Source organism: Apis cerana, linkage group LG11 (genome assembly GCF_029169275.1).
Source record: "Apis cerana isolate GH-2021 linkage group LG11, AcerK_1.0, whole genome shotgun sequence".
In the NCBI taxonomy this organism is placed as follows: domain Eukaryota; kingdom Metazoa; phylum Arthropoda; class Insecta; order Hymenoptera; family Apidae; genus Apis; species Apis cerana.
Window position 1 is genome coordinate 4862652 of NC_083862.1, and position 576716 is coordinate 5439367.

Sequence of the window (576716 nt, forward strand, 5' to 3'; positions counted from 1 at the left end):
ATATTAAAAATCATAATAGAAAATTATTAATAATTAAAAGTTCATTTATTAAAAAAAAATTAAGATAAATCATTTTGCTCAATTTTTATTTTTGTTTTTTCTTCAAATCTTCTTCATGATTTTTCCTTGTTTTCAATAAATTTTTTCGATCTAATACACAATGTAAAAGTTTATTCGCTTTCAAATGGAACTGAAAAAGGATTGGTAATGCTCTCACTGGCAAGTTCAATTTTTAGCTGCATGAGTGCGCTCGTGACGTTTTGCACTTTGTATAGCTTGTACAGGACAAGTTCTACACTTTGTGCACCAGTGGTGCCGCTATCGCGGTTCAAGATGTGTCGTTTTTAGATTTATTTTTTGTAAAATCATGATATCATGTTTCGACCTATTTTTTTTATAGACATTAGTGTAAATTATGTGTAGAAATGTGGAAAAACTAATTATTAAACTTATTAAATGTGATTAGTTTGTTTAAAAATTAAATTAACTAGTGCAAGGTGTGACCGCGCGTGATTCGAGGTAAAGGATAGCTTCTTTCTACTCGACTACCTTCCATACTAGCTTTTACTGGTTGCCACGAGATCGTTTCGTATAAATGTTTTTTTTTAAACAGATCGTCAAGGTTTTCCTACTGACTTAGAGTGATTTAAAAGTCAGGTTAAAAGGATTTTTCTATTGTTTTCATTGTGAAAGTGTTGAACGCATCTTCAAATGTGATATGTTGTTTCAAAACTGTATATATATGTGTGCATAGCATTAGCATACATTTTGCTATCAATAATTTTTATTATTTATAATTAAATACTTAATTATTGTTGAACATCATAGTTTTTTTATTAATGTTTTTAATTCAAATAATTAATAATAATAATAATATATTTTATCTAAAATATCAATAAAATAATAAAAAGCTATCTATTAGAAATATTTTATATTTAATATTTAAAAGATTTGAACAATTGTTAAATGAAAATGTTTTTCTTTAACAATTTTTCCTCTTAAACTATTTATTTATGTTATTTTATCTGATTTTAATTTTTTTAATAACAGAAATGCAAAATTATTATTTTATATCATCTTATTATTATTAAAGTATTAAATTATTATTAAAGTAAAGGAAATAAATTTTAATATATGTTGTATTTATTAAATATATTATAAAATTATAAAAATATATCACAACAATATAAAATTATGATATGTAGTTTTTGGAATAATTTAAATTATTGAAATAGTACATTTTAGATTATATTAGATTTGAATAATTTAGATTTAAATTAAAAAGAAAAAATTTTAAATGGCGTGAATAGACATAAATTTTATAAATATTTATTAATAACAGAAATTTCAATGATAAATTTTTAGTTATTATGCCATATTCACAATTATTGGGAAGATGTAGAAACATACAAGCGCGAGAAGTACCGTTTTTCAAAACGGTCGGTCGCAAGCGCGATGATAATTTGCAACGTAAACGTTTCCATACAGTTAGTTTCAGGTCAGTTACGAGTTTCATCGTCAATGTTCATTATGGAAAAAAAATATACTATATTAAATTATTACGAAAATTTTGTTCCTGTAATATTATGTCGAGATCGATTCGTTGTTCGCTTATGAAATTTTTAGAAAATAAGAACAAAATAATCTTGTCTCAAGTAAAATTTAGTTTTGAAATCAAATAAACTTTATCCTTGATTTCTACAAATAATTTTCTTAATCCTATAATCAAATTTTGAGAATAATTCGATCGAATTTATTTTGATTCAACTTTTTAATATTATATTATCTGTAAATTAATAATATAATTAATAAATAAATTGCAATAATATCATATTATATGTAAAATGATAAAAACGAAAGAAATATATTTTCAAATATTATTAAAAAATTTATTATTGTTTTTTAAACTTCTTATTTATTTTTCGTATATATTAGTATATATATAGTATATATATATATTTTATTATAGTATATATTATTATACTATAATAAAATTCAAAGAAAGATTTTAATTTGGCAATAAAAATTAAAAAAAAAATTTTAATTTGAATTACTCTAAGTAAGAATAAAATAATAAAAGTAAAAAGATAAAAATAATAATAAAAATAATTGAATAGTGAAAATTACAAAAAAAGTGAATTTTATATTTATTTTGTATTTTTAAAATGTATGAAATGCATTTCTTTATTTTATTCGTTTTTTATTATTAAAAAATAAAGCTTAAATTTTGATAATTAAAATGTGATTTTTATAAATCATAAATATTATAATTTCTTCTTAAAAATTTTCAAAAATTTTTAGATTAAAAAGTTTTTATTATAATATATACATATAATAAAAAGCTTATCAATAAAATTTTAATTTCCAAATAATTTTCCATTATCTTTATAATATTATTTTTTATATTATATTAATATGTCTTATCTATAAATATTTCAATACATTGGATATTTTCACATGCGATCGATCTCATACAATAAATTTCTCTGAATAAATTTTACTTTATGTACTTATTTTCCTTATTTATATCAGAATATGTGAGAAGCAAAAAAATTTATATTATCATAGTACATTTTTTATTGACAAATTTTATACATATGTTCATAAGAAATAATCGAAATGTTGATAAGAAATAATAGAAAAAGTAAAACGAAATTGATAGCGGGAAAAATTGAATCGTATATTACGATTTCACGATTTTTTACATGGCTTAATAAAAAGCAGCCAGGATTATTAATTCGTTTTTTCTTTGAACTTTTATCATGAAAAAAAATTTTTCTTCATTAATTTATCGAATATTTATGTTTCAAATTTTATTTTATAAAAAATATCTATAAAATACATACTTCTACATATTTCATATGATTTGAGTAATAATTTCAATCAAATTAATTAATCATTGTTAATTTTATCGTCAGTTGGTTATAAATATTCTGAAAAAAAAATTTCATTGCATTACGGGTTCATTTTTTCATTATTAATGAAAAGAATTGCAAGATTACAGACTAATAAGAAAAAGAATACGAACAAAATATTTAAAGATATATAACTAAAAAACATAGAAAGAAAATAAAAAAAACGACGAAAAATAAAAGGATTAAAATACGTAGAATATAAAAACAGTATTTACAAAAACATAAGAATTGTGATTTTTAGATACTGATAGTGAGCATTAACGAACAGAGAATCACGAATGGAGAACGAAAAACAAATAAAAATATCAATAGTTAAAAGTCAAAGGACAAGAAAAATATCTGTAAAGATGCAAGTAGAAAAAAATTTACATCGTTATTAGAAATAATATAAGAAACAATAGAAGGGGTAAATTTGTGATACAAAGAAAGAGATATATAAAAAATAATAACGGAAAAATATGAAAGAGATAAACGAAAAACAATAAATAGATAATAAGCGAATTGTACAGAATAAATAAAGAAAAAAATATATAATAAAAGAATACTGAATTGAAACGGAGAAAAGAAAAAGATAAAAATATACTACGATAAAGATACAATAAAGATACAATAAAGATACGGTAAAGATATGATAAAGATACAATAATAAACGAATAGGATACAGGACAATAATAAGGAAATAGAAGAAAAAGGATAAAGAAGAGGAAATAAAAAGCGAAAGAACAAAAAAAGAAGAGCGTGAATAGTGTGGTTTTGAATTAAGTGCGATAATAAAGGTTGTGGAAAAAAGAAGAGAAGCGCATTACATCCTGGAGTCCGATGTTCAGACTCGTACGATGGCCGGGGCTCTATCCGAGAATGCCCCGAGGCCTATTAGTGTCGTCGCAGTAAGCGGTGCAACAATTGATAATGCAAGAAGTAATCAGCTTAATAGATCGCAGGTACGTAAATTGCAATTATTATTTTTTATAAGCTTTATGTATATAACGAAAATTCGTTAATATTTTTTTGAAATTTTAAATATCGCATTCTATATAAAATGAATGAATTATTATTATTTATATTATTATTATTATTTATTTATTTAATTATTTAATATAAATATGGAAAAAGTTAATTTTTAATTTTTTTTACATTTCAATACTAAAATTTATTTTACAAAAATATTGAATATATTATAGAAATTATTGATCAATTGTTTTTTAATTTAAATATAATTTATACATTAAAAATTAAATTCAATATTTTGTAATAAAATATTATTAAAACAAAAATATTAGATATATTATTGATTAATTTTCTTTTATTTTTTTAATTTCATTTGATTTTAAATTTTTAGAATTTCAATGATTATTTTAAAAATTTTAAAAATGTTATTAAGTTTATATTTTTTTTATAAATAAAGATAATATAATTTTATAGATGAAAAATTTAAATAGACATATTTATCCTATTTTCATTATTTATTACTTTTATGAAAATCAATTATTATATATTTTTATATATTCAATTTTAATATATAATAAGAAAATGTAAAATATAAATCTTTAATTTAATAATTTAAATTATATTATATTAAAAACAAATAAATTAATGTAGATATCTTTGAGCATTCGTGTATATATATATATATGTTGGATTATTGCTTTTAAAATTTAGAATTTATGTTATATATAAATCTTCTTTTGACAAAATTTTCTTTTTTGTTTCTTAACTTGCTCAGAGTAATTATTTTTATAATATATATAATTAATATCCAAAAAAATTTTTATTATTTTTTCATTAAAAATTGAAGAAATAAAAAAAATAAAAAAATATTGGCAAAAACTTTTTTTTTATTTTTTTAATTCCATTGTAATTAAAAAATGTAATAGTTCTTTAAATCTGATTTTTTTTTGAATTTCTGACATAGCAAATTTTATAAGAAAGATTGTTCATCCATATAAAATTTGTATAGGTTGTAATTTGCTATCATTTATTTAAAAAAAAAATAGGGGATTATGTCATAAAAGAATAATTTGCAAAATTAAAAAAATATATAATACAAATGATTTTTAATTTAAAGATTATTTTCAAATAATATTAATTTTTTAATAATTTCTTTATAGGAAAATGAAAAAAGATATTAAAATAAATGATATCAAACTGAAATCCATTTATTTATGAACTTCTTTAAAGAACTTTTTATTTTAACGAAGATTTATTAAAAGAAAGGATAAAAGAAAAAGATAAAAAATTTGTAAAAATTTATAAAAATTATTAATTTAATTTTGTTATCAAGTAACTTATAACAGAATTAAAAATATAGTTTTTTCGAATAAATATATTATTATTTGTTATCGCAATTAATTGCTTTCTATAATTAATTATTTTAATATGTGTCTGATTATAATTTTTAATAGATTTTAATGTACTGAATATAAATCTGTAAATTCTTTTTCCAAAATAGTTTTTAAAAACCAATTTAAAAAAATAAAAAAAATTATAAATTTTTAAATTTGAAATTTTTTTTATATAAATTATAAAGTATTATGTTTTTATAATAATATTTATTCAATTATTCTTAACTAATAAATTCTTAAATAATATTTATTCAATTATTTCTGTAGATTCTCCTAATAAAATAATATAAATAATTATTAAAATAGAGGACTGATATCTTATTAATTATTTCATTATAAATATTTAAATAATATTTAAATAATGATTAAAATTAAAACATTTAAAATTAAACATTTTCAAAATATATTTATTTTTTTTAACATTTAAAGTATATATTTCAAAATTAAAGCAAAATAATAAAAAAATAAAATGATTTTATATATTTCTCAATGTTTTATTTAACAGAAAGATTTGCTCTATCGTGTAATATGATTAAATTTTTTCTTAGATTCTTAGTTTTTGAAACAAATTTATATTTTTAAAATTTTCTCCTAAACTTCTAGTTTTTAAAATAAATTTAAAAAATATTAACTTAAAATATGTTTTGACTTAAAATATGTATGTATTCTAACTTTGATCATTATTAAATAAATTTGAATATTATATAATATATAATAATCTATTGATCTAATACTTATATCATTTATATATATTCGGGAAAGTTCACAAATCATTTCGTGTCATGGATAAATAAATATTATTGTAAAAACATTGTTTAATTAAAATCTGAGAATGATATTTTTTAATTTTTTCCAATGTTGTATAAGTAATGATTTCGTTGAAACTCTTTGAGATCAAAAAAATATTAAATTTTTATGTAAAAAATTAGGTAACAATTCATCAATTAGCAAATTTTATTTTCCTATAACAATTCTAGAATGAGCAAATATTATATACATATAATCTATAACCCAATTTATAACGTTGTATTACATTGATAGATTTTTATGGTATTTAATGCTGAAAATTATGAACATAACAAATACAATACATTTTCAAAATTGAAAATTTACAATTTTTTCTAAAATTGATTTTTCTGAAAACTGGGATTTGCAAATCATTTGAAAATATATAATTTATAAATATATCACATTATTATCATATTAAAATCTATAAGAAATGTCTATTGAAAATTATAAAGTTGAAAAAAGAAAAGATTAAAGTTTAATAATATTATCGAATAATGTTGTTAATATTTTTGATAGTATTTTTCTACAATGTAAATATAAATTTTTAATTACAAGTTAATATTTAAAATTTTGTATTTGATGCATTTATTGTTTTAAACTAATCATTTAAAATCAAAAATTTCTTATAACTTATCCAATATACGTTATATTTGATTAATATTTTTATAATTCTCTTATTATATGTTTTATCTTTTCAAAATTCTTTAGAATCAGAATTTTCATTTGTTATCATCTTTTTTTATTCTATTATACATTTCTATTATATTTCTATTATAGATATTTTTATTATATTTCTATTATATTTGTATAGAACTATATTACAAATTTAAAGAAACATAGTTTTATAATCACAAATTCAAAAAAAAAAACATTGCATTTCGAAAAATTTTTCATTTTTTTTAATTTTAAATTCTTTTAAATAGCTTCTTTATGTCATATTATGTTATTCAATCTCTTAATATTAAGAAAATTTAAAAAATATAAATGTTATAATATTTGGATTTTCTTCATTTATGTTTAAATAAAATCATTTATATGTAATGTAATTATATGTAATTATATATAATGTCTACTTTTTTCTTTTTCCTTATCGATATATCAAGTTATTATAATTATTTATTTATAAATTTTATAAAAATTTAAAAAAAAATTTTTATCAATTATTTCTAATTTCATTTTTCATTAGTATACTTTATTATTAATATACTTTATTATCTAATATCGATTAATAAAAAACAATTGATTATTTAAGTAGTACATATTATTAAGAAATGGAAATAATTAGATTTATAAATAATTATAAATTTCACGTTAAATAAATGGTTTAAATGATTTAAAACATTTTAAGAAAATTATTTTAAAAAGATGAATATATTTAAGTAATTATAGAAAAGAATTGCAATAGTTTGAATCGATAAGTCATAAAAAATTAATTTGAATATATTAAATTGACTAAATAAATTGCAAAAATTAAGATTGATATATAAGAAGCGATCACTAGATCAATTTCTAATTTCATTTTTTAATTTATTGTCTTTGAACAATGGGATTTTAATAAATTTTCAAAATAGAAATTAATTTTATAGATTGATCTTATTTTAAAAATCTTTTAAAAATGGAACTAAAAAAAATAAGATCTTGGATTTTTGGCAAGTTTTTTGTAATTGAAATATACGATATTTTATTATACGAAATAATTGAATATTAAATTGAAATATATAAAAAGAAAATATAATTTTCAAACCAAGACTTTCTAAAATAAATATTTATTATCAACATAATTTAATTTATTTAATGATTATAGAATTTTTCAGAATTTTAAATACAAGAAAGATTGTAACTATTTGAAAAAAATAATTATAAAAACTTGATATATCGATAAGGAATTAATTAAAAGAGACTCTATATTGTTTCTTTACATATTAATATAACGATATATTATATTATAATATATATGATAATATATAATATAATTATATATTAATATAATGATAAAAAGAAAAATGCAAAATAATAATAATAAAATAAAACAAAAATTTAAAAATAATATAATGTTATATATATTATTATAAATTATATAATAAATCATAAAATTATTTGATTAGCCCAAATACGATAAAGATGAATAAAATACTGAAAGAATGAAGGCTTTTTTTATTTAAAAATAATTTAATTCAATATAACAATTTATAATTCAATATAACAAAATTATTAAAAAAAAAATGGAAGAATTTTGATTCATAATTACTGAAAAATATATATCATTTTTATATTACTTTATTTTTATATTACTTTATGTCAAAAAATTTTTAAAATAAAAAAAATTAATATTTAATTTTATATAGTTTTAAATTTAATACTTGTCAAATTTCTTGTAAATTTTGGAAATTTCAAATATTGATGAAAATGTTATTGAAAAATTTGGATCAATTCCATTTTATTTTTAAATAAATTCTATCTATTTTTTTATTATTTTTATTTTATTTTATAATTTCATTTTATAATAGAATGAATATTTTAATATTTAATATGGCTTTAAAATATATTATTTTCATACGAAGGTAATTACTGAAAATATTATATAAAAATACTGTAAAAAATAAAAAGTTCAATATTTCTTAAGTAGTTTAATAAATAAATTTATATATATATAAAATTAGTATTTCAAAATAAATTTTTTTTATTTAAAAATAAAATCTATTTTTCTTAGTTTTTTAATAATAATAATAATATTTTTTTTTATAAAAACATAAAGAAGCATTTTTTGGTTCAGCAGTGTATTAAATCGCAGTATATAGAGTATTTTAGATTTTCTTAGTCTAAAATATTTAATTATTTCGGCACATTATCTAAATATTTATTAATTTACAATTTTAAATATATTATAGTATTTGCATATTTAAATTAGTATTATTTTTTAAATTCAGAATATTTAAGTTTCTTGTTTTATGCCATTATTTGGTTTTATATTTTTTTACTTGATTTAGATTATTATCTCTTTTTGATTTGATTAAGTCAATTATAATAATTTTTTTTATGTTTTTATATTTGTCATGTTTTTATATAATTTTGCATATTTTTTATCAATTTTGTATAATTATATTATACATTTCTATATTTTAAATTTTATTTATTAATTTAGATTATTTAAAGTTATTGATTTAAACACATCAATGAATAAATAAATCTTTATTTTTTTGACAATTAAGAATAGTTTTCAAACATTTACATAAATATCAATGAACAAAAATAAAATAAAGTATCTATTCTAATTTTATGGATGGAATTTTATAGTGAAACTCCCATCCATGTATCTTATTGGTTTCAGGATACATTGTTTGCTCAAACATTCCTGTGGAAAATAATGAGCAGAAAATGATTTGAAATTATATTGACATTGTATTTCATAGATAATCCAGTAATTGATGCATTTAATTGTCAAAAATCAAAATTATTATAGACGAAATGAAAAAATGAATAAAAATTTAAAAAAAATGTAATGATTAAACTATTATGCATCGACGAATCGCTAATCTTATTCCGCAGACGAATCATATTTAATATTTGAAACAAAAGAGATATAAATATGGCATAAAAATATTTAAATTAAAGATGCTGCGATTATGGATACAGTTTTCATATCTACACAGAAAAAATTCTGAAAAAAGAATATGCAATACTATTAAATATTATAATGGATTTATGTAAAAATGTGTTTCATAAAAACTATACATATACACCAATGTGGATTTGGCGAATAAACTAATAAAGAAAAGTATATATTTATATTTCGAATAGATCATAACATAAACGAAACTTAAATAAAATGATAATAATTAAATTGATAAAGAAAATAGTAATAGAATTATAAGTTTTGAAATAGAAAGATAAAAGAGATGTTTTGGTTCTTTTTACAAAAAATTCTAACGAATAAATATAAAAATATAAGAAAATTTTATCAAACAAAATAGTCATTATAATACAAGAAAAACCGCCATTGATTTTTCTGATCAATTGGTCTGTCTGATCAAATGAGTGCATTGAATCAAATAATAGTTTTTGTTGTTGTTGAAAAAAAGTTAGCTTTTGAGCTTTTTTTAAATGCTTGATTATGTTCCAAGATGTAACATGAAGAAAAATATCAATTACGATATTGCCATATGAGCGCATTTGGGAAACAATTGGCAAATGCGCTCATACAATATTTAGATGAAAGAATTCCAATTTGGATTGATAGAAGTATTCAATTGCAAAAAAAACGATGTACATAAAGTTATAAAGATATTGTTCTGAATGCTAAAACATTTCGATTAATTATTTGGTTAATCATATAATCGTCATTTTTTGTAATATATGTGCATCACTCAATCTTGAAATCTCAAACTGGTGAGGGTTGATTTATAATATGTGGACATAAGGTTATTTTTGAATGAAAGTTTTTAGATTTTTAACAATAAATCAAATATCTCAAAATTCTTCGTTTCTACACTTAATAGTTAGCAAATGTGTTATAATTATATAATATTAAACCAGGCGTTCTGAAGAATAATTTTTAAGACATTAATTTTTAAGACATTTGAAGACAATTTGTTATTGTTTTTTTGACCGTAATCCTTATTCAGAAAACAATTTCGCAATTTATCTCATTCTTCCATTAGAAACGTTTGATACTGCGAAAGGGACAAACATAACCGTCCATGCATCTTTTGATTTTCCAAAAAAATTAAAATCATCAATCAGGGATATAATAATGAGACAAATGAAGGAAACGAACAATGCGAAGATGCAACAAATTCAATCATCACGAAAGCAAGGTCAACCAGTACTATCACACATAGACTCACTTCAAAATCAACATTTATTTTTAATCAACGAGCTGCAATCATCTCAATGAGTATCATTGATGAAATTGAATTATTGGAAGTTACCACCAGATAATGTATAATCGGAATATTTTCAACAATATGTATAAAACTATATCTTTGTTTTAATGAATTATTTCAATAAATTCCATAATGGAAAATTACATTTTTTATTTATTACTATCAGTCTCGATATCAAGATCGATATTGATCAAATAAAAAGTTCATTATCAATCCTTCAGGAACTAATGTGTCGCGCTTAATGTGTTGATGATCAAGATGATGCAATTCAGCTGATATTTTATTCGTTGCATGAAGATATTTTAACATTAGATTTACGGAATCCGTCAATTTGACGAGTTTTCGATTTTATGCTTAAAAATTCTAATATGCAAATATTATTCTTTAAACATTATATATTGGTTTTTAATGATATAATGCAGCAAATATATATTTCTATTCGTTTTCTCTGGAACATTTATATTTATTATTTCTAGATGTTGTATAGCTATTTTTACGAAAATCAATTTGACGGGTTAATTTATATAGATCAATTATTGCGAAATAACAAAAATGAAATAACAATGAATAAGAAAAAACAATACCAAGCAAATGATGATTGTTTAGCAATAAATACTTAGTCAAACAAGTTGTTTATAATTGTAATAACAAATAATTCCTTCAACAATGAATTTTGTAGAGAAAAGAAGTGATTTTTGTAAGTGAATCTTATTATTTTATAATAACAAATAGATTTACGTGAAAGATAATTTCAACATTGCGTTTTGTAAAAAAAAAAAAAAAATAAGTACTATTTGAAAGCTTAACAAAAATTTATTTTCGTAAGTGAAGATTATTTCTGAATTTTTGAATTTTTCAAGATATTTTCAAAATCTATCCTATAAATATATTTTTTTATATTATTATGGATAGGTCTTCAAAAAACATGGAATTGATAAAAAAGAATAATAAGAAAAATAAAAAGAATAAAAAGAAAGAATAAAAACCAGTATAAATGAAAATCAATCTGGATCGGATTCTAATATAAACGAATTATGCGAAAGCCAGAAAGAATTTGATAAACGAAATTAAAGATTTTGGAAATGAAAATTATCACAATACATACTATAAAAAAAAGAATGCGTATTATTTTAGATATTGAAAGCGAAAATGAAACAAAAAATGCTGATAATGGAGAAAATACTGTGAAAGCAGGATTCCGTAGATGGCTCCTTGTTTAAAATATATTTTATAATTGTTTTTAAATTTGGCAATTATCAATGTCTGATTATTATACAAAGAAATCAAAATAAAATTTATAATAAATTGAAGTAAACAAAATTCGAATTTTTTCTTTCAAGTAGCTGAAAAATTGGGCAGTGATCGTCACAACGAACAAAATACTAGCTTCAATTCAATTTGCAGTTTAACTATATTTGCATTAAATTTAACAAGTATATATGCGGAAAATATATATCCAAAATATACATCTAAGATAGAGTTTACATGTAAAAAATGAATTGAAGACAATAATAAATAATATTCTAATAATATCTAGTTCTAATAATAATATTCTAGATTTTAAATAAATAATTTATAAAAAATTGCATTTTAATATGAACCCGTCAAAAAGACGGATTTCAGTAAAAAAAGATACATAATTAATGTTCGTAAATCCAGTATTAAAGTCATTAATCGGCAAAAGACAAACATCCTTGAGGAGTCCGGCAGTATGAAACAGAGAGATGTACTTGATTATGATAATTTTGAAAATGTTCTTAGAATTCTTGTGTTGTAAACAGTATAAATTTTATATTTTAAATTTTAATTAATATCAGTTAATATGCGGCTCGAAAGATCAAAATATTAGCTCTTTTTTGTGAACTATATAGTAATAAATTTAATTTATTACAAAATTCGCTGTAACAAAATTCTATTTTAAAACAATCAAAAACAAAGTTCATATGTTAATGAAAATTTAAGTTGTTATTAAATGAATTTACGAAGTTTTAAAAGTTCTGTTAATTTGAGATTACAAAATTCAATAGTTCAAATACATTTTAATAATTCAAAGATTGAAAAGTTTAAGAATTCGAAAAGTTCGATAATTTAAAAAATTCTATGATTTAAAAATATTCTGAGATTTAAAAAATTCTGATTTTTTTAAATTTTATCAAATCTATGCTCTCCTTTCATGCTCATTTTGCAAGATTGCAACTTTTCAATGAGATACAAATGGATAACATCGGATCAGCTCTCTTGAATGGATCAGCTCAGTTGAATGACATTTCTAATTCAAGGAAAATTTCTAGAATTAAACTAAAGAGCTATGAGCATTCTTAAAATTTGCCGTTCCAGGAAATTGATCTGTAAGTATTTGTAATAATTTTTTTCAAGTAAAATGATATTGATTATTAAGATTAACATGACTGGAAAATATTATCCTAAATCTCAAAATCAGATTCATCTTTTAGTCATAGAAAAATATATAATTCCAAAAGTTCTTCAAATTCTTCTCTCAAAAACGGCCTCATGCAACATTATCATGTACTATGTGTTCAATTTTAACATAAACTTTATAATATTTAATTCCTTTTCTTTTAATATAATAATAGTATCTTTTCTTCCATTGGATTATAAATCTTTAGTCTATTTATAAGTTGTTAATATATATATTTTATCTGTGTTATTATTTAATTACACAATAATTTTTGATTTTTTTATTATATTTTTATTTTCTTTCAATTACTTTGCTATTTTGATTCTATTTTGTCTTTTCTTTTTTTTTTTGAATTATCACGTCATGCAAGTTTTAGTTCATAGTGAGTTCTAATGTATTGAATCTAAAGTAAAACAAAGATGTCCATCCATTTATATAATATTTGTATAATATAGTTTATTTTTATTTTCTTTTTAAATATATTTTTTCTTATTAATCAAATATATTCTATTTATATTTTTATTAATCAAATCATTTCACAATTTATTATTTCTTAATAGAGTATAAGTTCAATATCTTCGTTATTATGAGTAATTTAAAACTGAAAAATAGTAAAAAGTGTATTGTTTTAAAATTTTATAATTCATTGTGAAGATGTGTTTTGTGTCTACTAAAATTAAAATAGAATAAAATAAAAATGGCTGAAGAAAAACTGTATTACTGTCATTGTTCCAGTAGTATAAAACTATCAATTGTGGAAACGGCAAATAAAAATTTATATACTAGAAAAAATAAACTAGAAACTGTACTGTATTGATATATATTCGATTTTCAGATCTGAAAATGAAGTGGATGCTATATTATGGATTCAAAAAGATGCTGAAGCTTAAATTTTTCTGATGAACTTATCTTAAATTATATCTTAAATTAAATTAACTGAGCATTTATTATAGATTGATATATAGAGTAAGATTGCAATATAAGTTAATGATAAGAAAAGTAATCAATTAATACAAATAATCTTGGATCAATTTATAAATGCAAAAATAAATTCGAAAAAATTTATTATAGACATACATATTATAGATATATATATTTCAAAAATAAAGATATGGATACGGAATAGAGAGATCTTGTTATAGTTAAAATTTTATCTAATTAATAATAAAATATGATAATTCACAGAGCCTGATATACTGTATTATGAGCAGAATAGAATGATTAACAGAACAGATCATTTAATAAATGAAAAAATGTTGTTAAAGACATGCAAATATTTTGAAGGAATGGAAGAAGCTTAAAGGTGCAAGAGAATATCAAAAAAATTACATTCGCTATGATTATATATATTATTTCTGTAAAAAAACCGGATATTGGTTCATGATTATGCATTGAAAAAGAATAATTTTCAGTTCAAAATTACGAAAATGAAAACAAAACATTCTGTTAAACTATTAACGTAGAGTATATTTCATAAATGAATGATGAAAAGTTTTTAGTAGTAAAAGTTATAATTTATCGAATCGGATACTATGATGTTTTTTAGAAAAAAATGATTTAAAAATATGAAAATGTAAAAAATATATATATTGCATGAACGATAATAATATGCTGTATGTTAAAAGCAAAGACGATATTGATCATCGAAATAGTAAATACTGATGAAAGTATATAATGGTAGAACATTATTGTTCGCGAGATTTATAAACAGTTTATTCGGAGAAATTCCTAAGAAACTCTTTTCTGTTATCGTACACAGACTTCTCTTGGGCTTGAATAAGGGATGATATTTTCAGAAGTCTGTCATTTTTAATTGTATATTTAGACATAAATCTAGCTGGACCAATTTTAAAGGTAACATATTCCAAATACTGTTGATTCGATGATAATTAGCTCTATTCTAATTTGAGGAAATTAATAAGAGAGATACGCTGTTCTGTTTCTATTCATTTTGAGATGTTTGTATACAGATTATTATTTCAAGCAAGGAATTTTTCTCTAACTTGGGATATCATGAGACAAGCACTGATTGCAATGTTATTGGTTATTGATGTACCTCATGAACCAAACTGGAAACTGTGATTCTCCCCATTTAACTGGAAGGAGTTTTCTGAGAACATGAGCTTTACAAAGAGAGTCTTATGATCGCCGGATACAACAATTAGATAGTTTGTAAACACATTTGACTGTTGTACATGATTAACTACTATTATTTATAAAGAAAATTTCATTGTAAAAATCTAGTCCTAATTTTTATTTATGACAATTGCATACAACTATGCAATTGTTCTAACCACATCAGGCTCTAACGAACATGATTATCTGTAAAATTGTGAAAGACCCAACTTTCTTATAAACACGCGTACCGCATGTGTAACCAATAATACAATCCAATCATCTTTAAGAAATACCGCGATATAGAAGAACATTTGATAAACACTCAGCTATTAGCTTACGTTCAATATCATCATTATAATACTATTGTTGCGGGTGCGAATAATTATATATCGTAAGAAAAATTTAAGAAGAATTTGTCGATCGGATATGTTTCTGAAAAAAATATGAAAATATGAAAAAAAAATGATAACAAAATATATTCTATAAAAATAAAATAATTGTTAAAAGAAATTTGATAAGATTATAAAAATAAATTAATTATTAAAATTTGATAAGATTATATAAATTAAATTTTACATTAATATTTGTAGTAGAAGTAAATATATTAATCAATGTTATATCAGAGCAGTACCATGACAAATTAAGACATGTGGTAAAATTTAAGACAAGAAAAATTGAGATTATGATAAAAGATATCTTCTATTAAAATATCATCATGCTAAACATCAAATATCTTTTCTTAAAAGACAATCTATCTATCAGGGGCAAATGTGCAAAAGAAATGTTTTATACTAATCTATGCAATAAGAAACAACCATCAATTGGAGAATCGTATTATTTCTTATTATTGAAAGATAATTACTCAAGATATTACTGTTTATTTCTTAGAAGAGAAAATTTAGAAATTTTTAATTATTTGAAATAGTTTTATGCTGATATACAAACGAACGGGCAATGTAATATAAAAAAATTGAAAATTAAAAATTAATAATTTAAAAATTATTTATTTTCGAAAATTATTAAACATAAAACAACAATGTGCACAAAAATAAAATGGATTTATCGAGAAATAGAATAGAATAATTGTTAAATCGGTGAAATTGTATTATATGCAAAAAATTTATTATTGTATTTATGGATTGAAATGATAGCTACAGCTATTTATGTTAAAAATCGAACAGGTATGAAAACATTAGAAAGATTAATACCATATGAAAAATGATAAACGATTTATAGTGTATTTATAAATTTTTGAAAATGACTATTATATTCATATTATATTCAAAGAACAAATAGGAGATAAATTCAGAAAAATATTTAATAATAAGTTATAACGAAGTAAACAAAGTCTATTGATTATTCGAGCCTATTGCGAAAAAATTTTACATTCGTAGAAATTTTATTAACGAGAAACATAGTCTAAGATTATTAAGTTTATTGATAAAGAAATAGATAAAAGACATGTGGAAGTGCATGGATAGTGAGATCGATAGGAATGAATCGATATCGCTATTGAAGAAAACTAAAAATCTTCGGCAGTTGACATTTAACAAGATTCTTATTTGCTTCGTAAATATTTGATGTCAATAAAGAAACTCATTCTGAAATAATAGAAATATTCTTTGCTATTTATGAGAGTAGCAAGGTTCAAGAATCATACAATTCAAGAATCATTAAAAGTCATTCATTATATTTAGCAGAAGATTTAACTAAATGGATAGAAACAATGAAGTTAATCAATGAACTTAAATCTTTTTTTTAAAAAAAAGGAGAAGAAAAAGAATCTCTTGAAGAAAATAAAACATGGTTTCTGAATTGGGAGATCAAGCAATATTAACATTATTTCAAATTGCTAAATTTTCAAAGGAATATATAAAATTAATAATAATTATAAATACAATATTATTTATAATTTATAAATACAAGGCCAGACTAATCGTAAAAGATGCACAAAAGGTTTAAAAAAATTTCGTGAAATTCTTTCATGAAATACAATACTATTGTCGCTGTGATGGATCTAGAGATGATATACTGTATTGATAAAATATATTGAACATTGTTTAATTTCTGTGATTTAGAAGAAATTATTTTTATGTATCATCCAACTTATTGATATGTATCATGTATCATATGTATTATGTATCATCCAGTTTATTGATGTGATTATTTGTTTATTAAAGAAATTTATATGGATTAAAATACATTATTTTTATTATTTGATAATTTTATTATTATAAAAGAATATTTGAAATAAATGTGAATTTATATATGAATATAGTTTGACACAATTTAAGACTGATATTTTAAATATGTATTATTTGATTTTAGAAACATTTATATATTATAAACATTATATATTGATAATGCTATAATTTGTTGTAACAATGTCTTTTAAAAATGAATGATTTATTTTTCAATCGAATATTTAAATTAAAATATTTTGAGGCTAAATATTTTATTAGAATGCAAATAGAGAATTGTAAACTTTGAAAATATTTCAAAAAATTTATGCAGAAAAGATATTATGTTATAACTCGGTGACTCTCTGGTATGACTTGGTTTGATGCGGCGATTCGAACGGCGAAAATATTTATTTATGTTTGATTTTTTAGAATATCGCTTCATAAATAGATTCCTAAGCTTTTTACATATAATCTTATGAAATATAGAATAATATATTATTAAATGGTTAGATTTTTTATCTCAATTAGATCGTGATCGTGAATCGGACATCTTCGGCGTTAGTTCCAGTTTGACAGTAATGACAATAGAAATATTATTTTTAAAGTTTTTGAGTTTTGTAAGTATGAAATACGATAATGAAATTAGTTCAAGTGAAAATGAGTTTGATTTTTCGTGATTATTGAATGACAAAATTATTTCATTTCATAAACAAATTAACGATAGAGAAAATAGTGATGAAAATGGAGATGAAATAAGAGGTATAAGAAGGCAAAAAATAAGAATAATAAATAATGAATATAAAAGCAAATGAAGATATCGCAGAAGACACAGAAAATTTCAAATGGATAACATGCACAGAATCGGAAAATATACCACGAAAAATACAATTTGTATCTAGCGAAAAATCTGCAGAACCCCAGTATTTTCAAATATAAATGAATCATTAGATTTTTTAAAACTATTTTTTACTGATGAACTTATTAATGAAATAGTGCACGAAACAAATAATGCAATAAAAAAATTAGAAGGAAAAGTACTCTACCTGCCCTGACAAACCGAGGATGTATCTTAATAATTGTTTCATAAAATATCACACAAAACAACAATATAGATTTTAATGTTCAATAAATTTTGTTTCTTTATGTATAAATATACATAAGATATTAAAATATAAAAGTTTTATGCGTTAATTTGTGTATGAAATTATTTAAAGTTAGCTATAGAAAACTTCGAACGCATCGAATGCGCGGGTCCAAATCATCTGGAATTGCTGGTTCGACCGAGCGAAAAAGGTTTAATTAAATTTAATCATATTCACAGTTTTCCAATTGCAAAGCTTATAGATTCTAATTATTAAGTTTCTTAAAATTGTTGATACAAGTTGGTACATTGAATTATTTTCTTTAGAAAAATTATCAATTTATTAATATTTTTAATGGTGACTAATAGATCTTATTTGACGTTCATTGTAAGTGTGCTAAGTCAATTTGTAGAAAAATTAAATAAAAATTACTGGAATGGAGTTAAACGAGTATTTAAACATTTAAAAAGAACAGATTATAGTTTAATTTATAGCGTCAAAAGATTCAATTTTAATTGTATATTGTGATTCTAATTGAATAAACGATAATGCCAGAAAAAACACCATTAGATGTATTTGTCATTTAAATGGTGAGTAAATGATAGCATAAATAATCAATGTTTGCTAGCTCAACAATTAAGACAAAATTTATAGTCTTGTATAGCAACGAAAAAAATAATATGATTAAGATGAATTTTTACAGAATTAATTTGTTTTCAAAATTTGCCAATGCTGATTTATTGTGATAATTAAGCTACAATTATTTTGAATCCAGATATAAAAAGTTTAAATATATAGATACACAGTATTATTTTACTTGTAAAAAATATAAAGTAGAAGAAATAGATGTCACATGTATTTAAATGATAAACAATTAGCTAATTTGTTTATGAAAAAAATTACCGAAGCAAAAATTTCAAAGTTTATCTCAGAATAGTATTAAATAAATATATAGATATGATTTGGTTATGAATGTATAATTTTATAAAGATATTCATCAAATGAGAATGTTGAGCTTATAATATATGTATGTAAGAAATCGTATTTTATATGTATGTGAATTGAATGTCACGGAATATGCTGGGACATCGCATTTTCAATTTTATTTTGTCTTTTCGCTTTTTTTAAACCGTTGTGCAACATAGTGAACTCAATGTAAAACAAAGATATCGGCACAATTTTATTTGTATAACATAATTTATTTTTATTTTTTCTTTTATTAAGTTTTTTTTTACTGTAATATTTTTTATTATTAATCAAATTATTCCATAATTTATTTCCTAGTATTTATTTATATGAAAAAGTTTTATTTATAAATATGATTTCACAATATCTTCATAAGTAAGTAAATTTCTATAATAAACTATAAGAAATGATTGAACTTTGAATTGATGTAAATGTAACAAAATAAAATAAAAAAATCTTACAAAAATGAAAATAAAAAATAATACAAACTTTATTTTTAAATTCTGTCAAATAAATAAATGTGAATGCAAAATAAAAATTTCAAATATATTCGATGAAGATTTGTTTCTCTTATTGATTTGACAAAATTTCTTCAATGTTTTGAATCCATTCTTCATCAATTAAAATAAATGAGAAGAAATTCTTGTCAATTTTTTTAAAATTCAGAATAATAATATTCTATAAAATTTTGAGTTTTTTCTAATTCATAAAAACCTTGTACTATTTTATTTTTTCTTTATATTTAGTATTGCATATTAGAATATTGCAATTTCTTGATGGGGCATATAAGTGTCAATAACACCGCAGATCAGTTTTCCTAATTGTGGTATATTCAAAGTAAGAAAAAGTTTTTTGAATTAGAACTGAGAAGTGAAAAGATTTTATTGTTAGGAAGATCAATCTGCGAGTATTTCCTCGAGAATAGGACAATATTGATCATCGTTAAAATTGGCATTTCTTAAATCCCACGATCTCGTTTATACTTCACTTACGCTAAAGTGTTCTAATAATTTTAAATGTTCTGTAAATATCTCTCTCAAAAACGACACTGTCTTTTTACAATATATATTCTTTGTTAAATATTTTAACAAAGATAATATCGTATACTTCTTATGTCTTGTTTATTCTTAATATTTTCAATGTAATAGCTGATATGATAATCTTATTTTACAAATGATTGTTTGTATCATGATAAACTTTTATGGTTATAATAATAATAATAAATCTGATATTTGTAGTTCAAAAGTTGATTGATTCGTTTTGATAGAATAAAAATAATTTATATGCAAGAAAATATAATTTTTTGGAATACATTTTGTATATTTTTTCTATGCAATAATTATTTTTATGTTTTATAATGAAACAATTAAAATAAATAAATGTAAATAATTCTTGCATTTTAATTCAGCGATTTATGGGAAATAATTTCAAAAAATTGGAGTAAATATATAATGAATAATTCTTTAATATTGGTCATAATATATTAAATGGCAGGCATAATATATACTATATAGATTTTTGATTTGTTGATTTGTTAAATTATCTCTGTAATTGTTGTATAATTGTCTTGTCTAATATTATTTGTAATTTCCTTCAAATATTTGCAGTTTTCAAGAAAGTATCATATATAAAGAAATATTATCTTCTATATTTATTTATTTTGCAATCCTATTTCGTAGTTTCCAATTTTGTCTCAAATAAATAAATCATAAGCATAAAATTTGTTAAATTCTTTTAATTTTCTTTAGCATTTTTAATACTAGTAAATTATTATTTGTATTATCTATCAAATATCTGAAAATCGTATATATAAAATTAAAGTTTTTTTATCAAATTATTATCGTTACTTGAAATAATGACTTAATATGATGCTTCAATGGTTTTGAATAATAATGATATCTTGCTATCTCTCGATAAAAGATATTAATTTTCCAATACCTATATTATATATTGCATATTCTTGAGAACTTGAGAAAAAAATTTGATATTAATGAAGTATTATTGTGTATATTATATCTCTAAATTTTATATATATAATGAGTTACAAAAGTATTCGTACTTGTTCAATCATTAAGTTTAAATGATATTTTTTTATTGTAGTACAGCATTTGATAAGTTTTATAAATGCATATTAATGGAAATATATTATTGCAAAATAATATATTCAGTACAATAAAATATTAAACTTAAATAAATATTATAAAATGTCTCAAAAATATTTGTATTTATATAATTATTACAAAAAATACAAATAATTTTTTAATAATTAATATTTTGTAATATTTTAGTAATATTTTTTTTATACTATCTTAAATATTTTTAAATTTTCTTTTTAACATTTCTTTATTTGTTATCTTGATTTCTAAATTTTCTTTTTATTTCTGTCATTTATTTGCCTTTATTTCTGTCGAATTATATTTTATATTTAATTATATTTTGTTGGATTTATATTAAGATTTTATTTAAAAAAAAATAAAGTAGTATATTATAAGGTATCTATTGTTTGACAATATGATATATCCATTGTATATTTTGAATTATTGTTGAGTTGGAAGAAATAATTATTTAATTGCAATTTAATGATTGATCTTTTAAAATATTTAAATAATATGTTTTGTTTATTATTTTTCTGATAAATTATTTTTTTGAAAATTAAATTATTAATGCCATGAACAACTATATATTTCCATATCATGATGAATCACTTTCGTGTTTAATTGTTGATTTCAAATTTTTTGAATGGAGTTTCATGGAGTTTAATTTCCTCTATATCATAATATTATTTATTAGCATCCATTAATTAAATATGTTAAATTTATTCTTATTTGAGAATGTAATCTATTTCTAGAAACTTATATTTTTATTAATGTATTTTTTCGCGAACTCTAACTATTTCATATGATTTTTTTATTAATGATTCTTGTATTCTATTTTGCCATGAAAAATTTTTCTCTGCAAAATTTTTCGACAAATTTAAATATTCTCGTTAAAATATTCTGCAAATGCTGTTAATTTTGGTTCATTAATTGTTGATTTTTTTTTAATTTAATTTCTCGAATGATTATTTTTTCTTTTTGATTAATTTTTTCGTTGTTTATTCAGATTTATTTAATTTTACATTTTTTAATTTAAGATATTGAATTCTTGATTTATTTATTAACTAAATTTTAATTTTATGAATATGATTTTTATTCACAATATGACACTTGTATATTAATTTTCTTTCTATTAGGAATTTTTTATTATTTTTCTATTAAAAATATTTTGCTAGTTTTATGGTACATTGTTGATTTTAATGTTATTGGCAATATTAACTATGTATTAATAATGCATATAATATATATTATTATTGAGAACAATTGATATTCAAAACAAATATCAAATGTTTTGTTGAAAAGGGTGGAATGATGCTTGGAAATTTGCAAGATCTCAAGATCTTTCTTTAGTATATTTATCCTTCTGAAAACTCAATTTATATGCAAAACTCAATTTAATATGCAAATATTAAGTGCAAAAAAAAAAAATAAATCTTGAACTATAAATATGTTTATCGTTAATAAATTCTTAAAAAGATTTTCAACTTAAAAATAATCTTGTATTGTTAAAATAATCTTCTTGGACATGTTCTAACAATATTATGATTTCAAATATATTTGATTTATAAAATTTTTATAATAAAAATATTTCTAGAATTAATTTTATATTAGTTTATTATATAGTTAGTATATTATAGTTTATATAAATTCACTATTTTATTGTACGGAAAAGTTATTTTATGATAACTTTTAAATAAAATTTATATAAATGAAAAATTTAATAAATATAACATATTAATAAATATTTAAAAACTTTTAATATAAAAAAGTATCGATTGTAAATTTGATGATTGAAAAAATATGAATATTTTTGTGATTTATTTGTATATATTCTATTATATGTATTCATATATGTATATAAAATCTATAAAAACTTAAGCAGTTTTAATATGAATATTGAAGAGAAGATCGTAAAAAAATAGAATTGTAATATCAATATACAATATAAATTGTCCAATTAAATCTTTATTTATGGTAATTCAAATTATGTATTTTTACGTTCAATAACATATCTCTACACTATTCTTTACTAAAATTTTAACATTTATACTATTAAATTTTTTATATAACGATAAAATTTTTCAGATATTTCTTAAGTTTAATGATTAACAATGACCAAACGATCGAATGCATTTAAGTAATTTAACGAATTAATATAGTTTTGATAATCACGCAATATAATTTTAATTTTTAATATGTCTATTAACACAAATCGAAGTTGTTTCAAAACTTACAGGAAATCATTACAGATGAAATCAGAAATGATAAAAGATGGCGATCATTAAAAATGATCTATTTCTGTTATTTATTTTGTTTTTGCACAGTGAAATTTCTTTCGGCAATGATTCCTTCATAGATTTTGTTTGATTGTTTGCAGACTGGATTTCTTTCATGAGCTTTAATGAACTTTATAATATGATTTTCGTAATTTAAATTTTAAATGGTAATAATTTAATAAATTATTTACTTTTTTTATCAAATGCAATTTGATAAAATAATTCTTTAATAATTTTTTAATATAAAGATAGAGCAATTATATAAAAATGAAAATACACATACTGTATATTTTATTAAGTTTTTATCGAATCTCTGTAGGAAAAGCTATTTATAAGCATGTGATAGCAAGTAATAAAAGTAAAAATTTAAATTAAAGTGGTTTAAAGTATTTGAATCATTCATTACTTGTATTAAAGCAATAGCTGCTTAAGTCAATGCAATAGTTGTTTAAGTCACAGGAAAGAAAATTATAAGAAAGATGAAAAATCATATGATTATAGAGTCATTCATAATGATTTCACTTAAAATATAGATGGTTAATTTAAAGTTAATTTTTTTACAACATCTTATGCTATAAAAATTATATTTAGTATTATAGTATTCTACAAAAAAATAATTAATAATATTAGACTTTAAGAAAAGACTTATAATACAGTATTATACATTGACGATAGGCAATACAATACATTCAATATATCATGATCATTTATCGTATATCTTATGTTTGTATATACTTGAATATAAGGAAAGATATTAAATAAAGAATTGACAAAGTAATTTACAAATATCAATTTAAAAAATAGTTATAAATGTTCCCATTGTGTTAATATATTCAAATTCCATAGACAACTATAAACGAAAAATATAAAACAAAGAATAAATTCCTCCAAATAAACAATAATAACATAAAATATACTTTTCAATGTAAATATATGTATTATATTATTTCTTCTTCAAAGACTATCTTATAAATATATAGAAATTAATATTTAGGAATCAAGAAACACAAAATCATTATGAATAATAGAAGGATACTTTACAAATGAAATAGATATACTATTAACTATATTATTTATATATAAAACATTAAATAAAAGAAATTATTGTTTTCAAATTTATTTTTATATTATTATTATTTTTGCCAAAAATATTTTCGTAATTTTTTCTAAAATTATCTATAAATAAATATAAAAATATAATTGAAAAATTGGAAGATTTATTTCATAAATAAATATAATATAAAATAAATATATAACAGTAAATATTATGAAATTTTTATGCGATATATAACTTTATTAATTATTTTATGTAAAAATTTCACTAAATTAAGTTGCTTTATTATAGAATATAACTTTATAAATTTTTATATCCAAAGATTTAATAAAAAATGTTGATAAGATTTAATAATAAATTTATAAAAAAATTTGAATTCGTATGGAATTTTACAATAATTACTTAGGATTGTTTTAGAATATACATTGAATATATTAGAATATACAATACATTAACAATATCTTATTAGCACAATTGATTTAATTCAAAAGCGAAACAAATTTTTATGCTACTTAAATAAAGTATTGTCAAATATAAATGTCAACAAATAAAATAAAATATAATTTCTATAAAAAGTACATAAAAAAAAGAATATTAAGAAAATGTATGAAAATTTAATAAAATATTATAACAATCTGTAGATTAATGAATGTTTAAAATCAATTCTAAAACTGTTGTGATTTCTATTAATTAATATCGAATTAAGTATAACTTTACATAGAAATCGATAATTCAAATTCTATATTGACTGACACGTTCTTTAAAAATATGCTTATTATTTATAAATGCTTATTATTTATATAAACGGAAACAAAATATGCGGAATTTGTAAATGTTTTGAATTAAAAATTGTAAAACGAAATACGATTTTCAATTTTTAATGACATGAATATCTAAGTGAAATTACCAATATGTTTCTAAAATATATTGATAAAAATATTTTTATTTTTTCTTATTCTTTAATATAATTAATGTGGACGAATTATGAGGATTCGTTGTTATCGAAGTATATTTGATCTTCAAAACATTAAAATAAATATTAAAATTAATTCATATATATATTTTGAAACAAAAAAACAATATTTCTTAAAAATATTATTTTACATAAAAAATTTTTATTTCTATAAAAATCTGAACAAATTTATAAAATTTTTCTATAATATATCGCATTGAAATTTAAGATATTTAATGACAATCATTTCGTTTAATTGCTAAATTAGCTACTGAAATATTCATAAATGAAAAATGAATATCTCTTACATGAGGTTTTTTTGAAGATTACTAAAAATCAGCAACTTTAGAAAACAAAAATATTCTAAGCAATAATATTTATTAAGATTTTATTATGTAAAAATATATTTATTTTTTTAAAATTCAAAATTTTTAAAAATACAAAATTTTATTTAGGCTTCGCTTTATAAAATGAGCGGATATTAAACAATTAATTAAGAAAACAAAAGTGTGTTAAATATATTTAATTTGAAAGAAAACAACTTTATTTCACAATTAAAAAATAATCATATATTTTTGATTTTTTCGTTTTTAATAATATACTGATATATATTATTATAATAATACATATATATAACATATATAATATACATATATATGTATATATATATATATATATATATATATATATATATATATATATAACATTATAATTATTAATTTATTATAATTACTAAAATTATTTTATAAGAATAACTTTAAAACTAATGACTAATCGTTTATTAGTATAAAATTCGTTAAAAATGTTTAATAATATATTTCAAAATAATATATTCGAAATCGATGATAATATAATTTTTTCTCATTATAACTGAAACTATTATATACATATAACTATTTATATATAAATAAATATAAACTATACATATTTTTATATATGTATGTATAGTTTCATAAATATTTACTATTAGGTCTTAACATGTATTTAATAGATATCTGATTAATATCTGATTAATTCACTTAAATTATATAAAAAATTAAAAAATATATAAAATTATATTAGAAATACATAATGTATTAAGATATATATATATATATATATATATATAAGATATGGATTTTATTCTTAAAAATGTGTCAAAAGTCGAAATTAATGTTTAAATATTTAAATGTTTAATTTATATTTAAATTCTATTTTGATCGAAAAAATTATATAATCTTATTTTGTAAATTTGTAAATTTAATTAGACTTGGACAACAGATTCAGTTTTGATAAAATGTAACTTTATTTTAATAAATAATCATAAAAATATTAATTTTAATAAATAAAAATAAAATTAAAATATCTTTATTTTTAATAAAAAAATCTTTATTTATAAACGTTTATTATTCTTCTTTATCTTATCTTTGACCGAATGTTATGATATTTTTAACGAAAAAATTCATATTTTTTAAAAAAAATAACATGAAAAGAAAATCAACGCGAATTAGATTTCAATATAAAAAAAAAAAGAAAAAAGTGAAAATTTTGAATTTAAGAATGAATTTTTACAAATTCGAGAATGCTTATAAATGCATTCAAACATGATGACTTAACACATGATAACTTTAATTTGAAATTTTTGTATATTTATTAATTATATTATTATTTATTAAATTTATAATATTTTATTATTATATTATTAAATATTAATTTAGGCTTAGAATATTTATTTTGTTGCATTTATACAGTTAATATACTAGTTCAAAATGTATGATTATTTAATTTAATAACTCATCATTCAATTTCAGAATTTTATTTCAAAATTTTTAATTAATTTAAAAAATTTTTTTATGAAATTGATATTGATAGTTGCAATGAGTATAAGAATCGAACAATAAAATATAAAAATTGAAGAATTATATATGTAGTTTTTATTTTATATATATCTTTGCTTTTATTTCATATTTATTAAAACAATTATTATTGAATTTTTTTGTTATTTATTTTCTATTTCATTATTAGGAGTGTTAAAATTTTCATTATTTTAAGACTTTTGAATGAGAAAATATATTAAGATACAAGATATATTATTATTATATTCATATATTGTATTTTTTAAATGAAATATATTAATTAGAAATGGATTTAAAAATTAATGTAAAAAAGAATCATCTAAAAATATATTGAAATTATGTAAATAATTTTGTTATATTATTTATTATAAATATTTTGTTAACTGAAAAATTAATTTGGTCACTTCATATTATTACTTGATACTAAATAATATATTTTATACAAAATTAATATAAAACATAGAATTTAAATAACTTTGAGACATTTTATTACATATTTTTTTATTCTCTTTTTGTATGTAGAAGCATTTTGGAGATTTTAAAATTATAATATAATATATATTATAGTATAATATAATATAATATTATCATAACATAATATAATATTATTATAATATTATTATAATATAATAATATATAATATTATAATATAAGTAGACAGTATGCGCTCAACAATATATTTTCAGTTTCGAACGTACACAGAAAAGAACATACATCAAATTTGATAAATTAATGAAAAAATATTCAGAATATGATCATCAAAAGTGTTTTTTCAAATTATTTCTAATATATATATATATATATATATATAGTTCTAATACATAGTTCTAATATATCTATATATAGTTCTAATATATAGTCCAATATAGTTTTATTACTCGATTTCTGAAAAAGAGATAGTATACAAAAGTAAATATAGAAGAATAAACAATATTAATAATTCTAAATATTAATAATTCAAAAAAACATAATGCTATTTATTCTTAACGTAATTTGTTAACATGTATACATTCTGCATTTGCTGTAAAATGATTACTACAAAAATATCATTCAAGAAATAATATAATTAAAAATCATTGATTCATAATCAATTATTAGTTTCATGTTATAGACAATTTTTGATACGTTTTGATACGTGATTTTATTCTGATTGTATGAATAATTGTTTAGAAAAAAAATTTGAAAATTTTATGGAATTCTGTTTCACAAAATTGATTATGATGATTATGTGCTACAATTATATATTATTCTTAAATATAGTTCTAATAATATCAACAGTATAAAATACATTTGTGTATATTTTTCAAAAATTTTTATTATCGCGAATATTATATGGATCTATTTTGATCTATATTTTACCTATATAAATTATGAATAAGTAAATCAATATTTAATTTAAAAAAATTATTAAAAAATTACTAAAAAGTTCGTTAGAATTAATAAAAATAATAGTGTGTCGATTAAATTATTTTATTTCTAAAGGATTTCTTCGCGAGATTTATGAAGATTAATTATGAATTTATTATGTTTTCATAAAAACTATCATGTGCATAATAAAATAAGATAAATGTGTTCTTTTTGAAAGTTGATGTTTTGAAAAATTTTAATTTTTTGTATTTTTAAAAAATTTTTTTTTGAGATATCAGGTTTATCTCGGATATTTTACATGGAAAGAATGAGATTTACGAATTTCATTGACAAAAAAAAATGATTGAATTATAATTTCTAATAAAGTGATCATATATTAATTTTATTTTCAAATGATTATCTAAATGTGCCTCGAATAAAAATCAATTGAAACAAGCAACTTAAAACTTCGATTTTAAGAAAATGCAATTAGAAACGATATTTTAAAAAGAAATATTATTGAAAATATAAATTACAATGTTTCTTTGATTGGCAGTGAAAAATCAATATCTGATTATTTGAAAAAAAGAAAAAATAAAATCCTTTATGTTTTAATATGTATTTTATTAGTATCTTATTTAGGATGAAAAATTTCTTAAAAACTAATTGTTACAAAAAAACAACAAGCTAACGATTATTTCTGATAATCTAATGATTTCATCCCAATATATTTTTAATAAATGTTACTATTGCCATATATTATTCAATTTGTTTTTGAATATTTGAAGTAATTTCCAGATATGTTTATGTTATATCAGTTATGTTATAACTGATATTTTTCATCCAGCAGCCTTTCAGTCATACTTATTTGCTCTTGCTTCCTTTATTGCTTTTGGCTCTTTCTTATAATTGATGATGATTTCTAAAAAATTGCTTATACTTAATCTTACATTTTTTTGATACATTTTCATCATTACTTTTTTTTCTTTCTTCAAATTTTTAATTTGATCATTAATGATGCGGCGCAAATATATGAATATTTAATAGTATTTCATTGTATAGAATATTTCACTATACTTTTCAGATCAAAATATTTATTAAATTGTAGCGCATATGGAGAATTTATATTTTCCTAATATGTCCGATATTTTTGTATTGTGCTTTTTATTCTTCAACAGTATGTTTAACTCATTTATTTTGCATGCCGATGAAATTGATTTGTCGATGATTGTCTGAGACTATTGTTTTGTATATTGTTTTGTGAGCTATAAATCTGCGTAAGTAATTTAAGAATGCTATGGTAAGATATACAGCTAATTCTAAATGCTTTGTAATGCAAGTATACAAAAAATACATAAAAATAATTTTATTATGATTTGGCTATGGGTTAAGAATGGATTCACATCAAGTAAGAACAGCCAGTGTTACGTATTCCATAAATATTGATTTATCATGTATTGTGAAAGTATATTTTGTCCTAAAATTTAAAATTATATTTTTCTAATTTGCTTTAGCAAGAATTTATATAAGTTAGTATTGCTCTTGCAATGATGACATTCTATTGACATCTTATATGTAATTTGTTTGTGTCTTATCATTAAATCTGTGATCATATTAGCAATATAACAGAATATTTTTCATATTTTATGGGTGCATTTCAATCTAATAATTATACTAATTCCATCTTTAACTAAAAATATATTTAATGAAAATAATTTGCTCGATTTTAGTAGCATTTATTTGTTTTGAGATATTAATGATAACTTCATTAGGAAAATCTTCTTCTAAGTAATTCTACAAGCACACGTTACAAGCTCTACAAGTTAATTTGGCAATCGTCAAAACACCAAATTTAAATTTCTATTGAAACTGATGCAATAAATTTTTACTGAATAGGATGCGGAATAGATATGTGAAATCAGATTATTTTCAATAAGCCATCTACAAAGAAATTGAGTTGTTGATTTCAAAAATGAAACAAAACAAAAAGTATTTATGAAAAAACTTTTTGTTGATATAATTGATAAATTTTTAGTAATTAATTTTTGATTTCTTTGAAATAATGAAACAAAAAATGAATCCTCGCGTCAAAAGATAATTGAGTAAAGTGCGTTCGCTCTATTCTATTTCTCCTGCTATTACACACGTTGTTATTTGGTAAAGATCAATGATAGATATCAAGATTCGTAAAATAGAATAATTTCAATTAAAATATCAATTATAAACAAATATAATTTTTTTTTATTGGAAGATATGTCATGCTATAAATGCTATAAAATCATTATTCTATTTTATTTTATTTTTATATATTGTCGATTTTTTTCTCAATCAATGAACACAATTTACATAATGACAAGAAAAATGGAATATAATGTAATAAAAGTGTAAATATTATAGCCATCTAACAAACTCATAATATCTGATAACGCATAATATCTTTATAATTCTGATAATCGATTAAAACATTTGGCACGCAAATATGAAAATGGTTATTTTGTCTGACTTTATCAAAAAATATAAGGAAAATATATTCACTTATTATTATTACAAATTGAAAATTATTAAAGATTTTAATAATTGAGAAATTATTGAATGAGTGAAATTCAAGCTTTAAAAATTACTTCTGTTCGCTTACTTCTATTTGATATTCTATTATTGAGATGTATTCGCAGCTGTTATGGAATTTATGTTATGTTATATTATGTTATGTTATAACAAATATTTGAATGATTTTTTAATATTTCCACTCTTTTTTATATTTTTTTCACATTTGACAGTTCCAGAATTATGTATTAAAGAATTATGCATTATCTTGTAGAAAATAATATTTTTTATTATATAAATAACAAATATCTATATATATACATGATATAAAAAGAATATACAGATTGAATTTTAAAAAATTGTGATCCCATGATTCATTTATCAAACATATATATTGTATTGTTATTGATTATTATTTCTGAAATAAATTTAGAATGTGTTTGAATTAAAAATTTTGAAATTTATATTCTCTGGATATATTTCGAGCAAATGCATAAGGATTTTATTTAATTTGTCGTTCCTAATATAAGATGCATGCTTATATTAACCAAGATTTTAGAGAGCATAAAATCATTCGAGATTTTATTCTTTCGTTTAGATTTCGTTAATCATATTCTATGAATGAGTTTCTTCATTTTTGCCATCTGCGAAAGAGAAGAAAATTCAAACTCAACAAATTGGTTAATAATACTTATTGGTTAGTAATACTTATTGTTAAGTATACAAAATGTAATATATTGTTATATAATTTCTAATTACTCATTCAAGCAAAATTATAGTTGCTAAAAAAATTATAATTGTTTTTCTATTGTCAATCAGCTTTGTTTCTTAAAAACGATCATCGGTATTTAGAATATATTTAATTACACAATATATTAGAATTACAAATTTGAGTTTGGATATTATGTCTATGTTCCATTGAAGTTTGAAATTCCTAACTACTTTCAACTTTTATATTTCGAAAATTTTCTAGTTCATTTAGTTTGATCTTGAAATTATCTACCTTCTTGTTAAAAGTGAAATAGCTCATAAATTGTATTATCATTTTTCAAAGATATAAAAAAAAAATGACTGTCTTGTCCATGATATTTAATGTAAAATAAAGCACATATTAGGCATCTATATGTTAAAAACATCATATTAATGGACTTTATCCTTAATTTTTAACTTTTTTCTCAAAGCAGATTTGAGATAACAGATTGTGGACCATACTAGTCATTTTTTAAATTTTCAACGGAATTTTTCTTATTTTTCTGTATATCTGATTTTTTAAGTTTTTGCTTTTCGAGATCAAGTTTTATATTTGTGCAGAGAAAATATTATGGATTTGTTTTATATGACGAGATATTATGTTGTAATATATTATGTTTTAGATATTATTTATATATATATATATATATATATTATATTATTATTATATATATATATTATTTAGATATTATTTATATATTATTATATAGATTTTATAATTAGATTTCCTAAAGTTATGGCTTTGACTGAATTTTCGAAAACAATAACAAATCATTTTATAATGCAAATCTAATTATTTTATCTTAATGTAAGTCAATTAAATGCAGTTACAGCTTCACTGGCTTTTATTATAATTACGGTACATTTTCTTTGCTTTGTTTGATCGGCATCTCTATAATTCTTAGATCTTTATATAGGAATTTTTTGCTTCCTCTTCAATGATACTGTTAAGATTATTAATTTCGAAGATCATCTTTCTGATATTTGTGATTTTCTTTTACGATTTTTTTTTATCATAATAATAAGTTTTTATTCTCATTTTAAATATTTTATAATTCAAGAAGATCTTTTTTGATCTAATTTTATATATCAATTACATTTCTTTACAATGCTTTGATTTGATATCTTTGCATTTGTTTCCTAGTGTTTTAATATATAAGCTCTTTAGTTGAAGTGAATTAAATTCCTTTTTTAATATTATAGAAATTGGACTTCTGTGTAATATCATATAAAAAATAAATACGCAATGTAACTTTATTGTAACCAGATAAAGCGAAAAAATAGTAATTATGTCATTATAATTTAAAATAAAATCCATATTTTTTCAATAATAAATATATAATAACGAATTGCATGCTACATGCTATAGTAAAAGAGCATATATATTGTCATATTTTAATTTAATTTAATTTTCTTCTTTTAAAATCTTCATTTTAAAACATCATGAAAAGATACATGCAAGAGATGTGATCAGTATAAAATTAAACTCGATGTAAAGTGGTGATCAAAAAGCTATTAAAAAACTCGAAGATGAACATTTATGAAAAACAGAAACACATAATTCTATGAAAGAGAATATAGAAAATGCGTTCAAATAATATTTATGTATGTAGTATCGATTTATAGAAAGCATTATCATTTTCAATAACAATTAACAGTTTTTTTGATGTATATTATAAGAGAAATATGTATTGTTATAATTTCATATTCATGAGTTACATGAAAATAAAAGATACTTTTATGTTTGGGATGAAACATTAGCATCCACAGGATCGTAAGAAATAGTATCATGTTTAGTTAAATACATTAAATCTGTTGTTGATAATAAAGATAATTATTTTTAATTGCTTTTCTACTGAAGGAAATCAAAAATTATAGAACAAAAATTCTTAATATCGTTTTTACTGAATAATTTAGATTGTGCATGTGTTAAATCTGCAGCACGCCATACATCTATTTACATCAATGAAGATTGGTTTTGCTGTATGAAAACTGCTCAACATTCCAACAAGTATGTATGAAATAAAAAGAAACGAATTTTTTTCAGAAACTAAATAACTAGAATAACAAAACATAAGAAAAATATATTACTATAAACTGTGAATTGGCTCACTATTTAGTTATATATAAATTCGGTTATATTATAAATTTAATGTTTATTTATGTTATTAAATTCTTACTAAAGAATACAGGTGGAAGTAATTAAAAACGTATATTAGTAATTAATATATTGGATATTTACTTATCTTAGTTTTCTGAAGAACAATTTTCATTTAATCAGTCCTAAAATATTTGGATAAATTGGAGCTGTTTAGAGCTATTTAGATACAAATATCGATTTCTATGTTCAATATATATTTCCTGATCAAAATTTAAAATTACTTATTCTATATTACAGTTTGCACTGTAGCAAATACATATGCTCACATCAGCTTTTTCTTTTTTCTTAAACAACGAAAAAATACTCTCAGAACACTGCAAGATTAATTAGTTTTATGATTTATTAGATCGTGGAAATTTTATTTCACTTCATTCTTCTATCAATGTTAATCTAACTTCGTGAATTTTAACTAATTCCTGAATATTCATGTAAACAAATCATACTTTATAATTCAAAGGAAATTGTAATAGTTTTGGCAATCGTAATAGTTTTCACATTATAAATTCTTTCTGTACGTGTAATATCTTACACGAATTTTTATATAATAAAATTTTTTATATAATAAAATTTTTTACATAATAAAATTATTATGTTTTTAAAATATTAATATATTTATTAATATGTTTTATATTTTTATAAACAATATGATACACTTTGAAATAATATGTAATGTAACAAAACAATTGCATTCTCACATAATTTCATTTCGTTTTTGTTTTTTGCACGCTGTATCTTTTTCGAAATTTTTTTTTTTTTTTAGTTTTTATAGTGAAATATTTTATAGGAAATATATTCATTAATTTATATATGAAATGGCGAATCATCAACGAATATTTTTTTATGCATTTAATAATTAGGAATACAAATATAATGTTTATAAAATTTGTTCTGTAACAATAATTAAAATTTCGAAAAATTATTTTTTTTGCTTTTGCTACATTTTTTTTAATTTTGTGAAATAAAAAATTAACTTTAAAAATGTTATATTCATTATAATGCGAGATTTGATTTTTCGAAAAAATCAATATTTCATGTAGATCAGAGACTTGTTATTTATGATGCTATCATTATTGAACTAATATTCTTGAAATATAAGTATATTTACAATTCTTATTGAATTGAGAATTTTAAAGGAACTAAAAACAGATATCGATTAAGCGTATAATTAATATTTCAAATTCCGCTTGAAAATATTTATTCTTTATGATCATATTATAAATCTCATCGATTTATAAATTTGATATTATATGATTTTCTTGACGACATATAAGTAATAGTTTTTAGCAAATTTTGTTAACATTGAAAAAAAAGATAAATAATTATCTTGTAAATTTATCCTAATTAAGCTATTATTCAAAATGATATTATGTTTATAAAAATATTATTTAGATTGTTAGCTCTAGTCCATTCCTAAATGATATATAGTAATAAAATTAGTTTATTATAAAGTTCGCTGTTAATAATGTTTCTATTCTAAAACGATCAAAAGCAAAGTTATGCTAATAAAGGTAACGTTTATCATTGAATTCACGAAGTTTTAAAATTTTATTCGTTCAAGATTACAAAATTTAATAATTTGGAAGATTGATTTGAAAGGTTTAAAAAATTTTGAGTTTATAAAGTTCTGATTTTGAAAAGATTTTACCAAAACGTTCGTACTTTTTAAAAATTCCTTCATATTTCTCGCGAAATCGTGAGTCTCTGGTGACATAAAAGCTAATAACATGATGTCCTGATTGAGCGACATAATCTAAGAAAAATTTCTAAAATTATTAAGGAGTTACGCCATCCATAGAATTCACTGTTTTCAATAATGATCCATGAATGTTTGTAATAATTCTTCTTAAAAATGAATGCTGATTGCACGACAAAAATATTGTCTGGAGTTTCAAACCATTCAATTCATATTCCAGCTATGCCAAAATATTTCTAAAAAATATACAATTTCAATTCTCTAAATTCTTCTCTCAAAAACAGTATTTTCGCAACATCATTCTGTATCTGTTTAATGTCTAGATTACTGTTATTTTTTCATCTTTTTTTTCTCTGTTTCAATGATTTCAATCTTATTGTGCTTTGATTTCAAATATATATCTTTTTTACAATTTTTATATAAAATATACATTACATATATCTTGCAACCAGCAAATTGAAAAGATTTTAAGCGTATCTTTTTAGCAAGCTCTTTGGCATATTCAATCTGTCATTTATTCTAGTATTAATTTTTTTAGTGCAGTTTTTATTACAAGGATTTATATACTAATTTAATACTAATTATTTAGAGAGATCATCCGTAACTAAATATTTATAAAAACATTAAACATTATAATACATGTATTAATATTAAAAATTTTAATCAGAACATCTTAATTTATACATATTATGTTATTTTAAAATTAACATAATATTTTGATTGACACAACTTAAAATATTTTACATCAAAGCATGTTCTCTTTGTCGGATTAAATTATTTGATAAACAACTTTAAAACCTAATGATTTGTCCGAAAAGAGTGATAGATTTAAATTTTTTAAGTTTAAATTTTTTATTTATTTAATTGATTATACTTTCTAGTTTACATAAACAATCATTTTTTTACTATTTTCTTGTTTATAGAATAATACATAAGTAAAAATCGAGTTAATTGCAAAAAATACTAAAAAGGTATTATTTTTTTAAAAAATCAAATTTAATTAATGTATCTGTTGACTAGATTTAAGAGGATATATTTTTTTTAGTCTACTAAAAGTCTAATTGTTAGATATCGGTGAATCAATTCTGCTAGTGAATTTTTATGTTGTAATAATAGTATATAAATTTGCTATAGTTTGATATATTTCCTTATTTAATGGTAAATATTTCAAAGTTGTATATAATATTGTTAGAGATATAATATGAAACATACATATTACAAAGAGTTTTTTTGATTAATATTTTTATAAGATTTTAGTATTCGAGTTGCTGGCAATACTCCAACTAAATTCCATAAGTTCAATAAGTTTTAAAATAATCTTGTACATTAGTAGTTTATTTTCCAATTTTAATTTAAAATATTTTAGTACAGTTTATTTACTTCTATTTTAAGCTGTGTATATTTTGTTTGAATATGTTTTTTTTATGTTTGTTTTCTGTCCAGAATCATGTCAAAATATTTAACACTAGATTTACAGACATTGACTATATATCTTTTTTTTATTGAAATCCGTCTTTTTAACGGGTATATTAAAATGCAATTTTTTGTAAATTATTTATTTAAAATCTATAGATTTTTATTTATTCTTGTCTTCAATACATTTTTTACATGTAAACTCTATCTTGGATGTATACTTTCCGCATACATATTTGTTAGATTTAATGCAAATATAGTTATACATACTCCAGACACTGAATTGAAGCTAGTATTTTTCAACTAATTGAAAGAGAAAATTTTTTCGAATTTTGTTTATTCCATTGGTCTCTTTACATAATAATCCAAACATTAATGGCTGCCAAATCTAAAAACAATTATAAATCATATGAAAGGCCATCTATGAGATCCTGCTTTCACAGTATTTTCTTCATTATCAGCATTTTTTATTTTACTTTCGCTTTCAATATCTGAAATAATATGCATTCTTTTTTTTTATGGTATGTATTGTGATAATTTTCATTCCCACTGTCAGAATCTTCAATTTCATTTATATTGTCAAATTCTTTCAAATTCTTCAAATTCTTCGCTTTCACGTAATTCGTTTATATCAGAATTCAATCTAGATTGATCTTTATTTATGCTAGTTATTCTTTTTTATCAATTCCATGTCTTTTGAAAACTTGCCCATAATAATATAAACGTAAAAAAATATATTTTTTTGGTTTTTGAAAATTCCTTGAAAAATTCAAATCTTCATTTACGAAAAAAAATTTTTGCTAAGCTTTCAAATAGCAATTATTATTTTTTTTTTTTTTTACAAAACGCATTGTTAAAATTATCTCTCACGTAAATCTCTTTGTTATTATAAAATAATAAGATAAATTCACTTACAAAAATCACTTCTTTTCTCTGCAAAATTCATCGTTAAAGAGATTTTTGTTATCATATTACAATTATAAACAACTTGTTTGATTATATATTTATTGCTAAACAGTCGTTATTTGCTCGGTATTGTTTTTTTTTATTCATTGTTATTTCATTTTTGTTATTTCGCAATAATTGATCTATATAAATTAACCCGTCAAATTGATTTTCGTAAAAATAGCTATACAACATCTAGAAATAATAAATATAAATGTTCCAGAGAAAACGAATAGAAATATATATTTGCTGCATTATATCATTAAAAATCAATATATAATGTTTAAAGAATAATATTTGCATATTCAGAATTTTTAAGCATAAAATCGAAAACTCGTCAAATTGGATTCCGTAAATTTAATGTTAAGATGTCTTCATGCAACGGATAAAATATCAGCACCATCTTAATCATAAGACGAAATAATGATATTTCATGTAAGAGCTTATCAGATTTTATTATTATGATATGTAAAATTTTTCCATTAGAAAAATTAGGAAAGTGCCGGATGCACATCATAGTTGTATCAAAATTGAATTATATCAAAGTTAATAAAAGATTTTTTTGGAAAACTCTTTAAATGTTTTGTCTGATTAAATCATAATTAAAAGGTTTATTTTTATATTATTATTTTTATTTATATCATTAGTTTGGTGGATGACTTTTTTATATTTAAATGTTTTGATGGATGGAGAAAGCTGATATAGAGTTTGCAAATATTCTTGAATTTCGAATTCTGTTGTTTGAGAATTTTTAAGATTTAAATTCTTCAATAAAAAAGATGCTAAATGCATCTGCCTTTTTCTGAGAATTTCTAATCTCCTAATTTCTCTTCCGAATCGGCGGAAAATTTACTTATAATTTTGTGATTCTTTTTCTCTCTTCCAAAGAGAGGTGTTTTTAATTGTGTCATTTGTTTAAATACTTACTGAAGAATTAATTTTTATATGCTATTAATAAGATTCATTCTTGATTGCTTTATTTAATAATCTTTTATTATTAGAAAATCTAATGTTTTAACATGTTTTTGTTAATCTTTTCTTTTTAGCGATCTGTTTCATAATAAAATCTAAATAACTGGCACAAATTTTTGCTGTTATAATTGCTTTTAAGTTGCGAATTTAATTCTATGATATATAAGATATTTCACTACTTTTTCTACATTATATTTTTAATAGAGAGTAAGCAGTAATCGAGGCATTGATGTATTTAATGAAAGATTTATTTGACGAAGTTTGTGTATTTATTATATGAAAAGTCTATGATTGTGTTTCAACTATTTACTACTGAGTAATAGTTATGTCTTGTAATATTATTTTTGTTGATTGTAAATAATGTAAGTATTATAAATAATTGTAAGTGGTTATAAGTGGTTGGGAATATATGATGTTTTATATTAGATTTTATTATTATGACATTATTATTATGTGCTCTATTATTAAGCAGATAAATATGATTATATTTATTTTGATTTTGTCAATAAGAATATAAATCAATAATATACATAATTTTTTTTTGACGTATTAAAATTATGAATTTTTATAAATGTTACATATTTTCTTATTCTTTTTTAGTTATCTCAGTATCATATTAAAAAAGCTAACATATTTGTGAAATACCTTCTAGAGAATCGATTCTAAATATTAAAATAAACAAAAATAAAAGTTAATATAAAAAAATATTACTTGAGACTTATTTATTTAATTATAAACAATTTAAAAGAAACGAAAGAAATTGGATATATCTCATTTTATTCTTAAAATATTTTAGTTATAAAATATTATAACTATATTTTGAATTCTCAGTAAAAATTTATTCTTAAATCTTCTTGCTAATATTAAACTAATATTATACTTATAAAATTAATATATCTATATAAAAATTTTTTTTATTATAGTTTGGGTGATATTTATTTCTTGAATCTGAACGTGTTATTAAAATTATACTAATTTTTTATTTCCCAATCTATTTGAATTTCTTTTTAAAAATCAATTGCTTTTAAATCTTTTTTCACTATTAACGAATTTATAATTAATCTTATTTGTATACATTTTTTGATTGCATATATATATATATATTTTTTTTTTTTGAGAATAATATTTAGTTCACTCTAAATTTTACTTGGGTAGTTCGATAAATAATAATTTATATTATTATAACAATTTATATATTGTTGGAATTATATTAATTTTTCTTTAATAGTCTTTAATAGAAAATATCTTTTTATTCTTATGATAATCGTTTTACTTTATAATTCTGTTCAATACATAAAATATTATCTGATTAATTATCTAAATAGATAATTAAATCTAATTTTCGCAATCGTAAATGCTTTAATAGTTTCATAAAAATTTAAATTTAGAACAAAAATAGACAGATGAATTGGAAAAACTATTTTACCATTATAAGTATTTCTTTCTTATATATTAAAATTTCATGATAGGCATTTCACATAGGAATGAAGTTATTCAATTTTTTCAAATTTAAATTTTTTTTTGTAATTTTTTTCTAATGATATAGGTTTAATGGTTGATTTTAACATTTGTTAAATAATATTTTAATTTTAATTAGAACAATTGATAACGACGAGATAGAATATCCATGTAATCGATTTTATCTTGAAATAAAAAATGTTATTGGCATATTATCTAATTTATTACATTATATCTGCTTATTTATAATACGCAAATGAAGACAAAAATTAATCTTTATTTGTCTGTATTATAAATATAATTTTTGTCTTGTAATTGTTATAAAAATTGTTTTTACTCTTATTTTTTTGCAATAATCTTGATATCCAAAAATTCAATTGATAGTATTAGAAAATAATATAGTATATATTATATAGTATATAATAATATACTATTTTAATATAATATATAATATAATGCAATATTATTTATAATTAATACTTCAAAAATAACATATTGTCATATATGTATACTATTCAACAAAATTAAAGGATCATTAAATTATAATCAAAAAATTATAGATCTTTGAATTCTTGAAACTTCTTAATAAAAAGTTATAGAACTTTTGTTTATGACATGAGCTAAATTTTAAATCTAATTTCGTCTTTATAATTATTATATATCTATTTGCGAGTCAGCCATTGATTGCAATATTATTGGTTATTATATGCTTCATCAAAAAACCATGATATCAATTGAACTTGGTATCTAGGATTTCTAAGGTTACGAGCTAAAAAATAAGGAAAGTCTAATTAGCATTCGTTACCAACATTATATTCTAACTGCTAGATATGATAAATAGATAATTTATTGTAACTATGCATCGTGTTCTGACTATTGGACACGGTCACGTACTGTAACATTGTGAAAGACCCAGCTTTTGATAGACGCGTGTACGGCATTTGTAATACAATCCACTTATCGTTAAGAAAATATATCAACAATTACTAGCATCATTCGATGCATACATACATGTATCTAATGATTTTCTATTCACCAACACTATCGCGAGCACTAACAATAACATTTTTTTTTACGATGTTTTTATTTCATTTAACAGATGAAATATTTTTTCATTTTTAAATTTTTACAAATTTAAATGTTTCGATATTAAAAAATTTTTTTCTAACTAGATTCATTATTAAGAAAATTTTCCTTTATAATAAACTCTTGAAAGTTGATATTATTGAATTTTGAATGAAAAATATATCATTTAAAATAATACAAAATTTTTATTATGAGAAAATTACATGAATTTGTATTGTTTGTATGTATGTGAACAACAATCTATATGACATTAATTTTTAACATGAATAATATTATATTATTATCATTATTATGCAAATTATTCAAAAATAATACTTAACAAAAATATTATATCTGATAAATTGATTTCCAACTAATTTCAAAATAAACATCTCATTGTTGAATAAATAACGAAACTGATAAGTGTATTATTAGTGAATATTAGTATTAGAAAACATTATTTATATCTATTAAAACTTTTGATAATGTTTAGTTTTATTATAGATTGGTTTAAACATTTGAAACTAACTTTCTGCAAATGTTAAAATTCTATTTAATTTATAAAATAATTTATAATTATACATAAAAATCAAAGATATTTATTCTGATATCAAATAAATTAAAACTGAAATTTTACAACTCTTCGATCAATTAATCGAAATTATAAATATCAGCATTATTTTTTGCTTTCTATTATTATAATTTTGGTTATTGCTTTTGTTTCAATCGCTTAAAATGATACAATAAATTTATAGAAATAATAGATAACTAGTTGCATCGTATTGATATATATGTTCCCAAGAATGTGCATTGTATTGTATTAAAAGTTTTTTATTAATATGTATTTTAGAAATTAATGAAGATCAAAGATAAAATTTTATATTCAATTATATATTCATATTTTTCTTTCTTAAAATCCAATAATGTGATTTTGAGTATTGCATAAAGAATATATTGTCTTAAATGAACATTATCACTCGAAAGATAAATCACAATTATGAAATTATACATTTATTTATATTGTAAAGTTTGAGTGAACTTAATGATGATTTACTAGTTGTTTTTTGCGATTGACTATGAATTGATTGAATTCCGCGGTTTTTTATTGATATCTAATGAATTTCTGATATTTGATTTCTGTAGTGACTAATTGATTTGATCGATTTTGGCGATTTATATCTGATTGCTAACTAAACATGTTCTCCGCGATTTCTGATTGAATTTTCAATTTTTGTTGGAAACAATCATGAAAAATATAACTAAAAAAAACTGAAAATATGATTGCATTGGAAGACAGTTTTTAAATTGTTTGCGGAATCGTCTTGCAATATATAAGGAACGGAACATTTGCGATTTCTAATGCAAATTCAAAAGCAATTGGCATGATTTATAAAGTGGCCATTGCTATTATATCTTCCGGTAATTCAAAAGTTTAGAACAATAAATAATTATCCGCTCATAAATTATTGCTAAAAATCTACATTTCTGAAAATCTAGTGTTGAGAATGTTAAAGCTAAAAATGAAATTTGAGCTATCGACTTCATAAATCTAAGTTGTTGTTTCTTTTCTTTCTTTTTCAAATTTAAGAAATATATATTATACTTTACTTAACCATCAATAATTTACTTTTTACATCAATAAATAAAGACATAATTTTAACAATCGTGAATAACAGAACTTTTTACAAAGAAAAATCCTCAGAAAACAACAAATATTTTATAAAAATAAATTAATGATTTTGAAAAATGGCTCTATAAGAAAAAAATTAAAATAAACACAAAAGTGCAAAAATTGCATAAATTCGATTGGGAAAAAAGCAAATCAAGATTTATTATTTTTTATTTATTAGCTAATCCAAAAAATCCAATAGAAAATCCAAACTCAACTAAAATAATGAACTCGAAATTTGCAAATCAATAATTATGAGATTTCATTATGGAATGAACTAAATATATTGAAGTTTAATAATCAATTCTATGCAAAATATTAAATATTTTATGATATTGAAAATAAAAATAAGAAAAATAAAAAATAAGAAAGCTTAATTATAAACGAAGAAATAATCAAAATGACAAAAAATTATAAAAATATAAAGATTCAATCTATTTGTTAATAATAAACACATCCAGAAAAAACTCGAATTCATCAAATAAATTTGGTAGATCGATAAAAATTAAAAGAAATCATCTATATATTATAAATTATATTACAAATATTACATATTATTATATAAATATTATTATAAAAATATAAGAGTCTATTTAATGTCCACATGAATAAATTGTAAAAATATTTGAAAGTAAAAAAAAAAAGATTTTCAATTTTGTTGCCATATTTATGACAGACAGGCAACAAAAATTCATAAACGAGATATTTTTTTTGTAACTATTCCTTTTAAAATCCTTCAATGATCTTGAATATTTATTTTAAATTCTTATTATATTTATATCAATTCTTATTTTGAATATTTTTTTTCCGCTTTTTAAAATTCAAATATCAAGAAAACAAGATCATATTAGTGCAAATAAAAAATAAAAAACTGTAAATAAAATAATTAAAAAAGAGATTTTAAAAAAATTGATTACAATCTTTCAATATAACAAAATCATATTGATTGCACAAATTAAAGATTCATCATTTATCTATAAATAGAATATTGATATTAAAATGATAATATGAACAGATAATCAGATTTCAAATCAATATTTCCGATATCTAAATTTCTTATATATTTATTATTTGGTTTACTATTTACTTTAATTTTTGATAAATTATTTTTTGTATAAATTTATTAATAAAATATATTTTTGATCAAATATATTTTATATTTTATATTTTTAAATTTTATATATTTTGGTCAAAAATATATTTTAAGAATTTGAAATACATATAATATTCTGTAATACTGAATGAGCAAAATTTAATCATCACTTGCTTTATAACAAATTAGTCACAAAACGAGAAAGAATACACTATCTAGTTATTGAAAGATAAATTATTTAATTACATATTCATTTACAATTATACATATATATATTGTATATTTTTCAAACATATACATGTTCTTCAAATACATTTATGCATATGTAAAATAAAAACTATATGTTTATACATATTAAATAATTCTCTATTTTATATTATTTTGATATATCATATTAATTCTAAAGATTAAAGCAAACATGATCAGATGACCATATAATGACCAAAGATTTGCTATCTCTTGCTCATAATATCTATAAACATTTGTTATCTTAAAATGCTTAGATAATTTCAAAGTGATTTATAAATTGATTTTTAAGCTGAATTTTCAATACTTTTTTCTGGATTCCGTTCTAGTAATACATAATCCATTTATTGCATATTGAGGAATATAATTTCATATTAAACGTATTTAATATAATTAAAGTATTTTTTCCTTTTCTTCGAGTTCAATGTTTAATGGTTCTTTTATCATTTCTTTAATTTTGTTACTTATTTTTTCATTGTTCTATACATTTTACTTATTATTTGAAACATAAATATTTTTTTATTTGACGTTCATATATGTCATGCATATCATATGCTGTTTTGCTTGACAAAATTCTTGTATTTTAGTTGGCAATTTATTTTTAAACAAAGAGAGGAAAAAATCCAAACTTTCTCTAATCTGTATGGATAGGATATCATTTTTTTTCTTTTTTATATTAAATGTTATGTGATGTTTGTATGTCTATCAATGCAAACAGAATGAGTTCTGTTTTATTCTATACATATATTATGTAGTGTTTGTGTACTTCGTGTAGAAGTACACAGATTTTTTTTAAAATAAAGATATTCAACTTAGTGTTCTGAAAATTAGAATATATTGTCTTTTTTTTTCAATGAATGCTATAAAGAATATTTAAAATTTTGCAATACTTATTTAAAGATTTTTTCCCGTATCTACTATGTTGATTTTTTCTTTCTTATTTGATAATAAGGTTTTATTAATTTATTTCATTAAAACTGTTACAATCTATACCTAATCTATTGTTTTGTTTCCATCATTTTTTCCCTAACTTTTTAATTTTTTTCATAAAAATTTATTGTATATTTTATTTATCTATGATCAAAGGACTTGTATAAAAAAAACGCACTTATAAAAAACTTATGATTTTTTCAACATACCATGAAAAAATATAAAAAAATATATAAAATTATTTAAAAATTATTTAAAAATATGTATATATATATATATATATATAAAGATGTACATGTATATATAAACTATATATAAATTATAAGTTTTATTTAAATTTGTATATATTGACATTCATTAGATAAAATATTATATTTTGACACTTATATGAAATACAATTAATCTATTTTATAAATATAGATTAATAAAATTATGCAATCAAGCATACATAATTTCTATTTATAAATATAATTAAATAATAAATAAATTTTAATATAATATAATAGAAAAATGAATATAATTATTATATATGAGATGTATTTTTATAACATCATCAGATTGTATTGTTTAATCGTTTAATTTAAATTTCATATTTTTTTTATTGTATAAAAAATTTATGAGGAATATTAATATTAATGTTATATAAAATTTGTGTACATTATATCTATCCATAAATATTTAATTATTTTTTAAAATCAGATTAAATAATTTATATTTTTTATATCATAATGTAAATATTATTAATTAAAATGATTTTATTTCATATAATTTATTAATAAAAATATTAAAATTATATTATATTTTAAAAATTCAAAATTCATGAAAATTATTAAATATTAATATTAATATTGTTTTTATTAAATATTAATATTAAATATAAAAATTTTCTTGATTCTTGCATTATATTCCATTATAATTCCATTATTAATATATATATATAATTAAATATTAATTATAATGGAATTATAATGAATTTAAATAAAAATTAATACATAAGTAATAATTATAGATATCATACTACATTCAATAATATATAAAATAGTGACTTTTTGTTTATTTTATGTCAATAATAATACAGAATGGTGCATAATATATAGAAAATAAAATTATCAGATATTATTTTATCGATGAAATATTAATTGAAAAAAAATATGTGTTTTTTTTGTGTGTTTTTAAATAATAATTCATAAATTTAATTATAATATAATAGCAAAATGAATAGATCTTAGTGCTATATCATAAATTAATCAAGATACTCAATTTTACGTTTAAGATTTTTTTATTAAAATATGTTTAAAATAATATTATATATATATATATATTATATATATTATTAGAATATGTTTAAAAAAGATTATAGAAATATTTTAATAATAGAATCAAAAAATTGATGATTAATGCAATAAATATAATGTAATAAATTACTATTATATGTTTAATAATGAATGAAAATAAGAAAATTTAATTATTTGAAACAATTCGGTATTTATTTACAATGGAAACATGTATTTAGAAATGCACTGTCCATAAGAAATGGTATATTGAATATATTTTATAATTAGAATAATATTAGCAAGTATATTTGTCAAAATAAATTTTCTTAATTTTTTAATTTCAATATTTCTAAATTGTTCATGCTCAAGATTATGTAAATAATAAATAATATGTAAAGATCATAATATTGTGGGTTATAATATTTTTAAATAGATCTTAATTCTTAATATTAATATTGATATTAACATTGATAATCTTGAATCTTAAAAAATATGATTTCAAAAAAATATTTTTTTTAGCTCTAAATCATGAAGATTTTTTAAAATGATTAACTTATATTTCAATCATAAAAAAAATAAATGAAAATATTGTATTTGCTTTTTATAAGCGCTGTATATTATAATAATATTATATTTGTTAGTTCTAAATGTAAATATAAATCTTTTAAATTTAATTTTTTTTAATCCTTTATAAATATGAGAATTTTATAGACAAATTTTACATACTGTAAACTAATTTATAATAAGATCAACTAATATAATGAACAATGAAACAATGTACAAAATTTTTACGAAATCATTTAAGTAATACAGAATCATTGTTATCAAAGTAAAAAATTATATTCTGTTATAATTGTCATATATATATTATCATATACATCAATTGTATAATATGATATAACATGATCGTATATCATTATATATATATAATATATACAATCATCATATTATACAATTTATCATATTATACAATTTTGTTGTTTTATTATCAATCATAACATCCATTATTTTTTAACATTTTTTATTTTTCAATTTTAAAACATAACATACTAAATTTCACTTTTCGACCTATTTTATCTTATAATACCTGAATAAATTATTCATCTAACAACACTTGAATAATCGGGCATAAATTCAATAATTATCTATTATGATATCTATTATGCAATTTTAATTTTATTAATATTTTTTAATTATTTTAAATAATTTTCACTTCTCCATTATGCAATTATTATATATTATTTATGTTCATTGTAATTTATATTTAAATTATAATTACAAAGATCAAAATTAATTAAAATTCAATCAATCAATTAAAAAAAAATCTTAATAAATTTTTTTCTTATACATTTCTTCTTAGATTTTTCTATAGAATAAAAAAAATCATTTTGAATTTTGATAAAATTTTAAAAATAAACTTCTTTGTTTATTTTAGGAATTTTCATCACAGCTTAACTTATTAGCTATTAATTATTTTTCTAAATCTTCGTGATTATTTCTACTTTTAATTTTTTAACATTACAACATTTAATGTTGCATTTATATTTTATTCAGTTATTAAATAACTGAGCAATAATAATTAAAATAAGATAATAGTACTAAAAATAACATTGAAAATTAAAAAAAATGTTGGAAAATTTAAAAGGGAGATAAAGTGGACAATTGTATTTTATAAAATATAACATTGTATTTAAAATGAATAATCTTGTTAAAAAAAATATATATAATAGATATAAAAAATGAAAACCAATTAAAAAGAAACAAATAATCAATAATAATTTATTTAATATTTCTTAAAATTTGAATACTTAAATGAAAATACTGATTTTATTAAAAATTGTAGATGATAAATCCAAAGCTATATACAAAGTTTCTATAATGTTCAATTTCCTCAAAATTATGATAAAAAATTTAAAAAGAAAATGAAGAAAATTTATTTTCATAAATAAGATATTTAGAAATATTATAATTTTTCAAGTAATTGAAATTAACTAATTTTATATCACTAAGAAATTTGAGAATAGAAAATTTAATAATGAAATTTAAGAGTTTTATCTAATAATTTTAAATTAATAAATATTTAATAAGTATTAATAAATTTTTTAATTTTTTAATAATTTAATAAAAATTCTAATAAATAAATTAGAAATTGGTTGATGGTTTTTTTATTATTTTTTGAAAAAGACAATTCATTTAAATTTGTGATTGATAATTAAAAATATATAAGAGATAATTATAGAGTACTCGATTTATTCGATTTTACTTGAAAAATTCAAGTCGTTTAAATATTAGATTCTTCGTAAAAATATGAGATAAATTTTCAATTTGAAAAATTTTTCCTCATATATATTCTAATAGATTTCTAATTTCTTTTGAGTTATCTAAATATTCGAATTATTCAAATATTAATATATTTTCTATCAAATATTTGTTTGAACTACATGAAAGAAGTATATAAGATATTAATTAAAAAAAATTTTTTTTTATGTTCAATAATTACATTAATAATACATTAATTTTATTCGTGTAGTGAAGACATTTCCTACAGAAAATAATTTTCGCTTGACATTTGTAGCAAGTATTTCCAGATAGTTTTTTTACTAATAATGATAAGTTAGAAAACCGGCTGTGATTTTTTTTTATCACTCTATAATATCTATGTTAACTGATTTCTTATTTTCATACTTTAGCTATTTGATATTTTATTGTCGTTAGTTACATCCTCCACAGTTAAAAACACATTGAAAATTGTAAAAATGTGAAAATTTGATTTGAAATATTGCAAAATTATTTATACATAAATCTCTGTATACAATTATATCACTTGTCAAATTTACCTAACATATATATATGTAGTATTATAATATTAGTTATAATTTTATTATAATTAATATAAAAATAATTTTTATATATATTCTCTACAGATTTTTTATTATTTTTCCATTTGTATTTCTCCATTATTATAAAAAATATATCTAATTTAGCAAAATGAAATAATATTCATTTTTGACTATTATTTATTAATAATTGTTTTTTCATTTATAAAAAAGGAATAATTCACAAATTACGAACGAAATTAAAATCTTGATTAAAATCTTTTAAGATTATAATTAAATTTGTTACAAAATCAGATATTTCGACATGTTTTCCAAATCAAAAATCAAAATAGATTTCAATTGATACATAGACTATTGATAGATATTAATTGTGGAAAAGTTTGATATATTTTAATACTCATTATTTCAATTTCTTTAAAATTTTTTCGACATATTAATTTAGTATTTTTCATTCATTTCTCAAATTAAAGTATTGTATATTCTATGCTCAAAAAAATTATAATTAAAAGAAGTTTAAAATAAATTAAATGTTTCATATGAGAATTCCAAAGGTATATGTACAACAAATTGAAATGTTATTTCATTTGAAACATATGCTTCTTGTGCTTTTAAAAGCTTTATCTAGTTAATTGATGAAAAGAAAAAATAATTTTTGTATTTTTTGCACAATTAAATTTTGCATCTTTAACAATCAGTTATAAATGTTAAATAATCAATAGTTTAATTTTTAATTAAAGAAGTCTATATAGAGTTAAAGAAATCTATATATTAAAAAGTAGATATAATTGGATACATAATAATTCGTAAAAAAAAAAAAAAATAACATAAAAGTTTTTCATACTGGATAAAATAGTGTATTATATTATCTTTTATTTTTTAAAGAATATAATAATTTTTTATTCTTTATTATATTTATATTATATTTTTATTATTATATTTTTACAAAATATATTTTTTCAGAATATAATAAATAATATTATAATTATTATAATGCAGAAAAAAGAAATCTCGTAAAAAAATGTTTTTTTTATATATAAATATATATATTATAAAATAACTAAATAACATAAATAAAATGCGTGAAAACATTATGGATATTATGAATATTCATTGATTAATCTTAGAGATGAGATTTAGATCAAATGAGTATAGAAATAAAGAATATTATTTTATTTTTTCTTTTCAATTGATATTTTGCTAATTTGACGTAAATCTAAATAGAGATAATAGAAATAATGATAATTACATATGATGATAAATGATTTTTTGTTTCTTTGTTCGAATTTAGAGTTTATTTATAGTATCAATTTTTATGTTCTGATCTCTAGAATTAATCAAAAATGTTATGCAAATATATTAACATTTTATGTAGTTTTACAGAGAAATTGAAATTGATTGAAATCTATTTTTTCTATAAAAAGAAAGAATATCTCACAATTAAACATTGTAAAAATATCGATATAATAATCAAACATTTTCGAACTATTTCAGGAATCATATTTATTATGATTTTATTTATTTTGATAGATATTTTGATAGATATTTTGATAGATATTTTTTGAAATAATTTAGAATTTTATTATTAATTTAATTAAATTAAATATTTGAAAATAAAAAAGATATTTGAAATATTATTTGCTAATTATTGCTAATAATTTTAAATGACTTTTATCAGATGATCAAATCATCTCTTTTAATAATAAAAAATAAAAAGTAATGCGAATAATAATCTAATAATAATCGAATTAATTCAAAATTAAAATTTTTGTGACATTATAAACGTTGTGAAAAATCAAATTCAAACTGATATAAATAAACTGATATAAATAAATTAATAGCAATAAAACATTATATTATTGAACAAATTCTCAATTTTTCTATTAATCTATTAGTTTAAATAATTTATTGAAATTCTTGAATGAAAACTCAGAATGGAATACAAATCTTTTTTCAATTTCAAAATTTATCAATGAATATATCAATGAATATATCCTCAACAAAATACTAAATAATACAAAATAAAAATGAAATAATAACGAAAAGATTAAACAAAGAAAATTTAAAATATATAATTAAAATTAATAAAAGATTAAAGGATTCAAAAAAAACAAATTTCACAAATAAAAATCTTATTTCTTCTGACAAATAATGTGATTAAATGTTTTCAATTTTAATTATTTTTAATTATAATTTAATGTTTTTATTTTATGGATTTTTAAATTTGTGTTTACTTTTCTGCAATACAAAAAGTGTAACACAATGAAAGTAAGAGTTCGAAATTATATTAAAAAATATAATCATATGTAGAATTCATGAATGAATTTGAAAAAAATTTACAAAGAATTACATATAAAATGCATATAGAAAAGACAAATTTATAGTCTTTTAATATAATTAATAAAATATATTAATTTTAATAAATTAAACATTTTCAAAAATAACGCATTTAAGAATTCCTAATGATACAATTGAAATTTTATATTCACTTAATATTCACTTTACTTTATAATATAATCATTTTTATAAGATAATAATACATTCCAGATTTTATTATTTTCAAAATCAATAAAAATAACTAATTAGTAATACAAATATTTTTGTCCACCAATTTTTGTGTTGTTTTTTTCTAGAATCGATTCCTTTTTTTTATGTATCATATATATTTACAATTATATGAATAAAGCAATGAAGAAACTAATGCTCTAATTTAAGCACTGAGTTTAAAAAAATTTTGGATTGTTTAAAAAATTTTATCATTATGTAATATAATTTTTCTCAGAAATGCATCGGAGCAATTACTAAATCTAATTATATGTGTTAATGAAAATTTATCAAAAAAATTAATATTGTGTAAGATCATTGAAATTTTATATAATATTTATAATAACGAAACATTTTGTATCTTATATTTATGTATATTATGTATATTATTATAATATTATATTTATAATTCGATTATAATTCAACAATTTATTTATAATTTAAAAATTATCCAAATCTTATGCTGCTTTGTGTTATTTATTATTCAAATTTACATATGTTTTATTCAATTAATCATTAAAAAATTATATAAAATTGATTTATTCGGATATTTTTCTTTTTCCATATCATATTTTAATAATTAATAGTTATATATTTATTATAATATTTATAATTATATAAAAATCATCATATTTTTATAATATATATATCTGATCCATTTTATTGTGTTTTCTATCTCTTCATTTTTTCTTCCTTTTTTAATATATTTATTTTTATTTTTATATTTTTTATGAAACTTTTATTAAACTTTTCACCTAAATATAGATATTCAAGATATTTTATTTGAATTTTTATGAATATTGATATATATTGTTAATTGTAAACATTTGTTATGTCTGGTGATAAAAATAATTTGCACTTATACTTATCATAGTTAACTATTTATAAAACCAATTTTGTAATAAGTTCAAATGACTTTATAAGCTATTACCAGATCTAAGTTTGCCAATATAATAATTATGTAGTTGGAAAATATGGTAATAATATTATTATATGTAATTAATAGATGTGTGTATATATATAAAAAATGATAACATATTACTTTCTCATCCTAAATTTAATTAGTTGATAATTAATTGTAATATTGTTTATTTTGAGTTGAATATATTTATTGCTTCGTTATGATTTTAATAGAAATTATAGTTAATAAAAGAAATTCATTTTATTTTATTTTATATGATAAAATCATCTATGTTACATTTTATCAAAAGATTGCTATATATCTAAAAATATATAGCATATATTTTGTTTCAAGTTTTTCAATATAAAATACACAAATCTATGACTGCTAGATGCACATAAAAGTATATATGATTTAATGAGATTTTTTTTTAAATATAAGTGATGTTTAATTAGTTCTCATAATGCAAATAATAATGTATATGATTTATAAAATATATTATATAATATAATATTGTAATTAAAGATTTAATTGATATTTTTGTTTTATGATGTAAGATTAAAAAAATATCAATTTTATTTGCAATTAGAAATATTTTTTGTATGTCTTAGCATACAAAATTGGCATTCCAAGCTACTATTGTTAATGACTCAATGATAGATTAATTTATTATTAATTGTTATTATCATTATTAAAGCATGATAAATATTATCTTTTTTGATTAAACAATTGTATGATTTTTTAAAGACAAAATTTGTTAATTATTTTCTAGATATTCATTGATATTATCTATTTGTATTAGCTTTAGTTTACTTAGAATGATACAATTTATACAACATGGTTTTACATTTTTATAAGAATTTTAGTTATTAAATTGTTATATATCAATATTTATATTGTTTTATATTTGAGATCTATAATTGTTTTAGATTTGTTTTACTTTTTATTTTTATCAAGTTTCTTATTAAGACTATATTCTATATAGTTGATAAAGTGATTAGCTACTTATATACAAATTGTTCATTATAAGTTAATAAATAATTTTTATTGTAAAAATATAAATATGGTTAATATAAAAGTATATTGATAATATGAATAAGACGTTGATATTTTTTAAAAAAAATTTTATTATTTATTTTTATTATTTATTCAAAACTCTGAAAAAATTGTCATATATAATATATAATACATTGGTTATAGAATCTCTTATAGATTTTTTTATAATTTTTTTTTCTACAGAATAGAAATTAAGTTTTAATAACAAAGATAGAAGAAATAAACTTCATTTAAATTATTTTCTTAAAAAACTTTTTCGATTAACATATCATAAATTCAGTTTGATTTAACGCATTTTTATCATGCTATATTCTTTTAAGAAAACATTTCAGAAACATTATCTTACTAATTTTTTCATTTATTTAATTTTTATTAAATATTTTATCATTATTCTTTATATTGTCATTCCTTAACCTTCAAATTGTTCTTGTTTTATGTATATAATTTTTTAAATATGTTTTTAGATATTTGTTTTTTCGAAATACATAATAACCTAATATAGAATTAAAATTTTTATTGATTATATCTATTTATATTTTTATACATTAATTTTTAATTTAACCTAAAATTAAATTTTAAAATAATTAATATAGTTAAAAACATTATAAAAATATTAAAAATTATTATTATTATAAATTGAAATCTTTTAATTATTAATTGTATTCAATGTTATTTTTTCTTTTCATCTATTTTTCTTGAATTTTATTTTATCTTTTTCGATTATTTTTTTCGTTCATTCTATTTTTCATTGTTATCTATCAGTTTATGTCAATTTTTTTATTTCGCAAACAAAATTGATTATATATGTATAAGATAATAATATATTTGATTTTTGAAAATTTAATTTTAGGCTAAAAAATTAGTATACAAAAATGTCGATTTATTTATTAAGTTATGAATATTTTAAATTTGTTAGATAAAGCGAAAACAAGCTTGATCATTCTATCATATCATTATCTTATTCTATTTTCTCTTCATTTCATTTGATGCAAATTGTTTCTAAAATAATAATAAATAAACTTTTAATTAACATTTCTGTATATCAGCTTTTGCTAATTGTCTAAGAATATCGTAATTAGAATCTTATCAATATATTAATATTATGATTATCACTTTGGCTATCATCATGGGGATAGGAACTTATGCTAGTATAATAATAGTGTAATAGTAGTATAATATATAGTAGTATAGTATTGTGTGACTGCTTTTGAGGAATACTATGTTTGTACTAAATATATTGATATATGTTTGTTTAAAGTGAAATAAGAAAATTAATGTTGTCTATATATATTATATATTTAGGAAATTAAAATAATGCTTAATGATTCGTTCTTAAATTTATGCATATTGTTTGATTCAAATCAAATGAAATCAAATAATTTTTTTACATGCATACGTATTTTCACATGCATACTATGGAAATATTTGTTTATTTTTACTGATTCGATTTGTTAAGCGAATTGTCTATAATATTGCCAATAATAAATATAATTCTATCTATTTGAAGAAAACTTCCAACTATCCATTTAATTTATAATTTAATTTATATTATGTAACAAGTATTATTCTTTTTTTTAAAATTTTATAATATTCTATGTTCATATTTAAAAATTTTTAAATATAAAAGCAATAACAAAAAAAAACATCAATGATATATGTGCTAATTTTTTGTTAGATATTAATAATAATAGACGAAATCAACCCGTTTCATTCGGAATTATGATACGTAGTAATAAAATTAATTTATTAAACTTCCATTGTTAACAAAATTCTTAGAAAAGTCAAACAATCAAGAGCAAAATCAAGAGCAAAAGCATATGCTAAAAAAACATAAATTTTCATTTATATCAATGAATGAATATGTCTGTTCATGAAATTCTTTATTAATTCGAGATTTAAAAAATTCAAGGTTAATTTCTTTTAGTCTTATCTGTTCAATGCTTTGAATAATTCAAAAATTTAAAATGTTTTAGTTTTAAGATTAAATTTATTTTCTTAATCCATTCAATAAACTGTTCAATAGTATTATATATTATAATTATAATTATAATTACAATAATATATAATAATTATTGAAAAATAAAATAAATGTTTATGAAATTATGTTAGAGATATATTATATAAATGTTTAAAATATATAAATTTATTGGAAAATACAAATTTTATTTGTATTTTATTTTATTGTATTATTGTACGAAATTTTATTGTAAAAAAAATAATATCATTGATTGTGATGGTCATGATGATATAGAAATCAAAAAAATCTATATATGATATCAATTATGTAATTTTGAAAGAAATATTACATTAAAACAGTTACAAAAAAAAAGATTTATAGAATATAATAGAATATAAAAATTATATAAAGAATGTGAATCAATTCAATTGATGAAAATCAAAATCTTTCATATTATTTAATTTTACACAAAACTGAAAATTAATCAAAAAATTTTTTATCATATTATAAATTATTCGTTATTTAATTCATTTTAAATTTATAAAAAGGAATTAAAAAACAATATAATTTGAACAAAATTTTTATAGCGATTATACCATGATTGAATATATTACAAATTTACTAAACTATTTATTAAACTAAATTACTAAATTAATATTATACAATTGTATAAACATAATAATTGAACTTTCGAATATTCATATTAGTAAAACATAATAAATATTCTATCGAAAGCAAAAAATTTGAATTTTTTTTTAATATACATTGTTAAATTTAATATTCGAATATTTTTATTTTTATAAATACATATTTATTATGTATATATCATTCATTATATTAATAATGAAGTATTATATTAATTATAAATATAAGTTTTCAAAAAGATACTTCATATATCAGAAAAGAACCAAACTAAATTCGTGCTATATAAGATATTTGGTACAAGACTCAGAATGAGCAAAACAGTAAAATAAGATAAAAATAATATAAAGAATTCAAAAAAATCTTACAAAGTATACACTTCAATAAAAAAGAATTTCATAACATTGATATCTTTTTTTAATTACACATGCAGGAAAAAAAATTTCGAAAGATATATTATATCAAAATTTGTATATCAAAATAATACATGCAAATTAAAAACAAATGCAAATATGTATTTCATGATCAAAAGCTAAAATTTTGAAGAATAAAAAGAAAAGAAAAAAAGCCTTAAATATAAAAAATTTTAGTTTCGGTTTTTTTATAGTTTTTGAAATATTAATATAAAACTTTTAGTATAATATATTAAATGCTTATATATCCGCTTTTGAGAATTGGTATGCATTAGCACTATGCGGTCCTTTATTTATCGTTTCTTAAACATATCATAGTGAGCAGCATTTAAAAAGCATAATGGGTAAATTGATCAAAAATCTAAATAAGTATGAATTATAATAGAAATTTTTTATAGATTATAATTACAAGGATATGATATCGAAAATGAATGTTCATGAATATTTATGAATTATATTTTTTGAATGAATTATATTTATTAATTATATTTTATTTAATTATATACATTTCACGGATTCGAAAATCTATGGAATGTCCAAACAGCATTGAGAGATGTTTCATTATAATCTATATGAAAATAGATTTTAGATGTTCTACTCATTATATCTTTTAGATATATATGTATTTAGATAAATGATCGCATCGCATTGATAAAATATTGCTAAAAACATGCACATATTACCAAAATTCAATATATTATAACAAAAATTTTTTATTAATATTTCGGAAATTAATAAAAACTTAAAGCTAAAATTTTATATTCCGAATTTTCCCTTCTCCCTCTTTCTTTTTACCATCAAAATTTTAGCACATTTGATCATAGAATGCATATTATGCTTTATTCTAAAAAAATTTTTCTGATAATAAAAGAATATAATTATTATATATACTTTATATTTATAATTATTATTATATATTATAATATATATTTTATATATTATTATATAAAATTTATATATTTATAAAAATTTAATGGTCTTTTGCAATTATTAGCACCATCTGACTATAATATATGGATAAGAAAAAGTAAAAAAAAAAAAAAAAGAAAAAAAGCCCTAAAATATTCTGTCCGTGAAAATATACATCATATATAAAAATAATCTTTACTTTGATTTAAATTTAATGGAACCAAATAAATAAATTAATTTTATATATAACAATTTTGATTAATTTCAATATGATACATTTATTTTGTCACAAATATATATATATAATATATATATATAAGAAATAATATAAAAATAAATAAAGATATAATATTGTTAAAAAAATAAAGAAAATTACTTATCCAAATTTAATTTTAAGTTCTTTTTTATTCTTTTTCAATAAAATCAATTTATAACATTGTAATTTCATCAATTTAAAATTAGTATAATATAATTAAATAAAAGTAAAAATGAAACAAAATAAATAAATTAATAATTGAATAAACTAATTTCTGATTTCATAAAACTTAAATCAGATGAAACTTTTATCGATTTTGTAAACATTTAACTGAATCTCTACTAGCATTTCACAAACATGTATTATATATCGAATGCTTCCAAAGAAAATCAAAACAATTCTCCATCAAAAATTATTTACATTGCATTATTATTCGAATTAGAATTTAATAAAATTTAAGAGATCACAATTCATTAATTGTCAAATGTTTACTAACTTTTATTCACCAATAACATACTAATACTATAGGCGAATATTGATTCTTCGAGCCGGATTTTTGGTGGATTCAAGCAATTACAAGAGTATTGAAGAAATAAGCTACTGAGCTATTATCGAAACTTAGACTGCAAACGTACATTCTACAAGAAAGAAAGCTATTTCATCTTTCCTGAAAAATATTGGAAGATATTTGCAATTATTAGGTTTCAAATAATGAGACGATATCTTTCTTCAATCCTACCTATTTTTGATGAGTCGAGTATTTATTAAGTCTCGTTCATGTTAAAACATTGCACATTCAAATAATGAATTGAGAAAATTAATTGATGAACATGATTGATTTAAATTTAATCTAATAAAATTCAAAAATTGCGATACAGATGGAAGAATTAATTCAGCCAACTTTCTTCAAAAGCAGTTAAATCGTAACAATGATAAATTCGAAAATCACAAAGTAAAGAAAATCATTGATAGCGGAATACCGCGGAAGAGTATCACTTTTTTCACAAAAACTTCGAAATATATTTCGATATTATTGGTGAGATTTGAAAATACTTACAACGTGCACAGATGCCATCAAATTTATCGGTTAGGTTCATAAATGTAACACTAGAATCCAAGACATCGACTCCATTCCAGTAACCTCCAATTCTTTTGCCGAGTTTTCAATGAATTTACTGAGTAATTTTTTTTCGCAATGATAAACTGCAATGAATCATTCATCAATATTGAGAGATTTCATTTATTTAAAATTCGCATTAAAAAAAAGAGGCTGCCCGAGTATTAAGATTGTTGGCAATATTATAATAATTATTTGACGGCGTAGATACGAGGATATGAATAAACTAGTTAATCACCGCGAAAGTAGATGTATTATTCAGATTTTACCAATAATGTCCGATTTTTTAAATCATTGTAAGAACCCATCGATCAATGGAACATTTTTCTGATACATCTGTTGGAAACAAAACTAAATCTTTGTGTTAAAGTCGAAAATGGTGAATGACTTTGGATATTGCACAAATGGAGTGCCTAAACTACTGCTCGAAGAATCACTTACTACCGTAGGACTGTATATTTATTTAGATTATGAGCTTTGAGTGAACGAATGGTAGTATTTAATTCTTTATGGCTAACTGTAATGATTCTAATTTTGATGTATTTTGATGTATACTGTATCGTCGTTAAATTCTATCTGTTTAGTTTTCTATTTCTATTTCAACTCAATTCCAAAACTGTCGCGAGTCTTTCCTCCAATTCTTGCTTTTCGGGAAAAATGCATATTGAGAGAGGGTTGGAAGGACCAATGGTCGCGTTGGAGGACGGCTTCGGATGATCTCTCGCAGGATCGCATCACAGCATATGGGGGTCAAGATCTTCGTGTTCGCTCCTACGATAGTCCATCGCATGGCGTGCAAATGTAGCTCATGAAGTGGCCGTTACTCTATTGTTACTTTGTTTAAATTAAAGATTTGGAAAATTTTAGGAAAACTATGCTTATTCAGAAATTATTGTCAAATCATCGAAGATACTTGAATTATTGAAAATAAAAGTTGAAAAAAAAAGCTCAAGCGCTTCATAAGCCTTGTACTTAACATCTTAATTGACTGAGATCTGGAAAAGGTATATGTCCGAATTAGACCGCAGGAAAATTTTAAGCGATTTTCAAACTTTTCTCAAACAACAATGCAAATTTTTATTAAAGTCACTACTACATATCAATGGATAGATCGTTAATATAATAACTTCTAACATTCTTAATTTCAGAATTTCGGAAACAGCTATCCATATCCCATTCTATATTACTTTAGCAGATCCGCAATTCTGTGTTTTACGTGATGTGGATTTTATAATTGGTCATTTGTGAAATATAAATTGGAGCAATATAAGTTGAAGAAGGGCTTACCCATCCTTATTAAATCATAATTGGGATGAGTTTTCGACGGATGGATTAGGGTTGCTCAAGATTTAGAATCACAAATTTACAATATTATTACAAATAATCAATTTAGTAAATAATTAATGCAGTTTTAGGAATTGGAAAATATATCGCCCAATAAGGAAATAATTAAGTATCCATATGAAAGTCATTTTATAAAATCAGTTATGCAAGATTCAAATGAGTGCTATATTGTTAATGTTCCATTTAACGAAGGCATCCATAGATTGGACGATTCTCGCGGATTGAAAAGGCATCTCCTTAATTTGGACTAATCAAGATGACTCGCGTTGTATGAGTAATATATAGTATTCATGCGGACATATTTGCATATTAAGCTATATAATAAAAATAGTTAAATTCGTGACTCAACACAACCTCTTGTTACACCATGCCTTTATCAAGATCGCAAATAATTACCAAAGTATGGATAGCATGGTTCTACAAAATCGTTAATTGAGATTTTTTTGAATGATGTGCATTAGACTCAATCCAAGACAATCTCTTATCAATTCTAATCCGTTTTCCCATATATATTGCATTGTCCTAAATACTGAAAAAATATTTTGACAAATACTTATAGCGCCCCATTAGCGATCCTTACAACGCATATTATGGAAAGAAACTTTCCAAGAATTTGCAATATTGCAATATATGAGTTAAATATCATAACATATGGCACCGCGTCAACCCTTTATTTGACCATACGCTATACGTAGTACGCTAAATAGGGCTACATAATAGTGCGATGCAACTGCGAGTTAAGTGATATTGCGCGATTTTTATGTTGACAATCTTTTAACAAGCGTGAATATGAAAAAAGCTATTACAATTAGAGAAAAAATAAATATTCTTCTACGATGATCTGGGTTACAACGGTGAAAATGGGTCTCAAATGAACTTTTAATTATCAAAAATCCTGCGAATAAGTCTATAGTATATATGAATAATATAAATTGATAAAGATTCTCGAAATATTGGGAACAAGTTCTGGATTATTTAAACATTGAAATAAACGATTCACTTATTTCCTTTTGGATTACGAAATTATTATTTCGTATATATTATATTTGATAAATTTTAATATACTGATTTTTGTGAATTCAAGAAAGAATATTCAAAATACTTATAGGATTATATGAGAATTTGTTTGATGATATTAAAATAAAATGATAACATTAACTACGTTCATTTTAAGAAAAGAATTTAATTAATTTATATTATCTGTATTCTATTTAAAAAGAAAAAAAAATGAAAATAGAAACTTAAAATCACGAGAATATATATATTTGAATATATATATATATCTTAATCTGCACAAAAGAAAGTAAAATATTCGCGATAAAAGAATTGTTCACGAAAACAAGAATAAAAAAAAATAAATAAAGTAGGAATTGATTCTATTGTCATAGTATTCTTAAATTTTTTTTTTCAATAAGAAAAACATTTTTAAATTGCATTCCGACCGATGACAGAAAAAAAATATAAGCAAATGCTTAATTCTGTTTAAAAAATTAAAAAAAATTCATGTATTACATATCTATTGAAAACTTAAATGCATTAATAACAAATCTTATTTTAAATTACTAATCGAAAAAAATAATTGTTATCTGTCTAAAATAAAATACAAATATCCGAAATATATTTTAAAATAAATCTCCGAAGATAATCTAATGTAAAAGTTTAGATAAAATAATTGAAATTATATATGATATATATATAGTATATATAATTATATATATAAATTTAATTTTAATGTGCAAATGATCTGGTGATAATGCATTCTAAATATAAACAAATGCAAAGTGAAAATATAAATGGCGGTTCTATCTTTATTTCAAATTTAATGAGATTTTGAAGTTAAGTTATAGAATAAATTAATTCTTCGTGGATGAATATTGCCAATAATATTAAAATTATAATAAATAAAATAAAATTAATTAATTAAATCTATGATATGACGTAAAAAAAACAGTTTAACAAATTTTTTTTAATAAATACAATTTAGTTTTTTACAAAATTTTCTCAATACAATATATATCTTTAATATTCATGTTTTTAATTTATAATCTCATTTAAAAAAAAAATATTCTCGATCATGAAAGAATCGAAAGATATTAGATCACAAAAAATTAAATTCTGATATAAATTAATAATAAATAAGTTTAATAAAAATTTCGGATACCATAAAATTTGTATTATATTACATTATAATTTTGTTCGTAAAATATATATCATATATAAATATATGTCATATATAATGTTAAGATACTGTATAATATTAAAATATTGTAATTAATAATAGTATAAATTTTATTTATATAATATTACATTAATGTTTACATACGTAGTAATTTTCATACTTCGGAATTTGAAGATAATATTTTCATATTATAAATAAATTCATATGATAATTTATACAAACAGTAGTAAGTTCTGTAATAGTTGTATTTAAATATTTTTAAAATCAATTTATCATAATAACACAAAATATAATATAAAATTCAATATAATTTATATTATAATATAATATATATATATATATATTATAATATGAAACGTCATAACCAATATGAATTATAACACAAGAAATGATAGCATTGTTATAAATAAAGTTATGAAAAAACGAATTTCAAACAAATGCAACAATATCAAAAGAAAATTATATAAATAAATTGTTGCCATATATTCAATATAATAAAAACATAATAATAGATATCATTAGACAATATAAACACAAAAAGCTATTGTGTTAATATCATAAAAAGGTAAAAAAATATTAGGTACATTTAATAAAAAAAAATTTAAGAAAAAGAAAGATATAATATCTATATAAAATTTTAAAAATAAGCTGATAAATTTTTCATTTAAAGATTGTGAAATAATCAATGATATAGAACATTGAAAGAACATTGTTATAATAGAAAAATCGCTCAAAAAAAATTGTTGAAGAAAATTTATTTTAAAAGAAAATATATGATAGAATATCTTTAATGAATAAATTTAATATTTTTAATTCAGATGAATAAAGAATAATATAAAAAAGAATGAAGAATTTAAATTTACATAAATATAAAATATGAGAAAATATATTTATATGAGAATATACTTCAAAAATATTGTTTTATATATGTTGCTTTATTTAGAACAAATTAATTTTCATAGATAATGAAAACATATATTTATTTTTTAATAAAACGTATATTTAAATATTTTAAAAAATAATTTAAAAAATAAAAATGCAATAAAAATAGGAAATAAGAATTCTTGACTATATATCACAATGTTTAAAAAAAGTTAATAATAAAAATTGAGAAAATTATTCTATAAAATATTTTTTTAATCATAAAATATTTTTTTATCAAAAATTCAAAATTTTTATATTATATATAAAATTTTATTAAAAAAAATAAGTTCAATTCTATTGATTAATTAGTATTTTTTTATATTGTACGATTAATGTTCTTCTAATCTATAGATATCTGATTCGCTTTTTGCTTTTCATTTTAATAGAAAATAATCGAGATCAAACTTAAATCAAACTTAATAAATTTCTTTTTAAAAATTTCTTATATAAACATGTCATCTATAAAAGCATTTAAATAATTCATCATTATTTTGAAATATTTAAAACATAAAATTATTTTAATTTTTAATATATATTATAATAATATATAATATAGTATTAAAAAATTAATTTAATTTACTTATACTTATATTATTTATTATATTATATTATATTACTATACTATATTATATTACTTAAGTGTAATATATAAATAAATTAACTTAAATAATATAAATAATATAAATACTACATTTTAAAATATAATGAAGTTTGAAATCAAATTGCTTCAAAAGTTACCATTCAAGTTAAATTATAATATGAAAAATTATATTTAATGCATTATTTTATTGCATTATAATTAATATTGCAATATATATATCTTTCTTTAAAAAACTAATATTCGGAGAATTATTTTAGTAGTTTTTAATCATTTTGATTTTTTTATTTTTAATTTTTTCTCCATATTATTAATAAAATTCATCGATGTAATATGGCTAAATTTCCAAAGATTCCATTATTTCAATTTGTAATAAAAATAGCCCTTTTGTGATATATTATATAGATACGATTCAATAATAAATGTAAAACAAATAAATATTTAAGAATGGTGAACTAAATGCAAGCTAAATCATTCATTGTTAGTTCATTCGCTATCAAAAACTATTATAAAATATTCTCTATCAAAAACATATTCATCTTAGCATTTATTCGAGTAACGTTTAAACATCTGCTAAACGAAAAATTGAAATTTGTGTAGTGCACAATCAGAATAATTGTTTAGATGAATAGAGAAATATGAACGACAATTTATATGTTGAGCACAAATATATTATGAAAAATTTCCATTGAATCACTATTATGATATTATTATTATAGATGAATTATTATACAATTATGTGTTTTTATTTAATTTTTACAATTTTATCAACAATATATAATTTATAATATTTGATATTGATTTTTTTTTAAATTGAAATCACAATTTATTTTTTTTACATAACAAATTGCTCGATATTGTGAAATATTATTATCTATTATAACTCTTAATTGGATTATAATTGCTAATATTTTTTAATATTATATTTGTCGAATTTAATTTTAAATTCATTTTATTTTATAATAATTTTATTTTATTTTATATAAAATTTTTTTATTTTTTAAATTTATTTTAGTTATACTAATAAGTAATTTTTTTATCATTTTATATTAGTGAAAAAAAATAATATTGGAAATTTTTAGTTATTTACACTGCATATATTCTAACATTTCGATATATTGTACATTTTAGCATGTATAAATACATATATATAATATATTCGATTCGTATTCAATAATATATTTTCATATATTATCTCAAAAATAAAATATTCATGGATAGTATCTATTGTGCATGAATTTGTTTCTAAGTGATTTAAAGATTTGGTATGAATATAATATTAAAATATATTATTATTATATAGAAATCTTTATTTCGTTTAATAATTTTACAATTAATCTTATAATATTATTATTAAATAAAAAATAAAAAATAAAAAGCTTTATAATTACAATCATTATAATATATCTATATCTTTTTATATATTTCTTCTTTATGAAAATTGAAATTTTTATTCCGTATTATATATTATTTTAAACATCATAGTAGACAAAAATAATAGTATAGAAGATTTTTTTGAAAATATTTTTATTTTATATATTTTATTAATATTATTAATATTATTAATATTATTATATTATTATATTATTAATATTTTTTATTTTATTATGATTTTAGCTTTGTAATTGTTTTTATAAATATAATTTTATAATATAATTTTAATTCCATTCCATTAATTTCAAAAGATAATATAGAATATCATAAGATACAAATTAAAAACGAAATTTAAATTGAAAAATATTGAAATTTAAATAAAATATTCAATTCGACAAGATATGAAACATATGAAAAGAAATATTTGTTTCAATTAACATAAAACTAATATTGAATATATATTTATATATTTATATATTTTGTATATTTTGTATATTTGACAGAAAAAGTAGTTAGAATAATTTTTCTTGTTTCATTTTGTCATATAAACTTTTAAATGTTATTGATTAAATTAATTATAAGTAGTCATAATTAAAAAATATTCGTTTTATTTAAAAAATATGTTCAAATATTAATAAGTAACTTAAAATATATATATAATTATAATATTAATTATTATAATAATATATTTATTATTTATAATATTAAATTTATATTATATTAAATATTATATTATATTATATATATATATTAAATTATATTTTATATATTATATTATATTATATATATTAAATAAAAATATAATAAATAAATTAATTAAATATTAATATAATATAATAATTTATTTTTTATTATTTATAATTATTATATTTATTTTCTATAATATATTTTTATTCCATTCCAAAATAAAAATTTTATTATTACTATTAAATTACATATACATACATAAATTATGAAAAAAACTTGTGAAATAATGTTACTTTTTATTTATCTCTTTGATGGTTTTGAATATTGTAATCATTAATTACATGATACAGTATGCACAATATAATACAATATAAATAATTATGATTTTACTTTTTTTATCAAAATATCAATAACTTTTTAATATATGTATTTTAAGTAATTTTAAATTAATACCAAATATCTAATTAATTTTTTGCGATAGATCAACATATACGTTTTAAAAAAGATATTTAGTTAAGAGTTATAGAATTTTTTAATTAGCTATTATTTATTATTATTTTAAAATTTTATATAAAATATATATATTGTATGATATATTTGCAATATTTTTTTCATAAATTTTTAAAATATCAATTTGTTCTTAATCTTGTCTTTATATTTTATACGAATTTGAATTATTTAATTAAAATTGTTCATTTTTTGTTTTTAATAAAAAAAATAATGAACTAATTAAATAATTAAATTAATTAAGGAAAATAGCAAAATCAAATTAAATAAAATTAAGAATTTATTATTTAGTATTTCAAAAATTTTTATTTCATGCATAGATTGTTAAATGTTAAATTTTATATATATATATATTTTTTTTTTTCATAAGATTTTGTTGCAATATTTTAAAACATTGAACATTTTTTTCAACTTTCTAGATATTTACGAAGCTTCAATATGTTTCAATTATACTAAAAAATATATACTAAAAAATAATTTTTTTGATCATCCATTAAAAAATATTTATATATTTTATTTTTCCTATGTAATTTTTGTAAAGAATGTATTATTTTATAAAGAAATAACACATTAATACATTGTAATAATGTTTCAAATATAAAAATAATTAAATTATAGTTAAATAATATCTTAAATAATAGCTGTATTGTATGATTGTTTATATTTAAAATACCATTTAATAATTTTATAATATTAGTAATATTTTTTTAAAATTAGTATATATATCTAAGCAATAGTATCTAAGCAATTTTTCTTTAAATTAGATTTTAAATATTAGAATATTAAAAAAACAAGAATTTATCACAGAATTATAAACAAAATTATCATTTTTCATCTATTTAAGCAGTTTTAATCAAAATTATGATTTTTTACAAAATTAATTTTTATCTAAATTTTTAATTATGAAAATAATTAATCATTATCTTAATTAAATATTTAAATGACCATAAAATTAAAACTGAATATTTATAAATATATATGAATGTTGTAATAAACTGTTAATATTATGTTTAGTATATTTTAAGTGAATTTTAAAAATTTGTTTAATATTTCACCATAAATAAAATAACCATAAATGAAGTAATACTTATATCTTTAAAAAAGAATATTTTTTATTATCTTTTATATTAAAGATCGTAAAAATATTTTCAAAATTTGTAATTGTAAACTTGAAAATATCAATAGAATTAATTGCGAAATACAAGAATATAAAATATTATAAAATAAAAATTAAAAAAGAAATTTAATAAAAATTGATAATTTTTCACAAAGCAAGATAAATATAAAAAAAATTGAATTTTGAATAAAAAGACTTACTATTAATAAATATTAAGAATGATAGAATATAATAACAAAAGTTAATCATTAAATATTCTATATATTCAATTTAAAGAGACTTTCAATTTAAAAGAGACTTTCTTATTACATAACAAGAAACAGAAACCATGATTAGAATGAAAAAGAATGCAATACGAACGAAAGTATAGATATAGAATATTAAATAATTTAGAGGAACTTGCAGAATGTCATATTAGTATCATATAAATATGTAAATAAAAATTCAAATTGTTATCATGAATTCATATGAGCATTAATATTTCCTTCTAGTAAATATATATAATAATATATATAATATGTATAATAATTTAATAAATTATATTTAGAAAAATAATAAAACATTAAAAATTTCTTAGAGATATTTCTTTATCTTGATTTTTAGTCATATAGAGAATGTTTATCAAAATGTCTACAGGTTGTGATTTTACTATATATGAAAAAAAGAAATAAAATTTTTTCGTTTATGATTTCATTTTCAAATAAATCAAAAATTTTTTAAATGTTTTGAAATTGACTAATTTTATTGATTAGATAACAAGACAAATATATTATCGATTATTATAGATGATTATTATAAATGTAGAAAGCAAAAAATATAGAATAAAATTTTTTCATTTTAAAATTAGTTTTCAAGAAAATCGAATTTGAAAATTATAGAATTATGTAATTACTTTTTGTATATATTCAATTTTAATTTTTTTAAAGACATTCTGAATTTAAAAGATAAAATTTCATTTAAAACTTTTCATGTATAAAATAACTCTATCGGTCATTTTTAATATCTAATCAGAAATTAACTAATTATATCTATTTATATTTAAAATAAGTTTTTAAAAAATGAGATTATAGAAAAAATTTCATTTTTTTTTTCAAATTTTTATATGTAAAATCAGTTCTTATCTATCAATTATACTATTAATCATTCTTTATTACAAATATATTGTATAGATTAAAATCTAAATAAATACTTATATCATATTTTGTATATAAAATAATTTAATAGAAAAGTATTATTTTATGAAGAAAATTAAATCTTTATAAAGTCAAATATAAAAATTATGAAATGAAAATGAATAATATTTGGTATTTAAAATAAATAAAAGAATTTTGCCAAAATTTGTATTTCATTCTCATGCTAAATTTTAATTCTTATTTTATCTTATTAAATATAATTAAATAGTGATTGTATTTATATTAATTATGAATTTCATAAATTAATAAAATAAAATAAAATAAAATCATTCATCAATTTCAATAAGATTTATAATAGTTTGTTATTTATATAATGGCTATAATATTCTATTTGTGATTGAAATTAAATTTCAGTATCTACATAATAAAATGATTTCATTATGTTCATTTGCTTACATCAGATAATTTTATCAGTAATTTATTATTTATTTTTTTGTTCCAAAATGACAATTTCTTTTATCTGTTATTAGTTAGAATCAATAATTATATTAAAAAATAATTTTCTTACTTTTACTTCTCTCAAATTCCCTTTCTTTTTGATAATTCATTTCAAAAAAAAATAATAATAATAAATTAAAAATAAAAAAGCACAAAAAATATTATCATATATTTATATATTAAATTATATTTTAATATACTAAAATCAATTAAAATTTATTCTCAGTCATTAGAAATTTTTTTCCATAAAAATTAGAAAAATAAAATTAAAAATATAAATATAAAATTAAAATATATTATTTTAAATAAAAGAAATTATTTTATATTTTTATTTTCATCATTATTTACACAAATTATTATAAAAAATATACAATTGTTTATAACTAAAATTTTAAAATGATTTTACAAATTTTATCAAACTATAATATATTATAATAGATTAGTTTGTATAAACAAAGCAAAGAATCTTGGAAGAAATTCAAATTTCTTCACATCAAAAAAAATAATCAAAATAAAATTTACAAAAAATATGTATGAGCTGAAATTTAAATTTGCATAACTTTTTAGGAATCTCGTGACAATGCGCGGTCTTTTACTTCAACGGAAGCACAAACGGAACTCCCATTGCAAAGTGGTTCAGAAGCGCTCGAAGATCTCAATGGTGTTCGCGGTGCTCGTCGAAGAGAGAGACGAATGCGAAGACAACATCGTCGAGCTTTAAGATCATGTTCGATGCCACCATCTTATCCTGGGACATCAGCGGGATGTCAGGCATCTTCAACTGCCCCTAGAGTACCGCTAGTTACTCCTACTAGAGGATTTTTACATCTTCCACCACCACATTTGGGTCTTAGGGGTCTTAGTCTTGGTCTACCATTTCCGGTCTCGACCAGTGTCTCTCCATTTGGCCGGTAAATATACAAATACATCTTTATATATGAAGTGTGAAAAAGTATACGATATAATGGAAGACATGTTTCGCGACAAAAATATAATGTAAGACACATTATTTTAGCAAATAATTTATTTATATTTTCTTATACAATTATATATGTAAAAATTCTTTAATATAATCACATTATATATATATATATATATATATATATATATATATGTATATACATATATTTATTTTTATATTTTATTTTATATTTATATATATTTACATATAAAATAATATATAATATATATTATATATAAATAAATATATATATTTATTTATTAATAATAATTAAATACAATTATATTTGTAATAAATCTGAAAATTTCGTGAATTAATTGAAGATTATTTAAACTACTTAGAATTAATAAATAAATATTTTTTATTTTTCGATTAGAATTAGAAAAACCAATACGGTAAAATTAAAGGACAGATAATATTTTTGTTAACATAAATAATAATAATGTTAAAATTCATAAAATAATTTGTTTATTTATCTATTAATAATATATAATATTATGTTTTTTAAATGATTTCAATAGATTTTTTTGATAATGATATATCAATTTTAATAAAAAATTTTTAGAACATTTTAATTTAATATTTTCCAGTTTTTAAATACAATTTTTTAATTCATTTATATTATTAGGTTGTCTAGGTTATTTAAATAAAAGAAAATAAAGAATAAATATTAAATAAAAAATAAATATCTTGGATGAATAATCTTTAGCAGTTTTCAATAATTTTTAGATCTTAATTTCAATAAGAAATTAAAAATTAAGTAAACTATGATAAAATTTTAATTTTATTTACTTCTAGAAAATTTGTGATTCGCAAGCTTTAAGTATATTAATAGTTGAATTATCTTGTTAAAATGCGAAATTTGTTGAAGTCATTTTATATTTTGCAATTATAAAAATATGCAAAAATATAAATTTTATAAAACAAAAAATATAATGAAATAAATTATGAAAAAAATTAAAAAAAGTTATGTATTTTATTTTAATATTTTAATAGATTAAACTATTATTATGTTTATGGTGTGAATAATATGTAGAAATTTTCGAGGTTTAGAAATGATTCTTTTTTTCTCTTTCTCTCTCTCTCTTTATTGTAGAAATAAATAAATATTTTTTATTTTTAGATTAGATTTATACAAAATAAGAATCATTTTTTAAAATTTTCTTAAAAATCACGATAAAAAATTAATTAACAATTCATTTACTAATACTATAGTGATTATTGTGTGAAATTAGTATTATATATGTTAATATTATATATGTTATATAAAATGAAAAGGAATTAATAATAAGTGTTGAAATTAAATAGAAAATAACTTCAGAAATTATAAAATAATGAAATTGTAGCAAAAATTGCAAAAATATATAATCTTAGATTTACAATTAATAATATAAAAAAATAGAAATATACAAATTGAAACTCAACTCACTTCTTCTATAAGTAAAACTAGTTCTTCTATAAGTAAATCCAAAAAATAAAAATATAATTTTTACTATATACCAATATTACAATTGAAAACTACCAATCATTATTATTAACATAAAAAAAATTTTTAAATTTGATCAATTGAGTAATTAAAACAAATATGATTCGAAATAAATAAAATAAAATTAAAAAATTTAAATCATTAAAATTTAATTGCAAAAAAGATATAAGATCGATAAATAATTAATAGACTATTATATTTATAGAAAATACGCTTAGCAACTATTGTTGTAATATTTTCAAAAGAATAATATAGAATATATTATATAATTCAATTTGATAAGAATCTCAATGATCAAAATTTATATGTCTTATTTTTTATGAAGATATGAATCTATTAAATCATAATTATTCACATCTATATTTTTTATTCTTTTTTTCTTTCTAAAGTATATAATTAATGACTGAATATATTTAAACTTATTTTATGTCAATTATTTTTTTTAATATCAAAATCTTCAAATTATTCAAGTTAATTTAACTTGAAGCAGTAGATATTTAAAATGCCAAAATACTAATGTTTGTTGGAATATTTATAATATATATACAATATACAATATATAATAAACAAAATACAATATACAATATGTAATGAGGGAAATTTTGAATATATTATTGAATTATTATCTTTTGGTTCAAATTTCGATAATTATTTATATTAATGATTTCAGATTTATGTTAACTCATTGATTTCAGGTAAGTTTGAAATATTCAAAATCATCGTAAAGATTCCTGATTTATATCTTGCATCACGTTATCCCACGAAAATACATCTTTGGAAATCGCTTTTCAACATGATTATTAGTTCTTTTTCATTCTTTCTTAGTTTGAATTTTGAAGATAATGATTGGAGGAAAATTGCTATAGTTTTTCAAAATCATAAATCAGATGAAATTCAGATCAAATCATAATTAGAAATCAGATCATAGTTAGAATTCAAATAGATTTAGATCAGATCAGATCATAATTAAAATTTAAATATATAAATATATATATAATAAAAGTAAAATAAATAAATCACATTATAATTAAAAACTAGATAGATTTTAGATCAAATCTCAATTAGAAGAAAGATCGCATTTAATCGCCACGGGAATTAATCAAATCATAATCAGAAATCACGAAATTCAATCAATCGTTATCAATTAACAACATATAGTTCGAATTAGTTTATCATAATAACATAATAACAATAATAACAAATATAGTCCTACAGGGATTATAAATGGTCTTTTAACAATAGAAAATGACTTTTTATTGTTTTAAAAATAATCATATTTTTACATTAACAAATAAAAATATAAATATTTTAATATATAAAAATACAAAAATATAAAAATTTTTAATATTATTTATATTATTTATATATTTATATATTTTAATATTATAATCATATTTTTACATTAACAAATAAAAATATAAATATTGATTTATTTTCAAACATAAATATTTAGCACTCTAGCACATGTTTTTTCATTGCTTTTGATAACAGTGCAACAAACTCTTACATAACATGTCTCTGATACGTGCCTTTGTAGTACACCCTGCTGTTCCATTACGAATATTTCTTTTTGAAATGTTTTAAGCTTTGAGTATTTCTTTTTGAAACATTTCATATCTTTCGTCGCTTGTTATAAATGTCTGGTCCCGTTTTTACATTCATTTTTACTTCGTAAAAATTTTACAATAGTTCTTTAAATTGGTTTTTCATGCAATTATAAAATTTATACATATAAAATGTATAAAATATATATATATATATAATAATTGCTATGTATAATGTATATTCTACATATTTACAAAGTTTCATTAAAAGTAAACAAATTTAAAAAAAAAAACAGTCTTTTTAGAATTTAAAAAAAAAGATTAAATTTTTGTAATGTAGGATATAAATACTTCTGTGACTGATTGTATATATGAACAGGATGTCAAGAATAGATAAATACGATTCTTTTATAAAGAAAATTAAAAAAGAAGTTCCAACTGATTCGATTGAATAATAGCAATAAATATTCACAATATATAATACAGACATTTTATCATATCATAAATTGTGATGATAATAAATGAAAACTATGCCTTTAAAAAATTTTACAAGAATTTGAATGTTTTTTTATATGATTTTGTTCATTGTCCAATTAATAATTTTTTGAGTCTCTCTAAATAAAAATTAAAAAAATTGAAAGTAAATATTTTATATATATTATAATATATAATCGAAATCATTGTCCGAAATCATTATATGGAATTTATATTATAGAGTTATATTATTTAGTATACTTATTACTAAATAAGTAAAAGTATATTTATTATGAATAAAATTTGAGTTAGTTGAATTAACATTTCAAAATTAAAAATTAAAAATTTTTATTATATTCAAGAAGTTCGAATGCTTTTGATTATATAAATGTAAATAAGATAATAAATTATTAATTAAACTGAATTAATTGAAAATTAAAAAATAAAAGATTTATGTTTTTATATATTATCTTAAATTTTTTTTTAATATCGTCATAAAAAGTCAAATTTTTTTGTGAGATATATTCATTCAATTACATTGCAGATTAATATTCTAATTATATAGTAATTTAAAAACATAAATTAAAAACTTTCTAATTTAAAAACAATTTTTAAGAAGAGTTTCCATATTGTCGTTAAGACTTATTCAAAATAAAGTATCGTTTTATATTCTACGATTGTTTTTGTATTTCATTTTCATTTAAATATATTATACAAATTCATTAAATTCTCTTATATTTCTTTCAAATATTTCTTTTATTGACAATTTGATTATGATTAAACAATTTGAATTCGTCAATAAAAGTATAATGAGAATTTATAGAAATTTAACATAATCACTAATTAGTTAATCATGCCAGAAATTTTTACTTGGCAACTTAATTAATAATGTTATATTTAAAATAATAATAAAGATTAATAACAAATTAGACGTTTTTAAATTAAAAAATTTATACAAAATTCTTTTGTATAATACTAGTTGTATAATACTACATATTATTTTAACGAAAAATTATTAAAAATATTATTAAACATAAAATGGGGAAAAGTTCAAATTTGAAATTATTTTTATCAAAAACGAATGATATGTTTAAACAAATATTATATATAAGATTCACATTATTACACAGATTCATATTAAATCATTTAAAATATGAAATTTAAAAAAAACAAAACTAGTTGATAGTAGTTTACAAAAAGTAAAAATAAAAAATAATATGTACATAATTACTAGTTATATATATGTAATTTGTAAATTACATATATTTTAAATTACATATATTTGTATATCCATTTTTCTAATTAAGCTTTATTCGAAAAATTAAATCTTAAAACAGAATTTATTTTTAAGAAATAAATTATATTAAAATTAATGAGATATTTGATTACCTAGAATCTCGATATTTCGGCGTATTTCTCTTTATTAACATCAATTTCATATTCCTTTTTATTTCTATTAGTTTTTTCGCATTAAATATTTCTTCACTTTTTAAAATTAATAATTATTAATTATTTATTTTAACTATAATTGATAATTGATATTATAATTAAATTTAATTAGAAGTGTAAATTCAAAATATAAAAATAAGTTATAAAAGAAAGCAATTTATAAAATATAAAAAGTACATTTTTAATTATTTCTTCTCAATTATTTGATAGATATCGATATCTACGTTTATTTAAGATAGTTAATTAAAATCTTACTAATTGTTTTATTTAATTTTTGTTAACGGAATAAATTGTAAGTAAATTATTATTATATACAAGAAAATAAATTTATTTAATAATACAAAATCAATATTTCATGTTTGAGATATACCAAAAAATGATGAAAAAAATATATCATTAAAACGTCATTTAATTTATCATATTAAATTATTTTTTATTACCTATAAAAGAAGTTAAAGTAAAATGGATAATTTAATAATACAATTTTTCAACTATGATGATAAAATAGAAATTTAAAGTATATTAATAGATTTTATTTAGAAGTTAAAAGTTATATTTTTTAATATTATGATGGTATGTGAAACTTGATCGCATTTGTACAAAAAACATAATTGTACAAAAGAAAAAAATAAAAATAACTAAATTCTATTTTTAGCATTTTGTTACTAAAATATAGTACTCATTTATCATTTTCTTAATGCATATACATTGTATATATTGTATATATTATTCTATTCGATTTTGTTAGTATACTATTTCCTATATTATATATTATATTATATATATTAATTATATATTAGATATATTATATATTATATATAGTGAAATAAAAGAAAATATTATCAAATACGAAATTTTGGAATGAAGATTTTTCAAAACTACATAATTCAAAATATTATACTTGAGAATTTATATATCGCAATCAATTTGTATTAATTGATACAAATAATAACAATATGTCATTAATAAAAAATCGCGAATCAATTTTGGTGATATTGATATGCAGGATTAAAGAAATAGTTTGGTAAAACATATAGTTATCAATCAAGTGATCAATAGTGATATTAGATGATAATGATCACCTGATTACAATATTAACGCATATATAAAATTTATGATGAGGGGATTATATAAATTATTATGCATTTTGTAAAATTATCTCATTTTATTTACATATTATTACATATTTCAATATTTATTATATTGGTAATAAAAATAATAAATATCTTCTCTTGACATTTTTCTATTATTAGAAATTTTTGCTTTCTTACATAGTATGTTGCATAGTTAGATTTTCTTTTAGATTTTTAATTTTGGAAATAAATTTAAGATAATTATAGATGAATATCAGCAAGAATAAGTATGTTAAAAGCTTTTAAAATTGATTTTTTGTTTGATTTAAATGTTTAGATATTTATAATTTAATAGTTATTTATATTATTTTATTTGGAAAAGTTTATATATATATATATATCAAAAATAAATAACTATCATTTGTATAAAAGCATAAAACAAATTGAAAAATTGCAATTTTTTTAATATTGATTTTTTTTCAAAAACTATTAGTTTTGAGGAAAACGAATTACAAATCCAGTGTTATACATAGTTACAGTTAACAAATACATAATTAAAATATATATTTAAAATAAGAAACGTAATATTGAAAATTGTAAAATCAGATATCAAATATTATAATCGAAGCCAAAATGAATAAAAACGATTAAATTAAATTATAAGTTATTGAAATTTGCATTAAACAAAAAAAGATGAAAAAAAATAAGATAAGTTTATTTTTGTTGCATTACTGTCTATGTCTAGTATGTTTCATCTAACGTGAACTTAAATTATTTATAATTTAATAAACATATCTCAACTAATTTATATATATATTATTCATTTTATTATATCAATTTTTATATTTATTTTGATTTCTAGAATCGATTTTTCGATATTTTATAATATTTTATCATAAATTATTCATAATATTTTATAAAATTTCATTACAGTCATTTTATTATTTGTATCTAATTCGTATCTTCAAAAAATTTAAAAAATTTTTGATTTTCCAAGTAACATTTTAAATAAAAAAAAAATAATCATATAAATTATTTACGAAAAATACAAAAAAAATATATAATTATAAAACTTTTAACTTTTAAAAAAAATTAAATTTTACAATCCATTGCTTTCAATATCTTTTGTTTGTAATTTTTATTATTTTAATTTTCTAAATTGGGAACGAAATAAAAACTTATAATCAGTTGCGAAAAACAAGCTATATAATCTGTGTAACTTGTATTCTCACAATATTGATTATATATTAAATAATTAAATAATTAAATTAAAATATTTTATTTGCCAATAAATAAAAAAAATTTTGAATAAATAACAATAAGTTGAATATAAAATTAAAAAAAAAATAATGGTACATAAAATTTAGAAATAAAGTTTTTGAATTAAATAAAAATATATATAAATTTACTTTTGTAACTTTTCAAAAAATTATTAGCAAATGTATTAACATTTTATATATGTATAACACTTTGTATATTGCTGAAAAGTTAAGAAAGTAAATTTATATATATTTTTCTATATATTATATATATATTATATATATATATCTAAATAATATATATAAATACTATATATAAATAAATAGATTGAAACCGAAAATAACATAGGAAATATACATATATGCATCAATAAACAATAAGTTTTCTTTAAATATACTTACATAAAAATCAAGTAAAGATAAAAAATATTAAAAAATTTAGAATGATTATTTTTTTAACTTTAATCAGTATATTCACATTTTTGATTTATAATTTTCTTAAAATAAAGTTAGATAAAAACAATTTATTAGATAAAATGTTAGACAAAATGAGAGAGAAATAGGATAAATTTTTATATTTGCTTTGATTTCTAAAATCAATCTTTCATAAATATCTTACGAATATATTAATATTCTGTATACATATACGTATAATTTTCAAATTTTTTATAACATCATTCGTGTGTTATGTATCTATATTTATTATCAGTTTTATAATACAAATAATAATCTGTATTTATATTTTTTTTAATCACAGAATATTTGCATGTAATATATAATAATATATATAATAATAAAAAGATAAAAAAATATACTTGCTTCATGGTCATAGCTGGCTGCACGACCATAGTTGAGTATGAGTCGAGTGTAGGATAAGCACGTTGAGACTTGCCAACTTATCGAGAGTACGTGTCAGTGGGTCATTCCAACGGTTGGTTCTTGTCTCGCAGAGACGCAGTACCGAAGCAATGTTGTGGCCTCGGTTCTCCTCCTGTGCGCTGGTCCATCCTGGGTGTCGGCGTAGTAGGTCTAGTGTGTGCGGGTGCTGGTGCCCTGCTAGGAGCCCTCAGGGCTTCTGGTCGTGATCACATTGCTGTTGCACTTCTTATGATCGGTAAGAAATTAATATTTTTTTTCTTTTGTATTATTGAAATAATTCTTTGAACAATTTTTTTTTATTTATAGGGTATTAATATATTTATAAAACATTTTCGGAACAAGAGTTGATTTTGAAAGTCAAAAAATACAAAAAAATTTTTATAAAAATATAAAAATTAATAAAATATAAAAATTATATATATAAATAAATAGATTTTTAAAAATATAAAAATTTCAATTTAGATTTACTTATTAAATTATAAGTAATTTAAGTAATTAAGTTTGCATTAAATAAAATGAGATAGAATATAACGGCAACAAGAGTAACAAGAGTAATCTTCTTCTAATAGAAATATTTTTGTCAAATATAAATTTTATAATATAATATAAATATAATATAATATAAATATAAATTGCTTATAATTTAATAAATAAATCTTAATTATTTTTGTTCAACTTTTTAAATATCTATATATTTAATCTATATATTTATATGAAAAATATTTTATAGATTTTTAAATTGTAGATAATATATAAACATATGTTATAAATTTGTCAAGTTTAGAATATTAACAGAATATTATTAAAATCGGAAATTGAATAATATTGAGAATTAAATATTAATACAAGATTTAAGAAAATATATGAATAATATACTTCTTTTAGAAATAATATACTTTTTATAAAAAAAACTATAATTTTTAATAAATTAAGATTTAAATGTGTATTTATGCATATCTGAGTAATATTTATGATTTTATATATCGAAAAAAAATTAGAATTGCAGTGAAAATTCACAAACATAATATGATTTTTTAAAAAAATTTCTTGATACTTAATTCTGATCATTCTATTTATCTATAATAAAAAGTGAATTATTTTTTTTTCGATTCATTTTTTAATGAAGAATCACTAGCTTCAAATTTATTTGAATATATAGGAAAAAAATATATATATTCAATTATATATGCATATAATATATAAATAAAAGAAAAAATTACAATTTAACAACAAAGTTTTGAAACAGTAATTCATGTAGTAAGTAAATTAGATATATATATATATATATATATATATATATATATATATATATATAAAATTGATATGTACTACTAATAAATCTACTGGTGTCTTCCATTATTTTTAGAATTTTTGATAATTTTTGTTGCAATTATTCTTTAATTGTCTTTAATTAGAAAAAATATAAAATAATTATATTTACTAATTTTTTGTACTTTTTTACATTAAATATTGAATATTAATAAATTTTTTTAATTTATAATAATAATTAGAAAAAATAATTAGAAATAATTAGAAAAAATTAATAAATTTTTTAATTTAATATTGATAAATCTTTATTTTCTTATAATATTCCACTTACATATAATTCCGCATTACGCCTTATGCCTTAATACGATACATTTTTTTTAAATCATTGAGCTCTGATTTTGAAATTTTAAACTCTTTTATAAATTCTGATTATGAATTCTAAGAATTTTTCCTCTTTTGCAGAAGTTTTTAATAATTTAAAATTAAAATTTAAATATATAATAATATTGGTTTTAGAATATTAAGTTATAAATATGATTATTTTAAAAAATATCAATATTTTTTAATTTATTGATGTTGAATCCAATTATTAAAATCCAATTAACAATTTGTATAATTGTTATTTTTATAATATTTATTGATTGAAGAATGCGATATAATTTAATATATTATAGAAAAATTAGAACACAGTTTTTTTTATTCTATGATTACAATCATATTATCACAATTTCTTAAAAAATAATATATTTTTTCTATTGAAACTAAAAAATTTATTTACAATAAAAAAATGTTTATTTAAAAAAATACAAATTATTTATATCATATATGAAAAATAATTATTACGTAAATGCTAATAGTTCCAAAATATTTTATAATACATATTATTTATATAATATTATTTATAATAATTGAAAAATTTATAATATTGTTAATCTCATAATCTTTAAAATTTATTTCAACATTAGAAAAAAGAAGGATTATAAATTATAGGAAAAAAGAAAATATGAATTATAAAAAAGAGATTATAAATAAAAATTATTTATATTTTATATTAATTAGTAATAAAATATTATTAATATTAAATATTGAAAATATATATATGTAATTCTAAATATTATTGTTATATTGATTATTAATTTTTATTATTAATATTTTATTGTTAATTTATTATACTTTTTTCTTTTTTTATAAAAAGCTAATGAATTTTATAAATTTCTATTTATATTTTTTAGACATTAATTAAATGGAGAATTTCTACCATTAGATTTCAAATATCATACATAGTTTAATATAAAGACATTTTTCATTCTTTATCTAATCCAATTAGATTCTGCATTGACATTCTCTCTCAGTAAATGAATATCTAAAAAGAACATATATTATATTTAAAATTTTATTAATCATATAATTTTGTTAATAACATTATAATTATTAATCATATTTCGCGATTTTATATATTAAATATAATATTCTGTTTATTATATTTCATATTTCTCTTTATATTTTTTAATAATTTTCATTAATTTTATATAAATATATTATTTCTATGTAAATATATAGAACAAATATATTTTTTCCAAAGAAATTATATTATTAATGATTTTGTTCTCTATCATAAAAGACTTTATTTATTTTTATTTATTTTAAATTTTATATTATATTTTTTTTATCTTATTAATATGTAAGTTTTACATAGTAGTACAATTAATATTGTAAGTTTTTAATTAAATTCTATATTTTTATATTTTAATTAAAAGAATATAGAAAGTTCAATAAAAAATAATGAAATAAAATAGATTTAAAATGGAAATTTATTGATATATTTGTAATGAAAATTATTATAATTCACACACTTATTAATTATTCATTAATAGTAATCATTTACATTAAAAAATAAACATAAATATATTTATAAATTTATAAATTTATAAAGTAATCAAATAAATTTATTATAGTTTATATTATTTTTCAATAAAAAACTTTTAGCAAAATTACATATATATAAAATAAATTTTACGAGTAGAACATTTGTTTTATAAAAAATATAAATATTTTACATATAAAGTCTGCGAATTTATTTCATTTCATAAATAAAAGTGAAAAATTTAATAAAAATATTTTTGAATTTAAAATATGATATTTAATAAAATTCAAAATAAAAATGAAATATCTATTGTATATTAAAATATAAAACAATTATTTTATAATTATTTTATATTTAGAAAAAAAATTATATATAATTTGATACAAAATATTTTTCAATATTTAAATAATTGTGCTATTATAATTATGATTGAAATTAATTATAATTTATAAATTGTTTATCTTGAGATAAATGTTATACATATATAGAGATAAATGTATATTATATATATAATTGCCTAAACTTTTTAAGTACATATGTAAATAATCGTACATATAGAATTTCATTTATTATTTGCCTTTAAATTATTTAAATTTTAATTATAGATAACTTTTACAACAGATAATAAGAATATTAATTATTTTAATTAATCTCATTCTTATTAATAATATTCTAATTCTTAGTAATTATAATAATAATTAAAATAAATTAGAATAAGAAAAAGTGAAATAATTGTATGCAATTTAATTAAAATAATCGAACTTGTTGTTTAAATATATATAATATAATATATTATATTATATATATAATATATATTTATATATATAATATAATATTATATATAATATTTTATTATATATGTATATTCTTATATCTGAATTCTCGCTACGACAAAGATAATTAAAATACAGAGATATAAATTATTTATAATATCTTGATAATTTATGAATCCATTTATTATTTTGTGTTTAAACAAAATTAAAAAATAATTAATAAAAATTTTATTATTCTATAAAATTTTTTTAAAAAATAGAATTTATTTTTTGAGCAATCCTTACACTTTATATTTCTTAAAAATTACAAAAATAAAGATTGATTAATTATTTTGTTTTGATCAATTCACATTTTTTTATATTAAAATATTTCCATTCATTATTTTTAAGATAGAAATAATAATACGAAAAAATATAAGTATATAGTATTTATGATATTAGGTAAAAATTTATAATTTTTTAAAAAATTAATAAATATTTATAATATATTCAACTGATGGATTATAAATAAAACAAAAACAATGAAAATAATTATATTTAAAGTTCTTAATATCAACAAAAAATTTAGAAACTATGTATTGATTATTTTTTAATTCTATTTTTTCCATTATTTAATTCTATTTAATTTATATTCAATAAAATATAATATAAAATAATATAATTAAAAATATATGTAATATAATAATATATATAAATAATATAATACAAAATAAATATAATTTATGTTTAACAAAATATAAAACAACAATAAAACAGATCAACATAAAAAAGATCGGATAAAATGGTAATAGAAAATAAATAACTTTTTTATATCAAAAAAATAATATTTTAAAAATAATAACTTTACATATTTTAATAACAAATATTGATATTTATATAAAATACATACAATATTTTACATATATATATATATATATATAAAATATAATTATAAAGTAATTAAATATAATTAATATAGTAATTTTAATATAGTAATGTTAATATAGTAATTTTTCAATTGTCTTTAATAAAATAATTAAAAAATAATATAATTATTAATATATTATCAGATCATTAAGTGAAATAATAATTATAGTGATATAAAATGATTATATTTTTTGAATATAATTTCAATATATGAATAACTAACTTATTATAAATATAGAAATGTATAAATAATATATAAATATATAAATATAAAGGAGAATCTTTATAATTTATCCTGAATGTACAATTACATCGTGAACATATAATAATATCGATAATTTTTTATCATATACTGCAAATAATAAAAAATTTTGTGATCAAACTCATTAGTTTGATTTTATTGTAATTTTATGATAAATTTTAAAATATACTAATTATAAAAAAATGGAAAAGATAATTCATTACTTTACTTGCCATTTTATTTTATAAGGATTATGTGAATAAATAATAAATTAAAGTAACAATAAAATATTTAAATTTCTGTTCACTAATTTATATTTATGTTAAAATATATATTGTAAGATGCATAATTGTGTTCTAATTTTCTGTTATATCATTTTCATATTAATTATTTTAAGATATTAAACTATATGTACATATATATATATATATATATATATATATAATGGACAAAATCGGCATATATTAAAAAAAAATAATATTTGTTATATTATTCAATCATCTTTTTCTAATTTTCCTTATATGTAAAAAAATTATTTATCTTAAGTAAAAGCTTTCTTTTCTAATGAATTATTACTTCAATTTACCACATATGTGCGCGCGCATGTGTACGCATATATGCAAATTTTTAATATATATATTATTGAATTAAATACTTTAATTTTATTTGTAATTTTTTAATTATTGACAGAGAAACTTTTATTTATATAATGAAGTTGTATAAATGAGCTTTAAAATTTCTAATTTTTAATTTTATAAAATTTATTGTAATATTACTCATAAAATCATGTATTATTTTACAAGAGAATTTAAATAATTCTCTAATTTTAATGAAAGTTTAAACGCATAATTAGTTATGTATGGATTTTTTCTCTAAAAATATTTCTTTTGATAGATGAAATTAATATTCAAATTTTTAACGTTTTATTATTTTTGTTATTTTTTTAACTTTATAATAGTGTGAGATAATTGCGAATAACGAATAATCATTAATTTGTAAAAACAATTAAATAAAAATGGAGAACTCATGAAGGAAAAAAAATGTTAAAGAGAAATAAAAATATCGAACTGATTAAGAATTATGAAATAGAGCAACATTAGTGAGAAACCGTAAAGGGACCGTTGATCGATCAGATCGACTGATAGTGGCGCTACAAAAGAAGGGAAAGAAGCATGCTGACAACTGGTTACTTTCTAAATGTGGGTATGTAACCTGCGACCTGCATAGAATGCCTGTCACAATAGAAGAACGCGCTAACTTACAGAGATCAACACCTACACGTGAAGGGACCGTGAGATTCATGAAACAAAATTGAGAAATTTCTAGGGAAATTGATAAATGGATAAATAGATTCGAAAAAAATTCCGAAAATTCGATTGATTTTAAAATTTTATAATCGTACTGAGATTCTTTTATATATAATTACATTAAAATCTTCGGAAATAATTTTTTCTTTTTTTTTGTTTCTTTTTTTTTCACAAAGTAAATCTAAATACTAAATATTAAATATTTTCTTATAAGTTTTTTTAATTTTGTCTTTGATTAATTTCCATCGAATGAAGAAAATACTTTTTTTATGTAGTTATTTTTTAGAAAATGAAAAAATTTAGAATCTATTAAATATTAAGATTTCAAAATAAGAAATTTAAAATTTTTATAATTAGTACTATTAAATATATTCTTAAATTATATTATAATGATTTATTCTTTCATTATAAAAACTATTACACTATTATATTATAATATTAATTTATAACAATGGCAAAACACAAAATTATACATTGTGTGTTATTATGATCCATTGCCATATAAAATTTTATAATATCTATATTCTATTAATTATAATAGTCTATAAATTATAATATTATGTATTAAAATGATAATATTATGTATTATAAGATTTATTTTAAGAGTTGATTTTAAAAATCGAAATAAATACCAGAAATATTAGACATGAATATTGGATCATACTTGTTTTAAATAATGTACATTTTTGTTGGATAAAACAAGAAAAAATCAAAGCAAAAATAAAATTATCTATTTTTTTATGCAAATTTCAATTATTTGTGGTATTATAATTATCATGTTATAAAAATGTATAATATAAAATTCATTTAATATTTAATAATATTTCGCATATATTCTAAAAAAATGTTGATATAAGTCTGCAATGATCAAATCGTAAATTATATGTTTAATTCAAATTAACATTAAAAAAGATAAAAATTAATCTTTACAAAATTTAAAGAACTGAATTCAAATTTTGAATTTATAATAAAACTAAATAAAATTACATGATTAAATAAATAATTAAATTTATTATTAATTAATTAATTTAATTATTAATTAAAAGTACTAAATAATCATTAATAAGTAATTCTACTGCAAAAGTTATTTTTGAATGCTATTATTCAAAGTTATTATAAATTTTTTTAAACTTTTTTGATATATATTTTATACATTATGTATATACGTATATGATGTATACATTTACATATACATACATACATATATATATATAAAGTATTAGAATTAATAATATATATATTTATACAAATATATATATATATCAAATATATATATATGATTTAATAGAAGTAATCTGTAAAAGTGCAAAATTGTTATTAATTATTTAAGCGAATAAATTAAAAAAAAATTAAAATGAAAGAAACTAAAATAAAAAAAAATATATTTACTATAAGAGATTTGAAAAAACACCTAATTTATTTTATACGTGAAAAAATTTTAAAAAATATTTAACAAAAAATAAGTTTTGTTTTCTTATAGAAGTAATTATAAAAAATATTTTTAAATATTTACATTTATTTTAAATATTCACATAATAATAATAGATTACATATGATATCTATTATTACATAATTTATAATAAAAATTTAAGTACAGAAAAAATTTTACATCTTTGAATTGATAATGTAAATATGATTATCATAATTTGTAATTTGAGTCTTTTATATAATACAATATTATATAATTTTATATAATACAATAATTCAATACTAAATTTTTTTAAATTAATTATTTAATATTATTTAATATTTAATATAATAACAATATTTTAATAACAAAAAAATATTGATTTAAAAATTCTAATACAATATTATTCTAATAACACAAAACAATATAAAAATAAAACAAATAATTTTGTAATTGAAAATAATGTTAATGATATAAAATTAAATTAAAAACGAAAAATGAATATAATTATTACATGAATAATATATAATCTTATAACTGAAATTATATAATATAACGTTTACTAATCAATTATATATGTAATATAGGCACGAAATTGATTCAAGAGATTAATTCAATTTTTAACATAATTACTATTAATATTATTGATATTAACTAATAATTGTATTTAAATTCAATATATTGTAAAGTGATATTTGTTAATAATGAAATATTTATCGATTTTACGTCAAGATATTGATTTTTTGTTTCTTTTAATAAATATCGTAAATTTTTAAAGTGATCGTTTGCACTTTTTTCTCATTATCTCATTTCATTCTAATTTCTATGTAATAATATGAATAATATGTACAATATAATAATATATAATATTTATCAATATATCTAAGTAATAGAACGAAACTTTTAGAAATATTTTAAAAACTAAAAAATGATAAAAAAGTAAAAATTGCAATTACAAAAATTTACTATTCATTTATAATATGTTTACAAAAAATTTTTAATAATTCTTTCTCTAATTTTTAGTATTTTAATTATTTTAATATAATGAAAAAATTTATTTATTTAAAATTTACAAAAATAACTTTTTTTTTGAATTTGTAGCGATTAAATCGGAACAACATTTAACAAATATTTTTTTTAATAATTAAATATTTCTAAATTTTCCATTCGTGAAAGTGTTGAACCAATTTCACGCGTGTGAATTGGTATAATGCTAAATTACTTACTTTCTTCAATTGAATGGAGTAACGAACCATTAAATTCAATCAGTTTATTAAGTGTATATCGAATCATGATGAATTTTGAATTATGCGTCAATCTTTTCCTATAACGCAATATAATTTAAAACATTTTTGTGAGAAAGAAGATCATATTTAAAATATTAAAATATTAAATATTAAAATATTCATTGAATATTTTAAATAAACATTGATAAATAATATTGTAATAGTTATAAATAAAGTTATCACATATTACATATTTAAATTTGAAGATTCTATGTAACACAAAATAATTAAGTTGTTTGATATCTATTTTCTTATATATAATTTAAAAAAAAAAGAAATAATAATATTATAATTATAATTTACGAATTAAAATATTTCTAGATTAAAAATAATAAGAATTACAATATATACTTTATAAATATAAACATCAAATAAATCTATAATTTAAATTGAAATTAAATTTTATGTTCAACTAAAACTTTTATTGAAAATTTATTAAGGACATATATATATTTGACTTATTATTACTTATATTTCATTATAAATTTAAAAAAAATTTTAAAAAAAGATGTACTTTATAATTAGAAATTAATAATGAAAAAATGCATAGTCTATTTATTTATACTTTATTATTTAAATGAAATATCTTTTATAAAAACTTCAATTATAACTGATTTAAAACCATAATTTTCTACTTCTAATTCTAAAAGAGAGGAGTTTATTTAGTTTTCAATAGAATAAAAATAAAAAAATTAATTAGATAATTATTCTAAAAAAACAAGTAAATAAAAAATGCTAAGTATTGTTGTTTGTAATTGCATAATTGTTTTGGCATTAATTAAATGTTATTTTTAATCAAATGAGCATATAATTGAACATTATAGTTAATTTTCTCATGAATAAATTATGAACTAATTTTTTCTTTATGATTTATTTATTTTTAATCTATTTATTTAGAATTATTTAGAATTATTTCCTATTGGAATGCAGTTGATAAAGATTAAAACAAATATAAAAACTAATATAAAAAAATATATAAAAATACATATTAAATTATAAATAAATAAATAAATAAATTATAAATAAATCAAGTTTTACATGAGATATAGACAAACAAAAAGATGTAAAATAAAATAATTTTATCTCCATCATATTTTTATATATAAGAACAAAAAAATATATATCTATAAAGAATGTATCATATGTTTTCATATATTCATATATATTATATTCATATATTATATATATTCATATATTTCATATGTTTTCTATATATTTATACTTTATTGATTTAGATATCTTTAAATTTTAATGAAAAGTTTTAACTGGAACTGTACATACTTTCTCCTATCATATTATAAATTCAATATTTATATATATTAATACATATTTTACTTTTATTATTCATCAATTGTTTTGAAATTAAATTGTAAAAATAATAATAATCGAATATTATGTTCGAAATGCACAAAATTTACTCATAAAATGCAAAGAATACACATATAAATTATATATATCTATATAAAAAAATATTTTTTATCTTAAATCTTCTGATAAAATATATTTCTATTCAATTCATTATTTCTATATTCTACATAAGTATCTAAATATTATATATATATATATATATATATTCTAATCTAAATATAATTTAATAAGATTATCAAATTTTTATTGTATTTTATTTTATATTTTATATTTTTTGTAATAAAGATTATTAATGATTTTTATTATTTAAATATAGAATACAAATTGAATTAAAATAGTCAAATTTTTATGATATCTTAAAAATATAATTTATGATAATAATAATAATTTAAAAGTATATATTTAATTTAAAAAAACAAATGTATGAATTAAAACATTCGATAACGGTTAAAAAGTTTAAATTTAAAAGTTAAAATATTTAGAAAGTATTAAAAATATGTAAGAATAATAATAATACACTATTTTTGTACATATATAGATTAATTAAGTTTTTAATTTTTAATTTTTTAATTTTTATTTAAATTTTTTAATTCATTTTAGAGTGTATATCTTAATGTATTATAAAAATATGTATGCTGATTTTTATTAAAATTTTATATTATTATTAATTTTAAATGAAAAAAATATTCATACAAATAATCTTATAATAATCTTTTAATAAATACTAATAAACTTGTTGTCACACAGCATTAACTATAATATTTACAAATACAAATATAATATTTAAAGTTAATTAAATGTTAATAGTAAATTTTAATCATTCTATTTATTTTTAAAAGAAAAGTTTAAATTAATATTTCCTTCATTTTAAATTACTTTTGTTATAATTACGCATATTTGAATTTTATATGCATTCTTAGTTCTTAATTTCTTAAACAATGAAAGTGTCTTTTCTATGCGTTAATTAAAACATTCGATGTTGGAATTTTTGCTTTCACATTTTCTCAAGAAATTTGTGAAAATTTATTTGTTAAATATATCTTTTCTCTTTTTTTAAAAAAATTAAAATATAAAATATATTTAAAAAAATTTAAATAATTATAATAATTTATAAATTTTTATACGGATTTAATAAATAAATACTACATATATTAATATTTTTACATATTATATTTTAAATGTATTGTAATATCAAGTATTTTATAAAATAGTATTATTTAATAATTATAATAGTATTAATAGTTAGAATTTATATTTTCTTTTAATAATCTTATTATCTAAATATAAATTTTTTATTTCTAACAATTGTTAATTTATACACATCTTGTATCTTATGTAATATATATAGTATAAATATTTTAAATCAATATTTATACATATAAAAATCTATAAAATATATATATATAATATATAAATATTTATAAAATAAATAAAATAATATTTAAAATTTTAATTGAATTCTATTCGTAAAAATTATATTTCTATATTTTTTATTTAAATAAGATAATTGATAGAAATAACAAAAAATTAAATAACTTAATTTTTAGATTTTCTGTATATTTATAAAACTTTTAAAAATTATCATAAAAATAAATCATGATAAAACAAAATACATTTAAATAAAATTTTCATATAATTTTTGGATATAGATTCTTAATCTATGAATTGACTCTGAAAAATGCAAAGTTAAATGCAAAATTTTTGAAGAATCACTATAATTATTTTTATTTTGCATTATTTATATAAAAAAAATTATTTACATAAAAGATTTATTTATTTATTACATTTCCATGGAAATAACTTAAAATTTATTGCAACAAATATATATTTCATATATTAAATTAATAAAATTCATATTATATCATATTATATCATATTTCATATATTATAAAATTTGAGCAAATATTCTATGACAGGTTTTTAATATTTTTTTTTTTTAATTTTTATAAGATTTTATGTGTTACATTTTTGATTTTTAATAAAATATTCTTTATCTCTTTATTATTAATATTATATTATTGTATTGTTAGTTATATTATTTCTTTGACTTACTTGATTTTTATTAGAAATATATTTTTATATAGTTATAGAAAGGATAATGTTTTTTATTTGATTATTTATTAACAGAAAACAGATCGAAAAATGGGAAACATTGCTTTAATAATTATTGCAAAGAAAATATTAAAAATTATATTACATTTCAAGATAATTTTATTGAATATATTTGAATAATTTCAGTATTTGCAGTAAAAACTGCAAAATAAACATTATAAAAAAATTAACAATAAAATAATTCAAAATTTAAAAAGATTGTTTCTAATGAAATGTTTCATTTTATTATGCCTTAGATTATTCTATATTATAACAATAAATCAAGCAAAAAAAGTTCAGATATTTATAAACATATATCTAATTATGAATTTCATTGAATATAATATAAAAAAGTATTGAATATAATATAAAAATGTCTTGAAACTATGTGCTGAAAAAAAAATAAAATTTAAAATGCAAATACGAATGCACTATAGAATAAATCGAATAAAAAAAAAATATAAAGTTTAGTTGAAAAATTGTAGAGATTAAGACGAAAACACTAGAGAGATCGACAATAGCAGCTAAGAAGAAAATAAAGATGGGCGTATTCACGAAAGTTTATATCGTCTCTTCTTTTGTGGATGGTTTCTCAGCTCTCACTATTCTCACATATGGAGGTTCATGAGAACGCGCGACAATGCTTAACAATTTCATCATCTTTGCTATATCTATTCATTCGTTGCATTTCAGTTAGATTTTCACTTGTTTATACATGTATACCTAATGTACAGATCCATTTCATATTCAATATTCATTTTCAACATTTATATATATATCATTTATTGGTTAAAATTTTTTGCATAACAAAATTTTTAATTTAATAAAATTTAATTTCATTTTATTAATTTAATGAAGTTAAATATAATTAAATAACATTTTAATAATATTTATAATTTTAATATTATTGTTTGAAATATCAAATTATGTATAGTCTCGTATAAAATATTCTATGAATTATTCTGTGAAATATTTTTTCAACTATATGTATTTAAATTATTTATAATTTATTTAACTATATGCATTTAAATTTAATGTAAATTGTATCTTTATAATTGGAATATTATTTGATATGTTTAATTAATTTTACAAGCATATTATATTTATTTTAATTGCATATTTTAATCATATTTTGAATAAAAAAATATTAATTAATTATTGATTAATGAGAATTTTTCTCAAATTTATTTTATTAAATTAAATTATATATATATAATATATTATATAATATAATATGTTTATATAATATATTATATAATTGTGACTTTTTAACTAATTCTTCTTTTTTTAATATTATAAAATAATAATTAGATTAATATTGCTATTAAAATAATTAGACAAATATTGTTATTTTATTTCACTAAAACAATTTGATAAATATATTTTTGTATAAATATTATTATAAAAAGTATAATTTATTATTATATAAGAATATTCCAAAAAATATAAAGATATCAAAAAAAAAAGCAATATAAATATTTTTAAGTTTTATTATTTTTTTATTTAAGAAAACTATGATGCAGACTATAACTTTAATTGAAAATTGTATTTTTAATATTAAAATATATTTTTTAATTATAATAATGCTATATAAATATTTTTTTTAAGTATGATAATGCTATATTTAAATTTATTAAGATTCAGAAATTCAAAAAAAAATTCTATAAATAAATATAGAATCTTACACATTATTTTCAGTATGTGTATTATTTTAAAAAAAAATCTTTTGTATCACTTTTTTATCGAATTTAAATTGAGAAAAATTATTAAAAATTATATGAATTAATAATTATAATATATAATTAAAATTTTAAAGTTTATTTGTTAAATTTTTAACAATAACTATTAAAAATAAACTATTTCTGTTTATCATTCATTCATTTTTGATTGAATTTTTTTTAATTTTTATTATTAAAAAAAATAATATATAAAATAACTATAAAAAATAAATAGAATTCTAAAATTTCTCGAAAATTCAATGAATACAATATGATAGATATTAAATTTTCAAAACAAGTCATAATAAATATTTTTTTGACATGATTTTGTTATAGGTATAGGAGTGGTTCTGGTAACGGTAAGCGCTGTAGCGTGGCGAGTGACCAGTCGAGAAAATTGCAGCAGTTTCTTTGGTTTCGCGGGAATCTCGAGCAGAATCCCGCCAGCGAGGCCAATCCATCCATACGCTGCCATGATTTATCCGGAATTCCAATTTAGAACGCCACCTCCGAGTTATCAGGTGATATTTTAATATCGTTTATCACTTGTGTTTTTGATCGATTTTGAATAGCTATTTACTTATTGAATTTTTTTTATATTTGATTGATATTGAATGATATTTATATATAAAATACTTTCAATATCAATATTTTCAATTTATTTATATTTTTGTATTTCATAAATATACACTTATATTTCAATAAAACAAATACTATTACATTTTTTCTTTTTCCTTTCTTTTTTTTTTTTGTTCAAAATTAATTATTATATTATAATTTTTTTCCTAACATATCATTTAAATTATTTTTTTTTTAAATTTTTCAATTTTATAATAATATTATAATAATAATAAAATTACTTTGAATTTATAAAATTTAGAAAATTTTATTTTCCATCTATATTTTTCTATTAAAAATTTTATTTTAAATGGCTAATTATATCTAGAATTTAATTCATCAATATAAATCATCTAAAATCAATCATTTTATGATTTCAATATTGAAAATTTTTTTAAAGAAATTTTTTTAATATGATAATGTTAAAAAAAATAAAATTAAAACTATGAATATAAAGTATAATATAAAAATAATATGGCTTATTTGTCGAGAATTTCTATCTTTTAACTTTTTTTAAACTAATTTTTTGATCTTCATAGAGAAATTAATAAAATAAAAATTTCTAATTTTCAATATTAAAAAATTATTTTTCCGAAGTAAAATAATTTTACTTAAAATTTTTCTACTATATTGAATGTTTTAATTTGAAAAATATCTTGATGTAATAAAAATGTAATTGATTTGGTATAAAATGAACCATTTATAATTCTGATTTAAATATTTATAATATTTCATTTGGTGAAATAAAAAAAGTATATTATGATTTGTTTTAATTCATAGATTAGCAAGACATTAATTGATTCATAAGAATAATGAATATGAGAACAAAGTTTATTTAACAAAATGCAATTTTGAACACACTTTGTAAAAATATATATGTATATTCTTTTAATATAAAAAGTTAATATAAAAAAAATATCATATATTTATAATTACATTCTTTTTATATTTAATCTTTAATTATTTTGAATATTTTAAAAATACATTATAACAAAATCTTGATTATTATTGATATTTGATTACCTGAATGATATTGAATAATAGAAAAACAACAAATATTTAAATATAAAATATCCTTTTTTCCATATTATTTTCTATATTTTTCTTAAAATCTATTTTACATAAATAATATTTTTTTCAAGTCAAAAGAAATTGAGAAAACTAAATCTCTCTAATTTCAGGCAAGCATGCAAGAATACAGACTTAGACTGCTTCTTTTGGATCGATTGCAGCCAACATCTTCACCTCCGCCGACTTACAGATCGAATGCTGGAAGCATTGTGAATCCTGGCACGATTAGAGAAAGCAGACCGCCGAGCTATTGCACCAGATCGAACGTTGCATCAAACACGAATGTCACGCCATCGAAAAAGGATGCGAATCTCGTTAGAATCGTTCAAACCGAATCGGAACCAGTAATTTTGAACGGCAATCAAACGCCTCCAGTAGCTGCTGTTGAGGTGCTCGCACATCTCTGATTTATTTTCATCGTTTTGTAATTATGATTTGTTACTGTCGCAAAAATATTGTTGCGATTGAAGATAAAATTATAATTAGTAATTTTGTAAAAATTATGAATCACATCATGCAATATAACTTATTAGGTTATTCCATAAGAAATAGAATTTTAAAAATCATTTTTTTTAAAATATAATAGTATTTGTTATGTATATTCTTTTTTATGAATTATTGTTTTTAATAACTTTTTAAATATTAATGAAAAATTTTAATTTTTTTGTAAATAAATGTTTCATTATAGAAATATAGTTTCAAAAGCATTTATAATATTTCTGACATTTGAAATATTAGGTTGAACGAAGTTTTTATTAAATATATTAAATTATTCTTAAAAAGTTAATATAACTAATTTGTGTTAATTTTTAATAATGTCTTAATATTTATTAATTTTTTTATAAAAACAATTTCATGATTTACTTAAATTAGAAATAATTTTGTACATATAACATGTTGACTATTTTATACTTATAACTAGAGTTATATATATAGAGTTATATAGAGTTATATTATATATATATAACTTCTTTATATCGTTCAAAGATCTTGGAATAATTTAAATAGATGATTTTTAAAAACGAAATAAATATATGGGAAATTATTTTTTAATTTAGCTTTTTAATACTGTTTTTTTTTTTACATTGCAAAACTTACATATTCTAATTTTCTAATTAAAAAATGAATTTTTTAATATTGACAAAATATTAACAATAATTATTATTATATATATATATATATATATATATATATATATATATATATATATATATAGTTATAATAAATATTGCAATTTTTTGATTCGATTAAAAATATTTATAATAAATTATTTTATTTTCTATCAATAAGATTTAGATTAGAATAAATTTCTTTTTATAATAAAAACATATATATTTAATATATATGTTTCCCATGTATTATTCGCATTACTTCTGTCGAATATTATCATATATAATTATTTGTTTAAAAACAATCCCTAATCCTATCAATTTCTTAATACAGTATATTTTTTTATTCAATTCAATTTGTTTTTTTTGAATAATTATATAATACATAAACATTTTTTTTATAATTATTCTAAGATATATATATAATAATACATAATAATAATACTGCATATATATTATTTTAGACATTACATATTTTATATCACCACAATATTCTTTTCAAACTTTTTACAAATATTTATTATTATTTCTATAGTTATTATTCAATATAAAAACCAATTATAAAAATTTATAAACTATAAATATCAAGTAAATATTCTATTAAGAGATTTTTTTTCTCTATAGATTGTTAATTATTAAAGAAAATATAAGAAATTAAAAAAATTTTATTATTTATAATATATAGATATATATAGATAAATTATAAATAAAATTGTAAAAATAAAAGCATAATTATTCTGAAGAAAATACTAAAAATATAAAAATTTTCTGTTCAACCTAATATCTTGTATCAAATTGAACAAATATTAAAATTTATATATTATAATAGATAATATCAAATTAAAATTTCCAATATTTCAAGTGATATAAAGTAGCCGAAATAATAAAGAGTAAATCTTATTTCAATAACCACATAAAAAATAAATCTAAATTTATAATAACTCTAAGACATATATAATTAAAAATATATAATAATACATAAATATATATAATAAAAATATATAATAACATTAGTACAATTAATTTTAAGTTTATATTTATATATTATGGAAAATTAATTTTATAAATTAATTAAAAGTTTTAATATTTTTAATCACATTATATTTTTTTAAATATGAAATAACTTGAAATAACTCGATGATATAACTTATGGAATGACTTAATATGAAATTAATGTGTTAATTTTCATTCGTCTTCTCAAATTTAATTTTGATAACGTAATTTCGATTTATATTTTAAATGCGATAAATTGAAACTGTCTAGTTGCCAATTAATTTTCTCTAATAAAGAAAGAGAAAAAATTTTATTTAAATATAAAATAACAAAATATTTAATAATATTGTACATACCTCATTGAATGAGTCAAATTATCTGGTATATAAAATAAAATAAAACTAGTTCTTATTAATGAGAGGAATCAGGACATCAAAAAACTTCAAAAACGTTCTAATTTAAAATAAGCACAATGTAATAAATCATTTCTATAATAAAAATTCATAATTAAAATTATTAGAACTTTTTTCAAAAGAAATCATAAATATAATGATAAGTCAGACATTTGTGTAAACAAATGATAAAAAAAGAAAATTTTTTAAAAATTATTTTATAAAAAAATAATATATGATCACATTCAAAGATTATTTTGAAATAACTTAAATTACTCTATGATAGTTACTCATTTTATTTCGTGATAATTACTTATTATTTATGTATTTATTATTTTAAATTATTAATTTTATTTTAATATGTTACGATAAATATTTTTATGTCGAAATTTAATAAATTAATTATAAAAATTAACACTTCTACCTTGAGAAAAAAATATATAACAAACTAATGATTTAATATGATTAACTTTCATGATGAACTTTATTACTGTCGTATTATCGATATCATACAAAAAATAATTTTATATAAATAAATGTTTCATAATAATCAATTTTAAATAAAAAAAACTATCGTTCTTGATAATTTTTTTCAAATTATTAATGAAAAATTAAAAATAAAAAATTAATTCAAAAAAAAAATCAATTTGTACAACAATATTTCTATCTGATAATTTTAAATTCTAGAATAAAGTATTATTCTAAGATCACTATTTTCAATATTAATTATTCATTCGTAATAAATATATACAATCATTACGAAATTAATACAAAAAATGACACGAGTAAATGCTTTTTTGAAACTAAAATCCTTGCTCATTCCATCACTGCATTAATTTTAGTCTTTTGTTTTTTTTTTCCTGTTAATTATAATTTACATTATTATTTTCGATTCTTACCTGTTTTTCTTTTTTTAATAATTAATTTAAATAATACTGTTTTAAAATCGAGTGAAAAAATATTATTATATATCTATTCTCTGAATTTTCTTTGAGTATATATAATATATTTTCATGAGAATATTTATAATAAATTAAATAATAAATAATATATAACTTTCACGAATCGAATAACTACAAAACAAAAATTAATTCATAAAAAATTCATAAGAAGCAATAAATATGCAATTATTTTTTTTAATTTAAGAATTTTGAAAAATTCTTTTGTTGCTTTTTCATTCCATAAAATATAACTTAATCTAATTGTTCTATTAATATAGATAGTATAATTAAATTTAAGTGGATTATATTTTATGGAGTATGTGAAGAGATGTAAAAAAATAAAAAAAAAATAATTAAATTTGAATGAGATATATTTTATAAAATAAAAAAATGTTGGTTTTGTCGTTACTCTATTTATACATTTAAATTTCTTAAAGACAATTTATCATTTATTTAAATTTATCAAATTTTTTTTATCCAATCTATCTATCTAAATAATTCTGCTATAGATAGATAGATAATAGATCTATAATGACAATTCGTCTTATTACTAATTTTGTCAATCAATAAATAAAATTCCTGCGTCTATCAAATAATTTATTTTGTTTACTTTTGATAACTTGAGTCGTAAAATGAGGTATAAATTTTGCACCGCGCAGTATATACAATTGCATCATCTGCACTTAGCAAATTATTACTTGCCATCATAAAACTAACAATGAAAAATTAATAAACTTATGATCGAATTGAATATCAAAATAAACGAATATTTGAACGAATTTTTATAATATGAAATTTATTTTCTGCAATATTGAAAATATTAATTTTTTCGATTTTTCATGATTAAATACCAATAGAAGAAAAGAAAATAATTCTAAACAGAAAGTGAAATATAAATATAAATGTTTATTTGTGAGTTTTTGCGATTGATAACAAATAATTAAAAAATATTTAAAATCGAAAGATTTTATATTATTATATAAATATCAAATAATTGTGTTTCATTGCACAAATATTTTCGATATTTTGAGCTGCGAATATTATTTTGATATTTGTATATTATTATAATGTAATGCATTTCACAAAGGCAATATGTGCATACCTGAATAAAAAATCATTCGTTCATTTGAAATTATTAAAAAAAAGAAAACTAATGATTTTAAAAATATATTTATTCTGTGAAAAGCCAATATTTCTGGGATTATTGGCGCTTGTATATATATATATAACAATGTTAAAATTATATGATATTTTTTCGATTTTAGATTTGTAAAATATTCGTGCATAATATATAGATATTATGTATATTAAGAAAGAATGCAAACAATGAAATGTGTTATACCCTCTTAATGTGCCGGTAAAAACTTCTAAAGTCTTTTTTTTGTTACAATTATTCATGCTAGATTTTAAAAAAAAAGAAGATTCGAAGAAATTATACATTACCGCGTATAATCTTGTGATGTACTTGGAAATACTGATTAAAAATTGCATTATATTTCATATTCTTAAAAAAAAAAACTACAATATATTATAGAATAATTCGAAGTTACAAATTTTATTCAATTTATAATAAATATTATAATAATATTTAATAACGATAAAATAGTATTTCGATTATTTTTATTTTTTATTTTTTTTTATCATATAAGATGATTTTTAAATTTATATATTTTCCAAGTCACTTTATATATAAATAATTACATTAATAAAAAATATAAAGTTCCATGAATTTATCAATTTACCAATAAATATGGTATACAAGAGTAATAACAAGTAAAGCAGCTTTAAAAACAATTATGCTGCCACAAGCTTTAATGACATAAAGTAATATTTACTGCTTTATTATTGCGACTTGTATTGACGAAGTATCGTTAAAAGTCGAAAATATAAAAAAATCTTGTGAGTTATATATAATAATATATACATATTTTTGTAATTATAATTTAATGAAAACAAGTATTACATGCGTTATAATATTGTCGGTTTTTATATACAGTAATATTTTATTAATGATCTATAATGTTATAGCTCCTTAATATCTCATTCTATTTAAATTTTCAATTTTTAAAAATTTTCAACATTAAATAATATTTGAATTCATGAGTTTTTCCAAAAATTATATAACTTAAGATAAAAAGAAGATTATAATTCATTTATTAATTTAATAATTTCTTTCTTTTTTTTTTTTTTTCGTAGTATAATTTTAATTCATTCTATTCTATTAATTCATCCATTCTATTTCATTACATTGAATAATTATAAATTTATATAAAAAAATAATTGTAATATATGCAAATAATATTTAATAATTATATAAATTGTTTATATTTTTTGCAAGAAAATATTTTTTTCATGAGTTATATTCATAACATATTTGTTACATTACTACATTTCACTTTTATTATAAAAATATTTTTAAAATATTCCGATATTTTATTTAATTTTTATTTAACATTTTTATTTAGTTAATTAAAAATATATACAAGACCAGAAAAATTATTATATTCTATTTAGTAGATATAAATATTAGAAATATTGTTCCTGTATAATCATATATATATAAATTTAAATTATATTATATTATTAATTGCTGTATACATAATACCGACAAAATTAATAATAGATAGAATAGTAAATATATAAATAGTAAATGTAGAAGAGGTAAATAGAAAGGCAAGAATTTTGAAAGGCGGCCTTAACCAAACTCGCAATGATTCGTGATATAAGAATAGATAAATTAAAAATCATCAATCGAATAATTATATTGTTCCTTGACATTATTGTAGAGCAATTTGTATATATACAAATATATTTATCTGATTTATTTGATCTTCTTCGTGATTATGCATTTCCATATCTTTGCAATCGTTTTTAATTTTATATTTACAAAAAGAAACATTTTCGCTGAATCATATATGTAGTGTAATTTAATTATTTGTAATTCCTTATTATAAAAAAACAACAATTTAATATAAACAAATAATATAAATCACAATTTCTTTTATGATTTTTTTTTTAAGTAATATTTCTCAACTTATAATTCATTCCTAGATTTTTAGAGAATCATTACAATTATTTACAGTAAGTAATTTTAATATTTAGATATAAAATTTTTATTTTATCACATTCTAATTTTATTGATAATAAAAAGAAAATATATAATTTATATAATATTAAAATACTATATCTATTTAAAAATAATATATTTTATTTGCATAATTTACTATATTTTATTATCAAACAATATTTTTTAAATGAAATAATATGTGATATTTTAATAATATTTGAATATTATTTGAATGCTTTCAATTAGTAATTTTTTTATTATTTTTCACACTTAAGAAATGATTTAATAATGATTATCTTATTAAAAATAATTCAGCGTAACTTTCTTTATTAATATTCTTTGTTAAAATTCTTTCTTTATAATTCTTTGTTAAAATGATATGTTAACATAAATGATATATTATAAATTATTTTTTCAAATATTCAGTATTAATATTATTCTATTCTTCCTTTAATTATTGTTTTAATATTTCTTTTAAAATTATTGCAGTTTTTTTAATTCTATGTTTCAATTTGTTCCATAAGTTTTAATAAAGTTGAAATCCAGATATAATAATTTTTAGATATTTATTATAATAAATGTTTCAATATATGTTTTATGTTTTAAATGATATTATCTTTATATAATAAAACTTCTGATATTTTAAATAATAAAAAGATTATCCGATCTTAATATAAAAACTGTTCGGTTAATAAATTTTTGCATAATAGAATAGTTATTTATTCTCATGATCATTATTGTTAACAACAAACGCAAGACTTGTAAAAGCGGTTAGATAATCTAGATTTTATTTTCAATAGTCTAACAATAATTTATGAGCGAGTATAGTTCTTTAATACTTTCCAGATCCTTAATTTAAAGAAATATAGCAGCAATGGCCATTTCCGAAGTCGCACTTACATGCCTACACTGTATGATAACAAAGTATCATGGAAGCGACACAAAAATTTGTACCTTCCCGCGCTACGATATGAATCCACGAGGATCCATTTGAAACCGCTCTTCAATACGATTATTGGTTCTTCTAATTCCCTTTTAGTTTGCATTTAAATAGAAAATAATGATTAGAGGAAAAATCAAGATCCATGATAGGGCTTGATTTTCTAGATTAGATTAGTTAAAATAAAATAGAATATAGAACAATGATATAATTCGTATTAGAGTACATTCATATTAGAATCATTACAATCGCAATCAATCAGTCATAAATATTTAAAGTAAACCACTATTCGTTCACTCAAAACTCATAATTATACAATCCTACGACAATAGATAATCGTGTAATAGCATCATTCAAATACCATATTTGTGCAATATTCAAAATTATTCAAATTTTAACAATTATATTATGTTATATTATATTATATTTTAAAAAGAATAATGCAATAATAATTGCGAATAAAATAATATATAATATATAATAATAAATTAAATATTTTTTTAATTATTTTAGATTCTATATGCCACTATATTATAAAGTATTTAATGTATTTAATTAATTATATATCTATTTATTTTGTGAATTATTTTAGTCTTTTTTCTGTATATCATGATGCATTGAAAAATGATCGTGTCTTTATCATTATTTTTATCATTTCTTCTTATTTATTGTAAAAATTTAAATTAATAAAATAATATAACAATAAAATAGTAAAATATAATATTTGGATAATACATATATAAAATATTTGGATAATGAAGCAAAAATTCCAGATACAAAAATTCTTATCTTTATTATATTTTTGTTTAAAATATTTTTTAAAATATTTAAATATATATCTATTATCTAAATAAATAAATATTTAATAATATAATAATAAATTTGTTTATTATACTATCAATAAAAATTAAATCGCTCATTCCAAATATTAAAATACATTAATATACATACGTTCAACATTACATTTTCTCCATATATTTTTCTATTTTTTAAATAGAATTTAAATTTTCCATTTTTCTTCTACCATTCTTTATCCATTTGAATCAAAAATAAATCAAGATAATATGAAAATAATATTACAATGAAAATAATATTGCTTTATTTATATATTTTCTTTTAAAACAAATTCTGTTTTAAAATCTTCTATTTCTTTTAATATTATATATTGTTAGGAATACACTTTTTTCTGCAAAGAATTCGTCATTTAATTTTGATAACTTTAATATCTTCATTTTTCTTATAATTTTTTTGCTGTCATTATATAATCAATTTCTTTGATTAATTTTTTTGCAGTATTGATTCTATAAAATTTTCTATAAAATTTAAATTTTTTAATCATCTGTTATTGTATTTTTATATATATTAATTATGAAAATTTGTCTATACGATTTTCTTTGACTTATTTTATTGTTTATTTTAATATTATAAAAAAACCAAATTAGCATATATTAAAATTAATATTATTATAATATTGATTATTATTATGATAAACGGATTTTATGAATATTGAAACACAACTGATATTAGAACTTAATATTATCATATATACTATATTATATTATATATATGTATATATATATATATATATATATATAAAATATCAGTTGTGATTCAATATTCATAAAATCCATTTAATATAATAATAACCAATATTAAAATAATACTACTTTAAATATATAAAATATATATAATATATATATAAATATATATAATATAAATATATATAATATATATAATATATTAAATAATATATATAATATATATAATATATTATATAATATTTTAAGTATTATTTATTTTATATATATTATTATATATATTTATAATAATATTTATATATATATAATAATATTAATATAATAAATAATAAAATATTTTTATGTAAATTAAAATTTAATTAAAATATAAAAAATAAACATATTTTCTTTTTTAAATAAAGAATATATAAAAATTGTAGAAAATATACACAATATATTCTAGTTAATATATATTATAACTGTATTTATATTTCTTATAAGAAAAATATAATAAATATAATTCTAATAAAAATAATATATTGCATACATATTTTATAACAAAATTTTTATAACAAAATAAATTTTTCTAATCATTATTTATTTCATTTTAGTTTTTAGTTAGCTTTCATAAATATTTAGCAAATTAATTATATAAATTATATTATATTATATTATATTAATTATATAAATTAATTTTATATTAATAGTAACTTACATATGGTTATTCTGAAATAAATTACAGATTTTATTTAATTAACATTTATTATATGATATGTGAAATTATAATATTAAAATAATATAATTTATAATGTTACAATATAATTTTTATATTTAATTATTATTAATTTAATCTGTCGACATAAAAATTCATCATATTTTTTTAAATAAATTTAAAATAATAAAATAAAAAACAATTTAAATATCAATAGTATTTTATAAAAAAATAGTCATTTAATTTTTTTACTAAATAATTTTTTCTAATATAAACAATAATAGATATCTTTTTCTCTTTTATCAATTAATCAAAAAAATTTTGATGAATCTATCGATGTGTAATATTCTCATGAATTTTAATAATTTTTAAATATATTTTATACAGAATAAAATTTTTTATACAATATTGCCAAATTATAAAATGAATATAGTAAACGCTCATATTTATCATGAAATGATTATTCGGCATCGTTTGATAAAATTCAATCTTTAATTGTCAAGATTATTTTTATTATAAATTAATTTATAAAATATGAATTAAATATTAAAATACAAATTTTTTAGTCGCAATAATTTTTTCTCTTTTAAAGCATTTTTAAGGCTTTTATTAACGATATAGTATTTAGTATCAATATATAGGAAATATGGATATTATTGATATTAATATTTACTTAAATAAAAGTAATAAGATTCAATAATGAAAATAAATTATTATAGTTATCATTTTTTTTTTTATTTTAAACACAACTTATGGAATTCAAAAGAAGATTCAATAATGTTGATTGAAATAAACTTGATACCTCGTATTTTATTTTAAATTTTTTATTTCATTTTTTTTTAAATATAATAATAAAATAACTTATAACTTGTTAATTAAGCCTTATCGGACATATATGTATATGAATTTTTTTCATCTTTTTTTCACTTTTTTTTTGATGTCTAGAAACCATCCTCCAAAAATATCCCACATGTTTATTAATATCCTATATATGCTATATATATATATATATTATTTTAAAAATTGTAATATACTTTTTTTACATATTATATCATACAAAGTATAATAAAGTATAAATGCAATGATTATATATATAGTATGAATATAATATATAATATAAAATTTAATATAAAATGTGTATATTGATTATAACGAAATTTTATGAATATTTTTTACATATATGAATTGTCTTTTTTTTTATTGTGATTACCACACTATCTTGTATGTATTCTAAGTAGATCTCTTTTACATGGAATTTCTTTCATTTTATTGTTTTCCGGTTACAAATTTCATTTTTTATGATATATAATGTATATAGAATGTATATAGAATATATATATATAATGTATATAGAATATACGTCAATAAATATAACGTTAATTAAAGATATTAATTAAAGATATAATTGATAATAATCCGAAAATTATTTTCTATAACTTTTTATAATTTATAATTTAATTTCACAATTTAAAATGCTCTATGTTTTTTGATCATGATAAACTTAAATTTTTATATAAGTTTGATATTGTTAAATTATATGCAAGTAAGTAATATAATTTTTGTTCTAATTTGTATTATAGTTTTTAAAATATTATAAATTTTAAATTTTATTATTCAAAATATTCATTCTATTTTAACTAAAATTATTCGGAAATTTTGAATTGTAATACATTGCAGTATATAAATATATTATAAGTTACATTAATTGTATCATCTTTGATATATTACATGGATATATCAAGATATAATTATATTTATATAATATCTGTATCATATAATATTTATATAATATCTGTTAATATAGGAAGTTTCAAAAATGGTAGTTTTTGGATTTTTTGAAACTAATTTAATAATTGAATTTGGCATAATCTATCTAAGATCGTTTTATAAACGATGAAGAAATTTACAAATATATGTCTGATTGTATAATATTTTATATTCTCTTATATTTTATATTGTCTTTTGAATTGAATTGAATATAATCTTAAATTGTAAAATTTATGCTATGAAATATTTTAATGTTTCTAATAATAATCATAGAATCTACATGATTCTATATTATAATAATCATATAAAAAAAAGACATGAAGAGTTTTATTAATTTTTATTTATTATTATTTTGTTGTATTTATTATACAAGATATTCTTTCCTTTGTTTGAATGTTTAAAATTTAGAAATTTAGAAATTTCTATAATCTTAGTGATTGATCTAGTATTATTATTATAAAAGATTAAATCTATTAATATAATATTATATATTCATATAATATATGTAATGTTTTTCAAAAAAAATAGTACTGAAAAATTTAAATCTATGATAATTATAGAATTGCTTTTTTTAAATAATTTCTAATTTGAATTGAAAATATTATTATTGGATTTTAGATTACATATTTAATATAAATTTTAGATTAAATATTAGTTAATTATAAAATTTACATTAATCATTATTATTATAAAATTTTCTTTTATCATAATTATCTGATAATTTTTATTATTTTATGTTATACATCTTTTATTTTTTTTAATATAACAAAATTATTTACGGTAGTAAATCTAGTTTATCGAAATGTAGTTTTATGCCATTTTCTATTATAATATAATATAATATTGTTTTTTATTATAAAAATTTACATTTATTTACTTAATTTTAATTCATTTTTTTCAATGTTAAAAGGTCAATATTTTTTTCCTTTTTATTGTTCCATAAGAAAATGCACATATACAATATCGTTTAAGAAAATATTTTAGTTTTATTAACTCAACTAAAATTGTATACAATGTTCTTTGAAAAATTCGTAGCAACATTTTCAAACTAAACAATATTCGAACAAAATACATAGAAAATGCAATTCTTTCTCTATCTCGTTTATGGATTTCAATTTAGTGAAAATCAAATACGAAATCTAAAGTTATGAAATATTTGATATTCTTTAATGATATTCTTTAATTTAATATCAGTGATATTTGAAATAAGATACTGAATTATTATCACATTACTTAGCGAAAATCTATAATTAATCATAGTTTGAACAACTCAAACTCATCTTTTCGGAACTATCAGCAAAGAATTTTTCAGGAACTCATATTTGAATGAATTATATTCTAATTATATTTCTTTTATCTGCTTGTTTCTTTTTTTTTTCTTTTTATATGCTATATACAATTTATATAGTTTTACATTTATTGAACTTTAATAAAATTTCATGTTTTATTATTGTTGTATAGAATTCATTTTTTCTATCATTATATTATTACTATACATTTGATTATGAAAAGACATAATTATAAAGAAAAAGATATAAATAAAGAATACAAAATATGAATAAAGATATCGAAGATACTTCATAATAATATTATTATAATGATAGATGATGGAATACTCTTTCGACTGAGATGTATATGTATGGATAAAAACTAATGCTTATAACTGTTGATTGCTGTATTTTCTTCGCGATAAGTGGACTGTAATAGGATTATAAGTATGATATGCATGTATATACCAGAGATATGTTTCTCAATATCGCAGTAAGGATAATTTGAGAATCTTTTATTAAAAAGCAGAACATGAGAATAGAATACGTTCTATGGAATAGAATAGAAATGAATAGAATGGAAATAGATAGAACGGATGTTGGTCAAAAGTTTATGTAAACCTTAAACCGTGTTAGAACGATGAGCAACTCCTTGCAGATGCAATGAAACTCATTGACATAATAAAGATCAGATTAACAAATCTATCGTATCCTTTCATAATCCAAAGTATGAAACATATAATTAAAATGAATTGCTTATCAATAATTACCTGTTGTAAAACTCGCATTTAAAAATAACCATAATGAGATACTTATCTTGAATTGAATTTTTATACAAACAAATATACATAGTTCAGTTCTTACCGTAAACCTACTGCGCACTTGTTCTATTATGATAGACAGTCCATTGTAATCAATGCCAATACCGAAAAAGGATCTAAAGGAACTTCGGATCCTAGTTGCAGGACCATCAAATGGTTTTAATTGCATGATATATTTCTATGTACGATGACTTGTGTGATAATTCTATCCGCTAATATCCAATAATTATTAATTGCGAAGTATATTCGTCCTATTTTTCGTCCTTCACCGCTTATTTTAAATGTTCCCGTTTATCAAGAAAAGAATTTGAAGTCGGTATTTTCAATATTAAAAGATTTTATTGTACATCCATATGGGCAAAAATGAAATCAAGAGACATTGTCCAAATCTTAATAGTGATACTCATTGATAATTATGATGCGGATAAAAATCAAGTTTTATAATAGTTTCCAATCTCGAAAATATGCTGATCGTGTGATTTGACGCGATGTGTTTCTATATGATAGAAACATAATCTTTAAATAACATCGATGGTTTCGCGGATTCTTATTCCTGGTAATTCTGTTAAACTTATCAAGATATTCATATTCACAAACGGAGTTGAAGCGGTATCGTATGGTGCAATGTTTAATTTACATGATTTTATAATTTATTCAGTATTCTTTTTCCACAAGAAGCTCTCTATACATTGATAGCAAAATGATTTCATAAAGTGCCAATATATATTATTATAGTCAAAGATATTATTATAGCAAGATAGTCAAAGAAGGATAAAAAGTTGTTTTGGATAATTGGTTGGATACATTATACATCAATTATACTCTACTTGTTCATGAAGCCATCGAATATCACTCGTACCTAGAAGTGATATTTAATACTTTGAGAATATGGCACGAATTAAATTCGTGATTCATGATGATCTTTAATATCGTCATAATAATCTAACGAAATGTATTTTTTCACAATGATTTCGGATTTCTCACGTAACTCGAACAATTTCGCGGGTTTTTGTTCTGAATTACGCAATGAAACTCGCGCAAATTATTAAAAACTGTCGGTGACTATAATCGAGATTTTATCGATGAGAATGTTTTGCGTGTTCGATTCTATAATACGTGGTTTACGCGGGGGTTGATTGATTCATCATACTTCGATGAATTTTCTTTTTTGAATTGCGTAAATTGAATAGTGAATTCGTTATTTATAACTTTATTATAAATCTGCAAATTTAAACATTAATTGTTTATCTAATCATTGAAAATTCATTTTCTAAGATCATTACGAATACTCGAAGAAGAGACTAAAGTTAACAAAAGTCGTCTGTTCGATTACCATGGAGGACATTTTACAAATATCCAAGAGTGGATACGTTAGTAAATGTTATATATGTCTATGAATGATGAATCTCACTGATCGTATCGAAATACACATTCTCGAAATTATTGCAGAAATCGCGATGAACCTCTTTATGGTGTTTGCAACAATTCGATGTGTTCTTGATTAAGATGCATATATAAGATGTATGTAAAAGTTGGTGCATGTAACTATTAATTGTTATATTTTCTTCACGACAAGTGAATTATAATGCGGTGGCATTACAAATGTGATACGCGTGTATACATCTCTCACAATGTCACAATGATAAGTGATGTCCGAAGATTAAAGATGTATTAAAGCACGATGCGTAATTATATAGAAACTATTTATTGTTGTATCCGATGGTCAGAAAACCCGTTTCGAGTTCAATTGGAAAAGTCACAATTTCTCGATGGGACACGATAAAATAATATCACGGTCAATGCCCGATTTGTGACATCCTCAAGAAAAGAAAAATTCCTCGAATAAGAATGATAATTACTCTTGAGTCAACCGTATTTGGAATATATATATATCCTTGGAATCAGACTTCTGCCAAATTGAACTCTATCAAAAATATACAATTATAAATGTCGATTAAACTTTTCTCAAAAACAGTAATGTTTTCAGATGATCACTTTTTTAAATTGGCAATCGATAATAATAGAAAAGGATTTTCATGTGAGGAATTTCTCCGAATAAATTGTTTATAAATCTCTCGAGCAATAAGTGATTATGAAATATGAATAACAAAAGATATGAGATAAAAAAATATTAAGTTTTAATTTATATATACAATATTGATAGTTTTGATTATACTTTAAATACGATGTTTATTAAAATACTTATTTATTTTAATTTTGTGATTTTTAAAGAAATAAAAAAGATAAATTATACTATAATAATTATAATTTTAATATATTAATAAATATTTGAAGTATTCATTTTTTTGATAATGATATAACAAAAAAAAGAGAAAATAGTAAAAAAAAGTAAAATATGAGTAGAAATATGAGATATTTAATTAATAGCAATTTTATTAAAATTTTTTAAAAATAAATAAGAAATATGTTTTCTATTATATTAATTATAAATCTATTATGATTGTATAGATCTAGAAAATACAATTACGTATGCGATTATTGTAATACAAGATAAAAGTATTAAGATAAATATTTAAGATTTATTATATTTGATACTATCTATTATGTTTATATTATAAATTTTTCTATTAGTACTTTAATATGACTTCATAATTTACTTTCATTTCATTATTTCATACTTCTTCAATAAGTATCATATTAAATTTATGTATGTATATTTATATCTATATATTTACGTTTGTACGTTCGTATTTATAACTCAATTTTGTCTTTATTTAGAAATAAAAAATAAAAATTTCGTAAAGTTCATAATATTTATGTTTATGCATATTCTATATGAAATTCCTTAAACTTTTTAATTTTTTTATTTGTTATTATTTTAAACTTTCTATAACAATGAATAAATCTTCTATATCCAAAATATAAAATGAGTATTTTATATTCGTACTTTCTTTTGTATAATTTTTATTATTGATATGAGGCATGCAATTTTTATTTTTAGCTTTAGGTAATAATCCAGGTAAACTTCCATCATGATATTTATTTCTTTGCCTATATCATTCATGCTTATATCATTGTTTAATCTTGATTTAATCTTTTATATTAATAAATTTTATATTAATTTCTTTTCCTTGAATCAATAATAATCTAACGCTTTGATTTTGTTGTTTTGTTCATTTACTGCAATATGTATTCAATTTTTTGTTATAAAATTATATCCTGGTATTTATCTATTTAACAAAATATCTGCTATGTACTAAATAAAAAAATCCATTACATGGTAAGGATGGAATTGTTTCATTTCGTCAATATTTATATCTGTAAATTTATCATCTTATGGATCTTTATTTATTATATTTTTTGATCTAGAAATTCTTTCTTTATGTTTATCTTTTCATCATATGTATGATATATGTATCATATGTATCATATATGTCATCAGTAGTGTTTTCTGTTCAATTCTGGTTTATTAATTCATAATTTTTATTTTGTAGAAAGTTCTTATTTGCTTGCTTCTTATTATTCCATATTATTTTATTCTGTTTCTTACTGTCTTGTAATATATATATCTCTTGATATAATATATCTCTTCGAATGTGCCGTGTTCTTTTACAATAGCTATAAACTATTAATATGTTGTGTGTTTTCCTTTTTTTTTTATAAATGATTTATTTTGCACAGATCATTTGTTCTATACAAAGCGTCTAAGTATATCTAAATGTATAACAATCTTGTAATCTCAATAATTTTTACAATATGTTACATTCTATTATATCTTTCATACTAAGTTTTCATGATCATTTGTAGAATGCAAGTTTTCTAATTATTGAAGTTACCAATATTTCGTGACATAATATTCTGATTTATATTCAAACTTAATTATTTTTTTCGATTGTTTCCTCAATTTTTATTTTATTTTATTATTATATTTTATTATATTGTATTATTATTAGGTATTTTTATTATATATTCTAAATCTGATTATTGTTTTTAATATTAATTTTTATCTTTTAATCCTAAAAAAATTTAAAGCTTATTTATTAACGAAAATGTTTGTTCAGTTCATATTTCCAAATCATTAATTGCATCTTTAATTCTATCATTAATTTTTTTAATTTTGTATAATTGAATATTTATTCTTTATATTTTATATTTATTCCTTATATTTTTATTTATATATTATATATTATATATATATATATATATATATATATATATATATATATATTATATATTTTATATTTAATATATATATTATATATATATATATTATATATTTTATATTTATTGTTTTTATTCTTTATATTATTTATATTCTATCAAGAATTAAATTTTATTTGTCACTCAGAATTATATTTTATTTGTAACTACTTTTTATGAAATAAAAATAAAAGCGTTGATTTTAATATATAAAAATTTTCTATAATTTCTATTCTGGTTTCTCTTATCGCTTTCAATTTTTTTTTTAAATAACACATAATAAATACGGTTGTTCCGATATTATTTCTATTAATTTATACGATCATAAAAATTATTCCATTAACGATTTTCTTTCGAATTTGTCAACAATAGTGGAATTATTAACGAAATCAAAGAATATTCTTTTTATATTTTTATATTAAAAATTAATTTATATTTAAGTAAAAAATAATGATCTTTATTTTCTTTCGATGTAGAAGATTTTGATTTGAAAAACAATTAAATTTTTATATCTTTTCTTATTACTTATAATAATAGTAATAATAAGCCACATATATCGTTATGTATATTTTTAAAGATTAAATTCCTTCACATAGCCTATGATTTTCAAGCTATCAGTTTGTTTCTTCTTCATTGTTATCGATTGTTATCTTTGATATGGTATTCATCAAAAACCAATGTGAAATAAATATTTTAGTAAAATAAATATTTTAAATATTTATTTAATAATATTTAATAATTATTTATTTTATATGTTTGATTTAAATAAAATAGTATTTAAAACAGAATGTAAAATTTCGGAAAATAAAATATTTTTATTTTAATGATTTAAAATATAAAAAAATATTTTAATCTTGCTTAAAGAATTGGATCATCTTACAAATAAAATGATTTTTTTATTCATTTTTTTTAAAGAATTTAAATTTATCTAAGAATTTTTATTTATCATGAAAGAATCGAAGTATTGCAAAAAGTTGAGATGGCAATAAATTCTAAATAATAAAAAATAAAAAATAGTTTTATACATAGAAAAATTATCTGGCTAATTGTAGCATGATTTTTGATACATAATATATAATAGAATTAAAAAACTATTTATATTTTTAAATATATTGAGTACAAAACATTATTTTCAATAACAATATTATTTAATAAATAATAAATAAAATAAATAAATTAAAATAAATAAAAATTTCAAAATAAAATTTAAATATTTTCAATATTTTTAAATAAAATATTATTTTCAAAGATTATTTTAAAAAACTTATTGTATCAAATAAAATATTATTTTAAAATTACACATATAAAATGAGTAAGATTATTTATTATTTATTATTTAAAATATTATTTTATTCAATTCTGTCACAAATCTGTCAGAAACATTAAACATTTTTCAATAAAACTGATGTTTTTCTCAAAATTCGTAATAGTCCAGCTTTTTCTAGCTTGATAGCGCACAATAATTTTTTCTTACAATGGAAACAATGATTTGAATTCTGTTATATTATCTTTCTGCAGAATCCCATAATTTATTATCGTCAAATACAATTTATAAGATTTAGAAAAAGTTTAATTTGTTGAATTCCAATAAATTGACAAAGGATTCTCTGTTTTATTCTAAATTTTCTTTATAAACACAAATGTGCTTTTAGAAGAAATTTTTCTTTTTCTTGAAAAATTACGAGCTGCTTCCAATTGCTTTTTTTAATGTCGTTTCTTAGATGATTTCGCAAATAAAAAATCTTCCGAAAAAAATTTTCTATAGTATTTTCATTGTTTTTTGTATAGTAATTTAAAATTTTATTATTTTTTTTATAATTAATTACTTATATACTTCGATTGTCATAGACATAACATTTATAAGCAACAATACATAACGTTGAAGCAATAATATTTTATTTAGAATTAATTTTTAAATATTTTATTTTTAGAATCATTTTAAAACAATTGGAAAGAATTTAATATAATGCAAAAAAAAAAAAAGAAAATTTTAATATACATGAAAAATTGGATTTTTTCAAAAATAATTTCATGATTTGAATCATGAGCAATACTATACAATATAAAGATCAAATCAAGAACATTAAATAAATTTTTATAAAAATTATACATAAAATTAAAAATAAAGCTTAAGAACATATAAAAAAGAAAGATATTTTCAATAAAAAAAATAAAATTTTATTATAAAAAATATTTGAAACAAAAATAATTGCATGATTAGGAGAGCCATCGAAGAATGTTGTGAATGAAGAAAAAAGTGCAAAAAATTTATAAAATATTATAAAAATGAATAAATTGAATTTTGTCAATGAAATTGCAAAATAATGAAATAAAAAATATATTCAAAATTTTTAAGAAAATTACAATATCCTCAATGAAAATGTCATTAAAAAAAAAATTATAAAAAAAATTTACAATTATGGATATTTGTAATGCATTTAGAAATTGATCTTTCTAAAGAATAACATAAAATTACATATATTGATAAATAGTTATATTTATGTTACGCAAATTATCCGAGTAAAAATTCGTATATAATATATTTTTTTATTTGTAATGAATTTACGAAATATATTTACAAGAAGTAAATATGTCATATAACCATAAGATTATTAATATGTTTAGAAATAATATAAACATTAGAAGAAAAAGATTTAAAAAAATTAATGTTAATTTGTAATTAAAATTGTAATGGATTACAATAAACATAAATAAATTTGATAACAATTAAGATTTAGACACATTTTTCAGAGTTTAATATTATTATTATTATTTTGGTACAAATAAAATTATTATAATATATATTATTAGAACTATTATTGATAGAATTGACTTCTTCATATATGTAGGCATGATGTTATTGAGATTATGTTCATTAAAAATGCTATTGATAACAAATGAGAAAGTTATTTTCAGAAAATCACTTAGAATTTTATCTTTTAATTTTAATCTAAGAAACAAAAATGATAATAAGAGAAAAAAATTTTGTATTAAATATACAATGTTATTAATTATGGTTAATTTACATAATATTATCATCAACACTAGAAGATTCTAATAAAATGTTATATGTATAGAGCAATATATCTAAAAATATCAATAATTTAAAAAATATATATATCGAGAATTAAAATTAAAATTTTGATTAATCGAGTATATAAGAATACATTTATTTGAAAATCTATTATATTTATTTTACAAATTGCTTATTGAAAAATTAACAATTAAAAAATTATAAGAAAATATGAAGAAAAATATTATAAAAGAAACAAAATTATTAATTTAAAAATAAAATGAAATTAATTTAGGTAACAAAATCAAATTTTGATAAGTCTAATGACAACAATATAAATTAAAGATTTTTTATGAATATAAAAATTTATCAATAAAAACAATATGATAGATAAAGAATTAATGCAATTAAAATAAATAATTATTAATAATTATTTTTCATATTATATATATTTTAAATATTTTATATAAATTTATTTCAATTTATTTCAAATCAATTTTTAATGCATTATCTTTAATATATTATTAATAAGATCATTAATAAGATCAATAATATTTTTTTACAAATAAACATATCTATCGCATAATTTATTAAATTAATTAAAATTAAATTAAATCTTTTTTTTATTAAAATTATAAATTTTAAATAATGAATATTTATATAATTTCAATGAATGAAAATTATTTTAATCGTAATCTTATTTTCATTTATTTCAATATGATTTTCAATTGTCAAAATATATTATAAAAAAAAAATAATTTTTAATTAGTTATTATATTTACGTTCTTGTTATTTACTTAGATCTCTTGTTCGCATATTGTCTTATTAATTTATCTAGACAAGAGATAGATGTAAAAAAAAATGAAAAAATGTAATAAATATTTCTAAAAAGAAAATATAGGCCATTGAATCACGGGTCCATAATTTCTGCATTGTTTTAAATATATGTTTTGAATATTTTAAGTTTTTATAATTAAGATATTGAATAAAATAAAATAAAAATTTCGAAGAACGAAATGGTTTTTTCATTTCTTAAATAAATTTTGATAAAATTTTTAGGTTTTTTTCATATTTTTTTTATATAAAAAGTCGATTTATTTTGCATAAATATAATGATGAAAATTTGTTGTGATAAAAAATATATACAGATATAATTTATCATATGTTTAATATATATAGGTTGTACATTTAAATCTGTAAAAAAATCATTTTATGGTATAAATATATTATTTAAATCCATAGCTGAATTGTTGTATGATTGTCAATCTGTCTACTTAACGAAATTTAGGAGTAAATCAAAATACATTATAAGATTTCAGATTAGAAAATTTGAATGTAATTTTCTAAATATAACCTTGCTTATTCTCAAATAAATAAATTCACTAATAGATAAATAAATTCACTAATAGAATAGATTTGAATTAAGAATAGATTTGAATTTGAAATTAACAGATTAATTGAAACATTAATTCAAAAATCTTTGTCTCTATTTCATTTGGATTCAATGTTTTTTATTCCGATATGATATTACTAAAAAAAAATAGTAGTCAAGGTTCAATATCTATATTTTAATTATGTTATACTATTAATTATGTTATTATAAATTTTATATCCACTAAAAAAATCATATAAATATTGTATTTTTCTTTTTTACGTTATTTGGAGAAATTCTTCGTATAGAAATCTATTTTCTGTTATTATCAGTTATTAACTTCTAAACCTAAACAAAGGATGATGTTATTTAATAAATGTTTATTGCCGTTTTTGAGAAGAGTTTTATTTATAATTTTTGACACAGCCTGGTTGAAACGAAGCCTGATCCCAAAGATGACATATTCCAGATATGGCCAATTCAATGGTAACCAATATCATTTTAATTCAAAAAATTTTTCTTGCAAATCAGGAATTGCAATTACTATTGGTTATTGATGTCTTATTGGAAAACTATGATTCTCTCAAATGAACGAGAAACAGATTTTCTAATGACACGAGCCGCATTTGAAAAAAAATCTCATTGCAAACAGATCGTAATCTGATCATCACATATGACAATAAATAGTTTCTTTGTAATTATGTATTATTCTCTCTGACATTCGGATACGATCATCTAATGTGATATTGTGAAAGACTCAGCTTTCGTAGATACGCATATTGCATTTATAATAGCATTTATTACGAAAATAAAAAATATTAACATTTTTTTCAACTTTTAAAAAAGTTTTTTTTAAAATATACAAATATTTTTGTTTTTATTGTAATTCCATGATATTAACTTTAATAAAAATATAATAACAAATGGGAATAAATAAAAATTATTTATATAAAATTCCTTATGTATTATATAAATTTTCATATTTATAAAATATATCAAATGAAATAAATAATCATAAATAAAATATTATTAGGAATTTCATAATAATTTTCGTGTTGCATATTCATATTTCTAATTTTTTCTGTATCTAAAGAGATTGAATAGCGATGAATTTAATATGTCATGATGATAAATTCAACCTTTACAGAATAGATTTGTCACTTGCTAAATTTATAATCTTAATAAATTCTAAATATGTTATTGATTTGAGAGAATGAACTAATATTGTTTCTGTGAATTCGAAATCTGAGTCAATATAAGACATTACAGCAATGGATATCTAATATAATGCAATGTCTAGAAGCAATTCTAGAATTATGTCGATTCTTTTGACATTAATTTGCATAAATATAACATCCGTATTTCTTTTTTTTTAAATTTATCATGTTTTTTTTAAAATGGATTTTAAATCTTGAAATTTTATTGTACCGCTTAATATGAAAATTAATGAAAAAGAAAAATAATATAAAAAACAAGAAATGATCTAAAAAAATACAATGTATCATTGCATTAAATATTTTAAAATTTCAGGTGAAAGATTTATTATAGATATAATAAATACAAAAAAAATAAATAAAAATAAATAAAAAAAAAAGTAGCAGGAGTTAAAATCACAAATTAAATTCATTTGATATATTTCATTATTAATAGTAATAATTTCATTAATTAATAATATAAGATGTATAATTTATCATTTATCATATGCATAATAAAGATGATGTGATAAAGGAATTGTTGATAAAAATCAGTTAATAATTAAAGTAAAATATGAATTAATTAATAATAAATATAAAATATATATATATAATTTTGCTGTAACTTTCTATTAATATTAATATTAATATTACATTAATATTACAATATATAAAATTATTATAAGTATTATATACCACTTTTTTCGTAAGCGAACTCTTGAAACAAATTATGCTTCATTTGATAAAGCAATATTTTCACTCATAGAAAACCAAAGACATACAAGATCAAATGTCAAAACATAACTTATTTGATAAAAAAATGTCACATATAAGTGCGAAATGTAATCCAATTCGAAATACTTTAAATATAAATATATGCTGGAGATATATGCTGGAGATACGATCTATGATATTTGATTAAATGCATTATTTTTTCGATGTCACATTGAATTCAACTTTAAATTAATATATTCTACTTTTCTGCGATAAGAGAAACTAATGAAACTGTACATATTTATTTTAAATGATTTAATATATTATTATTTAATATAAAAATTCATGTTTTATAAAAAAAGATGAATATTCTTACATTATTTGAAAAATAAACGCAAAAAATAATATTTTCATTACAAATATATATATATATATATTGTATTATATATGTATTATATATGTATTTTATTTATAATTTGAAATGAACTCCATTAATCAAACGAACTAAATACATCATAATAATAATAAAAAAATAGATTTTTGATCTATTTATTATACATTTTGAATGTCATCCATGTATTTATGGAAATAATAAATAAACGATTAATTCGAATAATCTAAGAATAAAATAATATTATGTTTTATTCAAATCTAGTATTTGATAAATATTTTTAATTTCTTGAGAAATTAATAACTAATGATTAGATTTTTAATAAATTCATGGTAAGATACATATTTTATAAGTACTGAGATCAGTATCATAATTTTAATCAGTCTCGATAACAATTATATAGCGAAAATAGTATATTTAGATAGATATTCAAAGTATCAGAAATGCCTATGTAGTAGAAATTTATTATTAATATCATAGAAATTAATAAATTCCGGAAACTAAAAATTTATATTTGAAATGAAACATCATGTGAATCAATGCCACATGAAATTACAATCATATTTTGTTTAAATAATTATACTTATTCAAATTTTTTATTGCAATTAAAAACTAATTTATCTTTGAACTAAATCAATGAGTAAATAAATGACATTGATTCTATTAAGATTTCTTTCTATTCTCTTATATATTTTATATTATATATTTATTTATTTTATATATGTATTCTATACATATATGTATATGCTGCTATATATCATATTATATATATTTATATTTAACTAAATTACTACCAAATAATAATTAATACTACTAATAATAATACTAACAAATTAAAATATAACGTTAAATTTTAAAAATCTAAAGGCTTATCTGTCAATAATAAAAAAGTGAAAAAATATTTGTGGTTTAAACTATAATAACTAAACGAGTAACTATAATTTTTTATTAGTAATATACAATGATATACAACATATTTTGTATCTTACATATGTGTGTATATATATATATATATATATATATATATATATATATATAATGGAATAAAATCCATTTATTTATAAGTCAAATAAATAATTATTTCAATTTTATAAATTATATATTATTAGTTTTATAAATTATAATTAATTTTATAAAAGTATATAAAATTATTAATTATTTTATAACATATATTTTATAGTATATATTAATTTCATAGTTTTTATAATAAATTTTAAAATTATAAAATATAAATATACATATATTTAATTTACTATACTTTTATATATTTTATATAATTATATTTTATACAATTATTTAAATACTAATATGTTTACATTTTCTGATTTTAATTTAATTAATTAAATTTATCTTTATTTTCTTTTTCTCTTTTTCTATCTTTATTTTTTTCTTTTTCGATTTTTCAAAAACTTACATTTCTTGCTAACATTCAAATTACTTTCACATTAGATGAGTTATTTTGTTGAAAAAATAAATAAAAAATAGTTTTTCATAAAAATGATAAGAAATCCTATTGTAATCTATTTCACGTTAATTATAATAGTAATTAATTGTCATTAAATATTTGCACCACAAAAAATTTAACTTTAAAAATAATAAATAGCGCAAAATTTTATAGTAAATCTTAAATATATATATATATATATATATATTTATAGATATAGTTTTAGATAATTGTCTTGATACAAAGAAAATTATTACATAAGCAAAGTAAAAATGAAAATTTTATTTTTAAAACAATATAAATATAACAAAAAATTTTTAATATATATAAAATATTTAAAATATTTTTTAATTATTTTTAACAGCAATTTAATCATTATAAAGTCAAATAAAATATATATTTTATTTTACTTATTTTCATTATTTATTAATTTTTAGTTTATATTAATTATTTTATTTTATAACTTATATTTTTATTTATGATTTTTATTTTATTATCTATTAATTTTTTTTCTTATAATTTTAAATAATGCTCTTTATATATATCTTGAAAATTATAATTTCAAAAAATTTAAATTTTAATTGAGAATATTCAATTCATAATTGTTTAATTATAACTTTCTTTAATTTAAAAAAAAATAAGAACAACAAATGAATAATTATTTACAAAAAAATAGATTTACTGATTTCAATGTATTTCAATATGTTAAATATATTCTTAAGATATATTGTTTATATATTCTGAACAATTTTTTTATATATGTCATTGCTGTTCAATTTTAATTTTCTAGATATTTGCAAAAAAATTTTGTTAAATATTTTATAATGAATTCATCATTACATAAATAAAATAAATTCTGAAAAAATTCTAAAATAAATTCTATATAGACAATAAGTAACATTTCTACGTAACATTTCTACGTAACAAAAAAAAATTAATAAATTATATGTTAATTAAATATTAAATTATAGATTAGGTTAGATTTTATTGGTTTATGACAATCGAATTTATATATATATATATATCTTCTTATATAACCTAAATAATAAAAAATAAAAATTAATGAATTATAAATTAGGTTAGGTTTCATTATTTTTTTATCTAGTTTTCATTATTTTATTACCTAATAATGAGTACATTCTTATAGTTCAACAATAAAAAGAAAAAATTAATGTTATAAATTAGATCAGATTTACTGGTTTATTATATAATTCATTGTAACATGAATTATTTTTTATTTGAATAAAAATAATATAACTTACTGTAATTTAAAAATTTATATAATTTTATTTTGATTACATTTCTTTAATGATCTTATCATTTCCGTAAATATATATTAGATTTATCATTTATAAATTACAAAAATTCATTTGAAAAGAATGTATCAAATATTGTATCAATATGTTATATCAAATAATATATCAAATATTCAAATATATAACATATCTATTACAAGAAATGGAATGCTGATAATTGATATATATTATCAATTATAAATTTGAATTTAGCAAAAATTTTTTGTAAATATTTTAGAAAATAAACCGAAAATGGTATAAGAAAATTATATATAGGGAAAAATTGTTTTCCTATATTATATCCTTGATAATATAAAATATCGAAATTAGTGAAGAATATTATTTTATAAATAATTATCTACAGATCTTAAAATTATTTATTCATAATTATTGATTGTAAAATAAAATAGATTCACAAGTTTAGTTTTTATTGTAATATATTTATTTATTCTAATATTTTTATTTTAATATAATAATCTATTAATAAATTATTTCTTTTGTTATACATTATACAATAATATATTATCATTATTGTAATAATTATAATTAGAAATTATTCACAGATAAGTGAAACTATTATAAATAAATTATAAATACGGATTAATTGCATGTATCTGATTAACCATTATAAATTATTATTTGCTCATATGATGTTATGCCTGCTTTATTAAATTAAGATTTTTATATCAACCATATCAAGTATATAATCGAAGATTTAAATCAAGATTGCAACTCTTGATACGCGAATCAATATCAAATTTATATTATAAATATACTGAATCTTAGTATATAATTTAATGCCCTTATGATATTAAATACATATTAAATACAAAACAAATTTTGTAACCATAAATGGATGTTAAATTTGTGCCATATATAAAATAAATTTTGTAATCTCAAATGAATATCACAACAAATTTTGATAATTTAAATAATTAATGGTATTTATATAAATTAATTAAAAAATATTTTTGAAATAAATAAAATATATAAAATATTACAATTATTTATTTTATTTATTAAAATATACATGTATAAAAATTAGACTTAATTTAAAATTAAAACTTTTAATTTGATTGTAACTAGTTTTATTTTAATTTTTCAATTAATTTTTAAATTTTATATGTTATTCTTACTTTTCATTTTCTTATAAGTAGCTAGGAAGAATTATATATTTGTTATCCAAATTTCCTGTTTCATATTTTTTTCTTATAATGAGTCTTATTAACACAAGAAAAAAATAAAATACATTATTAATATAGTGATAATGATATTAGTTATAAAAAAAAAGAAATAATTTTTGCATACCATAAATATGGAAGATGAAATCATTATAATCATTATATAAAACAAGCAGTTAGAAACACTTAATATAATAAATTTATTCTACAAATAATATAATAATACAATAACACAATAAAAATATATATAATATGTTTATAAATAAATATCATACTTATATTTTAATTCAGCAATAGCATTTTGTTTCATATGTTCATATCATATTATTACCTGTAACAAAATATCTATATAAATATATGGAATATAAATACAATATTTTGAAATAAATAAACATTTAATATATAAATTTAATATTATAATATAATAATATTATTATTGAATTAATGATATTATTGAATAATAATATCATTTATATTTATTTAAAAGTAAAAAATAGAATAATTTTAATAGATCTTTTTTTTTTATATCTTAACAGCAATATTGTTTCTATATAATGATAATTTATCGTTGTGTTTTCTAATATATTTTCCACTGAAAATATTTACTGCGAGTAAGGAACTTTTTTCCATTCAGAAAAATATAAGTAATATCGCAATACAATGCAATGCATTTTTTTATCATAATACTTTAACAAAAATAAAAGAATAATTTAATTTAGATATTAATGTTTGCAATATCATTAGAATTTTTAATTGAAAAGAATTAAAAGATTGTACATATAATTAAAAGCTATTGAAAAGTAAATTAAAATATGAAATATATATTTATACTTATTTATTATCAATACTTATATTTACAGATTAATTAACTTAAAATTAATTTTTTTTTAAATTTCAAGATGTATCAAAAAGAAATACAAAGTCTAAGAATATAAATGCCTTTTTTCCCCATTAAATCATTATTTATCATTATTTATATCATTATTTATATATTTATTAAGGTAATTTGATAGTGCAAATGAAGTATCAAGATATAAATTGACAAATTCTTCTGCACTTTCAATTTTTAATATCTCACTTATATCTTAATCTTATATATCATGTAGTAATTTTTAATATTATTTTCTTTTTAACTTTAATAAAATCTTAATTGGATTTATATTAAAAATTTATTTTAATATTTATTTTATTTAAATTACATATTTTTATATGTAATCTATAAGTTTTAATTTAAAATCTTACGAAATTACATAAATTTATATAAAATAATAAACAATATATGAATAATATGTAGTATATAGTATGAGTAATATGTATGAATCATTATCTTTTTATATGTAATCAAATTAACTATTATATTTGTTAAAAACAGGACTTGTGAAACGGCCGGATAATCTGGCTTTTATTTTCAACAATACAAGTATACCTTCAATAGCTTAACAATAATTTATAGGCGGGCATGTTTTTCCTAATTTTTAACATTTTCCAGAATTTTAATTTAAACAAAGGTACCACAATAACGAATCACATTTGCACGCCATGCGATAAATGCACTGTGGGTGCAAATGCGAAAGTCCTGACTTTTATGCGTTGCGACGCGATCCCGCAAAGACTCACTTCGAAATCATCCTCTAACGTGACTATTGGCTCTCCCTTTCAGTATGCATTTTTCCTGAAAAGCAAGGATTGGAGGAAAAACCAAGACTCGCAATAGTCTTGGAGTTGAATTGGAATAGAAATAGAAAACTAAACAGAATTCGACGACCATATATTGTATATTGTATAGTATATAGTATATATATATATATATATATATATATATATATATATATATATATATGTATATACTATATATATATACTATATACATATACTATATATATATATATATATATATATTATAGATCAAAATATAGTTAGAATCATTATAGTTAGCCGTAAAGAGTTAAAGTATCACTATTCGTTCACTCAGAGCTCATAATCTAAATGAATATACAATCCTACAGTAGTAAATAGTCCTTCGAGCTTCAGTTTACCTCATTTGTGCAATATTCAAAATCGTTCATTTTCGACTTTAACAATATTATATTTAATTGATAATGCTTATGTATTTTTATGCATGTATTTTTTTTTTTTTTAGAACAAACATGCAGAAATTAGAATTATAAGTACTTGTAGTAGAAATAACTATAAGAAATCTAAGAAAAAATTAAATATAAACAAAAGATAGAATAATAGATAGAAATTATTAGGTTGATTTAATAAAATTGATAAGAAAAAAATTTTGAATAAGATGAAAATATTTTTATATTTCCAATAATGATTATAAAAATAATTATTAAATATTAATGTTTTATATTGATTATCAACTAAAAGAATAAGATTAAATTTTAAATTCTTATTAATATTTTAGATTATATATAAAAATTTAATGTATAAATTATTAATATCTTCAATTTTTTGAAAAAACATTGCTAAATATATATTTATTATAAATGTATATTATTATTATTATATTATATATTATTATAAATGTATATTATTTTTTATTTTATATCATTTTTATCTTTACGTTATAAAGTTCGAAAATATTTTTTATTTTTGTTCCTTATTAGATGATTAATCATAATACCACAATTAAAAAAATTGGTGAATTCAATCAGATTTCCTCTAATTGCAAAAAAATACGAAAGATATATCTTAAGAATTGTTTTAAGAACATAAATATTTTTATTTTTATATTTAATAATTTAATATATAATATTTATTTTTTATTGTTACAATTAATAAAAGAATTTTATATATAATATATATTGTATTTTTCATTTCTTTACATTACAATTTTACTATATTTATCTTTTTTTAATACTTATACCAAAATCTCCATCATCTGTTTATTTCTGAACAATTGATTTTACTTTATGTAATTAATAATCAAGTTTTTAGATAATAATATAGATTAGTTTTTATAATAAAATATTTAATTATAAAAAAATCGAGCAAATTAGCTGCGATTATCGTTTGTTATAAAGTCGAAATTGAATATGAATTGCTATTTAAATTTAAGAAAAAATAAATACTTATAATAAACAAAATATGAATTATATATTTTATATATTGTTTTTCCCAATTCAATTCAGTTCCATTGAATATAAATTAATATTAATATAATTAATTATAATAATAAAATTAATATTAAATAAAAATTAAAATAATATTAATATAAATTAATATTAATAAAATGTAATAATAATATAATAAAATAATATTAATTAAATAATAAATAATATTAATGTAGTAATAATTTAACAATTTATTTAACAATTTTTTTTAATTTATAAAATTTGTTTAAATTTTTTCTATATTTGAATATCTTAAATCTCAAATACTTATTGTATATATATTATATATATAATAATACATAGTATATATTATCTACTATAGTAGTATATATATTTTATTATATATATATATATATATATATATATATATATAGTATATAATATATATAGTAGTATAGTATAATATACTGTATAGTATAGTAATATCATTTTTAGCAATGAATTAATTTTTCAGCTAATTCCCATTATTATTACTTTTTTACAAATATCAAAATTTTGTATTTACATAAATATTAAAATATATGCATAACCATAATTCATAAATTTTAAAAATGTAGAGATCGAACATGAAATCTAATCTATTATCTTTGTTTTAATAATGTGTTAAAATCGTATTTGTGTAATCTATTAAAAATTTCATAGAAAATATTTTATTCGTTTTAATAATAAATCTTTCATTTGTTTTTAGAGAAGTAGGTAGATAGGAAATGGCCAAATAAATATATACATTGTCCAATTCGCTCGAGATAAAAAATATTATATAAATATACAAAATATAAATGAATATAAATATAACATAAAACTAAAAGTATAAATATACTATTGAATTGAAAGTATAACTAGATGAAATTAATTTGATCGTTTTTATTCGTACCATGTTATTGTTACGTTATTGATTTGTTTGCCAATCTATTCTAATCATCTTTTACGCTTTATAATAAGATTATAACTATGATTTTGTAATTTTAAGTGAAAAATTATTCTAACAATTTTAAAAGATCTGCGAAAATCTGAAAATATAGATTCGGATCAATTTTTCTTAGGATTGAATTGGATTTTTAAAAATTATTTTAAAAAGAATAAAAATATAAGGCAAAAATATTAATCTAATATATTTAATAATAATCTAATAATAATCTAATTATTATAAAACGAATGTTGAAAAAAATTTGTAATACTATAAAGTTATTTATTTACAATACTTCATAAAAGAAAAATATCATTAATTAATATATGTAATAAGAATCATCTCTTTGTTCTCCAATGATTTATATGTATTTTCAAAAAAACTTTAATTAAAAATATTGAAATAAAAGCTTTTTGAAAATAAATTCAAGTAGATTTTTTTTCTAAGATTTTTTTTTTATGAACTAAATATCAAATAAAATAGAATTTTTTTTTATTATAATTTATGTAACTTACAATTTTACAATTTATTCTAAAATTCTATTTGCTTTAGTTTTTTTTTGTTTCTATAACTTTCTAAATGAATTTAATCCTAAAATATTATTTTTGAAATTTTTCAAATCTTAATAATTTCAAATCTATTTTCGGATTAATCCTCGATTTGATATTATCTCATACTTCTAATACTAGAGAATTGCTTACTAATCTAATTCTAATGTTCTCTATTTTTATTTTCTCTATTTTTGTTTTCTTAACATTATCTGTAAAACACTATTTAATATCGGATATGAATATCTTTTATTTGAAAATATTAATAATGATCTATATCTTTTATAAATTCTTTTCATTCTTTCATATTCTTTCACATTCTAAATATTTCTTAAATATTAATTTCTTCGCTAAATTTTATAACATTCTTTCACATTTAAGAATTTTATTGTTTATATATTCTAAAAATATATATATATATTTTTGCTATTTATTGTATTAGTAATAGTATTTTTTTTCTATTATTTTTAAATTTTCTTTGCTTTTTTTATTTCTTTTCGTCAAACTGGTTTGTTTTTTTTATGGTATATTATTTTTTTTCTTATTGATATGCCTAATATATCCTGGTTATGTTTTTTGTTCCATCTATTATTAATAGAAATATATTTTCCTTTATTGATTTCTTTTTTTAACTCTTGATTATTTAATATATATATATATTTTTGATATTTGTCATATTGTTTCTCCAAATTAATTTATTCATTACTATCAATTGTTATCGATCTCTTTCAGCATAATCTTCATTAGATAATTAGAAATTTTGACAGGATTGCAATTTTTTATAGTATATCTATATCATATCTCTGTATTCTTTTACATTAATGTATTGTACTTTCAAGTGGAATTTATTATAGAATTATGTAGGAAATTAAATTCAAGACCATTATTGGAAATATTCATCGAATTCGAATAAACTTAACAAAAAATTTTATTTTAGTTTAAATTTCGTTTTGATTTTTTAGAATTGTATTAGATTATCTTTTTTAATCGCAAATAGAATAAATTTCATGGATAGAAAAATTTTGCGAAAAAATTTTGCATCATTCTTCATGGTTTATTGCATTACTTGTAATTATTTATTATTTATTTATTATTGTATCTTTGTTCATTGCAATTTCGATTGCTTATGAATTGTTTTATATTTTATTTTTCTATAAATTTTAGTGAAGATATTTCAAATTCATAAAAATTGATGAGCAAATAATTTTTTAATCAGTTTATTATATATTTTGAATATTTATTGTTGTGATGTATTTGTAGAAATCATAAAAAGCAGTGGTCACATACTTGGCTTTTACTATTGGCTTTTGTCTAGTTTCAACACTTTATGAATTCTTCTTGTGAATTTTTTATTTAAATTATTTTTAGTTTTAATAATCTAAATTACCTTTAATTTTTTTTTAATCTTTATGTATACGCTTTTTTATGATTAAAGTTCTAACTGATATATTATCGATAATTTAATATATTCATAATATTATTAAAATGTTGATAATAGATAAAAGTAACTAGAATTTCTATTTTTGTTTAAATTTATTATTAAAAATGTTATTAATAATTATTGATCGATAATTAATTAAAATATTATTTAGATATCAATATTATGAATAGAAGTGATTTAAATTAAGTTAGAATTTAGAATATAGAATATAGAAATAGAATTTAGAATATTTTTAATTTTTAATTATCCAATCTAATATATTTATTTTTATAAAATTTATTAATAATATTGTTACATGTTTTAATAATAACTTTCAATAAAAAAAATAAAAATTTCAATTATTTCTATCTATTAATAACATCCCAAAGATCATTGAAAATTATCAACAAAATATCGATAATCGCAACTATATGACACTCTCTATTTCATTTCCTACAAAAAAATAATTACTAAATAATAATTATATATATATATATATATATATATATAATTATTATATATAAATATATATAATATATATATATTTTTAATATTATAAATTATTTAATTAAATTTAATTATTTCAATGTTTTATTATTTTTTGTTCATATAATCTTTATTTGAATAATTGATTTTTATGCAAAAATATTGCGATACAAATTTTAAATATCTTATTTATTTTTTTATATAAATTACAATTGCTATAGTTATAAATTACTATAATTAATAAAATTTATAGATAATGAAATTCCAAATGTTTATATTATATGTATATTTTTTTTATTTCTATATGTTAAAAAAAATTCATTTGAAAAAATTAAAATCCCTATCATTATTCGTAATATGTATCACTATTCCTAATAAAATGCAAGATATTTGTCAACAAAAAGAAAACTACATATGTTTTTCACAAAAATTTTATTTTCGCACATTTCTCGCGTTTCTTTTACAACTTTTGCTATTTCTTGTTTTTTTAATACAATTTACAAAAGATTTTTTTGTCTTTTTTTCATTTTCAATGGATCATATAGCGCTTTAGCAAATCCAAATGTGGCAACTTTGCACATACAAATTTCAATGTATGAATGCAACGAAACCAGCCGACTAACGACGTAACACTCAATGAAAATGATGCTAGCGAGGTTTATTAAATGATGATAATAGGAATAATTTATTATATAAAATTGATGATGATAATGATAATAATAATAATAATAATAATAATAAACAATTACAAAATGATATTAATTAATCGCGCGGAAAGAAATCTTTTAGATATATATAATACTTTTTATTTTTACTAGCTACGCCTCTTTGGCTTGTGAACATTTCATAACTGACTATACATATCAATAATATAAATAAATAAATAATGAGAAGATATTTATTAACGATATAAATATTCTTTTAAATAAATTATTATTTCAAATTGTGATATATTCATAGTTTTGTTTTAAAAGACGACTTTGCGTATTTGTTTTATATTTGAAGAAAAATTCTCTTTTTGAGAGAAATTGTTTTTTATTCTAATTCTTATTTTGATTCAAAATAATTTTTGATCGTCAGATCCAGATTATAATTTAAACTCGCAAGGAAAATTTGAATATGCTACTAAATTTAACAATAAATTGATAAAAAAACTTATAGATTTAAAAAATGCTTTCCTAATTGCTTCCTAATTAGATTAATGCAATGACAATTTAATAAATCAGAGAAATGATTATTTCTCATTCGTTTCCGAGCAGCAACGTGCAATACAAATTGTTTTTTCGACTAGACAAGTTTAAATATTACATTTTTTTTAAATCTTATTTTTTATAATATTGTATATAATAAAAAAGATATAATTGGATTTGCAAATAAAATTATTTTAATTTATATATGATGCAATTTTGTAACAATTTATTATTTCAAAGTCTCATCTAGTTTTACGAATAAGATTTATAACATAAATAATTTTTGTCCAATTTTAATTATGAAATCCATCATTATGTACAAATAATTTGATTATTAAATATGATTCTTCTGCAACATAAGTATAAATAATTACGATTATGTAATTAATAGTTTGTTAGAAAATTTAAATTTATTAAATAAAAATTAAATATATTAAAATATTCTTTTATAATTTTAACAAAAAATAGAGAAGAATTATTTTTGTTATAAATTTTTTTCAATGTCCATAAAAATAAGAAGAAATAAGAGTTTACATATAATATGCACGAACAATAGATTATTATGAAGATTATCTAAATACATATTGTGTATTCATACTTCATAGAATATTGCAAACTGTGTATGTGTACATATCTATAAATTTGGATGAGTTTTGAGTTTTTCATTAATTTAATTATAGCAATTTAATATATCATAAATAAATTATAACGTAAAAATTATCATTAATTCTTTGAGAATTTCTTTCTGTATTATCAAATAAATATTATCAAACTCAGTTTTGAAGTGAAATTCTATGTATATAATAACAAATGTTTGATTTAATCGAAAATTCAGCTTCGCTGCTCGATATTTTCATTTGTTCTACAATTATTTTAATAATCACTGCATTCAATTAACTTTTCTTACTTTGTTGATCGCAAAGACTCGATTTCAATTGCACGACTTTGAGACGTGTATTCTGTTAAAATTTCTATTTTTAAAAATAGCGGTACAGAAAATAGACGTTGTTCACGGAAGATACAATTTGATTCATCCATTGAAACATCGAGTTCATCAAAAATTAACTTAAAATCTAGGTTTCTTATGAAAAAAATATTAATTCTGCTCGTTAATCATTTGTGAAAGATTGCTCCTCAAAATACGTTTCCTCTATTATTTTAAGATAGGGAGTATTCGAAATTGCCATTGATTAAAAGCAGAATTGGAACCAATGCCCACCATGGTAATAAAAATTAAACAAGAAATAATACTTGTATTCGCGTGCATAAATTTCAATAATATGTGTAATTTCGAAACTGCTCAAGTGTCGAGAACTAAACGAAATGAAAGCTTTGGGATAAACTAGTATATATATATATACAGTTATTCACATTAATATAACATCATTTTATCTATGAATTTGTTATTTTGTACACGAAAAGATTATTTATTTTTTGAATATGTATTATGTTGCTCAAAAATCTTAAATAAAAATATTAAATTTTATCAAAATTATTTTTTAATATTTTTTTATATATGTCATGAATATATTCAAATATTGTTCGTGTTTAATGCAAATTTTTAATCTTTCCTTAATATTATAAATTATTAAATTAAGCAATATTTTTTTATATTTATTAAAGATTCTTCTTCTTCTTTCTAAATTTGAAATTAATAGAATTATCTAAGATTTTTAAGCGGAAGTATATATTTGTAATCCGTGTAATTTTTAGTAATTTTTAGTGTATTTTATGTGTATTTCATAAAATGCTATATATAAAATGTTATATTTAATATATATATATATATATATATTATGTATTTTTATTTTAATTTTTAAAACATGAATACTAATTCGTAAAACGAAAATATAGTTTTACAAATTTCAAGATAACTACAAAAATTGTAATACAAAAATTACATAGATTATAATATACAGATAAATTAAAACATGTAGAATTAAATTACGTGAAATAACATGGATATATATACTAAAAATTAAATTGAAGAAAAAGACTTTTCATTATTATATATGAAAATTTGAAACATTTATTATAGTTTGTATATAAAGAATGTCTTCATAATAATGATATTTATTTGTACAATAAATTTTAAATAAATTTTAAAGAAAAGATAGAAATTTACATTGAAAATAAATTATTTTAAAATGTTAAAATAAAATCAAACAAAGGAAATATATTATATTTTACATTTCATACAACATACAGTATTTTATATTTTATATATTTTTTACAAATTTTGTATACAAAACATTTCTTTTTCATAAATTGTCCAAATTTAAAGTAATATAAAAATATATTCTATTTAAAATCTATTATACAAATATATCTGTATTTGGTGAGTAAATCTATTATACATTGTGAGCAAAACTCATATATTTCTATATGTCATGTATTTCTGAGAGCAAAACTAATCTATTTTATTAACTTTTCTTTACTTTTCTAAGAAAATAATAATAATAAGATTTACTTATTAAATAAAAAGATTTAATAATATGAATTTAGAATCTTAATATAGATTTTTATAGATTTATAGATTTATAGATTTTGAATTTTTATAATAAAATTGATGCTAATTCTTATTCATAACTTTTTATATTTTATAGCATCCTTTAATAGTTATTTATATGTTTATATATTTATTTTATTTTATTTCTTGTCTCACATTTTATTATTATTATATTTTATTAGTATATCAATTTATAGATAAATAATCTATTTATCTATGTATATCCAATTTCGAAGTAAAGAAAATTAATAGTTTATATATAAGACTTTGTTTTTATAAATAAACAAAATTTTTATTGTAGAGAATTAACATATAAATTGTAAATATATTTACTAATCATCAATTTTAAATCGAAAAATTAAATCGATTTTATATAAAAAGAATATATGATTATTTTATTTTATTGACAAAAGATAAAAAAAAATTGGAATTATTCTGATTCTCAAATACAGAAATATTTTATGATATATATAGAAAAGTCGTTTATAATAAACTATAATAAATGATTTATATTTTCATGTCATAAGAAATACGAAATTTAGATAATTCTTCTGTATACAAACAAATTCAATGATGTTATATTTGCAGATTTTTATCAATATTAAATCAAATCGTTGTACATCAAATGCTCGATTACTATTTAATAAAACAAAATAATAAATAAATAAATAAATAAATAAAACGCGCGCGCAAAAAAAAAATAACGTACATTCAACGATTTCCCTTCTTTTAATCGAATTTGTAATTATTTTGAAGGGAGAAGAAATGAGAAGAATTGAAGATCTATTGTTGTTGACACTTAAGCTTCTTCGATATAAACACGTATTTTTACAATTGACAAATAACTTACAAATTATTTAACGAATATAACGTTTATATAATTTAATATTTAAACTCCTCTTATCGTCACATATTAATTATTGCTAAAGAAATTACGCTATTTCGCGAGCATAATTTTTCCATCTCGCGATAACAAACACTTTGAGCGCGATTCTTTTAAATAAATAAATGCAAATTTACCGGTCGAAGATATTATAATTATAGAGATAACTTTCAAAATCATTTCAAATCAATTCAAAATCAAATTTGCTATGCTAATGCATTTTAGATTGATTGAAATAAATGATATTCGATATTTTTTGAGAATTTCTGAAATAATTGCTTTTTTTCGTAAGAATTGATATAATGATAATTGTTATAATGTATAATGAAATTTTTATGTTTTTTTTTCATTCATTTTTGACATTATTTATGATTACTTTTATATTAATTTTTTTAACATTTTACTTTTATTAAGAAAATCTGAAGAAAACAAACATATTGAAAATTATAATTTTATTCAATTTTTATTTAATTCCTTAATTAATTTGAATTTTTTATAATTCTTGAAATTTTCTTCTTTTTAATTATGTTATTGAAATAATTATTGATCTATGATGATTATTTTGTTATTTTATACAATTTAATAATGCAATATACAGATAAGTGAAAAAAAAAACTGATACGATTGAATTGAAAATAAAATATAAACTCATTCCAAAGTAATGATCAAATTAATTAATCAAATAAACAATAGAAATATAGATTGCATGAAACAGAAATTTGATAATAGAAATTTAATAGAAATTTTTAAAAATAAAAAAATAAAATTTTCAATAAATAAAATAATTAAAATTTGATTACTAGACGATCATTATAATGAATAGTTATTATTAATGATTATAATTTTAACAGTAATAATTACGTTGATTAAATCATTCCAGAAAATATAGAATAATATTAGAATATTAATTATAATATTGACTATTTTTCAGAATGAAACAAGAGTTTCTATAGATTAATTTTATCATTCAAAAATTATGCTATCTATTTCTTAATCAAAAAAATTACAAAAATTAATTAAAGAAAAATAAATGGTTGGAAGTTATTAATTGTTATTATTGTGAAGATTAATATTTGATCATCAGATTTTCTTAACAGTTGTTATTTTATTAGTTGAAATGATTTGTAAGCATAAGTGACCATAAGAAACATATCAGAAATCTTAATTACCATGTTGTAAATTTTCGAGTTACTTCTTTCAAGACGAAAAGAATGTTGTTCAACAATGTCTTACTTGGTGTCGCTATTAACTGACTAGCATCGTTAATCACTCTCGATTTAAATTCATTCGTCTTTTCACCATCGACTTTTTGGTATAAATTTGCTCTTCTTTCTTTCTTTCTTTCGTTCTTTTCTTCTTGTAAAATTTGTGCAAATAATTACTTTTGACGAACCCAACAAAGCAATGTCATTGGAAAGTGATTTTTGATTGTGTATTATCTTGTTTGAAAATTTTCAACAATTATAGCAATTATATAATTTGATATGAAAAGAAAATAAATTGTGGAATAAAAATAAAAAAATTATATGTAAAAAAGACGATTGAAAGAAGAAAAAAAGAAGAGAAAAAGAAGACGAGGATTAACGAATATTAAATGGATTTGAGGAGACTGAAATCGCGACTGAAATATACATTTTCATCGATGAGAAAATATTTATATAAATATACTTTTATAATCGTTATGACAATATTCGCGAGACAAAAAACAAGAATAAGCAAATAAGTTATGAGAAAACTTGGAGAATACGTGTCTCCGTTTAACAAAAATCCACGATACAACTTGTAAACCAAAACGCAATCTACAACTATTTGCAATTTAATTACAATCTTCATAGAATGAACACATCCGTTTTGTGGAGAACTCGCAAAAATCAAAATGATGAACATTTGTCTCGTCTTTTCGTTTGAACGAAGAATTATTTATGTAAATTTTTTCATGTTCGCTATTTGATACTTCTTCAAATAAGGTAATGCTTTTTTAAACAAAATTTTGCCGTGATTTATTTATTTTGATGTAATGTATTTTTTCCAAAATTGTCATACTAAGTTATACTTTTAACGAACACGAAAAAAGTGATCGAAAAAATCACTATAATAATTCTTCAAAAATCGCAGAAATCTTTTCTTTGTAGTTTCGTTTTCTCTCGAGCAAATATTAAAACACGAATTTATTTGAAAGTAAAAATCTCGAGAGAGATTCGCAAAAATATTGTTCTCAAATGGACTCAAGAAGTTTTATGAAGAAAACTATTCTAATGTGTAGAACTGAATTCAAAATACGTTTGTTCTTCTTTTGTTTTTTCCTTAGTTTTAATACGAACAACCACACAATCTCGCGATTATCAGACTAGACCGCACAATCGACCAAGATTTTCTTCGGTCCAACACGCTTAATATTATTCTCGCTTCATTTTTGCACACGCATACATATACACACTACATACATAACGGTACGTGTAATTCCCGTCATCTCCATATATGTACAGAATTATTTACAATGGTATACAGATTAGAGCGTGGATCGATTGCTCGTTCGGCCACGCGGTAGAGGAGATAAGCATTGATTGCACCTCGCTGGTGATAATAATGAACGATTCATGATCGATCGAAGAAGCATAGCGATCGAGCAGTTTGTATTATTAGAAAAAGCATCTTGTTTAACGAATACAATATTTCGTGATAGTTACACAGTGTATACCCTGAAGATAAACGAAGGCAGCGCGATAATTTTTAAATGTTTTTCATAGTTTTAGTTATAATTATTTATGTTTTAATGTTTTTCATAGATGTCACTTCATTATTCCCTCATTTGTCAATGTATATTTTTATAAATCGTTGATCGTTTTATCAAAAATTTCATCATTAATTTTTATAATAATATTTTTATATAATATTTTTCTGATTGCTATGTTCTTCGATTATTTTCTTATCAATGGATGAACACAATAATGCTTTTCGTATCAGATATTCATTATCAACGAATTTATAATTTTTTATGAGCATTTCTGAAAACAATTGATATAAATAACTTATTTATTATAAAGAGAATTATTACCAAAAAATATTCAATTCTTTAATTTTTTATTTTCCTCTATTTTACATGACGTTCTATTTCTGACAATCTTTTCCAATTAATCCTTCGATCAATCGTTCTATAATAATAAAAGACTATTTTTCTTTCGTTTTCGAATTGTTTCATATGAATGATTGCTTCCGTAAATTCTTCTTTCAATTTCTTCTATTTTTGTATCTATATTTTGTATCTATACCTTGTTTTTTTTTGACATTATGAGGGATTCTTATACATATCTTTTGCCTTTATCTCCATTGTTTTTCGCCTGTCATTCGTTCAAAAGATGAAATTAAAAAGGACAAAGGAGGTTCTTGGTTTAGGATTCTTTGGTTTCTTCGCGCCTTAAAAGAGTCGAGAGAGAGAAAATAAGCTGAAGACAAAAATCGCATTTCTTATCTTGCAATCCACTTCCCCTTCTAAATGGACAGATTTTTAATCTTGTTCTTCTTTCTTTTTTTTTTCCGTTCTTTTTTATTTCTTTATATTATCCAACGGAATGCGCGTTTCGTAGTAATCGCACTTAAATGACATGTGAGTTCCGAAAATGGAACAGAGGTATTTCGAATCTTTGGTTTTTTATTGAGAAAATAAAAAATGATAGCACTTGAGGGGAAGGGATCAACGATCGATTAATATTTATAATTTTTACATTTGTCTTCTTTTTTAATTGATTTGCTTGATTTCATTTTGAAAATTTTTTTAGAAAATATATAAAAATTATACGATATATGGAATTAATGAATAATTTTAATTAATTTTAATCAATTTCTCTTTGCTGTGTTTTTTAAACATTTTTTAATTCTTTGGAATTAATTTTATATGTTTACGAGGGATCGTCTGCTCTTTTTCTTCGCTTCTTCTTTTTTCTTCTCTCATAGTAATTACAATTATTATATTCAACAAGTTTATTTTTCTATGACTGAAAAAGTATTATGTGTCACGATTCTTGGAACATTTGTTTTTTTTTTGTTCTTTCAGTTTGTACTGATAATTAAATATGATCAAAGTAGCTAAAATATTAAATCCTCGACTTTCTTTGAATTTTAATATTAGTTTTAAAAATTTTATATGTATGCCAGCAATTAGAAAATTATTTTCTCTTTGTTTCTGTATTACTGTATTCCTTACGAAAAACTTTTTAATCTTTGTTGCATTCTCCATACATTCACTTTATTATACAGTTTATTTGAAAAATTTTTTGACATCACATCTCACGTTACTAACATATTCTTTTTCAATTAACATAATCACTTATCCATTTCCTAAACTTTTCTCAAATCTTCTTAAGTATAATAATTGTTCTCTTTCACATTTCAGACTCACAAAAACAAACTTTTCCGTTGTTTATTTTTAGTTCACTTCAATTCATAAATTATTTCAATTCACCTTATACAACACGTTTTTTCGTCTCTTTTCACTTCATGTTGCAATCGCTATGGAATCGAGATTTTTTCTTTTCACTCTTCTTTTTCTTCTTTTCAAAACCTTTTTAATAATTTAAAATTTATTCCTATGAATCTTCGCCGATATTTATTTCGATTATTTCTTCAATTATTCGTCTTCCATCTAGTCTTCTGCATCTTTTTTTTTCTTTAATTTCTTCTGTATTAGAATTTGATATTAGTCAGCTTCGCGTTACGAATTTCGCGGTTGTCCATACGCGAAGCTGACCTCGCGTCATGGATAATCTGGATGCATGAGATTGTACATAATTGCAAAGATTGTACAGGCCGCATAGACACCAAGCGCCACCCACCAGAGAAGTTGCTCATGGAGACGTTGTTCGAAGTTCTTCAGCACCAGCAAACCGATCGTGAGACCTGCTAATGCACCGGTCAGATGTGCCACATACGAAACAGGAGGACCCATTTGCTCAGCCGCATATCTGTCATAAATCGCGAATCCCACGTCGGCACTTGCTGAAAATAGAAATCATTTCTTTATTAAATTTGTTTATTAAATGTTATGATATATGATATATTTTTAAGTTATTCTTAAATTATTATTGATGTATTATTTGTCATTAACATTTATAATATACTATCTATATTAATATTATTAATTATGTGATATGTGAGAAACAGTAGCATATATATATATATAATAAATTGCATAATAAACGAATTAATTTATTTCAATTTTTAATAATTTTTTTCTTAATTAAATGCGTAACATATTTTTAAGATATGCAATAGGATTGTTAGAGATAAGAAATGTTATATTTTATAGTTATATTTTAATAAATTTCTGTGTAAAGAAATAATTCGACTAGTGATAGACTAGAATTTTTGAATTTTAGATTCAACATATTAAGGTTTGTGAAACGGTCAGGTAACATGACCTGTTTTTTAGTTCGAGTACCGTCAATAATCTGACAATAATTTATGAATGGGTATGGTTTCCTAATGTTTTTCAAATCTCTAATTTAAACAAAGACATCACATTAATGGCTACTTTACGAGCCATATTTGTATGTCATGCGATGGACCACGTGGGAGCGAATACGAAAGTTTTGACTCTCACACGCTGCGATGCGATCTTGCGAGGCTGTTCTCCAGCGCGACCATCAATCCCTCCAATCTTCTTTCTATTTTTCTTCAAAAAGCAAGGATTAGAGGAAAAATCCAGGGTTGCAATAGTCTTGTAATAGAATTGATATAGAAATATAAGTGAGAACAGATAGAATTCGATAACGATACAATGTACATCAAAAAAAAAAAAAATTTAGAATCATTATAGTTAGCCGCAGAGTCAAAATATTCACCATTCGTTCAGAATTCATAATATAGTGAATACAGTCGATAATAAGTGGTCCTTCGAGCAGTAACATCACCCTATTTGTATATATATTCGAAGTTGTTCAATAATTTCGACTTTAACACAACGATATGCATAGAAGTTGAGAATTACTAATTATTAATATTTCACTATATATAATTTTTTCGGAGTTTTAATATTACGGGTCAATATCAATTATATGCTATATATCCCAGCATTGATTATTAACAATATTGAATATTAAGAAACATTTCTAATATATAAGAAACTTTAACGTATGTATATTAAATTGTATAACAAATATTAGTATATAATAAATTATACATTAATTTGTTTTATAATATATTAGATAAATAAAAATTTTATCCATTCTTGTAATGTTGTTTTTTAATAGTTATAATTAAATGAAAACTATAGATATTGTACTTCAATAATATACAAAAAATGATAATTTATATTTATTTTATATAAAAAATTAAAATATAAAAATATAAATACATATTGTCCCATTTATAAATGTCCCATAATAATAATAGCATTATTCAGACAATAATATAGGCAAGAAAATAATGAAATTATATTTATATATATATATATTTAAAATTAATAAATTATGTCAAATTATTATACGGTATATATATTGTACGGTCAAATATTTATAATTTTTATAATTATCAAGAATTATTTATTTCCAAGATATTAATTATTAATTAATTAAAAAACTTGATGGAAAAATGTATAAAATTAAATTAAATGATCAATATTTATATTAAATTAAAATTAAAAATTAAAAATAATTTTATTACATAAAATTAATAGAACATTCATATATTTATCTGTATTAAATACATTAAATATTAATACGATTTAGAAATTTATTATCAGTTTTATATAATTATTGTTTTTATAAGATCGAAAATAATAAAATAAAATATATAACTTTATATTAATGATTGCAAACATATTAATATGTTTTTTTAAAATGAAGAAATATTTTTAAAATGATAAAATCATAATTAATTATGAATTGAAAATATTTATTTATTTTTATTATTTATTACTTGCATATGAAATTCTATATATGATAACTTTTCTGTCATGTCTTTTCGATCATGATATAAATAATTACTGCTTAACAATTTATTTACTTTATTTTAACGATAAGATAAAGAAAAAAAGAGCTCATATTGCATTTGTTGTTTTTTTTTAAATTCTATTTTATTGCAACAATATGTGGAAAAGATAAAGCAATATAAAAATATCCACACAATTGAATTAAAAAATAAATTTGAATATAATAAAAATAATAAAATTAATAAAATAAAATATATTTTATGTATTTTTAATTAAAATAATATAATAAAATATTTATAGTTTACTTAATAAGTAAATTTTTGTATATGTAAAATAATAATACATATATTGTTGAATAAAAATTGGATTAAATTAAATATAAAATTATATAAAAATTATAATATATTATAATGTAATTTTAAAATTATAATGTAATTTTAAAATATTTAATGTTTAATTTAACATAGATTTTAAATCTTAAAAAATTATTTTATAACTTTTTATTAATAATAATTAACTTTTATTAATAATTAACTTTTAATAATAATTATTATTAATAATTAGTGAATAATAAATGATTACTTAAATTATGATCAAAATGAAACGAAATAAAAAATAAAAATAAAAATCGTCATAAAAATATTTTTTCAAATGATATATAAAATATATAAAATATATTTTAAAAAAAAGTATAAAAATTATATCTTAATGTATAATTATAATATATCTTAATATATATTAATAATCCTTTAATGTGGGAATATAAATGTATATTAATTTAATTATAAAATCTTTAATTTTTAAACCTTTAAACATATTATATGTATAATTGTTTTTAATTTTTTAATGAATTTTTAATGAAAAGTTTAATTCTTTGCACATCAAAAATTTTGATCAGTATCTTTAATATATTTTTGCAATGAAACTCTTTAAAATCAAATTTTAGATTTAAAAAAAAATGATTATAAAAATTGTGAATTTATGATTTATATTTATGTATATTATTTATATATATTATTTATATATATTATGTATATATTATAATATATTATATTATTATACATTTTTATTTTATAATTATTAATGAAAATAAAGCAAATAAACAATTTTTATGATTAGTATTATCGTAAATAGTAAAGTACAAAGGATTAAAATCCTAACATCTGAATTTCATAAATATAAAAGAAATAATTTAAAAAATTTATCTAATTTTCTAAATCTTACCAATTACGAAAATGCCTATTAATCGAACAATGCCGAATTCCATGTTATTATAGTTGAGAAGAACGTTTGCTAGATGAGCTGCAAGAAGAGCATAAACACCTCCACTGGCGCCGACAAGATACACGTCCGTATCAAACACTGAAGTACCCAAGGAACCTGAACATAATAAAACAAATTTTTGTAATCCTGTATTTCTAATTCATATAAATTATGATATAATATTATTTACAACGCTGGAATGTTACAAGTTAAGAACAATAATATTGAATTACATATATTTTTACAATTATTAAAGATAACGATATTGTAAATTGATTATATTATAAATTGTGAATTGTCTCACAACTTTTTATTGTTATTTTTTTTTAAATTTCGTTCTTTATATATTAATATAATATTTTAATTAATTTTCATTATTATCATTATCCTAAAATTAAATTCTCTTTCTTTGAATAAATTAATAATATATTTCATTAAAATAACTTTAATTATTAAGATTAAAATATTTTGATGTTAGAAAATAACATTATTTTATTTTATAATATTTTAAGTTTTAGACACGAATGTGAAACATTTTAATTAAATTTCTCTTAAATGTTATTCTGCATAACAATGAAGAATCATTTTGTAGAAAATGAAATTTCTTTGCCAAATCAAAATCTTTAAAAATTTTTACGACAATTCTAGGGAATATAAGGAATGTAATAGCTATATAAAATTTTAATTAAATGTAAAAAATAATTCTTTTTAGAATTATTAGGAAAAAAGGAAACTTTTAAAGAAATGTAATCGAAATATAATGTAAATTATATATAATATAAATTATTCGAGAATTAGCGCAATTTTCGATACGAACTTTTATGTAATTCTATTATTCAAAAGTTATTGATATCATAAAATATTCTTTATTTCTTTAAGTATTATTATTAGAAAATTCACGAATTCGGAATGAATATAGTGATAACTCATGATAATGAAAATAACAATATAGTTATATGATTGTATATTCTTTCGTCAAGATTATTCAAACAGAAAAATTTTCGAAATCAGAAAAAAATGAAGAAAAAGAAAGAAAAAGGAAAAAAATTTATAAAGAATTGAATTATGCAAATGTTAATAAATATGATCTTAATAATGATTTAATGAAAATAATGAATAATAATGAAAATAAACATATAGATAATACAAAATAATACTATGTAGTCATTGATATTGATACTAATTTGATATTAAAAAATATTTAGTCTCAAAAAATTCAAAGTTATTTTAATATTTCTAAAAATATGAAGAAGAAAAAATTAATAATTATTTAATCAGTTTTTAAATACAATACATTTTATCAAAATATCTTTTTATATAACATATAACATATAACATATAATTATATAAAGTATTTATAAAAATATGGGACGCATTCTTTGGAGGGTGGATTTTAAATATCAAAACGATGAAAAAAATTCGTACATATATATGTCCTTAATGAACGAGTTATAAGAATTTTAATTCATTTGTTATTAGATAGAGCGAAAATGTTCAGCTGAGTGCGCGGCAGAATTATATTGCAATGTCTTGTAGCAGAATTTCTCAATGAAAATAAATACATTGATATTTTTTTATATACATAATATATATTTCAAATGAATTTCAATGTAAGATAATATATAACGTACATAAATATCGTATAATGAAACTGTGCAACATTTTTATATCATTTAAAAAAAATTTTAATTATGCAAATTGAAATCTATATATTTTGTTATTTAACAGAAATTTATCTCACAGAAATTGTAACAAATTCCACAATATTTGGAATTACAGCATGATCATAGATATAATATTTTATTTAAAATCATAGATGAATTATTATATTTCATTCAACTTGCCATTTATCGAAATCTATAGATCAACAAATCAAAACTTCTAATTAAAAAAATTTTGAATTAAAAAAATTGTTTATATTTTTATATGAAAAATTTCTTTTTTAATTATTTTTACATGTACAAGAAAGTCCGAAATACTAATGATACTTGAATCAATTTGAATTTAAGATTATTAAATATCCAATCAAATCACTGACAAATCTTTATTTTTATTTCATTTGCACTCAATATTTTTTATTCTTTAAAGAAAATAGTCGATCTGGATATTAATAATATGAATCATATATCTATATATATTGTAATTGTTTTTTTTATATATGTTCGAAGAAATATTATAAATTTATTAATTTTTTTTTATTTCTAATTTTTATTTTTGATATATATTACAAATTAAACTGAGAACAAAGCAACATTATCTTAGCAATGGGAAAGATTGTTGACCTAAAATTTTGTATTCTTATATTTAATACATATAAATATAATATTCGAATTGGAATATTATTACTTTTTTTTTTTCTTTCTATTAAGTCTCTTTTTCTAATGTTTACAATCAGCATTCAATTATTGGTAACGCTATTTCAATAATACGTTGTTGTATTGTGAAGTTTGATGAAATAATACATATTTAAATATTTGTTTAAAATAAAATTTTAATTAAATAATTTTCATATAAAATTAAATTGCACAATAATAAATAATAATTGAAATAATTTTATTTAAAGAAATTAATGTGAATATATAATAATAAAAAAATGAATAAAAAAGAATATCTAATATGCAATAATAATGTGAAAAAGAAAAGTACAATGTTTATATGATTTTGGATATAATTTAATGGATATAAAATTTATAGTGATTTAGTATAACATTAAAATATAGATATTCAATTTTGACTTATATCGAATCTCATATCGGAATAAAAAACATTGATTTCAAATGGGAGAGATAAAGATTTTTCAACTGAAACTTCAATTGATCTGTTAATTTCAAATTGATTCATTAGTGATTTTTTTGTATATGTGGAAATAAGCAAATTTATGTGTAAACTTATGGGAATGTTTTGATTTACTCCTATGGATTTTAGTAAGTAGACAGTTTGAGTGTCATATAACAATTTAGCTATGAATTTAAATAATATGTTTGTACCATAAAATGATATATCTATGGATTTATATATAAATTGATGTATATGTTAATATTCTGAAATTTACTAAAATCCAAGATATCCAAGATTATCCAAGATAAGTTTTTGTTAAATAAGGAGTTATATAATATGTATATTATATACGTATTATGTAATTCCTTATATTGCATTATATTGAAATTCATTTGAAATAATCAATTATATATAAAAAATAAATTAATATATTTACTTTCATTAAGGAATTCCGCTACGTAAGCGATATTACAATATGGTACTGCCGTGCATTCGTCTGAGTATTCTCGCTTTATCTAATATAAACTTAAAATATTTATAACTTTAATTAAACTTTATCAAATATATGTGTATATATTTAACATATGTCAACTTTTTTCATCGTTTTGATGTTTAGAATCCACCTTCCAAAGATATCACATTTTTATGAATATTATACATATTATATTAATATATTATATAATGAATTATTTTAAATGATATTCTTATTATTTTGTATATAATTATAAAATTTTTCACAATAGAATTAATTGAATTTAATCGTTTTATAGATTATTTATACTTCGATATTATTTATATGTAACTTTTATTAGTTATTAATAATAATGATAATTTAATGATAATTTAATGATAAATCTAATGAATAAATCTAATGATAATTTAAATATTTTCGATAAAATTAATTTTAAATTTTAATGTATTATCGTAATTTTATGTCTTCTTTACAAGAATAGAGCAATAAATGATTATTAAAGCCTGATAAAAAAAATTTTTTTTTACTATCAAAAAAAAATTCGATTCTGAAAAGTTTTGAAATAAGCATTTTTCTATTTATATTCTATAATAATTTCATAAAATTAAGTTATCTTTTCTATAGATTTATATATATCATAATATTCGTGATAATCTATTTTATCATATTATGAAATAACTTTCAAATCCAATTATAAAATTATTTACTGTATTATTAATTTAAGCAGCATTATTCATGTTTCAGTCAAGACTATATTACATGCAGCGGTAATTAACGAGTGACCTGTATCGTTTTGGAAGTTCCATAGGGTAATGCTACTCACCATCATAAACCTTGTAAACTATCTAAGCATAGAGTTTCCCTCAGTTAGAAATCGGATATGTGTTTCTGCAGCAAGGAAACGTAGTTTGAAATCAAACTGGTTATCATCCATATTTAACCAAATTAGTTATTCTATAATGAATCGCTTAATTTATAATAAAATTCAAGCGAATTAATTTATAATTCAAGAAATTTGATACTTTAGGAATTAGTTTATATTCATTGAAAAAATTGTGCCATCGGAGAATTCGAATGTTGGGAAACTTTATTTTTAGAAAGCGGGATCGTTTATATTGAATTATTGAACATTTCTGTTGCTATGTGTAATCCATTATGGAATTGAATGTAAAAACAGAAATTGCAAATCGTTGAAAGAATTTAGTTTTAAAAATATAATTTTACAAAAAGGAGAAAATGATGAAATAACCACTAATGAATTAACTTTTTTTTTTAAAGAAAGTATTGCTTGCTTATTTAACTGTAAGTCTAGACAAAATGATTTTATTTCAGTTCAGTGAATTATTACTTTGAGATAAATTTAGCAATTCAACAGAATATAGTTTTGTATAAATTACAACTATAATATAAATTGGATTGAAAGTTCTTTTAGATTGAAATTTCTTGAACTATTTTATTACATAACAATATTAAATTTGTTTTTAAATAATGTTATAATGAAAAATTTGTATTGCATAATATAAATTTTTTTTTATATTACAAGATAAAACTGAAATATGAAAGAAATATTATTTAAACATTTTGATTATGATTTGTAACAATATATAAATTGTACTTGTGTTCATCGATTTAAAAAATTTTGAAATACATATATTATTAAAGTCGTTATTTTAAATAATTTTTTTCTATTATACTCGGTTTTAATTTGTCAGATATTCATTCAAAATACAAAAATCCTTCTATTTATTTTCTTATGAAAAATTTCAAATTAATCAAAAATAGAAAGAAATGTAATAAAATAATAATATTATTTATGTGACACAATAATGTGACATAATAATAGAATGATTGATTTAATTTTTTTATAATTCCAAATTTGTATTTTAAAAAAGTTAAATGCTCCACGTTAATGAGCATTAAAAAATTGTATATAAAATAGATATATAATAAATAAATATTAATTTTAACTTTTTATCATAATATTAAAATTCAAAATAGATCATTATCATTAATCAACAGATACTTAACACTACAGTTAATAATGATAAAATAGTAATAACAATGGTTTTAATATACGGTGCGTTATCATGCTACATCTGAATATAGATAACTTTATTAAAATTAAGTTGCCATAGCAGTCATTCTAGTCAAATCCCGTGAGATGAGATGGTCGGAATCCACAACCTGTACATTCATGAGACAACACTTGCTTCTATAAAAACTGCTTATCTTTGTTCGTGAAATTTGAATCTCAATAATTATTGCATTAATTTTTTCATGTGAAATTCTATTTCAACGTCACTAAACAGTAACTAAAAAATATTATTTGAATTGTTTTATTTTTTATATTTTTTTATTCATATTTAATAATTTCAAGATAAAAAACTTTTTTTATATATTTATTACATTATTAAAAATAAAATTTTAACATCCTGCATGTTGCTTTGAATTTTGTTGGGATGTCATTCTGTTTACTTGTAAATAACGATGAAAGAATATTAATTTGTATCGTTATATAGAACTAAATGAAAGAAAAATTCTTAATCAGTAGAGTTACATATTAATTTTATTTTTCGATTAAAGTTTATTATTAAAAGATTTATTATTATTAAAAAATTTTTATAATTTCGCGTCTTTTTATTTTTTTTGTAATAATATCTCTTATATCTCTTTTTATTTGGAATATATACAACAGATGCAAGTATTAATTATAAAAAAAGTTAAGAGTGTAGTTAAATTCTATGAAAACATTGTGTATATATATATATATATATAATAATATTACATAAATTATGTAAATTATATAATAATATTATATAAATATTAATTAGTTAAAAATCAATATTTTTTTCTAAATAATAATTCTAATAATTTATATTTTAAAAAACATTAAGAAAGCTACTTTTGTTTAGAACACTCTCTAAACATAGAACATATTTCTAAACAAAATAAAGTATCAATTTTCGTGTTTTATTGATTTAAATAATGACTTCATATTATTGATTAAAAATGTATATTTGTTATATATTTATTATTTATTATATATTAAATAGATTCTTTTAATATTAAATTTTAATTGTGTAAGTTAATATTTATTCACTTACCAATATTATTCAATAATTAAATAACATTTAATTTCTATTTTCTATAAGAACACTATTTAAATAATTATAAATATATTTATAATATTTATAATATAATTTATGATATTTATAATATTTAGTAATTAATAAAAATTCGTAATTAATAAATAGTAATTAATAAAAACATAATAAGTATTCGTTTATTAAATATATTTATTCTTTTTAAAATACTTTTATTTTAAAAACTCTTTTAAAAGATTGAAGTTTTCTTTGGAATTTTCTTATTCAGATTACATGAGCAAAAATATTAATTTTTAATAAATAATAAAAGAATATCCGTTTGAATTTTGCTGAAGTAAAAAAAAGAACGAATATTTATTTGTTTGATATAAATACATCACTATTTTAGATAATGATATATTTTCTGATATTAAATAAAAAAAAATCATACATTTCATATATCTTTTTATATAATTTTTTTTATATAAATAAAAAAGAAATTATTTCGAAATGAATGAAGCATATAATAAAACATATAATATAATAAGCATGAAAATGCAATAATTTACATGCGTAAGCACATTTAATTCGTTATTGTATTAATGATTTAAAAAAAAAAATAAAAAATTATTATTTATGAAATATTTTATTCAAAAAACATTTTCATTTTTCATTGATAAATTTTAAGCATGAATAGTTTTTTTCAGTGTTTTAAATTTAATATTTTTGTAGCAATAAAATTATTTATATCATTATATTTTTTGCATTTTTCATTTTTCTATCAATAATTTTTCTAAATATTTTGATGCATCAATGATATACTAATATTATATAACTTATATAACTTATATTAATGATATTATACAAATTATATTTAATGCGTACTAATAAACGAATTTTAAAACCAATTGAAAAATACGTCGTTGAAAAACAGGAATATGAATATTCTATTAAAATTATGATTACGCGGAAATCACATAACGAATTCTTATTGCATCTCGTTTGTTTTTGCCAGAATATCACAAATCTTATTACGGAAGTTATAGAAAAAAATGGCATTTTAAAATTTTCTTATACATGTTTCTTTTACATTTGGGGATTTTACTGCAGAGGTCAATCATCTGAATTACCGTGATACCGATTCTAGAAAGAAGGAAAATGCAAAAAAAACGGAAAGAAATAAAGTGGAAAAAAAGTTGCAAAGATATTCGATGTGACTTGTTAGCCAAGACAAGAAAATAGAGTGACCATTTAGAAAGTGAATACAACAATATTGATACATTCATAAAGAGGGACATAAAGCCAATAGAAAAATCAAGAAACAAAGAAGATAAAACTTACAAGATCGGCAGATTGATATATTTTAAGCTTTAAAACAATCAAAATTCCATGAGAATGCATCTAATTAAGCTTGAATAAAATTTATAAAAGAAATTAATTCTATTGATTCCATATCCAATCAATGAATGATCAATTTCGATCTCCTATTTCCCTTTCTTTTTTTTTTCGCTTTTTTTTTGATTCCATGAGAAAATCATGTGAATATATTTTTTTCTTATCATTGTTTCGTGTTGAATTGAAAGAGACAAGAAAACGAATTAGGTTTCCACCAAGTTTTTTTTTTACGAAAGAGAGAAATCAATGACACGTAAATATTTTATGACTTGAGGAAAATAAAAAGACAATGCATTGGTTGTTGTTTGGTACTGCTGATCTAACTACTTGTAATGAGAAATAATAAGAAAAGGATTGTATTTTTGAAGAATTTTATTTTGTAGAAATTGTATTTTTAGAGATTATTATTATGTGATAAATAATTTTCTTTATTTAATAAAGATTGATATTTTTTAATTAGAATAAGAAATATACATTTTTGCAAAAGAATAATTTATATTTTGATAATGTAAATATTAAAAAATATCAAATTAACAATAAATTTATTAAAGTGAATAATATTTTTGTTTGTTATGTATGGTAATATGCATTTTAAGAAATATTAAATTATTATTAAATTATATTAATTGCAATATAAATAATATACAATAATAATAAAATACAAAAGACTATATAACAAGAGATTATCAGAGTTTAAATAGATCAATACAAGATTCAATTTTTTCATATATTGAAAATAAACGAAAATTATTATTATTATAATGAAAATAAAAATTTGTTGGTTAGAATTTTTTAAATATCTTTTTATCATTTTATTATTTAAAGAAGATTGATCTTTAAATGACCAAAAAAAATATTATTTTAATTTAATCATATTATTTAAATTACAATCATAATGCATTTTTAGAATTAATATGCATTTAAGAATAAAAGAATTATTTTTTTAGATTTAAAAATATATTTATATTTAATTATAAACTTATATCATATAAAAGGATTAATAATTATAAAATTCTTTAATAATAGTTACAAGAAAAACTTATTTTTTGTTTTTATATCAAATTATCAGATTGATTAGAAATTATTATTACAATTCTGAGAAAATAAATATCTATGTTAAGTTATTAAAATAAAATTTTTTAATTTTGTTAAGATTTAGAAACAAAAAAAGTTTCTTGAAGAGAATAATATAAAAATAATGAATTTGAAATTTTTTATAAAAATATAATAAGTTTTATAAATAAATTATTTTTACAAAAGATAATGAAATAAAATAATAAAATTGATTTCAATTTTATTATTTTTTATTATTTATATTTATATATTATTTATTATTTATATACCATATATTTATTGTGTATTTATTTTATTTATTATGTGTAAACAATGCAACATATAAATTAATACAACATTTAATGTTTCTTTATATATAAATACGAATAAATCTATTATTACATTAAATTTAAAGATATTAAAAGATATTAAAAGATATTACGAAATTAATTATATCAATAAATATGCAAAAAAATTTTTAATGAAAATTATAACAGTATTAATAAAAAGAAATTAAAAAAATGATATAATTTATATAATTTATAGATAAGTAAAGTAAAAAATATTGAAATATTGAAATATTAAACATATCTTTATTAAGTAAGAAAAATGATGATGTAACTTTTAAAAAATTTCAATATTATAGAAATATAATAAAAATAATACAAATTTATCATTCTCCAAAATGAAGAACACGAAATATATAAAATAACATGATATATATTTTTATTTTCTCACGATCAATATAATAACACTATTATTTATTATGCCAAATGTTAAAATTCTAAACTATATTATATCGATATAAGCCAGATGCGACCAGGATTATGAAAGTGATATTAAAAAGGAGTGGAATAAATGAAGGTTGAATATGAAGAGAGTTTTCGATGATGTTAGGTCGTTATCGAAATAACGCACTCTGAATATTTTTCATGTTTTGTATCTCCTTTTCTTTCTATTTCTCTTGTTCTCTCTCTCTCTCTCTCTCTCTCTCTCTCTCTCTCTCTCTCTCTCTCTCTCTCTCTCTCTCTCTCTCTCTCTCTCTCCCTCCCTCCCTCCCTCCCTCCCTCCCTCCCTCCCTCCTCCCTCCCTCTCTCTATTTCATTTTCTACATTGTTTTTTTTTGTCTTTTCATTGTTCCATTTTTTCGCTTAATTCTCATCCCTTTCATATAAAACTTTTGCTTCGTCTTTTGGATTATTTTATCAGTATTCCATATTCCATATATTCATTCCCATATTCTATTTTCTTTTTGTACCTTTTAATAAATTTTTTAATGGTTTATTCTCTTTTTTTACTATATTACATTTCATTGCTGCAATAATCAAATATTATATCAGATGTGTTATTGATTATATTTCTTTTCTAAAGAAGTGCTTTCGTTTTAAAATTTTTCTTTTATTTTTTCGTCGACAAAATTTCTATGAAAACAAATTCTAAACTATCATTGTTCTTTATTTATTATTTAGTTTTATATTTTTATTATTTCTCCATTCTTTGTTCTTTAATTCTTGATTTTATTTCTTGTTTATTATCAATCTTTAGTTTTCTTAAATTTAAAAATTTTTCTAATTTTCTTAATAATGAATATTTTGTTATTTATTTATTATCAAATATTGTTTCTATTGTCTTTAAAATTTTTCATTGGTAATTCTATATTAATTGATATTACAATAAGATGTTTATAATTCTTGAATTATAAATTTTTTTGGAAATAAATATACTAATATTTATTACTGAATTTATATATCAATATTTAGAATTATTATATATTTTATATTATATATTTATTATATATTATTATATATTTTGTAATTTTATATATCTAATACATATTTAATTTTTTTAACATATTAATGATTATAGCTACGAAATGATTAAATTAATTTTTCATGATTAAATTGATCTTGAAAATAAAAAAAAATATATTGTATTTATTTCGATTAATAATTATATTATATTTTATAATATTTTGCTTATTTATAATAATTTATATATTTATTATATTATTTATTATAGTATTTATTATTAAGTTTATTAATTTTATACAAAAGAATTTATTAGAATAAAAACTTTTGTAAAGTCTTAAATTTACGATTTATAAAATTTCAATAATATAATATTTCTATCGTGTCCTAATATTTAAAATTATTCTATAATTAATATAATAAAGTTTTCTTTTACTAATTTTATATAATTGTTAAGCATAGGGTTTGTAAAGCGGTTAGGTAACCTTTATTTTCAACAGTTCAATTATCATAAATGGCCTGACAATAATTTATGAACGATTTTCCTAACATTTTCCAGATTTTTAATTTAAACAAAAATATCATAGTATCATCACTTCACGAGCCACATTTGCATATCATGTGATGGACCATGGGAACGAGCACGAAAGTCTCGACTTCTACGCGCTGCGACACAATTCCGCGAGGGCCCATCCTTCAAAGCAACCCACCAGCGCAAGCATTAGTCCCTGCAAGTCTTTTTTTCTATATATTTCCCAAAAAGTAAGGATTGAAGAAAAAATTAAGGCTTGCGACAGTCTTACAATAGAGTTGATATAGAAATAGAAACTAAGAGCAGATAGAATTCAACGATGATATAGTATATATCAAAATATTAGTTAGAATCATTACAATTAGTCGCAAAGGGTCAAAGTACCATCATTCGTTCACTCAGAGTTTGTAATATAAATGAATATACAGTCCTACAATACAGTTGGTGATTCTCTGAGCAGTAATATCACTTTAAATACTCCATTTGTGCAATATTCAAAGTTGTTTTAACTTTAACAATAATGCAAAAAATATTTTTATTTTTATAAATTTCTTTTGAAAATTAATAATCAATATTGAGAGAATTATGTATTATTTATTAAAGAAATCAACTCTAAGTCTTAAAAATTAATGAATTATTTTTTTAAATTCTTTTATTTTTTTAAACATTATATTTTAATATAATTTTTGTTAAGAATACTTTAGCATTTAAATGATTTTATTAAAAAAGTTATTTCTAAGATATACAATAACATGGTTCACACAATGAAGGAAAGTAAAAATATTCATATGCTTTCTAAACGGAATATTTTTTTTTAAAATTGAACTTAATAATTTGAATTTTTTTAAAATATTTGAAAAATTAGTTTATTACATAATGTAAAAAAAATTTTACAAATTTCTATTGATCAGAATTATAAAGAAAAAATAAAGATTACGATTTTTAAATTTTTTATCTGAGTTTATAATAAAAACATGCTTTTGTTTATATATATAAGTATATATCTCGCTACAACAATAAATTATATATATATATATACAAAATTTCATCGAAATCAATTGATACAAAATTAGAATTTTTACATTGAAAAATGTAAAAAAATTTTAATTTATGACAATTACAGATCGAAAATTAATAAAAAATTAATAAATAAAAAATTATGAATTGTAAATATTTTTTATTATTAATAGCTCATAGGAATGTTAATGATTTTAATGAAATTTTGTGTATGTATATAACGTAAATTAACAAAATTCATCTTATAAATTTTTGTTATAGGTTAAAATAAAAAAATTAAACAGCATAATTATTACTTCTTTTTATTCTGACAAATTTATTCTGACAAAAAAAAAAAACACTTTAAAAAATTTTTTTTATTATTTAATAAATTATTTAATAAATTAGTCCATTCAATATTTCAAAAAAATATGTTTGGTCTAATTTTAAAAAATTTAATTCAATTTAAAATATATGTATACTTTTTTTATTGTAAATGATTCATTCTATCAATCATTCAAGGATTCAATATTATTTCTATTTTATTATGTTTTTTTTTCATTACTAATTTTATGTTATAATAATAACATACTATATATACTATAACATACTATATATATATATATACTATTTATTTAATTTATTTAGAGACTTAAAAAATATTTTATTTTCAAAAAATCAAAAAGTTTTCCATTTTCTGCAATGAATATCAAACATAAAGATATAAGAAAGAAAATAATATTAATATAAGTAGAAGTGTGAGTAACAACCATCTCTTCTCTTTCCTTAAACAAACATATATAAAAAGTAAAAAGAATATGGAATAAAAGATGAAAAACAGCAGAGAGAAAGAAGATAAAATTCTATCAAAAATTGAACTTTCTTTTTTAGTTTCATATGCATAAGTTATGTTTTTGAATTTTTCAATTTTACATTTTCTGATGAACAAATATCCAAAGTATGATAGAAAATCAATAATCGCGTTCTCCTGATAGAAAATAATATGCAGATTCGCAAATTATTATATATATACTATATGATAAAACTGTTCCAATATTATGTATATAAACGAAACGTGTTTTTCATTTAATTCATAAATAAAATAAATGTACACATGAATCTTATGAAAAAATTATACCGAAATTTTATATTATATTATATTTTAAATACTAAATTAATAAATTGTTATAAAAAATCTATGAAGAAATTATTTACATAGTTATCATTTTTTTTTAATTTTAAATGAATTAGAAGAACAATTTTAATTAAAAAATAAAAAAAATTACTCCATAAATAATATTTAAAAAAATCTAATTAATTAATTTCAAAAAATCATTTTGTAAGCACATTAAATTATTCTGATTGTGATTTACAATAAAAAATTAAATAAATAGTAGAATACAATATTTATAAAAAAAAGATCATTATTAGAAAATGAGAAAGAAATTCTTTTTCATCACAACAATGCCTGAATACAATAATTAATATATACATGGAATATATTTCGCTAAAGTTGATATGCAAAAATATTGGTTGACATTTATTTATTAAACAATTTAATTTTTCAATCAATTTTAAGCAATTTTATTTTTTTTATGGAAATTTTTATATTCAATTTTTGCATTTAATCTGAATCAAGTAAATTTAGAATTAATATCTTTAAAAATATACTATATATATAAAATTATATATATAAAATTATATATTATATAATATATATAAAATTTAATAATTTAATAAATTAAAGCTAAAAGTAAAGTTACTTCAATAAATTATTATTTAAAACATCGAATAATCTCAAATAATATAATAATTATAGCAGATAAATAATCAAGATTATATGAACAACATATCAACTATAATAGTTACGCATTTTAATAAGTAATTACTTAAAACTATATTATTATATTCGAAATTTTTAACTAATTTTTTTTTTCAACAGGTTAATATTCAATTTTGACTACGAATATATTAACATTAGAATTGTCTACAATCTACGTATTTTATATATGAATTATATTTTTGTAATTAATTAATATTTATAATTAAAGGAATATCATGAAAATAAATAGAGATATAAGTAATATCATATACATTTCAGTAATATCATACATTTAAATAAATACATAATTAAATTCATAATCAATTATCAAACATCAAATATCAAATTTTAAAAAAATAGAATTAACTAAAAAAATAAAATAACAAATAAATTTGTCTATAAAATTAAAAATTATTAAATAACAATTAATTTACAAATTTAAATAAATTGCAATATTTAAAATCTATTATACTAATATATATTTCTTAAAAGACATTCTTTTAAAAAATTTTCGAATAAACATTAAAATTATATTTCATATTTATTCACGTGATAATATTATAAGAATATTATATATATTAAAAGTGTATGCATTATGTATGCACAAATGAAACAAAGTAACATTTCAACGATTCTTGCTTTAAAATATTAGCAGGAATATTTGCAATTCATGAACATGTATTACATCATAGAAAACCGAAAAAATGAATATGATGAATATGAAGAAAATGGAAACGATGCAACTGGAAACAGATTAAAAAACTCGATAAAATTAACACGAACTGTAGGGATAACAGATAAAAAAATATGATCAAATCATTGGAAACCGAGCAGAATAAAGGAGAATAGTGTACACAAATTAAAAAAGAAAAAAAATAGAAAGCAAATAGAATAACACAGGTTAAACAAATAGTTGAAAATCCGATATAAAAAACGACAAAGACAAAAGGAAAAATACAAGAATCGAAATGGGGCACAACAATTCGTTAAAAAAAAAGTAGCAGCAATGGAAAAAAAAAATAGAAAAATAAAAATCGATTTTCCATTATAAACCAAAAACTTATAATCTTTTTGTTTATTCTCGTCTTCATTTATTTTCATTTATTTACTATTTTGTATAAAAATAATAACAAAATAATAAAAATTATTCAAACATATTATTTTTAAATTATCAAACATCAAATATCAATAATTTTTAAAAATCTTCTCAAAAATTTCTGAATATATTTATTATTGTTTGATTAAAGATTTTACATATTTAATCAGAAATTATAATTAAATAGAATAATATAAAAAATTTAAACTTAGAAAAAAAATCAATTTTTGAAAATATAAAAAATTCTTAGTTTATGTCAAGTAATATAAATTATTTAATAATTAATATTTTGATTATCATCTTCTACATTGAAATATTATTGTTTATTTTTAATTTATAAAATATATCCTATAATTAAAACTTTGGTCTGAGTCACAATCGTTATTTTATTACAATACATTCTATCAAAAATAATAATATAATAATAAAACATAATTTATTAATTTATTTATATTAATTATTAATTTAAATATTATATTTCAAATTTATAATTCTATTTTTCTCATATTAATCAAATAATATTAATAATCAAAACATCATTTTATATTGAATCACAGATAGTTGAACCGAATCAAATAATAGAATTATTTTTATTTTTACTATACAACTAAATTGAATGTGTCTCATTAAAGATGTTAGAAAATGAATTTAAATTTTTTTTTATGTAATAAAATATTAATTAATAATTTCAATTCATTTATAAAATTTTTGAATTATAGATTATATGAGGTTTACAAATTCAGAAATTATTGAAAATAAAAAGAAAAATTAAATCTTTAATTATATGATTATATGAATATGATAATTCTATAAGTTTTAATTATTAATTATATTTAATTATTAAATAGATTTTTCATATATATTACATATATTAAAACCAAATTAATTTAGAATGAAAGAAATATTAGAAATATTATTAAAATATAATGAAAAAAGAATTAATACATTTTTATTTTTTTGATTTTTTCTATTTAATATTATTATTATTTTTTTTTTTAAAAATCGATATTATTACTTTGAGATACTTAAATCAAATTTGAACATCAAATTTAAAAATTGTTTTGAGTTGGAACATATATAAATATCAAATTATAGATATTTTTAAAATATTATATAATATGATATAAATATATTATATTATATATACAGGTATTGTTAGTAATAAAATTTTTTTCTTTTTGATTTCATTTTATGAATTTCCATTAATATGTATTTTTCATTTTTTTTAGAAATAAATTCAAATACAATATATTTTATATTTAGATTATATTTAGAAATATAAGAAAAAAAAACTTCAATAAATCGAAAGCACGAAATTTTAGTTTTATGTCTATATAAATAAATATAAAATGAAAATAAAATGAAAAAAATATAATTTGTTGACTGGCCAGTGAAAACAATAAATAAAAAATATACATGTTTAGCTGAATGAATATATTTGATTATACATAATTGTGCATATCTGTTTATAAAACATTTGAAGTATGCCTATCGAAGGAAAAAGAAATAGATATCAACTATGAAGTAGTGGTATTGCTGGCAATATTGAATAATAAAATCACAAATAAAATTTCAGTGAACTTTAAATTCTATAACATAATTATTCAAAAATTTATTTACAGAAAGTATATTATATTAGAAATTAAAAAATTATTAAATTATGGATAAAAAAGATAAAATTTTTATTTCTAAAATATTGTAATCATATTTATATTTATCTAAATAAAGATACAGTTATATTATTGATTATCACATTTATCAATTAATAATAATAGTCAGTTTATATGTACAGTTAAATAGATTATAAAAACACATATAGACTAAAAAATCTTTTGTCTTAAAATAATATTTTTCAAAATTTGATGTCATAATTTTCAATGTAAAACTGGGAAATATCTTATAATATCGAAAGCTACACATTGCAAATTTTATTTATAAAGATAAAAACTTTGTATATTTTTATCTTTTTAATATTTTTTATTTTTTATTATCTATTATATGAAATTTTAAATGAAATATTTCTTCGATCTATTTCAATACTGCTTAATTAAATTATTGAAACAAAGAATTAATTCAATTCCATAAATGTAATTCGAAAGAAGAATCTTAAAGCGATAAAAATAAAAGAAAAAAATGCATTAAAAATAGTGTTCCTTGAGTATAGTTTAATGGAACAAAAGTGCAAATTAGCAAAAAAAGAACTCGAAGGCAAATAACGGCGCTGAAGGGTTTCGAAGAAGGGAAGGCTAGACAGACGTCTAGCATTGGGGATACTGACGGGAATACTTTTGTTGCGCATACAAAATGCATCACGTATATGGGAACATTACGTGGCGATATGCAGATATCGTTGTATAATTGTCCATGTCACGCAATCGGCATAGCGATGATTCTGGCGACACGGCCAATGATTCTGCGATACAAAACCCTGCATATACAGTCAAAAGTAAATTGGAATGAATGAAATTACTTGAAAATTAAATTTATTTATTTAAAAATTATTCTTCCAATTCGTATTAATATGTTTTTCCTCTATCTTTCTAGAAAGTCCATTTTTTTTACTAATTTTTTATTTATTTACTAATTTCTATTTTTATTATTTTGGAAATAACAATTGTTATGAAAGGATAAATAAATAAAATAGAAGATGAATAAGAATATATAAAAAAATTAATTAAAATGAATGTAATAGGTATAAATAGATTTGAACATTAATTAGTTCAATTAAAAATCACTATTCATATTGATAACTCGAATTTCAAAATTCAATATTTTTGAATATTACGATCCAATTTCATTAAAACTTTTAATTAAGATTAAAAAAAAAAACTTGCTTTAAATTTGAATTTGTAAGAGTTAATTTTTTTCAATTTTAAAAATTATTTTAAAATTGGAAAGAAAAAGAAAATTCGAAAATTATATTTTTTAAATTTTTATTTTTACAGATAAAAAAAGGAGATAATAATGAATTGTGAAAAATATGTATATGTAAATTATAAAATAAACTTTGATTTACAAAAAACATTTTAAATATATAAATAAAATAAATTATTTTAAATATGTAATAAAGTAATATGAATTTTTATTTCGATTTTTGCATATGTATATATGTAAAAATTTTCGGAAGAGTGGAAAGGAATTATATTTTTAGAATTTTTGATTTATAAAAATTATAGAATTATAGAAATTGTATTAACAATAAAATAAAATCAATATATTACTCTGAGATTGAAGAATATATTTAAAATTATTAATTTTAAATAATATACTTGATATATATATTTTTCATATTTAATATTTTTTATTTACAATAATGAGATATTTAGTAAATAATTGAACAAGATTATATGCAAGAAAATAATATCGGGAAGATAGTCATAAAATAATATATTGAATAAAATGTTTTTTTTTGTTTTTCTTTTTTTAATAATAACCGATTTTTCAGTAATATATGTAAATAATATTAAAATTAATAATATTATATAGAATAAGAAATTAAAATGAAATTAAAATAAAATAAAATTCGTATGGTATTTTAATATTATACATTAATAAATAAAAGCTTAAATAAAGATTGAGAAAAAAAAATTTTTCATTATTATTATTTATTTACAATGACAAGATGGTGAACTGTTATTTTTTCTATTATAATTTATTTGTTTTATAATTTTTAAAATTAATATATTTTAAAATTTTTATATTAATTTTAATATATTTTAAAGTTTTCTATTATTATGCCATGAAATTACAATAAAATATAAAATAGATAAATTATCCATCGCAAGATGTTTTATTATTTGTAATATATGATAAAAAACGCAGAAATTGTTAATATATGTTCAGAATGAATTAAATTCTTCTTCAGAAGATTGAATATCATATTTTAAATATTTAATATTTAATATTTAATATAAATCTCGTATTAAATATGAAAGAATTGATATTATTCACATGTTAAAGTTATATTCGTTAAATTAATATAATCATCTTATTCTAATATGATCACTATTTTACTCAATGATTACATAAAATGATGAATAAAATTACAAATTAATTTTTCATTTCCGTATTATAATTATAAAATTAAATTTTGTTATATAAATAATTTTGTTACTACATCTTATAAGATTATAATAAAATATTTTTTTTATTTAAAAATAATATTTTTATTTAAAAATTATTTATTTATAAAAAGCATATACATATTCTTACTTAGGATGTTCATCTTATTATAATGAATTAAATTTTGTAATACATGCAATTATTAGAAATTATAAGATAATCATTAAATTATTAAACTGTTGTAAATTTGATACAATTCTATTATGTTTATAGATCAATAAAAAATTAAATGCATGTGCACTTGATAGATTTTAATTTACATATAACAAAATTATAAAAAAAATTTTTATTCAATACAATATAACAACAATATAATTAAGATTATAATTTATTTCATTATTATTAGATGAATTTATTAATACTAATATGTACAAAACATTTAATATTGATATTATGTTGAATTATAGGATTTATAACAATTTTAATTACATCTTTACAATTAAATAAAAATAGTTGAATTAAAATATATTAAAAAAATGAAATAGAAATAGAAAGGTATTGCAATTTCAATTATTTAAAAATCTTTTAGAAAAAAATTGTTTAATATTAGTAATATTATTGACAATAAGTGTTTAATAATTTTCATACTCATTTTAATAGGTACTTTTATACATCAATAATTAATATATAGTATTTATAGATAATATATTTATAAAAATATAATATAATATATAATATAATTATATTATATTATAAATTTTTTTATCTAATTCAATTACAAAATAAGTTATTAATTAATTAATTAAGAAATAAAATAATATTTTATTTTTAGAAATAAAATATTTGAGAATCACTGAATCAATAAAAATAAAATAAGAGAAGAATAAAAATTAAAAACATAAATGTGACAATAATAAAAATAAAAAATAATGCATAATTATTAAACATGAAAAAAGAACAAAGCAAAAAAAAAAGAAAAGTAACGAAAGAAATATATAAATACTATTATTTAGTTATAATCGCATGATATCAATACGACCGCAATGTATACTAATCTATGTGAACTAATCTTATCATAGTGTCCCCAGACAAGCTATCGCTATGTTCGATTTTCGCGAAAAATAGTAAATTTAAGAGAAAGATAAGAACTGATAAGAACTCGCAAAAAACTTTAAAACGAATTTCATTCTATGTTTATTATAAATATATTTTTACTTTTTATTATATTTATTACTTTTGGGATATGAACATGTTGATGCATATCATGAGACATTAGACGAAATTTTCAACGATATTAATTTCAATTATAGTCAACTCTATAATTATATTGTAGAATTGCACGAAAATGATATAACATCTTTTCCTAATGACAATAAAAATAAATTACAATAGTAATTTATTCATATTATCATAAAATGATAACATGGAAAATATATATTTTTAGTAATTTTATAGTTCTTCTAACTTTGAAATTAATGTAGTATATTTTTTATACATTTATTCCAATTAACATTACTAAAATAATAAATTTGATTTTAATAAAAGAAATTGATAATCGATTCAAATTATTAAGAAAACAATCGACTAAAAATTAACTAAAAATTTTTACAAAAATTTCATGCAAAATAAAAATGCAAAATATGTAATAAAAATTTATAAAAACATTAACAAAAAAAACTCATTATCATTTGCATTCTATTAATTAGTAATAATGCAGTCTAATATTTCTTGCATGATTTTTCAGTTAATTATTTCTTTTTTCTTAAAAAAAATTCTTCGTCTCATTCTTTCTGCATTTCTTTCTATTCATTTCTCTTTCGTGATTTTTAACCGGTTTTTATTTCGCCATTTTTCACTGGTCGCAACATTACGATTTTCCGCATTTATAGTGTCCGGTGTAGCCCAAATTTCTTTTCGGGAGTTTATTATTCATGCGTCTCATTTTGCAACGTTTTACTTTCATGATTGTTAATAACCTGGGATCTGAGTCTAATTGAATTTATGCAAATGGCAATTAGGTTTATGTGAATGTGGAACCCGATTCTTCTTTTTGTTCTGTTACGTGTATATTATGTGTTTCTATGGATATACTCAAATGAAGATAATGCAGATAAGAGAGAAATGTGTAATTCTATCTTTTCCTCTGTTTTCTATCTAAAGTTCCATAGTTTATTTACATGAAGAATGAACGCAATAATGAAATAATGGGAAAAAAAACAGAAATGACAAACCACGATATTGTAAACTGGTGAAACATTGACAATAATGAATAATATTACCATAGATAAAAGTGTTATTTTTAATCAAAATATAAATCAATAAATAAAAATTTAAATTATGATCAGTAATTATTTTGTGATTTTTAATTCATATATATTTAATATAAAAATAAATTAATTATAATATATAAATAAATATTAATATATGTACAATTATATATATAAGATTGTACAATTTTAAGCGTAATACTATATGTTGTATATATATGTTATCTATATATATATATATATATATATATATATATATATATATATATATATATATATACATATATATATGTATAATATATAATAACATACATAGATAATACACATATATATGTATATGTATATATGTATATAATGTGTGTGTGTGTAATATTATGTTTTATTAAAAGAAGAAATTAACTATTGACTTAATATACTATTTAATATTATATATTAAAAAAAGGAAAACAATTATTTTACAGGATGCTAATAAACATTATGAGAAATCTTTGGAGGATAGATTCTAGATATGCAAACAATGAAAAAAGTTCATATACATATCCAATAATTAATCTTAATTAATGATTATAAACATTTTAAGTTTGTATTAGATAGAGCGAGATGGCGAAAACATTTAGTTGGGTGCGCGGCAATACCGTATTGCAATGAGTCGCTTGCGTAGCGAAGCCTTTCAATGAAAATAAATATAATATTTTTTTATATACAATTGATTATTTCAAATGAATTTCAATATAAGATAATATACAATGTACATAAATATCATGTAATGTAACTATGAAATATTTTTATATCATTTAAAAAAAATTTTAATTATGCAAATTAAAATCTATATAATTAATTATTTAACAGAATTTCAGATAAATTATAGCAAATTCCACAATATTTGAAATTATATGATGATTATACAATATTTCATTTAAAATCATAAATGAATCATTATATTCATTCAATCTGTCGTGTTTATCGAAATCCGTAGAAAATACAAATCAAAACATATTTCTATAAGATTTCGAATTAAAAAGATTGAATGTGTTTTTATATGTATAATTGGTTTTTTAATTATTTTTACATGTACAAGAAAGTTCAAAATACTTGAATCAATTTGAATTTCAGATTATTAAATTATTCAATCAAATCATTGACAAATTTATCTTTATTTCACTTGCACTTTACATAAATATTTTTTATTCTTATGCAGAAATAATAATTGATCTGGATATTACTTATTAATAATGAATCAATATTACACATGAATATCACATATTCATAAAAAATGCATACATATCGTAATTGTTTTTTTATGTGTGCTTGAATGAATATTACAAATTCATTAATTTTATTTTTACACTTTTATTTTTAATATATGTTACATGAACGTTACAAACGAATTGAATCTAGAAAAGCAATACTATCTTAGTGAGAAAGATTGTTGACCTAAGTTTTTGCATTTTTTAATACTCTTTCTTTTATATTTAAAACACACAAACATAATATTCGATTTCGAATATTACTAATTCGTTTTTTCTTTCTATCAAGTCTTTCAAGTTTCTTTTTCTAACGCCAAGCATTCAATTGTTAGCAATGTTATTTCAGTAACATTGTCACATCGCAGAATCAGTTCAGAATTTGATGAAATAATAAACATATTTGAAATTTTATTGAAATTTTAAACATATTTGAATATTTGTTTAAAATAAAGTTTTAATCAAATAATTTTTATATAAAATATGAATAAAGAAAATATGAATAATGAATAAAAAAAATCTAATATATAATAGTAATGTGAAAAAGAAAAATGCAATGCTTATATAATTTTTTTAGTGGATATAAGATAATGATATTAATTATATTAAAATATAGATATTAAATTTCTACACATAAACTTTTTTGTTTAGTAATTTCATATCGGAATGAAAAATATTGAATTTAAGTGAAATAAAAACAAAAGTTTTTCAATTGGTCTATGAATTTAAAATTGATTCAAATATTATTAATGACACAAGTGACTTTTTTGTACATGTGAGAATAAAAAAGTTTATGTGTAAAGAAATACATTTAATCTTTCTAATCTGAAATCTTATGAGAGTGTGTTTTGATTTGCTCCTATGGATTTTGGTAAGCAGATTTGGTAGGCAGATTGAGTGTCATACAACAACTATGGATTTAAATAATATATTTGTACTATAAAATAATTTATGGATTTATATAAAGTGGTGTATATATTCTGGAATTTACTAAAACTTATTCCAGATAAGATTTTGTTAAATTAAAGAAGTTACATAATACGTACATTATAATAAAATAATAAAAAATATAATATCATTAAGCAATAAAGAAAGTTTTTATTTTTATTTTTTATTTTTTGGAAAAAAGGAAAATATATGAATGTATAAAAAATTATTATTTATTAAATTAATTATTTTTACACGATTTTTTTTAATAGAAAAAAAAATTATAGCTAAATACAAAATTATTAGTATCTTAATCAAAATTTTGATTTATCCGATATTTTCTAACATTAAAAAATATTTTTATTTTTTTCTCTTTTTTTATTTATTTCTCTTTTTGAATTTTTATTTCTAATTTTTTTGTTAATTACAATTAACAAATAACTATTTGTTGAGATTAATAATCATTAGATATAATATATATTATGTTTAAATGAATTAAGTGAATGTGAATATATTCAAAACGTGAAAATAAATTGTAAAAAACAATTTAAATAAAAATTATATTTTTACAAAATTATTTCATTCCGACTTTCAATTATCTGATTTATTAAATTTTGATATATTATGAATATAATATTATGAATATTTATTTCCTCAGATAATTTGAGATTCTTATTAAAACTATATATTTAATATACCAATTTTATAAATGAATATATAATGAGTTCAAGAAATAAAAAAATTTGTCATCAATTTTATTTTCAGATATTTTTTGTTTTTCCTGTTTTTGAGATAATTATTCAATTTTAACAAAAATTATATATTTTATATGTATTATATATATATATAATAATCTAATAATCTAATATATATATAATAATCTAATAATCTAAAAAAAGAACATTAAAAGAGTAAAAAAAATATAGATGATTCAAATTTTTCTTTATAAATTTTATTACAAATATTTATCAAAAATACTTTATAAATTCATTGTAATTAAATATAGTAAGTATATGCAGAAATACATATTTCTAATTTACTTTTAAAACTTTTTTACATCTACAATCATTTATAATCTGTTTATAGAAGAATATTAATCACATTTCGTAAATGATTAATCATTTTATTATATATTTTTATACTATAAAAAGAACATATATCAGAACTTTTTTAATCATCTGATGTAAATACATTGTGAAATATTAAAATCCCGCCAATGTTCTTTTACTTTAGAGTAGCAAGATAATATAGTGCAAAAGAAAACAGATAGAAAGAGATGGAAGAAAAGGAAATAGAAGTAAGAATAGGGAAAAGTAAAAACACGTTTCACTGGAAAATCCTGAAACATGGTAAATGGAAAGAAGGACAAATTGTATTACAGAGAAGAAATAGAGTCGCTGGATGGCAGTTGCAGCTGTGCTGCTGAGTATTTATGCGGGTGAAAATCGTCAAATGATTTAAATTCAGGAATATTATTGTGAATATTGGTAACATTACATTCATATATTACATGCCAGCGTATAATTATGCATGCAACTATTAAGTTTTGTATCACGAATTAATGTTAAATGCATTTAGGATGAGCTTTAATTGCATTTTATTGACAATGAATGACACTCTTGTACTTCATTTTCTTCCTTTCTATCTATAATATGTATTTCTTTTATTTCAATTTTTTCATCAAGTTTACTGTATATATATGTTAAATGATATGTAATGAAATTATGATTATTTGCATCATTATCTATTCTATTGAATAAACACTATTATCTTCATGATATAGTAAATTTTTTTTAAGATGTAAATTTATTTTTGATTCTAAATTTATTGTTTAAAAATACATTTAAAAAGGGAGTATTATTAATAGATTAAATAATTAATCAATTAATTTATAATTTTATATAATAAAAGAAATATAAAATGTTCACTTAGTAACATTTTTTTAAATGCATGTTATTAACGATTTATTATTCATTTATTAATGATTAATTTATTCATTTATTAAAAATAGATATTCTAGATTTCTATTTACATTTTTGTAAATTTTGAAAAATGTATATAAATTCAAAATAAGTTCAAAAAACATATGTATTCAGATATAATGTGTTGAAATATGCAATATATAATGTTATTTATATATACAGTTATATATATATATATATATATATATATTGTGTTTATAAGTGTATATTTGTATATAAATTCTTATAATTTGTATTTGATAATGTTATCTATTAAGTTTTATTTTAAATTTATTTATATAAAGTTATATATATATAAAGTTAATTTTTTAAAATAATTACTCTTTTAAAATAAAATTTATATTATAAATTTGTATACTATTCATTTAAAAAAAATTATATAACTTTTATTCTTTCAAATCGTTATTTTTTAAGAATTTTATTTCTTTCATATTTTTTTTTGTTTTGTCTCATTTCATATCTCAAAAAAAAAGTGACGATATATAATAAGCTATTTATAATTTTTGTGTCTTTTAATATTTGAAATTTGAATTGAATAATAATATTGAAACAACATTTATAGTAATCAAATAGAATTAAATGTAACTTATTTTTTAATTTTATCAATAAACGATTTTTTCCTTTTAAATTCATCATCCTCGCGAGATCATATTGATGATTTATAGTATGAGCTTTAAATTGAACTATATGTATTATTCTCTTTATTTTTCTTTAATGTTTTATTAATCACAAATTTGAAAACTAAATAAATTAAATAAGAAATGATTTGTGAACGATAAAATCTGCTTAACATATTAAATAATCAGTTATTATATTTACAAATATTTTTAATCTCTCTCTCTATATATATATATATATATATATATATATATCACATTACATAATTTAGAGACATTATGATTAAAACAGGAAATTACATTAGCTTTGTAAATAAAATGTAGAGATTTGTAATAAGCAATGATTACTTACCAGCAAGAACTCCAGCCATGTAAACGGCTGCGATCCTCAGACTTCCATGAACCATTTCCAGGGGAAGTCCAACGACCACTTGTACTCCCAAGTTAAATAGTAGGTGAAGCCATCTGAAATTCAAGCATATAAATTTCTGACGTAGTGCTCATTATTATTCATTATGAATAAAATGACAAAATTAATAAAATAAATTTAAAGAAAAGAATTTGAAAAAAAAAGAAAAGAAAAAGGAAATTCTTTTATGAAATTGAAAGAATTTCTTTTATTCAAAAACATTTAATTTCATGTTCTCGTTTTTTTATTAAAAATTAAAAATTCTTTAGAAAAATAAAATTATAAGAAACATGGCATAAAGAAAAATATATATTTGTAAAAATAATATTAATAAAATAAACAAAAATTATGAATATATTATAAGAAAAAAAATGGATTTTCTATTAAAAATTTTACAAATTTAATATTTTATTTTCAGATCATAATTTATCTAAGTTATCTATTTTTCAATTTAGTTAATTCAATGTTAATAAAATGAATAAAATGTTATATATTGAGTTAATAAAAATTTGATTATTTTCAAAGTACCGATAATTAAATACAGTTAACTAATAAAATGATTAGATAATTTAAAATAGTCAAAAATATCCTAATAATTCTGTTATTGTATTCTTAATAGTTTGTTTTTAGTAAAAATGACAATAATATCTATTTCAAGAATAAATTAAATTCTAATAATGATATATCTATTTCAGGAATAAATTAAATTCTAGTAATGATATATATTTATAATAAATAGGTTTTATATATAGATAGAAGTTAAATTTCCTATTTTCATTTTTAATCTAACTTAATCTATTAATATTTCAATATTACAGTCATACATATATCATACATATAAAATCTTGCAAATTTTAACCTCTGAGATCAATTAATAGATATTAAATAAATATAATTTAGTTTTATTATATTATAATATATAATTTCAATTTATACCATTATTATTAAAAAAATGCGATTGTATAAAAATGTGATCTATATATATATATATATATAAAATAAATAAATTATAATAATAAGTAATAATAAGAAATATCATCTTTAAATAAATCAATTTTTTGAATTATTTATATCTATTAAAAACAAAATAAATAATACAATAACGCAAATTTGATGTATGATTAATTATTTTGTATTATAATCTATTTATAATTTAGAAAAATATAAAAAAAATAAGTCGATATAATATAAACTAATAGAAAATAATAAAATAAAAAGGAAGAGTTATAGTTTTGATAAATTAAATTTTTTATTAGAATTTTACAATTTTGAATTTTTAAAGTGGGGAAAATGACAAGAGAAAATAAAAATAAGTGTAATTTTTTAATTTTTTATATAAAAAATAACTTTTTTAAAAGAAGAATAACTAATTTTATTATAATAATCTTATGATTTTTTTTTATTTATTTTCTTGAATCTGCGATTGATTCATTTTGGGTATTTAGCGTGATCTGCGGAAATGACAATAGATTAGTATTTGAGATAGATATATGAAAAGATTCTTCTATAGTGATAATTCTTCAGAGTTCAAAATTAATTTTAAATTAGATTTTATTTTGCAGATTTTTAGAGGTTTAATTTTTATATGATATAATAATAAAATTATTTATTACTATAAAAAAAATAATTTTATAATTATCTTTGATATAAAATAAAAAATTAATTGATAACTTTATTTATCATTTTATCCGATCGTTGTTAGTGTAAAATTCATACCACTATTTTAAAATATTTTATAATCCTCTAAACTCTAAAAGAAAATTTATGTATTATTCATCATTTTGAATATATAGTAATATCAATAATTTCTTTGTCTTTTACCATATATTGCAGACTGAAAAGTATTTTGTGATGAATTTGTCTGTTTGATATTTTAATGAAATCGTAATAGATAACTCTGAAATATATCAGTTGTAAAGTGAATAAATTATTCTGAGAAAATAATCTTATACATATATGAATAAATAATCAAAATATCAACATGATGATATATATAATTCAATTCACTTTTATGAAAAATTTACTTTTCATTATTTAAGCTTTTATTCATTAATTTATGATATTAAAAAAAGATACTAGATAAAATGTAAATTTGTGATTTCATTTTAATTTTTTTTATATACAGAAATGATAACGAAGAAAATCGATACGAATTAGTAAAAACAGATTAAAAAATAATATTTGATATCTTATTCAACGTTTCTCCTATTTTTAACGTATTCTAGATTTTTTATATGAATAATTATACATTATAATAGTAAATGTATTACACAAAATATATTTGAAAATAAAAAAATATTTCCACAATTTAATCAAAATTAATTTATCATATCTAATATTATACCTATGACTTTATGAAAATTTAAAATCTAGAAAAATAAAAAGAAAAATCAATAAAAAAAAATATTACGATAATTTTTAGATTTTTTTTATAACAAATTAAGTTAGGAAAATAATATATGTCTCAAACTCCATTAAATTCTAATGTATGCTTAAAGAATTTAATCCATATATTACGTATATGAATATGTAATAATTATTTAATATAAATGTATTATTTAATAAAATTAAGCAAAAATAAAAATATGAATTAAAAAAATATATTTATTTATCATGATTATTATATCTTAGTTGTATTTATAAAAACTATAGAAATTATATAATATTATATATATAATATATAATAATATATAGATATTATAATATCTATATTATTATTATATTAAACTATATAATCTACAATCGCTAAAATTATACATTTAATGTAAAAATTATAAAAGTTATACTAAAAAGTTTAAAGTTTAAATATAAATGAATTCTATGGTATTACAGATATATGTATAGGAAAAAAATAATTATAAGATAAAATTTCATTATTAATGCTTCTTTTTTTAAATATTAGAGTATATTATAATATATTAAAATATATTTTATTTTGCTTTATTCAGATCAAAATCATCAAATAATTGTTAATAGACAATGAACTGATTTAGAATTGTTTAACTTAAAAAATATAATCAATAATCTATAACTTTTAAATTAAGAAAAACAGTCAACCTGACACATTTAACGCGATAGAACATTGTCTAAAATCATAATGGGCAAAGTAAAATTATTTTTATTTTTTATAACGCGAATTAGACAAAAGATAGTACTCAAAGTAGAAGTACTCAAAATAGAAGTCAAATCGAAAAAACGATAAGATCAATGATGCTTATTGAAAAATTTTGCTTCATTGAAGTAAAATTATTGCAACGACAACAGTATGCAAACAGTGAAATTGGAGCAATTATAAATTTTATCTTGTCGATTGAGGAAATTTTCCTTTACAAGGAAAATAAGATGAAGAGGAATAAGATGATCTCTCCTCCACGCAACAATATGGAAACTAATATCCGTTTGATACATTTCCTATCGATCATTTCCTATCATCTCTCATATTAAATTTCTAATTTGATTACCTTACAATCTCTTTCTTAATCCGGAGTTTATTATTACGAATTAATTGTACTGAATATCATTTATTATATTAGAAAGTGATTGTACTGAAAAGATAAAATTATAATTTCTTTAATATGAAGAATGTAAATAAATATAAATTATTGCAATATCAAAGAAATTAGCAAAATCGTTGACTTATGTTTATTGTTAAATTATTATGACTTTTATTAAAGTAATTATAAAATAATAAAATAAGAAAATCCATATGAGATATTAAGTATAAAATTTAATTAATATCATATAGTAATATCATAGAGTATTTGATAGCAATTAAAATATTATTTTAAGAATATTAATTAATTTTTTAGAAAATTTTTTTATAAATTTTAACAATATATTTTTGAAATTGATTTTGAAATATATTAAAAGTAAATATATGTCTACGTAATTTTAAATAATATAATTTATACTTTATTCATATGAAAAAACTTACTTTTTAAATAAATAAAAGATTTTATTATATATCTTTTTTTTCAATTATCAACATTATTAATTAATACAAGCATATTTGAATAAAATATGTTAAAAGATTATATATAAATAAATATTTTTTAAAAATTATTAAATTATTATTAATTTATGTAAAATAATTCTTTTTAACTATTATTTTATTTAATTAAGAATATGTAATAATTTATTCATAATGATTTTAATTTTAAATCAAAAAATTATTCTAAATATCTATAAAAATAACTTTAAAAATTAATTATTGGAAGATGAGAATGTTATTTTTTATTTAACAAAGTCAATGCTACAATTCAAAATAGGATTTTTTCAATTCTTTATAATAAATATAATACATAAAACAATTTTGCAATCCAACATATTTGTTGGAATTGCAAAAAAATTACTTATTTCAATTACTTATTAAATATGTTATAAAAAATTCCAAATAATTTTTTTTTGTGCATATAATTAGCTTTAATTTTTGAAATATTTGCAAAAAAATTTATAATTATTTCATAAAATTTCGTATATATATATGTATATATCTGAGAAAGTATTAATGTGTAACTGTTAACTATTTATATATATAATTATATAATATATATTATATATTAAATACATCGCAATAATTGATATCCAAAAAATGTTAATATTATCATACTTAGTATCTATTCATAGAAAACTTGGGCAATATGGATTTCTATAAATAAACAATAATAATGATAAATTTGTGAAATAATTCAATATTATGAAGTATTATATAATGTAGAGTTATCAAGTCTTTTGCAACTCATGACAAAGTAGTTTTTTGATCAAATATACTTATTAATTTGTTGTGATGTTATAATTCTATTTATATGAATTTATCGAGCATGAAGTACATTCACATAATCAGGCTCTTTATATAATAAGATCACTTAATTCATTAACTGTAATTTTTTATTAATTAATAGGAATTCACATTTATATAAAAGGATTTGACGAAATATTTTCTTTTAAAAGCATAATAATAGCAAATATAAATTTAAAAACAATTTTGCATAATAATTATCTGATGTTTAATGAATTCTACTTATTTTGTATCATAAATACAATGTATATTTTTAATTATATTATATTGTAAAAACGTTTATATAAGTAAAATGATATTTGATCGTAGTTCAAATAATAGGAAATTTGCTAAAGTTCGAATAATCAAATGTAAGAAGTTTATATAAAAAAATTCATATAAATTTAATTTTAATAAATTTAATAATATATATTATATATTATATATTGAATATTATAGTTTATTGATTGTTCATAATATTTTATATATATAATTTCTATATAATTTTTTATCAAAAAAAAAATATTTGTTATATTTAATATACTTTCTATGAAAATATATTCTATATTGCATGTTCGATCAGCGGGACGGCACGTAATCAACGCTAATGCGGCTTGATTAGGCTACGCGCTTCGTGAGCAGTTTTTTTGTTAATAACTCGTTAAAAAAATCACAACGAAAATTTTTGCAAAAGAAAATGTTGTTTGAAATCAAAAATCTTCAGTTCAAGAATGTTCCCATATTTTTAGAATTATTCTGTATTAACAAAAAATAAGTGAATATTTACTTACATGAACATACGTATTCATGAAATTCTATATAACAAAAAACAATTTTTTTACAAATATCCCGAAAGTTAATATCGATTACAAAGAAAAATATATAAATAAAGAAAAGTGTATAAAAAAAAATTATTCAGAATTTTGGTCTCTATAATATTTAAAAATCATCGAAATCAAAGAAGAAATAGTTTTTTTATAACTTCATCAAATTAAAAATTCAAGAAAAATTGTTAATTAAGTTATAAAAGAAGAAAGAAAGTGTTTTTGTTTCTTTCAAATGCATTATTTTCTATTGTTTTTTTTATCATATTTTTTATCATAAGAATTTTTAAATAATTTTTCGAAAAATTTATTTACATTTTATTATACTTAGTAATAAAAGTTGAATAAATAAATATTATATATTTTTATCACAATATAAATTTATATTATTACATTAATTTATAATGTATATAATGTTTCGTATATAAATTTTTACATATTTCATTTTTGTTCCTTTATTGAAATAATAAAAATCAATTTAAATATTAATATGATTGACCTTTTAGTTATTAAAAAATTAAAAAAATATATGTGTTTAGTTATTATATTATATGTATTAGTAATAATATTTAATTATATAGTAAAAAAATTTATTATAGAAATTTTTTTTATCTCAACCTGTCGAAAACATTTATATAATAAGATTCATTATTTATAGAAATTATTTTCTTTCACATTCTTATGAAAGGATTTTATAAAACATTTTTCCAAAATTCGTAATAATATATTATAAATTTAGGAATAATTTTGCAAAAAATAATTACTTTTGATTTAATGAATTAATGTTTTATTTTATTATTCTATTAAATTATTACTACTATTTATTATTATTATTATATTATAAAGACATTCATATGTAATGGCGATAATTTAGATAGATATATGTAAATAATTAAGCATAACAAATTAAAAAATATAAAAAAATTTTCGCACATAATATTTTTGTTTTCGTTTAAGATAATATAAGAAAATTTTCTATAGATGGCATATCGAAAAAAAAAATAATTACGATTACCATAAGAAGAATTTCAAAACAGAGTTTGGCTGCCTGATTTGCAAGTTGAATCGGTCGGTGAAAACGTGAGTCTATTAGACATACAATTTGCATCCTCGATGAGTCTGAGAATCATCACGTCTAATTTGCAATGTGGTCAACACAATAAAGAATGCGATCGGTTGTTGAAACAGGACAAATAAGTTCACAAGTGTCAGTGTTGTCATTTTTTTTCTCGTTTCAGGATTCGCGATTAAGTCACCACGAAAGCGCATGTTGGAATTCCAACGGTTCTTTTTGAACGTACTCGTTGAATAAGAAAGAAACAAAACTGACAAGCTTTTAATGAAAAAGCGGTCTAATTGAAATATTCACGTTACACCGAGAGAAAGTACCTTGAGTCGTTCCAAGTTTCAGGAAAGAACCTACAGAATTTGCTATAACAAGGAATAAAGAGAAAGAAATTGACAAAATATTTGAATTAAGTTTAGTACTTTTAAGTTTAGCGCATTATTTTACAATTATGTTTGCTTTCTTTTCTATTTCGAATAGAAATTTTTTTACCAATTCAATAAAAAATAAATATTAACAATAAAATACTTTGCATAACTACTAATTTCGGTTAAATTATAATATGGATTATATATATATGTATATAAATATATTATAAGCATTTAAGTATACGCTTAACAATACAATTAGATAGTAGATAATTAAGTATCATGATTATTATACTTGGTTTATTAAAAATAATTATAATGATTATAATCATTAATCAAGTAATTAATTATTATATATTTATTATATTTATTATATATTATTATTATTTATTATTATTATTATTTATTATATATTTATTATATATTATATATCAAGTAATTAATAATATATCATAATAATTTTGCATAATTTTTGAAATATGTAATTATTAATTTATAATTTATAATTATAAAATAATATATGATTACAATGAATAATGTACATTGTAATATATTTATTACGATAATATAATCGAATTATAAAAGCATTAAAAGAATTTAATACAATTTTTCAAAAAACTGTTATATTATCTGAAATATTATATATATTCAAAAAAATTTTTCAAAAGGACAAAAAATTATTCCGTATAAGAATGAGTTTTTCTCAATTTTGAGAGTAATATCATTCAAACTCAAAAAAAAAAAAAAAAATTTATTTGTAAAACAAAACTAAAAATATAATATTTTAAAAATTTTAAATAAATAACAATAAGTTTTATGTTGTAGTAATTTGTATCTATGTAATTTTACAAGAGATACTAAAAGTAAAAATTTTAATGTTCAATTTTGCATTATCTTAGAGGTTTAAGTTGAATTTATTCAAAACTTTATTATGAAAATGGAATAAATTACATGATTTTACAATTTACTTTTAATTTATAAAATTTATAAAATAAAAAAAATCAATTCAGATCTTGATTACGACGACATATAAAACATATTTTTAAAGAAATTAATTATTAGGATATAATATGGATATTTTGTACCAAAATTAAATTATAGTATTATTAAAAATATTTACGCGAATTTCAAAATCAGAAAAGATTATTAAGCAAATTATGATATAATTCTTCGAGAAATTTTTCAATATGAAAATAAATATAAATTATTATAATTATTATAAAAGAAACAAAAAGAAAAGATAATAATAAAATATAATAATAATAAATAAAAAAATTTAAATATATTTATTATCTTGAAATACAAAAAATTTTGAAATAAAATTACTAACTATTAAATATAAACTAAGAATAGTAATTAAGAATTAATAATTGATAATTAAGAATTATATTAATTATAAATTATAATTAATAAATATAGAATGTTAAAAATAAATTATAAATATATATTTTGATAGTTAATGATCATTATAAAAAAGTTATTGTTTGTTTAATTTTTTAAAATAAAATAGAATAAAATGATCTATTTGCAAAAGATCTATGATGTATAGATCTATGATATATATATATATATATAATATTTTCATTACGAGATTCGACAAATACAGAAAGGATATATAAGCATCAATTCGTCCAATATATGTAATTTTAAAATGCAGCATAAAAAATACTTGGAAGATTCTTCCTTATCTAGGATAACCGCAAGTTTCTTCCAAAAAGGAATAACGATAAGATACAAGAAGGATAGATATCTTTTCTTTGTAAGGAAAGACCGATCATTCGTATTCGTGAGATAGAAATTTTAATTCGGCTCTCACTCTTAGTAGATCACTCTTAGTAGAACTAGAAGAGCTGACAATCCAATATAATTCGTCTATTGAGACAATGCCAGAAAATTCGTCTAATTGCCATTCAATTAACTGGAACTCTGCCCTACGTCCAACTTCTCTTGGATTACTCACTGTCTGAAAGCATTTCGTATTGTGACTCAAATAATATTATCGTTAAAATGCACATTGGATTTCATGAATTGATTGTATATGATTTTAACAGAGAAGAATGGTAGATAAGTCGATAAGTCATTTCATACTTTTACATCTTGTAATTTCATTGTTGCTCGAGTCAAATATTGCGATTTAAATTGTCTATGATAAAATATATACTATAAACTAAACTATATATACTAAAAAAAATGTAATTTATATACTGTATTAAATAAATGTTGTTAAAAATATGTGTATAATTATTAGTTTATTTAAAAAAGGACAAAATTATTGCTTAATAAAATTGAGTTTTTAATTTTTTTTATTGAACTTGATTTCTATAATAATCAAATTGATTTATTATAAAATAGTTACTATTAATTAAAAGTTCAAATACAATTCATTATAATTCAAATACATTCATATACATATAATATAAATATATATATAATCATATACATATACATATAAATTCAATACAAACTCAACATATGAATTTACTATTGTAAGTTCACTAACAATGAATTGAGTAAATTCGATATATTCTAATGATTTAAAAATCTCTTTTAGTTTTTGAGATTCAAAGAATTCTAAAATTCAGTATAATTCAATGGTTAAATAAACTCAATATATGATTTCAATTCAATGATTGGAAATTTCAAACTTCAATGATTAAATAAGTTTTGATTTTTTTTTGTGCATTCGAAATTCTTTTTTTGATTTTTCGAAGAATTATGATTTGCGAAGGAATATATAAGCAACCAATGGTAGATCCTTCTGATTATTATAATATTTCTAAATTTAATTTCTTGTTAGAGAAGATTGATTGTAGATTGAGAAGAAGTATCATAAAGTTCATCGTTCTTAGGAAAACCGATTCTCGAGTGTTCATCATAAATTTCCTATTTTCTAAATGTTGATTATTGTTGAAATTAATTCAATATAGAAAATATTATTTTAAATTTCAAGATCATATTCATCAATTTCAACAAGCTAAAGTGTAGTATATTTTTTAAAAAACATATAATCTTAAGAATCTTCTAAATACTTCTTTCAAAAATTGCAACATTATTTTAAACTCTTCATATTTTAACAATCATTAAATTCAATAAAAAATAATTAAAATTATAATTAAAAAATGATAATATTGATTTTTTAAACATCGAACATTTTCTACAAATTATTTTACATGAAATAGTTATTTAAATGATCAATTCATCATTATAATAATCCGTCTTAAGTGACAAAAGGAGATTATAGGAACGATTGAAAGGATTATTGAGTGAAAGCAATTTGAATGGGAGCTCACCATTGAGCAATGGGATAAAGGTTGAAGTTGAAGTTTCAGCAAGTCTAATGTTCTACAGTCATCAATCTAACTATTTGTTATAGTTAATTACGCCTCGAAAACTTACTTATCGTGGCCAAGTTTGTTGAGGCTAATATCTCAGTGTTTTATAATTTTTAATCGATTCGATTTTTTTCGATAATCGGTCTTTTTTATTCACCAATTTAATATATGATTTAAATTTTTCAAATGATTTAAATTTGATTTTTTTCGAGATTTAAAGATCTGTCAAAATAAGATTTATAAAATTAAAAAATTTTTCATTATAAATTAAAGCTATTAGAAAATATTTTATTTTATATGTAAATACTTTTATTTATACAAATATATATATAAAATAGAGCATATAATTATTATATAAATATAATTTTAAAATTTGTTTTTTCGGAAACTAATTGCAGATTTTTTTTAATTAAATTAGAATTAAATTAAGTTAGAACAAGAGTTAATAATATAGTGCAATAATTATTTAATTGTGATTTGATCTTCATTTTTTAAATGGAATTTAACTTTTTTGTTATTATCATTTTCGAAAAAAATCACAACTTAATTATTCACAACTTAAGAAATCTATTATCTAATAATAAACAAGAAAAAAATTTTAAAAAAATAAAAAATCATATATTGCAATGCCAAATCAATGATAATTTTATTGTATTTCTAATAGGGGAAGAGGGGGGATACATTTATTCTTAAAAAATTATAATTTTAAAATATTATTATAACTATATAACTATTATTTATTATAACTATATAAATTATAATAAAAAAATTATAAAAAATTATAATTATAAAATATAATAATTATAAAATTATTATATATATATATACATAATCCAATATAACTTTGGATTATGGAAAACAACTAGTACATCATATATGTATGTATGATGCATATACATAGGATTATATAGGATTATATAGGATATATAGGATTAATGAAAGAATTAATCCAATTGTTGTTCTTATTAATTATATTATATTATTTAATTATATTATTTAACAATTAATTTTTACTAATTTTTTAAAAATATCAAGTATTACTGCTTTTTTCATATGAAAGAAAAATACAAAATGTTATTAAAAGACAAACTTTTAAATTCTTTGCATTTATTTATCTTCTTCCATAGATGGATAATAATAAAGAATATTTTTATAGAGAAAGAATTTACACTATATATTTTTAGAATAAAAATTAAAATTATTTATACTATATATATTACGCTATATATTTTAAAATAGAATATTCCTAATTTATAAATAAATACCAATAAATTTATAATAGAAAACTAACAAAAAAATATTATAATTAATAATATAAAAAAATAAAAATTAAACTTCAAAAATTTTGTTACTTTTTGAAAATAAATTTTACAAAAATTATTTTTTTACATACTATTTGCAAAATTGTAAATATATTTTTTTTTCACTATTCAAAAATAATAATGTAATTTTGATTTTTTTGTTTCATTATAATGAGTCTGTATATCATATAAGATATCCTACAATTAGTAATATAATTAGATACAAATTGATTTTACATGCAAAAAAAATTGAAAATGCGAAATAAAATACTTTATTTTCTAAATAAATGTAATTTCAAAACTTTTTAAGTACAAATTCAAAGCTGATTAAATATTATTAGATAAATAGTATAAGCTTTGCTATATGCAAATGTAATAGATTTATTAGAAATAAATAAATAATTTTTACTTTTAAAAACTTGTTTTAAGAAAATCAAATTTGAAAATTCAATGAGTATACAAATAAATAATGACTTCTTCTGAATTATATAGATACATTCAATTTTAATTTATTCGAAATCAAAAATTTAAATAATAAAATTTTATTTTAAATATATTTATTTATATTATCATATAAAATATTTTTTTACCGTTAATTCATCTCGTAAAATAATCGGAAATTAATAATAATTCTCTTAATAATAAATTCATCCATGTTTGAAATTTTTTCAAATTTAATTCAAAATGATAAATAAGATGAATTAATTTTATTGTTTATTTTTCATTAATTTTTTCATTTTTTTAATATCCTTTTTAATTATATTATATATATATTGTTTATATTTTATTTTATAGAAAAAAATATAATTATTTAATTGATTCAAAAAGCGATTCAATACGAGGATTTTATAAATATGATTATATTAAATATCTTGATTTTTAATCAATTTATATAAATTTAATCATTTGATGATATGTTAAAAATATTTTAACATATCTTCTCTTTTAAAAATATTATTAATAATTTTTTAAAAGAATGAAGAAATCAAAACTATTATAAAATTATATAATATTTTATAATATGAATAAGAAGAATATATATATATTTATAAAATTAATAGAATTAATAAAATTTAATTTATAATTGTATTTATATTTAATTTAATTTAATTTATATTATAATATATGTTATATTATATTATAATATATGATATTGATGATATTATAATATATGATAATGAAACATAATTTTATAACAAATAAAAATATTTTTTTAATATTCATCTATTTTTTATAAATTATAATATTTCTGTTTTTTAATATAATGTATTAAATAAATATTAACAGAATTACATACATATGTAACAAAATAAATTCCTTTATTGATACATAATAAAAATCAAAATAAATATTTATTTTATAAATAATAAATCTTTTAGAAAATTTAAAAAAAAAGTCATATATATATCATATATTATGACAAGTAAACATTAAACATGTTTCCATTAGAGATTTAATTATAGTTGAATTTCTATTACAAGATTTAATTGTAGTTGACTATATTTAATTAAATATGTGTGAAAATGTAAAGTGAGTTTCATTATATATCGTTGAAAACTACATATAAAACATTTAGAGAAAAGCAAATAAATAGAAATTTCTGAGTTGAATATTTGCTTTTGAGAAATTATCACAAGTATTGAAGTTTTTCATTTTGATCTTCCTATATTCTCGAGTCAATTTGAATCTGAATAAAAATTGGATATTTTTATAAATTTATTATTCAATGCATATAAAATTTATCACTTTCGGTTAATAATTCATAAAAATAATAATCCAATAAATTTTGGATACAAGATGTTAATTTATAGAACATCTCTTTTTTTTTTAATTTATATTAGATAAAGTGAAGATAGATGATACAGAGTACGAATGAGACAGAATACGACAATGAAGAGAAAATTGTTTAAATTGTTTATATTTTAATAAGCTTCTAATTGTTTTTTTTTTAACTATAAATATCAACATTTTGCGTTTTTGATAATATTTAAATCAACAAAATTTTCATATTTAGTAAATTAATCAATTTTTTATTGGCGATATATATATATTCCATTATAATGTCGTATGTAATATATTTGTACAATATTATATATATCCAAAAAATGAAAAATCGAAAATAATAAATCGAAAAAAATGTATTTTTAATTTTTAATTTTAAGAATATTTTTAGGATATCTTGTTTTAATTGTACACATTGAAAAATTACCAAATATTACATATAAAACGTAATTTAACGCAAAAAATTGGATCAATTTTCAAAATAAGTAAAAACAATATATACTAAAGAAAAGAATAAAAAATTATTTCTAATTTTGAAAATATTAATTTTTCGATTCATATTTATTTTTTTCATTTAGTAAATATATACTACTTATTATTTTTTTATATCTTATTTTATGTATTATTTCTGACAAAAAAATTTTGATTAAATGCAATATGAAATTTATTAAAAATAATTATAGTTTTTAAGATGTAAAATATTATGGCGTAATTATTAATATTATATATAAATAGTGATATAAGTTAAATGCAAAAAAATAGTAATAAATAAATAATAATTTAAATTATATTTTTTCATTAAGAATAAAAAAGTTAAATTTTAAAGTTAAATTGAATTAATTAATTAATTAATTAAATTGAATTAATTGTCAACACATAAAAATTATGGACATGTAAAAGTTATAAAATATACATATATTGGATAGGAAATATTTTTAAAAAATTGATTATTTTTTTTTGTAAATAATTATTTTTTATAATAATAATTCTTTTTTCTAGATTTTTCTGATCAAATATTTTTTTTAAATATTATTTTGTTTCTTGTCTATGTTTTTCTTCATAATTTCTAGAAATTTAAATTATTATTGCAATTAATATATATATCATATCAACTCAATATTTTATGTTAAATATTTTATTATGTTTCGTTTATGTTTTATTTAGATTTAGATCATTTTACACTTTCAAAAATATAGTTTTATTATTATTATATATAATTTATTTTTATAAAATTTAAATTGCATTTGATCAAAAGTTTTTTACTAATATCATATTATATCTAATTTAAATCAAATATTCTTTTTTTTCTTTTGAAATCTGATATTGCTTTTTATCTTTGATATTTTCCATAATCTATAATTCTGAATAATTTCTATTACAAGTCATCTCGTTTCATGTAAAATACAATCCTCACAGTCTGTTCTCTTAAAGTTACCGAATGAAAATTATCCACGACAGAAGGTACAAGCAAAAGTTTCTTTCTCCATGTGACGCCTCCCGACACAAGGAATAACGACAGAGCCCAAGGTATTAAAGACGAAACTTCTTTTCTGCATTTATACGACATTAGACGAGTTTCGCATAATGGTTTCGCTTGTCTGGCATGCATAATGTCCATCAGTGACGAAGGATCCGTGTGCACGATTGCGACAAGCTAGAAAGATGGACGTCGTTAAATCAAACCGATGTTATCTCTTCTCGATTATTCTCTTTCAATTCTATCTCCTCGAAAATCCTTCGATGATCATCGAGAACAAGAGGGCATGTTATGGATCGCACTTTCATTGGAAATTAATTTTGTGAATGAATTTATATATTCGTTAACATTTGGACTTGATTATATTTTTATTTTAGAATTTTTATTTTAGAAATATCAACGATTGGGATGAATAAAAATATAAAAAATTTTTCCAATTTTTATAAGAAATTGTATAAATTTATACAACGATTTTGTATATTATTTAATTGTAAGTTTTTGTCTCTAATTTTTGATATTAGATCAACAAAATAAATAAAATAGAAATAATAGGATCACAAGATTATTAAGTACTAGAAAAAATTCTTAAGGATTTATAATAAATTATGAATATTACGTTATAAATTGATTATTATATAAACGACAATATTTAAATTGATATTTGAATAATAATTTAAATTTTTCATTTTTAATATACATATAGCTTGTAATTTGAATTTTTATAAGATTATAATTTTTATTTTATTTTATTTATTCTGTTTCGCTATGAAAACTTCTCTCTTTCTTTATTTCACATAAACTTATTTTAATTCGAATTATTACTTATTTTATCATAACTCAAATTTAGAATAATTTAATCATAGAAAATTTATGTTTATCTCTATTATTATTACTCTAAATATTTCAATAATCAAATAATATATTACATATTCAGTAATCATCTCAAATGTCTGAAAAAGATGTCATTTGCAAATTATTGAAATTTTTTAAATCTAATCTTCAAATTATTTTCATTCTATAAATTTATTTTATTCTTAAAATTTCGATAAGATGAAATTTACATAACTCAGAATTTTAATTTTTTCTCTTAGAAGTGAAGAAGTTATCGAGTTGTATTCTTATGATTCACAAAAGACATTTAAACATTCGTAATAAAATTGTTAATAATAAAAATGTATATTAGATTTGTTTTGAAAATATTATTGTAATTATTATACAAATATTAAGATTATATATTACAAGAAAAAATTTTTTTTACGATATATTATTCTAAGAGAGCGAAACAAGATCTTCAAAATTTAAACGCTTTTTTCATTTTTTTAAATATTACTTTATAATATTACAAATAAAAAAAAGTTTTACAAATGTAATTTAGTTTTACAATTTAATTTTAAATATTTTGTATATATAAAATTTTAGATTTTAATACGCTAATATCTATTTTATAAGGAATATTACATGAAATAATGAAATTATATTAAATATGAAAAAATGTTGAAATTTAAGGGATAGATTTCATTTTTTCAAAGAAATTTTCGTCAAAAAATAATGTTTCTACTATGTTCTATTATGTTTTACATACAAATGTTTTACATGTAAAATTTCATTAAAATTAGATGATTTTTAAATTAAGTGAAATTTCCTCAAAGATATATTTTTGTGAGTTATTGTATATTCGTCATTAATAACGACTCATAATTATCATCATCAAAAACTGCAATTAATTTCCGGATAACCTTTTGTTAATATGGAAAGTATCTCTCCTTTCAGAGAAGTATATTGAACGTTGTTTCGAGACCTACGACTCAGAAGTAGACAAGGGACGCTCGTGAGAAACGTTGAAGTCAAGAAAAATCGAGACAATCGCAGTAATTGCAGGAAGTGAACACGGCATGTTGTCAGATCAGACAATGGTATCGCGAAGTTCGCGAAAATAGGAGAATAAGTATCGTTAAAAAGATGTTTCCATGCTATAGAATGATTTTTAACTATGAGATAGATTTGATAAGTAAAGTAATCTGATTTTATTATTTGTAACTTAAATAATAAAAATATTTAAAATTTTTTGTTATATATATATAATTTATATAAATTATTTGTTTTATATAATTTGCAAATTATATATTTATATAATTTTATATAATTTTAATTATATATTTATATAATTTTATATAATTTTAATTATATATTTTTAATTATTTATATAATTTTTATAATATTATAAAATATTATAATATAAAAAATTATTTGAGAATGATTTTTTTAATTAAGTTCGAAAAATTATTATTTTGCTTTTGTTTAAAAGTCATTTCTTGAAAACAGAAATAGAAAATTAATTAAAATAATTTATTCCCACGAAATTATTATATTATTTTTGTATAATATAATTCAAATAAAATTTTTTTTACTTTTAAAATAAAATTAATAAATATTAATTTTCATTTCTATCATTTGAATATGAAATTGCAATCCGCTATAATCTTTTATTTTTCAACAAGAAAAATAAATAAAGCAAACTGATAAAATCAATGAAATAGATAAAATATGAATGAATATAAGTTTTTGATATTAATTACCGCAATTTTTGTTTGATTCTTTTAAACATACATCTTTATATGTCAAAGAAAGACAGAGATAATCTGTTATTATTTTAAATACAGAAAAATAAATAAGCATAACTTTTATAGTTAAAAAGTAAGAGAAACACTTTTATTTGTCGATATAAAAATAATAAATAACAACATTTAATCCATTTACAATTATTGAATCATATAAAATCAATAATAAAAATTATATATTAGATTTTTTTGTTAACATTTACATATAAAAATTTAAACATTAAAATATTTAAAAATTATATATATTATATACATTATTACTATATATATTATATATATTAGATTATATTATTTTATATTTGTATTATACATAATACAAATATATATATATATATTATTATATAAAATATATTACTATTTAATATATATATTATTTTATAAATACTAATATATTAATATACTAAAAGATAGATTATTATCAATTACATTAAATATTATTAATTACTATATAAAAATAATATGTATTAATCTATTATTATGTTGTACTACATGTATATCAATCAATTTTATAAATCCAAATATTTTAACGAATGGAAAAATAAGAATAGAGTAATATTTTTTAATGCTATTTATACATTCCATTGAAATAATTAAAAAATGCATTTATTACTTTATCATCAATAAATGCTTCTAATATTAAAAATAAGATTTTTCTTTTTGAGACATTATTTGAAGACATTATTTTGAGACATTTAATGAAATTAATTTACATATTTCTATAGTTTTTTTAACGATAAACAGATTTTTTATTTTCTTTTTTATAAAAATTATTAATTTCTTTATAAAATTGTTGATTTTCAATAAATCATCTACAGTCATTTCATACATTAATCTTTTCAAAATTATTTATTGGATGAAAAATCATTTGAACGAAAATTCTCTAAATATTTTTATATGCATTTCTTTTTCAATATTTTTTTCAGTATTTTTAAAAAATAAATTCATGTAAGAAAATCATACAGTTATCTTTATTGTTTATAATCATTCATGAAATTTTATTTTTTTATTATAAATTTTGTTAAAATTTTATATGTATGTATGATAATAATTATTTCTTCTTTAATATAATTACACAATCAATAAACAAGATATAAGAAATGTATTAAATATAATTTATCAAATATAAAAAAATCTTGAAGAAATATTGCATTTGTATTAACATAACAATATAGAATCTCATCTATTTAAAATATATTCTTCAATGTAACTATTTTTATTTATGAACTATTTTCATTTATATATTAATTTTAATATACCTTTAATATCATCTTTATATATCAATATTTTTGTATTATATTTTATCTCAATGCACTAAAATTTGGCTTTTCTATATATTTATTTATTTAATTGTTTTCTTAATATTTTACATGCATCAAACTACTATATTTATAAATTAATTAAACATCCGAATGGATTTTTCCTTAATAATTCTTGTTCAAAAATCTAATAGAAAGACATAAACGACATTCAGATAAAATTCTTAAATTTTAACTTCAGCTTTTTTTCCATATTTCATTTTATTCATATCTCGTTTATCTTTTTGTAAGGATTATCGTGATATTTTTAATGTTTCCAGATTTTAAAATATTCAATTAATAATAACATGGTGAGTAAAAATCATATTTCTATAATACTTTATAAATTTGATACGCAATATATTTAAAGTTATACGTTATTTTATAGAAAAAACTATAAGTTCTAACTAAAAGCTGTTTTATTTCATTTTTTAAAACTATATTTTTTTTATTATAAAAAATTTATCAAATTTTTATTAATATATATTTAAAAGATTAATAATAATTATATATAATAAAAACGAGTAATAATTAATTTTAATATCAACATTTTAAAATTAGTAATATAATAAACATAAAAGTAAAATTTATAATATAGAAAAAGCTTTCATAAAATTTTTAATAAAATTATTTTATTATAAAAATCATAATTTATTTTTATTACCAATCTAATAATGATAACAATAAATAAATATTTTCGATTTTTTCCTGATAGATATTTTCTTTTACTCGAAATGTTCAATATATTTTAAAAATAGTTTCAAAAAACATTGTACAAATATTCAGAGATCACATAAATTTAAAGTTCGAAGTTTTTATCAATTTCAAAAAAATTAATTTAATCTCAAATTTTATCATAAATAAATGAAAAAAATAAGCAACCAAACATTTTATTCAACGCTTTTTATGATAATGCTTTCATTTATAATAATTTCTATTATTATTTGTATATTTAAAATAATTAATAAAATTAAAAAATTAATATTTGTTTTATATATCTTTATTTTATAATTTTATAAAATAATTAATATAATCTTTATATATATCTTTATTTTATAATAAATGATAATTATATAAAAAAACATAAATTTAATGATTTCGATGATTTTGAATTACTATTATTCCTTTATATTATAGAGGATAAAACTTTAAATAACTTTTTATTATTATATTTATAATCATAATATAATCATAAATATATCATAATTTATAATCATCGGTCTTGATTTTTAAAATATTTGGAAGAGTTGCTAGTATTATTATATTATATATTATAATTTTATCTATACACATATGTTCATGATCATGTGTGCAACCGCTATTTATCTATCTATTTAAAAATAATATCATGAAACAAATAGACATATAACTAAGTCATAAAACATTTTATTCATGGATTTTAAAATATTTTAAACCTAATCCTACTGAGTTTAGAGATTTTGCGCAGGAAATCATTAGTATTTAATACTTATTTATTCATAGATTGGTATCCAATTTTGATATTCCAGAAATATCCAAAGTTTGGATTAAAATCGATGAGTATATTCTCTTAAATAAATAATTATTAAATATTTAAATTATTGTGATTGTTTTTAAATATATGAAAATTCACTATTTTACTATCAATATTATAAATAATTTAATTTATAAATAATTTAATTTATAAACATTTTTAATTTTATAATTTTTTAGTTTAAATGATTTTAAAAATATCAAAGAATATAATAATAATTTAAAATCTATTATTTATTATTTATTATTTTTTTATTACAATAATAAAATTTATTAATAATTCTGATATTCATAAAATAAGATTAAAATATCATTTTTATTATTTTTATAATTCTATAATTACATTTAATAATAATTTATAATTCTAATTACATTTAAAAAAAATATTCTATCATTATGATTTAAAAAATGTTAATATTTAAATTTTTTTTATATAAAATATTTAGATTTTTTTGTATAAAATACAAGATTAAATATTTCAACGAAATTCATAAAAAATATTAATAAGAAATTAATATTATAATAAGAAATTAATAATAATATAAAAGTATAAACTATAAAAAAAACTAAATATCTTTAAATACTATACGTATTAGATATTTTAAAAGCATAAATCCATCATAAAATCGTTTTCAATAGAGAATATCTTGAAAATCACAAAACATTTTTCACATTATAATGAAATTTGAATAAATAACTGAAAAAAAATCGAACAAGAAACAGAAATAAAGAAATTTTGTTAACCACAAGAAAATGCTAGCTTTTTATATTATTTTCGAATTATATGTAATGAATAAATATTTGCAATATATTTTACTAAAATTCTTTTCTAAAATAATTTATCTTTTTAAAATAAATTTTCTACTTTTTTAATTACTACCTTGATTTTAAAATTATAAAATTTTTATGATATTTCATATAGGCGCAATTATAATTCCTCTATATAATAAAAGAAATATACGATACATTTATGATAGAAATTTCTTATTAAAGGTCATTATTGTTTCATACAATCGTATTATAATGATAATTCGAATACTATCATAGTTGGAAGTTAAATCATAAAGAAATTGTAATTTTTTTCTTGATCAAATTTTCTATCGTGAGCATGTACCTTCCATTTCTTAATTATACTTAATTATACTATTTTATTTTCTAGATATTATCACGGATTAGAATCGTTCCGAAAACTTCCACCTTCCTTTTTTATTTAAAACTTTTTATCCGTATTCTGTCTGAACTTTCGATTAATGTCGTACGTATTCCTTCTTTGCAATTTTATTTTACATTTTTTTTCTTAAATATCTACAATTGCAATTTTATGAAATTTGATAAATGCACAGTTTTTTTTATATTAATCAATGTTTTCGTGTTGACATTTTTTCTTAGAGATGTTGAATAATTCCTGGAATTTTCTACAAATTAAAAAAAAAATTATTAATATAATTATATATAAAATTTAATTTATTTGAAATTTATAAAATAAAAAATAATTAAAAGATATGTAGATTTTTCAAATAAAAAGTGTAAATATATATTTTATGTTTTAATATATTTTCATAAATTAGTTAATGTTCTTTTTGTATTTAATATATTTTCGTAATTAGTTAATCTATCTATATTACTCTGCATATTCTAACAATATTGAAAAAAGGAAATGAAACAAAAAATAAAGAGAATGATACAAAATTAATTTAAATTTGATATTATCTTGATCATAAAAATATTAGAATTTGTAATGATAAAATAAAATATACATATATAAAAATTATATTTTTCTTAGTCAATTATATTTTAATAATTCATTAATATATAGTTCAATTATTAGTGATATAAATCATAGATAATATTAAGATTTTATTTGAATCTCAAAAATATATTTATAACTTTATAAATGAATAAATTTCTGACTATTTATATATATAAATATATATGTAATATATATAATATTAACATATATACATCTTTTTTCAGATAATCCAAAGATCAATAGATCCAGAGATCAAATCAAAAACAAAAATTAATATACAAAAAATCAGCTACAATTTTTTATAATTTAATAAATGAATTTATATTTTAATAGAAAAAATAAAATATAGATGGAGCGAGAGTCGAAAATAGTTTCGTTTTCGTCGCATTATTTCACTTTGTCTTCACTTCATTTCATAAAATGCAAACTTAAATTTATTGAGATGTTGCACAATTTTAAAATTATTTATCACAAATTTTATTTTATTCTGTTAAAACATTCTAAATATTTTCATTTCTTTATTATCCAATTTTACTTTAATTAATTTGTATGTGAAGTTTGAAATTAAATAATAATTTTTGATTTAATCTTTTTCAAATAAATTGAAGAAAAGAATTAATATCTTCTCTTTAAATTTGCTAATGATCAATTTCAAACATACAATTTGATGTGTATTACGAATTTTAATTTTGAGTTAAATCTTATTATTCTATTATCATAAGTATTTTTATCTAAAATTGAAATATTTCGCAAGATGAAACAATATATATCTATAATAAATTTATTCAGCAAATTTAATCAAATTTATAATTAATCCTCATACCTAAAGTAATTGATTTGTAATTCATATTCAATTCACATTCACATTCTGAAAATTATTGCAAAAAATGTTGAGAATGGATAAGTCTAGAAGTTCATTGAAATAGAACAATATATATTTTCACATTAATAACTAGAATATCACAATATTCTCGATAACAAGAATGGTAATTTTTGAAAAGAATGATAATGCCTGAGAAAAGTAACAAAGTAAAGGAAGAAAGAGAGTGGGATGAGAAAGAAGACACGCGGTCTATAGGAAAACGTGGGGTCACTCTTATCGCCGTTTCCATACGCACGTAGGGAAAATGGTCGCCTTATCTAGTATTTCCATGAATAATTTAGAGAACTTCCCTGTTGAAAACTTCTCTCGCAGCCTTCTCGTTTCATCGTTCCGACCTTTTCGTGCGTTCGACCCTCTCATGAGAGAACTATCGTTGGGCGGAAAAGAGAGCACAGAAAAAAATACTAGTTGAAATCAATGCAACGAACAGAGATCGAGAAAGGAACATAGAAAGTTGTTTTCAACGAAAATAGAATTAAATTTTAATTTTCTTTTTTGATTTGATTACATGATTCACAAATAAACGTTTCGTATAATTATACTCATAAACGAGCATTTAAATTATATATTCATATTAATGAACACTTCCTGAAATAAACTTGAGTTAAAGCATCATTAAGAAATAATATCAAAAAAAATTTCAAGAAGCATATGTTTTCGATTTATATGAAATTTGAAAGAGAAAAAAAAAAGACGTAATACATTCTAAATCTAGAATTTTAACTTAATTTTAACTAATTTTAATTTATTAATTTTAAAAATATTAATAAAAAATACAAAATATATTGAATATGTATTTGCAACTACGATAATCATCATTTCTCAACTATTGTATAAACATGATATAACGAACAAATAAATATTAGTATATTTACAAATTATTAATATTTATTTTTTAGTCCTATTTATCTATCCATAGCAAGGTTGAATATTTCTTTGAATCCGCGAAATACAAAAATAAAATACAGATAATTAGAAATATAATCTGATAGAAATGATTTTATATGAAAAGTTGAAAACTTTTTAATATAATTATAACTGCTTATTAAATAAAAATAAAAATGAATGTATAATATAATGAATTAAATATGATATAGAAGTAAAATATTATAGAATAAATTATTTTTATTTAAAAATTAGTAAAATTAATTTTCGAAAATAAATTCGAAAATTCGTCCTTTACATGATTTTTTCAATTTTTTTAAAATAAAGATTTAAATAATGAATGAAATGAAAAGATTTAAATTTTATTCTATATTTTATGTTTATTTTTACGTATAATAATTATCTATCTATAGTTCATTTATATCCATATATATCCTATATCAAACATTAGCTAATTTCACTTGTATTTGAAAATTTTTTAAACCTTTTTTATCCAAAAGTAAAATTTTAAATGAGAAAATATTATTTTTTTACGATATATATAATAAATAATTTATATTCATATAAAAAATTTTTGGACGATCAAAATTAATTTTTTTTTATTATATAATATTTTATTATATAACATATATGTTAGAAAAATAATCTTAAAAAGAAATCTCAAAATTGATAAAAAATATTTCTATTATATGTGAATATACTTACCAGCTTTAAATGATAGTCACATATTAATACATATAATATTAGGGACATACATACACAAGAAAAATTCAATAGTATCAAAAGTTTTTTGCGAATAACTCGAAAATTAAAATCACTGGTTCACTGATTATGTTTAAAAAAGAAAGTTGCTTAAAATGAAGCAAAAATAAAATATTACTATAATATTGTATAAACATTTTTATTTTTATTTTTATTCATATATTTTAAGTTTTCATAAATAATTTTTTTTTTAAGAAAGATCCCAAATCTTTAATATCTCTTCTCGACAAATTAAATATTTCATAGTAATTTTTTTGTATGAATTTTTTTTTACGTTTAAATTGTTTTAATATTGAAAAATATTTGAAAATTAAATAAGTAATAAATAAGTAAAAATATATAAAAATTTTCAATATTGATCTTTATAATTAATATATTATAATAATATCTTTTTATAAATTTTGATATCTTTAAATATTGTAAATACATTTATTGTTTGGAATATTGTCTTTCATTTAAGATTTGTAACATTGTAATTAGTTCTTATAAGTTTTTCAAAGTTTCAAAATCTTAATCTAAAAGATTAATCTATAAGATTAAGTTATTAAAATATTATAGAACTTAATTTATTTATTCTAACATCAAGAGTCTTAAAAACTGGATCTTATATCTTAACTAATTTCCTAAACTTCGTAAATATAAACTTTGTTAGATGATTGAAAAGCAAATATGATAGCCTTCTAAATTCAGGTTTTTAAAGGTTGAATGTTAAAGCTATAAGAAATTTGAACTTTACATGATATTTATTATGATCACAATTGAGTTAGATTTGTAGAATAACTTATTGTTATATATAAAATTGATAGAAAATGAAAAAACTATTTTTTAGCAGAATAATTCCTTTATTTTTATTTAAATATAATTTAAATATAATTAAATATAATTTTCTGTATTTCACGTTTTTTTATTATTTATAATGTTCAATAAATTCATACGTACTTGCGAAACTCTATTATAAAAATTATAATAAAATTATAATAAATTTCATTAGCTTATTGATATTTCCATTGATGTAACATTGCAGAAGTTAAGCGAAAAAACATAGAAGAGTACAAACGAAGTTGGACCGATATAACTGAATTTTTTTCTCATAATTTTTTAAAAAATAATATTATAAGATATGATGATTTTGTAATATATATATATATATATATAATTATATAATATATATAATATATTTTCTTAATTATTGGACATTAAATACAGAAATTAAACAATAATATTTCCCCTTTTTGATTTTCATTATTATTTATATATTTATTATTATATATTATTATTATTATTATTATATATTATATATCATTTATTATTTATTGATAATTATATTATTTATTCATAAATATATTTATATATCACTGTGTGTTGATGTTCAAGTAAAAATATCAATTATTTGAAATCAAAAGAGGATATGATAAATTTTCTTTAATTACATTATGCATTACATTATATGAGATTATACAAAATTAGTCTCTTATTTTTGTAAACATTTTATAAATTTTATTTTATATGATCAAATTTTATATTACAGATTAAATTAATATTTTTTAAATAAAATTTACTATTTGAAAACAAGTATAAATAAAATGAATTTTGATTTTTTATTTTTTATTAATTGTCAAAGAGAATATAAAAATTCAAGGAATATAAATAAATTAACATTTTGTTCGAAAATTCTAATAAAAGTGATTAATTACAATAAAAACAATATAAACGTGATTTTAAACATTTCATTAAAAAAAATAATTTTTTTTATTACATCATATTAAAATGATACGAAATGTTTATATTTTCCAATAAATTTTTACGTCACGAATTTTAATATAATATTTAAATTTATTTAATATCTCAGAGATACTATTAATATTCTATTATATATAATATTCTATTATAAAAATTAAAAAGATTGTATCATAAATTTATTATATAAAAATAATCAAATACTAAATATTCTCATGAGTGAAATTTCTTGAATATCGCATTTTGTAAATATACAATGAATTTATTCAGCACAAAAGTTTCATTTGCCAAAACAAGAAGATTTAAACGATTTTCTTGAAATACGAATTTTTCATGACATTTTTGACAAATGTTGTTGACAAATGTGAATTTCAATTTCTGCATTTTCCAATAATCGTCATAGAAATTTCATTTCACAGTCAAACGTAATAAATATCCACCTAATATTAAAAAATAGTTGCGATGAAACTGACACTAATGAAACTCGATCCTATATTATGATGCCAATAATTTTATCATTTTATTTTGCTATTCGTCAAATAAATTTTACTAATAATATACTACGTCGACTTTTAATCGACTTATTTAATACCAATATAATTAAAATTGACAAATGATAATATCTTTCAATAATATTTCAATTCGTTTCTAAAAAAATAAATATTATATAAATTTTAGTATAATATATATTATAAATAGAAATAAATAGTGTATATAAAATTTTGTAATAATAAAAAAATAAGCATTTATTTAGATAAAAAAAATATTTATGAATAAAAATTGAAATTATTAGAACGAGAAATTAAAATTTTTATTTTATATAAATGGAAGTTATTTTTTCATTCTCAATAGAATATATTTTTTCTCAATATTAATTTAAAATAAAAAATTAATTATTTTTCCATTAAAAAAATCATATATATAATAATAATTATTAAAAAAATATTTGAAATAATATTTTTATATTAATACTTGATTAATATTATTTAATATTATTAAATAATAATAATATTTAACGAAAGTAAAATAATATTTAATAAAAGTTATAATTATTGTAAAAATACATAAAATAATATCGCTACAATAATTGTATTATAAATTTTCATATTTTTTTTTATATAAATTATTTTATTTTTCAAGATTTTAATGTCACTTACCCAGCATGAAGGAACATATAAAATGCAAACCTCCAGAGTTCGAGACGTTTGTCCGGTCTGTAAATGAAAACGCTGTCGATTGGTACTGGCCCTGAAGGATTCACTTCTCCCATCGCCACTGTATAATATGTGAAGAAACCCAGCTGTAATAAAAAATTAATTAATATTATCAATAAATTTTCATGATTTTATAAACTAATAACTAATATAAATGATAATAAAAAAAATGAAAATAAATAATTTTATAAAAATTTTTATAAAATTCTATTAACTAGACATGTTTATTAACTAGATATGTTTTTAACCAGACAAATTTTAGTTCAAAAATATGTATCCAATGATTTGTATTTTAAATAATATAATTTTAAATATAAATATAATTTAAATATAATTTTAAATAATTAAAAAATTAATAAAGAGAAATTTTTATTTTTTATAGTAGTTTATTTATAATAATTCTTATTTTTTATAGTAGTTTATTTATAAACTATATTTATAAATATATTTATAAAGTTTTAATAATAGTATGAAAATTTTTAATTTATTGTATTATAATTTAATTTATGATTTATAATTTCTAATAAAAAATAAGAACAAAAAATATAAATGTCATTTCAAATGTTTTGTATTGTTTTTTTGAAATAAGTTAATTTCAAGAATATAGAGATTTCTCTAATTAAGAAATTTTCAAGTCTCTAACTAAGAAATTAAATATATTTTTAAATTAAATGCGTTATTAATTTTCAAAGTTTCATGAATAAAGTAATGTATTTTATTACATGGAAGAAATAATAGATTTTTTTATTTTTAAATTCATTCATAATTTTTTCAAATTATTCCACCATTATAGAATATGATTTTATAAAAAGTTAAGTTAGTTTATAAAACTAACTCAATGAAGTATTTATATATATAGTTATCTTAATGTTTTCAATATTTCCTCTTTTTAAGAAAATGAAAACAATCTTTTATTTTTTTGATATTATTTCAATTTTATTTTTGTTATAGTTTCATATTATATATATAGTAGTAATATTAAAAATATTATATATATATTTTTTATTTTTTTTTTTATTTATTATTTTCATGTTTCAAAATTTATTGCAAAACTTCTTTCAAGTTAGGAAATATTTCAAACTTCTATAAATGCAAATGATATTTTTCTATTTTACCTTCTCTAAATATATTATGGAAAATGCTTTAAAGCAAAATATCTTCATTTGTTTTTTAAAATATATATTCTTAGTTTTCAATACAAAGAAATATCCATAAAAAAATATTGTAGGAATGTAAAATTTCACGGCCATTATATAAACCACGGAATTTTATAATGATTTATTGTTGATGTTGCAAAAGATATGTATTAGTTCGGCCACTTCTTTTTGCCTTACATATAGGCAAAAGAAACACAGTGTTATTCAAACACAGTGTATTTTTCAAGTATTTATTTTGTGATTCAAAAATTTTATTAAAATAAAAATCTATTCTTATCTATTTCTACATACATATAAGTTTATTCGACTAGAGACTCAGTTATGTTATTTCTTGATTTTCAAGATATATTATAATAAAAAAAATTGTATATTAAAAGAAAGAAAGAATAAGAATGATGAATGATTATAAATCGAATCTTTTGTAATAAATCTAGATATCTTACTGAAGATTATAAGTTGAAGTTTTATACTAGGTGGAAAATCCATATGTTTTGAAAGATAAAAGGAGGAATTGGTAATATCATGTAATATCTATTATTTATTAAAAGAATGAAGTTTGTTAATGCAACTTTCATTTGACTAAATATTTATTAATCAGTAAATCTTTTTATTTGCTTGTTCAATTTTATTTAATTTTTCTGTTTATTATAATAAACATATAATTTTCTTTTGAATATATTTTTGCAATCTTTTTTTATTAAATCTATTTTTATTAAATCTATTTTTATAAATCTATTTTTATCAATCTATTTTTATTAAATATTCAAAATAATGATAATACTTAATATAATTCATAATTATAATTAATAGATAATATTTAATGATTTTAAAGTTAATAATAAATTAAAAAAAATTATTTTATATAGAACAATAATAAATTATAATAATATTTAAAAAATCGAATTATTATTTTTGTTATCGGTATGATGAAAAAACATAATATAAAAAACATACAATTTAATTACGAAATGAAATTTATTTATTTACTATAAAAAATGTAATTATAATAATTTTACACATAATTACACATTTTACATTATTATTTAAATCAATAATAAAGTTTATATTGATAAGACCATTTTATAAATCTAAATAAAAAAATTTAAAAGAATTTTTGTATGTTATCAGAATTATTACATTATAATATATTAAAAATTTCAATAAATATATATACATATATTCATATTTATTTAACAGTATATAAGACAGAATTAATTATATAATTTCATTTAAACTGAAGACACATAAACATGTAGTTCTCTTTGATTTATTAAAATTCATCGATTTCAAACGCAAATTTGCGCGTAATTTTCGAGCATATTGTAGGAGAGTTAATGAATATTGGTATTATAGGACCATTGAAAAATAATTTTTGCTATATTATCAGATTGCCTATCCTTTCCTTATTTCGTTTCGTTATATTAAAATGGATATCTGAAATTCACAATTACTTATTTTAACACAATTTGCTATGATTCTTTTTTGATTTAAATGTCTTATAAATAAAATTTAAAAAATTAAAGTCTCATTCTTTAAATTAAGAAAATTTTTGTTATTTTTGTTATTTATACAAATTATTTTCTTTAAGTGAAAACAGTGAAATATCTTATAAAGGATTGAAATTATTTAAAAAAATGTTTTATCAAAAATTGTTTAATTCAAAAGAAATCATATATAGTGCAAATTATTTTTTTGTTCGTCGAGTTAAAGTCATTTTTTAAAATAAAACTACAAAATTTTTGCATTGCTCAATTTTTATATTTTTTATAAAAAAAAAGTATTAATTATTCATGTTGAACAAGAATTTATATAAGATTAATTAATTATCCGAATGTCAATTATTCAACATTTAATTATTTAATGATGTATTAAATGATTAACTTGAATTTGAACGGAGAATAAATATGTATTTAAATTAATATATCTAACAATTTTTATATTTTAAACATATATCTTTCTATTTAAAAGTGATTCATTGTTTGCAATTGATTTAAAAAAACAATATCTAATAATTATAATTTTTTAATTTAAATAATTATATCATATTTCTATAATAAATAAAAAATAAAAATAATAAATACAAATAAAAATACAAAATACAAATAAAAATAAAATACACATCATTGTTATAAATTTAAGTTAAAATATGAAGTTATACTAATATTTTAAATATTTCAAAATATTTAAAGTCAAAATATTTTCGTTCAATATATAAAATAACAAAAAAAAAATACTGTTTTATGCTGTAAATGTATAGAATTATAATGAAAAACATGAATGACATAAAGTTTGTTAAAATCATTTATTATATCATCATAACGATCCAAATTAAGTAGCTAAAGAAGTAGGACATATACTATAATTTGTAGTATATGCAGCGTCATGACGATTATATTATTATATTCATTATAAGCATTATAAGCATTACTATATAATAAATCAGAACTTGTAAATTATATTCAGTCAACATTAGAATACAGTACTGTTTGGGCATAATCTATAAATTCCTAAAACGAATATAATATATACTGGCTATTTACATTTCCTTAATGATACAACAAAAATCGCATCAACAAATATGGATTTGCATACGTTAATATAACATAGAAAGAAATATAAAAATAATTCTTATAAAATTTTTTTCTCGACTGAATGATTTATTATTTATCATTTTTATTTTTTTTATTTTGTAAAAAAAAATTGGACTTTTTATGTTCTATGTTTGGAAAAATCTGGGAATACGAGAACGAAGAAATAAGTACCCGGAGTATAAGAATGAAAAAATTTAAAAAAAACAATACGAAAGAAATATAGAAAAAATGTTATAAGAAAAAAGCAAAATAAAAATGAACAGAATGTGAATAAAATAGTGATATAAGAAGAAAAAATAAAAAATATTAAATGCAAAAGTTTTGTCAATTTTTACATTATTTATAGCATTTTTTAAATAATTATAGATTTAAATAGAAATTATTTTAACATAGACAGAAATATAAAAAATTATATAAAGATAGTAATACTTTGTTTACGTTTCCTTATGTTTCCTAATATAATATTATATTGAAATAATCATTTAAACTTTTTGAAATTTTTGATTTCAACTTTGGATTCTTTTTTTTAAAAAATAGATAGAATTAGAAATATAATAATATAATACTTAGAATAGAATAAAATACTAACACTTAGGAATATATATAAATCAAATAAAAAATAATATACATATGTTGAGATATACACTATTCCATAAATGATCTGAAATATTTACTGATATATATACAATATATTGATCAGAGATAAAAAAGAAATAGTAAATATTCTTCTTCACCGCAATTTATTTTTATTTATTTATTTAAACATATTATTTATTAAACATTTTAACAGGCCAAACATTTATAAATTTTATAAATTCAAAAAATCGATTCTTTGCAATATATTTAATTATTTAGAAAAATAAATGAGAAAATTCGTAGAAATGAATGATATTATATACAAGATTAATATATTTGTGAAAAGATTTCATCTTTTAAGAAATCAATTTGATATTTTTTGATTCAAACAAACTTTTTTTTTATCACAAGATTATTTATTAATATTCGTTTGATTAACACAAATTTAAAATGCTTACTAATTTAATAAATAAATTTAATAAATAAATCTTAATCGATATTTTTGTATATCAAATTTTGTATTCATTTTAGTTCTTACAATTGGATCTTTCAAAGAGATTTCAAAAGTCAATATAGACTATTATATATATTATTAGTCAATATAGATTAATATAAAATAAATTTTCTAAAAAAGAATAAAAAAATTATAAAAAAAGACATGTGATCATAGAAAAATGATTTGAATGATTTGAAGAAAAGAAAAGAATGAAAGAAAAGAAAAAAAGAATCTAAGCAAAGAAAAAATAAGCTATATATATATTATATATATTTCAAAAATAGATGCGACCAAGAAAAAGAAAGAATAAAAGAAGATTCAAACATTTTTGTTTAAGATAAAATATCATACATACAATAAATTATTTATTTAAAAATTTTTACTTTGAAAAATTAATGATTTTATTCTGTAGCAATGCATGCTTTACAAATTCGAACATCTTAGAGATTTATCAAAGATATTTTGATATAATTATTACTTATCTGATTTTACATACAATTATTACTAATCTGATTTTTAATTATTTTAAACTAAATTTAAATAAAAATCTAAAATAATTGAATTCAAAAACATTGTAATTGCATATAATATACATAAAAACTCAAGGGAAGCCAAATAAAATTTGACATTTTAGATGTTACTTAAAATACCTGAGTTATAATAAGATTAATAAGAAAAAAATTTATTATATACTTTTAAATATTGAAACAATTTAACATACAAAAATTTCAGTTTAATTTCATAAACAAGTTATTGTGAAATATTTAATTATAGAAAATTCAAATTATTCTATTTAAGATTCCAAAGGAAGAAGAACAATTTTTAATGATTAGGTATAATTAGGTATAATTAATATAATTAAATAGATATAATATAAGTTAAAGATAATATAAAGATACGAACCAAATTGTTTACGATAATATTAACAGATAATATTATATATAATATTAACAATAAAATGTCACTTTTAAGAATAGAATTTAAGAATAAAATTTAAAAGACCTATTGATAATTACATGTTTGTTAATAATTTTATCTTAAAAATGAAGTTTTTTCTTATTCAATGAATCAATAATATTATTAAATGTAAATTCAACAAAATCAGAACTTTTATTTTTAAAATCAACTGTTATGATAACTAGATTTTTTATTATTGAATAATATAACGAATAAAATTGAAACTAACAAGAATAAAATATAAAAAATTATTCATCACATTTATCATTGTTCACTATAAGAATAAAAAAAGAACACAGGTGCAAAAATTTCATTCAACATGATCGTGTTGTTCAGTTTTGAAATTCTAAAAAATTCCTAAGAGGACTAGTGGTCTGTCTTGGACCTAGAAAAAAGATGAAGCAATTAGAGGAAACACTGCTTAATGGACCTTAATAAGGGGTGCTCGTCATACTCTAGTAGACTTTTTGTTCCTCCTTTATGTCGGTACTTCAAACTCTACTTCTTCTCCTCATTTTCTTCATTTTCCTCCCGCTGGCGTTTCCGGGAGGAGATGAGAGAAATTTACGATATATATGGTTGTTTTACAAATTGCCATAGTCATTTTTTCATGCTTTAATAAATATATAAAATAAATTTAATAAATATGAAAAATACGTATAATGTATTTTTAAAAAATTTGATAAAATATATTGAAACTTATCTTTCACATGTTTCAAATTTTCCTATTTCAATAATTTTATTCTATATTCCAATATTCTTCAAATATTTCAATAATTTTATTTTATTAATTATAATCTTAAGATTTTAATTAATCTCATCTTTTCGATAAAAAAAAAGTTTTATTGATTAAAAAATCCACATGCAATTTATTAATATGTATATCTTTGTATCAATTCTTCAATTCTATAAATTGATAAAATATATAATATAAAGAATTTATTATTGTTATTCTTGAATTTATGTCAATAATATAAATAGATATAATAACAACTATAACTATATAACATAAAAAAAAGTTTATTATTTTTTTCATTTATATTAATCAAATATATTAATAGTATTAATATATTTATTTTATAAAATATCTTTGAAGACTTAATTCCTTAGAAGTTGTTACAAAATTGCGGAAATTTAAAATGCAAATATTATAAAACGGTTATTGACGCTTTAAATGATAAGCAATTTAAGTTTGCTAATTAAATGAAAAGCGGAGATAGAAGCAATGCTATAATTATTTCATTCTATCTCTATTTCGCTTCGTCTAACGAAAACTAAACTAAATTGCTTATAACTTAATAAATAAATCTCAACTAACATTTTTATATATCAATTTTTATGTTTTTAGAATCAATTTTCAAAAATATCTCATAAATATATTAACATGCATTATATGTTAATATTAATATTATATATATGTTAATATTATTTTATATTTTTATATTTATATAAATATAAAATAATTTTAAATTTTATGTTTAATATTTAAAATATCTTATTTTATTTTTTGAATAATATATATATAAAACTGTATTATAGAATTTTTTTTATTTATATAGTTTATAATATAAATAACAGACATAAAATGAAAATTCTTTTTTTTGAAAAAAATTTTTTTATGATATTGAGATAATAAAAATTTTAATAATTAAAACTTTTGTGCTAGATATTACAATTTTTATTTTATTACATATATATAATTTTTATTATATATATTATCAGAATCAATTAGATATATTTTGTAGGAATTTTAATTAAAAACGGAAATATAAGATTAAAACTTATATCTTTAAAATTATGAAAAAAGTTTTTCTTATAAAATTCGAAGTCAACTACTTGGAAATCTTTGCCGTCAGTGATTGAAAGATCCTCTTCTAAGAAAAGCTTTATCAGTTTAAACTTCTGATTTTAATTGTATAAAAATTGTATAAAAATTGCAAAATTGTATAAAACTTTATACAGAGTATTAATATATTCATGAGATATTTGTAGAATTGATTTTAAAAGTCAAATTAAATGCAAAAATTAGTATACAAAAGTGTCGTTGAAGTTTGTTTATTAAGTTATAAATAATTTTGCATTATATAAAGCAAGGTAGGAATATAATATAATATAGAATAAAATATAATAGTAATATAATAAAGAAAATATAATCTTATTCATATTTTCTTTCTGTCTCATTTTCTTGTCAAATAGCTTTAATTGTTTATAATTTAATAAATAAACTGATATTTTTGTATATCAATTTTTATATTTATTTTGATTTCTAAAATTGATCTTTCTATTTCACTATTTCAATATATATTTATAAATATTATAAATATTTATAAATATTATATACTATATAAATATACTATATAAATACTTATTTTGTTAAACAATTTACAAAAGAAAAAAGTTGATAAAATGATTTTATACTTTATAAAATTCATTCAAACATTTTAAGTTCTTTTTTTATTAAAAAAAACATATTGAATTATTTATATTTATTAATATTTAATATTTAAATATCATTATGATATGAAATTCAAACTTGAATTAATATAATAAAACTTGAAAATAATTTTTTTATTAATTTGTATGAAATGCAAAAAAAAATTTGAAAAAAAATAATGATATTCAAAAATAAACTTTATAGAAATTGTTAGCAATAATTTTTATTTAATATTATTTATCATTTCAATTCATGAATAAGCAAATGAAAAAAGCAATTAATTGTCAAATAAAAGAGTTATTTATAATTTAAATGTAATAATTGCAAAATCTATAATAATGTTTTATATTTCAATTATTTATTTATAAAAAGAAATTTAATTTCAAAATTTTTTAAAATAATTTGTTCATAATTTATATTTTATATTGCAAAATATTCTCTCCAGAGAAATTTAAATTGTTTTGTAATAAATTAAAAAAAAAAAATAATATTTTCTTTGTATAGAAAGTTATACATTCAGAAATAAAACGATTAAATATTAATAATATTAAATATTACTACTTGCATTTTTTTTCAATTAGTATATCCTATTATTAATATTCTACTATTATATATAGCAGAAAATATAATAAATTTATTATAAAAAAAATTATATATTTTTTAAATTATAAATTTAATTCATTACAATACTTAAATCAAAAGATATGTAAATAATTTGTTTTTATAGAAATTAATATAAATATAATATAAAATAATATAATATAAAATATAATATAAAATAATATAATATAAAATAATAATTTGTACAATATATATTCCATGATATATTTTTCCTAAAATATAATAATATATTATACAAATATAATAATTGCTTAATGTTTATTTTTTATTTTTTTATTTGTATCAAAGATATAAATTATATTATATTATAAATTTATATTAATTTCACATAATTTTAATGATAATCTGACTATTGTTCAAATAATAAAAGCTCATTTAGAGTTCAATTAATCAGATAGAACTAAAATAAAAGAATTTTGTTTATATATTATATATACATATAAAATGGAATTTATATAATTGAAATTATATATATGTATAATGTATTAACAAAAAGATTTAATTTATAAAACACTTAGATATTTTACAAAAAAATTCAAATTAAACAAAAAAAATTAAAATTTTTATGTTATGTAATTAAAATAATTCATTTTTTCTTTTATAAATATCTTATTTATGAAACTTTTTAATTTATTTAAAAACTTTTAAAATTTATAATAATATACCAAATTATTTGCAAAAAAAAGAATATTTAAATTTCAAATGTTGATAATTAACTTCTTTTGTATTCTTTTTTCAGATTTTGTCTGCGAAAGAACTCGTAAAATTGCAATATTATAATGGAGACAAGCGATTTCCTATCTTCAGAAACTTTTTTTCTTTTCTGATTTTTAAGTTCCGACATTAATCCTGTTCTCGTTGCTTCTTTCTCGGTCTATCACTCGTTGAGTAAGCTTAATTAATTAATTCTTTATTCTTTTAATCCAATTTTTATTATTGCATCTACCTTTTTCATCATTTTTTGTTTCTTTCAGCACGAATGACACCAGGTCTTATTTTGTTTCATGTTTTAACTACACAGGTTTGTTAATAATTAGTTCTATCTTTGTCTTTAGTTTTTGTCTTACATAAATGTGCGCATTAAACTTATATGATTTTTTTCTACAATAATATGAAATTAATTAAAATGTTGCGAAAATTTTAATTGAAAAGATATGTTTTAGATACTCTATTAGATAATTGTATAATGAAATATTCTAAATTTTGTGAATATGTAATATGTTTTAATTTCTAAAAGCATTTGTTTCATTAAAATTTAATTTTATTTATAATTTTTTGAAATTAAAGATTTTTTATTTATATACCTCCAATTAAAATTCAATACAATTTAGAAATTGTAAATATTTAGTTGAATATTTTTAGAAATACAATAAAATATCAATTATCTGAACTAATCTGAGACAAATTTCGAACAAATGATTTTTCGAATAATTGAAAAGAATATTTTGAATAAGAAAAAATCGAATTTCATGAAAGAAATTTCATGAAGAATCATGAAATGTTAAACAATTTTCAAATATTTTTGATATAAAATAATATATTATCTATTAATAAAAAGTTATTATAAAATGTAAATGATAATATAAAATATATTATAATTCTTAGAATATATATTTCAGAATGTAAATATTGTAAAATATGCTATCAATTATCTTTCAAGCATTTAATCAATTTGAATTGAAATATATAAACGAAATGATATAACACATTCATAAAATTACAATAATATTTTTACTGTTTAAATAGCAGTTTCGTCAATAATATAAAATGAAATTTTTTTTAACATTGTTCGTCAATAATATAAAATGAAATTTATATATATTTTTTTATCATTGAATATTATCATTGAATCAATCGAATGATAATTTTTTGTTAAACATTTTTATTAATAGAAAAATAATTTTATTGATAACTAGCATCTTGCTTTGAAATTCATATGAATTTTTGAATTTTTGCATTCATTATTGAATTGAAAGTAAAAAAATTAAATGACTAACATAAGTAAACAATATTAAAAGTGCAGTTAAAAAACTTTAAAAGCAGAAACAACTGAATGAATATGAAAAGAAAAGAAAACAGCAGAAAAGTAAACAATATTAAAAGTGCAGTTAAAAAACTTTAAAAGCAGAAACAACTGAATGAATATGAAAAGAAAAGAAAACAGCAGAAAAGAAACATCGCGTGAAAAATCAGTTTCGTAATGAATCGACTCGTTCTATATTATTACTTTGTGCTTTTGTTTTAATGCAACTCTATATTCATAGAGTTTATTCAAAAATACAAGTAGAAATTCTCTATGTAAATATGCATAATATTATATATATAATTACATATATATATATATATATATATATATATATATAGTTTTTTTCTAAATAAATTCCATTATATATAAAGATATTAATAAATTTCTTGATTGCGAATAATGTTATTGAAATTATTAATATTTTTTTTAATATGCATAAATCTCTTAACTAATTTATTCTAAAAGTAGTGGAATTATTTGTTTCAGAAATATAATCTTAACAAAATGAGATAGAACAGTTTAAATTATAACACATAAATAGAAAAATATCGAGTATTTTTTGTATATATAAAGTTATAATTGTAATCGAATAGGAAAATAATAAACTAAATGAGAATGCAATATGAAATATAAGAAAGGACAAAAACAAAAATATTATAATAAATATTTTTCATATTTTTTAGCATTTATATTTTAGAAGTTTATTTTAGAAGTATTATTTATTCGAATGATTATTTTTTTTTTAGAATTTGATTAAGTGAAAAAAATAATAATTAATAACAATTTAATTTTGTATCTAATTTTGGAAAAATTAATAATGTCGTTAAAAAATCTAATTATTAATATCTAATATTAATATCTAAAAATCTAATTATTAATATACTTAAAATTATTATTTTATAGATAATCTTAAAATGTTAAATATATATATTAATGTATACATATATATAATGTATACATATATACATATATATATATATAATTATATAGAATGTATATTGTCATTCATATATTAAGTTGGAAAGAAAGTTCTTACGGTTTTTGTTATTTTTATTTTAAATGCTTTATTTTCGATTAAGTTGATTTTAAACAAAATTTTAAGTTGATTACATTGACTTTGTATATAATTTTAAAGTGCATTTTTCGCTTTGTGAAAATATGATATTAATTTTATTTTCAAATTAGTTTTTTTTTATTTCTCAGGATGTTGAAAAGATAATGAACGAGAAGTAGATTTGAACAATTTTTCTATTCTAGTTCAAACTAGATCGGAAAGCTGCCAAAAACTCCTGATATCAATGAGACATTTGGTTCTGGGACCACTAACGAACGTACTGTATAATGATTTAAAAAATTTCGAAGATGATGACGAAAACCTTCAAGACGATGAGTGCAATGGACGGCTATCAGATGTTGACAATAATAATTTGAAGGTTGAAGCCAATTGAAGGCTAGTTGAAGCTATCATCATTCAAGAGCTTACTTTTGAATTGGGTGTAACGCGAATCTATAATCATTTACAGAAAATTAAAAAAATAAAAAAAGTTGATAAATGGCTTCCGCGCGAACATAAAAAAAATCGTTGTTTCGAAATGTCGTCTGTTCTTTTGCGCAATAAAAATGATCCATTTCTCCAACGAATTGTAACGTGCGATGAAAAATGGATTCTTTATGACAATCGACGATTGTCTCAGTGGTTAGACCACAACGAAGCTCTATAATACTTCCCAAAGCCAAAGTTTCACCAAAAATTTATGTCCAGCACCGGTCAATAGAAATGATCCTATCCTTCTTTTATTTCTCCGCAATAACGCCAGACTATGCGACCGACTCTTCAAAAGTTGAACGAATTGGTCTATGAAACTCTATCTTATCCATTATACTCGCCAAATCTCTCCATCGATTAGCAAGCAGTTCGATAACTTCTTGCGAAATGTTTCAAATCCCGGAGAGATATTGAAACGATATTCAACGAGTTTGTCGCCTTCAGAATTTTATTTAACTGGAATAACATAACTGTTTCTCATTATCAAAAGCATTGATTGCAATGATATTTATTTATTTTGATTAATAAAATTTTGTTTGAGTTGAGATATGTGCATTTAAATTTAATAACCGCTTTCCAACCTAATAATAGAAAATCATATAATAGAACAGAAAGTTATTGTATTCTTGAAAAATAATTAAGTTCAATAATAGTATATCTAGCAAATAACAATCAATAATTACGATAATTAAAGTTAACTTAAAGTTGGAGTAATTCTAAAACTTAGGTTATACAATATTGATTTTAAATATAGAATTCACGTAAAATCATAATTAGTTGATAATATTGTATTAAAATATTGTTGTATTGTATTATTTTTTCAATAATTATGAATTTTTGATTTGAAAATTTTTTTAAATATTTTAACATATAAAATTTTATCATTTTTTATATCTTTCTGTATTCAAAGTGCAAATAAAAAAAAAATTATATATAAAATACATTAAATCAGTTGATTTCTTAATATATTGAACGAAATATTGTGGTACAAATATTCTTATTTCTTATTATATTTTGAAAATTTTATTATTATTTGAGATTTCTCATTTTTTATTCATGTAGACATTTTAATACATTATTTAAATAATAAAATTAGAAATATAATAAAAAAAATGAAAAAAAATTAATATTTCTTTTATTTTCTATAAATGTTTCTAATAATAAATTTCTTTTATTTAAAATAAAAGTAATGAAAATAATTTATTTAATAAATTAATTATTTTAATAAATTATTAAAATCTTATATTTATGTTCTATAAATTTAATTGCAAATGTATGAACATATATCTGAATAAATATAAATTAATGTGTTATATTTAAGATTATTTATATATTTAGATTATAATTTTTATATATTTATTTTTGATTTTGAATTGTATATTATATAAAGTTGTGATCTGTTTCGTTTTATGTTATTCTTTTTTATAATTATTTTTATAAAATTCAAATCTACAAAAATTAAAATATATCACAACACTATTGTATTTACAATTACTTTTATTTTTCGAAACAATACGTTATCGACATTAATGAATATAAATATTAATATAATAATGGCTTAAAATTACTTCTTTATTCAATCTAGTTTAAATAATATTTAATAACACATTTGTGCATTTTAACATATGTAATTATTGATTCCTTCATACCATTTTTCTTCGAAATTCAATTCGATTTTACTAGTCTTGAGTTTTTTAATTATTTTGTACTTAGTTGACACAATTAGCATAACATTTTACCATCTTAATGATGTTTTATAAATGATTCTATTATTAGACTTAAACTAGATTATACGTACACATACACTATAATTAAAATACATATGTGAAGAATGAAATGATTTTGATTTATTTCTTTGATTTTTTAACATAATTTTATTCTAGTATTTTATAAAAATCTTTTTTTCGTATATAATAATTAAAAAAATTTATGAGAAAAGAATTAATAAAAGAAATAAATATAAAATATATAATTTTGAGAGTTTCAGTTACAGTTTTTAATGTATTTTAAATATTATAAAAAAAGAGAAATAAGAAGACTAATACTTAATACAAAAAATATAATAGAAATATGTAAATACACATATTTACATTAAATAATTAAAATATTAGATAAATATTTATTTTAGAGAAACTTTTGATTTTTATGAAAAATAATAATCTATAAGAAATTTTAGCCATCATTCATTATTGCTTAAAAAATTATTAATTATTAAAAAATATTATTAAAAGATTAATTTTTGAAAGATATTTTCTAAATAAATTTTCATATTAAAAATTATTTATACGTTAAGAACAAAAAGAAAATATTTTCAATTACATAAAAATTCCTGACTTTAGTCAAAATATCCAGATGTTAATATTTATGATTATAATTTATAATAAAATATGATGAAACAACATAGAATATTTAAACATTTACTGTGATTATTATTTTAAATTAATTCCAACATTCAAAATTTATTATTATAAATTATAAATTATTAATTACAATAAGAACTTTGTCTCTTTTTGAAATAATCTAATTTAATTTAAATTAACTTAAATTCAGGATAGGATAGTTCGATTTATCGCAAGAATAAAATAAATTTGGTTAATTATTTCTAGATAGAAGTAAAAATCTTCTTTCGTGTTGAAGTTTTTAACAAATTTTTCATTACGATATAAGCATATAATATATAAATTACGATATAAGTATATCAACTTTATTAAAAAATAGATGTCTTTTATGTTTTATATATATTTAATAATTAATAATTTTATAAATTTTAACAAATCACAGCTAAAACCTCTAGAAACAATCGATATTTAAATTGAAATATCTTCTAAATAATTTTTCGATATTGATAAATTTATATATTTTTGTAAAAAATGCCTAAATAATTTAAAATTTTATTTCATTTAAAAAAAAATAATGATTTTGAATTTTTCTTGAATTTGACTTTAAATTTAAGAAAAAATAATTTAAATTATTTAATATTTAATATAATTTTTGTTGAAATATTTTTTTAATAAATTCAAATCCACGAAAGCTCTATGGAAAAATATTAACATTATATATGATGATATAAGTTTTGTTATACATTTTAAATAATACTTGCCGTGATATGTTTATGTAAACAATTGATAATGCTGATATAAAATGTCACTTGCGTATATATAAATTTTTATATAATAGTAACAATTTTTTTTGCAAATATTTCAAAAACTGTAAAAATCCAATTTATTAATTGAATTAAATTATAAGAAAAAAGATAAAAAAGATTTCATTCAAAATGATGTGACAACATCATGATAATTACATGAATCGCTTATTTGTAATAGATTGAACAAGAATAGAAGTGTTAAAAAATTAGATACTGCATCGGATAAATATCTTTTAATGAATATATCGTATGTGAATCGTAATTCACAAATTAATTATATAAAAGAATACATGTATCGCATGCAAGAATCATATACGCAAATTTTATATAAAAAATAATAATGCGTTGATACGAAATTATCATATTACAATGTTATTTACAACAATAAGACTGTTCTTTTATCAAATTAATTAGACAATAATGCTATTCATTCTATCATTTTATGTATCAAATTTGTTCCAATACGTCAAACGTTTATAATGTAAACATATAAATACTTGCAAAAACATTTGACTATATAAAAACATATAAAAACAGTTCCAAATATAAACATTTGATCACCTGTGTTTTATTATATTTTGAATTATTTTCATATATAATATACTTAAAGTAATATAACTTATAATTAATTAAATTTTATTAATTAAATAAAGCAAGATAGAATTTTGTTTCTATCCATAATTTTAAATTTAAAAAATCATAGAGAATATGTTTTAAATAAAATGTTCAATAATAAATTGGAAATATAAACTTATAAATCTATAAAATGATTTCTACGATTGCTTGACTTATTATTGCTTCTTTTTGTCTACAGTATATCATCAAATGATTTATATTCAACGATTTGAAGACAATGTATATTTAAAGATAAGACAAGCATCATTCATATCTAGTTAATTCATATCTAGTAAAACATTAACAGAGAGTATTAATAACACAAAAACACATTTTTATTAATGGTTTTAATGTAATTTCAAACATGATATATATCCTTATCAATATAATATATTATTACTATATATTATTATAACATTATGAAATATTCAATTTATTTAATTCATTTCTGCTTGATCTATAAGAGGTATAATTCATTTTAATTTACATTTTTATGTGATATAAACAAATTTATAGCATTTTATTTATAAAACTGAAAATCAAGAATTCAGATCACTTTCATTTCTTATATGAATAATATTATAAAAAATTCTCATATATTTTCCTCATAAAAAGTATTGAATCAATTAAATAAATATAATAAAACAATTATTATTTATTTTTGTATATTTATTTGAATTAAATTATATTAATAAATGTTGTAGATATTAATAGAAAATGTTACAAAGGAATTCGATTTATATTTCAATTCCATTCATATGAACGAAATCTTAATAATACTAATTATTTAAACTTTATTTGAGCATTATCTGAAATATTATGAAATATATTTATTATACATTTATTGTAATATAATAAAATATATTTTAAATTTTAGATATAAAATAAACCAATAATTAATTTTATAAACATTAGTTAATTTTTTTGCTTGTAAGGAAAAATAATAAAGAAAATATGAAATTCTTTCATATAATCTTGTTAATTGAATAAAAAATCATAATTAAATAAGAAAGCTTAACTTTTATAGAAAACTTGTTTATATATTTTAATGATTGATATTATGATTTTCTTATTTTAATAATATATATTCATATATATATTTTAATATATAGAAATATTAACAACAAAGAATAAAAATTAAATATCTATTATATATTTATAAATTTATTTAAAAAATGAGATAAATACAGAAAATCATATTTAAAATATTTATTTATCTAATAAATTTTGTTAGAAATTTGAATATTTGAAAGTATATAGGTTTTTAAATTTTCCAATAGAAGTTTAACTTATCATGTCTCTACAAATTTGGGATTTTTTATTTGTATTTTTGATCATTTTATTTTGTTTTATATTCGATCATATAATCATATAAATCGAATTATTTTTAATAAAGAAAAATCATAACATAAACAGGAATTAATGTCTTATAACTATATAAATATTTTCAAAATGAATATGTTTTAATCTCTCTGTGTATATATAAACACGATAAACTTCATTAGATTGTGATAAAAGATATTTTGAAATAGTCGAACTGAAGATTTCAATTTATCATAAGCAACGGCATGAGGATTCAATGGAAGAATGAAAACTAAAAGTTGATTGGTTGATTATAAATGACAATTCACGATATTGAAGTTAACTGATGTCGACAAAAATTATTACAATGACCCTGATGTCAACAAAAATTATTACAATGATTAAAATAATCCACAAAATCTTCACAAAAGTTGAATGGACTAATTTTGAGTTAACGAAATAATAAATAGTAAATGTGTTATTTAAAATTACTTTATATTTCACATTTATTCTCGATTCTCAAAAGTTCTTAATTCGCAAGGAAAGAACGAAATAATACATATTACTATATTATATTTCTAATAATAATTTTCTAATGTGCCATATTAAAAATATTAAACATTAAATTATTTATGATATTTATGACATATTATTTTAATAGATATATTATTTTTATCACGTATATGTAAATAGTGACTTGTAAAAATTTTGAATTTGTTTTTTCCCTAATTTTTTATTATATGAGAATATTCCATCTAAAAAATATAAAGTGATTTTTATTTGATATTCATAACATTTTTCTTTTCCTTTATTATATTGAATTTAAAATATATTATATTATATTATATTAAAAATTTCATCAAAAATTTTTCTTTTGTTTCTATAGAATTAATTGTTTTGCTAATTATCGAATATTTTGTATAATTATTACTGTATTTATATATTATATAAATTCTATTTTTTTTTGTTTTTTATTTTTTTCATAAAATTTTTATTTCTATATTAAAATTTCTGTGATTAAAATCATAAAAGAATTGGACATAAATTAGATCTTATTATATTTATTATTTATATTATGTAAATATTAGATATATTTATATTAAGTAATGATATTTTTCGAGAAAATGTTTAAAATACAAATATTTTTTGCATTATACATAATATATAAATGTAGGTAGAATAATATTATTATGTTATATCATTTTTTTTTATTGTTTAAAGTAGTCGATTAGTTTATCAAATTTATGCATTAGTGTAGTTATTTGTATACCATATTTTTAAATTTAGAAAACAATAATTAATTATATGTCAATATAATCATTGACTATTGCAATTTATATTATTATGTAAATGGTTAATTATATATTCGTATAAAATTAATTGTAAAATTTATAACATAGTTAGAAAAACTTCGATAAAGGCTTTTTATGTATAAAATATAAATATATCTAAATATTTTATCAAATCAATTATTTTTCTTAATAGATATATTTATTTGTTATTTGAAATGAGCATTCATATATATTGAATATTTTTTTCATAAATCTAACAGAAAATATTTTTTTCTTTAATGTTTTGTAAAAATATTTTTTAGAACAAGATTCTCGAATGTTGAGTTATAAATTTGCTTGACTTTTAAATTGTATCGTAAATGTTAACAATCTGTTTGTCTAAAAAGAATTTTTTTTATACGTTCTTATTAAATTTTCTTAACACTAATAACAGAAATTGTCTATTCACAAATGCAATGGACATAATAATATTGCATATCGCAATTTATGCAATTAACAACTTTTATTTACAATTATATAAAATATTTATATAATAAAATATAAAATAACTTAAAGTTGTTTCTTTGATCAGATTGCGTGATTTGTTTGATATTTTATATTTTTTTTTTTGATTATTATATAATTAATATATGGTTTTTTTCACTTCATACCGATATATCATTCAATGATATCACAACAGTAACTATGAATTATGGACGCTGAAGATTGAACATGATTTTCACTATTTTCATTGTAACAACAGATTGCATTTCTAAATTCAAATTTTTTCTGCATTATAAATAAATTTTTCAGCAAGGTAAGGATATATAATTTTATTAATTCAACAAATTCTTTTATGCTTCCATACTTATTTTCATTGTCACTTATTCTTATTCTTATTTATTGTAAAAGATTTTGTTTGAAATATTTTATGCGACGTAATACGATGTATCCTTTTAAAATTGCATGTTTACCATTTTTTTGCTCTATGAAAGTTGGCTTCTTTTTTTACTACTTTTAAAATTTTTGTAGACTTATATTATGAATAATAGATCTTCAAAAGAATTTTTCGTGAAATTTTATCGACTTTTATTAAAACATATTTTGTTAAAAATCTAAACTTGTCTCTATTAAAATCACTATTATATTACCATCATTACAACTATAAGATATAGATTTCATTTTTCTGAAATAAGATTGTCTCTTCCAATATATACAATGTTAAATAATTTTTTTTTATCTTTTTATTTTAAAATCTCATCTATATTTTGAATTATAAAAAAATATTGTTTAATATTTGATTTAACTTTTATCCTATATCTTATATAATTCGTAAAATATTTATGACTATATAAATGACTATATAATTTATAAAATATTATAAAACTCAAGATTTCTTCGGAAAGAAAGATTTCTTTTATTTCTAGATTTATCTCTAGATAGACCTTTTTTCAGTTTTATACTAGAAAAAAGAAAATTTTTCTAATATAATGTTTTTTTAACATATATAACATTTATGACATATAACATATATAACATATATAACATATATGAATTATATATGAATTTGTGTAAAATTTTGAATTGTTAAATAATATTGACTGATTAATGCAATATTTAAATAATTGATTAATTAAAAATTATAAAAATTTTTTTGTTTGTAAAAAAGTTTTTTGTTACTATTATCATTAAATACATTAGCGATTTCTAATTGTATTTATTTATTTTTTTTAAAATTTTAAATTACAATTTAAAAAAATAACTTAATTTTGTAATGCAAAATATATATTCTAATGTAAAATGTTGATGCGATTTTTATAATATTTTGAAAATATTATAAAAAATTCAAATCAATTAATTATAATTTATAGAAATAGATTAATTTTTTCTTTGAATTTCTTTAAAAATCTAAAATTAACTCAATAGTTAATATCGTATACTATATTAAATCTTATTATTAACATATAATTAACATAATTCATATTATATAATTATTGCTACAGAAGAGATCAAAGATTTAAAAAAGATTTTAGATGTAGATTCTTAAATAAAGTTCTTAATATTTTATATATTAGATTACATAAAAACTTTTTTTTGAAATTATGGAAATATTTTGTCATATAAAATCAATTATTAATAATATATATTCATATAATACACAATACATAATATTAATATTTAATAATGTATAATTACATAATATTTATTACATAATATTCAATTTAAATTTTAAAATTTCAATTCAATATGATCATATTTTATTTCAAAATGAAAGAATCTTTAAAAAACAAATAGTATACATTTTTAGCCACATTTCCCATATTAAGTCTTATATGAATTAATAATTAAACATATATAACAGAGTTCCTATGGAATCATATCGTTTAAAATCCAAATATAAAATCGTTTTCTGGTCGAAAGTCTCCAATTCAATTGTCGTTCGAAGTTGAATGAAAAGTTTTCTTTTTCACTCTTTTTTCACTATTGCTTCTATTTCAAACGCAGCATGTTTCTTTTTTAAGTTCTCAAGAATTCCACGGAAGTTCAAAACCTTTGAATGCTTTAATTCATAATAATATCATTCTGTGTGTTTCACGATAGTTTTTGGGATTTCTTTTTGCATTTTGCGAAGGCAAGCGTAAATTTTAAGAATGGTAAGTTGACAAAGAAAAAGGAAGAACAGTATACCGTGCAGATACAAATGTTTCTGCTAGACAAAAATAAAACACTTTTGAAGAAATCATTCTTTTATTTCTTTTAAAATTAATTAAATAAGCTAATCTGTCTTAAAATTTATTAATTGTAATTTCTATTTGAATAAAAGGAATCATTGTACATAGAATGTAATGTAAATGTTATCAATTTAAAAAAAAAATATAAGAAAATATAAAATTAATAAATTGTATTTCTTAATTTTTATAAGACAATAATTTTAACTATATTTATTATTTATATGAATTTATCAAAAATTTTTTACATATACTCGTATAATTAAAATTAATATCTTGGAAGTTTCTTCTTAACTTTCATGTGGATTTAAATTTACTTTCTTGTGTAATTTTCATTTGCTATTATATTAAAATTGATGATAGATTTTTAAATAAAAAGATTTAAAATGAGAATAATAAAATGATTTTCTGGTTTTAAAAAAACAAAAGTAACTGTATAATGAAAAATAAATATATAAGAGTTTTTTATATAAAAAAATTTTTAAATTGCTTTATATATTAATAATTTTAACAATATATATCATTTTTTAAAATATTTTTTTTATTTAGAAAAAAATTTTGTAGTAAATTATCAAATAATAGATTATCATAAATATTTTGTTATCATAAATTTTTAACATCAAAATAACTAAAGTAACTTTATTAATTTTTCTTTAAAAAGTTCTTTTAAAAAAAATTTTTTTAAATATTCTTTATCTATTCATTTTATAGTTTGTGTATAGTAAGTGAAATTGAGAATTATAATTTAATTTTGAAATAATTAAGAACTATAATTTAATTTTCAATATGTTTACAATAATTGCGATTTTTTTTCGATTTTATTCAATTTTGTAAATTTTAAAATAACAAAAAAAAATTTTAAATTATAAATTTTAGTTTATACTCAAAATTCACAATTCTTCTTCGTACTTGTACTTGTTCTTTTTTATTAATTTATAAGAAATTTTTGAAAATATTATTAAGAAATATGATATAACAAATAATTTTATAGCTGTTATAATAATAAAAACAACGGCAAATAATAATTATAATAATAAAATTCACTATACAAAATAAGGACATTAAAGCATTTTTATAATTTAAGAACTAATTATTACAATATTATAATCAATATTTAACTTTTTAAAATTTTTTAATGTTATATTTTATATTCAGTTTTTATTAAAACATTTTAATTTTAATCATAAAAAATAATTTAATGCCCCAAAAATTTCTTTTTTTCATCAATAATAAAATAGCTTAAGTAATATATAAAATAAATACTAAATAATAAGTTATTGCAAATGTTATTGTTTGATCTTATTAATTTAATTGTCTTAAAATTATAGAAAATTAAAGAAAAATTTGAAGAAAATTTAATTTAATATGCATAATAATATACAAATATTTCATTAAGCACTAAATATATTTAACATTCATTTATTTCTATTATTTTATTATTTATTTCTTTATACTAGCTTATTTTTTACATAATAAATTATAACATAGTTGTTTTTTTGATAGATTTCTATTTAATAATAATTTGTTTTATATTATCATTTTTTTCTATGATTTGTAATTTATAATTCAACTTATATTATGTTTTGAATTTGCGAAATTAGTTAACACAAATTAATTCATTGTGAAATTCAAATAGGCATTGTGAATAGAATAAATGCTCGCAAAGTATTTTCTCAGATTATTCATAAGTAGTTTTAAAAGTTCTTGTTAGAACTTGATCCGTTTTCCTAATGATTAGCTTGCAAAAAGTATGAGAAAGATGGCACGGATCTCGAGGTATGAAAGAGATTTGCTAATACTGTCGACGACAATGAGGATGACGTTCACTCTCAACGAGATGAATTGGAACTGGACCAACACGTTCGATGTTGGTATATGAGCACGTGTGCTCGTAAGATCAGTCATTCTTGTATACTTTTGATTTTCATTTCATAATATTAATTCATGTTATAATAATTTTAATAGAATATGTTCTACTATTTTAATAAAATATGTTTGATTTCTTGTTCGATTTGTAAATACAATTGATATATGTTTTTAGAAAGTGATAGAACGATAGTCTATTTCTTAAAAATTAACATTAATTAGATAGTCATTTATAAGAAACTATATATCTAAACTATCTACATATATACAGTTTTTAAATGGTATTATAATTGAAAATTATTTTATTTTGTAAAAAATGGCAAGATTTTAGATTATATCTTGCCTTGAAGAATCAATGTATTAAAAAAAATTTTGTTTTTGAAATGTTGAAATGAATTGAAATTGTAATTTGAAAGATTTATGATTAACAAACAATTATAAATAATTATAAATAATATTATGATATATTATTATTAATAATAGATTGAAAAAGAAGGTTATGAATTTTATCTTTATTTTTTTTATCTAATTATAAATTTATTTTTTATTTTTCATATGTCTACATTTAAAAATATTAATTATTAATTTTATGCAATAATAAATTAGATTAAATATTATTTATTATTATTATTCTTTAATCTTTTAAATATATTCATTTTCCACTTTTTACATGAGTAAACATATATATATATATATATATATAATTATATAAATATTATATATATAAACATTTTTATTATATATTATTATTTATTATTATTATTAATATTATTTTATTATTTTATTAATTGTTTTATGTATAATAAATTGTATCAGATCGAAAATTATATTATAAGCCAAAAAAGAATATAATTAAAAATGTAATATTAATATTTATATTAATAATTATTTCTAAAACAAGATTTTATTTTTAAGAAAATTGATTGTTAGTAAAATTTTTGTTTAGTACGTATTTGAAAATCGATAATTTTTGAAAATCGATTGAATGAATTATTTTGGGCTTACTGTTAATTATGCTCGTATTTAGAAATAATATTTATTTCTTACTTCTACTTGTCTCTTACTTCTCAATTCCAGGGCATCTAATTTTTGAATTATTAAATTTATAAATTTATTTATAATATTATCTCAATGTTATTATAAGTATATATTATACAGTGTTCGAAAAAATGAAATTAACTTTAAAAAATTCTACTAATATTATAAAAAAAATAACTTATATACACAGACCTATATATAGAACTATATTAATGTGATTTAAGCATATATCAGAATTGATAATGAAATCCAATTTGAAATGGTTCTGGAAAAATGTTTCTAATGAAAATTAAAGTATCTTAAACGGAACAGATTATGCCTATATTTATTTTATTTTATACTCAGCTTTAAATTTTTATAAAAATTATTATTTTTGTTAAATATAAATCTATATATTTATTCATTTAGTTGATCTTTTAAAATATTTTTAAAATATTAATTATTTATTCAAATTATTCTTGAGATATTAATTTTAAAATATATATTTGGCATTGGTTTTTTCTATACAATGTATATACGGAGCAAAAGGCTCATTATTATCATATATGTAGTACATAAGATCCATAATATATTACTATTATATTATGATGATTAGCTTTAAAATCATGTTTACAAATTTTATTAACATTTATTTAAACTAATGTAAATATTTTACAAATATTAATTATATATATAGTAAACAATAAATATTAATTAAAATATGTATTATCAAAAATTTAATTAAAATAGATGAATTCATTGATTTCGTCAATGAAGTATTACAACAATCTTATATAGATATGTATATATATCTTAAATCTATCTAAGAATTTCAAAAAATTTGTATACTAAAAATATCAGATAGTAACAAATACTTACTAAATTATAAATTATTTCCAAAATTATTGTTATAATGTCCATAAAAATGTAATTATCATTGCATTATATCATTACGTTTTCGTATTTTTTACTGTATTTTATTCTTATCATATACTTCTATTTTGTTTATACAAAAGTCCAATAAATCTTCAAATAAATCTTACATGAAATTCAAAATATTTAATAAAATGAAAAAGAAAAAAAATAATTAAAGAAAAGGAAGAAAAATGGTAAGGATTGCTTTAGAGAACGATAAAACATAATAAATAGAAAGCTCATTGAGATATAATATAAAAACAAAAGCTGTAGCGATTTTGAATTTCAAATATTCCCGTTCGTGACAATATTTCATAGATTCAAATATAAGAGGTAAAAAGAACACGGATAAAAATCTCATTGCAGAGAATAATATTCTCGTTGATTTTCACGAGATATATTTTGCCCGGATTCACCGGAATTTCTCCTTCGTCAACGTGCATCAGGGCGTCTGCAGGATTTATGTATGTATAGGATCGCATCAGCGAATGCAGCCGAGGAGTAGGCTGATTCCCGGGGAATCTCTCGATAATCGTCGCCGTGTAATCGCGTTTGCACTCGAACCGACGATTTATGACCAGTCACGTCAGTGCCAAGTGTACGCGTTTACCTTCACTGGCTGATTAATGCGACCGGACCTCCACTGTGGAAATAACATACAAAGACTCGTATTTTCAACTGACGCACGATCATTTCGCTTCACGTGACATTTAACGAGTCGTTTGATCGATCAGTATTTACTGATTCTTTTTCGTTTTCTTCATGACATAAAATTTCTACAAAAGAATTGTCGGACAATTTGTAAATATAATTGACTTGTACTACTTATTGGATAACAATTGAACATCTTAGAATCCGAACTGATCAATTATATTACTTGGCAATTTTTTTGTTTGTTTTTTTCCCTATTAAAACAAGCAATTTTTTAAAATTATTTTATATTAAATTATATTGTATATTATTATATTGTATAAAATTTTTATGAAAAAAAAATTTTCATGGATCGAAAATTAGTTCAAAATATTAGTATCAAATTATTATATCGCAGTTTAGCAAAAACAAATATATTATATAGATTAGAATTGTGGACTTGAATAGATATAACGTGACAAAAAGAAACAAATATTTTAACTTCTAATGTAGTCTAATGAAGTTTATTCTTAATTCGCAAATAATTTTAATAATTAACATGGTAATAATAATAGATATAATAATAGATAATAATAATAAATTATATAGTAAAGCAATTTTAAACAAGTTTAAAGATGTGATATAAATTATTAATATCAGATAATAACTTAATTATAATTAATCCAACTATATAAATTTTTAAAAAGATCAATATAAGTCAATTATTTTTAATTATTTTTTAAAAATATTAAATAAATTGTAAAAGGAAATATATTGATTAATTAATTAGATACTTTAAAATAAAAATAATTTTATTAAATATATTAACAGAAAATTTTACTTAATAAATTTCATTTAACATTATGGATGTATATTATACATACATATATTATGCATACTGAATATTATTTTTTATATAAAATATATGTACGTTAAAGAATATATATGTATGTTAGAGAATTGATTGAAAATTTAAAATTAATAAGCTTATAATTATATTTTAAATATTTATTATTAAAGTTGTAACATAAATTAAACAATTCATAAAATAAAACAATTTATAAAATTGTTTTATAAATTTTATAATGTAATTTATAAATTTAAAATTTAAAAATATTGTGTACTTCGAATTAAAATTATTAATCTAAAATTAATTATTTATTTTTAATTTAAAATAAAAAATGAATTTAATTGATCATATATAGAGTACATATGTTTAAATGAGAACAGTGTAATATTTTAAAAGGATACGTGAAATTCGAAAATAAAATATAAAACAAACTTTGATGACTGAAATTACAATGACTGAAGTTATAAAAGCAATATCAGCATTATATTTATTTATCATTATAACTCGTTTATTCGATTATCTAAGAAATCGCATTTCACGAACCAAAGGAAATAACTTTTAATCCATGAAAAAATAACTTTCTGATCAATTTATTTATTGTATATTTTGGACGACAATTGTTGTGTATTTTGCAGAAATAATAAATAACTGACAGACATATATTATTGTATCACGCATACATATAGGAAAAATTCTATATAATAGTAATAATTTCTTTTCAAATATTTCAAAAATTATAAAAGACCAACCATTAAGTTATAAAAAAAAGTTATTTAGGATGATATCCTTAATAATGTGTAAAATAAAATCAAGATTGCCTTCCCTATTAAATAATTAATATTATTTGTATTTATGTTCTGTTAATTGCTTTGATTCGAACAGATCAAAAATATGCGAAATCAGAACCACGATTTTGAATTTTGAAATTTGTTATCTAAATGTTCTCATAAGTATTTATGTATGATTGTATGTATGATTCATTATATGAATCGTAGCTCATAATGAATTATAACAATTTAATAATTATACATTTTATACAAAGAATATATATTTTGATGAAATTTAAATATATTATAAAATTCAATATTTTGATTAACTTTTTTCTACATGTATAACCACTGCTTGATCTTTTCGTTTCGATTCATTTTTGATTTGCAAAAAAAGATTATTATTATATAGAATTTCATTTCTATGTACATATAAGTCCATGACAATATATATGTAGCATATTTTTATTTATTAATAGTAATCAATTTTTGACGGTTTATATGTAATAATTATATTATATATTAATATATATATAACTATTATTATATATTATTATATGTTTACATTGATAATAGTTTACATGATAATAGTTAATTAATATAATAATAAAATCATTAAAAAATTATTTTCTCATGAATTGTTATGTAATAACATTATTAAATCAATAAATACATATTAAGTATGAGATTAATATTATCATCATCATAATTTTGATTACTCGCAATTTATATTTTATTTTTGCATTTTGCAGATTTAAAGAAAAATCTAAGTTTGATATAGGAATTGAAATATTTTAAACACATATGAAATGTTTTTATCATAATTCATAACAAATTAACTTTATGATCAGTTCATAGTACATATTATATATGTTAATTATTTCGATGTATTTGTATTAATAGTTAATAAATGGTGATCTGGTATGCTTATGCATATGTTGTCATGAACGTATAAATGAAATTCCTTATTATAGAAAGGATTTCTTTTTATAAAATGAGAAAAATTTTTGAAAATTAAGACTGAGATGGATATATAGAAAGAGATAAATCATTTTTATTTTGATGACAATAAAGTAAGATATATCTTTTTATGCACAATTATCTAAATAAGAATTAAAAAATAAATATTTTCTTTGATTTTGTTCTAAAAATTATATAATTTATTTATTTATAATTTTATTAAAAATTACAATTCAAAAAATTTTTTTAACATGTATAAATGATTATATACAATAAAATTATATTCGATATAATTTTGAATCTTAATATAAAATTTCAATTAAAATAATTTTTTTTAAGTTCGTTATTTATTATCATTTGAAATTTTCTTGAAGACAAATTTTTAAATATGAAACTTATGAATATTTATTTTTTATTACACTTCTTTTTATATTTTTATTTTTAGTTGTATTTAAAAAAAAATAAATTTTTTTAATAAAAAATTGTTCAGAAAAAAATAATAACGATCTGCTTTTGAACAATTTCCTCGCAAAGAATTCATAAGTTCAAAATATTCTCAGAATTAGAAACAAAAGTTATAATTTAGCTAAAACGATTGACTACACGTGTCATGTTGTATTTATATCACGTCAATCGAGGAGGAGCAATTGGAATAGCAGAATATGTATAAAAATAATTATGTATATTATAATTATGTATAAAAATAAGAAAATTCTATAGTTAATAAAATAAATCCTTGAATAAATTTTAGAATTTTGATTTATATATATAAATCATTGCAAATTAATAGATCTAAATTAAGAATATTTATTCTATAGTGTTTATTCTTAATCATAATAATATAATAATATAAATATATAATAATATAATAATATAATAATATATCGGGTTTTTTATTAATCTACTGAAATATTCATTTTCATCGCTATATTCTAATTGTTATAAATATAAAATTTTGATAATTATTTACGAAAAAAATATTTCTGATTTTAATTTTAATATAATGATTTTTTAATATGATCATCATTTAGATAATATTATAAGTTTTTATTTGATGATTTAATGATCATTAAAAAGTTTATTAAAAAGTTATTAACAAAAATTAATTAATTAAAACTAATCTAACTATAATTTATATTGTTTCTATAAAAAATTAATGACAATTAATAACTAGATATTTTATGGATGCTTATGAATAACCAATGACTAGATTACTTAATACAAACCATTAAATATAGTTAAATTTTTATTTGTTATTATTATTATTATTATTATTTATTATTATTTTTATTTAATTGATTTAAAGTGAAATAAAACTTAGAATTGACACCAAACAAATATTTATCTAATTTTTAGTTTTATGCTTTATATTACTTTATATTGGATTTGAGTTAGATTAAATTAGATCAATAATGTATTAATAAATAATAATTTAATCTAATATAACATAACCTAATCTAAATTATTTTTGTTGTAAATATATAATTATATTTTTAAATTATAACATTTTAATAAAAAAATTTTAATAAAAAATAATATTTAAAAATAATAATTATAATTTTAATTATATAATTTAAAAGTGTTTGAAAGTGCACTAATATTTTCATAATTTTTTGTACAATATAAATCTCGTAAATATTATAATAGAGATAAATCTTGCAATTATCAATATAGTAAGTAAATATTTGGCAAAATAAATATTTCAAATATTATGTAATATCTTAGATTTTATTTAAGTTAAATAAAATGATATTTTAAATAAGATATAAAATTTTTATAAAAAAAATATTTTAACAATTTGAATCACAAAATATTTAATTTTAATAATCTAATATAAAATAAAATACTTTAATCTTTTATTGGATTATCCCATAAGCAATATGGTTTTTTCGATTCATCATTCGACGAATTAATCTAAAAATTTCTATCGTCGAGATATTGAAAAAAATTAAAAGAATGAATTGTAAATAATAATGATAAAAAATATTTTTCATATAGAAAAATTTGATCAATTGTACCACGAGTTTAAAAACATAATTATATAAAAAGAGATTAAAAAACTATTTATATTTATATTTACATGTATTTATATATATATATATATATATATATATATATATATGTATTGTATATTATATATACATATATTGAATTATATTTAATAATATATTATAATATTTAAAATAAAAAAATTAAAATAAATGAAATAATTTTAATATTATCAAATTTTCAATCAAATTTTTTATTATTTTCAAATACTATTTTACTCTTATATTAAATAAAATTTTATTTTAAAAATTACATTCGTATTTCAAAATAAATAAAATTATTTATTATATGAAAAAATTCGAATCGTGACTCAAATTTAAGAAACATTACTAATATAATAACGAAAAATAATTTTTTTTATTTTAGTCTTTTCTGAAGGAAGAGATAAAGATACTTGAATGACGGAATGAATCTGCATGAAAGAGAAGACTTAGTCTCAGGTGCATCGTATGTCGTTCCGATCGGACATCGAAATGGCTTTTCTCATCTCTAGAGATTGAGCTTAGTTTCGTATTGCGAGCAATATCCACATATATATATATATATATATATATATACCATCTTATTTGAATCTCAATCAGGCACGTTTGTAAAGCATTATCATTAAATATATATTAATATTTGGCTTAAGTTCCGAAAATTTCAATTTCTCCTATGCCTATGAGTTTATATACTTAGTTTATGCATAATTTAAAAGAATCGTTAGGTATGACAATAAAAATGTCATTGATCATCTAGTTAGTTAACTGAGATTTCGATTATTATTTTGAAAGTTATTTATTCTTTTTTTAATATATTAAAGAGAAATGACAAATTGTTTATAATTATTTAATGTACACACATATATATATATATATATATATATATATATATATATATATATTATTTAATGTACACACACATATATATATATATATATATTTACATTATTTATAGAAATCAATTTTTATTTTGTAATAAATTTGGTGTTTATTGTTAAAATAAAACATCAAAATTGATATAATTATCCTCTTATTATACCATGATCCAACTTATATATTTATACATTATTGCAAACTTTTTAATACATATGTTAAAAATAATTTTCCATTAAATTTGTTGAAAAGATATATTATTGTAATTACAATAAGAAAATTAAATAAAAATATTTCATTATTATCATTTAAATAAAAGAAAAATTAAATAGTTATATATATTATCTAATTTCGTTAAATATTATTTTCAAATAATTATGTATTTATATGAACATATAAATGATCTTTTTAATTATTTGAATATTTAGTTATAAATTAAAATAATTTTTCATATGTATCAAATAATAAAAATTTATTACATTTATTTTTCAATGATAAAAAATATTTCATATGTTTATTGTGATATACTCGAAAATATTTAATTTTTTTCTATAAAATATAATAAAAATAAATATTTTTATAATATTACTTTTGTTTAGAAATTCTTTTAAGACTTTTCTAATATTTTAAAAAATAAAAAATAAAAAATTTCAATATCAATTACCAATTCAATTAATTTATCAATGTCCAGTAATTTAAATTTTACAATATAGAAATATCATTGACCCTAATGAGCATTAGATCAAAATGTCGAATAGCTTTTATAAGATAATGGATTACACGATATGTAACCTATTAATCGTTCGTGTTTCATTAACGTTATCCAAAATTTAGCTTCAAAAACCATTTATAGTAGTCTTTTTATTTTAATTTTCTATATTATTAAATTGATAAATGAAAATCGATGGAATTTTACACAGAAACTTTGTACAATAATAAAATATTTCATGTTCAAAAAAGAAATTTATTTAAAAACAATTAATATCATAATTCAAATTTTTCAATATTAATTGAAAAAAATTATATTATATATTTTTCAGTATAAAATATACATATATATTTTTTTTCTATAAATTTCTAAATATATAAGATTTCTTAATGTGTAATTTAATTGTGTAAAAAAAAAAAAAAAAAAAAAATTAAAAAAAGACAATTTCTAAAACAATTTTAAAAATATTCGTATATCGAAACATTCATTCAATCATTGTTGCGATTTCGATTTATTCAAAAGTCCGATTATAATGATTCACGCGAAATATTACATTATTACATAGAAAATAATAACGTTATTATAGTGAATTTAATGTAATTTGATAATTCACCGATAATGTAATTCACTCAATCGCCAATAATACTAATTTATGTTATAATATTAATGGATTATATAGCTACATAGTAATTTATTTACGTTCATGATATAAATATTCTCATCTCGTAGATTTTTTTTTAAAAAACACAGAAATATATCTATCATTTATTACTATAATTTTTATAAACAACATATTTTTCTTTATTCTTATTATTTAGATTTTTTATAATAGATTTATTTATAATCTCGTTTTATATAAATAAAAAAAATCCTTAAACTTGTCGAAAATCAGAATTGAGAAAAAACTTGCAAATGATTAACATCCTATATACATTCTATTTACATTCAATATTACTAATTTCATTATTAATTATTAATTTTAATAATTATAAAATATAAAATAATATATATTTTAATAATTATTAATTTAGAAGATTGATTAGACTTAAATTTTATAATATTTATTATATAAAAAATAAAAAATACACAAATTGACATTTGATTATTCATGCTTTTCTTATCTTTTATGGAATAAGTTTTAAAATCAAAATTAAAATATTTCTTAAACTAATAATTTTTCGTCATATATAAATTAAGATTTTTTATAAAAAATGTTCAATTCTATTCATTAATGTATTAAAAAGTATATAATTCCATTAAAAAACAAACAAACAATTGTAAAAAATATTTTTGAAAAGTAGAAATTCTAAAAGCCAAAACAAAAAGTTGGTATGTCACTTGAGATTTATTTATTAATAATTGAAGTTTGTTGATGAAGCGAAATATATAACCTAAAGATATAAACATAGAATCTCTCTATTTATATTCATCACATTATCCTATCCTTATATAATTTAATAAATCCTTGTTTATAATTTAATAAATAAATCTCAATCGATAATTTTATTTATCAATTTTTATATTTGTTTTGACTTTTAGAATTGACTCTTCGAAGATATCATATAAATATATTAATAAATTCTATAAATCTATAAATCTATAAAATTCATTGAATGAATTTCATCTATTATTATTCTCTATTTTTTTCTAATGCTTTCTTATTTTTTCTCATGCTTTACATATACATATATATATATGTAAATATAATAAAATGTTTTTTATTTGTATTTTATGTATACAATTAAGTTAGGATTAATTACTGCGTGAGTTTATTATTTAAATTAAGATCCAATGTAATATGATTATGTAACTTATATTGCCTTCTTTTTTATCATAAATAAAAAAAGATTTCTTTTATAGTTATTATAATATAGAGAGATCTCTATTGTAATTATGCCATAAATAATTTGAATTAAGAAAGTTTTGTAAATAATATAAAACTGATTATGATTTTCTTTCATCCAGAATTTCTAAAATTTCCAATTTATATTTTTATATTTATAAAATATAGTATTATAATAAGTACAAAATATTTATTAAAATATGGTAATTATTGTATTAAATTGTATTAAATAAAATTACAATTTATGTATAAAATATTTGTATTTTATTATTCAAATAATACATAATGAAATAATATAAAATAAAATAATAAAAAAATTAATGAAATTAAAAAAAATATTATTATTATTGTTTAAAAAATAAAAAATTAAATAAAAAAAATTATTTAGTTTTTATTATTTATTAAAAAGTATAAAGTACAAAAAAAAAGAAATAATTAAATAAAATAAATTCTAAATAAAAATGAGAAATTTAATTAGAAATATGTACGATAGGATAGCGATTAGATACGATAAGATACGATCAGATAGCGAAAAAACGATAAGACAATAATACAATAAAATAAATATAAGACAATAAAATAAAAAGACAATAATAGAGATTTATATTGGTAATAATTATATTGACAATTTTAAATAAATAAAAATCTGAAGAAAGATGTAATATTCAAATCATATATAATATATCCTTGACATATGATATATGTTCGGCAAAAAATATTTTATAAAATATTTTAAAAGTATTTTTCAAATTAAAAATAAAGATTAGAAAAAAAGCATTTTTTTTCAAGTATTTCAATTATCAATTATCAAATATTTGATAATATTAATTTAAAATAATATCTTATATATAAAAATTATATAGTCTAATAGCATAATGAAAATTAAGATTATATATCATAATTATAATTTTTTAAATTATATTTTATCAAAAATATTAAATTTGATTTATTTTATCAATAAAATTGTTTACATAATAAAAGAAATTAAGATTATTTAAATATTAAAAATTTTGAGAAATGTGCCAAAAAAATTAAATAAAAATTGAAAAAAATAGAAAAATACAAACTAGAAAAAATATATACAATATATAGTGTATACATATATATATATACATAATATATATATATATACAATATACAATATAATATAATATATACAAAAAATAAAGTATATTATAAACTTACTATATAATTACTTACTATATAATTTACAATTATAGTTTTCTCAGCATTATTGACTTACCTGAAACATAAAAAATATAATATAAGTATAAAGAATTATTAATAAAACATTTTTTTGATAATAATAATAAAAATAAAATTTTTTTGATGATAATAATAAATTAAAGAAATAAGAAATTATAGTATTAAATTCACACAAATATATTTTTCAAATATTTAATATTTAAAAATATATTTCAAAAATATAAAATATGAAATAGGAAATTGTAAAAAATTTCAATAGTAAAGATCTATTATTTCTAAAGATTACATAATTCATCACATCAATAATAAAAAACTGAAAAATATTTTTTGTATGAAATCTATTATTTTTTGACACAATAATTTGAAAATCATGTGTGTGTGTGTGTTCTGTCTTCAATGCAAAATCTATAGGAAAAGAAGAAATATAAAAATTTAAAAATAAACGATTGAAATAAGAAAAACGAAGAAAAAAGAAATTCAAACATGATAATTGAAATAAATTGTAGAAAAAAAAGCTGAAGAGAAATTGAAAAAAAAGTATAGGCGGCACAGTTGAAAGCTTTAACGACAATCTTTTTTCTTTTTGGAAAAAAAACCATTTTTAAATAGAAGCATATGATATCTTCTGTAAAAAAAAAAAAAAAAGAAAGAAAAAATAATAAAATTATGTATTATTTATTATAAAAAAATAATTGCTGATTTATAAAGAACGAAATAAAATTAGCATAAATGTATAATAAAATAGCAAAAAATATAAGAAAACAAAAAAAAAGAATAAAAAAAACAATCGTCTCATAATTAAATATATTTTTAACTAAATAATGTATTATTTTTCAAATAATTAAAATACTTAAAAATAAAATATTATAGATATATACATACATTTAATATTTTTCAATTTATAATAAACATTTAAACATTTTTCATTTATTATGAAAAGATATTACATAAACATTAATTATATATCTTTTTATAATAATAATCAATGAATAAATTTTAATAAAATTTCAAATTACATATATTATTTAATATAAACATTTAAAAATATAATGTATTATTTATGTATATTAAATGTTTATATATATATATAATAATTTATATTATAAATAATAATTTTTTACATTACATATTACATTACATATTAATTTTTTTACATTATATTAATTAAAAATATTTCAATATTATGATATTAATATTTACAAATGAAAGAATACATCGAATTATATTTTTTTTTAATTCAAAATAAGATACATGCGTTCTATAACTTATTATTTATTATATCAATTTATGAATATATTCTTTATAATAGATATTCAACATAAAAATAATAATTTGTCCTAATTTTGCTTTAAATTATTGTGTTATATTCATTTTGAATCATCAAATAGATATATAAAGATTAAGATACATATTATCATAATATATTAATTCTCATTCTCACATTTATTCTGTGTGAGATTTAATTTGTAATATAAAATATAATAATAAATTTATAAAATATAATAATAAAATAATAATACTAAAAATATAATAATAATAAACATGATTATTATTGAGTAATTATCAATATCCTAGAAAAATCAAAACAAAAGAATCATGACAGATAAATTCATAAATTACAATATTTATCGTTTTAAATCAAATAAGTTTAAAATATTTTGTTTATATTAACAGAAATAACAAAAATTATTTTATTAGAATATTTAAAATAATTTCTTTTTATATGTAACTACATCGTTAGTTCCTTAAATCATTTTTCCATTTTTTTTCAGTTTTTGATTATAATTTCATCTTTATAAAATTATAAAGCATTTCAATGTGTTCATATATTTGGAAGAAAAATAATTTGCATGAAGAAATATTGCTTACTTAAGAATTCTTTTACAATTTACAGATAATTACAGTTTTCTTTCTGCATTTTTTGTTTATTTACATAATTTATGTTAAAAAATGTTTGATCTAGAAAGAACTATAATCAGATTACACAATACATATTTTAATCATTTAACAATATAAATTATTTTAAAGATACTTAAAAATATTTAATAAAATTAACAAATTAAAAAAAAATATGTAAAACTTTTATTACTATTTAAATAATATTATTGTTACTTTATTTTAAGTTTTTATTACATTAAAAATGTAAATGCTATTATTTAATATAATATTTAGTTACGATTTTTTTTATCTTAATTTATATTTATTACATTTACATTATAATGTACATTATAATATATAGATGCAAACATATTACATTTATATTATAATATGTCAGTAAACAATAATAATAATAAAAAATAAAAGTATTACTTTTTTTTATCTCGACAATAGAGAAATCTTTTAATCATTATCTCAGTAGTATTACACTAGAATTTATTAAGCACAAATATATAAGTCTTAATTATCTTAATTATTTTAAATTATTGAAATTTTTAAAAAAATGTGAATTATTGAACATGTATGAAAAAGAATATTACAGTATACATAATATTGATATTTTTTGAAATATTTTTTAATTTAAAATTGTAAAAAATATTTAAGTACATTTTAAGTATTTATTTAATTATTTTAAATTATTCGATTAGAAAAATTTTTTCAATGTACATAAATATTATTAATATTATTATAACTTTATAGTTAAATATTTTAAAAATAATATTGAATATATTTATAAATAAAATTAATATTATTAATATGAATGATATGGCTAATATTTTACATGATTGTAAATGAAATCGATACTATAAAATATTTATATATTACTAAATATTAAAAATTTGTATATTATATTATAAATTATATTATAATTTATAATATAATTTATAAAATTTATTTATATAATTAAATATTATAAAATAAATTTTAGTAATTTTTCTAATTTTATATATTATATATTTGTTTTTTAAACAATTACATTTTTTATGCATTCTTGTGGTAATATAATTTTTTTTTTTTTAATATTTTCGTTCAATCATAATAATAATTCATATCATGAATAATAGTTAAATCAATTTTATTATGAATATATTAAACATTAACACAAAAAAAAGCATTTAGCTTCTTATTTAATTAAAGGTAAATTTAAATTCGATATTTTTTCGATCGTAAATCTCACTGAAATAAAATTGAAAATTCCAAACACAAATTATGTAAAAAATTATTATCATTATGGAAGTATCTTTTGTATTATATTTACTTATGCTGAAGCTAAACACGTTTTAAAAGAAAAATAGATATAGCAAATCAATTAATAATCTATTATATCCGCTATAATAAATCGATTATATAACTTATATAACTATTTATTATATAACTTTGTTCACTGAATGAATATCAAAAGCATCATAATTGAAAAAAAAAAGAATGCTTGATTCGGTCATTAGTACAAATTTGTCTATTAATAGACAAAAAGAATTCAAAAAAAGGATAATGAGAAATAAAAAAATCAAATAAAATTTCGAAGTCTTCAAATGCAAGTTTTCAGAAGGTCATTTGGATATCCTTCTGAAAGATTTTGAAGATGGAATTAGCAAAAGAGAAGAAAAATGATATTGAATAAGGAGAAAGAAAGAAAGATGGATAACAAGAAAAAGAATTTGCTAAAGAAAACGATAGCTATCTGGTAGCATTTATTTTTGGAAGAGAGCTGAAAAAAGGACATGGGTGAGGTAGGAAAAGGATATAGGGGAAAGGAAGGAAAACCTGTATTTGTGTTATCTTAGGATAGAGGGAAAGAAGAAAAGATGGCGGAAGACAGAAAGACAAAAACCCGCATTTCTCTGTTATCTAGAAAAAGGGGGACAAAATGGAAGTACCTTAATACCTACTATGGACTTATATTAAATTATTATCGTCTCTGGTTAAACGAGATGCTCTGCGCGATCATGGCATTCAAACTAGATCCGCATGGATTAAAGTACCTCCTTACTTTTCCCTCCTTCCGTTTTATTTTATAAGTCTGATAGTGGCCGTTAAACATAGATTTTGAATTCGCCGAAAATTTGATCATAAGTCATTATAGGAAATCTTCCTTACCTTCTAAATCTCTATCTATTATTTCCAATGTTTTATGATTTAATTCTTTTTTTACTTTTATTTTTCTTTCTCTTTTTTTTTCGATCGAACAATGGTTATTTTTTAAAGAATGATATATGAAAATAGAAATGAAAACAAAATATATAATAAAATAAAAAATTTGTTAATAAATACGAAACACTATTATATATTTTAACAAAAAACAAAAATTTTTGTGAATTATTATTATAATTATAATAAAATTATTATAATTAACAATAATAAGTAGTATTATTTATTATATGTTCTATAATAATGATCAATCAATAAAATTAATTTAATTTTTCCTCATATTTCAAACATACAAAATGATTAAAAAATTTTACATTTTTCACATTTCAAGAAAATATGAATTCATTTAAATTCAAACATTATTCATGAACATTAAAGATTAAACGTCATGAATATTAAATTCAAATAAAGTTTTATTTTTAGATTATTTATAGATTATTTATAGATTAAAATGAAAAATATTTATTTCATAATATTATAATAACAAATGAAAAACAAATGAAAGAAAAATAAATTATTTGAGCTATATAGTGAAGAAAATTATCAACACATTGATAAAATTTTCTTTTGATTTTTCAAAAAGCAATGAATAAAATAAAAACACAATTATTTACAAAATTTAGTTTATTAATATAATTTAGTATTTGTTTAGTTTATTCAATAATCATCGAAACGAAGAATTTTGTAAAATTTGTAAAATTTTATAAGATTTTACATAAAATATTTTTTAACATTTAAGATTTTAAATTAAGATTTTTAAGATATTGATTTGATATGCTTATTTGAAACACATAATAAAAGATATTTTAAAGAAGATAAAATAATTATTTTTGTATTTATATTTTATTATAATGAATAATAAAATTTCGTTTAATTGTATAAAAGTTATCATTAAAAATTTTTTCTTTTAATAATAATACATTTTTTATAATTTTAATCATCATTTTAATTTTTTAAAATAAATTTTTAATAAATAATTTTTAAGAAATATTATGTATAAACATTTTTTAAAAGTTACCTAAATTTATTATTTAATATGAAATGTTTGTATAAATTATATTAATTATTATTTAATTAATTTATTATTTAAAAATAATTTTTCTGAAAAAAATTTTTCAAAAAATTTAGATTACGAGTACACTTCATTCAAGCATAAACAATCACCTAATTCCTATAAATTAAATATATATAAAATTCCTATATATTATATAAAAATCATTTATATAATAAAATGTTAGATTAAATTAATTGTTATTGGTTTACTATATTTTACAATTTGACATGCCATTATTTTATAATTATTGTTTATACGATTAAAAATTGTATGAATTTATTATGAATTATCATATATATTTAGTAATTCGTATAATTTCATTATGATTACTTTTTTATGATTCTCATTATGAATTTTTATGATTTTCATTATGAAATTTTTTAATTTTATTATTAAAAATATAATTATTATTATTAAAAAATAAATTTTTAAATTTATTATATTAATTTTAAAATTTATTTCACTTTTAATTTTAATTTATATAAATCCTTACTAATTAATCAATTTTTAAATTAATATTAATAGAAACTTATATATAATTTATTTTTTTGCAATTTATGTAATTATAATTTGATTGTCTCATAATTTATATTAAAAATTAATTATCTTTAAAATTATTATGTTATTTTATTATTATATTATGTATAATATTTATATTAAAATTATTCTAAATTTTTTACATATATTTATAATTATTATATATTAATTATCATATTATTCGTTAAAAATATATTATTAAATTATTAAACAAATTAACATTAATTCTAAGACTATTTAATAAATAAATTATTAAAGTTTAATGAAAAAATTAAATTATACTTTTAATTATATTTTTATTTATAATTTAATTAGAAGAATTTAAGTTCTAAATATAATTATATTTTTTAGAATAAGATGCATAGATGTATTGTATTGTTTTTATTATATTCTCAATATGCGAAAGATTTTAAAAATTATATACTGAGGACAATAAAAAGAAAAAACTTTCTGCACAGGAAGGAAGATTTGCATATATTATCTTCAAATCGAAGAAAACGAAAGTGAGAAGACTTTGAGTGGAATAAAGGGGATATCGCGCAAAGAAGATTTGGAGTAGAGAAAGTTTGTTGCTACGTTATCTGAGAAAGAAAGTACTGAACAAGAAGAAAGTCAAAAAGAATGAAAGAATGTGAAACAATAAAAAAAAGATAAAATAAATACTTTTAATTAAAAATGATAAAATAAATATTTTTATCATTACCTTAGTTATTAATAACATATTGCAATTCGACTTTTTTTGTTATTATTGAATAATTTTTTTTTACATTGAAAATTTAAAAATTAAATTTTTAAATTGTTTGAAAATAATTATTCATATGATAATATTAATTAAAACTTAATAAAATCGAGTTTTTTAATATTATGTTATTTTTATATATATTAATAATATTATATCTGTTTATATATATTACCATAGTATTCATCGAATCGATATCTAATATATATATAAACTAAAATGATTACTATTGTAATATATTGTACTATTGTATTCCTGTTTGCTTGAATTAACAATCAAATATTGATTGTATATTATTAAATATAAATATATTTACAAATTGTTAATTTGAAATGCAAATAATATAATAGTTATTGAGAATATTATAATTATTATATGTATTATATTATATTGTATGTACATGATTACAATTTTTTAAAATAATATAAAAAAAATTTTAAAAATAACTTAAATGATATCAATTAATATATATATAAAGAAATTAATTCTGTAGCATATACAAATATTACATATAAAAGATTCTCGATTAAATATAATTATGTGAATAAATTTTTTTAATTTTTATGACATAAATAGCTAAGTTTTAATATAAAATAAAAATTTTATTTTATCTTAGTTATTTTATCTTAGATTTATTTATTAGATTAATTTATTAATTATGTTTAAAGATTGTAAGATAAATAAATCTTTTATTTTTACTTATAGATTATACAATATGTTAAAAAAAAATGTTTACATTTTAAAGATTTATAGTATCTATTCGCCCAGAGGAAAAGAATCAATTCTTTCGATTTATTCTTTTGAATTTTAAAATCGAATTTTATTATTTACAAACATTTGGATATATAATTGATTATTTTTTTAAAAACTGAATATGTCAATTATTCGATATTTTTTTTTGAGCATAAACAATGACTTATAAAAATTTACAGTAACTATAAAAACACATTCAAAATATAATTTTATGTTATGTATTTTCATGTTAAAATAACTTTTATTAATTATACGAGAATAATACCTAATATTCAATACTAAATAAATATTAGAAATATGTATTATATTTGCACCTATAAAATAATCTTTGTCGATAATAAAATAATATTACTTTATTGTTAAAAATAATAATAAAATCTTAAAAATTTTGAATTAATTTATTTTAAATTTCTCAATATATTACAATAAACTTATTTATAATATCAATTATTTCTAAATAATAAAAATTGATTTTACGACAGTGAATGATTGAGTGAAAGATTTATTTTAATTAGATACTTTTTTCTTCTTTCAACAAGTATTAATTTTAAATTCTTTTTTTTAAAAAACTCTATAATATAGAAGAATATGAATGCAATATATATAGTTGATTGCATACTGTCATAAATGTATATGTACAAGCAAAATTTAAATATTTAATAGTATTAAAAAATTTTTGCAAATAATTCAAAAACTAAAACTGAATATTCATTATCTATATCTAAAGAAAATGATTGTTTAATATATCTTTAAAAAAAATATATTTCATTGAAATTTATGACAAGATAATTTTTTGAGTTATCCAGTTTTTATTCATTTTATATAGATATTTATTATTAATATTTTAAATTAATAAGATTAAAAATACCATTGATAGAATTATTTTTATAGTATATTAGATGATAAATAATTAGAAATTAGAATAATTAGAATAATTATATTAAATTATATATAAAATATAGAAATATGTCTAGTAGAAAAATAAAAAAATAGAAAAATGATTAAAATTAATTTTAAATATTTTTATACTTTATATAAAATGTATTTCATATTTAGATTTTCATGAAATTAAATTGAAAGTAAAATTTCTTACAAATAAATTAGAAATATATAATTTTAAAAATTGTAAAAAAATATTGGTTTAAATTATTTTTTTTAACTTAATAATTAATAATTTTAATGCTTTTATCCTATTTTTATTTTTCAGATTTTCATAAAGAACTAAAACCATTTTTCATAAACAAATCTTTAATTAATAAAAAATGAAATAATAATTTTTTGAAATATACAATGAATCGTTTGTAATATAAAAAATTTTTCAATGTTTTCATAATCAAAATATTAAAAGTTTTATATCTTCGTTTAATGAAATAAAATAAATAAATTTATTGCTGTCTAGTCTTAATATCATTTTAATTTGACAACCAATATCATTTAAAAAGCAAAATTTCGATTAAATTATAATCAAATTTCTTCCATTGAAATGAAAGTTATATCGTTTCACCATCCCTTCTTTTTTCCAAGAGTAGTTCTAGAAAAGAAGAGGATGCTCCGGCTTTTTACGATCCGGTCTCCGTTTAAGAAGATTAGGTTTACACGGATCTTAGTTTTACTTGAATTTACGAAATCGTATCTCGTAGAAAGTATCCATGAGGATTCGAGATCTCTAGAGTTTTATACGAATTTAAAGTAGAAAATTCAAGGACTTGATAGAACAAAAAAAAAAAAAAAAAGAAAAAAGAGAAGGATGAAAAGAAGCAAGACGATTGTTTTCGTTACATTTGTTTCGAGAATATATATGAAATAAGGAGCGAAAAAAATAGAAATATCGGGAGTAGAAAAAAGCGCGAGTTCATTCGTTCGGAACAAATCGAAAAATGTAACCGGTTCTTAATGTTCGTAGAATTATCTTGCAGTTTGCAGAATTCTTAATTCTTCGTTGAAATTAGGTAACTTTCATCCTGTTGCAATAAATTAAAGTTTTACCATTTATGTAAATTTAGACTGAGAAGGAAAGTACTGAAAATAAAAAGTTTATAAAAGTAAACTTTCATGGAATGGAGACCAGTTTGAATAACGAGGTAGTTTGTTTAAGAGAAAAAAATGCCACTTTATTAGACAACGTGTAATTTTTTTAGTATTATTTATCTGTATAATATTTCTCTTCATTATTTTTAAAAGGTTTTGTTCTTCTCTTTATTTTTTGAATTTATTAATTTTTAATGATAATATTATATTATTAACTGAATTCTTCAGTCCATAGATTATTGTATTAATTAGAATTTAATTTTAATATTTAAATTTAATTTCTATTTTATATTATTATATTTCATTAATAAATTTCATTATCGATCATTATCAATATAAAATAAAAATTAATATAACTATATATTATGTTATATATCTGCAATATATTATGTTATATATTTGCTATATATTATTTTGTAAGAATATAAATTATCTACGATCAATGGATGGACAAAATAAATTAAACAAATTTTATTTTTTTCAATCAATTCAGTTTTTAGCATTTTAAAAAATATTTTAAAACATATTTAATTTCCTATCATAGATTTACATGAATATTTATGTCATAAATATATTTATATCATTTATTGATTGTAATTTAATAAATAAGCTTTAATATTTTTGTATATTAACTTTTATATTTATTAATTTCAAATCGATTCTCTGTACTATGAATATTAATACCCTAAGATCTTGAAAAACATCGGAATTAATATCATCATATAATAATCAGTAATATCACTAATATCAATAATATCATATATATATTTATTAAATTTTTCTAAAAATAAACTTTTCTAATCAATAATATATTTATATTTATTTTAATGCTTTGTATACTTATTTAGAATTGGTATTACTAATATAAAAAATATTCATAGATATATATATAAATATAAATATATATATATATATTTAAATACTATAAATATAGAGATTTTATTATATTTCTAAACTGTTAAAAGAAGTTTTAATTTTAGTTATTTTATAATCTAAATTCTTTAAATAAATAAAATTTAATAAAATTTATATGACATCTTTTCTATGAGATCAGACAAATAAATTCGAAAATAATATTTAAAATAGCAATAAAATTCTCAATAGAAAAAACATTTACAGAAATTTTTATAAATTAATAATAGGAAAATATATCTGTGAAATAATGGAAAAATTAATAATTAAGATATCAAGATCAATAAAAGTATATGAAAGTATGAGAGAAAAAGAGAGAGACAAAGTATAGATATATTAATATATTATATCAATATATGAAAATAAATTAATTTTTATAATCGAAAGAAATATTGAATATTTTATATATTATATTATTTTATATTATTTTATAAAATGTCCTTTAAAACAATACAAAATATAAAATTTAATGATTTTATAATTTCTTTTTAAATAATTGCTATAATTAAGAAAGAATCTATATAATTATTGAGTAAAAATATATGTAAGTACATATTATTTGAGAATTTGAATAGTACTAATATCAAAAATCATATTTTTCAATGTTATTGAGGTTGAACAAGTTGAGATCGAACAAGAGAAACGGATAGCATGTTTAAATATTGCAGATGAATCCATGGTGAATCCACTTATGTGGTGAATTTCATAAACAGTATTGTTTAATATTTTAATATTATTGCAAAATCTATTTATATCGCCAAAATTCTTATATATATTTTTTTATAGATTTAAAATATTTTTACATTTTTATTTGAATCTTAATTTTTATTTGAAAATCTTAAAACACAAAAAGAGATATATTAAGAATTAAAATAATTAAAAAATGAAATAATACATAAAATTATACTACATAATACTTTTAGCACATCATCTAATATAAATATTAATTAATTATTAATTATTATTTATTTATTAATTAATATTTAATTTATTACATAATTATATAATATATTATATAATAATTTATTAATTAATTAATTTCTAATATAATATAAATATTTTTAATAAATATAATAATAATAAAAGTAACATTTAGAAACATATTTTATTATGAAAATTTCTCTTTTTAAAAATATTAAAGTAAAAAGGAAGATACTTAAAATTTTCAACAATAAACACTAATTTCATGACTGATGTTCCACCAACATCAAATTCATAAAATACTTTTAAATGGATATAAATGATTATAAATCCTACAATAAATAAGGCGAATGAAAATAATATACTAAGAATTTTATAGATCCATTTAAAAATTTTTCAAAAATTGTAGAAAAAATAAGAAATATGGATAGATTACTTATTGGAAAAGATAACAAGAAAACTAAATGATCATTCTAACTTTAATATATATCACTAAGAAGATTATTTATTTTATTATAATAATGCATAATATATTATTAGGTTCTATACATTTATTTGCATTATTTTTTATATTTAAAAAAAAATGCATTTTCCATTTGTAAATTGATATAATATATACATATATATTCAATAATACAGTATATATAATACATCTAACAAAAGAAATTAAGTAAATGAATATCCTATTTTATATATATATATAATCATCCATAATCATAAATAAATTTATGAACTTTTTAGCAATTCCCAAAAGTCCCATTCATAAATTTGACAATAATAATGAAAATTTAATTTTTTCAATCTTAATCATTAATTATTATATTCTGAAAGAAATATTGATTATGATATGAATTAAAACTGATAATTTTTTTTTTACAAATAAAAAAATTAATCAGAAGTAAGAGTTTATAAAATTTCGTAAAAATAAGAAAAAGTTAAGCATCATCTTTATAAAACAATACATAAATTGATAATAATTTCAAATTTATTATGGTAAACATATTATAATAGTTACAAACAAAATATATTCTTATCATAGAAATATTTTTATTCATTACTTTTTAAATAGTTATAATGTCCTGTTTAATATCTTTTGTATTTCTTACTCTCTCCTATGGATTAAATAATAAAAAAAGTTCTTCATAAAAAAGGATTCCAATCGTAAGAGCAATTTTTAATCATTTAGAGGAATTTAGGAGAAAATTCAAAATCGCAGAGTAACGAGACCGCGAGAACAGAATATTCGCGTTCAAGGCATCATTCTCATTGTTGATTTAGGTTGATTTAGGACTTGTTGATTTTGCATAATTTAGCAGGCATAATTTTTAAGGACTTTAGGATTACTCACTATTATTCCAGCCTTATCTCATTTCATCCTTAGATTTCTGTTCATCTCGTAATATCAGATTTGTGTAAGGTTTCCGTGGAAAACCATAAAGTCTAACCGAGTTCAATCCTAACTTTTCGTAGAAAAATTGTCTTCCTACGAAAATGGAAACTAGAGATTTCCCGTAAAGAATTACTGAACTTTGGTCAAGTTGTGTACTAAATTTCGTTGGGAGGATTTTCATCGAACTTAAGATCTTTATCGAAACTGAAAAACTGTAAGTAATCTCTTTAATAATTGACGGATTCTAAATCGAAGTTTCACATACGATCAAACACTATTGTAATAAAATGCAAATCGTATTGTTTCGTATTCTATCCTTTTTTGTGTATTCTTGTTAAATTTTTCTGTATTATTGAATCATAGAAGGATAGAATGCATAGATTTATGATATAGATGGAATAGCTGATTACTTTTGATATATTTTATATATTCAAACGTTATGATAAAGGGTCAATTTTGAACGAAATTATTGAGAATTGAGCCAATAACGAAACCGAGTAAATCTGGCATCGACAATTTCTTCAATCAATTATTTATATATATATTCATTTAAATTTATTTATATTTCTTTATATTTAATATTATTTATATTCATATAAAATTGAGAGTAAAAGATTAAAAAATGATGGATATATAAGATAAGAAAATTATATTACGAAAAATAAACGACTGCTTATTATGTCACATAGAAATTTTTTAATCATCATTTTATATCATTCATTAATTTCAATTTATCCAAATTTATTTTAATTTATGAATTATTATTTGATTTTGATTTGAAAAAAGAAAAAATTTTATTATATTATTTCATTATATTATAATAAATATTAAATATGACTTTTAAAGTTTTCATAAAATTTTAAAATTATATTTTTAATTTTTTTAAGAATTTAAAAAATATAATATTTGTTATTCTAAAATGTAAAAAAATTATAGCAGATAATTAAAAAGTAGAATTAAACTATTAAACTGATAAGTAATTATAAATTTTCAATGTTTTATTTTATTACATTAGATTATTATCTTATTTATTGTTTTATATTATATTATATTTTTTAATTACATAATAAATAAATAGTATCTTTTAACTAAAAACTAAAACAAAGTTAATAAATTCAAGTTAAAATGAATATCACTGTCGATTATCAATCGATATGATGCTCATTTTCTATGCTATCTTATTATTCTATTTTATTTCTTTTTTCCTTTTTTTTTTATTATGAATTTTTGATATTATTATACATAATTGAAATGCCAATGTGGAAAACAAGCATTATATCAATCGATAATCATTCATTTTTAATTGGATAAAACTGTACAATAAAAACTAAATAATATAAAAAGTCTTTTATTACACACATTTATAATTATTATTCAAGTTTATTTATTTTAAAAGAAAAAAATGAATTTATTTTATTATATTCAATTTATTATATTCATATAATTCAATCAATAATTTAATATAATAAATTCTTTTTTTAAAATTGATATAAAGATTATCAAAAATTCCTTGGATGTACAAAATTTTTATTTCCATATATATATATATTTAAAATTTTTATGATGAAATAGCATTTATAATTAATCTTTAATATATGTAAATATATAATATGTAAATATATTTAATAAAGATTTGTAATAATTTAATAAGAACAAATTACATTCCATAATCCATTACTTATTTATTATTTTTCAAGTACAAATATAAATAATTTAGTATTATATTTCTTTTCTTATTTTTTCATATTTCATATTAGATGTCTTAATGTCTTAATAAATAATTAATTCCATCTAATATCTAAAAATTAAAAAATGAATTTTCAAAAAAAAAGAGAACATTCTTTTTTTTTTCTTTTTATTGAATATATTATGATTTAATAACTATATATATAATAATCAGTAGAAAAGATATATAGAATAAATTTGAACAATGTTTCTCATAAATATAAGTAGCCAATTACATGACACATATTGCCAACTATCTCATTTTTTTATTATGATATTTATATTATCTAATAATTTTTACTTAAGTGATTTTAATCCTTTGAAATAAAAAGAATTATAATTATATTATTATTTTACTAACTAATATTTTCTATTCAAATTTTTCTTTTTTTAAATTAGTTTAGAAATAGTTTTTTAAATAGAAATAGTTTATAAATAATTTTAGATATTTTTGGTTTTAAACTCGAATTAGTAAAATCTAAGATTAAAGTAAAAATTGAATTAAACGTTAAACGAATAATATTCATTATCATTTTTCGCATTGAATGAAAATTTATAAACTTAAATAAATAAAGATAAGATTATTATGATATTTCGTTGTAATGTAAATTTATTCAAATTTCTATAATGATGAAAAAAAAAAATAGGAAAGAATATAATGTTAGTATATATATATTTTAATAACAGTACAATTTATTGAGTTATAAATTAAAATATTCTTCTTGTATAAAATTATCAAAAAATAAAAATATAAAAAAAATATTAAAATATAGAAATAAGTATAATGAAAAAGACAATATATAATATGTTTTATTAAATATACAATATATATTAAAAATTAATTAAAATTAATTGAATTGAATGAATGAATGAATTAATTAATTTAAATTAATTTAATTCAATTTAATTTAAAAAAAAGTAATTTAAAAATAAAAAAAGCGAATTATTTTACATGAAATATATATGAAACCATTCCTTTCTCGTTGAGAACTTCATTTGCAATCGTTACAGTTTTGCCTTTGCATAGTTGTATTTAATTTACATTTTATCAACTAAAGATAAATTCTTTTTATTTTCACTTTTAATAGAAAAAAAAAATGAAAAAAAATGTTAATTATATTTTAAAAATTGATATAAATAGGATTATAATTTGATAGAAAAATTTGATATCATATTTTTTTAATTTTATAGTAAATTGATTTTAAAGTTTATTTATTCGTGAAAAATTATAACATTTTTAATAAATTTAATCTGAATCAATATTTCTTAATTTTTTAAATTATATGATAGATGTCATCTTTTGCAAACTAATAAATTTCATCTAGATCCAATATCAAAAAGAATTTCAATTTTGATGAAAAAAATGATAGATTTTGCTAATATAATCACAGAAAAAATCTATATATATATATATATATATAATTAAATTTTCTTAACAAACATTATTACAAAATTTTCAATTATTTTTTATTTTCTTTTTTTTTTTTTAATATGTATCTAATTATTTCATGATTAAAAAAAATTTTTTTTCTAAAAGAATTCATTAAATCTATTTAAGGATTTAAAATAAGCTTAATAGCTAAATATATATACTTTTCTAAAGACAATTTTCCAAAGAAAATGATCCACCGAATTTTTGAGTGCAGTTCAATACGCGCAACTGATTTCGAACTTTCAGTTTGGTATTCGACTCAAAAATCTTGCGATTGTGCAAGCTGATCTCGTCGTAGTTACATTAGTGCGTTACGTGACGAACTTACCTGATTTTACAGAAAAATTTCCAGTTGCAAGAATGCATGTGGAACCGGAACAAAAGTACAAAAAGGACGAAAAAACACAAGAAGAAATTAAAAAATGAAAAAAAAAAGAAAGAAAGAAAAGTATAAAAGTATTCTTAGATTCTTTTAGTTCTTTAAAAAAATAAAATGGGAATACCCATGAGGAAAATTGACTACTTCATCAGGATTTTAAACGATTGGCATCTCTTTTCATCTTAACAGGGAAAATAGCGGCTGGTCTAACAAGAAGAATTAAACTGAGAAGTTCAAATCGAAACTTTTTATTTCTTTTCTTCTATGTCGCTTTCAACTTTTCTATGAAACTTTTCTTATTCGTGAATTAGATTACACTGATTTTCTCTTTCCTTATTTCTAACTATAAATATAAGACTTTTTTTTATTGTCTCGATAATTTTTATTTAATGTTTTTCAACTATAATTGAATCTATAATGTTTCGTTTCATATTATATAACTAATTTGAAAAAATATATATATATATCGTTCATTATTATTCATATTTATAGCTTAATTATTTATAGTCTAATGAAGCGATAATAAATTTATTCTATTTAATTTGTTCTATTTAAATAATGGAATTTTTAAAATATTACTATCTATTATTATATTTTAAATTTTATTTTTTATCATTTTTTTATATTACTTATTATTATAATTAATGTAAGAAATTTTAAAATTAAAATCAAAGACTTTTGGAATATATATTGTTAAGCGATGGAAACAAAAAGTGTAAATATATATCATTCTTAATAAAATTGTTAAGAGATTGATTTTTCATTTGAATCTTTATATTAAATATTTTTAGAAAAGATTAAAATTAATAAAATTCAATCAACTTGTTTTTATAAAAAGGATCAATGTTTGCATCCATGTTGCAATGTTTCATATTTATTTTGACACTTTAATTATTAAATTTATTTCAACAATTAATATATATATTGTAATAAAGACAGCACCTGTTTCAAATTAATACAGATTCGAGTAAATATAGTTTTAAATAAAAGATATAGCAAATAATCTGTTCGAATAAAATGCTTAAATATGAGAATACAAGGGAAAAATTTGTAAACAAAATTTCTCCCTCAGATGTGAAAATAAAAATCCAGAAGAAAAAAGAAAATAAAACTGGAGGAATACTATCTAAATGTGTGATCAAATTTATATTTATTTCTGCCTCGTTTTCACAACTGGAATTGGACAAATGGTGGCAATATTTCAAAGGTAATCTGCTGAGAGAGAAGTAAAAGAAGAAAAAACAGTATGGCTATGGAGATGAAAATCGAAATTCGAATTCTTCTCTATCAAATAGTTGTTATATTAAATTTTTAATTAATTTTCAATGTTAAGATAAAAGTTTCTGAATTTATTTCATTGATTTTATTATATCAAGTATTATTAACATATTTTTTCTTTATTTGATGAATAGATAAATTCATAAATATTTAAAAGTTTTAAATAAAAAATATTCGCTTAAATACATTATTTCATATTAAATCGCTATTTTTCTTCTGGAATTTTATTGAAATTGAGATATAATATAGTTTAAATTAAATTAAAAATTAATTAAAATTAAAAAAAGATTATCAATTCTTATATGATATTATTTGAAAATTGCAGGCCTTTAAATTTTTATAAAAAGTAATCATATATTTGAATTTTTATCTCGAAAACTATTCATCAAATTGAGTTCTCCGTGTTTATGTGAAAGAAATGATTTTTTAAAATATATTTTTTTTTAGGTCAGAAATTTATTAAATTTTTATTTAATTTTCACTTTTATATTACATTTTTAAAAAATAGAAAAAATATTACATATATATATATTAAATACTTAAGTTTTATTTTGGTGTTATTTCAGAATAATGAACTGAAAAAGATGATTTCACTTTAAATTGAGATTTACGGACATTGATTATATATTTTTTTAATTGAAATCCGTCTTTTTAACAGGTATATTAAAATTATATTAAAATTTTTTAAATTATTTATTTAAAATCTATAGATTTTTATTTACTATTGTCTTCAATACATTTTTTATATGTAAACTGTATCTTAAATGTATGCTTTCCGTATATATATTTGTTAAATTTAATGCAAATATAGTTAGACTCCAGACACTGAATTGAAACTAGTATTTTATTCGTCGTGATGGTCATTGCCCAATTTTTCAGCCAATTGAAAGAGAAAATTCTTTCGAATTTTGTTTACTCCAATTTATTACAATTGATATTTTTATATAATAATCCAGACATTGATGGCTGTCAAATCTAAAAACAATTATAAAACACAAGGGGCCATCTATAGAATCCTGCTTCCACAATATTTTCTTCATTATGAGCATCTTTTGTTTTATTTTTGCTTTCAATATCTGAAATAATACGCATTCTGTTTTTTTGCGATATATATTGTGATAATTTTCATTTCCACTGTCGTGAAAATCTTTAATTTATATTGTCAAATTCTTCCTCGTTTTCACATAATTCGTTTATATCAAAATCCGATCCAGATTAGTCTTAGTCCGTTATACTAGTCCATTTATGTTAGTTATTCTTTTTATTATTTCTTTTTTTATCAATTCCACGTCTTTTGAAGACTTGCCCATAATAATATAAATGTAAAAAATTATATTTTTTTTGAAAATTTTTGACAGATTTTGAAAATATCTTGAAAAATTCAAATCTTCACTTACGAAAATAAATTTTTGTTAAATTTCCAAATAGCACTTATTTTTCTTTTTTTTTTAGAAAATACACTGTTGAAATTATTTCTCAAATAAATTTATTTATCTTAAAAAAGACAGATTCACTTATAAAAATCACTTTTTTTCTCTGCAAAATTCACTGTTGAAGGCATTATTATGTTATTATGTTACAATTATAAACAATTATTTGATTATTTATTGCTAAACAGTCGTCATTTGCTTGGTATTATTTTTTCTTATTCATTGTTATTTCATTATTTTTATTTCGAAATAATTGATCTATATAAATTATAATATCTATATCTATAATAATATCTATAATATAATATCTATATAACCCATGAAATTGATGGATTTTGTAAAAATAGATACAACATCTAGAAATAATAAAATATAAATGTTTTTAAAGAATAGAAATATATATTTGCTGCATTATATCATTAAAACTCAATACATAATATTTAAAGAATAATATTTGCATATTCAGAATTTTTAAGCATAAAACCCGTCAAATTAACGGGTTCTGTAAATCTAATGTTAAATAAATAAATCATGTGCTGCCCTGTTACCGTTAGTTGATCATATTATTACTATTTGTCATCTGCTGTTTTAATGAAACTTGTTGAAATTAAATAATTTTATTTTCATATTAATGATTTTATTTATACTTGTAGATTAATAATAACTTAATAATAAATGTAAATTATATAATTATATAATATATTATTATAATTAATATAATTATATAATATAATAATAAATATAATTGTAAATTAATAATAACTTAATATTATACTTATAGACAAATTAATAATAATTATTAGCCAATGATATATTTTTTTGATTAAATTTGTAGTATGCTTTGATTTTCTTAAATAGATTAAATAGAAAAAATTATATTATATTTTATATTATATTTTTCTATAAATATAAAGTGGAAATAAAGTAATAATAAAAATAAAAAGTAATAATAAATTTCAGAGGCTTAAATCCTTTTTAATTCATAATCTTTAATTACATTATTTATATACATACATCAAAATCTTTCAATGTTGCTATAAGCTACAAATGATCAAAACTGCTCAAATTCATGATTTTTTTACGATTTCCAGTCTATAATTATAATAAATTTAAAAATTTATATATATAATATTTTTCGATGCTTGTAGTTTTTTTATATGACAACAAATTTTGATTAAATTTTGCATAATTTAAACATGCTACTTTAATTAGTAAAAAAATCTCTTTATTTAATTAATTTTCTTCATAAAAGCAAGTAATAATATTTTTCATATCAATTTCATAATACGAACTGAAAATCTAATACGAGTCAAAATGTAAAAATGAATTTAATACATACTATGTAAAAAAATTTATATAATTCTTATTTCTATTTATTAAAAAAAAATCTATAGAATATAATAATAACAAAAAGATTGTATATATGATAATAATAATTATTACATTATCATATAATAATAAAAGAATGTATAACATAATAATAAAAAGAATAAAAGAAATAGGAAAATCTCAATTCACATAATAATCTTGAAAAATTTATTTATTTTTAGATGAATATCTTTCTTGTCCAAATTTCTTATTCAACTATTCCACTTTATTTCACTTTCATATAATCTAAAAACTTTATAAATCAATATTTTCTTATTTTCAGTGAATTTCAGTGAAAGAATGTTGAGAAGAAGTGGGGAAAAAAAGATGTTGATATATTCAATAAGTTACGAGAAAATTAGGATGATGCTATGATAAAATGAAATATTTTATGGAATTTTTAAAATTTTATGAAATTGATTAAAGCATTCCATTCACTCAAACATAAAAATATTATTATCATGAAAATATAATTTAGTATTATAATTGAATGAAAAAATGAAAAAAAAATACTAAAAATAAAATCATTATTAAGAAAATATTTAAAAAAATAAAAAAAAGTCTTTAAGAAAAGAAATTATTTAGATTAGAAAAATAAAAGAAAAAAAACTTGAAGAAAATTGAAACTTTTATATATATATAAACTATTTTTATTATAATAATCAAATTACCAATAATAAAATAATATTTACTTATTACTTAAATATATATAAAATATTATTTATTTACTATTCTATTTTTAAAAAAAAATATTTGGTGATATTTTATTTTTATTGAATTTTTCTCTTTTTGTAAAGTCATTTCAGAATGTTAAATTAAAAAAATAAAAAAAAACAATAAACAAAAATATTTCTCCTAGAATTCCTAATTTTCTGATAAAAACTGCAATTTTATTATATTGCTTTATTTGATAAAACAATTATATGTATTAATAATTATATCTTATTAACAATTATGTAATTTTTCTTTTTTGAAATTAAATAATAAAGAAAAGCATTTTATCTGAAACAATAGATAAAACTTTAAAAAATAAATATAAAATATTTATGATAATCATAAAATTAAATACGTGAATTTAATTCTGAAGCAAAATAAGAAGATAATACAAAACAAGTATTTTGGAGGAAATAATACAATAAAAATTTTTATATTATTTTATTATATATATGATATGATATGATATATGATATTTAATGTAGATTTAATATTAAAATTTAATTATACATTTTATACAAAAACGTTAAAAACCTTAAAAGATTTAATTTATTGATTAAATTAAACGCAAATTTTTCCAATCATATTAAATTTAATCATATTATATCAATAAGCTTCATATAGCAGTAGAAAAGTAATTGTAAGTAATATGCATTCGATTCCAGATATGTTTAATAATTTCAACCATGAAGATTATTATATTTAATATCATTAATATCAAAAAAAGAAATTTCCTGAAATTTTAATGTTGATTAATTTCAATAACAATTCCAAGATTATTATTTATAATTATTACTGTTTTCAATCAATCAAAAATATATCATATAAATAGAATTGAAAATTAAATTAAATTAAAGAACTTTATTGCAATTATTTTTAAAATAACAGCCTTAAATTTAACTTTAATTTTGATTTTCAAACATTTTGTTATAAGATTTTTTTTACAAATAAAATACGGGATAATCCGAAATCATGAAAATAAGAAAAGATTTTAAAAATCTTAAAAATTAAAAAAGATCTTAAAAATGAATCGAAAATATATAACAATATATAAAATCGATAATATATATGAATAAAATTTTTTCATATAAAGCTCCATTTTCGAGAAAATTAAATTTGAAAATTTGTTGACTGTATGCATATTTATTGTAAATTAGATACAATCTAGTTCATTCACTATGATTAATTATTATTATTTCTGTTTATATTTAAAAATAACGTTAAAATTTTTAATACTGTAATAATAATAATTTATTTTAAAAGGATCAGATTCGTCATAATTGAAATTTCAATTTATTCAAATATTTGAATAAATGAGTTTAAATATATTATTATTAGATACTTTTCTAATTTGCGGAGCTTAATTTTATTAGCGATATCAAATGTAAAATTTTTACTATTTAAACCACTAAAATAAATTAAAATAAATGAATTATTAAAATTTAATTTTTTCATTATTCTTTAAAATTGAACATTTTTCGATATTAATTTCTATCTTCTTTCTTTTCATAAACATAAAAAAGAAATAATAATGATTACATTAAATAAATAAAACTGACAAAATAGACTTTATTTAATAATATGTATTCAACGAATTTTTAAATTAATTTTATCAAAAATAGAGTTCCATAAGAAAATATTTTATAATTTTTTATATTTTTATATAAGAAAATTTTCTATATTTTTTAATTTTTTCATTATTTTCTAGATGTTTATGTTAAGAATTAATTTTTGTATATCATAATTTAGAAAATACGTTGTATAAACATATTCCATAATCTCTTTCTAAGCTATTTTTGTGTATTTTCTCACCAATGCTTAATTTTTAAAAAACTTATTTACATACATACGTTTATTTACATAATCAATAGATTAAGCAGCTTTTTAGAAGTGTGCGTGCATATCTAAAATCCTCATTTTCGAAACAATATATACACTTCTCTTGAATTTCTCAATAAAATCTTTTTTCTATCCAAATTTAAATGTTTTTACTATGCTAGAAACACTCCTTTACGAGTCGTTTTAATTGCCTTTGAATCTCTTTTATGAGATGCTCGATGTTCAATTGCGCGTTCAACTCGCGAAAGATTACATTGTCAGAAAAAATCTATTGAGTTCACATTCTTATGTGTTAAATTCTCAGAATTAATAAATTTCTCATGTATTTAAATGAAATTTTTATTACGATTTATTCGATATGCAATCTATTTTCTGCAATCATCAGCTTATTTTCTACAACAAAATATAAAATTATTTATTTTATTAATTATTTACATTTCAAATCGTTAGTTTAGAGAAGATAACTTGAATTCATAAAACTTTCTATATGAAAGAAGATAATGAAACGCGAAAAATGCACGAAGCGATATACTATTCATATTCTTCTCGTTTTACATAATAAATTTTATAGACTTCAAATTAATTATCTCTTAAATTGAAGATTGAAGATTTTTTGATATATAATATATTTATGAACAAAATAAACTTTTTATTATTAATTTATTAATGCAATAGAAATTATATGGTATATTTTTTATTTTATATTTATCATATATTATTATATGTAATATTTAAAAATCTTCATATGATCTCTATACATCAATATTATGAATATTATTAATACTGCATAATACATCTTCTTATGTCAAACATATAAACAACATTATAAACAAAATTATACTTATACATTAAGTCTAATCATAACATAATTAATTTTTAAATGTAATAAATAAAAATAACTTAATTACTAAAATAATTAATTACTAAAAAAAACTTTATTATCTTTCAAAAAAAAATTGAATTTCAAGTCATTCTATATAATAAATAAAATATATATAATGCAAAAAAAAATAAATAACTAATTTTAAAATATTCGGTCAAAATTAATCTTATGTTATTTTAGATTTTTTTATAAAATTAGAGGTATAATAAAATTAGAATTTTTAATAATATGACTTATTATTCTTTCTATCTTGTTTCAAACTTTATTCATATTTTTTTCTATGTATTATATATATATATATATATATATATATATATATATATAAAATACATAGAAAAATATATATATATATATATTATAAATATTCAAATACTATTATGAGATCATATCTTATACAAAATACGTTAGAACAATTATTTGGATTTTGAAAATTAATAAAAAAAATATATGCTTTAAAAAATATTTTTGGAACCAACATCAAAATGATGATCTTTTTTTAATTGGAAATTCTGAATAAAATATTTTAAAGATATTTACGATGATATTTCTGTAACTTTATCTAGAATCATTAAAATTAAAAAATGCTAAAAATTTGCAATAATAATATTAGAAATAATAATTTGAATAATAAAAAACTTTTATCAATATTAGCCATTACGAAGGATATTATTTGAATTATATAATCTTCAGTTATAGCTTTCATGTTTTAAGAAAAATTTCTTAAAAATTTTAATATTTATTTTTTTTTTATTAAATTATAAGATTCCAAAATTCTATCTATATAGATTTACATTATTGAAGAATCAAATGTAATTTGAAAATAAGTATATATTTTCGTTATTTACAAATAACGAATCAATAAAGAGATGAAATTGTTCAAAGTAATTCGTCAAACTTATTAGGAAAACTGATCGGAAGAGATCGATCGGAATTCAATCCATCGTGGTCCATTCTTGCATCATATCCGGTAGTAGAATCGGTACATATTTCTTCGTACGTGGATAGTTAAGCTGAATCCGGCAGAAGTAAAGCATCCAACTACGTGGGATTTGTACGATACACAACAATCAATTATACTCGAGCAGTGGTGAAATTTGTAGCAGTAGTATAGATGAAAATTTACGTCAATTGATGCTATCCGAATGTTCTTGTGGAGTACAAAAACATCAATTGCAGCTACTGTAAATTCTGCTCAGCCCAATTGTTCCACATTCAAAGATTTCAACGATAAACTTGATAATTATATCGCAAATTCTTTTTTAAAGAATTATACATAATATAGTTTGAATATATTTTTGTTATTTCTCTTATTATTTATTATTATTCATAATTATTATTCATTAAAATGTAAGCATTAAATAAAAATATGAGATTGACATATAGAAAATATCTTTTCTTCAAACTTTAAATTTAATGAATTAAGGAATTAAAAACCATAATTTTGTATTTTAAAAAGCACGTATTATATTATGTATTATTTATACGTATTATAAATACGTGTAAAAATGTAATAAAGATGGAGATGTATTTATATATTTATATTTTTTTCTCTATTTCTTGTACATATGTAATGTTTAATATGTATTTAATTACATATATGTTAAAATATCCATATTTTAATTCAGATAATTTTCAAAACATAAACTCTAATTCTTAAAATGAGAATATGATTTTGAAATTGTGAAATTGGTTACAGAAAATTTTTTAAAAATTGTAAAATTAATATCCATTTTTAATAAAATTAAATGGTTTAAATTATTTTTTAAGTTATTCATTAAATTATAAAATAAAAATACATTAATATATAAATATATTTAAATACATAAAATAAGAATTTCTAAATACCATTCATTAAATTTTGTTTAATGAATAATTATTATTAATAATTTGCGCTAGAAAGAAAACGAAATTTTATATATAAAAGTCATTTAACTGGAAATTAAAATTATAAAAAAAAAATATTTTTATAAATATTGTTTAATTTAAAGAGCGATGTCATATGATATAAATTATTTTTTTAAAATGAGAAAATGAAAGGAAATTTAATGTTATTTTATTTTTTTTAAATAGAATCACAATTTTTAATGCATTAGTTAATTTATTGGAGTGTAAAAAAATATTTATATAAAAAAAATTTTTGGTTTAGGAAATGTTTCAAAAAATGTTAAAAAACTAGAAAGATAATAATTATTTATAATTAATTTTAATTTATCTTCTACTATTTCCAATTAAAATATTCTAATTAAATATTATTATTATTTATAGAGTATCAATTATATTAATTATATTTATAGATTTATTCATATTTTCGTATATTATATATAATATGATATTTTTAAAAGATTGATTTTGGAGATCAAAATAAACATAAAAATTAATTTACAAAAATATTGAGAACTATTTCATAAATTATAACTAAATTCTAGATAATTTTAGGTAAAAAAAATTTGTATTAAATAAAATGAAACAAGACCAATAATATGAAGAAAATAAAAAAATATGTCTCGTTTTATTTTTCTTTTGGTTTATATAATATATTGGTTTATATAACGCAATTTTCAATTGTAGTAAAAATAAATAAATAAATTAATCGATATTTTTATATACCAACTTTCGTGTTTGCTTTGATATTTAGAATAAACTCTCCAAAATATTTCTATGAATATTAACATATTACATTTTTATTTATTTTATATTATATTATATATTTATATATATTTATATATATATTATTTATATTTAATATTATATATTTATTATATATTTTATTTATTATTATTTAATACTATTTATTATTATTTATTTATTATTTATTATTATAATATTATATATAATGTATAATATTAATATATATTTAAAATTTTTATAATTAAAATATCAGAATATTCATGCAATTTTTCTAAATAAGTTTCAATTTAACTTAACTTAATTTAAACATAAGCCTAAACATAAAAGTTGCTAGAAATATAATTTTCGAATAAATTTTTTCACCAAGATATATTATATATATCTAAATTTATTTTTAATAAATTAAATCTATTGAAAGAAACTAAAATTGAATTGAATTGGAAGATTTTTATAATTTTAAAATAAATAATTTTTATAAATCTGGAAGAATAATTAATCGATCATTGGAAAGTACAAAAATCATATATAAATTATATGTATTGTATTTAACTATATCTGTTTAATTATGTTTAACTAATATTTCGGAGAAATTAGATATTATTCGATAAAAAATTTTTCTTACCGAAAAATAATATTTTTATGTACCAAAGTAATATTTTTCATTAAAATGAAAAAGAAAAACATTATTTGATATATAATAAGCGCAATTTGATATAAAATAAGCACAAAATATTTGAATCAATTTTAACTGAAATTTTAAATACTGATAAACTTCATTATTCTATTTATTAAAAAATATGTAATTATAGAACCGGATAATCAGATTACATAACATATTAATAAATTAAATAAATATCTAATTAATTTAATTAAATTACTCACATATAAATAAATAATTATATTTTTTTTATATATTTTATTGGTATCTTTTCATAATAGCTTTATAAAATTAGAAAAATAGAATTATTTAAATTTCAAGAATATTTCTAAAGATGGATATCAAAATAGAAAAAAAACGGAACGGATAAAAGAAATAAAATATTTTTTTCTATACTATATAGTTAAAAAATTTTTTTTAGATTCTTTAAAAGAAATTTGCTTGTTAAACTTCCAAAAATTTTCTTTAGATCTAAAGAACTTTTTAGAATTTTGAAGTATCTTTTAGAATTTTGAATCATTGAACTTAAATTTTGAAACTATAATTTTTGAATCTAAATTTTTTTGTGTAAATCAAAAGCATGTTATTATCATCAAAATGTTTGCAATAAAAATAAATTATTTTGATTAGATATATAAAACATATAAATAATTTGAAAATTTTGCAAAATATATAATGTCATCATTTAATGAAAAGAATCTTTGAAAGAAATTTATAAATAATAAAAAAAAATTAAATTAACTTTATTAAAATCAACATCTATTTATATATAACATAAAATATATAAAATATAAATACAAATCTTAATTTATAATGATATTATAACTATATAAAATATTATAATTATATAAAATATTTTATTAATAGACTTATAGTTATAGTTATATAGTTATATATGATTAAGTTATTTAAAACCCAATCATTGAATATATAATTCATAGTATTAAATTTTCAATTTTCATTTTTTCTTTTTTTAAATTGTATTTAATGATAAAAATTATAATGTACAATATACAATAAAACACTTGCAGAAATATTTATTAATAATATGAAGAATTATAACTATATATTTGTTTATAAATTATAAATTTTTTGTCATTAATAAAAAGTGATATTATAAAAATTAATATTGTAGTAATATTTATAAAAATATTTATTATATATAAAATATATAAATATAATATAAAAAAATTATAATTATATATTTGCTCATAAAATTATAAATATCATTTATTAATAAAAAATTTAATATTTTAAAAAACAATATTTTGAATATAATAAAAAATAGATAAAAGAACAAGTGATAATAAATAATATACAATTTTAAAATAAAAACCTGAGATAGAATTTCTCGAATCATTTGATAACTTTATATTTATTTAATTCTTGTATGTTTCATTCTATAAATATAATTTATTCTATGTGTTATATTTTTAACTTATTAGTAATAAATGATATTTATTTTTAGCAATATTAACTTTAACTATTAATATTATGTTAACTAATACTATTATGTTTCCTTTTTTGAGAAATATTAATGCATGAGAACATTTTATTTTTTTTTCTTAATTTAAACATGATTTCAAAAGATATATAAATATAATGAGCATATTTGTATACATGTTTATATTACAATTCTTAATTTTTTAAAAATATATTTATATCTATTTTATTTCATTTTTATAGATATATCTTAAATTTAAATGTTAGAAAAAAGTAGGATTAGAACTATAAAAGCATCGTAAGTGATTTTTAAGAAAATTTTGTTTATTTACAAAAGAAAAACTTAAAAAAACAGAAAATAAAAAATTAAAGAAAATTATTATTTGTTATCTATTAATAGAATACAAATGATAGAATAATTATAGAAAATAACATAATCAGTGAATAGAGTTACTGACTTGCGATTCAATGTGAGAGGGCATTTTCACAACAATAAATAAATTATTAAGCGAACAATAATCATTCTTTTCTATTTTTATTGTTAATGTATTTATTATTAGATGTATTCATTATTAAATATATTCATTAAAAGATTAAAAATGATTTTTCTAAAAATACATTTAAAAAATCGATCTTAAAATAAGTTAAATAAATAAAAAATTAAATAATAAAAAAATGGACTATAATAGCCTATATAATAATAGCCATTATAATATAGATAGAATATAATAGCCATTATAAAAATAGATTAAAATAATGCATTTGAAATGTTAAATATTGAAGAATGGAAAAAAAAACAAGACAGAGAGAGAAAAGAAAAGCGAATAATAGAAAAAATTAGTGTTTCGACTCAATAGCAGTGAAAATAACAGAAAATTATTAATGAAAATTTAAGAAAAAGTTTTTATTATATTCTGTACATTATTTTCACCAGAATTCATTCTTATTATCAAGAAATTTTTATGTAGAATTGTTCATTCCTTCGAAGCCTCGTAAATTCTCTGATTCGTGTTCTTGCTAAACTAAGAAATATCATTTAAGAATCGCATTATTGGGATATCGAAGTTCTACCACAAACTTTGATTCAATTTTTTTTTATCTTTTTACATATTTTGCCCAAGATGCTGATAGAAATTAAATAGCATTAGATTGCCATGAATTTTCGTTTTCTTCATTTTTTCAATATAGATTCAGAAAGATTTATGTTTCTATGATTTTCTTGCGACTTTATTTTCTAATCCTGATTTTTGATTTGTTCAATACTTCTTGATAATTTTGAATTTCTTGAATACTGAATAACTTCCAAGTTATTTAGTGATCGTATTATAATTTGTATTATGCTATAATAAAAGTAATAATTTTTAAATTTATTTATATAAATTTTATTTATGAAAATGAAGTTTTTATTAATATTTAGTGTATGATTAATATTATAATGATTAGTATATGAAAAATCATGTTTGAATCTCTATAAGAAACAATTTTCATAGAAATATATTTAGTATATATTATATATAACGTACATATATATACTATAAAAAATACATTCATAAATGATTTTAATATATATATTATATTATATATCAATATTTACATTGATATGTAGAAATTTTGCAAACAATATTAACTTATTATATATTAATTTTCTAAAAATTAAATATATTTTTTAAAACAGAATTACTTATGCTATGTATTTTTATTATTTATTCGAACTTTTTTTTATTTTAATGAGAAATAGATAATAACAAAATAATGATTCCACTTTATCATTCCAATTCTAAAATTCTATTTAGAAACAAATCAATAAAAATCAAATTTTCCTGAAAATGATTTAGTTGAAATCTTTCTTATTATTAAAATTTTCAATTAAAAAATCAATCATTATTTTCATATTTAAAAAATTTTTTTATTCTTTATTAATATTGGTATTTTTTTATAATTAATTTTTAAAAATCTTATTTTTAAATATATCTTGTTTTTATTATTATTTATTCGCATTATTAACTTCTGAATTTTTCATATTAATTGTAATTCTATGATAATTAATTTAATTTTTCTTTAATAAGGATACTTTAATAATAAGGATTTTACAAATACATATCTTTTATATGAATAGCGATCAATTCTATTATTTGACATTCTAGTATTATTTATACAGGATATCTCAGAAAAATCGAAAGAATAAAAAAAGATTTTTATGTATATAAATAGATTTCTTAAGATTTCATTTTCAATAAAATTAAGTTTAAAAATATAAAATTAATAATAATTAATAAAATTGAGAGTAAACAGAATTATTTAGAAAATTATAATTGTTGAAAAAGTGAAGATAATAATACTGATAGTAGAACTATTTTACATATACAGATGAAAAATAGCTAATAGAGTGTTATAAATATACCATTGTATTATATTATCAGAAAAAATTAGAGATAATATAATATTATAAAATATTTTTCCATTTCCATTTCTAAGTTTTACTTTTAATAGCCAGATTTTTCCCGTCAATCCTTGCATATAAATATTTATCTAACTTACAAATGAATAAAAAGAAAAATAACTGATCAAAAAGTTAATTTATATAAGATAGAAAATGTAAAATAAAGGTTTTTTAAAGGTTTCGATGAAAAATATTGAATTAATTGAATTGGTTGTTTTAAAATTCATAAATATTGTAAAAATATATTGAATAAAGTAGAAGAAAAAACAATATTTTCAATATATATTCGATAACAAACATCTTAAAAAAATAATTAAATAATAATTTCAAATAATTATAATAATGATGTAATAAAAAAAAATTAATGTCTAAAATCAAAATTATTTTTTCTTAAATAATGATATACTTTCAATAATAGTTTTACTCTTTCCTCGTTTTCCTTTCTTTTCTTATTGCTATGGAATATTGCTATGAATTTCTATAATTTAAAATTACAATTGCAAAAAATATTTTTTTTAAATTAACAAGTGTATCCAGTAATTTATAGTTAAAATTTAAGGTCATACTTAATATATTTTATTTTTAGGATATTAATATATTCATAGAATAACTTTGAAAAAAATTATATACAAAAATATCGATTAAGATTTATTTATTAAATTATAAATAATTTAAATTCAAATGAAACAAAATGAAAATCTGAATAAAATTATTCTGTTTTTATTACATTGTTACATTTTATTCCCATTTTGTTTCATTTGAAAAACGAATTTAAATTGATAATAACTTGATTAATAAATTTCTTCAAATGTTCATCAAATAAATGCACAATATTTATAATATTTGTTATTGATTTTACTTTTTTAAATATTAATAATTTTCACTATATATAATATTTATAAATAATAAATATAAATAATATTATTATAAATAACACCAGAGAATTAAAATAAATTTTAATCAATTTATTTAATAATACAAAAAAATCCTAAAAAAGAGAATTAGTAGTTAATGATATTTTAAATTTATTATAATTGCGAAATACAAAATTTGTTAAAAAAAGTTACTTGTTTTTCAAATAATAGCAAAAATATAATAAAACAGAATTGAAACAATAAAAAATCGTACATTCAGAGAAAAAACGATTTTTATAAAATTTTTTATTTTACTATTAAATATATATTATAGCAATCACATTATTCCAACATATTTCACGAAATATTTTTTATGTTAAATTCAGAAACATTAAAAATTGAATCAATTTATATCAATTGAAATAAAATGTAAACTCATTTTATCATTTTTTAAAATTATAAAAACGTTTCTCTGTTATTTTTAAGAATAAAATTTTTATTTTTTTCATTTAATAAATAATATTCACATTTCTTTTCTCAAAAATAATCATATTAATGCATAAATTTACTTAAAGCTTTAACAAACTTCTATTTCTTTCAATTTTATATTAATAATAATACTAAAATATATATTAATAAGAATTAATATATTAATAAGAAAATATAATCTCGCAGCAGAAATTATTATGTAATTTTTTACGATGATATTTTTATGACATAATTTTTCCTTTTTTTGTTTTTTTTTATTTTCGCTTTATCTTTACTTTTGTTCTTGTGTGTTAAAACTATATCTTGAAATGTTTCAAATGTGCTAAAAAAATTTATATTTTTCAAAAAATATGTTAATTATTAATGTTTAAAAAATAATAAAAGAATATTCAAACAAAAAATGACATAAATAACAAAGTAAAAGGAGTAAATTTAAAAGATGTAAAACTATATTTTTTTTTAATGGTGCATATATTTTCTTATTCAATATTATTTTAAATAGAAACATATGAATTATTTCTATATAAATAAAATATTCTTAAATAATACTAAATATATATACTATATACTATTTATTATATAATATATTATATGTAATTATAAAAAAAATATTAATGTAAAAATTTATAAATCTTTTGAAACTTTTATAATGTCATGAAATGAAATAATTTTATGTAAATTCAAAAATATAAAAAATATATCTTATAATATTAGAAATTTAAATTGAAATATATTATTATTATTAATGTATGAAAGAAATTTTATTTATGTATACATAATTTTATATAAATTGAATGGAATAAATATTAAATTGGGATAATTAAATTTTAATATATAGTTTCTATCCACAAATAAAATTTTAATTTAAAAAAAAATTTATACAAATTAATTAATTTATAAAATTAATAAAAAATAAAAAATCTAATTTTAAAAAAAATTGAGACAAAAAATTGAGTTAATAATAAGTTCAATATAAACACAATTTAAAATTATTTAAAAATTATTTTAAAAAGTAAATATTTTAAAAAGTAAATAAATATTATAAATCGATATCTAAATCAAAATACAAAATTTATTATATTTCATAAAATGTTGAAATATTATATATTGATTTTTAAAATAAAATATTAAAATTTTAATAAAAAATATATACTACAAAAAATAATATGCGTAAAAATGATTACGATCTATGAAAAGATTCTCTCACCAATTTTAATGATTTTGAAATATATTACTAAAAATTAACAATCTTTATATATATATATATATATATATTTATTTATTTCAAAATTATTGAAACCATTAAAATACTTTTTTTTATTATGAAAGTATAAACAGACAAGAATTTTCATTTTTTCTTTTGCCATTATCCTTCTATCGCCATCATACATATATAATCTAAACTAATAATTAATACAAATATATTACAAACAAAATAAAATTCGAAAATATTATAATATATAAATTTAAAAAATTTGAAAATAAAATTTTTACGGAATATTTTAAAATTAAAGCTAAACGAATCACACATACGCGCGCGCGCGCGAGCGCACGAAAAAGTTTTTCAAAATTATTAAAAGTAATAAAGTTATTTTTTTGTAAGTTATTACTGTGAGAATTTAATAGAAGGGTCTTTCAATTAATGCTATTGTATGGCAAATAATGAAAAAAACAATATTCTAATTTTCCTCTGATAAATACTTATAAGTTAATACTTATAAGTGTACATCAGTTTCATCAGTTTTCGGATGACACAAGAAGTGAGAAACCACGTTTCACCATCAGTATCAATAATTGTCCGGATGTTCTCACTAATGAAGCGGAACTTCGACTTAATGACCGTGCTTAATTGGCAAAACTTTCAAGGATCTGTTCTTCCCACAAAACAAGAACGTGCCACTATCTGCGACCTTCGCTATACAGAGAAATTGTTTCTGGCTGACGCAGCTAAGGGAGCAATCTAACGTCTCATCCCCTTTTAACTTTTCCTTCGAAATATCTGTCCAACTTTCTCTTCATTCAAATAGAAAATCAGCGTTAAATTATTATTGATTTGAAATATGAAAACTTAATATTGTGTGCGATTTTAACTTCTATTGAAAATATTTTTAACATAATGAAAAATATAAATAATATAATAATAATAAATAAATATTATAAATAATAAATAATAAATATAATAAATAAATAATAATAATAATATAATAAATAATATAAATAATAATATCTGATTTTAGAATTTGTAAATTTTAATAATTATTCTCCTTAAGAAATTTCAGATAATAAAATTTAAATTCTAATAATTATAAAAATTTATTTTATATACTATTGGTTTAAATATGGTTTAATAAAATTATATCATTTGAAATTAAATTTGAAAAAACAGGATTAAATAAATAATTAAAAAATAATGAAATATTAAAAATCGAATATTCTATTATAATTATTTTATTTAATGTAATAAAAATCTTACAAAATTAAAAATAGAACTTTTTATTATAATTAGCATGAAATTGTTTTTAACAATTCATCATGTGACATACACAAATTTTGTATACTACAGTTTATATATTCAGAAATATAATTAATTCTTTATAATATTTTATAAGTTAAATATATTAGATATCCTATTTTATGTTTTAAATCTTATTTTATTTAATCATTATTTTTTCTTTCAAAAATAGTAGATTACAATACTATATAATATAATTATTATTGTTATAATAAAAATAAAATATAATTTAATAATAATTTATTTATTTACTACATATTTTTATTTATTTATTTTTATTATAAATATTTCATAGATTATATATTATATATTATTTTTATTATATAGTATATACTATTAGCTCATTTAAAAAATAATTAATTTACTAAATTTTTTAATAATAAATCTTTTTATATATTTTATAAAAAAAATTTTCAATAAATTTATATATATATGTGTGTGTGTGTGTGTGTTTTATATATGTATATATTTGTTAAAATTTGATTTTTTTATAATATTTAAATTTGACTAATTTTATTTGTTTAATACTAGAATTACTAGATAATATTAGAATTATTTGTTAATACTTGCATTATTAGATAAGTATAGTTACCTAAATACTTATAGATAATTATAATTAAAACAATATGATAATGAAAATAAATAAAAATAATAATTTCATTTTTATTTCAATAAATATATTTCAATAATATATTCAATAAATTAATTTTTTCAAATATATATATATGAATCCAATTAATAAAAGAAATTGAAATGATTTCTATATTAAACATATATCGATTCTAACTTAAACAATTTTAAAAAACTGAAATATTTTTAAAACACTTGTAACTGAAAGAAATTCTGATTTATATATCATTTTTAGTTTTATAGAATCGATAGTATATCGGTTTTACTATATATTTCAATTTTATATCTATTTTATTATGTATCCGTTCTATTTCGTTTTTATTATATATACATATTGATCCTATCATCATATATTACAAAAAAAATATTTAGAAACAATGTTATATTTTTTAATTAAAATTCAATAGTATTTTTGTCACTGATTTAATAAAAGGTAAAAGATAAAATGCGATTAAATACAATATTAAAAATACTGTTTTTTTAATTATGAGGAAAGATAGATAATTTTGTTTTTCTCTGAAATCACGATAAAATTATGAATTAAAGCTCAATTTTTTTCATTAGCGATTGAGGAGTACTTCGAATATTAAGATTGTATATGTATATACATTTATTAAAAAGAAATTATTATCAGCTTAAATTAAATTATTTCATATATTACAACAATACATTATATTAATATTAGTCGCACAATATAATAATTATTATTTGTATTAGTTATATTAGTGATATATATATAATAATAGAAAATATTAAAATAATTAAAATTGTTGTGTTATTATATTGTTTAATCGCAAAATATGTGTTAATAAAAATGCAATGCATAATTATTCTGCAACAATTTTGATATATATATAGTACAGCATTTATTTTCTTAAAATTTTTAGACTTTTTAATTTTTGTTTAATTATAAATTCATTTTTTTATAAGGATTATATAACAAATTTGCAAAAACATATAGAAAATAATCATCTAACTAAATTTTCGCGTATAATAATTGAAAAGCTATTAAAAAAATATGTATGTATAATCCAATATGAAGAAATATCAAGAAATTATATAATAAGAATAAGAAATATAAGAAATATAATATAATAAGATAAAGAAATTAGAATATGATTTAATACACGCTTGTATATAAGTAAATTATTCCATTATTAGTGATGAAACTTTTTATGATATTATTGATATGATATCAAATGATGATTTTAAAAAATTTTTGAAAAATCAATGCTCATAAGATGCATAATATTATATAATAGAAAAATTAAAAAATATAATAGATAAAAAAGAGTAAAAAAAAAAGTAAAAAGAAGAATTATATCACTGATATTATAATTTATATGAATCGTTTTGGTATTGAAATTAATATATAGTTTACTAATAATATATAGTTTACTAAAAAATAATTTTACATGTATGTTCAAAATTTAGAATTTCTAAACAAAATATGTATTTACTGTAATAATATTATGTGTATATGTTATAATAATAATACAGTGATTATAAATAATACACTATATTTGCAAAGTGGCATTTATCGTTGATATATTTGGTGAATTAAAAGATTATCGTAATCTATTGGATAATAAAGATTTAAAATTCCCATTGATATTGTGGAAAATAAGTATTTTGAAAGCTATTTGAATCGCAATCAAAGTCTACAAAGCAAGCAATTAATATTTATAATATAGTATTATAATATAGTAACGTTGCTAAACAAAAATAAAAAAACTGGAAACCGAATTTATGGATGAATTGATATATATATAAAAAATCAGAAATTATATTGAATCTTATTTGAAAATGAAAATTTTTTAATAGCAATTTATTTATATTTACATTATAACATATATTATCATTATAATATTAATTAATCAATAAATTCATAATGCAAAAAATTGTTTTTTAAATATGCAAGAAGTTATTAACAGAAAAAAAAGGAATTGAACGCAAATTAATGTTCAACACAAAATGAATTAATTGAACATACATTTGAAAAACAAAACAAAAATGAATTTGAAAATATATTAAGGATATATATTATTTGAATATCTATTAAGGAATGTGAAAACAATACTATATAATCGATCAAAAAGCAACATCGCGTTTTTTTTATTGAAAATGAAATCGATAATTTCATAAAAGAAGAATATCTAAAATATTCCATTGATAATTTAGCTTATAGAAATAACAATAAGCAACATGAATTGCAAAAATTCATGTAATTTCAGTTATTCTCCTATACAGATGAGAATATGGAATGGCTATTTTCAGGATCTATATATAAAATTCATTTTATTTATAGATCAATCATTCAATCAGAACTCTTTTAAGATACGTTTCATTGGTGACACAGTCTCTTTTAAAACTTTTTTCTACACTATTTAATATAAATAGCCAAAAGAACCATTTGCGGCATGTTATATTTTATTGCTTTAAAAAAGGTGATAATACAAATGATACTACTGATAAGATTTGTGTTGTTTACGGAAGTGTTGCTATTTTACGATCATCCGCAATTGGTTTAAGAGATTTAGAACTGACAATTTTGACTTGAAAAATGAAGGTTGCAGTAGCCGCTAAGCAACGACGAATACGGACTTTATCAAGGTTATGCTCGCTGAAAATCCATAGTGTGTAAGAGATAGTAGATGTCATAACATTTCCAGAAAAACAGTATATAATCATTTGATCAAGATGTCAATCGATGTAAAGTTTGAGTTTCACATACGCATAGCTATCGACTTTATGAACTGCGTCTCCTCGTGCGATTTTCTTTTCCAGCGACATGAAAGAGATTCTTTTTTAAAGAGACTTGTCAGTAGAGATGAGACTTGGATTTTATATCAAAATGTTGAAAACAAACTTGATTTAAGGATAATAGATTATTGCGAAACCTGGACTTCATGCGAAGAAGGTTCTTTTATCCATTTAATGAGATTGAAAAGGTTTAATCTATTATAATCTTCTTTCTCAAGATGAAATCATCAATTTTGGAAAATATTGCAATCAGCTTGATAAATTGAAAGACGCTATAGCAGAAAAACGGTCAAAATTGGTGAATCGACGAAGTCATCATGCAAAATCGGATGTTGCATTGACTATAAGAGAAAAACTGTTATAGTTTGATTGACATATTCTATCGCATCTTCTATACTCTCCAGATTTTTTCTATCCGACTTATTTCTCTTATTAAAAAAATTTTCTCCATGACAAATGATTTCAATCCGTAAGCAAAATAAAAAAGCACCTCAAGCAATATTTTGCAAATAAACAATTTTGGAAAAAGGGAATAATGAGACCTCTTGAAAGATGGAAAAAAATGATAGAACAGAACGGTTCATATATAATGCAATATATAATATCCTTAAACAACAAATATCTATATTCATTTCATAAAAAAAAGAAAGAAATTTATAGGACACCCTAATAAAAATTATATGGTTAAATTACAAAATAATAAACAAAATAATAAAAAAATTAATAAATAAATTTAAAATTAACAAAAAATAAAATATTAATTTATGTGACTAATTTAATATTTATTTATATAATTAAAATTAATAATATCACTATACAATCGATATATATATATAACCGTATGAAGCTGATATAACATTGATTCTGTAGAATCGGAATCGAATATAAGTCAAAAAGTTGTAACTTTTTTTTAAATTATAATTATTTTAGATTATTTCTATTTTTATAATAGAATCGAAATCGATATAATCATTTTCAATCTTCAGTATTAACAATGAAATTATAAAAAAGAATCTGACACTATTATTTTGATGAATTGTACTTTGTTTTTGAATATTCGAATCGTTATTATTATCCAATAAAGTGAATATATAAATAAACAAAAAATATATTACAGTTTTCATCTATTATTAATCTATTATTATATATCTATTATTACATTAAATACTACTATATGTTAATGATAAATAAATATTATACATTTTTAAATTAGAGAAATGATATAAATCTATTAATTTTATTCCACAAAATAACTATATATTTATGGAAAATAATATAATATAATAATAATAATACTATATTTTCTTGATGAGATAAATTTCGTTGCAATATTATTTTTGCAATAAGAAAAAAAACATAATATAGGATAGAAATCAATAATGAAAAAGCAATCTTCATCTAGCATTTTCCAACAATTTAATTACAACTGGTAATTAAACTTTTATAATCTGATTTCTATTAACATAATAAAATTATCAAGAACGAAACGTGAAGGAAAAAATTAGGAAAATCATTTTGTTCTATCCAAATATTATCGTTATTCTTTGGTAAAGAGTTGTCTTAATTGGCAAAACTTTCGAGAAATAATTCTTCCCCCAAGGGCAAGAAGTTCACTATCTACACGTTTCTCCTCTTCTTCGCGGAAGGTTATCCCGGTCGGTTGATACTCCACCCCTTCGATGGTTGGTATTCTTGCGGTGGTGGCGATCACGGTAAAGGTGGCAAAACGTGGCTGGCGTTATCCGATATTCTCTCTGTGGTTGGTCCATGATCTCGGAACGAGGTATCGTAGGATCAAACGAGGTGCACCAGAGTATATCGAGCCACGGTTCGCCGCTCACCGGTTTCCGGAAGCTTATTGGAGCTACGTAGTTTACACTGTGGGAGACAGGAAGCGACAGAGAGAGATACATAAGGAGAGAAAGGTTCACTCCGCGTCGAGTAGTTTCCTTCTACACAGATGCTTCGAATAGTGAGACCATCTCTTCTTGAATTATGGTTACACATGTATCTATGCTTATCTAATATTAGTTACTACTATTAGGTACTATTTCTATTATCATTAGCATCATAAGAATGTTGATATTTGTATAAAATGCGTGAATCAATAAGATTTGAAATGAATTTATAATTTTTTCCCTGATTATTTGTTATACTAAAAATAGTAAAATAGCAAATATATTATTATTTGTTTTAATTATAAATGATATATGATTGTAACTATACATGAAAATATATAAAAATCATTTTTTTAATACATGCTATATTATGTCTTTTTATTCCTAATATATTTCTAATATATAATTATTCATATAATTATAAAAATGAAAAAACTTTCTTTTGTTTATAATATATATACTATTGAAATAAATTTTCTTCAAGAATTATTAAGATATGAAGTTACTTAGTAAGTTAATTCAAATTTATCTTCTTTTTTATTCTAGTAACTAATATCTAAAATTGTTTATTAAAAAAAAATATATTAATTTATTACGTTGACATAAACATATGTTTATTCTAATGTATGAACAGTAGTATTTTAAACAAATTTAATTTTATTACAAAAGATTCATAATAACGTAACTGAATTATATATAATAATATAATAATGATATATATAATAATATAAAATAATATTTTGTTTGTATTTTAATGTATGGATAATAATTTAAGTAGATTTAATTTTAATAATTATAAAAAGTTCATAATATAAATATAAGAAATTAAAATATTATTATTAAAATTAAAATATGATTTATTAAAATTAAATTATGATTAGTATGATTGAATGTTCAATTTAATTTTGTTTTACCGAAATATTTGCAAGAAAATTAGAAATTAAATTTTATATAATTTTAAAATATATAAATTTCTAAAAACAGGAAATTTATTAATATATAATATTTTTCGATTCGATATCAGTAATGAATTTAAAAAATTAAAATGTACGAACTTTAATTTTCTTATCTTACATTTGTATGTATGTGATTTCTACATTCTACATTTATATTCTTTATATTTTAGAAAAAAGATATAATGTAAGATATAATATATAGATAAGATAAAGATATAATGATATAATATAAAGTAATGTAACATTATATATATTCATAATTTTTATATATATAAATAATATATCCTTTGTGAAAAAACTAAATTTAAATATTATTAAACATAATTTTTAGATGTATCTATTTATGTATCTGTTTATATTCATCTTTGGAATTTAATTAGTGTTAATATATTGAAATCTGTTCATGGTATTTAACAAAAAGCGCCACTTTTTATGAAATTTTATTGTTGATTTATGAAATCTTATTTATATTATAGCTCACGAACTATCATGAACTATACAATAGAAGAAAACTACTAAAGATAAGAAAAGAAATAAAAGGCTATATAAACTAAATTTTTAATATACAGAATTCAAACTTTGACTATTCTTGACATAGAAGTATGATAAATATATTTTTCTAATAAATAATATTTATATCATCATAAAAAAAATCATATTATGTGAAAGAAAAACATTTAATAATTAATAAATATTAATAATTAATAATTAATAAAAATTAATAAAGCAAACATTTTCCATTAATTAAAATTAAAATAGAAATTAAAATAGAAGATTTCTAATCGATAAATTGAAGTGGATAGCAAGATAGCAAATTCAATCAAATTAAAGTTAATAAAACAAAATAAAGTTAATAAAAAATTGAAGTTAATAAAACACTATATTGTACACATTATATTGTACCTAATTATATAAATTAAGATAAAATTTTAAAAAACAGTCTATTAAATAAAAATTTAATCTAATTCATTTCATGAAAAACACATATATTTTTTAAAAGATGCAATAAACAAAAATAATAATAAATTAGTATTTAAATAAAAAAACTTAGCTTAAAATACTTATGCAATTGAATGAATATTTTTATAAAAAAAATCGATAGTATTATATATTTAAATATGTATTATAATTTCATTTATATATATATAATATATATATTATATTATATTATATATAATATATATATATAATATATGTATTATATATCATATATATTATATATAAAATTTATTGTCACATTGATCAATTATTTATAAAAAAAACGAATTATTTCATTAATGGATTTCATGTTATCTCTCTAATTTATTAATTATAATTGCCATCTTTTCTGTGTAAATTCCTTAATTACTCAAACATTTTCTTATTTGTTTTTTTCATATTTATACCGTATAATTTATTTTTATTACAACAAAGAAAAGAAAATTAAAAAACATAAAAACAAAGAAAATAAAAAGACTGAAAAAAAACTGAAAAAAATTATTCAATGAGAGATAAGTGCAAGAAAAGAATAAGTTTCTTGTAACATGAGAATCTTAATTAAACAAATGTTATATAAAAAAAATAGTTTTTATAATGATATTTTTGTTTTCTAGTATTTCATTTTAAATTGTTTTTCATACTTGTTAGTTGCATCAAAGGATTATGTTGTGCAAGAATTGCATTATTTTTGATTTTATCTTCTTTTTATTTTATTATTCAGCTTTTTTTTTATTATATACAAAATTAAAAATATTATGAAAAACTTTTGGAAGATCGATTCTAAAAGCAAATATACTTAAAATCAAGCATAAAAATAGGTATACAAATATTAAGGCTTATTTATTAAATAATAAACAATTTGGATTCATATTTAAATAAAACAAAGTGCAACAACGATAATAAAAATAAAATGTGAAGATCTTTGTTATCATTTCGCTTCGTCTATAACTTTAATTGCTTATAACTTAGTAAATTTTAATTGATATTTTTATAATAATTTTTCTATTTGCTTTGATTTGTAAAATTAATCTTTTAAAAATGCTTCACGAATAACATTGTATATAATATAGATTTAAGTATATAATTAATTATATATTTATTTGAATTAAAATTTTTTATAAAACAGAACCAGGAATAATTAACTGAATCGAAAAGAGAAAAAAAGAAAAGAATGATGAAAAAAATAAAGATATGCTTTCGTGAAAATTCTCATATCCTTTATAAAATAAAAATTTTTATCTGCTATTATCAATATTCTTATATTGCTTTTTATATTATAAATTAATGAGTTTTTTTTTCTTTTCATTTTTTTAAATACTTAAAATGTTTGTAGAAATTATCAATCGAATATTATTCTAGATAATACTGTAGATAATAATGTATTTGTATTACGTATTAATTAAGCTTGAATTAATAATAACTTAAGACTCATAAATAGAAATTTTTAATATTTTTATTACTTATATTCACTATTTTTGATTATATATATATATATATATATATATATATATATATATATATATATATATTATTAATTATTTAATATTTTCATTTTCTCATTATAGATAAATATTTTCTAAAATATTTTTGAAATTTAATTTAAAAAATCTTCTTACATTATAAATATTTTAATATAATTATATTTTAAAAAAATTAAATAGAGAAAAATTTTATGAAATAGTTTTCAGATTGTATATATATATACGATAAATGTAATATAAAAAAAAAATATATATAATTAATATATTTTTATATATATAATTATATATATAAAAAATCTATATAATTATATATTATAATATAATATATTGTTTTATTAGAAATTTAAAACTTAATGATTTCAAAATCATTTATACTTTTACTTTTTAAATAAAGAAAATTACAATAGCATGATATTAATAGATGAAATTAAGTATGTTTTATTTTTTATATAATTTAATTATATAATCTTTTAGTATATAATCTTTTTTTTTTATATAAAAAAATATTGCTTATCATAATAATCAACATAGTTAGTAATAAATATATTACAGAATGTTCGAATAAAATAAATGAAAAATTTAAGGATGAGTCTAAAAATTAAAATAAATACAAATATTGATATACAAATATATCTGTATGTATGTGAAAAAGAAGTTTTCAAATTATTTATTAATATAATTTTACACTAAACGAAGCGAAATAGAAAATATAATAAAATATAACGAAAATAAAATTATCACATTTTATCATTTCTCTTTGATATAAAATAAAAAAAATTCTATCTTATTTAATTTACTGGATAAAATGATAAAAAACAAGATGAATGAATTATATATATATATTATATATAATGATAAATTAATTTTTTATAGTTGATATACTAAAATATAATCAAAATATATTTTTTCCTCTTCTTTTTTTATCTCTTCTTCCATTTTTAAATTAATTATTAATAATTATAATAGAAAAATCAGTTAAATTATATAATAATGAAATTTTTCCAAAATATTTAAAAAATTTAGTAATAAATTAATTTAATTTATATAATTATTTATATTATTTTTTTTTAATATAATATTTATTTAAAAATTACATATTAGTTAGATGTATGTATATCACTACATAAAAGTTTCCTTAAACTAATAAATATTTAAAAAATTAAAAATTTGAGTTTTATTAAAACTATACGAATAAATTATTTATAACTATGTTAAAACTGTTATAACTATTTTAAAACTATGTTAAATATAATGATTTGTATTTATTATTAAAATATTCATAGGACATTTTTCGGACAGATTCTAGAAACTAAAATATATTAGTTACATACAAAAATGTCAGCTAAGCTCTTATTTATTAAATTATAAATAATTCAAATTTGCGATAGATGAAACAAAATGAAAATAAAAACGAAATGGCGGTTTAACAGAACTATTTTTGTCTTGCTTTGTTTGAAGCCAACTTCAATTATTTATAATTTAACAAATAAATTTCAATTTTTGTATAATAATTTTTATATTTATTTTGGTCATTGAAATCAATCTCCAAAATTTTTTTATGAATATGTTATTCTCTATACGGACCAATTTTTCTTTAGAAATATTATTAAGAAAAATAAGATTAATATTGAAAGTTTTAAAATATATTTTAAATATAACTTAAATAATAGTGCAAAAAAAGATAAAACTTTCCAGATATAAAATGGTTAATTTTTACTGTTCTCTCTATTGTATATCACTTTATCTATTATAAATAAATTTATAAATAATGAAAATGAATGAAAAATCTGAAACATAATATAAAATATAATGAAATTTTAAAGACGGACTTCCTTAAAGTGATTTTCTATCTATAAAAAAAATATCTTTATATAGATATGTCATATATAGTTATATATAATCTATTTATTATATTTTATTTATATTAACTTAAAATTCAAAAATTTTCATCAAATGTTTTGATTTAGATAAAAATTTTCTTATAGATAGTGTAACTTTAATAAATATTCTAGTAATTTTCTGAAAGTAACCAGTGTAAAATTTTCTAAAGCTACTTATATATACTATATATATATTATATATATACTATGTATATTATATATATAATATATATAAATTTTTATATTTTAATTATAAATTTTTTATTATAAAATTTTATAATTTATATATTTTTATTATAAAATATTTCGTATAAATAGACAGAAAATTTATATGCGTTTGATTTTAAATAAGTCTTCAAAAGAATTGAAAATAATATTTAAGACTTAATATTTATTAAGTTTTCATATAAATATAATCTTCATTTTTTATAATATATCAACATAAACAATAATCAATATATCAATAATATATAATAATATCAACATATCTATAATATGTTAAATATTATATTAATCGAACATTATTTCATATATAAAATACACAATATCATATGAAATGAAATTCATTATGATTGATCAGCATTATTATATAATTTATATTATATTATAAGCTTTTTTCTTGATGCAATATCTATATCTATGTCTCTCAAAAATATAAAATTAATAATAAATTAATAATAATAATAAAATATAATAAAATATGTGAATATTAAGGAAGTAGTATTATAAGGAATATTAAATGTTTAATAATTTAATCATTTATTAGAAAGATTTAAAATTAAGGAAATTAGTCAATAATTGATACAAGTGCTTAATTTAATCGGTAAAAATCACATTAAATGATTACTAATTTCGATAAAATTTTTTCAAATAAAAAATTTTCTATTAATTTGAAAAAGATTCAATATCAAAGTAATGATAATTAATCGAATAAAATATTGATAACTTGTTAATTAATATATAACAATGTTATAATTGTAATTCGTTAATAGAATTATTTGCATCGATAATATATGATGTACAAAATCTATTTAAATTAATTTATTCAAATATATCAGAAAATAATGATAACATTGAAACATATTTTGAATAAACTTAACTTGATTTAATAGAGCATATCATTTAATATAAGAGATAAAAGATATAGAAAAATCAATTTCATTTTTATATGATCTTAATTTTTTAATATAGTATTCGTGGCAATTCATTATTTTCTAGTGAATCATTTACTTTAAATCGCTATTAAAAAAAATATTAGTTCATGATATTTTAATTTAATTTTGTAAAAGTCACCATATAAAAAATAAAACAAGTATAAATAAAAGAAAATTGTTTTGTCTTCTCTATAAGTTTTATAAAAAATTCACTTAAAATAAAAAATTTTACAAATTATTTCTTAAATTAAAAATTCTTTTGCATAAGTGAAAATATATTTATAAAATTATAAAATTTATAATATTATAAAATTATATATCAAATTATAATCTAAATATTATAAACTATGATTCTATTTAAAAAACAAAATTAAAATGTTTTTTTATAACTTGATTTAAGGAAATATTTAAAAAAATCTATTATATTAAGTGATCTTTCAAATCAATCAGTTTTCTAAAAAAATATTTTACAATATCAGCAATAGTTACTGAAATATTTAGATAGATTGATTTAAATCTGGGATATCCTGTACATGCTATAAAATTAAAAAAATCTAAAATTATAAAAAAAAGTTACATAATTTTATTTATTTTATTACTTATATTTTTTTGAAATTTCTATCATTTTCACTTTTTTAATAAAAGTCAAATTTGTTATATAATAAAAGCTATGAATAAATTCAATAATATTTATTACAATAGTCATAAAATAATTTTAGCTTATCAAAAATTATGTTTATTTCACTTTTTTTTGCTAACAAAGAAAAAAGTTTTATCAATTAATATAAACTTGATATTTCAAATTCTTCAGTACTGTTAAAAAAAATTTAATTTTTAAAGTATATTTAAAATTATATAAGTCAAGTTATACAGTATTATATAGTATAAATAAGTCACATTATAAAGTATTTAATTTTGAAGTATTAAAAGTAATTTATTTAATTTCAGAAAATACAAATGATAAAAATTTGAATTCATTAAGTAACTTGAAATTAGTGAATTTTTATGTAAAATATTTTTTATTAATACAGTTATTTTTAAAATAATTAAAATAGTTTTAGTTATGTAATTGCTCCATTTTTTTTTTTTTTTTTACCTTTTTTTTTTTCTTACCTTTTATAAAATACGATCATTTTTCATTAGATTATTTTTCGCTTATTCAGACATATAAATAATTAAATAACTATTCTATTTTTAACACGTACAATCACTCAAAAAAACACAAAATATAAAATTAATTCAAGCATTATGCTATATCTCTTCAACAAGAATATGTTTTTAAGTAAATTCGGTAGCAAGAGTTCGCTTAGTTTAATTAATTAATTTTGAACGTTTAAAAAATATTGACTAATCTATGTAGATTCGTAAACAATATAGTTTTCTATATTTTAAAATAATTTGTATATATCTATAATTGAATTTTCAAAACTTGCGAATTAAAAATTAAATAATTTTTTATTTAATTTATCTCAATGTCATTCTTTGAAAAATTTTAATATATTGTTTAATAATAAAAAAAATATAATGTTATAAATTTAATTTGATATTTTATAAAATAAAGAAATAATGAAATATTAACAGAGAAATATTAACAATTTTATTAAAAAATAATATGATCTAAATTTATGGTTACGATATCAAATACTTAATTTTTAAATGAAATTTTAATAAAAGCAGATGAAATTAACTAATGAAATTAGTAACAACTGAATTATTTAATTTTATTTAATTTTTATTTAAAAAAGAGTTCAATTTTGTTTTGTAATATTTTAAATGTTTAAAAATTAATTTTTAAATAATTTTATTAAAAAAGAAAAAAATATACAAAATTATTAAATATTTAATTTTAAAAATTTTTAAATTAAATGTTTAAACATTTAAATTAAATTTAAAATATTTTAAAATTCTCATAGATTCATTATATATAGATCCAACGATATAGATCCATTTTGATCCATTTTTAAAAGTCTTAGATAGTTATTAGATAGTTATTTTATAAAGTCTTAAATAGTTATTTTATATTTATTTTAAAAAATTATATTGCAGATTAAAAATTTGAAACCATTACACAAAAAAATTATTACTCTTCTTTTTTTAATTTTTAGAGTATTTTATTTTATTTTGGTAAATATGTAGAATTCACACAAGATTCAATACTATAAAATAATTTTTTTCTCAATAATTTATTTCTCAAAATATTTTCATTTGAACTTCTTTTAACTATTTAAATAATTTAAGGAGTCTACAAATATTCCGATAAAGTTTTTCTATAATAATTCAATTGATGATCATAATTCAAATCTAATGATTATGTTGATCAAATTATATTTTAAAATAAAATACTTTTTTTAAATAAAATCCGAATACTATTATTGGATTCTATTTCAATATTTTATACATGTTATTATTAATTTTTTTCATTAAGATCGATACATATTCTGAAATTATTGAATATTATACTTTACCATAGGAATTATACACTGTTCTAACTTTTTTTTTTTTTTTTCTTTAAATTGTTCAATTTGCATATTCCATTTTGAATATTTTTTTAATTTACTTGTCGAAAAAATAATTTTTGAATTAATTGAAAAGCGACACAACCAAACTTTTTTAAATATTTTTCCAAAATTTATGAAAATATTATTATATAATTTATTTATAATACTACCGATGAATATATAGTTATTTTAATAAGCTTTTTTTTGTCGGTTAATATTGATATTAGTCAAAATTAGTATTCATGAATTATCATTATTAAAATTTGTTATTTCAATAGGAATTGAAATTTCACATTTATTTCCAAATTTATTATTCTATATATTCCATATGTGAATTAATTCAATTCTTAAAACTTAATAGTCATTAAGAAATTATCTCGATTTCTATTTATTTCTGATTTGATTTCCAGTATTCTTTATTTTTTCTGATATATTATTATTTTATTATTCTTATTATTTTTCTGACATATGAAAATTATAAATATGTCCTTTTTTAGATGTTATTTTTTAATAATCGTAATATCTTTTAATTCCTTTTGTAAAGTGCATTCATTATTATAGATAATGCTATGAATTATATATATATATATTATAATATATATAATATAAATAATTCCTTAACAATCCTTTATTCAGATATTAATTTTATTTATTCATATTATTTTAAACATATTTATAATAATAAAATTATTTGATAATTTTAATAATAATTCTTCATGAACTATTTTATTTAAACACAAAATTTTTATTTTTTTTTCCACATATTCGTAATCTCGAAATGAAAATAATCTAAAATTTATATTCGATATTTATTTTTAAAATTATTCTTTACTTACTTCAAAAATTATCTTTGATTAATTCTAGAGATATGAAAAACAATACAAATACAATTCATAAGTATTAGAAATAAATAATTTATATTAAAATTTTTAAACGTTGAATATATCTATACTTTGGAAGCATAAATTTCATTGATATTGCAATAAAATTTAACAAAATAAAAAATATACTTATATTAAAGTAATTCGAATTATTTACTTATAAATTATTTGCTTACAAATCCGATAAGATTATTATATTATAATTATATTATAATTATATTTTCAATAATTATAATAAAAAATATAATAAAAATTGAAATAATTTTAAATTTTTATTATAAATTATATTAAATTAAATAAAATTTTATTAAATTTAAATTTTTTAAATCGATAATAATATAAAACTTAGAAGATATAGAAAAATTAATTTAATAGTTTAAATATTTCATATAATAAATAAAATATAATACGATGTATATTAATATTTACCATTTATATGATATTAATAATCATTGATTTATATAATATTAATCAGTGATTTATATGATTTATTTGTAATAAAATTTGAATTTATGACAATGAATCAAATATATGATAGTAAAGTGTCTCAAGATCTTTGAACTTTTAAATAAGTGTGTCTATTAGAAAATCATAAGGTGATGATTCTATTTGCAAGAAATCAAAAAAAATAACATTTTTTTATTTAAGATTTCATTTAAGATTTCATAAAATTAATAAAATTAATAAAATAAATAAAATAAATTCTTAATAAAATATGAATGAATTATCTATAGAAAATAATTTTACATATATAAATAAACAAAAAATATGAAATAAATATTTTTGAATAAAAATTCAATTTGTATCATATTTTTCTTTAAATTTTTTTTTTACATAATCTAATAATTATTAATAAATATATATAAAATATAACAGAATTTATTTATTTAAAAATTATATATTACTAATATTTGGTAATTTTGGAATTCTATGTGGCCTTCCAAGTTTTCTTATGCATGCTATGTTATCAATATGTAACTGGATAATATCTCGTATATTGAAGACAAACTGTTGAAGTGTTAGTTTCTGTTGCTTACGAATATCATTGCTGTAAAATTAAAGCAACTTAACGAATCTTAAGTGGCATAATCAAGATAATTTTTTGAAAGAACTGAATAGTTTCTCACGAATATTCAAAGTGTTCATTATGTCACTTTTTTCGTTCCTTGATATTGATATTTGTAAAAATTATTAATTTTGTAATTAAAATTATTCAATTTACCAAATTCTAGGAACAATTATTTGAACTCATAAACATTAACTACGTTTAACTAAAATATAAATATCGAAACTATATTATATAATTATATAATAAAAAAAAATGCATTTTCGTTGATTTCAATATCGATTTTCGAATATATATTTTTTTTATCATTGTAGTTTTACTCAAAACTTATATTTTTTGCATTTTGCAAATCCAAAGGATCTGTGCAATACTCAAATTTTCTAGAAATAAATTTAAGTGTAATAAAATATAGTAAAATTAAATCGTAATAAATTTATATAATATTCTAAAATTTCTAAAATTTTAACATATAAATTTTAACATTAAAAACTATTTTAATTTAGTTATATTTATTAATAATTATCAAATTATGTATAAAATATTTGAAAAATAATGCCCCATATCAAAATTTAACCAATCTTTTCTTTTTTAAATTAATTTTCGAGAAAATTAAATTTAAAAATTCACTGTTTGTGCAGACTGTTAACCATAATTATTGCTTAATTGTAAATATTTAATTTCAATTTTTCAAAAATAAAGACATAAATAATAAAATATTATTGTTTATTTATATTATACATATTATACATCATTTTATATATTTTATTTATTTTCGCATGTAGAGTAATTATTTATTGTATCCAATTGGGAATTAGCCAATTTCATTTGAAAAATTTTTAAATTTGATTTATTTGAAAACGAAGTCTTAAATAAAAAGATATATATTTATTTCGACTTATTTTTATATGTAGAATTATTGCTCAACTGTTACAATAATTTCGAGAACATCTTATATATAAGAACTTGAGTATAAATATAACTATCATACATAATAACAAAATATAAAAGACAAAGTACCAATTCACACACAAAGATTATCCAGAAAGTGAAGCAAAGGAAAAAACGGAGAAGCAAACCAGTTCGATGCCACGTGCCAACAATATCTGCTTTTGTCACTTGCTACAAACTATCGCCCTATCGTGTTTCGGATATAAAGGTCCTCTCTCGATACACGCGTGCAACGTGTATGATCCCATTAACGAGCCACTCGTGCAACCACTCAGAAATCGCGTAGAGCGAAACGAGAGATCGATCGGTTTTTCCACGAGTGGAAGAGATACAGACCATCTGGATTCTGCCAGATATTTTACGTTTCTAAAAACGGATCCATTCGATGCGTTAAAAATTCAAGAAGAAGTGGAACTAACTATGATACTCAACGATAAATCTAAAATCCATCCTCTTTGAGTCACTTTTTTTTTGTTTTTTTCATCATTATTCGTTTTTAAATTTTATCACTTATCATTAATAAGCATATTAAGCATATAATATTTTAAACTCTTTTAACTCTTTTCTTAATTTTCAATATGATCACTGAATTCAAAATATCTAATATTTGTAAATCTACTAGATCCAATTATTATTGACAATTAAATCAATTAATTATAATTTAAAACTGATTTATTGGAATAGATCGAATTTGTAATTTGTACTTAATACAAAAGTTTTCAAAAAATACTCAATTTAAATATCTTAATTACTTCTTTTTCTTTAGATATTTTAAATATTTCTATTATTATTTTTTTTATTTAAAAAACGAACACGTTTTCAATTTTAATGATTTTTTAAATGTGTTGTCAAAATAAACATTTAAAAAACTAGGTATGATTTGAATATGATTGAAAATAGTTCGAATTACTTCGAACCTATAAAATAATTCGTATTACTTCGAATCTATATAACAGAAGATTCGAATTATTTCAAACATTGATTGAAAGTCTTAAAATTCTTGAAAGTTTTAATAGAATTAATTTTGAGAGTTATTCTCAATATTGAATCAAACAATAAACAAAATATATAACTGAAAAATAATGCACTACTATTTATAAATTACTAAAATAAAAAAAATGTTTTGCATATTTTTAAAGAAAGAATGTATATTTTTATGACATAATTTTTATGTTTTTTTTATTTCGGTATAATGTACAAATATGTATTATTTTTTAGTTAGCTATATAGTCGTAATTACATAAAATATCAAAATTTCAAAAATTTCCATTTTTATAAAAAATAAAATTTCATTTTATAATTTATTATTGAATTTGATTTAACATCAATTATAATTCTATGAATATATTGTAAAATGTTCTTTTATAAAAATATCATTTTGAAAAAAAAATTGGATATTGTATAATATGATTCAATCATAATAATGAAGCAAAATTTTAAAGGGATATTAAAAAAATTTTCCATGCAATAAATTGAATTCTGGTTATAAAATATTATCTTTTTATATAAATCATTTTATATGTATTAGTCAATAGCATCGTTATAGTAATAATAATAATTATTTAACTGTTGAGTAGTTAATAATTTTTTGTAATTTGTGAAAATCTCGAAAAATATAAATTTATGGTACAATCATTGTAATTCTTGATATAAACTTTTGATCGAGTTGTCATAGATCCTTCAAATCGTTGTCCCAATAATTAAAATAAAATCTTTAATTGAAATAAGTTGCAATATAAATATAAAAATTTGCATGTATACAAATTTTATGTATGTAAATTATATATATGTATATAAATTATGTATATAAATTCATTTTTCTAACTAAAAAAAAATGTTTATCTTTGCAACTATAAAATATAATAACTTTTTTTTTCATATTATTCAATCAAGAAGTAAATTTTTTTGATGAATTTTTTATTTTAATCATAAATTTACTTTTATAATACAAAAATTTTAAAAATATTTTTATTTTACAAATTTAATTCTAGGTTCAAATCTTAAAAAATTTTTAAATTCTGTGATCTATTTTTTTTTAATTTTGGTTTTAAATTTGCGAATAATTATAATATAATAATATAATGATATTTTATTCATTTATCCCTTGATACGTCTCAATTTTTTATTATTTTTATTGTTATACGTCTTTATTGTTTTTTTTTTCTTACAAACTCAAATTAAATGATCTTTACATTATAATTAATATTAAAAAAATTATATTTATTAATTTTGATTTTATATTATAACTATAATCTTTTTTAAACTTTTGTAAATATTTGAAATGTTTTATTTAGAATGATTATATATAAAAGTTATAAAATCAAATCTTTTAATTTCAAGATCTTTTAGAAATAATTAGAATAGATCTTTTGAAAATAATTAGATTTTTCTAAAAACACTGTACGTTTAATAAAATCATTCTTAACATAGATTTTTAATCTACGATTATGTTATTATTGCAATTTCCATAAATTTATATTTTAATTATTTAGAATAAAAAAAAATTTTATATAATAAATTTTGAAAGACATTAAAATTATAAAGAAAAACAATAATATACAATTTTATTTTAAAAAATTAAGAATTCTCTTCATTTTGACAAAAAATTTAGAAAAATTTACTTATATGTCAAGTGATTGATGTCGTTACATATCGTTACATATCGTTATTATATATTTAAATAAAAAAATATTAAAATTTATATTTTTAACTTTAAAATTTTCAACAATAATATTGTTGAAAAAATTGGTAAAATTTGAATCATTTTGTACATTCTGTATATTCAATATAAAATTCTCTTATATTTAAAAATAATTTATAAATATATTAAAAATAAATATATTAAAAACTATAAATAATTTATAATTATATTAAAATATTTGATACAGTTGTGGCAAAAAATAAAAATAAATAAAAATAGCGAGGTAAAATGATTAAAAAATCAAAAGTAATTTTGAAAATGATTTAAAAAAATATTAATTAAAAATATATTTATTATATTTTTAGCATTTATTATATTTTTCATTAAACATATAATTTATTAATTTGATCGGTGCAAAAAACAATTTTAACAAAAAAAATGATTTTAATTAAAAAAAATTAATTTCTTAATGAACCGATTTAAAAATATATTATAGAACACAGAAATTTTTTTAGTTCCACTTAGTTTTCGTGATATTTGCAAAAAAAAAAAAATAGTATTATATAGAATTTTACTTATAACGAATGAACCGATCAAAAAGTTATTTCTATAATTTTAAATTATAATAGATTTGAAATATTTCATATCGAGCTTAAATATTCTGCAGAAATGGATATACTTAGTTATATGTCTATAGAGAACTTGGATTATTTATATTCATAATTTCTTCATGATGTATATAATTTCTTCATGATACATATATAAAAATTATATTACAGAAAAATGAAAAAAAGATATTTATTGTTATAATATTAGTTATTATAATTTCTAATTATTCAAAGATTATTTTATATTTTATTTTTATATTCTGTAAGTCTGAAAAATATTGATAGATAGTAAATAGTACAATTAGTTTATTCTTTATACATTTTGAATATCTCGTAATGTGTTTACATAAACAGTTGATAAATGGTATATTATATTTTATAAATATTTATGCATACATATTTGTATATATATTGTGATAAATATATGAATAAGCGAAAATTAACATAATATTACAATTAATTTTTACAAATATTTGGAAAAGATACAATTATTAAGACCAAGTGGTAATTATTTATATAAATTATTTATATAAATTATTAGCACGATTTAGCATTTGAGACTTAGCATTAATTAAGAAAGTATGTCATACATCGATCAAAAACTTATTAAACAAGAATTATAATGATAATGGTTCGAAATATTGCAAATTTATAATTTCTATATATTAATAAAAATTATTATTTTACTAATATTATTACTAATATTTGTAAAATATTATTGCATTTTGTATACATATGTATATTTGATATGAACACAAATTTAACTAGTGATAATAATTAACATGATCATTTATCTCCGAGTAGTTAGAGAATTGTAAAAATGTTGCGTTAATCAGATTATAAATTTCCAGTCGAAAAATCGAATGCTTTTCGTTCAATTCAAAGAATTTATGAAATATTAAATTCTTAAAAGATGAATATAAGTATAATAAATTAGTATAATATAAGTATAATAATAAGTATAATATAAGTATAATAAAGTATAATATTTAATTTCTATCATTGTTTCTATCAATTTCGATATTGCAAGGAAGTATTTCTTTGAAGTAAACATTTCAAGATAATTGTAAGTACGCATTAAGTATTTATATTCACATTTATGTTGCATCAAATATACTTATATATGTACATATGGGCATAATATAATATAATATTAGTATATTATATTATATATATTTTTATAATATAATATATATATAATATAATATAAAATATATAATATAATATAATATAATATAATATATATATAATATAATATAAAATATATAATATAATATAAAATTTTAATATTTATGATATATTTTTATTAATATTTCGAAAATTCGCAATTCGAATCATTATCATTGTTTTGTAAGCTTCCAATTAATGTATCTTCCGTCTTTCTAATTGACATCTCAAATATTAAAAAAGTCATGTTGTCAAGTCATTCAAAAATTTTTTTTTTCTATGATATTTCAAAATCACCGAAATCAATAAAAAATTTTTTTTTCTATAATTATTCAATTTTTGATTCTATATTGTTCTTGTTTTACATTCAAGTCGCATTATATATAATTTATATCTATCACAAAAAAATCAAACATATTGATATATATCTGATACATAGATTAATATTATAACCAAATATTTGTATTTACTTTTATTCATAAACATAATTTTTATTAAATCATATTAATAATTCTTTTTCTTAATATGAAATAATTAATCTATATTTGTTTATATTATAATGATAGAAAATAATTAGAATGAAAATAACAAATAGAATATTAAAAAAAAGTATTGAAAATATTAAAAATAGAATATTAAAAAAATATTGATGAAAAATTAATTTACATCATTTACATCATTTAATTATGTTAATTAATATCAATATTCCGTAAAATTTATATATATATATATCTATTGAAATTTTACACAACAGAAATTACGAAATACCAGTGAATAATTATGTGACCAAAAAAATATTCAAACGATTTCATTATTATTAATATTAACTGACAGTACATTATTCAATATCAAAAAGACTTTGTTCAATAGACTAAAAATCTTTTGATGATATATCATAATGTTTAACATAATCATTGAATTTTATCTATGAAAATTTCATTTAATATAGGTATAGGTATTAGTAATTTAATGTAATATAGGTATTAGTAATTTCTAATAACATTTTCAGATCAATTTGTCAAATTTTTACTCTTAATATAATTTTTGCTTTTCATTAAGGAAAGTATTATAATATATAAATATATAAATGATGTTCGATATTAAAAACTATTGAATGATATTAAAATATTAATATAATATCAATTGATATAAATATAAATATTGATATTATAATAACTTTTTTCTATATATGTAAATATATATACATTACTCGCAAATAAATATATGTTAAGTTACCATATGAAATTTTATAATAAATGACAATCAATTGTGATTCGTAGATTTTATATAATCTATATTTTTCTTAACATATTCTATAATAATTTTATTAATATTATTTTCTAATATTATTCTTTTATATTTCTTTTGTTTATAATATATTCATTTTAATTATTTTTTAATGAGCGAATAATAATGAATAATAAGAGATTTAAAATATTACGCTTATATATAAATTTAAATTATTATTAAAATGCAACTGAATTATATTAATGTGGGTTTTGAAGAAGATATGAGAAGATCATTCGATTTAAAAAATTCAAATTCAAACATATATTGAAAGATATATAATATAATATAAACTATTTCATAAATAATGATTCGTAATCTTATAGTAGAATTAGAAATTTCGAATGATAGTTTCCAGACATTTGGATCCAATAAGAAAAGTGAAAAAAATAGCAAAAGTATGTATCATATCAAAAAAATCAGAAATTGTATCAGAAGTATGTTTATCATAAAATTTAAATCAATAGAAATCATTTTTTAAAAGAATTATATCTAATAAGAAATAAATTTTTTATAACAATCGCACGCGACTTGGACAATGATTGAATACAAATGAAGTTATAATACCCGAAAGTTGCAATGATTGTTAAGTTATATTGAAAATTATAATGATTAGCAGAAGAAATAATTCATAATTTTTTTTAAAACGAAATAATAATATTTTAATATTAAGAATACATATCATGTATCAAAAATTGATTAAAAAAATAACAATGTCAATAGATATAGATTTATTTGTCAGAACGCTTGCTCGTATATATCAAATAATTATACAAAAAATTGAAATATAAGATTCTAATTCATCTATTATTTTTATTAGATATTTATCGAATATTATTTTTCGTCAGCAAGTTATAAACGTAATATCAAAATCACATTTTAAATAAATTTTTTTCAAATTCGCTATGATATCGATAGATTAATGTGTAAACTGTTTAAAATATAATTATATTCAAGATTTTAAATATTTCATAAACAAATTAATTTTTCAAATATATGAATATTTACAACCTATTAATTACATTTTGTGTTAGAATTGTATATATCATAAATGAGAATAGGAAAAAACTTAACATTAAATTCTAAATTTTTTTCCAATGGAAATCACATCAATAAAAATGTAAACATTAAAAGCATACATGTGGTTTAAAAAAAACAGAAAAATATCAGGTATGAACTGAAGAGAAAAAGAATCGACAAAGAGTTCATGTACAAATGAAAAGAAGCAACGATAGGAAAGAAAACATCGGCATTCCCAATTTTTATTTGTTTTTTATGTGAGAACTTTGCTTATGTGAGAAGTATAAAAGGAATGAATCTATCTTGAACAGGTGACGAGCCACGCGTTCTTAATACCTATTTCCTTATCTAGATTTAAACGCATATCTTACTTACCTACTTATTCAAAATCGATAATATGATTTGCAACTGAATTACGTTTGATTGTTCTTTCCCGTGATAATAATATGCAATTGAGAGTATTAAATTTGTCTATTGTTGCGTTTCTTGAATTAATAAAGATACTGGATGCGATACTGGATAAATTTTAGAAAAGATTGAAAAAATAACATTTTACAACAAATATTATAACGTTTCGAATTATATATTATATATTTTATATATTATACACTATATTATTTTTGTGTAACAAAAATTATGTAACAAAATTTATTTGTTAAAATTTTTTACGTAATTATATAAAATATAGAAATTGTTATTTTTCAATTTCTAAAATTCAAATAGAATTTTAAGTCTTTCGAATTGTTTTAAATTTTACTTGAGAAATGCAAGAAATTTTTTGAAAATATGAATATTTTTAATATGAAAATATGTAATACTTTATAAAAATAGTATTTTTATATAGTATAGTATTTTTTATATTAGTATTTTTGGTACAATATATATACGTTTTTCATTTGAAATAGATTATTTATTTACAAAATTTAATATAAAAAATTCATATATAAAAAAAATAACAATATGCTACAATCCTTTTTTTTTCAAAATAATCTTTTTGAAAGATTTCAAAAAAGATTTTTTTTTTTTCAATGTAAATTCACATATTTTTTTTTTTGTTAAAGTAACGAATAAACAGCTACTTTGAACTAAATGTGTAAAACTTTAAAAATTAAAAAATTTTTTTTAATCTTTTTTATATAAAGTATGAATATTTAAAAATATTTGTTAATCAAAATTTTAAAGATTATTTGAATCATTTTACATTTTTTGAATAAAATGCCGTATTTTTATTTTATTTATTATATTGAAAAATATGGAAAAGGAATTTAAAATATTTTCAATATTTTCAAATAATTTTGAAATAACGCATAATTATAAAAGAAAATATTTTATTGAAATAAATAAATAATAGATTTCTCTGTTCTATTTATTTTGTTGTACAAACTATTTCTTATCTATTTTAATAAAATCTTCCATTTTGCGGCTATGCATTATTCAAGATTGCTTGAAAGTAATAGATATTTTAAATTTATTTTTTCTTTCTTTTTATTATATTCTTTTATTTATTATTTGTATATTTTGTTTGAACAAAAACTTTCCTTATTTTGTAATAAATTTAATTTTCTTATTATCAAGAATTTTATCATTAGATTAAATTAAAATACATAGTGAATACATGTTTTGATTATTTTTATCCTTATTTTTATTCTTCAAAGATACATATTTTTATCTTTTTTATCATTATTTTTCATTTTCCAAAATTTTCCAAATTTTGTTCAAGAATAAAATTTGAGATATAAAATAAATTTTTTCAAGAAAAATTATTTCCATTATTGTTAAACTATTCTTCGAGAACATCTTATATAAATATATAATAATAGGATAATTATATAAAGTAAGTTAACGAGTAATAATAAATACGAAATGATTTTATAATTTTCTTTCAATTTTTTTCAAGATAAAAATATATTTACAGAAACGAATTTGTATGATTTTTTCAAATCATTTCATAGTTAATGCTAATATTTCTACTGACAATATGTAATTGTGAATATGGCGAAAATCGAAAAATTTTATTCGTTATACAAGAGAAAACCAATCAAGCATTCTTGCAAGGGGGATTGTAAAAATGTGTTGGAAAAAAAAGAATGAATGGAGGACGAGGAAAAGAAAAGCGGAAAATGCGACTACGAAATGCTTCTGTTGAATTTTTCACGAATATCGGGCCAGGCTCTCATCTCAGAAAAATCTTGTCTGCATTTCTTTGTAATATACTACTCAGTTATCCAAGTTTCGAGTTCTTCCCATAGCTACCAGAGATTTTTCGCGATTAATCATTAAATAGCGTTCTTTGCATGGATTCTTTTATGAACTAACCTAGGAAAATGTGAAATTTAGAATATTTTTTTCTTGAATTTCACAGTTTGAAATTTTAATTTGGTGATATGATATGAGATAAAAATGTTGTCTTGTTTATTTTATATAAGAATAATAATAGAAAATCATTTCTTTTTTTAAAAAGAGTAAGAAGAATAGTAAGCTAAAAATTTTTATTTATTTATAGTTCTTTTTACTTTCTAATAATGGTTTAATGCTAAAATTTTCTTTTGTTTAAAATAAAAATCTTTATTTGTATAATTTTTTAGTTTTTTATTTATTTATATAATATTAATAATTTTTTTTTTATTTTCTAACATGATTTCTAATTATAGAAATTATATAAAAATCATGTAAAAGAATTTCAACTATTTTTTTTTCAAATTTAATTATTTAATATTTATTAAATTAAATAACAATGAATATATAGCAATTAAAGTTAAATTAGATTAAATTCTTTTTTCATAATAATGCGTATATTTTTGATGAGATTAAAATTGAAAAACTATTTTCACAAACAACATGTATTATCATAGATATATATTACATATAAATATTAATATTAAATTCATAAATTATAAAATAAATTTAATATTAATATTTAAAACATAAAATTTTTATTCTATTTTGATATGAAATATACAAAACATAAAAAGTATACATGTATAAAATTGTAAAAATATACAGTAAAATATCGACTTTATTTTTTTTGGTTGTGTATAGTTATGTAATACAAAATTTTATTATGGCTAAGTAATATGTTGTATGCGATATATATCTATACAGAATAAAGCTTCAAGATAAGATGAAGTAATTTTTTATGAAATTAGTTACCTCTCTTGATAAATTTTTTCAATGTAAAATATTTCTTCGATAAACTAGAAATCATATTTTATCTAATTTCAAAAAAATCTTTTTTTCTTTGTAAAGAATTCCATATCACAAACAAGTAAATATTGTATCAAAATATATAAAATATTATTTTACATTTTTATAAATCTATAATAAAAAATCAGAAAAATATAAGTCAAAAGAGATTTTTGTTTTTAATACATACTTTAATATAATATAATATGTATTTAATATATGTTTTTATATATAATAATATTTAATATTATATTAATTGTTTTTAAATTTTATTTTGCACAAATACAACAATAATTTAAAATAATTAATTTTAAAAGAGAATGAATAACTATAAAATTCTTTATATAGAATTCTTTATATAAGATTTTAAGAGAATTGATTATAATTTTGATGTCGAAATTAAAATTAAGTAACGTTATATATATCAGATTTAGATTCTATGATTGATCCGAAAATGTAAATTCTAATCATTAGTATAACATAATATTGTATAGTACAATAAACATATGCAGGATAATATATTTATACATTTTTGAAAGGTGAAAATCAAAACAAATACAAAAATTAATATATAAATATTGAGATTATATTATTTATTAAGTTATAAGCAACTTAAATTTGCAATAAATAAAATTGGAATGAAATAATTCTATTTTCATTACATTATTGTTTCATTCTACCATCCAGCATTTGTCTCAGCTGACATTTTTGTATTTTTCTTTTTTTTTTTTTTTTGGATTCAATTCTAGAATATATAAAATATTTCGCGAATATATTAATACCATATATATATATTTCTAATATATATATATTAATGACACATAAATCTATAAGAAATCAAAATTCAATGATTTCATCTTTAATAAAATCAACAATAAGAATCGTAGAGGATATAATAACTAGAGAGATGGAGAATTGAGCACGCAAAGAAAGAAATTTATGATATATTGTTTCAAATAATGTCGCATTTTAATAGGATACAAATAAAATTCTAAAGTAATCATTCTAAATGAATGATTCTTGAATTATAAATAATATCATATGAAGCCAAAATATCTAACAAAGTTTAAAAGAGAATATGGAATGAAAAATGCATCATTCGCATTCATATTGTTAATCAGATTTATCATTAAGATTTTAAAATAGAATTTTACGATTGACAATCTATGAATTCTTAACATTGAAGACAATCTATGAATTCTTAATATTGAAAAAAGTAAATTAAGAAATTAATGATATTTAATTTTAAATATTAAACAAAATTTTATTAAAAAATTTGACTATCATATATCATATTCATAAATCTAACATGTCTTTTCTATTTAACATAATTTATAAATGAAAATTTTCATTCTTAAATAAAATTCAGTTTGATGAAAATTTTTATTGTTATTTGAAATATGAGGTGATTTGAAAATTGCTTTTGCATTTTCAATTCAATTCAATGATTTTTGAGGAAAAATTTTTTTCACATATTTTTCACAATATTTTTCAGAAATACAATTAATAAATAAATAATCTAAAATTTAAGTTCAATCAGAAAATTTCCAAATTCTTAAATAATTAAATGCTTCTAAAAATTTTCCTCGAATATTTTTTAAATTATTGTAAACCTAAATAAGATACACTTTTATATTTTTTTTATATTATTTTTTCGCGTGAGGAACAATTTTTGAAAAAAATTAAAAAAAAGAATATTAAATAATCAAAAAATTAAAATTTGTTTTGATTACTTTTTCGATGAAAAAGTAAAAAACTATAAAAAAAAATTATTTTTTAATTTTATTAGTCTCATTTCATTATATCAAAAATTATACCAAACAATACTTATAGATATTCATTCATGTTTGATTTTTTTTGTCAATTTTGAATATTAAAAAGAAAATAAAATGAAATGAAAAAAAAATTTTTTTAAATTTAAAGAAAATTTTTTTCAATTTTAAAAATTGATTTTATTTTTTTTACAAATTAAGAAATTAAAAAATATATTTTTTATTTTGAACTTTATTATTATTTTTTTTTTAATTTATATCATTCTTAAAAGATTTCATTTATTGAATGAAAAAAAAATTGTTCATTTCAATTTAATAAGAATATAACTCACTTTTCCTTTATATTTAAAATGTAATAAAAAATTTTAAAATGTACAAATGTAAAAACTAATCAAAAAATAGAATAATTGATGTTTCAAATCGCAGTTCAGAATATCAAATAAAAATATAAAACGAATCCAATTACAAACTGACAAAAGATATTAAATTTTTAGAAATAAAATTAAATAATTCGTTCCAAATATAATTATAGCATTCTTTGCAAAATAATTATAGAAATTTACAAATTGGTTCGAAAATACAAATTATGTATATATTTAATATGTATTTATTAGAAGATTGAAATTAATACAATAAACTATAGTAAATAGTAATGCAGTAATTAAAAATTAAGAATTGATAAAATTAATGAAATAAAAAATGAATTAAAAAAAAATTATGTTTATATTGTACATAGTTATCAATAATTTCCAAGATATAAAAAAGTTATCAATTATTTTCTAAATAGAAGTTAATATTTGTGAATATAAAAGAATACATAAAATATAAAAAGGAGTTAAAATTAAAAATTTAATAACCAATTTATTTTCAATTCAATCTTATTTCTTTATTCCTTATTATATGTACACACTATAAACTTTCATTACAATAATTTTGCAGAAATTTTCCAATTTTTTTCCAAAAAATATTTTAATTTTTAAAAATATTCTTTTTGGAACAAATAAAATATTTTTTTAATTCTTTATTCATAAAAATAACTAAAATATTTTTTAATTTTCAAAATTGAAAACATTTTTAAAATTTTTTTCTCTTTTTATTTTTTTGGAAAACTATTCGTCATATGAATAAAATAATAGAAGATAAAAAATATGCTTTATCATTTAATATATTTACAATAATTTAAAAAATAATTAAAAAAATTATATAATTTAGTTATTTATTTATATTTAATAATTTAATTATTTATTTTAATATTTAAAAATTTAGCAATTTTCTCGTTATGGAATCAAGCTCAAAAATTGCACAATTTTTTTTTATTCTGGGAATATTGCAAATAAAATTCAAAAATTGAAAATAAAAATAATATATATCCAGTCTTTAAATGCTTTCAAATTTTCTTAATACTGTTTTAAAATACAAACTAATAAAATTTAATATTAAATAAGGAATTTTCTAATTATGAAATTTCTAATAATGAAATTTTCTAATTAAAATTAGAAATATAATTAAATTTTTATATATCAGACACTTGTTTAAGATTATTAATAGCATAATATAATTCTATGTACATATATTAATCAAGTTGAATAGATAATCAATTAATGTGCATATATAAATATATATTCATGAATCATAATAAAATGTTACATATCATTCGAACAGCTTGCATCACATTTCCATGAAGTATTATTTTCATGATTGTTAATAGAATTACAAGTTTGTTAAAATTTTCGTTTTATATTCTTATCCTTTAAAATCATTGTAAAATTTCAAATTATTTGATCAATTGAAATTATTTTGTTTTTTATTATTAATGCAAATTTTAACACAATAATTTTTAATATTTATAATACTTTTAATTTTTACATTTTTACATTCATTATCTACCTTTAATGTATGAATGTAATAATTCTCATTTAAATTTATTTCATTTTATTTCGAGACAGTGATTATACTAATAATAAGAAATATTATTTGTCATGTATTGATAATAACTTATCTCTTTTCTTTTATTAATTTATATATTAAAAATTTTATTTATATATTAAATTTAAAATTTAAAATTTTATTTATATATTATATATTAATTTTAATTATATATTATAAATTTAAATATTAATTTATATATAAAATTAAGAAAACATTATTTAATAATTACTTATAATATTTTCTCCATTTATTTCCGTAAATTTTTTATGAAAAATCTATAAACATATTTAAACAGATTTTTCTTTCGTTATATTAAAAATTCTAAATAAAACGACAATTCTTTTAATTGATTTCTTTTAAAAAATTATGCATATTTTTTTCTTTCCTTGTCACTTATATAAATTCAAAAATTTTTAAAATCGAAAAAATTTTTCAGACTATTCATCACTTTACATTGTAAAAAATTATAAGAAATGAATGTCATATCGAAAAATTAATATTGAGACTTTTTAAAAAATTTATTTAAATAATGTTTCGATCAAATATTTCGTGTAAAAATTTCTTAATAAAATAATAAAAATGAAAAAAATTTAAATATATAAACATAAATATATTTTGCATTGGATTTTATCCCATGATTTGAATAAAACCAGATATATTTAATACATCTATAAATTTAGAATCAATAATTTATTTATAGTTTTATTATTTAAGTAATAATTTTAAAAAATTAGAAATTATATTTTATTGATTTATTCTATTCTAATACGAAATTTACAATTTTAATTTCTAATATTAAATTTACAATTTAGAAAAAATTTATCATTATCTTCATTATCTTTTCATTTTTATCATAAAAAAAAGTGATCGATAAGTTTATAAATTTGATTAATGATTCTCAGTATTACTACTAAAGTTTTTAAAATAAAAAATATTTTTTTTAATTTATTATATAGATATATTTGTAGATATCGAATAATTATAAAATATTACAAACTTAAAACAAACTTAATAAATTTCTAAAAACACTATAATTGATAATTTCATTATATGATATTTATTAGTATAAATAAATAATATATATATATTTATAATAATAATATAGTATAATATATATTATTGTATTTAAAATTATATATTACAATAAAATAAATATAAAATAAATATTTAATATAAACAATATTTATTGTCAATAGTAAAATTTTTAAATAATCAAAAATTAAATTGGAAAATTTAAGAAAAAAATATAATTTTAATGAGCATATTCAATCAATAAAAATCATTTAAATAAAAATAATTGCAAAAATATAAGTCCAATCAAAATATTTTAAACTGTTTCAAAAATAATAATAGAACTCAATTATTTAAATTAAGATTAAATAAATCACGAAAATCTATATAGTGAGAATAATTTATAAACATAATAGAATTGTAATGGTACAATCGGAAAAAAAAATAAAGCACAAGGTTTAACTTGACCATTTTTCTCGTTTCGAAAATATATTTCCCCTTTCGAACAATAAATTGGTTCGAACCTTTCTGTTCGATATGAATGTTTGAATGGATGCGGCTCCCTGGGATTTACCGGCTACTAAATAACAAGGCCAATAATGGGCATAATAATGATAGCACCGATGAGATTATCAAGCGAAATTGGCAAGAAGCCAAAAGGCCTATGATGTTTCCATCGCGCCATCACATGTTTTTATGCTTTTTCCACATACGATTCATGAACACGTTATACATATTTATCAAAGATACATTATAATTGCGTCATATTTTCTTATAATATATCTTTTATATTTTTCAATAATTTGCATTTGAATAATTTAATAATTAGTAATTAAAAGCTAGTAGTTATTATAACGCAATTTTGAATAATGTTCAAATGAAATGATTTAAATTTTTGCGTGGAATGCTAAAGATATTATAAGTATAATAAACATAAATAAAGTAAATAATTATAGATTAGAAAAAATTTTAAAATAAAGTTTAAATATTTTAAATGTTTAAATTTTAAATAAAAATAATGTTTTTATTAATTTCTCAATCTTCATTTGCAGTCATTATAATTTAATAAACAGTATTCATATATCTCATAACATAAACGTTTAAATTTGAAATATAATTTGAAATATAATATTCAGCATATTAAACATACGAAAAGAATATATAATAAATAAATAAAGATACTTCCAACATATAATATAATATAACGAAATATAACGATAAAATAGCACTTAGCTTTTTTTACTATTTACTTAGAATATTAATTTTTTAATAAAATTATATAAAATTTTGTGATAATAAAAATAATCCTTTTAGAGAATATATAAAGACTTTAATAACTGAAATTAAAATTATTAAGTTTTTATACATTTTTATTCTTTTGTATTGTATTTTTATTATTAAAACGCTACAAATAAATTTCAGAGTACAAAATACAAAATTAAAATAAATTAAATTATATAATTCAAATTTGTATGATCACTGATAATGATAATAACTATTATAGTAGTTAAGAATTAATTTTATCGCGATCTTCAAATTTTTATCTATCAGAATAATTAATGTTAATATATTCGTAAAATAAAGGATAAATTGTAGAGATAAAAAAAATACAAAAATTAATATACAAAAATAATTTTTATTTTTAATTAAGATTAATTATTTATTAAATTATAAGCAATTGAAATTTGTATTAAATAAAACAGAAAAAAAAGGAATGAGATTATTTTGTTTTATATACATTGCCGCCATATTTTGTTCATTCTTTTTCTTTTCCATTTCATCAAATTTTAATTGCTTATAATTTAAAAAATGAATAATATTGATAAATATGAATATTTTTATATATGTGCTTGTTTTTATAATCGATTTTTGATCTTTTCGGAGTATACTGGACAAAATATATCACAATTATAATATTATAAAAATTATAATATTTAAAAAATAAAATATTTGAAAATGATCTCGTCGAAGAGATGTTATTATTAGATTATTATTAAGAGATATTAAAAGTTCCAATTAAAAAAAACATAAAAAATGACAAAAAAATAACACAATTGTTCTTTTTAATATTAAATTTATTATATTTTAAGATTTTATGCTTTATATTTAATATATTGCAATAGATTTTTCATAGTTATTATGAAATTTTTATTCATCATAATTATTATATTTTTCATAATTATAACAAGTTATTATTTATAGTCGAAATGGAACAATTAATCTCATTATAAAACTTTTAAATATTAAATTTAAATCGCAAAACGATTTAATATTAATTTTCCAAATTATGATAATTATTATCAATATTAAGAAGTAATATATATTGAAAGTGTCTTGTCAAAAAATGAATTGTTCGATAGACATGACATAATTCTGTTAATTGCCAAATTACAATTTTTTAATTTTGAGTTTGAATTTTCTTACTTATTGAATATGAACTTATTTAATTATTATATAATTACAAAATTATAATTATATATAATTACAAAATATAACAAAATATAGCATAAAGTCGATTTCTATTCTTTAAAATAATTTACTAAAGAAAGATATCAGCAAAATCCATTGGACATAATACCATTAACCAAAGCCGAAGCCGAGTTACCAAAATCTATTTACACATCACTATTGTTTAGTATACACACAGTTCCAAGATGCTAACACAAATTACGCAAGTGCACGTGTGTATACATATATACCACTGAGCATATGGCCGGTATTAGTGTCCACTGACATCAAACTAATAGATGTTTAATGATAAACAGATTTATGATATTTGCCGAGTTTGATACAGACTATTGTTTGAAGACATTTATTTTCTTTCAATGATTGCTATTACAGAAAATTTATTTGTTTTTAATAATCACTAATAAATAATTTGGTAAATATAAGATTAATTAAGTTACAAAAAAATTAAGAATAATAATAAATAATAAATTTTATTAGTAAGACTATGAAATAAAAAAGAATAGATAAAGTATAATGAAATTATATATGAAAAATAATTATGAAAATATTAAAAAAGAACATAAAATAAGTTTAAAATAATAAAAAATATAAAAACTTAATTTCCAAAAAAGTTGAAATTTAAAATTTTTATATACGAGATCTTGATTATTTATTATAATTTTTATTTGTAAAATTATATTAAAGTTTATATAGACAGAAGAGAGAACTAAGAAACGAAAAATTCTTGAAAAATATTGAAATAAATAGAAATAGAGAGAAAAAAGATAGATAATAACAATATGCACACGATTATCGAAGAAGAAAAAAATAAATAAGCAACAAGAAGGGTAATGCGATAGAAAGAACATAATGGATAAGTACACACAGGTGTAAGAACCTTGTATAGCCAGACGTTTATGTGCGTCATGACATCACAGTAAAGACGAACATACAAATGATACAATATCCAAGCGATATCAAATTGATGTTTATTCAAGTGGCTATATGACATGTGTATACGATCAGGATACCATTTTGTGTTCGAGTTCTCTCACCTCTATGCACTGTTCTCTCGACACGTCACATGCTGGTCATCTCGATACATCATCAATATATATCTATTGATCAATATGCTCCTTTATGTCGATATCTGATCACCTTAATTTTGCGAGAATAGATTATGGAAATAAATATATTTCTCGGATATTGTGTTTATAAAGAAAAATTAAGCAAAATTAAAACAATGTTCCAAAATAATCAATCTATTCTAAAAAATGATAATTAGAAAATTTGAATTCAAACAAATGATTATTTAAACTTATTTAGTAAAATATTTAAATAATTATAGTAATTATTTAAAAATGATTTATTATTATTTAATTACAATAATTTATATATTTATTTTCTTTCTTTTTTCAATTCTAACTTTTTCACATAGGAATACTTAGTTAAAATATTTATCGCTCAAATATTTCATAATTTCAAAGATGAAAAGTTTATAATGAGTTATATATATATTAGTGAGTTATAATAAGTTTATAATCTAACTATATATATAAATACTCAAATATAATTCTGTTATTTTTGAATTTGTTATTTTGTACAAAAAAGAATTATTTAAATATTATATTATATATTTATGAAATATTATTGTTAACATAATCCTATCTTCTTAATTATTTAATAAAAAAATAGATATAATAATAATCACAAAAACGTGAAGCTTTATTATTTTATATTTTTTTAATATAAAAAAGACTGCGTAATCGTTGAGTAATTTATTATATTTTTTTAGTTAAATTAATTAATTAGTATTTTTATCGATTATCATCATAATAATATAAATAAAAAATATTTTTTTATAATTTTTAATTATATTTAGGATATTTATTACATTAATTATACTTAATTATATTATAAAAGTATAATATATTCAATCGAAATTATAATATTAATTATAAAATTATATTAATGATTATTATAATGAAATACAATTTAGATAATAGATATTATAATAGATATTATTAAATATTATTACATATTATTAATTTTATTATTATACGAATTAAGTTTTTATTTTTAAGTCTGTGATCTTTAAATTCTTTTCTTTTTTTTTCATCAATTTAATTTATTCGATTCTTATAATTAATATAAGATTTACATATAATAATATATACTTTCAAATTAATTAAAGATTAAAAAAAAATAAATATTTCATAAAAATTTATATTTTAAAATCTTAAAAAACAATAATGTTTTTTATTTTATTTAAATTTACATTATTTTATTTATTTTATTTATATATACATTCATAATTGACATTCATATATACATTCATAAAATTAACAATATAAAAATTATAAAAAATGCAATACAATTTTTATTTAATTAAAAATCAATATCATTCCATATCCATATCCAATATCATTTCATCAATTGAAAATTCATTCCAATAAAAATGAGATCTACCAGAAATGACCAATCATTCTGCCTTGTTAACATATTATTCAAAATTATATAAACAACATGAGCTCTTTTAAGCAATGGGAAAACATATAATTCGTTGGGAAATAACAAATGCAACTATTTAACATGCAAATATCAATTATAGTTAAATAGAATAACGATTTTCAAAATCAAAGAAATGTATCAAGATACAAATTGTTAGAATAATGACTAAACGAATTAAAATAAACGAACGAAAATATAAAATAAATAAAATGAGAAAAGAAAATACTTGAAATAAATAATATGAACAAATTTACATAAAATATAACATGATATATAATGTGCGATGAATAAATACATACATACACATACATATATATATGTATATAAACTCGTTCACGAGATCATTATGCATTTGTGAATAAATACTGACTTACGTATTCAAATCCAGATATTATCTGTGCAAGTTGAGTCGCTTTTCTAAAGACAAAAGATTATGGGATTGTAATGAAACTGCCGTTTCTATATTACTACATATTATTACAAAGAAAAATAATAAACGAAAATTTTTTATCTTTTTTCCATACCATGTATAGTAAATTTGAAAATTGTAAAGTATAATTATTAAAGAAGAGGTATTGTCGATTTCAACGACCTTGAAATATGTTATTAAGAATACGTTTCTAAACAATTTTTCCTTATATATGCTTCTGCCATGAATCGGTTTTAATTCTAGGATTACAAAAAATTTTTGATAAATTTAGATTTATAATTAATAAAGACTGTATTTTATTTTTTACAGATTATTTTTATAGATTATTGCTTATATATTTGCTTATATATATGCTTATATATATATATTTGAATATTAGATATATTTCTTGATATATTTTTTTTCCGAATAATATTTTGTTAATAATTTGCGAATAATAAACATAACGAATTTTATATATAAAGAATTAAGAAATGTAATCATAATAAAATTATATAAATTTCTAAATGTATGTAATTAAAATAAATAGATATCAGTTTATCAAATAAAAAGTAATTTATGATGAATTATTAATATAATAAAATCTATAATAAAATCTATAATAAAATCTAATCTAATTTAGAGCTCATTAATTTTTTTCTTTTATTGTTCATGTTAGATTATATAAGAATGTGTTTACCAATAAACTAATAAAAATTAACAATTATCCAACTATTATTCAATCTATAATTCATTAATTTCTCTTTTTTATCGTTTTGTTTTTTATTATAAACCAATGAAATTTAATTTAATCTAATACATGTATATTATATATGACGTATATATAATAGAATATATAATACATATATATTATATACATATACAATATATATTATCAATTTTTTCTTCAATTCTTCATCAATTAGATTATCGTTAAGTGATTATTTACATTAAAATTTAATCATAGAATAAATATATTCTAAGAAAAAATCCGTTAAAAAAAGTTTTTTAAAAATATCTTGAAAATAAAATTGAGTAACATATTTTATGGAAATCGGCAAAAAAAATTTTTTTTTAAATAATCACTTTGTGAAGAATTTTCATTGTGAAGAATTTGATGTTACTTGTAAATGTTTAATGATCATGCTTAGATGTATGCTATAATAATGTATAATAATGTATAAATATATAAATAATTACTATTTTATTATATAATATACTAATAAATATACTATAAATATACTAGAATAGGTAATTTATTAATATTGGCCTTTGCGTACCAATATTGATTACTATTGCTTTCATTCTCCGAATCAAAGAATATTGAGTTAATACATTATTCATTCAGGCATAATGAATAATAATTATTATTAAATTAAATAATACTATTTTAGTAATATTGTTTTATTAAAATAAATAATAAAGCTATTAATTGTTAGAAATTTGTGCATTATTATCAATGAATTGTGATCGAATATGGCAAATATGTAGATTCTAATATTGACTGCTTGGTTGGAAAATTAATTCAATATATAGAACATTAGATTATCACTGATATTTTAAATTTTTATAATTATTATAATAAATCTATTTGAATAATCAGTCAAATTCAAATTTGTAAATACATCTGAAATAAAATTTTCAGAAATTAAATAATTTTCAGATATAAATTTGTTAAGAGTAAAAAAACAGGTGTACATATATTAAAAAGAAATATATTTTAGATAAATTAATAAAATTAATATTTTAGATAAATTAATTTTATTTAATGATTATACATATTATTTCAGAATGTACAAAATTATATTTTAGAATGTAGAAAATTAGATTATCTTAATAGGGGGGAAAAAAACCAATTTCAATTATGTTCTCTTTTGAATAAGAAATTTTTTATGCATTCGTAATTGTATTAGAATAAATATTATGTAAAAACAAATTATCTTATTTTAAATAATATTTCTTAGTTGTAAAAAAAACAATAATATAGAAATTAGAAGAAAATTTATTTGTATATTATTTAAGATAAATTGATCTAATTATTTCATTAACAGATATATTCATTAAGAGATTCGTGCTATTGTTAATATAAATTACAGTTTATAAATTAAAATAAATTTTTATACCGAGTTAGTTTCAATCTAACATTAATATACATATATATCTCTGTTCTGTGAATCTACATATATACTAACATTTAAATATAAGAATAGATACATTTGATTCTAATGAAAATGGATTACGAGATCTTTTTTTTTATATTATCATTTTATATATTTTTATTTTTAAAAATTCTTAGTACATATATAAAATTAATTATATTATAGATAAAAATATTACAAATTGTTACAAACTTGATATAATTTGTATAATTGATGATAATATTAAAAACTTTATTTAATAATAATAAAAATATATATTATAATTATATATCATATATTATTATAATACCAATATATGAATTATTGAAAACTTTTAAATATTTGTTCCTACAAATATAATGAAAAAATTATTAAATAAAAATAATACAATTTGAAATTTGTATTAAAAATCGTTTTTTAAGTAAGTAACAATCAATAGCAAGACTATCTTCATATCTCATCATCTTCAACTCGGAAAAATAAAATAAATTGTTAAAAAAAAAAGAAAATATTAAAAAATGTCTAATAAAAATATTTCTTTGCACAATCCTATCAAATATGTATCTATTAAATATTCTTCTCGATTCCTCTATTAAGATAAATGCAATCGTATATGAATCAATGATTGAATACAACCTTGAATAAATGCTTATCCTATATGCTTATCCAACTAAATAAGTGAATGATTTAGAGAAAATTAAAGGAAGTTGTGCTATCTATATATGTTATATATACATCCACATGAATATATGTATATATAAACACAGTTACTGCCCATGAACGACCGCCGAAATAATAATATTTGAATATACATACATATGATAAGTGTATATTTACATACATTGATGTGTAAGTAAATTTAGAAGGGCAAGATATGGTATACGGCCACGTAAAATATTCTATCAAAATCCTTGCAGTGATTGAGCCAGATGGAAATTTAATTCCCGCAAGCAGCCGTCGAGGACCGGAACCGAGGAAAGTGGTTCAAGTTATGGAATTGAATTTTGAAAGGGCCTGTTGAGGAGATTTCCCGTGGATCTCGATATATGCTGCATTTCGCTTTCATCTAGAATCGAATATTTTCATAAAAATATACCAAAACAACGATGGTTTCAGGAAATTTTTCCATGTAACTCAAATTTTATTTAGCCGAACACGATATAAGGATCAATTGCTATGCTATAATAGATTTAGAAAATGTACATTATTTTCAAAGATATATTCTATCCTACCACGAACTTTTTTTAAATTTTCTATTATGATACCTATATCAAATTTATCAAATGTTTTTAAAATGTAAATTATATAATTATTTTGTTTGTTAATTTCTTAAATTTTTTTTAAAAATTTTAATTGTTTACTTTTCACAGCAACTAAATCAACTCTTTCACAGCAGATAAAGAATATTTTCTATATAGAACATAGAGATCACAAATTAAAAATTTGATTATTAAAAATAAGAAAAAATAATATAATAATAAAATAAAAATATTGAGAAAAATTTATTAATAAAAATTAAATATTATTAGAATTATTAAAACTTAATTTAACTTAATTTGATTTTGTTTAATTTCAATTTTGATAATATGGAATGAGTTCGTCAATAAAAAATCATGAAATTTTCGTAATAAAAATATTAATAAAAAAAATCGTAAGATTAAATGTATGATATTTTCTTCATATCATTGAATTTGAAGCAAAATATTATTTTGAAATAGATCTTACGAATTCATTTAATTTTTTTTTTTTTTTTGATATTCTATTATTATATTTTGATATTTTGAAAGAAATAATTTAATTTATTTTTTATAGAATAATTTTCATATAGAGAAGGAAGATTAAACACAATTATAAACAATTATACACAATTATAATCAATTAATAAACAAAATTATTTGATCTCCGATTACTGATTTCTTATTGATCTCTTATTATTTAAATTTTCTTAAAATTTAATAAACAAGAGAATATAAAATTTAAATAAAATGGTGTAGACATTATTTTATATTCTATCATATTTTATCTCTATTTTTAAAATAAAATTTATAATGTAATTATACTTAGATTTTATTTGTTTTTCATTAACAAATACTAAAGAAACATCATAAATTTCAAATAAAATTTTAGGTGTTTTAATTTAAATTGTTCGCAAATCTTTGCATACAACTAAATGTAAATATATAAGCTATTTCATAATAGAAATTATTCCATACAAAATATATAATATAGTTAAGATTATTTAAAGAACAATGAAAATTTATTTCTATAGCTTTACATGAAATCAAAAATATTTTTGATTTACCTCAACAAACCTCAAGAATCTTACAAAACCATAAAATATGAAAAATTTTAAATATTATTAAAAATATTAAATTAAAGCTTTAGATTATAAGATTTGATAATAAGATTAAAGATAGATTATAAGATCATAAGATTATTATATTTATAATAATGAAATTTCAAAAAATATATTTAGCATATTTCAATAAAAATAAAATTTTCCAATTTAAATTAGAAAAATTTATTTATGCAATTATAGAAATTAAAACTTTTTGAATAAATAAAAATTCTCGATAATTAATATTAATTTTCATAATTTTAAAAAAATAATACACGATTTTACTTAAAAAAGAATACATATACAAATATAGTTTTAGAAAAGGAAAATCAAAATATATTACAGAAAATTTTCCACAGAAATTTTAGCGAAATGTCGACTGAATTCAAAATGTTTAATCAAGATTCCTTTTCAGAATTTTGCATTTGGATGAATGCAATGGAAGAATTTTCTTTCTTTGTTTCTGTGAAGCGTCTAATAGTGCTATAGTGAACTTAATTTTTCAATTATACTTCATTTATTGGTCAAAAAGTATTTCAAACGGTAGATTGCAACGATGAAATAATGTTCGTTTCTTTAGTAACATTCTATGTAATGAAATTATATTCAGGAGAATAATTAGCCTCGATTGAACTTGGAATATGGAAAACCTTCCGAGACTTTATAAATAAATGAAATCAACAAGATAGAAATATTAGAAGAGAATTATTACTAGATATTATTGGATTATTTTTGTTAATTTTGAAATTATTATTAAATTATTAAAATTTTTATTGTTTAATTTTAAAGTTACTTTTTAAATTTTATATTTGATAATATTGATATGAATTATTTCTTTTATCGTTTAATACAAATTTGAAGAAGAATTATTTCCTTATTTATTTATTAATACACAGTGCTAATATAACTTTTAAATATGATATTTTCAACTAATATTTCTATTTTTATGAATGTACTGCATCCATTAAAATCAATTAATCAAATTTGCATTTTTTCAAAAATACTTTTTGTGAGATACATTTAATATAATATTAATGTATGACTGATAAAGTTCAAGAAAGATTCAAGAAGATTTTTATTCAAATTTTTAATTATAAATAATACTATTTATATTATTTTTAAAGTTATCAACATGATTATAAATTGCATTCAATTGTTTTTTTATTTTTTATATTAATATTGGAAAATGTGTGTATATAATATAATATTAATATATGACTGATAAAGTTCAAGAAAGATTCAAGAAGATTTTTATTCAAATTTTTTATTAATTATAAATAATAATATTTATATTATTTTTAAAGTTATCAACATGATTATAAATTGCATTCACGTTTTTTTTATTTTTTATATTATTGGAAAATGTGTGTATATATAGAGTATATATAGTATATATAAAGTATAGAATCACAGAATCTTTAGAGGATTGAATTTAATTTTAAATAAAAAAATATAACTATATAAAAAATTGCTAATAATAAATAGTAATAAAATAAATATTAATTGAGGTTTATTTATTAAATTATAAGTAATTTAAACTGTCATTAAATAAAATGAATAAATTAATTTTATTTTTTTTCCGTTCCACTTTATACAACGTAATCTTTTAAAAAAATAACATTTATTAAAAACGAATATTCAGAATTTATTTAAAAATCCATATTAATATTTATGTAATGTATAATTCCATATTTTTAACATTTGAAACAAATATAAGCATAATCAAAGTATAAAATTCGAAGAAAAATCAAAGCAAAAAAAAAAAAACTGTATAGAAAAAAAAATATAAATTTGATACAATGATACATAAAATAATGCAAGACATGAATACAAAAGAAGACAAAGAAAATGTGAATCGAAATGATTGCTTATAAGCAGGAAAAAGGAAACGAATATTGAATGTTAAAGAAGAAAACACGTAATGGAAATAAAGACTGATTCTGTATGAAAAATATCCGAGTTCTGTATTGTTCATCATAATCATAATCATGAAAAGAAAGTTTTATTACTCTCTTTTTTTTACAATTACATCAAGATTCTTTTACAATTACAATCAGGATTCATTCCAAATTTATAAATTTAAACAAAATTTATATAAATTAAAATACAAAATATCTTAAATGATAAAACAGAAAAGAAATTAAATCTATATACATTTATATAAAAAAAATAAAATAAAAATATAAAATAAAACATCTTATTATAGGAAATTTTATTCTTAAGAAAATTAATCTTAAAGAAATACATGTTTAATAAATTTATACAGAAAATCATATATTATATTTTATATTATTATTATGTTATTTACTTATATATTATATTATATTACTTTGATAATTAATTAAAAAAATTCTACATATGTTTTACAAAATTTTTATCTATATATTATGTGTAAATATTTTTATGTTAACACCATAATTGATTATATATAAAGCAATTTAAAACCTTAAATACAAATAAAAATAATCTTCAAATTTTAATTATTTTATCATATTCTATATAAAACTTCTAAATATTTTTTAGAAATATTTTTTAGAAATATTTTTTATAACATAATAATAAAACCGAATAGAAATATAATAGAAATATAATAAATTTTCATTAGAACTTGAATATTTATATTTATATTTATATTTATATAGTTTTTTATATAGTTTTAAATATTTTTATATTTATATAGTTTAATATTTTATTTTATTTTGTATCATTACGAAGTTATATTTAAAAAATAAAAATAATAATTAAGGATTGATTTTGTCTACTCGAAATGATATTGCGATAATAAAAAATTTGCTTCATACTTATTAAATTAATATTTTAATTTAATTACATTCATACATATGTATATACATATGTATTTCATATATGTCATATACATAATACATATGTATTTTATATAAAACAGAGATTTGATATTGATTTTGATAATACAATTTATTATAATATAATTATTTATAGATTAATAAATTCATCCGCATAACTGAGTTTTTAGAAAATCAGTAGAAGAAGAATCAAATTTTTTAATATTTATGACATAATTAAAATTCAAATATGGATATTTATTATTAATAATATGTAAAATAATACATATTTACAAGAGAGGTATTATATAATATAAGTTGTTTTTCCGATCTGTATTCCAGAGTGTAAATATACCTGTAACATAGAAATATACTTTAAATATATACTTATTCTATGCTCAGATAATTTATCATTTGAGTAACTAATCTTCGAATAATCTATGTTCAAATAATCAATGTTTTATTATAATTAAATTTGTGTAAAATATATAAATATTTTTACAATTTACTGTATATACAGATTACATTTACATTTACATATAAATGTTTTAATTATCATTTGTTTTCTATTATTTCAACAGCAGTCTTCATTTTTCTTGTCAAATATAATATTGATTTTAATTAATTCTTAGATAAACAAATTATTCAAAATTAACGATAATTATCATAAATTTAATCCAGATGGAAAATCATAATATCACATTTTCCTGAATACAAATTTAAAAATTTAATTTTGTTCGATGAACCTTCATTCGCAATTATGCTTCTTACGCAAATTTATATCGCTTTGAAACTGTTTAATGAAAAGACGTTGACATAATTAATGTCGTTTACCAACAGAAATTGTTAAATAATGATTTTAACAACAGAAGAAATTTATATTTTATTTAAAATCACTGTATCATAAATATAAAAAAATTTCAATATGATGAATATACTATTTATATGTTAAGACTTATTTTCAGAATAGATGATTTTTATTTTCATTGATAAATAATTTATAAAAAATGATCACTATTATGTTTTATAATAATATTCATAATTTTTAATAATAAAGTTGAATGATAAATTCCAATAATTTTTTTTAGAATTAGATATTATATAGCACATATATCATGAAAAAACAGAATCAAAAAAATGATTAATAGAAATTATAAAAAAATTCTCATTTAGAAATACGTTATATGATATAATATAATTAAGAAAAGTATTTCAATTATTTCAATATTATTTTAATATTTATTCTTATTATTTATTAATAAATAAATTTATAATTCACAAAAAGCACAATACAGATAATTTTGATATATTTATTAAATTTTATAACGTACATTTTCGATAATAGTTTAAAACTAATAGTCTGAAACTAATAGTTTGGCAGGAAATATATTAATGAACTAATAAATAATATATTTATAGTTCATAATAATAATACATAAATAATATATTACAAACAAAAGTTCCGCATTATAAATACGTAGATATTTTTCTGAAAATATTTTTCTAATGTTTCTATTGAATTTCTATATATTTTTCTCTTTTTTAATTCGTTTACAAATATACATAAGATATTTTAGGATCGTTACATGGCTGATGTAAACGAAAATGTAATTTTCTGTGCATTTTCGCTGGTTAAGGCGAAGTTATGCAAGCACACGCAACAGCAACATATTATCTACACTTGTAGTCTAGTCATTAGAAATAGAACCATCGTGCATCAATTCTATAACTTATGACTCACGATATTCGACAATTGATCACATTAGTATTAAAACCGGTTATTAAATTTGTAATTTTCCGCTCGAAGAGTTTAAGTAGAAAAAAATTAAACACTTCATTCTAATCGAGAAAAAAGAATCTAGATTTTCGTAAAATTAGATCATGCGGCGAAATTTATTTTCCTATATTATATCAATAGTAATATAAATAATATGATGTACAAAAATTATATCATTAAATGAACAAATAATTTATTTTTATTTAATTTATATTTATTATAAATAAAAAGATTAAAATCTCTTCCATTTATTAAAAATATAAATATGTTCGATTTAAATGGAAAGAATTAATTCTGTAATCTGTAATTATTTAGTTGTATTACATAATTGTATTTTATCAAATTTGTTGAATCAAAGAAATTTGAGAGAAATAAATATATTTCCTTTTTATAAATAATAAAAATAAAAAATAAACTTTTATTATCTTTATAATATTGTAAACAAATAAGATATATTGAAAATAAAAAACAATTTTCATTGAAAAATATGAATATGTTATTTAAATAAAGATTCGCTAAAATAAATTCGTTAAATTAAATATAAAAGTAGACTTATTAAAATAAAATCTACATATATTCATATTAGATATAGGATCACAAATATTTAAAAAAGAACAAATATATCTTGAAAAATATAGAAAATAATAGAAAAATATTTCAAATAAATAAATTTTCACAAAAGTTTTGGAAATATTATAATCAAATTTTCAAATTCAAAAACCGCCGTATGTTATATATGATGTCGACATACGATTAAATTATTTTATCAAAAATAATTTAAGATTTATATCAATTCAGACAGTTTTGCGCATGCATGCTTCAAATTTTATAATTTTATTAAATAAATGATAATTCTAATTATTAATTATATTTATCAAAAATATTAGTTTTATTAAAACATTATATTAGTTTTAGTTTAGTTTTTATTTATTTATTTTATATTTATTATGCCAAAATTGAAACATTTTTGTTCAGATCATTCTTATATTTTTAAAGTTCTAATCTTTTGCTATTTTTGAAAATTTTTTTTCAACATTTATTTTTTAATCTGTATTTAATAAGAATGTTGAAATTCTTGATATTTCTGCTTAATATTGATAAATTTTGATAGATACATTATTATCTTTTAGAATTAGGGACATATCACATGGTTGATAATAAACATAAAGTAATAGAATCAATTAATTATCTAATTAACTCACATAGACAGAATTTTTATTTGATACCGATAATATAAATGGAAAAAATAGATATGGTACTTTTGAAATTTTTATGATTAGGTAGGACTTTTATTTCACTTAACTTTGACTTTATTGAATTTGAAAATTGTTAAAAAATTTATGAAAATAGTTACAGCATTAATTATGTGCTACATCATAAAAAACAAAATAAAAATAGGAATAAAAACTAAAATAAGTGAAATCGGATTTTAAATTTTGTACAATTCTGAATTCAAACTTTTTGATTTTATAAAGTTCAAATTGAATTTGGATTTTATATAAACTTTAAATTTTATTCTTTTATTGATTCTCAACATCATTATTATAAATAAATATAGTTTTTTATTAAATTTTCTTGATAAATAAAGTTTTTTTATTTGCATAATCGATTTAGAAAAAATCTTTATAATTCTAATAGAATAAAATATTATCTTTCCTAATATAATAATTTTTACTTTATTTTTATTTTTTCGATTATTTTTTTGCATTTCTGATCTATGATCAATATTATATCGATTACTAATAAATTATAAAAATATGAATGATAAAATTTTTATATTTTTTATTTTATAATTATAAATATAATTCTTTTAATCAAATTGCTGAGAATCTTTCGATAAAAATGATATTAAACATGACCATATTTGAATCAATTTAAATTATGTGTGCAATACTTTTGTATGATTAAAAAAAAAATATACATGATTAAAAATAAATGTTAAATTTTTTTATCTATGATTTTTCACTTATGTTCAATATTCTTCATTTCCATTTTATATGCATTCAAAAACTATTAAACCTTGAGAGATAAAAATCGGTAATTTCTTAAAAGATACTTTCTTAATTTATAATAGATACAAAACATATTTATTAAGTAATATTAGCATACGTTGTCCATCTACAAAGATTGCTATAAAATACAACTGTAAAATATCAGTATAAGTATGTCATTTATTATGAATAAGTTAAAAAAATTATATATGAAGTTAAAGAGGAATTTGTGGATAGAGGGACAAAGAGCTATGTAAGTATCCATCTATGAAAGACATCAAACTGAAAGTCAGTATATCTTCAATCTAAGTATAGTAATAGTCTTGTAGTAGCAAACATGCGTTTTAAAGTACAAGATACGCCGCGTGCAGTCATGACACTGATACATCATATGGTTGCAGATAAAAATTTACCAAATTGCTACAAAATATGATAGTAGTCATGCATGCTTATCTACAGTTATGGCATAAACAATATGCATAAACACTGCATATAAATCCATTGCATCTATATAACATTATATAGTGTATATTCTTATTATCATAAGAAGTTGCACATTGTTATATAGCTTACAAGTTGTCGCGGAAACTTCAATACTCTATTTGTTTTAAAGAAACTTTTGATTTCTTTTTACCTTTAAATATATTTTTGTTATATGCAATCCACTAATATTTTTATTATTCCATTTAATTTTATAGTTAAATATTTTGATTATTATTTCGATTATAAAAAATGATAGAAAAATCATTTAATAATTATTTATACATTTATACATGTATATATATATTTATAATTATAAATATAAAATAAAACTTTTTTTATTATAAATATTTTCTATAACAACACTTTAGAAATTAGAAATTAGATTTAGAAATTAAATATTTAGAAAATAAATGCATTTATTAAATCATTATTTCATTTTATTTTATTAAATCATTTTTGAATGCTTTGAATTAAATTATATCGATATACTTTGATATCATAAAATAATTCATTTATTAATTACTGAATATTTTATTTAAAGACAATATATCATAATCAATAATTATCAATTATAAATTTTTTTTCTTAAGTAAATAGAATTTCAATTTCTTTATGCTATTTAACTTATTAAAACATAAAAATATATTTATATTATATTTTATTTAAAATAATGAATTACAAAAAAATAAAAATCTCGAAATATTAAATAGTTTAATTAATTTTATTTTTTTATTTAATTGTAATTTATTTAATTTCTGTTAGTTGTGTACAACAAATTTACTAGTCATTAAAAAATAGGAATTATTTGTATTATAAGTATACTTATCATCTCTTTATTTTTGTAAGTTTTACAAAATTTAGATATTAACATTTTTAAAATAGGCAACAATTAATAAATTAAGAACATATATCTAAATAAAGAATTCAATATAAAAGTATTATAAATGATAATGATAAATATTTAATTTTAGAAAACCATGAACAAACAAAAAATTTTAAATAGCATAAAATCTATAATTTTCGTGTATAATGATACGTATTGTTAATATATATATATATATTGTGTTAAAATAATTCCTTAAACAATTTCGTTTCGACAATATGTTTAATATTTATTAATTTTATAGTTAAATATTAATATAATATTATATAATATAATATTATATTAACAAATATATAATATAAATATAATATTAACAAATAATGATTTTTAATATTCTCCAATTAAATTTTAAGTTTTATAAATATTATATATATATTATAATACAAAATATTTTTAATCATTATAATAATACATAAAACATTAATACATAAAACATTATGGATTTTTAAAATGATACAAATAATATTTTGATTGTTAATATAAAAATATAAAAAAAGACAAGACAAGTTTATTTAAATTCGGCATTAATTAAGAAAGAATCATTGAAATAAACAATAATGCTTCATTAATTACTCGTTTAAAGGAATTGAATTAAGAGAAAAAATAGAATACGGAAAAATGAAATAATGAAATGATAAATAATAAATAAATAAAATGACATTAATTAATTTGACATTAATTAACATATGAAAATAATAAAAAATTTAGAAAGTTTAAAAAAGTTTAGAAATAATATAATAAAATTAGATATTATAATATGAATAATTAAAATAAATATTATAGCAAAAAATAAATTAATTGTATGCAAAACTTGCTAAATAATTGCAAAATAATTAATTTAAAGCAAAATCTATATTTAATAATATTATGCTCAATTAATCAAATTAATTCATTAAGGAAAAGAAGGTTAATGCTAATCGACTAATCGACATTGAATTGAATTTTTATTTCAAATTTATTTTCACTGAAATTTCAAAGCTTTTGAAATACGTTGGCTAAATGAAGACTTATGAACGAAAGAAAAAAATTATTCTATTAAAAATATAGATTCAATCTTTTAAATCAATAAGACAAAAAATAATGTTATTTGAATTATTCATAAATACAAATCTAATTTATGAAATATAATTATAATATTCTATTTATTAAACATAAATTATAATATACTTATAAGTTTAAGCAAAACATAAAAATTAGTTTTCAATAATATGATAATAATAATATAAATCATTATAGAAACCATAAAAATTTAAATAAAAAATCAGATTATAAGACTAATATAAAAAACTATAAGAAAACATATAGAAACTATTAATCAACCAATCTGAAACATTTATTATGATTTCAATATCCTTTATCATCTAAATTATTTATGTAAAAAAAATATTATAAAAAAAAATAGTTTAATAAATAAATTGTAAAATAATGATTTAATATTTATATTAACATGCATAATATGAAAAATCTTTAAAAAAAATATTTACTTAAATAATTTTTCAATAAATGCTAATAATTCTCCAACAACATACAATCACATACGGTATCAGAAATAATAAATAACTAACATAATAAAAGTTATTTTTTTTATTCTATATGTTCTTGCGATATAACATACAATGTTACTAATGATTAATTAATCTATCCTTATATGTAATCTTCTCTATTCTTTCATCTCGCGCTCATGCTCGAGTAAAATCCGTAAAATAACCAGTTAATATGGGTGTATTACATAACACAAATGTATGCTTAAACATGAATGTACGCAAATAATAAATGCGACAAAGAATCGAGAATGTACAAATGAAAATGTCGACATAGAAAGAGGTGAAAAAAAATAGACGAAAGCGAAAGAGGACTATTAGAAGGAGGTTATTAGAACGAGAAATAGGAATAACGAGAAAAATAACATAGAAATACTAAACACTAAAAAGAAAAAAAAATAGATGAATAAGAAAATAAAAGCGCAAGATAGAAAGAAAAAATAGGAAATGAAAAGTAACGAAAACAGAAATGGTGCAATTAACAAGACAATATAGATAGTAATAAAAATAAAAAGATAAATTTTTTTTTCGAAAAAATAAAAAGTGATTCAAAATCAATCTTTTTTTCTAATCATGACGATAATTAATGTTTGTAATGATAAACAACATGATTTTATGCATCAAATTTGATTGAGAATAATATATACTTATTTCTATTTTGACCGAATATAATAGTTATTTATAACTAAGTAAACAATTCAGATATGAAACTATAAATTAATTTTTTATTTTACACTAAAATGAATGTCTGATTTTTATAGAATGCTTAATTTCGATGGAACGAATCAGTTTAATTTCTATATAATTTGAATAAAAGACTTTTTGAAAAAAGATCTATAAATTTATATTTTTTATAATTTTTTTAATATATTATTTTTAATTAATTATAATTTTTTAATCATATCTGAAATAATAATAATAATAAAATATATAAATATATTTTAGAAATTATTATTTAGATATTAAAATTAAATTTACTTTCAATAAAAAAAATTAAAATTAATGATGGAATTTATTGAAATTATTTATTTTTTTTCATTTATTTCATTTAAAATAGTTCATAAACTATTTAACTATGAAGAAAAAATACTGTTTTTTTATGATATTTTATTTATGTTTTTTATGATTTCTTTATCATTCTTCAAATTTCAGTGTAAAAAAAACATTATTATGAAAATTCACTTATTTTCCTTTTTATTGAATTTTTATTTATTTAATTCGAAAAATACTTCGAAATATTATAAAATAAATATTAAAATACTTATATTAAAAAAAGAAAATTTTTTATTGCAAAATATATTAAAACAAATATATTACGATACTAATTGTTTAACAAAGAAAATATAGAATCAAATATAAAAATTAAAGATACAGAGTGCAATAAATTCTAATTAGATCCGAGCTGAATTTGATAATGTCTGGCATATATGAATCATATATTAATTCTATCGCTAATGAGTATTAATCAATATCGCCCTTCAAAATTATATCTCCTCTCATTATATAATATACATATAATATATATATATGTACATATGCAATACAATATTGAATAATTTTTACATATAACAATATATTAATGTTTATGAATAATAATTATTGAATATTATACATATCGATCATGTAACTATATTGTAGAAATAAACGTATTTTTATATTTTCGTTGAAAAGAAAAATGAATCATATATTAATAATATAATATTATATAAATGATATAAATATATCATTTATATATAATATTTGCAATTATTTTTCAGTTATTTTATATCAAAGAATTTTTTTTTATAAAATATTGTAATAATAAATTCTAAGAATTTTTTTTAATGACTTTTTCAATATCATTTCTTCTTTTCCATTTGAATATTATGAAAATTAAGAAAACTGAAATATTTATAATAATGTTTATTAATAACAAAATAAAGATTATTAATAAGATGACGTATATGAAAAATAAATTCTACCACTAAAATAATTTAAGAATTTGCATTTTTTAATAAAATTTATTAAGTTATAAGCAATTTGAGTTTATATTAGATGAAATGAAGTGAAAATAACGATACGGCGGAGAATTCTCATTTTATTATCTATTGCAAATTTTAATTATTTATATCTGAATAAATAATCAATATTTTTGTATATCAATTTGGTCTCTAAAATGTTAGAAATTAATCCTTTAAAGATATCTCTTGAATATATTACATACTAATTATCAAACATTATATTATATACTAATTATCAAACATTATAAATATCAATAGAATTATCAGTAGAATGTAATAATATATATTAACATTCTAACATTTTATAACAATAATATATATATTCATTTTTTTGATTTATAAATTTATAATATTTTTCATATATATGACATAAAATATTGATAATTATATAATTATAAAATAAAATTGTTGACATCCTCTATATTCGTTATAAAAAAATTTATTACTTCTTGGAATTCTTGTAATTAAAAAAAAATTAAATGAAATTTTATTAAATACAAATATATTCGGATTCTATATTTTTCTATTCAAATTCATTTATATATTATTTTTCAAAATGATTGAATAATAATTTTATGTAAAAAATTTTTATAATAAAAAAAAAATTTTATATTAAACAAATTATTTTAAATATTATAAATAATTTAAATAATATTATCAAATAAAAAAAAATATTTCAAAAATAATTTATAAATTTACGTTTTTCTAAATAATTTATATATAAATTTATATTTTTTTCAAAAATATAATACAAATTAATTAAATACAATACAAATACAATACAAATATAATACAAATACAATATAATTCAAAAATATAAATAAATCAAATATTATATATAAAATACTAAAACATAAAACATAAATTGATAAAGCTAAAAACTTTATAGATTAAATATATATTTATACTACATCCGAAATCTTTTATGGTTCATTCTATACAAAATTATAAAAAATTTTTTAAAAAATCCAAGAATTATATCTTATTTAAATAATTTGATTTAATTAAAAAATATTTATTAATTCTTTTAATAATTAATATTAAATGCTTATTAATTAATATTTATTAATATTAATTTAATTAAAAAATTCAATCTGAAATATTTTTGAGTTGTAAAATATACATGGAATACTACTAATAGAAAGATATTTTCATATGTTTTTTGAAATTATCTAGTAATATAATTTTTAATTTTTAATAAATTTAAATTTTTTTTAAATATTTATTATATATATGTATATATTATATATATATATATATATATATATATATATATATATATATATATATATATATATATATATATATAATATTATCGAAAATTTTCAGTGTTAACCTGAATTATTGTAGAAAAACTTTATTATCTGAGTAAAATATAAAATGGATTTTATGATTGAAAATTATTTTTTCTTAAAAGATATATAAATATGTGAATTTATTCAATAAACTAAACGTTTATAACAAGAGTAAAAATCATAGAATTTTGAAAATAAAGTTTTTTTGTTTTTTTCTTATTATATATAATTTCTTTTTTTTTAGAATTTTTAGAATGAGAAATAAATGAATGAAAATATACGAATATAGTGTAAATAATTCAGTAATAATTTTTAAACGAAATATTCAAAATGTTATAAAATTATTGCTTACGAGTTAATTATCAACGATTATTTTGTTTCCAATTAAACGATGATGCTTATGAAAGTAAATTATTGTGAAATATTCTCGTTAAAAATTCATTGAAATACCTGTTCAAAAAAAAAAAACCTGTTAAAAATTCATTGAAATATCAAGAGCATTTATCTAAAATTGGTCGATGCAATCGGAGAAAGGGACGCAAGTTTCGATTCATTATTTATTTTCATCAGTGGTATTATGGAGCGAAATTCTTCGCATATGAATTATGCTTGTGTTAAAAAATAATCAATCATATCTATGTATCGGAAGAACATGATTATACCTTGTATATTATCATACAAACGAGATTCTTATCGGAAAGCGTAATTATCAGATAATCATTTTTACGAAAAATAAGAAAATTGATGAATTTTTTATACAATTACTGAAACAATTTAAATAATATTAACTCATGAATAATGAGAGATGATTATCGAGTTTATAGATAATTTCAATATAATTACATTAATAATTTTTTCTTCTTTCTTCCTTTAATTTTCAAATGCTAGAATTTATTAGAAAAATTTTATTTTTTGATAAAAGTTTGCAAGTATAAAAAATAATATATTATATTTAGAATAATTTTCTTTCAATATCACTTTAAAAAGATTAAATTAATGCTAAAAATTTCAATATTTTTCATTTTTTAAATATAATTTTATAATGATATAAAACAAAGAATTTTTCATGTAAAAAAAAATTAACTTTTAACATTCTATCATTCTGTTATAAAAAAATTTTTTTAATGTATTTAAAGTATGAAAAATTCTAAAACTTTGGAGATTTATTTCATTCGTCCAAAGATATATTTTCTAAAAAAAAAATATTTTATATATAACCGATTATATTCTATATTCAAACTTTCATTAAAATCATAAGTTAAATAATTTTCTTAATATAAATTTTCTTATAACATAATATATGATTATTTTTATAAATCATTATACATATCAAAGAAATTCAACATGTAAAAAATATAGAGTTATTTTGTGCTCAATCAAAAAAATTTCAAGAAAACAATTTTATTCCTTTTACTAAAATTTATTATACTGTTTTATTTACAATAGATATATATAACTAATCAATGTTTGTATTAATCATGAATAATACGAATCTTGTAATCAATAATGAAAATCACAAATTTAATGTTTTTTATTTTATAATTTATTAATTATTTATGAATCTTACTTTAATAATGAATTTGCAGTTAATAACAATTAATGTGTAATAATAACAAATGAAATAATAACAAAATTATATTTTTATATATTATTTTTATTTTTTATATGATATTAAATAATTAAATAATTAAATAATTAAATAGTTACTAAATAATATTTGCGCAATGACAACACTTGATTTCTTTCCTATATTTATGTATCATATAATTAAAAAAACAATATAGATCATTATACATTTATAACATATCTTTCTTTTTTCTTATTAATTAAAATAAAAAACGAAATCAATGAGAATTAAAGTTTCTTTGTAAAGTTCACAATAATTATGAAATTATCAATTTGATAAGTAAATTATAATGTATCAATATTTTCATGATAAATAATTATGAGTAAATAAATTTCTCGTATATTTGTTAATGTACATTACAAATATATATGTAGAAAAATAAGTATTTTAACATTTATTTTTATATAATCTTGTTTCTTTATTATTCTTTCATATTGGAAACCAAGAGAATGTAAAAAGTTTAAAAAAAAAAAAAAACGTTGAAATAGAATTTCATTCATCAAATAAATATAACTCTTGAAAATTAGTTGAAAATAAAGAAATTCCATATCATTTACGAAATTGTTTAATACAAGTAATATAAATAATACAGTTATCGTATCGCAACAATGTATCCAAATACATTACATACATCATAAGACAAAATAAAGTTAGAAAAAGTGCTTCAATGTAACGTGTGTTATTCCTATATACGAACAATTTATACGGTATTTTACACATTTCTCCCCATAAACTTACGCCGTTCTCGTGGATTTGACCGCATAATGTAAACCAAAATTAACGACCATGCTTTACACAACATTCTCATTTTCCATCTTTCTTGGAGAGTAAGAACAAATTCACACAAGGAAATTTAATAACGTGGCTAAAGCGGCAACGTGAAAACCAAAAAAGTACCTTTTCAACCGGCAATATGAAAAAAGACGTCATCGTTGTGATATTAATGGAACGATATATTGAGTTGGTGAAAAAGTTATATCGATTTTTGATTCAAACAAGATAAATAATTTTAATAGCTTGCATACTATTGTTATAAAGATAGTTTATATTTATTATTATTAGTTTATATTTAGTTTATTATTTATTCATTCCTTTTGTCTGAATAAATAATTAATATAAATTGTTATAATAATTAAACGTAAGAAAAATCAATTTATCTTATAAAATCGTTTATTTGCTGTAACAATGACAAATAAAAATTCATGATTTTGTAAAAAATAAATTTTAATATATTGAAAAACAGAAATGAAATACATAAATGATTGAATATTTTTATGACTATATTGATACATTATAGGAAATTGATTTATTTCTTTATTAACAAAATTGACATTTTCTCATTAATTCAATAAAATTAACTAGATGGAAATATATAGTGGCGCTGAAATAATAGTAGAAAAATAATAGTAGAAAAAATAATAGTAGAAAAAAAGAAACACATATATTAAAAATATTTTTAATAAATAATAGTCATAACACGATTCTAGTGTTTTCGTTAAAAGTGTACTTTTGTGTTCGTAATGGCTATTTTTTAATTATATAACTTTCATTAAAAATTCATTATAATAACTAGCGGATCACATAATGTGATCAAAGCTCGAATTTCAAATTATAAAGCTGCATTAAAATGTTGAATATATTATGAAGAACAACCTTTATTACTAACCTCCACAAGGGTGATGAGGATAATAAAAAGAGGCGGCGGACAACACCTATAATGATCGGCATAATATTTTCGGTCTCTTTCCTCCGTAAGAAATTCATCGCCGATCATGCGGACCATCCTGCAACCAAGAAAATTATTTTTATTAAACTTATTCTTTATTTCTTTTTATACATACAATAAGATTGGTATTTATATTCATAATAAAGATTAAAGAATGAAAATACAGTTTTAGAATACAATTTTAGAAATACTCACCTATAGAATAGATTTACCTACCTAACGTAACCATCTCAATTGTTTTTCTTAAAAAATCAATCAACACCTCAATTTTATATATATATATATATATAATGTGAATATAAGATATTCACATTAATCTTTTTTCCTGTTCTTGTTTTATTTAGTTGTCAATTTTTTTACGTGAATATTTTTATTTAATTCATTAAATAAAAAATCGTTGAGATAAATGTGACAATAAATGAACGACAATAGTTTATTAATAAATATAAAATATAAATATATATTAAAAATAATTAATTAAAAATTAATTAATAAATTTTTTTGCTTTTTTTAAAAAGTATCATTCTAGAAATTTTTTCATATCAAATTATCATTTAAAAATTTTTTTATGAATATTATAACAAATATAACATATTAATAATACGTATTTTGAAAAATATATTTAAAATAGTTTTAAAAAACAATTTTAGTGATGAAAAAAATAATATAAATGATTATATTATATTACTTATCGCTTATAATGTGTAAGTATATTTAAATATAGATATATAGATATACTATGCATAGTTAATTATAATTAATTTATAATGAAAATAAATAAGCATATTCACATTTATTATTTAATATAATATTCCATTATATTCTATATTATTTTTATTATATTAATAAAAATAATTTTGTCAAAATCATTTGTATCTTTTAAAAATAATAAAATTCATATCTTAACAAGTCTAATTTTATTTTATTGTGAATTAAATTTATATTCAATATTTTATCCATTGATTGATACTAGGAAATTATTTTTTGTTTATAATATTTGTATATTTTCGAAATCAATAACTCATTTTCTGATGCATTTTTTTAAATTTTTTTTAAAATTATTTTTTATGCGATATAAAAATTCTATATGAAATGAAAAAAAAAAGATCTTGCTCAAAATAAAAAACTCTTATTAAAGTACTTATTAAGTATAAATTTATTTTTTTTAACAATTTTGTGATAAATTCCAAGCTTATTTCGAATCTACATATTTATCTTCTCCTAAAATTTTATTATGATAAATAAAAAAGACTTGAAAAAAATGAATGAATAAAATAAAATAAAAATTTATATTTTAACATATTTTAAATAAATTCATTTTTGAAGCATAATATATAATCAATAAATACTTTTAATATAAAAGATTTGTCTTGATACAATTGAGCAGGATATAAGATAAAAGTAAGATGAAAATAACAATATGATATCATTATGTATGAAGTTATTTCAAAGGAATCATAATTTCAAAAATTTATTAGATATATTTTAATTTAAAATTTTATACTGATAAATTTCTGATCATGTTTAGATTTATATCATAATTGATAACTTTAATAGATTTACATATTTTTAAAATCTTTTTTTCTTTTTTCTAAAATCTTTTTTAAAATAGAAATTCAAATACAAAAATTTTATTCTACAAATTTTAACTTTGTTTTTTTTATTTTTTTTTTTTTATTAAAAATAATATATTATATATATCTTTCCTTATTATATTATAACGAAAATAAAATTTAATCAATTTTTTTAAATTAATTAAATTTAGAACTGATATTGACATATTCACATAATAACATCAAATCAATAATAGAAATAATAAAGGAATGAGATGAGATACTACAAAATTCATATCATATTATATCATATACATTAAAAATATATAATACTGAAAAATTCACAATCATTGATATTAAAAAACAATAAAATAAAATGGAAAATTATTTGCAAAATACTTTATATATATAATAAAAAATTCAGTAGCTAAGAAAATAAATAATAAAAAAATCGAATTTTGAAAATATCCTATCTATATATTGTATATAATATTAGTGATTTTATAAATCGATACATTTTCCGCGAAAAATATTCAATAAGAAAAATATTACCGTTTCAAACAATAAATACTAATATTAACTTGATTGAATATCATGTTTAATTGTATTTCAAATATATTACATATATATATGTAATATATATACAATACTGCATATAAATAACCTAAATATTAAAATATTACAATAATTTTTTTTTTATTTTTTTCATGTATATTTTTAACAAACATTATATTAGTCAAATATTCTTTTATTGAATTATTAATCATCTTTTTCATTAAATTTTCATAAATAATTATCTAGCTTCTTATTAATTTTTTTATTATTTTTTTTATTTATTATTTTTTTTATTATTTTATTTATAATTTCTTATTGAAGTATTATAAGTATAAAGATAATCAAACAATGAATAATTAATATGTATTGTTTAAACTTCAATAATGAAATGTATATTAAAGTATAAAAATTAAAAAGTATAAAGTATAATTATTTTGAATAATTATTTAACTATAAATTTATATAAGATTAATACACAAAATATAATATTTTCTTTTTTTAGTCTTATTTCCCTATGCAATAATAATGTATTTAATAATATAATTGTTCATATCAATATTATGTTACAATTATGATCACTTCATCATGTTTAAAGCATAAATATATCTATTGTTAAATAAATTAAATAAATATTCAATGAATTCAATGAATATATAGAATAAAAAAAATATCCATATTCTTTAAAACAGAATAACTTTCTTAAAATTGAATCAAACAATTTGAATATTGTTGAAATATTAGAAAAATTAGTTTATTTACTGGATAATATATAAAAAATTTTTTTTTAAATTCTTATTATTTAATCGAAATTTTAAGGGAAAAAAGTAAATTTTTTAACTTTTTAATTATTTTTTTATTAACTATTTTATTATAAAATTTAATATACTATTTTGAAATTTAATAGCTTTTGTAAATCTAAATATATTACATAAAAATTCAAAAAAATTTATTGAAATCAATCGACTCATAAAAAAATTCAAAATATCAAAAAATGTAAAATTTTTTTAATTTATAGTTATAAGCCAAAAAAATGAAAAAATATAAAGTATTTTCGATTGTTTCAGAGTAATATTAATCGAAACTTTATATATGAATATAATTTTGTTAGATTTACAAAAAGCATATTCTAAATCTTCATTATAATTTAAAATATAAAAATTAAAAATCGCGATTTTACTTTTTCCTTTATAATTTCGACATAGCAATTTTTAAAAATTTTTTTTACATATTACGTAATAAATTAATTCTTTTAATATTTCAGAAAAATTTAAATCATTTAGTCTAATTTTAAAAAGATTACTCCGTTTTAAAAGAGAATACGAATAGTTTTGTATTCACTATGATAGATATGAGAGATACGATACGATGTTACTCGTATATAAAATATGATAGAAGAATATTAAAATATTCATAAAAACAACAGCAAAATAATAAAATATATGAAAAATTAAATCTCAAAAAAAAAAATTTTTTTTAGTTATAAAAATCTGCAATTTGCGATTCAGACTATGAAATTCAGAGATTGTACTAATATTTGAGATTGTATAACGGATTTATTTGAGCGAAATTATAAAAATTATCTAAATCATTAAGAAGAGAAGCATTTTTCTGCAAGACACTTGGGTATTTGAAAATTAATCTGTCGATGTGGCTTGGAGATATTCTGGAACTAATCGTTGGCCTGCAGCAATTTTCACGCGAAGGAATAGTTGCGAGCCCTTATTAATCGTCGCCAGAGGTAGCAAAATAACGAGAAATTAATTTTACCGGTTCAACTTCAAAGAAAAGGAAAAACACTTTTCGTGCAATGACTGATTTCTTGCTGTATAGCATTTCTCATTATCTCAATATCTGATGGATATTCATAATTTTTCATGCACATTTGAAATAAATGTTTTTGCATCATTGACATTGACATATACAATATTATATTTCTATACTCTCAACTTTTTTTTTTTTCTTTTGATTTTTTATTTTTCTGTTTTCACTTTCTTTTAATTCAATTTTATTTTATTTAATCATTTTTAAATACTTATAAATAAAATGAACATTAAATTATTGTAAAAAATTTCAATTTTATAATGTAAAATCTGCGAATCGAGAAATTGATTTATAATAATAAAAATCAGTAGATTATTTTTTTTTTTTGAAAAAATAGAAGATTTTCTATTTTTTATCAAATAGATTTAAATTTTAAAAAAAATTCATTATCATGATTATTATATATTATATTATATTCATTATTATATTCATAGTATGTACTCATAATTATATTAAAGAAAAATTCTAATATATCTAATTAAATCATAAAATAATAGTTCTTATAATTAAAATTTGAATATTCTTTTTCTTTTTTAAAGTCTTTTAATATTTGTGTAATTATTAAAATGTCATTTATATCAATTATATTATTTATGTCATAAAAATGAATGTTTATGAATCTTTTAATTAATTTCGATTTTTCTGTAATCAATTGTACTAAATTAATAAAAAAACTTTTAAAAGAACATTTCAAAATTTTTAAAAATGTAAATTTCATCAATTTTATGTAACATTATATTATATTCATGGTATAAAATAATAAAATAATTGACCTTATTAGTCATTGAAATATATTGATTTAACAAAATGTAATTTAAGAGTTTCAATAATAGATGTATAATTAAACTGAACGCGACATAAATAATACAATTGTAAATTGATAGAAATGACATTTTCATAGTCATACAAATATTGCATGAAATTGCAAGGAAAGATTAAAAAAAAATATGAATATATTACGAAGAATATTGAAAAAGATATAAATTTCAAGAGATATTTATTTGTTTACATATTTAATAATTAAAGATATTGGATAAAAGATTCAATAGAAAAAAAATACAAATGTATTATTTTTCAAAAAGAAATAAGATAAATAAAGACATAGATAAATAATGTACATATATATAATATTTAAGAAAAATTGATAAATATTTAATGTCTTCTCATATATATAATAAAAATCATGAACTGAAAAATCTGATTTATAATATTTTTTTAAAATATTAATATTCATCTTATATATTATATATTATTATATATTATTATTTTATATATTATTATTTATAGATTATTATAGGATATTATTTTTTTATAGATTTATTTTAAAGATTAATTTTTATAAATTATTAATTAGATTTTATACATTTTTCTATTATTCTAACAAATAATTTCATTCAATGTTGAAAATATAAAAATGATATATAAAAATAGAACAATAAATACTACCATAAGATGTTCCAATATTTTCGATAGTAATCTTCTGTATCGAGGAATAATTACGAAGAAGAAATATTGATCCGTAACTCATATATCCATAATCTAACACGTTTATGGTATCGGAAATAAACTATTTTCTTTGTGTGTTTCCATTGACTCAGGGTGAGGATAGTAAACGGTTGAACAAGGGTGAACGAGAAAAGAGCAATTAGAGAGAAACTATAGAGGGATATGGAGCATAGAAGGGGAAACATGTAAGAAGAAATAAAGGAAAAAAAATATAGAAAAACGTAGGAGAGATAAGAATTAACGGGAAAGATGAAAGAAACAGGAAGGAAAAAAGTAGAGCAGAACGAAAACAGCTGGTAGACAGGAAAGGCTAGAAGACACAGATATTAAAGAAATGAGAACCACGACTAATTACGGAATAATACAGAGATCAAGAAAGCGATGGAAAAAGTTCTGGGGTGGTCTGCGACAAAAAGAAATAGGTCAAAAAGTGATATTAATGGAAGAAAGAAATTACAAAATGAAGAGAAGAGAGAAAGAACTGGAAGATATATAGCTTTCGCGACGTAAAATGTTTATCATGCGAACATTATGATCCTTGTAAATGGCTGCATTCTTTTAAAAAATTTAGAAATTAAATTATAATTAAATAATGTTAATATTTGTTAACATTTTAATAAGATTTCGCATTTAAGTTACTTATCATAATAAGTTTGTTGTCATGTGATAAGCCATGTTACATTTATGAATAAAAATATAACAATGAAAGAATTGGTTTTTAATATACTAAAATAAATAATGTATTAAAATATATAAATAATTATAATTGTAATTATAATTGAAATATATATATGATAAAATAAAATTATTTTTTTGTTAATAATACGCAAAAAAAATTTTTATATAGTATAATATTTAATATAGTATTTAAAGAAAGAATTTAAAAGCATTGAAAGAAACAATTTATACTTTTATATATTTTATTATATACTAATTATTATATCAACAGATGTTTTATATATATATTCTATACATTATTTTAATAAGAATAAAAGAATAAAATAATATATAATATAATATAGTATGATGCAAAATAAAATATTAATATAAAAATCTAAAAATATCATTATGTTATATTGATAATGAAAGACTTAAATTTCGTGATATAAAAATTATATTATCTAACATAAATTTATAAAAAAAACTTGAAATAATCAAAAATCTAAAAACATAAAAAATATTAACGATAGTATAATAAAATTGAGTATTATTTTATATATTAAAAAAAAAAAGGGATTACATAAGTGAAATGCGACTTAGTGTTTTATGAACACCTAAGTGTTCATATAGTACATGATACGTGAATCGTGATACTGTTTATTTGTGTACTACCTACAAATCGCACTACAGTTACCATCTATGTATTTATGTAACAGGAAAACAAATATCTTTTTCTTTATCGTAAATCGTTTTGTTTATCTTATTAAAATTACTAAGGTTTTCTTCTATGAAATATGTCACATGTTACAAGTGCTACTGGTTATTGTAAAAAAAATATGTTAAATGTAAAAGATGTTATAGTTAAATGATTAAATAAACAATGAAGAAATTAAATTATAAATATTACAGTCATTTATAACAATAAATAAAAATATTATGTTATTGATTTTATACTCATTTCTAATAGTAATTTAAAGTATAAATTTATTATTAATATAAATATAAATTTTTATTATTAAATACGATTTAATAAGATAAATAAAGAATATATCATAAATTATAAATGAGAACATTTCTTTATGCAATTTAAATTTATATTAAATTAAGCGAAACAAAAATAAAATATAATAATGGTATAAGACAAAAGCATTTTTTCTATGTTTCGTTTCATCTTTAATTGTTTATACATAAATAATTGTTTAATAAATAAATCAATTTAATCAAATTTCATCATTTTTATATATTTTGATATATTTTATAACTTTTGTTTTAGATTCTAAAACCGCTCCTCCAAAAATTTTCTACGAATATATTAATACTCTTTATATAAAATAAGTTGAAAATTTAGAATAATAATAATTCTATTTTGCAAAATATTTTTTAATGAAATGTTTTAATAATTCTAGTTTATGTTGTATTATTTTAATTATTTTTTTTTTCTTAGAATAATGATAACATAAAAATCACGATTTTAATAAAAAATATAAGTAGATTAAATGTTATTGTTAATCACTTATAAGATCTTTGATATTTTATATATATATATATATATAAGATAGATTAAATTCTTTCTTTTAAAAATATTAAAATATAAGTACTGAATTATTAAGTAAGATTAATATATAGATAATAAATGTTTGAAACATTGTTAAAATAAACTTTTTTTTCTTACTAAATATAAAAAAAATACTAAATATAATTCATAATAAAATTATAATTTTATTAACTAAATTTTAATTATTGCTACAAGTAGACAATACTTTTATTATATATTCATAAATCAAGAACTTCATGATAAAATTATATATTTTTTTTTATTATATTTTTAACAAAAATTCAATTTCTTTATTTATTTAATTCTATATTTTCTTTATTAAATATCAATTTAAAATAATTCACAAAAGAAGTATTTTTATTAGTTCTTTTTAAATTTATTGTAAAGGACTATTGATTTCTATACAATTAATTATTAATATAATTATTGATGTAATGATATAATTCAAAGATTACGAATCAAGGTAAGTTTAATAGATAATGGAATTATAATTACAATTATAATTTTTTATTATTTTAAGTTATTTCAATTATTATAATTTCAATTTAATATAATACTAAAATAACTCAAATTAAGATTTAATATGTTTTCATAAATATAATCTTCGTAATAACCAATTACCTTCTAATTCAAAATTGTAAGCGATCCGCTTTTTTTTGTCATAAAATGTCCAAAAACAAATAAGAAATTCATAAAAACGAGAAATTATAAATTCTTACATTTGTTTATAATCATTTGGCAGTAGCAAAATAACAGAATGTTATTCTATTTTTTATTACAAAGAATAAGATATTTTTACAAAGAATAAGATATATAATAAGATATAAAATATTAACGATTAATGATTTTTCATTATCTCGAACTTCATGTCCCATCCATAAATAAAGTCATAACAATAATAAACTGAAATAGTATAATCTTGTAACAAACAATTAACCGGTAATGAGTTGGAGAACAAAATTGTATTTTTATATTTTGTAATCGACATTTTGTAAATCTAAGTTGCAAACACAGATAAGAATCGATTTTATTTCTCATTTCTGTTAAGTAACAAACCTCAATTTATTCGATACAAAAAAGTCAGAAACAGAAGAAAAACCACAAAACTGTTAAATTCTCAGTATCTCATAGAGAGCTCCAAGTAGCCATGAAATGGAAAAGCAATACCGCTCGGTGAGAAATCAGTGAAAACGGAGACGGTCAGAAACGATGCGAGATATAGTCGGACTGTAAAGAAAGAGAAAAAAAGTGTGATCTCAAATGCAGAATGCCTCCGTGAGCGCGAATGCCAACTCCATAGGTACGCACCTAATTGCTAGCGCGCCTCAAGACACCATAGATCGCACGAGCGATTTCCAATTAGCGATGTGACTGATATACCTGAGTTCAAGGAAACGAGAAGAGGTCGTCTACTCTGTTTCTCTCGCTTCTTCTATTCGCGGGAACACAGGTGGCATGCTTGACGTCTGCCACACTTCTCTGAAACTATCTCTTTGAAACAAGATGGGATAGGGAGAGAAGAATAGGAGAAAGAAAGATAGACCGAGAAATATTCGCTTCAAGGATACTGATTAATTGCATTGGCTAGGTATATTGAGCTTTTGTTATTAACCGTTACAATGAACAAACAGCGATGCTAATTGATTGAGCATGTGGAAAATTGACAAGAATAAAAGTTCTCATAGCAACATTCTTCCAAGATTTATGATTGTTAATATTTGAAAAATAGCCGATAAATATTAACATAAATCGAAAGAATTTAATATATTATTATATTTTATTTGATTATTTGAATTTATTATATATTATGTTTTCATATTTTTATATGATTTTATATTTTCTTTTCTTTCTTTTTCTTTTTATATATATAAACTGAAAATAAAAAAAATAAAAAAAATTTTTTTTATTTAAATATGAGTTTTTAGAAATCATCCAATTATTTCCATTATTGATATGTTATTAATATTATCTTTCCATAGAATTTATATTATCTATATTACAAAATTATAAATGAATTTAATAAATGCAAAATACAATATACAATTAATTAATATAATTTTTAAAATATTTTTATTTTATAATATATATCATATTATTTTTATATTCTCTCATTCGAATTGAAAGTATATATATATACTTTCAAGTATATATGTATATATATAATATTTTTATTAAATATTTTTAAAATCATATTTTAAAATCATAAAAATAAAATAAAAAAAAAATATATTATTATCCTTGCAATTTTATTATATGAACCAAGCGATATGCATATATTTCAGCGTAAAAAATATATAAGATAATAATCTATTCAGAGAATATGCGTATAATTTATAAACTTAGTTTATGAATCTATCACAAACAGCTTATTATGTCGCAATATATATATATATATATATATATATATATACACATATTTATATTACATATATATTTTACACACATATTTCTCTTACATATAAATACAATGATTTAATTATAACATGTTTTTATTTAAGAATAATATTAAATGATATAATAGTCATAACATTATTCTTCTTCTTTTAAAAATGATTACAACATCTATTTAATTATTTTATTTGATAAATGATTTAATCATAAAAATTTTTATAATTATTATTATTTTTTCCATTTCATATTTTAATTTTGTATATACAATTTTTCAATACTTTTAACATTATATTGATTTGACTTTCTTCTAACTTAAATGATTTTAATTATTAAATTAATTAATAATTATTAAAATCATTTACATCTATAATTATTAAAATTTATAAGTATTATAAGTATTAAAATTTCATTTTATTCTATTCCTATATTTTATTAAATTTTGAAATTTCTTTTATTTCCGATAGTTGGTCGTCTGAATTTTTAATATACGAGCTATTGTTGTTTGTAATTCTATTGATTGTGTTAATTTAAAATTTAAACTACCATTATAATACTGCAATATTAAATCTAAAAGAGCATATGAATTAAAGTAATTATCATATCATTTTTACTTTAAAACCAATTACGAAACATATCAATATTAAAATACTTTATTATTTTTATCTAATATTATGAAATTCAAATCTTTATACTTAATATAAATATATTATACTTAATAAAACTTCCAATTTATTATTAAAATTCCAATAATTATTAAAATTCATTTTGTATATTTCATTCGGACAAAATTTGTAAATGATGAAAATAAAGATTTCTCAATAATTAATTAAAGCTGCTATCTTTGATTTTTAATTGTTTAATAATGATGATCTATTCTTTGAATATTACGAATAAATATAAATTATAATTTTCATCTATAGTTTTTCATAATGATTATAATTATTTGTAAAATCCTTATTTTATTTTTTATATTTTCTAAAAGATTTTTAATTTCTACAATATTTTAATTATTTTCTGCAATTCTGTCCATCCGAATTATTTCTTCATTATTATTTCTGCATTTTATTACATAAATTCAATGAAACATTTTCTGATTAATAAAATACACGCAACAATAATTATTTATTCAAAAAAACATGTATATATTCGTTATAAACCTCTCATTTGTTATAAACAATTTAATGATATTGCCATTTTTTTATGATAACCAATTATATATCTCGTTTACATATTTCTTTTATATGAATAGTGAATATCTAATGAATATCTAATTACAATTTATTCTTATTTAAAAGAAATATATCATAATATATCGTAAATATATATATACATATATATTTACGATATATACATATATATATACATGTAAATAAGATTTCAAAACATTTTTAATTTATGAAGACAAATATAAAAATTTATTCTAAAAAATCTAATTTTATTTACATGAAAAAAATATTTTTTAAAAAAGATTTTGAGAAGAATAAATAAAGAAACAATAAAATTAATTTATTTATTTATTTATAAATTATATATCATGTTATTAATGCTTATCAAAAAAAATATTTAAAATTAATTTTCAAAAATAAAATTATACAAATATTTTATACTATATTTCCAATTTAATATAATTAAGAGTATAAATAAAATAATTCTGATATTCTTAATATACTTTTTAATGTAGTTGATAATATAATAAATATATTTATTTTTTAATATAAAATCATTTTTTATAATTTTTTTTTATAATTATAGTGATATTGTCATAATTATGAATTAATTATGAATTGCATTCTATCTATCTTTATAAATCTCTTTCTAGCTAGAAATATTTTAATATTGAACAAAAATGAATATAACAAAACAATTATCAAAAATACGTTATCAAGGAAATAATCAAATAAATAATTCGAATTATGAAACATTTATTATATTTCTCGGAAATATAATAAATTTTAAAATAACTTTTTATATAAAGTTAAATAAAATTAAATAGCAAAATCTTTGAGAACGAGCAGTAGATATATACACAAATAGATTAAATATTATCATATATGAAATCATATTATAAATACAAAATTAGCGAATTCTTATCCACCTGCACATATAAAATGAGAATAATATATACTTTTATAAGAATGGTTTCCTTCTTATCCTCCATGTTGTATATGTTTGAATAAAGAATCTTGAGAAATGAGTAGTCTTCAAAACTGATCCATGATCAAAGTTTTTGGAAAATCAAATCTTGATGAATCAATGATCGTCTAGCTCACATACAGATTTGATATTGACAATATAAAATATATATATAAATAAGCCACTAATACAATCAGCCAACATATACTATATACAATTATATCAACAAAAATGTCGATCGTGTTTATAAATTTTTAAATACATCGATTTTTGAAATAAATATATATATATATATATATATATATATATATATATATATATTTATATATCAATATATATAATAATATAAATCTATTGTTATTGTAATATAAACAAAAATTATATTAAATAAAGTTTTGATACATGTTGTAGATTATATTAAAATATTATACAAAATTCAATTATATAAAAAAATTCATGAATTTTAAAATTTTTGGCATGAATAACAAATTTAAAATCGATTGCATTAATATATGTAATAAATATTAAAATTTTAATAATTATTTTTATAATTAATATATTTATAATTATATATATATTTATAATTATAATTGTTTTATAATTAATAAATAGGTATTTAAGAATTATTTTTTGCACTATTTATAACGAATTTTTATAAAATTGTTTTTTTATTGATACATGTATAATGTCAATTCAAATTAATTGTAATTATAAGATAAAACAAAAGAATTTTTTGCAAAATTACTTAATAAATTATGATTATGATCATGATTATAAATAATCAAAAGGTAACAAAAATATAAATATTAATAAATAATAAATTTTAATATTAAAACTGTACGTAGCAATATTTTACTGTGACTATTAATTATTAATTCAAATATATATATATATATTTCATATATTTTTCATATATTTTTCATATATTTTTCATACAGTTTATATTATATTTAAATTGTATTCAAATATTATTTATATTGTGCAATAAATGTTAATTATTAATTATTATACTTTAAAAGCTTCATCGAGATATTTATCTAAGTAAAGTAATTCATTTAAATTAAATACATTAAGAAATATTTTATTTTTTATATGATTTACATTAATTAATAAATAATGTCACTATGAATCGATAAAATAAAATAAAATAAACTATATAAAAATATTACATAATAAATATATATACATAATAAATAATAAATATATAACTATTTTACTTATATTAACATATAAATTAAATGCTTCAATATAGAAGATGACAGGGAAGAAGTGACATGAAAAGAATTTATATTCAAAGGAATATAAATTTCTTGAAGATGGAAAATTAATTTAAAATAATCTTTTTTTTTTTTTTTATATTATATATTTGTGCATATATATTTTTTGTTTTAAATTATTATCGTAAATATAGTAATACACAATTGAATTTTAAAAATTATAATTTTATAATTAATAATTCTAATAATTTCTTATTCTTAAAATATTTTATTATTAGTAGTACAATATTATTATTAGAACAAATTAGTAATATTATTATTAGTAATAATATTATTTCTTCCTTATTATATCTTTCTTATATCTAAATAGATCTTTATTCAAGAATAATGATATAAATTATCCAGTATATTTCATTTAATATAATTAATAATTATGTTAATTATTAATTAGTTTTTCAACTTGTCAAATTTATGAAAATAATACAATAAATGATTATGAAAGAGACATCACTTTTATAATAATTATTCTTTCTAAAATTTTCTAAAATTTTGAATATACACTTATTATATGTTAAAAAATATTTGTTTTGAATGTTTTCTCTCAATTCAAATATATCATAAAAATTGTGTTAATGCAAATAAAACATAAGAAGTAGTACAAAAAAGAAATTCATATATACTATAATAAAATTACAAAATCTTTTAATATATCTAAATTATATTTGATAATGTTATGTGTTAACTAAACTTTTTTTTAAGAATTAAATATTAGTAATAAAAGAATATTTATCATAAATAAATAAAAGTAATGAAAAATCTAATTTTTCAAAATTATTATTTATTTATAAATTATTTGATTTTATTTAAAAATTTCAACAAAATTATGCTATGAATTAACTACTATCCAGGTTAGAGAGTTGATATATCAGTATGTTATACATCCGGAAAAAAATAGTTAAAAAAAATAAAACCAATTCGAATTAATTAAAAAGAAAAAATTATATAGATAACAGCATAATATTTTTGTTATCAATAAAATAAATTGACAATATTGTGATTTTAATACCTAAAGAAATAATTAATGAAATAATATTATTCTCTTTTATTATATTATTATTGTTGCCTTACAATACAATCAATTTATAAAAAATATATTTGAAAAAAGGCAAAATATTTTAAAAAAACAAGAAAAAAACATATAAATGTAAAGGAGGGTTATTAATACTACCAATACTACTTATGTATTAAATATATACTTATATACTAAATAGTTAATTAATGTTATCTATTTATATTATTAAAAATAGAATAATTTTTTTTATATTTTTTTCGAATCAAAAATGTTTCTTTTATATTACTTTTCTTTTACATATATTTGTGTTTTATTATAAACACTTGATTTAGCTTGTTTTATAAAACCGAATAAATAAAAAACTTAATAGATATAATTGATAAAGAAGAATATAGATCAATAAAATTAGTTTTAGCATTAACAATCATCTTGCATTAAATATGATTAATGAAAATATAATTATTAATTATAAAATAAATTGAGATGAGGAGAATAGGAAAATGATCATTTATTGATGATAATTATATTATTTCTTCTAAAGTTAATATTTTTGTTAAAAGTAAATTAAAATAATATTATATTAAATAATATATAAATAATATAAATATAATAATAAATATAATATAAATATAACATATAATATAATATTATTTATTATTATATATATAATAATAAATAATATTATATTATTATATTAATATTCCAAAATTTTTAGCATTGTGATATATGCATATGTTATATAAAAAAACTTATTTAGTAATATTTAATTTACAAAATCTTTTTGTTAAAAACTTGGTATTAAAATTTGGAAATACAAATAAATTAAATTTTTATAAAAATGTTTTTTATTATATATGTAAAATATTATAAGAATTAATGATAATTAATATGTTTAAATTAATAATAAAAATTAATATATTTAAAGATACAATTATTAAGAAATACGAAGTTTAGGATTTAAAAGAATTAAATATTTGTTTCCTAATTGTAAATTGAATTTTTATAATGAATTTATATTTTTTAAATCAATAAGATATATATAAATTGATGAATTAAAATGTCAGCATTAAATAATAAAAATTCTAAAAAAAGAAATTATAAAATTATTGTAATGTTTTCTGAAAAGGTAAAATAAAATTATATATTAAAATAAGATTTATAGCAAATCAATTATAATTATCAAATTTAGAAAAAATTTATTATAACAATAATAGAATATACAAAGCAAAAATTCGAAAATAACAAAATTCCTAAAATTTTTAAAAAACCATTTGTAAAAAAATATTGATTCTTTGATATACTAAAGATTAAATAAAATTCACTATTTCTGAAGCAAATCATTTGTGCATTATATTACATTCCCGTTTCAAACAAAATGTAGAAAACGAACTAAAGGAGATGAGGAAAAACATGAAGATCGCAATGGAGAACAAAAGACAAAAGGGCAGACGGTCGGAAGGACATTTGATCGCAAAAGGAATAGGAATGCACTGCATGCCCGAGAAAGCATGAAATTGCGCTCAGTTTGGTCGCAGCATATTAGATTATTAGCACTCGCATATCCATCGTGTCGCTTCATTCTGTTGTATTCCCTCTGAGAATTCAGAGGAAATTTCGTGATAAATCAAACGTAGTCAGACCATGACTATGTCCATCGAAACAAAATTTTCGCCGAAACGATTTAATAAAATCATTTAATGATCTATGTTTTAAGAATCAGTCTTACAAATCTACATAAACTTATTGTATATAATAAAAGTATATAATTTAATAAAACAAATTCTTATACGATTAAAAATTGAGAAAATACTATGAATGCATATGAATAATTTATTAATAATATTAATGATATTTATGCTTTTAAATTATTCAACTTTTTTTTTAATCATTATAAAATTTGATTTTTTATAAAAATAAATAATTTATTAAAAATTTTTCGACACTTAATAAATATTATTTATAAATTTTTGATATGCGCATAATAAAAAAGTTCACCATTGCTGCATTAGAATGTCCTCCAAGCATTTCTTCACGCTTCTTCTTCGACTTCCATATTTATCATAGAGTGCAGTTTCTTCATGTACTATTTAGTTCTCCTATGTAATTAACAGATGCATCTTAATAGTCTTTTCAATTTTGCGTAATATTAATTAAGTTTTCTTTAAACAAAAACTAATGAAATAGAAAAAAAATTCACTTCTATGATACAGAATTTCATATTTTTGATTTATTTAAATATATGATTTATATAAATATTGATGTTATTTCGATAAAGAAATAAAATAAAAAATAAATAAATAAATAAATATATAAGAGTATATAAGCAATAAGTGTATAAAAAAAGTAATATGAAAAAAGTTATGAAGAACGATATTATGAACAATTTCTATATGCAATAAATAGAAAATGATGAATTGTAAAAAATAATGACGTATAGAATATATGAAGGGTTAAATAAGAAAAATGATATCAATTTATTTAAAAAATATATTTATAATAAAATATATTTATAATCATACCAATATAAAAAAATATTTAAAAAATAATATAGAAGTGTAAAACATAATACTATTTAATTTTTTCTTTTGAAGTTCTTTTCTATCTTATTTTAAAGATACATCTATTTTTACTTAGTTGTATGAGAAATATTTTGCATAATTATAGGAAAACAATAATCTAACACATATTAACTGTTATTAACATTCTCAATCAACCAAATCAATTTATTGAATTCTCCTTGCAATTACTATTAATTAAAAACATGATTTGCTTAAAAACAATGAAAAAAATGATGCGTATTAGAAAATTTAATTTAATAATATTATCTTCTATCTAATAAATTCTAAACTTAGCTCGACTAAAGAGGACACAGAAACCCTTTTTTGGTTGAAGAAAATTACGACCATCATATATAGCTTATCCAGCTGCAGAAAATGACATTAAGAAAAATGCAATACGTAGTAACGGAAAACGGAAAGGACCAATATCACGAGTAAAGAAAACATTGTTTTTTTGCAATACCAACAACGGAACCAAGAAGGGCACAAAAAGAAAGCAACGAAAAGAAGAATTTGTCAAAGAAGGAAATTGACTTCTAGCAGCTAAGAGCACGTGCTTGGACTACGTGCTTCTATTAGGTGTCGATGTACATTGCAATATAAGCTTGTAAACTTACTTTCCTGTTTAAGAATCACTCATAAAAAATATTGTTGTCCCTTTTAAATCTTGTATACATTGTCTATGTCCCTCATCAAAAATCTTTAAAATATTTAGAAAAAATTAGGAAATCATTATTTTAAGGAAATAATTCATGTATATATATTCATGTATATATATTCATGGAAATTTAATTTTAGAAATCAAAAATACATAATTATTGATATATAAAAATATAATTTAAAGTTCATTTATTAATAAAATTTAAAATTTATAAGCAATTGAAGTTAAACGAAGAAAATCAGAGATATTTATATAAAAGGTGTTCCCAAAATTATGTACAAGCAGGTACAAGCTGAATTGGCAGACAAGGATATGCTATTCCCTCTACGACTAAAAGTAACTCAATTTTCCTGCAGCGAATTTCCGCAGGAAGAAAATACATGATGTCACATTATTCCCACTGCCACTACCACATTAGACAGAGATACCAGGTTTTCGTAAAAGCCAAGTGTTGCAAGTATCACGTGATGTGCTTTTGCTTAATATAACAGTGGCAGTGGGGATAATATGACGTCACATATTCTTTTCATGCAGAAATTCAGCATAGGGGAATTGAACCACTTTTAATAATAAAGGGAATATATTGTCCCTCTCCAGCAACCCTGAATACAAGCAACTGGATTGTGATTCTACATATAAAAATAAAATGAAAAGAGAGAAATTATCTAATTTCTGTTTTATATAAATAGTTAATTTATATCTATTTGACCAATTTTAGTTATACTTAAATTTGATTGAAAATGTTTTAAAATGTTATTTTTCCTTTTTTATTTTTATTTATATATATATATAAAATATATATATATATTTTATTTATTTATATAGAATCATTTAGCCACTTTTATCCTATGTTTAATAATTTAAAATTAAAATTAATACATTTACAATATACAATATAATTAATGTACAGAATTGATATAAAGTTAAAATTGATACAATGTACAGTTCAATTAATATATAGAATCGATAAAATAAATGATTGTTGCAACATAAAATTAATATTAAATATTTAATGTTTAGTATTCTCTTAATTAAACATATTATGTATCTAAATATTTATATGTAGCGCTCTTTAATTATTTATACAATAAGCTATTTATTTTGTCTATTTATATATATATATATCATTTCTATCATTTATAAATAAATAAAGAATAGAAAAAATATATCAAAAGTTTAGTTTAATTATTTATTTTTACATTTTACCCTAAAAATTTCAAAAAATATAAATATAAAAGAAAAAGAAAAATATAACAAACATTAATATTATAACAAAATAAAATAAACATTAAATTATTACTTATATATCTGCATTTTTAATAATTATTATTATATAATTATAATATATTACATATATATATTATATAATTTTTACATAATATTGATTAACATATGTTATGTATTAACAAAAATAAATAGACTTATATTTATATCATAATATATTAGCACTTTAAACTATAGTAATATTGTAATAATTTATGTATACATATATATTTGATGTTCTTAAGAAATATTTTTATTTTTATTTTTAAATTCAATCTTCGAAACAATCTATACATTTGAATTATATAATGTGATGTATTATTTTTTAAAGAAATATATTTCTCTTACATTATATTTTTAAATTTTTATCAATAAAACATAATTTTTATCAATAAAACATAACTTCTTCAGAAAAACATTCTCATGCAACAATCTGAAAATGATCTAGATTGTCGATTTTATCGCTTTAAAAGAAAAATCATTTTATCATCGTAAAATTCAACTTTTATTTGAAAAATAGTAAAATTGATTAATATTATTTTAATTAATACTTTGTCAATTACGAAATATTAATAAAAATTTTCAATGTAAAAATGCTTATAATATTTTTTACACGTGTATAATATTTCTAATCAAAATTTTTTTATAAAATAATATATATTTATAATTATTCAATTATTATTTTCATTTTAACTTAATAATGTTTAGTATTTTTTATCAATTTTAGATTTCTTAATATCATAATATCGAGAGATTATCAATCTCTATGATATTATCAGTCTTATTATCAATTTTAATTAATAAATATTAAATAAAATTGATATCAAAAAATATATTTTCTCATTTATTTTCTAAAATTCAAAAATTCTTTTTTGAAAATAGTGAAAATATTGTTAGAAAATATTGTACAAATATTGAACATTATGATTATTAATAATAATATAATAAATTTATTTTACAAAATTCTTCGATTAATTCGTTTTAATATTTCAAATTTTTTCATTTCAGGAAATATCTTTTATGAATATCTTTATAATAAGAATATTTTCAATTTAATTCACTTAACAATAAATAGAAAAATCTGTATTTTAAATTTAAAAAATAAATAAATAGAAAAAAGAATAGAAAAAAGTGTCTTATTTATATCTAAATTTTTAAGAATAATTTGCTCATAATTAATCCTGACAAGTTAATATATAATATGTAATATATATATAGCTCATTCATTGCATCCTAACAACATATGATAGGGATTACTAATCATCGTATTAATTAACTCGTAAAATTATCTATGAAAAAAAATCTTACATTTCCTGCTATCATTAGAGCATAAAGTGCATTTCATATAACTATTACTTTAATTTTCTAATAATATTTCTTAATCTTGTTTAGTTATTTATCCTATTAAATTTCTAATGTTTCATAATACTCTTGTTTATTTTTAAGTTTCATAATTTCAATTACTTATAAGAGAAAAAATGATTTGAATCATTTTGATCTTATACAAATTAATTTCAATAATAATAGAAAATTTTTTTTGTATAAATTTGTTGAATATAAGGTTAACCACAATTTGTGTTATATCTAAAATCTAAAATCAATATTATAAATAATAATTTAAGAATCAAAAAATAATAAAAAAAAATAACAAAGGCAAATCTTTAAAAAGCTTCTATTATTTTTCTATCTTTATTTTATATTTTTTTTACAACTTGTTAAATTTCTTATTTATTTAATTTTCAATTTTGTATTTTTACTTCGTTTCATTCAGTGTCAAAGCATTTAATTGGTTAATCATGATCAAATGCTTTGATGAAATGAAATTTTGCGATAATTTTGAAATCTCAAAGAAAGATAGTTCATTCAATCAGGACCAACATAGCATCTATAAAAATACAATCAATGGACTGTGTGCCTAGTTTCGTTAATGATAGTGGAACAGATATCGGTCGAAAGATTTTTGTGATTATTCGAGGAAACGAATCGTGTCTTGAAAGAATACAATGCCAAGCAAATATGCGATCTTAAGAAGTAATTATTTTCTATCATGTGATTACTCCTATCACTTTAGAAAATGAGAAAAAGAGAAATCAATAAATAGTGAAGCCAAAGGAAGATGTACAAAAAAATCGATAGACGAGTGGATGAAATCAGAATAAAGAAACAGAAAGGAAATGATATATGATTGAATGCTAATCGAATCCTATAGAAATCCTTTTAATTTTCGTATTTTAACGAATTTCGTATTTCTATTAAAAAAATTTGATGTCTTCTAATCTATTGCATCTTTTTTAATATATTGTATAATTGAATATAAATTTTTAGAAAAACAGATTATATTTAAAATATATTTAGTGATTTAAAATAATGAATAAAAAAAATGAATATTCTTTTTTTTAAATATTTGTAAAACAATAGAAAATGAAAGATTATATAATAATTGACACCAAGTGCAAAAATCATTTTTTTATTATAAACATATTATAAATATTATAAATATATTATAATTATATATTATTAAATATATTATATTATAATATATACGTAAATCTTTATATAAATAGTTTTTTATTATTTTATTAATTTATTATTATTTTATATTTAATTTTTTATTTTATAGTATATTATATAAAATTTAAAACTATATTTATATTAAAATTACTATGAATTAAAGTTATTATACTATTTTAACAATGTTTTGTAAAAAAATATTAATATTTATAATTTTTAAATCATTTTTAATCATAAGAAAATTTTAAATTAATTAATTTCTTTTAAATACTATACCAATTCTTTTTATTTGTTTTTTTTTTAATTTTAAAATTATTAATAATTACATAAATCTGTTTTTATAAAAAAACAATAAAAAATTATAATAAATTTTTTTAAAAAATTAGATGATTTCATAAATAAATAAAAATCAAAAACTATTCTAACTTATTATGTCTAATTATAAATAAAGAATTATAAAAGTATTGTTTAAGAAAGATAAAAGCAACAAAGATAAAATATATGTAAATAAATCAGTATAAATTATAAGTATTAATTTAATTGTATTAGTATTAATTTAATCTCTTAATTGTTAGAACTAAATTAAAATTACAATAAAAATAATAATAGTAATAGAATAGATAATAGAATAAAAAGAAGAAATATTAAAAATAATTATAAAATTAAAAAATATTATAATATATGGAAATATATAAAATAAGAATTAATATGTTTAAGAAAAAAAATTTGTATTACATAAATATTATATTAAAAAAGACATTATTTTAAATATAAGTAGCACATATTTTTGCTAAATATTTTAATCTTTTTTGTAGTTATGATTATCAATTACGATACATAACATCTTTTAAATTACAATTGAATTATTCTGAATTTTTTATCATTTTATTTTCCACATTTTTCTAAATTATATCATTAATATTTCATATTCATTAATATTCTATTAAGGCTATTAATAATGATACTTCAATAATATTATTGAAAATTTTTTATATAAAAAAATTAATAAAATTAATAAATAAAATATAATTAAAATTAAAATAATATATGTACATAGTATATTAATTTCAAATAAAAAGTATTTTATATATTAAATTTAATTTAATGATAGCAATCTTCACTACAAACTTTTTCTCAAATTTATATAATTATAATTTTTTAATATTTATTTATATTAACAATTATATATAACTTATTTACCAAATAAGTGTATTTTAAAATGAGACAAATGTATTTTAAGAGTAAATATATATATATATATATATATATATATATATATAATAAGAAAACAGAATAAATTCGAATAAAAGATATCAATAAAGGATCATTCATTTTATTTTTAGTTGAATCATTATCATTCGTTATCAATATTTCATAAATATTTATTGATATATCGATTGTAATTATTAATTATTAAATTTAATAAATTTAAATTACGAATTATGAATTTTTTAATTCATTAAAGGATCGATATATATGATTCATTATACAATCAAAATATATGAATATATCTTATTTCTCCCTCTGACAATCTCTACTTAATAATTTACAAAATTAGAATCTTTTTATATAAATAAAAATTTTATATAAATAAATTTAATAGATTAGTTTATTTCGAAACTTACTTTATAAAATTTTTATAAGTTTTCTAATACTTATGATTTATAATTATACTGTATAATTTAAATTTATATAATTAAATGTTTTAATGTTAAAAATTAATAAATTAATAAATTTGATAAATTTGAATTAAATAAAATCGATTAAATTATGTAAGTACATCAATATTATTAAAAATGTTAATGATATTTTAATATTATAACATTATAATATTACAAAAATTTATCATATATATTAATAAATTTAATTTATTTTTTATGCATCTTTTTATAATAATTTAAGGATAATTAAAATGAAAAGAATTTTTTATGTTAATATGTTAAACAATTTATTTATTATTTAGCTACAAATGTATTATTTAACTAAATGAAATTGATTTTGTTCAAATCAACAATATATAAATAAATAATGTATACATTACCATTACTAATGTTATTATTATTACTTACATCAAATTATATTAGCAATATGCAAAAGAAATAGAATCAAATGAAAAAAGAAAATCAATATCAAATTATAGTAGATTTATTGAAAATAGTAAATTTATTGAAAAAAAAATTTTCAATTTTCCAGCATTATGTAGAAGAAAAAAGTTTGCTCGAGCGAGCGCAGTCAGTGACCACAATGTTTGAATCATTCTGACTTGCTCACCATGTTCGGATAACCGGCGCAACTGGCGGTAAGAGTGGTTAAACCGACGTAGAGACAAACCGATGATGTATGATTCTATGGTAAACCACCACTTATGCATTAAGTCTGTGTTTACTGCCTAATGGCATGGTCTTTTTCAACTTTCATACAATATTGTTTTTCGTTAATGAATCGATTCTCTAAGAAATATCATCAGAAAGAGAAAAAATTTTTGTTTTCAACTGAAAAAATTTTTTTGATAAATTTTTGTTATTTTTAATTCTTAAGTGTATTTAAAATATACCACAAATATTTTTATGATTCCTATTTCATTATTAATCTTAAAAAAAAAACTTTCATATTTTATTTTATAAGATAAAATTTTATTCTAATATTATATATTCTTAAATTTGTATTAAAAATATTATATTTTAATGAAAATCAATCTTAAATTTTTTAAAAAGAATTTTTTTATGATTCTATATATTCATAATAATGCTTTGCATTCGTTTTTTTTTTTATTAGATAAACTTGTTAGAAGTTATCTAATATAACTGAGGGGAATTATCTAATATAATTCCACTTAACAGTGATAAGACTATGTAATAATATAGATTCAATTTAAAAATGAATAGAAATCGTCAATTTACAAAGTAAAATATATAAATAAATAAATATAAATATTCAGAATATAAAAAATTATTATAATTATTTACTTTAAAAGTAATAAATCTTTTTTTAATTAAATATTTATTATAAATTGTATTAATAATATACATATATAAAAAATTATATTACTAATATAAATATATTAATATTAATGCACAAAATTCAAAAAAATTAAATAATCGTGATAAAAAATTTATCAAATAATTTTAAATTTATAATAGACATAAATCAATAATAGAAATAAGTAAATCATTTTAACAATTCTATATAAATAAGTTTCAATAAACAATTTTCAATAACTTTATAGAAAAATAGATTCAATCTTTAAAATAAATTTTTCAATATATTAAACAAACAATAATAAGAATGAGCATTAATATTCCATCGTACATAACATCATTTACAGTTCTAAATTAATAATGATATATGATCACGATATAACCAATAATCGTACCGATAAACGATCTTTGATAGATATAACCGATAACGCGCAATCAAATGCAATCAATCAAATGACCAAGTTTCCATGCAAAACCATATATTACCAACAGAATGTCTTGATGGTAACAGAAGCTAGATCAGGGGAACAGAGGGACTTGTAACATTCTAATTTAGTAATCGTCGCTATCGAAGGTGAATACTTTAAATTTATATATCCGTTCCAATAGCATGAATAGAGAAAAAGTTTTTAATTTATATAATTTATATAATATAAAATATAATACAAAATGTGTTATATTTTCAGTATCTATATGTATAAATATAAATAATATATAATATATTTTAATTCTATATTATTCATACAGAAATACGAATAAATATTTTTTATATCATAGTTTTATATATAATAATTAAATTTCTTAAATCAAAAGTTAACATTTATTATATTTATATACACTAGCTTTGTATACTACTATTTTTTATCATCATACTTCAGAGAAAAATGTTGCTTCGACAAGTATAGAAATAATATTAATCAAATAGTCATGCTATGATTGTGGGATAAATAAAAATTAATAAATATAATTTTTCATAAAAATATATAATCATATAATTCTTCTAATTCATTTAATAATTCATTGAAATAATATAATAAAAATGATTAAAAAAAATTCAAACGTAAAATAAAAAATATATATATTTTTTAATGATAAAATTTAATAAATTAATATCTTATACTAATTTTCTGAATACACATTAAGATGAGTTTATTAATAGACAATTTTTTAATGAATTGAATTAATTTTTTAATAATTATATTTTATTTTAAAATATGGTATACTTTAAAATAAGAAACATATAAATATACAATTTAAATAATAATATCTCTTTATTTTATTTGATAATTACTTTTCTGTGAAAATAACTATTAATAAGCAAGAATGCATATCAATTTATTATTCTAACTGAACTTCTAATAAACTACTTACTTTGAAAATTTTGTATACATTTTTTTTAAACAACTAAATATTTATCACGAAAATTAGATATTGTTAATTAGAATTATCAAAAATTTCCTCTCGCAAAAAAAAATATATTTAATCTTAATTGATAAAATAGGTAAAATATTACTTCTTTATTTGATATTCTTTTATATTGATTGTTATTTCCTTATTTATTATATTTATTTCTTATTTGATTCTTTCATTTTCCTAACATTTGCCTATGATATGATAAATCATGATTATTATTATTAATTTATCAACTATACTTATTATTTTTTTCACTTTTTTCAAGGAGGGAATTTTAATTCATAATTAGAGATTCTTTTCTCTTATTCTTAGAGAAAAATTTTTTTGTGATAACCACATTTATGATATATATACATATATTGTACGCTACATATACATATATTGAATGCTTTCTAAAATTTATAACAAGAATATTTAAATTTCTTATTTAATAAACTTTACTATTCGAATGTATGATAAAATATTTTATTAGTAATATTTAAAAAATATTTCTAATTTTTTCTTATTATGAAATGAAACAAAAAATGAAGTTGATATTTAAAATAAATTATATAGTTTTCTATTCAAATTTATATACTTTCATTATAAAAAGAAAAAAATGATCATAAAATAATATTAATTCTATTGAAATAATCAAAATATAATTAATAATAATAAAATACATAAAGAAATTATAAATAATATACGCAAAAGAAATTATTTTTGTAATGAAAAAGAGTCATCTTAAAATTATTCATTTCAATATAAAAAATAAAAAAAAATAGATAAGTTAATATGATGAGTTTGACAATATATAAACTATAAAAAAAATAGTTTTAAAGTTTTAAAGGTAATTTTTAATCAATAAATCATTTCAAAAGAAAAAATTCGAAGAATTTCCCAATTATTTTTATAAATTAATAATAATGAAATTATAATAATAATAATTATTATTATTATAATAAATCATTAAAAATACATAAAATAATATTATTTATATATTATTTATGTAAATTAATTTCATTAAATAGTATTAAATTAAATATTTTTGTATTGAACTATTATAATTAAAAATCTATTAATGACAATTTATTCACTTAATAATTCAATTTAATAAATTTTAAATTTGGAAGAGAAGTAAATATATAAAAAAATATAAAATAAAAAAATAAATTCCAATTGTCAAAAATCTAAAAATAACATGAAAAAATATGATAAAAGCATGCCTTGCATAAAATGAATAGCGAAAAAAGAATTCGTTGAAGAGGAAAGAAGAAGGAAAATCAATGCTGATAGTTTGCAATTAATCGAGGATGGTACGAGTCGACCATCGAAATTTCCAAAATTATCGGGATGACACGCCACGAAATAGCTCCCATCGAATGGATGAGAGGAGAGGAGGAAGAGGAAGAGAAGGAGGAGGAGAAACACTTCGTCGCGAGGAACAATAGCTCGTTTGGGGTCGCGTAGCTATGCAACGTATGACGTATAGCCCAATATCCTTGGTATACACCGACCGTATGCTTCTCCCTCTCTCATCTTCTCTTTCATCCTCTCCTCTCCGCTGTTTCACTCAACCTGTATACATCCTCTCTCTTCTCCTTTTCATCACACCCTACTTGAATTCCTACCCCCGTAACCGTGGCTTCCATCCTTATACTGAAATCTTCGTTCTCCTAGCCGCAGAAGCTCATACATGTGTGCAATCCCTACGAGAGTGAACGTGTAATTACGTACCAGATGGCTAATTAATCTGGCGAATCTCTCCGCGCTTTCTGTGGAAGAAGAGTGAAAAAGGAAAGCGTTAAACAAGATGGAGACAGAACGATAGGATACAAATACATGGATTTACATAACATTCCATTATGAGTCATTGATGTAATGTATCCGATGTAATGTATGTACATATGTACTATATGTACACATTGACTTTAGAATAGTTTGCATGTTGTTATGTGATTTTATAGATGGAGTATTGTTAATTGATATTGGAATTGATCGAAATATATACTATGTGCTTTTGCATTCATTAAAAGTCAAAATAAGAGTATTCAAAAAGAATTTGATGAAAAAATATAGACATCAATTAAATTTGAATTTATTATAAATTATTAATAAATCATCAATTCAAATTAATTAAAATGTTTTCTGCGTTCAAAAAATGTGATAATGAGAATATATAAAGTATGTAAATGTAAAATAGAAGAATAAATTGAATAAAGAAATACATCGTTCGAATTTAAATTATAATTCTAATTTATTAATTTCTTTAACATTTATGTCCGTGATATGCAAACATTAGTGATGTTTATGCATTTAAATATTATGATATTTTATACCAAAAGCTATATCAAAAGACATCATATCTATCTAATTTCATTTTATTATAAAATAAATTTAAAATTTCAAGAAAAAGTTAACAAAAAAGTTTTTTAAATTTTAAAATATAAATATAAATTATTTGTAAATTGTCATTAATCGAAGTATTAAAAGAAAATGAATTTTTTATTTGTTCTTTTTTTTTTATAACAGAAAAAATCTATTTTTTTCTATTTTTCAAAATAAATCAAATTTTTGTAATATATTCTTATTATATAAATAATAAAATATAAATTAATTAATTTTAAATTCATCGAAATTTATTATAATGAAAGATTTATTTTCATAAAACGCTTTTATTTTTTTTCAATATTCTATAAAAATTTTATTATGAAATATTTTTGAAATATTTATAAAAAATATAATTAAAATTAAATTATTTTTAACGCACTTGATAATTATTTTAATTTATTCACATTGAAATATATATTTTTCAATATAAAATAAAAATCTAACATTGCTTTGCAATATGTCCATGAATGAAGAAAACAATATTGAATCGATAAAAAGCGTAAAAACGGATTGGCAAAACGTTCAAATTTGCATGAATCGTGATAATCAGACGCGGCGAAGACTGACTTTACTCGCATATAAGTACATATGTACATACACAGGATACCATTGAGACTATAGCCGCCGTCAGTTTTATGTACCAATCTTGCTTCAGACAGAAATTCAGACTATATTCCTAAATTCAGAATATTAAACCATGTCAGTATCTAATTGAATATCAAAATTTCATTTACGAAATATGCATTACGTTCTATAAAACAAGGAAAATGAAAAACGTTCGTAAGATTAATTTATAATTAATTAACAATCACAATATTAGAAATATTGAAATAATTGTAAATATATTTATATTTATCGTGTTGTCCTAATAAAGTTAACAAATCAAACAATCAAAGTTAAAATCAACAAATCAACAAAGGCTAGCAGAGAATATACATATATAATATATATAAATTATTCATGACAATTAATCAACTTTAATTTTAATATATATTTGATGATGTAAAATATTAGATATATTTATAGAATAATTGAAAAAATATAAATGATTAAAAATACGTTATGAATAAAATAATTATAGTATTATATTATATTATAATATTATAGTAATATTAATTGTATAGTATATACTGAAACTATAATGTAAATATTAGAATGAGACTAAAACAAATTTTCCAAAATAATATTGTTAAAGATAGATGGTTACTAAACTATCTAATATTATTTTATTTATTATACATTCTAAGATCAATTACAAAAAATACAATTCGATTCTATCACTACATTTGTATTTAATATATAGAATTATAATATTAATAAAATAAATAAAAATCTTAAAAAATTTTTTTTACAAAATTTTATTATTTCCTTTTAATATTATTTTATTTATTTCAAATTGTAATTTTATATTATAACTCAATGATGTTATTAATAACTCTTTTAAATATTATGAAAATATTTTTAAAAATAAAAAAATAAAAATGCAAAATTATAATTTGAAAATATGTAATAGATTTATATGTAATAATTTACTAATTAATTTACTATACTATAATTTACTAGATTTACTATATAGTAGATATCTATATTATTACATATTAGATAATTATTTTTAAAATATTTTATAATTTAAAAAATTTTAACATTTAATATCTATTTCAATCTTGTACATTAAAAAAGTAAATATTTGAATTTTACTATTTTTTGTTAATCAAAATAAAAATATTTTAATATAAACTTTTACATGTAAAAATAAAAAAACTAAAATAAATTTATGGAGAAATTACAGAAAATTACTGCTTAAATATTTAATAAATTATATTATATAATAAATTATAAATATAATCGAAAAATATTGAGCCAATTTCTTAAAGTAACAAGTTATTTATAATTGTAAAATTTATAATTGATCCGATGTTCCTATCAATTTTATATACTTACATTATATATACTTATATCATTTTTAATATATACTTAAATATACACTTAATATATACTTTATTATTATTATTTTCGAAATTTCTTCCAAAAATGTTAATTTATGCAATTTATTAATTAAACAAAGATAATAAATTATATACAAAAAATATTTAAAATTTTTAATATTAAATCTAATTTATTTTAAAATTTATTTTCAAATAATTCTGATATTTTTTCTAATAGTAAATGATAATCAAAGTAGTTTCTAATAGTAAATCATCATATAATAAAATAATATTTTGAAAGCTTTATAATGATTATGCGTGTAATGATATTGTAACGATATTGTTGTAGTAATTTAGATTGACAATGTATTTTGAACAAACTTTTATAAGATATTCCAATTGAATATTTTAAAAGTTTCATTTTAATAAAAAAAATTTATATATATCTATCTATTAATAATATTATAAAATATTTTTAAAGTTTCATTTTAATAAAAAAATTTATATATATCTATCTATTAAAAAAATCTATATATATCTAAAGTATTTAGAAAAAAACATAAAAAATTTATAAATTTAGTCATGAACAATTTATATAACAATAACAAATTTTATTTAAAAACAACATAAATTGTATATAATATGACTATTGACCTATTAGAAATAAATTATTAAATCAAATCAATTATAATTTAAATAAAAATTTACAAAATTGAAATCTTATTATAAAATAAACAATAGATTTAAAAAAATTAAAAAAAACAAGAAAAAAAATCATATCTTAAATATTAAATCTATACCTTTACAAACAAAATGATATTGTCTCAATGTCAATATATCTCATGAATTGTCTTCTAAATTGTTAAATCTATAAGTATAATGCATATAATGCAAATAATGCATACAAAATCCGATAATTTCACAATAATACACAATTTAAAAAAAAACACAATTTAACCTACTTATCAATACAGAATACAATCAAGAGACAATCGGCAATAAAACAGTTTTTATTTGTGATCAGCAAAATTGCAAGCAATAAAAAAAGAAAACGTACACAAATAAGAAAAAGAAAAAAAGAAAAAAAAGAATATCAATGATTGAGAACAATCGTTGATACATCCACTTAATATCGACAATCGACACAACTCGTCTTCGACTAAGTATGCTGCCATTATAGTCATTAGAACATCTTCATCTTATAGACGCACATTTATCGAGAAAAATCATAGCAAAAAATTAAGACACGCTCAACAAGCGTTCGAGACACAAGATATGTTGAGCTGAGTAGCAGAACGTAGATAGTGTCGAACAACTTGGTGCTCGTTAGTGCCGGTAATTGTCACTTGTTAAATGGCAACTTGTCCTCAGTTGGTAACCTCCAGTTTTGCGCCAACTGGCCTCTTCCTCTTCTATGCTAACACCCCCTGACATACCGCTCGCGGCCAAGAGCTTTTTCAAAAGTGCTTCAACGCTGAAAACTCGACCAGCTCTTATCAACAAATCTTTCTATTTATCCTCTTCTACCAATCATTTCTTTCATTATCCGTTTAACGTTCTCTTTCTTTCTCTCTTCTCTTACTTTCCTCCGTTTACAAATATTCTATTTTATTCTCTTTTGAAACTACGCTTTTGTCTGTTTTTAACAGTTATGCTCATGTCTAAAGAACATTCTTTGACTTCCACAAGCAACTGAAATGTGATTCGATCGGAATCGTTAAGAAAATGTAATCGAAATAGGATGATTATGTAAAAAAGTGATCGAATGTTAATTAATAATCAATTAAAATCTGATGGATATGAATTAAAGAAAATTATTGATTACTGAAAAACATTTTATAGCAATGTTTGTTTTAATTTAATTGTTCATATTTCAATAATATTTTAAGCAATAATTAATAAAACAGTGATAAGTAATGTACAAAGTGCTTATCTTAAATAATAATTAATAATTATAATTATATAATAATTATATAATTAATAAAAATTTTAAAATAAAATTTATAATAAGAGAAAATAATAATTATTTTATTTGACATGAACTTATAAATTATAATTCAAATATAAGTCCAAAAAATCGACCAAGAACATGCAATTATAAATTATGTGAATGCTGTCTTCTAATTCAATTATAACTCTAATCAATTATAATTCTAATAGAATTTTTTTTTCTTAAAAGTATTTTTTCTTAAAAAATCTTTCGTCAATAATAATAAAAATAGCAATAATAATTTTATCCTGCAATAATGATTTAATTTTTTTTTCATTCGATTTCCACTAATAGCAATCTAAATCATTTTTTTATAAATATATTACTTAAAAATTAAAAATTTTTATTTATTTTTATTTCTTATATTTTTATTTCTATTTATTTATGTGTCTGAAATCAATTACTTATGAAACAACAATTGATAATATTAAACATATTATTAAACATATATTCAGCAACTGATGTATATAATTTGACTATCTTATATTAATTAATAATATATATATAGTTATTATTACCTATAAAATATAGTTTCCAAATATCAAACAAACTCCACAAGTCAATTATAATAAATATATGATATATGATTTCACAGCATTTCCATGGTTGATTCTTGTTTTTCATTCACTATTATACTATTATACTATTTTTCGAAAAAACAATAAATATAATTAAATAATTAATATGTATATTATAATAATAATATATTATAATAAAATTAAAAATTATATTTTAAATAATATTTTATTATTATCATTAATACAGATGAGTATTATCTAATATCAAAATATTTTACACGATTAAAATATTATTTAATATTTTAAAATATTGTACACTATTAAGATATTTTTTTTTATGTTAATTAAAGTTAAATTGTCATGTTAAGTATAACAATATATTTCTATATATATCATTATATATATAATTAATTAACATTTATATATATTAATATATTTATTAACATTTTTTATTAATATTTTTTTAAATAATTATTTAATATTTTTATTAAGATCATATCAAAAACATAAAAATAATATAAAATTAAATTGTAAAAAATAGTGATATAATATCTATTTCAATGTAAGAATTTCTAAAGTATTATATTTCTAAAGTATTATATCAAATATGATATTACATGGAAAAAAAGTACCATATATGACAAAATTAAAATTAGAAAGCATATTACAAAAACAAAACGACAAAAATATATAAAAATATAAAGAAATTATTTAAATAACTATCTAAAATGATATATAAAATTTTACAAATTTTTATATTTATTATATCAAAAAAATGATTTATAATTATCATACATAATCGCTAGAAATAAAAAATATTTCTTTAATAAATTAATAAATCGAAAGATATATATTTTTTCATGTTGTTTAATTCTAAAAACAAAAATATTTTCCTTTTAAAAATATTATATTTAGAAAGTGCGAACAAATTAAAAAAAATATTGATAAATGCAATATGAGCGATGAATGACATCGATATCTTAGTAGATAAAAATCTCATTAATAACAACAACATTGCATTCATTTTAACAAAAAAATAAATTACAAACAAAAAAATAAAAGTAAAAACAAGAAGAACGAGTGGTGCAACAAACAATTTTTACAAGCAAAAGCGTCAAACGCATTATCAATCGATTATTATACGAGTTAAAGCTCGTGAACAGGTTAATTAACTTCTCTATTGTATATGTTCAAATATATTTTATCGATCTTAGATCAATAGATATTTTGATAATCTCTAATAATCTCTGTTAATTTCTAAAAATTAATGTTTAACAATTTTACAGATACAAAATTAATATTTATAAAAAATAATATTAATATGAATTATATGAAAAAATTATTAAAATTAAAATTTTTTCTTTATTAATTTAAAATTAATTTAAAAAAAAATTTTAACCAAAATTAATATGTAAAATTTTATATTTTTTAATAAATTTAGTTATATCCTATAATGCATAATTAATTTAATTAAAATATAAATAATAAAATAATAATATATAAATGAAAAAAAATTTTATCTAAAGTTGAATTTCTAAAATTAGCTAATATAAAGTCAATAAAAAATGTATTTTTTAAAATTATTTTTTAAAAACTATAAAAGAAAAAATAAAAAAACAAATATATTTTTCGAATTTTTTTAAATTTCTTTTAAAATTTATTAAATTCCTTAAAATACTTTATAATATTTCTATTCTTATATTCCATATAATATATAAATTCAAAACTTATTTTTTGTTTTTTTCTGATATACAATTTTCTAAATTTGATATCGTTAATTAAGTATGTTTTTTAAATTTTTTATTTTTACTATATTTAAATGATAAATTGCATATAGTGCAATTAACTAGGTTTATATATAACTTATATATTTATGTTTTATCAAAAATGAATAATAAAATTATATATAATATAAAATTTTAAGTAAAATATAATTTCATTAATCTTCATTATCGAACGATAAGGAATCACGTTGAAAAAAGTTGGATATAAGTTCTTTGGAATTTTTTTTAAAGTAGAATCGATCAATTCATGTATTTATAAGGCAGTTTCGCATTGTATATATTATATTGGATTTCGTATGCACTTGACGTTATGAAAAACCCTATAAAATATGTACTCATATTCTTCCATCGAAAAAATATCATCGAACAGTTATAAAGATATAACTAAATTTTATTGCCATCTATATCTCACTTATAACAGTCCTTAAAACTCTATTCTTTCATATTGAAATATTTCCTTTTTATAACCAATTCAAGAAAAGATATCGCAGGAAATTCATATTCATGTATTCGTTTCCGTTGTTGCGAAAAATATCGGATAACAGATATCCGATCTTATTCATTTTATTGTTTAATAATTTTGAAAAATTGAAAAGATGTATTATTATCATTTAAAATTTTTTTAAAAGTATTATATGTGAATTTATTATATATTATCTTTCTTGAAACTTTTAGAAAACTTTATTTTATTTAGAATATAATTATTTCTTTAGAATATAATTATTTCGAATATTTTAAGAATCGTATATATCAAAAAAAATATAAATAAAAAAATTATTTATATATTTATATATATATTCACATTTCATTACTTATGATATTAAAATATAAATTAGTTTATATATTTTACAAATCTAAATATAAATTAGCAATAATTTACAAATATAATAAAACAAATTTTATTATACACATTTTATATATATATAAAATGATATTATATATTAATATATTTTTATTTACGAATTGATTAATATTCACAGATAATATATAATAAATAATCTATAATTTTAAGATCTCTAATTTGGAAGATAATAACATTTATTCTATGGATTTTTCTATGTATATATATATATATATATATATATATATATATATATATAATTATTTTTAAAATCATTTTATATATATAATATTTTTTTTCTTAGATAAAGAAAAAAATATTTTATGTAAAATTGATTTCTCTAGATACAGACTAATTATAATATATGATGAACAAAGAAATATGTATTATATATAAGCATAGTTATATGTAAAAAAAAAAGTAAAGTAAGTAAGTAAATATCTTGTTTTTCAAGTAAGAATTATTAAAAAAATTTTGTATGTATTTGATTAAAAATAAATGAAATAAAGAAATTAATGTAATCAATATATATATATACATAGAAAAAGAAAAAAATCCATAGAATAAATGTTATTATCTTCCAAATTAGAGATCTTAAAATTATAGATATATATATATATATATTGATTACATTAATTTCTTTATTTCATTTATATATATATATATATATATTTGAATACAAATATCAAAATATATACGATATTTAAAAATTATCAAAATCGGAGATGAAATAATTTTTCTGTTATTTTAAATTAATATTTTTAAAATTATATTTTTAATATATTTTTAATTATTTTAAAAATCTTATTTTAAAAGATTTAAGTATGAATACGAAATTTAAAGAAAGTAAATTTGACTCTTACGATATCAATGAAATGTAAATTAAAACTATTGCTATCATACGAATTGTTATCTAGAAAAATCGTGCGAAATAAATGACGAGCTAATATATAACATCGTCTCAATTGTTTAAATGAAGATTTTAAATTTTTTTTACAAAAACAAAGAAAGAGAGTAGTAGCTAGCAATATGCTTCAATTAAAAATTGTTTGACGATGTCCTTTTTTGTTTACAAGTTTAGATATTTGAAACTTCTTCTTTTCGCTATAACAAATTAATATCAATTACATGATAAAATATATTTATAAATTAATTAATAAAGATAATAAGTAAAAATAATTGTTGTAACTAGAAAGAAATGCAAAAATATCATTACAAGTGTATGTAGGTTTTTATTTATGTTTTTAATTTATAATTAATTTATAATTAAATAATAAATAAATACAATATTTACTTAGAGATATTTATTTTATAAATTTTATATATACATATATATGCACGTATATATGTTTGATTCAATAAATGCCATTTTGCACTAGTATATTAATGAATAAATCATTAAATTCACTTTTTGAATGACTTTTAAAATTAGGTATATCTGAAGATACTTAATTCCTAATACCGAAACAAAAAACAAAAATTGATGTAAAAAAATAACGATTGAAATTTATTTTTCAAATTGAATAATCATGTGAATCATCAAATTGAATCATGTGAATAATTTTTAATTTTAAATATAACGTTAAATATAATTTTAAAAATTTAAATAATACAATAATAAAGATTATTATTAAAAATATTAAAAAATAAAAAAAATTTTAATTATTTTAGCCTAATAAAAGAATGTGCTACTATCTTGAAGTAAATTATATTTCAATGTGTAAATTCTGATTTTACAAATATTTTCAATAATTAAATAGTTTTCTCTCTTCGTTTCTTGGGAAGAAATAAACATGTATAATAAATAAATTTTTATTTCACGTAATATTTTGTAAAAAAACAAATAAAAATATAGTTGTTATTTTATATAAATTTAATACTAAAATTATTTTTCAATATTATTCAAAATATCAATTAAAACACTAATTGAATGAAATTTATGGGTGAAGCTTATATATATAGTATCGAATTTATTATTTTATCTATAACTTAATTAAATCAAACAATACATCTCTTTCATAGCTGTTGATCAATAGTAAAAATTTGAAAAAAGAACGCATTTTATTCTATTTGTTCATTCTAATTGACGAAATTTTGCGATTACTATTTTTTTTTTTTTTTTACTTTTGTTTATTTTTCTCAACGAAATAAATGGGAAAAAATCAAATAATAAATCAATGAAAAACGATACGCCAAAATGTTTAGAAATCAAAAGAACAGTTATCGATTGGTTAGTAAATCAAAGAATCTGTAAGTAAGATATCTCTAATGTTCAATTAAATATTAATATTTATTTTATTATAAATTTGTTTTCATTCAACGAATTGTATTTTAATTTGTATGAAAATAGAAATAAATAATAATTTTAAAAAATAAAACAATTTAATGAAACAATATTTATTGCAAATAAAAAATTATTTTAATTGAAATAAAAATAAATAGGTAAATTTAATAATCTTTAACTAAAAATAATATATATATTTACTTATCTATTTATGAATGATAACTTTATTTTAACAAAATTTCGTAATTTTTTATTTAATTAAAAATTTTTTGCGAATTAATTAAACTTATTGAGCTCTTTTATCATTGATTTTAATAATTTTAATAACTTTAAAAAATATTATAAAAAGCATCATTTTAAATAATTTTTTTTCTATATATAATAATAATAATCGTTGGTTTTAATTTTCAAGTTCACAGAAAAAAATTTGTAACATATTTTATATCATTAAATTGGCTGTATATGTGTATTGGCTATAACAATATATGCAACAATATGCGATCGTCATTTGATCATGATTTACTATGTATATGTATAACAGATAAGCTTGTTGAAAATCTATTTTATGAATTTAAATTAAATCTTTTTTAAGATTTCGTTTATGACATATATAAAATATTTCATTTAATTGAAATATTAATCAAATATCTCATGAAGGATTAAAAATTATCACAAAAATTGTTTAACAAAAGTTTTTTAATGCAAAAAAGAATATTTTTTAAAAAAATAATTGTTTTATAAAATGAATGAAATCTTAAAATTTATTTCTTTATTTCCATTTTTTTTTTGAATAAAATATATTTCAAAAATATTTTTGAAAATATAATATTTTTCAAATTTCTTAAAATCGACGAGGAAAGAATCGGTAATTGACAGTTGAAATTTTTAGTATTTAAAAATTTAGTATTAAAAATATTATTTAAAAAAGAAAAGAAATAAATTTTTATTATACAAATTTTATAAAAAATATAAGTTTGTACATATTTTAGAAATTTTTTTAAAAATTATCATTTTATATACCTATATATAGATTATTTTATATGATCTAATTTTAAATGAATATATATATATATGTAATTATATTATATAATTTATTGTAAGTTGTGTTTTTATTTATTTAAATATAAATTTTTAATATTATTGAATTATGTATAATTATATACTATTCTAATATATCAAATATATATTTTATAACATGTATAAATAATAAACATTATGTTACTATTTATATATAATCTAAATATTTTATTTTTAAATTAATCACTCTTTACCCAACTAAAATTTATTCAATTTGCATGTATTTTACATTTATACACATACAATTTTTTATAAATTTTTATAATAGAAAATGGAAAGAAAACAATACATTGTTTAAAAAAATATAGATAAAAAGATATTTATTCAGAAGTAATTTTTTATTATAAATGATATTTAATAAATTTCATATTTTTATAAAATATAACTTTCTATTATATTTAAAAATTTCTATTATATATAAAAATCTTTATCGATTTTTATATTGATCGATAATTAATCAACAATAATTCATTTTACAATCATAAAAATAATAATCAGAATATTTCCACAAGATTCATTCACTTCTCATTAGGAATCTATTTCACAATATTTCAACATATGGAAACTCGCAGCTGCGCTACAAGATTTATCGTTATTATGTTAATGATATTGCAAGAGGATTGTAGATATCAAATATGAAAAGTGTCGAATGATGCGAACGATACTTGTTTACCATAAGAGCAGCATTAGCTGTTTTATCATCGGCGCTCGCGCGTAGCCTATTGGAATAGATAATTAAATACGAGAAGCTTAACACTCCACGTAGGATGGCAAACTGGTTAGTGAGGGAAAGAGCAAGAGAAGAGAGGTTAGCTTAACGAGGCAAATTATTAGCCGATTAACTCGCTCCAATGATCGAGAATGAAACTACAAACATGCATATAACATTCAAATTTTCGGACATGAAATGTGTGTGTTTCAAACGAGAAAAAGAGAATTTTTGAAAATAACATTTCGAATGAAAGCGAAGAATAGAAAAAAAAAATGTTGCAATTAGTAAAAAAAATTGAATAAAGAAATATAAAATGAAAAAAAATTAAAAAAATGAAAAAAAAGAAAATAATTGAAGCAAAAAAAAAATAAAATAATTGTCATATATCATATTAAAATAATTATCATATGCCATAAAATAAAAGATAAAAAATAGAAATGATAAAAAATGATAAGAATATTAAAAAAATAGAAGAAAAAAAAGAAAGATTATGTGATAAAAAAAAAGAAATTGATACTGATCAGTTGATAGACATTTAATTTATTCTCGTAACCTTAGAAAATTTTTGAGACTTATCCGACTTTCGGTAGCATAGATTTGATGATTCCTACATTTACGACGCGTTCACTTCGTTTACTGAAATTATTTGAATATGTTTTGTATCGAACTTTTAATAAATAACATTTTATATGATATTTAATGATTTTATCATTAAAATAATTTAAAAAAAAATAGATTAATTTTAAATTAAATGAAATTGTTTTATAAATATGTTTATATTTTTTGAAATATCATTATATAATTTATTATTTAATTATATTATTACATCTATATAAAATAAGTAATAAAATATTTATATTTTTACATATACTAATAATTACTTTTTCTATATTTATAATTTTGTTATTTTATTCAATATTTATCTCTTATTTTTATTCTAAATTGATTATCATTCTTTATCTTTTTTGTTCTAAATTATTATTTTCTTAATTTTTACTTACTATTTACTTATTTTTTTTTTTTTATTTTATTTTGGAAAAAAATTTAAAAGATAAATATATATATAAATCAAATTTACATAAACATTATTAAAAATAGAAAATTTTATTTGTCTGTTTTATTTTTAAAGATTATTTAAAAATTTTAATAAAAGATAGCAAATAGAAATTAGAATTTTTATATGTTGAATATACATACATTATGCTATTCAAATTACTTTATTTTAATAAAAGAGAGAAAAAGAGAACTTTTTTTTTATATTTTTTGGAAATAATATTTGCTTAAACTGTCACATTTTTCTTATATATAAAATTTTTATTTTATTGAATATAATGTTTTTAAAATCAAAATCTCTAAATCCTAAACATTCTTGATTAATCTCGGTACAAAATAATAATGTAATATCTAGAAATAATGGAATTTTCGACATTTTTATTTAGAAAAAAAACATCCAAAATATTCTAATAAATTTGCAGTAAAACGAGTTTTAAATTTGCTAGGGAAAAAAACCTATATATATACAATAGTTTATTTCAACAGTATGAAAAACTTTTTTTCTTGTTACTCCATCACTGTTGAAGACACTTTCTTTTTTATTCGTTTTTCTTCCATTCAGAATAAAGTTTCGTGTTTTCTTCGACTACATTCCACAACAGAACTGCGCGCGTTCAAATAGAATATCTGATAGATTCCTACCAAGTAAATACGCGAATGAAGTATATTCAATTTGCAAATCCATGAATATCTGTCGGATCGTAGATTTTCCAAAGTAGCAATGAAGAAATTATTATAGAAAGAAAAACTTTCCATACATATCATAAATATATTCTGCCTAGAATTTGGTCACTCAAACTGCTTTTATAACTTGGGGAAAAAGTTCAGACGTAGTTACGACACTTGTGAAAGAAAGCATGGTAAATAGATTCTTATAAATAGTTTAACTGCAACTATATAATTACATCTTTATTTATTATTATTATTATATTTATTATATTATATGTATTTTATATTATATTTTTGTCAACATTTTGACAATAATTTCACTTAAAATGAAACTACTATAAAATAATATAATTACATTGTAGATGATGTAAAATACAAAGCACAAATTGTGAATATTACCAATTATTTTAACTATAACTTATACATATAAATGTTTTTGAAATTCATTGTTACCTTAATTAATATAATAAATAATTTGTATTATTACATTAAAACCTATCAATTATATTATACAATAAATTCTTTATTAGAAAATTTTAAATTTTTTTAATGATCCAAAAATTTCTTTTATTATCCGATTATTTTTTATCTTATATAATAATTTATATTTTTTTATTTCTTTAACATATATATATATTTATATATTTTCTTAAAAATAAATTTTATCAGTTTGAAAAGTCATTTTTGAACAAAAACAAAATAAATAATATCAGTTCAATGAATCATTTATTTATTTCTGGATATTAGATTCATTCAAGTATTATGAAGTATCAAGTAAAAATTTTTCTGTGAATCATATATATGCTTTTAAAATAAAAATTTTCTAGATCATAATGTGTGAATGATGCAACATATTTATATATCATATATATGTGATAAGAAATATACTAAATATATATCTTTTAATATTGAAACTTTTTTAAAACTTTCAATATTATCCTAGAATTTAATATAAATGGATTTTATAATATCAATGATTTTTTATATTATAATCTAACTTAATCAAAATTCTCCATATAAATAAAAAAAGGTTATATAAATATATGTTAAAAAATATATATTTATCATCGTTTCAAATTTTATTAAAATGTTATAGTAAAAATACGATAATTACGAACAAAAATACGAACAAAAATATGAAACGAAATTATAATTTAATAAATAATCTCTAATAAATATCTTCCAATCTTAGGAAAATAAAAAAATATGTTATTAAACAAATATTAAATTAAGCAAATTAAACCAATTAAATAAATATTAATATCTTAAAAAATTATGATAAATACATATCTATATGTATATATTTATATATTTAATTTTTCTTCAATTTAAACATGAGTTAAAAAAAATATAATGAATATTATTGCAAATAAATAATTTTTGTATAACAATTATATTAATATCTAATAATAACATTAGTGAAAAAGTTCTTACATTATATAGATTATTATAGATTATATAGATTAAATTACAAATTATAGAATTGTTCTTTATTATTTATGTAAAATTTTTTTTATTATTTACGATTTTACATAAAATAAGGCAATCTGATGAATTATAATCTCAACAATTTCTCAACTTGAGAAGTTACTTATTTTATTATTCTTATTATTTTATTATTTCATTTAAATTTGTTATCATTATGTAAAAAAATTAATATTGATTACTTTTATTTACAATAAACATAATAAAATAACTAATATATAAAATATCAATACTAATACTAGCTTAATTATGTAAGAAGATCTAAATCTATGAACTCTCTGAATCTATGAATACTTTACAACTTTATTACATTTCTAAATTGAATATCTAATAATTATATAAAATCATATGTTTATTTATTAAAAGAAATGTCATAAGTCAAAAATTACGATTTTAAAAATGCATTCGATCATTTAAAATCAATAATGTAAAATTAAAACTCTAAATTGGTTTTAATATTTAAAAAATTACTTAAAAATTTTATCAATAAAAAGTATAAACAAAGACAATTCTTTTCATAATAATTAAAAAATTGCAAATCTTATGTTATATTACGGCAAATAATTTATATATACAAATGTATATTATTTCAATTAAAAAAATAAACAATAATTATTTTTCATTTATTATTTATTATTATATTTTATTTATTATTTTTCTTAATCTTAATATAGATGTTAATAATGAAAAGTACTAATAAATTTATTCAAATCAAACAAAATACAAATGAATTTATATATAGAATAATAAATGTAAGTTTTAACAGTATAATTTTGTATCAAAAGAAATGTTTTGTAAATAAATATACAATTGTCAAATTATAGTAATCTTAATTTTATTATTCATATTAATTATTCATATTAATATGAATAATAATATTTTATTACGATTTTACACAACATTTTAAACAATCTTTTTTTATATAATATTTTTTCGTATCAGTAGAATAATTAAATTTAATGAAAATAGTTGAAATATTCTAAAATAAAAAATATAGTTCAACTTTACAGATTTTAAAATTATTCTACAATTGAAATTATTAAATGTTTTCTATTTGTATTAAAAATTGTAGTAATTTTCTAACAATTTTAATGTTTTGTCTAAATTCATAATTATTTAAGAGTACCGCAATGCGCGGATAGCTGGATTCTATACCGACTGAAATGTCAATGGTTTACCGGTAAATATAGGTCACCGCAATAATTTCTGACATGTTTCACATGTTGTGCCGATAATAACGTATTGTCCAATGCGAAATGGATCGGTTGGTAAACGACAAATCGACGCACATAAACGTAATAGATTATTAGTGTCTAACGATTGTCAGCAACTCTATCATTCGTCAATATTATCGTAAATATACCAAAATCATTGATATCAATTCTTAAAAATATAAAATTCATTCGTGTACAAACATTAATTGTATTTTATGATGTTACATTACATATAAAAACTATAAATTTGAAAATTTTAATAAATTATTAACTTATTGTTTTAATAACTTATATAATTATAATAATTTTATATATATATATATTTATAAAATAACAATAATAAAAAATAATAATAATAATTATGTAATTATAACTTATAATATTATTTTAATATATTAATTTTGTTAATTTTGTGAAAATTATGATTTATTTATAGTATTATAATATATATTTATAATATTGTTTAGAAAACGAATTTTTAAATATTAGAATCAACATTATAGAATTCAATATTCTTCTATGCAGATAATCGTTGTACAGCTTTAACTTTCGAATTGTCTATTTTCAAAAAAAATTTTTATAATATTAAATTTTGCCTATATACGTTAATAGAAGCATGTATGCGATAATCAGTATACGATTTATCAAGTGTGTTTATATAAATATATCAGCAAATTAACAAATTATATAAAAGAAATTAACAACTAATGTAACGAATAACCAAAAATAATTTTAAAAAATAATTTTATTTTCTTATAGATTTTTAGATTAAACTATTTTTCTAAAAACTTCTGTTATATATATAACTAAATGATATATATGAAGTATGATAATATTATATATTACGTCAATATTGCTGTATTTATATTAAATATCATTATTTCAATCATATATTAATTCAATTATAGTTTCGCGCAAGGAATTGTTTTATATTTTATTCCAGGAATGCAAAGAATGAAATTTTGCCTAAAGCTTGTTATGAATAGATATTATGTATGATGATTTAGTTTATCCTATACATATATAATCCATTATACATTGAATGTCGGCCACTCTGATGTGTTCATATAAACAGTTAATAAATGATAATCATATATTGATATACGATGTCATAGATGCATACATGTTGGCAGAATTCAATGTATCGAAAATGTTTAGCAAATAATTCATCGAAAATTAAAACCGAATAGCAATTATATACATAATTCAAATTGTTCAAAATATCGATTTCTACAATACTGATTGAAAAATTATCGAAATCGAAAATGCAAATCTGTTTTTTAAATAATTATATATTTTTTAAATTATTATATATATATGTATATATAATTATTATGTATGTATGTATAATTATTATATACTTCATTAAATGGCAATAAATAGTATTTAAATCTCTAATAAAATAATAAATAAGAATTTGTATTAAATTTAAAAAAATTGTTTAATTATTATTTGGTTTTTTATAATATTGAATTTTAACATATAATTAATGAAAAATTATATATTTTTTAATAAAAAATACAATACATAATTAAATAATTAATTTAAAATATTATTATAATTACTATTTTTATTTAATTTTATAATATTTTAAAAATATATATTAACATTACCCTAAATAACTTCGAAATAATTTAATTATAAATATTTTATTTTAGTACAATTCTCTTTTAAATATTAATTTATAAATATTTGATGAAAAATAATTTATTTCCTAAGTATGAAATAATATTACACAATATTTTATACATAAAAGATTTTGACATCCTTATTATGTAATATTTTGCTATATATATATAAGTTTACAATAATTCGAAAAAATAAATTTATATAAAATCGTTATTTAAAATTATTATCTAGATGCGCGTAAGATTATTTGTTTATCATCATCATGAGATTTTCATGCACACGCTATATAATCTCGTTTTCTTTTCATAAGATCCCATTGTCCTTAGCTGTATGTCCGTTTCACGGAAAAATAAATAAAGTCAAAACTACCGCAGGACGATTGGTTGCATGAAGGACTAGCGCCTATTTGTCTCAAATGAAACGAAAACACACATTAACCAAAAAAGTTGCTCGTTATTCCGACTTCCTATCTTTTCATGCGTTCTTAACGTTATAACTTCTAACTAATTTCTAATTCGAATTTTGAGACCATAACAACTTTTTCATTATTATTGGCGAATTTTATATATTATTGTATTATTATATTTATTATATTATAATTATTATATTATTCTAAAATCCTTAATCTTCAAAATTATTAATATTAATCTTAATTTTACAAATAAGGTATAGGATGAAATTTGAATTTTATATCAAATATAATTTTTCTTATTATTTTTTCACATATAAAAAAAAATAAACTATATATATTCGTTATATATAATAATTAATTAATAAATTTTAAAGAAATAGAAAAAATATTTGATTGTTTTTTTACGTTTCTTATTTTTTCTTATTTTTAGTAAATTTAGAACAAAAATAATAATCTGTTTTTTCTTCCGTATTTATTCATTAATAATAATATTTATTCAATAATTCGAAATTTCATTATACAAATACAACTATTCTTTAAAGTATACGATTTTAAAGAATGCAATTTCAATTATACTTATATTTTTCGAAATCAAACTAACAGTATTATAGAGATAGAACTATCCTATTCTATTTCTCTTGCATTTCAAGACAAATTTAAATTGTTCTAAGACAAATTTATTTGTTTATAATTATATATTATTAACAAATAAAAAATTTTTTTTTAATTTTTATATTTGTTTTAATCTGTAAAATCAATCTCAGAAATATCTCACGAATATATTAATATTTTATATAAATATATGCATATGCATGGATAGAATATATATATATGAATTTTAATTTATATAAAATACATTTTATTAATAGTATTTTGAATTATCAGATTTTCATCTATGCAAATAGTCGGACTTCTTAAATTGTGCATTATTCAAAAAAGTATTATATATGTTATATGTTAAATATAAAAAAAATGTTAAAATTATTAATAACTTATATATATATTGATATATATAATTTTATTAATAGTTTTTCATATAAAACTTATATACTAAAAATATATATATATATATATTATTTTTTAATATATTTTTAAAAATATATATTATTTTTTAAAACGGAATCAAAATTTTTAATATTATAGCCAATGCAATGTATTATTTTCTATAGAAGGATATTAAGTTATTTATGTAAAAAAATTATTAGTTTTGAAAAATATTTAAATAGAATATATAATTTTTAATGCAATAGTCGCAGATTGTTATTTCTTATGAAAATATATTAACCTATTTATGTCGAAAAATTATTAATTTAGAAAAATATTAAAATAGAAAATATTGTAATTTAATATTGTAATATTGTAATATTGTAAGTTATTATAAAACACGAGGAAAACATGAATAAATAATAAAATAACGCTTCGCATGTTTCTTGGTTTTCATATAATAAAGTTTACAAAGTTTTAGTTATAATATATTTTAAAATAATGATTTTTATTTAATAATGATAAAAACAACTTGATATTTTTTTTTAGAATATAGCAGAGTACATTGATCAGTAAAATAAAAGAATAATGATTCTATTTTAAAAAAATTAATGTCACATAATATCTGTCTCTACAAAAAAATTATTGTATTGATATTTTTTTTAATATATTTTCTTATCAAACAATTTTTATATAAATTTTATATATTAATAATATATATATTACTTTAATAATAGTACTAGTATTCTTTTTTTAAAAAATATTTCAAAATATTTAAATAAATAATATATACAAATAGATATTTTATGATTAATAATTTATAATATTTTTTAATAAGTATGCTCAATGAAAGAATTATAAGTAAGCATAAACTTATATAAAATTTATATATTTTCCATCATATATATTTGCACAAAAAATAATTATCGAAAATTATCGTGTATAATAAATACATATAATATTTATTATCCATTTATAAGTATTTATGGAAATCAAAATTAATTATTTTTCGATTATAAGTTTTTTTCATGAAAATCGAATAGTTAAGAGCTAAAAATAGTATTTACAATGATAATGAGAAAAATGTCACATGAAAATCAGTTTATTTATTTATATTCCATAAAACATAATAAAAAATTCTTTGCTAAATTGACATCGTTATCAAACTAATAGTATGAATACTATTTTACTATATATACAATTCGAAATGAAATTTTCTGATCTTTTCGATACACATATATATATATATATATATACATATTCATATACATTTGTATATATATTCGAGATATATATGGTATAAAATATCGTACGATATTCTACTTCTGTTTCCAATATTAATAAAATAATTGATATATATAAAATGAAAAAGCAAGTTATTATATGTATACATCTAACAAAATTATTATGTAGTCAAATTTTCGATAACTTTAAAAATAATGACTTTAAAAATAATGTATACATATAATATATGTATACATATAATATAATATAATGTATACATATAATATGTATATATATAATGTATAACGAAATCATGAAAATTATAAAAAAAATCTAATTTATTTCTTTTTATTTCTATTTTTCTTTTTAAAAAAATTCGTTCATAAAAATGCTATGTTTGCTTATAAAAATTTCATTCAAAATTTTTTCCCAAACAAAGAATGTTAATCCACAGATAAAATTCAAGTTATATTTCTATTTTAAAAACTACAAAATCAAGAGCAAAAAATGTCACGATATAAAATTCAATAGTCGCTAAAAAAAACACGATAAACATATCGACAATTATTTAATCGAACGTTATGAGCAAATTTGATTTTTCGATTTGAAGGAATCACACATCTTCAACTCAATTTTATCACATTTCTAACGGCCGCAACGAAAAACTGTACGCAAAACAAACAATACCAAGCGATTTTATATCGTCACTAACTGAAGATACTAACACGATCGTTTATTTAGTTTATTTAGTTTAAAATCACGAATTTCTATAAAAACAAACTATGATTGGGTTTTCAAGAATGTGAATTGTGATCAATATTTATGAATATTAATTAATATGAATTATAATATTATATTAATATGAATTTTTAATATAAAATTAATATGAATTTTTATCTAAATTTTAAATCAATCTTTATTTTTTATACAACAAATAATTTGAGTAATATATGATTCATAAATTATATTGACAACGAAATTATAAAAATATATATATAATAGGATCTTTTCTTTTTCTATGATCAGAAAATCAAAAAGAATTTTTTCATAAATAAAATTTCTAACCATTTCATAAATAATATAAATAATATATATAGAATAGTAAATATATTTATATATTTTATTTTATAGATTTTTTAAATATTTAATAAATATAATATATAATAATTAATAATATGACATACTTGTATTTAAAAAATATGATTGATAAATTATCAATAACAAATTATAATATATATCGAGTTGATATGAATGAAAAATTCAAATATAGAAACGATATAGAAATCAGAAATCAACGATATAGAAATCAAGAAGCAAAAAAAAAAAATCGACGGACATCTTTTTTGCGCTGTCTCAATTTTCCTAGTTTTCAAACGAAAAAAAATATCGCTTCTCGTTCGACAGATGGTGCTGACAGAACAAATACGTTGAAACATGTCCAGAATCGAAAAAATTTCGGAAGCCGATTTGAACATATTTCATTGATTACAATCATGATATTGTTTTCAAAAGAATTGGCGGATATATTTTGAATGGGTATTTCTTTGAATTCGATGAAAATGATATCAAATGTTAAGAAAAATGTTAAAAATGCTAAGAATCTAAGAATTCAATTCAAAAATTAATTCATGGCGAATCCATTCGTTCATTTATAGACTACAAAATGACAAGAGAGAAACGAACTGTCGCGTAAAACGATGTGCGTTTAGCCGTTCGACTAAAGCTGTCGATGTCATCCTATACAGACCACTCGAAACAATATATTCACCGGTCAAAAAAAGTCACACTAAAGAGCTCGTAGATAATATTTCTGTCACCAATGGTGAGCTCAGAGTGAAAATATTACTGTTGAAATATTGTTTTCTAGGCATCCGAAAAAACATCGCCGACCACGTGGTCAGAATAAAAATTGAATGTGAACAGAACTTCGACGAAATTCAATTTAGTATGATGATATTTTTTATAGAATTTATGTTATGACATTGAGAGATTATTTGTATTTGAACTATGTTTTACTTCGCTGCAGTAATTAAAATAGAAATGTAAGAAAATATTAACAGATATTTACATACATGATCGACGTGTGCTGCGGCCTATCCGTCTCACCGACATTATTCGTGCCTCCTGTTAATCCTTGCACCTGTATGTTAGTTGCAATGCTAGTCCTTGCTGGATGTCTTGCAGTATTTTTCAGTATTTTTTTTGCGCTAAGTGGCGTGGCTGTCACGCACATTGTCTTGTGCGATATCACGATCACCTTTGTAACACGCACTTTGAAAGAATGCCGTTGTCGCGTGCACAAAAACAACAAGTGTCGGTCGCAATTGGTAACGAGGGCTGAACAATAAATTGAGCTCGCACAAAAATGTAGATCGAAATAAAGCAAGAAAAGATGCGCAAAGCATACGTGAAAATTTCGAAGAAACGATCTTCGACAGAATTTATCCGAGGCCTAGCGCGTGGTGGTTTGTATGCACTTGTGCGAAGTATAATAAGGACCGATTCGTAACGGAAAAAAAGGGGAAGAAACGTGTTAATTTTTGATGAGACAAAAACTTATTGATGTGATGAAATATTATAATGGTATACGATTTGTTGGTTCATGCGAGATAAACCCCGCAGCAACAAATGTAAATAAAAACTCACGTTTTGTTCGTTTATAGATCCCACCTCATAGCGCACCGCGGGCCTACTGAGTGACTGACTGACTGAGTGACTGCCGCGAGCTTCGAGCCACGAGCTACCCTGCGTGGGTGCACACGCGGTCTCACTGTGTGGAAAGGCAGTGAGCACGTTCATTGGTTTGCTTCAGAGGCTGGTCCTCGTGGGGGACAAGCGTTGACCAATCATCGTCTGTGAGTCACCACCGTACTACCGAGCAAACTCTGCTCGAGGATTTTCCAGCATTCTATCGCGAGCCGTTTCGCGGTGCGTTTTGCTTGGTTCTCTTGTATCTCTGTTATCTTTTGATTTTCTTATTTATATCGATACTCAATGCTCATTTTTTCTTATATATATGTGAACAGTTTTACTAGTATTGAAAGTTCATTGTGAAAATTTCGTGAATTTTTCGAGTGTATAAGTGTCAAAAATTTTAATGGAATTGTTAATCGTGTGATTTGAAATAAATGAAGTGTTAAGATTATTCAAGATGTATTTCAGAAATGAAAATTTGTGATGAAACATCGTTACAGAAAAGTGATGTGTTTGAAGAAGTGTAAATATTTTTTCTTGATTGTTTAAAATTTGAACAGCTAAACGAAAATGTCATTCAAAGCATTCGACTGATATAATTTTCGAAGTCTTTTTAACGCATCTTTTAATATCAAAAAAATTTTTTTTCGTACATTAATAATCATATTTTTGTAGAACGACTTCTTGTGTATTACCTTATATAATAGGACATAATAGAATAATTCGCATTTGTCTAATATTACTATAATTTTTAAATAAAGATATATAAAAAAAAAAATTTTTTAAAAATACGCATTTAAAAAACATAAATAGAATTCAACTCAAATCCTAATTCTTGTTGATGAAATTAAATTGATCACATTGTCGCAAAACGAAACATTTGGAATTCAATGAACTTTATTATCATTGCTATTTTATATTTAACGTTAAATTACAATATCTAATTAAAATTATCTAACAAAGTTCAATAATCGAATTATTTCTATTTATTACTACTTAATAACTATTTAATAAAATGTATATATATAAATTCGATCGATTAATCATTTTTTTTCCTCTTTTTCTCTTTATTGAGTTCTATGTAATAAACTAAAAATAAATAAAAACACAAAATAATATTATGTATATTTTAGCTTGAAAGTATAAAAAATATATTGTGGAATTAATTTGGCTGTCTTGAATAAAGTTATATTTGAAAGTTATATAATGTTATATATTATATTATATAAATTTATATAATAATATTATATAAATTTTAAAAGTTATCAATGCTAATTAATTTTCTTTCAACAATATTAAATTCTGTGGTAAAAAAACATATATAGTTTTTCAACTGAGTTTTATGTGAATATTTTTATATGATTTGATAAAATTTTTAAATTTACGTGTAAAATTATAATAAATCTTAAAATTATCTACACATAGGAAATCCATAACTTATGACTTATCAATGTTTTAATATTATTAAATATTGAATTATTTATTATACAAAAATTCTGCTTTCTTTCTTTTTGATAGATAATATTTATTTGTAAATATCTACAAGAATTTTAATTATTTTTTTTTATTATTACTGAATTCTAATTTAAATTAACACTACATTTACGGAACCCATCAATTTGATTGGTTTTTGGTTGATGAGTTTTCGATTTCATGCTTAAAAATTTTCAATATGCAAATATTATTCTTTAAATATTATATATTGGTTTTTAATGATATTTGCAGCAAATTTGTTTTCTCTGGAACATTTATATTTTATTATTTCTAGATATTGTATACCTATTTTTACGAAAATCCGTCAATTTCATGGATTAATTTATATATATCAATTGCGAAATAAAAAAAATGAAATAACAATAAAGAAGAAAAAACAATACGAAGCAAATGACGACTATTTAGCAATAAATACATAATCAAACAAGTTGTTATAATTGTGATATGATAACAAATAATCCTTCAACAGCGAATTTTGCAGAGAAAAGAAGTGATTTTTGTAAATGAATCTGTCTTATAACAAATAGATTTATATAAGAGATAATTTCAACATTGCGTTTTATAAAAAAAAAAAAAAATAAATACTATTTGTAAGTTTAGCAAAAATTTATTTTCGTAAGTGAAGATTTGAATTTTTCAAGATATTTTCAATACTTATTAAAAAAACAATATTTTTTTACATTTATATTATTATGGGCAAGTCTTCAAAAGACATGGAATTGATAAAAAAGAATAATAAAAAAGAATAATAAGAAGAATAAAAAGAATAATCAACATAAATGAAGATCAATTTGGATCGGATTCTCATATAAACGAATTATGCTAAAGCGAGGAAGAATTTGACAATATAAACTAAATTGAAGATTCTGACGACAGTGGGAATGAAAATTATCACAATGTATATCGTAAAAAAAAAAGGAATGCGTATTATTTCAGATATTGAAAGCAAAAATGAAACAAAAGATGCTGATAATGAAGAAAATACTGTGAAAGCAGGATCCCGTAGATGGCCTCTTCATGTGTTTTATAATTGTTTTTAGATTTGGCAGTCATAAATGTCTGGATTATTATATAAAAAGATCAATTGTAATAAAATGGAGTAAACAAAACTCGAAAGAATTTTCTCTTTCAATTAGCTGAAGAATTGAGCAATGATCATCACGACGAACAAAATACTAGCTTCAATTCAATGTCTGAAGTCTAACTATATTTTCATTAAATTTAACAAATATATATGTGGAAAGTATATATCCAAGATAGTTTATATGTAAAAAATGTATTGAAGACAATAGTAAATAAAAATCTGTAGATTTTAAATAAATAATTTACAAAAAATTGCATTTTAATATACCCGTCAAAAAGACAGATTTCAGTAAAAAAAGATATATAATTAATATCCGTAAATCTAGTGTCAAAAAATTAAGCTTTTAATGTTAAAAACTTTTAAAAAATTTTTCATACTCAATTTGTTTATTTTTAAATTATGTATTACATAAATATATATTTTTTTAAAATTATCGAAGCACATAAAAAGATTATCGCGATTAATTCATAGTGGTATTTCTGTAATTACGACAATAAATCGTATGTTTAATCTTATAACATATCATAAAATTGTAAATGACAGTTTACATTAAATTAATTTTAACATAATATATATATTCTATATTTTAGATTACAAAGATGACTAATGATATTTTTATGTAAGATATAAAAATTAAAAGATATTTACTAAATATAATAAAAATAATTTTCTTATTAATTCTCTTATTTTCTTATTAATTTTAATATTGTATAATTGTAATCGAGTTTTTATGCATTTTTCACTTAAATTCATTTATATAAATTTTGTATGATATTTTGAAAAATCTTTATAAATTCTTGTATTATTCATTTTGAATCTATCAATCATTTTAAGAAAAATTTAGTTCATTGTTTTATGAATATATAAATAGATAAATGGAAAAATTACTGTGACTTTTAATTATTTATATATTGAATGAAATAATAAATATATAATCATTGTTTCAAGCAAAAATGTAAATTGTAGTTGAATTTTTCTTGAAATCTAAAAAAATTTTTTGAAAAATTAAATTTTTTTTTTAATCCGATGAATTTATGTTATAATTAATATCTTTTTGTTCATAACAAATTTTTATTAATTTTTTCAATATTTATAAAGAAGTCATAATATAATTTAATAAATATTATTTTAAATCATTCATGTGATGTTTTTATAAAAACGTTTGTTTATTCTACATACATATATATATACATAATATAATATATATACATATATACATATAATATATATATTACGTAATTTATAATTGAGTCGTAACAAATTTAAAATAACTTTAATTAAATATTTTAATATTTATTTTAATTTATATTTTACATTTTATATAAGAAAAATTATTAATGAATATTATTCTATAAAATATAAGCAAAAAATAGAAGAAGTAATATATCCTAATCTAAATTATCGTAATTTGATTCAATAATATCAATTAATGTGAAAAATTATTAATAAATATTATATCTATAAAATATTAAACAAAAATGAGAAAAAGTAAAATATTCTAACCTAAATTGTTGTAATCATGTATGATCCAATATCAATTAAACATTAATTTAGAACTTAATTATTTTTTTAATAATTATTACATGGAATTATGATAATATCAAATAGTTTCGCCAGCATATATAAAATATAAAAATTAAAATAATACTTTAATAAAATTGTATTATAATATTTATTATAATATTATATTTCAATTTCAAATTCTTTTCACTAATATATTAATTTTACAAAAAAAGAAATAATATTATTTAAATAATTATTTTATTTAATTTATATTTATATTTATATTTATATTTATATTTAATTTATATTATATTTAATTTATATTTAATTTATATTTAATTTATATTTATATTGGTTTCTTTTCTTAAAATTCTTTTTACATTTTTTAATTGATTTTTTATAATAATTTTTTTTGTGATAAAAATTCATCATTTTCTTATATGATTATAATACTTCAAATGAAATTATAAAATAATAAGAAAAATAGCCAGCATACAATTATTATTATTATTATTATTATTATTTTATATTATATTATTATTATATATATAATATCATTTAAGTTTATATTTGAACACGCTATTAATAATTTTCTTAATAATAAATATTCTTTGTTATTATTAATAACATATTCTAATAATATTTTTATATCATTAGAAAGCTAAACATCTAAGATATATTTTTTTGGTAAAGTAATGGTAAATATACAGGAGAAATGAATTTATTCTATTATTTGAATTCAAGATCATATAAAAAATAAATAAGTGAAACGGTGCAATTTTGAGTGTCATAGATGCTATGATTCTGGAAAAATAAATCTGGAAAAACGAATTGATGGATACTTGCACGATAATTTGTATCTGTGAATGTGCCAGTTGCTCAAATTTTCTCGCTTTTCGAGTATGGACCAGTCTACTCGGAGGTCGACCAGGTGCGTCGGACCCTGAATATTCGCTGACTGGTGTGCACCTAAGTATTAAGTGTTTTTCACAAGCCACCAGTTTACAACGGCTTCTTTTATATTCTTTTATTAACTCGGAGATTTGACGCTACGTGACCGGTTCAAGTTTCGTTGGATTTGTATTTCGGAATACTGAGGGATGGCGAGACATGATCGATTTTTTGACAGCTATGGAATTAACGAGATCATCGATAACGGTGTATCGAGGAAATGGAATCCAGAGGCGACGGAAAACGAGTTTCGTGCGCACGACTATCCAACCATTTGAAATATTCAAGTATTTGAAATTCAAACCATGTCAAACCTGTTTATTTCTATCAAATCAAATAATATTCGATAGTATCTATGTACTATATAAAATCATCATTTAATTTACATCATTTAATTTGTGAAATATAGTATAGTTCCATGTGATTTTTTTATGTAGTAGATCTAGCTAATTGAGTTTGTATTAAAAAAAGAATATAAATATGATAAAAGTATGTACATTTAAAAAAATTTTTCTTTTTTTCTTTCTTTTATACTCATTTTATTCACATTTAGACAAAGAAAATAAATTTTATTAATTTTTTTGCATATTTTTCACATTAAAAAAAATTATTATACAATTATTATATCAGTAATTAAAAAAAATGTTGGAAATTATATAAGATGTTTAAAAAAATTATATTTATTACGAAGGACAAGATTTTGAACATTTTCTTATATAAAAAGATTGATTGGTTTTAATTTTTCAAAAAATTTGTAAAAAAAATTATATTATGATATATATTTTGATTACGTACATATATCTTATATATCTGTATGCGTTGATTAGAAAGTTTTGCGATAATGTGAAAATAAAAATATAAAACAATCCTTTAATACAAATTATAATAATTCAAGTTATAATAATAAGAATATTAGCTTCATACTTAGTATCGATTATTATAATATAGATCATTATAATTTCGCTTGTCTATAAAAATTGTTTTATTTTTTATTTTTACATTTTACGGAAAGTAAGTTGTTTATGGATAAACATTAAATATGATAGTTTATATATATAGATAGAATGTTCAAGTTCAATATGAATTAGAATTAAAAATATTTTATTATTAATTATCTACCATTGCGATGTGTTTATATTAATAGAATATAATGACATTAGAATATTCATAATATATATATAAATGAAAAATATAATAAAAGCAAATAGCAATTCTTTTAAAAATCGAACATAATGATTTTTATATATAGAGAAAAAAGCTATCGAAAATCTTGTTGTTTATAATATATTTAAAAATCATCAAATTGAGATTCTTTTTTATAGGGGAAAGTATTTGAAGTTAATTCTCGCCTTTCCCATCTTTGTTGGTAAATATAAATATAACAATTAGAAATTATTAATTGAAATTATATTTCAATATAATATATCATTTATTTTTATTAATATATAATATTTTAACAAAATTATATTTTATTTTCATATCTTCAGGCAATCTTATACTTACTGATTAACTAAATATTATTGTATAATTATTGTAAAAAAACTTTCTAATCTATATAAAATAAATAAAAAATAATAATATATAATAATATATAATAATATATAATAATAAAATAATAATATAAAATAAAAAATTTTCATAATAATATATGTAATAATATGTAATAATATATGTATATAAAATGAATATATATTTTTTTAAAATTTTTTTTCTATAGAAATTAAAGGAATGAATCGTGAATATCTTTTTCATTTTTGAAAAATGCATTCTTATATATATTTTTTATTTTATTTATTAATTTTCGTTTATGAATTTAAGATTTTGAGTTTATATTAATTTTTTTGGATTAAAAAATTAATTTGATTTTGAATAAGTGATCAAAAAACTTTAAAAAGAGACGAAATATGTATTTTCTTCGGAAATTATCAAAACTTTTTATTCGTTTCGTAAAAAAATAGATATAAAATAAATTCTTTATTCATTAAATTCAATTATTTTTTTAAATATTTTATAGTATACAAAAATAAAAAATATTGATAATTTGATAAAAGTTGTTAATTTGAGAGGAGAGAAGAATTTCAGAAGGAAATCAGTTTTAAAAAACTTTTCTTTATAGAAAAAAATATATATTATCGATTTTTAAATACCTACAGAATACCTACAAGATTTTCAATAAATTCGTTTTTTTTAGTTTTATTGTTATAAATAGAAATAAATTTATCAATTTTTAAAGATATTTATAATATATAATAATATTTATAATTATATATTATATTTATATTTATAATTATAATATATATTTTATTATAATATATATTATTATAATATTAATTTTAATATAATATATTTTATAATATATATTTTATTATAATATAATTATAATATATATTTTAATATATAATATTTATAATATATAAAAATTAACATTAAAAATATATGGCTATATTAGAAATTATTTAGTAATCTAATAAAAAATTGTTTATTTATTTTCTGTTTATTAAATAATCTTTTCTCGAGTAAATAAGATTGAAATTATTATATTATGCACGTATTATTAATTAATACGAATATAGGACATTTCACATACTCAAATAGAGATATGTTTTTAAAAACAGTTGAAAATAGTTAAAAAAAATTAAATGAATCCATCTATATTTTTACGTAATTTCTACGTTATTAATATATAAATATAACTAATCTTTAAACAACGTGATTTATTATAAATATTTTCTATTTTAATGTTTTAAATTTTGAATTGCTATGTGTTATTCTATCTTATTTTATTTCAAATTAATCTATTCAGTTCGTCACCATATATTTAAAAGACAGAATAAAATATTTCTTTTGCACTACAATGACTACTAATATGTTCTAAATTATCAAGAAATCTTTAAAATGTTCCACATTAAAATGTTTTATTAAAAAATAATTAATAAATAAATTATATAAGTCATATATATATATATATATAGTTTTTAATTTTCTTTTATGATTGTTAATAAGTTTTTTTTTATTTTAACTTACTCTCTTAAGAATAAAGTAATAATATACATAAACAGTAAATAAAATAAAGTAAAAATATCTAATGGAAAATGATATAATGATACAATTGATAAAAAACAATATAAAAGTTTGCAATTTAATTTTTTATTATTTATTATATTATTTATTTATTATAAATAAATAAAAATTTTGTATATCGATATAAAATAAAATATTATTGTATTATAGTATAGTATAGTATAGTATAAAATATTATTATAGTATGAATATTTTATTTCATATATATTAAAAATTAAATTTCAAATGAAAGATTAAATTTTTAAGAGAATCAAATTATATACATATTTTCAATTAATGTTAATTGGTTTTTAACTTATATATTTCAAAAAGTTAGTGAATAAATAATTATGATTATTTGGTATATATTTAGTATATATTATAATATATATCTATATTTATAAATTTTCATATTATAAAATGAGTCTAATATCTTAGTTTTATTTTTTAGTTTAATCAGTATTGAAATTGGATAAATGAAATGAAAAATGAATTTAATTTCTTTCATAATAAATCTTTCATATATTGAAATTTAAAGATACAATAATAAAATTTTATTTTAATCTGAATCTTTCTAAAAAAAAAAACTTTTAAATTTTATTTAGACAAATATGATGATTATTTAAACATGATTTTTTATATTATGTTTATTGGATAAGTAGTTAAGTAGTTAAGTTAGTGGAAGTAATTTTAAATTGTTTTATTTTAAATTACAATATCTATTATAGATATACATATCTCTTCTCAAAGATTTTATTATTTAAGATTATTGGAATTCCTTTATTTTCCATTTTATGGAATGGAAAGCAAGAATGCTTAGTGCAAATTAGAACAAATTGAAAGAATTCGTATTTGGATTTAAAAATCGGTTTCCTTTTTATTTAAATATAAAATTATTATAAAATTACAGAATGTGAATTATTGAATATAAAGATCAGTTTTAAACAATAAAATTGCATTTATAGAAATGAAATTCGATATCTTATTTATTGGATTTTTTAAAAGATTCTTTTTACTTTAAAATTAGCATAGTAAAGTATATTTTAAAATAAGTATCTATATATTTTATCAAAATAATTCCAGTATCGGTATTTTTATTATTTTACATTTATAAAAAATCATAAAATTTTTGAAGTATAATTATAATTATAATTATTTAAGTATAGCTATTTTTAAATGTTGCTTTTGTATTGTATATATAGTTACTATATTTATTATATTTACTTAAATTTAATTAAATTAAATAAAATATCTCAAAAAAACTAAAAACTGATAGAAAATAACAATAAAAAATAAAGAAAAATGAAAAATTTATTTAGCATAAATAATTTTTTTATTAGCAGAAATAAAATATAGAATATTTAAAAAAAATAATTTTTTATGTTAAACGGAAATATGTTCTTGAATCAAGATAAAGAAGTATTGAAACAAATACATACTTTAAATTTTTATGAATTTAGAAAAATTTTGTAAAAATATTATTTTAATTTTTTAAGTTTATAAAATATTTAATTATTTGTATAAGATTAAAATTTATTTCTTCGTGATATTTCTTTTATTATTATTAAAATAATGATCAAAAAGTTTTGTATCATTATCTATAACTATTCAACATGCAAAATATTTTGATTATTTTATATGAATAATATATAATGTATATTTATTTTATAGATATATAGAATGTAATAGTTAAATTTATATAATAATGAATCAGAATCATATTATAATGTATTTGTTTTCTGTAAATTTTCTCATTTTCTATAATTTATACAAGAATAATTACATGCCAAAAATGTTCTTTTTCATTCGACAGAAAAAAATCAGGTCGAGAAAATACCGAATTGAAATATTTAATTGAAATATAATATTTGAAAAAAAGAGAAAAAATATATAATAACAATGATCAATAAAAAATCGCAAACAATATTATTTTCTCTCAGCAACGATAGACGAGAGGAGTAAATTGGCGCATTTGATCGAATAGACAATTACATGGCTGGTAATAAGCAGCATAATAAATGGTGATCAAACAAACGGGCTTCAAAGGCGTTACCGGGCTCTTTCAGCAGAAATCCCAGAGTTCTGGTAACGCGGTATCAAAGAGCCCCGGGAATTTCATCTGAAGTTCTCTTTCTTCTTTTGCATCGGGCTGAGTCTCGTTATTCCTACAAAGTATAGTTAGTTGGGTGTGAAAGGGAACCCTGAAAAATCTGGCCACGTTCGCGGAGAAAGCAAACTTTTACGCCGCCGCAGTTTATAATTCTGTCCGTGTTAGCGAGAAACTCAATTAACAGATTTTTACTTTGTCGCCGGAAGAGGAATCATAACACATGGACTGGCAAAATTTCGTTTTCTTTCCAGAAAAATTAAAAAATAAATATAGTATCGTTACGGAAATTTGAACGGATTTTAATTGGATTCATATAAATGTATAGAAAATATTTAGAGAAGTAGATCAAATTTTCAAATGGCTTAATTCCATTATAAATGTTGAAATATAAGATTTCCATTAGATTTTTATTTTTTTTTTATACTTGAATTAATATAAATTATTCATAACGCATTCATTTTGTGAATCAAAATTTACTAAATACAAAACAGTATTAAACTCTCACTATATATAAATTTAATGAAAAAAATATACAAAAAAAATTGCTAAATTATTTTGAAAGAGAAACTTTTTTTTTCTATTATGCTATTCTATTATATAACTATACAATTTTTCCTTTACTATTAGATATTTTTTGCAAAAAAAATGTATGTTACGAATATTTATTACCATTTTTATTATAAGTATTTTATTATAAGTATTATATTTATTATAAGTATGTACATATAAAAATATATATTTAAAAGTCTATTTAATAATATTTATAATAGAACAGTTCAACAAATTCAATAATTATAATGTAATTAAATTGTGCAATTTATTATTCGCATTAATTGAGATTTAAATCTAGAGATCTTGCATTGTATATACAATTATATTAATGTAAAATATGATTTGATTAATAATTAGAAAAATTATTTGTGATAATAGAAAAAAAAAGTTAAAAAAATACATATTTTTGTTTATTTAAATTTAAAATAAATTTTCGAGAAACAAAATTAATAATATAATTATTTTCATCTTTTTTAAAATTCATATTTTTATAATAAAATTATTAATTTTATATTTCTATAAATGAAAGCACATTATTCGGTGTAAAAATCATTATTTATAATCATTATTATACGTGTATATATGGATATTAATGCATAATAATATAATATAATATAAAAACATTATTTTTCTAAGCATTTATTATCATAATATTAAAATTATAAAATATTTAAAATATTTGTATCAATTATTTTTATTTAAATATTAAAAGATATATAAAAAAATATTTTCTTCTTCAATTTAAATCGAAAATTTTATGTCATAAAGTATATTTGTATATCATAATATATTTGTAATATATTTTTAAAAATAAAAAAAATTGTTTGGAATTACTGTTGTCTTTTTTTAATAATAATCTAATTTTTAATTTTTAATAATTTTTTTTATAATTTATCATTAATAATTATATTAAATAAATAATTTTATACTTTATACGATAAAGAATGCACAACATGCAATATATTAACAAATATATTAGCACTTTTATTAAAAAAAATATAATTACTATTATTTATTTGATCAATTTATACTAAATAAATATTAAAATTTTACTAGAAATAAATTAATTAGAAAGTATTTAATGAAAATATAAAGTATTTTAAGATTTTTGAACAAAAATACATATATATATATATATATATAGTATATATATATATATATATATAGTATAAATATTATATAAATAACATTGTCAGAATAATGCTGGAAATTGTAAAAGTAATATAAAATATAAAATTCGTTCATAATTATATTCATAATCTGATTTTATTTAATAAATATGTAAATAATTATTTTTAATCACAAAAATATTAAAAATAAAATAAAAGATAAAAATCTATTGTTCAACACAAAAAATAATGCTCATACAAAGAATAAATTTATAAATTTACATTAAGTTATGTCAGAATTCTTGAAATCCTCTAATACAATATATTGTAAATTATAATTATAAATAAAATCTAATTAACGGTGTTCAATATAGTATATATAATCATATGTTGAAAAAAATAATAATAGCAAATAATGTCAAATATTTTTTTAGTATTTTTCAGTGTATATTTTAACTGTTCTATTGGAACTGGATTCGATCAAAAGCAATTTAACAAAATTAGAATCTAAAACAAAACATTAGATTTTTGAAAATTGTAGGCAGCAAAAAAGATTAAACAGCAATGGAAACAAATGGAAACAGAGGATGTATGATTTACAAAAAAAATGGTAGAAAGTACATTATTGTCTTCAACCTCTAATTTGCCGCTCTTGTTTTTTGTTTTTGACGGTCTTTGAAGATAGATAGTATATGCGAAAGCAAAAGTTTTTTGTCGACATGGATATGTAAAATGCAGGCGAAATGATGACAAAGTAAACCGCGTATCTCTCATTTCACCATATTCTATCAAAATTTTCTTAATTTGAATGTGAATATGAAAATAATTTATTTACTTATTTTTGTTTTTATAACAAAAATATGAATTCATTGTTATGATCATGAATATAAAACTTATTAATTATATGATTATATGAAATGAATATAAATGTAATTAAATATATATATATATATATATATATTGTTATACATATATTTTGTTATATATATATTTAAAACATTTAAACCCATTCATGGTATGCATGGTTTCTTATCTTGAAGTATCTATGTATGTAGTAAAATTTAATTTATAACATACTCATTTGAAAAAATATAGATAAACGCCTAATAAAAATTACAAAATATATTATATAAATTAATTCATTTATAAATATAAAAAATATAATATAAAATATAAAATTAATATAAATTTCATATATGTCACATTTATAAATTTTTTTTATTATATATTTAGAGATCTTTATCTTTTATAAGATTTGTATTTAAAAAGAAATATTATATTAATATAAATTATTCAAAGTTTTATTAAAATAAAATACTTAAATACGAAAAGAATAATATTGTAGCTTATAATTGTTTCATTTTTTAATTTTTATTTGGATTTTTATTTGAACTTCTAATAAAAAAATAAATATATTAAATAAAAATATTATTTATGAAATATTTTGTTCACTAAAATGAAATAAAATTAAAATTCTAAACTTCTGAACTGATATGAATTAGAACAATATTAAAAAAGATTTTTTAATTAACATTCTCTTTATTTGAAATTCTCAAATTAATAAAATTAACATTTTCTATTTTTTTAATTATTGCTATCTTAAAAAATATAATATATTATGAAATATTTACTATTATACTATTATTTTATTATTATATTATTTACATTGATATAAAATGTATATTTAAAATTTTGTATTTTTAGAAGAATTTTATAATGAAAATCTTTTTAATTGCCGATTATTTTTATATATAGTTATTATTTTTTTTTAAATTGTATTATATTTATTTATATATTTTCATAATATAATTGTAACATATGTATATTTGATGATGAAATATTAATAAATTATTTCCTTCATATTTGAATATTTATTTATATATTATTTATATATTGAAATTAATAGTCTTCTTTTTTTTTGCGTATTAAATTTTATATATATTTTTTTTTATTATTTTATTCTAGCAAAACATAAATTTATTTTTTTTTTTTATTAAAAGAAAATATATTGAATATTTATCAATTTTTTTTGTTTTTTTAATATCTTTATTTAATAAAATATATAAAATCTTTTGATAAATATAATATAAGATGTAATATTAATTTAATTTTTTACATATTATATATATATTTATATATTTTTTTATATTTATATATTTATATATTTATATATTTTTTTCTCTTTTTAAATTAAAATTAAAAAATATTTTTTTATTTTTTTAATATAAAAAAATAAAAATTTAAAACTAAATGTTTCGAAAATGATGTAAATTTCATGAATAAGAGAAGATTAAATAAAAAATAAGATGATAATGTTGAAATTACAGCAATGTGTATTAATTTAATACCCTGAAGCAAAGTAATAGCGAGTTAATTATTTGAAATTCGTTTCTGTTCTTAATTAACTTATATTGCTTTTTCTTTATTTCAAAAAATTATTAGAAACATGCGATCAATGTTAAAAATAAGTTATAGACTTAATAACGCTTGTATTTTTATGATTAATTATTCAAAGAAAGGCATAAAACTAATAATGCTTTTCCAGAATTCGATCATTAATTTTGTTTTAATTTTATATCTATTATACATATCTTAAATATTAAATAACTTTGAAATTATAAAATATACAGAATTATTTGGATTAATATTTAGATACCATGGTTTATAAGATACTAATGCTCTATATGTTTATTTATATATTATATTGCTTTATATATTGTAATTCAATTGAGTTAATTATTATTAAAATATTTGTAATTAATGAAAATAAATTTTATTTATTTAATATACATAGTTTTTTACATAATAAACAACAATAACAATTTAATATTTTCATTATTTATTTAACATTATTCTACAGTTAAAAAAATCAAAATAACAATTTTTTATAAAACTAAAAAGAAATTAAAAATTAAAGATATTTTTTATTCTTTTAAAAAAAATGAAAATTAATCAGAAAACTTGATATCAATTACTATTAGCATTGATATCAATTGTATAAAACTTTAATTTGGCCCTAACATTTGTAAAACATTTGATGTTTGTTATGTCAAAATTAGTAAGTGAAAAATATAATATACATATATAAAATACATATATAAAAATATATTATATAAAAATACAATAACGTTATGATTTAATTCTATTATATGCATTATAATAATAGATATATATATATAAAATATATAATATATATACATATAAATTATTTATACTAATAATAAAATTGTATAATAAATTATATTTTTCTATAATATAAATTTTATATGTACTTTAGATTTATTATATCTGCATTATATATATATAAGTACTTAATATGATGTTGCAAAATAAAGATTCATGATCACAAAATTGTTATACATAATTTTAATTTCAATTTAATTATATAAAATATTTTTGAATAAAAAAAAAACTAAAAATTTGATTAAAAATTTTATAAACATACTAATTATATGTAGTTTATTATTTACATTATTCATTTAATATCAATTGTTAATATAAATAATATAATATAAATCATTTTAAATATCTAATTTAATATAAATCATTTTTTAAATATCTAACTTAATTAATATTATAATGATATTTGTATTTCTGTTATTGCCATATTGAAAATAATGTTATTTTATATAAAATATTTAATCAATAATTTTAATTATTTGTGTCCTATTATTTTATTCAGAACATAATGAGTGTTACTCATGTTTATCAACTTATCATAGGTATTAAATTTTTCTTGTCCATATTTATTATTTAATAAAACATTAAATAAATTAAAATTAAAATAAAATTACTATATTAAATTCTTATTAATTGAATCTATTTATTTATATCTAAATTCATATTATATTATATTTTAACGATAATAAATCATAAAATGTGAAGAGAATTTATGAACTTTTATTTATGAACTTATGAACATATAAATGTTGTTTTCTATAGATTTAGATAAATAGAGTTTTATTACAACTAGAGATCATATTAAATAAAATCATTTAAAGTAAAAACCATATTTATTTTTATAACTAATTCAGATAATTGAATGATTGATAATTATTTTTTATATTTTAATGTTAAAGTTTGTGTGCTAGTTCAGATACATAAATTAAACATATAATAATAAACCTGTAAATATAAATATAATATAAATATTGTAATCATATACATAATAATAAAGTATTTGAAATTTATTTTTATTTATATGAGCTATTTGTAACACTATTTCAAAACCTCATTATTTTTTTATTAATTACATTTTTTATAATTATTTATTTTTTATATTTTAATTCTTTTTTAATTTTTCTTATTAACTTACGTAATATTTCTTATATGATATTTTATATTTGATTTAAAAATATTGATAAATCTATTAATATTCAAATTATTTTTAAGCTCTTTATGAATCTTTGTTGCAATTAATCATAAATTGTTTTTAGTTAATGAAAAAAATAAAAATTAGTAATTTTTTATGTTTTATTACTAAAATGTTTATTCTTTGTTATAAGTTAAGATTATTTGTTATATGTTATTTGTTAAGATTTTCGTAATTAATAATTATAAATGATTTCATATTCTATACTTGCACTTATATACTTATTTTATAGGACATTGATATTGTGAATAAATTTTATCTTTTCTTTATGTTTTAAATATATTATTATATATTTACATGATGTACAAATATTTATTACAACGTTTTGGATATTTGTTAACATTTTAGCAACAGATTATAAGTATCATATTGTAAGTTATTTCATTAGAATGTATAAATATTATTTCTTTATTAAAATTTTGTTAATAGATAAATTTTTAAAATGTTATTATTTTGAAATTATTTATCGTATATATAAATATTTGTACACTCACTATATGAAAAATCGAAAAAAATATTTTCGTTTTGTTAATTTAAATAATAAATATTTCTACTTTCAATTTCTATTTTCATTATATTAATTATGAAAATATTTAATAAATGTTGTTTCAACAAAATTTATTTTACAAATTAATGAATTATATAATTATGAATTCAAAAATATATATCCATTAATTTTTGATTTTAATTTTTACTATTTTACATCGAATATGAAAATATTTAATAAATATAATTTTGATTATGTAATTTATTTTACAAATTTAAAAGTTTTATTTGAATCTAAAAATATGCAACTTTATCTATGATTTTGTGTAAGTTTCTTCATATTTGAATAATATAATTATATTAAATATAATCAACTTTTCTAGAAATTTGAAAATTAATATTAAGTATTCAACATGATATTATTTTTTCGCAAATGTGGATGAAAAATTTTATTATTATTATAACACAATTTCATTTATGTGAAATATTGGCAAGCTATTTTGTATATTTATTTTTCAAATTAGAAAATATTTTTTAATAGATTACTTTCTAATAGATTTTTTCATACATATTAATATTATAAATTCGAATAAATAAACTAACAATATTTTTTACTTTTAATCATGTTATAATAATAAAAATATCAATTTGAGTACTCATGCATAATCATCCTCTAATTAGAAATATATTACAATATTACAATTACTGATTAAATTAATCAATAACAATATACATGAATTTTTATTAATATTTCTTTCAATGAACAATTAATTTTTAATCAAAAATCTTTTTTTGATTAACATTATTAGCAATCTGAAAAGTTCAAGTTTATTAAAAAATTTTTTAACATTCAAAGCTTTTAAAAAAATATATAAAAATATTATATTAATTTTTGATATTGAATATTATCTAATATTTTTCATTAGTAAATATTACATTTTTCTAAATACGATAGTTTCTTTCTCAAAATTTTCTTTCGTATTATCGTTTTGAATATTTTTATGATGATTTTTAAATTTTTAAAAAAAAAAATAATAATTGTGTATCTTAAAAAATAATAATAAAAATAATAAAAACTATTATGATGACTAATTTACCGATTCATAAATAAAACTTTAATTTTCTTTAAAAAAAAATTAATAAAATTAATTTATACATATACTTGATAATAAATCATACAAGATTACATTATAAGATATTACAATTTTAATTTCATGCATAGATATAAGACTATTAACTATTCACTAAAACTTTTAAATTTTACTTAATTCATTTAATGTAAAGTAGATTATATCCACTGCTTATATTACCAATTGCGTGCAAATGATAAAGCAAATTTTTACTTCATTATAAAAAAAAGTAATTTCATATAAATAAATCATTTTCATATATATTAGTTATATAATAATAATTAAATTTATCATCTTTATTTATAAATAATATGGAGATGAAATACTAATAATAAAAATTTCAAAAGTATTATTTTAATTGTGAAACATTATGTCGTAATTAGATCAACTTTAATGCTAGATTTACGGAACCCGTTAATTTGATTGGTTTTCGATTTTATGCTTAAAGATTCTGAATATGCAAATATTATTCTTTAAATATTCTTATTACTCTTTATATTATTCTTTATATATTGGTTTTGATATAATGCAGCAAATTCTATTCTATTCTGTTAAATATTTCCATTCCTTTTCTCTGGAATATTTATATTTTATTATTTTTAGATTGTTATCTATTTTTACGAAAATAGAAATTATTACTATTTTATACTTATTTTTACGAAAATCCGTCAATTTCATGGGTTAATTTATATAGATCAATTATTGCGAAATAAAAAAAATGAAATAATAATAGAGAAGAAAAAACAATACCAAGCAAATGACGACTATTTAGCAATAAATACATAATCAAACAAGTTGTTGTAATTGTGATACGATAAAAAATAATCTGTTCAACAGCGAATTTTGCAGAGAAAAGAAGTGATTTTTGTAAATGAATCTGTCTTATAACAAATAGATTTATATAAGAGATAATTTCAACATTGCGTTTTATAAAAAAAAAAAAAAATAAATACTATTTGTAAGTTTAGCAAAAATTTATTTTCGTAAGTGAAGATTTGAATTTTTCAAGATATTTTCAATACTTATTAAAAAAACAATATTTTTTTACATTTATATTATTATGGGCAAGTCTTCAAAAGACATGGAATTGATAAAAAAGAATAATAAAAAAGAATAATAAGAAGAATAAAAAGAATAATCAACATAAATGAAGATCAATTTGGATCGGATTCTCATATAAACGAATTATGCTAAAGCGAGGAAGAATTTGACAATATAAACGAAATTGAAGATTCTGACGACAGTGGGAATGAAAATTATCACAATGTATATCGTAAAAAAAAAGGAATGCGTATTATTTCAGATATTGAAAGCAAAAGTGAAACAAAAGATGCTGATAATGAAAAAAATACTGTGAAAGCAGGATCCCGTAGATGGCCTCTTCATGTGTTTTATAATTGTTTTTAGATTTGGCAGTCATCAATATCTGGATTATTATATAAAAAGATCAATTGTAATAAATTGGAATAAACAAAACTCGAAAGAATTTTCTCTTTCAATTAGCTGAAGAATTGAGCAATGATCATCACGACGAACAAAATATTAACTTCAATTCAATGTCTGGAGTCTAACTACATTTTCATTAAATCTAACAAATATATATATGGAAAATATATATACAAGATAGAGTTTATATATAAAAAATGTATTGAAGACAACAGTAAATAAAAATCTATAAAAATCTATAAAAAAAATAATAGATTTTAAATAAATAATTTACAAAAAATTGCATTTTAATGTACCCGTCAAAAAGACGGATTTCAGTAAAAAAAAGATATATAGTTAATATCCATAAATCTAATATTAAAAAAAAAATACGAAAAAAAAAATCCCTTATTTTGGATCAAAATGTAATTTTTTACAGTAGAAAAATTCCTCTCATTGTTGCAGTGTTCTCACATACAAAACAACTATGCACAAAAATGAAATCAATCACATTAATTACAGTAAACTTAACGAAAATTTAATGACCTAAAAGAAGGATGAATCTTTGTTTTGTGGTTTTATAACATGGATTTATGCTTTGTATAAGCAGCAGTCTGGTCATAGAGAAAGGCACTATATTGAAAATCAATCGTTCTAATTAGGATAAGGATAAAAAGAAAGCGCTTCTTCGCACATCCTGGTTAACAGTAAAAAAGAGAAAGAGAAAGAAGGAGGAAAAAGAAAAAAACAAACACGCAAGAATCTGTAAAATAAAAAGAAATCTACGTTTATAGCATAGTATTTTGAAAAAAATTTTCCATTCTCTACATGTTGTACCACGATTATGAACGTCCCTCATGTACATGCACATGCGCGGATATAGACAAGAATTGTGTAAGTTGGCGGCTTTCGTGCAACTTTCCAATTACAGAGTTCGTTCTTTCCAGAGAAACTGGTGCTTTTATGACTGCAGGAATAATTGTTATAAATGGAAGACAATTCTTGAAAAAGAAATGATTGTGAAATTTTAAATTGAATGGTTCATTTTTATAAAAATGATAAGTAATTTTTCTATAAATTAATATCCTAGTTTGTGAAATAAAATTTCTTCGTGATAATTAATTTGATATATGTAATAATTAGTCAATTCATTATCTCATTCATTAAATTTTTTTAAACACTTAAACTTGAATTATTGTTTGAAACGAAATATGTAGCTAGCATATTATTCCTAGTAATTTCTTATGGATTCATAATCAGTCTAGTTTACGAACAAACTTTTTTAAGAATATATATATTATAATATATTATATTATATTATATTATATTATAATATATGGAATATAATATAATTTTATTTATATTTTAAATATATTTAAAATATATATATATGTGATATTAACTATATTTATAATCGATCTTAACATTTAATAATAGTTAATTAAACTAATTAACAATTAAAAAAAGTTTTGAATTTAAATAAAAACTTTTTTTAAAATTAATATTACTGTATATGTTTTATTAACATAATATATTATATTAATTATATTCCAGAAGAAATATTTTGAATTTTTTGTTTCTTTATTTATGTAAATTGAATAATTTTATATTTGAAATACTTTAGATATAAATAAATAAATATAAATAATATATTTATAATTTAATATTAATAATTTATATTATGAATTTTTAAATATTCTAAATTTTATATTATATTAAGTATATTGAAATCAGTATATAAAATTTATATATATTTAAATATAAAATTATATTTGAAAACAAATATATAGTTAATTATATTGAAATATTGATCGCATTATATTTAAATACTTTAAATACTTGCAATGCATTATATCAGATTCAATGATGCATTACTTTCAACAATGATAAATTTTTACTGTTTATGCTACAAACATTGCTACAAAGTAATAAAAAAAGTGGAGGTTTCTGCTATCTTATAATTTCAATTATTGATGCGAAAAGAAAAATTATTTTAAATGTTTTTAATAATCTTCATTGTTTTATTTTTTTCATTTGTTTATTTTTAGACAACTTTATATTAGATATTATAAAAGCGATTGAAATATTTTAATTTTAAGAATAAATAAATAATAAGAGAAATTATGAAATTTTAGAAATCTTTTATTAAAAGTAATCTTTATAAATAAAAGTTCTTTAAATAGAGATAAATATATAATAGATATAATATATATATATAATAGATAAATATATAATATATAATATATATATTATAATAGAGATAAAAAATGATTAAAATTATTATTCCATTTTATATATAAAATGTAAGTATATGGCATTGTAAATATAAAATATTAAATGAATTAAAATTTTTTATCATTAATAATATATAAATTTCAAAGAATCTTTAAAGTGATTATTTGTGATTTTTTTATCTAATTATCTGTAATTTTTACGAAATAGATTTCAGAGCAAAATTCTTGAAAGTTGTTGTTCAGAAATTATTTTTTAATATTGAGAGAGATTATTTATTAATAATTTTCAATTTCAACAACAAAATCTCTTAACAAAAAATAAAATATAAATAATTCTCGATAGTAATTTTCGAAAACTTTATTCTTAATGTACATATGTTTATAATTTTTTTAGTAAATGTAATAAGCTCAAAACTAAAAAAATATTTTTTTATGTAATGAAAGTACAGTGATAAAAGTATAATACAGTGATAAATAGTTTATTTAAATGAAACATAATTGAATATTTATTTAAAAAAGATATAAAAAGAATTAAATATTATTATTTCGACAGTCTTTCAAAGATGTAAGTGTTTAAATCATAAATAACAAAAATTTTGATTTTAAAAATGATTAAGATGATCACATTAAATAATCTATTTTATATTTTTATTTTTGATTAAAACTTTTTTTAGCGATTAATATTTGGATAATAGCACCCGGTTAACCATTTTGACTTAGCAATTCAAAATTGTTGAAATCTTGATATTATTTCTTTATATTGTATTATTTAAAACTTATTGAAATACAAAAACACTTATTTAGAATCAACCTTAATTGAACTATATAAATGTGCCAAGGATTAATTCTTACTATTTTTTACTCTTATATTTACACTTTTTAATATCGATATTCATAAAGAAAAATTCATAAAAACGTTTCTTAAAGATTAATTAAAAATTAATCGAAAAGCATTCCAAAATCTCATCAATTCTCATGTATCTCTGGATTATTACACGACAAATCAATGATTATCATCATATTCCATCTGGCCTCATAACACATCACAGCGTTCGTTCGTTTTCTTCTAACAGAAGGAATCATCAGCACTAAAACATTCTTCTTCTAGTCTTTTTCATGTCAAAGCAAGAGAGCAGTGCGCTAACGTGTCTCAGGGGTGTCATACACTACTTTTACACTTTTATTCGCTTCGCCACGAAAATTTACATGGTCTAACTTCTGTTGCTGGTGGTTGAATGGCGATGAAAAGAGGGTGCTGAGGTGTTAGGCCGTGTTGAACATCAACGAGAACGTCGTCGAGGAAGAAGGGGAGAGAACACAGAGACTTAAGGGCTCTACTCGCATCGAATTCCAAGCGTGCTCGCGCTACCTGCCTGGAATATAGTCTCGTCATATTTCCGTCCGGCCACCCTTCGTTTCTCTGCTCTTTCATCTCCTCTCTTCTGTCTGCCTGATGCTTGAGCGATATTTTATTTGCAAAGAGCCTGGCTGCAGGTTGCCATTGCTTCTTATCTTACATGCGCAGGAATGTCTCCTCCTTGCTAGTCTGGAGATTTCATGCTATCGAACGATGACAGCACGAGAAAGAGGAATAAAGAGGAGGGAAAAGATTAGCGATTGAGCGAAATACATTTTATTCCATTTTTACTTTCGATTCGTGTCATTTGTCTGTTTCTTCGACGGTTTTATCTCTCGTCTGTATTCTTGACCGTTTTTCCCGTCGTTTCATTTTTTTCATTTTCGAGACGTGCCTCTTTGATCATTTATTTTAACGAGGTAAAATAGAACTTTAAACAGTTTTAATAGAATATGCAATTTCTGTTTTAGAACATATTGTATCTTCATATTGTAGAAGAAAGAGCTAAAGAAAGAGAGAATAGTAAAGTTTCGTAAATTTTTCAATTTGATAAGTGCTAGCTTAATCGATTGAAATTTTTTATAAAGTTTTTGGCTGAAGTTCGTTCAAAAAATTTATATTGCAATTTTTACTATATTAATCTTATTTAAAATTTCACTATAAATAAACTTTTATTCACTATAAACTTTTATTAAAAATTTTTACTATATTAATTTTTATAATCTTCATTTTTTAATCTTTTTTCCAAAGATACCCATCTAATTTTTTCTTTTTATGTCATTTTCTTATATTTTTTTACCTTTTAACCTCTATGTGTATTTTCATTTTCATTTTTTTCTTTTCACTAGCAATTTTTCTTTTATTTCATTTCATTATGATTTTTCATTTATCTTTACTTTTTTTTTATCATGTATAGTTTTGTTATATTTACTTTCTTTTTTTCTGTTACTTTTTTCTTTTTCATATTCTTTTGGTCTTGTTTACTCAGTCGCTTTACTCATTTACTTATTCTCCAACTCATTCATTCGCTTGTTCTCACTACGCTTTCATTTTTCTTTGTTCCTCTCTCCCGATCTCTCGTGCCGACGATACGATGAATTATTTATGAATGACATCTAGAAACAAGTCGAATCGATCACGTTCGAGAGACTTGGCGCCTTCTTGATGTTTGATACATATCCATACCTATTAATTTCATCGAATTGCTTACGAAAAGAAAAGTGATTAATTTCCTTGTGACATTCCTAAGAATATTGTCGATTGAAATGTTTTTGATTATGACCGATTGATTTTTATGTAACGTTCCTCAGTATATATTTATTTACGTTTTAAAAATATTAATTTATTGAAATTTTTTATTAATTTATTTAAAAGAAATATTTTTTTAATATGGTTTTATAAATATAATTATGACGTTAATAAATATTATTAAAAAGTACTAATTACATTTCTATTATTATATTGATAATATTATAAATTTATTTGTTTCATAATATTTAAATATTATTTGAATATTATTCTTTTTTTATAGAAAAAAAATTATCTAAAAAGAAACTTTTTTTTTTATTATGCTAACAAAAAATGAAAGGCAAAAATAACATTTATCTTATATAGAATTTGACTATAAGAACTGAAAAAATAAGATTTTTTAACGCTAAAAAAATATTTAACTAAACAAAAATACAATTTTTCAAAGGTTAGTATTTAAATTTCATTCTTTTCAAAAAGATAAAGTAAAATATTTACTGCAAAATCTTAATTTTTTTATATAAATTAATATAATTTTATATAAATTAAATTAAAAATTTTATTTTAAAGTATTATATAATAAATAATAATAACATAAATGCAGTATATTTGGGAATGAAGTATATTATTGAAATAATTATAATTATTTAGTTCATAATAGATAATAGAAGATATAATAGATATAATAGACATATAATAGACATATAATAGAAGCAAATGATTTCTTAATTAATCATATTTATAAATAAATTATAATTTTTATCAGTTTTAATCTGCAGAGAAATTAAAATGTCAATTTGCAAAAGCTTTCAACAAATATTCAATCGATGCAATTATATCATTAAAATATGTTAAAATTTTATAGTATAAAAATTATTTAATCTATTTGTATATTATAATTTGTACATTATAATTTTGTATGTTGCAATTTTTTCTAATGGTTTCGATATTATTGCTAATAGTATTAATATTGTTAATATCAGAAGATGAATATAATTTTGAATATTTTAAAATCTACTGTAATTTGCCTCTTCTGCAATGTAAATTACGGTGACCACAAAAAAGAGAAGTAAATATATGGTATTTTATATGTATAAAATATGAGTATAGTGTGAATGTACAGTATGTAAATTATAATTCCGAAAGTTATATCTATGACTAATGTAAGTAAATTTTAAAATTAAAATTTATATAAAAATCTATACTGTGATTTTTTTATGATAAAATTATAAAAAAAATTTTATTATTTATTTGTTTTTTTAATTTTGTAATAAGAAATTTTATAATATGAAAGATATTTATTGTTTTTTGCTATTGAGAGTTTGAAACATAAAATTTATTATTTTTTCATATTATATAATTTTATTTATTTCTATTTTTTGTTAAAATTTTTTATTTTTCTTGAATAAAATGGTACTTTAAATATGCTGCACTTTCTCTATAAAAACTAAAAATATAATAGATAATATTAAAGTTAAAATGTTTAAAGATAGACAAACAAATTTTGTATGAACAATATGTAATATATCATATTTCATATAATCATAAATATATAAATTATATATTTTATATTATAATTATATATTTACAATTTACAATTTTTATTAGTCAACAATATAACATAATACTATTGAATATTTATTAAAGAAAACATAAATATATATTAAAAAAAATATTTTAATTTTTTTTATACAAAAAATGTTAAATTGTTCTATTTTGCTTTATATGTAAACATGATTTTAGAAAATGTTTAATATTTACACTTTTTCAAATAAAGAATTTAAAATAAAAAGTTAATGAAAAAAGAAATTGTCAAAATATAGCGTAAAATATATAAAACGGAATGTTTTAATTATCATTTCTTCAAATATTCAAGCTAAAAAATAATTATTATGCCATTCTTATATCGAAATTTTTACACATAAAATTTTTTATGCTTTAATACACAAAAAAATATCTTCGCGGAATCAATCATAAAATGTTTTGACGATTATCTAGATTCATATTGACTCATCTAAATTCATATGATTCATATTTTTCAAATTCATATTTTTAATCGCACATTTTGTTAAAGAAAATCGCTAATGTGTCATTTTATTCATCCGTTCTATTTTAATCAAATTCCGCTTAATTATAATTTTGTTTTTTATTATTTTCTAATATAATTTTTTTAATATATTTTTTAATAAAATAAAATAATTTTAATCATAAAATTAATTTTCTATTATTTGGTTTAATTTTTTATATTTTTTATTTTTTTAAATAATTTAGATTAATTTAAAATTTGCAGAGAATATTATTTAAAAAATTTTCCATTTTTTAAATTTTAAATTTAAAATTTTAATTTTTATCTTTAGAATTTATATATTTAAAATTTAATTATTTATTATTATTAAATATAAAATTTCTATAATAAAAAAATGGAAAAATTTAATAATTTCTAAAAAAATATTAAAATATAATATTGACAAATGAATAGATAAGATGAAAAATACATATTTATATATATAATAAACATTTAATTAATAATATATATAATAATATATATAATATATATAATATATTAAATAAATAATTAATAATAATTAATATACAAATAAACTTTCGGAACATTTAAGAATATTAAATCGAATTATTTAAAAAATTGATATAAATAAAATTTCAATTCAAAGAAATAAATAATGTTTGAATATGTTCAATAATAATGGTTTTATTTTTTACATTTCAATTTTGAATTAAAAATCCAAAAAAAATCTAACAAAACAATTTTTTATTATCTAAAAACTTATTTTTATCTTATATAGATTCTATATTTCGATATTATTATTTTTATAATTTAAAACTTAATTGTCGAGAAAAAATTATTTTTATATCATAAAAAAAAATAAATCTCTAAAATATATTTAGTAAATAAGTTATAATTTGTATTTAGTCACCAATTATTTTACTTTAAAAACTTCTAATTCATATCTAATTTTAATATAAATAATAATAAAAATTATAAGTAATATAAAATGATATAAACTATAATATAATAATATAACTTTAATATAATAATATAAATAATATAAAATAATATAAAATAATATAAAGTATAAAAAATTAAATAATATATGTATAATTATATATATAAAGTTTTTAACAAATTTAAAATTTGATAAAATAAAATAATCAAAAATTTTATTAAAAATTCCAAATTATAATAGCTTCAAATAGTATTAGTATTTCTTTTAAAATACTTTTTTAAACTAAATATATGTTTCTAATCTAATCTTGAGTTATTTTAAAAAGATAAAAAGATTATTAGATTATATAAAAAAAATTTTGAAAAAAATTGCAATTTATTTCAATGGTAAAGAAAATAATTAATATCACTTTCTTTATTTGATTCTATAATGAAAACTATGTTTAAAAAATATATTTTGTAAATTTGTGTTTGTGTTTTAATTTTAATGAAATTTTCAATTAGATGTAACTCATAAATTTTCAAAATTTATTTTTTACATCTTTGTTAAAGATTCAAATAAAAAAATGTGATTATAAAATGTGATTGCAATTTTTTTGGTATATCACTTAGTAAATTAGTTTTAATTTATAAAATAACTTAAAATATTAAGTTTAATTTTAAAAAAATTATCACATTTTAAAAGTATATCAATATTTTTTTGCTGTACATATATCCTGAAATATACAATTCACTCTTTAATTCGCACACGTGTCTTGTCAAGATTAAATCTGAGAAAGAATGTTAAACGGAAGAATTGCATTTACGAATAATCGTGAAGAAATTTTTAATGTTCTAATTGATTATAAATCACATTTATAAGCAATAATATATTCGTTCAATACATTAATATTTGTTCATTAACACGAAAAAAAGATGCTCAAACTTTACAGGAGAATAACAAAAATGATAAAGAAAAAATAGTGTTCTTTTATCGAGAAGTAAAAAGTAAATTTTGATTATTGATATTTTGCAGGTTATGCGATGTACATTGTTATTTCGTATATTGATAATGATATGGAGCATAAAACACATAGAACTGAAATACAGTAAGAAGATTCTTGTTTCAACAAAATAATAAAATGGAACGTTTTCTTTTCTTTTCTTTTCTTTTTCTCTTCCCATTTTTTCTTATAATTGTGGAATTCCAAAATTCTGTTTGAGTTATGCTTGAGATATTTCAAATTCATTATAATTCGTATGGAAGTAGCTCTTTGATTACTTTATTCGTTATATATTTTGAACACCAGTTACTATAATATATTTAGTAGATAAATAACAGTCACATACTGATTAATATAATATATTTATGGATACATATACGAAATTCATTTTTTATATATCTCGAAAACGGTAAGAAACTGCTGATTAAATTATAAGAAAAAATTACTCAAAATGACAATATATGTTTTTGATATATATCAAGATCAAATATCATCGGCAAGATGTTCAATTAAAATTAATAATTTTTAAATTTATCTTTATGTCATATTTTGTATTTATAATAATTTCGAGAATAATCTATTCCAATATCTTTAATGAAATATCTTTTATAATATTTTAATTTTTGATAATTTTGCTTTGTTGAGTGCTATTAAAAATAATATTTTAAATAATAATATTTAAAATAATCATACCTGCGAAAAAGAGGAGGTTCATGTACGAGCAGATGAAAATCGTTTTCCGAGCAGACCTCACGGTCACGATGGTGAACCGCGCATTTGAAACTTCTTGTTCGTTTACCACTCATCTATAACAGAGTAATTATTTTTTTTATAAAATTGAAATTTTACTTTTTTAAAATAAACATTTACTATTTTTTAATTTATTATTATGTTATGTTAATATTATTATTATTAATTTAATTATTATTTAATCTATAAATTATTTTATTTATAAATATTTTTAAGTATCCATTTTTATTTTAATCTAAAATGTGAAATTTTTTTATGAAATATTTTATAAATAAGTTGCAATTATTATATTATTATTATTATAACAATAATATTATTATTAATATTATAATAAATATATGCAAATAATGCAATATTTAAATAGTTTTTTTCTATAAAAAGTATTTATATGTTTTATAAATATATATATTTATAAATAGTTTTATAAATAATATGATATACTAATATATAACTAATATATGTGCGTGTGTGTGTGTGTGTGTGTGCGCGCGCGCATGTGCGTGTGTGTGTTATATTAGATATTATTTAAAATATTGTATTAAATATTATTTAAAATATTATTATTATTATATGATACATTATAATATATTTATATAAGATTAAATTTTATTTTACTAATATAGATTAATTTTATATTTTTATATTGATGAATTATTTAAGGTTAAAATCACAATTAAATACTAAAAATTATTAATAGTTTTTTAGTATATTATTAAATAAGTTATTAATACATTTATAAAAAATTAATGTATGTTATCAACTATTTTCACAATTGAATAAAAATATTGAATAAATATTAATAACTTTATTTTTATACATATAATTGACAAACATTACAAGAACATTATAGAATACAATAAATAATATTATAATATACTTTAATCTTGTACTTTAATAATTGTATAAATTGATGTATGTGCAAATATAAATATACTTGTGTTGGTTAACAATGTCTTAATGTTCAATAACTTCATAATATTACATATAACCTACTTACTCTAATCCTGTCATAAATTCTGTTACGAAGCATAGACGCTCTGTGACAAAACGAAAATGTATCGATATTTCGAAAGGCAATTGTTTTAAAACACTTATACCATTGCACAAATAATAAAATTCAATAATTTTTTTTTTCATTTTTTCATCACAAAATAAAATATGAAAAAAGATTTAAACAAAAATAATAACATTTTAAAATATTTCTCAAATAATTCGGAGTTTATTTTATATTAAACATATCTTGGAATTAAACATTTTTATTTTATGTACATATTTTTTATATTGTTTAGACTAATTATTAATTATTTAATTTTTTCATTTATTTTTATTTCAAATAAAAAATATTATTTTTTATTATCTAAAATAATAAGAATTAGAAAAGTAAGAATAAAAAATATATTTTCATAAAAGAAAATTTTAAGAGAAATAAAATACATTTTTCATATTGCTCAAAATATATTAAAATTTTCTTTAGGACAGATTTATATTCTGGAAATGATATACAATATTATAATAATAAATAAAAAAATATTATGTTATATTACAACATTATAATAATATAATAGAAAAAAAGTAAACTGAATTTAATTTTAAAAAGAGAATATATAATATATTATTTTTAATAGATTTTTCGAATATTAGAAAAAGAATCTTACAATCCATTTAAAGTTATTAAAATATATTCTATTAATATTGAATGTTATTTTATTAATGTTTATTAATTCCAAAATGATAGGATTTTGTATTACTTGATTTTGTATTAGAATAGTATTACTTATATAATTGCAAAAATAATAGTTGAAATGAAAAAGTTTCTTTTTAACACTTTATTATATATATAATATGAAAATAGATATTTGAAATGTAATAATGAATCTTTTCAAAAACATAGTCTTCTTAATATTCTATCCAATGAATCAATGAGAAAAATATGCATATTATTGTAATATTAAAAAAAATTTGAATTATAAAAATAATATATATTAAAAATATTTTTTGAATATTACAAGTATTAAAAATAGGTTTATTTAATTTATTTTGATTTTATTTATAATATTGAAATAATAAAAATATGTAATCCCATTTCCGATCCGATAATCCGATAATCTTGGAATTTAAAAAAAAATAAGAAAAAGAAAAAAAATTTACTTCCTGTCATAATATTCGCCTCTTAATCAAGTAATGTTTCTTTCGACATTTCTTCTTTGACATTTTTTCCTATTAAAATAAATGAGACAATTAGGATATTTAAATTATAATATTTTATATAAAAATTAATTTTTCAAAGATGAATTTTTAAATGTCTGTCATTTTCCGCGAAAAATATTTCTTTCTATTTTGCGAAATAAATTGCTTTGATAGAAAATTAATGGTATAAAAGATGATTGCAGCTCTTGATACGATTCAACAAAGGAAACTTGACTCTATGGCTGTCAAGTTGCGGTGTCTGATATTTGGATCAGGATCCGTTAACGCGGTTAGGCAAATGCAAGCAGGGAACGCTAGCAAGCTCCTTGAACTAAGTCGTATATACAGCAGCTTTGTATCAAGAGGCACAGACAAATATCCACAAACACACGTACCATCTTACGCGTGCAGTTTGTACCAATGTAGAAGGAAGAAAGTGTGTGTACACTATGTGTATAGTAGCGTAAGAGCCTTCTACATTGCTACTCATCGACCGTAGAATCGCTTACAATCGTATTTACAGATGCACATCAGTCATTGTAGATATGATCAATGATTTTGTCAATAGCAAAAATAAATTAAATAATATAATTTATAAAATGAAAAAATAGATAAAAGAAGTAAAATTTTATTGATTTTCTTTTTTTTTATTAAAACAATTTAAATTTCAAATGAAGCAATTTATTGCAATATGAATTACAAATTACAGTGAATTGTGAAATGTTATTTCCATTAGTTATTAAATAACAATTTTTCAAATGTGAATCATTATATTTTTAGTATATAATATTTAGTATATTATAATAATATATTATATAATATATTAAATATATAATGTAATATTTAGTATATTAAATTTTAGATTAATTAAAATTATCACGAAAAAGAAATTTAAAAATCGTAATAATATAATTATAATAAAAATAAAATTGTAATAAATAGTTTACAAAATTAGAATTATAATGATGTTAATTAATCTATTGTCAATCTATTGTTAATTAATCTATATTAATTAATCATATTTCATTAAATGATTTCTTATATTTTTTGCAATAAAAATTCAATATATGACAAGAACGAAATTAATTGACCAAATGAATGATAATTTTAATTTACATGATATGAATATATAAGTAAAAATTATAAGAAAAAATTACGAAAAAAATTCTTTAAATTCAAATTTATATTAAATTCAAATAAAAAAAATTAAAAAATAAGTATAATAATTTTTTATTATTACTTTAAGAATTTACATATTTATTTATATATTTAAATTTTTATACATAATATAATTATTTTCTATATGATCAGTTAAGATTGAGAAATATATTTATAGATATCTTATGTTATATTAAACTATTATTTTATCCACAATTTATTAAATTCTTAGTTCTGAATAAAAATATTAATTAATTTAATTTTATGTTAATAATAGAAGTTATAGATGCTGTTTAAATAATAAAATTAATTTATCTTAAAAAATATTAAGAGATACATGTTTAAAAGAAATTTAAAAAGTTCATAATCAATCAAAAAAAGAGTGAGATAGCTTAAAATATTAATAAGAATAGAATAATATAAATAAGAATTTTTTAAATATTGATAAATATTGATAAGTATTAATTTTTAATATGGAGAAATAATTTCGAAATGATTATTAGCAAAAAACTTTATTCATAGAATACGTAGATTTATTGATTAGCTAGTTATTTATTGGATAATGTTTGTTATTAATAATTTCTTATTAATAATTATTAAGTTGAAATGAAAAGATTTCACTATGAAAAAAGTTGTTTGAAATCAATTCCTTAAATTATCAGTTAAGCCTCTGACTGTAATAACTTGTATATACTATATTATCTATGTAATAACTTGTATATATTACATTATGTAATAAAAATGAAATTTTTATTAAAAAAATATCATTTAATCAAATTATCATTTCTAAATTATGAAATATTAATGAAACGAAAATAGTGTAAAAAAACCAGTATTACAGTAAATATTATAAATAGTATTAAAAATAAAAGAAAATTTTCATTAAATATACTTTCATTAGATGCATAATATCCAATAATTATTAAAAAATCAAAGTGTAAAGTATTAATTTTTTTAAAACGAAAAATTCAATTAATTAATAATATTAATATAAAAAAAGTTATTTATTTCTAATTAAATTATTATTATTTATTATAAATAATAATAAATAATAAAAAAAGTAACTAAATTAAAATCTTGTACATATTATATTTGATCACAATTTCATAAATTTTTTGAAAAGTATAGTAGAAAAACATAGTTTTAAAAAATACAGAAAAAAATTATTTTACTTTTCAGATTCGTTCAAAGTTAATGAAATTTGAAATATATATTTATAATTATTCGAAATAAATATTGATATACAAATAATTTAATAAATAAATAATTTAATAAATTTAAAGTTAATATCAAAGAAATAAAAGCTAATATATTTTGAAAGAGTCTTAAAAATAAAAAAAAATGAATTATGAGATCGTATAATTTTTCTAAAATTATCCAATTTTATCCAATTATCCATTATTTTATTTTATTGGCAAGGATTTATATTATATATTATATATATATATATATATATATATATATTATATATAATAATTATATTATATATATATATATTATATATATATATATTATATATATTAATTATATTATATATATATATATATATTATATATATTAATTATATTATATATATATATATATATATATATATATATATATATATATATATATATATTTATATTATAGTATAAAACAAGTTTCATGCATAGTTCATACAAATTTCATAATGTTAAAGAACAAATTTCAAATTACAAATACAAATTCTTTTCAAATTCCAAATATGAGAAATAAATTTGTATTTGTTTTAACTTTTCGAAAAATAATTTTTGAAATGCCTATTTTTTTTTATTATTTTTAGTTTTTAATGATATTTATAAAACAGAAATTACGAGAAGTCACAGTGAATTTTGCATAAAATTGTTAAATCATAATGAAGACAGATTCATAAAAATTTCTTGTCAATATTTATCTATTTGTAAATTATAACAATTAATGTGTAATAAATTAATATGTAACTGCTTTTTATATATACTATATATAATATATATAGTATATTTGTGGAAAGTATATTAAATATATTAAATATATTAAATATATTATTATTAATTATTTAAACCAATTAATTAATTAGAATTATAATTTTTATATTTTATTATAATTATAAATTAAAAAATGCAATATTAAAAAAAAATATAATAATTTGAATTAATTAGTTAATTTTTAAGAGACTTATTTTATAATTATTATTAATTACTTAATTAATTAATTAAAACGTATAATTTTTATATTTAATTATATATTTAATTAGAATATAATCAATTAAATAATTAAAATATTAAAAAAAATTATAATAATTAATTAATTTAAAAAATTTTAATCAATTAATAAGTTTTATTCATCATTTTATTAATTATTATGTTTATTCTAATTATATATAGTTTTATTAATTTTTAATTATTTTATAATCTTCTATGTAGATTTACAAATAGTTATTAGAATCGAAATCTATAATACAAAAAATCTATCTAGAATTCTTTCATAATAAATAATTCATAAATAACTATGCTATGATTTTTTCCGTTTTGACCGTTTCGAATAATTGATGTGTCAATGAGCGGTAATAAGTCGAAAAAACATATTTTGGCTATGAAGAATCAATTTTCAGAAGCAATAATATTTCTTGTATATTTGATTGATTGTTAAAAAGAAATTATGAAAGAGAAAATATATTATATAATGATATAATAGATATATAACGAAAAAGATATACATTGATCAACTTCATAGAAAGTCTAGCCAAACGAAGAATTAAATTTACTGCTGTCATAAAATCAATGTTTCTGTTATTTTTTATTTTATTCTTATATATTTATTTTATTCTATTTTGTATATAATATATTAACAACAACAACGACAATGACAACAACGACGACGACAACGACAACGACAACGAGAACGGCAACAACAATAACAACAATATATATGATAAATATATTATATATAATATATATAATAAATAATATATTTTATCAATTGTTTTTTTATTTCAATCTTTAAAATTTTTTAAGTTTTTTTATTGAGAATATCTGTATTATATTTAAAAAATCGATTTTTTAATAAAAAAAATTATTATATTCTTGTTTTTATAAAAAGTTATATTACTTTATACTATCTAATGAATTAAATTTTTTCGTATATCCAAATAATGAAAAGTTCAATAAATATCTTAAAAATATCTGACAATAAGAATGTCTTATAATGGTAAATATTAGAAGAATCTTTCAAATATATTTTATTAAAAAATTTTACTAAAAAAAATTTTACTAAAGGAAAATAATTTCATTAAATTTTTCAAATTATATATTAAAATATTAATATTTTTTATATTTCTAATTCAATATTCAAACGCTATTCAAACGATTTATATGAAATATCTTTAAGACATCTAGATAAAATTATAAAATGTTCAAATTGCTATGAAATAATAAATACGTAAAATGTAAATAACATGATATGAATAATATATGAAATAATTATTTATATTTATATACATCAAAATTTATATTATAAATGACTATAAGTTTACATTATAAATGAAATCAAAAAGAACGAAAATCAAAAATAATAGTGCATTGGGGATTTAGTTTTTGAGAAAATAAAATTTGAAAACTTATCAAATACATGAAAATTTAACTAATTCTCGATAAAATATAATTGAATTTAATTAAATTGAAATATATTCAAAAAATATATTATATTATATAAATAATTAATGATTAATTAAATAGATATGCATATTCAATTTCCAAATTCGATTTTTTTAAAACTAACAATTTAAATAAAAAAATTTTTAAATTTTATTTTAATTATTTTTGCATAAAGTTTGTACTGAATATGTAAACGCATTTAATTGGGAAAAAAAGAAATATACTTAATTAATTTTATCTTTTTATTTGAAATGAAGCTTTCAATTCAATTTTGTTATTTTTGATTTTTTTTATTTTGAGGCATATTATCCTCTTAATTTCATAACTTTTACCATGAATTTTTATCCTCGATATATTTATAATCTATATTTTATTTTAATAGGCAAAATAAAAAAGAATTTCTTCTATTAAATTCATAGTAAAGAAATTAATGATTGATAAATGGTGATTCGTTTCACAATAATTTTTAACACATTTACCACATATAACTATACAATTGAAAAATAAATACGAAATGTAATGTCTATTTTTCTTGATGAATAACGATCAGAGAATAAGATGATAAATTGATTTATAAATATATTACAAATATATTATTATATATTGTATACAGTTATAATTCATGAAATTAATTTCAAAATATTTAATGAATCTATTTTAATTTTTAAAATTATGATAAATTTTAGTTTAGTTATTTTTTTCTATCTTTTTATTTTGCACATTGCATATTATTTAAATAATATTTAAATAGATAATTTATTTTTTATAATTACATAATCTTTTTGTATTACAAAAAAATTTTTGTATTTATTATAATAAAAATATATATATATATAATATATTATTATATATTATAAATATATATTAAATTAAATATATATAATAAAATATATATATAAAATACACTTTTTCTAATTCGACTATTAATATATCATATTTAATTAATAAATATTTAATTACATTTTAAAATATATAATACATAAATAAATTTAGAAACATATAAATATTATTAATTTAGTATAATATTATAATATTATAATATATTACACGAATAATTCAATTATTTTGATAGAATTTATAATGATATATATTCTTTTTTTTTGATAATTAAATTTTTATTTTATAATTTTAATAATTAAATTATTTTTTTTATTATTTTGTTTTGTTGATAGCTTTTATAACTTTTTTAATATAATATTATTTTTAGATTCATTTTGAATTATAATTAAAATTTATTACAATTGTTTTAATAGATAATTATTTCATTAATGCATTTTGTATTCTCTTTCTTTTTGTCCTTTCTATCTAAAAAAAAGAAAAAATTAAATATTTTCAATTTAAGCATGTAAATTTTAGAGAACTACTTACTTTGAAATTTTGTAATTTCCGCCAAAATCAAAGACAAAAAAGTAATACATACATATAATCCTAGCTACGCAATTTGGTAGTTAATGAAAAGGCATCGTTGTTTACATTTAAATATCCCTTGATCATGTGTTACATCTATGAAAGTTTTATTAGCAATGAAGCATAGATTCGTTGTCGGTCAGTATCCGGTTAAATAAATAAATCTTCGACATAAATTTACGATCTCGAAGTCGGTTGTGTGTCTCGTTGTCGTGGCCGGGATCGATAGTATCGCTAAAGGAGCCCAAGGGTTCCTCGTTCTATTAATCTGGATCGTTTGTTCGGACTTTATCGTTGTGCCGCAATGTATCCAGGATATTTAGAAGAGAGCAGTCACGTCGCTTGAAAATTAAAGTCGTTTTTTGCCGACGACTTGTAGATTCTGGCATGGAATTTAATCTGTTTGTCGCTTATCGCTAACTTCGCGAGCAATATGTAAGATAAAACCTTGCAATTAAAATAGGAAAATAATATAAACATGCACAGAGCGAAGCGGAAATTCAAAATCTATTATGAGATGTTTGGGAATAAATGAACTCTGTTTTAAAGAATATTTTTTATTTCATGCGAAATAATTTCAAGCTGCTAGATAACTAAATTTTTTTTAAATAAATAATTTCAAATTAAATAAAAGAATTTTCTAGAACTTTTTCTATTCTCTATTTTGTTAAAAGTTTTTTTTCTTTCAAATTAACATTTTGTTTATACTAATATATTATAAGTTAATTTTTATTATATAAATAACTTTTATGAAGTGATTTTAGAAAAATTTATAATAAAATTTTAAATATTTTTTTATTTAAAAATTTGTTATAACTTTATAAGAATTTATAATAAAAATATAATAAAAATTTATAAATTTATTATAATAGAATAAATATATACTTATTATATTTATGTAAAGCAATATTGATAAAAATATTACTTATAAATTAAATTAAATTACTAGTGTTTTAAACAAGTAAATGCAAATTTTTGAAAAATGAAAAATTATATTAAATTATATATTAAATATATATTAAATTATATATAATAATATTTATATTTTTTAATAATAATATACAGAATAATTATTATTCACAGAATAATTTTAGTTCATAATATAGATTTATGTAGATTATTATTATAATATTTATGTATGATTATGTATGATGAAAAAAAATGAATATTATCGTTTATATTTTAATAAAAATCAAAATTAATTTTACTAAAAAAGTTTATAAAAAAATAAAAAAAAGCTTATAAAAAAATTTAAAAAATTAAATTCACTATTTTAAATTAATTCTAATGTCACAAAATATCTTATTTATATATTATATTTTTATTTTATCTTTTCATGTATAAAACAAATTTAATTAAGTGTAGAATAATATTGATAATTTGTAATTTCTATAATTAAGAATTTCATATTGTATTTTGTTTAGCTGCTAAATAATATTATAAGTTTTTTTTAACATGAATAAATATAATATTAATAAATTTATTAAATAAAATAATTATTTAAATCTGATCTAATTTCTATAGTAATTATTATTTGAATCATCATTAGATTATTATATCTAAGAGTTTTTAAATATTATAATTTAATTTAATTATAATTTAATATTAATATTAAATATTTATTCTTTGTAAATATCGAGTTCACGAATCTCAAGATATATATAAAATTTTTTTAATCATTATTATTTAAAATTTAATTATTATTATTATTTAACATTTTTTATTTATATTGAATATTTTTTTAATTTATTTCAAGCATTTTTATTTTTTAGATTTGTTAGGTTTTCATTATTTATATTATATTATTTATATATATAATATATTATATTATATTGGTATTTGAATAATATATCATATATGCACGTAATTTTCAATATTGTTTTTGTTTTTTAATATTTTTTATATATTCTCTCACATTATATTTTGACTAATATTGTTGTATTTGTAATTATTTTGCATTTTGAATTTTTTATATTAAATTATTTTATTTCTCTATAATAATTTAAAATAAATTTATATTTTCATTTAGTTGGCATATCATATATTTAATTAATTAATTTCATATTTTATAAATATGTTGCATTTAGAATTCTTTAATTCGAATATAATTACATAGTATATCTGTGCAACACATATACAATATATATATATAAGTATGAGTATATTGTGAAGAATCATATAAAATCAATTTTGAAAACAAATATAAAAATATTGATTAAGATTTATTTATTAAGTTACAAACAATTTAAATTTACGTTTAATACTAAAATTACGTTGATGAGACGAGAATGAGATAATTTTATCTTTTTTATATCATTGTTTTATTTTATCTTATTTTATTTAACACAATGTTAATTTACGTGTAATAATTCAATAAATAAATTTTAATTAATATTTTGTATATTAATTTTTGTGTTTGAATCAGTTCTGTCTAAAATTGATTTTCCAAAAGTGCTTTATGAATATTAATATTCTTAAGCTTTCTATATATATATATATATATATATGTATAATATATGTATGTATAATATCTATATATATATGTATAATATATACTTATGATAGACGCATGCACGCACTTCAAGATCCTGTTTGGATAGCCGAACGTTCCTAATATTAGGGCATTCGAATGTAGAGATTATATCTATTGTATAAATAAGGAAGCTATTGGAAATGTAAAAACTATTGACAATCTAAAAAGCTCGCAGTATAAAAGTTCACAATTTGTGATTAAAATATCGATATTCAATGTTTCGACAAAGTTTGGATAATGTTGCTCAAGGCAAATAAATTCGAGGAATATCAATGGAAGTGTAGTTTCAATCGAATGATAACATAAATCGATGGGAAATGTGTGGCCTTTCGTCGAGGATGGTCAATCAGGGTGGAGCGTACGCGTGCGCTCGGCTATTATCGCTCCAACATAACAAACGCAAACTGACGAGTCAGCTTGTCGTAAACACGAGTACAACCAACCAGTTTAATTCGATTAGGCCACGATTATCGAACTGCTCGATTGTCTGGCAGCGAATTCCCTTGCTAACTTCGCTCTCTTGTATCTTTCGAGGTCTAATAACAATTCTATAAACATTACCGATTCCATGTCTAACTAATCAGAAGTTAATAAATACTTCTTGAAATCAGACAAATCGAAACGAACATGTGAAAATACAGAGCGAAGAATAAAAAAGAATAAAAGAATAAAAAAATATAAGATGAAAATAAAAATTGTATACATAAATCTATAGTTATATGGTTTAATATACATAATTAATTTTAATGTTTTGAGAATATTTTAATGATTTCGAAATGTAGAAATTTATAAAGAATTGAAATTGAGATTAAAATATTGTAGGAGTAAATATAATAATTAGTTTAGTTCTTTTTTTATTTTGACTATTTTATTATGATTTCCTTTAAAATAATTATATCATTAAAACAAAAAATCAATCAGAAAAGATAAAAAAAATAATATATTATTTTAAAAAATAAATTGTTACATAGAATTTTGTGTATATACATATGCATCGGTAATATAATAGTTATATAAAAATATAACTATTATTTATTTTTTGTTAATATAAATATAAATACATATTTATACAGTAGATCTATTCTCAATATCTATTCTCAATGTCTTATCAGGAACGTTCTTCTATCCAAACAGGATTTTGAAGCGACATTACCTTATATTATTAATAATATATTAATATAACGGATCAATTAATCAAAAATTACTTTCTCATGAATTGTGAATTGTAATGTTTAAAATATCTCAACCATATATCCATTGTATCCAATTTATCCAATCAATATATTCTAATCAATTCATATCATTGGATATTATACTGATATTACACTTCATAAGATATTTTCATAATCATCTTTTCGAATTTGAGCATTTTTTGGATAAATATAAAATAATCCTTGAATGAAAAAAGTCGATATTACAACAATAGATACAATAAATATAAATATTATAACTTCATGTGTTATAATTTTAATCACTCAAGAATTATTATATATATTTATATATTAATTTTTAGATTGTTCTCTTTGAATAAATACAAGTATGATGATTTTTGTAGAAAGTCTAAATTTGTCTAAGTTCGGTACAGATTAGCGTTGATATATTTCAATTTATGAAGAAATAGTTTTTTGATTGATTCTTTTATTTTGATAATGAAAACCAAAATTAAACTTTGATGAAAAGAAAAAAATTGATGAAAAATTTGATGAAAATAAAAAGATGAAAAGAATAAATAAAAAATAAATAGAAAGAAATAAATAGAATGATTTTTGCAGAATTACTAGGAATGAAGAGATAAAGTATCAATAATTGTATAATAATTCTTGTTATCGAATTAATATTTTTAATATTTTTATAATATTATTTAAAAAAATTTTATTTTATTGTTTTTAGAAGTATAAAAGAATATAAAAATTGTTAGAAAAAAAAATACAGTTGTAAAATGTGAAAAGTAAAAATAAGAAATTTGGTTTCTTTTGTTAATATGTTTTTCTTTTGCTTATTTTTTTGATCAATAATAGAAAGTAATAACATTAAAATGATAAAAATTAATAATATTATTAATATACTTTTGTATAAAAAAAATATTTTTTATTTACAAGAATGAAAAAATGTTATAATTCAATTATATTTTTTTATATATAATAAATCTATAATAAATCTTATAATAATAATTTATAATTATGAAACATTTTATTGAAATAGAAAATAAAAGTTAATTTTTATTATTTTTTTGCAATACTTAATTTTAAAAATTTTGTTAAATATCTAATTTTAAAATTTTAAATTTGTTATTGAATATTGAATATTAAATATTAAATATTGAATATTGAATATCAAATAGTAATTTAAAAATCAAATAAACAAATGATTGAAATTTTATTAAAAAAAATATTTAATAAAGATATTTATTAAAAATATTACAATTTTTTTAATAATTAGATTATTAAATATAATTCACATATAAAGAAGATTATTAATTTCATAATCTTATATAAATATCATAATATCATAATTTCATAATCTTATATAAATCTTATATAAATTAATAAAATCTTCTATTCTCTTTATCGTAAAAAAAAATATTGAAAAAAAATTGATATTTAAAATGGATTCTTATTTTTGTTTAAAATTTTAAATACTTTAAAAAATAAAGTGAATAGATTGTTTTCTACAGAGATAAATGCTAAATAATCGTATAAAAATAATTATAGTGATATTCAAGCTCTTTTTTATTTTTGTTTATTACAGATTAATTTTATTAATATAGAATAATTGCTATTTTCATAATTTTATTTTTTTTCTAGAATCTTGTTTTCAAAATATTTTAATTTAATCCTTCTTTTTTTCATTCTAATTAATTCTCTTTTTTATTCTAATTAATAATTTATATTAAAAATATTTCATTTTTATGTATTATATTTTTCATTTTCTTATTAATTAAAAATTTTTAATATATATATTTTATTTAATATTTATATTTTATTGTATTTTAAGTTTTATTATATATTTATATATTTCGTAAATTTTTGGAAATTTAAAAAAATTGTTATAAATGTAAGTAAAAAATGTAAGAAAATAAAATAAAATATTAAAATAATGAATCACAATTGCTATTTGCTTCATTTCATCAACAAACATTTTTAGTTGTATAATTTTATAATTATAATATTATACTAGATAATCATTAAATTTTTTATAAAATAATTAAAATAAAATAAATAAATAAATTAAAGAAATGATTTTTTAAAGAATTCGCTATCAAACTTTTTGCATTTTTTCATCTTTGGAATATAATTGAAATATTTGATTTGTGAAATATTTTTTATAGCAAGATGATAGAATATATATAATAAAATATGAATGTACTATAATTTAAAATTTTACTTTATTTCGTTCCAGTATAGAATTATATTTAAAAAATAAAAAAATATTGAAATTTTTTATTTCATTTTTTGAAAAAGATATAAAAAAAATTTATATTTATATAATTTCGATACTCGTATCTTATATTATATTACAACTTAATATTTTTAGAACTTAAATTAACATGAATCATTAATAATTCATTTATAATTAATGTTTGAATACTTTTCTGAGTCATTGCATTGAACAGAAAATAATCAAATTTATAATTCATTTGAACTGTGATTTAAGTTTTTGGATTTAAAATCAATTAAATATAAGTATTTATATAATAAGCTTTAATTTTATTAATATTTCATACAATTATTGTTCTAATTATATAAAAAAATATTTATATAAAAATGTAGAATTATTAATGACACAGTTTTTGCAATTTATTATATTTTAATTATATTATTATTAATTATATTTAATTATTTAATTATTATTTAATTATTATTTAATTATTATTTAATTATACTTGCCTTATTGCTATCATTTTCTAGAAATAAAAAATTATTCAAATTATTAAAAAAAATATTCAAAATAATTTTTTTACATTTAATATATAATTTTATTCTTCTTATAAAATAAATCAGTTCAATACTTTTAGATATATAGATGATTCAATAATAAAATATATTATATGAAAATACATTTAATTAACAGCATATAATATTATAATAATACATATGTATCTAATGTATAATTAATATTATTCATTATAATATTTTATATATATATATATATATATATATATATATATATATATATATATATATATATATATATTGTTATATTAAATATAAAAATAAAATATATTTTACTTTCATAATTTAAAATATTAGTATATAATAAATATTATAAATATATATTATATTGTATAACATATATTTTTGAAACTATCAATTATCAATTATCTTATGAAAAAAATTTCAGATAAAATTTGAATGGTTTCGAAAAACACGTAATTTAATATAATTTTTCTTTTTTATAAAGCCGCATTGATGACATATAAAATTAAATTTATTTTTTTAAATATAATCATATACTTCTTAATGAGTTCTTACTAACTGAACTGCAACTTGTTTTTTTAAAAAAATATAAAGCTATTTAGAAATTATTAAATTTAAATACATTTTGAATTATTTATTGAATTTTATTTTAAAAAAATACTATAAGTATGAACAAATATTTTGCATATTTTTTGTCTTTTAGATAGTAAATTTTTGCAAAATTTAATTTAAAATATCTTTTAAAGTAATAGTTTAAATAGCAAAAAGTAATAATTTTAATTTTAATAATCATTTTAATAATCATTATAAATAATTTAATACTTTTTTATAGGAAATGATAAGCTTGAATTTTTTTAGAAAATGAATTTTTTAGAAAATGAATTATGTTTTGATCAATAAAATATGTAAATTTAAAAAATATGTATATTTAAAAGAACAAATTTGATTTTCATATGTCTCTATAATTATAATATTATATCTCTTTTTAAATTTATTCTTAATTATACGATTCATTAGATGAAATTCATATAATTCATTGTTACAAATGTGACAGAAGTAAAACTTTATTATCTAGTTTTTGGAAAGATATTGTTCAATTACGATTTGACAATAGAACAAAAGAAAAAGAAAGAATAATAAAAAAGGAGGAAAGGTGTAATCAAGCTACAGATTCCCATCGTTTTGGCAAGATATGTCTATTCATGTAGAAACCAAGAGTAGACGCAAGTCCCGTGGATTTAGTCACGTGTTCCTACCTACTATGAAGGTACGGTAACACATATATGCATGGCTACATAGAGTGAATTTTCCGGAGCATTGTCGAGAAGCACAGCTCTATTCGATTTCGAATCGAATCGAATCGAATGAGCAGGGGAAAGGAGCGGTTTGCATCGGACAAGCGGCAAACCGACGTTTGCGCGAGTTGGAGAATTTACCCCATTGGCCAGCCTAATGGCACGGATTTCATTATGCCGGGTTTACACGGGGCCGAGCCTACATTACGCGGCAAGTCGGCTCTCTCCGACGATTTGGAATGCAAAACTGTTGCCTGCGCAAATTTGCTCCGAGAGAATATTGGTCCGTGGAATGGTTTAATCGTTTTGACGATCCTACCAGAGAAAAAAAGCTACGTTTCGTGAAATGTTAAAGAAGTCTGTCAGCCATCTTCTTCCACTTAACAATAAGTTTATAAAATTCTTAAGAATATATCGATGATTTTTAATAATCTTATCTTGTGATTCCATTTTGAAATTAAGATATTTGGTTTTTTATGTGTATGTAAATAAAGTTTAGATATTTCTAAAAAGTTATATTTACGATTTAATAAACATTTAAAAAATTATAGCAATTGAAAGATTCATGAAAAACAATAATTAATAATTTTTATTATTTCTTAGAAATATAGAATACATACATAAAAGAAATATAGAATTAATTTATTTTTTGACTTTTGTAGATATAAATTTTCTTTAATATTTATTATATATAAAATTATATATATAACATATATAACATATATATTATATATAACATTTATTATATTTATTATTGTGTTGTAATTATAGGTAAACAATTTTTTGATTAAAATTAAATATTATATATTATATATAATATGTTAACTTTTTTACTACTATATTTTTCATCACAAGAAGTTAATGTGTTATTGATGCAATAAGATTGAAACATTCTTAAAAGTTATATATAATTTGTAAAATTTATATATAATTTTATTAATTTTTATGAGAAATTATTATTTGATGCTATAATTATATTAATGTTATAATGCATTTGTATTAATGGATACTACATAGATATATTTTAAAACATTAGATTATTTCGTTCTCTTTTTGTCAAAAATTTAAATATTTAAAAATCTCAATATAGATTTCTTAAATTATGTATATATTGTTTTTTTAGTATTGTAAAAATATTAATGCTATTTTTCAATATTCATTAATATAAAGATTTATAAATTTTAATATTTATAATTAATAATATAATGTAATATAAATAATATGTATATTATATATAAGATGTTATATATAAGATATCTAGCATTTTTAGATATTTATTTACACAAAAAATTAGACATTTTAAGTGATATAATGTATATATAATTTTTTCAATTCTTTGAAATGAAATAATAATATACATATTTTTATAGGATAATGAATATATTTTATTTTATTTTGCGTAAAAAGTTGTTTAAATATATATATCTTTAAAATTAGATTAAATATAAAATAATTATAGAAAAAGTATGATGAGATTAATTTAAAATATATTTTAATATTTGTAATTTTATAAAATTAAATATATGAAAGAAAAAGAAGATATTTTAAATATATCTATTATATTTTAAATTTTATAGAATCAATATATCACTTAAAATTATACTACTATTTTAATGGAAATTTTATCTTTTTTTATTTCTGTTTTCGTTTTTATCTCTCTACTAATATTCCCATAATATTTTCAAGATATATTATTTCTCAAGTAAAAGACTAAATCGAATGCCTAAATTTCCAAAAATTAATCACCCGTCATTCAAAAACTGTATTTTAACTCAATTGCATGCTCTATATATCTTCCTCTGTCATTTGTTTTTTACGTTCTGTATTTCTTATAATTATATTATAAGTCCTGCCAAGAAAAGCTGTTTCTCAGAAAAAAAGGCTAATTTGATGGTTGAGCGTGTTAAATTTTTGGAAATTAATCACTTATCATTTAAAACCTATGTTTTAACTCAATTGCACGGAACATCCTGTACATCTTCCTGTTTCATTTGTTTTCACGTTTTTTATTTCTTCACTAATAATCATATAAGATCCGCAAGAAAAATTGTTTCCAAAGTAAAAGAATAAATCGAAGCGATTTTCATACAAATTAAAGGACGTGCAAGATTTTTCAACGAGGAGAAAGATATGCAGTACTTTTTTCATACTTTCATTTATGGCTATGATCTCAAAGGAGGCGCACATCATTTTTAGGTTTGAAATTAAGTTTGGCAAGATTCCAGCGTATCGACATGAGAATCCCTCTCTTCGAGTACGCTCACGTGCAAAGGTAATCCACTAGGCGGTTCGCTTAAAGCTTTCACGATAATTGGACTGGTTTATGCGGGTATAAACAACTCAGGACAGATTTAGCCCATAAAATTTGATTAACATTTCGGAGAACTAATAACTTTGATTAAATTTTGTTTTCCGTGTTTATTTCATGTTCTTTTCTTCCACCTTTCTTTTTTTTCTTAACGAAAAGATTTTAATTAAGTCGAAATGATCAAAAACAAATAGTTAGTTTTTTATCGTAATCACAATCAATATTACCATTTGTTTTACAAAGTAAAACTTTTAGAAACATTAAATGTGGAAAAATAATGAAATTTATAAAATAATGAAACAACCTCTTAAAAACTTCGTATATTTAATTTAAATTATATTTGTTATAAGGTTGTTTGTTAAATTATAGATCGGATAATAGATTGAAGCATTTCTCACTTAATTTCTTAACTTTAGTTTAGATAGAAGTGAAGAAGGAAACAGACTCAATTTGGGCAAAATTAATTTTCTATGTTAAGTGAAACGCTCTTCGCATCGTAAAATGAAAAATCTTTCTTTTCATAATATAATTAGATTTTTCATTTTTGAGAAGAAACTTCTTTTTTCTTTTTTATATGATAAATTTAATAATTTATATATCTTAAACTTATGATTTTGATCTATCATCAAAGATTTTATTGTTTTTCATCTTTTATAATTTATTATTATTTGAAATAATCACATTTGATAAATGAATCATTTGAAAATTTATTTTTCAAACAAATTTTCGAATTTTTGTAAGCTTAATTTTAATAAGCTAATAAATTTTTGTAAGCTAATAAATTTATTTTTTATTTTATTTAAAATAAAATTTATTCTTTATTATTTTATAATTTATAATTTATAATTTATTATTTTATTTATCTATTTTATTCATAATATTTAATAATTATTCGTTCTTTTTTTACTTTATATTTTTATTTCAAATAAAAATATCTAAACTTCTCAAAATATACAGGATATGAGTGTAAATAGTAAAACATGAATACAAATTGAAAATACTTTTAATATTTTTATATATTATGTACATATATAGAGAAATATTACTGATTGTAAATAATTATATTATCTTAAAAGAGATTATATTATCTTAAATAATTGCCTTATTTCAATTGATAAGTATATTCGCTAATTATTATTATTATATATAAAAGTATTTCATAATTAAAAAAAATTTTTCTTCAAAGAAGAAAGAATACATAAAAAAAAAGAAAAATAAGTCGAAGTATAGTTGACAAAATATTGAAACGGAAATTGTGACAATTCATTGCAGAAGAGAGAATTGTTTCAAAGGATAATGTTATTTTTAAGAATCTATAAAACCTTTAAATTATATTTCCTTCAGATTTAGACTGACTATTATTTTCTCTTCTATCAAAAGTTTTTATTGTGCCAATTATTTCAATAATATACTTTAGTATACTTCTTTTAATTTCTGTTTTCTATGAAATAATGTTTCATATTTAAAGAAAAAAAATTAAAAAGTTAGAAATTAAATTTTAAAAATTATGAAATTATAAAATTATCAGAATAATAATTTTAAATAAATATATTATTTTAGATATTATTATTATGAAGCATTCTTTTTATTTTTAAAAAGTAAAAATAATGATTTGTAAAAAATAAAAAAAATATATAAGAAATTTTTATACAAAGATAATATTTTCATAAGTTTGTTAGAGAATAATATTGGATTTTATTATTCGAAATAAAATTTTTTTTCGTTTTCTTTTTATAATATTTTTATAATAATTGAAATAAAAATTAAAGCAAAATAGAGTATTCTAAGTTCATCCTCTATAAATCTTTGTCATTAAATTTTGCAACAATATCAATAACAATTAAAATTTATAAAAAAACATTTTTATTTTTTTAACTAACAATTTTGACTAACAATTAATGAGCTAAGCAAAAATGAAATTATTTCTAGAATCTTTTTTAATATTTTGTTTCTTTATAAATTTTATGATATACTTTATGATATATTTAAACATAATTTTTTCAAATTTAATATTGTATTTTAACATTCAATTAAATAAATTATTAATTTTTTATTTTTAATATATAATATATTTTATTTTTATATCTTAAGATGTGATAACAAATGATTTTATTCTAATATTACTATTTCACGATATCATAATGCTTTTAAATTGCAAATAGTTAATTTAATAAATAAATCAATCTATATCAAATTACTTTGCGAATTATTATTTATTTAATTTTGATAAGTATTTATCATTTATTATATCTCTGTAGTTCAAAAAAGTAAAATTAAATTTTTGCATTGGAAAACCGCAGAATAATATTTTTTCATATATTTATATTGCACACTATATATAAGCATTTAATATTGGAAAAATGAACAAATTAATATATAAAGTGGATAAGTGTCTGAGGGATATAAAGATAAAAAAACAGAATTTAATTTATTTAAAGAGATTAATTCTAATTTTGAAGTGATCGAATCCCTAACAGAATCGAATAATATTATATGCGGCTTCGTCGATCACGGCACAGCTCCGAGGTTATAGTTTGCCGCAACTGGTTATCCGCTGTTCAATTAACAATTACGAATGAATATTAATTGGGAACACTCCAATTTTCGGAAGTGACGCGACCGTATTTCAAAACGTTGACCCGTTAGTGATAATGACGCTACATAATCTATTAGGCAATATTTAAGTTCATATCGAAAGTTATTGCGGTTTCTAAAATGATCTGAAATTTTTCATCAATTTTTCATTTTTAGAGATATGTTATTTTATTTTTTTTTATGTTAGTATAAAAAATTATTACTGTTCGAAAAAGCATTTAAAAAATATCAATTTGTAAAATAATATTTTCCACATTAAAGAAACACATATTTTAAATGATAGAATATTTTCTTCTAATCCATTGTTTCACTTTTGTTACATGAACAATATTCTTCAGTAGTCAAAAACTTTCGCAAAAAATTATTTACTAATAAATTAATTATCAAATTTAAATTTATTTTTAATATAAATTAACAATGTGATTTTAAATTAATAAATTGATTATAAACATAATGATTTATGACATATTATTATATTTATTATTTATGATGCGCAAATTAATTTTAAAAAAAATGATTTATTCATTATTTAAAACTTACAAAAAAAAAAAATAAAATGTATAGGAATCTCCAGATTTTATGATGACGATTACGAATTACTTATATTTTGATTTTAAGATTAAAATTGTTTCTATTAACAAATATACATTGAAAGAATTTGTTAACGTTTATTCCTTTTAACATTTTTTTTCAATAATGCTCATTGCCAAGAAAAATATAAAATAATTAGCAATATTTTAAAATAGATATAATCAATATTAATAATTTCTTGTTCTAATGAATATGTACAATTTCTCCAAAAATATACTAAGATCGTATCTTAATCTAATCAAATCTATTTAATCTATTTATATAAATACTAAAAATGTTATTTAACCAAATATTGCTATGAATATCAAAAAATATCATCGCGATATTAACCATATCATTGATTGAATGAATAATTTATTTTCCTATATTTCTTAGATATCCATTATATATGCACATTTCTGATCTAGTGAATCAGATAATTACATTTGTACATAGTAATTCATATCCCTAAACGAATCAATACTAATTGGCCTAAATCTCGATAGACGCGTGATCTAATCTGGTAATTCCAATCAGATCAGTCTAGATAACATTCTGATCCTGCAATTTGAATCTAAACTGACAATGATATAATTTTACTTAAAGACGAATTTGATTTGCAGGTTTCGAGTTATCTTACGAGTTCGTTGTATTGAAAAATGGGTAATCAGAAAAAGACTGATGATGGAACTCGAATCAGAATCCAGTGAGTTTATTCTCTCGATGGATACAAAGAATCGTTAACCGTATTTCCACGTGGATAATGTGGATCGTTACCGGTTCTTCCCGTATTTCGACGACAGTATATTGATAGTCTGAGAAAATCATAAAAATCAAATAATAGAGATACACGCCTCTGAATTTGTCGCTGAAACATTTCCCCTTTTGTTCCACTTTTTCTTGAAGGTCTGTATTCTCTTATTACTAGACTTCTTCGTTTACATATCTATACATTGCGAGTTACCCTCAACGATCGTTCTTTTGAAAGGACATATTATAGACATATTATATATGCGCGCGTGCGACCGAGCAACCAAATTCGTTTGCAAATGAGCGCATCTATGTTGCGTGGATCAAGATATATATATTGAGTTTCGTGATTGTCAGAATTTTTGGATTCTCTTTTTGAATATTGTTCGGTTTCTTTCATCTCGAATGGTTATTTTGATTTCGAATTGTGAATTAGGAATTGTATAGTACTTGCATTGAAAATGTGAATATAAGTTGGAGAAAAATCCGTTATTGAATTTTGAGAATGAAGGTTTGAAATAATTCAATAATAAAAGTAATTTAATTTTTATCTTTATTATTGTTTTAAATTATTTCAATATTATATTTAAGTGTAAATCTAAGATCGAAATTAAAAAGACGAAGAAAAATGTACTATATCCGTTATTGTCTAGATAAAAATTAAGATTAATTTTAACGAAAATACCAATAATAAAACATTAATAACATAATAACATTAATAATATTAATAACATTAAAACAATAAAACATTAATAATTTAATAAGTAGTGAAATAAAAAAATAAAATTAGTAATTTTTATTGAATATAACATAAATACTCATAAATATTTTTAAATAGAATAGAATTTTAAATAATATAAATAGAATACAATTTTTAGACATTATTTCTTTATTTCTTTAGTAGTGAATAAAAACTCTGATATGTCATATAATTTCTATATCAAATCTTTATTTTATATACTTAAGTATTTTAAATTTAATATTCGAAATTAAATTAAATGAAATGAAAAAATAAATTTTATTTATATTAGAAATATCTTTATTTTCTTATTTATTTTTTATTTATTTATTTTTATTTTGTTTAATTATATCTTTTAATTCATATATCTAAAAGTTGAAAAAATGTTATTATGAATTATTATATTATATAAGTGTTATTATGTATTATGACAGTTTATTATGAATATTAATTTAAAATAAAAATAAAATAATTATACTTTGATTAATGATATATAATAATTCATGATATTAATATGATAAAAATAAAAATATAAATCATTTTATTTAAAATTATTATTATAAAATAGATAAAAATGTTAAATTTTTTATTGAAACTATCGAAATAATTGAAATACTTTTAAACTATTATAAAAAAATTCTATTTATTTTTTATAATTAAATTATATAAAGTGAATTATGTAAATTGTATAATTATATATTTTAATTAAATAATTCTTTCATGTGACTGAAAAAAGAAATCACATATACTATGAATAATTTTTTTTAAAATTAGAATATTATTTAACATCTAGAAAATATAAATATTAATATAATGAATCATAACTGAATTATGATAAAAATTATGACAAAAAAAAATAAATAACATAATTTATAATATAATATAAAATAAAATATAATATTTTAATTAATAATAAAAATAAAAATAGTAGAGAAGAAATTAATAAATTATTAAACAAGCATTAAAAGATAATGATTCTATCAAGAAGAAAATGACCAATCTCAAATTAGAAAAATGTATATGAAATAATGGTTTGAAAGTTTAAAAACGAATCATGTTTATTCACATAAATAATACAAATTTAAATATAAATGATACAAATTTGTCATCACTTTCTCAAAGTAATGTTTCGAAGCTTATATAATACGATGTCCTCAAGTTTTCTAAGATATTTATCAGTATATATCTTAGATTATTAATCAATGTATAAGATAAATACAATAGCGAGTGTATAAATATTCATAAATTTTTTTCATAAAAAATTCATAAAAAAGCTTTTTTAATTCAGCCTTTTTTCAATCTTATTTTTTTAACAGTTACAGAAATTCATCGAGTAGTTTCATTTAATTTAAAACAAGAGTAGTTACTAGATATTCGAACGCAAATGTAATTAGAAAGGTCATCTCTAAGATAGGTTGAAAAAAAAGCGAGAAAGGAGGATGGAAGAAAAAACGGAAAAGCGAAACTTTCTTCGCGTAAAGGTTCCTTTACGACTGGCTCGAGATTCTATCTTTTAACGATGCATTTTTTTTCTTTTTGTTTCTCATTCTCTTCCTCTCTGTTCTTTTGTCTTGCTCTTATTTTTCTCTCTCTGTTTTCTCGTACCGATGCGTGACCAGAGTCAGGATGGCACCGTTAGAAACTGTTCTTACGTGTGCTCACCCACTCGTGGAGAACACATACCACTGTGAAAATAAGCTTCAGAGTTATAAGCGTTCTGAAACGGATAAGACCTTATACTTCTCTTCGTTTGACGCCATGATTATCGGAGAGTAGCACTCTAGTAATAGGTAGATGTTTCCTTTCGAATTATTCTATATAGTAACAGTTATTTTATTATTTTAACTTTATCAATTCAATAATAAATATAGACTTGGTTCTATATTATTTGCTTTTTTATCGAGTTCAGTGGCAATAATAGTGAATATGATGAGAAATGATGAATCAATTGTATAGAGTGTTATAACACTCACATATAAGATAAATTACATTAAGATTGTGTTAAAACAATATAACATTTTTTAGAATCGTAATTATGAAAATTTCAAAAATTTGCATTTTGCTTGATTTGAATTTAATATTTTTTATTGTTATTTTTTTTAATTACAATTAACAATGTTATTTACAATAAAATTATAAATAGTTTTAATGATTTTAATATAACTTTTGATTTAAATTGATTTTAAAAATATTAATTTTTTTCTCTAATATTTTTTATTTATTTAAGGCTGAAGTAATAAAACCAATATATTTTTATTTTTTATTAATTAAATTAATATCATAAAAAAATAATATAAATATATATAAATAAATTTCATGTAAATATGTCATGTGTTTTAAAAAAATTATGTACAATTTTAGATAATAATATATCTTATTTAACAAAATTTAAACTTCTTAATATATATTATTTAAAGAGTTTAATTTAATTTAATCTTTTAATAAAATAACATCAATCGGACAAATACAGTGCTTGAATTAGATTGCAGTATATTAGTTGCATTCACGTCAAAGCGATCGAACGGATTATGGCAAACAGGACATCGCGCCAATTAAACGTACTTATCGAGACAATTATACGGAATCTTGATAACAACTTGACGCTTGAACTGCCTTAACCTTAACCGACGTTTTAGCCTCTATAATCCGTGTTAACGAAGGATTAATATAGTTGCATTTGTTGGTAAAATTTAGAACGTCTTAACTATTATGAATTTGAAAAATCGATATTACATGATGTTTTTAAATATAAAATCTCATGTTTAAAATAAAGTTATATTACAATTTTAATATTATAATACAATAATCAAATATAATAAAAACATATAATATTATTTTTTTATAATTTTTAAAAAATATTAATTTGTTTTAAAATTTTTTATATTAATTAAAAAAAATTTATTTAATATATATTTAATAAAATATAATATATTTATTATATATATTAAGATATTTTGTGAAAATATTATATAATTTAGAATTTAAGTATTTTTAAGTATTAATTTAGAATTAAGTATTTTTTTAAGACGGAATATTACTTCATTATAAATATAATTAGAGATTTAATTTATTTTAATAATGAAATTTAAAATTCAAAATCGTGCATGTGAAATTTTTTCTATTTTAAAAATGGTATATATTCCTTTATTATTTTTATTTTTATTATTTATTGTTTTTATATTCCTTTTTATTATATGACATGCATTGTATGGCATTTCATGAAGGAGCATTATATATGTTTGATAAAATATGTTTAATATTGTATTAAAAATAAGAAATTTAAAAAAAAATTAGCAAAATAAAATAAAAATATTATTTATTTTAAATATTATTATTTATTTATTATTATTTATTATTTAAAATATTTATTATTGTAATTTTTGATTTAAAATTATATTAATTATTATAATTTCTTATATAAAATATTATTTTCTTATTTTTGGCATTAAATTAGAATAAATTAAAAAAAATATATATATATATGTGAAATTAAAAAAAAAAAAATAAAATTTACTACTTCAATTTTTCAAAAATCTGAATTTTTTATTGATTTTATTTATTCTTTATTTGTAATTAAAAAATTATATTTTTTTAGTAATATATAATATATTTTATAGATAATTATATAATCTTATATTTCAAATAAAATCATTCAGAATTATATTTTTACAATTTCAATAATATATAATATATAATATATAGTAATATATTATGATATTATGATAAAATGAAATATAGAATGAAAATTTTATTGTTTTATTCATAATATCTAGTAATCTTTTAAGTAATGTTTAAACTATTAAAATTTAAATTTATTCGATAAATATGTTGTATATTTAAGGATTATTGTTTAAAAATAAGAAAAAAATTTTTTTTAAATTTATTCAAATAGATAAATAATAAACTTTTTATAAAAAGACATTTTTAAAAAATATATAAAATATAATATTAAAATAAAAGTAATCTTTTTTTTATTTCCCTGTAAAATTTCATATTTGTGCATATCTATTATTATAATATTATACAACAATATTGTACAATATTATACAAAAATATCGAAAATATAATTGTATATGTATACGATTTATAAAAAATATATTTTAAAAAAAGCAGATAAATTTTAGATTTTATATATATTTATATAATCCAATTCTTTTGATTTTACATTGCTTATAAAATATTTATGTCGCAATATCAACTAAGAAATAAAAAGAGTAGGAACGATATATAAAAGAACGATCGATTTGGATGCATATTTTATTCAAAGAAATAAAACTTCACTTTCCACAGGTGGTTGAGAAACGAGATCGAGATTTATCATGAGATTCTAAAATAGGAAAAGCAAGACACTGCTTGAAAATATCGTTCTCATATATTCGGAAACGCAGAATGCGATTGGACACGTTTTCTCAACGTCTCGATGCCAATTTTCAACGAATTCTGAAAGTGTTTTTGTGAAAAAGGTAAAAGACCGATGAAATACCTAACGATCCTCGAATGCATTGTTGCAGAATTTTTATTAGTTGATTTTATCCAAAAAATGCTTGAATACTTGAAAAATCGATTATAAGAGATGAAACAATATATATTATATATGAATTTATATATTATGTAATATATATGAATGTAATATAAATATAATATATATAATGTAATAAATATATATGTAATATATATAAAACTTTAAATTATCTTTGAAAATATGTATTCCATATTTATGTATATTATATATAGAGATATTTGCATTACTTAACGATCTTCTTGTTATATGATTATTGTTGAACATTTTATATGTATTGTTATTATATTGTGGAATAATGTTAAAAATATATTTTTAAATTATTAAACTAAATGATAGATTATTTTTATTAAATTTTTATAATGATTTTTAAATGATCATTGAATTTTTACAATATAAAAATTATAATCAAATTAATTTAATACAATTTATTCAAATAATTTATACAATTATTTAAATTATTAAAAATTATTTAAAAAAAGGATTTTTCACACAAATTTATTCGAATAGTTTATCTAATTATCTTATCAATTATACTTTTAATTTTAATAAGTTTTAATTTTAATAAGTAATTTTAAAATATAATATTATATCTTATACTATCTAGTTTTTTAATATTTAATATCTAGTTTTTTAATATTTTATTTTGATCTATCATTTTTTTAAGTTAAAAATTTTTTCTGTATCACTTTATTCTTATATTCTATAACGTAAAATATTGAATATAAAAATTATTTAACTTATCTATATATAAATTTTTTTTATTTATAATTTACAAGTACATCAAGCATTTTATCAAAATATTATTATCAGTTATAATATTATAAAATAATCTCTTATATCTATATAAGAGATCGTTATATTATATATTATATCATTCTATTATATATTTTAGTTAATAGCGTTTTGTTGTTCTTTTTAATTTTTGTTTGTTATGCTATCAAGACAAACGATACATACACATATGTTTTTACATATGTTCCTTGATATTCTGATCAATTTTTATAGTATATAAACAAGTGAAGAAAAACAACTTATAATGGAGCAACGACGACTTGCTCGTTACCGGAACCGACGAATCAAACTCCAACCTGATAATAACACATTACTTTCATAATTGCTGATGTAATTAGAAGGGGAAAAATGGGGAAGTAAAAGGAATAGTGACAGTACTTCCGCTAAAGAATATACGATTGCCTTCATTCTAATTCTGGAATAGGCGTGGATATATACCATTGTTCGCCATTATACAATTTCTTTTGTTAGATCTGACGTATTCTCTTTGCTGGTGCATTATTTGCGATAATATTCAAGTTTATTAATGCATAGCGTTACGTTAGACTTGGTTTTAAAACTTTTTTTTATGAGATGCAAACTGAATGACGCTAATTTTATCTATGAAATTTATAGAAATGATATTCTTAAATTCTAAATTAAGAATAATTTATTATTAGAAGAAAAAGTAAATTGTTTCTTGAGTTAAAAAATCTTTGAATAGCTATAAATAAAAAATTAAAAAAATAAATTTGAAAAATTTCATATGAAAAGTATTATATAAATATAAATATTTTAAACTTTAAGAAATCTCTAAATTCTTTATTTTTTTAAGTAAAAAAATTGATATAATAATAAGAAATGTATTTTTAGAAGATACAAATTATAAAAGTAAATTAAAATATTAATAAACAAATTGAATTAATATATAATTTTTAAATATTACGATCCTAGTAATACAATCACAATTTATTTTTTTTTTTAATAATCACATTTGTAAATTTTATTTTATTCATAATGAATCCATAATAAATGTAAAAAATCTACAGTTCTAAATTTTAATTTTTTTTAGATTTTTTTTTTTTAGATTTATTTTTAGTATCTAAATAAGTGATTTATTTTATTATTTAAATATTTTATTATTTAATTTTTAAACATTTATATATATATATATATGTATAAATTTTTATTATTATATTTTTTATCATCTTTTATTTACTATAATTTCATAATCATAATCTATTGGTAAATTATTTAATATTTTAATTATTGGTTTTTAAAATATTTTTTATTATATGTTATTTTTATTAAATCAATAGTATTGATTTTATTCATATAATTTTTTATTAGATATTTTGTTTTATTACTTTTTTTAGTAATTACACAGAAATAATATAAAAATTATTTTGCATAAGAAGTAAATATAGTAGAAATAGAAATTCTTTTTATTATTTCCAATAAAAAAATTATTATTTGTTCATGAAAATAATAAAATGAAAGTAATTAATGTTTTAAATAAGATAATTTAATGCAAATAATAAATATATATATAATAGATATAAATATATAGGATATACCATATATGTATAACATTTATATATTTTTTTGTATAAATTTTACAATATAAAATAATTTTAACGTTTACAATATATAATACAATTTTATAATATAAAATAATTTGAATTAAATTCTTTTTTAATTAATCGGTTAAAAAATCATCAAATAAATAACTAATCATCAAATAAATAAAAAATCTTAAAATATATTTCTTCAATAAAATTTTTGAAACCGATTACCAGAGGAATTTAATACGACTTGTGGTTATCGACGAAATTGGTGGTTAAAATTAAATGGCGATAGAAGCAAAGGAGTAATATGAGAAAAATGTAGAAAGAGAAAACAAAAACTAGAAAAGAAAAAATTGAATAAAAATTTAATTTCAATGAAAAAAGAGAAAAAAGATATTAAAGAAAAGAGACAAGAATAAAAAGAAAAAAAAAGAAAGAAAAAATAAAAGAAAAAAATTATAAACTTTATATTTTAATTTTTATGATCTCTTGGATTGAAACAATGAAAATGTTGTAATAGATATTATCCTTAATATCCTTAATAATATCCTTAATAAAATTTGTTTTTATAATTAAATCAAATTATTTAACAATTTACATTAATTTCATAAAAAATCTTCCAATTTTTTCTTAATGAAGAATAAATAATCAATTCGAATTATATAATTTCAAGTCGCTGAATTATATATATACGAAATCATTATCATTTTAATAAAATTAACTTTTGAGTATTACAATTCATTCAATAAAAGTATATTTGACAGTGGCACAAATTGTTTGCAATTATATTATTATTAATCTCTTATTTAATAATAATCAAATTTGATGTATTATCATATTATATTTTTATTCTTATTGTAATATATTATTCTTGATATATATATATTATTCTTGATACAATGTATTACATTATTATTCTGACATATATAGTAAGGGACAAAAATGTTAGTATCATTCGAAACAGAATAATTTTTTAAAATACCAATTTAAATTTTTTTGAAATTTAAAAAAGTTTACATTTTTATTAAATCATATATTAAAAAAAAAAATTTTAGAAATTGCTATTGATCGAAATTATGAAAAATAAATAATGATTTTTCATTTTTATATCTAAGTCTATATATAAAAATTTAAAACATGTCTTTTGTAAATCTAATAGTAAGTAAATTATATATGCATAATAAGTTAATAACTATAATAAATAAATACATAAAATTTCATCGAAATTGGTTAATATTGCAATAAGCTATAAACGATCGAAAATACTCAAAATAGTCTTTCGCCATTTCTAATTTGAATTAAATTTAAAATTTTTTATATATTCTATTCTTGCTATATTCTTTTTTATGTGTTCTCTTTGTTAGTCAACTTTGTATTTTTATAATATATATTTAAATGTACAAAATATGTATATATATATTGTTTTCATTATAAGTCCAGATAACAAAATTAATATTTTTTTTTATTTTTATTTTTTTCCCTTTATAAATTTAATTAATAGTAATTTCAAAATAATTTTTTGTACATTATTTAATGAATTAATTCTTCTAATATTTCAAAAAATTTAAATCATTTAATCTAATTTTAAAATATTATATATATATATATATATATATATATATATATATATATATATATTAAAGATTATACGAATATTTTTATTTTAGTAATATATAATAGTTTTCATTATTCAAATTTACAATCGTTTTATGTGATATTTCTGCTAATTACTGTAATAATTTTATTCATAACAGATATACAAATTTTATCGATCAAAAAATTTTATTTATAAAATCTACGAATAACTAATTATTAACAAATTATATTAAATATTTTAGATATATTAAACATAATAAGATAAATAGTTATATTAAAAACAAGAATTTTAATACATATAATGAAATACCTTATAATTTTTTATAAAAAAATATATTTCATTTTCAAGTCAATTTATATGAGAATAATGGAGAATGGAAAAAAATGGAAAAAGTGGAAAAAAAAATTGATATAAGAAATATATGTTATAAAAATTAAATGCCTCAAAAATGTAGCATATTTATAGTATATTTTTTATCAAAATTATTAATTAAAATATAATTCTAATAACTTTTCTTTTTATGTATTCAAAGAAATATGAAAAATTAAAATAAATAAAACTAAAAAAAAAGAAAATTAAAAGAATGAAAGTAAATAAAATTATGAAGATTAATGAAATATAATTATAATGTGGTCATTTCAACCTGTGTCATTATAAATCAATGTTACAAGGATCATGATTATAGTTTTTTGTTCTGATGGTCTGAACTTGTTGTTGGATGTGGTTTACATTGTAAATGGTCATTATTAATTTAATTCAATTTAATTCACCATGACACAAATTACAAGCAAATGCATTCAATTTTTTGTTAAAAATTATTTTAATATATATTTGTTTTTATTTACTTTCTATTATTTTATTATCTATTATCTACTATTTTTTCATTTTTTACTAATTAATTGATTTTCATATTTTTTTTATTATATATAACATGAAATATTAATAACTTATTTTTTTATTCAACTTAATATTTCTTTATTTTATATTTTCATTATTTTTTTATAATTTTGCTTTATTGCTAAAATTTATTAAATGATTTTTATTCTAATATTTTTATTCTAATATTTTTATTCTAATATTTTTATTCTAATATTTTTTCAATATTTTTACTTCATTACATGTAATTCTTTGTAGAATAAAAATAATAATTATGATCTCTCATATCGTTTAATATTTATAGTATTTACATACATATGATTTAAATATATGTGAATATTATTATAAAATATTCAAGCGATAAGATAAAAAAAACTAAAATATTCTTTAGATATTATAAATCCATACTTAATTCAAACTAAATCTCAATTTAAATCAAACTCTTAAAAAATACATATAATATTAAATGTTGAACGTATGAAAATATGAATACTTCATATCAGAGTCAAATGATTGTTATAATAATGATAAGATAGATAATAATAAAATTTCAAATATTTTGATTTGTTAATCTATATAGTACATAGGGGTATGATATAAAATTTGAATCATTTCGAATAATTTGAAGTCTAAAAATTCAGAAGTTTTGATAAATTTTGCAATATTTGCAAATTTTAATAATTTTAGAAATCTTGAGAGTTTCGATAAAATTTCTCAAATAATAAAAATATAGAAAATATAGAATTGAATATAGAATATAGAACATAGAAAAAGAATTAGTAATAAGTAAATAAAAAAGTTTGAAACGATAAAAAAATAAACAAGCATACATTTTATCAATTACTAAATTTACTCTTTATTACTTCAACTCTCGAATCTCTTTTTTTTTATTCTCTATCTTTTTTTATATATTTATATATATTTTATATTTTATTTATATTTTTTTATATATTATATATATTTAAGTATATAGTAAAATTAAATTTCTATCTTAATTTTGTTATATATATGATAAATGCTATTGAAATTCTTAAAAATTTGAAAATATTACAATATACGATTATAAACTCTCAAATGTATAACAAAGATTGATAGTCACAATATGAAATAATATGGCCAATATGAACCGGAAATGATAATATCGATTATCATTGATATTCGAAATATTGATTTAACAAAGTCTTTTTCCGAATACGGAGCAGAACGATCGTATTTTTCTCTGCTCCCGTACAAATATTATATTGTTTAAAAAATAAAAGATATAAGTAATTTAATTAGTAAATTTAGTAATTATTGTAAAAAAATTTGTAAATAAAGAAATATTATGGAGAAATCATCATAAGATTATCGGATGCAAAATCAAATTTTTCAAATTAAAATGAAACTTTCATATTCATTATTAATTCCTTTCTGGAAAACGAACGAATATCGAATTAGATGAAAATAAAATCAATTTTTTTTAATAATAATTAGTGGAAAAATTAAATGGAAAAGAATAATTAACGAAAAATAGCTAACAAAAAAAAGAAAAAAAGAATAATTAGTTCTTAATTTTAAATCTATATTATAATAAATATTTTTTTATTGATAAAATATATAAAGTTATATCATGAACAAATTAATAAATTATAATAATTAATAAACAATGAATAAATTATAATATTTAATATACTTTCTTTGATATATTGTTTCTTGTTCGTACTTAATTGTAGCCAACGTTACTGCTATTTGATTAGCTTATACACATCATAATTGGTTTTTTGTTAATAATTCAATTGTTAACAAAACTGTAATGAAAATTTTGCAAGAAAAAATATTGAAATTACTTCAAGAATCTCTAGTTAACAGATATAATTTGTTCGAAATGATTCGAATTTCCATAATCTTTAAGTCGTTTCAAAGATTTTAATGTTTATTATATATATGTACAAGGAAAAGTTGTTCAAAATGTTGTTCCTGATAATATTTTTCAGAATCATTAAAATCAGCGAATATGTTCTTTTCTAAGTACAATAAACATCAATTATTCGAAAAAATGCATTAATCCATTTTTTAATGTTTATAACATTGTAAGAAATAGCAATTATGCGAATTCGATTAACATTCATCAACTATATCGATGGACATAATTTATATGATTGATTTTCTATAAAATAACAGATATTGTGACGTAAATATCTTATGAATCTTAAAAAGTTAAAATTCAGATTTTTGACAAACTCATCTTTTTTATAATTAATTGTATTAATTGTTATTTAATTTTATTTGAAATTGTTTATAAATATGTATAAATAATTGATAAATGAAAATGCATATACTATCATGAATGTATATGTATATAGACAAAATTTTATAATATTGTACCAAAATTTGAAAATGAAGAACAACTTGAAAATTAAAGCTAATAGCTAATTATATCAAAAAAAGAAGGCTCAAAATAATACCCTTAACAATATATTTTAAACTTATTAAAATAAGAGTTATTATTAAGATAAGAATAAGAAAATAACTAATCGATAGATTAAACGTTTATTTATTTAAGTAGCATTTTCATTATATCGATATTTCTGAATTGGTAAAGTCACTCGGCATTGAGTGTATTATTGAATGATGATATTGATCGGCTTTACGAATATAGCTGTAATTATGACTTAACAATTATGATTTAATAATCATAATAAAATAAAATTTTGAGTAAATATATGCTATAAATATATTCTATTAATAGCTAACATCCAAAATATATAACAGATGAAGTAATATCAGAAATTTTATAGTATTTATCCAATGGATAATCTATTGCAAGCATAGACATTTTTTCGGATTCATGAAATACAAAAATAAAATATAAAATTCTTGATTCTCGAAATTATAATAGATGATTGGATTATATTATACTATTCCTCTAATATATCTTTATTTCATTGTAGTGAATATACAATGTAATATCATCAATATGACATCAGTTCATCGACATTATAGTGAATATACAGTCAACATGACAAAATTTTTAGTAATGATAAAATAAAATAATTATTGCAGTTACATTTATAATAATTGCAAAAAAAATTGCAATTAAGAACGAAAAATTTAAATTTGTGTCCCAATTTATACAACAAAGAAATCTGTAAATGATTTTATAAATTTCATTTTATATAATCAATATATTTAATTTCAATGACGAATTTAAAAATTTATTGAATTGATATATTTATTAAATTTAATCGGTTTAAAAATTGTTAAGAATGATACAAATTTAAAAAAAAACAATTCCTATAAAAGAACTTAAATTGCATTCGATGAATTAACGATAGATTGAAATCTAATTGTCATCGATCACGTATCTTCAATCGTTTTGACACGATTTCTTTTGATATTTATTGACATGAATCGATAAATTGATAAGGGGCTTTTCAAGCCATACTGTCTAAATCAATGCAAATGTTTCTGTTGATTCAGTATTATCCATGATTTTGCCGATGGGAAAATGTCAATACATTGGAAATAAATTTTATACTATTCCAAAATACATATCTAAAAAACTTGTTTTATATTCAGATAATTTGAATAACCGATATAATTACTATATTTATTTATAGAGATTTCAAAGATCTCTATAATTAATCCATAGCAAAATGTTTTTTGATATTTTTATTTATATTATCAGATATATGATTGGATTATATTATTGCTTTGGGATTAAAAAGAACAATTTTAATCTTCAGTCCATAGCAATAATATTAGAAAGAACATAGAAAGTCTTTAATTATTTTTCTATTAGAAATTATAATATTTGAAAATTTTTGTGCGTATTATATATATAAAGAATTAGTTGAAGATTGAAAATTATTCTAAAAAAAGTAAAAATTCGCTAATTATCATTTCTTTTTCACATATATATATATATATATATTATTAGAATGATTTTTTATGTTCGATTCTTTTTTACTTAATTATAATTATTTTTAATAATTAATATATAACAATTAATATATAATTTAGAACAATTAATATATAAATATTTCTATCTCGATTAAATTGTTAAATTAAAATCATTAAAGAATTTAATTGAATAATTTAAGTGAAATATTAATATATAATTAAAATTTTTAATATTTTACTTAATGAAAATGTAATTTATAACTGTAATATATAAATGAATGTTATATGTAAGACTATATACTGAATGTTACATATAATTAATTTAACAAAAAAATATTTCTTTTAATTCTATTAAAAATTATTTTTATATATTAAAAAGTTTAATAAAATCTTCTTATTATTATTTCTATTTTTTTCTATTTTTTATTATTGTGCGTTTTATTATACATTTGTGCGTTTTCATTTATTTCTTTTTAGACAATTATTTTTATGCTATTTAATTATCATTGTTATGTTAATTATGTTAATTAAGTCTGTATCAATATTATTCATATTAATTATTTTAATCTGTTTTCTAATCACCACAATGAAAATGAGAAAAAATTTTCTTTTTTTTGAATATATCGAATAATATAATAATAATAATAAAATATAATAAATAGCAAATTCTTTGTACATATAGCTATTAATTTCTTCAATAATTAAATCTTAAAATAATTTTTAATTTATTTATGTTAATTAATTATTAATAAATAAATAAGATTATATTTTTATGAGCACTGCAAAAAATTATATTTCTATTTCTGAGCAATGTAATTTTGATGTATCTACTTTATTTAAAAGTAAAAATTTAAATTCATAAATTTATAATAAATTTTCACTATTTCGCTCATTATAAAAACGTACATAGGTGTTTTGATAATAAAATTATGATATAAGGGTATTACAAAATAATTATTGTATTACAATTGTATTATAATATAAAATCGCTTGTATTTCATAATTGGATTAGCAAATTATGAAAATAGAAGAAATGTCAATTTAAAAGATACAATTAAAAAAAATAAGAGGCGAATTGTAATAGTAGGAAATTGAAATATCAATCAGCCATTGGCGAGTATTTTAGTTTTAAACAAATAACAATAATTAAGTTAATGAATTATGAAATGGAAATTACGATAGAAATGAAATCGATGGAATTAATAGATGTGCAAAACAGATACGTTTAATCGACTGGTATAAAGTTAAATCTAAATTTTATGAAGTAGAAATATTATTATAAAGAAAAACTATAATAATATCACTTTCGATGATGATTAAAATTAGATTTTTTGAAATGAATTAAATAGAAAATTAAAATTGCACAAGATTTAAATCAAATTTTCAATAATATTTCATTTCTAATTTTCGAGAGATAATTATTTAGTAAGAGATAATTATTTATTTTAAAATTTCTTAAAATAAATTTTAAAGTAAATTTTAAAATTTCTTAAAAAAAATTTCTTAAAATTTTCTTAAAATGTAATAGTTTCTATATAATTTTTAATACCTGTAATGTTTTTTATTTTTTAATTATTAATTATAATATTTTTTATAATAAATTATAAATATATTGGTACTTTATAATGAATATATAAAATGATGTTTGCAATAAATTAAAAAATTTTATAAAATCATAATTTTCTTTAAATTAAAAAAAATTATTTATTATTTAAAAAAATTATTTCACGAAAATAAAAATTAAATAGCCGAAAATTGATTGAACAAAAATTTATAATATGAATGAGAATAATTTTTAAGATTATTGCACCACAAAAAATTTATTGATCAAATTTAGATTTTAATTCAAATAAATATATTAATTTATATAAATATACTATATATTATACTAATTTATATAAATATACTATAAAATAATTTTTGTTTATTATTAGAAAGCATGAATAATAAAAATAAATTATTCTTAGATTTATTTATTTTATATATATATAATTATAATATTTTATATATATATTATTATATATATATAATATTATATTTATTGTTATGAATCAAATGAATAAAAATATGTAGATTCTATAGAAAATATATATAAGATATAAAAGAATAAATTAAATAATTAATAATACATATAAAAAATAATGAATATTAAAATTTATTAAAAGATTAAATAAGAGATAATAAATAAAAAGAAAATTTACTTCTATTACATATAATTTATAAAATTTTTATTATATAAGAAGATTAGAACGAAATAAAAATTAAATTAATAATAATTTGAATAATTTATTAATTGAAATTCAATTAATTTGACAATTGAATATAATTATCAATAGGAAATTCGATGTATGATAATAAATAGAAACATTTATTATTTAATAATATTATTTAATATAAGTTTTTATTGTTATTTATTGTTATTTAAATCGTTATTATTATTTAAATCATTATTTTTTAAAAAGTTGAAATTGAATATACTTGTATATTCGATCAATTTTCAAATTGATATTTCTAAAATAAATAAATAATAAATAATAAATAAAAATAATTTTTAAATTCTTCATAATTTTACATTATATTACATTATATCAACGTTTTATTTTTCTAAATGTATATCTATTTTTATTAAAATTTCATTTAATTTAATTAGTGCTTACACTTCATATGAGTAAATACAAAAATAAATCCAAAAATTAACTGTTTCTGAAAACTTGAAAAAAATTTTTATTCATTAAATAACAAATAATTTATTTTGAAAATATATAAAATATAATATAATAGATAAAGAAATGGAAATTGGAATAAGAATCAATTTGTTTAGGAAAGTGTTTTCAGTTATACGGAAACAACCACGCAAACTGAGTTCCTGTTTCCAAGTAGTTGAGTGGAAGTTCGTTTAACGGCGTTTTGAGGCTGCGTTTGGACAACATGGAAGGTGGCAAATGCGCAGCCAGGGTCAAAGTAAATCCTTCGACGAACTTCATCGTGACTCTGCGAAAGTTTATGGCTTTGACTATACATTCAAGTTAGACGAGTTTCAACCGATATCGAGACATAGACGTAGACGTATAAATTCCTCCTGTATATGTATAAACATGCCGTCACTCACGTAAGACTAAGGTTTACTAACTTTTGCCTCCAAGCTTGAGCTGTTCTGAAATTCTCGAATTAACCGCTTAAGTAATTCCTTGTATTTCCTACCATGCGAATACAATAAGGAATGGTAATAGGTATAAAGTTAAATACGAACTATTTCACGGAATATTAGACTATGAAATATTATTTATAAATGCAATATTATTTAATGAATAAATAACAAATTTTAATTTTAATCTTAATTTACAAATTTAATAACAAATTTTAATCTTAATAAATAAATATCAAATTTTCAACATTTTTTATTTTTTAAAAAAGAAAGTATGGATAAATTCTAATAAAATTAGAAATTAGAGATATTATAATAAATAATAATAATATAATATATTATATATATTATGTACATATATTATAATAATATAAATTATTATATTATTATAGTAAAAAAAATAATATTATAATAATAATATTATATATATATAAATATTTTGTATCAGATTATTTCAGATTATGTATTTAATGCAGTTATTTATTTATTTATATATCAAAAAAAAGTTTTTAAAATATCAATCATTCAAAAATGACAACAAAACAAATTTCGAAAATAATTAAGCAAAGTCAAACATATTGGATTTTAAATATATTTTTTTTGTTATAGTATTTTAAGATAATATTTGTCAATTTTTATAAAACTGTCACAGTCTGACAACTTTTTTTTATAAAATAAGCTTGATTTTAATTATTCATAAATATTTTTCTATTTTTCTAAAAGTAATACTTTAATACAAATAATTATTGAAAAAATTTAGCTTTTTTTATTATAACTGCATTTTTGAATAATTGAATTTTATTTAGCCTAGTGAAATTATTGTTGTTATTTTTTATTAATTTATTAATTATGAGATAAATTCTTGAGATAAATGAATGAATTCTTTCATTTTATTTTCATTGCGATTAATATATAATATGTAAGTTAAATATTGTTGTTTGAATATGTAAATTCGTTCAGTTGAATAATTTTATTTATTTATTGTAAAGTTTCTAAATTTATTATTTTCTTTTTTTCCATATTAAATATTTGTATTCCAAGTATATCGATAATATAATACATTTAATTTTTATTACTACAAATTAGTCTAAAATTTCATTATAGGTATAATAAAATTGTAATAAAAAGTATAAATTATCGAAGAAAATTTAATGAAATTTTCGCCAATGAAATATATTTTTTACATTTAATTATTTTTAATTAAATAGGATAACGATAGAATGAAACTTCAATAATTGAAGCTTAAGAAATAATTTTCTTTTCTATTCTAAATCTCTTTTGTGTATAAAAAATTCAATGTTTGTTGAAGAATTTATGTTATAATAAACTATATATGTTAAAAGCCGTCATCAAAGCCGTGATAATTTTATAGCTTAATTTTGTGAAATTAGTATTTATATAATCTTAATCCTTATTCAATAAAGTAGGAAATCAAATTTTAAATAACTATATTACTAATCCATATATTTATCCATATATAAATGAATGTAGATTTTTTCTTCTGTTGTTCATATATTTAGTAGTTTCCCTTTTTTTTCGTACATCTCTCTTTCTGGAGATTAATAGATCTATAAGCTTAGAATAGATGAATTTATGTTATTTGTGTTATGAATTTATGTTATGTTATGTTATAAATAATTTTAATACGAAATTTTTTAATATTAAAATTAAACAAAGATATTTATATTTTATTTATATTATATTTTATATCTGGAATCTATTATTTGTATTTTTAAAAACCGCGATAGTTATTTTGAAACAAATATTTACACATTACAATATAAATATATTCAATATTATTGAAAATTAAATAAAGACAATTTCGATCTTTAATTTTTATAATTGCTAGTTTGGAAATATAAATAAATATGTTATTATATTATATTAATTATATTATATCTCATTGTTATATCATCATTATATTTATTATCTCATTGCAATCCACATGGTCAGATCAATCAATATATTCATTCTTTCTTTTTCTCTCATTAATTAAATTCTCAAAAATCATCAATTCAGAAACGTCTAAATCTCGGATTGTTAAAATATACTTCATTTTCTTTAAAATGATGATGTTGCAGAAAAACTCTCGTAAAATAATATTTTTTCTTCATATTACATAATTTTTTCGAAATCATCATAAACAAAAAGATATGCTTTTTTTTCAAGAAGATAGGAATTGTGGAATCTCGTCGGATTCTTCGTGCGGAAGTGACATGCTTTCGAAAGTACTGAAACGCACCACTTCCTTCTGTGTCGTCGTGAACCGAAAACGAATGAAGAAAGTTCAGCGCAAAATTCTGCCCATAAAAAGAAAGGCGAGAAGCAATGAAGGGTAAGGGAGAGATAGAAAAATTTACGGGTACGCCAGCTCCACCATTGAAATCCAGGACTGGAAAACCGCGAAATTGTTGAAATAACATCGCGCCGGAAATCTCGCAGAGATTCGATATCCGGCGATCGTAAAGAAACGCCGGACGTGACCGAAAATTACCAGAAGACGGAAATGCGAATTCCACTGCGAATTTATATACGCCGATCTCTTTGTCCTCCCGCTTTGTGATCATGTTTTCTTTTTCATATTTTCTTTTTTTCCTGTTGCTCCCTTTCTCCTTTTTTTTTGGTTTTAGTCGACTTGACTTTTTTCCATTGACTTTCGGTTTCCGGACTGTCTGCTTCGTGTATCGATATTTCTATTTCGGAAACCACTCGTCGAAGGAATTTTGAAAAATTTAATATTTATGACCGCTCTATATATGTACTGTCAATTTTAAGAATTTTTATTAAAAATGTTCTTTTGCTTGGAATATTAAAAGTATGGTAAAAGTTTGTGAATGATAATGGTTTGATTTTATTGATTTCTTTTTTGTAATAAATAACTGAAATAAATTTTATGTTTATTTTTTTTCATTTAATTATATGAATTAAGAAAAATTGTATTATCAATTATTTTATCAATTAATCATTTTAATTTTTGAAAATTAATTTATAATTATTTATTTATTTTTGTGCAAAATAAATTAAATCTTGCTAAAATTTCATATTGCTTATCATTTAATAAATAATTTTTATATTTTATATAACTTTTATGTTTGTTTTAATCTTTGGAATTCTAAAGATTCTAAAGTCTTCTAAAGAATAAAATTATGTTATTTTATAAAATTTATTTTTTTATAAAATTAGATTATAGAAATATAAGAAAATTATATATTAAATTTTATATTAATTGTAAATTTTAAAATTGTATATTAAATTTTATAAACAAATTTATAATAAAAATCTTATTTCCTTGATTATCATAATTTTTTTATAATTGTTAAAGTATACTTTAAAATAATAATTATATAAGATATATTTAATTATTTAAAATTTTAAAATATCAAAGAAATAATAGACTGATAGAATAAATATAGAATATATATATCTATATATATCTGTATATTCTATATATAGATATATATATATATATATATATATATATATATATATATATATCTATATATATATATATATATATCTATATATATCTGTATATTCTATATATAGATATAGAATATATATGAAACTGTATCTATTTCTGTTTATTATTTTTCATAAGATTTGTGAGAAAATATTTTTTAAATATATTAGATATTTTATTTTATTTCTTGTTAAATATTTTATATTAATTTATGTATATAAATAAAAACAAATAATTACAAATTGCATTTTTATTTTTTATTTATTTTATTTTTTGTATTTTATTTTATTTTCATCATTTTTTCAATTTTCTAACATAACACAATAAAACTATTTTATCTTTTCTTTAAAAACAAGAAGAAAACTAGAAAAACGAACTTGATGTTTTTTATTAGTGTTATGATTTATTTTATTCAAATAAAGAAAAATTAAAAGGAAATAAAAATTTAAGATGGTTCAATGTCATAACATAATTATAAATATTAATCTGAAATTTCAATTAAATATTTTCTTATATCTATTTCGATTTTTATATGATTTTCAATGATAAAGAAAAGACTAACTAAATTTTTATTTACCGGAATTTCAATTTAATTTACCCGCATTTATTTTTCCTACGAATGACATCCCAAGAGTGCAAAAGATCTTAAAATTCTATCAAACGCTTTCATTTCTTCCTATTGCATTAATTTCTACTTTAGTTAAGAAATTAAATTACACAGGTTTCAAGAAATATTCATAGTGGAAAATAAAAGTAATTAAATTAAATAGAGAAAGTGCATTATTGTAAAGTTGCATTTGTCATTCGTCATTAAAATTTCTCTTTCTCTCTTTATTATCTTTTATTTTAATCTTTAAATTTATTGTCTTTTAATTATTATTTTGCATATTAAATTGCATATAAAATGTTTGATTTTGTAAATAAAATAAAATCATTCAAAATAAATATATAATGTTAAAAATTAAAAATGTTAAATAATATTTGTTGTATATTACTAATCATTTTTATTTTATTGAAAATATGAAAGACATAATTGAAATAATACATTTATTATACATATATTATAATTGTAAAAAGTTAATATAATTAATAAAAATAAAATAATGATATCAAACACAGTATGAAGTCGTAAAAATTATTTAAAGCAATTCCAACATGTATTAACATAAAATTATTGATCAGAAAATAATAAATGAAACATTCAAAATTGGAGAAACAGTTACAGATCATTTGAAAAAAGATTCAGAAAAATATACATAAGATTTTGTATCGAAGAAATATATTGATCATTGAAATAAATAATTATTTAGCAAATTCATTTCTTAAATGTTTAATATCTATTATATTTTATATTTTTTCTATAAGTTTAATATAAATTAATACATATTCTTTTTTAAAATATTTATATTATGATCCTATGTAAATTTTTTAATCTAATTTTATCAATTGGTCGAATATATTATAAATTACATATATTATAAAATGATAATAATATAAGTATATTATTCTTCCTCAGCTTTTTGTTTTTACTCTAATTTTCTCGGTACGTATCTGTGTGTCTACAAAAATTAACGCGGTATTTTTACTAACTAAGAGTTTATTAATTACGAAACGAATAATATATGGAATAAATAGCAAAGTAGTTTTATAAAAGGAATTTATGATTAATAATGATTTCAAAATATATAAATCTAATTATAGAAAACTATTAAGTAAAACATATAAATTCTTTTTTTATTTATGAGCATTTATGATCATTTTAATTATATATAAAATATTTATCGTGAACTATATTTTGTTTCAAAAATATATGAATATAAAATTTTGGAATGTTGAAACTTTCTTTTAAGTTTTAAATAATTAGAATTATATTTAACATATAAAACAAATAACAATTGTATAACTTTTTAACAAAATAATAATATTAATTTCAATCAATTTAGTTTAATATAATAATATTAATTGTTCTAATTGAAATTATTATTTCCTAAAATTTAAAAATAATAAAGAAAAATATTTGATTTTGATTTAATGAAAAAAATCAATTCAAAATGGATTAATAATAAGCTCTGGAAAAAATTTTTGATCAAAGATCAGTATATGAAATTTATTAAAAATGTAAAAAAAAAATTAAACTTTTTTTATCAAGAAAAAAATAATGAAAAAATAAAACTTTAGATATATATTATTAATAATTTTAATGTCAATTATACGTAAATATAAAAAGATTAAAAAATATTATAAAATATAAGAAACTATTATAAAAAGTAATATTTATTTCTTTATAAAATCATAATAAAAGTCTTTTTCAAGATTTTTATTTTTCAGTTATATACTTAAATTTCATCTTATCTTTATTATTATATTTTTTATGAAAAAAATATAGAATATAAAAAAATTAAAATTTTTTTTGTATTTATTTTATATTATGATTTACTTTTTTTCCTATATATTTTTTATTTATATCATAATATTCTATATTTCCAAAATCACATTATTCTTTATGAATTTCATATTGCTTGATTGAAAACTTTTTATCAAGAATAATATTACTAGGAATATAATATTATAGGTAAGGAATAAATTATCGATAGATTTGATATTTCACAAATATTTTGTGTATACATGACCATATGAACATTTATCATTAAACTTCTTGCTTTCTACGTCATGCTTATATGTCTTTCTATAAAATATTATATTTATACTTTATTTTAAAGAATACGATATATGTTAGTAATCTGTATTAATTACTATCAAATATGTGCATTTACTTTGAGCATGGAGAGAAGTTTTTTTTTGTTTCAGCTTTTTTATTCAACAAACAATTATGTTTCCAACAATAATTTTGTGCTTTTGAATTCGTAAAGGATTGATTGTTCAATTCAGAAAATAATTATTTATATACAAATAACATTAATTGAAATATGATTATTCCTCCGTATGTTAAACATTAGTATTTAATATCATATAATAATGTTGGACATCAAGAGATTAAAATTTTTAATAATATTATTCAATGCTTATTTGATTAAAATAAATTAATTGTCAAAAATCACAATTGATTTAGATAATTTATAAGATTAGTTGTTAATCAATAGTTGTTAATCAATATAATTAATAATAATTATTATTTTAATTAATTATAATTAATTATAATTAATTGATTAGTCAATTATGAATTAATTTTAACCAAGCAACATAAGAAAAATAAAAAATATGCGTTAGTATTCTATGTAACTAATCTTTTATATACAACTTCTATATCTAATCATTTTTTAAAATCTATAAATTTTTAGATAATTACTTATATTAAGAAAATTTTTGATTTTGAATTTGAATAATTTCTAGAAGAAATTTCAGTCATTGCTTATAATTTTTTAAAAACTTAATCATTCAAAATATTTTTCCTAAAATTTAGAATACACAGAATACATAGAAAACATAGAATATTTTTCAAGCGAATATCTAAATACTAATTAATTGAAATGAGTTTTAATTTTAAGTTAATTTCTAATCTTTTACACTATTTCATAATTTTTAATCGATAATATTTAAATTTAGAACTTAATTAAAAAGAATAGTACAAATATTTTTAATATTAATATGAATATTTTCTTTTTATTCTTAATTTTATAGATGTCTTAAAAATTCGCATAAATTTTTAATGATTAATAATTTTTTAAAAAATAACAATAGCAATAGTTAAAATTTCTTGCAAATTATTCAAAAGTCCTTAATATCATATGTTAAAATTAGAATTAGCCGAGCAATCTTTCTTAATATATCGATTTCATTAATATTAAATATTTATCGATTTTTATATTTTTCAATGTCTGTTGCTTGTTTTTTTATTAATCAATTTCGATGAAATTTCCAGGATATAATTACATAATGACATAAATCTATAAAATACATTTTAATTTTTAATTATAGATTAAAATAGTTAAAAAAATTGTAAAAAAACAATCTTTATCATTTTTTTTGCAATTCCGATCAATTGCAATTTTTTCAATTTTTTTTTATAAATCATTTAATAATAATTCCTTCAATTTTAAAAAACAGAAGTTATTTAATGCAATTTTATAAAAAGTTATTTTATTTTTTTATTTTATTATAACTTTAAAAAGTGATCAAATTCTTCTTGTCAGCAATTGCATTCATGAGCTATTCTAGCTAAACTAGCTAAATTACAGAGTGTAAAGGTTTGGATTATGATTCATTATCGGATTCGTGAGTTTTTTGAATATTCACGGATCTAAGTTTAATTTATTTTTTCAAAATACGAATTATCTCAAGTAAGCTATTTATGCATTTATTCTTAAACTTAAATAGTAAAATTGCTTCAATATAAAATTAAATAACTAGTTTAAACAATTCCCAGATAAATAATACACAAACATTAATATCTCAGTTATTTATGGAGTTAATATACTTCTAAATTTATGCAATATAGACTAAGTATGCAAAAATTCCAGCTGACACTTTCTTTATAGAAATTCATCATATTTAAGAATTTTTATTTGTCATCTTCTATAAGTATTTTTGTAACATATATAATGCAAAGAAACATGCAGAGTATTTATAAAAAATTAAATAATAATATATTGGCATATTAAAAATATATTAATCATAATATTATTTATTATTTTTTATAATTTTAGCATTTCGATATACTTCTCCTTTCTTAATACTAATAATACCTTCCTTAATACTTTCCAATAAAAAAAAATAAAGAAAAGTACCATAAAATTGAAAAAAACAACTATGAATTTCAATATATGTTTGACAATATAACCAAGTAATAACATTTCGATAAAGCCGAATTGGAACTTGCAGACATAGAAATTTTTGCGTTTTAATATTTCTTTATAAAACGATATTGCGATTTTAGTAAGTAGCTGAAGACAAGAAGAAAATTACTTTGCATAGATCAGTAACGATGTTCATCGATTAGGAACTTACGTGTTCCTTCGAAAATTGTTCGTTTGGACTCCTCATTTCTCTATTCCTCAATGAGTAGGTCCATTTATAGGTTCTTGTCTGCCACGAATCCGGGTCTCGAAGTACTCATTGCGCCACCTGAGCTAAACGACTACCAGTATTCTAGCTATCTACCAAATTAACTTTTACTACCATCTTCCCAATTAATTTACAGGGTCCTGCCGCCGTCTAATTATTCGCATAAATTATCCGTACCCTCGAAATTGTCTATTCAGAGCCACTCACCAAAGATGTCCGATTTGCTTCTTTCCTCTCTTCTGTCTCTCCAGCACTTTAGCTTTGACTCTCTCTCTCTCTCTTTCTCTCTTTTTTACTCACTGATTTCTGTGATTCTCCGTGTTTTGTTCATTGTCTCTTAACCTGATCCTTGATTTCACAGCCATTTTCGTCACTGGATAGTGGTACGGTTACCTTATGACTTGATTTTCTTGTCGAATTCAGCTATTGGTAATTTCATGGAAAATTAAAAGGAACAACGCTTAATCATTGAATTAAATTTTCGGTTTTAAGTATGCTGAAACTATATTATTATACACTATCATACACTGTATATCATACACTGTCATATATGTAGGATGCTGTCTTATATTAGATATTCGATTCTTTATTAAAATTTGTTATTCATATGTTCGTATATGAAATTATCTTTAATGCTTCAGACTATTGTATTTTATGATTATTGTTTATTATGTATCAAATTATAAAAATTACACAGTTTATTTTCTTTATTGATGTTTTCATTATTTAATGTTAATATTCAGCATAAAATAAATGATTATTGATATATAGATATTATATTATTATATAAATTTATATTTTTTTTTATTTTTTTTGAATGAATAGATTTGATTACGATAGTTAAAAAAAATATATAAATTTATTAATAAAATATATGAATATATGACATATATAAAATGAATATATAAATACATATATAAAATATTAAATGAAATATGCATTTCAATATTTGAAAAGTACGAGTTATTTTTTACAAGTTTCACTTTTTTATTTTCACTTTGATAATATTGATTATTGGAAATTTATTTGCTTAATAAGCAGAATAATAACTTTTATTATTATATTGTATTATTGTATTATTATATTATATTGTATTATATTGTATTATTATATTATATTGTTTTTTCATGATTTTATTATAATAACAAAGCTAATTGTAAGAAAAATAATAAAAATATAAAATATTTTAATATTTGAACATGCAAAATTTTTTAATACAACATATGTATTTTACGGTTTTAAAAATTAAAATTTTGTTACTTACTTATATAATACTTATATAATACTTGTGTAAATTAAATAAATGATTTTTTTTAATCAAATTATAAAAATTACATAATTTATATCAAATTATAAAAGAATACATAGTCATATATTCTGCTTATTAATTATTAATAACGATATTACATAATAATTTGAATAATATTTTTCAAAATTTGATATATTTTAAATACCTAAATTAATCGAATAATTAAATAATAATTAAAGCAATTACAAGTACGCCAATAGATTATTTAAATCGATATATCGTTAAATCATAAAAGCAATTTTCCTTAGTTGAGATCGAACATCCTTTTAACAATATGGTATTACATAATAATAGTAGGATTAACGGGATTAGGAAGTGAGCGCAAAACGCATTGCAAATTGTTCTGTTCGAACATTATTTGACATAATGGTATATGGAAATTTAACTCCAGTTAAGATGAACAAAATTAACATCAACTGCTCTGGGCGATCGAGAAAGTTTGACTTCGAATCTCGTCGCGATTCAGAGGAACTAATTACGTGACGCACTTCTGTTTTCGTAACATGAATTAGTGTATATAGCAAATCATTCCTTTCGTATTACACAATTATTCTTATTGATTTCTGATCCTAACGAAAACGCTTTGTCATATATTTCGAATATCATAATGAAGCAATTGTGACATTCTTAATAATGAAATAAATTTATTTCCTTACGAATCATATGTGAACTCTCATGTTAGTGACTATCTTTTATCGAAAAGTAATTATCATGTTGATAAAGCTATTGATTGTTTTTTAAATTATTTAATTAAACATGTTTAAAATACAGTTTTGAGAAATTATAATTTTGTTTTGGAAGAAGTGAAGAAAAAAGAATAATGATAATTAAGACATCGGGAAATTATATAATAGAAAAAATTGCTAATTCATTCATTCAAATTGAAAAAAATAAAAATATTTAAAACACCAATTTATGAATTTGTAAAAATGAATAATAGAATAAAACTGGAGTGGAATTGGAATGGAAAAATCATTCTTTTAATCTTCCAAATTTATATATAAAAAAAAAATAAATAAATTTTTGAAATTCCACAAAAACTTTGAAATTTTATTTTTTTGTTTTTCTCAATATATTTTTGAATAATTTTTTATATATTAAAATTAATTTTTTATATTTTGATTGTTATTGATTGTTTATTAATCATGATTTATTAATCATGATATTTTTTTATAATATATTATAAATTTAACGATTTAAAATAAATATATAAAATGATATTCACAATATAAATATGTAAATTAGGAAATAATAAAAAATGATAATTATTTTTAATCTAATAATTTAAATTTTTTCATTTAGAATTATTTCTAAAATAAACATGTAATAAAACGAAATATTTTTTCAAAATAAAAATTAAATTGTTAGGAAACACTGAACATTAAAAATTTATAATATCAATGAGAATAATATTTTTAAAACATTTATAGTATTTTAAAAAATTTATTGATTAAATTCAAACATTCAAATATTACTTATAAATACTTAATCTAACTTAATTTATAAAAAGCAAACTTGTTTATTATTAATAAAAAATAATTTGTTTTTTTTTTAAATATTTTGTTCTTATATTTCGTTCTGTTAAGCAGAGTTTCGAAGTTGTAAAAATAGAAAAAATTATAGGAATATAAAACATTTATTTTCGTCTTTAATATATAAAGTTTTAATAATTAAAAAAAAAATGAAATAATTTTAATTTATATGAAATAATTAATTAATTAATGGAATAATTTTAAATAATTTTAAATTTTGTGAAATATTTTACATATAATTTAAAATTAGATTAAATAATTAAAAAAAATTACAAATTTTTTATTTTATCTAAAAAAATTTTATTTATAGTAATATATTATATTACTATAAACTTTTCTTTATTCAATTAATTTTAGAATCATTTCAATCACTTTCGAATCATTAATTATGAATTTAAAATTAAAAAATAATTTCATTATATTTAATAGATTTGAACAATTTTCGATTCATAGTTCACTTTTGAAATTATTTATTTTTGAAGATTTAAAATAATAATTGCTTTTATTCAACAAATTATTATTCATACATTATTATTATTGAATTATTATTGAATATACATTAAATATATGTAAATGATTAGATAAAACATAAAAAAGTTGTAAAAAGTAATCTTCATTATTTTCTTATGATTCTGACAAATTGTAATTTTTTCAAAATTTTTTTTACATATCATGTAGTAAACATAATTCTTTTAATTTTTCAAATTAATTCAGTTCAATTTTTAAAAAGTTATTTTATAGAATTATCATATTTTAAAGGAATATATTTTTTGATTTATATCATTGTAAATTTTAAATACGATTTATGATGTATCATTTTCATCATAATGCTTTAATTTTAATTAATTTTCTTTTGGCAAGAAATATCTTTTACTATATAGTTATATAATACTGGAAAATAATTAGATTTCAAAGCAAAAAAATTAGATTTCAAAGCAATATAATAGCATCGTTTATAATATTTCGTTGAGAAAACTATCTAAATTATAAAAATTTTTATTTCGATTGTATAAATTCATTTTGCATAAATATTAATTTCTGAATAATCTTATAATATTTCTATTTTGGAATATTATTAAACTTTTAATGAATATATATCAAACTTTGTTTGTATTATTAAATATATATACTATTTTACTATTTTATATGTAGTTTTAATTCTTCAAATTTTAAGAATCTTAAGAATCATCTCGAAATTAATAATAATAGTTTTATCATTTAAAAATTAAAATAAATGAAAAATTGAAATATATAATTGCTAATTTGTTATTTTATAATTTGTTAAATTATATTTTGTTTGTTATGTCAAAGACGATTTATAATAAACGATTTATAATAAAAATTAAATTAATAAACTACAATAAATTTAATTTATTCTTAATATTTTTTAAAATTTTGTTTTTGATATTATATATTGCAATCATTTGTTAATATTGTTTATTCATATAAAAATAGACATTAGATAATAGATAATAATAGACATTAAATAAATGAATAAAGCAGATTATATATTTATTGTATAAATATATATGCAACAAATTACAAAACTTGATTTTTTTGATTGAATTTTTGAAAATTTAAAAACAGAATTTCATATTCAAATTTATATTCTGTTTAATTTTATGTTTTATTTACAGAAAATTTTATTCTATAAATTTTTATTAAGTTGTTGTGGGATCTTTGTTGAAAATCTATTCTAACAAATACAAAAATTGATATACAAAAATATTACTTGCTTATGTATTAAATTATGTATTAAATACAGATATTTATGCATTTGTAAAATTTAAATATAAAATATTTAATATATAAAAATCCATATAATATAAAAAAAGTAAAAATTTTAAAATAATTATAATATTTTAAAATATATTATAATATTTGAATAATAGGCAAATTTCCATTTTTTTTAATAGTATTTATTTTTTTTTAATTTTATTTTACATAAACATTTGTAATAGTTATTTGTGTTAATATGATAAAGTGAAAGTGGACACAAATTTCAATTTTCTTTATAAATAAAATTGTAATTTTTTTTAAAATATTATTTCATTTTTATTAACTTTATGTATTCTTCTTGTAGTTTCTTTAAATTGTAATTGTATTACAAAATTTTCTTTTTTAAATTAGATTTTTCAAATATAAATTGATTAATGAAATTGCTATTAAATATTTTTTGCTTTTAAATGTTTTTTGAAAACTTCTTTTAATTCTTTTGAATTTTTTTTGCACAATTGGATAATCCCAAGAATGATTTGTTATTAAATCTATATTTCATAGATTTTATTTATTTGAAATTTTGTGTAATATTAAATTTGGTATAATCGTGTTATTTTGATATGAATTTCAATTCTTAATATTTTTTAAACTTAAAATAAAATGTATATATATATGTAAATAGTTTTCTCTAGGATTTTTTTGAATTTTTCAATAAATAGATACTTTTGTAATAAGATTTTTAGAAAACTTTGAATATTTCTTTATTATTATGTCATTTTTATTATTTGAATTCTTTATGAATTTGAATACTTTTTATATTATCTGAATTTTGCAAGAAAAAATTAAGGAATAATAATTAAGGAATTTGAATGATAATTTTTCTATTGAAATTATTTTTTTTTATTTTTTTCCTTAAATTACTAATATTTTCTAAAATATTTTTGAATTATATTATAAATTCAATATGGTTTCATTTTATTTATTTTATTTTTAGGTTTTTAAATATTTTTAAAAAAATTCAAAATTATTTAAATAATATTTTTATTTTGTTATCTAATAGATTTTTAAATTAATTATTATTATTATTTATTATTATTAAATAACAATCAATGCATTTATAATTCTTGTTATTTAATTAAAATTAAGGATATTATATAGATAATCAATTAAATTTATATTTAATTTTTTATTATATAAAAAAATTAAATAATTATTATTTGATGTATTTTCATGATATTTCAAATAATTTTGTAACAGTGTTTTTTGAATTTTTTTTTTAATTTTAAGAATAAAAATTGGTAAATGGTAAAAATAAGTTATGGAATAAAATAATATCATTATTAAATGATATTTATATTTATTATATTTATATTTACATATATAATTGTCAATACATATAATTACATATATTATATAAATAATCATATATATCATTATTAAAGTCATAATTAAAAATGTATTTTACTTTTATTTTATAGAATCCAATAATTTTAATAACATTTTAATAAATTTTATTGTATTTACTAGATTTTCTGTAGATGTAATTTAAAAGAAAAATACACAAGTAAATACCTGAAGTTTAAAGACATAATAAATTTAATGAATATAAATTGGTTTAATTTTTATTTTTAAAAAAAGGAAAACAAATTTTAATATAATAATATAATATGAATACATCATAATATAATGATGAAAAGTATGATTGATAATATTATTAAAAAATAATAATTGTTGCGCAAGACTGACATAACATAAAATTATTATTATTTAAATTAAATTATTAGTATTAATAAGAAAAATTACAATTAATATACAATTAATGTAAAAAATTTACACAAAAATAATTGGAAAGTATATTATTTTTTATACAAATTGTTAAAGAAAAATGAACATTGCAGAAATAAATTAATAAAATTAGTATCAGAATATGTTTATAGAATAAAAAACAAATATGTTGAAACATTTTTCATATTATATTTTAAGAATAGCAAATAAAAATATCTAAAAAAAATTTGTTGCGATATTTAATACTTGTTATTTTCATATTCATTAATCAACTTTTATTATTATCTATTTAAAATAATATTGATTATTTAACATATGAAAATGATTATTATTTATTAATACAAATTTTATATTTATTTATATTTATACACAAATATTTATGTATATGTAATTGTATTTATTTGAACTTTTGGTTGCAATTACCACAAACTATTTATTATTTCAAGAAATAGAATTTACTATGTTGTAAAAAAAATATTTATGATGAAATTAAATACAAATTTTATTTAAATATACAAACTTTTTAAAATTTCAGGATTTTGTTTTATTTTTTGCTAAAATTTATAGTATGAAGTTACATTGCTATTTAAAATTTTTTTTTATTATTTTTTTTATTATTTCATTTTCTATTCATAATAACAATTTAATATTTTGATTATATGAATTCTTTCATAAAATTTTTAATATATTAATATCTTATATTTTCTATATAATTATCATCATTAATATATCAAATTTATAATCAATCATAATATTTACTTATTAATTAGTATCTTATTGATTTTTATTATTAATTTTTTCAATTTTTGAACAAATATAATTTCCCTAAGATTTTTAGTATATTTGGATTTTTTGAAGTTTTTTTTCAATGATTTAATAGTTTATTATTTAATAGTTTACTTGTTAATAGTTTTTTATGATTTATATTTCTGAAAATTTAATATTTTTTTGGAAATCTGGAATTTTGATAAAAATCGAATGATGACATATGATCATTTTAATCATCAAAACAAAATTCCATTAAAAAATTTTAAGTTAATAATATTACAATTTACTTTTGATATTTGTATTTCTCGAAATTTAATATATCACATTTTCTTTATTGGTAAATATTTTTACCAGAAATGATATATAATTTTATTAAAAATTTTGAAATCTTATTAATTAATTAATTAATTATATTTAATTATTAATTAAATATAATAATTAAATATACATATAAATTAAATATTTTAAATAAATATAATAATGATTTAATGTCTCGTATTATATAAATTTCTTTTTTAAAATTTAACTTTGTTCATAGTTTTTTCATATTTTAAAAGATTTATATATATATATATATTTATATACCGTTTTTCAAAGATATTTAACATATTTAAGATATTTTTTATTCTAAATAAAAATTTAATATTTAATATTAAAATCATTTTAATATCATTTTTAATATCATATCATTATAAATTTTAATTGGTATTTTTTGTAAAGAATCAAAATAATTTATAGAAGTTCAAATATGAATTTTATTTCAATTGGATCCAATTAATAAAATTTTTTCAAAATTTGTTCATAATTGGAATATATTTTCATAATTTATAATTCATATTAAAGTATCCATTATATATGTATATATATATATATATATACTTTTTATTAAATTAAATTATTAAAATTATACATTTAAACATTTATACATAAAATTATTACATAATTTTAAAAAATGAAATAGAATATCGAATGTCTTCACATTTAATGGTTTTACTGGTTATTATTTAGAACAGAATTTCATCCCAAGTAAAAATATAATTTCCTTTGATGATAGCTTTTAAGAATTAATAATTCATTAATAGTTATTTAATTTTAAAAAAATGTATAATAAATATTCCAAGATTTTTAAAAAAATATATACATTAAATAATTTATCATTATAGATAGTAAAAACAATATTGCAATTCTTAAAAATTAAATTCAGTACATTCAGTTAATAATCTCAATGCAATAAATCCTTTAAATTATTAATCCATCATATTTTTTTTTTCATCTTAAATTCATTAATTTTTATTTATTACTATTTTTATTATTTTATTTCTTATTATCACTCTTTTCTTCTTTCTAACAAAAAAAGATTGTAAACAATCAGATTTTAAACCTCATAAGTTTAAAAAATTCTTAAAAATAGTAGATACGTATTTTTTTAACTGTGATAATTCAAATTTAAAAGAAGAAATCAATCTTCTAAATTATATTTTTTAAAAATTAACTTGAAAATAAAAATGAAACAAAATTATTTTTTACAAAAATTAAATGCTTTTTAAATTAAATTCGTTTAAAGAGTATGCTGAAATTAATTTTTAATAATTTTAATAATAAAATTTTAATACAAATTTTTAATATTTTTTAAGAAAATTGTTATATTTAATTGAAAAATTACAACATTTATTCATACATCACAACAAATTGCATTTATTATAAATTTAATATATATAATATATATAATATATATAATATATATAATATATATAATATATATAATATATATAATATATATATTATATATATATTATATATAATATATATAATATATATATATATATATGATTTTCTTTGAATATTAATTTATGCATTAGCAAATATTCTATTTTTTTTTTGGCATATTCAATGATATAAATGATTAAAAGATGATTTGATAATAGTAAAAACCATATTTTGATACTATCATTTGGTCAATATTAAAAATTTTTTTATTAATTTTAATATTTTTTTTTAATACGTTAGAAAATATTTAATTTTTATTAAAAACAAATTTTCTACTTTCAATTATCGAATTAACTTTCAAACATCGAATTTTGAAGATTTCATTTCTAAAAATTTGAATTCTCATGTCAATTATCAAAAATTAAATTATAAAAAATTATATACTAATAATGCTTTCTGATTATTTCAAGATATGTTCTGTGAAAACAAAATGTTAAACGAAACAACGTAAAATGAGATCATTTCAATATAATACAATGGTACAAAAATAATGATAGAATGAAACAAAAATAATGAAACATGCGATAAAAAAAGGAAGTTTTATTTTAATTTTAAATTTAATTTACTTTATTTTTTATTTTATTTTATTTTTATTTAATTATTTATTTTATTTATTTAACTTATAAAAAATATATAAAAACAACAAAAAAAGAAAAAATATTTATTTTTACACGGAAGATTATGGATTCTTAAAATTTTTTATTTCTTTTTGACGAACTTGTCAGTTTTCGATTACAAGAATCACGTTATATCAAATCATGGAATATTTAAAATTCTTTCAGAAAAACATTGCATAAAATCGATAATTGTGATATTATTAAATCTTAAAAGTAAAAACTATATGTATTTATTATTTTTGACTGTTTTTTTAGTTTTTAAAGTTTCGTCCAAATTATCATTATCTGATCATTTACAATCTTTTTTTGTCAGTCGCTTATTTTATTTAGCCATTTTGTTTCGTTTTTGTATCCATTTTCGTTTCTCGTGTAAAATTAGCATTTCGCTATTATCTTGCGTTTCCTTCGATCCATTTTTTCATCGATCCTTTTATCATTTTTGAATTATGGATTCCTGCGACTACTTTCTCTTTCGTGCGCGTTCGATTCCGGTTTCTGCGTGCAAGTTCTCGCATCATTCTATTCTTGTTTTCCACGCGACGCGGGTGATAAATTCGTGTTCTATAAATCAGTCGCCATTTTTGGCCCGGAACTTTTTGACAAGGCAATTGGGAATTGTTTGGTGCAGGAAGTAGGGTTGAAAAATCATGAGGTACGCGGTTTCTATCGGTCGTACTCTCCCATTCAATTCATGTCCCGTTCGTTTTTATTTATTGCGACTCACAGAATTTCCAACAGGAATTTACCTACATCCCCGATCATGGACACCGATTTCTCTACTTTCTCATGTGTTCATGTCATTCTTTGTGCGTCGCGTCATTTTTCACGTGAACCTTAGAATGGATGCTTTTAATAGGATGAATTTCAGTGTTCTGGTATTCTGATTTAATAGTATTGCTATTGATCTTCAGAGATAAAAATAATATATTGAAATGTCACTAAGAATTAGGTCAATTTACAATCTTTTTATAGATTTCAACGAAATATTTTTTAATTATTTTACTGTAATATAGTTCTAAACAATCAAAAATGCAATGTACAATGAATCAAATCCAATGAAAAATACCGATATTATAATAACTTTTATTATTTGAATTTTGGTTATCGATATGTTTTATCATTTGAACATTCCATTATTCGAATATATTTCGTATACAAACAATTTTATGTAAAATGATTCATATACAATACAATTTATTGTATAAATCAGTTACGATTTAGTTTATCATTGTAATAAGAAATATTATGATTAAATAATAAAATTTAGAAATAAATATTTTATGTCACATCGATTGCTGGATAATTGTATTGAAATTTTATTATTTAATAAAAAAATCAATTTTTTCGAAATGAAGTATTTTTTAAAAAAATTATTCGACAAATTAATATTGTTAAATTAATATTATGTTAAATTTTTTATTATGTTAAATTAATATTAAATAATTTTAAATCTTAACTTTATTTTCATATTGTACATACATTTCACATTTTTTATATTTTTGATGAATTTAAATAACAATGAGTATAATATAATATATTTACAACATAATAGAATATTGTATACAATTAGTTTAGAGTTTATAATTTTTGTCCATTCTTAATATTTTATTATGAATACCTTATTGTATATGAAGCACATAAAGTATAAACCAATGTTGGATTATGTCTAATTTAGATTAGATTTGGATTAAGTTTGGGTTACAGTTATGTCTAAATTTGAAAATTTTCGTTTGGATTTATGAGAGATTTATTTATTTTTTTTTATTTATTTATTTCATAATCACTAAAATCTAACTATTAAATGATATTATTTTTTCCATTATTTATATTTTATTTGAAAGTGATTGAAAATAATTGCATTTATAATGAAATTGCTGATACATATTAATATCAATATCAATTTTAGAAAAACAAATAAAAAATTGGCATATGAAAATATCGATTGAAGTTTATTAATTGAGTTATAAGCAATTTAAATTAAATAAATCAGAACGATAACAATATAACGCCATATAACGCAATATAACGGAAACAGCGATCTCTATCTTTTCATTTTTTTTTATCCAACTCAAATTTCAATTATATATAACTTAAATCTTAATCAACAATTTTTACATATTAATTTTTGTTTATGGCTTCTAAAATCAACTTTTCAATGTCAATATCATACTTATCGACATAGCTTTTGTTATTATAGTTATTTATTTTTGTAGAAATCATTTACAATTGAATTTTGAATAAAAGCAAGTTTAATTTTCGAATATTTTCGATTTTATTTTTATTGAAAATTATCTTTTAATAATTTGTTATATATTGTTACATTGTGATATTGTTACATATCTTTATAATTTAATTATTTTAATACATAAAAAGAAGTTTGTGTAATTTTATTGAAATATGTAGTATTTGACAAAATATGTGGATAAAAAAAAGTGATATTTATTCGAATGTTTGGAATAAATTACTGTTTTACTTGAAGTTCGGTAAAAATGATGTTTTGAATATTTGAAATATGAAAAAATATTTTAAAATAGCTAATCTGATATTAAATTATTTAATCAAGAATCTAATTTAAATTTATTTATGAATTTTTTTCTGTTTTCATTTTATTTAACTTCATTTTCATTTCATTTCTTTTTTATTTAATCTTTCTCAGTTATGAATGTTCTGATATGCATATAATATTGTACTTCTTTCATAGGAGAGACTGAGCTCAAAGATAAACATTGAGTGAAAAGTAACATTATAAATAATTTAAAATTTATTATAGCTATTATTACAAATTTTAAATATATATTAAAAAATTATAATTGAAATATACATATTCATATTTTATAGAACATATAATTAATATAAATAATGATAAATTTTTCAATTAAAATTTAATAAATAATTTTCCTGATTTAAAATTACGATATAATTTCTTGTATAAATTAATGTTTCTTCTTTCTTTTAATGTTCAATTTAATCTTTTTATACATAATAATGATTTAAGTTATTTAAATTTTTTAAAGGTTATTATTATTGAAAATTTGTAATTTAAATTCTAAATCATAATTCCAAAGTAACATTACAATTATCTTTAATTAATGTAATCTCTACACAGTTGTGCAATATTTTCGATAAAATTTTTATAAAATAAAATTAGAATCTGAAGAAAATTACAGAGATCAAAGAGAAAAATTATAAAGAAAAAAATTATAAAAACAATAAGAATAGGAATCTAATGAAAAAAAAGAAATAAAAAATATTATTGGTTTGTCTTGATTTATATAATTCCAGAAAGTTAAATGAAAAATGGATCCAATGCATGGATATAATGATTGGACACATGAAAAATGCATTAAACAAAATGATTTATACGTTTATCACAATTGTAAAATTAAATAATCTATAATTAAATAAAATTATTATAATTATTTAATTAATATGATTTATGTTTTTTAATTTTCTTATATATATTTTTTAAATTTTTATTTTTTACTATAATTTAATCTAATAAATATTTTAATTTAAAAAAAATATTGTGTATTAATTTTATATAATTATATAATTATCAATTGTTAACACTTTCTCCAATTTCCATTTTTGTTAATAACTTAAACATTACTTATTAAAACTAAATTAAAACTATAGCGATTGAATAATAGCAAATAATTATATAAGATTTCAATATAAAAATATTTATTGAAAATATTAGTTTTTATGTAATAGTAATTTAAAGCCAAATATTTTTGACTTTGATTTTTGCTATGTAACATAATAATATATATATGAAATAAAAAAAAAAGTAAATTGTGGAAGAATAATAACATAGATATACTTATTCTTCGAATATTTTATTTTATTATATTTAATAAAATAATTTATATTTAATAAAATAAAAAAATTTTATTTCATATTTTACTTGCTATAATATTGTAATCATATACAGTATAAATATTATTTTTTAATTTCAAACTCAATATATTTTTCGCATGAAATTAAAAGATCTATTAAATCAATCTTTTCTGATAATATTATTTTCTGAAATTTTCACATTTGTATCTTTTTCCAGATGTTGTTTCGACGAAACATATTTTATTTCATTCTTATGATAATATCCGAATTTTCCCATCACTTGAATAGATCGTAACAAGAGCGACGCGATTTTATTTCTCGCAATTCGGGGAATTCTGTCGGAATTCGGTCTTCAATCATCACATCCCCTGATTTCTGCGGTGCTATATTCGGAAGAACGAAATTTTCAGCTGTTCTTTGTTTTAAACTCAAAGGATGCAAACAGATAACGACGCTATTTTTAGAAGTCAAGGTAAATTATCGGACCTTCAGGCGCCATTGATTTTTCCGATCTGATTGAAAAAAAAAATCACAAATACAAATCTATCAATCGTTAAGCTGTAGATTTAAGCATTGTAGATTTGTAGAATATGTGATTTGGAAACGCCTAAAAAAAAATTTTTAATTTTTATTTTCTTGAATATTAAATTTTATTTCTGATTTGAACAATAGCAATATTAAATTGTATGATACATTTAAATAAAATAAACATTAAATATTTTTAGAAATCTTAAATAAAATAGAAGATAGATTTAAAATTATTTTTTCAATAAAACAAATTGATTCATATTTTGTATGAATTGATTTTGAAATTTTTACTATATCAAAATTTTCTTTTTTCTTATATTTATTTTATTTATTTATTATTATATTTATTATTATTTATTTATTATTATATTATTATATTTATTTTATTTATTAGAAAAGAAAAATATTATTTTTTTGTGTCTCATACATATTTTTACTAATTTTCTTCTGACATTTCAACAATATTTTTATGAAGAAATAATTATGTAATATGAATAAATATAAATGTTAGAAATGAAAGTATTAAAAATTCAATATTAAAATATTTATACAAATAAAACAATTTAAAGTTTAGAAATAAAAAAAAATTATTAATAATAGATACTAATAATAAAAGTTAAAAAATTTCTAGAAAATAGAAGAATTAAATTTATTTTATAAATTTGTATTTTCATGAAGTTCATATTTTGTTTCTTGTTGAATATTCATCAAATTTTTTACTTATTTTTGTTTATCGCAATAAATGTTTTAAAGAACAAAATCCAAATATTTTTCAGATTATATCAGTATAAACAATATTCATGTTTTTCTAAATTGGAATTTTTTGGAAAGATTTTTAAACATGCAATAATAAAAACCGATAAAAGATTTTTTTCATTATTATATTGGAATTGTTTTATTTCGTAAGAATGTATAATAATTATATACATTCTTAAAAATTTATTTTATCAACTATTATATGTATCAATGGAATTGTTTGAATTTTTTTATTTATTATATGACATACATTTAATTAATAATATGTAAAATTAATTATTGATGAATTTATATTGTATATTATAAAATTTTAATAAAATACAAAATTAGAATAACTAATAAAATCGAATACTTCCTAAGATAAGAAAAATTTTAAAATTATATGCATTAAAAATAAACAAGTATATAACTCTTTTAATTTTTTATTACTGATTAAAATTATATATTATATATATTATATAATATTTAATATATTATATATATATCATATTGTATTATATATATATATATAATTATTATATATATATAATTATATAATTACAATATTCAATATCATAATTAATATCGGTATTGTTATTTTTCATCAAGATCTAGGGATTTTTCTAATTTGATTGATATATTGATATAATGTATTATAATATATAATTTATACATGGTAATGGTATAATTGATATAATAGTATAAAATAAAAAATATTAGTGATATTATTATTTATCATTTATAATAATGATATTTATTTTTCACATTGTAACATAATGTTACAATTACTATGTTACTTATGTTACAATTAAAAAAAATAAAATATTTAATGCAATTAAATTTGTAACATTATCTATTTTAATTGATGTTAAAAAAAATAAAATATTTAATGTAAATTTATAACATCATCTATTTTAATTATTGTTTTAATTTATTATTGTTTAATTTGTTAATAAAATTAATTAGAATAGCAAAAAATCATTACTTATTTAATATCTAATAATATATTAATTGTATTTTCAGCAACATTTTTATTTATTTAATATCATTAGTTAATATATTAATATCATTAATATTATAATATATACTCTTCTAATAATAAAAACTTAATGTACTATTTAAACATATAATTATATAATTACATTAATTAATTATATAATATATATTAATATATATAATTATATAATTATATATAATTTTCGCACTATATAATTATATATATTTTTCGTAATTTCTTTTATATCAGTATCTTCTTACTATATATTCTCTTCTAACTATATATTTCATATCAATATTCTCATAATTAAAAATTATTTAGATTTTCACAATTTTTAAAATGAAAATTTCAATTTACTTGACATGATAATATAAATTTTGTTCTTCTTTATCATTTCTTAAAAAAAAAAATAAAAATAATATATTAATATAAAAATATAAATATTATAATGTCATTAAATACAAAAATATTTATAATATTAACAAAAGATATATTTGATATCGATAAAAACGATATTATATAATTAATAACAAATTATTACATTGAATAAGACAACTTCTTTATGAATTAATTTTTCATAAAAAATTCATATTATCCATAAATATGAATAATTTTAAATATTTGTATGATTAAATTAAATTTAAATTTTGAATAACTTTTTTATATAAATTGTGGGACACAGCTATATATAATTAACTTAATTTATTAAAATAATTCAAAAATTTATTTTATCAACTATTATATGTATCAATGGAATTGTATTTTATTTCTATTTATCATATCTTTTTTAAAATTGAAACGTACAATCCAATTTCAATCTAAGTTATAAATGCGTTTATAAATGCGTTAGAAAACTCGATTAGAAAAAAAAAAGAAAAATATTAATAACTAAATGAACATTTCGGTAACAGTCTGTAATTCTGTTAGAAGACGAAAGAAGGAAAACGTCTAGAAAAAAGCACAGAGAAAGGGAGAAAAAAACGGAAAAGAAAAGGCAAGGAAGAAGAAGATTTGGTAGGTATACGATTTGGGTTAGCGCCAGCATCGTTGGCAGCAACGCCGTGCGATGTTGAGGGTACATCACTTGGCGCCGCAATTGCCATGCTATGTCTATAAAGGACAATTCACATCTGCCTCTTCAATTTCCTCTCTTCATTTTGAATTCTTTATTATTGATTATATATAAATCTTTTAATTATTTGCCAAACGATATTTTTTTCTTTTCATGTAGATTTACACGATAAATTTTTTTTTCTTCTTTTTTTTCATTTGGATTTATGGATTTTCTTTCTATCTAGATTTATAGATTATTTTTCTATTTAATTTATAGTTTTAGAAAGAAAAAACATTAAAACAAAATATAAATACGAAACATTCGAATAGTTTAATATTCTCTATTTTCAATTAGATTTTTCTTACATTTTTATTACATTGTAATAATTTTTCAAATAAAATTTTGTTTTTGCTTTATTTACAATTCCGTTAATTGTACATCTTATTTATATATTTTAAATATTTAATGCTATTACAATACTATTAATATAAAAAGATTTAAGATGGAAAATAGAATTTAATAAATTTGTAGATAAATTTTTTAAATACTGATTTTTTAATATCGTAATTTTATGCGTTTTTTTTTAAGAATTAAAAATATTCAAACTTCCTCTAAAATTGTAATTTTTGTGTTATGCCATTATTATAATGAGTAATGAAAAAAATATCATATGTTACTAAAATTAAATAATATAGAGAAAATAGTTATACGTGTATAATTATAATTGCATGTAAAAATATTATTAATTACTAATTTATTTACATATTTAATTATTATGAAAATCCATTAAATTCAATTTACGTAAATATGTGATTAAATATGAATTAATGCCTCGATATAATAGCAAAAATATAATTATTAAAAAACAAAATAACTATAAAACATGAAAGTAAAATATTTCCATATTTTAAATAAATTTATACATTTCGTTTTCTTTTTAAATATTTTTAAATACTATAATTATTTAATCTCATTAATATTATTTTATATTTAATATTACCGCAATTATTTAATTATTAATTTATTAATTTTCACAATATTTTCTTTAAAAATTCTTTCTATAAAAAATAAGAATTCTCCAATATCTGAACAAATTTAATTTTATTATGATTACAAGTTTTTTTATTTTATTAATTTCAATGAAAAATGATTATCTAAATATAATTACTTAGATCTTGAAATTATAAAAATTTATACTTTAACTTTGAAAATAATATTTGAATTATTTTAATATTATATATAATATTATATATATATGGATTAAACAAAATTATATTTTAATATATGTATGTTTATGAATTAAAGTAGGTTTTAATATTATTTATGATTCAAATATATTTATATTATTATTACAGTTATTATTTCTTTCGAGTAAATATAATTGAATCTCTTTTATAATTGAAAAATTAAGTTTTTTTATAATTCAATGAATTCAAATAGTTATAATTTATATTTATGTAATTTGTAATATATTTACACAAAACCTCTAATAAAGTATATTTCAGTATAATTTTTTTAAATTTAAATATTTCTTTAAATATTTTTTTTAAATATTTAAGTATAATTTTTTTTTGCAATTTTTGAGATATGAATTATTCACATATAAATATTCACATACGTATTTTCATAATTTTTTAACACAAAACGATACAAAATATTTGATAGTTTATTTTTTTTTATATTTGATTTATATTCTATCATATTGCTCCATTATTTTATTTAAAATCTATTTTATAATTGAATATGAAAAAAAATATTTTATTTATATGACAAAAGTTAAAAGATTATTTATAAATATTAATAATTTATGAATATAATATATAAAATATTAAGAAAAACTATTATTAAAAAATATTAAAAATAAGTGAAAATGAATATTAAAAATAATTTGAATTGTATGAGTCGAAAAGGAATTTTTAAGGAAAAAGAGAAAATGTGTCAAGTTTGAAAGAACAAAATGTATTACACGCGTCATTTGTTTAACGTTTCAGTAACGTTTAATGTTCAATTAAATGCAACAAAGATCAAAGATCCCGTCAACGAAGGTGAATTTGCCTTAATTCAAGCGACAGTCGTTTCTGTTTTCCTCTTTTCTCTGTATCTTTTTTTTCTGTCCTCCTCTTTTCCCTCGGTCCGCAAAATTACATTGCTATAAATAGTCCGCGGACTGTCTGACTACATGTCTGCAATGTCGTGAAATGTGCGACGCCTGAGTTCCTTGTCTGCAAAGACGTCTCGACGCCTGTAACGATAGTGATGGAGATAAATCAGTGGAGCAAGTCGAGCCACAATACTGTCGTTAAAATTAGCAAAAGGGCACTTTTCATAACGACGAATTCGCTAGAACGGATGTTGCGATGTTCTTTCTTTTTTCTCTTCCACAGGTGATGCGTGAATCGACGGAATGCCGTTTCCGTTCGACATCAAAGACCATTGGTTACCAGTCTTAGCTTGGATTTATATCTTACATTCTGATATATCTCTTTTTCTCTTTTTTTTTCTTTTTTGTTTTCTTTTTTTGCCTCTGAAAGATTGACGAGGAGTAAGTACGTTTATTATGTTGCTTAAGCGACAAAACAACGTATTTATCGATTCTTTTTTTTTTGAGCAGCGCGTGTTATGCAAGATTTATAGAGTACTCTGAGGCTTAATGTTTGATTGGAATTTATTCGCACAGAGAAAAAGAGTATCTCGTGAAAAATATGGTTAATATAATTCTAAGACGTAAACAAATCTTTGATTTTTTTTAACTTTTTGTTTTATGATTGTGATTAAAAATTTTTTTTTCAATAAATTATACGTTATATTAAAATTGATTTGTTACAATAATTTTTTTTTATATAGTTGATTGATTTTATAAAAAAAATTAAATAACATGAAATACATTAAAATTTAAAAATTTTCGTTTATTAATCATCCATTTAAATTTTGTTCTTTTTATATTAATTTAATTATTAAATTTTTTTTCATATAATGTAATAGAAAGTATGTAAATAATAATGTAAAATATTTTCTTTAATATAATATTTATTAAAAAGTTAAAGTGTTTTTAAAAAATAATTTTTAATTATATATGTAATTTTATGTATTATAATTAACTTTTAATTCTGTTTTAAAATATGAAAGTAAGATACTACAAATATGCAATTCAAAACATATCAAAATTATAATTATAAATTTTGAATATGTATATACTCAAATTATAGTTTCTGAATTATCATGTTTCAAAATCAAAGTATCACTTTCGACGCCGATTTATTCTATATATTCTATATTTATTCTATAAATATATATAAATTTTTAATTCTTTAAATTTAATTTTTTTAATTAGATAATATAATAATGATATATTTTGAAAATAATTTTTTCTCAGGTTCAATAACAAAAATGACTTAACAATTAATAATAAATTCAATTTGATATTTAAAATTACGTTTTAATTATTGAATTTTACTATGTAAATATTTTAATAATATAAGTATGTATATGTATTCATTGATACAAATATTATTAATTAACAATAATATAATTTAATTAAAGAATTGTTTATTTATTAATTATTAAAATTAAAATATATATCATTTATCATGAATGAAATAATTATTAGTAACTTATGTATACGAAAGTTTATACTTGAATAAGTAATAAAAACAAAATAGTGATATAGGTAATTACTTAATATTTATATCTAAATTTATATCTATATTTATATCTAATATTTATATCTAAATTGATAAATTTTTGTTCATTTACATTTATATTTAAAAGAAATTATTGTAAATTATATATATATTATTTAATATTTATTATTTTCGTTATTAAGAGATCAGTTATAACTTTATGTGTTAATATAGATAATACAGTTTTGACAGTTTTCTAAAATAATCTTTAAAAATATTATATATATTTGATTTTTTGTATCTTTTTTTTGAATAAGTTTTCAAAATCAATTCTTTTGATATATTCATTTGATATATTTGATATATTCAATATATATGATGTATTGATATATTGTATTGTTAACGAAAATAATTTAGATGATCACGCTAAGTAATTCTGTCTATGTATAAAATATTACAATAAATAATGTAAATGATAATGAATAATATAATATTTATTATTTTAATTTTTTTTAAATTTATGGAATCATATTATTTTTTTTTATTATATTTATGTTTATTCAATTTTTTTTATTCAATTTATTTTTATTTTTACTTATAGATAATACATATATAATATTTCAAATTTTTTATAAATTTTATAATTTCATATTTTTTATATATATTTATTATATGTATATATTATTATATGTATATATTCATCATATAAATATAAAAAAGAATATTTTAATTTTAAAGATAAGGTAAAATTATTACATTTAAAAAAAAATTTATTAAAAATTTATTAAAAATTAATTATTCATTACTTTAAAGTACTGAAAAATAATAAGAAATTTATTAATAATAAATAAAAATTTAGGAAGAAAAATATTAAAATTGTGTTTCAGTCCATCAATTATATATAATCAATTGAATATAATTGTAACACAATTTGAATTTTAAAAAATTAAAATATTTACTAATATGTTTTACTTTTAATTTTCTATTATTTTAATAGAATACTATAGATATTATTAGGATACTATAAATAAAATTATATAATTAAAATAGTATAGATAATTTATAATAAATGAAAAAAATGAAATATTTCAAATAAAAAAAATTAAATATAATTGAAAATCTCAAAATTTTTATCATTAAGGATTATTTTATATCATCTTATATATTATAATTAAGAAAAATTATATGTGCAATTCTTATATTTCTTTCTAATTATCATTATAATTCTTATCATATATACAATTCAATACTATTATTTTTTTTTAATTTAATAACAGACAAATGAGGCACTAATTTTCATTAATAATTGTGATGTTATTTTTAACCCTACAGGAAATTGATTATTATGTTTATTCATGCTTTTTAATTTTAATTATTATTTTCATTCACGAAATGCATAAGATGATAAATAAATTTAAATAATGACAATATTCAGAAATAATAAATTGAAAATGAAAAAAAGAAAAGGTATTATTGCATATGATATATTTATCTATATTACAATTTTAAAATATTGAGAATATTAAAGAATGATTTTCTTCTCTGCATATGTTTATTAAATATCTAAAATATTTAATTATTTTAAATGTATATTTTAATTATAATTTTCTATATTATATTCGAAATTTAGGATTATGGCTATGATATTTTTTTTTATGTTATTTAATATTTTATTTTTGATCTTATTTTTTTTTACTCTAAAATTGTAAATAATAATCACAAATTATTTAAATCACTAACTATTATAAGCAATCGTTTCATAATTATTATAATCAATAATAAAAAAAAGAAAATAAATTATAATAAAAAATATATACATATTCTTATATAAATATTGTATAAAAGAAAAGAGAAATATATATATATATCGCATCATTATAAGAAAATCATCAAAAATTAAAAATATGATATTTTTTAAAACATTGATTCATTATATGGCATTTCATACATTAAACAAAATAATATTAATGTCAATTCAATTATATTTTATTTCATGGCATTTTTCTAAATATTTATGAACTAGAAGATGTTTTACGCAATAAAATGAAAATTAGAAATTTTTTGTGACATATTTCTTGCAAAATTATGATATATTAAGTACTTTCAAGTATTTCAATGCGATTCTATAAAAATTCTTTTTACATCAAAGATTCATTATTTAATGTAATATCGAAAATAAAATATGATAATATTGGAAGTCACTTATTTAAAAATTGAACATCATTAAAATAGATATAATTACATAAATACATGTAATTTGATCATCATTTCTGTGAATCATATTATTACTCTACTTCCATATTTCTGTGTTTTCATGATTAAATATCGATATGAAATGATATCAATAAAAAGTTATCAATTAAAAAGTGATAATAAAAATATAATGAAGTATAATTATTATAGAAAGCAAAAAATTAATAGAAAACTTAATAGAAAAAGTAAAATCAAATGAAATAATTAAACTTCAGATAAATTAAAATATTTGTTCAATGATATTCGTTCCAATAATTTAGAAAACAATTGTAATTGAATTTTAAGGCAATAAATTCTTTTGTTTATTATAATTTTTTTCAATACAATTAAGTTATTAATAAGAATTGCAATACTCTATACTTAATTAATTAGTTTTAATTATGAATTGGTAAGCATGAAGAAGAAAGAACATGGTGATTATTGAAATAGTAGAAAATTTCTTTTTCTTTATTAGAGTTCTTTATAATCGAAAAAATAAGGAACGTGCAATATAATAAACAAAATAAAAAGCAAATTTCATATTGTTGATTTACTTAATTACAAATCTAATATATATATATTATAAAAAAAAATAATTATTTATATATATATATATAATTAAATAATTATAAATAATTATTTTTTTTAACCATTATTTTTCATGATATTTTTAAATTTTAATATTAGAACATGAATTTAATGATGAGTTTAATTTTTATATAATATAATAAAAAATAATATAATATAAATATAAATATATAAAATAAATATAATATAAATTTAAAAAGTATTTATTTTATATTATACATCCAAGTATATTTAATGATATTTTTAAAATACTTTTTTAAAATTAGATTTGAATTGTTTTGAGAAGTTAGCAGAATTAGTTTATTAAATAGAAAAAAAATATAGATATAAATAAAAAAATTGTAAAAATTGTAATTTGTTAGAGTCAGGAAGAAAATAATAAAAATCATTTTTAAATTTTTATCTATGTCTATAATAAAAAATTAAAAATTATATTTTTTAGATTCATATTAATTAATACATATTAAAAATTTCATCGATTGTTATGAACAAAAATAATATAAAAATAATAAAGTAATAAAAAAATCAGAGATAATGAAAATTACAGTCTTTATAATTTTTGATTTCAAATATAAATAAAATAATTCATTTATATTTTATCATAATCATACTTTCTTTATGATTTAAAAAGGTCCAATTTTAAAAAATTTTTTTTAAATGATATTTGGTAAATCTAACTCTTCTAACTTCTCAAAATTTCAAATTGTTAAGTCCAATTTTAAAAAAGTTATTTTAAAGGATATATCAATTTTGGAGCCAGTGTATATAAATAATTTTCCCTTTGTGATGTAATGATTAATAAAAACTCATGATAATAATAATACAGCTTGACATAGTAAAAAATAAAACACAAATCGATAGAAACGCAGTACAAATCTTTTATATATTTCTTTGCGATATAAAGAAGGAAAGAAAGCTGAATCCGTTTTCTAAAGCGGAAATTAGAATTTTCACGGCAAAGGAAAAAGGATGGCGATGAGTTTTCGTGAGATGAAGAAAGCGAATCTTCGGCCGGAATGAATTGGCGTTGATGGAACGAGAAGAGAGAAGGTACATGACTTTAGGCAGACCGTCAAATCGAAAGAGAAAAACGTGATAGGGTACTTCGACTCACTAGAAAGGTCGTTCAATCCGTGACACGATAAAGAACGAAAGTCCACTTCCATTCTTAGCCTTGATAGTATGTCTTATATACGTTCCTTTTTCGTTGGCGAATATGTTTTCTACTTAACTGTCAATTTTCTACTAATATCGTTAAATTAAGTTTACAATGATACTGATAATTGTATGCATACTTCCAATTCCGAACAAATTTTATTAGAATAATTTTTGAATAAATAGATCTTATTTTTTAAAAAATATATTAAAAATTTGAATATTTGAAATGTTTTAAATATTGTATTTTTATTTAGTTTATGAAAAGATAAAATTATAAATATTTGTAGAAATGTATAAATAAATAAAATAAAATAGAGAAAATTATTTTTCCTTTATTATTTTATTTTAAATAAGATAGATTATTTCAACAAAAAAATATGTTTTATTAAATTATTTTATTATATTAAAATTTCGTTTCATATATAATAATAATTGTATTAAATTCAAAAATTACTTTATATTTTTCTAATTATTATACAATTTAAATTTTGTTTTATATATTATTTCATAAATTACATAATTGCTTATTCTTCTATTATATAAAAATTTTTTTATATGAATATTTTTGATTCCCAATTTGTTCAGATAATAAAGATTTTACTGTATAAAAGAATATATGCAAAGTTTTTTTAATAGATATTAAATTTATATATTGTATTAAATAAATGATTTTTAATGTAATTTTTATTTATGTTTTATTTCATATATATTATATTTTCTTTGATAATAATTTAAATTCAATAATCTTTATATATAAGTTTCACAAAATTATCAAACAGATACGTAAGATAATTTGTTATAAAATGTTTTATAGAAGATAAAAAGTTAATAAGAAAAAGTTAAGAAATTCTTATCAATATCATGTCAAATTTCATTAAAAAATTACAAAAAATATATACATAGATTAAAAAATCATTAGAAATATTGATTTAAATGTTTCATTTATTAATTAAAAAATGTTTAATCGTTATTAATATATATTATAATATTTTCACTTGTATTCATATTTGTATTCATATATTGTATTCATATTTCATACATTGAAATATAAAAGTATTGTATTTTATATTATATTTTAAATATATAAAATGAAAACAAATGTACCACTTAAATTCTTGTTATTTATTAATTCATTACATTAATACAATTAATATAACAAACAAATATAAATTATTTTCATACAATATATATATTATGAGTTAAATTATTAAATGAAATAAATTTTATTGACTCATATGATTATGATCAGAGAAAATTCAATTAATTACTTATTTACAGTAGAATCTCCGTTGTATAAACTAATGAGAAGCAAATATGTTCATGTGTATGTATGTATGTATGTATATATATATATTGATTGATATTATATTGATTATAATATTAATTGTGAGCGATATTGATTAAAAATTGAAATATATGAAAATTAAAATTCTAAAAATTTCAAATTATGTTATTGTAATTCTCAATTTATATCAATTAATTTAATAAATAGAAAAGAAACGAATTAAGAAAAAAATTAATTGCGGAATTACATTTTTTTCATAATAATTTTCTAAGATTTTCTGAATATACTAACACTTTTAATTTTTCTCTCAAGAAGTATTGATTTTTTTTATAACTATTTAATTCAAATATGGACATCTAAAAATTTTAATTACAAGTTTCATTTAGAACTCTGATAAAGTTTGCATCCCTTAAAATGCTGACACAAACCAGCCGTAGCATCAGCGGAATTAATTAACAAGCACCTCAAACGACGAACCTTTGGCAAACACCCGGAAGTGCTTCTCGACTTCCTGCTCGCGTGTGACGTCCCATAGTGCATCCATAAACTACTCATCCGCAATGTTTGTTCGTGCACATGAGCATTTCATCGACTTTGGTAAACATTGAAGAATCGGATGTTGTCATTTGATTAAAAAAAATAAGATGGAGTACATTTTATTTACTCGCGATCTATGCTTTTATTGATTACATATTCAACTTACTATTCTACCTTTAGCAATAATTTTCCTCGAACATTTGTTTGGAATTTATTAATTTATATTGGAATTTTTATTTATTATATATTTATTAAGTAGATAATTGTAGATAATATTTACTTTATATTTTTCTAATCATTGATTGTAAATCATTTAAATTATTACATTATAATAAAATTCAAAATTACACTATTAAAATTACGTTATATGATAAAAAAGTTAAAAAATTAAAAAATTAACTAATTAAATTATAAAAGTTATTAATAAATTCAATTATAATATGAAAAATTATTTTTTTACAATTTGCAGTTTATTTCTTAAATTTTAATTTAAGAATGAGAATATTCTTTAGAATTTCGATAATTCTTTAATTAAATGGAAAAAAAGAGATTTGAATGATGACTTTGTTATAGTAAAATAACTTTAGAATCATACTAGCGATGATTATAACTATCGTTGGGTTCTTTGAAAAAATTGAGCTAGAAAATATATTATATGTTTTATTTTATATTTTAATTTAATATTTAATTTAAAATTTCACATTTTGGAAAATGAATAAAATACACATAATGAAATTCATATAATGAAAAGCTCGAGAATAATCTTGCGTATGTCTATTTTTAACTTCAATGTTCGACTGTTTTATATTATATTTTATTTTTTATATTAAAATATTTCTTTTTGCTATAATACATATCGTTTTGAAATAAACATTATTCATAAATATAATTTATTTTGAAGTGAAAAATTTTTTTAATCGAAATAATGTTCATCTAAATCGATATATTTTTTGGATTTTATTTGATTGTTATAAATAAATTTTGATTTGAAATAATTAATATTATTATAATTAGTAATATCAATAAGATGCTATTAAATATAGTTAATTTTAAAATAAAAATTTGTAATCAATATGAAAGATCATATTAATTTATAGATACGATTTATTTAATTATTTTAAGTTATTATAAAATAATTATTATTTTGAAATAACATATTTAATATATTTTTAAATATATTTTTAAAATTATATAAATGTATGTATTTCAGTTTTTCTAAAATATTATGTTCTTTCTATTTGACTAAATTTGAAAAACATATTTGATTAAATAATGATTTTAAGAAGAAATTAAATGTAAAAATTATATATAATAATGTAAAAATTTAATATAAAAATTAGAGATGATGAAAATGACTCAAATTTATCACTCATAGATTATTAATTCATGATAGATTAATTATTATTATTTATATGAAAAATCTAAATTAAGAATAAATATTTATATTCATATTTATAATAATTTGAATAATTTGAATAAAAAAATTCAATTTATTTAAATACACTATCTTATTTTCGATGAAAATCTAACAATGTAATTTAAAAGTAATTGAATAAATTAGAAATTAATAAATGATAACAATTAAGAATCAATATATAAATAAATAACAGCAGTTTTTGAAAAAATTGTTAATGTGTGAAATTACATTTTCTTAATTTTCTAAATATATTTCTAATACTTTTAACATTTAAAAAAATATATTTAATAATATTAACATCTTTAATAATATTAATTTATTTTTATATAGACATAATTTGTGCAAAATTTTTTTTAAATTATTATTATAGTAGAATTAATACTTCTATTATATTAATATTTTTTAAAACAATTTTCAATTTAGAATAATTTATGAAAGATATATAAATATATAATTATAATTTTATTCATATATCAAAAAAAATTGTTAAAATTAAAAGAAATTTTTTTTATTTTTCTTAAATCAGTAATCAATATTTTTTAAATTATTAGTAAAACAAACTAATTTACTTTCAACGATATCAAAACATGCTACTTGTCGTAGAATCAAGTTTGTAACTAATAAGATTTTAGTTCTCTTCCGTAATACGATTCCAAACTAATTAGTTGTTTTTGGTAGCATCCGAGAAAGTGCACTCTCCGTGAAATTCGGATCTCTTCTAAATGTTCGACTCTTTTAATGTAAACTCGTCTCTCGACAAATTCTCCAATGTGATTTATTCGGATTAAACGACTCCGCCTCTTATCTTGATCGTTATTAAAAACCAACCAGAGATTTTCCTTCAATCCTTACGTATTCACGTTCCGCCGTTATCGAAGAATTCGAGGGTGAATTCGATGCAGACAAGAAAAAAGAGAAAAAAGCAAGGGAAAGAGACAGAGAACGATGATGGGGTGAAAGAAATGGAGGAATTAAATTACGTTCTTGAGAAAAATTTTCTTCGACGATCAAACGATCGTAAAATAAGCGAAGGAAACTATATTTGACAAACAAGCAATGGTTCTTCTGGCAGTTTGTTTACAAAACGACAGAATGTGTTTTCCATTCGTTTTCGAATTTACCTTACCGAGATTCACGAAATCTTTTTTGAAAAGAATTACTGGATGGTCTGGAATTATTTTATTTTTGGAAGGTATCGAAGAATGTTCGAATTCCGAGTAAGAAGCAAAAGAATGTTTCGAATTTGAACAACTCCAAAGATTAGATGTATTTTTCTCATTATTATGTACTTTATATTGTTATTATAGATAAGATTTTTTTTTTTATTCAAACTTTTATGTAATTTAATGAATTTTATTTCAGTTTATATTTTACATATGTTTTAATATATTAATTTATTAGTGAAACATTTTTTGAAGAATCGATTCTAAAGGTTAAAATAAAAACAAAAGTTGTTATTATATACAATTATATAAAAATATCAATTAACATTTATTTATTAAATTAAAAATTATTCTAATTTGTATTTATCAAAATAAAACGGAAATACTAGAATAGTTTTATTTTCGTCACATCGTTTTCTTGCTTTATTTTCGCTTTGCTTCAACTAACGCAAATTTAAATTATTTATAACTTTTATTAATAAATATTATTATTGAAATAAAATATTATAAAAATAATAATATTTATTAATCTTAAATCTTAATCGATATCTTTATGTAATAATTTTTATATTTATTTTGACTTATGGAATCAATCCTCCAAAACTTTTTCAAATGTATTAATATCATAAATGAATATGATATAATAAAAAATCTTAAATATTCTATATAAAAGGATACATATTGATTAAGAAATAATGTTTACTTTTCTGATTTGAAGATGAAGATGAACCTAAGAATGGTAAAGTTGGTCTGATTAAGATATCAAAAAGGAAATTTTTTTCTTAAAATTGTATTCTACTCATCGTGAAGATAAAAAGCATATTGAAGAAATTATGAATTGGAATGTAATTATTTTCTTAAAAAATGATGTTAAAATATGAATGTTTACACTACTTTTATATATATATATAAATTATTTAAAAATATTAATTATGATGTATATAATATTAAATATTATTATTATGATAAATCGTATTAAAATATATTAAAATTAGAATGTGCAATAAAAAATGCAATACGTAATTTTTATTATTAAAAACATCTTTTTAAATTATTTTAAAATTATAAAATTAACTAAATATCAGAATAATCTATAATATTTCTCTGATAATATGCGATGTAACTTTTATCACTAATATTTAAATTCTTTATATTTTCTTAAATTTGTTATTGCATTTAAATCGAATACTCTACGATATAATATTTATTATATTATATATTATATTTATTAATATTAATAAAGTTAGGATAAAATAATATTATTTATTTATACATTCATTTGTTATTTGATAAAATTTTTATATAAAAATACAAAAATGAATTCAATGAAGCAATATAATTTGTAAATAATCTCTCTCAAAATTCTATTAAAAATATTTAAATTTAAATTTATTATATATAAATTTAAATTTCTTAAATTTATTTTTATAATTATTTATAGAAATATTATGTTGTGATTATTACATGTGTATTATTAACAAAATATTAATATAAATATTAATATAAATTAAATTATAAAAAAATATTATTTATGTACTAAATGATAAAAAAAACTATTAGTATTTAATATCTTTTAAATATTTAAATTTATAATGATGATTTTTAAACAATTTTTTTTAGATTAGTATATTATTAAGTATATTATTAACTACATTATTATATTTATTTTCGATAAAAAAAGTTAATAAGGTTAAAAATCTTTTTATATTTTGTTCAATGAGAATTATATTTTTGAAGAAATAAAAAAATTATGGATGAAGTAATTACGATATAATAATTACGATATCTAATTCTTTATAATGATATATTATTAAAAATATAAAAATAAAATAAAGAAGGATTTGAATATCCAAGATTGAAAAAATTGTATGTTCAATTTTTATATTTCATCAAAATTTCACTTTTGACTTATCTTTTTATATCGCAAATGTCTCGTTGATATCTGTACAAAATATGTCGTTCCATCACACGAGTTTCAATAGACGAGCGTATGATGATCACTTAATTTTTTTTCTTTTTATTCTGTATTCTCTAAGCTATTTTATACTATATTTATCGTAATCGTTAAAAACTGTCGGCACTAACAACCGACAACTATTTTCTAGAAAAATGTTTTGTCATAACCTTGCCGTTGCATACGCAACTCTAACAATCAACGATCGTAATAATGTTCTGTAATGTTAAGATGACGATATGTTCGATGTAAAGTTTATTTATATTATGTCTACATAATGTATGATATTTTAACGAAATATATGATATGTAAAATTTTGTCAGTTTAATTTTTACTTAATGTAAATCATATATTTGTCTTTTTAAAATAAAATAAGGATATAAAAAAGAGATATAAAATAAATTTAATAGAAATTAGTCTAAATTATTACCATTTTTTCTTTATTGCGTTTTTATCTTTGATACAAAAGCGAAAAATATGCATAATAGGTAATGGATACGATTTATCATAATGGAAAATGATTATTTTTAAGTAATTACACAATTATATAAATAATTTTATAAATAGCATTAATTATAAAACTGTGAATATGCAAATATGTAAATTTAAATTTTTGTGAACACAACTGAACTGAAATGGAACTGAAATAATATCTGTTTCCAATTTTTGCATTTATTGCATTAGATTTTTTCGAAAATTTTTCCACAAAAAATGTATCTTTTGATATTTATTTTGATAAATAGATTTTTAATTTTTTTTTATGTTTAACTTATTTCAAAATTACTTTTTTTGCATATTATTCGTTTTTATTATATTCAAGTATTTTTTTTCTACATTAAATAATATAAAAGTTCTAAAATATTTCTAAAAAATCATTTTTTAGATATCAAAAAATAAATATTGATGTCTTGTGTAATACAAAAATGTTTTGAAACTTGAAACTTATATATTAAATTATAAATAATTCAAATTCGTATTAAAGAAAGCGAGTAAGAAACAGAATGCGACAGTAGTATGACGGAAATAAAGAATTTTTTTGTCATTTTTTATTTAATGCAATTCAATTGTTTATTGCTTTAACTGACATTTTTATATATTTATATATTTTTGTATACTAACTTTTATGTTTGATTTCTAGAATCAATTTTTCGAAAATATTTCGAATAACATGTATAAATAATGTGTATAGATAAATATTAACGTATATAGATAATTAACATGTATAGATAAATAGAAGTAGATTTTAATATTTTTTATACATTATTATTTTCAAATAAATCATATGGATCTCATGTTGTGATTTATGAAATATTCTATTTTATTTTTTGTTATTTTTTAAATATAAATTTTTTTATATTTATTAATATTATATATAATTAATATTATATATAATAATATTAATAACTATATAACTATATAATAATATTAATAATATTAATAAAATATTAATAAAATTTTTAATACGTTCTATTTTTCTTAAATAATTTTTTAATTTTTGATTTAAATATTTATTTTGTAAAAATGATTTAAAGATAAAAGCGTTAATGATTTAATAACTTTAAAAAAGAAATTTTTTTTCCTTTATAATTATATCAATTATATCATAACAATAAATAATAAAGAATATATTAATATATACATTTGTAATATATGTAATAAATTTTAATAAAATATATATCTAATTTATACTAAGATTATATACTCGTAATAAGTAAAATTTATATACATATATCTATCACTTCTAATATATATTCAATTGATAAAGATATGAGCATATTGTTTTAGTTAATAATGAAACTTTTTTTCAATGCCGAACGAAATATAAACTTAGTAGAAACAAATACAAGATAGGAAAGAAAAATGTACGATTGTTCAGAAACAATTAGTATAGTGAAAAGATATCATTGCTGAATACTGTAATGGAGAAATATTAGCTATGATCCTCATTGACAGTCAAAGTGTTTGTATAAATAAATTACTTTCGCTCTTTATGTTTTTGCCAGCCGATAAACGAGGTCATTTAGAGTCAAAGCAACCGTGTCCCGACCGTAATCTTCAGTTTCTCCTTTTGTTTCCACGGTGGGGAACGTCATTTTCTATTGGACCTCACAAAACGTTTTCGTTAAGTGCATAAGAATACGATCTTGTTAATGGGCCAAGAAACGGAAGTATAATAGCCGTTAATTTCATCTTTTTCTGCCTTTAATTATTCCATTGCGAATTATTGCGAAATTTTCGCAACAACATGACTACATTTATATTTAACATAATGTCCAGTTAATCAAATCGATCATCGATAACGTAATTTTTGTTTTTACTGATTATCATTCAAAATTCTTTCAATAATCAGTTTTTTTTTTACTATCAACCAAACAAATTGTCAAACAAAAGTTATCAAATTTCTCAGATAAATGTATTTATATTCTTTATACTATTATCTGTTTTTTCTGATGTTATTCATTGATTTCTGATTTATAAAATAATATTGTAGATATAGTAATATGTGTACTTATGGGTAATTTATTTTTAACTATTTACTTGTGATGAAGAATAAAAAATAATAATAAAAATAAATTAGAATAATAAAAAAATAAATTAAAAATAGAATAAGTTTTTTTGGAATATTTTTAAGAAAATCAAATAAAAATTTGACACAATTGATAAATTAAATAGAATAGTAATATTATTTACTATACTTTGCTCAAAAAAGAAATTCATATTTTGTTTTAATTATTTTTCAAAACTAATTTAAAAATATCTATTCTCATTTAGAATAAGAGATGCATTTAATTAATTAACATATTTAATAATATATGTAAAATTTTATATCGAGCAGAAACGGAAGAAAGAAATTGCATTAAAGTTACTTACTTTTAAGAAAAGTTAAATTTTTATTTTTAATTTAATTTTTTAATTCTAATTTTATTTAAATAAATTTTATATCAAAAAACGAAAGAAAAATATAATATAATACGATAAAATTTATTTTAAAATAATTTATCAAATTTTAAATTAAAATAATTATTGATGAAAAATATTTTTTTTAAGAAATAAAATTTAATATATTTAAAAATATATTTAATATATTAAAATATATTAAAACTTATTTTAATGTATTTTTGAAATCTAAAAAAGAAAGTGATTAAATTTTATTTTATAATATTTTTTTATAGTCATTTTTATAATAGTCCTCTTTTTTATAATAGTTCCCTTAATAATTAAAAATTATTAATAAATTAATAATAAATAATTATTAAGAAATTAAAAATTTATTGTGAACAATTAACATAATTGTTTAATATCAATTTTTAATTTTATAGGCATTTCTTTAACAGAAATATAGAATTGAATTAAATATGTACGAAACTTGGAAGAATAAATTATTAAATTTGAAATAGTATTTTGAATATAAAAATTTTTATTTTATCCTATTATTAACTTTTTTTAAAAGTCTGTATTGCACAAAATGAGTATATTAAATATATCCATATCTATTAAAAAAGTCAATTAAGTACAATAATAGAATTTTATATATTTTTTTAAATAATTTATTAATAAAATAAAAAAAATAATAAATAATTTAATATGTATTCATAATATAATATAATCAAATATAATATATTTATATGCATATAACCAAACATATAATGTTATAATTGATAAAGTTAACATTGTTTGTGACAATTTCATTGTCGCATTGACATATAATTATTTACATACAGTTTAGCAAATTGTAGATATTATAACTTTCTTACGGTTCGAAGATTAATAGAATAGAACTTTGCTTATTGGACAAGTTTCGAATCAATTTAGTTTAAATTGATGTACGAAATACATTCGATTATATAAAACATTGCATAAACTGAAAGAAATATTGGAATAAGAAAGTAGAAATAAATATAATTTTTATTTATATTTTTAAAATTAAAATATAAAATATTTCTTAATAAAGTACAATTAACAAAAAAGATAGATGATATATATTTTTATATTTTAATAACATTAAATCAATAGAAATTAATGATTAAAATAAATTAATAATTAAATAAAACAATTTAATATTTCAATGTATTTATTATTATATATATAAATTATTATATATATAATTATTATATATTATATATATAATTATACTTCATAAATATAAAATTAAACTTTCAAAAAATTTTTGATAATTTCTCCAAAATGTTTGAAATGTTTTACAATATAAAAATAAATTATATATATATACATAATATAGATTATGAAAATTCAATTAATTGAGAATATTTTATATTTAAAAATTTTGCATATACATATATCTAATAAATAATAAATAATAATAAATATCTAATAAATAAAAGTTATATGTGCAACAATTAAATGTATGTATTTATTTGTTTTATCATGTCAGATAAATTTAAATTAAATCTTTTCGCGAGATAAACATTTAACAGTAAGTAATGCTTGATATGAATTAATTGAAAATGCAACGAAACGCAAGAAAATAATTGTGATATGATTTATTGTATATTAGAGCGCGCTACATAAATCACAATAACGCTCTACAAATACAATAAATAGAATTTCTGTCTCTAGTAAATCGATTCCTTTATTTTTTTTAGCTATTGATTCGCATGTAGATAGAACATAGCAAATATCTTCAGATTTCGATTCTTCAATCATAAACAAATTCCATAATACAATGAGATTTGTATATATAGGATATAATAATATTTTTAAAATACTTCAAATAATCTATCAGAATAAGCTATATACATTAATATATATATATATATATATATATATATAAAATATTAATATATATATATAATATTATATATATATAATATATAATGTATAATATATATATATATATATAATATATAATATATATATATATATATATTATATTATATATTATATATTATATATATAATATAATTATATATATATTATATATATAATATTATTAATTATACTATTATACTATTATTAATTAATTTTGATTGTGTAATTATATTTTATTTTATCATATAATTTTTATTTTAATAAAAAAAACATTTCAAAATATTTCAGAGATCAAGAATTCATTTTTTTTCTTAATAAAGAATTTAATAAAAAACAAAAAATATTTCAGAATGTTTTTTTTTCATTAAAAAATGAATCCTCTTGATTTTTTTATATAAATTTATATATTTAATATATTTAATCAATCAGTATAATATATTATTTATTATAAGAAAACATCAAATTTGGATTGATAAAAAAATATCTTAATTTGAAGTAATACGATTTACTATTAATAATATAATATTTATTTAAACAAAATATTATTTATTATTTTATTAAAAAATAAATAATTTGTTTATTTATAAATAGAATGTTAATATTTTAATTAAATTTAAAATAAAAATTTATAAATTTATAAAATAATATATAACATAGTTAACATAGTTAATATTTTTATGCTTTCAAAAATATTTCTATATACCTTCTTCTGCAAATATATTATTAATGCAATTATATGTAAATTTTTTATATAAACAAAATTTTAAAGAGAAATTTTTATTTTCATCTATTATTTTATATTTATATTTATAATGTTATATTTTATATATTAATTTTATATTTATAATTTTATTGTTATTTAATATCCATCCGGAAATTAATCAGAAATTCTTCAAATACATTTGATGAATTTACAAATTTAATTTTCTCGAAAATAGAGTTTAAAATCAAACAAATTTTATTTTTTATTCTTGATTTAATCTCATGTGTAGAATTTTTTCTTTGATTTTGTCATGTTCAGTTTTGCCGAATTGATAATAAAAAATATAATTCATGAAAAAAATATTCCTACAATCCAAATATAAAAAACAATAATCCACTTTTTTTAATGAAAAAAATTAATTTATTTCAAATGAATAAATATCTGAAAAAATCTGCAATAGATATTGTTATGCGATATATTCTGCATTCGATTTTTTGTGCTCTGTACAACTTTTTCTCACTCATGCTCGTTCTATCAGCTTAAAACGATGACTCGTTGACTTTACTTGTAAGATCGGTCTTTGCCGGAACGGTACCAAAATGCGGAAGGGACGGGAATTCGAAGAAAAATGTCCTCGTTTTTTCGAAACAATCAGAACGACAGAGGGATAGGAACAAGGACAGGGAAAGCACGCGGCTAATAGCGAATCGTAAATCAAGCACGCGGATAGGAATGCGTTGATTCACCTCGATTTAGCTCAACTCCGTCGATCATGACCATTAGTTTTGACACGTTTATTATTTTTACGCAATCGGTCACCCTTTTACCACGATCGATACGCTGCAGGAGATTTTCAGGAAAAAAGTTAACTTGTACCGGTAAATAGATTTTTTTTTAGAGAAGAAGAAATAATTGAGGTGTTCGATGGAAAAGGTACAATTTATTTCCAATATCGAATTTTTTTTTGGAAAAAACAAATAAAAAATAATACGATAATAGAAGTCAATCTGATCAACTTTGTCATCATTAATTATTTGATTTTTAGAAAATATTATTTGTAAATTCTGGTTAGAATTTGAAATAGTTCTAGAAACTATTTTAAGCTGTTATATCTAATATACGTGTATAATTAATATATAATAATATATAGTTTTAACTGAAATAATTATTAAAATTAAAATATAATAATAAAACTCCTTTACATAAATCTATCGGAAAAATTATTCATTATTCACATAATGAGTCTGTTCATATAATAGGAGCCCATTTTATTTTATTTTATTTTATTCAGTTATGATGTTTCATTTAATTAAGAAGTTTGCATTCATATAAAAGAATTTCATAAAACATTTTGTTTAAAATACATAACAATATATCAAATATCATTAATTTAGAAATAAATTTACAAAGACAATAATATTTAATAAATTAATTTTTTATTAATTCATAACATAACTGTAATGTATATTTCTAATTATATATTACAAAGATGTTTCATAAATAAAAATCAAATAATATAAGGTCATTATTAAAATTCAGATGAAGTAACACATAAAATTTCATTTATATAAATGAAGTTCATACTAAATTCTTAAAAATTAATATTTCTTTTTTTTTAAAAATTACTATTTTATCAAAAATTAAAATTTTAATAAATTCTGATTTTTGAAATTCAGATTTGAAATTTTTCAAATTCAGATTTGTATTTTTCAATTAATAATAATATTCATATAATAACAATATTCATCTCTTTTATTTGTAAAAAATCAAATTTTTATTTATTATTTCTATATTTTATTTCTTTTTCTATAAAAAGTTTTATAATAAAGTCATCAATAAAATATATCAATAGTTTAAGTTTAAATAAATTCAATTATATTATTATTATTTTATTAAATTATTATTTATTAAAGTAAAAATTTATGTTATAAAATCTTTTTATAAATTAGAAATTATAAAAATATTTTTTTCATATAAATTATTTTTCATTTATATTTCAAATAATAAGGATATCAAAAAATTTCGAGATTTATGAATATTTTGAAATATTTCAAAGATTTTCGAAGTTTTATTATATTTCTAATAATTATTATTATTATAAATAAACTGCGAATATTTATGGATTTATATAAAATTTCATAGTATACATATCTAACATATACAAAAAAAACGCGTAAGGTTTGAAAAGAAAAAATATGAAATATTAAAGAATGATATCATGATATTTGAGGAATAAAACAAATCTTTATTTAAATTTTAGTTATATTCATATAAATTTGATTTTGCGTAAAAATTCACAATCTAGTTATGAATATATTTTGACATACATCGATTTCGATTTCGATTCTTGAAAGTTGGAATAGTAAATTTAATCTATATCATATCTCGATGTATTAACATAACAGGTACACGTTCAAAAAATTTAGAAGACAATTTTATTTAATTAAAGAAAGTGAAATAGAAAATCACATGAATTATAAATATAAATTTGTTAAATATATAAAAAATTAAAGAATTTTAATTATAGTTGATAAATATATCAATTTTAAAATTATTTTGATATCGATATAAAACCATAGAATAACAATCATAAAACTAATATAAAATCAATATAACATTAGTTTTCAAGAACAAAAATTGATATCTAATTATAAGATTAATTATTTTATATAAGATTGAAATATTACCACACTTCCAAATTTAGTTTATATGAAAGTAAATATTTGAATATTTTATAATTATAATATATAGTTTTATATTTATAATATGTTAAAATTATAAATAACTTATTATAGATTGTAAGTACAAAAAAATTTAATAATAATAATATTTATAATAGTATTATATAAATAATATTATTATTTATAAATTGAGTTAAAAAAATTACGTTCAATTGTATTAATAATAAAATAAAAAATTACAAAATCAATTAAAAAATTATTGTAATAAAGTCTTTTGCATCAATGTAACAAGTTTAATTATTAAATAAAGTTGATTAAGAAAATTTTATGACTTCTATCATTAGTTTTTTTTTAGTTTTTAGATTATAAGATTATATAAGAATTTTTATTTTGTTTCTTAAAATATTCTATTTTTATTAATTGTGAATTCGGTAAATTAAAGTGAATTCACTAATATTATAATGATTAATTTGCTAATATTATTAATTATTAAATTAATATGTAAGAAATTTCGAAAAATAATAATTAAATTTCTTTTTTAATTTAATTATTATTACAATCATGTTATAAGATTATCTGTTAATAACAATAATTTTTCATATTTAAATTTTATATCATATTCTGTATGAAAGCTAAATGAATGTTTGAAATTCATTATTTTAATAATATAGTATATTATATTATATTATATAGTATATTATATGTATTTTAATAATATAGTTGAACATTTAAAGCATGAAAGATAAAATGAGAGCGAATCGAAGATTTTTTTTAAGAAAAAACGATGAAATTTTTTTCATTTGGCGTTTCAGTAGAGTTACATATATTTTTATTATATACATTATACATATACATATAAAAAGCGTTAGATATATATTTTTATTTATTTTTTTTTAAATGATTCTTTTTTTTATTTTTTTATTATACATGTGAAAGTTCTTTAGTGCTCTTTTATAATTTAATATATATGAGTATATAAATAATTTTTAATAATGAAGTGTTTCATAAAAATACTTTAGTAATAATCTAGTAATAATTTAATAAAGATATATATATATATATAAACAAAAACAAATTTATGAAAAATAACCATTGATTTTTAAAAAGCATTTGAAAATTTTCATATTTCATTTTTTGCAAATATTAATTTAAGAATAAATGTTTTAAATGAAATTAGTAAAAATTAAGTAAAAATTAAATAAATTAATGAAATATAATGAAGATCAATAAAAAAAATTTGAAATAAAGTTTCACTTAGGAATTTTCTTTAAATCTTTAAAATCATTCGTAAAAGTTTATGGAGTAAAGTAAAATGGAGTTCGTAAAAGTAGTTAAATGCAAACTTATTTTAATAATTGAATTTCAAATCAATTTCATATTACTAAGATTATAATATTTTTATTTGATTTTATTATAATTTATTTATATTATATGAATAAGAAATATTTCTTATCAATAATATAATTTTTGTTAATTGTTTTTAATTAAAGTTTTATATTGTATTTTTTATATATTTTTAAAGTGTTATTGAACGTTATTAAACAAATTAACTTCACATTTATACTTTAACATTAATAACCAAAATTTGATTGCGACATTGATATATTTTTATTTATAAGTATAGCAAAACTAAAAGATTGTTGTTAAATTATATTTTTTAAAACTTTTAATAAATATAATAAAATATTATAGTATTTAACTTATTACTTATAGTATTTTTCACGATGAAACTTTTTTATATATCGAAGAAATATTATTTTCATAATACTTTTCACATACTTTTATGATACTAATTCTAATTTCTCATAATTTCTTAATTAAACGGATATTTAATTAAACTTTTCGTATTTAAATCATTTGAAGACAGTTTTATCATGTTTTCTGGTTTTATATGAAATCATCAGATCTTTAATTGAGTCATCAGTTATTTTTTCATCAGTTCTTTCAATTATGCAATATAATGAGAAGTATAATCACAATTCAATCGTGGAAGGCATAGATAATCAAATACAAATATATTCATTCAGCTAAACCTGTACATTTTATTTATTGTTTTCACTGCATAGTCAACATATGTATATACACATATGTATATTATGTAAGTTATATATATAATATTTATAATAATTTATAAATTATAAATTATTATTTTTAAGAAAACATGTAATGTACATATAAGAAATAGAAACAAATAAAATCTTGTATATCTTATCAATAATGCTTTATATATTTTTTTACATTATTAATATAAGTTTGAAAAATTATAAAAAAAAAATATAAGTTTACATTTGTAAATACGTCTCTTTTAGTTCATTAATTTGATTCCTTTGTTAAATTTGGTAGTTACGAAGTCGTCTATCGTCTAAACTGTTTCATAATCGAAAATTAATGATGACACATCGACTTCTATTCATCTTGTGCATTCATGCAATTGCAACCGATCTTCGGGCTGATGAGATACATATATACGGTAAGGAAGAACAAGGAGAGAATGAAGGAACGCTAAAGATAGCAAGGCAGTTTAAATTGTGGCCAAACTGCTTTCGACGATACGAGTGATTGTTTATCAAATCGATTCGTTGAATTGATCATTGTTTAATTTGACAACAAATAAATAGATCTGAAATATATTGCTATGATCTTTGATCAATTTTTTCTAATTTTTAATATTTAATCTAATTAATAAATTTTTTTTATAGAGAAATTAGAAAATTTAATATTGCTCTTATGGATATATATAATTAACTATATATGCTTGATATTCTTGGTAATAAAATTTTAGATGCAGTCATTTGATTATTTTTATTTTTTTTCTTTTAATTTTTTTTTTAATTCTAGAATTATAATGTTTAATACTTTTCATTATATATTCATTATATTTTTATTGAAAAATGTAATATTATATTGTAATATAATATATAAATGTAATATATATATATATTATGTTTTTAAATGTTGTATTTAAACTTATATTTTTTTAATTATATTTTAATATGTATTATACATTATATACTATATTAAAATATAGCAAATTTTGTAATTACATTTATATTTAAGAATAATAATATAATAATGTTATAATATATGAATTTTATATAAAAAATATATTAATAAATATATTAGAATTTTACTATAAAATAGAAAAAAAATAAGGAAGAATATTTTATTTATACAAAATGATAAAACAGGAATTTATCATTTTTAGAATAAATAGTTTATATTTATTAAATAAAAATTAGAAAAAAAATCAGAAAAGAAAGAAGAAATGAATTCATAATGATAATTTATTATTCTATTTTTTTTTATGAACAAATTAAATGAACAAATAACATGCTTTAACCAAAAGAAAAAATAATTTAATTTTTAATTTCAAAAATATTAATTTTTTTATTGATGAATATTATCTATCCATTATTATAACTATTTTTTTATTCTTTTGTATATTTTATTAAAACGAATTTCTTTTATAATTATTTAAAATATAATTAATTTTTAATGAAATAAATTGATCTTAAAAATTTAATATTTAATATTTCATATATATTAAAAAATCAAGTCAATAATAATGTTTTGATATATTACTGAATATATTAATTGTATTCTTTTAATTTTGACATATGTTGTTACATAAAAAATAAATAAGTTTATTCACAAATTTTAAATTTCATATTCTAGCCATATTCACATTGTATTAATTAAAAAGATAAAATATTAATTAATAATTAAAATAAGTAATTAAATGAAATAAAGAGATTATTTTAATATCGACTAGAGTTACATTTCATACGATATAAATGTAAATTAATTCATTATATCTATATGAATATCTATATGAATATTAAAACCGTAATATATAAAATATAAAGAGTATAAATTAATAGCGATAAAAATTTAATTTAAATTCTTCATCAATTAGTTGCATTTATTCTATTTAATTCTATTTAATTCTATTTAATTAAAATATTGCTTATATATATCTCATAGAATAAGTTTTCAATATGATATTAAGGAAAGAAAGAGTAGTAAATTATTTCTTATTAAAATTACATTTTCTCATAACATTTTATTATTCTTATTCAATTATTCTCATAATTTTCTCTCTAATATTTGTATTAAAACATAAAAAAGTTATTGCTTCTAATATATCTTAAATATAACATTAAGCACTTGATTAATAAAGAGACAATTTATTCTATTTAAAAGATAAATTATTTTACGATAAGATAAATTATTTTTTATTTGATAGTTAGATATTTATTTTTTAATTTTATTAGAAAAATATAAAAGTGTTTTTTATGGAATAGAATATTTATGTTTAAAAATTTATATTCATTCAAAGCTATTTTTTGAATATTTAATTATGAATATAAATTTTTTATATATTTTTTTTATCCTTGCACTTTTAATTTATCAATAAGATAAAATCTATATTATGAAAAACATTATTGTTTATTATTTTTCATTTTTTTAAATTGAAATAATTAAATAATTGATAATTAATTCATTTGGAGGTATGTTATAAATAAGTTTATATAATAAATAATAATAATAAAGTTTATATAATAAATAATTTAATAATTTATTTATAAATAAGTATCTATATAAAATAAATTAATTTTTTATTTTATTTAAAGTAATTATTTGTTCTTTTATTTAAGAATAAAAATGTCCAATTCTATTTTATAATAAGTCTGCATGTTTTAAAAATTTCAAGAAGGTTTTTTTAATAAATAGATTTTTTTAATAAATAGTATCAAATATCAATTGCTTTTAATTAATTAATTATTAATACAATTATCATTACTTATCGTTAAAAATTTTTAAATATTTTATAAAAAATATTTTTTAATTTAAAGTTAGAAACAAGTTTTCTATAAAAATACACGTTGTTTTAAATAATTCTCAATTTTTCAATTTTTGAAAATTTTCTAAAATATTTATATTTAAATAAATTTTTACTTCTTTCTTTTTAAATTTTTTTAATTGATCAAATAAAAAATTTAATTGCACTTAAAATATATTATTTATCAAATACTAAATAGTGCTATTTAAAGTAATTATTTTTATTTATTTGAAATAAATTTCGTTCAAATTTGATACTTTATATAAAATTATTATAAAGAATGTATTATATATGATATTCGTAAAGAAATAGAAGCGAGAATATGTATAATATGTATAATATGTATATATATATATATATATATATATATATATATATATATATATATATATATGAAAAGAGCAATATCAAGTTAAAGAGAAGCGAAGCATACTAATTTTGTTTTAAAAAAAAAGCGAGGAATTTTTAGTTGATATATAGAAACTATTATATATATTTTTATTATTTTTTTTAATATTCCAATATTCATTTTAAAATTAAACATTTTAAAGTATTTCATAAAGTATTTAATTATTTAATTAATTAAGATTAGGAATTTTTTTAATTTGTTTTAAAAATCATTTGTAGAGAAAGAAATTTATAATTTTGTACAATTGAAAAAATTGCATAACTTGAAAACTGGTCGTGCGACAAATGTCAAGAAATATTAGTTGACGCGATAACGCATCGTGAACAATGGTTTTCTTCTTTTACTATTTATATATATCTATATATTTCGAGGATTGATCGATCTTCCAGAACGGCGTTCGATTTTCCAGAGTAACGATTCGTTCAACGGAAAAATGAAAACCCGTGCACAGGTGGAAATCAATGACAAAACATAACTATATTCTGATGCAGGTGACTCGAGGGCGGCCATTGCATTGTCGATCGTTATTGAAATATGTGACAAAATTTCGTGAAAAATCAGAAAGAAAAAGCAGAGAGAAGCAATGCGTGTACAAAACATACAAAGAAAAGCTATTTTTGATTCGAAACTGGGTTAGTCAAACAGTACTACAGTGTTGAACATTCCCACCATTATGTACGTCCTTCATAGGGTTTAATCTAGAATTGCTTCTTCTTTCAGCTTGAGATGAATTCAATAAATACAGATAGAAAGTATCACCGCATGCACTTCCGGAAATTACGCTTCTTCTCGTTACATTTTCAAATAGAGTTCTATCCACAATCATTCTCTTTCCTCGCTATTTGTTTTATCACAATGTAGATGAAATTGCCGAATGTACTTTTACGAATATACGTTGAAATATTCTTGATGAAAACATTATTCAGAATAATAATGATCGCATAGAAATTTTAATATAGATTTTCATACAATAAGTATAATAAAAGTATAATAATAGGAAATAAATCAATTTGAATAAATAGTTTTTTTGTTTTGATAATTGATAAGAAGGAACTTATACGAATATATTATATTAATTAAAAAAATGTATCACAAGAAATAAATAATTGTGTTTATATTATATTGCTGGAATATATTTTTTACATTAATTAAATGCTAAAAATGTTGCAAAGTTTTTAAATCAATAACTTACAAAATTTTAAAAATAATGCATACTTTAAGTTTGTGCGAGCTATTGATTTAAGCTCTTCGTTTATGTCAATTCACTTTAGATAGTAATTTAAATACATTAAATATATTATGATTGACAAGAAGTTTTTTTGCAGATCTGAATGGAATTAATATTATAAAAATAAGCACACGTATTGGAAATGTCATATCTACAAATAAGTTCATATAATACTGTGTATCGATAAATAAAAAAAGGAAACATTATTTTTGCCTTATCTCGTATCGCAATACTTTTCGTCAATCATATATTATATCATATGTATAAAGAGAAAAAAACCATATATAATATACAATTATTTATTTTTTGATATTTCAAATATCGGCTCTATATACATAGAAAATGAAATATTTACTAAAAATAATATTGAAAATTTTAAATAAATTCTAATATTAATTTTAAGTTTGTTTTAACTTCTTATTAGTCGTAATAATGACATTATTTATGCAAGTTTATAAAAATTGATTGTTTTAATTCCCAAAAGTTAGTTGTACCATGTTCAGATTTAAAGAATATTATATAGAACATCTGTTTTAGAATACATTTTTGAATAATGTGAACTAGAATTGATAATCTTTCACGGAAGGAAAAAATAGATATTTTTTTATATGCTAGATTTCAAATAAATATTATTAAAAATATAAATATTTATTAGAATACAGAATATTATCGAACAATAACTAAAAATTATAATAATTATTATAATTAAATTAAATTAAATTATAAAAATTATTATAATTATAAAATATAAAATTGTTTGCAAAATTTGTACCACATGATAAAACTAATTTATTTAACAAATTGTTCATCCTTTATTATCACATAAAAGTTCATTATACATTGACATTTTTTTCAAAATCTAATTTGTTTAAATAAGATTGATTTTATAAATCAAAATAAACATAAAAGTTAGTATACAAGAATATTGATTGAATTTTATTTATTAAATTATAAATAATCTAAATTTGCGAAGCAAGATGAATATAGAACCATCTCACTTTTCTTATATTATAAAAATTAATCAATTTTTGATAAATTATGAAAATTTTAATTATATAATAAATACTTCAAAGAGTAATAACAAAAAATTAAAATTAATAAAATTTTTAAGATTAAAAATATTCTTAAAAATTCATCAAATTTTAAATTAAAATTGATAATATTAATATTGTGTGCATCGAATTTTTAATATATCGAAACACAATTGTATCAAGTTTAATAATTGAAGTCGATACGAATATCCGGATAGTTATGATATCTACGAAAAGAACTAGAAAAGCTTCTTTCTTATTAAAAATAAATTGTGAGAGGTGTGCAAAGGTGAGGAGAGTTTTATAATTGTATGCGAGTTTTAACTGAATTGGGTAATCAATGCGCATTAAAATTTAAAGTTATAAAAGGAAGAATTTTCGACACATATAGGTTGTATAAACTTAATTCTAAGAAAAATTCTTCATGATTTCTCTTTCATGATATTTTAATTTCATATAGTTTTTTAATTTGTTCGATATACTTAATTTATTAAAACGAATGTATATATGTAGATATATAAATGCTTACTGATAAAAGTTAAGAAACAAACAAGTTGTTTATTAAAAATCCGTTGTAAATTTGTTTATATTTGTTTTTTCTCTGAGATGAATAAGTTCGAATATAGAAAAATAATAATCAACTTTTTTTGAATTTGTTGTATAAAGATAAAAATTATAAAGAATTTTTTTTTGAAATGAAAGATTAAAAATTTGTTTCTTTTAACAGTTTTTATTTCTTTGTTGAAAGTTTATTATGTGTATTTAAGATTAATTATGTGTATTATTAGATGGTAAAGAGAGGAAAAATTTAATCAATTATTTAAAATAATATTAGTATGAAATCATATAATCTTCTAAAAAATTCTTAAAAAAATAAAATTTAATAGAAAATTTTAAAGAAAAAATTTTGAGAAAAAAAATCCTTTATTTATTTGAAATTATATTTTTTTATATTTTGAATAACAATTAATTATTAAAAAGTTAATAATAAAATATTTTATTTTGAATGAATAAAATATTGGAAAATTGAATATTGAAAAATTCGAAAATCTAAAAATTTACATATATAAATTTTAATTTAATTTTTTAAATATATAAATTTATAAATTTATAAAATTTCCATTAAAATTGATTTAAAAGATTTATATGTAACTTTAATTTTATGTACTTGTATAAATCAAAATGAATATTATTATTGCGGTTTTCTAAAAAATTATATGTTGAATTTTTTTTATAAAACAGAATAATATTAAAGCGGATTATTAATTTATCCGATTTTCGATGGAGTGGCAAAATTTCAAGTATCTGTTTCAGGTTTGCCAAACACTCGAGTCACTTGCTCTTATCGGCAAAATTCGCAGAACCCGACAGTGTAACTTTTCTTGAAGTGGCCACCATCGATCAAACTTGAATTGAGCGACTGCCAATCGAATTCAAATCTTTTCAAGTTGTAGATTTATATATTTACTTCCTATTTTAATATTATAAATCGAATTTTTTTTAAATTTATTTTTATATCTTCTATAAATATTCACTTTAGATTTAAAATTAAAATGTGTTAATATAAATAATAATAATAAAAATAATAATAAAAAATAATTAAAAAAAATAATTTTAATTTTATATATCGTAATTTTTAATTTATTTTGAAAAAAATAAATATATCAAAATAACAAATCAAAATAACAGATCAGTATAAAGTTTTTTTTAATTTTAAAGAATATTAATAAAAAATATATATTATAATAAAACAGCAAAAATTAATATTATTATTAATTATAAATAAAAATTATTTAGATATAAATCATTATTTATAAAAAAATTAAATTTAAAAATTACTAATAATTAAATTTATTTATATTATTTATTCGATACTTTTTCAATTAATATATATTATTAAAAAATTCTTTCAATAATATTAAATATTTTTTTCAAAAAATTAGGATATTTTTAAATAAAATAAATACATAATTATTTTTAAAAAAATATGTCATAATTATATAAAAAATAATTATATATAAATAGAACTCTTTTTTTCAAATTTTATTTTTTGAAAAGTAAATTTTCAATTTTTCATTAATGAATTTTAATTACATTAATAATTGATATAAATTAAATATTATCTTTATTTTCTTTTAACTGTAGTTTCAATTAGAAATATTCATAAAATTATTAGTTAATAATTATATATTGTAATTATGAATTTTTATAATTTTTAGAAATTTTATAATTTAAATTAAAAATTTCATTCTATTCTATATCGAAGAATAAAAAAATTGTTCGTTGAATTTTATAATTTTATTATTTATAATTGAAAAACTATAAGAAGAGAAATTTTTTATTACCTTCGAAAGAAAGATCTGTGAGAGAAAAGAGATTGTGAGATGCGCAATGAAAGCATCGAGCAAGAGTCCATGGGGGTCCGCGACTGAAACTGCTAAGAATAGAAATCCGTGCTTATAGTTACTGACTTAAGTTTTGAATTCTGAGTCAGCCATGAGGATTCCGTCTTGAAACTCGCATCTCTTGCTTCCTTTCTTTCTGTCTTCCTACAACCACTACCTTCGCCTCTGCTTTTAAACGACCTTAGATTAAGCTACGTTCACGACGAAAGGAGAAATGATTCAATGATTTTGATCAATTTTCACATTTGTAATTCTATTAAAATTTTCGATTATTGTTTTAAAATAAGTATAAAATTTATTTATAAATTTAAATTTATCTTATCTTAAAAATTTATCTTATATATCTTATATATCTTAAATATCTTATTTATTTTAAATTGTTTCAGTTAATTTCACTATTGCTACTTTGTTAATTTCAATGGTTAATATAATATATTTTAATAATTTTAAATAATTATTATATAAAAATAAAATTATATTTTTATGTATATATTTTTTAATTATGTTTAATTTAATTATATTTCAAAAATTAAAATTAAAAAGTTTATCAACATTTAATTAGTTATAATTTATGAATTTATTAATTTATTATTAATTATTATTATTATTAGTTATATATTTAAATATGGTTATAATAATTGTCAGATATAATTTAATTAAATATTTTAGATTTTTAAAATTATATAAATTGTATTATTAAACTTACATGTATTTTAATTAATTATATTTTAATTATATATATAGATATTTCCAATTTAATCATATTTTAGAAATTGAAAAGTTTTTATGCTATTTTTTAACTTAAATATAATCATAATTATTTGTAATTGTATTGTAATTAAATGTTTAAAATTTTTAGAATTACATAAAGTGTCTTATTAAAATTATATGTATTTTAATTTTACATATTGATAGTATATTTATATATTTACATTTATTCTTATATTTACATTTATATATACACACATAAAAATTATTTGAAAAGAAATAATTCTTTTTTTTTTAAATAAATTTTTTAATGAATTCATTATTTTCCATATTTTTAGAAAACATTTTTAAGTATTAAATATTAATTTTTATGTATCATGAAATTTAAAGGAATTTTTTTTTAATTTCTTATCTCACAAAGAAAATTTAATTTAAAAAAAAAATAAAAGACTAAATTTAATTTTAAAAAATAAATATAAGATTTTTAAAAAATATTATAAATTATAAAAAACATTTAAATTTTTATTTTTTAAATTTCTTATTTATATTATCTGGAAAAATATCGTTTATTGCTATATATTATTTATAACAAAATAAAGTAAATTTTAATGTCAAAATCAATACTTATATTTTATATATACTTTTTAATATTAACATATAACATATAATATTTAATATTAACATATAATCTCTTAGTATTTTCTTTATAAAATACAAAATATATTAAATTCAAATAACTTCTTCTTATTTCATTAAGAAATTTAAAAATAAAGTATGATAGGAATACATTTATAAAAAATTAAAGCTTTTCTATCATGATAGAATAAAATTATTTATTTTAAATTTCAATATTGATTATAACATAAAAAATAGCATTTCTTTTAAAATTTTCACTTTTATGAAGAATTTATTTAAAAAAAATAATAATAATAAATGATTTTGTTAATATTATTATTTGAATTATATTTTGTATTGTATTGTTGTATAGTATTATATGTTTCAAATATTTTTAATTTTCTTGTCTCTTTGTCGAACTTTTCTTGTTAATCATTAAACCATTACTAAAGCAGCGCATAATATTAAATAATAAATGTAGAACATATAAATAAATGTTTATCATTAACTATTTATCATTTGTTTTTTAAATTTTCTTTTAATGAATAAATTTTTAAATATTTTAAAATATAAATATTTTTTAAATCATATATAAATAATTTATTCTTATGAAAAAAAATGTATCAATTTAAAAAAAATTGTATCAACATAATAATTCAATTAAATAAACACATTCTAATGAAAAGAACAATAATATTTATTTTTATTAGAGGAAATAGTCGTTTCATATATTATAATTTAATATTAAAACATATTTACTTTTCCAAGCACTTTTGCATCACTTCACGTAATTATTCAACAAATGTATTACATATTTGCATTAAGTTCGCCCAATTTCTCTCGCAATATACGATTTATATGACGGGAAAAAAGTAATCGATTTGATCAACCAGTTTAATATACAACAAAGCAATAAAACGTTTTTTCATTTACTTCTATTTACCATTAATTATGTTATTTCCTTCGCAATATATTCTCTATGGAATAAACCTATTCGCGAACTCTTTAGAATAACAGAAAAATCGTTTGAAAAGGATATTTTTTGACGTCAGCTTAATGGGTAACGGGCAATCGCTCGCGAATCATGGGGCGATGCATCGTGAAAACAGGCTTCCGTTTCGAAAATCCGTTTCTTTCTCGAGCGTCGATTTCCGTAACCGTCCTCGCCAACGCATTTAAACTTTTCCAATTCCAGCATTTCATTTCCCAAATGGTCGAATTTACTATCTCTTTCATTTTTCACACTTCTCTTTTTCCTACCACTTCTATGACATTCTTTGTTCTATTTTTTTGCAAAGAACACAATTTTTTTTCCCGCGTATTGAATGAATCGCAAGGAAATGTCAAGAAAGTTTCGGAAGGTCGTTCCTCCAGTCTTTTACTTCTATTTCGTATGTTCTGCAAATCGTTTGCAGTTTGCTATGGCACGAGAAGGAAGGACGTATGTCCGGCAGTAGAAGGAATAAGGCAATTTGCGAATGTGGAAAATCTAAGTTTCATAAAAATAACAGAATGAAATGGAAATAAATTGATAAGCTTTGAACGTATATGAAAGTATGTTGGTATTGTAGGGATTTTATTTACTATTTTCAATTTTGACAAAAAAGATTTTTGCAAAATAAGTAAGTAATAAAATAAGTAAGTAAAATTGAAAATAAATGTTGATGTATTAAAAATAATTTTCTTAATTATTTAAATACAAATTCTTAGAAAAATTTTTTCAAATATTTTAAACTTTTATACATTTTTAATATATATGTAATATAATTTTTTTAAAAATAATTTTAAATAGAAATTATCAATATAATTTTAAATATAATTTTCTTAAAGATACTAAATTCTATCTTGATAATTAAAAAAATCACTTTATATAAAATAGCTTTTTCTCTTAATAGTAATAAATGTTTAATTAAGGTATATATTTTTTATATAATAATGTATATAATACACAATATTTATAGTAAAAAAAAAATAGAGAATATATAAATATTCTTTGTTCTTAATTTATTATATTTCACATAATTTCTTCAATTCAGTACATTGTATTGTATTAAATTTAATACAATTTCTTTTATAATCAAGTTCATGTATTTTATAAAAGAATTTTTAGAATATATCTATTTATATCTATTTAAAATGTCTATTTAAAATTGATTAGCTCTTCATTATTTTAATATCAAACTCCTAATTTTTTCAAAAATTTCCAATATTTAAAATTCATACGAATCCATATAGATAAATTTTTAAATTTCTTTATTATATGTTAAAAATTTCGCTTTTCATTTTATGAGTATAAATTCTTATATGAATTCCAAAAAAGTACTTGTCCTAAATATTTGAATATTGAATAATGTAATATACAATCAAATTGTAAAAAAATTAAAAATCATGTTTATCATTGTATAATTACAAGAAAATTAATAGTAAATAGCCAAAAATAGTTTTTATAGAAAATATATAGAAAATAGACATAGAATTTATTGACAATAAAAAATTTATGATGAAGAATTGAAAATGATGTCAATAAATGAATATAAGAACACAATTAATTGGAGCTTAATTAATTAATAAGAACACAATTAATTAAAAGCAAATAATTAAAAAATTGATTTTTCATAATCAAATTTAATTAACTGATTTGTAAAGTAACATTCAAAAAAGTTTAATTATATTTTTAAAACAATTGCTTCAAATTTTATATTGTCTTAATAATTTAAAATGATAAAATATATAAATATATAATATAATATATATATATATATAATATATATAATATATTATAATATATATATAATATATTATATAATATATATAATATATATATATATATATATATGTAATATATAATATATATATATATAAATGTATAAAACAATATATAATAATATTGTTACAAGTTTTAGAAAAATAGTAAATATATTTTCTTAACTAATTTATATAATTATATATTTTGTAAAAATTTTCCTTTCTATTATTATCCAATATTTTAATATTTTAGAAAATATACAGATACTCTCAATAAAATTTAAATTTAATTTTTTTAATAATTTTTTCAAATTAATAGTCATTTGTTATTTATCTTCATTTATTATCTTTCATTTAAGCTCTTTATATAATATTATAAATTTATTTCTTGTTCTCTTTTTTTCTCTTCTCTTTATTTTTTATTTAATTTATTAACAATAATTATTTAAGTATTTAAAATTGAAAATTAAATTAATAATAAATCGTTTTTAATTTATTTTTTTTAATTTTTTAATCATTTCTGTTTTCTCAAGAAAGAAAAATTCCTATTCAAATCTTGTTCTATTTATTATTTACATATATAGTTATTTACATATATTACATATATTATATAGTTAATTACAAGCAATACTTATAACAAAATTAAAATTAAAATAATAATAATAAGTAAATAATGTAAATATCTATTATAAATACAAAAGATATGGAATCAATATTATACTTGAAATGAATATGTAAATATAATTTTGAAATTATGTAATCAAGAAAGATGATAATAGTTTTAATGACTAACAAAATGCATAATATATTTAAATTAAAAAGCAGATTACGCCATAGAAATTAATTTAACTAAAAAATTCTATATGTATTCAAATGTATTTGAAAAACAACATAAATATAAAAAAATAAATTCTTCAAGAGAAAAAAATTTGATTTTATAATTTTATAATAATTATTCACAAATTTTGATTTTTTCTTATTTAAGTATATGTATAATAATACAATAATTGATATGTATAATAAAATTTTGTATTTTTCAAATTAATTCGTTCATAATAATTCTGTGAGAAATAAAATGAATTCATAGAAAATTTTATATGTTATTTCTTAATTGTGAAAAAAATTGAATTGAATTAATTCTTAAATTTGCAAACAACATATTTCTAAAGGATTTATTTTTAAATTACACTCTAATCATAATGTAATAAAGGAATTACTCTGAGATGAATGTAGCTTAAAGTTTTCTGCGTACGCGTTTCGTCTGGTCGTTCTTCTTTTCTTCTTCTTCGTCTTAATGTTTCGTTTGGACGGGGTTGTCAACCGTGTCGGAGATTTGGCATTGGCCCTCGGCTACTCCAGTCTCGTTTCGTCTTGTCTTGCAGCTTCTACGCTCGAAATTATCTACGTTCTTCTTCTTTTTCTTTGCTTCATCCTCTTTCTCTCTTTCTCTCTTTCTCTCTCTCTTTCTCTTTTTTCTTTTTGAGACTCTTTTTGAAGATTGTTGATTTGCATAAAGAAATCTTATATGATTTTTGTAATTTTCTATTGAATATAAATTGTGATATAAGTTTATAAGAAATTTTTTTGAAATGAATGGCAGGAAATGTTTATTTAATGTTTTTCATATTTTAGCTAATTTTCAATTCAAAAAATTAAATTTCTTTGTTAATCTATTTTTATTCGATTATGAGAGTTAAATTATTATTAAATTAATTACAATTATAAAATTATTTTGGTTTGAAATTTAAGAATTAATTAAAGAATTAATAAAAAATTAAAAATTATTGAATTTATATTTATATTAATTTCATTTTTAATTTCTATCTAATAAGATTTAATATTTTATATTTAATAAGGTATTTATCGTACATAATTATATAATTCTTATGAATTGTTTCTGAAATAGTAATAAAACAAGTAATTCTTAACTTGAAAATAATTTGAAAATATATAATATAATTTTTTCATACGGTTTTCGAGAAAATCAAGTTGGAAATTCATTAAATAAATAACTTGAAATAACTATAAATAGCTTGATGAAATGTAATCTTGATTTTCTTGAAAACAGATATGAAAAAGTTTTATAATATATTTTTGATTCATTTTTAAAATTTTTTAGAATTATTTATAATTATTATTAATTATAAAATAGCTATAATTTTATATTTTATATATTATAATATTATAATATTATAATATTATATATTATATTATAATATTATATATTATAATAACTTTGACATATTCACAGTATAATGAAAATATTTACATTGATCATTGTAAAATATATTAACAAAATTAATCATTTGATAAATGAAATTCAATATTAGATTGCAATATATTGCAGATTCATCACTGATTTGATTTTAAAATTCTATTTGACTAGAAATAGAAAGTTATAGACACAAGTAAAATATCATGAATGTTATTTTATTGAATACGAAATTATTTTACAATTTGCTTAATTTGTTGCCTTTTGTCTCATAGAAATAAAAGAAATTATTTTTCTACTTGAAAAATAATCATTAGGAAAAATGGTATAGAAATTGATAGAGTGATAAAATTCAATAGAATATTTCGAATATTAATTCAAATGATATTGATTTGATTATATGAAATTAAATATAGAGACGAATACAATAAAACAAAACGAAAGAACCAGAGAATAATGAAGTATGTTTCAAGTAAATACATGAAATAACGGGTCAAGAACTCTTTCAATTGAATAGTAGTAGGTACAAGATAAAACAATTAAAAGTTCCTGTATGTAATGTGAAGCATATTGATTTCCATTACGAAACGATGTTAATTGTTCCTGTATAGATAATTATAAATTACTTATAATTGCAAATAAATTTCGATGTGCATCAAATTATATTGTTTCAGATGTATATTATATGTTTTTTTACTTCTGATTTGTATATATTTTGTATAATTTGTATCAATTAATATTGGAAACTGAAGCTTAATATTCATAACACATAGTTAATAGTTAATAAAATAAATTTAATAAAATAAAATAGAAAATATATTGTAAAAAATTAATTATTTTCAAAAATGAACATTTTTTAAAGTAGTTAAATTTATAATTAAAAATTTAATTATATTATATTATATAATAAATATATATATATTATATAATAAAAAAAATAGTATGGCAAAAATAATAAAATCCTATTATGAAATTTAAAAAAAATGAAGATAAATATATACAAAATATATACATATATATATATTTTATACATAAAATAAATTGCACCAATTTTCAATTTTCAATTTGAATAAATTAATACTATAAATTTCATTTTAAATTAATATATGTATATAAATTAATATATGTATATAATATATATATACAAAATATTTAAAAATGAGTAATTTTACATGCAAAGAAGTAAAGAAAAAATTGAAAAAAAAAGAATACTTTTTATTTAAAATATTTTTCCGAAAAGAAATGATTGAGTTTGGAAATTTATCAAACATATCAAATCATCATTTAATTTTTGACTGAATTCGAGTAAATAGTTGTCAAGTTATTCCTAAAAAATTATTCTACGTGTAAAAATGAAAAATGCAGAATAAAATTTATATATTTAAAAATTAATTTTCAAGAATATTAAAATTGTATAGTTTTAATCTCTATTTTCTTCAAAAATGAAGATTTAAAGACAAAATTTCATTCTAAACTTTTTACATGTTTTTATGTATAAAGTAATCTTCTATTAATAATTTACTCACATCGAATCTTTAGTTAAGAATTAAATATAAATATAAATAAATCAAATTTATGTATAATCTGAAAAAATTTTAAACTCGATTTTCTCGAAAATAAGCTTTTCGAATTAATATTTTAAACTAACAAATTTTATTTTGTTTTCTAACTCATTTTTATATATATTTATTTTTATATTTTAATTATCTTTTGTCTGTTACATCATTCTTTTTAATTATATATATTATATATATAACTTTTTAGTATATATATGAATATGTGTATATATATATATATAAATTTTATTTATGTATATAATATATGATATATGATATATGATATATATAATATATGATATAATATATGATATATAATCATAAAAATAATATAAAATACAATGCAATACAAAAATAAACTTCATTAATATCATTTACTTTCATTTTTAAAATAAAACTAATTATTTGTTATATTTTATTATATTTTATTAAAGCATATTTCCTTATTTCTTAGAACATTTGTAACAAATAATAAAACAGAATATGTTTTATAAATAAGAATATTAAAATAAATAATAAATTAATATTAATTATTATTTTACTATAATTTTTATTACTTTATTACTTTACTATAATATTTTTTTACTGATAATCAATAGATAATAATAAATAATAATAAAAAAGTTAACAAAATAGATTTCCAATGTATAATTCAGAATATTCATGAAAAAATTTTTATTTTTCAACAAAATTTTCAATGACAATCCGAGAAAAAAAAAACGATAAAATTGAAAATATTTTGCGGAAAGCAATTTAATTTTAAAATGAAAGTATAATTTGAAAAAAAGAAAAATTCACGCGCCAAGGTTTTCAACTGGCACGGGGTTGCCAACCGTTTCGGGGTATCTCGAGTACTTGGCATTGGCCCTCGTCTGAGCCGGTCGTTTCGTCTCGTCTCGCCGCTTTTGCAAGAAGCTTCTCTATCTTCTTCTCTCGTACATTTCGTATGCTCGTTCATCTCGACAAGCTCTCTCTTCCTCCATTTGATACAGAATGTTTTCGTCGATTTGCATAGCTAACCGAGGCCAGTTTCGTCTCGGCTATTTCCTGTCGCATTTTCCACGGGAATAGAACATCGCGCGCGATCGTCGACCGCATTTCTCGTGGGGCCGCTTTAAACTTCGCGCCCGGAAACCACCCTCGCCCCGTCGACTTGTAGAAAAAGGGGAGAATCGACACTAACTACTTATTTCACTGCTTTCTTCGACCATCTCTCGAGCTTCCTTTCAAGCTATCTGCTTGTTTTATAGATATCAAACTGCTTTTTTAGATAATTTTTATTTCTCTTTAATTTTTTCCTTTTTTTTTTCTTATGAATTTTTTGAAAAATGTAGATAAATGTGTTCGAAATAAATGTAAAATGTGTAAATGAAATTAGCTTTTTATGCGAGATGATATGGAGAAAAAGAAAAAAGTTTGAGAAATATTCGGAAAATTGAATGAGAAATAAGCTTTTATAACAAAGTAGAATTGTGTTTTGTTATGAAAAAAAAGATTATTAAGAAAATTATATTTTTTCGTTTGTATAAAATTAGAATGCATTATGAATTCATGTTTCAAAAGAAATTAAATTAATTGTTTATTATTATTTGTTATTGACTACGATTTCTAATATAAAATTAATGTTGAGTTTTAAAGAGATTTTTATTAATACGTCATCGAAAAATTATAAATATAATATAATAAATAAATCGTGAATAAATTAGTTTTTCTTACAAAAAGTTAAATTGATTAATATATTTTATTCTAATTTTAAATTTGTGAAATAATTTTTTTATAAACATATTTAGTAATGTATAAATACATTCTATATAGAAATATAGAAATTAGTAAAGAATAGATAAAATTAAAAATCTTTAAAAAATAAAAAGAAACATTATTTAAGTTGATATAAAATAAGTTTAAATTTATGATATAAAACAGGAATAAAATACTAGATTGATTAAGAAATTTAATATTTTAAATTTATTAAATTTAAAAAAATTTTAATTTTATTAAAAATAGATATATTCTAAGATTTTCGAGTGCAAATCACATATGATTTTGTATATATATATTGTAATGATATAATAAAATAAAATTAATCTATATAGAAAATATTTTCTAATAAAAACAATATATATATACAATTATATTGTTTTATATGTATATTTTATATATATATTTTTATTAATTGTATTAAATATATTAAAATATATTATATATATATATATATATATATATATACTATATATATACACAATCAATATTATATCATTTCATCATTTATTTTAATCGTTTGAGCATTGATTAAATTGTATGTTTTAATACTCTACCGACAAAAAGTTTAAAATAACTAAAATGTCTCATAAAATATATAATAGTTCATAAAAATATTTGAATGCTATATTATTATTGATATTTTTTTTTATATATTTTAGTAATGCATATAAATTTATATTAAATCATAGATGATATCAAATCATTTACACATAGCATTAAAATATCATTTAATATTAAAGTATCATTTCAATAATAATAATATAAAATTGTACAGTAATATTTAATGAATCAAAACCAAAAAGTCAAAAATGCAAAAGTGAATGAAAAATAATTGTTCAATTGTATAAAAAAATCCTATGATGAGCTAACAAAGATTTAAAAAAAAATAAATCTATAATATATTATATTATAAAAAAAATAAAAACTATTAAAAAAGAAACTATTATAAACGAAGATTATTTAGATCGAAAAAAATTACCATTCTTAAATTAAATAATAAAATTTTTATTATAATTGTTTTTCAAATCATAAATATAGTTATTAAAATATTTTTTATAGAAATATTCATCCTGAATTATATCGATTTTTATCGAATAATAATTTTTATAATAGAATATCTAGATAAAAGTTAATGAGAATAATAAGATATGTAATAATGAGAAAAATCAAGTATTATATTATAATTAAAAAAATAAAAAGATTAAGTTTTGTAAAAATATATATTAATAAATATTAATAAAAATAATACTTTAAAAAGAGAAAAATAATATTTTGAGGTAAATATTAATTTAATATCTTCAGTTCATATGATCGAAATTATATATGGAGAAGACTAAATATGGAATTGAAAATTTAAAAATTTATATTAAATAGTAAAATATGAAATTATGGTATGAAATTATTTGTAAATTTGATTAATTTATGTTGTTGAATTATTTTTATTATAAACATGCTGAATTGTGATTTTGTGAACTATTGATAATACATGTTATAATAAATATTTTGTAATTACTCATATTATTGAATTATCTTCAAATTTGATAATTTTAAAATTTTTTATAAATATTGTTTTCTGTTAAATATTGTTTAGTAAATTATTTTTAACAAATTTTTTTAATTTATATATTTTATATTAAAAGTTGCATTCAAATTTTTTTGCGAATTATTATATTTTAAAACACAATTAAATTATAAAATTCTAATAGTTCATATAATCTTTTTACACAGAATTAAATTAAATAAAATTATTATTGATATTTATAATATTAATTTCGAATTAATAACAATTAAAATAATAAAGATTTGATATAATTATAATTGGAAATGTAATTTCAAATTTTTATATAATTATACTATATATTATATTGATTTTTAATATATTCGTAAGACATTTTTAAAGAGTCAATTTTAGAAACCAAAAAAAAAACACAAAAAAATTAAAATTTGTAAGTTTTAAATGAAGAAAACAGAACATGACAGTATAACGAAAATAAAATTGTTTCACTTTATTTATATCTTGCTTTATATTGCTAATATTGCTTGCTTACTTTTTCAATTGCTTATAATTTAATAAATAAACTTATTTAATCGACATTTTTATATGAATTTTTATATTTGGACTTATATTTATGGAATATATATGGAAGAGAATCAATCTTCCAAAAATAATCTATAAATATATATTAATATTTCGTATAATACAATTTATAATTATATTGTTATTTCGAATATCTAAAGCTGGGTGTATGTTACTACTCATAACAATTTGTAAACTATATTTGTCAATTCATTTCTGCGAAGAATTGAGAATATGTAACAAATTGATTAGCGAATAATATATTTTGTGAACTTGCTATATATAATAATGTTCGCTAGTGAATATCGTCTTGAACAAAATTTAAAAATAAACGTATCGTACGTATCTCTATATATAAGATTTTAACATTCAGTTTACAATTCAATATAATCACATAACCATATAATCAAAGAAATTTAATAAAAACAAGCAGTTTAATGTTTAGTGGAAGTTGGATGAAAAAAGATTTGAATGATGAAAGATGAATATTGATTTTCACTACAGAACAGTGTGAGAACTATTGTCAAGCATATGATTATTTGTAGATGTATGATTTATTGGGACCAAAGAGTACATTTATTAATACTAACATTTGTATTTATTTATTATTTTATTATTATATTATTATATTTTATTTATTATATTATTATTTATTTATAAAATCGGAAATAAATTTAGATGAATGATTAAAAATAATAAGAATATTTATTTTCAATAAAATATGTCTATAATTTTTTAGGAATTGTTAATAATTGTTAATAATTGTTAATAATTATAAAGATATAATAATAATAAAAATAATAATAAATTAATAATAATAAATACAAAATTATGAATTAAAATGATTTATATTATAAAATTTATAAATAACATTACTCATTATTATGTTATTTATAAATATATATAATCTTATTTTAACATTATTAATCTTATTATTATTATTGTTAATCTTATTTATATAATAAGATAAATAAGATTATATATAAAAAATTTAATAAAAGATTACTTATATTATTATTTAAAAATTTATATAGAAATTATATTATTTAGAAATTTAAATTGCAATATAAATAAAATGCATACAAAATATTAGAAAATATTAATGGTATTAATAAAGATTATAAAAAATTTATGCTATACATATGCTATATATGCTATATATAAAAATAATTCTGTAGATAATATAATATTTATAAATAATGAGTGAAACTTAAATTCGTATTATAATATTTCTTATATATTTTATTAATATTTTATTATATTTCATATTTATTATTTTATTATCATTGGAATCCATTATTTATTTGTATATGTATATTAAATATATAATTAAAATTATTCATATATGTAGAAACATATTTTTTATTTTTTATCTATTTTTTTTATTTAACTCTTTTATAAATAAATATTTTTATAAAATATTTCCAATGTAGCTATAATTTAACTTTATATCTTTAATTGTTAACTTTATATTTCTAATTTAATTAAAAGTTTAGACAATTAAATATTTTATATATATTTAATTTATACACGCAGATAAATGCTATTTATATAACTTTAAATTACAAAATGATTTCCTTTAACATTATTAGAAAAATTTAATTTAACATCACATAAAAAATAATATAAAATATAAACATAAGATTAGATTATATAAAATAATGTATTTTAAAACTATTTATTAAAATAATTGTATTTATTAAAATTATTTATATAATTTATTTTATATAATTTTTTTTAATTTCTATATTATTTTTTATAACTTTATGTATTATTTTTTAGAATTTTGTATAATATAAAACACTCTGATAATTAAAAAAGATTTGAATAAAAATTTAGATGTGTAAAAAATAAAATGGTAAAAAGTTCTTTTAAACATTCACGAGATATAAGAGATATAAAGAGAAAAATATTAAGGAAAAAAATATAAAAGCATCGTAGAAAAACTTGTCATTTTTAAAACAATCCAATTATATAATCTAATGATGAAAGATATATTTATCTTTTATAATTATGAAAATAATTTATTTTGAATTACTTATTTCTTTATACTTTTTATATAAGTTTTTTTCATTCATTATAACATGCCCAATTTTTTTCATTTTTTCCTTTTTTTATTGCTATTGTATCTCATTGTAAATTATAAAATTCTTTTAGGCATAATAAATAAATTATTAGATTAGAATACGAAATTTAATAAGAAGTCTTAAATATACTTTTAAAATTTTTTTCATTATCGTTGCATATAACCGAAAATAAAAATTTAATGTTTTTTTCAAATCTATTCAATAATATTTAATGTGTTTCTTCTTAGTATTCAAAATTCAATAAAATCACAAAAAAAAATCATAGAATGAGTTTTGAGAGTTATTGTAAAGAAAAAATTTTAATTATCAAATCTATTATGGATTCAGTTACGAAAAAAATTTTTTTGTGTTTTTATAACCGAATATTGCATTTTTTAAATTTTTAGAAAAAAATCATTTTTTTCTTTTTATTTGTTACGTAATATAAAAATATTAAAAAAAACAAATTTAAGACTAAATAGAATAGAAAGTTCTAAAATGAATTCTAAAAGTTTTAAAATGAAGGTTTTAAAATGAATTCAAATTGATTTTATGACTTTTTTTTATGAAATTATAACAGTTGAAAATGTCGATAATTTTTTATCAAGTATTAATTTATCTATAGTATTTGTACAATGATTTAAACAAAAATATGAAATAAAATATACAATATATTTATATAAGTGGTTTTTATTTATATAAATTTTTTTATTTTTTCATTGTATTTATTATTTTCAGAATATTTATTTGCAATATTCAGATTTTTATCATAAGAATTGTTTTTGTAATATTTTTTTTTTGGTTTTAGTAGAGTTTATTGTAACATAACATGAATTGTTTTCTAATTTCTTAGAAATTATTTTGGAATGGATTAGCAACACATTTTAAAATTACTTATATTAATTTTTTACCATATATTATAATTAAGATAAATATTTATATTCACTTAAAATGATAATATATTTATTATAATTCATCAAAAATAAATATTTTTATTAAATATATAATATATTTCTTAAATATAACTTTTGATTTTTATTAATTTTTCTTGAATCACAATATTCGTTTTTAGAACATATTATCTATGAGTATGAATAATATATTATATATTTTTATGTTTATGTAGTAAGATTTATAATAATAATAAATTAATAATAAAATTATTTTACTTAATATTTCGGATTGTATTAATGTGTTGTAACATATTAATTAAAAAACAATATTGTAAAATATTAAAATGTACAAAAAAAATTTGTTTTAATATTTATATAATTAATTTGATTAATTTGAATCATTAGATTGAATAAAACGGAAATAAAATTTTTATTTTATTTATGTGTTGTAATAACAAAAAAAATTATCTTTTATAATAATATTTATAAAAGCTTTTAAAATCTAAATTTGATCAATAAATTTCTTATTTTGTCATAAATCACTTAAAATTAATATTTTCATTGATTTTATAAATTTTTGTTTCATAATTTACAATAATTTTAATTTTTATTTTCTGAAAATAAAATTAATAAATATATAAAAATATTTTTAAATCAAGAAATTCCAACTAGATTTAAAATTATTAAAAAAAAATTCTTATCCCATAAATATTTTTAATTTGTTCATTTATTTCAAATATTATTTTATATTATATAATATTTATATAAAATTTATTTTAAAATATAAATAAATATACAATAAAGAAAAATATTATAATTGATAATATAATAAAAATATAAATTAAAAAATAAAAGAAATGTGTTTATAAACATGTTTAAAAAAAATGTTTAAATAAAAAAATTTAAAATTCTTAGTAGTTTATTTTAAAAATTAATTTTATTTTTTTTTTGCATATTAAATTTAGAAGATTTAAAATAATTATTTAAAATATTAAAATTTTTTCCAGTATTAGAAAAGCACCATAATTTTAGTTTTTTTGTTTCATATTATTAATTACGATTTTTTTTAAAAATGTACTATAATTTGCTAAAATATATTTATATGTATGTACTATATATATAAAAATGTATGTATGTATGTATGTAAAAATGTACTATATTTTACTAAAATAGTAAATTCATATTTATTAAAACTATAACGAAATAAAAAATATCAAGTATATATTGTAGTTATGTAACAAAATTCATCAAGAAACCAGTAAAATTAATTCTGTGAAATTATCATATCGACAAAAAAAAATAACAGTTATTCAGAAATATAATATGGAATAGTTTTTCTTAGTCACGTTCGAATTATCGTTAACAAGAATGTGTGAGCTGTGATACGCGCGAGAAAAGGATAAGAGTGTAGAATTTTTAGCCAAATCATTGTGAAAAAATCACAATTCGAAAGAAATTGGTGAAACCATCCCATATTCCGGTTCGTTCAAGTAACGATTTCCAAGGAAATATCATCTTTGCCACTCCTTCCTCTTCTCACTTTTCCACTGTGAATATCCCTAATAACCCCGCGAAATTACGGCTGCCACGTTATTGAATCCTAGAGCTACGGGTTCGATAAGAAGTGCGCACAGAGGCATGATTAATGACGAGGTGGCACTCGAGAGAGTGCCGTTACATTTTCCCTCTCTGAGGATTAACGAACTTTCAACGATCGTTCATTTTTTGATTTTTTCCCAGCAAACGTCCTCGTTTGAGTGGATTGGCCGGGTGCCGACATTATTTCATCAATCGAATTTCCAATGTTCTAGATTTGTTTCGTTTATTTTTAATCGAACATCATTTCCAACTGATTTCTTTAATCCTTGAATCTACTTGAATATCTTTGAATACGATAATTAATCGACACAATTTTCTTTTACTTATTACATTTCTTTTGCGCTTTGATCGAAATTGTGAGACCTTTGTAACTCGATTTTCAGAATGTAATACTGATTGTAAGATAAAGATACATCGATAAATAATAGGTTTCATTTAATTAATTATTCAATGTTGAAATAAAAAAATAATAAAAAAAATATGTTGAAATTTAATATTGCATTTCAACTGGATATTTAAATATTTATTAATGTATGATATTGTGTAAAGATGATATATTGTTGTAATATTTTAATTTTTGGAAATTGTATTTCTAATCATTTTTCAATAACATATTTCATATTTCAAAAACAATATTTCTTAATAATAATTTAAACATTAATAATGTTAATAATAATAATTAAATATTAATAATTTTTTAACAAGAAATAATTTGAATAAAAATAAGTCTACTTTTAATTATATATAAAATATTTTGTTTTTTTATTATATATATGTATTTTATTTTATATATATTATATATATATTATATATATATATATATATATATATATATATATATATATATATATATTATATATATTATAAATATACATATATATAATAGATATTTTTAAGTTATTTTAATTATTTTTTTTAGTAAAGTATTTTTAATAGATTAATTTTTTAATACATAATATTAAAAAGTAGGACTATCAATATAATGTTACATATATCAATAATTGTAATTTTTAATATTTCTGTCGTAATATTTTTTCTTAAATCTTTTTCATAAGTGTTTTTTTTTTAATTAATTTTTTTATTTAGACACTTCATATGAAATGAATATTTTATTCCAAAGAAATTAATTTTAGAAATTTTAAAGGTATTTCTATTCTTTATTCAAAAGCATAATTCATTTTTTTATTATGTAATAATATATATATAACTTTAATAAATTAAAAAAAATTATAAAAATTATTTAATTAAAAAATATATATATAATGAATTACTAAATAATATAATTTTAATAAAAATTTTCTAATTTTTTTAAAACCAAAAATCTCTAATTAATAAATTTAAAGAAATACCTATTTTATAGAAATAAAAAACAAAATTTGTAAATTTTTAATCGACATTTAATCGATATTTAATATATTTATGTATATATTATACAATTACATACTTATACATACATACATGCAAACAAAAAAATTATAGAAGAAAAAATTTTTCAATTTGTATGAGAATGCAATTTTAAAGTTGAATTTGTTAAGCCATTTCTTTTGTACAATTATCATTGGATTTCAAAATCTTTATCATTTTAACTTTAAAATATTAAAATATTCTCCTTCGAATATTAAGTGACATAAAAATAGAAAATCAATAAAAAATTTAAGTCTAAAATTTATGTTTTTTTCAATTAATCTTGTTATATAATAACATTGTTAAATATTTATTTATTAAAATTGTTACAAAAAAAATATTTATTTATTGTCCTAATATAATTTTTATTGTATTCGTAGTTATCAATTTATTTTAAAATAAAAAATTATAAATACTTATAAATTATTGCTATCTACATAAGTATCTGAAAACTTTCTAATTTTCATATAAATTGTGTTATAGTGAAATTATCTTCTCTCAAATTTCTTTTTATCTATCTTTAAAAAACAATAATGTGTTACTAAAACTAATCAAAAATAAACGACGGAATTTAATATCATAATATATATATATCGTTTGTCAAAATTGCATTATTAAATTCCATTTTTCTAGTTTAAAGAATATTATTAAATTGTACATTCTTATGATGCTAATGTTCCATGATACTGAGTCTTCAACCACCAGAGATTATATATATCGGTTATCGGGAAAATGTGGATTAAATTCAACGACATTATTAAAATGGTCAGACTAACATTATTAGATTTTAGACAGATATTGTAGCTCAGATTTAGTATTCATAAACATGCATGAATCTTTTTATTACCATACAATATTACTTTGGCATTCATTCAAAACTGAAAAACTGAAAGATCAAACTATAATGTTAGTTCAATACAAACATTTTAACGTCTATATCAGATATAGTAAAGCAATTTGAACAAAATATATATTTTTTTATACTATTATATTTTTTATAAGTATTAATTATAAATATATTTTTTTATACATGAATTTATTATAAATAAAATTTAAAATTATTTTGATAAATATGAAAATTAAATTAAATAAAATAAAGATAATTAAATTACTTTAAATATTATTTAAACAATTTTATTTATATCATTTCAAATATTTCAAAATATGTATTTTTTTCATACAATGATTTTTAACGAAATTTTGAATAAATTATATTTAATATTTTATATTTTTTTCATTACATTATATTCATTATATTCATATTATATTATATTATATTATATTATATTATATTATATTATATTATATTATATTATATTATATTATATTACATTATATTCATATTATATTATATTATATTACATTATATTCATATTGTATTATATTATATTCATATTATATTATATTATATTGTATTCACTTTTTCATTATATTATATTTATATTTATACAATATATTGACAGAGTTTGATATAAAAAATTAGAAGTATTTTGTAAATAATGAATGAAAATATAGTGAAATATTTTGTTAGTAGTATTTTGAAATAGTTTTGTAATACATAATTCAGTTAATATTTTCAAATTCCCTATTTATAAGAAATTAAAATATTATAATTAAATAATATATTATAGAAAAAATTAAAATTATAGAATAATATATAATATAAATATTAATTGTTGAAATTCAAGTATAAATTAAAATTTAAACAAAAATTAATGATTAAATAATTTTTTCAAATGTAATATTATTGATGTGTATCTATTAAATGAATATGTTGCATAATTTACATACTGATCATTTTAATATTATATTCATATATATATTAAATAATTTATTTTTTATATTATTATATATAATATTAATTATTTTTAAATAAATATTTTACTTATAATTTTTACAATATTGTAATATTATAAATAAAACAGGATTTTTTTTTTCTTGAACACATTGAATATAGTATAATTAAATAATACCTAAATAATTCTTTTTCATTTATCAATATTTTGAATTATTTATTTTCTAATTTTTATTGAATTTGTATTAATCAGTGATTCAATTATCTTATACACTATTATAAATTATTTATATTTCTATCCATTTATTATATTTTATTATATTTTATATTAATATCCTTTTATTATACTTTATATTAATGATATGCTATAAATACGAATTGTAAGAAAATATGTTTTATATCATATAATTTTGCTAATTATAGCTTAAGTTATTTCTGTTTCAAATTAATTAAATATACAAAAATTTTTAAATATTAATTTATTTAAGATCTTTTTAATATGATATATAACTTATATGATATACTTAAAAATTTCATTAAATAAATATTTTTTTTTCTTTATCAATACTAAGAAATACAAAATAATTAATTCAGAAAATAATTCTTTTATTATCGAAATTTTCCAGAATTTTTTTGATCTATGAAAATATATATTTTCAGTTTTTTATAATCAATAAATTATAATAATTGCATTATATTATATAATATGATATATATGCATTATATAATAACATTTGAAATAAGAAATTTGTATAAAAATTTAGTCAAATCGGAGCAAAAAGTATTAATAGCTAATAATTGTAAATTCATGTTTACGATAAAAGTTTTAAGTTATCTTAAAATTTAACTTTGATTAAAAATTATAATATATGATATATTCCAATTTATTTTTAATTTATTTAATTTATCTATATCTATTTAATTTATTTTACAATACAAGTTTAATTTAATTATATACTTTTTTAATTGATATTAAATTTAATTGATATATAAAATTTTTTTCGATTCTATGTGTGAATTATTTAATATATGAAATAAACACTTAATATATTACCTATAGATATAATATAATCTAAATATATACTATTTTTCTATGTGTCAGAAAAGTTTCTAGTTTTTCCATCGTAAGATCTTCTGCAGTTGCAATGCAGGAAATCACTTATGTCATTTTTTATTTCGAAGCAAAATCTTTGAAACTTTTATCATTAAGGAAATTTCAGAGCAAACGTAACAAATGGAGAACTGTCAGTTTAATGTTTCGTGAATAGAACGAGTTAGGTAAAATTTTCCAAGTTTAACTTGTTTGATTTAACTTTGTCACTATTATAAAAGATAATGTATTTGTACTTTCCGCAATATGAGCATTTATAAAAATTCAAAAATCAATAAAAATTTATTGAATCATTATAAACATTTAGTATAATTATTTAATATATATTTATTATGTATATTTAATAATAGATAATTTACAATTTTATTCGACAATATCAAAATAATTAAAAATAATTAAATCATATGATGTGTGTGTGTGTATGTGTGTGTGTGTATGCATACACATATATATTGATATATTTTAAATAATTTTATTTATATAATTTTCATTTATACACATATTGTATATATGCCATAAGTTTTAGAATATTGATTTTTAATAAATTATTTAAAATTTGTGTAGATTACATTAAATTAGTTGTAAAATTGATAGATTGTGTACTATAACTATATAATATATGCAAATATATTCAAATTTTTAATGTTAGTTATTCAATATTAGTATAATGATACAAATAGATCGCTGATTAATCAATTCAATCGCTGACTGAGAAAACAAAGCAATTCAAATAAATGCAACGACATAGAAGACAAATGACTAAATTCAGTCAGACATGTCTGAACTAATTTGTCCATGAAGCAATAAATATAAATAATATACGTGATAAACACAGAATCAGTTCATATTCTTGCGAAATGAATACCGTTTTGTCAAGTATTCACATTTAGTATATAGATGCTTTATAATTTAATAATCATAGCAAATATATATTATATATATAGTAGTTCTTAAAATATTTAGTTCTTAAAATGATTTAGCTTAAAATGAAATAACTTTTTTAAAATTGGATCGAATGATTGTATTTTTTTTCGAACTGTTATGAAGATTAATTTATTAAATAGTAATGTGTAAATAAATTATGAAAAATTGCAATTGATTGGAATTAATTATTGATTGGAATTGGAAGAAAATAATAAAGTTTACTACTTATAAATATGTGATGTCCTTATTATATGGATTGTGAATTTTGATTATTTTATAAAATTTTATATAAAAAAAAAATTTAAATTTGATTTTGTCCAATTGTAAAAGTTTTAAAACTGTATTACTTTTAAGAATCAATATAGGAGCCATAGAATAATAAAAAAATTAACTCGTCTCTAAAGATCGACTGATATTCGATAGCCAATATTTGCAGTCAGCAATCAAACATATGAATCTATTGTTTATTATTTTGTCTCGTGAAACAGAATATAGTTAGCTATATCAAGAACTGCTCGCTATATTTTCATCCAAAGAATAATGAAATTGATTTGAATTTATAGTTAAAAATATATTTAGAAAGATATAAAGGATTAATTTTTGTTTTTACTCAAATTTTTTATTTTTTTTTTTTTATATAAATATCATAAAGATCATTTAACTCTAAATACTTTCAATTTATATGAATATTAATAATTTATAATATAGATATAAGTATATTATTGTATCTATTGTATATACGTAGATTTTAAAATAAATCATAGTTAATAATAAATCATAATATTAATATAAATTAATAAATTAATAAAATTAATCATTAATATAATATTTTGATATTACAATTTTTTTAATTTTTTAAATAATTTATATTATCTTAAATTTTTTTTGCAATTTGGAACTATATATATTTATAGATTAATGTAACATGTATTTATTTATAATATATACAATATACACAATTAAGTAATAAAAATTATTTTTTAAATTTCTATAAAAACACTTTTTATTTATAATATTTACATTAAGACACTTTCTATCTATAATCTTAAATTTAATAATTTATATAACTTTACGATAAATTTAATTTATGAATTGATATAAGCACACACACGACTCCTTTTGAATTGAGTCATTCAAATTCCTCTAAAACATAATTAAATCACGAGGATAATTAATACGGATGAAGAGCGTCGGGCTCAACGTTGAAACGCCATCCAGAGGACAGGGACTTGTCTGTTATTATTACGACAGGGAATGACAAGCAGTACGAGTCACGAGGACGATTACGAGTAGAACGAGAAGGATATCGCCGATGGAGAGTCGACGAGTACAAAAGGTACTCGAGATCCTGGGACAATGTGGCACCGAATGGTTTGAACGAATTGAATCGAAATTGGGGTCAGCGATGAACATAACTTAGCGCCATGTATTCAGTTCAGTATTCTGTCAATTGATATTGCCCAAAAAGATCGCGATTTCGCATTGCGATCAGACAAAAAAAGATTTCGTTTCTTAGAAGCTTCTCTGCCGTTCTGTTGACTGCAACTACATAATACAGCATTCAATTATGTTCTCCATGAAAAATTAATATTTACACAAACTCGAGAGATGAAATATGTTATTTAAAGATAATCAAACTTCTTTTGAAAAGATATATAAATTATAAAAAAAAGATATATAAATTCAGAAAAAAGAGATTTATAAATAAGAGATTATAAATTTTCTGAATGAAAGAAGACTTTTATTACAGTATATTTTATTACATGTTTCATTACTTATTTATTATGATTAATTTTATAAAAAGAAGGAATAAAAGTTACTTCTTATAATTTTAATTTAGTTATAATTTATAATTTATAATAAATAATGTTTTTATATAAAAAATAATTGTTCGATATTATGAAATAAATTTTTTAATCAAAAATTTGTTCTTTGCAAAATTTATTCGAATTATTTCTAGAAAAATTTATATGAAATTTTATTAGAATAAATTAATTCAAATAATAGAAAATATATATATATATATAGTATAAGTATTAAAATAATTTATATAAATTTTTAATTTGAATAATAAAAATTTATTAGAATTATATATATAATAAATTATAATATATATAATAACAAATATTAAATTAAATTATATATAATTTAATTTAATACTTTAAAATATTCTTGATTTGTAACATTTATAACATTCTTAAAAATCTTAAACATTTATTATATTCGCTTAAAATTGTTAAAATTTAAAAAAACAAACATTAAACAAGCATTTATTTGATTATTTTATATGGAAAAGAAAAAACATTTAAATGATTACTGATGATTACTAATAATAAATATTTTAATTATTTCATTAAAAAAATAATATAGTGGAAATATTAAAGCTTTTTTAAAAATATATAGTAGATGAAAATGTCTTTTAGGAATCTTATAAAAGAGAGAAATATAAGATGCAATAGAAGTATAAAACATTAACTTTTCTTATGACTTTTTCAGTAGCTATTTTACCAAAGATTAGCTATTCACTATTATAACTTCGTGTCATATAATATAATATTGTAATATTAGGGGAGATACTATTAATTTTTTTTAATAAAACTAATTTTTTTTACTATAGATATCTTAAATTAAAATTGATTAAATTTAAATTAAAAAAAAAAAATTTATAATATATATTTGATGAAAATAATATTTAATGAAAAAAACAGATTTAGGAGAAATTTATTAAAAAAATTTATTAAATAATAAAAATTAATTTGTAAAAATAAATATATAAAAATATTATATTATAAAAAATAAAAATATTATAACATAAAGAAAGTAAAAAATTGTTATTTAATAAAGATTAAATATTATTATTACTACTATTATTACTACTAATATTATTATTATTACTCTTAAATTAATATATTTTTAAATTTATAAATAAATAATAATTTTAATAAAAAAATATTTAAATATTAAATGTTATCAAAGCGTTAAAAATATATTTTTATGCATTAATAATTAAAATTTTTAATCCATATACATATTCGATTTATTATATTTATTAAATGATTTTTTGCAAATAACATAATTGTTGGCTTTTTTATTAAAATTTTTTATGAATTTTATTTTATTTTGATATCTTAATCTTTCATAAAAAAAATTAATTATGTTTTCAAAATCTTATAAAAGATTCAAAATCGCCCGTTTCAAAAGTTACATTATATAATTTTCACAGTTTGAATTATGCTAACTTTAAATGTGATTTATAGAATTGAAAGTTTTAGCACTTTGAGTTTATATTATTTTATTTTAATATTTTAATATTAATATTTTATTTTATATTAAAACTATTTTTAATATTGTATTCATATTCTTCAATTACCTATTTTTTTCTTTTCTTAGAATTTCAAAATTTATATTTAATAATTCTTAATTTGAAAAATTAAGATTAAAAAATTTTAATTAATTTTTTATTTTATTCTTAAAATCATTTACATAATTCAACAATATTTACAACGTTTCGAGTTATTTTAGTTATTTAAATCTCTTCGTTATTATTTTTCTAGATTTTCTAGAGTTTATATTATTAAGAATCGTTATTTTCTTCATAAATGAAAATAATAATTTATATAATAAATTATAATTATAATAATTATAATTATAATAAATTATAATAAATTATAATTTTGTATAGATATAAAAAAAAATTAAAAAGTCGTTGTCAAAGTTTATATGAATATATACCAAATCTTTTATAATATAGTTTTATTAATTCCATTAATAAAATAATCACTTAACTGTTTAGCTATCTTTTGATTTATAAATTGATTTATAAACCAGCGTTTATTTACTTATAATCTACGTTTCCCGATTTCCATTAGAAGAAGTGGTGAGATCTGGATTAAATTACTTATATTTCTCCATATATATGATTTATATATGATATATATATGATTATATCTCCATATATGATTTACATTGCATGGGAATATTCTTGCATATTTCCTTTATCGATGCAAAACGAAATGCATTCTATGAAATTGCTTGCCATTTTGAAAGTTAATTTCAAACAATTCTTATTCATGAAATCTATTCGAATATACTTCTTAATTTTTTCTCTAAAATTGTATTTTATGTAAATTGTAGATAAAATCATAATGCTATAAAAATCAAATAACTATAAAGTAATAAATAATAAAATAATAAAATAATTATAAAAAAATCATAATAACTATAAAGAAATATTTTTTTCCTTTCATTCTTTAATTATTTTTATTTAAAAAATTTTTTTTTATTGAATTAAAATTCATTTTTTTTTAAATCATCATTAATTTAAAAATAGTATCTCTGTTTTAAAGTAACAATCATATATATTCGAATTTGTTGAAATATTATCAATTACGAAATTAATTAATTATATTGAATTTGAATTTGAAATTGAAAGTAGCGTATAAAAAATATCAAGGACACATTGGATAAAAATTATATGTTTATTTTTAAGATTTAATTTAGATATTTAGTAATAATTATATATTCTATTGAATGTATAAATATTCTATCTATATCTATATATAAACAGTACTTAAAAAATTAAAATATATTACAACGACATATAAATTATTCATTTTCTTTCGTAGAATGAAAGAAATAATAAAATAATAAAAATATAATAAAAAAATAAAAAATAATATAATAAAAATAATAAAAAAATAATAATTAAAAAAGTAATAATTAATATTAATAATTATTATAAACATATATAATTATTTATTAAATCAATGATAGCAATGACAAAGATATCTTATTCAAGATATTTATAGTTTTCCAAATAGATTAATAGAAATTTAAAAATAATATCATAAAAATGTTATTAAAAATGTTATTAAATGTTATAAATTTAATTAAATAACTGCAAAAAAGACTCATAGATTTGATTTTTCCAGTATCAAATAAGCTTGTTATTGTATTATGTAAAAATTCTCTTATGTGAACATCTTTGTTTTCAAAAATTCATATAACAGATCTATCGTAATTGAATAAATACCTTCTGAATTTATTATTTTGTATCAATATAATATGCATAATAAATTAATTTAAAGTATTTCGTTATTTTTTTTAAATCTAAATTAAAACTTGTAAAATTATTATGTTAAACTTTCTAAAATTTATATCAGATTTTTCACAAGAAAATTTTAATCAAAAATTAAACATCTCATTCACTGTTAATTTATTTTTGAAATGGATGATTGTTTATTTAATTGTATCATGATCGCCTCCATTCTTTCAATCTTTTCATCGAGCTATCTGACACAATTCTCATCTATAATTTCACCCTAGTGCAATATTTATCTCAAAATCCTTTATTATTTTCCACAGGCTATCGATCTTTGTGTACGACTTCGTGTTCGCGTCTTTCATGATTAACGATGCAACCGGGATTACACGATGAAGGGATGAAAGGAAGCTGCTCGTAGAGATGCGATTAAAATGGCGCCATTGACGTCTATGATGTTGGATCGGCAGGACGATGAGAACCAAGTGACAGAATAACGAGGATACGTTGACAGGACAAAGATAATGAATGAGAATATGGAAGATATATGAGCAGAAGGAAAAACAGTGATAAACTAGTTAGACGAAGACATAAAAATGTTATAAAGCGAAGATAAAGCCGATGAAGGTTAAGATAATGATGGAATCGGCTTCATAAAAGAATTGGTTTACATAAACACTAATCAATGAATTGTAATGTGAAATCTTTATATATACTATAATATTAAATTAAATTAAGATATTATATTACTTATATTTATTTTTTTCTTTAAATAATTTAGATTAATTTTTTGCAAAAATGAATATTTTTTAGATATTTTTATTTGACATAAGAAAATATAAGTATAATAAGTCCTTGTCCTTATGATAGAAATTATGATAAGAATAAATAATTCTTGATATATTAAGTTTAAGTTAATAATTTTATTTGTGTAAAAATTATTTGTATACAAATTATATAAATAAATATATTCAATAGATTTTTGAGATAAAAAATATATCGTTTTTCGATTTAATATTTGGCATTTTGTACCAAATATACCAAATTAATATAATATTTTATACCAAAGATTAGAGATTATTAAAATTATAATGAATTATATCGTAAGATAAATATTTCATATAATGTTGTGATTATTATTCAGTAATCAATTGAAGATTCTAAATAATAATATTATTAACAAAAATGATTAACCATCTAATAAACAAAATAAAAATTATTCGATACAGATATTATTTATGTGCTTTTGTATTAATATTAATGAATTTATTTTTTACAAATAACATAAACAAAAAGTAAACAAAATAATAAAGACAGATGAAATAAAAATGAAATCATTGAATTAAAAAATTGAATAAATATAATTATGTTAAGACATACATATAAAAACAATGATAATGTTATCTTTAATAACATGCAGCAATGTATTATAGAATAGAATAATAGTTAACATAAGTAATATATGAAAATATATATACATATATATATATTTGAATGAAAAATTAATATCAAGAATTCTTTTAATTTTATTATATAAAATTTTTTATTTTTAATCAATTTAAAATATTCTACGATCATATAAAAGAGTTGGTCATTAATTATATTTAATCTAATGTTCATGAAATAACATAAAACTAGATTTGACTTACTAAAAACTAGAAAATGACTTACACAATTCAAGAAATTTTTATTTTATTATTCAAACTTTCAGCCAACAGATCAATTAATCAATATTTTGTATCTTTATTAATTTTTTTTTATTTATTAATTTATCTATTTTTTAGATTTTTTAGAACTTAGATTTGCTTAGAATTGATTTTCTAAGAATTAATTTTTGAAAACATTAATTATCTTGTTTTTAAAGTCTAATAAATATCTATTTATTATATATTTACTTCTAAACTTTCTATATATATACATATATACATTATATACATTATATTTTAATAATTTTAATAATAAAATTAATAAAATTAAAATTTTAATAATTTATTTAAATAAAGAAATTATTTCAAAAGCGTTAAAGTTCTTTATTAAAAAAAAAAAAGAGACTAGGATCATCATCTTGTATTATACTTTTTCTATAATATTTTTTAATGCTTTTTTTATGCTATGATTTCTATATATCTCATATTATTTTCTTTCCTTCTATTCATTTGAGTCTTATTGCCATCATCGAGACCGAACAAAGATATTCCCCAACATCAAAGATAACTAAGATAAGCATGCAAAAATCTTATAAACGTTTTTTCAGCAAAAGAACCAAAATTATTAATGTACAGTTGACAAAAAATAAAAAAAAGAACGAACAATAGATTATGGATAAAAATAGAAAAGTAAAGCAACAAAGTTTTGAGTACAATAACAAAAATGTTAGAATAAAATCAAATCAAGTAATTAGTAAACCATCGAAGACACTATTAAAATAGGAGAAGAACCTAGTATTAGAAGTGGATATGTTAACGCATAGTAGTAAATCGTATATATTAATGAAAGACATCACTTTTGGCATTTCGTTTCATCGTATACTGGCCAAGAAAAAAAGGAGAGGCCATGCGACAAAAGGTCGAACACTAATATGTCAGTGAATGGATAGGAAGATACTAGGGACAGAATAAACGCCAGGGAAAAACTAATTTCCTAGCAAGGCTATTGGTAAATGCAGAAGAACACAGTATTAAAAGCCCTCCGGGCCCAGTGTGCAAGTCAGCAAAACCTTTTTGGCGATTCGTTCTTTTCGCAGCCAATGTCATATAATTTATATTCTTTCATATTCAAGCCGTCCTTGCGAGTTTACAACCAACCACAGTCTTTTCTTGTCGGCTACTGTTATAAACATTCAGGATATTCATATTGCTGAATATTTTGATAATAGGAATAATTTTTGAGAACGATTCTTGTGATTTATAAATAATTGAATTAATATTATATATTTTTTTCGTAGAATTTACATTTGATTATTCCGTTATGGAAAAATAAGTATAATTATTTTATTTTATATACAAAAAATATTTTATTGTAATAATCTTATTTTGTAACAATAAAATTATATATACATAATAATTTTATAATTATCTTATTAAATAAAAAATTAATTTATAATATTTTATAACTTTTTGCCGTTTTATATGATCATTGATCATTGTAAATTTAATGAATATAATTTTGAATATGAATATATAATAACAATTGAATATGAATATATAATATATAATAACAGTTCTTCGATACTTATTGTTAATGAAAAATTCATGCTATTTTGAAATATTTTCTTTTATATTATATATTATAATTATAAATAATAAAGCATCATGTGATTAAATTCTTTATTTTGATGTAATTCCATATTGTAACAAGTATCTTTTTAATTGAAATTAATTATAAAGTAAATAAATTATCTTAATTATAATATAATAATATATAATATAATAAATTATAATATAAAAAGAAAGATAATAAATTTACTAAATTTATTAATAAATTAATTTTGAAATTAACTTTCATTTTGAATTAATTTTCACCACCTTATCTTTGCCAATTTTTAATCCAATAGGTTATATGAATATCGAATAGTAATCAAAACATCAAAATTATTTTAAATCATTTTGCAATGTATAATTCAGCTATTATAGATGCCAAAATTTATACTTATTCTATATCAAATTTCGTTGGATCCTTGTTAATATTTATAATATTAATAATATTAATAATATACTATATAATATTATAAATATATAATATATATAATATATAAATATATAAATATATAATATATTTATAATATTAATAATAATTATAATTTATCACATAGTATAATTTATTTAGAGAGAAATATGCAAATATTGTATATAAATTTTTCGTTGGAGAATTATATAGTGTTTTAAATGTTTTCAAACTGTAAACTGTGTTTTTCATTAAATATAAAAAATTAATTTGTTTATATAACTATATTCATTAAATTAATATAATTATCTTATTCTAATAGTTTTTATCTGATCTTTTAAATTAATTTATTAGAAAGTTAGAAAGTTAGAAAGTTATTTATAAATTAGTTTTTTATTCTATATCGAAGATAAATGTAAAATTATTTTATACATTATTAAAACATGTAAGATTGTTATAATAAAATATTTTTTTTTGTATAAAAATGAAAAAGTTATACTTATTCTTATTTAATTTCATTTAATTTAATTCTTTTTATCCTAAGGTAAGCGATATTTTGAGATTAGTTTCAATTATATGTTATAAATTATAACCTTACAATGAGACAACTGTAGGATCATGCAATCTTGTTATCACGAATATAATATAATATAATAATATTATAATATATAGAATATATATAATAATAAATATTATATATATATGTGTGTATGTATATATATATATATGTATACATATAATATATTAATGTAAAATGCAATAACTTTATTCACATGCATTTTAAGACCAAATTATTTTTATATAATTTTGATAGAAACTCCTAATTAATGATTTTTTTTTTCTGTAACATATATAAATAATGAGTAATGGTCTAAATTAAAGAAATATAGTTTATTATCTATTTAATATATTTCATATTCAGTTTATCTATTCATCAAATATAGAATATACGATAAATAAAATATTCAAACAAATTTAAAAAATTGCAGAATTATGTTGTAACATTAATAAAAAGTCCATTTTTGATAGCAAAAAGGCAGATAAGATAAAAGCATTCATAAAATAGTTTATATTATAATAAATATTTACGAAATTATATGAAATATAAAAAAAATTATAAAAAATTGAATTAAAAGAAAATTGAAGTTGAAAATTTATTTAATTTTTCGAATCTTTATTTTCTTATATACACATATTATACATATAATATATATATTAGATATTTTAAAATTTTTCTATTAAAACGTCATAAAAAAAATATATATTATATATTATAATATTGAAAAATATAACAATATATTTATATTGAAATATTAAATCACTATTTATTATATATTATATATATTATATATTATTAGATTATATTAAATGTAAATAACATTATTTTAATTGTAAATAAAAAATAGATAAATATTTAAAAGGTTAATTTATATTTTAATTAGAAATAGTTCATAAAATTTAACTAAATTATATAAATATATAATTATAAAATTATAACAAGATAAAATTAAATTGATTATTATATTCAGAATTAATTACTTAAAAAATAATAAATTTTTGTTAAATTGAATTTTGATAAAGTTTATTTAATTTAAAATTAATATTTAAAATTAATAGAATATTAATTCTTTAACATTCTTTCCTGTTTATAAATTAAGCCAGAACATCAATTATTTTTCATGTGTTAAATATCTTAGTACAAAACAAAAATAAAGAAGTATCGATTATTTTATTTTTTATTTTTAAAATAAGAATATTATATTATAATTGTGTAAAATTGTGTACAAGAAACGTAGATTTAAAATGTATAAAATAAATCTTTACAATTCAATTTTATGTGAGAGAAAGAAAATTCCATTTTTCCTTTAGAATTATTTTGTAAATTTTATTTCATTTGCTTTTTTATAACATTATTAAAATTTAAAAATAACGCAATAATTGTAGATTCAAAATCAAAATATAATTTATTTCATTTAATGTTCGTCTTATTATAAATCAATGTTTTTCGCATTAAACATGTCATATAATTGCGGAAATTTTGCCACTTTCGGCTCATAAACCAATTTAAGGCACATATAATGTTTATAGTGCTAAGAAATGAATAGTTTGAAACATAAGCTCATTACTATTCGCAGCACGATCTAATAACTTGTACCTGCTTCTATTATATTACTATTATAATATTTCTTCTATATATCAGTCGAAATTTTGTCCGATATAAATGATTTCGATATAAATAATTAATATATGGTAAAATTGTGTAATGATTTAATTCTAATTTGGCTGAAATTCAACATCATTTATTATACCTATAATAATAGAAATGATGTCGTTCTGGATTACCATTGTCAATTGCCCAAAAATAATATCACCGTTCTTTATTTAAAATTATTTAGTTAAGAATTAATATGGGGAATATTTATTTTTATATATATATATATATAATTTAAAATAAATTATAATTCAAATAAAATATTCTCTAATATTTATTTCTATAAAAATGAAATGTTGATTTATAGTATACTCGCCAAAGACTATATTATATACACAAATACTATATAAATCCAATAATTTAGATATTAGATACAATTTTTTGTTGTATTTAAAGATAATTAATTCTTATATATGAGTATATTATTATAAAAATCACATATAAAATTATCTTGATTAAATTCTATTTAAAAGAATACTCATAAAAAATGATAATATATTTAGTCAGAATTTTGCAAAATGAAATGATGGTCTCTCTTTGCCAGAAATGACGCATATTTAACATTAATATTGCATTATAACATTAATATGCATAGATATTGGCATATACCCTTTTAATAGATTTTATAATCAAAAATTATATTATTTTATTTGATATTTATTATTATTATAAAATTTTTGTTAAGTATTAATTATTTTAATTAATAAAACTTTTTGTTTGTTTAATTAATAAAAAAATTAATTTCTACTTATATATTATATTACTATTTTCTATTACTAATTTTATATTATATAATATATTATATAATCATAAAATTAAAGAAGTTCAAAAATTAATTTTAATTTAAATTTTAAAATCATTTAAATTATATATATATATATAACTATTTCTTTCTTAATAAAAAAAGATTAAATTAGTTAACATTTTCTTCTATAAGTTTTATATTAGAAAAAACAAATTAATAAATTTTTTGTGTTTGAAAATAAAAAGATTTTTAATGTATTTTTCTATGCTAAATCTGAATTAAATTATAAAAATGATATATCTAATTTTAGGTTTAAAAGATAAATTAAATAATAAATATTAATTTCAATTGTCTTGTTATCTTTTATATCTACAATAATATTTAAGTAATCAATGTAATAAAATATAAATATAATAAAATATAATAAAAATATAATAAATATAATAAAAATAAAAATTATAATAAAATTTAAAGACAGATTTTCATTTATCATGATTCTAATTTTATTAAACTTACTAAATAACTTTCTTTATATCATTAATTTTAATAATTATATTTATATAAAAATTCTTAAAAAATTCTTATAAAAATGTACAAATCATAAAATTGTAAAAATATTTTAATAAAATATTACATATATAGATAATAATATAAATTAAATCATTGCAATTTTTTAAAAAATAAATTTTTATCTATAATATTATTTTTTATATGAAAATATAAATATATCTTAAAAGAGAAAAAGTTGAAGTATAATATAATAGATAATAGTAAATAAATAATATTTTTCAAAAAATGATAATTCAAATTTTCAAAAATTATATTGATTGTGATTTTCATTTTTCTATTTAATCAAGAGATTTATTTCTCAAGAAAATGAGAAATAGAAATAGTATTTTAAAATTATAAAATTATTTGAAAATTACAAATGATTCCGAACAATAATAAAATTTTTCATGTCTATATAGAATTTAACTTCAAATCTAACATTCCATTCTTGAAATCATGAAAATAATAGCTTATTTAATGAAAAATACATTTTATTTAATTAAAAATTTTCAATCATTATCTATCATATCCTACAAATCAATTATAAGAATATATAATAAATATATAAAGTTCAAAAATTTGAATGTGAAATTTAATACAGATTTCCATTTTAAAAATAAATATATACTTATGTTCTCTGATATGCAATAATTTTCAAAAATAATTTGTACGAAAAAAAAGATTTTACTCATTTTTTTTAAAAATAAATCATGTACTTTTATACTATTATTATTTTATACTATATCTTAAAATAATAAAATAATATTTGAAATATATAATTAACTAAATTATATCAAAGAATTAAAATCAAATGTAAAAATATTTTTTTCCAAATATAAAAATATAAAAATTAATATTATTATTAAATATTTACAATTAATTAATGATTTTTAATTTCTAAAATATTTAATTTGTTATTAATGACCTATACTAGAAATAATTCATATAAATAAAATATAAAATATAAAATATAGAAATAATTTATATAAAAATATAATTAATGTAGAAACTATTATTTATTATATATCATTATTATTTATAATTAATATATATGTAATCAAAGTAAAAAATATGTAAAAATATAATGATCTTTCAATCATTTTACATTTTGATTGTTATTTGTAAATATTGCTATTCAACTTTTCAATTAAAAAAAAATTAAAAAATAATAATTTTTTTTATAAAGTATGTATAATAAAATTTAATCTTTTCGTTATTATTCATATATACGTAATTAATTATTTTTCATAATCCAACATATATATATATTGTATTGCAATTTTTTTAAAATATATATATATATATATATCTTATATATATATATCTTATATATATATCTTATAAGATATATATATATATATATATCTTATTTATTTTTATTAAGAATATTTCTATTATGAACAAATTATTATTGATTTGGTATTGCAAAAAATTTTGATTATTTAAAAATTTTTTTTTTTGATAAATAAAATTTACATATCATATACTTATCATTAGACAATGAATTTCGGATTTAAATTTATTTCTTAAATAGATTTCGATGCGTATTTTGTTTAAATAATAAAATCGAAAATACTAATAAAAACTCTCTGGAAACTCCGTCCATCATTGAAAAGTTATTATATTATAGTAATTGAGAGTTATGCGAAATTATCAAATGAAGCCAAATATTAAAACTTATTGGTGAGTTTTCATCATTCACCGTATACCTTGTAATGAATGGAACCACCTTTCAAGAGAATTTGCGAACAAATTCACGAACAGAACAACAGCCATAGGGCAAAATACAAAGAAAAAGTTGGTGGTGGCTGTGAATGACATGTGCGATCGCACAGTTGGCACATTTTCGATGACAAGCGTCTGTTTACTGATAGTGTTTCATAAATTTTCCCATTTCCAAGAAAGACATACCTGTACAAAGAGTGGGCAGAGGTTGGTTTGGCCGTTCGAAGTTAGAGCAACTGAAATATTTTATGCTAAACTTAGTTTATGCCGTGAGCGATATTGAAACTCCGAGTAGGATTACGTCCCGCCAGAGATACGAGGCGCACCCCTTAAAGTCGCGGGCGAAACACAATATCTGCAGGCTTATTTATCACCCTCCCGCATGGTCTCAGCCCTTCTTTTCCACGCTTGCATCCTCGTCAGCCCGTTATTGGTCGCCTTGTGTTTGAAAACTTGAAATTCACCTTCCTCAACTTCATCCTTATTGAATATAAAAAAGATTTTGCTATTTTGAAAATTAGTAATGAATTTAAATTTTGATATAATATACAATGAATATATTAAAATATTGAAAAAAGAAAATATGGAAAATTTAATGGAATAACCATTAAATTAAAAAAAATTATAAAATTATCTTAACATAAATTAATAAAACATTAATAATTTAAAAAATTATCTGCTTTATTTCTTAAAAAATTATATAAACAATTTAATTTTAATATCTTCACGCGCAATTTCATTAACAGTATTTATTTACTTTTAATAAACAATTTTCAAATTCAACTAAATTCTAATCTTCTTACTCGATAATGAGTATTGAATTAACGAATGTTATTTTGAAATATTTTAAAAAAATATATCCAAACGCACAAATATTATTTACAATTAGAGAAAGTAAATAATAAAAAAAAAGAATCATAGAAATTTCTTGTTTAAACATTAATAAAATCCTATCATGATATATTGTTATTACAATCGTTAAACTACATTATAAAATTCAAAGCTAGCCAACTAAATTGAATAAACGAGAATACCACATTGCAAATCGCGAAAATAAAGTTTAAAGTAGAATATAAAGGAAATCTGCGAAGAAAAAAAGAAGTATAGCAGAAAAAAAAATTTGATCCAGAGAATGCAATCGCACCGCTAGGAAAGAGAAAGCGACGAACAAAGAAATAAGTGGAAAAGCGAGATAGAATAATATATATAGTAAGAGAAATGAAGAGAAAAAGAGTAAAAGTAAGAGAAAAAGACAGAAGATTCTGAAGAATTATTCGGATGAGTTTTCATGGGGTGAGATAAAAAGCTGCTTCCTTCCGGACAACAACTATTAAAACCGTACCATTATGGAATACATAGTAGTGTATCCTTGTCAGCACTTTTATTTCATTACATCGTTTGCGCCGCTAACGAAATTACCGCAATTTCACAACATGGAACCACTATACTTCGTTGCTTTACAACTCAACCTCTTTCTCACTACTTCTTTACTAATGCTCGTTTTCACTTATTCGACTTCCTCTCGAGAATTCTGGAGTACATAGCAAAATAGAAAATCTTTTCGTCTTCGGCAATATTTCAATTCTCGTTCTTCCCATCGAATGCTCGTTAATTACGGTTATTACGATTAGCAAACGTATGAAGATGTTGTGGGACCAATACGTTATGGGAAGGATTTAGATCTTGAAGGGGAATATATGAATTAACGATATTCCTCCTGAACTATGTTATTTTCCTTAATTAAAAATGCCCTGTCTGAAAATTAATATGTTAAACAATATATTTGATTTAATATAAATTTTCAAAAAAATAATATAAGTTGTTACAAAATCATGATTTTCTAGTTTTTTTTAGTTTTTGTAGTTTTTTTTAATAAAGAATAAAGAAATTGAAAAAAAAATTATAAAATCTTATTTGTCTACAGGATTTTTTAAAAGATAATTAAGATAATTAAGTTAAAAAAGATAATAAAATAACTTCGATCTATTTTTTCGGAAAAAAATTTATTTTTCGTTCGATTTTATATAATTAATTTTAAGATTGAAATTAATATAACTTTGATTGATTTTTGATTTTGTTTAAATAAAAAGAAGTGGAAAGTGTTTTATTAATTTAATATCATAAATACATGATTATTAATGAAATAAATGCCATTAATTTTAATGTTATCATTATTTTAAATAATTTTTGCTCCATTTTTTTAAAAATAAATTGAAAAATGTATTTTATTTATAAATACTTAAAAATATATAAAAATATATATAACAACTTACAATAAATGAACTGTTAAGCACGTCAAGCGGAAAAAAATATGTGCAGATTCAAAATATTCTTAACAACATACCTGAAACAGAAAAATTAAAATACATAATTAATATGATATAAAAAAATATGTATAAATAAATTATATTTTTGTAATATAATATTCAAATGATTAAAAAAATTTTTTTTGAATAAAAAGTCTTTAATTTTTAATTTTTAATTTTTAATAATCTATTTAATTAATCCTTTAATTAAATAGATTTTTTAAAAAAATTATTATTATATTCAGGTAGTTATATTGCTATATAGTAGCAGTATATTAATTAAAAATAATTTTTATTACTTATTGTATGAATAATTTATTAATATATGATTAATATTTGTAATTATTTGATAATATTAAACATTGATGTTATACAATCAGATGCAAAAGTTATTCATTCTAAATTTCATTCTAATCCTTTTTTCAATTTACTTTGCCCAAAAATTCTGATTCTATTGAAAATTTATAAAACATAATAAAGGCTATATATAAAACAATTTTTTTTGTATATTTTGAATACAATTTCATCTTATATTTTTTATCAGAAAAATAGAATATTAAAATCTAAATATTATATAATTCAAAATTTTGTAGAATATAATGAATTATATGTATACGTGATAATCTTTTTTATAATATTACGTTAAAGAAATGAAATCAATACTCAAAGTTTCAATATTTTTTTATTCTTTAATATACTTTGTAATGGTATGAGATAAGACAAAATTTTAAAATATTATCATATCATATTTAAATTTTAATTTAATAATAAATTTAAATTTTTTTATTATGTTGTGAAAAATACCCTCAAATTTTATCTAAAATTGAAAAGATTCTGAAACTTTTGGAGATTGATTTCATTCCGTCAAAGAGATTTCCCATCAATAAAGAAATTGCTTCATGTATAACCCATTATATTTTATATAAAAACTTTCAATAAAATCAGAATTTTCAGATAGAATGACTTTTTTTGTAGAAGATGAATATTTTTGCATTTGAGTGTATATAATTTATATTTTATAAATATAAATTAAATGAATAATATATTCTTGTTTCGATAATTGTACAAATACGTGAAGTGTATTATCTTTTTTTTTTTTTTAATAAGAAAATGAATTTTAATGTTCAAAATTTTAAGGATCTTTATTTTCATTCCAAATATATGAATATAATAATATAAATATATATAAATATATAAATATAATTACATAATTTAGAAATTCCAGATTTATTTTTAATATTTGTATTTAAATTATTATATAGTTTTCTGATAAATATTATTTATTAATTAAAAAAAATTAGTTTGCTTCTTTTTGTCATGTTCACAACGTTATTCTTTTTCGAATTTCTTTTCCAGTTGATTCAACAGTAATACGAGTGCAAATAAATTTAGGAGCGATGAATGGAGTAGAATATCAAATACCCATCGAACAGGGTGACTTGATTCAAAAAAGAAATTTCAAACAACTAGACATGCTTCTTTGAATTTATGTACCTTCGAAAAGTTACCGCTCTTTCAAAGAATTTTCAAAGAAACTTCGTGAGTGTATTCCAGAAGTAAGATTTCAAACGATACAAAAGTCCTGAGAAGGATTGAATTGCATATTAAAATATATTTCTATTGGAAATAAATTTCAAAGATTTCTATTTGAAATGTTTTGATAATCTCAATACTAAATGATATATAATCATTGAAAAATAGAAAAAAAATCTTCGAAAAACAGAATCAAAATATTAAATTCAATTAGAAATATATATTATTTTAATATTTTTTAATTCTTTTTCAATTTATTTTTTTTATAATATTAATTTTATGTTTTTATAATGAATATTATAATGATTATTAATAATTGAAAATAAAAATTAAAAATATTATAATGATTATTAATAATTGAAAATATCTCTATTTCCATTTATAAATTTAATTAAAACTTAGTTAATTTAATATATAAATTAATACAAATAAAAAAAATAATATTTACATGTATAAAATGTTATTTTATAATTTCTTATTTTATAATTTTAAGTGAAAATATTTATTAATTATTTATAAAAAGATATAATATACTGATGACTTAATTTAATTATATAAATAGTATTTAAATAGTAAAATTTGAATAGTAATATTTAAATAATAAAAGTTCAGTAAAAATTTCAAACGTTAAATTGAAAGAAAATAAGAAAAATTATTTTTCATGACGAGACAAGAGAAATAAAAAAAATCAATTGTAGAAAACACATGTATAAATATCAATATGACAATCTTACGCATGATATACAGATCTTCACAATAAGAGGAGGGAATAGAAATAACGGGTGGAAACCGAGAAATAGACGATCGTATAGCATTCCTCAACGAAGGAAAAGATTTCGGAGGAACGTAAAGGAAAACGAGAAAGAGAGGGTATGAAAAATGCAAAGCCATCGACACGAGAAAAACGAATGTTCGATCGTGCGGAATCTGTAGGAGACACGTTGTCGAGCACGAGAGACAAGCTGCTAGACATTGTCTGTTAGAACAGAGCTCTACAATAATGGAATTTTCAAACTTTATTTCCATACAAGATCTTTATTTTGCCTATCGATTGAAATTGCAATTTTTTGAAATTTAAACGAAAAATTTTTATCAATCAAATTTTTGTTATCTCTTAATTATTTAACATTTTTTAATCTCTCAATTATGTAATTTTTAATATTATTCGATTAATTCGATTAAATTTTTAAAAGAGAGAAATTATTTAATTATTTCAAATTATTAATAAACAAGTTTTAAAATCTTTTAAAAATAACGACTCAATTGCAATTTATTTTGTTTTGTAATTATATATATGTATATATATAATATATATATATATATATATATATATATATATATATATATATATATATATATATATATATATATATATTAAAGTGTCTCATATTGTACTATCAACATATCAAAAACATAATATTTTGCAACACAATTATTTCATACTATTTTATTTTGACTTCTATATTTCTATCCTATTTCATATTATTCTTTTTCTACATTGTATCATTGTATACAACAATCATTTTTTCAAAAATAATATTTCTTAATCCAAAAAAATATTCAGAAATTAAAAGTTTAACCTTATTAGATCTCTTTTGAATTTGGAAAAGTAAGGCAAAGCGCTTCTCTTCAAACAATCGTGTCGTTCACGCGTGACAAGAGGCAATGGAGGAAAGTGGAGTCCATATATTTATTTTCGCGGTGCATTCACACAGGCCGCTGTACGCGGTAGCACTCCATATGATGCGCATGGAAGCATGTTTCATCGAAAGCATTTGCGTGTATGGAAGGCTTCGTCGCGCCTCCCCTGTTTTTCACTAGGATACATGAATGCGGACTATACATATGAGAAGGGTGGAACAAAACTCGGGCATGAAGCCGCGATATGCTTTTCAGACACGAGCGAGCACGATAAATCGTCGAAGATTTCTCTTAGATGTTTTCCGCCTCATGGCTCCCTGTTACTTGAAACTTGTCATTTCAACTCAACGAATTTCGAGCATTGGAATCGATATGTTACTTCGAGATAAAATTCAATGAATTCTTCGACGCTTCGTGAGCGATCATTTGAACAACTTCTATCTTTAAATGGATTCCTTTTTCTTGGAAGGAGACTGTATTTTCATGGGAGAAGTTTCTAATATTGTGAAATAATCAATTAATAATGAAATATAATTGAAGAAATAAAGAAAAATATAAAATAAAATTTATATTTATTTTGTTATTGCATTATAATGTTTCTTTCTCTCGTTATAAAATTTTGTTTTTTTTATATTGCTTTTTCTTTGATTTTATCAAAAAAAAAAATTAAAATTATTTGTAAATAAAATTATTTTATTATAATTGAATTTATTTCTTTCTAAACAGAATTACATTTAAATTTTTAAAATTTTTTATTTTAATATTTTTATATTAATTCTTCTTAATTTTGTAAACCAAATTATTTTTGAAAAATTTTAGAATTTAGATTTAAATAGATTTTATTTCTTTTATTTCATTTATATATGAAAATGAAAAATGAAAAAATAATATTTTTAAATCAATTCATTCAAATAAAATTAATCCATTAGATAAATAATAATATATAATTAGAATTTTTTCAATTTTTATTTCATTTTTCTTAAATTTCTTATTTTATTTTTGATATAATTCAAGTCATTTTATTATTTCATATAGTACTATTTTTCTTATAAAACTTATAATTTGCAATTATTTAGTTGAGTTATTAGTTATTAGAATGAATCGTCTTTATCTTCATTTATATTTATAATTTTACTAATTTTTTCATTTATGATTATATATTTAAATAAAAATATAATAATAAAATATTATTATAACATTATAATAAATATAAATAATAATAATAATAAGATATAAAAAATATTATAATAATAAAATCAAATAAAAAAAATCTAATAATAAAAATAAATGTAATATTATATTTTCCATTTTTCAAACTTTATTTTCAATAAATCAAATTTGAGTTTAAGAAACGGATTGAAGAAGAACTGATGAAATAAAAAAAGAAAATTAAAACGGCTATTAAAAATATTTGTACAAAATCATTTTTTTCATGAACTATAAGTTTTTAAAAATATTAATGCAAGTATCATGAAAGATTAGTGGCGTTTAAGTAATCGGTCGCAATGATGGCTTTAGACGCGCAAATGACGCACGTTATATAAAACTATGTCAAGTTTTGCTAAGAGTGACTGAGTAGATAAGTAACGAAATATGAATAACTATCATAAAAGCATGAAACAATGTATGAGCACTCATTTCGTAAAATGTCGGCATATGTTTTTATCTTTTTAACCATGCAGAATGCGTTTCTAAACGAACTTAGCAAATAAAATGATGGATTTTGTCCTTAATCTACACAGAATTTTGATTTTTTTATATTTAATTTTCATGAATAAAATTTTATGCAAAAATGACAATTATTGAATATTGTTGTATATTGCTATTCCTCATATACAATAATAAATCTAATTTTTTAAAATTTAAATTTTGATTTTAAATGTTAATTAGATTGTTAATTAACATTAGATTGTAAATAATGTACAATAGTTAATTAAATTGTTTAATTTTAAAATTTATTTTATAATAATAATGAAATTAAATAATAATAAACTAATGATAACATTGATAAAATTAAGATATTTGACTTGAATGGAATTCAAACTGTCATTCGTAATATAACAATAATTTAACGTGAAAAGATATAAAATTTATATATTATATATGATTATTAGTAGACATAAAAAATACAAGAAATATATTTTTCAAGACAATTTATTATTGATATATGATTATTTGTTACAATTACTTTAATAATTTTTTAATATTATTTTTTAACAAAGTTATATTCGATAATACTTCTTTTTTACTAAACATTATTTTTTCAAAGAAATATAAATTATAATAAATCTATAATGATATTTATAATGAATATTATAAATTTATTATGTAAAAAATATTCAGTAATTAATTTAAAAAAATCATTATAAAATTTCGTTTATTAAAATAATTTATTAAAGAAATAATATGCATATATAATATATATAAATATTTATTAATAAACAAAAAAATGTCAGTTATAAAATATACAACATAAATTTATGTCCACTATTATTTGTTATAATTTAAACATTAAAAAATTTATTTAAAATATTACATAGTAAAAAAATAAGAATATAGAAATAGGAATATAGAATGCATGGAATCATTTATTGAAAATTATAAAAATTTTATTTACAAAGAATAAAAAAGCACAAAAAACTTATTAATAAACGAAATGATTTAGCATTTATTAATTTAAATAAAAAATAATTTAAAATAATTACAACAAAAGATTAAAAATAATTTGAATATTATTTTCTTCAATATATTATTTGGATTATATCGATAATATAGATAGTATACATCGATTTTTTATTACATCAAATATATCATAATAAAATAATTATATATAATATATATAATATATTAAATATATCATAATAAAATAATCTATAAATATATATTAAATAAAATGAACAAAAAAATTGCGTTATAAACAATATATCAGGTTTATAATATATTAATATATTAATTACATTTATATAAAATTGCATGTATGCAATTTTTCATTAATTAAAATATACATAATTTTATTATCTTATAAATATAATTAAAAATATCTTTGAAAATAAAATATAGTTACAAAGTCTTATTCAAATAATTTTTTTTAGAAAATATTAACATACAATTTAAACTAACATTTTTAAAGATTTATTTTAAAACTTGATCTATTCAGATATTGACATTCATTGCACTAGTAACAGCTAAAAAAAGATAATCTTAATGAGAGTTGGATTCCATTGGAAAATGAGTTTACAAACACATAATGGATTTTTTGTAATAACTCTATTTACGTATCACGTTATCGTTCCCCGCAGATCTTGCGAATCAATGGACAGTTCTTTGGAAAGGAAGCATATTACAATAGTTTGGATTGTTAGCAGTCTACGAACAACAAGGTTAACATGATCTCAGTCACAGCAGTTTTTCTTCTGACTGTAGGGTCGGTCTTCCGTTACCTATTTTCTAGCAGTCTCGATCTATTCAATCTCGATGCAAAAGCGATCTCACGTGCAGTAATAGCTTGTCAGCCGCACCGAGGTCGTTTCTGATAAACGGCAGCTTCTCTCGACAATCCTTTCTTAAAGTTCTATAGCATGAAGGCTACCTCTCTGTTGGATCCTTATATTTCCCTCTTTATTCGTTGCTCGTATAATATGTTTACTATTATATGTTATGTGAAATTTATTGAAACGTTTTCATTTTTTATATTTTTATATTGCGATATATAATATACATATCGAATTAAGTTATAATATAACAATTTAAAGAATAATCTTGTTTATTAAAAAATTATTTTAATTAAAATAAATACTTTAAATCTTGAAAGATTGTTCTATTTCCATTATTTTAAAATTATCGATTCAATTTTTCATTTTATGATTTTCAAGTCTTTCTAAACTATGTTGAAATATGAAATAATAATTAAATCTATAATATTTAGATTAAATATAAATTTCTTATGCTACTTTAAGTGTATATTTAGCAATTTAAATTATAAAATGAACATTTTGTTTGTTTTTATATTATGTTTTAATATTAGAAAAAACTTTTTTTTTATTTACATATTTTCTGTCGATAAATTTATCGATCTATTTTCTTATAATATAATTAACTTTTAAGAAGTAAATAAAAAATTTTGAAATATAAATTTAGAATAGTCTTTTATATATGCAGAATATTAATATATCCATGGAATATCTTTGGAGAATAGATTCTAAAAGCTAAAACAAATACAAGATTTAGTACACAAAAATACTGTTTACTTATTAAATTATATAAATTTAAATTTTATTGATAAATAAGTTAGATAAAATAAAATGAGAAAAACATACATTTATAAATTCGTCTTACAAATTCGATTAACATTCTACATATATTAGAAAACATATATTAAAGCAGAAAGTTTGTTTAATATTTATAATCTATAAATTGTTTAATTTTATATTCTATTGCCTAAAAACATTCCAAATTTATTTATTTATTTATTTATTTATTAAAAGTCAGGAAGTATATCTCAGTTTAATATGCCTGTTATCGTTAACTATATTGCCCAATTCATTATAATATAAATTTAAATAAATGTGATTATTTTCAGTTTGATATATTTTTTCTTTTCTATATCATAAATTAAATAATTTTAATTATTTTAATTTAATATTTAGAAACATAATGATTCTTTAGTAAAAATCGATTATCATCTATATAACTTTATTGGATTGGATTTATATATATATATTATATATATATATATATATATATATATATATATATATATATATATATATATATATATATTATATATTTCCGATATTATTATATTGGAAATCTGTATATATACAAGCTAATTATCATTTTAGTTCCGGACGAAACTAAGTAAAGAAATTAAATTCTAAGTATTTTGCAGACATAGTGAATAATCTAATAATTTATTTCAAATATATATAACTATTTTCTTAGGAATAGATTTCTTTTTCTTGTAAATATTAATTTTGTTTGAATATGATATAATGGTGAAAATATTTTATATGTTTTTGAAATATAAATTATTCTTTTTATTGTTAATATTACATATTTTTTCTGTTACATATATGCAATTTTATGTTAAAGAAAATTATATTTATATCAAAGAATATAATGATATACCATAATTATCTTTTAAAGAATTAAGAATATATTTTTTGATAATATAAATCATTTTTTTTTACATTTTTAATTAAATTGTTATTAAATGATATTTATATACAAAACTATTTTTATGTTAATTCTATACTAAAATATTCGTTTCCTTAAATGTTTATAGGAAATGTTATGTATATATTAAGTATATATATATGTGATATATTATATTTATATTTTTTTTATAGATGGAATTTTTTCTTTTTAACAAAAGATTATTAAACAAATATCATAATTCAAATTTAAATTATTAGGTACATATATTATATATGTTATATAAAGTTTTATCTATAAAAAAAAAACATAGTATATCATATAAATATATAATATATGAAATAATATTTAATAATATTTATAAATAATTTTTATAAGCAAATTTAATTAACTTGATTAATTATAATATATTAAGAAGATGTATAATAAAAGATGTGTAATAAAAGACCAATTTTTCTAATATAGATTTCTAAAGATCATAATATAAAATCAAATTTACCTATGATACCTTCGATTTATTCTCTATAGGCACTATTCAAAATTTCGGATCACGTAACGAGTCATCATCCAAAATTCACTCGACCAAAATGAAAGCCGAAAGGAAAGACAGAACTTACTCGCGAGACCAATATTTCCGATAGCGGCCAAGATAGACGTTTTCTCATTTCCGCGTGGAGACCTTCCAACCGCAACTTCGTGACCATTCCTCGTTTGTCTTTTCAAGGCCGTCACGAGGTCTCAGAGCCTCCTAATGGCAATTATATATTTTTATCTAGAAACGAGATTTCATGTGACACGCAGCCAAATGGCTAAACCTGTAAAATTATCCAATAATTTAGATTAGGAGAATATTTGTTTTTACATTTAAAAAAAAATATAAATTATTCAATAATATAATTATTTTCTGTAATAATTATATTTTTATACCAATGAATTAAAATATCACAATATTAAACTTCTCATATATTTTTCTTTATTTATAAATTTTTATTTCTTCATCAATAACATATAGTGAATATATCATAGAAATAATATATGAATAATATGATTTATTATATTTACTACATATTCGTTTGTAAATTTTTTTTAAAAATTATTAAAACTTTAATATTATTTTCTTTGATTTTTTAAGAGATTGATGTTTGATTCACGGTTCTAAAAACTTTTTATTTTTATAATAAGGATAAAATATATTAAACATAATTTTGATCTTGAATTTTAATTTAAAATTTTTTAAAACTTTTAAAGGTTAATTTTAAAAAGTATAGAATTTTTTTATATAGTTTTTATATTAAAAATATAGATTTTTTATATTTTTTCTATCCTGTATATAAATAAATAATATTTGTAAACGAAATTAAATAATAAGCAATAATTGTAATGAATAGTAAGAAAGCTTAAGAATAGTAAGCGAATAGTAAAATTTAAAATATAATAATATCTATGTATTACATTGCATCTAAAATGATGCATTTCGCAAATTCTAAATATGTAAATTATTTAGAATTTTCTGATTAAATATAATATATAATTAAATTATATTTGTTAATATTAATTTAAAGCTTGTTAAGTTCGGAATAATTTATGAAGAATAATATATTTTATTCATATATCATATATATATATATTTTATTCATACATCTAATTGAGAATGTATCCAAAATTAAAACTTTCAAACGATCTCTATTGAAGATAATGAAGAATTCGTTTATCAGTTTAATATTTCATAGTTTTAGATTTAAATCAAGAGTGAAAAAAAAATAAGTAAAAAAATTTTAACATAAAATTTTATTTAAATAAAAAAATACATAATTTACAATAAAAATATACAATAATTTACAATAATTTAACAAAGCTAATATTTTTTTTAATTTTAATTGTTTTTGAAATGAAAAATCTATAAATTTATTAGATATATTAAATAGAAAAGCAGATAGCCTCTCGATTAATTATTCTGAACCAAGAATTCAACAATGTAAAGAATTTTACAATATAGTTCATATCGATTCTCGTGACTTTGCATCGTTTGTCTTCAACGGAGTAATTACTTACTGCAATTTGATATTGATTACAATTACCTTTGAGAACGATGAACGACAGCTGTTGGAAGTTGTCCTTTAAAGCGTTCCCGCAAACGTAAGACTTCGTTTCATACTATAATTGGATAACTGCGATAATTCGAGAAGTGGTACTTCACCGAAGTGCGTCTTTCTTCTTTAATTATACTCGTGGTACGTAAATTATAAGGACGCATGCGAGTTATTGCATCAAGTTTAATTTTCTTGGGATTGTTCGAAAAAGTTAGGTTATATTTCCTATATAAATGAAATTAATACTTATTTGCAGCTGTTGAAAAAATTACTTTGCGCGTAATATGCATAATAGAGACATTTAACTTTGCAAAATAATTATTATTAATGATATTATTGTGTATTAATGATATTTAAATAATATGATTATTTTATATCGAATTATTTAAAATTTCAATAATATATTTTTTTTATATATATATATATGTATTAGATATGAGATATATCTTCTATAGTATATATAATCATTTACAAAAGGTTTTGTAAAACCCAAAAAGTTATTTTTAAAGAAACTAATAAATTTTGCATTACAAAGTTAGTTGGTTTTATGCTAATTAGATGATTAAGAGTTATTTTATTATTATTTTTTATTAAGAAATATTTTATATTTTATTAAGAAACATTTTATACATACAATGTTATATATATATAATGTATAATATATATATATATATATATAGTTATATTAAACAATTGAAAATAATTGTGATATAAATCCTGTTAATAGAATATTTATTGTCATTAAATTTTATCTGAAATAAATTATTTCAATATATTAGATACAATTAAATACAATTTTGAAACTGAAAAATATAAAAATATATAAAGAAAACTATCTTTTAAAATATTAATTTATAAATAAAATTTTTATATTTATATATACATCATGTTATATATTTTAATAAATAACTTTTTTATAAGGATTTTTCATGAAGAAAACATCTGATATTTATTGCAAATCTTAAATAGCTTAGTAAAATAATTTTTGAATGCTATTTTTTGTATAATATATTTACAATGTATAAAAATTTATCGATATAAATTTATGATTTCATTTGTACAAAGCATTAATATTTGACATTTGAAATATTGATTTAGAAATAAAAATAAATATAAAAATATCGATTTATTTATTAAATTATAAATAATTTAAGTTTGTGTCAAATGAAGCGAGATAATAAATAACATGAGACATTATTAAAAAATTATAATATTAAAAAATTTAATTAAAAATAAATTCATATCATCACAATAAAATATTTTAATTATTTACAAATATTTAAATTATTTGTTACTTAGATTTCGAATCACACTAATAAAGACAAATTAATTATTAATAATTTAAAATTTTCGAACTTTTTCTATTATATATATCAGTCTTATTCCTATTAAAAATATAAATTTATGAAAGATACCTAAAGTTTTAAAATATTATAGAAAAAATATTTAATTAAATATATTAAACTTCTATTTTATTAAATTAATCCTCAAAAAGAAATCCTTTTTTGAGATGAAAATAAACAGATGTAAGATATTCTATTATATAATTTTTTCAATGTTTTCGATATTACAAACTTATTGGCTTTTTAAGAATCGAATGATATTATATAAAAACAATATTATATAAAATATTATATAAAAAGAATCTTTAGTGTTTCATACTTACAATATTGTGTTGTTAACCAGCAGTTTGCAAATAACTCGGAGGGAGTTTTGTTCAATGTGAATACAGTATAAAAAATTTTTCTTTCGTTTCTTACAAGCCAATGAAGCGAATGAAATAGAAGGAAAAGCCATAATAGTTTTCAAACTTCTTTAAATAACTGATAATCTGATTTTAAACACGCTACAATTAACCAGACTATTATCCTCTATTTATTTTATCTATGCAAAAAAATGGGATTAATTTGAGAAAATTTTATTTTAACTTAAAAGTTAATTAAAAATTAATATTTAATATTAATAGATTAATATTTTCTTTGATATTCTTTTTGATATAGATTTTATTTTAATAATCTAAGATTTATTTTTAATTTTAATACCGCTTAAAGTTTTTTCTTTTTTTGATCTTTTAACGAATACTATTTAAGTTATTAAATGAATAACTTCTCAATATTGTCATTCTATATTAGTAATATTTCATTCATATGATAATTTATTGACTGTCTCATTTCAGTCAATTATCGAGTTTTGTAAGTGTCGAGTTTTTTACTTCTTCTAATCCTTTTAATAGGTATAAAATTTTTACATTTCTCATAAATTACGAATTCATATAGAAGATTATCAGGAAATTGTATAAAAATTTGTTCAAATAATTTATTCAAATTCAACATTTTATTGTCAAGACTAATTGAAAAATAATTAAACATTTAATGATATGACCATATATTAAATTCATTTAAAAGGATTTTATAATGAATTTTAACTAATTTTAACTAATTTTAACTAATGAAAGATTCTTAAAAGGAAGATTAATTCTCAAATCTAATATCTCTAAAATAAAAAATCAAAATAAAAAATTAATAAGAACAGAAATAATTGTTTCAAAGAATTGAAATATAATGAAAATTGATTGTTATATAGTACAAAAAAATTGTAAAATTAGGATTACTCACAATTTTCAATATTTTTTGTTTTTAAATAAAATTTAAGTAAAATTAAAAAAATCTAATAAAATATTATTAAATTACAATAGAATTATATATATTGGATTGTTCGGAAAATAATTTTTTTTCATGACAATGAAACATATTCTTTTAATAGCATATATGTATTTTATTTTATTACATATATATAATATAATAATTATATATTAATAATAAAATAATAAATATTATATATATATATATATAAAATAAGGAAACAAAAAGATTAATAAGTTTAATACACTTTTATATTTCCTGTGTTATATTCTATATATTTCCTATATATTATATTATGATTGTTTTTATTAAGCAAATTTATTAATCTAAAATTATTTTATAAGAAATACATTTTCGTGATGAAAAATATACTAATAAAACTTTTTATTTTATTTATATAAAATTTTTATCATTGTGTATTAATTGTTATGAAATATTATTAATTTTACATGAAAATATAATTTATAAATTCAATACTTCACATGTATTGCTATTTCAGTTTAAAATTAAATATTGTTAGAATTATTGTTTTATAATTTTATATTTAGTGAGCCATGGGATTATATCAAATTTGATTCATGTATTATATTTTCCTAAAATAATTGAATAAAATAATTTTATATAATAAATATTCTTCAGCAAATAAATTATGATGAAAATTTATATATTTTGAAAGATGTCATTTAAATGAAAATCTAAAAATTGTTAAATAAATTCACTTCATGATATGTTAAAAATGTTGTACTGAAAATTATTAATGAAAATAAATCAATAAAAACAAAAAGAGTAAAAGTACAAAATCAATAAAATTACCATTATTTAAATATGTAAATATAAAAATAACAAAAATAGTTTTTTATTTAAATTTCATAACATCATAAATATTATATAACAAACGAAAAAGAAAAATTATATAATTCTAATAATTATAATAATTCTAATTCTAATTCTAATTCTAATTCTAACAATATTTAATTTTACAGAATATTTATTAATTTCAGCAAACTTTAATTGTGATCTTTGTTATTATTGCATATATATGTTAATATTATGAATTTTGATTACGATATTACGATAGATATTAAAAGCGTAAATAAAAATAAAGATAAAGCTTGCATTTATTACAACTCTTTATATTTATGTTCAAAATTAAATTTAACTTTACATTGGATTCAATTTTAAATGTATTCTAAATAAAACACAATGTGTTGGTATAAGCATTCGAATAAAAATATTTCAGCATTGTGAAATTTATATAAAAACTATTTTATTTTTACATCTCGTGCCTTCCACAATTATGTATCAATTCTTTCATAAACGGAGGGGATTGAGATATTTTATGAAAAAATATTTTTCAAATAAATAAAAGTTTTTTTTGTAAATTTAAAAAAATTATATTTGTTTTTGTTAAAGAATAAAATATAATATGTAAATTGATCGTTAAAAATATAAATATGCAAAAAAATTATTATAATATTATTTAATTTGTTAATTATATAATCTTTTTTTCAAAAATATATCAACCTTCTCCAATTTATTTTATTCTATTTTTTATTTTATTATTATGATATAGTAATAAGTAATATTATATAGTAATATTATATAGTTGAGAATTCTGAAGTTTACTAAGAAATATTTATATATTATACAAATCGTAACATTAATTGATTTAATAAAAAAAATTCTAAATACTTAGCAAAATTATTAAAAAGTAAAAGATATGATAAAACATGTACATAAAAAACATATTCGAAAAAAATAATATAATCAAAGTAAATGAAAGAAATACAAATTATTAATATTAATAATATACATGTAAATTTTAGCAATTGATAAAAATAATATTAATAATCATTTATAAAAAACACAAAAAATATTTAAAATCCTAATTTTTTTTTAAAAGCTGTATAGCTATATGATCTTCAGTTAATATAAAGATAAAATTATATAATATATATTATAAGATTATAAAATTATAAAATATTTTTGAATCTTCTGAATTCTATTATATTATACTATATATTTATAATTTTTATGTAAAATATTTTTTCAATAAATTTTAGTTTTCAAAATAAATATTTTGCTGTTTTTGTTAAAATGAGATTGTAAATCGATTTCTGTAATATTAAATTATTCGTATTCTTATTATAAAAATCGTTATCTTGATTGCCAGTTTATGATTATAGTTTACGCAAAAATATACGTGTCGATAACTGCATATTCTGACATTTAAGAAATATATAAATAGTTACTCATCGAATATTTCTGCTTTTAAAAAAAGCAACACTTTTCTCCCAACCTTGTTTAATTCGAGTGACGTAAACTCACGATGGTTTCTTGATCGAGTTACAATAGGCATAGCAAACATAGTGAATAACGTCACGGCATATATTATTTTTTTGTCTCATTTTTATAACGCTTCTTCATCGGTAAACCATGTCGGGCGTTAAAATTAAAAAAAAAAAAAGAAGAGAGAAAAATGAGAGAAAAAATTAATGAACGCTACTGCGATGAAAATGCTTTATAACTTAATATTGTTAATAAAAGATGCATATCTTGAGCGGCTGTGACTATAAAAATGCATTGATCAGGATATATTTTCATCAGGATAAAACTTGTATCATATTTAACAATGTAAAAGCGCTTGCAATAGTTGAAGCAGATACTGATGTAAACATTCACGAAATAGCTAACCAAATGTTCGAATATTCGAGAATATTTTACCGGAATTAAAAATAGCATATCTATTATGTTCCTATGATGTAGAAGTGATATTTTATATGATTAAAAAGATATAAGAATATGATAAAAATCAATTGTTAGCGAAAATGGAAATAAAATTATTTCTCCATTTCTTTTCGTGATTCGTATCATTCTGTTTTGTATTTATTATCATAATTAGACTATAAATTATTATGTAAATATATATTTTTGTAATTGAAAATTTTAATATTTTAAATTCTTCTTAAGCTTAATAATGTTTTAAAAATTATTAATTTAATAATCTAAAGATAATTTGACATGCAAATTTTATTCAAAACATATTCTAATTCAAACCTAACTCAAATTTATTATTCGCTTTCGAAATATACAAAATATCTGATATGTCGTAGAATAATCCATAAAGATATAAATATTTATAAGATAAACAAATAAAAAAAAAAGAATAAAAAAATTATAGAAAAATCATTATTTATCGATTGCATAATTCATTTTTTAAAGTTTTAATTTAAATTTTTAAATTTTTAAATAAAAAATAATTTTTAATACATTAGATTGTTCTTTTTTTCTTATATAAATAAACTATATGATTTTTTTTAAATTATTATATTTTATTATTATAATTATTATTAATTCACCAATAAGAAATCTTTTATGTATAGCATTGCATAATTTGAAGAAACGCATCTAGATGTATAAAAATATTATAATTTTTTTTTCTCAAATTTTTCAAAATTATTTTCATCTTGTATATATATATGTATAATATGTTATATAATAACTAATATTATAAGATTATCTAATTCAAATAATATTATTAAATTTTACATAATTTACTTTTTACTTTTATTTTCTTTATATTAATCATATGGAATTTAATAATATTATTTAATTTACGATTCTTTTATTTTTCCAAAAATATCATAATTTTATTTTTTAAAAATTGCCTTCATTAAATAATAAATAGTTTGATAAATAGTTTAATAATTATTTAAATTATTAAATTAAATCAACTGTTTTTTAGAAACAAACAATAGAAAAGTAATTAATATAGATAATATAAAAAATATAATAAATAAAAATATTTTTAATAATGAATATAAAAATTTTTAAAATGATTTATTTTTATGAATTATATTAAACTCAATTCAATTATTTTTACTTTCATCTTTTATTACAAAAGCAAAACCTTATTTGTGTGTTTATATTTTAAGCAAAAATTTAAATTTAATTTAAATTACATATTAGATTTCAAAAAGAAATATAAAATTGAAGATATATTACTATTTCTTTAAATTAGAAAGAGATATGCAAATAAGAAGAAATATGCAAATAATGATAATTTTTCAATTAAAATTATTTTCTGAAATTGAAACTGTTATGATAGTAAATGCTATACATATATTTATTTAAGTCAATGAGATTAATCATATAAATAATTTTTTTTGTTTTATATAATTTATTATTAAAATAAATGAAAATTTTTACGATACAACAATCTTTTATAAATTGAAATGATAAATAATTAAAAAATAATAAATAATAACTATAATTATTTAAAGATATTAAATAAAAATCTGATAAAATATTTATTCAATTAATATTATTTACATATAATATCATATATATTTTCTTTAGAAAATTAATGCAATAATGAAGGGTATAAATATAGGGTATAAATAAAGGATTATAAAATCATTAAAACGACAGACAGACAATGGTAACATAATCCATTATTAAAAAGAAAAAAATCGAATACAGAAAAAAGTTCTACATAAAAGATTATTTTTAACTAGTATTTTTCTTCTAACTTGCGATTAGTATTTTTTTTACTTTCGTTTTTCATCTATTAATATATGAAATATTTCATAAAATCATAACAAACAATAAAATGATAAAAATTATTACCATTAAAAACATTCTTCTGAGTGTTTTTAAAAAATTTCAATCATCGCTTGTTATTTTTTAAAATATTAATTATTAAATTTAATAACTATTCAAAATACTTTTCCAATGAATATTTACAGATTTATACTATTCTAGTATAAATAACCAAATATAAGTAACTAATGTTCTTACATTTTTGGAACATCTTGTAAAAGTAAGGATAGTGAATAGATTATGATCATGATATAATCAAATAATTCTCATTTTATATATTATCGCATTTGTTCTAGTTAATTTCTTTTTTTCAGATAACTCATCACATATATCGCGATTGCTTAGTTACTTGTTATATTCTTATCGTTAAAAAAGAATGTTTTAATCGTGTGTCGAATTTTTTTGTTTTTATTTAAGCAAAAGAATAAATCCATATATTAATATTCTGATATTTGTAATTAGAAATGAGAAGACAATAATGTTGAAACATTCTATATTCATTTGATCGTTATTTTAAAATGTGAATATTATGTAAATATTAATTTTGAAAATTGTTAATGATAATAAATATTTATAAAAGAAATGAATGAAAAAGAAATGCATTTGCATTTCTATTTGCATTATTATTATTACTATTAATAGTATATCCGTATTGAAATTAATCTAAATTTTTCAGAAAGCATAGTTTGATTTATCCTAAAGATATATTAAGTTAGATAATTTCAAGATTATTATGTAATTATGTAATACAAATATAATATAATACAAGAAATATTTTTAAAATTGGATTTACTGTTATATTTTTTATATTTATTTTATTAAAATGATTAAATTTAAAAGTTATTAAGTTTTGTTTATTTTAAATTTCAATATGATAAAGTATATATGTTATAATGTCATTAACAATTATAATTACATAAAAATTATATAATAATAATATTAATCATATTAATAATATAATAATATTTTATAAAATAAGTTAATAAAAAAATATGCATTATTAATATATTTACATAATATTTACATATAATATATAATATAATACACATATTACATATAAATATGTTTAAGCAATTATTTTATATATTAACTAGTATTTAACAGATAATGAGAAAAGCATTTTATATAATTTTTCATTTCCAATATTGAAATATCTTTTCTTATTCTATATAAAAATGTATATATTACATATAATTAATAAAAATATAAATCAGATATTTTTTTGAAAACTAATTTCTAAAATTATAAAATTTTATTAAAATTGAATGAATAAAAATTAGAAAATTATTAAGATAAGAAATATCTTAATAATTAAAAAAAAAAGAAGAATCTAAAACTTTTAGTAATTCAGAAATATATTATATCTAATAATAAGAAATTTATATAGAATAATAAGTTAAAACAATTTTATAAAACCATACAAAATATAAAGAATGTTTCGGATAAATTATTAATATGAATTAGAGAAAACTCATAAGAAACTAATTTACTTCTGATTAAATGATCACGATTTTTAATATTATTATTTGAAATTAATATTGAGAAAATATTAAAATGTTGATTCACGATCACTACAATTACGATATAAAACATGATCGATATGTCGTCGTATTTTATATATTATCATGAATGTCGTGCATTCCCTTTTAACATTTAGATCGCTCTTAAGGAATATATTTAAGTGGCTATGCTAAACGAAATGGAATGCCGATACTCACGCAACCTTTTATCTTTCGAAAATTTATTTCTTTTATTGTCGCATTTTCTGTTTTGTTTATTTATTTTTTTAATTAATATAAAATATTAATAATTTAATTTATATAAAATTTATGCATATATGATATAAAATATTTTTTTTATTTTCTAATTTTATTATTCCAAATTTAATTAATAATAATTTTATGAATCTTTATGTTAAATATATAAATAAATTTTTGTGGTGTTTTTTAAAGATATTTTTATTGATACGAAAAAAAAAAATATATCAAATTTTAATTAAATTTTAATTTTAATTTCTTTTCAAATTTATTATTTTTTGTCATTTCTCAAATAAGTATTCAAATATTATGTTGCACAAACATAATTGAGGATTTTCTTAAAAATAGATTTTGTTTCGGTATAGAATTCAAAATAGAATTATATATTTAAAAATAAAAAAATGCTTTAAAAAATTTTGAGTTTTGAAAATTTTTTATTATTTTTATAATTCAAAATTCTTGAAATCCGCGTAATAAATAATTTGTAATTGATATAATAAAATAAATTTATTTTTTTTTAGGTGATAATAGTTTGATCATGGATCATTAATCCTAATAGAAAAAAATTAAAATATAAAAATTTAATATTTCATAGGATAAAAAAATTATTATTTTTATTAGTTTATTGTTATTTTAAATTTGAAAAATTTGAGAAATTATAATTTTTAAAAATATTATTTTTTAACAAAGTAAATACTATTTAGAAAAAAAGAAAAAAATAAATATTTTGAATTTTGAGAATTTCCAGAATTTCAAAAAATTCAAATTTTATATTTATTTATGTATTTTGCATATTTAAAAATTAGGTTTTAATTTATTTATAATATTTATTGATCATTTATGAATTTATATTTTTTAATTTTTATCAAATATAATCCAGTCGAAATATGAAGTAATGAAAAAACAATTAATTAGTGATCGAAAAAACATGATGAAAAAATATATATTTACATAAATACAAAAATTTGTTAACTAGATATTTATTTCATTTATTGGTCTAATCACAGTGCAATAATAATAGCAAATTCAATTTTTTGTGATTTTGTTTCTAATTTATCTATTAATCATTGTTAATCATTGTTACTTTCTGTAGTTCGTTTTGTGCCTAATCAGTTCTGTTGGCAAATTGGCTATAACTGATTGTTGAAATAGGAACTGAAACATATGTAAAAAAAAAAGTATAAAGTCAAGAAATAAATAGCATGTGAAAATAAATATTTATTTTATTCTTTGCTTTTATGATTCATTTTTTTTTCTTTTTTATTCGAGAATCAAAATGATTTTTTGAAGTCATCCTCTTATTCTATATATCATATCATTTTTTGATATCATTTTGATATGTCAAGAAATTTATTTTTTTTTTATTGCTGAAGGATTATTTTCTTTTTTTCTTCATACTTTTCTTTTCATACTTTTCATATTTTTCTTTTCACACTTTTTTGTTTTATCTATGATTTTATTTGAAGTTATTTTGTATGATTTCGTTGATTTTCAACATATTTTCAACATTAATTAAATATATAACATTAATTAAATATTAATTTATTGATTTTTGAATAATTTTATTTTCGAATTTCATAATTTCATAATATTTAAATCCATTATGAAAATATAAAAAATTAATAATTTATTTTAATAGTTATTTGTATAATTTTTAAGAGTATATTGAATTACTTATATTCAATCATATTTCATATTCGAATTCGAATAATAATATGATAAATCATTAAAAAATACAAATATTATGAAATTTTATATATTATATAATATTTTCATAAAAATATAAAATCTCTTTGAATTTTAATATTTCAAGATCAGATATTAAAATAATGAGAATGAAACAAAATAAAAACAATCAAAATAATCATATTCATGATTCAAATGATATACATTGCACAATAAGATAAAAAATCTTTATTCATTTCTTTCGTTCATTTACCTTTTTAATTCGTTATTCTTCAAGAAAAGACACGAAATTTCAACAAAATACATTTACTAGATATTATAAAAATAAGTTATTATAAAAATAAAATCTTTTGCATCTATTATATTATATGTAAATATTCTTTATAATAATATTATAAAAAATTGATATTATTAAATCTTAAGAAAGAATATTTACATAAAAAATTTATATAAAATTTAAAAAATTTTTTTAATTATTCATTTATAAAAAGTTTATTGCTAATGATCAAATTTTAATTATATACTCTATATACTTATATATATATATATATAAAACATATAAACAAAGCACATTAATTATGTGGAAATATTATATAATAAATTATTTTATTTTTGTGATACAATTTTTGAAAAAATTAAACAAGTTTATATATGTTCCATGAAATTTTCAACTTAAATTTTCTTAAGAATGAAATCTTAAATAAAAAAATTTTTCTTATATTTCAATTTAATTTTCATATAGAATAATAGAATCTGGCATATTACATATCTTTAAGTATCTTATGTTTATTACTATGTTTATATTAAAAAAAATTCTTTTTTATAATTGTAAAAAATAGTTCATTTAAAAAAGATTTCAGAATTATATCAACTAATTTTATTCATTTCTTATTTCTATTATAAAATTTTATAAAAAAATTAATAACAAAAGATATAATAATTTATTAAATATAAATTCATAGCATAATAAATAAGAAGAAAAAGAAAAGATATATAATTAAGATTATTAATGAACTATTATACTCAAATAACACTTTATTTAAGTATAACTAATAAATTTCTATTTAAGCACAAATAATAATTTTATGTAAATAATTTTGTATAATATAATTATATGTTTCTTTTTTTTTAGTTATATAATTTATTAAGTTTATTAAGTTAATGTACTTTTCAAACTTATATATATATTGATATATTTATTGATATATTACATTCTTATACAAGGAAACAAAAAGAATGTTAAAATATTAAGAAATTATTAATATTTCTGTTTTATTTCTTTCATTTCTTATTTCTGATTTAAATCCTTTATTAGTATAAGACTATAAATTGTCACATATAATCTTTTTATTTTTATAAATATTCATTAAAAATGAAGTATTTTAATAAAAATTACATCATTATATTTATATTTCAAAATTCAGATTTTTTTGATATATATCTCTTATTCTTGTAACAGAATAAATATCAAGTATCTTAGGAAACATAGGAAGATCATTTCAGCCATCGTTCAAATGGACAAACTTCTTTCTTTTCTTCCTTTCTTCCTTCCTTCCAAAAGCGTTTTAAGATCTCGCGCGATGAATGCTGATGATCCTACGCAGCGTTCAAATATTTGGATCCCTTGGCACGTACGATCGGAAAGGAGCGCATTCTGCTTGAAAGAACGAGGAGAAAGAAGAACTCTAGTCTAAGGAAAAGGTAAATCGAAATGCGTGAGCCGGAATTTTCGATCCTGAAGCTTGGTTTAGATTAGTTAACTTATTTAAATTCAAGTAAAAGTCTCGTACAAATCAAATTAAAAGTTATTTAAATTCAGTCTCTTGAAACGATAGATATTTAAAATATTATATATAATAAATTAATATAATAATAAATTTAATATAATATTAAATTTAAAATGGAATTGAAGATAATAATAAAATATCTATAATGATAAAAGAAATTTTAAATGTGTTATTAAAATAACATATACATATTTTCATTTGTGTTATCTTATTTTATCATATGCCATATTAATTTCATCTTTCGTATTTATTACTTATTAACTTGCTTGAAGTTCATCATATAAATTCATATTCATAATTTTAAATTAAGTTAAAAGAATCACAATTTTTTTTGAAATTTGTAAAAATATTTCCAATTAAATCAAATAATAAATTCATTTTGATCAAATTAAATTTATCTTCCAAATTATTTATGTAAATGATTATATATGTTAATTATGTAAAGTATGTAAATGATTTAAATCTAAATTAAGATGAATAAAAAAATATTTCAAGTTAAATAAATAAAAAATTTATATAAACTTCAAATTATATAAACTTCAAATTATATTGTTTTTCTTGAATTCAAATAATTTTATTAATTTAAGTTAGAACTTAATCAAGTAAACAAAAAAAAGGCATAATTAATTTTCGAAATATAATTATGTTTATTTGTTTAATGAATAAACAAAGTATTAGGAAAATATTGAATAATCAAAATTATTTCAAAGATAATCTTACGTACTAAATTTCTTTCTGTTTTTCGTTGAGGATTATAAATTTTAAAAGATACATCATGAATGAAAAAAAAAAAATATCCGATGAGTTAATCTTATGTTGTAATATTTTTTGCATCAGATTTTCTGATTTTCTCAGAATATTTTAAAGTTTTCATCGATCATTTCCATGCTTGGTACAAAAAAAGCGTCATGAAATGAATACTCGGCACAGTATTAAAGCTCATCAATATTACGATCCATTATCTATTTTATTAGCAAAAGTTATTTTTTCGTCATAGCGTGAATCTCAATTATAGAGCAAATACATTGATAAATAAAATATTTGTGGATTGAAATCAAATGAAATGAGTTTGGTCAGTGTTTCATTTCTTTTGTTTATGATCTTTTTTTCTAATGATGTTACAATTTTATATATGAAGTAATAATAAGATATAATAAGAATTAATATTTGTTTTTATGGAAAAACGAAATGGAAATTACATCTAATTTTGTCAATCTAATTTTTTATGATTCGTTGAAAAATGAATAAATAATTTATTTGAAAATAATTGTTATATTAATATGTATACTAGATACTTAAGAATACATAATTATTTACAAAAAAGTACTACTTTCATGATACGATTTAATTTGTAATCTAATTTAAATAAAACTGTTTCTGTTCATAACTTTTTATTAACAAACGAAAAATTTTTATAGTAATATATTAAAAAGTCATTGAGAAGTCATTATTATAATTTTCTAAATGCAAAATATTAGAAAATTATAGTAATGAATTAAAAAGTAATGAAATTGGTGAAAAAAAAATATATTTTTACAATGCAAATAGTTTTATAATTTCTTTATAAAAAATATATATCATCTTGTTAGAAATTATTTCTTTGAGAAGCTAATGAAAAGTTATATTAATCTTGGTTAAAATGTTTTTATTGAAACTGCTTTCAGCTGAATAAAATCATTTGTATATTATTTGAATGTTACTTCAAAATTATAATTCTTAATATAATTTTTGATTTTTGAAAAAAAAAGGAAATCACATAAATTTAGAAGAATATGGAAGTTTTGGAATTATAGAAATATATTTGATTAAATTTAAGTAGCAAAATTCACATAATGTTGCTCAGTGTCACTTTGTTTTATTTCGTCAATGATACATATTTTTATAAAACTCATTTAAGTTATCATTTGAGTTAAATCATTTGTGTTCTCTCTCTTTCAGTTAAATTGAAATCGATATTGGAAATAGAATAAAGAATATACAAAACGATGAACAAAAATATTCATGCACCTTGAAAACGGTTGGTTTATATATAACTTTTATGAATATTTATGAATAACTTTTTTAAAAATAGAAATAAAATAAAACAACTTGATTTTTTTAAAAAAGATTATTAGATAATAAATTAAAATAATAAAAATTTTTTTTTTAAATGTTAACCGAAATTGTGAATAAAAAAATAAAGATTATGATTTCTAACTTTTTTATTTGAACTTATAATGAATTTATAATGAAACTGATCAAAATTTTTTGCTAACAATAATATATATTATAATATATATTAATAATAATATATATATATATATTTATATTTTATATATATTATTATATATATATATATATTATTATATTATTATATATATATATATATATATATATATATATATATATATATATTTCAAATGTTTTGTAAACAAATACACGCAATTACATATAATTAAATATATTCATTCAGCTAACTACCGTACATTTTTATTTATTATTTTCATTGTCCAGTCAACATATTAATATTATACTATAATATATATATATATATATATATATATATATATATATATATATATATATAATATATATATACTATATTATTATATATTATTATTATTATATATATTATATATATATTATATTATTATTATATTATTTATTATATTATAATATATATATATATATATATATATATATATATATATATATAGTATTATACTATAATATATATATATATATATATATTATAGTATAGTATATATATTATAGTATATATATATTATATATATATATATATATATTATAGTATAATATTAATATGTTGACTGGACAATGAAAACAATAAATAAAAATGTACGGTAGTTAGCTGAATGAATATATTTAATTATATATAATTGCGCGTATTTGTTTACAAAACATTTAAAATATATGTATCGAAAAAAAACAAATACGTACCAAATATGAAATAGTGGTGTTGCTGGCAACATTTAATAATAAAACCATATATAAAATTACAATGAACTTTAGATTCTATAACGAATATTAAACTACAAATATAAAAAAATATTATGTTTTATTAATCCTAATATAAATCTATTTTAAATCTATTTTAAACATGAAGCAGTAACAATAACATGCAATAATATATTATTATTGCAAAATTTAAATAAATTAATTCAATTATTGTTATGAATATCAAGATAAAAGATAAAAATGGACAAAATTTTCTTAATTAAAAAAAATATATATAGTTCATTATATATCATAATATATATTATAAATATTACTTTTTCCAAATTTTATAAAATTATAAATTTATAATTATAAAAGACAATAAAATATAAAAATTCATGATATTAAAAAAATTTATACATTAATATTTAAATCATTAATACTATAATTAATGAGTTTATGCTACAAATTAGCAAATATCCAATGATTTATGGATACAAATTATATCAAGAATTTATGTTTTAAAAGCAATTTATACATATGTATGTAGTACTTTGATTATCTGAACTAATTAATTAGTTTAATTAGATTTAATTATCAAAATTATTTCAATTCATAAAAGTTTTAAAAAATAGATTTAATAAATATATATGTAAAAATATATATATATTATTCTGGCTAGTTCAATGGATTTAAATATTTTATTTATTTTTGATAATATAAAATAATAATTGTTTTATTTTGCAAATATATAACAACTAAAATAAATGAATTCAGAAATTTATTCTATTATAATCCTAATAAAAATTGTCTTCAAAAGATTGAAATAATAGCATACGAAATATATATTCTTATTGATAAAAACGAAATTGTTAAATACAAAAGATAGAAGAAACAAAACGCGTGAAATAAAAGTTTATTCGATATAATATAACAAAAAAAAAAGATAATAAAAAAATTATTCAATAAAAAAGAAATGGTAAACAGAAATTGTTAATAAACAAATAGAATTAGAAAATTTTATCAAGTCAAATGAAAAATATGTGAATAAAAATACGTGAATAAATGAAAATAAAATATAATTTGTAGATAGTAAATTTGTTAGATAACAGAGAAAATTTATTAAGAAATTGAAATATTACAAATAAGCAATATGATACATAAATAATTTTAAAAATAAGAAAAAAGAAAATGTATCATGCGGATAAATAAATTTTCATTATTTATAAATATAGATAATTTAATATGTCGAAAATTGTCGAATAATACATTATATTGTATTATGAAAAACATATGGCACTGATGGTGCTGTAGTCCAATTCTGAATTATGAATCGAAAATTTACGACGGCAGAATTAAAAGATCTGTTAACTGTTCTTGGTTTTATTGCTGTCGACATTTTCTCATTTTCGTAATTTTTTCCATCGCCTAGTTTAATGACTCACAGAAAACTCCAGCTCGTTCGAAAATTGCGTTTGTACTGAAGTAAAGAAGTCATCGATTATACTGATTATATCATTATACTGATTTCCAGATTTATCTAATAATATATAATTTACCTAATTGAGTAACGAGATTTGCGAAAACTAAATTTCGAAACTGCAAAATACAAATTGTATTTTAAATTCCTCTGTATTTTTTCTAATGCTTTTGATGAAAGCATATTAGGAATAAAAGTAAGTCAGCACTTAATCAGAAATTTATTCTTCATTAGAAAATAAAATAGAAAAAAAAATAAAATCTATATAACAATATTTAAATGAAAATGAATTGGATGATATTATGAAATGATTTTTTGAATTTTTTATTTTAAATTGTAATATGTATATAGTTAAATGAAATTATTTAATAAAATTTCTAAAATCTATTTTCAGTTGCAATATTCTAATTTAAGTTGTTTTTAAACTATAAAAATTAATCCTATAATAAATAAAAAATTTATGAAATTACATAAAATATAAGAAACAATGACATAATAAGTATAAAATATTTTCTGAAATTGAATGAAATTTCAAACTTTACATATTAAAAATAACGTAATCTTCTTGTATTAAATTCTGTATTTAGTATCAAATACTAATATTTTTACAAATTTAATTTTGTTACATATTGTCTCTGTTAAAACTTATTTTATTATTATCTCTATATAAAATTATTGAAGAAATAATAGCATTATAATAGCATTATAAACTATAACTATATACAATAAGAAACTATTCAAATATTGTTTTTTTTTTAATTAAAATAGTCTTATAAAACATTTATCTTATGTTAATCTTTAAAAGTTTCCTCTTGTTTAAATAAAAATTATTATTTTATAAAAATATGATATAAAAATAAATTAATTGATTATTATATATATTATTTATATTATTTTGTATAAAACCCATAAATGTTATAATTCTTTTTTAGAAAAAAAATGTAAAGTAATATAATTAAATAAATATATGTATATGTATATAAAATAAATTAATATCAATATATATTTATATATATATGATATTTATATAAAATATAAGTAATACACAAATTACACAATTTCTATATCCTTTATATTTTTATATATTTATAATATTAATATGTACTTATGTCACACAAATCAACAAGAAAAAAATGATATAAATATACAATATAAAAATTAATATAAAATAAAATTTGTAATATAGTTAATAAAAAAAATATTTAGAAAAATATTTAAAATTGTATTATTTTATTTCTTAATATTTAATTTTTCAAAATATTCTAAATATTATAACATATTTTCACAATTTATAATATACATATTATAAAAAAATACATATATAATAAAACATGTAAATTTAATTATTTCAATTTATGTATATTATTTATACATATATGTTTTTGATAATATATTTATATCTTTCATTTGTATATTTCATATCAATATGTTGAGAACAACAGAATAAATGGATTAGACTGTTTATTACTCTTTTTTTATAATAAGAATTATGATATGCATCTATTGTATAATATTGATATAATCTGAATTGTCTTTATGACAGTTTGTAACCAATTTAAAACATGTATTAAATTTTTATCAGATATTTAGAAATTTTAGATGAAAATATTTCAATGTTGTATCGATACTTTCATCATTATGCATAATTTATGTATTTATTTATTTATTTAATAAATTTTTCTTTTTCTTTATTTATTTAATAAATATCTTTATTAAATATATTTATATCATACAAATATCTTTACATATTATTTTATGTATTTTCTTTTAAATATTTTCTTTTAAATATATGTTTTTTAAATATTCATCTAATATTTAATAATAAATATTTAATGGAAATATATTATATTATGTAAAATAAAAAGAGAACCAATTAATTCAATTATATTGATTGGTTGAATAATAGAAGAGGCTAACATTATTATTTGCAATTTTGTTATTTAAATAAAAAAATAAAAGTAAAAAGAATTAATGTGAATTTATTTTCAATTATAATTATTTTTAAATTATTACATAATTCGTATATGTTTTGCTTGGTATTGTTACTTATTTAATTTTATTTAATAGTATGTATTTATATGTACTTCTTTAGTTTTATTTAATAATATGTATTTGTAATTACGAAGCATTTGGGAATATTTTTAAAAGTAAGGCCAACAATAACTTATAGAGTATACAATATATTTCAAGAATATATTCGTTATTGAACTCGATAAAGAATATCTTTTTGAATATCTATTTTTTAATTCTTTTTAATTACCGAAAATTCTAAATTATAAATATTATAAATAATAAATAAATTCTAATTTATAATTCTTGTAATTAATCACTTTTTAAATATTCCAAAGTGTTTGGTATTGTCAAATTACAAAATTAAAATTTATTTAATGATATTAAAATATTGAAATAAAATCCTTAGTTGCACGATTTAATGTAAAAGATCATACATGGAATCATTGATTCTAAGAAAATATTTAATTCTAAAAAAATATATTATATTCTCAATTGATTCATATTATCAAAAGAAAAGATTATCTTATGAATATTAAAAAGATTCGTCATGTCAATCAATTCAAATTTTGATCGATCATAGAGAAAAAATAATTTTATTGTAAAAAATTAATTAAAATCTATCTATTATAATATAAATAAAATAATAATAAGTTAATAAATCAAGATAAAAAAATTAAATAGATTAAAATAAATTAAAATTTTTTTGATTTTTATTACCAAATATAAATATTATTTTTATGCAAGAAAAATAATTTAAAAATAATGAAAAAACATTAGATAAACTAAATAAATTAAATTTTTATTAACCCTAGAATATCTTTTTAATGTAAGAGAGAAATTAGAACTATTATAAATAGAAATATAAATAGAAATATAATGAACAAAATAAAAGTGATTTAAATCTTATCAAAAAAAGTAATGAATTTGGCTAGAAAAAGTAGGAATGAGACGAAAATGGAACGTATTGACAGCTTTATTGCAACCGACTGTACATTATTCCAACAATCAAATGTAATCAAGACTCAGCCGATCTCGTGGGCAAGAAACTTTCTTAACTTTAGACGAAGTTATAATCGAAGTCAACTTAATAGAGCTTGGAAATGGAAACTAATAATTAGGACATCGGCTCTCGATACTTTGCTATTTCTTAATCGAATAGCACTCAGTAAAATAAATATTCGAACGATGCCTTAATTTCTTGCATTATATTTTTTCTTAATTTCTTCGTCTTTTTAATACTTTAATGAAAAAATGACAAGATAGATAAATTTTATTAAAAAATTCACTTAATTTTTATAATTTTTACAATTAACATTCTATATTTAGAAGTTCTTTCTATATTTTATTTTATTTATATCATAAATTCAATATATTTTTATCTTGTTAATTTTTATTAAAAAGAGATTGAATTTTTTGATAAATTTTATACGTGCCTTTACAAAATTGGAATTTATATTATTATGTTATTTCATATTGAGAAATATTATAGCGTTTTTTTTTTAAATCAATAATTTTTGTTTTTTATTCAATTATATCTGTAAAACACTAATTTAATTTATATTGTTACATTTTATTTAAGAAAAAGCTTCATATTATTAATGTATAAAATAGAATTTATATTTATATAGAATATAAAAAAATTACATATTTATTACATATAAAATAAATATAATAATATATATATATAAATAAATAATAAATAAATATAAATAATAAAATAAAATTATTTTATTGTAAAACGATATAAAACGAATAAATAATGATTTTAGGTAAATTAAAAATTTCTTAATATTTTAAATTTTCGATAATTTAACTCATTATACGTTATACTAAATAAAGAATAATATGAGATGCATTTTTTTTATTATTATTGTATATGATAATTTAATCTTTTACAAAACACTAAAATTATTCTAATTAATTTATATCAGTTTTTTATGCTGTAAATTTAAAAACGAAAAATATTTTATAATTTATAATTATAATTTATAATTTATATTTTATAATTTAATTATTATTTTATAATTATAATTATAATTTATATTTTATAATTTATATCTAAATATATTTATTATATTTATTATTATATATTTATTATATATATTTATTTTATTATATATTTATTATATTTATTATTATATATTTATTTTATTATATATTTATTATATTTATTATATAAAATTAATAATAATATGATAAAGTCTTAATTAACGATATAACATATATCTAGTTTATTCCAACTAAAAAATTAATAATTTTAATTATAGTTAGTATGTAAATTTGCACTATTGCAAAATATACGTTAGTATACTTATATTATATCTATATTACATTATATGTATTTCATATACATTATATTATTTCATATATATTATATTTTATATAACAATAAATGTATATTCTATATAATAGTAAATATGTAAATTTATAAACCACATTGAAAGACAAAAAATATGAAAGTGTTATATTTGATAATAAATTACTTTTTCTATAATTCACATGATTGTTTAAATAAAATCATATTATTTTATTTATAAAAACTACAAAATCTATAAAATAAATATATTATTACATATTAAAGAGACATAGTTTAGTTTCTTTTTATAAATAAAGAACTAATTTCAAAATAAAAAATAAAAATAAATAAAGATAAAATCATAAATTCTTTTTTGGTTTTTTTCTTCATATAATATCATTGATTTATAAGTGATATATATATGAAATTTTAGTTAAATCAAATAAAATTAATTAAAATATTAACAATATATAGGATGAACTATATATAACCATTCAAACCATCAACATATAATTATTCATAACTATTTCAAATATTTCATTTTGATAAATATATATAAAAATTCTTTTTATAATACATATTACATAATTTTAAAAAAATTTTATTTTTAACATTTTTAAAAAATTTTAAAAATAATTAAATTTGATTCTATTTTTCTTAAATAAACTTTTAAGCTAATTTCTACTTTTAACTTTTTATATATAACATGTATAATCTGCAATTATTTTGTCTATCAAATAATAAATACAAAACAAATTTAATGATTTATATAATAAACATTTTAATTAAAAAAAAATATCAAAAAGTTTAAAGATTGATTTTAAAAACTTTGAATTAAAAAAAGAAAATATAGGTATAAAAAGAAACCAAATATTATTGTCATGAGTAATTAATACATGCCGTACTACATCACGCTAAAATACTTTGGAAATCATTGTTATAATAATTCTATTTTTTATATTTTACTATATTTTCTTTGCGACTTATTATCAGAATGATTTATTCACATTTTTTCCTTTAATATTAGAATATTGACATTCACATTTAAATTGAAATTAAAAAAATCATCAAGCAATTTAATAATTTGATATTGTTTGATTATATACAATACATTACAATATAATATTGATATACATTGTACAATATAGTACATTAACTGTAAAATTTACAAGTTGCTATTAATTATTATTGTCTTAAAAATCGTATTAATGACAAAAAAATATTTTGATATCATTAAAAAAATGTGCTCTAAATATCATTAAAAAAGTATGTTCTTTATAATTATCAAAACTTTTAATAAATTTTAAATTACTAGAATTTATGTTATTTAACATTTATTCAGGCATAAAATTATAAGAAATTATATCTTGTATTTCTAATAGATTTGCTACCTTCAGATAAATTATACCATGTATAATATAAGAAATGATTGATTAATTGAAATATAATATTAATGAATATAGAATATAAATGAGTTTCAAACTATTGAAATATAAAAACTTATAGATTTAAAACTTTATTGAATAGTATTTGATATACTAATATTTTATCATTTGAAATTTTATTAGGAATTATATAGATTCGTGATTAAATATTTATCTTTCCATTATATATTCTGATTTAAATAAATTCAGTTGTAATAAGTATTTTATTGGATTAATTATACAGTTTTCTATTTTTGTGATATATACGTTTTTTATATCAAAAAAAAAAAAAACAATGAGAGAAATTGCTCTATAATGTTGAAAATTTTTCAATATCAATTCTTGTTAACTGGATGATATTTAAATTAGATCAATCTTACCATAAAAAATATAATTCTAAAAGCAATTCGAATTTGTTCGATGCATATTGCAATAATTTTAAATGCAAACATTCTATTCGTAATAAATACTATATTTCTATTCTTCAAAACTTATTTTTCATAAAATTATAATATTGTATATTACTGTTGAAAAAAATATAAAATGCATTTACATTTATTATACTCGAATTATACATATTATACTTGCATTAAATATTAATTATAAATAGGAAACCTTATATTATATTACATCATTATTTATCAAAATATGATTTAAAAGACAAATATATTGAAAAAGAAATTATTAACTTATTCTTTATTAAAAATTGTTTTATTAGTGAATACTATATGAAAAGTAAAAATTATTTTTAAAGAAATAGCTATTCGCGAAAAGTATTTTTGAAGATAATTTTTGAAAATTTTATTCTCAAATCATTATATATTTATATTCAAAAATACATAATGATATTAATCGATCATTTATTAATTTTTTGTTCTCACATCAAGAAATGACATATCTAATTAATTGTAAATTAATTTGGACAGAAAATATTATATGTTATCCTATCATTAAAATGAATTGATATCTTTTTCGTATATCGTTCGATATAATTGAAACTGCTTTAGATTCTGCTTTAGATAATTCGAGCTGCTTTAGAATTCTAGAGTTTTTATAGATTCAATAGGTTTTTTTTTGTTTTTTTTTTATATAAATATATAATGAAATAAAATTACAATTTAATTTGTTTTTTATGCTTATCATTCTAATTTACTGATAGAGAATAGAGTTAATTAATTAAAATAAAAAATCTATGTCATGTTATTTTAAGCAATATTCAATGATATGATATGAAGCAATTCATAATTTTATCACATATCATTACTGTATATTTGAATCAAAATTAGAATATACATTTTAACGATATACAAAAGAAACATTAATTCCTCTTATAAAAAAATTAGGTAAACAATAGAGCAACGTAATAATTTCTTGCCCAAATTAATTTAAATATTTAAATAATGTATTATTTATATAATATAATAACAAAATATTTTGATGAACAATAATATATCACATCGAAATACTTTTTATCATTAAGTATTAATGATATGATGCAAATATATATATAATAATCTTAAATACATCTATAAATTTCTATTATGAAAATAGGCCACATAAATACATTTAGAAGTAAAAATTAAGAAAATTAATAATTTAAAAATTTTATTTACTACAATTTTTTATTCTTCAAGATAAATAAGTTGCAATTAAAAATAAGAAGATCAATAAGAATTTATATATCAAATAATATGAATTTATATGCAATATATCTTTTCGAATATGTTTGCATAAAAATCAAGTAAAAATATAAAAAATTTGCAGATAATTTGTTTCTTAATTTATATCAATAAATATAGATTCAACTTTATATTATTTCATTTCTTTATTACGACACAAAATCGACAAATGATTTGTATCCTCATCTTTATTTATAATATGCACATTTTTAACAAGTGCATATCTCATCTTATAAATTACCTCATCTTAATAAATCGTTGCATATAATAATATCGTATATTATAATAATATTTATAAATAAATCATGACAATAAAAATAGATCGTTTTTTAGGCTTAAAATTTATAAATTATAAATAATTTATAAATTACATAAAATTATACTAATAACTAATAACAATCTCAAAAGTATATTCATGTTTATTTTGAAATTCATAGGTTTAAATTCATTGACTAAATGATTGAATATTAAACAATAGAGATAGTTTTTGGAGGCCAGGGTCACTTGTCGAGCGAAAGGGTAGGGCAAAATCCGGTGAAACGCAAGTATCCGTATTTGCATTATGTAAGCACCTTACGGGAGCGGTAAGGCGAGCGAACAGAGCGCGTGTAATCCTCTACAGGTACGCACGGAGGACAATGGCGCATTAACCCATTGCTCGTGGTGTCAGTGGTGTGTAGTACGTCAAGACGATCCAATGGGAGAGCACATCTCCACTCATGCTCATTGTCAGTCGAGTGCCGTTGCCATTGTGCCGTTCCTGGCGCATACTCATGCTCTGCCACGTTTCACGTGTCTCCCTGTGGCGTATTCTGCCGCCTGTTGTGTATATTCTGTCACGTGACAATTTCAATATACTCCCCCATATATATCCCAAGTATGACGCATCCGCTGGATTGTTTCCCATTAACACCTTCCGTATCTACTTTTCTTCGCGATTTACTCGCTAAATTACTGATCCATGTAGTTTTAAACGCTTTTCTTCCTCTATGAAATTACCTCCTCTTGTTCTGGAAAAAATCGTACGGTAGAGGGCGTTGAGTTAAATGGATTAATTTCAAGATGGTGAAGATTTTGTTCGTGAGCGAAAATGGTGTGTAAAGAGAGATGTAATTAGAGTTTGAAATTGGTTTCCTTCCTGATTTATTTCGGAGTAATTAACGAGAATTTTATCATTTATTTAGAATATATAGATATATAGATATTGAGATTTTTTTTAGGATATTATAAATAGGATTTAAGAAATCATTATTATGATTACATTTATTACATCACTTATAATAAAAATTTTATTAATTTTTCATTTTATAATTATCTATCTATAGTGGAATTAAATTTTTCTTGTTATATTATATACTTGTTATATAATATTAAAAGTGATCTTTTAATATGTATTTGTATTTCCATTAATAAATATTTGTTAATGAATGAATATTATACATATATATATAAGCGGAGACATCATTAAAAGAAAAGAAAGATATATATAAAAGATTGATTTTTTAATGTATTATTATTATATATAAAACATTATGTATAAAACATTGAAATTTGTTTAATTCTGTAAATAAATATCAAAATCTTATATTTAAAGAATATGAGATAACATTGAAATATAATGAATTTACTTACATATATTCAATATTATTTCAAAATGTTTGTGCAATTGAATGCAATTGCATGCAAAAGAATATATAAAATTAAATATTTATATTTATTTTATTTTTAAATCATTATATTGACTAATTAAATTTTTTATATATTTTATTTCATATATGCTTTGTATGAGTTTGATGATCTTGCAAAAATTTCTTAAAATTATTATACTAATCATCACATATCTTTTCAATGAATAGTTACATCAAGAAATTTAATATTAAAGTTAATATTTAATTATTAATTTATTATTTTCTTTATTTTTGCAAATAGTTTACAAGTGTTTGTTATATTTTTAGATTATTATCTTGAATGAATAAAAAATATTCTTTTAATTGATTCCTTGATCAAGATAATTTTTTTTCTACCTTTTGTATGAGAAGAAATTTCTCATATTTTAAACAGTATATATAAATATTTATGATTTATTTATAAAATAAATAGAATTAACAATAATTATTAATTAATAATTATCTATACAATATACATAACAAATAATTAATAATTATCTATAAATATAGTATTAATAATTTTCTTAATTAATAGCTATTACTAATTTAAAAAATTATTACTTTTTCTGAAAATTTTTATATATACATGTATAGACTACAGATATATATATATATATTAATTTTTCATTTTAATGAAATGAAAAAGAAAATGTTTAAAATTATTTCTAAAAAAGTATTTTGAATAGTATGAATATATATATATATATATATATACATATATTTTGCCTATTATTATCTCATTATATATATATATAAATTTTGATAAAAAAAAAAAAGAATTGTCTAAAATAATTTCTAATAAAAAAAATATTTTGAATAATACGTTTATTTTATTATATAACGCATTTCGTATTTACAATTTATATGTGATTAAAAAGCAGTTTAAATATTTTTTATTTTTAAATTATTTATAATTATATAAATATAGTTATAGAAATATAAATAAAATAAAAATTAAATAAAAATAAAGTACAGAAACAAAAGACAATAGAATTTTATTATAATAAAATATTAAATTATTCAAAAAAGTAAATATAAATATATTATTAAATGTCTAGATGTTTTTAAACTGATCTTTAGATATAAATCAAATATCTAATGATTTAATGCATTGCTTTTTATATGTATTCATTGTTCTATAAAAAAGTTTTTCTGAAAAAAATAATTCAAAAGGAATAATACAAAAAAAATTGAATAAAAATATCATTTTTCTTATAATAAAATTAAGAATTGAAATGTAGAATAAATTAGAATTTTTGAATATTTAAATAATTCATTATTAATTATATTATAAAATAATTTTGCAACATATTATACAATACATATTATATAAATATGTAACCTATTAATATATATTAATACATATTTTATTGATATAATATATATATATATATATAAAATAACAAACTTATTAAATAAAGATGTTATTAAAAAATTAAAATTTAATGAATTTGTTTATAAATAAAATAATAATTGATAATAAATTTTTTTTGCAAGAAATGTGCAAATAAGAATAATATAATTAAAATAATTATGTATAAAAAATTCACAAATAAATCATTATTATATTTATTTATTTATAAGATATTTATAAAGAAAAATAAAAATGAAAATCAAAATTGTGAAATAAAAATATCTTACTGCATACTTTAATTTAATGATTACAAATTGACATTAAAGAAGATACTATTTATTAACGAAAGGAAGCAAATTGATTTTATTTTATTTATAAGTATATAAGTATAAAATTAAAATTAAAATTTATTACATTTATAAGTATAAAAAAAAAGTGAAATAGTTCTAGTTATTATATAGATTTTTAAAATTTTTTAATTTTTCTTCTTTTGAAAATGAAATTTCATATTCAAAAATTTTATTTTATATTTCTATATTTTAAATTTATTTTTTTCTAAAATGATATTAATTTCTTTTCGCGATTATTTTATTATCATTTAAATATTTCTCTATCTGACATAAGTATCCACAATTTTATATCAATCTTTTTATGAAA

At 18.1% G+C, this 576716-nt stretch overlaps 2 protein-coding genes and 1 long non-coding RNA gene across 12 annotated transcripts; 2 read left to right on the top strand and 1 right to left on the bottom strand.

Annotated features, from left to right (window-relative positions):
• The first annotated feature begins 281 nt into the window (after positions 1-281).
• Positions 282-96100, top strand: LOC107994559 (uncharacterized). 7 transcript variants are annotated; one of them, XM_062081482.1, is made up of 6 exons: positions 282-657; positions 3157-3856; positions 71028-71371; positions 79657-79820; positions 94153-94337; positions 95616-96100. In XM_062081482.1, exons 2-6 carry the CDS (start codon positions 3752-3754, stop codon positions 95910-95912), a joined length of 1095 nt encoding a protein of 364 aa, XP_061937466.1. In that variant the 5' UTR covers positions 282-657; positions 3157-3751; the 3' UTR covers positions 95913-96100. The 7 variants fall into 7 exon arrangements, with proteins under 7 accessions (XP_061937466.1, XP_061937462.1, XP_061937463.1 ...); XM_062081478.1 differs by having other exon boundaries at positions 282-519; positions 2919-3856; XM_062081479.1 differs by having other exon boundaries at positions 282-519; positions 2998-3856.
• A 34594-nt stretch (positions 96101-130694) lies between these two features.
• LOC108001549 (protein rhomboid) lies at positions 130695-404046 on the bottom strand. 4 transcript variants are annotated; one of them, XM_062081486.1, is made up of 7 exons: positions 375123-375195; positions 374549-374952; positions 324399-324516; positions 197059-197201; positions 169476-169588; positions 143011-143166; positions 130695-139853 (listed from the first exon to the last, which is right to left on the bottom strand). In XM_062081486.1, the coding sequence occupies exons 2-7, from the start codon at positions 374707-374709 to the stop codon at positions 139612-139614; spliced, it is 933 nt and encodes a 310-aa protein (XP_061937470.1). In that variant the 5' UTR covers positions 374710-374952; positions 375123-375195; the 3' UTR covers positions 130695-139611. The 4 variants fall into 4 exon arrangements, with proteins under 4 accessions (XP_061937470.1, XP_061937472.1, XP_061937473.1 ...); XM_062081488.1 differs by lacking the exons at positions 374549-374952; positions 375123-375195 and adding an exon at positions 403927-404046; XM_062081489.1 differs by lacking the exon at positions 374549-374952 and having other exon boundaries at positions 375123-375237.
• Positions 375379-378195, top strand: LOC114578010 (uncharacterized). Its single transcript, XR_009831838.1, has 3 exons — positions 375379-375693; positions 376939-377254; positions 377366-378195. It is a non-coding gene; the product is annotated as an uncharacterized LOC114578010 (long non-coding RNA).
• Positions 404047-576716: the final 172670 nt, after the last annotated feature.

Excerpts from the sequence above, each read along its gene's own strand:
- LOC107994559 (XM_062081482.1), top strand. The coding sequence starts at position 3,752 with ATGGCCGGGGCTCTATCCGAGAATGCCCCGAGGCCTATTAGTGTCGTC. Across the intron at positions 3,857-71,027 it reads ATCAGCTTAATAGATCGCAG|GAATCTCGTGACAATGCGCG; the intron begins GTACGTAAATTG and ends ATAACTTTTTAG. Across the intron at positions 94,338-95,615 it reads CGCCACCTCCGAGTTATCAG|GCAAGCATGCAAGAATACAG; the intron begins GTGATATTTTAA and ends CTCTAATTTCAG.
- LOC108001549 (XM_062081485.1), bottom strand. The coding sequence starts at position 374,709 with ATGTGCGTGACAGCCACGCCACTTAGCGCAAAAAAAATACTGAAAAAT. Across the intron at positions 324,517-374,548 it reads CCGCAGCACACGTCGATCAT|GATGGTCCGCATGATCGGCG; the intron begins GTATGTAAATAT and ends TCTTGGTTGCAG. Across the intron at positions 143,167-169,475 it reads CATGGCTGGAGTTCTTGCTG|GTTCCTTGGGTACTTCAGTG; the intron begins GTAAGTAATCAT and ends TATTATGTTCAG.